At 44.4% G+C, this 576716-nt stretch overlaps 1 protein-coding gene across 15 annotated transcripts; it reads right to left on the bottom strand.

The window, feature by feature from the left end:
* Positions 1–128669: 128669 nt before the first annotated feature.
* On the bottom strand, positions 128670–546436 carry PKHD1 (PKHD1 ciliary IPT domain containing fibrocystin/polyductin). Of its 15 annotated transcripts, none has more exons than XM_075923339.1 (66): positions 546220–546433; positions 543229–543376; positions 541315–541392; positions 538970–539114; positions 537404–537503; positions 529120–529177; positions 525351–525429; positions 523290–523364; positions 517006–517070; positions 514877–514916; positions 513619–513689; positions 509076–509177; positions 508512–508607; positions 506744–506885; positions 505528–505642; positions 503142–503417; positions 501409–501498; positions 499717–499807; positions 496213–496355; positions 494832–494962; positions 491567–491751; positions 490388–490526; positions 487192–487337; positions 486599–486783; positions 484122–484244; positions 482317–482422; positions 478039–478317; positions 472956–473086; positions 472390–472525; positions 464981–465176; positions 463949–464016; positions 459317–460936; positions 457449–457592; positions 443320–443530; positions 437087–437237; positions 400498–400654; positions 388153–388365; positions 353894–354101; positions 352769–352926; positions 348112–348306; positions 345680–345805; positions 343183–343316; positions 326234–326346; positions 324648–324753; positions 323795–323929; positions 319164–319299; positions 316786–317032; positions 294756–294933; positions 294090–294285; positions 283039–283104; positions 281874–282002; positions 264057–264194; positions 252363–252476; positions 251720–251807; positions 247512–247666; positions 244277–244429; positions 242721–243596; positions 240035–240203; positions 234737–234897; positions 172543–173569; positions 152893–153031; positions 151881–151968; positions 146416–146523; positions 142439–142597; positions 140978–141121; positions 128670–129327 (listed from the first exon to the last, which is right to left on the bottom strand). In XM_075923339.1, exons 2-66 carry the CDS (start codon positions 543278–543280, stop codon positions 128978–128980), a joined length of 12135 nt encoding a protein of 4044 aa, XP_075779454.1. In that variant the 5' UTR covers positions 543281–543376; positions 546220–546433; the 3' UTR covers positions 128670–128977. The 15 variants fall into 15 exon arrangements, 14 of the variants coding, with proteins under 14 accessions (XP_075779454.1, XP_075779456.1, XP_075779460.1 ...); XM_075923341.1 differs by having other exon boundaries at positions 152893–153028; XM_075923345.1 differs by having other exon boundaries at positions 443320–443491.
* Positions 546437–576716: the final 30280 nt, after the last annotated feature.

Genomic DNA, 576716 nt, shown 5'->3' with positions numbered 1-576716 from the left:
AGGTAATTTTCATTACATGGGAGTGTTTTACCTAGAAGCAACAAACCACTTCCTGATGCAACAAACCTTGCGGTAGCATAATAAATCTGTAAGTTAACCACCACTCTAATTTCCATTTAAATAATTCAGAGAGCAATGACGATGAAGCCAGAGTAACAATAAATAACAAGAAAGATGCTGGCTTTAAGGGCTTCAGTTCCTGCAGTGACAAGAAAATGATCCTTCCACGTAGGTACTTATACACCCTCCAATGCCATAGTACCTGAAGACCAGATCCACAAATGTATTTGATTTCAAAAGAGTTAGGCATCTAAATACCTTTGAGGATTGGAGCCTGAGAGAAGCATCATTATTAGATGCATGATAGAGCTCATAATATCCAGGAAATGGAAGGAATTAGGGCAACAGAATAAGGTAAATGAATTTGAAACAAGCAGACTTTAACAAATTCAGAGAACTGGGAAATAGAGTCCCTGGCGAAGAAAATCCAAGGAAAAAAGGAGTTCAGGAGAGCCAGGTGTTTCTCATGGAGACAATATTCAAGATGCAACAGCGAACTATCCCGATGAAAAGGAAAGACAGAAAGAACAGTAGGAGGTCCATGTGGCTCCATGAGAGCTCTTTAATGACCTGAAAAATCAAAAAAGGAATCATATAAAAAGTGGAAACATGGAGAAATCACTAAGGAGGAGTACAAAAAAAAAAGTACAAGACTGCAGGGACTGAATCAGAAAGGTTAGGGCATAAAATGAGTAGCATCTAGCAAGAGACATAAAAGGCAATAAGAAGAGAATCTATAAATACTTTAGGAGCAAGAGAAAAATGAAGGAAACTGTAGTTCAACATAGTGGGGGAAGGAGCTCTAGTAATGGAAGACATAAAGGAGGTTGATGCCTATTTTGCTTCAATGTTGACCAAAAAAGTAAATTATGACCAGATACTTAACACAATGAATATTAACAGCAAGAGGGAAGGCCTACAATCCAAAGCAGGGAAAGAAAGGGTGAAGAATAGTTAGATAGGTACCCGTCAGAATACATAAGAAGCTAGCTGAAGCTATGTTGGAACCATGAGCAATTATCTTCAAGAACTCATGGAGGGGAAGTGAGGACTGGCAACACACTAACTTAGTACCTATAGAGTAGTGAGCCTAACTTCAATACACAGAAAGATATTAGAACGAATTATTAAATAATGAGTTTTAATCACCTACAGGACAATGGCATGATAAGTAATAGCCAGCATGGATTTATCAAAGACAAATCGTGCCAAACCCTTAGGTTTTTTTTCTTGACAGTCTAACTAGCCTAGTGAAAAGGGAGAAAACTGTGTATGTGGTATATTTTAATTTTAGTAAGGCCTTTTACACAGTTCCAACATGACAGTCTCATGAGCAGACTAGGAAATGTGTCCACATTAAATTACTGTAAGGTGGGTGCAAAACTGGTTGAAAGACTATACTCAAAGGGTAGTTATCAGTGATTCGATAGGAGTATGTTTCCAGTGGGGCAATGTGGGGCTGTATCTTGCTTTTGCTATTGTTCAATATTTTCATTAATGATTTGGATACCAGAGTGAAAAGTTTGCCTGTCCAATTTTTGGATGACACTGAGCCAGGTGGGGATTGGATTAGAATTCAAAATGATCTAGACAAATCAGAACATTGGTTTGCATTCAGCAAGATGAAATTCAATAAGGAGAAATGCAAATTACCTTACTGAAATGGAAACCCCAGTGCAAAAGACCAAAATGAGGAATATCTGCCTAGGCAGCAGTATTGTTGAACAGTTATCAGGGAGGTATAATGGATCACAAATTGACCGTGAGTAAACAATGTGATGTAGTTGCAAAAAAGACTAGTAACATTCTGGGGAGAATTAACTGCAGGGTCATATGTAATACATGAGACGCTTCATTCTACTTGGCATGGGTGAGGTCTCAGCTGGAGTACTGTGCCTGGTTCTGGGTGCCACACTTTAAGAAAGATGTGGCCAAATTGGCGGGAGTCCAGAAGACAGCAACAAAAATGATAAAATGTTTTCAACCCAAACCCATGAAAAAAGATTTTAAAAATTGGGCATATTGTCTTGAGGAAACAAGACTGAGGGATGAACTTTATCACAGCTCTTAACATATTTAAAGACTGTTATCAAGAGGAAGTTGATCAACTGGCTTCCATGCCTACAGAAGGTAATTGGAAGAAGTAATTGGCTTAATTGTAGAAAGGGGGATTTTGGTTAGATATTAGGAAAAAAACCTTTCTAGCCATAAGGACAGTTGAGCTCTGGAATAGGCTTAGAAGAGAAGTTGTCGAATCTCCACAATTGGTGGTTTTTAAGGACAGGTTAGACAATACACCTGTCAGGAATGGTCCTACCTCCCCAAAGGGGAGTGGACTAGACTACCTCCCCAGATCCCTACCAGCCTCCATTTCTATAACTCTGATCTTTATAGGGCCGAGAAAAAGATACAAAGTTCTTCATCAAACAAAAACAAAACAGAGTTGGAACCCCCTCTCCTTGTTAGTACATGCTGCCATCTTCCAATGCCAGGGAGATGCACAAGCTCCCACTGAAACATATACGTGCCTCTGTTACTAACACCAGGCAGATTTGAGTCTGGGACCTAAGTGTAGACTCTGCTACAGCTTGAGCTGTAAAGCCAGCTGGCTCTCAGCTGAGGTTGTAGAGCTCCCTTGTTCTTATCTCTCATTAGAAAGGGTCTCAGTGCCACTACATTGGATAGTGAACCACACTAGGGGTGCATCTACACAGCAGGGCTTAGTTTGAAATAAGCTACTCAAACTGAGCTACGTCAATTGCATAGCTTATTTCAAAATAGCATATTTTGAAATTGGGAAATCTACACAGCACTTATTTTGAAATAGAGCACTCTTCCCCTGATTTCCCTTACTCCTCATACAATGAGGGTTACAGGAGTCCGAGTAAGAAGTCCTCCAGCTTGACAGTATTTCAACATTACTGTGTAGATGTGGACTGAATTCTTAGCCCAAGGGGTGGGATATTCACCTGAGAAGTGGGAGACTACCAGTTCAAGTCCTCTCTCTGCCTGAGGTAAAACAAGGAATTGAACAGGGATCTGATAACTTGCTAGTGCGTGTGCTAACCATTGGGCTCTGGGATAAACCGATGTTAGCTCCCTGAAGGCTGGTGTCCACTGATGGGAAGATAGATGCTGTGGCGATTGATCCACCAGGGGTCAATTTAGTGGGTCTAAATCAACTGCTGATCACTCTCCTGTTGACTCTGGCACTCCATCAGAATGAGAAATGTAAAGAAAGTCAACATTCTCCAATTGACCCAGCACGGTATAAACACCATAATAATTTGATCAAGCTACATCAACTCCAGATACATTATTAATGTAGCTGGAATTGCACAACTTAGGTTGACTTAACCCTGTACTGTAGACCTGCCCTGAGTCTCTCTTATCGAAGTTGTTGCACAGGATAAATAATTAAAGAGTTACTGGAGAGAGTTCACATAGGTTCATGCAAACAGTTCTTCCTGTTTATTCTTTTATTTATTGTAATTTTTTTCTTGGATTTTCACTAAAGCTAGTCTGGAATTTTTTGACACTTCTTTTTTAATCTGAAAATGCAGATTCAGCCAAAACCAAAGCCTTTTTGCAGAAAAAAGTTGGTTTTGATAAATTTTTCAATGAGAAAATTTTGGAGGTTGTTCATTCGGCATTTTCTAAAGAAAAAAAATCTGTCTGGACAGATTTTTTAAAAAATGTAAGTGAATTATAGTAAAACATTAACATACTTAAAATCAAGCCAAAATTTTCAAAAAGATCCAATTGAAAAGTTTGGCTTGACTTGGACTGATTTGTTTTCCAGGTTTTCAGTTTAAAGCATTTGTCTTTTTGTCCTGCTCCACGAGACGGAATATTTTTCAAACCTCAAAAATGTTTGTGGGACAGGAAAAGCATTCCCTGTCCAGTCAAATTTGCATTTCTTGGGCTAACTTCAAGACCTGGTAAATGCAGCTTATTGAAATGAGTAGAGATAAATCTGCTTGTACTAGCTCTGTTTTTTCACTCCTTGAGTTTCAGATTTGAATGAACCCTACAACCCAAAGTGAAACTCAGTTGCAAGTGTAACCCACACACCTAAGCTACATCTACATTTCAGGCTTCTTGCACAAGAGAGCGTCCACACTGCCATGGACACTCTTGCGCAAGAAAGCTCTGGTGGCCATTCACAGAATGGCCATCAGAACACCTGTGCTTTTTCCGATAGGGGTTTCTTGCACAAGAAGCTCCTGATGTCCGTATACACATGCCTTTTTACACAAGAGCTCTTGCGCGAAAAGGCTTATTCCTTGTAGAAAGAGGAATAACTCTTGCACAAAAACCACTGTCTTCTGATGATCTACTGTACTTTTTTTTGCGCAAAAACGCGCTTGTAGTGTGGATGCTCTGGCCGTTTTTGCACAAAATCTCTGCAGCGTAGATGTAGCCCTAGTGTGGTTCACTGTCCCATGTAGTGGCACCTAGACCACAGCAATAAAGAAGAACAAAAGACCTCTACAGCATAGGCTGAGAAGCAGATGGCTTTTAGCTCAAAGGATAGAGGCTTTTATAATAAGCAGAGGCTCTAGGTTCAAATCCACCCAGTGGCAGTTACACAAGGACTAAGTGGCATCACAGAATTTTGACTGGGTAAGAAAAGGCCGGTGAAACTTGGGCCCAATTCACTCAAAGACGACCCCAGGTGTGCTAGGAAATGCTGACAACCTTAGATCTTTCAATGAGCCTAGGGCAAGGAAGCCTGAATCTGGTCATTCTGATAGAATTCCTCTGGAGCCAACCTGTGTGGCTTTCACTGGGGAAAGCATTGCAGAACTGTGCCAACTTCAGGGCAAATAAGATTGGAATTGCTCAGCTGGGACCACCTTTCCCTCCTGGAGTCTCCCTAGATATCAGAGATGTACATGCTGCAATAATATCCCTTGGCCAGGCTGCTACTTTTCCCTGCTCTCTTAGGAGGTGAGTGTATCCCAGATGCTAAGATTATTCCAGGCTTTGTGAGTGTGGCACATGCTGAGGGCCAGAGTCTGTGAACCTTCCCCTATATTCCTCGACAACAGCAAAGCACATCCCAATCCATTCTCAGCAGTTAGTACTCCATGTGCCTTCATAGCTTTTCTCTGCTTTTTACTAGAGAATCAGATATTAGCCACTGTCACAAGACTCATATAATATGCTCCAATGCAGCATGGCAAATCTTCGGCTTCTACGTTCCTACGTTAAATGGCCGAGTTGAAAAGACGACATAACAGGTCTAATATTCAAAGCATCCCAAGCATGTAAATCCCACTGACTTAGTTCTTGTGTCTGCACAACATTTCCTGGTAGATCTAGCTGCTTAGTAAATATTAAAATTAATAAAGCCAAGAAGCCAGAGCACTGTTTAACTTCAGAGAAATGTTTCGCTCTGACAGCTCATTAAAGAAAGCACCATCTTTAAAGGAACTGATGCAAAAGAGAACATATGAAATCTAAGCCTCAGGTGGATTTGGCAAGGCAGAGCAATGCCAAATGTCCTTTATGGATTCCACTAAGACTGTGTGGGCAGGAGTAAATGCCAGGTCAGGTGTACTATGTCTATGACCTCTGATGTGTTTGCAATGAATGGCTTCAGGATTATGCATGTCAACTGATTAAACATAGAATAAAACATGTCAGGTTGATTTCACTGAGTGAGAGCAAAACTGCTATGGAAGAATCTTAGGATACGGTATGTCAGACAAACTATAGATGAAAGAAATAATATATTACAAGCATATACATTAGAATCTATTATGCATTCATGTTTCTATACATCAGAATCCCTATTTTACAAACCGATGGAGGAGTTCATAAAATCCAAACATTTATAAAACTGTAGATTTCAAAATGAGAAAGACTTTGTGCATAAACTGCTGCTTGGGACACTACATTTTCTCCTTCCAACCACTGAAAAATGGAATTTGTATTGCACTGAAAGCATCAGAATAGGAAGAGCTGAATGATGAGTTTTGCACCATCATCTTCATTTTCATCATCATATTTGTTATGTGCTTTTTTTCTGGTTGTAAAAATAGTTGTCGTAACTCGTCAGTCACAAGATTGGTGTTCATAAAAAAGTTGGTTCTATTGGGTTGCCTTTCTAACTAATCACACTAGTCTAATTACATTAGTCTGATAGGTGACCTTGGGCAAGACACATAGTTGTGATTGTCAAGTTAAGAGTAGAGCTGGGAAAACTTTTTGAGCTGAAACTATTTTGGGCACAAAAAAAATGCCAGTTCAATTAATTACTTTGTGAATTTGGTTTCATCAAAGTGTTGGTTTAGGAAAAAAAATCTGAAAAAATGAAATATTTTGACATCGTGGTTTGAAAACAAAATTTAGATTCAAATTTTCTTTTTGACAATTCCAAAATAATCAGAATAAAAAACAAATAAAACATTTTGATTTTGTCCAGACAAAATATTTTGTTTGACATAAGTGAATTTCTGGGGATGCTTCAGTTGGCTAAATATTTTAAAACTTTTCATTTTTGGTGTGGCCTGATTTTTTTTCTTCCAACACTGCCAACGAACTGAAAAACATATCATTCACCCAGCTCAATTTAGGAGTAAGTCACAGTGATTTTCAGCAGGATTTGTGCTCATAAATCAGTCAGACGCTTTTGAAAATCTCACCTTCACTTTTATGTGCTTCAAATGTCCCCTGCCTTCAAATAAGAATAATTCAGTTTGGCCTCCTTGAAAAACATATTGAAGTGTTGGCACAAAGAGTGCAGTATTAGAGTTAGACATATAGAATAGTAGTATAAGAGCACTGTAGAAGTAAAGTCTACCCCAAATATTGATGGACTGAGGGTCAATCTCTGCACTTTAAGATATCTGCTCTCCACAACTAGCTCTCTGTAAAACTTGTCATGAGTGATGTATCCAAATACTTGCTCACTAATACCTAAACAATACTGTTAAACTTGCACATCTAATTCTGGGTCAATGGTGGTTATGTACTGTATGGATTGTATGACTTTTTAAACAAAACTTTTAATTTTAGATAATCCAAGTATGGCACCCAGATGTACAGAAACTATGTGTCTCAACCTGTGTACTATGTATATAGTTTTTAAAAAATATTAGTGTCAATACAATGTTTAAATATATCCTGCACTCATCACCCTGTTATGTGAAAATCTTTCATCTTGAAATATCCCTAAATACGGTGCAAAGGATGTGGTGTATTCGTATACCACAGAAATACAGTCACATCTGGGGCTGGCTTGTAGCAGCTGTTTATCAGTACTCAGCAATATTACACATCAGTGCAGGGCTTCATGGACTGATTTATGAGTTAAACGAACTATTGCAATTTCTCTTTCTTTCTTTCTTTCTTTCTTTCTTTCTTTCTTTCTTTCTTTCTTTCTTTCTTTCTTTCTTACCTTGGGTATTTAACTTATTCTGCACCAGACCTCTGTTTATTAGCTGATAAAAAGAATGAACTTGGGAATCATGCTTCTTTCTCCTACAGAGCCACTGTGAGAAAATCTGTGTTAATGATAGAAATCTTGGGCTTGAAGACACTTAGGGTATGTCTACACTACCACCCTAGTTCGAACTAGGGTGGTTAATGTAGTCATTCGAAGTTGCAAATGAAGCCCGGGATTTAAATATCCCAGGCTACATTTGCATCTTGCCGGGTGCCGCCATTTTTAAATCCCCGTTAGTGCGGACTCCGTGCCTGCGGCTACACGCGGCATGGAGTAGGTAGTTCGTGGAACAAGGTGTACCAGTAGTTTGAATTAGAAAGCCTAATTCGAACTACCTACTCCGTGCCGCGTGTAGCTGCGGGCATGGAGTCCACACTAACGGATTTAAAAATGGAGGCACCCGGCAAGATGCAAATGAAGCCTGGGATATTTAAATCCCGGGCTTCATTTGCAACTTCGAATGACTACGTTAACCACCCTAGTTCGAACTAGGGTGGTAGTGTAGACATACCCTTAGATAGGTAGTGAGTCCCACCCACTGCACTGAGACAGGACCTACTCTGTTGTTTTGAAATCTAATTTCCTTATTCTTCTGTGGTTGCTCCTTCCTTTTGGAATCTAGGAGAGATCACAGGCCTCGAAGCCTGGATCACACGCAACACTCAGGCATCAACTACCCCAAGTAACTTGCAAAGGGGAAGCTCCCAGACAGCCCTGTCCCCAAAGTGCCCAACTGGGGGAAACATAAGCCCCCAGTTGACTGAGGTATGCTATGTAAACCAGGAAGTAACAAAAGAAAGTAATCTGTACAAGTAAAGGAATCCCTCACTGGCTGCTACTCTGAAGCCCTTCTGCTTATGTGTCTCCTGAGCCCTAAGGGTTTCCACAAAAATACCGGACACACTTGACATTACATCACCAGACATTTATGTTTTCTCATTTATATTTTCTCAATTTATTTCCCAAAAAGAAAGCTCAAATACTGGACTGTTCGGTTCAAAACCGAACACGTGGCAACCCTATGAGCCTTGTGTTTGTCTTCACCTATCCCTCCTGTCCTTTCTACACTCAGTTCCTGCTGTCCTGCCCTACTCCAAGTCTCTGCTCCCTGCCTCCCTGAAGCTGTTCCCAGCTCTGACCTATGGCTTAGCACAGGGCCACTCAACTTGAGAAGCCTTGGGGGCCACAATGATACTCACAGAACATGCTGAGGGCCACAACTTATGTGTGGTTGCATACACATACAAAGATATATGCAAATATATGCAAATAGCTTCTTTCACACTGGTGCGCATGAATACAAAGATTAAGGCAAGACTACACAATACAAAGGCCCCATTTAAGTCACTTCTGCTGATATTAATAAAATGCAATATTTACCCGATTTCCACCCATATGACAGGACTTTTAATGAGCAATGACAGTCCAGGAATTAGCTATTAAAATGCATATCAACAGAAGACCATTATATTGATCACTTTTTTGTTTTAGCTCCCACCCGCAGGCCGCAAACAAACAGGCTGTGGGCCACATATGGTCCATGGGCCACGTGTTGAGTAGCCCTGGCTTAGTACCTGATACTGTCTTTGGTTTTGATCCCATGTCCCACAGAGCAAGGGCTCTGACATCGGCTCTGACCACGCCAGTTATTGCATGAAATCTATCACTTCAGGATCATTTTCACCTCAAGTTCCTTCAACCTGCTGATGGGGTCAGAGTAAGCCTTTAGATTCAAGTCTTGCAGCAAGTAGGAGCATCACCTCAGGAAGGAATTTTGATTCAGAGTCCTCTGGTTTTCCAGGGGGAATAATTAACTCCTTCCTTTCTGGGCATCACATGCCCAGCCAACTCCCTGGCTGGCATGTAGGAGAGGGCAGCTATGAATCTATCCACTCCTTGCCCAGTTGCTTGTAGGGTTTGAAGACTAGTCACAGGGCCCATGTTCTTCTCCAGCAGGCAGGAAACAGGTTTCTTATCCCGTGAGAATTTTGGACAGTTGAAAAATGTCTTCCCTTCTCATATCAGGACAAAATGTTAAACACTCACAATTTTCACAAACTGGAAATCTCCCCATCCTCCTCCTCCTCCAAAAAAAAAAATGCAAATCAGATCAATTAAATATTTTTGCTTTGCTAATCTGAAAATATTTTTTTCTGTTTTGACCTGTTTATTTTACTTTACCTTGTTTTGACTTACAGTTTTCCAAAAAAAAATACTTTTGACCTGAAAACCAGCCCATTTTCATTTAGAAAATGGATGGTACCAACAATTTCAAAACTTTTGTTTTCCCCTTTTATTATGTATTTATTTTTTTGCCCAATGAGAAATGTGTCAAAATCAACTTTTCTGCACAAATTTTTGGTTCCGAGAAATCAGCATTTTTCCACAAAATAATCAAAAGGCTGCATGCTCTTCCCTGAATTGTTCCTAGATTTCTCATTTCCCTGTGTCACTACTTTGTGTTTGTAAAAATGAAATCCCAAAACCTGCTGTACACATTCTTAACTACCTGACCATTTGTTGTTTGCTAATTAATGGTTCTTATCTGCCTCTTTTGACTAGCCAGCCTACTTGGAAACTATTTGTTTGTCCTATTACATTCCTGCTCCGCTTTCCTCTTGATATATTTTTTACCCACTGCCTCTTCTTGTCCCCCCACTTCCCATTTTTTCTTTTTCACCTATTTACTTTGGTCCTGGACATCCAATACTCTGGTCATCTAAAGAAGTGGGCTGTGCCCCCAAAAGCTCGTGATACCATCTACATGTTTTGTTAGTCTTTAAAGCGCTACCAGACTATTGGTTGTTTTTTTAAAGTTTATACTCCTGTGAGTAGGTGTGAGAACCTCAAACAGCACAAAGAAATAAAGTTTAGCATGTGCATAAATGTTTGCTGGATCAGGGCCTTCCAAATCCTGTTCCCATTAAAATGAAGGGCTTTTATTTATTTATTCAGATGGAGCCAGGATTTGATGCTAGATGCACTTATTTAATCCCTCTCAGTGGACCTGATCAAAAGCTGGTTGAAGCCAACAGGAGTTTTTCCGTTGTTGTCGACAAGCATTGGATCGTATGCTTTGCGCCACAGTAACCACTAAAAATTCAACACTTATAAGTTCTATGCATTTTCCCATATAAGTACTGGAAATACCATAAATACCATAGGAAATCGAATTACCATGACCCAGCAAATGCTGAGGTATTATTTTTTTCACTGGTAAGCACTGCGTGCCCTTTAACTCACACATTCTCTTGTTAAAAACACAATGCATGTGTTTAAAAGGCTAGTGGATTACAGTGCAAAGATTATTATTTGGCCATAAAACAAAAGTTGAGTGACACCACACCCACCCGCCCACTCCCCCATCTGCTTGGTCCCATCAGCATGTGTCCAGAGAAGGACAAATGGCTTATTTTTTATCAGCCAGGATCAGCTGCAGTGCACGTGCCGCTTGCTCTCTAATTCTGTATTGTTCTCCTGTGAACTGTGGCGGCCCCAAGCAGCAGGAGATGGGGACACATGGAGCAGCTCTCACCCTCTGGCCCAGATACCAACCCCTTATTTGTGACACCAAAAACCTGTCTCAGAGCCCAGGCTTTGCAGTTGTACCTACATTCATCTTTGGTTTGGATTCCTGTCTTTCTTAGCACTATCCCTCCTTCAAGAGGACAAAATATTCACACGCTTCCAACAGATAAACCCAGCAAGGTAAACCAGCATTATTTTATCAGAGGGGACATAGCAATGGGAAGCAAAGCAGACAATTGTTTCCGGGTAGTAAGGAGCTGCAGTATATACTCAGCTTACTTGAGCAGTGATTTACATACATGACGATCCACGAAGAAGAGGTCTCCTCCACTAGCCAGACCTTTGTAACTCAGAAGCCTGAAGGTCACAGCTGAAAGCTTACACCCATAAACATTCGTTTGATACATAATGCAAAATCTATCAGCTTACTTGGTAGACTCTCCTGGTTCTGTATATCAGTGTTACTGAAGACGGACCAGGAACTTCAGTTTCTATCCATCTCTTTGAATGTAGAATGCCAGATTTTGCTATTATACTGGTTTGAGTCTAATGAAGTCAATGCAGTTACTCTACTTGTACATAAGTCTCAGAGGGGGAGCTGTCGCAAAATGCAGGACAATGTAGCACTTTAAAGACTAACAAGATGGTTTATTAGATGATGAGCTTTCGTGGGCCAGATCCACTTCCTCAGATCAAATAGTGGAAGAAAATAGTCACAACCATATATACCAAAGGATACAATTAAAAAAAAATGAACACATATGAAAAGGACAAATCACATTTCAGAACAGGAGGGGGATGCGGGGGGGGGGGGGCGAAGGAAGGAAGGTAAGTGTCTGTGAATTGATGATATTCACAGGGGAGCTGTGTTAGTCTGTATCTGCAAATACAGGGAGGAGTCCTGTGGCACCTTGAAGACTAACATATTTATTTAGGCATAAGCTTTCATGGGCAAAGACCCACTTTGTCAGATGCATGGAGTGGAAATTACAGCAGCAGGTATAGATAATATAATATATATATTAGCTTAGCTAGTATATTTATAGCTGCCTCTATAAATATACAATTTTTAAATATAAATATATTTAAATATAAATATATTTAAATATAAATATAAATGTTCACTCCATATATCTGATGAAGTGGGTCTTTACCCATGAAATGTATGCCCTAATAAATCTGTTAGGCTTTGTCTACACTGCAAGTCTTTTTGGCAGCAAATATGCTAATAAGGGAATCATTAGCATAAGGTGTGATATCATTAGCATATTTTCTGCCATTTCTTTTTGAGCAAGGGGTTTTAGTGCAAAAGAAGCAGTGTAGCTGCTTCTGTTTTGCACAAAAACCCTGTTTTGTGCAATATCCTTATGTCTGAGGATTTTTGTGCAAAAAAAATTATGTCTACACTGCTTCTTTTTGTGCAAAAAGAAATGGCAGAAAATATGCTAATGATGCCACACCTTATGCTAATGAGTCACTCATTAGCATATTTTCTGCTGGAAGAACTCACAGTGAAGATGTAGCCATGCATGAGAGCAGAATCTGCCCTTCATAAAACTGTCTGGTGGGCGGGGGATGTTTGGGATATTTGGTCAGATTTTATTTTGTCTTTTAAATGTTTTTGGGTAGCCAGGGGAAAAATCTATGTAGCTCTATCTTCTCCTTGTGGGCATTTTAGGCATGATTACAATTATTTATTTTAAGCCATCAGATAGTGATTTGCTCCTGTTTCTAGTCACATAGGTGTAAATACCCTTAAGCAGCTCTGGTCTCCTGAGTTAGCAGGGAACAGAACTGTTTATGGGTGTCAGCATTAGGAATGTGCTCAATGGACCGCCTGAAGTAAACTGCAGCTATCTTTCCAACAACCACTTAAACTAATTCCTTTTGCTTTGCATTTTGCCCTATCTCCAAGCAGGCTTGCAAGTACCCTGGCAAAATACAGCCTTGCTCAGCAATGCAGCAAAGCACAGAAGTTTTTGCACAGTGTCATGTGCAATGGGAAGTGATAATTGCAGCAGAACTTTACAGGTGGGTTATGCCCTACCCCGACTGCAGAGGTGAAGGAGGTGATCCCTCCCTTGTATACACCAGGATAAGTCATGGTCGCAGCAACAGCCCTGGTGATTCCTGGGAACTGACGGGAACTGTGTTTGACATGATCCCTGTCAACCCACAGAGTATCTGAACAGAAAGAGGGCAGGATAAAAGTGGGATAGATGGACCCATGGCTTCCACTCCATCTCACCCCCAACTCACCCTTCCCTGCTCTTTCTCCTCTCTCCCAGCATTTCCTGCATGCCATTGAACAGATGTTCTCTGTCATGCAGGAAGCCCTTGGAGGGAGGAGGAGAAGTTGATCAGAGAAGCTGGATATTACTCATGGGACCCTGGAGTATCCAGGGGTCTGTGGACCCCAGTTTGAAAACCACTGTCATACGCTGTTGGAACTAATATTGGTCTGAGGCAGATTCACTGAAAGTCTGAAATGGTCCACAGTCTGCAAAGTATTAAAGAGTGATAGCCTAACTAATGTAAATCATCCTGGCATTATGGAAAATAGGGCCTTGTAAAATTAACTTTTTTGTCTGTGATCACAAGTTTCGTTGATAACCTTTTGGTTGCGTCTAGATTGGCATGATTTTCCGGAAATGCTTTTAATGGAAAAGTTTTCCGTTAAAAGCATTTTCGGAACAGATCGTCTAGATTGGCACGGCCGCTTTTCTTCAAAAGCACTTTTTGCGGAAAAGTGTCCGTGCCAATCTAGATGCACTTTTCCGCAAAAAAGCCCCGATCGCCATTTTTGCGATCAGGGCTTTTCTTGCGGAAAACAAATCTGAGCTGTCTACACTGGCCCTTTTGCACAAAAGCTTTGCGCAAAAGGGACTTTTGCCTGAAAGGGAGCAGAATAGTATTTCCACAAGAAGCACTGATTTCTTACAGTAAGAAGTCAGTGCTTTTGCAGAAATTCAAGCAGCCAGTGTAGACAGCTGGCAAGTTTTTCCGGAAAAGCGGCTGATTTTTAGGATAGGTGACTTAGTCTAACCTGACATTTGGGTTAAGAATTATTATTAATTGATTCCCTGATAAGTGAATTAAAAATAGGATTAACTGAGAGATCTTAAAAAGTTAATTGCAAATTGGGAATCATCATCCAATGGAGGTTTGGAATGGGATTCCATAGGGATCTGTTCTTGTCCCTGTGCGAGTCAATGTTTCTTTCAGGCTACATCTACATTGCGGTGCTATTCCAGGATACTTCCTGTATCCCAAAATAGCTATTCCACGTCTTTTGAACAAGCCCGTTATTTTGAAATATAATAGGTTCGCTATCCCAATGTCCCTGTAAACCTCGTTCCAAGAGGATTACGGGACATTTTGGAATAGCGGTTTATTTCAAAATTTGGCGCTGTGTAGGCAGCACCAAATTATGAAATAAGCTATTTCAAAATTAACTCAAAACAAGCCACACGATTTGCGTAGATCAAATTGTATAGCTTATTTTGAGCCAAGGATGCAGTGTACATGCATCCTCAGTGGGCAAGAAAGGAATATAAAAATATTGCTCAAAATATTTGCAAGTGTCCCCCCCCCTACATCCTATTTCTCCCACTTCATGCCTTGCTCCCTTCCATCTACTCTTTATTCCCTCCAAGGTCATCATCTCATCTGACATGTAAGGGCCCAGGGTCTGGACACCTAATTAATGGATGATGCCTGCAACACTAATTAGCTGGGCAGCCCTTCATTCTCTTGTGTGTTGATGCCCAGGTGTGCACCTTAGAGGTAACTATCTGCGGACCACCTGAATGTGGAGCTTGCAGATCACAGTTTTGGAGCCTCTGCACTAGAAGATGAAGGACAAACAAAGGTATCACTTTTTAAAAAGGAATCTAGGTGTGATGCCAGAAATGAAAGATTTGTTAACCTGACTTCTGTAGCATTTCAATTCATTTTATTTCTATTAAAAATAGATGTTTCTAACATCTAGATACACTTGATACAAAAAAGGATGAATAAGAAACAAATCAGAACAGCTTCTGTAAAAGATAGGTGCACCTCTCTAGCTTATTAGAATTTTTTAAATACCAGTTAAAGCAAAACCCTCTGATACACTTTATTAGGACTTTTGAAACATCACTGAAGGTTGTTAAGGAAACAAAGTCGTCATTGAGTGGGGAGTCAAAGGGCACTGGAAATTGGTATGGGGATGAATACAAAGAAAAAAATAAATGATGAGTTTTCAACAAGCCAGAAGGTTAGCAGCAGGGGGTCCCAAAGTTTTAGGCTGTCTGTCTTTTAAATAATTTAATAATGATTTGGAAAATAGAGCTAGAAGTGAAGTGGCAAAATCTGTAAAGGATACACCATTATTTAGGTGAATCAACACTGGAGAAGATTGTGAGGACCTTCAGGATGACTTACTGCTAGAGAGCTAAATGAATGAGAAGTGCAATGGCAAAAAAAAAAGTTGACAAATGCAAGATAATGCATATTGGAAGGAATTGTTTGAATTGCTCACACAGATTTCAAGGTTCAAAATCGACTTGAATCAATCAGTGTAAAGGCCAGAACATTGGTCTGTGCATCTCAATATAATATATCTGCTCAGCGTGCAGTGGCATTGACAACATGCAAATAAAACGTTACAATGCAAAAGAAATAGGCTAGATGATAATACTAAAAATATTATCTTGTTCTGTGAATCAATAGCATCCCAACCCCTCAATAACACATAAGATTTTTGGTAACCATATCTCAAAGACAACAAAGGAAAACAGAAGGGATATAGAGACAGGTGAAGAATACGATTAGAAAAATGGAAAGAATTTGATATTATGGATAAAGAAGGTAAAACAGGTACTCATATTTTCCCTCTCATATTAAAAAAAAGTTCATTCAATGACAGCGAAAGGCAAAAATGCATCATCAATAAAAATACTTGACACAATATTTAATTAACCCTTGGAACTCATTGTCACATAATATCACTGGAGCAAAGAGCTTATCGGGATTTGAAAAAGGGATTTTATATATCTATACAAACACAGAGTATTACAGTCAGATTTTATAAAATAAGAGATATTAACTCTCATGCTTATGATGTAAGAAAACCAGCAACTGGTAGGAGATAAAAATTTACTTATTTGGAATTTCCCACCCCTTCTTTTCTTAGGCACCTGGTACTGGCCAATGTCAGAGACAGCATACGGGACCGCATGGATCATTGGTCACATCTGGTCTGGCAATGCCTATGCTCCTAACTATAGTTACAATTTTAATTACTTAATCCCTATTACCTATTTTGAGAATCTAATGCTGAAACTCTGACTCCTGAGGTAGTTAGCATGTACCTCTGCAATTAGCCTCATTAAAGTCAAGTGAGTAAGAGTTAATTAACGTATGGAGAGTGTGCCCATGTCATTATTCATTGAATAATTTGTACAAAGTGATAGCAGAGCTGCAGTTTCAATCTCTGCTTAGAAGTGGGGAGAAATGGGTGTGTGTGTGGAGAGGAGGAGGAGGGGGAGAGAGAGAATATGTGTGTTATGGGATAATGAAGTATGAATTAGTGAGATCCTGCCCTCGTTGCATATGTTGAGAAATAATGTAAAACTTGTGGTTTTTCTTCACTATATAATGGATTCGATTTTGGTAGGCGGTGGAAATAAATCACTTGCTTTGGGAGCAGACTGAGTTTAGTTATACGTGGCCTTTGGAGTGTGAAACCCATCCTCTTTTATCCACTTGTTTTTTAGAGCTACTAATAAGGACTACAGAGAGCACATCGACAGTGCTGCTCTGCATAGCTGGTAGCTAGATAGAGACATGGATTAGGGAATCTGGGTCAAAAAGGAGAGAACAGCACAGACTGCCTGGACATGCACTGAGGAAGGTTCATCCCTGCAGGCAGTCAATGGTAAAAGGTTACTAAGGAAATAAATATGAATTGATCATTTCCAGATTTGTCATTCTGCAGACAGTTTTACAGGGAAAAGGTAGAGCCTTTTCTCCACTGCACAAAATAAAACTAGAGATTTCTTTAATGTCAGAAACAGGAATTTATAGCAGGACAGCATGCATAGTCCTTCACAGGGCATTTTAGATACTGAGTGAAAAATATTTCAGGGATATTGTCAGATTAAGAATATTATATTGAAATATACTTTCCTTACCTAAGGACTGATACGACGAGCAGTAAGAGTGGGGCTCACCCTTTCAGCAGCATCACTGAAACTATTCATGGTGGTAAGCATTACCGGTTGAACCTCTCTAGTTCTGAACTCTGTGGTCCAGAAACATCCATGGTCCAGCATGATTTTAGTTAGCCAGCTGTCCACTTTTCATGAGCGTGGCCAAGTTTCTGATGTCCCATAAATTTTGTGTACAGCCACCCATCCTGGCTCTCAGTGTTCTGTGCTGTTATTTAGCTCTAATTTACCCCTAAATAGCTTCTAAGAGCCCAGTGAGCAGTGGAAGTGTTGGTAATGCTGCTTCACAATACTGACATCCTGTGGTCCGGAAAGTTCTCAGGCCCTGAGGATGCTGGACCAGAGCAGTTCAACCTATACCTTCAATAGTAAGGCTCCAGTCCTTCAAGGAGCAGTGCAGCAATCAATTGCATAGCCAAAGTATCACATTTTTCTCCCACCCTCATCATACCTACTTTTCTTTCCTGTATTCTGCCTTACTTTTCTTTCATGTTTAGATTTTTTTATCATTGGACAATGTAAATTTGTGGGTAATGCATCATGCTTACCTTTGATGCATTTCTTTGCCAGTCAAGCTCTGGAAAGTTTAACTCTCCTCCAAGAAACTAATGAAACCAGCCTGTCTTTTCTATTTGGGGTCCCGATTATGCAAAGATCTACACACATACTTAACTTTATGCATCGGAGAAGGCTAGTTTGCTTTGGGGCACTAGTTGTAAGCTTAAAGTTAAGCGTGTGCTAAAGCTTTTGTGGATTTATGGTCGAAATAGTCAAAGGAAACAGAAGAAGTGTAATTAGCTCAGTTTTTTATAGGGAAGGTTATAGCCTAGGGAGATCATCTGACTTGCTTATGGTCATGCAGTGTCAGATGTAGATAAGGGAACTGAACCCACAGTACAAAGCCATTGCTTTTGCTCCACTTACGGTTAGCTCATTTTTGTGGCTTAGCCCATGATGGCATTTGAGTATGTAACATCTAATGGCTGTCCCACATTCTGATCATACTCTGTTATTTGTGCTCGTTGCCTTGGCTTAAGACCTTTGCAGTAGGGATGTGGTTTCAATTTAGCTATGGCCTCTCAGTCCACAGCTCTGAGTAGGAAGTCATACCAGGACAGCACAACACAAGATGCCCTTACATTTTTTTCCTATATCCTGATCCAAGAGGGGTGTCTTTGCGTGCCCAGCTAGAAGCAGTGATACTCAATAAGTCATAAAGCTCTGGATTGCCACAGTCCTTCCTTGGATGCACAGAGAGGTGAGGGGAAGTAAGTCCTAAACTTTCAATGGTGAACAAGTGGAGCTGGGGGAGAAGAAAGGAGAATGTGGAGAGCCAGAACCCTCCCTTCCCACCTACCAGATGTAGCTAGAGAAGGACAGGGATGGAAGAAAAATGTTCCACAAAATGGGGCGACATACAATTACTCATAGATTTTAAAGGCCACAAGAGACTTTAATATGGAGAAATACCTATCTCATAGGTCTGGAAGGGACTGGTTTATGTTTGTCTATTTAATATGGAGATATACACATATCTCATAGAGCTGGAAGTGACTAGTCATTGAGTGCAGCCTTCTACTCTCACAGCAGGACCAAGTATCATCTCTGACAGATTTTGCCCCAGATGGCCCCCTCAAGGAATGCGCTTACAACCCTGGATTTAGTAAGCTAATGCGCGAACCACTGAGCTATCCCTCTAACCCAGAGATAGGCAATCTAGCCTAGTGTGTGGGCAGCATGAGTTGGCCTCCTTCATCTCTATTGGTAGCAACATGGTTGTAACCAAGACAGTCTCCCAGGCTAGGATAGACTTGCTAACTGCTCTTGTGTACCTAGAATTTGTGGGGTGTGCCCATTGAACTATAGCAGCACTGTGGATGCAGATGGAGCGCACAGCTCTCACAGTGAATGTTGTGTGCCATCTAGACACACTTCAATTCACGTGCCCTGACTTTACGTGTGTGTCACTTTAGTAAAGCACTACACAGATGGAAACCAGCGGAATCTGGCACATGGGCAACGGTAAACAAAATATCTCGTGGGCCTCGGATGGCCCACCCTTGCTCTAACAACTGCTTCATCAATCCTTCCTCTTGCTCATTTCCAAGCTTAACTAGGGAGCTCTAGACACATTAATCCCACTAGTTTGAATGGAACTTCTGTGGCCTAAATACACAAGGTGTTAAAAATCACAACTTCCACTTTCAGGGCCAAAGCCAAGGCCCACTGAAGTTGGAGGAAAGACTATCAATGCCACTTCGGTGCTGCCTTATATTACCCAGATATGTGCTGCAGTTGTAAAAAAGGCTAATGTCGCTCTAGGGGTGTGTTACCAGGACTGTCATGTGTAAGACACGGGAGGTAATTGTCCTGCTCTATTCAGCATTAATAACACTTTGGCCTGTGTGCTGTGTTGTGTACGGGCAACGCACCTTAAGAAAAAAATGGAGACAAACTAGACAGAGTCAAGAAGAGAGCAACGACAATGATGAAAAATTTAGAAATAGACAACAGCCCTAGGAGGAAAGCTTAAAAAAACTGGAGAAGTTTAGTCTTGAGAGAAGAAGACTGGTGGGAAGGGGATGAGGGATGGGGAAGACTTGATAACAGTCTTTAAATATAGTAAGGAATGTTATAAAGAGGAAGGCGATCAGTTGTTCTCCATGTCCACTGAAGGTAGGACGAGAAAGTAATAGGCGTAAGTTAGATATTAGGAATCACTTTCTAATTATAAGGGCAGTTAAGCACTGCAATAAGTTACCAAGAAAGGCTGCGGAATCCCCATAACTGCAAGGCTACGTCTACACTGGCATGATTTTCCGGAAATGCTTTTAACGGAAAACTTTTCTGTTAAAGGCATTTTCGGAAAAATCGCATCTAGATTGGCAGGACTCTTTTCCGCAAAAGCACTTTTTGCAAAAAAGCATCCGTGGCCAATCTAGACGCAGTTTTCCGCAAAAAAGCCCCGATCGCCATTTTCACGATCAGGGCTTTTTTGCGGAAAACAGTACTGTGCTGTTTACGCTGGCCCTCTTGCGCAAATGATTTGCACAAAAGGGCTTTTGCCCGAATGGGAGCAGCACAGTATTTCCGCAAGAACACTGGCGATCTTACATGAGATAGTCAGTGTTCTTGTGGAAATTCAAACGGCCAGTGTAGACAGCTGGCAAGTTTTTCCGCAAAATCATCTGATTTTGCGGAAAAACTTGCCAGTCTAGACACAGCCCAAGTGTTTAAGGACAGGATAGACAAACAGCTGCTTGGTGGTCTGGATAAGTTTGGTTTTTCTTCCGCACAAGGAGCTGCACTAACTTGGATCCTGAGATCCTTTACAGCCCTGCATTTTTATTACATTCACTGCTGATAAATGCAGTCATGCCCATTGTCAAGAAAGAGACTTTGGAGTCAATCTGGATAGTTCTCTGAAAACATCCACCTGCTGTGCGATGGAAATCAAAAAGGAAACTGAATGTTGGGAATCATTAACAAGGATGGATATAAATATATAAATCCCAGGTACATCCACACCCTGAACTGTGCGTGCAGATGTGGTCTATAAAATCCAGACTGATGTGGAGAAAGGAAATAAGGTTGTGTGATTTACTCCTTTTCATAACACAAGAACTCAAGATCACCAAATGAAATTAATAGGCAGCCGGGTAAAAACAAACAAAAGAAGTTTTTCTTCACTCAAGTCAGAGTCACCCCGCGGAACGCTTTGCCAGAAGATGCGAAGGCCAAGACTATAAAAGAGTTCAAGAAAGACAGAGCTAAATTCATGAAGGGTAAATCCGTTCCGTTAGCTATTAGCCTCTGTTTGTAAGAAGCTGGAACTGGGATGGATCACTTGAAGATTCCCTGTTCTCTTCATTCCCTCTGAAGCACCTGACATTGGCCACTGTTGGAAAACAAAATACTGAGCTAGATGGATATTTGGTCAAACCCAGCATGGCTATTCTTATGTTATTATGAGGTCTATGATTCAATGCAAGGTGGAGGGCAGATTCTAGCAAAATGGAAGGAAGTACATTGGGGTAAAAAGTGAATGCATGAAGGAGCTGCTACTTTCCCAGTTTGGAAGGAAATCCTAATAATATAAAGCAATGGGAGCTGAGAAATTATGCTGTTGGAGGAGGGATGAGTCAGGTTTTGTGCATTGCCCTCGCCACCAGCAAAATCTTTCCACTCCTATTGGCCAGAGACCGGCCAGTAGGAGCTGAGAGATTTTGATGGGCATGGGTGCAATGCAGCACAGAGATCCACATGGCATGTACAGCTGCTTTGAACGGTGCTGCTCCATGCAACAGGGGCAGGTGGACTGGATTAAAAGGCTTGTAAAAGAACAGTTTGTCACTCTCCTCTTTATAACAACCTTTTACATACTGGAACACTTTCATCACAATCCACCTCATTTGTCTCTTCTATATCCTAAACAAATGTCCTACATCATTCATAAAAATACATTTTCAAATGTTACTTAAATTATTTGAATGGAAACTTTGAACGGAACACACATTTTCTAGGGAACACCTACCAACACTTCATAATAAGAAGTGTGCCTATTGTATGTCTGCTTGGAAATATTTTCCAAAGACAACTTTTGTTTTCTTGCCAGAGCTATGGAGACACCAAAAGCACTAAAAAGTGAACTTTATCATGAGATCACTCACAGCACAAAAGGGTTTCTGTTTCCTTTTTCCCAGTATAGATTTTTTCCTCTTTAAGGTTTTTTTTCTCCCGTTAACAAACATGCTATTTTTTAAAGCACAGAATGGTTAAACCTTTACTTAAAAAAGGCAGTGGGAATGAGTCATTTGATCATCTAATGACCTCTGGTGGATGAATCTAATTGACTTACAGACACATTTTGTTACATACTGTTTTTATCTGGAAGTTGATCTAAAGATTTCCCACCCTTGACAAATTTTCCCACAGTGGTCCCAGAGATCCTTCCCTCCCCACATTTTCCTTGAGCTGGAAACCCTGGCCTAGATTTTATGTCTGCTTTTAGTCCAGAAGTGGTGCTGGGAAAGAGCTATGCCTCTGAAAGTAATTACTTCCTTTTCCTGGGGAAGTGAAGATGGAGGCAATTAGCTGCTGGGCTGCCCCTCCCCCCATGCTAACTACACAAAGGTCCCCCAGCCCCATATGTCCACCTGCTCAGGGTCTGCATTGTGCCCCTTTGTGGCTGTTTGCGGAAGCCACACAGGGGATTTAAAAGAAGGGGGGGGGGGTTTACTCCCTGCGTGGTCTTGGGGATGATCAAGCCCTGTAAGCAAATCCTTTCCAGCAGCTCCACATGACACCTCAGATACACTCACCCAGGAAACTACCCCTGAAACAAACCCCATTGCCAACTCTGTCCACACACCTAAACAAGCGACAGCATCACAGGACCTAACCACATGAGCCAAAATATTAAGGGTAATACAACTGCACATCCTCTAATGTGATCTATGCCATCAAGTGCCAGCAATGCTCCTCTGCCATGTATATCGGCCAATCCGGACAGTCTCTGTGACAAAGAATAAATGGACACAAATGAGACATCACAAAAGGCAATATACATAAACTTGTAGGAGCACATATTAACCTGCCTAGTCACTCAATCATGAATGTAGAAGTAGCCATTCTTCTACAAAGGAATTTCACTGCCCAATTACAGAGAGAGACTGCAGAACTGGAATGTATCTACAAATTTGACACTGTTACCCTGGGCTTGAATAAAGACATTAACTGGTTATCGCACTGTACAGCCACTTTCCCCTGCCTTTAACATCCTCATTTTCACATCAAAAGCTATAAATGGGACACATCCAGCCCATTTAATTAGCGTCATTCACACAGATCCTATAATTTACAGGCACTTCTTTTGCTGTTATATATATTTTGGCTTCTGTTATTTCCACTCCAACTTATCTGACGAAATGGGTCTTACCCATGAAAGCTCATACTATTTTTGTTAGTCTCAAATGGTATGTCTACACTTCAGAGAAGATCAAAGCTGTTGTTTTTGATCTTCCAGGGTTCAAATTAGTGGTTCTAGTGAAGACAGCTGATTTGAACTGAGAGGGGTACTCTGGTCGATGCTGGTAGTCCTGCTTCCACAAGGAGTAAGGGAAGTCAAAGGGAGAGTGTTCTCCCTTCAACTTCCTGCAGTGCGAACAGTGCCAAAAGTCAGTTTAAGGTACTTTGACTTCAGCTACGCAATTAAAGTAGCTGAACTTGAGCATCTTAATTTGACCTTATCCCATAGTGTAGACATACCCTTCGGTGCCACAGGACTACTCATTGTTTTTATAAGCCCAGAGTACAAGTAATTTCAAGTGGGTAATGACTCAGCTTCAAACCTAGCCCGTGAGTGACAAGGGGACAAAACATTTCAGGGGATGTGAAGGGACCTTTTAGGGAATCAATATGTTGTCATCTGTAGGATCACCTAGTCCTCACAATTCAGGGCCTTTGGGAACTGTGCTTTGGGAACTATCACTTTCCCCTTCTACCCAATATAATAACCCTGAAAAGAAAACCTGGCTAGAGAGGTGCCCTTCAGTTCCTTTTCCATGGCAATGGTTAAAACGACATTACCTTGCCTGACAGAATATCACATGGGTTCTCACAATTCACCTCTGTGCCCATCGTTAAAATCCATAACACCAGGCTAGGGCAAGTCCCTGACCAAGCTGCTCATTCCTGACCCCTGGACTTCTCAGGCAAACCACATAATGACCTTCATTGACTCAGCAGCAGCTAGCAAGAATGCCAGGGAGGAGGGGTCGAGTTGAGGCTTCTAGGTGTGTGGAATTGCTAGAGGATTTAGTTTTTTTACCCAAGGGAATCTCTCAAACTGTCACCAAGGTTCAATGCAGGGATAAAGACAATAAGCAGAAGCTGGGAGAATGACAGTATTGCCACTGAGGGGAGATTTTCTAATGCAGGATATCGAAGCACACCTACGCTATGTCTAGACTGCAGGCTTCTTTCGAAAGAGGCTCTTTCGAAAGCCGTCTAGACTGCAGGCGGATCTTTCGAAAGAGCAATCCGCTTTTTCGAAAGAGAGCACCCAGCGAGTCTGGATGCTCTCTTTCGAGGAAGCCCTATTTACATTGAAGAACGCCTTCTTTCGAAAGAGGAACTTTCGAAAGAAGGCATTCTTCCTCATGAAACGAGGTTTACCACCATCGAAAGAAAAGCCACGTTCTTTCGAAATAATTTCGAAAGAACGCGGCTTGAGTCTGGACACAGGGGAAGTTTTTTCGGGAAAAGGCTACTTTTCCCGAAAAAACCCCTGAGTCTGGACACAGCCCTAGGGAGAATGATTTTCAGCAGGCACAGTGTCCATGTAACATAATATAAGAACTATGTAAGAAGGGATAGAATGGGGAATGTGTATATGGTACAGGCCAGGGGGGTATTCTTTAGGAGTGAAATGCTGATAACTCAGGCATATGCTGGGAACTAAGTGGAAGAATGGAACTGGCAGATCTGTGCTGCTATTCCAGCCAGATGGGCTACAGTAGTCACCAGTGGTCTTTCACACTCTTCTGTGGGTGTTGTGGGGAGCATTAGCTAGCCCTTAATGCTATTTCTGGGCCCATGTACAAAGGCCTCTGCACCAGCAGGGAGACCCAGCAAGCAGCTTGAAAAAAGTGGTTAGACCCTTCTTTGCAGCAGTGGCACCTCCACATTCTCTGGGTACCTTTACACTGCAAAATCTGGCTATCCTTAGGATTTATGGGGCCCTACGCAGTACTAGTAAACTGGTGCCCTTGTGTCCAACAGCCACCTAGGGTGGAGGGAAAGATGATTTTTTGAGATACGATTTTATAATCTTCAGCAGCACACTGATGACATATTTTACAGCACATTTTAAACAAGGTGTGTATCGACTAACACAGTGATGTCAGAAACTGACCGTATATACCTGGGGTCAGCAAAGGCCTGTTAAATGGCTTCGTTACCACACGAATGGCTCTTTCACAGGTTCAGTGTTCTGCTACTAGATCTGGCAGAGCTTTTTCAGTTTAACTCGGTCCTCTCTGGAGTTAGACTCACCAGAGCAGTGATAGGAAGAGGTGGATGGATGGACATTAAGACCCAGGGGTGCCCCAAATTTTCAGGTGCCCTATTGCAGCTGTATATTGTGCGCATGGGTAAGGACAGCTCTGGTGGCCTAGCCTGCCTAAGCTAGCTTGAATGCAGCCACAAAGACAGTGCTGCATGGGTTTCAGAGCGGGCTTGTGAGATGTGTAAACTCTCAGGTCCAGTGCTGAGTGTGTGCTACCCACACTGAAGCCCCCTCTGAATTGTCATAGCCTTACTGTTAACCAGGCTAGCGAGGTTCAGTAAGAGCTGGGGAGGCTAAGCGGCTCCCAGATTTTGCTAGACAAACCTCCCCTCTGACATAGCCTGGCTACGTCTACACTGGCATGGTTTTCAGAAAATGCTTTTAACGGAAAAGTTTTCCGTTAAAAGCATTTTCGGAAAAATCGCGTCTAGATTGGCAGGATGCTTTTCCACAAAAGCACTTTTTGCGGAAAAGCGTCCATGGCCAATCTAGACGCGGTTTTCTGCAAAAAAGCCCCGATCACCATTTTTGCAATCGGGGCTTTTTTGCGGAAAACAGCACTATGCTGTCTACACTGGCCCTTTTGCACAAAAGTCTTTTGGAAAAAGACTTTTGCCCGAACGGGAGCAGCATAGTATTTCCTCAAGAACACTGACGATCTTACATGAGATCGTCAGTGTTCTTGCGGAAATTCAAGCGGCCAGTGTAGACAGCTGGCAAGTTTTTCCGCAAAATCATCTCATTTTGCGGAAAAACTTGCCAGTCTAGACACAACCCCTCAGTATAATCTGTAAATGGAATGGAAAGCCTTGTCTAGCAGCCCTGCATTATATGTGAGTGAATTTAACCCTATTCAAATATCGTGTGCAAAGATGACTATGCGCTGGCAGCCAAATATATTTGGCAGACGCAACCATGCACAGCGACAATGGGAAAACATGGCTGTTGGAACAAGTTAACCAAATTGCCTAGCATCGTGTTAGACAGACAAAGTGGGTGAGGTAATATCTTGCATTGCACCCGCGTCTGTGGTTGAGGGAGACAAGCTTCTGAGCTTACGCAGAGCTCTTCTTCACAAAGAGCTGAGGAAAAGCTCTGTGTAAGCCAGTGGCATAGCTAGGCTTTCGGGCCAGGGGAGGGGGCCCACGGCAACAATCAGAGAATACTAGGACTGGAAGGGACCTCGAGAGGTCATTGAATCAATGATGGAGTGGAAAGGGGGCAGTAAGGATGGAGGGCTCTGAGGAGAAGCATTAGGGGCTCAGGAGGAATCTGGTCCCCAGAGGTAGGCAGCAGAAGGAATGGGGACCCATCTCCCCCAATTCTCTCTTAAAGTTCAGCAGGCACCCATGGCATACGGACTCGAATTCTGTCCTTTCCTCCAAACCCCAACTTAATGTGTGTCAGCCCAGCCTGGCCCCTTTCCTGACACCGCTATCCCAGTTACCAGCACTAACACTAGCCCTGTCCAGACCTGTCCCCACAAGGTACACAGCTGGGGCTGGAGACTGGGGCAGCAGCATGTGGCACCAGCAAGAAGGGGACATGGACAGGCTGATAGACACTGAGCCAAGGTAAAGAGGTCCATATTATGGATTCAGGGGCTTCCCGCCCTGATTTGGGTGGGCCTGGATGCTAAGTGGGTGAAACACACCCAACTCAGGTGTTACCCGTGGCTATGTCCCTGGTGTAAACATGAAAATTTGCTTCTTTCATCAATAGAAGTGGGTCCTATAAAAAGTATTACCTCATCCTCCTTGTCTCTTCAATACCCTCAATGAACATGGCTACACCACCACTGTTTATAACAACAGAATTGGATTATTCAATTAGCCCCCATTCTCATTGAGACTAAATGATCTAGCAGTGTAAAAGGTCCCTAAACTAGGTGCAGTTGACATTCATACCCACTTTACGGACCCTTTACACTGCCAGAGTGGTGTAAAGGGGCCTTAGTGTACATGAGAATCAGGTCTAGATGTAGTTATTTAATGACTGCTGCCTCCCATACAGTAAAGAACATCTGGGAGGACCAAAAAGCATCCACAGTGTTTTTGTATATTGAGTGAACAGAGAGCAATTTGACTTATTTTTTATTAAATCTTTCCAGTTGACTAATGACATGGTTCATAGATCTGTAGTTAAAAGGAGGTTTCCACTACTTTCTTTGTTATCCAGTGTTGTAACTGCCATGCACTCTTCACTCCCCTTGTCCTTCTTATGCCTGTCCATAATCTGTTATGCTGGTGTAAATCTGTGGAGTTATTCTAGATTTGCACTGTTATAGCTGAGGTCACAATCTCTAGCCTTCGGGGGGGATGTCTACACAGCAATCAAACATCTGCGGCTGGCCCATGTCAGCTGATTTAGGCCTGCAGGCTGCATGGCTGTCAAATTGTGGTGTAAATTTTGGACCACACTTCCCCTGCTGTGGGACCCCATCAGCAGGGGAAGTGTCCCAGAGCTAGGCCCTCCCCAGACTTGAATGTCTGCATTGCAATTGTACTTCCCCCTACACTGAGCACCGAAAGCCCATGTCAGCTGATACGAACAAGCTATGTATGTTTAATTGCAGTGTAGAGATACCCTTAGCGTCTGAGAAGGATCTTATGCACCTTCCTACAAGAGTGTTTGCTACTGAACATTTTCTAATACTTCAGCCTAGAGGAAGAAGGATTTATTATTCACGTTCTTATTTCACAGTCTAAGGCTGCACTATTTATACTTTTCTCTGCTCTTCAGACCTACCTACTTCTTGTTTAAAACAACAGTACTGCCAGGTGGGGTTATATCACTGTAAGCCTCTCTCACCTTGGAGTTGACGCCTGCTTTTTCTCCTGTAGACAAAGGAGAGATCAAGCCCTGTGATATGCCAGCCAAAGTGGTGTTGGGGAGAAATTCTAATCTATGGTCTTTTCAGAAGTGTTTTCAGTACAGAAGGATAATCGGGCGCTTTACGTCTTGGTTTGTGCGTGTGGTATATGGGGAGAGGGACATGGAAAAGGTCTTTTAGGGGACTGGCAATATAGATCGCGCCTCTATAAACCAGAGCTCTCTGATCCGGCAACACCGGATGTTCCAGGATCAGAGAGTCCTTGCATGCTGCGTGGGGCTGGAAGGGTCCAGGAGCCCGGCTCACAGCCCAGCTGGGCTATGGATCAGGGGTGGGAAGCCCAGCACAGACGGGCATCCCTGGGGAGCCAGTGAGCCCAGCAAGCAGCTCAACTGGGCTGCAGGGGTGGGGCAGCTAGGTTGGCCAGCGCACAGCCCAGCTGGGCTGGGGTCGGATTGAAGAGAGGCAGGAAACCCATAAGAACAGACATACTGGGTCAGACCAAAGGTCCATCTAGCCCAGTATCCTGTCTGCCGACAGTGCCAGATGCCAGGTAACTGAAACAGGGAATCATCAAATGATCCCTCACCTGTCACCCATTTCCAGTCCCTGTCAAACAGAGGCCAGGGATCACCATCCCTGCCCATTTTGGCTAATAAGTATTGATGGGCCTAACCTCCATGCATTTATCTAGCTCGTTCTTGATAAATATCCACTCAATGCTCAGCAGTGGAATGAATGAGCAGCATGAACATATTGAGGGTTTTCGAGCTAATTCGGCGCATAACCATGCTGGGCTGTTGGGGGAGCCAGTAAGGATGGTGGAGCAGCAAGGCAGGGGCAGGGGCTGGCAGCAGGAAGGCCAGAAATAACCTCCCCCGGTCCAGCAAAATCCCACATCCGAGACCAGTCAGGTGCTGGACCCAGGAGGTCCAACCAGTAGAGTAGTGGTCTCCTGCTATACGCCTTTGAGTGTGGCAGAGAACAGACCAGAAATGGAAGAAGCATCACCAGGAAAAATGGCTGTAATCTCTCTTACACCATGGCAGGGACCAGAGAGGGCACAGTTATGGATTTGGGACAGGCTGATTTGATTGCCCCTGGAGCGGTGCCTGTTCTGTGGAATGCATCTGCTTTCTGCCCAGAGGGAGGACGGAACTGACTGGTCATAATGTCTGTGCTGTGTCTCACTCTCTGCCTAATCCACAGGGGATGTGAGTCTCTTTCCCAGCCATAAATCCTTTAATCCTCCTGTTCAGCTCTGGGAGTCCCTGATTCAATCCCTGGGGCTGGTCATAATGCCAGTGTAACTCTTACCTTGTCCTCTCCCCATTGGTTTAGATGTGTACCTTGCCTCTCATTACCTACTTAGATTGCTCTCTCTCTCTCTCTCTCTGTGTGTGTGTGTATCCCTTGCCTCTCATTATCTACTTAGATTGCTGGCTCTGTAGGGCAGCTTGTGTGTGTGTGTGTGTGTGTGTGTGTGTGTGTGTGTGTGTGTGTGTGTGTGTGTGTGTGTGTAAAGCACCTAATACAGAGGGGGGCCCTGATCCTTGATGGGGACCTCTCTGAGCTACTGCAATGCAAATAATAACTATGTCTGTTCATCCACACCCATAATTATAAGAGTGAAACTGTCCCAAATATCCCAGGAAATAATTACAGGTTGAACCTCTCTAGTCCAGCACCCTTGTGGCCTGACTTGTGCCAAACCACAGAATTTGCCAGACCACAGGAGGTCAATATTGTCTAGCAGCATTACCAACACTTCCACTTCTTACTAGGCTCTTAGAAAATATTAAGGGGTAAATTAGAGCTAAACAACAGCATAGAACACTGAGCGCCAGGACTAGGGGCTGTCAACAAACTTTATGGGACTGTGGGAAACTTGGTCACACCCATGATAAGTGCACACCTGGCCAACTAAAATCATGCTGGACCACAGGTGTTGCTGGACAAGAGAGTGCAGGACTACAGAAGTTCAACCTATATGACAAAAATAGAGCCTGTGTTTTCAAATGCTGGCTCTCATTTCATATGGGGAAACTAAAGAGAAAAAAAGCCAATAAGCTCATGCTTTGACTTGGTCTATACAAAAATATGAGTGTAATTAAGCTAAACTGGAGTAGCCAATATTAATTTAAGTTTTGCTTACAGTTTTGGCTGCATAGAAAAGTTTTGTGGGATAACCCTAGATGTGCAGTAAGGGTGTGTGTAGACTACTGAGTTTTTTCAAAAAAAGTGGCCTTTAAAAAAAAAAAATTGCACCTGCATCTAGACTGAACATAAGAACATACTGGGTCAGACCAAAGGTCCATCCAGCCCAGTATCCTGTCTGCCGACAGTGGCCAATGCCAGGTGTCCCAGAGGGAGTGAATTGAGCAGGTAATGATCAAGCGATCTCTCTCCTGCCATCCGTCTCCACCCTCTGATAAACAGAGGCTAGGGACACCATTCCTTACCCATACTGGCTAATAGCCATTAAAGGACTTAACCTCCATGAATTTATCTAGTTCTCTTTTAAACCCTGTTATAGTCCTACCCTTCACAACCTCCTCAGGCAAGGAGTTCCACAGATGGACTATACGCCGTGTGAAGAAGAACTTCCTTTTATTTGTTTTAAACCGGCTGCCCACTAGTTTCATTTGGTGACCCCTAGTTCTTATATTATGAGAACAAGTAAATAACTTCTCCTTTTTCCCTTTCTCCAGACTACTCATGATTTTATATACTGCCGTCACATTCTTTTGAAATTAAATCAAAAGAACATGGCAGTTTTTTCAAAATTGGTAAACCTACTTTTACCAAGAACACCTTTTTTGGAAAGAGCTCTTCTGAAAAAAGACATTCTTGACCGCAAACAGGGATTTTTTGAAAGAGCGCATACAGAATGCCTGGGTTCTCTCTTTCAAAAAAGTGACTCTCTTTTTCGAAACCCTTGTGGCTGTCTAGATGATCTCTTTCAAAAGAGGCTAGTAGTCTAGACTTACCCAGATCATCTTAACTACTCTGCTCAGGGCTGTGGACTTTTCACCTTCCTGACTATCAGAGTTAAGCCAACCTAATTTTCTAGTGTAGACTGGATCTGTACAACTGTGTGAGTATTAGAGGCAAACATTTCCCATGTAGGCAAGCCTTCAGTCCATTGCAAACCAGTAAAACAGATTTAAGACCACTTTGAAATGAGTAAAGGAGGTTGCACTGATTTTGCTAAACTAGTTGCTAAGGCCCAGTTTGCAATGCCACATATCTCAGAAATACCTACCATTGTTTGTGGAGGTGGTTTATTATGCCAATGGGAGTGCTCTCTCATGTTGGCTGTGCTGCTCAAAGCTCACAAGGCCTCATTAACACTAAGGTCTCTTTATACCATTCTAGCTGTATAAAATGTGTCTTCAAGTGAGTGTAAGTTAAGGTCCCGTTACCCTGACAGAACAATGTAAAAAGTGTTAGTGCCAGATTTATACATGTATTTAGGTACCCAGAAAAGCAGATAGCTGCTGTGTGGGATTTTCAAAAGGACCTAGGTGCCTAACTCCCATGGGAGATGGGTGTTAAGTCCTGAAAACCCCCTTGGGGCCTGTGTCATTAGGCACGTAAATCACTTTCCAAATCTAGCCACTAAAGTAAATGAGAATCAGGCCCATGAAATTTTAGTTTCTGCTCCCTGTGTTACCCAGAATTTATGCTGCAAGCATTCTGTTGTAATAAAGTGAGGAAATGATAGGAAAGTTTTATTTAAAGAAACAGAGGTTAATTTAATGTCTACCACCAATCAAATAAACAAACAAACAACACACAAATAAATAGCTAGTGATAGAATTATATTATATATATATATATATATATATAAGTTCTTTTGTTTTCTTGTTTCATGTTCTAAAATTCCTGTAATTATATGCAATTACCTATTATGTTGGAAATTGGTTCTCCAAGACACAGAACCTGATTATTTTTAACTGTACAAAATATGCAATTTAAAAGTAAGCAGTTTGAGTGTGGAGAAAAATGAGGCTACAGCTGTAGGATTTTGTTATGCTTTTAGTACCAAATCACAAAACCCATTAAATTATTTATCCTACAGGCAGGCCTTGTGCTGAAAAACTTGAGTACAATTGCATAATCTAGGAAAAGAAATGCGTGCATTTTAATCGCCCTGATTTAAACAACCCCTTAATTTCATTAGTCTTTTTTTAATGCAAGAAATCAAAAAGGTTTATGTCGGAAATATGGCTATGAATCACTATTTTTTTAAGATTCCAATGACTGTGATTCAAGCTACGCATATATGTATCTAAAACAAACTGGTTTTACAGATACACAGTTCCATCATCACCAGGTTACATACGAAACCTGATGAACAGCAATATGCCATCTGATTCTAGTTCAAAAAGTGGAAAGTGTTTCCTGCATTTAAGTGCTTAAAAAAAAAACCAATAGTTCACATTTTGCCGATGTCTGAAATAGTTTGTTTTGTCATAGGCTATAATTCAAACTACTGAGTCATAAAATTAATGTTTTGCTTTGAACAAAATTTTTAGATGCTGCTTTACACCAGCTATTGGAAATCTCTAAATAAGCTCCAGGCAGGTGGCTGTTGTACTTTGGGAGTTGGGGAATCTTTCTTTGCCTGAGTGTGTGCCATTCACTCCTGTTAACTTCAGTAAGATTAGTGCAGGTTCACCATGGGAAAAACTTTTGTGTCTCTAGAATTACATTGTGTTGTATATTAAAGGCTTTTTAATGTCAGATATATCTGAAAATAAATTACAAATATTGCAAGTTTGAAAATCTCTTATTCTGTGTGTTATTAATGTTGCTTTAGATTGCTTGTTGTGTTTATTCTGTGTGCACCCTGCTGTACGTAGGTGTTTAGTGAGTGCTTGTATTTCCCTCTGAATGCAAGAGTGGTGTCTTTTAATATGTGGTTGTATTTACGTGGTGTTTGTGGGCACTTGTGCATCTGCACATTTTCCGTATAATTGCTTTGGAATGTATGTGTATAGAGTGTGTTTATACAAACCCATGCTATCTTGGAATGAAAGTTACAATATACAAAATCCTAGGGAAGAAAATCTGCAAAACCTCTCTTTAAATGCTGACAAACCCAACTTCCTAATTTTAGCTAAAGAAACCCCCCAAAACCAGTTCTGCCCCTCAGAAATTCCTGCTACTTTTGCTGTTGATTTCAATGGTGGCACAAGCAGTCTCAAACCTCATACTGAAATCGGATTGTTTAGGTCAGAGTTTTTCAATGAGCAATGGTGCTTCCAAAGTTCCTTGCATTTCAGACAATTCTGCGAGGTTGGTGATGGGAAAGATCACCTGAACTAGTAAGATCCATTCAAATGATGCCATATTCCAGTATTTGACAAAATTAGGTAATTAAATGGCAGAAAATTGACATCGCTCAATTTCATCTTGCTCTGAAGAATCTGGCTGTTGCTAGGAGAAGTTTGGTGTGTGTTTTTTTTTCTCAATAGCATGTTTGTCTGAGATTCTAAGTAATAAGGAAACTATATGGAGGTTAAAAACAGGTTAAAACAGAGATATGAGCTTTGTTCTTTGTCCTTTCAAAGGGTTAAATTAAAAAAAAAATGGAGACTGGGGATGGGGGAGGGAAGAAAAGAGAAAAAATAAAAGGTTAGTGTTTTCTGTCCATTAAAGAAAGCATTCTGTTCTGAAACTGAATTGGTCATGCATTCCTACGGCGTTTCCTGGCAGAGGGGAGACTAACGGCAGCACCTGCCTGTCTATTGTGTGTGGGGCTGGGCCGGTCTGAATCAGGCTTTCCTTTTGCTGGACAGAATCTGTCACTTATTACACAGTTTGCTTATGGGCCCGAAAAGGGTCTCAGGAAGCTAACAAGAGCGTTTTCTTAGTTAGCTCCATATGAGTGTCTTCATGGACTGGAACAGAAAGTTGTTTCAGTCCTTTTAACTAAGTGGAAGAGCCCTGCTCAGATGGGGGGCTGGGTTCTAAAGAGCAAATTATTATATTTTGGGGGGTGGGAGGACAGAATTGTTTTTCCAATGATATCTGGCCATTTTTTAAAGGGACATTCTGATTAATTCTTCCCTTTCAACTTCCTTAAAACAGTTTATTTTTTTATGACAATTTCTCCTTATCTCTGTGGGTATTTCTGCTTATTGTTCTAGGGTTTGTGTCCCTCCACAACCCAGAGCCAATACTGATTGCTCAGCTTGGTGATGAAGGCTGATTAGGGCTCCACTTTTCCCCTGAAAAAAATGTCACATCATAGAAAAATATGACAAAAGCCTGAATATTTTTGTCAAAAGTGACAATTTTCAAGAAAAAAAATCACTTGGATTAACCACATTTTTCAATGGGGGAAAAATAATTCACCGCATCCATAAACTCTCCTCCGGGCTCTATTGATTCGCTGGTGGGAATATATTCAAAAATGTTCTCAACACAGAAAAGCTTCCATTTTAAACTGAAACAGTCCGTTTTCAAACAGTTAAAAGTGAAAAAGAAATTATGCAGAACATTTTAAGAATTGTAAAAAAAAAAAAGTCTTGGCTGTTTCTAAATGCAGTGGAACAAAATAAGTTTAGAAAGTTAAAAGTTTCAGCCTAATTTTGCCTTTTATTTTCTGGCCGGTTCTACAAAGGAGGGAAGAATTGCTCCCCTCCTGGCCTTACACTGCGCTGGAGCCTGCTGCAGTCACATTTCCAACCTCAGGTTGTTACTGCATAACCGCAGCATCCCCCCTTTGGAGTAGGGGAAAGGCTATAGTATAAAAGCTATTAAGCAGCCTCTCTTCTGTGCCAAGCATTCCACTGACTTAATTCTGCACGGGGCTGTCAGATGTTTGGTATTGAACCGAACAGTTCGGTATTTTTGCCTCCTGTCCGGTAAAAAATGTCAGAAAAAACGGACACCTAAAATGTCCGGTACTTTCTGATTTTTTCCCGGCAAGGACGTGACAATCCCAGGCTGTCCGTCTCAAAACGAAGGCAGCCTGGCAACCCTAGTGCTTACTGGGTTCTGCAGGAGAGTTGTCCGGCCCGACTCAGGGAGGCAAGATGGTTGGCGGTTGCCGGCAGCCTGTGAGGGCCAAAAAGCCCCACATGCGGTTTTAAAAGGGGCCACATTGTTTTGTTGTTTTGTTTTGTTTTTGTTTTATTTGCTTAACAACTCTCGAGGTCCTTTTTTTTCCTGATGTGGTTTTTGTTGTTGTTGGGTATTTTTTCTGAAACCATCTCTCAAGCCTATGCACAACAACTTTCTGTATGCTCTACAGTGGGGATGGGGAACCTTTTTTCAGTCAGGGACACTAACCCACAGAAAGATCAGTTGGGGGCCACTCACTGACCTGGCTCCCAACAAGCAAACAAACAAAAAAAAAAAAGCCCAAACAAAACAAAAGAACATCTCACTGTCCTGGCTCCCAGCAAGCTTGGGGTTTCCCTCATGCTCCGGGCCCATCCCTGGCCTACTTGGATTCAGCCCCACAGTGAGGTACAGAGACTCACCACAGACTTGAGTATGAGCACCAGATCACTCCCCAACAGGTGGAAACCCTCAAGCCTCACTGCAGGCCGGAGCCAAGCAAGCCTAGGGCTGGATCCAGGCTGCAGGTTCCCCATCCCTGCTCTACAGAGATGAGCTGTGTGCCAGGCACCTGGGGTGTTTTTGTCGACAAAACTGGATTATATCTGCGTCTACACTACTGCCCAGTTCTGTCGACACTAAGTTGACAGAACGTGGCAGTTTTGTCGACTGCGGTAAACCTCATTCGATGAGTTATGTCGAAAAAAGGTGCTATTGCAGCCACCCTGTGCTTTTTCAAAACAGAGCGTCTAGACTCTCTGTCGAAAAATCAGCTTGCTTTGTCAACAGAACAGGCTGTAGACTAGACTCGCTTTTTCGACAGAGGCTTTTTTGACAAAAGCCTGTAGTCTAGACATACCCTTGGTGAGCACTCATCATTTCCTCACTGATTTCACAGGAGTAGGATTGGCAATCAAATCCTGACCCAGCCTGTCACAATGGTATCCCAATAGCATTGCTGCATGGCGGAAGGAAGGGGAGCTTCCCCCTTCCGAAGTGGAAAGAGAGGGTCATTTTCTAACTACTGCAGGGGGCACATGGCCCATCCCGATCTACTGAGCTGGTTTGTATAGGCAAGATAACTAGGGTTGCCAGATGGTTTCAACAAAAATACTAGACACACTTGACATTACATCACCATCTACATTACATTTTCTTGAGAAAATACCGGACATTTATATTTTCTCATTTATATTTTCTCAATTTGTTTCCCGAACAGAAAGCTCAAATGCTGGACTGTCTGGTTCAAAATTGGACACCTGGCAACCCTAAAGATAACATTTGTAGCCTAAGACTGGGCCTCAGAAGACCTTGGTTCTATTTCTAGATCTGCCATTAGATGGCTTAGGGTAAGTCACTTCACCTCCCTGGACTTCCATTTCCCTATCTGTAAAACAGGGATAACAATACTGACTTCGGCGAGGAGTCCTGTGGCACCTTATAGACTAACTGAAGTGCTGGAACATAAGCTTTCGTGGGCAAAGACCCACTTCGTCAGATGCAACTGACCTCCTTTGCAAAGGGTTTTGAGACCTACTGATAAAAAATACTATATAAGAACTAGATCTTGTGCTGAAGAAGAAAAACTTCCTGGAATATGTACAGCACCTGGCACAGTGAGGCCCTTGTCTGTCACTTGGGGTTCCTAGCACTTATGGCAATAAAAATAATAAAGAATAATAACAGTGATTAAAGCAGGCACTTGTCAATCAGGACTGTTGCATTCTGTTCCTGTTGCTTTGCCAGTGACACTTTCACCCTTTCTTTGCCTCAGTTTACCCTTCCATAAAACAATTCTGTGGTAATTTCCCTATCTCCCCAGGCTGCTGAAAGCCTTGATAGATGAAAATGTTTGTAAAATACTTTGAGAAAAGTGCTGAGAAAATATTATTCCATGTCCCTTTGCAAGAAAGCTGAGGGCTTTTGCATCTTTGTTTGTGGAAAGTAAGTAGCTGGCCAGCAAGTCAGCAGCAAGTGGATCCTATTAGCCCTATAATAACATATGTCAATAATCATGAATTCTGAAAGGATTCGCCTGGCGTCACAGCTGTGTTTTTTTTATTTTGCATGGAATATCCGTTCAGCAGGTTTCTATCATGGACAATACAGACATTGAAGAAGGACGCTGTCTCCAGATGTGACATCCTTATCCGCCACTAAATTGCCTGGCATGCTTAAACTAGTTAAAAAAAGAAACTACAATAAAAATTCAATAACAGGTTGTTGAAGAGGAAAAAAACACATTTGGAACAGCCTCTGTAATAGGCTACTTAAGGGATTATCTGTAGCTTTTCATCTACTCACCTTTTCTTGTTTGTTTCATGGAAGAAATGCTTAATAAGCGCACACACAAACCCCGCCAAGGTTATTTAATGATTATAACATTTTGGGTACACTTTCTCTGATGAAATCCAGTTGTATTAGGCACTGCCTCCCTCCTAGTTATCTGTTTAGATTAATGAAAGGTGCTCTTTGTAACCAAATCTCCTTTCCTCGGGGTAACCCATTCACAGTGTCCAGAACCATTTTGGGGAGTGTACTAGACAGAAAGACAGACAACCCTTAAATAATGTGGTCCTTGATACCTAGATTGATGTCTGCAAACAGATGTTAAGTATAAGAAAAGCAATCGGAGAAATGCAGATGGTATAGAAAATGTCTGTTCAGATTCAATGTGTGTTTCTTTTTAAACCCAGTACTGATTCCATTGAAAAGCTCAGTCTGTAAGAATTCATTGTGAGGTTTTAAACAGAGCACCCCTACCCCCTTGTGGCACAATGGCTTTTCTGGAATAGAAATAAACCCTTATGAAAATTGTTCTCACTGGTGATCAAAAGCACCTGAAATGGACTCGGGAACAGACCTGGGTGATTGTTGTTCTCAGAGTCCAAGGCCTCAGGGGTTAAAACAACCTCTTTGCCTACCCCATGTTCTCAGCATAGCCGTTCCAGCCCACCCTGTGCTAGTTGGAGGCTTCGGACTTTAGTTAAATGGATTAAAACAACAAGAGCACTGTGAACAAAGCTGGAGAGAGAAGGAGTATTGCCTTATTTCATAGATTCATTAATGCATAGACTGCAAGGTCAGAAGGGATCCCTTGTGACCATTTAGTCAGATGTCAGGTATAACACAAGTTGTAGAACTTCCTCCAAATACTTCCCAGATTATACTTTTAGAGAAACATCCAATCCTGATTGAAAAAAAATTACCAGTGATAGAGAATTCACCGTGGCCCTTAAGACAAGGTTCCATTGGTTAATTAACTTAACCATCGAAAAGGTACACCTCATTTGCAGCCTGAATTTTTTCTAGCTTTGGCTTCCAGCCCCTGGATCGTGTTATATCTTTCTTTGCTAGACTGCAGATCCCAGGGGTAAAAGTACATGCTGGGATTTACTGGAGTCCTGGGCTAGGTGCAGGGGAGGCTCTGGCAGATCCTCAGATGGAAAGAGTAGTGCTAAGGGACCAGATTCCCTAAGCCAGCCTTTCAGGGCACCAGCCGTCAGGAGATCCAGGGCTCTAGCAGCAATATGAAGGGTCTGGTGCTCCCAACAACTGCTACAGTAATGGCATCTGGGAATCCTGGGCCCTTTTCAGTTGCTTGGCCCAAGGAAAGCTGCCCCCTTTTTGCCCCTTGTGCCAGAAGGGGCACTGACGGGGGTACAAAAGGGGCAGAGATGTTGAAGTGCTGTCATGGCAGTGCTTCACGTCTGTCACGTATGGGCTGGTCCTTGAAGCTAATCCTTGCCGGTACGCTGCACTGGCCCATATTGGCCACTTTCGCCTCTGTCAGAGCCTGTTAGTAAATATTTGTTCCTCACATAGATACTTGCACACTGTGACTAAGTCACCCCTTAGCCTTCCTTTCGGTAAGAGAAATAGAATCATAGAACTGGAAGGAAACTTGAGACGCTAGCAAGTCCAATCCTCTGCACGCATGGCAGGACCAAGCACCATCTAGACCAACCTTGACATGTGTTTCTCTCTCCTGCTTTTAAAAATTTCCAATGATGGAGATTTGACAACATCCATAGGGAACTAATTCCAGTGGTCAGGGTGTTTTTATTAATGTTCCACCTAAACCTCCCTTTCTGCAATTTAAGGCCGTTGCTTCTCGTCCTATTATCAGAGGTTAAGAAGAATAAATTTCCTGTAAACCACTGATAGCTACTCTCTGGGAATGTACCAGAGGAGTAGTCTGAATCTGCATAAACAACAAGAAGTCCTGTGGCACTTTATAGACTAACTGATTTATTGGAGCATAAGTGTTTGTGGGATGCATCTGACAAAGTGGGTCTTTGCCACAAAAGCTTATGATCCAATAAATCTGTTAGTCTATAAGCCACAGGATTTCTCATTGTTGTCTGGGAATGGTTATCCAACCAGTTATGCACCCACTTTTAGGAGTTCCATCTAGATTGTGCATCACTTTCACATTAACAAACTAGGGAAATACAACTGTATCAAAGCCTTACTGAAATCTAGATATACCACATCTACCACTTCTCCCTTATCCACAAGGCTTTTTACCCTGTCGAAGAAGAGATAAAGCTCTTGTTCCTCACATAGATACTTACAGATTGTGATCAAATCACTCTTTAGCCTTCCTTTTGTTAAGATAAATAGATAGAGGTATTTAATTTAACACATATCTTCTTATCCTCCTATCATCTTAATGGCTTCTTCTCTGAACCCTTTCCAAATGATCAACATCTTTCTAGGTAACATCCAGCATGGATATGTAAAGAACAAATCATGTCAAATCAATCTGATAGCTTTCTTTGATAGGACAACAAATCTTGTGGATAGGGGAGAAGTGGTGGACGTGGTATACCTAGACTATTGTAAAGCTGTTCTGTACAATATCTTCAGCAACAATTTAGATGATGGCATATAGAGTACGCTTATTAAGTTTGCAGATGATACCAAGCTGGGAAGGGTTGCAACTTCTTTGGAGGATAGAGTCATAATTCAAAATGATCTGGGCAAACTAGAGAAATGGTCTGAGGTAAATAAGATGAGGTTTAATAAGGACAAATGCAAAGTACTCCACTTAGGAAAGAACAATCAGTGATTGTCTAGGAAGGAGTACTGCAGAAAGGGGTCTTGGGGTCATAGTGGACTACAAGCTAAATATGAGTCAACAGTGTGACACTGTTGCAAAAAAGGGAAACATGATTCTGGGCTGCATTAAGAGGAGTGTAGTGATCAAGACGCGAAAAGTCATTCTTCCGCTCTACTCTGCACTGATTAGGCCTCAACTGGAGTATTGTGTCCAATTCTGAGAAATTCTCTGCATTTCAAGAAGATGTGGAGAAATTGGAGAAGGTCCAGAGAAGAGAAACAAAAATTATTAAAGGTCTAGAAAATATGAGCTATAAAAGAAGTCTCAAAGAATTGGGCTTGTTTAGTTTGGAAAGGAGAAGACTAAGAAGGGACATGATAGCAGTTTTCAAGTATCTATAAGAATGTTATAAGGAGGAGGGGGGGAAATTGTTCTCCTTGGCCTCTGTGGATAGGACAAAAAGCAGTGGGCTTAAATTGCAGAAAGGGAGGCTTAGATTGGACATTAGGAAAAACTTCCTGTCAGGATGTGTAAACACTGGAATAAATTAACTAGGATGGTTGTGGAATTTTCATCACTGGAGATATTTAACAGCAGGTTAGATAGACATCTATCAGGGATGATTTAGGTGGTGCCTGGTCTTGCCGTGTGGGTAGGGGGTGGACTTGATGATCTCTTGAAGTCCCTTCCAGTTCTAGTATTCTATGATTCTTAAATAGTGGACACCAGGATGGGACACAGACTTTCAGCAGCAATCACAACAGTGCCAAAAAGTCAGCAGTAAAATAACATCTATTCTCCAACCCATTCCCCTGTTTATCCATCTCAGAATCTCATTAGCTCTTTTGGCCACTGCGTCATACTGGAGCTCATGTTCAGCTGAACAACCACCACTACTGTTCTTTCCCTTTTTATGGCATCTAGCATGTGATCATGAGCAGAATCCTTTTAACTTGTGCATATAAAAGATTGTTATGTCTCTTAAACCCCAGGATGAGATTATTTTATCCATATATGTTATGTACCACATTACATATGTCAGGGGTGTGGATCCTTTTTCCCAGCAAAGCTGCATCTAGATATTGAATTGTAGCACGGATTATGAATGAAGTAGAGGTTATGAGGCTTTCTGAGCACGCTGATAGCACAGTTGGGGATTAGACAGATGAATGCTGAAAATCAGACATCATTTTCCAAAGGTGGATGAACATTTGACATAATTTCAAGAAGAAAAAAATCAGGAAAACAATTTAGACATAATTGTATTCTATTTTCCAGTTCCCAGGCCACACATCTAGAAGGAGTGTCAAAATTTGTGAACATGATCTTTTTTTCAGGGAAGGGGACTTTGATTTAGGGGCTTACTGGAGATGGAAGATGCCAATGGAAGGCTGCCATCGCAAGACGGATCACTGGAAGGAGTGTGGCCTCTTTCAGATAGAGCACTTTTCCCCACTACTCAACATTTGCTTCCATTTTATTTCCTTAATAGGTATGTTTCATTGCCCTAAGGGCCATGTTGCCAAGGATTATCACACCGTCTGATCTCTCACGCTTTGAGGGAAACCACACCACTCTGAGCATCATTATGTCCATTTTATTGATGGAAAAACTGAGTGCCTGGTGAAGAGACTTGCCCAAGGTCACCAGCAGGCTAGTCACAGAACCAAGGACAGAACACAGGACCCTAAGAAGGCAGTAGAGTACAGGGCCAAAGAGTCAGGATAGGTGGAGCTAAGACATCCGTGTACAGTTTTTGTACCTTATTCTTTCAGTTTTCCCCCCTCTATCATTGGGGCTACATCTACACTACAAGTTTTCTTGGCAAAAAATATGCTAATGAGGGTTTCATTTGCATGAGTCGCAATATCATTCTTTTTTTTTTTGCTAGGGTGTTTGCAAAACAAAAAGCAGTGTGGACATTTTCTTTTTGCACAAAAACTTAGAGAGAGAAAGAATGAGTTTCCTCTGTAACCAAAGATAATAACTAGCTAGCTTTATAGCTCAAGATGTAGAGGCTCATGCACTGAGCTCCAGAGGTACCAGGTTTGGTTCTGCCTGTCAGTGTTAAACATACACACCCATTCACTCTTAGGGTATGTCTACACTACCCCGCTAGTTCGAACTAGCGGGGTAATGTAGGCATACCGCACTTGCAAATGAAGCCCGGGATTTGAATTTCCCGGGCTTCATTTGCATAAGCGGGGAGCCACCATTTTTAAAACCCCACTGGTTCGAACCCCGTGCAGCGCGGCTACACGGGGCACGAACTAGGTAGTTCGAACTAGGCTCCCTAGTTCGAACTACCGTTATTCCTCGAGTAGTAGACTACCCAATAAGCCGAGTCTTATCACATAGTTGAGTCACTATTAAACTAGTCACTTTTCCCGCACCCTTGCTGCCTCTATAAGAGGCAGCAAGAGGGGGGAGCTGGCTTAAAATCCAGTTCCCCCCAGCACTGTCTCGGGGGGGGGGGGGCAGGAAGGCAGAGCTGCAGTGCAGGATGGAGCACAAGCTGGGACTCAGCTGTCCTGGCTTGTGCCCAGTCCCACATAGGTGGTTCTTACTACATTTAAACGGAAGAGCCACAGCAGCGGGGTCGCTCCTGAGGCAGTTTCCCCCTTTATCAACTAATCGAGTAGTTGATGGAAATTCCCTGAACTACTCAATTAGCTGATTAAACACAATTTAACGTCCTTAATTTGTACTCAGCACAGCTTACTGCTATTTATACTTGATGAGCACTAGTGTACATATACGCAGGAGAATCACACCCTAGCTTGAAGTGTGTATGCAGCCTCAAATATCAATTACCTGGCACTTCTGGCTTAGAGCTTGAGGTAACTTCCCATCTCTCCCGCAGTGGTGAAAGTTGGCTGTAACAGATCCAATTGTGTGGCAGGAAGGAGGTGGAACATCAATCTTAGGTCCTATTGAAACTCCTCTTCACAGGAGCATGGGAGCCAGGGAGATGGAATAGCACAAGGAAAGACTTGGGCACCTTCACCTCAAAAATTGCCATGGAAGATGGCCAGCTATGACCAAATAACATGTTTCAGAACACAACTTACCCTTCTGACTCCAGTTGAACTACATCTTTCCTTGCTGGTCTAGGCATAGGGTGTGTTTACGTATTTAAAAAAAATTCACTATCTAGTCCAATATAGTTAAAGTGATACAACCACCATCAGTTGGAGGTATGCAGCTACAGCAGCATAACTATGTTTCTGCCAGGGTATCCATATAGAAAAAGGAATAAAGGCACCTTGATACTGATATAACAATTTCTACTTTTGGGATGGTAACGAAACTATTTCTATAGAAACCACACTCCTAGCTGAAATAGTTCATGAAGGATAAACTTTTTGTGTCAAACAGGTCTTAACCCTTTGTCCCAGAACCTCTTGAACTGCCCATTTGAGTCCCTATGAGGATCCCAATACATGTGATGGTCTTTGACACAGTTTCAGGGTAATTGCAGTTTCAGGGTATCTTTTACCCTGTGGTCCACTCCAGGAATACCCACGCAGTCTCCAGTCGTCCCCTGTCTGTGGGACCCTGGCCACACATCCTTTGACTTGGGTTTTAGGGTTGCACAACCCCCTAGAATCATAGAATCATAGAATAATAGGACTGAAAGGGACCTCAAGAGGTCATCGAGTCCAGCCCCCCGCCCTCAAGGCAGGACCAAGCTCCACCTACACCATCCCTGACAGATGTCTATCTAACCTGTTCTTAAATATCTCCAGAGAGGGAGATTCCACCACCTCCCTTGGCAATTTATTCCAATATTTGACCACCCTGAAAGTTAGGATTTTTTTCCTAATGTCCAATCTACCTTAAAGTCACTTGGTGGGGCTATCACAGTGCATCTACCAGTCAGCCCTGGTACCCAGGAGTGTGAGCCCTGACCTCAGAGAGCCCGGACAGGTGGGGCAGCAGCAGGACCAGCAGGAAAACCGGGGCAGCAGGCAAGGCCCATCCCTGGGGATCCCCAGTGGAGCATGGTAGAAGGAGGGCAGCCAGCAAGCCCCCATCCCCGGAGATCCCCAGCAGAGCGGAGCAGAAGTGAAGCAGCCAGCAAGCCCTGTCTCCAGTCAACGGATGTTGCGAGACCAGAGAGTCCCCAATTTTGGAGGTTCAACCTGCATTATGTTTTCTCTGCACTGTTTCTATCTTATGAAAAAAATGTGCTTGTTCAAAAAGAGCTGTGTGGTAACTTGCAACTGCAGGCAAGATGATCTTCATATTCAATATGCTCTGGGTAAGCAATACCCAGGTACTGGCTGGTTGAGTGGTGGAGATGCGGGGCTGCTACTGCTGGGGGATGCTGTCCGCAGGGAGCCCCGGCTGGTTGGAGCCCAAGTCCAAGCCCTGCAGGATGGAGCCCAGGGGCAGTGCGTTCAGAGCAGAGCCAGCTTCAGGGACAGGGAACGTGCTGGGAAGCCAGTGGCAGGGACCTTTCCTGATCCAGCAAATTCCCTCCCTTGGGATGGGGCAGGTCCGGAGGGTGCTGGACAAGGGAGGTCCAACCTGTACAAAGAACACATTTAAGCACACACTAAACATACCAGGCACCTCCCTTCCCCCGCCATCTTCCACATGTGGAGTCTGGTAGACCAACATCTGCAAGGGTTGGGGCCTGTGTTTTAACAGAGGATCATTTGCTGGATAAGAAAGACAGCCCTGTGCCACTTTGTGCCTTTTTAGGCAAAAAACTTTGTCTTTGTTGAGTCCTGTACATCTAGCTTGAAGACGATGGTGCCTCTCTGCTGGCGTTTACAACCTACATGTTTGAGCTTACTCACTCCCCACTGGCTTCAGAGCTGTGATATCTCTCTCTTCTAGAGCTGAATACAATCCTGTGGCCCACAATAATAATTCAATTTAATACAGTAGGGTCCCCAAACGTAATACATGGGATTGCAGTATCTTTCACAGTCCTGTTTACAATTCATCAAATGCAGTTCCTTTTCCATTTTCCTTCTGATGTTCTCTCCCGGTTTTGCTTGCACTTGTACACTGGTCATTGTTCACTGAAAACATTTCATCCATTAAATCAGGGAGCCATGAACAATAGCATGTGACTTAGGTAACCAATCATACACCATCAACAAAGCAGCCAAACAAAGTGAACAGCCCATTAAGGGTATGTCTATACTTGCCCCCTAGTTCGAACTAGGGAGGCAAATGAAGCATACCGAAGTTGCAAATCAAGCGCAGGATTTAAATATCCTGCGCTTGATTAACATATTTGCGGCCGGTCGCCATTTTAAAATGCCGGTTGCCCAATTTAACTTGACGCGTGTAGACGCAGTAGTCTGATTTAAAACCCTTCCCTCGAATTAACTGTTACTCCTCATTGCATCTGCTGGAATATTCATTTCATGCGGAGTAACAGTTAATTTCAGGGAAGGGTTTTAAATCGGACTACCACGTCTACACGCGGCAAGTTAAACTGGGAGGCTGGCATTTTAAAATGGAGACCGGCTGCGAATATGCTAATCAAGAGTGGGATATTTAAATCCCGCGCTTGATTTGCAACTTGGATATGCTTCATTTGCCTCCCTAGTTCGAACTAGGGGGCAAGTGTAGACATACTAAGAGTCTACAGTTCACGTGTGCTATTCAATTGAGTCCTTATGGAGAATCAGATTTGGTTCATGCATGCTTGGCAGAAAAAGGGGGTAATTTCTTTCAATGCTATAATAACTCTAGTCAATATGAACTTGTACGGAGCCTTGCAACACACTACTAAACAGTTCCTCTATCTCACTTCAGAGGTGTCTGAATTGCATTGATGGATGACTTGATTATTTAATATAGGTTTTAAAAGTCTTTGGGTTCCCTTTAGGAGGAAACGTGGACTAGAAATGTAAGATATTTTTGTCTGCTGGAATATTCAAGAATAAAGCACGCCCATGAGAGTGTGAATCAATCTAATATTTCCAACATTATTTGAGAACACATCTTCAATTGATTTCTAAATCTCTCCGGGGTAGTTCCTTAAATTAAACTTAATGATGCTGTGTGTCAGTTGAGATCTATTAGATCTCAGAGACACGGTAAAATATGTTAAAATGAGGGGTTTTGCACTTGCACTGTTTATAAAGTTTAAACATTTTTTTTTCCAATTAAGTATTTTTTTTCTCCTCTGCAGTATAGAACCATTTAATATCTAGTGAAAAAGATAATGGGAAATCCCACTGACATAGTCATAAGGACCTGTGCTTTTGGTTATTATGATACTTTGCTGCTGTAAATAGCATCTCATACAGCTATTGATTCACAACATGGCCTGCAGTTACACCACCTTGTGCAATGAAGCGGCCAGATCCGGCAGCTGAGCAGCACCGGGCTGGTGTGAGTGCTTTGACAAGAGATATTTATGCTGTGGGAAGCTTTGTGAATGACTGAGTAGGATGCTGCTGTCTCCTCTGTTTTGATGGGCCACTGGGTAGCAAATTACCTATGCTGGCAGAGGGGAAGCTATGAAAACTCTAGGTTGCAAACTCGCCTGTGCAGGGACTCTCTCTCACTATGGGCACTAAACACTCCGTTCAGCTGCATGTAACGTACACACCCTTTGCCAAACCTCTCCTCACTGCCTCACTCTGGCCAGAGCCTTTCACTAATACACCTACCTATACACCTCAGGGTGGCCACAATCTGGTTTTCACTGTTGCAATGTAGCTAAACCATGAGGTGTGCAATGTAGCTAAACCATGTGTGTGTTTCTACAGTGTTTGATACAGTGGGTTCTTTATCTTGGTCAGAGCCTTTACTAATAAGATCCTGCAGCACTCTACGAAGGAGGTAAGCACCATTATCCCCACTTTACAGAAGGGAAAAGTAAGACGCAGACACATTAAAGTATTTGCTCATAGTCATCAGCCAGTAGAACCAGACGTAAACCCAAGTCTTCTGAGTCCCTGCCCAATGCACTGTTAACTGATCAACACTTCCAGCTCCCTGAACTGAGAGGAAACCAATAACCACAGGACATACCACACTAACACCAACCCTGGTACCTTCCCTTGCCACAAACCTCAGTGCCAGCTTTGTCCACATATTCACTCTGCTGATCCCATTATTGGACCTAACCAAGTGAGTTATAAGACCAAGAACACATATTCCTGCGCATCCAGAAATATAATTTATGATATCATGTGCCGAAAGTGTCCGTCTGCTTTGTACATTGGACAAACATCTCAGACACTTCGCCAAAGGATCAATACCCACAAAACAGATGATAGACAGGATCACAAAGAAAAAACAGTTTCTTGCCATTTCAACCAGAAAGGACACTGTCTCAACGACTTAATCACCTGCATCCTGCTTCAAAAGCCTTTTAAATCTGCACTTGAAAGGGAATCCTCTGAACTGTCATTCATGCTAAAATTTGACACTCTTCGCTTGAGTCTCAACAAAGACTCTGGCTATCTCACCCATTACAAAGATAGCTTCCCCAATTATCACCTCTAATACCATTAACTCACAGACATTTACCTTTCCCCACCTCTAATACCATTAGCTCACAGACACTTACCTTCCTCTCCCTCCCCCCCCCCCCCGCATTCCCCCCTCTGTTCTGAAATTTGATTTGTTCTTGTCATACGTGTTCATCATTTTTTTAACTGTATCCTTTGGTATATATGGTTGTGACAATTTTCTTCCACTATTTGATCTGAGGAAGTGGGTCTAGCCCATGAAAGCTCATCACCTAATAAACCATCTTGTTAGTCTTTAAAGTGCTACATAGTCCTGTATTTTGTTTCTGTAAATTTTCAACATCAGAAAGCTGTTGGGACAGGACTGGCAACAGATTTTGCCTGACGTGGGGAATGTGTGTGTGTGGGGGGGAGGGAGGGCTTGGCTCTGTCCCAGAAGGGGCAGGACTTCAGTCAGAAGGGGCAAGGCTAGAAGCAGCCAGCCCTCAGTGCTTTGAAATGACTGTATAGAGATGGCTGAAATTTCAAATTTCAAGATTTTTAAAGGAAAAGTATTGACACCATTTACAGAGTTGGATTTGTGTGTGAGATTCAGGCTTGCCTGTAAAGGCCAATATGACAAGAATTTAGGTATTTTTGTCACTGAGCTAGTTACAGAGGTATAAAAACAAAGAATCAAAATCACAGTCTATTGCATGTGATAGTCTGAGGCCTTGTTCTTAAGCTAAGGCCTTTTGCTAAGCAGACGGGGAAGTCATAACCGGGAAATACATCCCAAACTAGTCATACTGAACTAAAGGAATTTTGGGCAGTTAGAAGGGTGATCCCATCTATCTCCTCTAGCTAACTATATAGCCTAGAGGATTTAAAGAAAGCTTAGGGTGATCAGTTACTTTCTGTCAAGGATGTACTTTTCATTAGCTGGGTTTGTGAAATCCTCATTTCTTTATTTTTTTCATCATCATAGTCTCCACTTTTCTATTGTTTATCTGTATGGCTCTGTCGGCTTGTTTGACTCTTTCTGTCTGCTGTATAATTAATTTTGCTGGGTGTAAACCAATTACGGTGGTGGGATACAGTTGCTTTAATAATCATGTTACAACATGTTAGGATTGGTTAGTTAAATTTCAGTAAAATGATTGGTTAAGGTAGAGCTGAGAATCTCACTATATAAATTCGGGGCAAGCAGGAAATAAGTTGGAATACAAGGGGAAAAAGAACAAAGGAAAGTGGATTTGTCCTTGCTGGAAGCTAATCCCAATAAATTATTTGCATTTCTAGACTTTGGGTATTGCTGTTCTCTGTTCACATGATAAGGGCCAGGAAAGTGAGACTGTGAAGGGATAAGTCCGCTAAAGTGTCTTGGTCAAGGTTAGAGTTGGTTGGAATGTTTGAAATTTCAGGATTTGTAAAACACAGACATTTCAAAATTGAAAAAAATGGTTTGAAAAAATCTTATTTCTTCCCTTTTTTGGACCATCTCAATTAATGGGAATGATCCCTATGAACTGATGGAAAAATAACTCCCTCCAAGTTTGCACTGCCAGGGCATAACAGGGTGAGTTTTATTATTCTTGTTTAATAGTTATTCTGGGGTGGGTTTGATGTTTGTTTTTAAGGGGTGGAGACAGATCATCACCTTGAAAAGTGAAGATCCAGACTGTAGAGGCACCAAAATCTAAGCTCTCAGAAAACACAAAATCAAAGATGTGTCATCCACTGGTCAGTGTGTGCCATGTCTTCCCATCAGTGCCTGTCTGTGACAAGTATTATCAACTAGCCAATTAGCCCGTCATAAGACGGATTTTCAGGTCTCTCCTCCACGTCAGTCTTCTCCCCTAAGCCTCTGGTCTCTCTCTCTCCTCCTCCTCCTCCTCCTCCTACTGCCTCCCCCTCTTTCTCTCTCAGCTCTCCTCCACCTCCTGCCTCTCTCTTTCTCTTCTCCTCCCTCTCCTGCCTCTCTCTCGGGGGACAGTGGAGCCCAAACGGCCGTTTGGGCTCCGCACTCCCCGTGCTGCATGGGGAGCGGGGAGCCCAAATGGTCACTTGCGCCACTTGCTCCCACGCGGTGGCCCAGCTGAGCGGCACGACAAGAAGCGAAGGATGTGACTCAGGCAACAGCGCCGCCCAGAGGGAACAGCCAGGGAGGCAACAGCGCCACCCAGAGGGAACAGCTAAGATTTCAGCGTTACAGAGTCACAGACATTGGGCTACTGTATATATGATGGCGCCTGGCTTTTTAGGTCCCGCCCGCTACCACAGCTACCACTGCAGCAGTAGGGGTGGTGGCCAGAGCCACTGGCCCTTCAGAATTGCTGCTTGGTGTGCTGAAAAGCCCCATGCCGTGCATTGCAAACAGCTGAGGGCAAGTGGGGTGGGGGGTCCACTGTGCTATCTGGGCAGGGCAATGTGCTAGATGCCCCGGATCCACCCCTTCTGCTGGAGTCCCTGCCCCTTCTGGGAGAATGCCTGGGGGCCCATTGCCTGGGGGCCCAGCACTTCCCTGACAACAGGAAACTCTACCCCTAGCTCTTCGTGACTGGAGCTGTTCTCATAGACCCCTGAATAAGGGAGGCTGGGTCACTTCCTATGGTCTTTAGCACATCAGTTCCTATACCTCTGATGGGCTTAGTCCCTGTCCATGATCCCAGGTTATTCCTTACTTCTCATGCATCATGCACTGCCACTGGCTTCCTGCCATGCCTTGTCCCACAAGAAGTTCGTGCACCATCCACAGCAGATGGCACCCCACTCTGCTTGAGTCTGTGCAGGCTCTGAATCTTGTCTGTCCCGACAATACCAATCAAGCTGTCTGTTCTCATCACTGGATGTGGCTGACCACAAGGCCACACTGCTTTGGGGCATTCTTCGCTGTAAGAGGCTGTTTCAATCATTCTCTATCAACTGTCCATTGCAGGAGACAGGCTGTTTGCTGGACCACAGAAATAGCAAGTAAAATGTCCCATGTACATTACAGCTGGCTGGTCTCTTCTGTTCCAAAAACAGCAAGGAGACCAATCAATGAAAAAAAAAAACTCAGCCAGGTCAATCAAAATATCTCATTGCAATCATTCCAAAGCCTTTCCTTTCCATGTTGATCTCTTTATTCCTTTTTTAAAAAACTAGAAATTAAATTTCTAAAAGGAAAGTTGTTTCTAACTTAAAAATGAAACCATTCATTTAAAAATGTCACAAACAGGAAATTTGTAAAAAAAAAGAAATTCAAAAATATTTCAAAACAGGAAATGTTCCAAACCTGCCTTTTCTCTCACCAAAAATGTTGTTTTCCCCCAAATCGGCCTTTATCGACAGAAAAGCATTTCCTCAGAAAGTCCCAACCAGCCCTAGTTAAGTGCACAAGATGAAGGACTTCAGCCCTGAAATCCACCACCCTTCCAACTGTGCATTGCTTTCTAGTAAGGGTTTAGGCTCCCAGACCCATTTTGCTATACAGAAAATCCACAGAGCAATAAAAAGAAAATGTGTCTACGCGACGACCAACAATAATAATTTCTAAAAGGCCCTAATGATGGCCTTGCTGCATTCAGAAAAGTTTTCTTGAGCAACACAAAGTGGCTGGCTCGAGTGCTGTGCGGCAGTCATCCACCGCGAAACCAAATTAGCACTAATTATATTGTGGCGTGCTGTTGTGCAATCAGTGTGACTTCACCGAAGGAGATGGGCATCGGTGTCACTAGGTGGCATAGTTCTGACACATTTACAGATCATTAGCCAGCGCTAATATCATTTCGCAGCGCGCGTGGCTGGAGGAGGAGGGGGAGCCCCTTTAACATCACTCAGCTGTATGTGATCTGTGAGTGTAAACTGCTTATCGGCTCCCAATGGGTACGAGTGGCAAGCTGAGCTTTTTCACCCGGGCTTGAAATTAACAACAACAAGCGGCTGCGCACCTCACAGAAATGGCATTTAAATCCAGCGAGAACGAGGGGAGGAGTAAGAGGAAAACCCCCATCCTGAAGACACTAAATGCACAAGTGTCACTTTAAGGCCTGAAATAGCCCCTTGGAAGCACTGGGTAATGGTCTATGACGTTAAGCAGGGCTGCAAGCGATTGTAGGATCAGGGCCTCATGTGGGACTGTCCTCGCTCAGCCACAGTTTAGTGTTTCTCTGGGAGATGGAGGCAGCTTGATGGATAAAGCAATAGGGAGCAATTTTACAAGCAGTTAGAAAATGTATCTGAAATAGGGTTCATAATTACCACTTGACAGCGGGGAACGTTGTCCCAGTCAATGGAACTAGCATTCATTGACACCAGGGATGATTTTGGCCCGGCTTCTCCATCGTGCACAAAGGGTCTTTCCTGACAATAATAGACGCTCCTTCTTATTGCAATACTTGGCATTTCCAAAGGCCTTACACCCTCATGGGGAAATCCTAGCTCCTCCGAATTCAATGGCAAGGCTCCTCTTGATTTCCGAGGAGTAAGATTGCACACCATTCACTTTCTCTTTCCCATGCCCAGTGCATGTCAGGTGTTTAATGTTCTCCTTATAATAGAATCACAGACCACGAGAACTGGAAGGGAGCCCAAGAGGTCATCAAGTCCAATCTCCTGTCCTCACAGCAGGACAAAGCACCATCTGAGTCATCCCTGATAGAGGTCTATCCAGTCTGCTCTTAAATATCTCCTGTGTTGGAGATGCCACAACCTCCCTAGGCAACTTATTCCAGTGTTTAACCACCCTAACAGTTAGGAATTTTTTCCTAATGTCCAGCTTAAACCTCCCTTGCTGCAATTTAAAACCATTGCTTCTTGTCCTATCCTCAGAGGTCAAGGAGCACAATTTTTCTCCCTCCTCCTCGTAACACCATTTTAGGTTCTTGAAAACTGCTATCATGTCCCCTCTCAGTTTTCTCTTTTCTAAACTAAACAAGCCCAATTCTTTCAATCTTCCTTCATAACTCATATTTTCTAGATCTTTAATCATTTTTGTTGCTTTTCTCTAGACCTTCTACAATTTCTCCACATCTTTCTTGAAATGTGGTGTCCAGAACAGGACACGGTATTCCAACTGAGGCCTAATCAGCACAGAGTAGAGTGGAAGAATTACTTCTTGTGCCTTGCTCACAACAGTCCCGTTAATGCATCCCAGAATCATGTTTGGTAATAATCTTAACTCACTGGCTGGAGAGATAGCGATGCTGAATATTTAAGCCCAGCATCCCCAGTCCAGACAAGCTGCGCTTGGCACAAGAGAGGTGGAGAGAAACAAATGTTCCAGAACCAAACATGGAAATACCAAGCTGTCCAATAGCTCCTCTGGTTTTTGGTAGCTGAAGATTTTTGGGAATTTGAGGAACTCCCAGCTATGCCTTGCACCAGGGGCTGAAAGCTAGAGGAGTGTAAAGCTGCCCCTCTAGCCCTAAACTACCCAAGAAATCCCCTGTCAGTAGCCAGATCCCAGATGGGCTGGACGCACTAGGCTTTGGATAGCTTTGTGGTGCTCTAGCAGTGGAAAATAGCTGGAGCAGAGTTAAAAACTGGACTCTTCAAGCACAAGACTGTGCTGCAGGATCCTTTGAATTCTAACTCAGAATGTGAGGATGGAAAGGGAGCTGCCTGGGGGAACAGGGGGAAACTTAGGTGACTAGCAAGAAATGAGAGCTCAGATACAGTTAATCAACTGCTCTGAGAGCTCTGAAAGAAGGGACCCGACTCTCGAATTCTACATGGACAGCAAGGAGACTCGTGTGGAGGGGGCCACAAAGTGGCATGGCATAGTTAGAAGAGCAAAGGTTATGTGACAGCATCTGGAATATATTAAAGCAGAGAGAGATCACAAGAGGAGGGCCAGAGGGAATGGGAGGGTCCAGTAGGCCAGGCAAGAAATGAGCAAGGCATAGGCACAGGTACCCACATGGAGTGGGGAGGAGAATAGAGTTTAGCGCCATTGCACAGAAGGATGTGGGAAGAGGAAGAGAATGCAAAAGCGATCAAAAGAGCAGTAATGCCCAGTGGCTAGTGCACAGTCCTGGGATGAGATTTGGAGTTTATTCCTAGCTCTATCAGTGACTTGCCATGTGACCATGGTCAAGTCATTTCCCTTCTCTGCACCTCTGTTTCTTACCCTTTACCTTGTTTTGTTATTCTTCATTTACATCATTGCTCTGCATTGGGGCCGTGGATGAGGAGTTCAGTTTACAGGCTGTCCTGGGGACAGAGGACAACAGCCTGGGGCCAGCTGAGAAACACCTGTCTATGGCCCCTGCAAATTCAGTGGGCACAGCCGGGGGGAGCGGTGCATGTCACCTGGCTGGGGGACAGACAGACACACAAACATACAAACCCTCTGATATATATAATAGATAGCTGTGCCTTTCTTCATGCAGGCCCCCTGCTGGCTCAATGGGGTTATAGCTATCCTATTCCCCATCTCTGGCCCTTTGCTGCCCCCTTTGGTTATTCTACAATATAACTGTCCCTCCTGCCACACCCCCTTCCTTTCCATTTTATGAAAAACAATCAAATTCCAGCCACATCCATTGTCATGCCACAATCAAACTCTTACCTTGCTTTTAGTTATGATAAGGGAAAGCTGCATGACCAATTTGGAGGTCTTAGCTCTTACCCTTTAGGAGGAGTTCTTGAACAAACAGACTTACAGATGGGCAAACAGACAGACAGATGTACGAACTCTCTCAAATATAAAGAAGACTAGAAGATTTAACTGCCCTTGAGCAGGTCCTTAACTCAATTAATTTTTGTTTTACTTCATTTAAATCATTGCTCTGGGGCAGGGCTGGGGATGAGGGGTTTAGTATGCAGGCTGCTCTGGGGAGAGAGGACTATCCCAGCCATCTCCCTGCAGGCTCAGGCGGGGTAGAGGTACATGTTCCCCAGCTGGGACAGGTCCAGAGTTGCCTGCCCCCTGCACTCCCCAGCCAGAGTGAAGAATGCAGCAAACTGCACTTTCTCTTTGCTCCCTAATGAAGGGGAGCAGCCAGCAATGTTCCTATATGAACTCGGGCGGGAGGGGTGGAGCTTCAACCAGTGCCACCCTCCTGAACAGGTGCCTGCAGTGTGGGAGGCTTGGGGCTAGAGTAATAGTGGTGTGGACAGGGCCAATAAAGAAAAGTTATTTATTAGTTCCCTAAATAGAAGAACTAGAGGACCCCAAATGAAATTAATGGGTAGCAGGTTTAAAACTAATAAAAGAAAGTTCTTCTTCACACAGAGTGTAGTCAACCTGTGGAACTCCTTGCCAGAGGAGGCTGTGAAGGCTAGGACTATAATAGAGTTTAAAGAGAAGCTAGATAATTTCATGGAGGTTAGGTCCATAAAAGGCTATTAGCCAGGAGATAAAATGGTGTCCTTGGCCTCTGTTTGTCAGAGGCTGGAGAGAGATGGCAGGAGACAAATCGCTTGATCATTGTCTTCGGTCCACCCTCTCTGGGGCACCTGGTGCTGGCCATTGTCAGCAGACAGGATACTGGGCTAGAAGGACCTTTGGTCTGACACAGTACAGCCGTTCTTATGTTCTTATGTTCAGATGAGGGGGCAAGCCCCCAGCCAGCCACCTTCACCTGCCTGGTGATTCCATCTCTGTTTTGTATAGTTTTTGTATCCCCGGATGAATTGGGGGTGAGGACCTTCAGCCCCCTGAACAACCAAACCCTGGCCTTGTTTTAAGTTATGATAAGAGGAAGCTGTGTACCAAATGTGGTGGTCCAAATTTGGAGGAGTTCTTGAACAGACAGACGGACTCACTCACTCTCACAAATTCACATATAGAGCAGATAGATGATTATAAAAAGTTAGAGGGTCATTAGCCCTCTATTGACTCTATATCCACTTAACCCTTTATAAACTACACCCCTTTACTCTAAAGCAGGAGTGAGGAACCTCAGGCTCGGAGGCCGGATGTGGCTCCCAGCTTGCCTGAATCTGGCCGCCTTGGCTTAGCGCTTCACACACCCCCAGCATTGGGGAGCCTGTGCCTACAGCTGGACTGGAGCACCCAAAATCTACTAGCCTGGGCCCCACTAGGCTCTGATGTGTGAGGGGAATGCAGGAAGTGTCTTTCGCCTTCTCAGTCAGGGGCGATGTCAGCGAGGGTTTGTCTTTTTTTTTTTTTTGGCTTCTCACTTGTGTGTGGCCCCGACTGATTTTTCTGTGGATCAGCAACCCCTGACCCAAAAAAGGTTCCCTACTCCTGCTATAAAGGATTTCCCACCTATTCCTGACACTCTGTGCACTCTAGAATGTCTGGCAGAGAAGGGTTTTTTTTTTTTAATCAGAAGTACTGCTACAGTTGGGGAGCACAATTAAATCTCCACCAGCAAGGAAAACATTTTAATTGTCTTTGGCTCCAGTCTAAGACTCACAGCATAGAAAGAACTTTTGAATGAATCTATTTTTGTTAAATAACTGTCCTGGAGATAGTTGATAGACTTTTAAATGCAGATGATTCAAAACTCCCAAATTATTCTGAAGGTTCAGAATTGCATGTTTGAGGCTTTTCTCCAGTTGAAAGAAATCGATATCTAAGATTCTGTGTACAATGACCATCATCTTCACCATCACCAGGGATTGAATTTAGGCCCACTAGTGGTACATGTATAAGTCTCAGCAGCCTTAATGAATAGAACCATATCCCCTAGATATTTTCTGCAGCAGGTTCATTGTGTCCTGAGGACCTGGCACCAAACGGAACACAAACACTGAATTATAGTATTTACAGACATTGAGACATCCTTTGGAGATACTTTCATACAGGCTGGCTGTATCTAGACTGGCAAGTTTTTCCGCAAAATCATATGATTTTGCGGAAAAACTTGCCAGCTGTCTACACTGGCCACTTGAATTTCTGGAAAAGCACTGACGATCTCATGAAAAATCATCAGTGCTTTTCCGGAAATACTATGCTGCTCCCGTTCGGGCAAAAGTCTTTTTCCGAAAGACTTTTACACAAAAGGGCCAGTGTAGACAGCGTAGTACTGTTTTCCGCAAAAAAGCCCCGATCGCGAAAATGGCTATCGGGGTTTTTTTTGCGGAAAACCGCATCTAGATTGGCCATGGACGCTTTTCCGAAAAAAGTGCTTTTGCGGAAAAGCATCCTGCCAATCTAGATGCGATTTTTCCAAAAATGCTTTTAACGGAAAACTTTTCCGTTAAAAGCATTTTCGGAAAATCATGCCAGTGTAGACGTAGCCTCTATGTCTAGATTGCAGGCTTCTTTCGGAAGAAGCTTTTCCGGAAGAGATCTTCTGAAAAAACTTCTTCTGAAAGAGCGCATCCACACACAAAAGCACACCAAAAAAGCAATCTGCTTCTTCGAAATATAGTGTCCATACTGAATGGATGCTATCTTGCATGTAAGCTGTGATTACTATGAATGGAATGGCCACTAGGGCACCTGTGCTTTTTCTTCTTCTTTCGAAAGAACTCCCTCTTCCCTGTCCACACACACCTTTTTCTGAAAGATTTCTATTGGAAAAAGTCTTCTTCCTTGTAGAAAGAGGATTACCAACACCGTTAAACCCCCTCTGTTCTTTCAATTTACTTTCAAAAGAATGTGATTGCAGTATGGATGTTACTCTATAGTGTAGACATACCCACAGAGATACTATGACTCCGCATTACCTCTCGGTACTCCATCAGCACAGCTCAGAGTGCTGAAACATGATTCGTTCATCTACAACAGAGAGGTTGTCAGCAGGAAGCAGGGAGGAATGCTCCCCTTTCTGCATGGACTAATGTACCGAGTGCTATTTTAAGAAAAGCTAAAAAAATTGTCCGCGCGGCACTGCAATCTGTCAAGTGAGGATATGAGTTGTAACGTGATGTGCTCTAACTGTCCCATTCCAGTTTAATACATGGGTAAATTAAAAGGTACCTAGTTCACATCATCCTGTCTGAAATGGAACTAAAACAACACAAAGTGTGTGCCTTATACAATCTCAGAGGGTAGCCATGTTAGTCTGTAACTTTAAAAAGAATGAGTGGTTTTATGGCACCTTGGGGTATGTCTACACTACCCCGCTAGTTCGAACTAGCGGGGTAATGTAGGCATACCGCACTTGCAAATGAAGCCCGGGATTTGAATTTCCCGGGCTTCATTTGCATAAGCGGGGCGCCGCCATTTTTAAAACCCCGCTGGTTCGAACCCCATGCAGCGCGGCTACACAGGGCATGAACTAGGTAGTTCGAACTAGGCTTCCTAGTGTAGCCGCGCTGCACGGGGTTCGAACCAGCAGGGTTTTAAAAATGGCGGCTCCCCGCTTATGCAAATGAAGCCCGGGAAATTCAAATCCCGGGCTTCATTAGCAAGTGCGGTATGCCTACATTACCCTCCTAGTTTGAACTAGCGGGATAGTGTAGACATACCTTTGGAGACTAACCAAAATATATAGAATCATGAGCTTTCATGGGCAAAACCCACTTCCTCAGATGAACTGGAGCGGAAATAACAGAAGCCAAGATATCTATATCAGCAGAAGAAATGCCTGTCAATGGTAGGACCCATGTTAATGAGGCTAATTAAGTGGACTTGATGTGTCCCTCACATAGCTTTTGATGTGGAAACGCAGATGTTAATGGCAGGAGAAATTGTCTTTGTATAGTTCACACAAGCAGGGTCTAGGTGGGGTAGATAAAGCACAATTCAGTAGAGCACAGTACAATTCATACCACCATAGTCTGAACCGTGGCACTGTTTAGACAAGCTGTAAGTGATTTACCAAGTTTACCCAGGAAGTTTGGAGTGGAGTAGATAATTGACTCTAGAACTCCCAAATCCTAGGTGAGCACCCCTTCCACTGCACCAACCAACCTTCAGCCTCACCAATTATACACAAATCAGCTCAAAAGGCCTTTGCCTTGGTCTTGCACTGAATCTTTCTGGAAGTCCGAGACTCTATTTTTAATGGCTTTGGCGGTATTTCTGCAGTTGGAACCACTGGTTAGAAGAGCAACACAATGTAACAGCCCGACTATTTGGCTAAAACTTCATAGCTAGCACGACATTCACCCCGTACAGAGAAGGCCAGAACTCAGTCCCACATAGGTTTTATGAGGGACTGAAATAATGTAAAGACCTGGTGCTGGCCTACTGCGCACAATCCTTGTGATTTTACAGCTAGTCTCATGAAAGTTGGTGTTCTTCTTAGACCCCCCGCTCCTGGAGTCATGTTTTAGTTGAGAATTTAGCTTTTTATTCAAAGTGCAAGTGTCATGCCTTTCTGGGTGAGAAACAAGACTCCAAAAAATGACCATTAGTGACTCAGTCATTGGAAAACAACTAGAAAGAACATTCCTCATGTGTTCCAGTTTATATTTTTTAAAGTCTCATGATTTGTAAACACTGGAAGTTGGCAACAATAATCTTTGGAACAGGGTTTGTCTTTTCCTTGTGTGTTTGTACTACACCTAGCACAATGGGGCCTGTAACCATATAAAATACTCTTCTGAAAGGTTGCAACATAACAGTACTCGGTTTCTAAGAATATAAAACAATAATACACAAGAGCCCAGAGCAGAGCAAGCGAAAACAGGCTGCTTCCTAAAACACCAGAGAGACACAACTCATGCCACCTTACTCTAGTCTGACTGGTGATTAACCTTCCTAATCACATGCTTTCTTGCAGAGTTCTATAGCCTGCATGCAGGACCATGAAAAAATCCTGAGCAATTAATCTGATACCTCTACAATTTTAACATAAGAACAAAAGAACGGCCGTACTGGGTCAGACCAAAGGTCCATCTATCCCAGTAGCCTGTCTGCCAACAGTGGCCAGCACCAGGTGCCCCAGAGGGGATGGACCACAGACAATGATCAAGCGATTTGTTTCCCGCCATTCTTCTCCAGCCTCTGACAAACAGAGGCCAGGGACACCATTTCTATCCCCTGGCTAATAGCCTTTTATGGACCTAACCTCCATGAAATTATCTAGCTTCTCTTTAAACTCTGTTATAGTTCTAGCTTTCACAGCCTCCTCTGGCAAGGAGTTCCACAGGTTGACTATACGCTGTGTGAAGAAGAACTTTTACTTCAGTTTTTCACACACCACAGGATCCAGGGCCATGAAGCTTCTAGGTACTACTGCAAGGTGAATATTAAATAAACATAATAAATTAGTTGTGAGCCCGGGGAAGTGAGGGCGAGCCAAGATCAGAATCCCTCTCTCTCCAATGTTCAGAAAAAAATTCCAGTCTCTTCTATTTCACAAAAGTCATGAGATGACGTACAACTAACTGCATCCTCATGCTCATTGCCTTTCTCAGTTTTCTTTACTTGTTTCTCCTTAATGAAAATTAAAGGGAGAGAGAGGGAGAGAATGTTATGAAAAAGAGGTTGGACTAAAAATACTTACTGAAGCCTGGATATATTACAGCAAACTGCTTTTGCCTCTGGTTGTTAGTGGAGTTTCCTTTGTTGTCTTCTTTGATTGTTTCATTTATATGGCAGGTTAGACAGCAACAGACTCCTGTTATTGCCTTTCTGAGTGGTGGTTTTTTTTAAGGCTCAGAGCCCCTCAGGGCAGTCACTCCCCAACCACAGCTGGTGACAGGAGGAGGTTTTTTTGCGTTCGATACTTAGAGCTGACTGGCGGGAAGATTAACAGCAATGCTATTAAGTGGGATACACTGTCTCCATTTTAAAATTGCTTGGGTCTTTAATAAAAGAAAGAGAGAAAGAGAGACAGAGAAATCTAGACAGTGTAACATATTCTGGATGCTCACATTCCATTGTGCCAGATGCTAAATTACTTTCTTTTTTCCCCCTCCTCAAACACTTTCCCTGCCTTCAGAAGTACATTCTGGTGCTTAATGCTATCTCTCAGTGCTCAGAATGAGTCCTTTAATCAACTTGCAATGGTAGTCCGTTAAAAGGGGAAGATTAGTGGGCCCAGAGTTCTGCAGTACAGTAGGCCTATGTGAATCAGACATTCTCTGTCCTGGGGCTCTTTTAGAAAGTTTTTACAGGAGCCTTTGCCTCACTAGTGAATTTTTGCTTTCTGTTTGTCTTTCAGCTCAGACTATCCAAGCAGGAAGCTGGGCTGAGCAGATTTATAAAATGGAGGAGGACAATAAGGGGCAAAACATCTTCAGTGAAGGAGATTGTATTATCTCAGGAATATGTAGGGCAATAGCTTAAAAAGTAAGGAAACCAAATACAGGAAGAATGATAAGAGATAGGCCTGGGCCTCCCTCACCTCACTTCAGACCAAAGTGGGTCTGATTCTCTTTCACCCTGCTCCTCATGTAGTCCTGTATACCAGTGCAAAGGGAGCATAGAAAACAGCAGTTCTGATCTGCCAGCATTTTATACACACTTTCTCCAGGCTTCACTGGAAGACAGAAAGGATGGTCCTTTGGCTGAGGTACTGGTTGGAGATGGTGGCACAGCCCGTTCTGCCACAGACTTCCTGCGTAATGATGGGTGGGTCACTTATTCTTTTCTCGGATAAGTTTCCCATCTTTAACAAGGAGGTATTAGTATTTCCCATACTCACAAGGGTGCTGTGAAGATAAACACATTAAAGGATGTGGGATGCATACAGATGCTATAATGATGGAGGGAGGCACATCGTTACCTAATTAATATAAAACCTGATTTGCATTTTCACTGCTCTGGCAATGTAAAGGAGGCTTGGCCTAGACTTAAATGTAATTTACGTTCTCAAGTTTTTTAAGTCCTGGCTTGACAAAGCCCTGGCTGGGATGATTTAGTTTGGGTTGGTCCTGCTTCGGGCAGGGGGCTGGACTGATGGCCTCCTGAGGTCTCTTTGGGTACGTCTAGACTACATGCCTCTGTCGCCAGAGGCATGTAGATTAGGCTACCAGACATAGTAAAATTAAGCGGCGATTTAAATAATCACCGCTTCATTTAAATTTACATGGCTACTGTGCTGAGCCGACAAACAGCTGATCAGCTGTTTGTCGGCTCAGCGCGATAGTCTGGACGCGTGGGTGTCAACATCAAAGGTATTTGTCGACCACCCAGGTAAACCTCATCCCAGGAGGTTTTACTATGTCTGGTAGCCTAATCTACATGCCTCTGGAGACAGAGGCATGTAGTCTAGACGTACCCATTCAGTCCTATGATTCTATGACTTTATGAACCCAGCCAGCAGTCAACGTCCAGGTGAAAGGGAAAGAACTCACCTCTGGCAGCACATAGCCTCTCCTGCGTGTTTGTATGTGTGCTAAGTTTGCCAGCCATCCAGGAGTTTTCTGGAGCCTCCAGGAATTAAAGATTAATCTTTAATTAAAGACTATGTCATGTGATGAAACCTCCAGGAATACATCCAACCAAAATTGGCAACCCTAATGTGTGCATGGATGACTGGAGAAGTAGGATTCTGCTAGAGAAGCAGGTGGGGAAGGGAGAGAGAGAAACATGGTTCAAATTTTTCACCCCAAATTTTTATCAACATTCACAATTGACCTTGGACTTCTAAATCCCCATTTAGGCACCTAAACAAGAGCCATCGGATTTTTTTTCCAGCTCTTTAGATGCCCATGTATGAAAAATTTGGCCTTGGATTATATTTGGCCTTGGTCTATATGTTAGACAGCTATTTGCTAACCATTATTCTTGGCACATAGTTGGCCCCCTAAATCACATGATATTGTTTGTGCTCACTGATTGGATGACAAACACTAGCATGAGGAGTAAAGGACTCCTAGCCCCAGTAGAGAATATCTATGAGGTAGCGATAAAAATAGCTGTTAACACTAAAGAGCAGTCTTTTGCCGTCTGTGAGAAAAATCAAACCCCGTGATTATTATTTTATTGTGTTGACCCAGCTGTCCATACATGGACAATGAAACAAATACGAGGGCAGATTCTGATCTCATTTGTCCCATTAGCTCCATTGCCCACAGTGGAGTTACTCCTGATTTACATCAGTAGAACAGAGGTCCAATATGGCCCACAGGCAGTATTTTTGTGTTAATGTGCAATCATTTAGCTCTCTCCTTTTAGCCAAGGAGGGGAGGGGGGAAAGAAACTCATAGGAAAAGCAAATATATTTATGTGCTGTCAGATGCACAGAAGTGATAATATTGAAACATACGGTTGCCAGAGCAGCCACAATTCAGCCACCACACACATATATATAAGAAGGTATGAATTTAACTGCATGCAACACAAGATAAAATGCAATGCAGGTACAGCAATCTTAAATGCAGACTATCCCAATTAGGGTGGTTGTGGGAATTATAACGTTGAATTTCCTGATTTTGGTATGGTTTCATTTTGGAATCATTGGAGACTAAATTGGTAAACTATTTAATTTGGGGACATATGCGGCCCCCATTACTGTAGTACCTGATTGCATCATGCTGTTTAATATACCGTGAAGACAGGTGAGGTAATATCTTTCATTGGACCAGCTTCTGCTGGTAAAAGAGTCAAGTTTTCTAACTCTGCAGAACTCTTTGACAAGGCTGAGAAATATGTCGCTAAGCTGGCAGAGTGTCACAGCTAAATAGAAAGGTGCAACAGATTGCGTAGTAAAAGTAGTTGTTGTATATTCAAAGGCATGCACTGAATGTCCCACCAACATCTGTAAGGGTGAAGTCAGATAATTATCAGGCTCTTGAATGACCTCATGCGAAAAAATGACAAAGCATAAAAATACCCTATCCACTGTTTGTGCATACTTTTCACAAAGCGATCATTCTACATATGACCTCTCCATCCTTGTTCTCAAAGGAAATGGGTACAATACTTTCAAAGGACGAGTCTGGGAACATAACTCTGCTAGAAATTAAAAATCATGGTCTTAATACAGGCACTGCCTTATAACAATAATCTGTAACCCACTTAGTCCCTTCTTGTCCTATTGCCACAGGGTTTGAACAAGACACAACTTTTAATAGTCCCTTGGAATATATGCTAACCATTTATGCTAAGTAATCTGTTCGATCAGGTATTTAGCTAGGAACCTCCTAGTATATTTCCCAGGCCTAAAGAAGTGTAGCTCAAAAGCTTGTCTCTCTCACCAATAAAAGGCATTACCTCACCTACCTTGTCTCTCTACATATCCTAAAGAACCATTCAAGGAGAAGTGCCCCCTTCAGTCATAGGACAAAAATGGGATGGTTGGTGAGTTACAGATTATTTACAATAGCCATAAAGACAGTGTCTTTATAAGACCATGATTTTTAGTGTCCAGTAAAGTAATGAATTGCAGCTCCCAAGCGCATCTTGTGTAGGTATTGTGCAGCTCCCCTTTCAGGATGGGGACTGAGAGGTCAGGTATGGAGTGATGAGTTTGTGGAATGTGTTCACCCACAGTATTGCCAGTTGTAAACCTAGGACACAGGGAACTTGGGAGAAAACAGGGAAATGAGCCCAGTTCTCCTAGCTAGCATCCTAACAATCAGGCCATCCTGTTTCTCTTAGAAATGGCCAGTAGCGTTGTTCACCGTTAGGTACCAGCTCCTGTCTTTCTCTGTTTGTAGAGACTGTGATGTGAAATGTAGTGAAGTGGCCATGCACAAGGGCCACCTTAGCAAATGGTCATTTTGTCGGCATTCCAGAGAGGCCATGGTCTGAGAGGGCTCAAGGAAGGAACTGTCCCCCTCAGCCCCAGAAGTCAAACCTAGATGCTGCTGCAGCCTGTACTGTACTTGCTCAGGGCCAGGCAGAGCCATGAGGCATACGGCCCTGCAAGGTGGCATGGACCCTCTCCATCCTAAGGGCAACACTCAGGAAACATTCTGCATTAGAGAAACAAAACTGTTCCCTAGTGGCAGTACATCTGCTCCTGAACCCAGGCATGGCTGGACAGCTGTGCTAGTTGAGATGGGGACAGTCAGAATGCCTTTAAACCCTACCTCTCCTACTCCTCTTTTTGTATAATCTACGGTCATTTCAGCTGGCCCATAGCTGAGGTATGAAATGGTACACAAAGCTGCCTATGGCTGTTCCTCTCCCTTCCACAGTTCACTTGCATAAAAGCCAGGCACCTTTTGGTCCTATGTAAATACACAGAAAACATCACTGTCCCAACAAAGTTACATGGCACCTAAGATAGTTTGGTTGGTAGGGTGCCCCTCTAGCAATCTAGGAGATGTGTGTTTGCTTCCTGGTTCTATTACATACATCTTGTATGTTGGGGGTTCAGAAGTTACTGAGTCACTATGGGTATGTCTACACTACCCTCCTAGTTCGAACTAGGAGGGTAATGTATGCATACCGCACTTGCTAATGAAGCCCGGGATTTGAATTTCCCGGGCTTCATTAGCATAAGCGGGGAGCCGCCATTTTTAAATCCCCGCTGCTTCGAACCCCGTGTAGCGCGGCTACACGGGGCTCGAACTAGGTAGTTCGGACTAGGGTGCCTATTCCGAACTACCGGTACACCTCGTTTCACGAGGAGTACCGGTAGTTCGGAATAGGACCCTAGTCCGAACTACCTAGTTCGAGCCCCGTGTAGCCGCGCTACACGGGGTTCGAAGCAGCGGGGATTTAAAAATGGCGGCTCCCCGCTTATGCTAATGAAGCCCGGGAAATTCAAATCCCGGGCTTCATTAGCAAGTGCGGTATGCATACATTACCCCGCTAGTTCGAACTAGCGGGGTAGTGTAGACATACCCTATGTTCCTTGCTTATAAAACAAGGACAACAGTGTGGTCTTCCTGTATGTACTGTACAGTAACCTCAGTCGATACACTCTCCGGTGATTTCCAAGTGGCAGTGTGTCTATTTCAAAGTGATAAATGCCAGATTGGCTGCTAATATTTCTCTAAAAAATGGTTGTGTAGCTTCACTGAAACTAATTTATAAAACCTTAACTATGACTGTAGCTAATTTAACTCACCAATTTCAGACAATGCACTGAATTAAAAACTGCACTTTAATGTATGTCAGTTTGTCTAACTGCTGACAACCAGAACGTGGAGAATAATAGAAGCACAGCTACTGCTTACTCTATTCAAAAAAATTATGTAATTTATTAGATGGATTATCTGATTAATTTATGAATTATTTGATCATCTGTATAAACAGGCAAGTAAGGAGGAACTATTAGTTAAATGGTTGATAATTATTTAAGTTACTCATTTCGAACAAATTATTCCACACATAATATTTTGGTCAGAAATATGGAGAGACAGGATTGTTCACTGGGTAGGTGACCAATTTGAGACTCGGGTTCTGTTCCGTGCTGTGCCACAGACTTCCGGTGAGACCGTAGCCAGTTCACTTAGTCCATGTGTGTTCCTCAGCTTCCCCTATGTAACATGGGGAATATAACATGCCCCTTGCTTCAAAGGATGTTATCATAAATACATTCAAGACTATGAGTTGGTCAGATGCAACAATAATGGGAGCTACATAACTACCTTCCACATCTAGTTACAGTATAGATTTTGCAGTGTGTAGCTGCACATTTTTAATGCTATTTTATTCATTCTTCAAAAAGAGTTTGGCCCAGATACACAGCCACTTAAACAGTTGTTTGACTTTAAAGTCATAGACTCATAGAAGAAGATTAGGGTTGGAAGAGATCTCCCTGCTCTTAGCAGGATCAGCCCCAACCAACATCCCAGCCAGGGAAAAGTCAACGACATTTAAGCATGTGCATAAGTAGCTAGCTGACTAGGAACCTAGACCAGACACTTTTTACTTCATCTCTTCCAAGCCTTATTCTCATTCAGTGAACCCGGCATGTACTTATCTTCTACCAGACAGAACCCCAAGTCCTGCAAACCACACCATGCAGGAAGAGTCCTGAACCTGCGTAGAGACCAGGTGAGTAATGAGGGTCTTCTTGTATGACAGCAACTTGCTGAATTAGAGCGTAAATCATCCCATGCATAGATGACCACTTCACAGGTTCTCATGCAGCCAAAAACCTCCCCCTACTCCCTTCCCCTTCTTTCAGCAATTTTCACTCACTGTAACTGAGACTAATTCTGGGTCCAGACTCCATACTACAGACCACCTTGGTGCTCAGGGTCCCTCTCCACTGCAGCACATGTGGTTCTCAGCTCAGGTAAACAGACACCCTACAAGGCTCAAACTAGTGCACTAAAAATTACAGTGTAGATGTTGCAGCTTAAGCAATGGTTTGGACCAGTAGCACAAACTTGGACTTAAATCAACGCTGGGCAACCTATGCTAGTGAGCGGGCCGCATGAATGGTCTTCTTCATCTCAGTGGGCTGCAAGGTTGTCGTAACCAAGACAGTCTCCCGGGTAGTCTTGCAAATTGCACTTGCGTACCAAGAATTTGCAACGGTGTGCCAAGTGAACCCTATCAGCGCGTTGATTGGATGCAGAGGGAGTACACAGCTCTCATAGTCAATGTTATGTGCACCTGTCTTCATGTGCCGTTGCTTTATGTGTGTGTCACTTTAGTAATGCTGGTAGGAAAAAACCCCTACGTGGCTGGAAACCAACAGAATTTGACAACTCTGCAGGTGGGCAGCGGCAAACAAGATGTCTTGTGGGCCACACAAAGAACCCCCGTGGGCAGGTTGCCCATGACTGACTTGTGGTGTCAGGAAGTCTGGGAGTAGTATGGCTAGCATGAGCCACCAGCAGCTCAGCTATTTTTAGCATGCAAGCTCGAGCCTCTCTACTACAAGTCTGTCCTCCCATGCTGGGAACACCAGCTCCCAGCTGCAGTGTAGACACACCCTTGGATGCCTGTCCTGCTCCCTTTCAATTGTGTGCAGTCTAACATGTAAAAGAGTCTGAACCTTCTAACTGACTGCATTGGAAGTTGGCAGCCACTCCAAGATGAATGGCACCAGATCTGTATATCTATGACAGCACTTGGTACATAGAATCTTAGAATACTAGGACTGGAAGGGACCTCGAGAGAGTCCAGTCCCTTGCCCTCATGGCAAGACCAAATACTGTCTAGACCATCCCTGATAGACATTTATCTAACCTACTCTTAAATATCTCCAGAGATGGAGATTCCACAACCTCCCTGAGCAATTTATTCCAGTGTTTGACTACCCTGACAGTTAGGAACTTTTTCCTAATGTCCAACCTCCCTTGATGCAATTTAAGCCCATTGCTTCTTGTTCTATCCCCAGAGGCCAAGATGAATAAGTTTTCTTCCTCCTCCTTATGACACCCTTTTAGATATCTGAAAACGGCTATCATGTCCCCCCTCAATCTTCTCTTTTCTAAACTAAACAAATCTAATTCCTGATCAGAGCCCTGATCCTGACTGGGGCTTTTGGGAACCACCGTGATACAATAATTACCAGCAATAGTAGGGGTGATGGGCATGCAGGTGAAAAGGAGAAGAACAAGAATTTTCATAGGGTTCTTCAACAGATTTGGGGCTCTTGTATTTGTGGATATTGTGTGTTGGCCTTTTCCTAGGATGCTTACTGTGTGAATACATTGGTTTAACTCAATAGGGATCTACCTGGAATGCAAGCAGGAAGGAGAATAGTAATTCCGGATCACCATCTATCAGAAAACTCTTCAGAGTCTTAGTTGTTAAGTGATGATGACAGAACTATTGGCTTTGGTGATATTGGCTCCAGCCAGATTACAAAACTGATTAGCTCAGACCCATCAAACACAGGGGTACAAAAAACTCAAGCAGAAATCCAAAAGGAAGGAGGGGGGAAAAAAACCACATACACATGAAACTCAGACACAGGAGCATCTGAAGAAGTTAGGCCTGTCTGGGTCATTGTCATGGGATGGGATGATTTCATATAAGATAGAGAGGTGTCTAGATTGTTTTGGAATAACTTTTCGCTGAACACTTTGCTCCAGTTGCTAAATAAACAATACTTTGGTCACACTGTCATGAAGGGAAGAACTGGAAGTATCCAAATTCAGTGGGACCAATGGGGTGAACATGGTTTACATACAGGCTATGTCTAGACTGCAGAGTTTTTTGCACAAAAACTCGTGGAGTGTCCACACCTCAAGAGCGTTTTTGTGCAAGTAAATTGACAGAACAGAGGGGTTTTTGCACAAGAGTTATTCCTCTTTCTACGAGGAATAACTCCTTTTTGTGCTATTGCTCTTGCACAAAAAGGTGTGTGTGAACGGGGAATTGACTCTTTTTGCGCAAAAAAAACCCTATTGAAAAAAGCACAGGTGCCCTGGTGACCATTATGTGAATAGCTATCTGCGCTTTCTTTCGAGAGAGTGTCCATGCAGTCTGGATGCTCTCTTGCACAAACGCGCATTGCTTTTTTGATGCACCTTTTCAGTGTGGTTGATATCTTGCGCAAGAAGTTTTTGCGGAAGATCTCTTCGCCAAAAAGCTTCTTGCGCAAGAAGCCTGTAGTCTAGACATAGCCACAGAGTACAGTAACCAAGGCGTGTGAGAATTGCAAACCTCCACCCCAGGATGGGAGAAACATGCGTCTGACACATGAAGAGGGTACTCAGAGAGACCACGAATGGGACAGAGGTGAGGGAGCCTGGTAGGCGTGCCAAGTTCAGAGAGACATCTCAACACAACGGAATATTAAGGGCCCAGTAGGCCAAGCTTTATACTGTGGATCACTGGTTGAGCGGAGCTGTCCTGCTGAAGTCAATGGGACTCTCCTGTGGAGACAGGATATGTTCATGTGAGCAACCATGAGACAATCAAACCTGTCAGTGGGGAGGGACTTTGAGGTAAAGACCCCCCAAGTTAGGGGAGGAAGGGTAGCTGGAACCTAAGATATGCTCTGAATGGAGCAGTGCTCAAGAACCACTTTTCCAAGGAGGCTCTGTCTCCTCGAGTCAGGGGTGTGATTCCTGTCAGCCCCTGAGGAATTGGCATGGGCATACAGAGGGGGAAAGAGCTGCCCAGCATGGCACAGTCTAGCACCAAGAGGTTTGTTTACAGACTCCCGCATTGGATATAGATCCTCACCATACCAGGGGGAGCAGTGGGTGGGTTCATTTCAGGGTGCCTCTTGGATTCACAGACATGATGTACTCACCGTAGAATCCCTTTGTGTCGAGGCACTGGAGCAGTAGTCCCTGCATCCTTGGGAAAAACGGAGAGATTCTCTAGCCCACCCCCTGGATACTGTACTGGCAAATAGTGCATCTGTGTGTAGCCACACAAGGGGTGGGCAACATCTAAGGGCACACTGCCTTCTAGGCAGCCGCTGGATGGTGTCCCTAGGCACCATCCTTTCCTCAGGGCTGTGCCTAGCCGCACAATCGACCCTCGATGTAGCACTTTCAAGCTGTAGAGTGCAAAATAAGTGCCCTGTATCATCATTAGGTCGAATCCCATCCGGTTTAGAGTGACAGAAGTTGAGCGTCGTATCAGCAAGTAACACACTCCCGTCCCTTCAACCCCATTCCAGCCTCTCCCGGCTTTCTCACTGCAAAGCCTTTGTCCTCTAGCCAGCAGCTTGCCTGCAGGCTACATCGAAGCTTTCTAATAAAGCCGCCTCTTTGTCAATGACAGGAATGATTAGCTCCTACAGCTGCCCGTGGTGTTGCATTTTGTAACACAATTTGGCCTCCCTTTGGCCCCAGTGAGTTCTATTTAACATACTGCAGGGGTTCGCTGTTTGATCTCTAATTGATATAATTGACTGGGAATAATCAGGGCAGCTTTATGGATTTTTATTGATAGCTAATTTTCCCTCCTCCATTGTTTAATTTGATAAGAGCATAACCTAATTTATTGCCACTCCGATAGGGATCCATTACCCTTTTGACAAATGCTTCTGGGGCCGACTTGTCAGCAACTGATTTGAAAGAGCTGTTAAGCCTACCGAGCTCATCATTAGTTAATGGCAGTTTAGAAAGCTAATGGCATTATAAATTAAGATCAATAAGTACATGGACATTACAGTTGTTCCCTAAGACATCGCTATATTATTAAGCAAACATAATCCTGTACCTTGGCTTAGTGCACAGGCAGGGAGGTGCTGAATTAGTTACAGAGCCTGGTAAAGCCAGGTGATTAGCAAACGGAGAGCCCTTCAACTGTACTGGAATTGCAAGACTAATTCCTTAAGGATCCTCACAGGCATAGAAAGAAGACAGAGCTGCTTTATTTTACTGTATAAGCAACCCGAGGCCTCAAAACACTCTTGCAGAAAACAATACCCCTCTCGCTTCATGGTGCATTTGATCTGATCCAACAACACTTTCAAATGTGTAATGCAAATCAGCAAAGGAGAGGCTCCTTGGATTTATCCCATGGATAAAGAAAAGCAAACACTGTATCTCTGGGTAATCTCACACGGCATCTTCTTAATTCCTCACTAGGCCTGGCTGGCATTGAGTGATGAGCTATCACTGTGTGTCTATCTGGGTAATAGAGAGGGAGGATAAAGCAAAGGGCTGGGAGTCAGGAGACTTGGGCTCAACTCTTGCCTCTGCCACTGACCTGCTGTGTGGCCTTGGGCAAGTCACTTCATGTCTCTGTTCCTCCTTTTCTGGCTTGTCTATGTAGCCTGGCAGTTCTTTAGAGCAGGGACTCTCTCTCATTATGTGTTGATACAGTGACCATCACAACGGGCTTTCACCTCTATTGTGTCCTCTAGGGCTTGTAATATAAATAATAATAATGAAAACAAAATACTGTAGCATTCTAGCATCCATGCACTCATGGAAGTCAATGACAAAGCTCCCATTAACTTCAAAGGTGCAGGCCCTTCACTGTGATCAAATGCTAATCCCTTCAGTTACTGACAAAATGCTTTATTTCTATTTAACACTAAGGGTTACAGTGTATGAGTTAAATGGGTGTAAGTCAGGAGAAACACCAGTGTAGTCAATAGAGCTTTGCTAATTAACATCAGATGAGGGACTGGCCCTCAGGAAAGTTCGAATATGGGGGATAACTTATGTTTATGGTCCCACTCCTGATTTACACCAATGGAAGTGAGAGGAAGATCAGGTCCAAAATATAGACACGGATATTATTTTGGATTCACTGGTTATTTCACCCATTTCTAACGCCTGTACTGCAAATATTTTCAAGCAGAAAAGGTTACAAACAAGGAAGGAAATAACAGATATGATGCTATGTTGCATTCTGAGTTCCTCACTATTAGGATTCATAGATTCACATAGTCCAAGGTGAGATGGGACAACTGTGATCTAGACTTATCTCGTAACACAGGCCCTAGAACAGACTCACAACAATTTCCAGAGCAGAACTTTTGCGGGGTGGGGGAAAACAATCTCAATTTAAAAATTGCCAGTGATGGAGAATCTAGCACAACACTTGGGAAGTTGTTCTGATGATTAATTGCTCCTCCTGTTAAACATTCACACCTCATCTCTAGTCTGGATTTGCCTACTTTCAATTTGCAGCCATTGGATGGGGGACCTGGATATACTGAAAAGAATCTAGGTTGGATATTAGGAAAAACTATTTCACTAGGAGGGTGGTGAAGCACTGGGATGGGTTCCCTAGGGAGGTGGTGGAATCTCCATCCCTAGAGGTTTTTAAGTCTTGGCTTGACAAAGCCCTGGCTGGGATGATTTAGTTGGGATTGGTTCTATTTTGGCCAGGGGGCAGGACTCGTGACCTTCTGAGGTCTCTTCCAGCCCTATGAGTGTATGAATCCAGAGAATAGAAACAACTGATTCAGAAGCTGAGGGGGTTGGAGAGGAAAAATAAAAGATCTAAGGAGGGAGCTTTGAAAGAAGGGAGAGTTTTTCTTATGCTGCTTCAGTGGAGTATAACTAGGAGCAATGGGTTGGAACTGAGAGAGAAGAGTGACTAAATATCAGGGAAGTCTTTCTAACAGGGTCATCTGTCAAACTTCAGGATAGTTTCCCAAGGGGGTGATGGGAGACACATTAGGTCATCTCAAAACCTGAAATGCCCTGAAATATCATAAAAGTAGCTGTTGGAATTTCAGTGCCCCTGGTTTCTCTTTGAACAGGAATCCCTAGAGCACCTCTCCTGTTCATTCCTAACTATCTTTGCATGAAAACCATGCACCACATTTGAGCCCCAGGAGAGCTCAGTAGAGTTCCCCAGTTATGGCTCTGGCCCGTTATCTGCTCTATGTCTGGTTTTCCCCTTCTAAAGTTACACTCTCAATCTTTGACATAGCAACCAATTAATTATTCCCACACAACCAATTAATTACCAGATAGAGCCAGGCTCAAAAGCCCCAATTCTCTTCTCATACTAGGGATGTTGAATATCGGTTAATTGAATAGTTGATTCACCTCATGAATTCTTATCGGTTACATGGCTATTCTACAGTTCCTGGGGGCGGGGCTATTCTTTAGTTCCTGGGGTTCAGAGGCAGCAGCATAGGGTGTCAAGTGGAAGCTTGTCCACAAGGGGAGCCAGTTTAAAAACCAGTTCTCCTTGCAGACCAGCTGCCTGTCACCCCATGCTGCCTCTGATACAGAAGCAGCAGCGTGGGGCGGCAGCAGCCCCTGTCCAGGGAGGGACTGAGCTCCTGGACCTGACACAAGACAGAACTGAACTGGACTGCTTGCCTACCGGGTTCCTAATACACTTGAAATGCAGAGCCGCAGCAGGGGTAGGTCCCGGACCCAGTGCAAGCCAGGACTGAGCAGGGCTGCCTGCCAACCTGGCTCCTAATACGCTTTCAAAGCAGAGTTGCATCTGGGGTAGGTTCCAGACTGAGCCAGGCTGCTGACCAGCCTGCTAAAAAAATTACTGGGGGGCGGGGATAATGTGTGTAGTCTATAGTATTAGCTGATAAGCTTTTGCTTATCGGTTAAGCAACTACACTATTACATCCCTATCTCATATCACGTTAATTCCAGTGTCACGTCCCTGGGTTCAATAGAGCTACTCTGATTTTACAACGTCATAAAGAAGAGCACTGCAGATTCACTGGTCACTGCATCCATTTCTGCCCCCTAACCTTTGTGAAAATCTAGGGCTATGCAAAAAGAAGCGACCAGATATTAACACAGATGTGCTGAGAACTTTCTGATGCTGTAATATCATTTTAAGACATTCAGGATAAGAACTCCTAAACTTGTCAACAGTTTGTCCGTAATGATAGTCAATTTGGCTGATTTATAGATAGCCAGCTTATTGAGTAAATAGACTATTGGGATTTTTAGTTGCTTCCATAATGAAATAAGATATCTTCAGCCAGAAGTTATTTACAGTGGCCATTTTCATCTATCAGTAGGCATAAAATATTCTAATACTGCAGGCAAACTTCAAGTTTATTATTTCAAACAAAGTTTTGTCTCTGGGATTATTTATTGTATGTGCTATTTTAAAACCGAAAGGCCCATGCTCATACTGGGTCATTGTTGTATAGAGCACTGGTGAGAGACCTGCCACAAGGAAAACAAATGGCGGAAGGGGCAAATAGAGACACCGAAAGGTGAAATGATGTGGCAAAGGTCACACAGCAGAGCAGTGTCAGAGGGAGACATAAACCCATACCTCTTGCAGAAGGAATCTAAATAGATGTATGCAAAATAAAACACAGTAGAGGGAAGGAGTAACCACAGAATTGGGAGCTTTCCTTAAAATATAATTCTGAGGCCAGATCCTCTGCTGCTGTAAATTGCTCCTGCTTCCTTGAAATCAATGGATATATACCAGCCCAAGAGCTAGCACCTTCAGAGGGTCTTTGTACAAAAATGGTACTTTTATATCTGCTGGCAACAGTGTTCCTTTTAATCTTTTCTATCCATGTGTGGATTTTTTCCCATTGATGTGCAGAATAAATGTTTATGTGCACTGAGACATGAGCAAATGTGCACCACCAGTAGAAAGAGAAAACCTAGCCGTGGGCTAGGTTCTTCTGAGGGGCCATACCAGGGGACAGCTTATAGGGAACATTGGCTGGCAGTGACAAAAATGAGTTTTTACAGCTGTGAATTCATAGCCTTGCAAAACCAGCATGGTGATGAGTGCATGAACCCAATGTAAGGATGTCTTGCATAGCATCAATAAAATTGTGACCTATTTGCCATACAAGCCCAGTGTATATTCTCTTACAACCCCATTGAAGACAATGGACCAAATTCAACTCCCTTCCTGGTGTAAAAACAGAGGGACTTCAATAGCGTTAAACTATGTAAAGTGGTGTAAACTAAGAGGAGTAAACTTCATAACCCATCAGCTGTTCTTCAGCTCTCCTGTATTGACTCACAGTAAATTTACAAGAAGCTAATTTAACAAGTTAAAAAAAACCTAAACCAAACCTAATCCTTCAGCTGACCCATTGCAAGTCAAGAGTAACTTAGGCAAAGACTATCGGCCTGACGCCCCTCTCATTTTGCCCAGTGTAAACCAGGAGTAATTTTATTGCGGTTAATGGGCCAGATCCTCAGGTAGTGTAAATGGGGTGAGCACCATTGACTTCAGTGAAAGTACAACAATTCACACTAGCCGAGGATTTGGCCCATCAAATTAAACAGATTTAGCCCAGGTTTACATTTTAGGGGTGTGTGTCTAACAGCACCCTAAACTCGAAATAAGATATACAATTTGTGTTATGCAAATTGCATATCTTATCTTGAAACTATTTCGAAATAGCTTATTTTGAAATTTGGCACGTCTACAAAGTGCCATATTTCGAAATAATGCACTATTTCGAGCCATTCCTTATCCCTTGTGCAACGAGGTTTACTGGGATGGCGAAATAGCGTGCCCCTTATTTTGAAAGATATTTTGAAATAACGGGTGGCTGGTGTAGGCGTGGAGTATCTACCCTTCTGGTCTCCCGAAATAGCTGTGCAGTGTAGACATACCCTAGAAGAGCTACATACATTCACACCAGGTGGGGATCTGGCCAAGTGGAGCTATACTGTGGCAAAACCAGGGAGAGAAAAACTGGTCCTTTCAGTAATTATTTCTTCACTTAAATATGCAGATTTCTTATGCTGTTGAAAAATAGAAATAATCCATAAATTAAAATTACTCCACTTCCATATAAATAGAGAAAAAAAACTCCCGTGGTACCAGAATTGGCACCACTCATTCTGGTCAAAAAGACAAAAACATCTAGTGCCTTCCCAACCTTTCTTTAATGCACAAAACCAAGAGACAGGAGGATGAAAGTGGGGGGAAGACAAGCTAACCAGGCTGCTTGCTTGGAATAAAGCAGGCGAGATTATGAGACACATGTACAATTCTCCATGGTCCCTAAAGTCTCTTGCGAAAAGGTAGAAATGAACTAATTTATTAGTAAAATCACATCAGGGGCAGTAATTTCATGTTAGTGAATTTACATGTAATAACATTAGGTTTCCAGCCCTCGGTATCACCACCGTGTAGCCCTGCTGGATGATGAATGAGCTGCCTAAAGAAAGATGATGGTTTGATTGTTTTCACAGCAAACAGATCAGCATTTTAATTTCTTGCCTCTGTGTTTATTGCTTATTTGGGCCCTTGCTCCGCTTGTAAAAACTTGGCTAAATGGAAATGAATAAATGTAATTACTGCGGGTGACAGTGGAAATCTGTGTGGGTTTTTCATATTGCCTTTGCCAACGCTAATCTAATCACTGGAGAATATGTGTCACTGCACAAACACACTGACAGAAAGCAGAGGCCTCCGTCAGTGCCAAAGACACAGTGGCTGTGAAGAGTTCCAACTGGCGGGGGGGTCTCTCTGTCCTATAAAGAACTGGAATATACTGGACTATCCATGCTTCCTACAGACACTATGCAGCCTGCCTGGTAATAAAGAGGAAGGCTTGGCTATTATAGGGTGCTAGAATAGAAGGGAAATGTCACTGTTCTTTGTATCTGCCAAACCTCTGCATTATTCTCTTTCAAACCACTCCCTAGAAACCACAAAACACATGGCAATGGCGAGGCAGCTGGTGCGCTGCAACTGCTACTTAATACACTAGTCAGAGCTTGTCTCGCTGTTACCTTGTGCTCCCCTCCATCTGTCCTAACCACCTGCTCTCTTTTCTTAGATTGTAAGCTCTTTGGGGCAGGGGCTGTCTTATCATCATGCCTGTGCACAGCTCTTCTACAACACCTGACCTCTGATTAAACCCACTTGGCGTTACTGTAATACAAATGCCTATTAAATAAGGAAGAAATAAAAATAATTACCTGGCTTATAGGCCTCCTTGCCTAAATCGTCATCTAATTGCACTAGACATTGTGCAGAGACAGTAAGAGAGCTACCCTGCCTCAAAGAGCTTGTAAGTTAAAGAAACAAGACCGGCAAAATGGGGGAGGGGAGGGATGGTGTATAATAAAACAGCTTTACAGATGGAAAACTGAGGCACAGAGTGAGTAGATGCCAATCCACAAAGGAAATCAATGGAAGTTTGATTCCATTAGAATAGAAAACTAAAGATCTTTGAGGTACTGTGCCTAAGTGACTTGACAAAGGTCACACTGAAAGTATGTGGCAGAACTAGCACTTCAAAACAGATCTCATAAGTCCCAGTGGCCATTTTTTAATCCCCAAAACTTTTCTATTGTGGATTTCTATTATTGTCGGGGTGGAGGGGGGGGGTGCATCTTGAAGCCTGTATGGAAATCACACTCCCATTGGCCCAGTAAGCATAGGAATTTTGTCTTAGTAAAAATTGAATCAAGATTTGATGAAGATTTCAGGAGGTACCATTTCTTGAGAGCTGTCAGTGATGCCAGCATGACAGCTATCATCTAGGCCAACACGTGGGATGCAATGGGGAGCTCCTAGAGCAAAAAAGATTAAGTTGCTACAATTTGAGCTAATGATCCAGGCCTGCAAGCTGAGCACCACAATAGATTCATATTCTCTGTGAATTGGGCTCAGTGAGCAACACTGTTCTGTTCTATACCAGCTCTTTTGTCTGGAAATGGGTGACAGGAGAGGGATCACGTAATGATTCCCTGTTCTGTTCACTCTCTCTGGGGCACCTGACAATGGCCACTGTCAGTAGACAGGACACTGAGCTAGATGGACCTTTGGTCTGACCCAGTATGGCCGCACTTACGTTCTTACGCCACCCTTGTCGGCATACCCGTGAGTGTTTTCTAGTAGCCCATTAAGCAACATGGCTAACACTGTGTCTGTCATGTATGTTTTGTTCACTCTCCTCCTCCTAGACATGATGGCTACTTCTACATTGGCATCCCTTTCCGGAAAAGGAATGCTAATGTGATGAGTTGGAATTGCAAATCCATGGGGGATTTAAATATCCCCCGCGGCATTTGCATTTACATGGCTGCCACTTTTTTCCGGCTTGGGGATAAGCCGGAGAAAAGCGCCAGTCTAGACGCGATTCTCCGGGAAATAAGCCCTTTTCTGGAGGATTTCTTATTCCTACTTTCAAGTACTTGAACAGCTCGAGAATGGAAATTACACTGTTTTTTAAAGTTTTAATAATCTAGTTAGCACTGATGAGATTTTTCCAATTAATTTTACTATAACAATACCTTTGTGAAATAACTTGGTACTTCCACAATTGCTGCACTGATAGCTTTGTTTCTGACTCATGGATTTTTAAAAAATCAAATCCCCTCTGCATTTTTACTTTTAAAGGCTTTTTCCCTCCTATAGACCAAAATGATACATTACATTTTTAAATTGGTTGACCTATCCAATTTTAATTTTCTATTAATGTTTCTAATTATGTCATGGGGCTCGTACACCCAGACCCCTCTGAGGCATAGCGTTGAGCCTATCATGCCCCTCAATATGTGCCCTATCTGTGAGTATTACCCCCAACACACCAGAGTCCGGCCTAGTGGCCAAAGTCAGTAGTCACCCCGTCTGTGGGGTAGTAGGTCCCAGTGGCCTGAGTCTATAACAGCCCTTGGTTTATGGGGCCAGAAGGCCTGGCAGCCTATGTCAGTAGTCACCCTGTGTCTGCAGGGCAATAGGGCCCAGCAATTTGAGTCAATAATAAGTCCCTATTTGCAGGGTAATAGGGCCTAGTGGCCTGAGTCTATTACAGACCCCGGTTCACCGGGCCATAAAGGTTGGCATCCCAAAGTCAGTAGTCACAGCACTGGAGTCCCCTTGGGGTAAAATGAGGGAGGTGTAGGGGGACCCAGGCCCTCCCTCTCCACCAGGTTCCAGCCCCGGGCCCTATCGGTGGTGGGTGTGTTGCACCATTAGCTCAGCATAAGACCTACCCTGAACTACTTCCTACCCAGTTCACGATCATCAGACTCTTCCCCACTTGCCTCTTCCAGACTGGGAGCTTTCCCAGACGGTCTCTGCTGCCTGGCCTATGCTGCAGTGTCCGTCTGTGTCTTCGTCTTCGTCTTCGTCTTCGTCTTCATCTTCGTCTTCGTCATCTTCTCCTCCTCTTCCTCTTCCTGCCAAGCTCTGGCAGCAGCTCCTTCCTCCGTGGTGGTCAGCCCTGACTGATCGGTTCTACAGGCCTTTATATTGGTCCTCCAGTTGGAGCATGCCCAGCAGGGCTGTGGGGGTGGGGCTGTCTCAGACAGGGTAGGCCTGGTTAACCGTCACTGGCCCAGTGCAGGGTTGGTACACCCCGTCACATATTAACATTGAGTTGTTTTCCAGAAGATGTGAAGAAATGCATTCTTCTGTTAATAAAAAATTAACACCTTTGCTTGGAATAAATGTGGACAATGGGCATAAAAAATTATGGAAATAAATGTGTTCAGGATTTGTTTCCAGTGGACAAAAATATGTTTTAATGCATTGAACTACAGATTCGTCGCCTACTTTGGACCAGCTAGCTTCAATATCAAAGGAGAAGCTCCTGGTAGAATGAATCAGTGACGTGAGATAGACATTTTATCATGTGAAAGTGGTTTCTACTTCTGAAGCTCTTCACAAAAAAAATCATTCATTCATTCATGTATCCTGTTAATGATGACGTACATAAGCTTGCATGCGTTCTCTGGTTTATTCCTTTGCCTTGATGAATTGATATCTGTTTGAGCATCAAAAACACATGTATACATTTTATAGGCAATATTATATGTGCTTCACAGAGCCACGTGGGATGAACAAGAGGTAATAATACTACGTAGATCAGTATGAACAGAATTCTATAAATCACACTCTAGAGTGAAGCTGTTATAGCTAACACACTACCATTCTATACCCTTTTATCTTCTTCTTAACTTTTTTTTCCCCGGAATCCAGATATTAGAGCAGAAGCTGACTGTGGAAAATGGCTCATTTTTATTGAATGACCTGTTGGTGGCAGTAGTGGAGTTACAGTACATTTAATACATCAGCACAATTAAGAATACTGTTTGACCCAGGTAGAGCTACAACATGCTGTTTAGCAGAGATTCTATCACCGGTGAAAATCTTTCAAAGCATGTGTCTTTGTTAGGGATTCAACAGCTAAGCTTACATTGAAGAGCAAGAAATGGGGAGAGAGTGTGAAGCATCATTGATCCCCATAAAATGAGAAACCGTATGGGGCCCAACAAAACTGGTTAAGGAGAAGGTAAAGTCTGAATGCTGATTTCACCTTTACCTCTGTGTGTGGGTGGTGGGGAGAGGATATGTGTGTGATGAAAAGAGAGAGAAAAAATTAAAGAAGTGGGGATCATTTGTTTTTCATAAGCCTCAGAGAAAAGAAGAGAGGAAGGGAGAGGAAAAAGACTGATAAAGAGGAAGAACATGATCTGAGAAAGATCAGAAATCCAGTGTGCTTTCTTAGAAATAACTTTTTAAATATACCTGTACTGACAAAAAATATCTAGACTGGGGGAAAATCATGGAAAAGTCAGAGCAAAAGCACATTGAGGGCATGTCTACACTAGGAAATTATTTCAGAATAACTAAATTCAAAATAATAACTCCCAAAATAACAAAATCAAAATGGCATGTTCACACTATGGGGGATTCTTGAAATTAGTCCAAGGCAGGCTCTGTTATTGTGGATGCGCTACATCAACTTAGACCCCCAGGAAGTACTGGGGAGTAATTAGTTTGAATTACTCTGTACAGTATTATTTTGAAATAGCGGCATTGGAGCTTCCACACTCCCACTATTTCAAAATGACTATTTTGAAATAAGTTTATTGCCTGAGGGAAGCAGGAATACAGATTTTGAAATCACCAGCCCGTTCTTTTGAAATAATGGGCTTGGTAGTGTGGATGCTCTGCATATTATTTTGAAATAAGTGGGTTATATTGAAATAACTCCCTAGGATAGACCAGAGCCAAAGTACTTTGCTTTTTTCTTAGATGTCTGTAGGGGGAAGCAGGAGACGCAGGATATTTTCAATGCACTTCTCTTTTTAAAGAATTATTAGTGATTTTAGATACCTCTCGTTTCAGTGCCCAAACTGAAGGGGCTTGGTTTTCATAAAGTGCCAAGAACTCACCTTCTGGAAATCAACATAACAACAGCCATACTGGGTCAGACCAAAGGTCAATCTAGCCCAGTATTCTGTCTGCTGCCAGATGCCCCTGAGGGAGGTAACACAACAGGTAATCATCACATGATCCCTCCTTTGTCACCTACGGCCAGAGAAACAGAGGCCAGAGACACCATTGCTATCCATTCTGGCTAATAGCCATTGATGGACCTAACCTTCATGAATCTATCTAGCTCTTTTTTGAACCCTGTTAAAGTTAAGCCCTTTTAAGATGCTTTTAGTTGGGAACCCAAAAGTTAAGCCTCTTTAAATCATTTGTCATGTTTGAAAATCATGCCTGCAATATAGAGGTGCAGCCTGGACCCCGACCATAAGGCTCAGGCATGGAAAGAGCCGGAAGATGATGGGGATGGAGGGAGAGGAGGCAGCCACTCTGAAGTGCATCCTGTCCTGAATGCTATGAGCATGTTAATGCTGTCCTGGTAAGCATTCTGTCGCTGTGCACCCACCGCCCCCAAAGGCAGGAGAGATCTCCACCGAGGCAAAATATGGGCCCTGTCCCATCGAATCTGCCATTACACGAGGCCAAAGGCATGGATGGACAAACAGTAAGGCCAGCTGGAGATGTGGAGGATGAGAGGTACTGCAACACCACAGCGCAAATTCCCTGAGCAGGTCTGTGCATTGCATGGGGATTCAGAGGAGGGATTAGTACAGTGAAGGAAGATAAAGCAGGAAACTGGTGCGGGAAAAAAAAAGAGAGTTCTGATTGGCAAAGGAGGCCCCCTGGTAGCACAGCTGCAGGAGCTGTGCGCTCAAAAAGTCACCGAGATTCTGATGGAAGTCAGTGCATGGTCCTTCATGGTTGGGGGTGCTGGCCTTTGTAAGTCTCCCAAGAACTGGTTTGATGTGGAGGCTGTCAAAGAATGAGTCCCTTGCCATCTCTGAAGGAAATAGGACCATGTCTCCCCACTCAGGCACTCCACACCCTCAATAACAGAAGAAAGAGAAACAAGGAAACAGACCTGCTTCTACTCTTGATTGTATTCAGTTAAAGCCAAGGAAGTTAGGGTATGTCTACACTACCACCCTAGTTCGAAGTAGGGTGGTTAATGTAGGCAACCGGAGTTGCAAATGAAGCCTGGGATTTGAATTTCCCGGGCTTCATTTGCATGTTGCCGGGCACCGCCATTTTTAAATGCCGGCTAGTTCGGACTCCGTGCCCGTGGCTACACGCAGCACTGACTAGGTAGTTCGGATACTGTTTCCTATTCCGAACTACCTGTACTCCTCGTTCTGTGAACTACCTAGTCCGTGCCGCGTGTATGCACGGGCACGGAGTCCGAACTAGCCGGCATTTAAAAATGGCGGCGCCCAGAAACATGCAAATGAAGCCCGGGAAATTCAAATCCCGGGCTTCATTTGCAACTCCGGTTGCCTACATTAACCACCCTAGTTTGAACTAGGGTGGTAGTGTAGACATACCCTTAGTGTTCACAACAGGGGGGCAAGTTGATCTTGGGGCTCAGGCACAACACTGGGGCATAGGGGTCTGGGCTGGGTTCCTTGCTGTGCAGTAAACCCTGTGTTTTACCTTAAGCAAATCACTTAATCTCCTCGTGTCTCAGTTCCCCTCTGATCATTTAGGGACAGACAGGACCTCTGATATGGGGGAAAGGGTTCATCATCCAGCCACAAATGATTGGCAGAGGGGAATATCTTACTGGCACATCTGCTTTTCAGCAGCACCCTGTGCCTGTCCAGCATAGGGAGCATGTTGTGGTAGGAGGACGTATGGTGGAGTACTTAGGGATCTTATACCAGAGGCACAATTTAGAGAAGCCAGTAGCTGATCTAAGTCCTAGCATGGCTGGGGCTACCTCTGAGACTTCTTGATTCCTCCCCCTGGCATGGATTTGAGCTCTAGCATGGGAGAGAACCTCGCCTCTTCCAAGGACTCTCATGATATGGAGGAGCAGGGTCTGGCTTTTATGGGTTTGCACTGATTCTCAGAAGAGAGCCTGGAACTGTGAAGGGAGGATGGAGCAGCGTATGACATGTGAAAGCGCACACTGCAAGCTGTGTAAACGTGCTTTACTTAAACAAACACTCTCAGAAGCAACTATTTTATTTTATTTTATTTTTACATTTTCTGGGTGCCTGGAGCTTCCATAAACAGCTGGCAAATCTGTGTTTTTTCTGTGACATTCAGCAGGAAAGTTCCTTGATAGTAAAAGGAAGAAGAAGGGGGAAAAAAACCCAAAAACAAACCCTACAATCCCCAAGTGACTGAGCTGAAATAAACAGAGTCAACGTGAAACGCAGTGTTGATTCCTGCCATTGGATTCTCAGGCATGTTGACCCCATGAACAGCAGTGACACATACCAGAGGGCAGGGCATGGAGAGGCCACGTGTCATGAGTGTAGCAATGTGTGTTATAATCATCATGCCCTGAAACCCAGCTCACAGACCACCTGCTAGTATATCCACTCAACTACCATTAATGCCTTAGTAGTAGTTGATCGTACTTGCTCCGTTCGTAACAGCTGGAGGAAGTCCCCAGCTTACAGGCAGATGCACAATTGTTTTCTCATACAACTGCATCCAGTTAGGTTAGTAAACATCCATGTACTCCAAACAAACCACCATATCTAAACACTGGCACCAAACAATGACAGGGCCTGGAATTTAAACCAAGATCCAGGTCCAAGTGGTCCCCATTTTTTTTTAAGACAAAAACTCCGTTCTGAAAACCTGTGAATTTGGGGCTGTTAGAAATCTGGCTCTGCTCTCATAGTCCACTCCAATCTCTCTGATCAGAACTGGGCCCACGTGGTGGTAAGTGACAATCAGTAACTAATGTGGAAACTGGCCGAATATCTGACCTAGTCATTTTAACATTGGTAAATTCAAGAGTTTTGTTTTGAAGTTTGAGTGGCAGGAGTCAGAGACTATGCATGTGGGTGGGAATTTTATTTTACACTAATCAGTGACAGGCTGGTCTCAGAGAGTTGGGAGGAATAAAGTAAAATGGGATGATTGTCATCTCTGGATTACCTGAGGTCCCAGGGGTGACTGCAGGTGAGGAACACAAAGGACCACCCCCCAAGTAACTCCTCCCCACCCCTAACCCAGGGGAGTGCTGTCTCTGGAAGTGTGCGGAGCCTGGGACAACCCCCACTTTATCTCTGGTCCTGCCTCTTCCCATCCCAACCCACTCCACCCTTTCTCCCATGGCCACACCTCTGCTCTGCCCCTGCCTCCAAATGCTCTGCCCCTTCTCCCAAGTTCCTGCCCCTGTTCTGCCCCCAGCCTGCTCTCACTCCGCCCCTTTCTGCAAGACCCCCTCTCCTGAGTGACATGGGGGCAGGGAAGTAGCAGAGGCCTGGTACTGAGAGCGGGGGTGTGGCTGCCAGTGGTGGAAAGCAGGGTGGCCCAGTGCTACCCTGCGGATCTCCACTGGCTTCCAGTTGGCTCAGTACACTTCCCACTCCCTCCCTACAGACCCCTAAGCAATTCAGTTGAGTGCTAGGGGAACAGAGCTGCCTCCCCCCTTCCTGCCTCTTGTCCCTCAGGCCACCCTGGGTCACATGGGCCCCTCCAAAACACGTGGCCCAGAGCAGTTACCACAAACCGTCGGAGGCTGCTGGCCCTTTACTCCTCCCTTCCACCGCATTTGGGCAGCATGTGACTCTCCACGCCGCCCCCTCATGCAGCACCTCTGTGAGGGCCAATCTAAATTAAAAAGGTTTAGTTCCAAATATGTCTAAATGAATTCTCTAACCCCAAGGTTCTCACGCTTTTTTTTTTTTTTGCAGACCATGTGAAAATTGCTGAGAGTCGTAGTGGACCACGTAATGATCTTTCCAAATGTTTCTCCCCTTCTCTGAGGAGGTGGGCTGTGAAGGAGGAGGGGGGGGTCTCGCCCCTCCCATGACAGCCCCTGAGCCTGAGCTGAGAAGGAGTCAGGTCTCTCCCCTGCCAACGCAGCCACGGGGCAGAGTCTAAGAAGCAGGACTCTCTCCCCCTGGCAGCTGCTGGCCTAGAGCTGGGAAGTCTCCTCTTTCTCTAGCCACTGCAGACCTGCAGCCTCTCTTCTCACCCCACTGTCCCCTCATCTCCTATTTCCCCCATGTCAACCCAGTGCCCCCTCCCACCTACCCCTTGTTCACCACAAGGCCCCCACCTCACCTTATATGTGAGTTTTCCTTAGGGTCAAGGTATCTAATCATGAGAGCCAAACCATGTGACTCTATTAATTAGGTGGGCAGCTCTTCATTCTCTCATGCGTAGCCACCCAGGCATAGACCTTAAAGGGGACTATCTGTGGACCACCTGCACGTAACTTGCAAACCACTGGTGGCCCATGGACCACAATCTAAAAATTCTGCTCTAACCTTTGTCTTTGTTAGTGTTGCCAATTCTTAGGATTTTCACTGAGAGTGTCATGAAAATTTGTATTTTTTAAAGCCTCAGCTGTAGGAGTCAGGTGAGTATATGAGACTCTCAGCTTTCCTAGCCCTTGTGCTAAGCTTGAAATGAAGGCTCAAAAAACAGAAAGCAGTGCAAAAGAACCCAAAACATCCTTTAAAAAAATCTAAATTTTAATCCAATGGAGGCTTATCTAGATTTTTTAAAAAATACTAGTTTTTTATTTCTAAAGCATTGCCCAGCAAAAGCACAGAAGCTGCTGATCAACAATCAGAAAAACAATTTCTCATTAAATAAAAAGACCACCTCAGTCTCGACAAAATTACAAACAAGAAGAGCACACACAAAACAGAACAGAGAAGATCAATGAAACAACACGAGTGGCTGTCATTAAAATGGCGAGAAAGTAGAGGGAAATGAAATGAGCCCAATTTCACGGGGAAGTGAGTTCCACAGAGAGCAGGGGGTGGGCAAATTCTGGCATTCAGGCTGGTTCTGGTCCTCAGGGTTAGTCCCTGGTGGGTCCCCACTTCTATATTTACCTGTGTACCTGCAGGTATTGGGAGACTGCAGCTCTCATTGGCTGTGGATTGTTGTTCATGGCCAATAGCAGTGGTGGGAAGTGGTGTCCCAGTCCGCGCCGCTTCCCACTGCTCCCATTGGCTGTGAAGAGCGATTTTCAGACAAACATTGCTACAGTCACCTGATACCTGAAGAGATGAAAGCAGATATAGCAATGGCAGCCCTACCCGTTTATTGCCCACCCCTACATAGAGCAACCATAGCAAAGGTTCACTACCTGCCAACTTTCAGGTGAGATGGTGGAACCCCTATGCATTGGGTGGGAGGTGAGCAGGAAAACCTGGCAGTCAAAGACTCCAAGAGGAGTTTGTCAGTAGAATATGTATTAGTCTTGTTTTGAGCTTCATAAACAGGCTTGTCAGGATTCAGTTTTTATCTGTCACTGTCAATAAGCATAGATTTCATTGTACACGCACACAGAGATGAAACAATATTTCCATCCCTAATAACTGAAATGTACAGATAGATAATGTAAGAAAAGTGTATTAAAAGTGTGATTAAAGGATATCTTAGCTTGCATGTTTTAGCATGCGGTACTGATGTAATGCCAGCAGAGCCCAGTCATCTGCCAGCAGAACTGAACTTGGTACAGCAGGAGCTTAGTGCATGGGCCTTTATGGCATGAGCTAAAAGCTATCTGGCCGTTATTTAAGGCTGTAGAGCAGACACATTATTCTCTCTGTAGTGGTCCCAGTGCCACTACATGGGATAGTACACCACACCCAGCAGGTGTGGGGGTTACACTGACATTTAGGGTACGTCTAAACTACATGCCTCTGTCGGCAGAGGCATGTAGATTTGTTTTTTTGGCAAAGGCAAATGAAGCTGCGATTTAAATGATCGCGGCTTCATTTACATTTATATGGCTGCCGCGCTGAGCCGACAAACAGCTGATCAGCTGTTTGTCCGTTCATCACGCTAGTCTGGACGCTCCCCTGCCGACATCAAAGCCCTTTGTCGGCAGCCCCGGTAAACCTTATCCCACGAGGAATAACGGGGCTGCCGATAAAGGGCTTTGATGTCGGCAGGGGAGCGTCCAGACTAGCGCGCTGAGCGGACAAACAGCGGCAGCCATGTAAATGTAAATGAAGCCGCGATCATTTAAATCGCAGCTTCATTTGCCTTTGCCTATGTTTCTAATCTACATGCCTCTGATGACAGAGGCATGTAGTCTAGACACAGCCTTTGTGTTTTAAGAGTGATGAAGCTTTACCTTTTTGAATCTCAGTCTACATCTACACTAGGAGTTTTGCCACAACAGTCTATGAAAATGAAGTGCAGATTAGAATTTTCTCGCGCTTCATTTGCATACTCTCTTCCGATCCGCTTTTGCGCTAGGGGGTTTTGAGCAAAAACAAGCAGTGTGGATGTTTCCTTTTTGCACAAGATCGGTATTCCTCCTTGTTTGAGGCATAAAGGTCTCGCACAAAAAGGGGACATCCACTCTGCTTGTTTTTGCGCAAAACCCCCTAGCGCAAAAACAGATCTGAAGAGTATGCAAATGAAGCACAAGAAAATGCTAATCCGCGCTTCATTTGCATTGGCTGTTGTGGCAAAACTCGTAGTGTAGATGTAGCCTCAGTGCCTACTATCATGAATTAATTAGAGTCTGACACCCTACAACTTTCTGCAATTGTGAAAATGTAAAGTGATAATAGTAAGAAAAATGCCTTAAAACAGACACTGATAATATCCATCCAAGACACAAAAATTAAAAACAAATCAAATTCTGCAATGCTTATTTAGAAGCCATTAAACAGAATCCCTCACTTAATAGGCAGCCAGGATACAGAGTGCAAAGCCAGGTGCTGATGAGCAGAACAGCTCAGACCCATTACCAACCATGTTGCTGGCTGACATGGGGAGTACGAGGTGCAGAACATTAACCTATACTATTTTTCCTGTGGCACTTATTTTTTAAACCCCCACCTATTCTGCTTTGCTTTATTATAATTTGTATTATCACAGCTATGATTGAAGCTCTATTGTGGTGGGCATAATGCAAACACATGGTAAAAAACCATCTTTTCCTTGCAGCCTAAGGGCGCATCTGCACAGCACCCTTACCTTGAAATATGCTACAAAATTTGCACTACACAAGTTGCATAGCTTATTTCGAGGTAATTTCGAAATAGCTTATTTCGAAAAGTCCTTCAATCCTCGTGCAATGAGGTTTTCAGGGACGTTGGAAAAGCAAGCCAGAAAAGTATGCCAGAAATATATATTTCAATATAACGGTCTTGCTCTTAAGACACAGAATGGCTCTTAAGACACAGAATAGCTATTTTGGGATACCAAATAGCTCCGCAGCATAGACATAGCCTAATAGACAAGACAAAGAATAAAAGAAAAAAAATTTGAATCCCCATTCTGCAGGTGGGGACTTCAGTTACAGTGTGATTAATCTATCAGAATTCAACCAGTCCTGTGGAAGAGCCAGGAATTAAATCCTGCAGGGTCCCTTTCAGTGTCTTAATCAGAAGACCATCCTTCCTGTCAAACCTCGTCCTTTATTCCAACTTTTTAAAAAGAAATGTTCTGAAACCTGTAGCCTTTTAAAATGTGAATGTTGTATTAAACTAGCTTAGACTTAGCTCTCATGCTACTGATTCAAGCTCAAAGCAGTGAAAAATCACATCTGGTGCTCTTCTCTGGCCACCGACCCAATCAGAAGTGCTACAAGTATGAATAAAACAATGAGTGCATACATAAATTCTACTAAACACCATGCAACGACCAATACTCAAATTCATATCCTCAAAGACATTCTAGGAGACGGGGGACATGTCAGCATACAATCATAGATAATTCATGCTGGGGTTTCCCATGGGGTTGTCTCTTGGGATGCGTCTAGACTACGTGGCTCCATCAACGGAGCCAAGTAGTTTACTCGGCATAGTCAAAGAAGCAGGGATTTAAATAATCCCCGCTTCATTAAAATAAAAATGGCCTCCACGCTGTGCCGACAATCAGCTGACCCAGCACAGCACCGCAGTCTAGATGTGCCGCGGTCAACAAGGGAAGCCTTTGTCGACCGCTCCGTTATGCCTCGTGAAACGAGGTTCACAGGATCGGTGGACAAAGGCTTCCCTTGTCGACAGTGGCATGTCTAGACTTCCATGCTGTGCCGGATCAGCTGATTGTCAGCACAGCGTGGCGGCCATTTTTATTTTAATGAAGCGGGGATTATTTAAATCCCTGCTTCTTTGACTATGCCGAGTAAATTACTTTACATGGCTGTGTTGATGGAGCAATGTAGTCTAGATGCACCCTTGGGGTCTTCCCACTTCTATCCAACCATGAAATTTCTTTTATATGGTGGTTCTGAACATAGCTAACACCTTATGCATACATATGAAGGTTTCAACCCCTTTATTTGTGCTGCCATATGCAGGGTATTCATAAATCATTTCTTAGTTTCTCATATTCTCATTAACATCGCTAGGCGACATATTGCCTTTGGTCAGAACAGGACATTCTATAGTATTACAAACAGGTCTTGGATAACTGTGCTCTTGAACAATACATTAAAGTCTATTGCCATCTGGTTTTCCATGACATCACCCATTGGCACATCTTTTACTGTAATATTGTGACTTCTCTGGCATACAGTTATTCCATATAAAACACACGCATCAAGCATTCTTAAGCCTATGGCCTCAGACGTCTACACAAAAAGCTTGTACGCCTCAGCCTGTGGACCTGGCATTCCAGCTATGATAGATAGATAGATAGATAGATAGATAGATAGATAGATAGATAGATAGATAGATAGATAGATAGATAGATAGATAGATACCCAATACAGTCTCATTGAATACTTGCCAGCCATACACTTCTATAATCTTACAATTTAAATCTGTTTTACATTTATTATATACGAAATAGCATACTCATTGACCATCCCACCAGAGAACACAATGATACATGGATGATCAAATAAATTAACTGGCTACAAATAGAAGAAAAAATAATTTACCTTGGAAGAGGAATTCTGAGACTTCTGGAGCTGGAGAGTCTGGAAACCCTAAAAGCTTGGATGGGCAGCCCAAGACCCAAAAAGCCTGGAAACATCAGCTCTGGGTAGGAGAGCCAAGCAGCTCAACTTGATTTTTTTTATAGAAAATTCAGAATTTTCCCATCAATACTGACATTTTCTCTCAGAAATGTTTTGTCTAATAGCAAAGCATTTTGATTTGTATATGCTGTTGCCTCATGAAGTTGTAGTTTTGATCCCTTGTGTCCTATGAGCCAAACTCCTTGAGAAGACTTCTTCTCCCATCATGCACCAGGGATCCCCATGCCTACCACTTCCTTTCTCCAAGAGAGAAGCACGTAAGAGACATAGACCGATCAGGGAACCTGACCTATAGACGAGAATGGGAGTAATGGGCACACAAAATAAAATTCCCAGGAAGCATTGCAACAGCACTTCCAAATCAATATTTCAGGTTTAAAATTTTGGCCAAAAAATGGAAATTGGGGAGCAGGGGGGAAGGGGAAATTCTCACAAGCTTTATCTACAACATATTTAAAAGCTTCAAATGAAAACAAGTTGGTCAAGGCAACCAATCATTCTTTTGTCTTAAGCAAGCAGCTTATGTATGAAAGGAGTTTCATCTGTTGCATTAGCCATCAGCTGCCTATGGCCTTAGGCAAAGAGACCATACTGGAGGGTGAGAGGATTGGTCGATTTCTTTTTCAGTTATCTAGCTCTGTTTGAGTCAGTGGTTCAAATTGATTACTAGACAATACATAACAAAGCATAATAAGAACCGAGGCAAGGGTAAATCTGATTAGAATAATTGAGAACCAACTCAGATTTTCTCCCCAATTTCAGACACATACACAGGCACAGCCTTTTTAATGACGTTTGAAAAAGCTGACAACTTTCTTGCACTTTTGCTCACCTGTTGGAATTCTGGGCTCAGCCCTGGGAGCTACTACCTAAAGAGAAAGGACTGTCCCAGTAGATAATGTACCTCCAGGCCTCGTCCATCACAAGTTCAAGTCCCTGCTTTCTTGCCAGACATCCAGTCTGTCTGTGAAATAGGGATAACAGCACTTCCTTACCTCACAAAGATGAAGATTGTGAAGCAGTGAGGGGCACGTATGTATCTGTGGGTGTGTCTAGACTACAAGGCTTTTTCAAAAAAAGTGGCCTTTTTTCGAAAAAACTTCCCCTGCATCTAGACTGCTGCCGCTTTCTTTCGAAAGTAAATTGAAAGAATGCGGCAGTTTTTCAGCTGCAGAAAACCTCATTTTACAAGGATTAATGCCTTTTTTTGAAAGTGCTCTTTCGAAAAAAGGCGCTATGTGATGCAAATAGGGCTTTTTCAAAAGAGAGCATCCAGACTGCACGGGTGCGCTCTTTCAAAAAAGTGGCTCGCTTTTTCAAAAGTACTGGCCATAGTCTAGATGCTCGCTTTCGAAAGAGGTTTGTAGTCTAGACCTACCCTATAATAGATGGGAGACATTCAGTTCTATACAAGCTCAAGGCTATTACAGGCAGTCCCCGGGTTACGTACAAGATAGGGACTGTAGGTTTGTTCTTAAGTTGAATTTGTATGTAAGTCGGAACTGGTACATATTGTAGGGGAAACTCTAGCCAAACATTTCTCCAGAGCTCAGTTTTATTCTCCCACACCTCACTTCCCTCAGTCCTTTATTCTCAAGCTGAGGTGTCTGCTGAGAAAAGCCGCTCCGCGTCTCCCTGGTCTGCTGGGGGAGGGGGGGAGGGCGCTAGCTCCGCGTCTCCCTGGTTTGTTGGGGGGAAGCAGCTAGTGTGGGGTTGCCTCACCCCGTTTGTAAGTAGGGATCCGATGTAAGTCGGATCCATGTAACCCGGGGACTGCCTATATAGAATTGAGGAAGCAGGGAGAATCTGAGGTTTCAGAGCAATTATTGTTCAATATTTGTCTTACTTTAGTTCCGGAAGCCTGCCTCCAAAACATTTACAGTCTAAATAGATGACAAGAGACAATAAGTGAATATAGACAGTTGGGGGAATACAAGGAAACAATGAGGCAGTAGAAGTCAGCATTACAGGCCACGGTCTCAGCACACCAGGAGCGCCCTCAATGTAATTTTTTTGTTGGCATCATGAACAAGCAGAGCTTTAAGGAGGGATTTGAAGGAGGACAACGAAATGGCTTTGCAGATGTATACAGGGATTGTGTCCCATAGGTGGGAGACAGCATGGGAGAAAGCACAAAGTTGCTTGCTTGAAAATATAAGATGGGCACTAGAGGCTGATATCACGAGCCAGTCAGAGGCAATAGCTGACCGATCAATAGTGAATTAGAAAATGCTTTCATTTATCAGTTACATCATTAATATAGCAGCGAGGAGTCCTGTGGCACCTTATAGACTAACTGACATGTAGGAGCATAAGCTTTCGTGGGCAAAGACCCACTTCGTCAGATGCATCTGACAAAGTGGGTCTTTGCCCACGAAAGCTTATGCTCCTACATGTCAGTTAGTCTATAAGGTGCCACAGGACTCGTCGCCGCTTCTGCAGATTCAGACTAACACAGCTACCCCTCTGATACTTGACATCATTAATATCACAGACTGGAAGCTGTACCCAGCATTGTTTAGTTCCTTAACTTAATTAAGGGTTGTTGGAGGGACAGGGGTTAAATAAAAGGAAAATGTCCATGCTTTGTTGAAATGATTGTATTTTTCAAAAAATCAGTGTTATGGTTGTGAAGTTAATTTTAGTATTCTTTTTAAATGGGAATTCCATCAAGTCTGTTTTTTCTTCATCCCTATAAAACCTTATAATTCATTATGTTTTAACAAAAAAGGGCTATAGTCAATTTGGTTTTCAATAACATTATCTTCTACTGTTCTACTTAAGCATTCATTTAGCTGGGCCAAAACAGAGCACTTCTCCAAATTTCTCCATTTTATCTCTTTTCTGTAAAGCTTATTGAGAAGCAATACGCCATTGGAGGTTCATCCTATGTTTCTAGTTCATCTTGGTTCAGTCTCTTTGAACATTCACAATTATGTCAATTTTGAGGACTATACTTGATTTGGTGATTCTGTCTCTTTTCTGTTTGGCTTTATGAGAAGCAATCCCATTCCAGGCTTTAAGTGATGATAAGAGGAAGCTGTATTCTGAATTTAGTGATCCTAGCTCTTATCTTTTAGGACGCATTCTTGATCAAATAGACAGACAGACCCTTTAAGGGTGTTTCTACACAGCACCCTAAACTTGAAATAAACTATGCAAATTGCATATCTTATTTTGAATCTATTTCGAAATTGGCTATTTTGAAATTTGGCGTGTCTACACAGCTCCAAAGTTCAAAATAAAGCGCTATTTTGAGCCATCCCTTATCCTGTGTGCAACAAGGTTTACCGGAATGGAGAAATAGCGCACCTGTTATTTCAAAAAAAAAAAAATTAAAATAACAGGCGACTTGTGTACACGCGGGGTAGCTATTTCGGAATACCTCCGGTATCCTGATATAGCCGTGCAGTGTAGACATACCCCAAAATATATAGCAGACTAGGAGATTTACCCAGCATTGCTTGGGTCTTTAATTCAAATAAGTTTTGTTTTTCTTCATTTAAATCATTGCTCTTTGGTGGGACTGGAGATGAGGGGTCATATAAAGGCTGCTCTAGGGAGAGAGGACAAGCCCAGTTCTCTCGCACTGCAGCAGCTTGGGGCCAAGTGACAAGTGCCTGTTCATGGCCGCTGCAGCTGAAGTGGGCACAACTGAGGGAGGTGTGTTCTCTGGTCCACTGCCATCCTATATGTAGCTGATACCACCACTAAGTCAGGCCCTACATTAAATTAAAAAGCAAGCAGGTTTATTGAGTATATCCTATAGGATTTACAGCTTACCTTGTTGAAGGCCTGATAAGCCTTTACAGCCCTGAGTGCCTCCTGAGACACATTACTGACCTGGGGGTGTAGACTTTTAGAGGACACATAAAACTAAGGTCCAGACTTTGCAGTTATTAAAGATCTCCTGGCAGTAGTCCATTTTGGTAAGTCTAAGGAGCCTTGGCCAAATTCCAACACATTAACAAGCTGCTAGATGTTAACAACTGAGCAAGTAAAGAGTCACTTAATAAACTCACAAACAATGAGCCTGATGTTGCTCCCAGGGGAGCGAACTAACAACGAGAGGGAAAATTAGGCTTCACAGTGACCTGAAACGTACTCGTGAAAGCTTGCTCGATGGAGCCTTTATTGGAGGGTTGCAAAGACTTCTACGTATGTTCATGAATGAATTTAGTTTCACAGCACCTCTGTCAACAGACAACAGTAGGATGTATTGAACTCAATGGAACCATTGTTTATTAGTAGTAGTATTGATGATGATGATGATGATACAGTCATGGCAGTACAAGGAAGAATGCTGGTCAGTATGCCAGGCAGTGGTCTCAGTACACCAACCATTTGTCAACTGATGTGACTCATGCGTGTAAGGATTGGTGAGACCAGAGCCTTCGTTTACTAGTATGACTGCATTAAACCGCAAGTAACCTATATATCAGTATTCTGTCGTGGGCCTGATTCTATCCCTTGCAGCAAAATCCATTGTGATCTTGATTACATAAATTTAAACTCAATGGGACCACTTACAGGCTCTTTGTTAGAAGGAAATAGAACATGATTATTCCATAGGAAAATTATGGCTGGAATCCAAGCCTCTTATGAATCAGATTTTTTTTTTTTTGCTATGGATATTTGTTTATTTAATGGATTCAGTGCTAGACTGATGGCTTTCGGGGCCAGAGTCTTCTATTTATCCACAGAAATTATACAGCACAGGCAGCATATGCCCACTCTGCATATACCCTTGACCTGGAAGGTTTACTGAGAAGGTATCTCCGTTTCCTGACCTTTATATTTTTAGTCTCTCTGCTGGGTCTGTCAGCATGGGAGGGTATCAATTAGGGCTTGTTTTAACAGACAACTCAAACATACAGTAGAGATGTTCATTTCAGTGCTGAAGCTTAATTATAGAGCTTGTTGGCCTTGAAATCTCACAAGTACAGGCTTTCTCATAAGGTTACTTCCAGTATGACCAGAAGTACATCTCCCGTTAGTCATTTTTGTTTCTTCTTCTGAACCTAGCTTAAACTGGAAAGGGCTGAGGGTGATGGAAATGAAAATTGGAAAAACCCAAAGGAAAAATTTAACTGCAGTTTTTAAAAACCTCTTTGACCGTGCCTGCTTGGTAAGGTTTGTTCTTAGCAAGTCTGATTCATGCCCCTCTAATTTTTATTTCTTCCAAGATGTGACATGATCCTAAAGATTTCATTGGTTAATTAAACAACATCTGCCACCACTGTCTGGCTTGATCTCATTGCAATATCGTCATTGAGCAGTGGAGTACTGTCATTTTGGGTGGTAGAGAAGTTATTCCATTTCCTTCAAAATAGCTTGACTCTTTCTCATCTGTAGGAACTGATAAATAAGGGCATAATTTTGGCACTTCACCCCATATTCTTTATAGAGATGTGCTTACAGTATGAATATGGGGTAACTAAAATATATTTTATGCAAGATAAGGCCCATGAGATATCATTAAAAAATCTATGACTTACTGAATGTGATTATCCTATTTCTATGCATGTATCGTGTCTGTATCTGAAATTAAGAATACTGACAATGTAATAATTAGAACTGTTTACACCCGGGGAACACACACCAGACAGTAGGTAAGCAGCTTGGATTAGCCATTGGTGGAACAAAAGGACTTTGAAGATGCTAATCTCTCCTCTTCCTGAGAAGTTTCTTGGAATGTTGCTAACAACCTTGGCTCATAATTGCTTTGACAATGCAGGATCATGTGATCATGTCATCTGGTCCTGAACTCCTCTTGGACTCCTAGTATTTCTCCACTAGTTGGGGTTGGGGATCAAACTGGGAAACAAAGACTCCCACCTTATGTAAATCCTGTTTAAGGCTAGGGAGAATGACATTGAGGGTCAGTTCTACTTTGAATCCGCCACCCCCTTCGATGACTGCTGTAAACAACTGAGATTGAACTGGGGAAGAAAGGACTGAACTCTCCTCTGTGAAAAAAATGTTTAAAACATCCTTTAGGGTGAGGAATTAACACTTGTAGCCAGTTTCTTTGGTATATCTGCTTAATTTGTGTGTTTTATTTGCTCAGTAATCTGCTTTGATCAGTTGCACTATCATTTGTAATCACTTAAAATCTGTCTTTTTTTAGTTAATAAACTTGTTTTGTTTTCTAAAAGCCAGTTCATGGAACTCGTAACAGAAGTGGGGTAAGGAAAAGCTGTGCATCTCTTCCTCCACACTGAAGGAGGGAGCAAGTTTGATGAGCTTACTATGCACATTTCTCTGTGCAGCACAAGACAATACAATGTGAACTCTAGAGGGGGTGTGCACTGAAGTACAGGGCAAGTCCCAGATTGTGGAGCTTAACCTGTTGCAAAAAGGGTCTGACATTTGATGTTTCAGATACTTATTGTGCTCAGCATAGTGAGCTACTACTTATCTTGTCTCCTCTAGAGCAGGTTGAAAATACAATTCTAAATTCCTTTCTGTCCAAACGTTGATGGTTGTTTTTGTTGCTTTTGAAATTCAAAAAAATTCAAACAAGCTCTGTAGGTGGCTTAAGAATCACACCCGAGAAAATTCATGAAAATCACTGAATTTTAATGGTTGCTTGAAAAATAACATAGACAAATTGGATTTTGGAGGATGTTGGATAACTACTGTGCAAATCTCCAGAAGAGCATTGAAGGGACCTCATGGGATGAAGGCAAAGGAGGCTACCAAAATATTTCAACATCCCTCCTCTATAGTGGCCAATTGCCATCCCTGTAAACTACACATATGACAATTTGCCACTTGTGTAAAGGGACTGGGAGGGAAGAGCATGAGTAAAACACTCTACAAGGTATGTTGTCCAGTAGCATCACAGAATCATTTCGGCTGCGTCTAGACTGGCATGATTTTGCGGAAATACTTTTAAAGGAAAAGTTTTTCCATTAGAAGTATTTCCGCAAAAGAGCGTTTAGATTGGCACAGATGCCTTTGAGTAAAAAGTGTTTTTGCGCAAAAGGATCTGTGACCAGTATAGACACGCTTTTGTGCAAGAAAGCTCCGATGGCCATTTTAGCCATTGGGCTTTCTTGCGCAAAAAAAATAAGGTGCCTGTCTGCACTGGCTCTCTTGCACAAGTGTTCTTGCGCAAGAGGGCTTATCTCTGAGTGGGAGCGTCAAAGTATTTGTGCAAGAAGCACTGAATTCTTACATTAGAACGTAAGTGCTCCTGCGCAAATTCAAGCGGCCAGTGTAGACAGCTGGCAAGTTTTTGTGTAGAAGCAGCCGCTTTTGTGCAAAATCTTGCCAGTCTAGATGCACCCTTTATGTAAAGGAATTAATGCTGTTTTACTTGTCCCTTTCCCTCTCTCCACCAAAGGAAGGAACCAGGGAGGGCAGCCAGCCATGGGGGAACTTAGGACAAGCACTGTCTATTTGCTACTTTTGTTTCAGAGGATGAGCATGAGGCATAAACTTCAAGTACACTGGCCTGAAACTCCTCAGGGTTATTACAATAGTCATAGAATACTAGGACTATCCAGTCCCCTGTACTCATGAAAGGACCATGACAAGTGTTTGTCTATCCGGCTCCTTAAAATCTCTAATTATGGAGATTTCACAGCCTCTCTAGGCAATTAATTGCAGTGTTTAACAAGAAGTTTTTCCTAATGTCCAACCTAAACCTCCCTTGCTGGAATTTAAGCCCATTGCTTCTTGCCTTATCATCCTCTCTCCACCTTGTAACACCCTTTTATGTTCTTGAAAGCTGTTATCATGATCCCTCCCAGTCTTCACTTTTTTAGACTAAACAAACCCAATTCTTTCAGTCTTCCCTCATAGGTCATGTTTTCTAGATCTTTAATCATTTTTGTTGCTCTTTTCTGGACCTTCTCCAATTTGTCAACACCTTTCCTGCAATGTGGTACCCAGAACTAGACACAATACTCCAACTGAGGCCTAATTAGTACAGAGTTGAGTGGAAGAATTATTCCTTGTGTCTTGCTTACAATACTCCTGCTAATATATCCCAGGATGATTTTTTTTTATTTTTTGCAGCAGTTTTACACTGTTGACTCATATTTAATTTGTGAGACACTATGACTCCCTTCATCCCTTTCTGAAGTATTCCTTCCTAGACAGTAATTTCTCACTTTTTATTTGTGAAACAGATTGTTCCTTCCTAAGTGGAGTCCTTTGAATTTGTCCTTATTGAATTTCATCCTATTTACCTCAGACCATTTCTTCAGTTTGATCCAAACATTTGGAATTGTATTTCTATCCTCCAAAGCACTTACAACCCCACCCCGCTTGGAATCTCCCACAAACTTAAATGGTCGCATGGATCTTCATGTTTTATAGCCAATGCAGAGGGCACCATCTTCATTACCAGCCCCACTTAGGCTGACAGAGGATTTTGAATCTGTGCACTTGAGAAGGGCTTGAGTTTGAACTTGAGCTAAAGGGCTAATGCTCATCAGTTGAAAGCAGAGGAAGAGTCATAAATAACATACAAATTGTGCTAGAAAGCTCTGAAACACCATTCCGGCCTGTTTTTTGGAGCCAAAACAGCATTCAGTACCTCAGGTCACTGTAAAGGAAATCAGTCATCCTAGAATACTCAAGGAGCTGATAGAGGAGGTATCTGAGCCTCTAGCTATCATCTTTGGAAAATCATGGGAGACAGGAGAGATTCCAGAAGACTGGAAAAGGGCAAATATAGTGCCCATTAATAAAAAGGGAAATAAGAACAACCCAGGAAACAACAGACCAGTAAGTTTAACTTCTGTGCCAGGGAAGATAATGGAGCAAGTAATTAAGGAATTCATCTGTAAACACTTGGAAGGTGGAAAGGTGATAGGGAACAACCAGCATGGATTTGTAAAGAACAAATCATGTCAAACCAATCTGATAGCTTTCTTTGATAGGATAATGAGTGTTGTGGATAAGGGAGAAGTGGTGGATGTGGTATACCTAGACTTTAGTAAGGCATTTGATATGGTCTTGCATGCTATTCTTATCAATAAACTAGGCAAATACAATTTAAACGGGGCTACGATAAGGTGGGTGCATAACTGGCTGGATAACCGTACTCAGAGAGTAGTTATTAATGGTTCACAATCCTGCTGGAAAGGTATTACAAGTGGGGTTCTGCAGGGGATCTGTTTTGGGACCAGCTCTGTTCAATATCTTCATCAACAATGTAGATATTGGCATGGGAAGTACACTTATTAAGTTTGCAGATGATACCAAGCTGGGAGGGGATGCGATAGGATCATAATTCAAAATGATCTGGACAAATTGGAGAAATGGTCTGAGGTAAACAGGATGAAGTTTAATAAAGACAAATGTAAAGTGCTCCACTTAGGAAGGAACAATCAGTTTCACACATACAGAATGGGAAGCGACAGTCTAGGAAGGAATATGGCAGAAAGTGATCTAGGGGTTATAGTGGGCCACAAGCTGAATATGAGTCAGTAGTGTGATGCTGTTTCAAAAAAAGTAAACATGATCCTGGGATGCATTAGCAGGTGTGTTGTGAGCAAGACACGAGAAGTCATTCTTCTGCTCTACTCTGTACTGGTTAGGCCTCAGTTGGAGTATTGTCTCCAGTTCTGGGCAACGCATTTCAAGAAGGATGTGGAGAAATTGGAGAGGGTACAGAGAAGAGCAACAAGAATGATTAAAGGTCTAGAGAACATGACCTATGAAGGAAGGCTGAAAGAATTTGGTTTGTTTAGTTTAGAAAAGAGAAGACTGAGGGGGGACATGATAGCCATTTTCAGGTATCTAAAAGGGTGTCATAAGGAGGAGGGAGAAAACTTGGTCATCTTGGCCTCTGAGGATAGAACAAGAAGCAATGGGCTTAAACTGCAGCAAGGGAGGTTTAGGTTGGACATTAGGAAAAACTTTCTAACTGTCAGGGTAGTCAAACACTGGAATAAATTGCCCAGGGAGGTTGTGGAATCCCCATCTCTGGAGATATTTAAGAGTAGCTTAGATAAATGTCTATCAGAGATGGTCTAGACAGTAGTTGGTCCTGCTATGGGGGCAGGGGATTGGACTCTATGACCTCTCGAGGTCTCTTCCAGTCCTAGTATTCTATGCTTCTATAGTACTAAAAATATCAGACTTTTCATATTCCTGCATCGAGACCAGTGTTTCTAATCTTTTTTTCATAGGACTCAAGCACTGGCCAGTGTCTGCTTGTCATGTAGAAGGAGAAAGACATTCACTCTCCTCCTATGGATTATAGCCGCATGAAATTTTTGTCAGCCTCGAGGAGGCTGCTTTGAAAACAGTGCCCCAAATGCCACACAGATTGTGAGGTAAATATGGAGAAAACATGGAGAGCTCATTGACCTCATATTTCCAAGCATGTATCATCTCTTTGTACCAAGACACATAAAGATCTCACTTTCTAGAGCTCCATTGATAATCCTATTCTGCATAGTTTCTGTGGAATCATATTATTAGAGTAGCAAAATCATAGTTGCTACAGTGTCCCTGTCTTAATGTTCTTTTTTATTGGATCTGTCAGTAGCATCTTCCATTTTAATATTTGATAAATATAAAGAGACAAGAATGCTTTAAAATACTGTCTCTACCACTAGTGAACAAAACCTGTGCAGCCTCCTCAAATTAATATCACACCCCCCCAAAGAAGAAAAATCAATTTTAAAAGACAGAAAATGTATGTTTATTATTATTATTATACCCTCAGGAGTGAAAAGTTGAGAAATTGTTAATAATCATTTGGCTCAAAAGACAATGTTTGGGATGGTGTGTACGAATGCTGCCACTTTAATTTTCATCTGCTCTAACATTTTTATCATTAAAACTGCATGAATAGCTTTTTTTAAAAAGCTGTAATACTTCCTCTCTGCTAGGCAGAATTTCCTGTGTTGGAAATTTCTGCATTGTCTGACCCCATTTCAGTCAATTTTCCATATCCTGCCTGTCTCGTATCCACTGAGGGAACACTCTGATGCTGTGTTTATGCTAATTTTATGCTCTCTGAGTTGTGTCTGTTATTCAAAGCAGTTATTGCCAGTAATCTTATTTCTGCTGGAGCCCCCAGGGCAGAGTAGGCCGCAAAATCGGGCCTGCAGACGGAGTCAGAGCCATCAGAGCCTGCTGGTAAATGGCAGTTCTTTCCCGCAGAATCTGATATCAGTTACTTCGCAAACACAGTAATAAAATGAAACAAATCAGATTTTCAAGTAAATAAACCAGACTTCAATGGCAGCAACAATGGTCAGGACAACAGGATTTTAATAAGTGATACCGTACACGGGAAAAATATAAACATACCTCATCTCCTTTTCCCCTTACCACCAAAACCAGCTGCCTTAACTCCCATTAAGAAACAAAACAAAACAAAACAAAACCCTACCCCTGGATCTCATCAGGCCTGCTCTGAGGTTTAAAATACAAGTGCATTCAATGATGCTATGTACAGAAATTCCATTGAAATGGTATTCCCAATGGGCCAGGTAGCAGTGACATTATATGGAGTGTGCAAAGAGATTAATATTGTTGTTTTTCTCCCTTATATCTACAGAAAATCACAATGAAAATTTGTGCACTGAGTTGATGGTATCCTTTAAAAAGTTGAAGGTTCTTTGTTTCATTGACCTGGTATGTAGAAGAACTGGGTGCTGTTCATAGCTTTACCCTGATCTTTTGGGGTGACCTTGGGCAGGTCATTTAGTATGAGGTTCTCAAGCATTTCTCAATCACAAAGGAGTTCATCATTTCAATAGAGCTCATTTTCTTTCTAGGCACCTGTGTAAGTGTCAGCTGTGCAAAAGCAGAGCTGGGCTAAAACAGATTTTGTTCTAACTGAAAAAAAAGGTGAAAACGAGTCTTCATTTTTGCAGAAGTTTTCTGAATTATGTCAAAAACTAATAACTGAACATATTTGGGTTCAGGCTGGAATTCTTCAGTGTTCATTTGCCAAAAACTCCCCCCAAATTGTCCAAAACATGACAAGATGATCTGGTGGTTCTGTCTGGCTTTGAAAGCTATGGAACATTTCCCATGGCATTTTCAGGTTTGACCAAAAAAGCATTTCAAATGAAAGATTTCAATCAGCTGTATTCAAAAGTGTTAAGTGTACATGTAAGGGCAGGTTGTCAATGTATTAGACTGAAAAACCTGGGCATTTATTTTGGTGCCTAAGTGGAAGCTGAGGTCTTCTGAAAATTCAGGTCTTCTCTCCATTTTACAGGTTGGGAACTAAAGCACAATCATATTTCCTTCCTCCTGTCCCTCATCTGTCTTGTCCAATTAGTTATACCCTCTTCAGGGCATGGACTGTACATGTATTTACAGCACCAAGAAAAAATGGAGGTCTGGCCTTGACCTTTAGCTTCTTCAAATCTCTCCTTAACACATGCTTCTGATGTGAAACCTGCAAACTCTAGCCTTCCTATTGGAGTAACAATATCCCACAATAAACTCTCTGAGTTTTACATTATTTTATTGAGAGAGCCTTTGTTCTCCTTGCTTCCACATCTCCAATGCTTGCACCATCTCTTGTCACATCTCAATCAGAAGTCTAACCCAGAGAAATGAATTCAATCAGAGACTTTGCATTGACTTCATTTAGCTGTTGATCAGGTCCTTATATCTAAACTGGGTCAGAGGTATTCAGCCAATTCCACCTTCAATTACACAATTGTAATGGAATCCACAGAGTTATTCTGAATTGACACCAATGTAACGGAGTGCAGAATTTGGCTTATTTTCTGGAACGCATCACAGATACATCAGCTTTGCTTTTGTTTCACATATTTGACTTTTGCTGAGCTCTGGCAGTCTGGTTTTAGACATCAGACTGGTGCAAGAGACACTGACCTGTCTGACTATCGTCTTTCAGTGATGTTTCAAAGACCTGGAGTAAAATCCTGTCTTTATTATAGTCATTGACTTCAGCTGCCTTGATATTATCGCCATGAGGTACTGCTGACACGATGGAGGATAGAGTCAGGGAGAGAGAGAATCATGCTTCAGTGACTCCACTCTTTTCTCATATGGACGGTGATTGTTCATCTGCTATAACGGCACCATGAGTTTCCCATCTTCAATATGACTGTGAAGCCAACAGGGTAGATAAGATGGTTTGGGACACCGTTGCACCCATAAGATCACAACATTCAGCTCCACATTAGTCTTTCATCAGGACCTGTCACCGGAATGTACCAGACCCTTTAAAGCCAGCTTGATGGAGGCTTCATGGGCCTACCACAGCACACCCCAGAAAAGGAGCAGAGAAGGATGGTCCTCCAGGCCTGCATAGAAAGGCTTCAGGGAGCAGCCAACAAGAGGCGAGCAAGTTCAGTTTGAAGGACTTGCAGGGCCTGAGAAGACCAGTTGCTTGAGGGGACCAGAGGAACAAGGAAAATGCTCCTTGCTGCAGCTCAAAGGAGAACCAGAAGATGGACTCTAGGGATACTGGCCTTCCATGAGGAAGACCTTCATCCCTGAGCTAAGGGTGAAGAGGAAGAGGTTATGTGTGAAGTGGCCCTGGGAACAGCAGTAGCAGTTGTTAAAGAAAGCACCACCTAGCTGTTATTTGCAGGGTCTCTGGGTTGGGACCCAGAGTAGAGGGTGGGTCTGGGTCCCCCCACCAGCTCCTGGCAGGATGGTCAAAGCTCTGAGAAGGGCATAAGGCTTGTGTGGAGGGTCAAGGCAAGGGCAGGACTTAAAGGGACACCAGAGAACCACTAAAAGTGAAGAGTCTTCAGAAAACTTTGGGGCATTGCATCAGGCCAGGACAGGGGCAGACTTAAGCTGCATTTCAATGGTTCAAATAACAGAAGCTCCCATCAGAATTTCACTGGGGATAGAAATGGTTGATTTTTTTTTCTTTTTTTAACAAAATCCTTTTACCACAAAAAGTAGCTTTTCAATCAATGTGCCAAAAAAAGGTGGCAGGATTTTATGATCATTCAACAAAACCTGGAGATTGAAAACAATACATATTTTGGGATTTCCTTTAAAAATAACATTCTCCCTCCCCCAATTTTATATAATGTACACACAAAAACTGAGGGGAAAAAATATTTGAAAACTCTATATAGTTTGAGTGTTGGGGGGGCTGAGCACCATAATTACTTTAACTGAAAACCAAGCTGGTTTCCAAGCAATGTTTAAAAAATAAACCAAACATCACATCCCTGCCCCCAAAATAAAAAAAACAACAACCCTCAACCAATCCCTCCTCCCCCCAAAGTTAAGCAACAACAGAAACAGTTAATGGTATAGGGTTTTCAGGATAGATTAGATTAGCTAGATTTTAAATTAAAAAAATAGAATTTACTATGGGAAGTTAGTATTTTTCAATCTTTTAGAATAAAAACTTGGGGCATAGCCTACAGTGTGGCTGTAGTCCAGTATCTCATTTCCCTCAGTGTCTAATACTAAAAGAAGGGGTAAAATAACAAACATGTACACAATGGTATGCCTGGAGTGGAGAAATTACTTCTAATCCAGATAGTCCCTTGGGAACCACTGCCCACTGGAGCAAAGTAGAGCAGCCTCCTGACCAGAACCAGTAAGGTCAGAGCTGGGCAGAAAGTTATTACATACTCCATAAGGTCCTCTTCACAGCAGAGAAGCTTGCCTGAGAGAACCAGAAATGAGCACAGTATTCCAGGAGAAGCCATGTTCTTCATCAATTTGAGACACACCCAGACATCTTTGCTATTTTCATTAGCACTGCACATGGACCAGAGATTTCCACTGAGCTGCCCACTATGATGCACCAGTTCTCTTCCGAAATGATGAATTTCAGTAATCATGATGTCTAACTGATTCGAATTAATCCTTCCAATATCTATGATCCACTTTACATTTAGTGCATTCTCCAATCAATTTAGATCCTTCTGGAGTTCAGCTGGGACTTTGCATTGCATCTTCCAGCTAGCAAACTACAATTCCCAGATGTTTGTGAATCTGTTAACATTCAAAGCTAATAAACCCAAGCACAAAGATTTCTGGGAACTATGTTTTTTTCAGTGGCTGACTGAAAGGGATGGAAAAGGCAGACAACCTGTATACCGAATTACGTTACTTTGTGGGTGGAGATATATCCAGGTCATGATGAAATCTCTAGAAAATATCTGGTGAAAGCGGGCATCTACTGGAGTGGTTTTGAGGGGAACCATATAAATTTTGCACCTGATAGATAGATAGATAGATAGATAGATAGATAGATAGATAGATCCTATCTATCTATCTATCTATCTATCTATCTCATGGAATGAGGTTTAACAGTTAATTCGAACTAAGGGGTTTATCTCGGAATCCCGCTTCTCTGCCGCGTGTAGACACGGGCAGTTACTTCGGGCTAGTCAGTTTCCAAAATGGTGACCGGCTGAGAATATGCTAATCAAGCGCGGGATATTTAAATCCCGCGCTTCATTAGCAATTTTGGTCGCCCTCATTAGCCTCCCTAGTTTGAACTAGGGGGCTAGTGTAGACGTACCCCTAGTTATTGGGCCTTACACCCTTCTGAAAATACCTCTGGCCCCAGGGCTTGCAGGCCCCTTATTCATCTAGCAGTCCTCACACTCTTCTCTTTGCTATAGGCTTTGGCCTTCCTCCATTCATTTCATCTCCCCAAACTTCATTTTCATGCTCTTCTTTTCCTGTCACTCTGAGCATGTCCCTTCCCTACTCAGATGTTGTTATTATTACAGTTGTGCTTTGAGTCCCAACTATGATGAGGACATAATTTTGTTAGCAGCTTTAAGTACACAAAGTAAACAACCTCCCTGGCAAGGCAGACAAAGGGAGAACCAGAGCATTATGCCCAATTTGCAGATGAGGAGATGGAGACACACAATTCCATTTTTCCTGGTCTACACTTAAAATATATACTTAGTTTTAGTTGGTTAGGGGATGTCTGTCATTTATTTCATCAGCATAACCATGCTGTATAATCCTTAGTGTAGATGTAGTTGCACTGGTTTAAAAAAGTCTTTTCACTGGCATAGCTTATTTTGATCAGGAAATTGTGGCAAACTGTGTCTGCATTCAGAGTGACAAGGCCTAAATCACTTTGGATATGTCTACACTTCAATGCTATTTCGGGATACCAGAGGTATCCCAAAATAGCTACCCCGTGTCTTTTGAACATGTCCACTATTTCAAAATAATTTTTGAAATAACGGATGAGCTATTTCAGCATCCATGTAAACCTCATCCCATGAGGAATAAGGCATGTCTCAAAATAGCACTTTATTTCGAAATTTGGCACCATGTAGACAAACCAAATTTTGAAATAGCCTCTTTCGAAATAAAATTGAAATAAGACCTATGAGGAGAGGCTGAGGGATTTGGGCTTATTTAGTCTGCAGAAGAGAAGAGTGAGGGGGGATTTGATAGCAGCCTTCAACTTCCTGAAGGGAAGTTCCAAAGAGGATGGAGAATTCTCCATAGTAACGGATGGCAGAACAAGGAGCAATGGTCTCAAGTTACAGTGAAGGAGGACTAGGTTGGATATTAGGAAAAACTATTTCCCTAGGAGGGTGGTGAAGCACTAGGATGGGTTCCCTAGGGAGATGGTGGTGTCTACATCCCTAGAGGTTTTTAAGTCTCAGCTTGACAAAGCCCTGGCTGGGTTGATGTAGTTGGGATTGGTCCTGCTTTGGGCAGCGGGCTGGACTCCATGACCTCCTGAGGTCTCTTCCAGCCCTAGGATTTTATGATTCTAAAATACGCAATTTACATAATGAAAATTGTGTATCTTATTTCGATTTTAGAGTGCAGTGTAGACATAGCCTTTAAAGCTTCAGTCCTAAAAGTGATCTGTGGCTAGATTTGCACATTTAAGCACCCCAAAGCTACAGGGATTTTCCAAAGCATCTAACTACTATTGAAATCATGGGATTTTCAAAACTGCCTATCTGCACCCTAAGAATCTGATCTGTGGTGTCTTCCCTGAAGAGTTTACAATCAACTGGCCTCAAGGAAGCACTTTGAGGCCAGTTCACAGAGTCTGTCTATGCTGAAACGTACACCAATGTTACTTTGGTAAAACCTTTAGGCTACGTCTACACTGGCATGATTTTCCGGAAATGCTTAAAACGGAACAGTTTTCCATTATAAGTATTTCTGGAAAAAGCGCATCTACATTGGCAGGATGCTTTTCCGGAAAAGCACTTTTTGCGGAAAAGCGTCTGTGGCCAATCTAGATGCGCTTTTCCGCAAAAAAGCCCCGATCGCCATTTTCGCGATCGGGGCATTTTTGCGGAAAACAGTACTGTGCTGTCTACACTGTCCCTTTTCCAGAACAGTTTTCCGGAAAAAGACTTTTGCCCGAACAGGAGCAGCATAGCTTTTCCGGAAAAGCACTGATGATTTTACATTAGATCATTAGTGCTTTTCCGGAAATTCAAGGGGCCAGTGTAGACAGCTGGCAAGTTTTTCCGGAAAATCAGATGATTTTCCAGAAAAACTTGCCAGTGTAGACACAGCCCTAATGTCTTCAGTGGAGTTACCCCAGATTTCTGCTGGTACAAGAGGAGAACCTAACCACCTCTTGTTAGCCATATACAAAGAGCTTTTGCCTAGTGATCAGGTTTCTTAGGCCCATACTAATGAGAGATAGGCCTAAGCAACATCCTGGGATATGATAACACCCCAATTTCGGAAAATTGATTTCACACAGCAAGACAGGCAGCAGTCCTGACTGCCAGTCCTCTGCTCTAACTATTAAACTCTGCTGCCTCTCTGAAGGAAAATGGGAACCTGGGGTGGAATTGTTCAAAAGCACCAGAGTGGCTTAGGAATACAAGTGCCACAAAAAGGTGACCCAGGTATTTATGAAAATTGCAACCCAATTTCTTTCTAATCCAAACATTAACCCTGTCATTTCAAAGTAACAGCTGCCTCTTTGCCCATTACTACATAGTGCCATGTTGCACCAAATTACAGGCACTAGTGTATTTTAAGAAGTCCATTTAAGTGGCACCCAGCACCAGAGAATGAATTGAGTTTTACTTCAGTGGCACAAAAGAAAGTTTTTGCAGGAATCCCTTGTCCCTCATGAGAGGGAGAACATCAATCTGCATAACTCAGCAAGGGCACGTTTACACAGCAGAGCAAAAATTCAATTAAGATACGTAACTTCAGCTACGTGAGTTGCATAGCTGAAGTCGAATTAGCTTAATTTGGCTTTTGTTGCTGTCTGCACAGCAGGAAGTCGAAAGAAGAACACTCTTCCTTCGACTTCCCTTTCTCCTCGTGAAATGAGGGTGACAGGAGTCAGAATAAGAAGTTCTCTGGCTCAACATTATTTCGAAATAACGGTTTGCTGTGTAGATACGGACTCTGTTATTTCGAAATAATGTCAGTTTTTCTGAAATAATGCTGCCGAGTAGACATAGCTCAACAGAACAGGTAGCTTTGATGCATGTCAAAGATGAGACTAATCTAAATCTTAATATGAATTCCACATCCCAGAACTACAGGCAGTCCCCGACTTACGCGGATCCGACTTACGTCGGATCCGCACTTACGAACGGAGCTTTCTCGCCCCGGAAGTCGGGGCGAGAAAGCCCCATTCGTAAGCTGCTCCGGTGCCCCTGGTCTGCTGGAGACCGTCTCCAGCAGACCAGGGGCACCGGGCGGGTTCCCGCGCTTCTGAGGCTTTGCCAGAGCAAAGCCTCGGAAGCGCGGGAACCGCTGCTGCTGCCACTTGGGTGCCGGTGCCTGTGGTCTGCTGGGGACCGTCCCCAGCAGACCACAGGCACCGGGACCCAAGCGGCAGCAGCGGGCGGGTTCCCGCGCTTCTGAGGTTTTGCCAGAGCAAAGCCTCAGAAGCGCGGGAACCCCCGCTGCTGCCGCATGAGACCCGGTGCCTGTGGTCTGCTGGGGACGGTCCCCAGCAGACCACAGGCACCCAGACTGAAGCGGCAGCAGCGGCGGTTCCCCGCGCCTCTGAGGCTTTGCTCTGGCAAAGCCTCAGAGGCGTGGGACCCCCCCGCGGCTGCGGCTTCAGTCAGGGTGCCTGTGGTCTGCTGGGGACCGTCCCCAGCAGACCACAGGCATCCAGACTGGAGCGGCAGCAGCGGCGGTTCCCCGCGCCTCTGAGGCTTTGCTCTGGCAAAACCTCAGAGGCGCGGGACCCCCCGGGGCTGCGGCTTCAGTCCGGGTGCCTGTGGTCTGCTGGGGACGGTCCCCAGCAGACCACAGGCACCCTGACTGAAGCCGCAGCCGCGGGGGTCCCGCGCCTCAGAGGCTTTGCCAGAGCAAAGCCTCAGAGGCGCGGCACCCCGCTGCCGCTGAGGCTCTGCTCCCCGTGTCCCTGGTCTGCTGGAGGGGGGGGGGCAGCTAGTGTGCTCCCCCCGCCCCCCCAGCAGACCAGGCTTTTGTTTTGGACTCTGGGGCAGAGCAGCTGGGGCGCTGCCGATTGGTCCTGCAGCGCCCGTGGGCACTACTGGACCAACCCGGCAGCACCCCAGCTGCTCTGCCCCAGGTCCTGATTCAGCCGCTGCTGGTCAGTTTCAGCAGCGGCTGAATCAGGACGTCTGGGGCAGAGCAGATGGGGTGCTGCTGGGTTGGTCCAGTAGCACCCCAGCTGCTCTGCCCCAGGCGTCCCCAAGTCAGCTTCTGCTGAAACTGACCAGCGCTGACTACAGGAAGCCCCAGGCAGAGTTGCTCTGCCCCGGGCTTCCTGGAATCAGCTGCTGATCAGTTTCAGCAGCAGCTGACTTGGGGACGCCTGGGGTTCTTAAGTTGATTCTGTATGTAAGTCAGAACTGGCGGTCAGTTTCAGCAGTGTCTGAATCTGGACGCCAGTTCCGACTTACATACAGATTCAACTTAAGAACAAACCTACAGTCCCTATCTTGTACGTAACCCGGGGACTGCCTGTATCTAGTAAGAGCAGTTGCTCTTCCAGAGGGTTTTTTCTCTTCCTTTCATTGTGCATGTTACATTGTTACCTGTTCCCCATGATCACACAATCAGGATAAATAGGTTGAATTGTTTTTATGTTTCAAATACCATAAAGTGAAGAGAAAATCTTCAGCCTCACTCATTTCCCTGCCCTCGCAGATGTGCAATCTCAAATATGCATTCTTGGCTTACCTATGCCCCTGAGAGCTCCTATTCTTTCTACCAGATGTCCATCGGCAGCGATTGCTGCATGTTTCCTATGAAAGATCGCATGAATGATAACAGCCAGCCAGCATTCCACTGCTCTTTCTAATCAAATAGCTGAGGACACTAATCCAACAATTGAAAAATACCCAAAAATGAAAAATCCAATCTCACTTTGTATCTACCTGATTTTTTATAGATATAAAACACTCACTTTAACAGTTCCCGGTGTTTGTTTTCAATTAACTTAATGAGGATTGAGTCCCCCCACCCACACACACACACACACTCACAAAATGTTAATTATTTGTCCTAATCTTGAGGCTATTTAGAGAGTTTTCAAATATTTTTATTTTTATTTTGCTGGAGGTACGAAGTTCCAGGTGGCTTAGATATTGGCTCACTGCAAACAAAGTTAATCACTTACTTTACTGTAATGAAGCAGAATATGTATGTATATACAGCTACAAAGCCCATAGATACCTCCGCATAGACACACATGCTATATTTTCATAGACACACACACAGAGTATATATATACACATATAGTATCTTAAATTCCAAATCCTGTGTTCCAACAGCTCTTCCTCACATATAGGCTTGGGGAGAATTTAGTGCTAAATAAATGCTGCCTCAAACCAGGCAAGATAAAACATAAATCATTGCATTAAAAACCTCTAACAAGTCTATCTGCTTTTTGAAATGACTGGGAGATGAAAGAGAGGAGTCTCATTTAAGAAGGCCCAGCGGAACAGTTCTGCATTTATATAGCTGTTATCAAAAGCAATTCATTTGGAGATCAAATAGACTGACAGATAGGACAAGCTGGGGATCACTGCTGCCTCCAGGCAGCCAAAAGCTAGGATGGTTTCCCAGTACCATCACTAATATTGGGTCTAGTCAATGCTCATGTCTATTACAGCTTGCAGTGACTGCCAGCTGAATGTTAATGTAGGCTTCTTTAGACTCTTATTTGGTGCCGAGTTGCAGCTCAGGGACTAAATAGCGTGTGTTCCTGAATCTGCTTTTTTGAAGGTATCTCTCCCTTTGTGCTGACCGGGTGTGTGATTAGTATTTACTTTTGTTTAAACAAAGGTAACAGCACTCACACCAGAGGACAATGGCATCTTTCCAGCGTCCTGTGAGCAATGTGCTATTGTAGTGAGATTAGTAGTGCCTGCTTTGTCTGGGTGCTAAAGATGCACTATTTTGTATCTACGGTGAGACTCAAATGCTGTGTGTTCACTCTAAATCATCAAATGAATGCAAAATAGTGTCACAAATACATGGTTGCCTAAAACCTCACAGCTGCAACAATGTGTCATGCTCAGAATTCCACATCCTAAAAGGGACTAATCTCATTCTTTCTCCAAAATCAGAGCCCCTATTCTCCCCAGCGGCTTGAGCATAAGACAATTCTTTGATGGCTGTTAGCAGTATAGGGCCTATGACACTCTGCTGAGCTGTTCTGATTCCATCCAGCAGAGGGCAGTAATGCGCATGCATGCTAGTCCAGTTCCAGATGACTGAACCCACCTGTCTCTCTTCTGTTGTTAGTTCAGGGGGATAAATGCTCCCCACATAAGCAAGGAAAGAGATCAAACCAGATGTTGTGGCAAATAGAAATCAGGTATTTGCAAATTGTGGGAGAGACAGAGGGGGGATCACTCATGAATATTAATTGCCTTGTTTATTATGCCTTTTTTAAAAGATGAGGGCATCCCTATGGAGCATGCTGTAGGTGCAATGAGTGGTGAGCCACTAGGGCTATGTCTACACTACGAGTTTTCCTGGCAAAAAATGTGCTAATGATGGACTCATTTGCATGAGTCGCAATCTTATTTGCATATTTTCTGCCAATTTGGTTTTGCACTGGGGTTTTTGCACAAAAACAAGCAGTGTGCATGTTTTCTTTTTGCACAAAACCCACCTTTTTATGGAAGATCCTTATGCCCCCAAAAAGGAGGTATTCCGATCTTGCGGAAAAAGGGGTTTGGGGCAAAAAGAAAATGTCCACATGGCTTGTTTTTGTGCAAAAACTCCAGCGCAAAACCGGATCGGCATGAAATATGCAAATGAGATCACGACTCATGCAAATGCATCTCCCATTAGCACATTTTTTGCTGAGAAAACTAGTAGTGTAGACGTAGCCTAGGTGAAAAATAGGGAGCTGTCAGAGGAAAGCAAGGATCAAAGAAAGCCCCAGGATTAGAGAGGCTGCAGTGGGAGGAAGGGTTGAGTGGAGCTTGCAGGTGGGAGGAGATGAAAGAAGAACAAGGTGAGTAGAAATTGCAGGAGATAGGGTGTGTGAGAGTGAGTATTAGGTGATAAGGAGGAAGAGGCACCAGGAACAGAATTATGTAGAGCCTACAAGGTGAGGAAGATTTAGGCCCTGACTTAGCAAAGCTCTTCTTTCCAAGTCCTTAATGGCATTTAGATGCCTAACTCTCCATGATTGTAATAGAAGATAGGGTTTGATGACCTGGGCCGTGAGCCCCAAATAATTTGTAGGAAAGGGATGATTCTCTTTCCCTTTCCCCCCCCCCCCCCCCCCCCCGATCTCTGGCTTGATTTTTTGTGGTGAAAAAAAAATTTGGCCTGTATGTAATTTTGTGTATCACAAAGCTTAGCAAATAGGCTAGATGCCAGGGTGCCAGGCAGTGTTCCCTGTAAGCTGTGCCCTTGTGCAGCCACTCAGCAGAAATTCAATGCCACCCAGCTGATTAGCAGAGTGCCCACAGCTCAGCTTTGTGTTTCGCCTGGTGGTGCACATCTGCACATTCTGTGGTGCACATAAAAATTTGTTCTGCACATGGAAGGAAAAAAATCACTACATGGGTACAAAGGACTAGAGGGCACATTGATGCCAGGTTGTATCAACTGTCCTCCCAGTGCGTTCCGCAACACAGTGAAAACATTCGCAGCTTCATTTGGACGTCAAACAAAACTGGATGAAATACTAATTATGGTAAGACAAAAAAAAAAGGCTATCTGCCCCCATGAGACTCCAAGCCTTCAAGCAAGTCTCCTGTGGAACAAAAGTAAGTTTTGAGATTTGAATAATTTCCCTGCAACATAGATAAATCCTCCCATTTTTATGTGCCTGTTCCATCAACACCCCCCTGCACTGTTTTGCAAATAAGAAGAGAAACACTATGAGCCATTTTGCTGGATAACCATGCAAATGAAACAGAAGATTTAAATGTCTTAGCAAGGAGATCAGAGACACAGTTTGAAACAGCTCGAAGGGGCATTAGCGTTATTACAAGGGAAAAGGATGGGTGCATTATGTGGCTTGGTGACTTCATTACTAATATTCTGGGGCAGATCCTTAAATGGTGTCAATCCGCATCGCTCCATGTTAAAGCTGGGCCGATTTACAGCAGCTCAGGATCCATCCCTTTGCCCTTAATAGGCATGTTGACAATGGCTTTGTAGAACATTCTAATTGAGTTTGTGTTTGCCCTTGTGCATGTGAATCCCAATAGCACTCTGGAGTTAGGGATTAGGATGTGAATTATTTCTTTGCTAAAGTTCAGAACTGAAAGGCACCACATCCATTTCCCAGGAGGATTTGAAGGTTGAATGTGATCCTCAGCTTAGAGACAAAAATAACAGGCCTTGACCATGTAATTTTAACATTGTCAGGCCATTGATAAAATAGAAAATACAGCTCCTGTACCCTTATATTTGTACCTCACTAGCAGATTGACCTGGTGTTGCTTGGGTCCTTCAGGGCATAGAGCTGGGAGCCGCAGGAATGAGGGTTTGGAGGTGAGATGGGGCACAGTGCAGGGGGCAGGGTGTGTGTGTGGAGTCCTGGAGTGAAGTTTTGCGGGTGAGGAGGGGCTCAGATGACAGGGTTGGTGTGTGTCAGGGGGTATTGGAGTCAGGGTGAAGAGGGCCTCAGGGCGTGGGCAGTGTATGTGTGTGTGGAATGCTGGAGTGAGGATTTCGGGGTGAGGAGGGGCTCAGGGCAGAGGCCTGAGGGTGTGGGGATGCAAGAGTTAGGGTTCAGGGAAGAGGAGGGGATCAGGAAATGGGGCTGGGGACATGGTAGATGTGAAAGAATCGTGCTGCTTCTCTTCTCAGGTGTTTTTTTTTTAACTAACGAACTAGTTGATTATAAACTACCAACTACATCCCTATTTTCAACTATTTACAGGTAGATTCCAGTCAGAACCATGGAGAGCTATAAGAGAGTTGAGGAGCACCATCTGAGACCGAGGATAGTTGAGAGGAATTGGCAGGAACTGGACCGTGCACAACAGGCAGAGGGCGCGAATGGCGCAAGACACTGGCCGCGTTTGCACAGTATGGCTGACTACAGCTACTAAAAGTCTCTGATCTGTGGTGCTGGAACGAGCCCAAATCCTACAGTGGAGCACCCACAGGGACACTACTTGGAGAAGAATCACGGTTACTGCTTGAGGAGAGGTTGAGGTCAGGAGGCTGGTGGAGGGGGTGGAGTGAAGATTTGAGGGTGAGGAGGGGCTCGGGGTAGGGGGGCGGAGTTTGTGGGGATGGCAGTGTCCATGTTCCCAGGCAGCAGCTGGCACAATGGGGGCTGTGCTGCCCAGGTGGCAGCTCCCCGCTGCAGTTGGTGCTGGAGCCAAGCTGCCCTTGTGTCAGCTCCCCCGAGTCAGGGGCTGTGTTGGACTGAGGGCAGCTCCCTGGGGCTTGCAGCAGCACGTGTGGGTGACTCCCTGGAGCTGGCTGCAGTGGTTCTGGGCAGCACCTGCCCCCTGCTGCCACAGTGGCACTATAGATGTCCCTGTCCCCATCTCTGGCCCCTTGCTGCCCCCCTGTGGCCATGACACATTATAACAGTCTCTGATAGCAACCCCCTCCTTTTCCACTTTATGAGAAGCAATCCCATTGCAGGCACATCGCATTGTTCTGGCACAACCAAACCCTTATCTTGCTTTAAGTTATGATAAGAGTAAGCTGCCTACCAAAGTTGGTGGCCGTCGCTCTTACTATTTGGGAGAAGGCTACGTTAACATTCAGCATGTTGTAACTCCGTTGATGCCCACAGAGTTACCAGTATAAAATCTGTTTAATTATCCTCAGAATCAGGTCTTTAACCTTTGAATTCCAACCAGCAGTAATTTGTTCCATTTGTAGCTGGCCGAGCTGCATTTTAAGGCCGAACATGTGTTAGTTGTTGTACTTTTAAGGTGTTCCATCGATCCAAGTGAAAATGGACAACTGAACCCTTTCTCTTGCCCCTAAGTATGTATTCAAATCCAACACCAGTTAACAACCTACCAACGGTAGACTCAATATGAAGTTGAGATAGAAGTGGCTTAGGAGAATGCTACTCATACTTGCATAGTGGGGAGTGCTTTTTAGAACAGAGATTCTGCCTGTTTCAGCATACCAGCCCCGCTTTCACCTCTTCCTAGTGTCAGCCAAAGTGTTGGCTGCATTCAGCACTACTATTATTAGTACTCAGATTGTAAGCTCCTTGGGGCAGGGACAGTCATTTTCAACTGTGTTTGTCCAGGCTCAACTCCAAGGTTCGTTGTGGCTATGCACAAAGAGTTCCAATGCATAGGTGATATTCTGCAACAGCCTTTCCTCTGGGTGTGATAAATACAATCTTGCCCCATTCATTTCCACTCAAAATATGTGATACCTACATGATGCCAAATACTAGTAATTTAGGAGACAAAATGACCAAAACTCCCTATAAGGCAGCTAGAGTCTCTGCTAGATCTCTAAGAGGCTTGTCCCAGGTCATACAATCTCTGGGTACATTAGTTTCCCTTCTGAAAAAGGGGCTGAGTTCCCTTCCGTTTCTGGCTTGTTTATCCAGAACAGGGATTGTCTCATCCTCTGTCTTTTATACTAAACGTAGTACAGGTTGAACCTCTCTAGTCCGGCACCCTTGAGACCTGACTGGTGGCAAACGGAGAATTTGGCAAAGCACAGGAGGTCAATATTGTCTAGCAGCATTACCAACACTTCCGGGCTGTGTCTAGATTGCATCCCTTTTCCGTGAAGATCCTAAGGGATCTTTTGGAAAAGGCTTTATTTTTCGAAAGACCCGCATCTAGACTGGCGCTTTTTTCTGGCAAAGCTCTGAGCCGGAAAAAAGTGGCAGACATTTTCATGCTAATGAAGCGGGGGGGGGGGGGGGGGGGGTTTAAATCCCCGCTTCATTTGCAATTGTGATATGTCTAATTTGCATCCCTTTTACGAAAAAGGGATGCAGTCTAGACACAGCCCCACTGTTTACTGGGCTGTTAGAGGACCTTTAGGGGTATATTAGAGCTAAATAACAGCACAGAACATTGGGAGACAGGACTGGTGGCTGTAAACAAACTTTTTGGGACTGCCGGAAACTTCGCTACATCCATGATAAGTGATCATCCAGCTAACTAAAATCATTCCGGACCATGGATATTGCTGGATCAGAGAGTGCTGGACTAGAGAGGTTCACTGGGCCCTCACTTGGAAGAGGCCTTTAGGTGCTGCTGTAATACAAATGAATAATAACAGCAGCACTAAATATGTCACCAGCAAATCTTTATGGCTGAAGGGGCATTATGAGTGGGCAGGCCATGGTACTCTGAGGTATATGTCCCTAGTTTCGAATTCACGCACCAATTGTGGCTTTCTCTCCGAGAGACTACTGCAGCCTAGAAGGGACCGTGAAGTTATTTTATGCTTTGCTCTTTCCAAATCAAGACTGTCCTGTCTGGAAATCCAAGGAGGCCTTTCTCAGTCTTCATATCAATATTTCTTTCATACAGCCAGCACTATTAGTCATAGTGTGCAATCGGTTCTGTGTTAGAATAGTGCTGAAGCCCACCGGCAGCGTGAAATGACTGATCTGCCACGTGGAAGTATCTGGAGCTCTGAGTCCCAATAGCCTTCTAGCTTGAGGCATGGGAGAATCTAAGTTAGTGAGGCGGAGGAAGGAATAGTGATGTTAGGGGAGCCGGCAATTCATGAGATGTGACAGCGCGTCGACACAGACTATACCTTTTTAATCTTGGCACTTTGAAAAAGCAGCAAACTTGACCACGTGTGTTGTTATCATTATTAATTTGTGATCTGGGTCAAGGCCATGTTGTGGTAGGCTCTCAGCTAAGAGATAGTCAGAGGTGGTCTCTGCTCAGAAGGGTGTATAGTCTGATAAGAAGACAGACAAAGGATGCAGAAAGGGACTCTCATTCCCATTGTGTTAATGGGGCACTCCTGCCCAGAGAGCTGAAATGACATCCCCAAGGTCACGCAGGGTATGTCTAGACTGCAGGATGCATAAGGGATCTGTTGAAAAAGGCTTTCTTTCTCAATAGATCCCCCTCTAGATGGCCGCTTTTTGCGGACAAAGTGCTAAGTCAGCAAAAACGGTGGCCATTTTTATGCAAATTAAGCATGGGCTATTTAAATCCCTGCTTCCTTTGCAATGTCGACCTGCCTAATCTTCAGCCCTCTGCCGACAGAGGGATGCAGTCTAGACATACATACAGTGAGTCTGTGCAAGTGGCCGTGAACTGAGAACTTCTGAGTTCCCATTCAGGGCCGTCCCTGTGAAAGAATCATAGAATCATAGAGCTGGAAGAGACCTTAGAAGGCCATCAAGTCCAGCCCCCTGTCTGATTCCCAATTAAATCAACCCAGCCAGGGCTTTGTCAAGCTGGGATTTAAACACTTCCAAGGCCCCTTCTCATGCTGTATTTATTACTGCCACCGCCTGACTCACTTTTTTTATGGAAGGCATCTAGGGTAGAGAACGTTGTCTCATGAACTTGGCTCAGTGAGTCAGGATCTCTGAGTCCTTCACCACAAATTCCCTTCTGTGACCTTCGGGTTACTTACGCTTCTTGTGCCTCTGCTATTGGAGGATCACCGTCCTCTAGGGCGGGAATTCTGAAGATTCAATCTAGAAAACATCAACACGGCATTTCAGTTCAACCTTTGCAAACCATTGCCACGGGTCCTACGGGGGGAAGCCAGGCAGCTCAGGGAGCTTAGGAGCCCAGGACCTGAGGCTATGTCTACACTATGAATTTTTTGTGGAAGAGGCAATGCAAATGAAGCGCTCATTAGCATTTTCTCACACTTTATTTGCATAATCTCTTCCGAACCATTTTGCACAAAAACTAGCAGTGTGGACGTGTCCGTTTTGCACAAAAACCCCTTTTTGCACAAGATCCTTATGCTTGAAAAATAGAGTCTACTTGTTACCGCCTATCTCCAGCTCCTGATCACCCCCTACCTCTCAGGCCCTCTCCCCCAGGCTATCCCTGGCCTATCTCTTGCCTTGCAGGGTAACAATATGAACACCTCAGTCTCCTGGAAGTGTTCCCTTGTGTTATCGTGAAGCTGGCGATGCTCAGCAATCCCAGATCCTCTGGTCACACAACAACAACCTAGCCTTGCTTACCAGTTTTACTTTACCTCTTCGCACCTCCATACCGCACAGCACTTGCAAGCACTCAGAATACAACAAAGGAAAATATATTAAGAAAGAAAAGAGATTCCACTAAAGACCAGGGAGTGGTTATACTATAAAACAAAATCATACAATGGAAATCAGAGCCTACACTCATTAATAGACCTTTCCTATCTAATAATGTATCTGTAATGCCCAGAGGCAGCGCCGAACCTGGTACCTCTGGAACTTAGCCAAAATGGGCAGGAACAGTGTCCCGAGCCTCTATTGGTCAGGAGCTGGAAATGGATGACAGAGGAGGGATCACTTGATGGTTACCTGTTTTGTTCCCTCCCTCTGGGAATTCTGGTGCTGGCCACTGTCAGCAGACAGGCTACTGGGCTAGATGGACTTTTGGTCTGACCCAGTCTGGCCATTCTTATGTGCTTATATTAGTGCATGAGCCTATAAAGCTGGAGTTAAAAGCTCTCCGCTAAGGCTGTAGAGCAAACTCATTATGGTCTCTGTAAGTGGTCTTGGTGCCACTAGATGGGACAGTGCACCATACCCAGGTGGTGTGTGGGGGTTACATATATTCTTCCCTCCTCCACTCCCCCCAAAAAAATCAGTCTTGAAGAGTTGGCTGTCTTCTCAGGAACCAGGATCCAAGCTTCCATGAAATGTCCCTGCTCCATGAAATGTCTTCTCAGTGAATCTCTTTCTCCACCCTGTGATATATTCATAGAATCATAGAATAATAGGACTAGAAGGGACCTCGAGAGGTCATCGAGTCCAGCCCCCCGCCCTCAAGGCAGGACCAAGCTCCGTCTACACCATCCCTGACAGATGTCTATCTAACCTGTTCTTAAATATCTCCAGAAAGAGAGATTCCACCACCTCCCTTGGCAATTTATTCCAATATTTGACCACCCTGACAGTTAGGAATTTTTTCCTAATGTCCAATCTAAACCTCCCCTGCTGCACTTTAAGCCCATTACTCCTTGTCCTGTCCTCAGTAACCAAGAGGAACAAATTTTCTCCTTCCTCCTTGTGACACCCTTTTAGATATTTGAAAACCGCTATCATGTCCCTCTTAATCTTCTTTTTTCCAAACTAAACAAGCCCAGTTCATGAAGCCTGGCTTCATAGGTCATGTTCTCTAAACCTTTAATCATTCTTGTCGCTCTTCTCTGTACCCTTTCCAATTTCTCCACATCTTTCTTGAAATGTGGCGCCCAGAACTGGACACAGTACTCCAGCTGAGGCCTAACTAGTGCAGAGTAGAGTGGCAGAATGACTTCACAAGTTTTGCTTACAACACACCTGTTGATACAACCTAGAATCATATTTGCTTTTTTGCAACAGCATCACACTGTTGACTCATATTCAACTTGTGGTCCACTATGACCCCTAGAACCTTTTCTGCCATGCTCCTTCCTAGACAGTCGCTTCCCATCTTGTATGTATGGAACTGATTGTTCCTTCCTAAGTGGAGCACTTTGCATTTCTCTTTATTAAACCTCATCCTGTTTACCTCTGACCATTTCTCTAATTTGCTAAGGTCATTTTGAATTATGTCCCTATCCTCCAAAGAAGTTGCAACCCCACCCAGTTTGGTATCATCTGCAAACTTAATAAGCGTACTCTCTATCCCAATATCTACATCATTGATGAAGATATTGAACAGTACGGGTCCCAAAACAGACCCTTGCGGAACTCCACTTGTTATCCCTTTCCAGCAGGATTTAGAACCGTTAACAACAACTCTCTGACTACGGTTATCCAGCCAATTATGCACCCACCTTATCTATTATATTGAATCGGCTTTTTGTCTTGGTTCCCATGCAGGGCCCTTCCTTTGCTGTCCTGTCATTCTTTTTCCACTGCAAAGCGGTTGTGAAGTTCATAGTTTCTCTTTGATAGTTTTCTATTGACTTTTCTGGATTGGTACAAATATAGAACACTGAGGGATTCATTATGTCATTAGCTAGCTGGGGGTGTGGGTGACGATGTCCTCTCACCTGAAGGGGTTATCACTGAGCGATGATTCTCTGGGGATATATGTTTTAGTCCAAGACTATAAGGCAGGATTTTCAATATATTTACATTGTTCCTAAAATGTTACCCATACACGCTTCTCACAGTCAAGTCCTCATGAGTTCCAAGTTCTCAGTAGAGCCCTCACCTGTTACTCTTCATGGATAAATGTGAGGGAAGTGGTGTAATGAGTTTGTCAGTTCAGAAACAGGAGTTGCATGTAAAGAAGAGTGAACCCAAATTTCCCATGAATAGGGAGCCTGGAAGCCCTAGGGTGCCATCTCTGGGCAAAACCACCAGGCCGTCCGCCCAGAAGTTGAGAACATCTGAATTCACAGCAACAGCCAGGTTAGCATGGAGATCCTGCTTTTCTGAAAACACAGGCCCCAACACTGCAGCCAAAGAGTTATGATGATAGTATAGAGCTTATGATACACAATAGAGCATTTTTAATTCCATCCAGTAGAGAGCAGCATTGCATGTGCCAATTCATTGCAGTATTCATAATGGTATTTCAAATTAAATGTAGCAAAGTCATCTCCAGACCTGCTACTAAGTCCCATGATGGACATGCAAATAAAAAGTCACGCTGCAGCTAATCATCATTGCTTGGTCTGAAAACAACAAGAAAGCACAGGAGACAAGAGAGTCAAGTGTAACATTCTTTTCCTGAAATGCACATCTTTTTCTCTGGGATTAAAACAGGGTTTGCATTTTAAATTTTCATTTACTAAACAGAAAAATATTTTACTAGGAGGCAATGGTATTAAGGAGAAATGATTCTTCGTTTGCCCTCGGGCCTGGCAAAGACAGGATTTGATTTGCTATGTTAGGCTGGAATCTGGATTGATACACAGAGATGAGAGGAGTGTTTAATAAAATTTACATTTCATTTTCTCACTTGACACCAGTCCCCTGTCACTCACCAAGAGGAGGAAATACGACAAATAACTTTTGTCAGCACCTCTGCATGAAGAGACAGCAGCGGGAGGGGGAGTAAAAGTTGGGGGGAGGGTTAGTATAATTTTCATTGTATAGTATATATGTGTGTCATCTTCAGTGTAGTCTGAAATTGACAAAGTGCACGGTAGGAAAAGCACATTCATCCAATCACACACACACACAATCCATTCATGGGAATGGGCAAAATAACCTGCTGGGAAAGCAATCAGATATCCCAGGCCCCAGCCCTTTCAAGCATTTCAGCACGTGTTTCAAACATGGCATGTAATCACTCTTCTGCTTAAAGTTAAGAATGTGCTTAAATGGTTTTGTGGATCGGAGCACTAATGAACGGTGAAATTCATCATAATACAATAAGATGCAGTATCAGACAAGCAATTCCCGTAATAGAGTAATTTGCTCAGCTGGGCCCACCAATAATATTAACACTGTTTGGGTCTGCGTATGATTTTCTGAAGAGCTAACAACCCATTGACTTCAGCTAGGATTTCAAGTACTCAGCCCTTCTTGAAGACCGCCTTTCTCTCGGCATGAAGCCTGGACTTAGTAGGGCAGCCCAAGAAAATTTCCATGGGCCAGTATTTTTCTTTCAAAACTTCCTTTAGCAAGCCAGGGTCTCTGTTTGAAAAGGAAAGTGGGCACAGAAAATCTGCATTACTTCAGAAAAAATTGGATGAATTGGATCATTTGGACTAAAAAATTCCCTCCACCCCTAAAAAAGTTTCAGTTTTCAAAACAGAAAACAAACATTTCTCCATCTCTTTCCTCCATGCCTTCACCACTTATTCTCCCTCTTCTTCTCTTTTGTTTTCAGTGGTAAGATGAAAAAAGGAGGAAAAGGGCGGGAGAACAAACCACAAAATTAAACCGAGAAATATTTTGTTTTCAAAAATATTTGAACTGTTTTGTTTTGAGATTGTATTTACACTGGTAGTAAGCAGCCTGCATTCCACCTGAAGGGCACCTGTACCCTGCATTGGAAAGTGCGATTATAGCAAGGACAGAGATATTTGTGATAGCGTCAACCTCACTAGCTTAGGTAACAGCAGTAGACATGGCAGCATGGACTAGGAACCAGAGAACATACCCAGGTTCCCCTTGACGGCTTGGCCTTGTGTAACCCATAAGCACTGAGACCAGTAGGGAGACTGAACTTGTGGCTCATGCAATAGAGGCTCATGACCTTAGATCCCAGGTTCAGTCCGTCAGCTTTACACTTGCTTGCCGAGGCTGAATCCCATGCCTGCGCCCAAGTCCATCAGCAAGCCTGGGCAGCAACTCCTCTTCCTAGCCTATACTGCCATGCCTGCCCTGCTATTGCTGCCCATGCCAGCTAGATAGAAGTTTGTATAGGTAAGGCAGCAGCCCGTGCTACAATTACACCTTCATCTGCAGCATAGGTGTCCTAGTGACATCCTATTTAGGTCCCAATCCAGCCACGAACTAGGTGTGTGTTTCATTTTACTCCCAATGGACTTACCCCTAGTGAGTCTCTGAAGGAGCAGCGTCTTTGAGCCCAAGTTGCCCTGATCTGAAGAAGCCTGTCTCCAATTTGCCTGTAAAGCGCCAGGCCTACCTCTAGTGCTGTCGAACTACCATCATCCTAACAAATAGCGTTCTTAGTAGCACAGAGGGGCAATGAAAGGGTTTATAATCTTGCTTATGCTGATAGGAGAAGGGAAAGCTGAAATTTTGTCCTAGGAGCCTAATTTTTTCAATCCAGACTGTAATTAATTTCCCTACATCCCCAGTTATCTCCACTCCCTAACCAGCCTTGTCATTTTAATTTTTCACAGCCTCTTTTTTTTCCCCTCCGTGTGCCTGTTTCTTGAGGAAGTCTCATCAACTGTGGCCCAAAGCCATAGGCTAATTTGTCTGGGACACGGCTCTCTCTCCGCCTCACAAGTCCAGGGAGAAGGGAAAACCCGCAAAAGAACACTCGCTCATAGCCGCGTCCACGGAGTCTCGCAGAGCAGGAGTTTGGGGCTACATGGACACACCAGCTCAGCTGCCTCATGAGCTGCAAGAGTGTGAGTGTCCAAATGTCAGAGGCTACCGGGCTACACACAACTGCTGGCCTTTTTAGTCACTGTACGGCAAATCTTGGCCCCACTGAAGTCCTGGGGATCTTTTGGCTTCAATCGCTATTGGCTTCAGTGGGGCCAGGGTTTCAGACCATCTCATCCAACCCGGCTCAGAGCCCAAGGCCGGGATTGTCAAAGAAGTTAGCTGCCCAGATCAAGGGCAGATGGTGTTTAGCGCTCTCAGGCTTTCTTGGACAGCACAGCTTAAAACCCTGCTGGGTCCTGGTCTACATCAGGGCTGCAAGAGAAGGAAAGGTCTACTCTAGAGAAGGTCACAGTCTCCGATAACAGGACTCCCTGTAGATGGGCCAGGAGCCTTCTCTTCCTGGACCCCACTCCAGAGTCTTCCATCAGCTGAACCCATCCCCTCCAGACACAACACCTCAACTTGTGCAACCCAACCATCTCCTAGCTCTCCCCTCTGGTCAGGCTGGGTTTTGTTTTCCTTCTCTTCAGGAAATCTTCACTCCTCCCGGCTTCTCTCTGTCTCTGATAGTCCTCCTCCCCAGGCTTCAGAAGTGGGCCACTTTCTGCTCAGTGCCTGGCTGTGCAGACTGGAAATCGGTCTGAGGAGATCTGTGCTGGCCAGCACCCACTCCTGGCCATGCAAAGTGTCACAGCATCTCTGTCTCAAGTCTTCCCACCATGTTCCAGGTGGTTTCTTCTTATGACACCTGCCAGGTCATTTCTAGTCCCTTCCAGACCAATAGGGTCTGACACACCAGGGCTATGTCTAGACTGCAGGCTTCTTTCGAAAGAGGCTCTTTCGAAAGCATCTTTCGAAAGAGCCTCTTTCGAACGATCGCGTCTAGACTGCAGGCGGATCTTTCGAAAGAGAAATCCGCTTTTTCGAAAGAGAGCACCCAGCGAGTCTGGATGCTCTCTTTCGAAGACGGCCTCTTTACATTGAAGAACGCCTTCTTTCGAAAGAGGAACTTTCGAAAGAAGGTGTTCTTCCTCGTGAAACGAGGTTTACCGCCATCGAAAGAAAAGCCGCGTTCTTTCGAAGTAATTTCGAAAGAATGCGGCTTGAGTCTGGACGCAGGGGAAGTTTTTTCGGGAAAAGGCTACTTTTCCCGAAAAAACCCCTGAGTCTGGACACGGCCCAGGAGACCAATGATCCTATCACAAATTTGAGAATCTCAAGCCCTTTGGTCGCAGGAATTTTATTATCCCCTTTGCTAGGGATGGTAGAGGAACCCAGATCCGTCCACTCTTCTGTGTTCCATCCCAGGGACCCTGCATTTAGCAGCTGGGACAGTCCCTCACAATCCCTTTCTGCTTCCTACCTTAACTCCTGCAGGCCTCTTCCAGGCTCACATTCTCTGATTCACCACATCTGGAAGTCCAGCTATCTGCTGCTGAGGGCAGCTCCTCTCAGTGGTCGTCCCAATTCCTCTCCTCCGTAGCCTTTGGATTTCCCAGCTGTTCCTGGCCCAGCAGTTAGCTACAGCTGAGGAGGTAGCTTACCTTCCTGTTAACTCCTTAGTAGACATGGTAGAAGGGTCTACACACTATGGCTGCGCCTAGATTGGTATGATTTTCCGGAAATGCTTTTAACGGAAAACTTTTCAGTTAAAAGCATTTTCAGAACAGAGCATCTAGATTGGCACGGACGCTTTTCCACAAAAGCACTTTTTGTGAAAAAGCATCCGTGCCAATCTAGATGCGCTTTTCCGCAAAAAAGCCCCGATCGCCATTTTCGCGATCGGGGCTTTTTTGCGGAAAACAAAACTGAGCTGTCTACACTGGCCCTTTTATGCAAAAGCTTTGTGCAAAAGGGACTATTGCCTGAACGGGAGCAGAATAGTATTTCTGCAAGAAGCACTGATTTCTTACAGTAGGAAGTCAGTGCTTTTGCGGAAATTCAAGCGCCCAGTGTAGACTGCTGGCAAGATTTTCCGGAAAAGCAGCTGATTTTCCGGAAAAACTGGCCAATATAGACCCAGCCAATGAGAGCATCCTTTCATGCCTATGGTGATCAGTTTGAATCCAGCATTTCTGGAAGCTATTCCCCTCAGACAAATGTTCAACAGGCAACATGAAAAGAATTGGTGGGCAGAAGCTGACATGTAGTCTCAGTAGACAGGCACTGAGGGTGTGTCTAGACTACATGCCTCCGTCGACGGAGGCATGTAGATTAGACAGATCGGCAGAGGGAAATGAAGCCACGATTAAAATAATTGCGGCTTCATTTAAATTTAAATGGCTGCCCCGCTCTGCCGATCAGCTGTTTGTCGGCAGATCGGGGCAGTCTGGATGCGCCGCGTTGACAAAGAAGCCTTTCTTGATCGGCACAGGTATGCCTCGTGAAACCAGGTTTACCTGTGCCGATCAAGAAAGGCTTCTTTGTCGATGCGGCGCGTCCAGACTGCCCCGATCTGCCGACAAACAGCTGATCGGCAGAGCGGGGCAGCCATTTAAATTTAAATGAAGCCGCGATTATTTTAATTGCGGCTTCATTTCCCTCTGCCGATCTGTCTAATCTACATGCCTCCGTCGACGGAGGCATGTAGTTTAGACGTACCCTGAGTGAAGGGACATGTTGAATACATTATTTTCTCACTACCAGAGGGGGTCCCTGAGGAGGAGTACAACAGAGGCAGAGTGGCATTGGGGAGGGGGGAAAATGTAACTCACTGGTCACTGTCGGTGTGTCTACACAGCACTTTAAACTAGAAATAAGATACGCAATTTCCACTATGCATATTGCGTATCTTATTTCGAAATTTGGCACATCTACACAGCACCAAATTTTGAAACAACACACTGTTTCGAGTCATCCCTTAACCCTCATGGAATGAGGGCTACAGAGATACAGGAATAGCATGCCCGTTATTTCAAAAAATATTTTGAAATAACAGGTGTGTTGAAAAGATGCGCGGTAGCTATTTCGGGATTTATCTGGTATCCTGAAATAGCCCCGCTGCCTAGACGTACCCAGTGTGCTCTGAATAATCTTCTGCACTCAGTCCATAGAGCTTGTGGCCCTGTCCCGGCTTGCTGATCCAAAACCATCTCCAGGGATTAAGCTCTCCACACTGATACTTTTGTCATGGTTCAATCCCTAATATGTCAGGCAAAATGGCCACACAGGTTGGGGCTCGTCACTTATTCCTTCCATCCTGGAGGACTCTACTTTAATCTCTGTTGTTGGCCCAAATGGCAACCAGGCACCAAGCACATGCTACACCGGTTCTACAGATGAATGTAAATAACATTGTGTGCTTGCAGAGCACCCAACACCCAAGGATCCTGTAGTTCCATAATACAGTCTCCCGCACCCTTCTGTGGGAGGCACATCTTAACACTCCATTTTACAGTGTAGTAAAGAGATACCCAGGGAATTCCACCAATCTATTATAGCAAGTCACTCAGGATGAGAAACCAGAAAAGAGGTCTGAGTAGAGCCATGAGAACAACGACAGGCCTGGAAATCATGTCTCATTGTGATAGCCACAAGGAACTCGATCTATTTAATTTCCCAAAGATCAAGTCCCAAAGGTAAGGGTGACTTGATCACAGTCTGTTTGTGGCTACATGGGGAACTAATATTTGATGACTGTATAAAAAAATAGCAAGATCCAAAGGCCAGAAGTGAGACAAATTCAGATGGGGAAAAAGCATGTTTTTAACAGTGAGCATAATTAATCATTGGAACAATTTGACAAGGAATGTGGTGGATTTTTCATCACTGGGAACTTTTACATCAGACTGATTTTTTTTCCTAAAAGATGTTCTCTACTTCAAACAGGAATTATTTCACAGAAGTCCTATGACCGGTGTTATAAGGATGTCAGATTAGATTAACATGATGGTGTCTTTTGAATGAGACCAGTCTCTCCAATCATTATCATTACTAGCAATGGTAGTGGCCAATGATGTGCCAGGCATTTCCAAACATTCAAGAAGGGAAGGCTGCTGACCTGAAGGACTCATGGGGTTTGACCCCCAATTCAACAGAGCACCTTCTGAGTTTTAAACTGGTACTTAGATCCATCCCTATGCAGGAAAGTACTTAAGCCAGGGCTGGCCAAAATACGGCCCAGGAGCCAGATCCAGCCCGCCAAGCCACGGGATCCGTCCCGTGGACCACTCTGCCGGGATCCTCGGGCACACAGCTGCCGTGGTTTAAAGCACAGTCTGTGCAGATCTCTGATCTGCAGGCAGGGGGAAACTTCGTTCACAGCCCAATCATAGAATCTATGATTCTATTATTCAATCCTTAGCTCCTATTGGCTGGAAACAATCAGGAATGGATCCCAGCCAACCTCTCAGCTCCTATTGGCTAGAAACAATCAGCTAATAGGAGATGAGAGATTGGCCTGAGGGATGGGGGCAACACAAGCCTCTTCCCCCCTGCGCCCCTTGCCATAGCTGAAAGCCACATGGTAGGAACAGCCTGTAGTTTCATGCGATCTGGGGCTGCAGCAGGCAGGGAGCCCAGCCTGTCTTAGGGGTGCTGCAGGGCTGCTGGCCAAGAGACACTTAGGTAAGTCAGAGCCTCCCAGCCAGAGCCTGCCTCTGGCACCCCTGCCTCTTCTGCACGCCAACTCCCTTCCCCAGGTCACCATCCAAACCCTCTGCACTCTTCCTTCCGGCCCCTGTACCCCCTCTTACAGCCACCCCAAAGCCAGAATCATCTCCTCTACCCAAATACCCTCCCAGACCCTGCACCCCATTCCCTTGCTCCAGGTAACCATCCAAACCCTCTGCAGCCTGCACCCCCTTTGTCCCTTCTTCCAAGTCACAGTTCCCTCTCAGACTTTGCACCTTCACCTAGAGCCCCTCCCATAGGCCAGAATCCTCTCCTGCACCCATACACTTTCCCTGACCCTATACCGCAATCCCCTGACCCAGGCTGCAACCCCCTCCTTCACCCAAACTCCCTCTCAGACCTCACATTGTCTCTTGCACCCTTACCCATGCACCTTTCTGCACCCAACCTCCATCTAGATCCCATATCTCCACCACAGAAAAGTGTGGTACTTGGCCACTTTCCAAAATCTTGGGAGTGCTCCCCCCCCAAAAAAAATTATTGCCCACCCCTGACTTATGCATGTGTTTAAGTTACTATGAAGGGTACATATGCACTTGTTTTTCTGACTAGTGATGGATTTAATTACTTTGTTAAATCTGGGACTAAGGATAGATAGATAGATAGATAGATAGATAGATAGATAGATAGATAGATAGATAGATAGATAGATAGATAGATAGATAGATAGATAGATAGATATTAAAATCACTGCTTTAACCACTAAGAACATATCTTCACTGTTAATTGTCCGCAAATGTCCAGTGCTAACATGTCTTTTTTCTGATCACACCAGCGAATCAGGTTCCAACAGATTCCCTCACAGAAAATATCTCATGTTGATGTGCCACAGCTCATACTTCTTTCTTTTACATATCTTCTCAAGACACCACAGCTGTCCCCTCCCTCTCTCTGTTCCCATTCTGACACATTGGTTCCCCTCCTCCTATCTCTTGGCCACGGGTGCAAGCAAAGAGCTGCTGACGAGTGTCCTTCCAGTCCCAGAACTCGTTGGCACGATGCTGCTGAAGTTCCAGAGAACCCCACAAAGCTGTTCTTCCATTTAACAGATGTCTGCTGTCATGTCTTCTAGCCTTTGATGAGTTCTCTCCACTCTTCCTTTTGTGTTCCACAGTGCTCATCTTCCTCACTGACACAGCTTTCATCGTCTGTTGGTGCAACTCCTTTCTCTCCCTCACTGTGTTTCCTGGGACTCCATTTGCCTCCATATCTGCAAGAGAAAATCCCCTTTACTCTTTACCTTACCAGTTGTTCCCTGTCTTTCTCTTCACTTCCTCTGTTGCACTTGCTAACTGGAATGTGGGGGTCAGTGCCCCTGGGAAATGACTGGTAAAGGCAACATTGCACTTAACCAGTGGACTCTATAACAGTCTTTAAACATAGTGGCTGTGTCTACACTGGGCCACTTATTCCGGAAAAGCAGCCACTTTTCCGGAATAAGCTGCGAGCTGTCTACACTGGCCCCTTGAATTTCCGGAAAAGAAGTGACGATTTACTGTAAGAAATCAGCTGCTTTTCCGGAAAAACTATGCTGCTCCCGCTCGGGCAAAAGTCCTTTTTCCGGAAAACTGTTCCGGAAAAGAGCCAGTGTAGACAGCACAGTAGTCTTTTCCGCAAAAAAAGCCCCAATCGCGAAAATGACGATCGGGGCTTTTTTTCCGGAAAAGTGCGTCTACATTGGCCACGGACGCTTTTCCAGAAAAAGGGCTTTTCCAGAAAAGCATCTTGCCAATGTAGATGCTCTTTTTCTGGAAATACTTATAATGGAAAACTGTTCCGTTTTAAGCATTTCCGGAAAAAGGTGCCAGTGTAGACACAGCCTATATACAGAATATCTGTCATTTATTCACCCTTTATAAATAATTCCTAAAATATATTGATATAAAATATAGGGCTATTAAATGTCTCTACCCTTAACACAAATTATTCGAATGACAAGTTGTTTTTCCTCACATTTTCAATTCAGGTGCCATTTTGCAAAAACATGATCAAAGGATAATCCTTGATTAAGAGAAGTTTCAATACATGGGATAACGATTGGTATGGAGTCAACAGGCTAATAGGATGCTTAGAACTACCCATACCACATCCGATTCATGTCTGAAATGTGCAGCTATTAATCATTTATTAACCTTCTGTAAGCCATTTCTCAATGGAAGCTTGCTGTAAAGCAGTGGTCACCAACCTTTTGGGGCTACCGGGTGCCTGGGGCCGCTCACGTGCCGTGTGCCTGTGGTGGCGCCGCATATGGGCGATGCGGCTGGGGGCGGGGCCGCTCATGCGCCCAGGAGCGGGGCCACGTATGCACCATGTGGCCAGGGGTGGGAGCTGCGCGTGCGCCGTGTGCCCGGGGCCCAAGAATGACTTGGGCCGGCCCCGGTCACTCGGCAGGCGCATACAAATGCCCCGGCAGGCACCATGGCACCCGTGGGCACTGTGTTGGGGACCACTGCTGTAAAGTCTGATGCTTTTCCTCCTGCAGAGTTTGGAACTCAGACAAGGCCACATGACATGAAAAAGAAAATGATCAAAAAACTAAAGTAGGGTTGACTGAAACTGCAAGGATGTGTCCAGACTACAGAGTTTTTTTGAAAAAAAAGTAGCCTTTTTTTCGAAAAAACTTCACCTGCATCTAGACTGCAGCCATGTTCTTTCAAAAGGAAATCGAAAGAAGGCGGTAGTTTTTTCGATTGCGGTCAAACCAATTTTATGAGGACTAACGCCTTTTTTCAAAAGTACTCTTTTAAAAAAAGGCGCTATTGAATGCAAACTGTGCTTTTTCGAAAGAGAGCATCTAGACTCTCTTTCGAAAAAGTGGCTCGCTTTTTCAAAAAATCTGCTTGTAGTCTAGACACTCTCTTTCGAAAGAGGCTTGTAGTCTAGACAAAGCCCAAATGTGAATGCAGTAACATAGATTTTCAGTCACCAAAGTGGAACGCACAAAAGGAAAGTACATTCTTAATAACCAGAGGGGTTCTGAGGTGCCACCAAGGTAAAGCAACTACATTTCTGGCCACAAATGACTTTTGAGCTGACATTGGCTTCTACCACGCCAGTCCTGCAATGTGGTGCATGCAGACAGACTGCTTCTTACTCTTAGTTTGGTGCTTCATACAGTTGCTCAAATATTTGCAAAATAGAGAAATAAAACCCCATATATATGCTGCTGATGCAGATGTAGCTCATGTCTACATCCCCGCTCAGTCAGCACCTTTGTGATCAATGCAGCGGTGTCAGCTGAGCAGGTGTGGTGAAGCCACGCCCAGTCAATGCAGCGCATGCTCCCATCAGCATCTGTACTCGACTTCCCTGGGAGGCGGAAACCGTGTCACTGGAAGAGCATCTCCCGTCGACACAGTGAGGCGTCAACACCGCTGCAAGTGGTGATCCTGTCACGTCACGTCAACGCGAGTTATGTAACGCACATAAATGAACTAGTGTAATTTAGCTCAACCAACAGCATCTTAGTTCACCCGCCCCAAGTGACAAATCCCGGCCGCTACTTCCCTTAGCACCGCAGAGCTACCACAGCTACGGATTCAGTCCCACCTGATGTGCCACCCACAGAAAGCTGCATCTGCAGAGTCTTTCTAAGAGGGGATCATTCAAGCTGCAGGAAGAGCCCAGCGTGCTTTCTGCACCCCAAGCGACAAGCAGTCTTGCAGTCCTTACTCGGGTAACGCTCCCTCTCACGTCAATAGCAACTTTGCTGGGCAAGTGCAGCAAGAGCGGACCCTGCGTTTGCAGGGCTGGTGGGCAGAAAAAAAAACATGGTTTGTGTTACAAACTGAGACAAGGGGATCCTGCTGCCTTAGGGTGAGCCAGTCGGGCCCGGGGAGAGGGCACTGGGCTGGGAAGTGAGAAGAAGCTGTTTCTAGTACAAGCTTGGCCACTGATTGTGGGCAAATCATTTGTGTGACCTTGGACAAAACACTCCATCTCCCTGTGCATCTGTTTCCTCTCTCCCCTTTGGTTTATATAGGTTGCAATATGCATGAGCCAGAATCTTTCCCTCTGTGTTTATACAGTGCCTAGCATAATGGAGCCCGTCTTTGTGGGTGCTTTTAGGTCTATCTGTAATATTCTGCCGCATTGTCCTCAGCATGCTTATAACCCTTGCAACTGCACATTTAGGCAATGATTGCAATCAAATCCCAGGTTTCAAGACTTCAGCCAGGTACCTGGAAGGATCAGGAAGGACTTTTAACCCTGGTGTATGATTGCAAGGTGTATTCAGAAAGGGAAAGGGAGTTAGCCTTCCTCTGAAGCATCAGGGATTGGCCACAACTGCAGATAGGACATTGAGCAGGTTGCACAGTGCTTAGAGCAGGTACAAAATATCCTTTTAGATGCCTGGCTAGTGGGTCTTCTTGCACATATGCACAGTTTCTAAATGGTTGCTAGAGTTAGGGTTGGGAAAGAATCTCCCCCCCCCCCCCCCCCATACACACACAGGTTCAATTGGCAGGGACTAGTAGTGATGCATGGGGATCTCGTCCCCCCCCCCCCCCAGATCTTCAGGTCACCTGCTGGTTGCACTCACCGTGTGTCCGTGCAGCATGGGGAGGGAGGAAGCAGCCAGCTAGCTATAGGCTGAGCTCCCAACCCCCACTCCTCAGGCTACTGCTGTAGCTGTTTCTCATTCCCTGAAGCTGGAATCCAAGTGCTTCCCGCCATCCCACCTGCTGAGGTGAGTCGAGGACGCATCTTCAAGTCTGGGAAGAGGACCTGTGACACGGTGTTCAGTGCTAGGCAGCTCCAATGGAGACCCATTCACCCTGAGAGCCCTGGGGGTGAGTGAAAGAAGCAGGCTAGGGGAAAGGCGGAGCATGGGAAACGGATGGTGGACCTGGCTGCTACTCCTTGAATGTACTCTCAACACGGGTGCGTTGAAGAAGCACCAATTTCCAATGCACCTATCAAGAAGAAAGTGATTGGGCGGGAGTGGGGGGAGGGGGTCAGATGTCCCTTCCAGCAACAAGTGACTGATAATTCTCCATCATCTTTTGAAACAGTCTCATGCAGCCTGGCGCCACCCACCCTGATGGCAGATGGGGGCGTGGGCATCCCAACTGTGCTGCCCCTTTTGTTGGTCATGTTTTGAACGTTTGCTAAAGGATTGGGGATAGTTCAGGCAGGGAGAGATGCCTACGTTGCATGGGCCTCAAGCTTGTGGCATCTCAGACTCTCCTGGGCTTTGCCTGGGCCACGCAGTGGTTTCGGTTCCTGAGGACTGAAATGCTTTTTCTAACCAAAGCCTGGAGGAGTATCTGGGTGAAATGTAATAGCCTGCAATATACAGGAGGTCGCAGTCTGATGCACTCTAACAAGCATGATATACCCTTAGCAAAACAACCCATCTGCAGCACATGCCCCTTGGATGCTAATGTACGTCCCATCCATATTTGGAAGCAGTGCTCTGTTAGAATGACATTGGTGTCATTACCTGGCACAGATCCCTAATGAAGATATGCTACACTGATACAAAGTGAATTAAGACACAGTATTTTAGAGGGTAAACTTGAATATTTTATTCTTGGCTCAGCCATAGACTTTCTGCCTGACCTTGGGCAAGTCACTTAATCTACCCTATCAGTAAGATGGGGATAATGATACTTCCTTATCTCCCAGAGGTGTAGTGAGGATGAAATCTATTTACAGTGACAGGAGCCATATAAATACACAAAGGCTACGTCTACACTACAAGGTTTTTGAGCAAAAACAGCTGGTTCTGCACAAAAACCCGTGGAGCATCCACACCTCAAATGCACTTCTACGCAAGGAAATCAAGAATAAAACAGCAGAACAGAGGGCTTTTTCCACCATAAGTAAACCTCCTTTTACGAGGCATAACTCCCTTTTGCACAAGAGCTCTTGAGCAAAAAGGCAAGTGTGAATGCTCCAGAGGGGTTTCTTGCGCAAGAAACCCCTATAGGAAAAAGCACAGGTGCTGTGATGGCCATTCTGGGAATGGCCATCAGAGCTTTCTTGCACAAGAGCGTCCATGCAGTGTGGACACTCTCTTGCACAAAAGCAGATCGCTTTTGCAGTGTGCTTTGAGGAGTGGACGTGCTCTTGCACAAGAAGTTTTTGTGCAAAAACTCTTGCACAAAAGGCTTCTTGCACAAGAAGCATGTAGTGTAGATCTAGCCAAATAGACAAAAGCTTCAGGGGGTAGCTGAGTTAGTCTGTACAGGATAAACTTAAAAAACAACAAATGGTCTGGTAGCTCTTTATAGACTAACAAAACATGTTGATGGTATCACGAGCTTTTGTGGGCACAACCACGAAAGCTCATGATACCATCTACATATTTTGTTAGTCTTTAAAGTGCTACCAGACAAATATACAAATGTAAGATGTGGTACTGAGAACAAACATTAGAAGTCCATACTGACTTGAGGGCCTGGTCTCTTAATACAGTGAAATCCTTATACTGCATTTAATTCAGATCAAGTTCTTTTCAGACTGGTGATGTCCTTATCTTTTTATATGGCAAACAAGATTTAGCAAACGTGATCTCATTCTTTGAGGAGATTGCAAGTTTGGTTCACAAAGGTAACTGCATAAATGGATTATGACTCAGACTTTCTGTAAGATTTAATACTTCCTGGCATTCTGTTTAAGAAATTAACACATATGCTACCAATTAAGGACATGATCCAACTGGTGAATTGATAGCTCTCCAAACAGAATTTCCAACAGGGTATCATCCTCAGGATGAGTGTTTCTATTGGGCTGTGTCTACACTGGCCACTTATTCTGGAAAATCAGCCACTTTTCCAGAATAATTTGCCAGCTATCTACACTGGCCCCTTGAATTTCCGGAAAAGCATTGACAATCTACTGTAAGAAATCAGCCGCTTTTCTGGAAATACTATGCTGCTCCCATTCGGGCAAAAGCCCTTTTTCCGGAAAACTGTTCCGGAAAAGGGCCAGTGTAGACAGCACAGTAGTGTTTTCCGCAAAAAAGCCCCGATCGTGAAAATGACGATCGGGGCTTTTTTGCAGAAAGGCGCGTCTAGATTGGCCACGGACGCTTTTCCGGAAAAAGTGCTTTTCAGGAAAAGCATCCTGCCTGAAAAGATGAAAAAGTGCTTTTTCCGGAAATACTTATAACGGAAAACTGTTCCGTTTTAAGCATTTCCGGAAAAGGGTGCCAGTGTAGACGTAGCCTTGAGGTTTTGCAGGGATTAGTATTGGACCTGACACTGTTCAACACTATCATCAATAAATGGGAATACATACAAAAATCAGTGCTGATAAAATGTGTGGATGACACACATATTGATAGCATGGTACATAATCTTGATGATAGGGCAGTCACACAGCATGATCTGAATCACTTGGTGGGGTAGAGACGGTTCAGACACAACACATTTTCTCTGAATACAGCCAAATGCAAAGTTATGTGTCTAGGAACCAGCAATGCAGGCTGGAGGGGTGTACCTGTGAAAAGTGGCTCCGAATAGGATTTAGGGATCATAGTGAACATGAGCTTCCAGGCCAATGGTATGGCAGAATGGCGAATGAAATCCTGGGCTGTATAAATAGAGGAGTAGTGACTGGGAGTAGAGAGCTGATTTTACAGCTGTATTTGGCATTGCTGAACTGGATATGGAAATACAGCACACAGTTCTGGGGCTGACCTTAAAAACATGCTGAAAAATTGGAGAGGGTTCAGAAAAGAAAGATAAAAATGATTCAACGGGTGGGGACAAATGCCTTCCAATGAGAGACTTCTGATGGAGAGAGGCTGTTCTCAGTGGTGACGGATGGCAAAACAAGAAGCAATGGTCTCAAGTTACAGTGGGGGAGGTCTAGGATGGATATCAGGAAAAACTATTTCACTAGGAGGGTGGTGAAGCACTGGGATGGGTTTCCTAGGGAGGTGGTGGATTCTCAATCCTTAGAGGTTTTTAAGTTCCGGCTTGACAAAGCCCTGGCTGGGATGGTTTAGTTGGGATTGGTCCTGCGTTGGGCAAGAGGCTGGACTCAATGACTCCTGAGGTCTCTTCCAGCCCTAGGTTTCTATGATTCTATTTTAAAGAATTCAGCCTGTTTAGCTTCTCAAAAAGAAGACAAAGGGGTGACTTTTATTACAGTTTATAGGTAACTTAATGGGGAGAAAATATTAGGCACTAAAGGGCTCTTCAGTCTAGCAGAGAAAGGTTAATAAAGAGTCACAGGCTGGAAGCAGAAGCAAGAAAAATTCAAATGAGAAAGAAGTCCTATTTTTTTTTAGCAGGGAGAGAAGGAAAGTGAGCATTCTCCATTCCTTGACCTCTTCAGGTCAAGACTAGATTTGTTTTGGGAAGTTGTGCTTGCATGTCACACAAGTTATTAAGCACAATACAGAGGTAACTGGGTGAAATGTAATGGTCTGTGTTATACAGAAGGTTAAAAAAGATGATTGACAGGTTCCCTTTGGCTTTAAATGCTATACATCTGTTGGTATACCCATCATCATCATCCATATTGCTGCAGTGCCTAAGACTCCAGTACCACTGTGTTAGGCTCTCTACAAATATATAACAAAGGGATGGTCTCTACTCATAAGATTTTGTAATCTAAGTATTATTCATTGTCACAGTAAAAATAATAAAGATCCCAAACATTCCACTGGATTAGAAAGAGGAGATTTCTTCACAGGGAAAAGCATAAAGCAGAAACTAAACAAAAATGACTGTAGCTTTGATTGTCTCTTTCTCCAAAACCAACATTATTTTAAATAAGGGGAAATCAAACATTAGACATTTCAAGTCGCACGCCTTAAATTCACTTAAGATATTGTTATCCTTGTTTAGATTTGAACATATTGGGGAATCTTTTTGTCTTGCAACTATTCCTAAAAGACTGTAAGTGGCTGGATTTCCTTTTTCTGAGAAAAGTCTCTCCATGAATTATTTACACGATAGCGCCAATCAACGCTATACCTGACAGCCTCCCCAGCTGAAATAAAAGTTCACTATGTAAAGGTGCCAAGGGAAAATGGCAGCCTCCCACTGCGAGTTTATAGACAGAACTAAGTCAGCACACATTATGTGTCAGAGCCGACATCAGACGGAATCAGATCCTTTGATCTCAGACCTCCACAGGAAGCTTAGATCTCAGACAAATTAGATAAAAAATGAATTTATATGTATCCTAAGGCACACAGTTGAATGCTGTATTTTGGAGAAGTATGGCAAATATCAAAACACATAAACTGCAGTATTTCCTCTCTCGCTCACTCTGCTTTTGTGGTGGGTGCTAATTAAAATAAGATGAAACTCAATCTAGCCTCCTTATGCAATCCACAAATTTAGGGGAGGTGTGGGGAGGGAGATACCCAGTTCCAGAATATATGTGCAGTTCAGTCAGGGTTCATGGATGGGCTGAGAAATGGACTCAGCAGTTGACAACTGGAGGAGTCAATCCAGTGTGTACAGGTGGAAGCAATATTTTCTGCTGATTGGTGGAGCCCACTGCCAGCTCCATGGCCCTGAGGGTCTCTGCTTTTGCTGTGACCTCTCAGGGAGTTGTGTTTGATCAGCAAATCATTATAAGAAAAGATTAAATAAAAACAAGAACAAAAAATGCTAGAGGAGCAAAACAAGGAAAAGAGGGGGAAAGTTCTGCTCTTTGGCTTGTGATTTTATATACCTGTTCAAATCATGTAGCCATGAAAAGGCCTACAGAAAAGGGACTGCAGTGAAAAGGTCCAGCCCTGGAGAGTATGAAAAAGTGCCCGGGCTAACTCGTAGGCATGCACAAAGCATAGTAGAATTATCAGCCTCACGTTAACTTACTGTAGTAGAATGGCTTGCTGTAAGAGTTCTTACTCAGTCCTAAGCCCCTGCCCAGTGCTCGGGCCTGTACTTCCTAGCCTGGTGGCCCCTTTAAGACAAGGGGCCCGAAGGCAGGCAGGCAAACAGCTTTCACGGCACAGGTGGGAAGGGGGAGACTGCCACCCAATATAGGGTTGGCAGGGGGGACGTGGGCCCTCCCTGCTCCACCGTGTCCCGGACCAGGGCCCTAGCAGTGGCTGCCTTGGCGGCCACTGGGGTCATCAGGGAGTCCATTCCAAAGCATGCTGACATGCCTTAAAGGGTGATCAGGTCCACTTGACCATCCTCTGCTTCCTCTGGGCCACTTCCAGATTCCCCCTCAGTTTGTACCTGGTTCACAGGCAGTGATTGGTTCACAGAGTCTGTCTGGTCTAAGTTTAGGCATAGGGACAAAAGGGTCTCCTCTTCAACGCCTAGGCCTGGTGGCCCGGGCCAGTCATCTGCCTCGGCCAACTCCTCGGCATCTCCATCCGACAGCTGCCCTCCTACTGAGCTGACCTTTCAGCCCACCCAGACTCAGAGAGGGGTTCTTCCGCCTCAGGGTCAGTGAGAGGCCAACCCTGCTCACTACACTTGCCTACTGGAACCTCCAGATTGCTTCACCATTGGTGCATACTAGCTAGTCATATGTCCTATTATTGTTAATCATTTATGCTGCAATAGCAGCTAGAAAGCTCACCCCGGCTGGAGGCTGTGTGTGCTATGCCCTTTGTGAAACTGACACTGAAATGAATGGACACTATAGACATTTACAAAACTTGAACCACACATCCACTCACCTGTACATTGTCAGCTCAGAGAGAGAATTCATATAGTCCATAGCAGTCCCTGCCCTAGTCTAAGGCCATGCGTACATTACATGGAAGATGGATGCTGCCGCAGGGATTGATTTAGCGGGTCTAGTGAAGACACAATAATTCAAACTGAAAGGACTTCCCTGTCAGCACCAGTAGTTCTGCTCTTCATGAGGACTAAGGGAAACCGATGGGAGCATGTGCTCCTGTTGACCTCCCACTGTGTGGACGATGCAAAAACATGATTTAAGATACATCAACTGCAGCTACATAATTAAAGTAGTTAGAGTTGTGTATACGAAGTCAACCTTCCCTTTTAGTGTAGCCCTGGCCTAAATGACAAAGGATGACATCATGGCTATTCCTGAGTAAATAACTAGTTTTTTTTTAAGTTTGGCGCCATCGTGTAAATAAGTTTTGAATTAAAAAAATAAAATGAAAAGAAATATTAAAAATCCAAAACATTTTGTCAGTGTTGAAATAAAATGCCCAAGGTCATGTAAATTGTTTTTGTTTTCTATACAAACAATTTGATGAAACCAACACATATTTGTGAAACTTTTCAGTGTCGCCGAATCTTCATTTTTCACCCCAAAAGTTTGTGAAAAAATGTTGCCCTACTCTTATACCCATAAACCAGCTGTGTGCACAATTCATAGCCAATCAGCAGTAACATCCATCATAGAAACATATAATATTTATAAAGTTGTTAAAAAAGCACTAAATTGACTTACAAGTCATCATCTCATATTCAGAAGCAATTTAAGGCATGGTACCCTTCAACTGGGGGATGTAATTCCCAGTTCAGGGAGACATACCCACTCTAGACCTGATCAAACTTGTGTACTAAAAACAAAGTGTAGAGGTGGTGGGAAGGGCTAGCCACCCTGAAAACATATCTATCTGGGGTGCTAGGCACGTACCTGCATGGCTAGCCCTTCCCACTGCTTGCATTGATGCAGCTACTATTTTTAACATGCTAGGTCCATCAGAGCTAGTGCAGCTATGTATCCTAGATCAGGGAATTCTACTTCCAGCCAGAAGTAGAGATGTACCTTTACACATTTAGGCACCTAGGCCCCATTGATTTTAATGAGATTTAGGAACCTAAGAGCTAGATTCATAAAAGGCACTTAGGCACTGCAGTACCATGCTTTCAGGCACCTTGCTACCTAGTAATTTTCAGAACCCAGGTTCCCTATACAATGCACATCTGAGAATGGCATTCACAAAAGCCAGCATGCTGAGTGGGGATCCATTTAAACTAATCAATAGAAAATGTTGAGGAGAGGGGTGTGGCCCAAGCATCCCCCTCCCCCTTACAGAGAGTTGGGAATATAATCTATTTGGGACAGGGACTGTCACAATTCTTATAACCATTTAAGTGCTGAGCACATTGATGGTGATAAAGTGAGAATAAATAATAATCATGGTCAGATCCAGGGGGGTGACATTTTTCAGGCAGGCTTATTTATGGCTTGTAAACAGAGCAAATCTGGTCTGGGTTACTTGAGAGGGAGTCAACATACTATAGTGAAGGGAGTCATCTAAGTATCTTGACAGAATGACCCTCATAATATCATTTTTAAGTTACCATTTTGCCTATAGCCTTACTTCAAAGTGACCACTTGCAATTGATTTCCTGGAAGCTAGTGCCTGTTAGAACTATCTGTTGCTAATATATGCTGATTCTGCTCTTGAAATGTTAATAGCACAGGAAGATATGATCAGGGGAAAAAAACATGCAACAGACTGGATGAGTAAATAAACCATTTTTCCATGGCCCTTTTTTCTGATTATAACCATATTTCGGCAACATTGTTCTTCAAACCTGGAAGAGAAGCTTGAAAACTGAGATCCTGGAGGATTTAAACAAACAAACAAACAAACAAACAAACAAAAAAGGTGTTCTGGGTGACATTGGCTTCATTGAAATGAGTGGCAAAACTGGCATTCGAATTAATGGAATCAGGATTTCATCCATACATTTCATAGCCATGTAAAACTTGAACCATACGTTTAGTTTCATGTAACTGTTTCAGTTCTGAGAGAGAATTCATTTATAGTAATCAGCTCTTACTGGTGAAAGTGATTCATCTCTCTCTCTAGGCCAGATCCTCAACTGGCAAAATAATCATTTCAATCTACACACACGCATCAGCTGTAAGGTGCACGAAGATCCCTTTGGTTAAAAGGTGCTTTAGAAACCTGAGTTATCCTCATTCTGCAGGCTCACCTGCTCCCATCCCAGGAATGTCTCTTTTGTTCCCTTCTGGTGCACGGTGTAGATCCACACAAGTTGAATGCTGCTGTGGAAGGATCTGGGAGGATTTAATATTTCTCTTTGCTCGTAGTACATTAGCCAGTTCAGTCTTTGGTTCTGTATTGAAATAAACAGTTACATCATTCTCAGTCCATCTGGGGCACAGAGCCAGATATTCCTTTAAGAAACAATCTATTGCTGGCGAATTGGCATCTAATCTCATGTGCGTTCCTTCTGCCCAAAAGGGAGAGGCTTATTTTATGATTACACTGCATTGCATTTTACCTCTGGGGAATCACATTTCTTCATTTCAGCAAAACTCTGTCTTCAGATCTTCACAGTGTACGTTGGGCATCATTAGAAACTCAGCTCAGTATAGGCAAGAATCCAGGACTATGCAGCGCAATTCAGGAATAAGGCTTTAAACTCTTTTTGCACTTCCCCATTTCTGACCTATTTGTGCACTGGGGTAGTTGTCCTTCCTAGGTCAGCATGCTCTCAAGGCTGCTCTAAATTACACCCATGGACTATGCTGGCAACTGGGGGGGGGTGCCATTCCTCTTACTAAGCTCTATGGCAACTGAATTTATTTCTGCTCTTCAGAACTCCTCCTGCAGCTAGTTCTGCTAGTTTTAGAGCCATGAAGTAGAAAGCATCCTTCAGTTATAACCTGGGCTTTTCTATGTGTCACACCACAGTGATTTGCCTCATTTTTTCCTAGTCTAAATATAGGGAAATACAGTGGCCAAGATTGATATAAAAAAATAGGAGCCTAAAATTAGGTTTCTAAATCCTGATTTAGCCACCTAGATAAGTGATCTGGAATTTCAAAGGCACTGAGCTCCCATTACATCAAGTGCCATTGCACCAGTACAAGGACGAGAATAGGGGCTAATCTGATATCTTGCAACATGTGATTAAGATGTAGAGAGCTCTGTTTGGAAGCTCTGTGCTTAAAGTATTGGACTCGGATTCAGGAATCCTGCGTTGAATTCCTGGTTATGTTTCCTGCATGACATCTTGGAGACATGGCTTTCCAAAGTGCATGGCTAATCCCACTGAAAAACAGCATGGACAATTCTGGCACTGTTGAAAACCTGGCTATTAATCTCTCTGTGTGCCTCAGCTCCCCATCTGGAGAGTGGAGATAATAATGCCTCCTTTGTCTGTGATTGTCAACTCTTTGGGGCAAGGACTAGCTGTCTTTTTACCTGTATGCACAGTGCCTAGCACAATGAGATCATAATCTCAGATGGAATCAGATGAGTTCCATTGAGTCAGGCTTAATATGTGCAAGAGATGCAAACAATGTCAATAATTCCAGTCCAGCCCACCTTACCATGGTTACGGAACTCTTTAATAATCTCTCTTTAGACACTAGTGAAATGGGAGCAGTTCTGCAGATGAAGAGCTCTCCTGGCCATTCCCACTTACTGTTACTTTTGCTCTTCTTGGACCAGCAGAACAAAAGAAGACCCAGAACTAGTACAGAAGCCACCGAGCCCAGCACAGCAGCAAGGACCATGCTGGATTTCTCTCCCACGGGGATAGGGAAGATGGTGAATGGCCGGGACTTGACAGTAAAGTCAGCACCTGGGAGAAGAAGGTATGTCAGATGTTACGGCATTTAGGACAGGTTTCATACTAATGCAGGAATGGATACCTGAAATACATTGATGAAAGAGCCTAAATCACAGCCCACTGATGTTAGTGGGAGTTCTTCCATAGACTTTTACCAGCCCCAGATCAGGCACAAACAAAACATGTTACCAAACCTTTCTTGAACTCATAAAGTTGCTATGGGTTCCTGCTCAGCTGTCCAAATGCCAGTCATCAAGAATTTCAAATTGTTCTCTGATATTAGACTTAAAGCCATAATCTCAAAGTCACGTATGTGCTGCTGGGCCGGGACTAACACACTGTTAATCTTCTCTCACAATGTGTATTAAAACTTTATAAACAGGCAGTGAGACTATCATTACTCTTAGTAGCACAAATACTAACTGCCACATAGTGTACACAATGTGTACAACACCCTCTACCCAAAGGCCTGATCTACACTACATGAGAAGGTCAAAGTAAGAGTCGACGTATCTTAAATCCCCCGTCGACACAGTGGGAGGCAGACGGGAGGAAATGCTTCTGTCAGCTTTCTTTACACCTCGTGAGGAGTAGGAGTGCCAGCGATGATGGGAATGCCCTTTCAATCTAGTGAGTCTAAACTACACCCTCTAAATTGAACCCCGGAAGATCAACCACAGCAGCATCGATCTTCTCTCTAGTATAGACATGCCCAAAGATGCCACAACATTGTATCAGCTGATTACGAATCACTTCACCCACCACGTAAAGGTAGCATATTTTGGAGAGTACAATAACGCTGGACAAGATATGAAACAGAACATGAAGATCACCTTATCCAGTTGAAACCACACAGACAACACTGGGTGGCAGAATGCAATCTCCTGACTGAAATGTAACCAGATCACCTGGACCAATACACTCCTGTTATAACCAGGGCTGGGTTAATGGGGAGGATAGCCGGGCAGCTGCCCAGGGTGCCAAACTATGGGGGGGGGCGCCTGATGACAGCTGTAAAGGGCCCGCGGGGCCCGCGGGGCACCCCTTGGAGCTACAATCAGGCGCCGCCCACCCGATTGAAGCTGTAAAGTGTGCAGTGTGCCGGGGGGCAGGGTCGCGCATGCGCCATGCTCCCGGGGGCGGAGCTGCACATGCGTCGCACGCCCGCTGCCCGGGACACAGGAATGGCTTGAGCCGGTCCTGGTTAAAACCTCATTCTGTCATCAGTCCCAAATCCACAACTCTATTGACTTCAGTGGAGATTTATTTAATCTATGTGTCTGAGTTGTATTTTCAATAAAAATGTGTAAGAGGGTTATTTCCTGATTTATTAAAAAACCCACAGACATTGGCAGGGGGCACTTGAAGGCAGGTGTAGGATCTGAACACACTTTCATTTGAGCTTGACTAGATTTCAGGATCCAGATGAACAGTGTGAGAAGTAAATTACAACTGACCAGAAGTAGCCTACAGACCTTTAAATAGAGGGATTTTTATAACAGTGGATCAGGGTCTCTCAGGGTACATTTGCACTACAATTAAAAACTCATGGCTGCCCTATGCCAGATGACTTGGGCTCACAGGGCTGAGGCTAAAGGGATGTTTAACTGTGATGAAGACATTGGGCCCAAGTTCTACGACCAGGCAACGTGGGAGGGTCCAAAAGTTCGAGCCAGAGCTGGGATGTCTACACCACAATTAAACAGCCCCTTACCCTGAGCTTTGTAAACCCAAATTAGCTAGCAGGGGCCAGCCATGGCTGACTGTAGTGTAGGCATAGCCTCAGATGGGACTCAAATGAATTTAAGGACTAGATCCCACTCTTGTTAAAATTAATGGTAAGATTCTCACTGAGGGTATGTCTACACTACCCCGCTAGTTCGAACTAGGAGGGTAATGTAGGCATACCGCACTTGCAAATGAAGCCCGGGATTTGAATTTCCCGGGCTTCATTTGCATAAACTGGGCACCGCCATTTTTAAATCCCTGCTCGTTTGAACCCCGTGCCACACAGCTACACGCAGCACGAACTAGGTAGTTCGGACTAGGCTTTCTAGTCCGAACGACCGTTACTCCTCATTTCACGAGTGTAGACATACCCTGACTTAAAAGGGCATTGGATCAAGGTCATTTATACCCATGTCACTACAGGGAACAATACCCAGCAAGTCCCTTCAGCGCTGGGTATGTCTGTTCTGCAGTGAGTGAGCTGAGTGGAGCAGGTTGGATATTGGTGCTAGCTTTCCTCTAGTTAATATGGCTAAAAATAACAGTGATGTTGTAGTGGGGCCGACTTTAGCATGCGGGAGGACATCTACAAGCATGAGGGGGGACATCTTTGTGTTGCCTGTACTCAAGTCAAACTGCTACATCTTCACTGATATTTTAGCTGTACTAGCTAGGTTCAAGCTAATGCAGTTATGCCAGCCCATGCCAGATCGCACTTCTGAATGCAGTATAGACCCCAGTGGAAATCATCTGCTCTCTGCAACCAATGCCACTGATCACTTGGGGACTCCACATTCTACACCTGCTGCATCTTCTGGGGTAGTCCCAGCCAGGAAGCCAACAGGCAGGTAACAGGGACATGAATAATTGTGGCAGGGTGTATATGCAAAACTAACAATAGAATTGAATCCCATGTGCCTGTGAAATATCTTTTTTGTTTGCTTGCCGTAAATGTCTAGCATGCAGTACACTCTCCAATACAGTTCCCACTTGGGAATGCCGAAGGAGATTGAAAACACAGAATTATCTGTTACTCAGAGTGCATTTCTTATGCTGCATGTTAACATGTACAATATTCTGGTTTAAATTAGTCAAAATCAGGCACATATGAAAAGACCTCTCAGCACAGCCCTTGTTAGCTAACAGCGTAACAAAGGGGATCTAGGTTTGACTTTCCTTCAGTGGGAAGATCTTCAAACTTCCCTGAAGTAGCTTTTACAGTGAATTTTCAACATACCATGCTTCCAGTTCACAGGCAAGAGCCTGCTGGGAGGTAAGCTCCCCTGATGCAAAAGAGAATGCAGGCAATGGGAGCTGAAGGCGCTTAGGAACTCTATCGGGCTGTACGCGATAGCACAGCAGAAATGGTCATAGTTTAAGGAGACAGAGGGGGTGCCACAATTTAGTCTTACTCAAAGTGGGGCCATTACACACCTGAGTTGCTTAGACACTAATTTGTGATGTCAGTGAAATATTCGAGTCTGTGAAAGAGCTGGATGAAAGCAATCGAAGGTCCTAGAGACACCGTCACACAGGATCCCCATGGCTCTGCTTCTGAATTGTAGCTCCAACCTCCCCAAACAGTAACTCCTCCCTCAAAACCATCTAGGGTTCACTTGTTTCAGCGGTCAGACTGGGCCATCTGCACTCTCCTCTTCCTGCCACGAACGCAGAGTCCTCTGTTAGCTGGTGTTGACAACCTGCCGCCCCTTTGCACCTCCCAGAAAACTTAACACTACACTAAGAGGCATGGGGGAGTTCAGAGCTCTTGTCTCAGGCTCTCTGCAATTTCAGACAGACAACATTGTCAGGACAAGAGACTTACTTCCAAAAAAATGAAGACTCACATTCTGATATAATCACATGACTGTGGGGTGCTAGACCCAGACTTGTAATGGCTAAGCTTGAATCAATCTTTCAAGTGGCAGTCTCTTTCCCTCACGGTTGTGCTCCAGTTTGTTAGGAGCAAACTGGAAGTGAGACCAGTGCTTTGCATATGAGTATGCAAAGATCCTTCTGATGTTGTCTCTGACATGCTTTTAATGGCTTTTCATTGACTAAGGTAAAGCAAGAACAATGGGGAGACACAGAATGGTCCTTACCTGGAGGTGAAATAACAGTGAAAATGAGGTACCAGTTTGAGCCTGAACTGGAGATTGCCAGGTTCGTAAAACTCGCCCATCCATCTCGAACCTCTATGGTGGTGTGCCCTGAACAGCAAAACACAAGGGCACTGGAGTTAACAACTTGCTGCTGAATGTCACCAGAAACAAGCTTCAAGCTCTTGAAAACTCTATAGGCCAGATCTTCAGCTTTTACAAATCTTCACAACTTCAGTGGCATCAACAGCACTGCCCCAATAAACACTAATGGAGGGTGTGGCACTTTGTTCTCTGACACGAGTAACAGTCCCATATTGTAAAATTCAGAACCAGGACTGAGTTATCCCAGAATTCAGGGATAGAATTGAGTACCGTTGATAGATCCAGAACCTCATTTCCACAGAACTGGGGGCTGCTTCTATGCAGTGATTTCGTTTGATCCAGCTCTCATGTTAACATTTCAGAATCTGAGAACGATGCTAGAGCTCTTAGGGGATTTTAATGGAATATTGATTGTTATCCAAGCCAAAGGACAACCTCCAAGAAGCAGCAGCAGGGTACCGTTTTAACCCCTTTTCCTCTTTAGCCCCTCAGCTGTACCTGACACGTGGGGAAGTTCAATAGGTCTGTTTTGCCCTACCTCTCCTAAGTGGCATAACTGAGTTAAGGAAGGAATTTCTGATGTGGAAAAAAAGCATAAGCTAATTCATTACAGCCAGGCAGCTGCAACAGCCACTGGGACAGAACATTCCTTCGATTTTCTGAAGAACATTTTGGCCAGAAAACTAACTAGCACAGCAGGGAAGGGAGCCCCTCACATAGAGTCCATTAAACAGCCATCAGATGGCGGCGGCTTTTGATTATTCCAAATACTGCCTTCCTCTCAGAAACCTTAGAATGGCTCAAGCCAGGACGTTTGAATGGGATGGTTGCCACATGATCAAACAAAACTAGTGGACCTGTCTCAGCTAGAAACTCATAGGACAAAAATCTCTGTGAAGTGATTTAAGATCAAACCTGAAGCCCTGGTTCTTCTGAGGCCTTGCACCTTTTGTGGTCATTCACACCAATGCAATATGGGTGTCATTCAGATCAAGGAAGGTTTTAAACACAAATTTGCATTCGCCATGATTTTTACCTCGGTGGAGTCATTTAAAAGATAGTTGTAGTCTCATGGGCATTTCTATTTTATTTTCTGAGTCTGTGAGCACCAGCCAAATAATGGGCTTTGTGGAACACTGGCCAAGTCTTCACACAGCCTCATGGAATGAATGTGGTGAAGTTCTCAAAGATTGACAAACATTCTAAATATCACTTCACGTGAGAGTTGGAAATCAGAACGTCCATAGAATGCTGGACTCAAACCAGAGATCACAAAAAAACCCTCCATTACTTGCTGAAAGACTATGCACAATGGCTGTGTCTAGACTGGCAAGTTTTTCCGTAAAATCATTTGATTTTGCGGAAAAACTTGCCAGCTGTCTAGACTGGCCACTTGAATTTCCGGAAAAGCACTGACGATCTCATGTAAAATCATCAGTGCTTTTCTGGAAATACTATGCTGCTCCCGTTCGGGCAAAAGTCTTTTTCTGAAAGACTTTTGCGCAAAAGGGCCAGTGTAGACAGCATAGTACAGTTTTCCGCAAAAAAGCCCCGATCGCAAAAATGGCGATCGGGGCTTTTTTGCGGAAAAGCGCGTCTAGATTGGCCATGGACGCTTTTCTGCAAAAAGTGCTGTTGCGGAAAAGCATCCTGCCAATCTAACATGCTTTTCCAAAAATGCTTTTAACGGAAAACTTTTCCGTTAAAAGCATTTCTGGAAAATCATGCCAGTGTAGACGTAGCCAATAATTATAGCTGTGATGACCATTAAACAACACAACATACTTGGCTTGTCTACTTTTATCCCCATTCCCAGAGTTATAAAGGGATCAGCTCTTTACAAATATCTCTTGGAGCCACCTTCAACAGGAAAGTTTACGCACACCACAGATTCACACTGCTATTAAAGGGGTGCAGGAAGGGTTTTAAAGTATGGGCTAGATAAGGATATCCTTTCTCCCAAATCGTCATTCATACCTCACCTCACAAGTAGCCCAGCAGACTTCAGTGATATTACTAATGTTACAAAGTACTGTTCAGTCTGAGCAAGTGATTCATAGACTGCGCTTCTGCTAGTAGGAGTCTTAATTCCTTGTCAAGTATCAGGCCTTTCAGACGTAAGCATTTCCGGTACATCCCAGGTCCATTATACAGGCAAAACCCAGCACCAGAGTTTGCCCACCTCTCTTAACAGGACTTCATTGAAAAGCCAATGTCCCAACAGAAAAGGGATTATTTATGGGGTACAATCATCGGTGAGAAGATAAAGGTGGCCAGGGTTGCAAAATACTGAGGGCCTGATCCAGCCCAGGCAGGCTGCAGAATGTGGAGCATAGAAAGATAAGATGAAAAGCAATCAGCTGGACTGGGAGTGCTGCAAACTCCATGACAGCCCAGCGGCTGCTGCCTAGTAATCTTGGACAAGTCACTTCCCCTCTTGGTGGCTGTTTGCCCTATGGCCCATTGTCTGTCCTGTCCCCTTAGGCCAGGTCTATACTAGTCTGAGGCCACGTCTACACTACACTTTTTTTGGCAAAAAATATGCTAATGAGCAGGGCTCGCCGAACCACAGCGAGCCCTGCTCGCCAGCCATGCTGTCTGGCGATCTGTGCATGCGGGTTGCAATCTTCCAGGTTGCAATCTACTCGCCACGGGCAAGTAGATTGCATTATTTGTCGAGCCCTGCTAATGAGGGACTCATTTGCATGAGTTGGGATCTCATTTCCATATTTTCTGCTGATCCATTTTTGTGCAAAAACAAGCAGTGTGGATGTTTTCTTTTTCTGCAAAAAACGCTTTTTCCTCAAGATCAGTATAAGGATCTTGCAGAAAAAGGGGTTTTTGCACAAAAAGAAAATGTCCACACTGCTTGTTTTTGCACAAAAACCCTTAGTGCAAAAAGGGATTGGAAAAAATATGCAAATGAGATCGCAACTCATGCAAATGAGTCCCTCATTAGCATATTTTTTGCCGAGAAAGCTCGTAGTGTAGACGTAGCCTGAATGATTTCAATAAGAACTGGTCCTTAACATAATAGTGTGGATTTCCCTCATTACCAGTTTAAGTTCTGGGTCTTCTATTTATCTAGGTCTTTATACAGTCCTCATGACCACACTACCTGCCTTGGCTACTCAGAGTGTTTTAGTCTCTCCCATTTGGCTCACGGTAACACCAGTTTTATAAAGGATTTTTCCAGCTGCATTCAGATATTTTATTATTGCCATTCTGAGTCTACGGCGAAGCCTAGAGTACTGTACTGTACTTCTCAAAGTTTATCTCAGCTTTCGGGCACATATGCTTCAAATCTCAGAATATTATAGATATATATGGGAGTCTTCAGAAAGATCTCTGAGGCAAGCTGGTATTTAACGCAGAAGCAAGCTAATTTGGAGCTAAACTACTTTCCATGAGGCAGTTTGACTGCTGTCAGATGAAGCAGGCTCAATGCGCTAGACAGACCCATTTCGATTAAATGCTGCTTTCATATGCTTCAAAAGACGAGCGCAATAAGGACGTTTGTCAAAGGAAAAACTGCAGCAAACTATTACATGCAGAACATCTGTACAGCACAGTTCATTCTTTGGTGGAGTTTATTGACTATTAATTTGATGCATGTATCTTTTAAAGAATGTAAAGTGCATTTCTTTTCGGTGACTATTCTTTATTTGAGTCTTTTACTCCCATTTGGTTTTAATTTCTCTTTTTTTACTTCACGATTTATTTAGGTTTGCGCTGCAAAATGGAGGGGGGGGGGGGGGGAGTTGTTCTTTCCAAAGGAATAGCAGATTTTTATAAAGATGATTGAAAAGTGAGATGAAACAGAGACATACGACTCAGGAGATATCCGAATTTCACTTCTAGGTTGTTCGTTTCGATCAAGCTTAGACTGAAACATTAAGCATCTTTAAGTGGCTGTTCTGTGGAAAAGTGTCCATGTGTCAAAACCAACTAATATTGTGGAATGTCCTCTCAGCTGCTGTAAACTGCCATAGCTCCTTTGATTTCCATAGAGATAGGCCAAAGTGAGGAAATGGCCAAGCCTTTGATCATCTGAGCAGGTAGGCCAAGAAATTAATAGATTCATAATTTTTTTAAGGCCCAAATGGATCATTTTTGTACACTGCACAGGCCACAGAATTTTACCCAGTGATCCCAGTCCAATAAGTGGTTCTTGATCTAGACCATGGAAACTGACTGCCCCTTCCATTTTCCTAGAAAAATGGTCCTGAGAAGTCAAAATTAAGGCACTTTTGGGTCTGATTGTGAACCCAAAACCTTCATGTGGCAGGAGCTGACTTTACACCAGGGTCACTGCTTGTTCATTTTTTGAACATGAGCTGGAAAAATGTAGTTTTAGCCAAGGTGAACCGAAAGTTAGAATATTTCATTTTCACCAGACTTGATTTTTTTTTGTAATTTTTCCATTGGCTAAAATTTTGGTGAAAAAAATAATTTCTGACTTGACAGAAATGATTTTCTTTTAATTTTTTAATCCATTATTTGCCCAGCTCTTGTTTGAACCTCATTCAGCTCCATAAGTGAAACTTGCTTGGTCAATTTTATGCTGCCTGTATAAACAGCTTCTCTTCCACAGTTTCATGAACGGCACTCTGATGTCTGGATTCACAGTGCAGGGCAGTACTTAGAAGGACCTACATGTAAGCATGTGACTAGTGAGCCTTAATACCTTGAATGGGAATATCCACTTACAGTTAAACGTGTGCTTAAGTATTGTGCTACATCAGGGCCAGCAAGGGAATGTATAAGTCTCTCACAAAGACATTTTCTCATTGGAATATACTACATTAAAAACCAAAGACACATAGATATGTCTATTCCTATTAAGGCAAATACTCTGCTGCTCTCAGTATAGCTCCATTGACTTTAATAAAACTTTGCCTACAAACTCCAGCCTAGCACTGGGCTGTTTGAATTTATAATTCTCACTCCATTCTACCTTCATCCCCCCCATACTCCAAATCTACATTTTGGGTCTTCTCTGCTGGGTAGTCTTAAAAAACAACAAATGGTCTGGTAGCACTTTAAAGACAAACAAAACACGTAGATGGTATCATGAGCACTTGGGGGCACAGCCCACTTCTCCAGATGTCTGGAGTGTTGAATATCCAGAACCAAAAATCTACTGGGTAGTGTCTCTTCAAGTTGACAGGGCATGGAAGACACACATTCTCACGCCTCTCTTCTAACGCCCATGGGAGCAGCCCATCACAGTTCTTCAAACCCAGCAGTCTATTTTTAGCCCAATGAGAGCCTTTCAAGCTGATTCTTTCTTCAAGACAATGCCTAAAATTCTAGTCATTAAGTCTAAACATTCTATAAGAAAAAAAACTCCATATCCAAACCTTTCAACACAGCCTCTGAAGAGCCCTTGAGACAGGCTGTCATGACCCATGGCTCTGAGGGCAGACCTAATGCCTCAACTCTCCGACCCTAGGAAGAAGAAAAGGGAATAAAAGGTTTGTTCATTTTTTCCCTCGGAGAAAAAGGGAATCCTTTTATTTTCTAGGGCAACTTTCATCTATTAATCCCTAGCAGCAAGAACAGCACATATTTACATACTGTGTGCTCCAAATGGCATCGTAAAAATATTGAATTTACCACAGATGAATCTACACCTAGATTTGCCAATTCTCACTGTTTTATCATGAGTTTTGCATTATTTGGTGCTTCCCAGAAAGCCTTAGTTCCTAAATGAATGTGATTAAAAGAGACTCTCCACTTTAAAATGTACATTTCTTAAGATGTCATGATTTGAAATCCAATTTTTAGATTTTGGGAGGCCCAACTTGTGATTTTTGAATACCTGGGAATGGCAATGCCATAAACCACGGAGTCCAGCTCTGGATCCAGACACAAGCTTCTCCAAACACTGGTTGCATTTGGAGTCACAGTTCAGGAATGCCACTGGCAATGCCTCATTGGAAAAGTTCATATCTGGATCCATATAATTATTTGCCCACTGTTTTCCCAAGTTAGGATAAAGGGAAAATAGGGAGATGGGGGAATAACAGTAAACCCCAACATACATCAGTTGTGCCAGGGTTAGTGATTTTATCAGGAGTCCCATAATCATTCATGTTTTTCTTTACTGAATAGGAATCAAGAGATTGCAGGAATCAAGAGACTGCATGAGGATCTCAGCTTTCTAACTTTTTAAAGGTCATTTTTAGTCCCTATGGCTGAGAAGAAAAGCTTAAAAAACATCACTTGAGTATATCCCAGATAAAAAGAACCCAACGTTTATTTAAAAAAACTCTCGAGTATTTCTAAGTCAATCTTGTGAGTTTCAAATACTTGGATTGACGGTAGTGCACAGAATTAACAGAACCATACTCCTCAGGAGGAAATCGCTACCTGCTTATCCAAAAAAACAATTTGTGGCTGCACAGGAAGCTCTTTCTCCATCTCTCCATCTGAGGGCTGCACCTGGACAGAGATATTATAGGGCCTCACATACAAGCAACCTCCAGGAGCTGGACTGCTTCCATTTCTTCTTCATGCAAAGCAATGTGGAAAAAAATCACCGTATTATTAAGGATGATATTAAAACACCTGATGCCCACCTTGGATACCCTAGATAGCCCCTCTAACTTGACATTGCTCTCCATTCACAGAGTTTTCAGTCCAGGTGGAAGTCCAGGTGGAAGATTTAGTTGGGATTGGTCCTGCCTAGAGCAGGGGGCTGGACTTGATGACCTTCTGAGGTCTCTTCCAGCTCTATGGTTCTATGATTCTATGAAGTCTCAGTGTTTCAAACAAATTTGAATTAACATTGTCAGTAGGATTTAATAGGATGCCGTATCAAGTTCCTAATAAGTTTCTTTATTATCATGGTAGTACTTTATGGCTATGTCTAGACTACAGGCTTTTGTCGACAGAGGCTTTGTTGACAGATACTGTCAACACAACCTCTGTCGACAAAGATTGTCTAGACTACAGCCAGTTCTGTCAACAAAGCCGCTTTTTCAACAGAGAGTGTAGACACTCTCTGTTGAAAAAGCACAGTGTGGATGCAATAACGCCTTTTGTTGACATAACTCTCTTGACAAAAGGCATTATTCCTCATAGAATGAGGTTTACCACCATCGACAAAACTGCCTCATTCTGTCGACTTACTGTCGACATAATGCGGCGGTAGTGTAGACGCAGGTATAGTTTTGTCAACAAAAGCCCACTTTTGTCGACAAAACCCTATAGTCTAGACACACCCTAAGTCTCCAGGTGAGTCCATTGTGCACATATTCACAGTGAGAAACTGCCCCGGCCCCAAAGAGATTACACAGTAAGCAAAGGATTCCCAATTTATAATCCTTAGTTTACAGATATGGAACTGAGGCACACAAAGATAAGGTGATTGATCTCAGGTTCTTATAGGTAGTGTGTGACAGAAGTAGAAATCAAACCCACAAAGCACTCAATTGTGATTGAATAGGTCTGCTAGGGAACTCACTTCATGTCTTTGTGGTTCTGCTTTCCCTAGCTGTAAAATGGGGCCAATGAGTCTGACCTCCATTATAAAATGTGTTGAGATGTAGGGCTGAAAAGTTCTAGATATTATCTCCTGAGTACCAATCTCTTGCTTTCACCACAGACCCATCGTTCCTGCACATTCAGGAACATGGATTTTACAAAAGTCATCCTGACTGGCAGCATGCCTTTCCCTGAAGATCCCCAAGACCTTCTAAAAACAGAGACTCACCTTCCCCAATGCAAGGGCAATATTTAACGCTGCAAATCTGTTTTGTTCCCTTATCCAGAAACAGGGTGAGTGGAGTAATAGCTTTCATTGGACCAATTTCTGCTCATGAAAGGGTTGGGTTTTCTAGCTTAGACAAAGTTCTTCCATGTAAGCTTGAAAGCTTGCCTCTTTCGCCAACAGAAGTTGGTCCAATATGAACATACAAACAGCCATGCTTAGCCAGTTCAAAGGTCCATCTAGTCCAGTATCCATTGAACATCCGACAGTGGTCAATGCCAGGTCCCCCAGAGGGAATAAACGAAAGAGATAATCATCAAGTGATCCATCCCACTATCATCACGTGATCCATCCCCCTGTCTGTCCCCAGCTTCTGACAAACAGCCATAGATGGATAAATAGCCATTGATGGACATATTCTTTATATATTTATCGAGTTCCCTCATCCACCCTGTACAGGTTGTATCTCCATGGGCCAGCACCCTCAGGACCTGACCAGTCCCGAAGGAGGGAATTTGCCAAATCCCTGCTATGGCCCCTCAGTCCTCTGCCCCTTCCTGTTGCTGGCTCGTTTTACCCCAGCCAGGCTGCCCCGCTCCAACCCTGCTGTCCACTGGGGCAACATATGGCCTCAGCTCCACTGCTGTGGCCCTGACTCTTATGTCAGGCTGCTGTGGCCCAGCCCGGCTGCCCCTGCCAGGTTGCCGCAGCCTTATCCCCATGCCACTGAAAGAACCCACAGCCTGGGTGGCATGCAGCTTGTGCCAGGCTGTAGGGCCCTGGCCAATCTTCCCCTGCCAGATTGTACCAGCCCTGCTGCCCATCGGGCTGCCACAGCCCCAGCCCCACTACCACCAGCCCTACGGGGACCCAGCTGCTGCCGCGCCTGGATAAGAGTCATCCAGGAACGCCTGTGGTCCTCCCAGACCACAGATGTTGCCTAACTAGAGACTCCCAGTTTAGAAAGGTGCAGCCTGTATAATATTCTGGGTTAAACATGGGCTACAACTGAGCTGCTCACTCCTTTCTCCAGTGATTTTGTGCTTCACTCATGTGTATCAGATACGTTCAAGTGCAGAGACACACAAATGCCTCTTTAAAAAGCCATTGGTATTCCACGAGTACTACTGAAATTCAAACATCCTGAGAGAAGGCTTTTGGATTTGAATAAAGAAATGACGCTTTATTTTGAGCCGATATCATTTCATTCCTTTCTCAATGCTTCATGTCATTTAGCCTCCTCTTCTTTTTACATACATCTATACCTCTAATCTACCATTGCAGTGCAGTGAGGCAACTGGGGGATTGATATTGTCTTGCAATAAAAGTAGGAAAGCGATTCATTCAGCTCTCCAGTGTTTGCTTAAAGGTGGTTACAAACAAAAGATTTATTGAGGGCCAATTCACTTTGGTTTAACTCAATTTCTTCAGACTGTTTCTTTGCATTACAAAGCAGAGCTCGCCCCGGCAAACTGCACTGCAGCTTAACACACAGTAGGTCAAGCCACAAAGCTACTACAGTGGCCAGTGTTTTCAGCGGCAGCAGCAAGTGGTGGTTAACACAAAGGTCTCGACCTGGATGCTATTCTTGGCACAGAGCTGCTTTTTCTGTAACACTCACAGGTGGAAACAAACATGCGAGCTGAAGAGCTTAGTGCATGAGTCTCTACCACATGAGCGAATAGCCAGCTGGCTCTCAGCTAAGGCTGTAGAGCAGACTCATTCTCTCTCTCTGAAATGGACTCACTGTCACTTGGTGTGTCAGTGAACTACACACAGTGGCTATGCCTAGACTGGCATGATTTTCTGCAAATGCTTTTAACAGAAAAGTTTTCCATTAAAAGCATTTGCGGAAAAGAGAGTCTAGATTGGCATGGACGCTTTTCCGCAAAAGCACTTTTTGCGGAAAAGCATCTGTGCCAATCTAGATGTGCTTTTGCGCAAAAAAGCCCCGATCGCCATTTTCGCGATCGGGGCTTTTTTGCGCAAAACAAATCTGAGCTGTCTACACTGGCCCTTTTGCCCAAACGGGAGCAGCATAGTATTTCCTCAAGAAGCACTGATTTCAGACAGTAGGAAGTCAGTGTTCTTGTGGAAATTCAAGCGGCCAGTGTAGACAGCTGGCAAGCTTTTCAGCAAAAGCAGCTTCTTTTGCGGAAAAACTTGCCAATCTAGACACAGCCACCGAGCATGTGGGTAACATACTTCCCCGATTTGAGAAAGTGCATCCCGAGCTTCGGAGAAACCCAGTTGAACACCTGGATGAGCCCAGACTTATGATTCCGATGGGTGGAACCAAACCTGGGACTTCTGGAGCTTAGTGCATGAGCCTCTACAGCCTGAGCTAAAAGCCAGCTAGCTTTCCACTAAGGCTGTAGATCAGACTTGTTCTTTCTCTCTCCAGCTGGTCTCGGTACCATAGTCCACTAAAGCCAGAAGGTGTGTGGGTTACATATGACCTTGGGCAAATCATCTTTTGTGCCTCCATTTCCCTTTCAACCATTTTTCGATTTATATTGGAAGTTCTGGGGGTAGCGACCATCCCTAACTATGGTACATCCAGTGGGGTCCCGATCTCAGTTGGGACCTCGAGACACTACTGTAACGAGCATAATTAAAGGGTACAGAGAAGAGCGACAAGAGTGATTAAAGGTTTAGAGAACATGACCTATGAAGCCAGGCTTCATGAACTGGGCTTGTTTAGTTTGGAAAAAAGAAGATTAAGGGGGGACATGATAGCGGTTTTCAAATATCTAAAAGGGTGTCACAAGGAGGAAGGAGAAAATTTGTTCCTCTTGGTTTCTGAGGACAGGACAAGGAGTAATGGGCTTAAAGTGCAGCAGGGGAGGTTTAGATTGGACATTAGGAAAAAATTCCTATCTGTCAGGGTGATCAAATATTGGAATAAATTGCCAAGGGAGGTGGTGGAATCTCCCTCTCTGGAGATATTTAAGAACAGGTTAGATAGACATCTGTCAGGGATGGTGTAGGTGGAGCTTGGTCCTGCCTTGAGGGCGGGGGGCTGGACTCGATGACCTCTTGAGGTCCCTTCCAGTCCTATTATTCTATGATTCTATGATAATGACAGTTTTGATAGCCCAAATTGAGACACTTTACAGGGGACTGACTTTCAGAGGGTGGGTGCTCAGCATATTCTGAAAATCAGGCCCCATTAATAAGTCCTCACTTTGGGTCACCACCAATTGTGCTAGCTACTCATAAACACCAGTGCTTTTTAGAGGTGGGCAAAGGGCCAGGTGATCTGTAGGGGACAGCAGCCTATTTGGGGAGCAAGGAGAATGAATGACAAAGCTTTTCTAGTTTCAAGGAACAAGCTAGCAAAATGTAGTGCTGGGAAGCAGCCATTTATACTTCTTGATGGCAGCAATGTCTCCTCTATAGATTCATTATCAGGGAAAACAAATCTCATTCACAACTGTTTTAAAAAATGGGCCGGGGGGTCATTAGCACACAAACAACTCAGTAGCAAATGTGACATTTTTGTACCATGTGCTCAAGCCTGGTTCTTGCTGTGCTGGGGCCTTGAGTATGTGGCACAATGAATTTACATTCCTGCAAGGGAATGTCAGCAGCTAGGATGGGAGGGCAGTAGGCTGCTGCTCCCCTGCTGATCTGTGCCGGAAGGAAAACAAGCTCCCAGCCGTTCCTCTGCATCCCTTCTTCACCGGGGAGGAGGCGAACCTGCTGCTTCGTACAGAGCTCCTGCCAGCAGTGGATTAGACAACGCTGCCTCTCCCACTCTGATCAGCGCTGAGGGAAGAACGTGTTATCCTGTCACCCCCTTGAAGTCCAGTGCTACTTGCAGGGAAGTGGGCTGGTGTGGCGTTCCCTGCTGGGAAGGATCATCAGGAAAGCAGGGGAGCTTGTCGATCCCCTGAAGATCTTCTCCATGGGAGCGGGATTTGGGCAAGATGGCTCTGCCCATGAAGTCGTGGCCAGTGGCAGAGCCCATTCCAGGTTCTGAAAGTTCGTACTTAACAGGAAGCAGCAACACAAAACAGACCAAGGCCTGTCAGAGAGCAGCTATCTCTTACGCAGGAGCAGGGAACTTAAGAGGGGCAGAAGGCAACTGGAACACGCTAGAAGTGAATCAGGATGCATCATAAGAACTGAGACAGTAAGGGCAGCACTAACACGACCAAGGAAATTAAGTTCTCTGAGTTTGTGAATGAATTTAAGGGGGGAAAGGTTCAGACCTGTAGACCTGATCTAAAGGCCACAGAAGTCAATGGCATTTTTCAATTGACTACAATCAGTTTGGATCAGGGGCAAAGGAGACAGGAGAAGAAATTGAGAAGCGGTCAGAAGTAATGGCAGAGATGGGGAAGCATCTGAGAGATCAATAATATGTGGGGTACAGAATATGTAGAACCACAGTGTTTTCTAGTGGGAGTGAAGTAACTTCTGGTGTGGGGAAAGGACTCAGATGGGGAACGAAGCGCATAATTAGGGTTGCCAGTTTTTGTTAGACGTACTCCTGGAGTTTTCATCACATGACAGTTCCTGGAAGCTTCAGAACAATCCCGGTAAGCTGTCAACCCAATGAATCATGAAGACAGGAGGAGACATGTAAACTACTGAGTCCTCTGATTCAATCCCATAATGGGACTTATATTATTTAGCAGCAATGATGGGACAGTGGTTGCATGGGCTCTCACAGTAGTATGGGGGCAGGATAGGTCCCCTCCTTAGTGTCTGGGTGCAGCCCATCAAGACTACAAAAAAATAACCTTCCTAGCCCTACACATGCAGCACAGAGTTGAAGAAAGAAACTCAGCTTGGAAGCAGGCTTCAGTTTTAGGTTTCATTAGTTTAATTTACAATAATGCCACAACCAAAGAGGTTTTAAAAGTAACATTGATTATTGATTTAAAAAGGTTGGGCAGCCAATTGAGGTGTATTATAATGCTCTGGACATGACCCTGGGAGCCAGGCATTCTGATTTGCCTCCCTGTTTGATTCAAGGCAAATCACTAAGGCCAGAATTCTCAGACTTGGGCCCCTAAGTCCCTACTTTAATTCTACAGGGAGCACACACTGGCAGTGTGTTTTCAAAGAAACCACACATCCCAGACCCTGGAGACGAGAGTCTGTGAGGGCAGGCAGCTAAGCAGAGGAGATCTAATAGTTCATGGGAGTAAAGAGGAGGGGTAGGATGACCATATGCATTAGGATAATAAACACGTGACTCCATTATCCTTTCTAAACAAAACTGGACTAGAAGAGGCTCGGTTGGGGATTCCTAGCTGGAGTTTCTCTTCTTCAAAAGCATTGGAAACCTTTTCTGATAAAAACTGGGCGGGGAGGGGCAGCAATCCAGTGTGTTACAGATTTGGGTTATGGAGGGAGATTTAAGAACATTCATTAACTTGAGGTTCCCAGCCTTTTGAGACAACTTATTGTTCTACAAATATATTTAAAAGTGCAGCTAGAGCCCCCAGCCAACATCAGTGCCCTATTGTGCTGGGTGTTGTACGTACACATTGCCAGAGACAATCCATGCCTGTGATGCAAACAGACAAAGGAAGTATTATTTATCCATTTTACAGCAAGAGCAAAGTCACACAGGAAGCCTGTTTCCGGACCAGATTTCCTAAATCCCAGGCCCGTGTCGGACTCACAAGTCCAGCCTTCCCCTCTTGTCCAAATTTCACCAGCTGACCATCCTGAAGCCCCAGCTGCAGGGAGGACTAGAAGAGCGCAGGGCCCCGTGGCAGGCAAACGTATGCAAACTAGAATGGTAAGCAGGCAACAGCAGAAATGCAGGAAGACTCAGCCCAGTGGTTCATTGAGGTGAACCCAGTAGCTCTCCAGTTCTGTAGCAAAAAGGTTGCAGCTGCTTTTTAAACAGACACGTTGTATTATTCAGCAGCATGCACCCTGTAGACCAGATGGGATCTGCTCTAAACCTGCAGGGAGGGGAGTCCAGAGTACTAGTAACCAATACCCGGAAGGCCCACTATTCACTGGGAACCAGCAGAGGTATCTGTCCTCGTCATACCACATACTAGCAGCTAGAGACTAAGCTAAGCTTCTTGCCTAACACACTCCTCAAGTTTACTATTGGAGGAACAGCGTTTATTAAATGTAAACAGCATCATGCCGAAGGTCAGAGTCCTGCTGCTACAGCGTATCCCAAGGTAATACCACTTTAAGCTCCATATAAACTCTTAAACAGTTTCTATCCTAAAACCAGACCGTAGGTGGTACAGTTTTTTACGATATGTTATAATAGTGCAATAAATCTGTTAGCTTAAAATCGAATCTCCGTGGCCTTTTAGAGAAATCATCATTAAATGCAAGGCCCTGTTAATGATGCCATCCCAGTGAAATTGTTTAATCTGCTGAGGGGGTGAAAGGTCACCAAATGAATTTTTTATAATACATCAACTTGACACGCAATAGGGAAAACTGTAATAGATAAAAGCAAAGGAAAAGGGCACTGTCTTCTTCTGATAGGTCAATAGCAGCCAAGAGAGTCACTCATCCACTTTTCCTTCACTACTGTGCTCCTTTTCCATTTAATATGGACACCCAATTAATACCTCAGCACCATAGACAACCTCATTTTAGGTGAATTATAGCAATTTCTTCCCCCTGCTCCGAAATGAAAGTGATCACAATACATCATAGCATTGTGCGAATTAACGTTAATTGATTCGAGTTACCAAGCACTGATGGGCCTCTTCTATAACCTGGGCCTTATTGGGAGCTGGAAGGGATGGAGGGAAGATTAGATTGCACCGTCCGTTGCTTTGACGACGGCAGTCACCTGACGTCTTGTTAGACAGTTGTAAGGTTCTATTGCAGGCCCCAGTGGGGTCGTCAGTAAACTGGAGTGATGTCCAAACATCATTACACGCTGCTCCGATATTAAAGCAAAGGGATTAGCACCTTATTGCAAGCAACCTGGATTTGTCATTGTGCTGTCGTTATCCAATTTCCAGCTGATAATGTGACTGTGGCCTGCGGGCATGAAGTCCTACAGCCAAAGTAGGGTATACAGAAAAGGAACCCAAGTGCCCAGCACCCAAAAACATTTAACCCCTGACTCGCTGGCTTTCTACAAACAAGGCATGTGAAAAAAATGAATGGCACATTCAGCTACAATCAAACTGCAATGGGGAAGTGACGGGCCTGTCTTCTTTCACTCTCACTGATTGGCCTAGTCTAACTCCAGGGGCGTGGATGGTTCAATATAAGAGCGACAGCAATATAAATGAGGGGGAAATCAGGTTCCCACAGCTGAGGCTGTTGTGATGCTGCTACTCGGCTTGTACATGGAGATCACCGTACAAGCCGCCATGCGAGTCAACAAAAGGCTCTCATTTCCTATATAGTGACACCAGCTGCTCCCACTCATTGTTAAGGGGGAAACCTGGCATGTGCGCAGCTGATGAAAAATATGTGATAGCACCAAAAGGCCGGTGACATATCTCTTTTCAAATATATTAGAGAAGTGGCATTACATGTAATCAGCCGGGGCTTAATCCCAGAGCACTAGTGGCATTCATGACTTTTAAAGGAGCTGCTTCTTGTTTCTCAGGATCGGGCCCATTCACTTTAAAAGGAGAGTTAGTAACAGACTGCCTTTCCTGGCCATTCCCCATCCCCATGTGTTTAAGGAGCTGTTGTGGTGTCATAAATCACCTCAAGATCATATCATCCGATGAAGTGGGTTTTGCCCACGAAAGCTCATGATACTATACACAGCCAGTCCCCGACTTACGAACTGCACTTATGTCCAACCTCCCATTAACCCCATTACAGCTGGTCCCCAACTTACGAATGCACCATCTGCACTTACAAACAGCATAGCTGTATGTGAAAGCGTGTATTTCTGACTTACGAACAAATCGCGTTACGACCGGGTGTTTGGAATGTAACTCATTTGTAAGTCGGAGACCGGCTGTATATATGTTAGTCAGGGTTCGTCTACATTGCACACGTATTTTGGAATAAGCTAGTTTGGAAGAGAAATTCTGAAATAGTTTTGAAACAGCGTGTCTACACAGCAAATGCCCATTGAAATAGGACTGAGCTATTTTGAAATAGCGCGTCCACACTCATTGGACATTGAATCGCATTTAAGGCCTCCTGGAAGCACTTCAGGCAGGGCATCAGGATGGCACTTACTTCCTGGAGCTACTTCCTGAGGCTATCTTAGGCTTGAGCTTAAAGGAACCCCCTGTATATAGTTGTGTCTCGGGCTTCTCTCCTTTGCCTACCTCCCTGAGGGACAGCAAAGCCTATTCACTGCCTGCTCTGGTTGCCCCTGTGGACACCTTGACACTCCCATCCATGGAGCCGGGCCTGCCTCCAAGTAGTCACCAGCTCTTAGACCCCATTCCATACCTCCTGCTGCAGTTACCGCAGGCTGCCCTCGTGGCCCTGCAGGAACATGACCCTCAGCTCTTTGTGGGACACCTCCTCTCTTCTCTCCACATGCTGTTCATGCAGCATTACCCCTCCCACCCTTCCCTGTACACCGTGCACCGCTGCTTCTGGTGATGGGACATCAGTTCCGACTGGTGGGACCGGATCATCATGGAGTGGTGGGATGACCGGCAGTGGCTCCAAAACACAGCTTCAGGGAACTCTGCATGTGGATCACTCTGCCCTCAGGCAACGGGACACCCACATGCAATGCGCCATCCCCCTCCAGAAGTGGGTCGCCATCATTATCTGGAAGCTCCCTAGGCCAGACAGCTACTGCTCCATCGGGAACCAGTTCAGCATGGGGAGATCAACTGTTGGGTCGTGGTCATGAAGGTATGGCTCTCTCATGCTATTGTCCCAGGAGGGTGGTGAACTGCAAGAATGGGGTTGTATCCCTGCCTACTGTAGGAGAGGCAGGGAGGGTGTTCGGTGGGACATGTGTGTGAACAGCAGACGCCCCTCGCCACCCACCGCTTCCCCCTGGGTGAGTCTAGGGACAGTCGTGGAGCTCACCTGATGGGCCTTCCACTGCATCGTCCAATCCCTGGGTGACATTCTGGGAGGGTGGTAATGGCTCCAAGGACTGTGTGAGATTCTGGCTGGAGGATATTGTCGACCCTGTGACCTGCTCCTCTTCCTTCTTGGCTGTAGGCCTGCCATCTGGGAGAGTGACAATGGGCATCTCCCAGAGTCCACCACTGGCGGGGAAGGGACTGACTCCCTTCCCAGAATACGGTGGAGCTGGTCATAATTCTGGCAGCTCTGGAATGCTGCCCTTGAGCAGAAACTATACTCCTTGGCCTTAGTATAGGCCTGCCTGCGCTCTTTTACCTTCATCCGCACCTGCTCCTGGGTACGGATGGGTCCCCTCTGGCCCAGGCTGTTGGCCATTTAGCCGTAGATCTCTGCATTCCTGCATCTGGTAGGAAGCTCCTAGAGGTTTGCCTCCTCTCTCCGGATCCCAATGAGATCCAGGATCTCTACACCCGTCCAGGATGGGACCCACCTCCTCTGCCCTTAGACAGGGGCTTAGAAGCTGCCAGTAGTTGTGCTGCCAGCCATGGGGGACTCAGGTGCAGCACTGTGGTCTGCCATGGCAGCAGGGTAGGCAGATCTGGGTGCTGCTGTGTGGTACAGTGTGAGCCGGGCCTGCCATGTGCCACACACTGTTTCCTCTGAGGCTGCACCTTTAAAGCCTGCAGGGGAAGGCGAACTATAGAGTCCTGTTAAACGTGGACAGAGTGGCCAGCAGGACACCTGTGGGAAGCCACGTGGCCACTCATTTTTTAAAAAAACCACAACTGCACTGTCTACACACGCCCTATTTCAAAATAACTATTTTGGAATAGGCGTGTTCCTTGTAAAATGAAGGTTACAGATTTCGGAATAAGAAGCCCGTTATTTTGAAATTATTTTGAAATAATGGACTTGCTGTGTAGACACGCACTTTGTTATTTTGAAATAACGCTGCTGTGTAGATGTGCCCTGGGGTGCCACAGGGCTACTCATTGTTTTTAAAGTTACAGACTAACATGGCTACCACTCTGAGACTTCTAAATCCCCAGAGGGCACTTGATGTACATATCCCCTCAATAGAGTTATAACCCCAGTTTTTCCCAAACAGATCAATTTCATGTTATATGTTGGTCTCCTACCTTCTTCCCATCCACACCCCTACCTTTACCTTCTTCTCCTCCGCTTGCTGTGTTGCTACCCCTTCCCATCCTCACCCTAGCAGCTGAACTGGAATCATCTGGCTCTTGGAGAGCTGTTGCCTTAGCAGCTGCTGTTTCAGCAGCAGTTGCAGCAGGGTCTGACTTTAATTCTCATCACCTGACTCTGGTAATTCACAGGTGTCACCCTGGAGTGTGATCAGCGCATTTCCAGAGCTGCCAAGCATGGCATGACACTTCTGAGTAAAGAGGGCTTTTTATGTACAGTGGCTATTAAACAGAGGGGAGCTCAGTTTTGAGGGTGGCTTAGGGGGTTGGTAATGGGCAATTGACCCTTTAACCCATCAATAACTGGAATGAATCTAGGAAGGATACAGGGAATTGGCAGAATAAAACTATGGACTTCAAGAAGCCATACTTTAGCAAACTCAGTGCTTTGGTAGGCAAGATCCCAACGGAAGAAAGTCTAGGGGAGGGGAAGTTCAGGAGAGTTGACAGTGTTTTAAAGAGATATTACTAAGGACCTAAGAGTGACCAGTGTCCCCTCTAAGCTGCAGGGCAGCACAGCTTCACAGGTGATTAATCAGCACCGCCCAGTCAGAGGCTCAGGGCTGTGCAGGGAGCTAATTGACTGGGTGGGGCTGATTAATCACCTGTGAAGCTGTGCTGCCCCACAGCTTAGGGCAGGGGTGTCCAAACTTTTTTCAAAGAGGGCCAAATTTGATGAAGTGAACATGCGTGAGGGCCGACCATTTTGCCTGACATTCTTTGAACCATTACAATTAAATGCAAATTAACTATTTTATGCAAAGTTTATTGCAAACAGCAAACGACATAACACCAACTATACATGTTGTGTCCAAATATATTTATAACTGATTTAGACCAACTGACATTAACTGAGATTTTACAATGTATTCATCTCAATTGAAAAAAAAACTTGCCTACACTAATGTGAAGGGTGAAACTGAGATCTGGACTGCAGTACATAGGCTAGGTCTGGTTCAAAGGCAGTCCCTGATCTCAGCAGCTGCGGAGTCCGTCCCTGATCTCAGCAGCTGCGGAGTCCGTCCCTGCACTCTCAGCCCCAAGGTAGAGGGCTTCAGGGTCAGAGGCGGGCGGAGAGCGCAGGGCATGCTGGCCTCACGGCGGCCCGGGGGCAGGGCGAACCCGTAGCCAAGCGGGGGAGCGGGGCTGCGGACGTGCCCTACATGGTGGACTTTAGGACCGCAGCGGCCGCCATGGACGGCGGCGGCACGGCCGGAAGCGGCGCCAGTCAGAGGAGCGCCGGGGAGCCAGGAGAGGGGGAGGAAGCGGGGCTGTCCCTGCACTCTCAGCCCCAAAGCGGAGTGCAGGGGCAGGGTTTGGGACCGCGGCGGCGGCGGCCCGAAGCGGCGCGCTGAGTGCGCCAGTTAAAAAAAGCACCGGGGAGCTGGGAGAAGCGGGGGGCCGTATTAAATCCGACTGCGGGCCGCATTTGGCCCGCGGGCCGGACTTTGGACATGCCTGGCTTAGGGTATGTCTACACTGCATGCTTATTTTGAAATAGGGTATTCCGGAAGAAATACCCCGAAATAGCTTATTTTGAGATAGCACGTCTACACTACAGGGAAGCCTCAAAATTAATCCAAGGCAGGCTCCCCTAATGTGCACATGCTACCTCAATATGGATCCCCAGGAGGCTCTGGGGAGTAATTACTCTGAATGGCTCTGGGGAAGAGCTACTTTGAAATAGCATCAGTGGAGCGTCCACACTACAGCTATTCTGAAAGAGCTATTTCAGAATAGGCATTGTTCCTCATGGAATGAGGTTTACAGAAGTCAGCATAAGCCATACATTACTCTGAATTTATTTCAAAATAACAATTGCTGTGTAGACGCTCGTGCTGTTATTTTGGAATAATGGCCGTTATTCTGAAATAACTAGCCAATTAGTCTGTCATTTCAGGTCTTCTCTCCTGAGCTCTCTCGCTCTGTCTCTTTCTCTCTCTCTCTCTCTCTCCTCCTACTGCCTCCCCCCCGCAGTTCTCCGTCACATCATCATCTCCATCTCTTCCTTTCTCTTCTCCCCCTCCTGCCTCTCACTCTCCCTTTCTCTTCTCCTCCTGCCTCTCTCTCTCCCCTCCGTCTCTCCCTGCCCCCCTTCCCCTTCCCTTTCCCTCCCACCATGGCACTCGGCTGAGTGCTACCTGCTCAGCCGGGCTGCTGTGAGGGAGGGGGGCGGAGCAGTGACGTACACGGCCAGGGGGTGGGGCCGTGTACATCACCGCCCCGCCCCCCTTCCCCTCCCACAGCGGGGGAGCCCAAACAGCCCCTTGCACTGCTGGCTCCCCCGGCAGCCCGGCTGAGGGGCGCAGCACTCAGTTGAGCACCACAGCGGGAGGGGAAGGGGGGGCAGTGACATACACGGCCCTGCCCTCTGGCCCTGTACGTCACCGCCCTGCCCTTTTACCCTCCCTCCATGGAGGCTGGGTTGAGTGCTGCGCCCCTCAGCCAGGCCCAGGCCAGAAGGGAAGGGGGGCAGGGCAGTGACGTACACAGCCAGGGGGCGTGGCCATGTACGTCAGCGTTACAGATGCACAGACACTGGGCTACTATTCTGAAATAATGCTGCTGTGTAGACACACTCTAAGAGGGAACAGAGAGCAACCAATCCCAATGCATAGAAATGTAGGAAGTATGGTAAGAAACCACCCTGGTTTAATCAGTAGAACTTCAAAACCCTGAAACTCAAAAATGAGCAAAACAAAAAGTGGGGGCAAGGTAAAATTATGAATGATGAATTTAAAGGAAAAACACAAGTATGGGGGGACAAAATTAGAAAGCCCCAGTCACAAATTGATTTTAAACCAGTGAGGGTACGTCTACACTACCCTCCTAATTCGAACTAGGAGGGTAATGTAGGCATACCGCACTTGCAAATGAAGCCCGGGATTTGAATTTCCTGGGCTTCATTTGCATAAGATGGGCGCCGCCATTTTTAAATCCCAGCTAGTTCGAACCCCGTGCCGCGCGGCTACACGCGGCACGGAGTAGCTAGTTCGGATTAGGCTTCCTAATCCGAACTAGCTGTACTCCTTGTGGAATGAGGAGTACAGCTAGTTTGGATTAGGAAGCCTAATCCGAACTAGCTACTCCATGCCGTATGTAGACGCGCGGCACGGGGTTCGAACTAGCTGGGATTTAAAAATGGTGGTGCCCGGCTTATGCAAATGAAGCCCGGGAAATTCAAATCCCGGGCTTCATTTGCAAGTGCGGTATGCCTACATTACCCCGCTAGTTCGAACTAGCGGGGTAGTGTAGACATACCCTGAGGGATATAAGGGGTAACAAGAAAAAACATTATAATATATTATAAGCAAGAGAAGACCAACAACAAGGTCAACCCATTACCAAAGGAGGAATGAAAGGCAGAAATAACAGAAATAACAAAAAATGGCAAAAGTGTTTAAATGCCTTTTGTGTTTCAGTTTTCACCAGAAAGGTTAGCAGTGTTTGAACGACTGATCTAGTGAACAATGATGCAAATGAAGTAGATCTGAGGCTAAAATAGAAAAGAACAAGATAAGAATTACTTAGATAAGAAAGATGCCATCAAGTTGGCAGAGCCTGACTTAATATATCCTAGAATACTTAAGGAACTAGCCAAAGAAACTTCTGAGTCATTAGCATTTATCTCGGGCATGTCTACATAGTAACTAGCCTCTAAATTCGGCACCTCCCACTCAAGATTTGAGAAACCTGAACTGTCATGTCATGCCAGAGGTGAGGCTGGTCCTTTGTCTCTTACCACCAGGTTCTCAAGAAAAGGTGGGAGTATATTAACCAACGCTTTATAGAAATAATACCATCTAGACCTTTAGAATAATAATTCTGCATTTGTAACCCTGCTTTATTTTACATTTGATTGCTATTTGATTACTATTCTATATATCTTAATAAAGTTTTAAGTTCATTTTTGTCTCAATTTGAGCATCCTGTCATAGCCCGAGGGGTCTTTCACATATTCTGTGTAGCCTGATTCTGGGACAAGAAGCTTATTATCTTCTGATCAGATTAATTGCTGATCCTATAATCCACACTATCCACATTAATATTGTTAATCTCTTAAATCAGGCAACAATCTGTGCTGAGCATACTGTAGCTCGGGGCTGAAGACACTCAGCAGGAATTCTTCTGGCTACCAGAGGTTGTTGTGGTGCCAGGCACCGGAACTGGGAGTAGGGTTACTAACACTCTCAAAGCTCCCACTTCTGGCTCCCAGGCAATATAGAGGAGAAGCAGACAGCAGCCTGAGTCAAATGCAGAGGGGTGAGCACCTGGGCCATAGGGGTGGTGAGAGAAGAGGGGGAGGCACAGGGAAACTGGATGAAGTGATGAGGGTGAAGATGAGGCTCTGGAGAGGCTGGTCCTCATACAGGTGGACAACCTGCCATTGCCATCAGCTAACTCACTAGCTCAAGTGATGGTTCTGTGAGCAGAAGGTTCTAACCCTGCTAATCAACTATATGAGAGTCCTCATGGTTCCATATAATGGACAGGCCCTTACAAATATTAAGAAATTACATACAGCCATTTCAGTAAAAGGAAATTCCAGAATTAACCTTGCGGTGTAACCTTAATTCAGCCACTAATTCACAATATGCAGATGCATTATGATGACACTGTCTATAACTACATGACAACATACTATTTCACCTTTATTATTGACCCCTGCCTCGTTCAGTGCACAGGGTGGATGTGGTTCACTGAATGAGCAGCTGTGTAATATTTTGCTATATCCACATAGTTCGATATGTGACCCAAGGCCTTACTTATTATGCACTGAAGACAAAATACTTTGTGTCTGTGCACATACGCCCACACACACTCTTGGTATATACGTATAGGCTACATCCAGACTGGCCCCTATTACGAAATAGCCATGCTAATTTCCAACTTTGGAATAGGGAAATCCGCGGGGGATTTAAATATCCCCCGCGGGATTTAAATAAACATGTCCGCCGCTTTTTTTCCAGCTTGGGGAAAAGCCGGAAAAAAGCGTCTAGACTGGCGCGATCCTCTGGAATAAAGCCCTTTTCCGGAGGATCTCTTATTCCTACTTTCAAGGCTTATCAAGGATCTCTTATTCCTACTTTTCAAGGATCTCTTATTCCTACTTTCAAGTAGGAATAAGAGATCCTCCGGAAAAGGGCTTTATTCCGGAGGATCGCGCCAGTCTAGACGCTTTTTTCCAGCTTTTCCCCAAGCCGGAAAAAAAGCGGCGGACATGTTTATTTAAATCCCGCGGGGGATATTTAAATCCCCCGCGGATTTCCCTATTCCAAAGTTGGAAATTAGCATAGCTATTTCATAATAGGGGCCAGTCTAGACGTAGCCATACAGAGTAGTATTTCCCAAATGGTGTTCCACGGAACCCTGGGGTTCCATGAAGCGAAAATAAGGGTTCTTTGAGAAAATTCCATTACAATAAAATTTTATGATTAAAAAAATAATAATAATTAATATTTAAGCATTTATGAATTTTATTGAAAACAATTTTCATTTGTGTTTGCCACGATAAGTGTCCTTGTATAATGCCAGCTTAGCCAGAGAGTGATATTAGACTGTTATTAGAGGTTCTGCAATTTTTTTTCGAGTTTAAAAGGGTTCTGACCAAATAAAATTGGGAAACACTGATATAGAGCATATTATGATTGTGCTTTCTCTGCCGTCCATGTACCTATTAGCAATCATCTCCTTGGTGAATCAGCAAGCAGCAGAGTGAACTAATCTAAAAAAAAGGAGTTGAACTGAAACCATGTAAAGAAATAATAAAAGACAACTTGTTTTAAAAGGGGCCTGGCAATATGATAAAGAGTTTTGCTGTTATGCAGAGTCGCTGCTAGGGTCCCCAGAGCTACCTGTAGACACTTCATGGGCGTTGTGAACAGGGAGTCCCAATCTCCGTTCCCCAAAGCTTTGCTAAATAGGGACAAATGGCATGGCAGTGTTATTGCCCATGTGATGTTACAGACTGTTAAGGCTGCCCTAAAGAGCTCTGAATCTCATTTGTTTCTGCAAGACACAGGTGTGGAAGAAAATTCCCCTCCCCCATGAGGAAAAATACACAGACATACACAATCTGTCTGATTATCTCAGCCTCACTGCCCCTGCTTGTGCTGGTGTGCACTGTCTAGATTCTAACGAGAGACAGACAGAGGCGATATTACATGTCCCAAAAGGAAAGATCTGATTTAATTTTACAGGTTAGCCAGGGCCTTATTACATCACAAGCCACAAGTGATGCCATAAAGTCCAAGACTGATGGGGAGTAATAAATAACACTACAGAGGAACCCAAACAGTGAAGGACAAATAGTTTCCTCAGGTTTGGTGGTGTTGATGTATCCCCCTGGTACATGTGTGTCCCAGGTGCCACTCTGTATAATCAGGCCCTAAATTAGAGCCTGTCCCTGAAGACGCTTATTATTGGATGCATTGCTTACTATTAAGTAGTTCATTGATGTCAGGGGAACTGTTTATGGGAGTAAACACTGTACTCAGCAGTGTTTGCAGGAATTACCTATTCGTCATAAACCTGAGGGGGAAATTTTATGGATATGACTAGAAAATAATATTCTATATGCATTCTGAGTCATCATGTGCACTTTAATGAATCATCCTATAGAATTTAACAGAGAATTAATCCTTGCTCTATAGAGTGTTTTTTGAAGAATATCAAAAACCTGGAGAAAGGATTTCATTTTGTATAAAATTGAATAGGTTTTTAGAGTCATGCCTGTGGAACCCTATTACGTTTCTATAAATACCTACTGGTTAAAGCCCTATTAGTTCTATAGGGTCTATAGAAATTATAAAGTATGCAGTACACAAAGAGAATGGGAAGAGGATATGGGAGGTACAGAAACGTAACATCATCTAATATGCTTTACACTTAAATACACATCCTCACTCAGAGGGTATGTCTAGACTACATCCCTCTGCCGACAGAGGGATGTAAATTAGACACATCGAAATTACTAATGAAGGGGGGATTTAAATATCCCGTGCTTCATTACAATAAAAATGGCTGCCGCTAATTTTCCAGCAAAAAGCGGCAGTCTAGACGGGGATCGGTTGGCAAGGAAAGCCTTTTCTGACCGACCCCTTATGCCTTGTGCAACGAGGTTTACAGGATCAGTCGGAAAAGGCTTTCGTTGCCGACCGATCCCTGTCTAGACTGCCACTTTTTGCCGGCAAATTGCTGCGTTGGCAAAAGACAGCAGCCATTTTTATTCTAATGAAGCGCGAGATATTTAAATTCCCGCTTCGTTAGCAATTTTGGTATGTCTAATTTACATCCCTCTGGTGACAGGGATATAATCTAGACATACCCAGAGTTCTTTGTTTTCTTAGCTGGTGGATTATGTCTATGAAATGTTACAATGGGAGAAGCTGAGCCACCCCAAGAGCACCCAGACAAAGAACTGTGCTTCAGAGAGAGTTGTAATTTCATCTCTGCTCTACAGGGGGAATAATCTGTGCTAGACCTTTACTACTGGTTGGCGTTTGGAAAGGAGAGCAGCCAAGGCTTTTTGTTTCCCTCTGCCTGCCTGTAGATGAGGGGGAGGGGAAGGAACACGTGGCCCTGCAGACTAGCGGTGTGGGTACCATGCACATGGCAGTAGTAGAAGGGTTCTGTCTGTTATAGATCATCTAAAGACCCCTCAGGCTATAATACTTCATTCTTTTAGATCTGGAGACCCTTGGTTCCATCCCTAATTTGTTGCTCACGGCTTGGAGGGAAACCCCTCCCCATTGCCCACCAGCCTTGCCGCTGTGATACTCCCCACACACCACAAAGTCCTGCTCTGGCCCCCATCTCCTGCCCTGACTCCTGCACCCCCACATCTCCCTGCTCCCAGCCCCCATGTCTCCCACCCCCTGCCCTGAGTCCCCTGTCCTGCACCCCCACTCTCCTGCACCTTCCATCCCCTACTGAGTCCTGCACCTCCCAGCCCCTTTCCTGAGCCCCCGCCTCCTGCCCTGATTCCCCCACACACCTTCCAGGTCCCTGCCCTGACTGCTGCCCCTTTCCCCCCAAACGTGAGCCCCCACAAGGACCTGGGCTACACCAGGTAAATCCTCTAGTCATACATAAGCTTTGAAGGATACATAAAAGTGGCTCACTTACCCAGCACAGCCCTCCAGTGGCGATGACAAAGCAGACTGTGTCACCATTAAAGTATCAATTGGTAACTCCAGGGCTTGCTGAAGATCCCCAACCTGCTGAGCGTTGATTATAGCGCTGGCCAAGCTCTTCAACCTGTCACTTGGCCAGGAGGGGACATGTTCATTTCTCAAAAGGCCTGGTGCCTCTCCAATTTCAATGATCAGCACTCTTAAGGGGGCAGCCGACTGAGACGGCTGCAGAACCCGCATGCTTGCTGCTCCTGTCTGGGTTTTTCCCCAGACAGCCCTATTGCAAAAGGCTGAGCAAGATGTCACGGGAGGGCATTGACGACTCCTCTTGCTGACATTGTCTGCGATAACCTTTAATGTGTTCTCACTCCCTGACGCACTCTGAACTATCCGGACATCATCGTGTCCAATCTGTAAGAAATCAGCCAGGCGATGGACCACTCTTCTTTGACCCTCCTCTCCAATGGTCTCAGATATGGTAAAAGCAGCATGGAGGGAAAAGCCAGTATGTATTTCTATGGGGTCATCTCCATGAAGGAGGATGTAGAGAAGGTTGTTCTCAAAGCTGAAGTAGTGGGTGCCTGCCATGGCATTAGTTGAGAAAGAGCTGGAAGAAGATGAGACTAGTGGGATGTAATTCCCTTTGATGAAAACCTGAGAGCTGCGTGGTTCATCGTAGAAGATGGCGATGAGCAGTCTGGTAGAGTTTTGACCACTGATGAGGCGGAGTCTTAAGGTCGGAGGTGTTAGACAAGTGAAGCAAACCTTTGTCAGCCTGTTGGATGACAAGACTGAATAGAAAGCCTGTGGGTGGTCTGAGGGACAGCAAGATTCATGCAAAACTTCACTGCTGAAAGCCTCCACAAAACTGCCGGTCACTGACACCACTGAAGATGGCCTCCTTCTCTCAGTAGCACTGTCCAAACTTTCTAGGATCACCAGTGCATGGTCTGTGTCTTTGCAGTAGTAGCCTCGTGTAGTGGGCTTGAAGATGCACTTGGTGTCGTCTCTGTAAATGCCTGTTTAACAACAAATAAACAAAGGGATGTGTTGTACCTGCTTATTTGCATGGCACACCGTCCAGTGTTGATGCTGGTATGACTGATAATGCAAGGACTTGTTTCTCTAAGATGTGTTGGCAATGAACATATACAAAGGCAGCAAAATTGCCATGAATGTGGTATTCTTTGTGAACCTTTTAGGTTTCATATCTATTACCACCTTGCTTTCCCCTCTCCTCTCCCTAGCAATCTTTTGAACTGAGATGCATTGTGCAACAAACATAGCCCATAGTAAGGGGCAGCACATTGCTGTGCAGTTCAGGGAATTCCTAGGGAATTAATTGTTGTCCCTGTTCCTTACTTTGCTACAGGGAAGAAGAAATTTGGTACTGCAGTGAATTACTACCCTCTTCCTTCCTGCTCTTGCATTAGATAGCTGTGCTGGCCAGCCTTTTGCTTCCCACCCACCTGCTCTGGAAATGAGGTATGCAGTGCCCTTACTGAACTATGTTAGGTCCAAACATAGTATCCTTCACTAGGCATAAAGTTAAGGATCTTTTTCCCCTTTACATCCCTGCATAAATGTGCAGTTTGAGCTATCACCTAGCCCACTGAAAAAAGGACACGTCTATACTTACTGTGTCAGAGATTGATCTTCTGGCATTTGATTTAGCTGGTCTAGTAAGGAACTGCTAAATCAAATGCTGAGGGCACCCTCTCCCCCGGTTGGTGCCAGTGCTCCTCGATTCACGGTATGTCAACTCCAGCTACGGGTACAGCTAGACTACACATTTTTGTTGGAAAACGGTATGCAAAATGCGCTTTGCATTTTACATACTCTTTTCCAATTCTTTTGTCAGAAGAGGCCTTTCCGACATTTGGCCTGTCTAGACTGGGCTAAATGTCAGAAAAAATCCCTCTTTTGGAAGCCCCTTTCTTCCTCGTAGAATGAGGAATACAGGGGCTTCTGAAAGAGCGCATTTGCTCTTCCGCAAAAAAAAAAGTGAAAGAGCAAACACGTTCCCTGGACGTGCTGGAGTTTTTTTGGGATACCTCTGGTGTCCCAAGCCACCCTTCCCCCCGCAGTCTAGCCATATCCTATGTTATTTATGTAGCTGGAGTTGTATACCTTAAGCCGACCTTCCAGGTGTAATATAGACCTGGCCTCAGAGAGAATAGCCATGTTAGTCTGTATCTGTAAAAACAATAGAGTCCTTAAAGACTGGGGTACGTCTACACTGAGGGCTAAAGTTGAATTACAATTCACAACTTCAGCTATATTAACTGCATAACTGAAGTCGAAGTACCTTAACTCAGCTTTTGGTGCTGTCTATACTGCAGGAAGTCAAAGTAAGTGCATGCTTCCCTCAACTTCCCATGCTCCTCATGAAATGAAGTTTACAGAAGTTGGAGTGAGAAGGCCATTATTTTAAAATAATTTTGAAATAACGGGCTTGCTGTGTAGACTAGTGCTGTTATTTCAAAATGATGTGAGTTATTTTGAAATAACACTATTGTGTAAACATGCCCTAACCAATTTGTTAGGGCATAAGCTTTTGTGGATAAAAAAAACCACTTCATCAGATGCATCTATTAACGTATTTTTAATCATTAAAGTTTATGCCCAAATAAATCTGTTAGTCTTTAAGGAGCCACAGGACTCTTTGTCATTTCTAACCCACTGTGTTCAGCTTCTTGGCTTCTGAACAACATTACAAAGTTAAGGGAAAATAAGATAATATCTAAAAAAAAAAAAAAAAAAAAAGATTGTTAGAAGCATAAAAGAAGAAGCTGTAACAAATAGGGCAATTTAGCCTTAAAGAAGCTCTTTGTTGAAGTATACGAAGAATAGGACAATGAAACCTATAGAGTACTCCTCTTCGCCTTCCCTCACAGCCTGAGACTAAGGAGACACTTGCTGCTAGGCCACACATACAAAGGAAGAAAAGGAAGTGGCACTTTGTTGAGCAAAGAGTAGCACTCCAGAACTCCCGCTACAGGATATCATAAAGGCTAATAACGAAGTAGGACTGCCACATATCTTCATGTAGAAGCCATCCTCTGTTTGTTTAATGGCTGCTTTGATCCTGCAAACCCTTACATAAGTCGATGGGACATGACTCAGGTAAAGTCACTCAGGTGTAGGAGTATTTTCTGGACAAGCCCTGCAGCGGCACACACCATAAAGGAAAATGATGAAATTACATTGACATCAGCCTTCTTTAAATGTGGTCAGGAAATGAGGAGCAAGTGAAATTAAAATCAGGCCCACTGCATGGGAACAGCTATTTTTAGGTATCCAGCTACCGTATTCTTTTCCAGCTTCAGCAGCACAACCACTTTATCAATAATGGGGGAGGAGGGAGAACAGCGGCTTCATTTAGATAGCAGAAATAGAAGAGCTGCATAAAACATTTTTTTTATATTCGAGAGCACAAGGAACATGCTCTGAACAGCAGGCAACCCATAAAGCCTGACAGATCTCATCATTTGCTCTCCTGGAAACAGCCGAGTCATCCCCCTCCTTTCTGGTGACATTTCGCTTGTCGCCAGATAGGCCTTGCTTGTATTTTGTCATCCCCAGGTTGGTCCTTTCCTCTGCTCCTTTTCTATTGCGAGCTGGTTTGTGGTGCTTAGTTGGTTCTCTGAGCTCCCTGCCTCCTCCCCCCATACACCCTCCCTCCCTTTCTTCCAAATGGCCTTATCTGCCCGTCACAATTGCTGTGGCCTGCAATTTCGATCACTTTTAAATGAAACCCATGCTGGCCTAGGTAATCATAATGTCATTTACAATTTACCACAAAACACGTTTATTCAGTTAGTAGCACACTGGAGAAAGAGAACTCCATATGAACTCGCCACTGAAGGCCTAATCTGATTATTTCCTCATGAAAATCCAAGCAGGGGTGCTTGTAAAAAGGGGCTGAAAGGAGAAGGGAAAAGGGAGGCCTGGTCACAGCTGACTCTCATAATCAATGCGAACAGATAAGTGACATGCTGTGTCAAGGGCAGCAGCTAATCTGCCCCAGGGCTTTCCTCTAAAAAAGGCCAGAGTGGACAGGACTTAATAAATACTGAGTGACCACTGAATATTGAGCTGGCGTGCTATTTACATTGGAGATGAACAATAACGGTGATAAATTCCAGAAGCGCTCCTTCTAAATGGCTGGAATTAGATTAAGTGTGTGTTTGTGTGTGTTTGAGAGTGAGAGAGACAGACAGAAAGACTGAGAAAGCAACAGACCTGTGAGTGCATCTCCGTGTTATAGAGAGAGAAGTCAGTGTGTGAGAAAGTGGACACGTGTTTGTGCGCATGTGTGAAACACAGAGAAATTGGGGGAGGGCGCTTGTGTTGCCTCTCTCTTTACTTGATACTCAGGCACTAGATTCCCCTTCTGCAGATTCACTGAGTCACGTTGCTTATTTTATTTATTTATTTTTTTGAAAAATGCAGGTTGCTTCCAGGGCTTCTGACAAATATTAACTTTGTGTCAATATTTGTCCTTCCTGTCGTGAAATGAGGATTTTCCACCTCATTTCACTTTTGAAAAGAAAAATATGCCGAGGGGGTCCTCTTTGCTTAGGGAAGAAAAAAAAACACAACAACAACATCTCGTATCCGTTATTTAGAAAAATGAAGGCAGGAGAGTTGGGTTTGGGGGGGCAGGCGGGCTAAGAGTGTTTTTAAAATAGATGTTTTGACTTAAAGGCACATTGAGTCTTTTGCAGGTCTCCTGTCCTTCCTCCATCTCCCAGTGCCAAAAACTAAAATCTAGAAAAAAATGATATATTTAAAATGGAATGCAATACAACAACATTAATGATTTTCCCTTCAGGTTAACACCAACATTTTCCTTCAAGAAGTTTTATCCATTTTGTCATATATTTCACAATTCACAGCATGAGGAAAATAGAGGAGATTGTTGACCAAAACAAAAACAGTAGCTTCAGGGGTTTTTTTTAATCAAAATAAAATAAAAGTCCTGCAAATTTGTTTCCATCTGACTAAATTTGCCCCTTATTATTTTCTAATTTAACTGCAATTATGGCTATGCAAATATAAAAAGGAGTGGGGCATGTGATAGATGGTACACTACTTAGACATTGTGACTAACTGGCCTTGGGCAGCCCAGCACACGTCTCTGCGGAAGAAAAAAATATTTCTCAGGACTACCTGCCCCCTTTTGACCTGATGATGTCTGATTTTGAGACCAAAAGCTCAAAGTTAAGAATTTAGAAATCTAACAAAAGAGGAAAATGAAATGAATGGGGGGTGGGTGTTGATTTTTTTGGGGCGGGTGGCAGAGAAACTTCTTTGATAGCCTCCTTTTTGTCATTCTGAATTTTCACTGAAAATCAATTGCAAATTTCATAGCATCAAAGAGCTGGAAGAGACCTCAGGAGGTCAGCACATTCAGCCCCCTGCCAAAGGCAGGATGAATCCCAATTAAATCAACCAACCAAGGCTTTGTCAAGTTGAGACTTAAACACCTCTAGAGACGGAGATTCCACCACCTCCCTAGGTAACCCATTCCAGTGCTTCACCACCCTCCTAGGCTACGTCTAGACTGGCATGATTTTCCGGAAATGCTTTTAACAGAAAAGTTTTCAGTTAAAAGCATTTTCGGAGAAGAGCATCTAGATTGGCACGGACGCTTTTCCGCAAAAGCACTTTTTTGCGGAAAAGCGTCCGTGCCAATATAGACGCACTTTTCCGCAAAAAAGCCCCGATCGCCATTTTCGCAATCAGGGCTTTTTTGTGCAAAACAAATCTGAGCTGTCTCCACTGGCCCTTTTGTGCAAAAGTTTTGCGCAAAAGAACTTTTGCCTGAACGGAAGCAGCATAGTATTTCCAAAAGCAGCACTGATTTCTTATAGTAGGAAGTCAGTGCTTTTGCGGAAATTCAAGCGGCCAGTGTAGACAGCTGGCAAGTTTTTCCGGAAAAGCGGCTGATTTTCCGGAAAAAGTTGCCAGTCTAGACACAGCCCTAGTGAAAAAGTTTTCCCTAATATCCAACCTAGACCTCTCTCATTGTAACTTGAGAGCATTGCTCCTTGTTCTGCCATCTGTCATTACTGAGAACAGCCTCTCTCCATCCTCTTTGGAACCTCCCTTCAGGAAGTTGAAGGCTGCTATCAAATACCCCCTCACTCTTCTCTTCTGCAGACTAAACAGACCCAACTCCCTCAGGCTCTCCTCATAGGTCATACACTCCAGCCCCCTAATCATTTTGGTCACCCTCCGCTGGACCCTCTCCAGTGCGTCCACATCCTTTCTATAGTGGGGGGCCCAGAACTAGACACAATACTCCAGATGTGGCCTCACCAGAGCCAAATAAAGGGGAATAATCACTTCTCTAGATCTGCTGGCAATGCTCCTCCTAATGCACCCTAATATGCCATTAGCCTTCTTCATTAGCCACTAGCCTTCAAGGGCACATTGTTGACTCATATACAGCTTCTCATCCACTGTAATCCTCAGGTCCTTTTGGGTACTAACCCTTCATTCTGATCCACACAGGCAGACTCTTCTGCTCATTCAACATCCCACTGAAGCTAATGGCTACTGATCTTGCAAATCCATACACATGCAAGTGACTATAATCCCCTTGCCTTCAATGGGGGCACAATTAGGCCGACACTGAGCCCTTTTCAAAATCCTATTCTGTGTCTGTGTGCGTGTGTGTGTGTGTGTGTGCGTGTGTATGCACGCACACACACATGGGTATGGGAGTGTGTGTGTGCAGTTGCGATCATGTGAACCTGTGTGTGCCTGTTATAATCATGAATGCATGTGAATAGCTGTGACAGGACTAAATACATGACATTGCCTCAATGCTTAGGTCAATACATGTATTAATGGGTGAGTATGAGTGAATGCATGTAATACATGGGCTTGCACACACACACAATCATGTATTAGCACATATATTTGCACAAATATTTATATGCCATCTATGGTATTTATGTGGCCTCCATCATCACAATATCAAAGGCCAATGTCTATACTACACAGAAGATTGATGCAGTCGATCTTCCAGGTTTAATTTAACAGGTCTAGTGAAGAGCCACTATTCGAACTGAGAGGGTTCCCCCATCAGCACTGGTAGTTCTCCTCCTCACAAGGATTAAGAGAAACCAACAGGGTTTGCTCCCATCAATCTCCCGCTGTATGGAATGTGTGAAAACGCAATTTAAAATACATCAACCCCAGCTACGTAATTAACGTTGCTGGAGTTGTCTATTTTAAGTCGACCTTTTCAGTGTAACCTTGGCCACAGTCTTTAACTGATTTATCCTCAAAACTCCCCTGTGAGGTCAGGAAGTTCAATTTATCCCCATATCACAGGGGGGAAATAAGACACAGAAGTGACTCCTGTTCTCCCAAAATCTAGCCTAATGCCCCAAACATTGGACAACCCTTCCTTTCTAGTGAATTAATAAATGAAAATATAAAAATTGCTTTGGTCTGTTAATACTGTGCATTTTGTTTATAGATGAGTGCAGGCATTGATCTGGGAACACATTTATTATTAATTATTAAGAATTTGTTATTAATAATATGCATTATTAATAAAATAATAATAATAATAATAATAACATGCATTATTTGTATTATTAACTCTGACAGTAACTCCTAGAGTCCATAAACCTATTGTGCTGGGAGCTGTACAAGATAAGCAATGCATGTACATTAAGGATAACAATACATTTCACCAATAAACCAGCAGCAATTAATAAACTTTCTTAGTTCCCAGCAGCCCATGCACATAAATAAACTGCTGCCCATTGTGACCTAATCACATCTTACCTAACTCGCATTGTCACAGAACACCAGGGACAAGGGCAAATCTGAACACACAAAAGATTCCAGAAGATGGGGCTTAAAATAAAACAACCACAAAGAATGTTGTGAGCACACTAGAGTTGTTCCTTCATGCCAGAGGGGTCTTCTCTCATGCCATAGCACAGACAGTCTGCACTTCACCTCCATGGCCAGCCCATGGGCTTGAAGAGTAGATTGTAAGCTAATTGGGGCATAGACTATCTTTTTGTTTTATGTGCGTACTGCACCTAGCACAGCTGGGTCCTAGATGTGCCTGTAATATAAACAATAATAATAGAATCAACAGAATCATTGAACTGGAAGGAACCTCAGTCCTGCACTCCCGGCAGGACCAAGCACTATTTAGACCATTCCTGACAGGGGTTTGTCTAATCTCCTCTTAAAAATCTCAAGTGATGGAGATTCCACAGACGCTCTAGGCAATTTATTCCCATGTTTAACTACGCTGACAGTTAGGAAGTTTTTCCTAATGTCCAACCTAAACCTCCTTTGCTGCAATTTAAGCCCATTGCTTCTTGTCGTATCATCAGAGGTGAAGGAGAATAATTTTTTCCCCTCCTTCTTGTAACAAGCTAGGTACTTGAAAGTATTCCTTTCCCTCACCCGGCTTGTTTTGCCACATCGATCTTGAACAGCTGGACTTTCTGTGGGGAGGGGGGAAATTTCACCCATAGAAAAGATGCTAAAGTGGGGAAAATGCAAACAGAACCTCCCTGCTGCCTAATCTCTCCTACTTTAAAAAAAACATCTCTACAGTGAAAAGAGCAGTGTGTTCCTCTTGTCTCTACTGACACATTTTCCCATTTGGTCTCCCCTCAAGTTATTCCTTCTTTTTCTTTAGCTGTATTTAAAGCCCAGAAGGAATTTTTTTTTCCGCTTCTGCTCACCAATAACCATGACTACTGAGCATTAGACAAACGGATACCCAGGGCTTAATTTAAAGGCAAGGGCAGCAAACTGCATTCGTTATAAATGCATTTCCACTCTCTGGCTCTCTCACCAAGGAATGATAAACCCATCACCTCTGTTGGAAAACAGAGGGGTAATTTCATCAGATGCCAGACCTCAAAATGAATGTGGTTGTGCCATGCACTGCTCTGAGCTGTGGATATAATGAGATTTGAATGGGAAGTCCCGGACACAATAAATCTGTGCCATATGTGACCATTTCCTGTGTCAGTTCCTTTCTCATAACCAGTGGAGGCTTCCCTCCACCCCCTTGCTTTCCCTTTCATGACCCCACACCAGGAATCTGAAATCTTTCATGGCTGCTTGTGGGCCTCAGGCCTTTTCCACAGCAGTTGCATAAATAAATGAATTTGACAGCAAACATCATAACAGTTAGTAGTAATGTGTGCTCACCACAAGTGCCTGTACTGGTCACTGGAGAAATGGGAGTGGAAAGGGCTTGTTTTGTTACCACTAAAACAAAACTATGTTCTCTGACAAGTGGTGAAAGTATTAGTCAAATAAACTTGAACTCTATTATGAGTCTATTGTTGCCAGCTTTTATTATGGACCAAAGGTTCTCAGCTTCTCGCTCCCTGCTGTTCTTGTGAAGATAAATTATCCTTTTCCTCTGAAAAAATAAAGTTTGGAAATAAAATGACCACTCCAAACTAAAATTGGGTGATTATTCCATTAGATTATTATTACTGTTTCCTAATGAGAAGAGCTTCTTGATCATGGGAACTAACTTCTGCAAAGGGTGAATTTCCCAGAAAAGGGCTTTAATGTCATGATTTTCCATTAAAGACGAAGTATAAGCAAAACATTTAATACAAACACCTGAAGTCTGTGGGGATGTCCAGGTTCAAGTTTGCTGGGAAAGGCAAATTGTTTTGTGAGATATTTTGAAAAGAAATATATATATATTTTTAAATTTCCCATCTCTTTTGGATGTTCTGAAAACAATTTTTTCCAGTAACAAAATTTTAGTTAATTTGCAATTTTTTGCTGGGAAACTCAATTTTTTTGCTCCAAACAGGAATTTTTTATTAAAAAAATGGAGACAAAAAGATATCATCTGTCTCTTGTTCACATCTGTAAGTGAACTTCAGTTTATAGATCTGAGCTTTTGGCTTATAATTATTTATTATGGGCTAAATTTTCAAAAGTGACTATTAATTCTGGGTGTCTCTATTTTGGGATATGTATTTTAGGTATTTTAAAATACCTAGTTTTCAGGAAATGCTGAACCCCTACCCATTGAAAACCAGTCCTTTCAAAGGAAGAAGCATCTCATGGAATGAAAGAGAGACACTCACAATCTTTAACCATTTTTTCAGATAATTTAAGTCTATTTTGTATTGTAGTAGATCATAGAGGTGCTTGTCAGGGATCAGTAGCTGTAGTGTGGCTTTATTTTTTTACCTTTAAAATGTTTCTCAGCAGCAAATACAGTTTTGTCAACATTATTATTTTCTATGGGAAAATGTCACTTTCAACCATTTTTTTCAATATTCCAATTACAAGAGTCAAAACAATAAAATATTAGTTTGAATCAATGTTTTGAAACAAAAATTTTTTTGTTTCAACAAATCAATGTGAAATAACACTTGTTTTCCATTTTGATATTTCCAATTCAAACTTGTTTTAGAATTTTTCTTTTCATGAACATTTTTAATATTTCCATTTTGGGTTCTGATTCAGAATGGAAAGTAATTTGGAAGTGTCAAAATTTCCTGCAAAAGGACAATTCATTAAAAAAAAATTCTCAAATGTGTAATGAAAGCTGCTGTCCTGACGAACATAGAGTGGGATTAATGACATAATGCAATAGATGAATAGAATGAATACATGGGTGCATCTGGAGGAATAGAAGAGTGTGAGCAGGGGAGTAGTGATGGACCCAATATCTTCTTGCCTAATTGTGTTCTTCTCTAGTTTCCATCATCCTGAGGAAAAAAGCCATCTGTAGCTAAGATGATTAAAAAAGAAACAGCCTGAATTTTTGCCACAAATTTAACCGAGGTTCAGAAAAAAAACAAACAATTTCCATCATGTTGTGTTTTGTTTTCATGCGCCTTAGCACTTCTTGGTTCCACTCAGCACGAAAAGTAGATGTGCCTAAAATGGTGTGAAGTAAGCCATGTATCCACTCCCTCCAGATCCTTGCCTGGTGTAAATTGGCATAGTTCCACTAACTTCAATGAATCATGACAATTTACACGTGCTGCGAATCTTCCTCTATCCCTTTTCTTCTCAAACAAATATCCCTTTTTTCTGATATATGGCTATTCCAAGCAGAAGGGCATAATAAATGAAGCCCAAAGACCAAAAGAGAGTGAAGGTGAAAAGGGGAGCAAGAGGGACTGAGGATGAAAAGGAAGCAGAGATACAGAGAAGGCAAGGGTTGCACAGAGCGTGGAAGATGAGGACCAAGGACTCGGGGCTATTATTTTTCCTAGTGGCAGTTATTTCTTAATGGCAGGGGATTAGGTTCATGTGGAGTGGTGGGGTTCTCTTGGCATTATTTCCTGTCTACATATTGCCTTTGAGGGAACTCAGGCACTGCAGGTTTGAACAGGCTAAATAAACCTCCTCCTCTCAATGTTCATGGTGGTACTTAAAAGGAACCAGATTACAAAGTGGGATAAATTCCTGGCTCTGCCACTGAGTGATGGAGTGATGTTGGGCAAGTCACTTAAGTTCTCTGTTATTTCAGCTCCCCCTCTGTAGCATGGTGATAATGATACTTCCTGTTGTATCTAGTTAGACTGTAAACTCTGTGCACAACAAGGCTATGCTAGGGGCTGAGATGACTAGGTATAACTGTAATAAATAGTAGAGACCCAGCTATTTTTCATGTACCATTCTCAGCAATTATAATGATCTGTTCTCATTGGATACAAGCCCTACCCACGTAATCCCATTCTCTGCTGAAGAACCTGTCTCATGGTGGAGGGAGAGGAAAGATCGCTATCTGGGCAACTCCCTGTTCTTCTCAAGAAATGGAAGGAGAAATATTTCTAGGCACCAATGTCCTATGTATCTTCAATCCCCATGGATGTACCACAAACCCATCCATGCTCAGCCTTTGCCCACCAATGTCCCCTATTGAATGCATAGTCTTGGAGTTTTTTATTGACCCAGACTGAAGGAATGCCTCCTGCTTAGAAGACTTCTGTGTTAGTTGACAGAAGTCTCTGGAGTTTTCTGTACTGCAGTAGGGCTCAGTCCAATTAATAGACAATACATGGTGAAGATAATCACCATCATTTCTTGTCACTGTAAGACAGGAAGGTCTGTAGGGTTCAGTATTTCTGTGCTACATTGTTCTCTCTGATGCCGAGTGAAAGACAGAAATGGACCGGTAACCCTCCAAACAATAGAACCCTCTTCCTCCCAGAACCTCCCATCTTCCATGGATCAGCTCTTCTGCAGTGTGCACGAGGCATCGGCGGAGAGGAGTGAGAGCAGGCGTGTTTTGTGGACGGGGCAAAATGGGGTGGGAGAAGGCCGGTGGGGATGGGGACTTGGGGGAAGGGATTGGGTGGGGTGGAGCCGGCAGGTGCACTGTCCTGCAACATTAGCAAGTCAGTGCCTGTTCGTTGGTTCCCTAATGTGAAAGATGCTGCAGGATTCAGGTTAAACCAGGAGAAACGATTTACATCTAAATTTTACCAGGGACCCACCTTACCAGTAACAGAAGTTACCAGCACTGGCAACCTGTCTAAAATCATGAGTCCTGACCACCGCAAAAAATCATGAGATTGGCTTAAACATCATGAGATTTAACTACAAAATAAAATACAACTGGGCTCCGTCTGATTTTTGACCCTTTAGGTTACACTTGGGTCACATTTTTAGGCTTTCCTCTGCAATTAAAATGCCTGATGAGAGCTAAGATTCCCCAGTGGCAAGCCCCAGGAATGGGGCCTTTCAGAAACACACCAAACACTGTGAGAGTTGGCCACACGGAATGAACGTCTCAGACATTCTCCAACCAGCTGTCTTGTCCCATTTCCATTTCCCTCGCCCAGTGGAGTTATACAGAGCACTGTATCTTTAAAGGCACAGTCCCACCAATCAAGGACCCAGTTGTACAACTCTGACTCACGTTGACTAGCAGTCACTCACGTGAGTGGGCCTAGTGAAGTGCTACTCCGTGTGAATATGGAGCTCAGAATCAGGACCTAAGGGGGTTTCAGTCACTATGAGAGCAGGCAGCATAAAATGACACCTTGATTCTCCTGAGCGTTAGAGCAAAGGGACGTGGGGATCTTCAGTCTTGTAACTAGAATGGGCCTGAACCAAAGCCCAGGCTCTGAACATGCCTTGGATCACAGAGAAGAGTTGGAACCTGAGTATTCCGATACAAAGAACACTGCATCAGAGCTTAGTAAGAGCTAAATCGGCAGAACTATGGAGGTAAATGATACTGCTGACATTAAAGGAAACAGAGGGTGCTGGACCAATTTGTATAGTGGGGGTGCTGAGAATCATTGAACCAAATCAGTGGTGGGCAACCTGTGGCCACATGTGGCTCCTCATGTGCAGGCTGCAGGGGGCAGAGACTTGATGGCCACTATTTCCCACAACTCCCCTTGGCTGGGAATGGTGAACTGCAACCAATGGGAGCTGTGGGCAGATGTATCCACGGATGCAAGGTAAACAATATTTCTGGAAGCCCACCTGCGGCTTACCCTGATGAGCCATGTATAGCCCAGCGGCCACAGGTTACCCTCTACTGAACTACACTGTAAACCCTGTACATGATAAAACTGTTTCACACGTAGGAGTGCAGCCTCATGCCCAGCACCTCTAGCTCCAGCACCTACTGGAAGGAATGGCCCTGGGACAATCCCGATCCAACTGAATAGCATTCTTTGTGGGGTATGGAATGTCAGCCAAAAAGAAGCAAGCAGTATGTTAAAGTGGGAAATATTAAAGAACCCATTACTTATCGGGCCAGTGTCTACATTGGCCACTTATTCCAGAAAATCAGCCGCTTTTCTGGAATAACTTGCCAGCTGTCTACACTGGCCCCTTGAATTTCCGGAAAAGCACTGACGATCTACTGTAAAATCATCAGTGCTTTTCCGGAAAAACTATGCTGCTCCTGTTCGGGCAAAAGTCCTTTTCCGGAAAACTGTTCTGGAAAAGGGCCAGTGTAGACAGCACAGATTTCTTTTCTGCAAAAAAGCCCCGATCACGAAAATGATGATCGGGGCTTTTTTTGCGGAAAAACGCATCTACATTGGCACGGATGCTTTTCCGGAAAAAGTGCTTTTCCGGAAAAGCATCCTGCCAATGTAGATGCGCTTTTTCCAGAAATACTTATAATGGAAAACTGTTCCGTTTTAAGCATTTCCGGAAAATCATGCCAGTGTAGACGTAGCCATCAGGTCTGGCCGAATGTCAAACTCCACGTCTGAATCCTCCAATCCAAACAATTTCAGCTAATGCTGGGCCTCAACTAAACCACTGGATCTGAAGACCTTCAGCCTCTAGAAAAGTTCAACCCTGGATCTAAACTTTGCCACCCGACCCTTCTGCTGCAGGGGATGGAAGTAAAATCCTGAATCCAAACCCTGCCTCCCATTGGCAAACTTTGGGACAGAGCAGAACCAAACAAGGTCGCTCTTTACATCCAGGCAAAACTGATCACATTCACATGAAGTTACCAATTGCAATATTTTTTATGTATTGATTGACACAAATCTCCTCTCTGGTTCACAGAAATGTTAAAGATGGGTGCAGCAGGGAGAGGACATCTCAGGCGAATGGGATATGGAAAAAGCCTCTCCCTCTAGGGCATTTTGCAGCATTAATTAATTAATATTTTTACCTAGCCTCTCTATTTAAAATATTCGAGGCAGCTTACTAATTTTTTTTGAAAACACAACAAATAAATGTATATAAAGTAAACTACAAGACCCCAAAGTGGGGGGGAACATAAAACCTGCCTTTCTCATAAATGTTCAGGACCTGTGTGAAATAAGTTGTTGGGGGAGATTTATACTCTTCACAGAAAACAGGTAACCCCATCGCCCAGCCCTATTACCACAGTTAACATTGATCAGGGCCTTTAAACCATATTGAGGCCAGCATCTCCATGCATATGCAAGCAAGAGAAAAGGCAAAGATGGACCTGTTCTAGTCAGGCAGAAGGCAATCACAACTGCTGACCAAAAAATTAGCACAATGACTCCTTCCTGCTAGTGCCCTGTAGGAGACAGTCACACAAAAAGGACCACAGAGGGGCAGGTCACAATCCCCACCTTTCTACACCTAGCAGAGGAGGTGGCCAGAGAGGAGGGGGTGAGGGGATTAGCTGTTCCCTATGTACTTCTGAATGCATTGTGCTTCCCAAAAGCAGTGAGCTCAGCACCATCCCCAACACTGAGCAGCACCTATTAGTAAACAATACAAATATGTCACACAACCAGGCACAACCGAGCCCTTTATTTAAAAGTCTGATTGAACGGGCACAGGATAGAACGGGAAAGAATAAAACCAGCTTTCATTAGAATGAGATGGAGGCCCATTGCCAGGGCAACATGAGAAAGCTTGTGCTGACGGCCTATGCTTGCACCTTTCCTACAGCCAGGTCAAAGACGCCAGCTTCCATTGCAGAGCCTTATACCAACTCTAAATGAGAGCCCTCCCCACCTCACTGTCAGATGTGTGATGTCATGTCCGGTTTACTTAACACCTTCACTAACAATCAAGGTCGGGATGAGGGGATAAAAAAATCTCTTGAGTAAAATCTGCAGCCGGCATGCAGCTGGGATGTGGTGCAAATATTCATGACAAAGAACTGAAGAGATTGATCCTTCTCCCAATGAAGTCAACTGAATGTCTCCATTGTCTGATGGAGGATCTTCAAGCACCATAGTATGATGGCACTTCACATCTTCAAAGCACAGTATATAAGCTAATGAATTAAGGCACATACTATACTTAAGAACATAAGGCATGGGATTAAAAGGGCTTGTTCATCAAATCCACTCCCCAGTTATCACAGGCAATCCTGTCATATAATCAAAATATATGACAACATATATCTGGATTATGGTACCTAATTAATCTAAGGGGCAGAGAGGGTTAGTTACACAGAAAATTTGCAGCAGACAGGGAAAATAGAATCTTGACTCCCTGCTTAAACTAAACTCACTTTGAATTTTATTCTAAATTTACCAGTGGGAAGCTTGAAATTTCAGACAGCCCATGAACTTATTTTGGCGAGGGAGAATAAACACATTGTGCCTAATGTTCTTTCTAGAATTGAGAAGTAATTAGGAAAGACGTGAAATAAACAGAGACGCAAGAGGCAGAATGAAATATGAAGTGGCTAGAAGTAGCACATTCTCTAATGTATTTTTTCCCAGTTTATTATTGTAAAAGCCCAGAGCAAAGAATAGTTTCGAAGAGTCTTTTGTTAATAGTGGTGAGGACGGCTTTTTATTTATGTGTTGCACATGGCACCTTCCTAACAAATGGCGAAGTTTAGATTATGTGGGTTTGTTTAGTCTAAAAACACCGCAGCCTGCAACGAGAAAGTCGAGTAAAAGCCCATGGTATTGGCCTTGGAGGGTTTCAAAACCAAGGCCCATTTGTCCTCAAGTTACCCTCTGGTATCAGGTGGATGAGTTGTTTGCATAGGGTCAACCATGAGGTGAGCGTGAGCTGGTGAGAAGGAGCCGTCAGGCTGGGGCGCTGGGCTTCAGGAGGCGGCATGGTGCCCTCCCAGACCTCTCCTTCAGGCTGCCTCACTATGCAGCAGGCAGAGAAGCAGGTGAAAGGGTCCAGTCTGGGAGGACCCCAGCACTGAGCCCCCTCCCTCCTGGGCACCGTTTAGGAAGGGCATGGGGACTGAAGCTCCCATACACACTGAGATCTATGTTGGGATACGGAAAATGAATAGGGGTCTGGGATAGTGGTGAGGATTTCAGCCACAGTAGGCATTACCCTTGAATATGCTCTTTCCCTTCATTTTTGCAGCCTAGAATCAGATAAGCATGCAGCTGCTCTACTTTGCTGTGTCTTTTACCTACCCTCACTGGCTCTGTATAAAATATTTCAGGGTTACTTTACTCATAATCTCTGTAACCTGTTGATTTGGAAAGTTTGTAACATAGGAAAATGTTGATTTAATTGGAAATTCTGTAAATAGTAATTGGGGCGGGTATAATCATATTAATCAAGTGCTTATTAATATTCATTTTATGGGCGTTAACATTACTAAATAAGGTTTTAGGAAAAGCAGTGATAGACGTGTGGCTTAAAATAGATAAAATGGTGTAACTGGTGCCAGTTTGTTGCCATTGTGTTGAATGTCTGAGGTAATTGTGTGTGGGTAATAAAGCAGTTCCGTGTACCCCACCTCCTGGGTCACCTGTTTCTTCTCTAACAATCTATGCTTGGACACTGCTGGCTGTTCCCCTTCATCGCTGCCACGGAGCCAGAGGAAAGTGTCCAGTTTCCTGCATTGCTCACTCTGTCTGGGAAGGGCAGGGGCGGATGATCTAGGCACTTTCCTCTGGCTCCCTGACAGGGACAGGAAGGGAAAGAGCAAGCAGATTCCTGGTACGACTCTTGGGTGTGGGGGCTTCAGACACACACCAACACCCTGCCCTGAACCCCTACATCTCCACCCCTTGTCCTGATCCCCCCCACTCTCTCCCAGGCCTGACTTCTGCACACCCCAACACTCTACCCTGAGCCCTTTCTCACCACCCAACCCTGGCTCCTGCATCCTCCACACCCCTCAAGACCCCTGCCCTGACTCCTGCACCTGCCACACACCCTGCCCTGTGATCCTCCTCACCCTAGCGCTGACTCCTGTACCACCACATCCACACCCTGACACTTGCACCACTCCAAACACCCCAACCCTATGCCCTGAGCCTCTCTTCACACACCCTATACCTCTAAGTCCCATGCCCTGATTTCTGCACCCCTCATATCTCTACCCTTGCCCTAGTCCCCCCTCTCACGCTGACACTCACCAGACTCTTTATTTGAGCCCCCACACTCCACCCCATGCTTACATTTCTTACACTTACTATCATATCACAACCCCCGCACCCCCTCTTGCCCTGGAGGCCTCCATCCTGGGGAGTTGGGATACAACGGTACCTGTAAGTTACTTTCACCCCGAGAAGGCTAATATATTTCTGAAATATTGCATGGAGGACTATGTGGCTCTACTTCACATTGGTGAATACTCAATTCTGGGCACCACCCTTTGGAAAGAGTCCAGAAAAAAGCAACAAATGCTAGAAAGTTTAGAAAACCTCACAGATGAGGAAAATTTAAAAAAAGCTTGGGAATGTTCAGTCTTTTGAAAAGACAAATAAGTTTTCAAATATGTTAAGGACTGTTGTAAAAAGGACAGGGACCAACTGTTCTCCATGCCCACTGAAAGTAGGAGAATAAATAACTGGTTTAATGTGCAACAAAAGAGATTCAGGTGAGATATTAGGAAAACAACTTTCTAACTATAAGGGACCTGGGCTATGGATTAGGCTCCCAAGGAAACCCTCATCACTGAAGGATTTTAAGACCAGGTTGGACAAATACTTTTCAGAAATGATCTAAGTTTATTTGGTCTTACTGCAGCACAGGGGACTGGACTTCATGACATCTTGAGGTCCCTTCTGACCCTACATGTTTATGATTTTGTGTGTCATGCATATTCCATTAGTATCTGGGTGCATCATTTTGGTAGGCACTGTCCAGACACCTAGTCAAAGATGACTGGGACCAATAGTATCTAGATATTTTGCAGGATCCAATCCAGATGTGCAATAGTTTTAACCCACATCATAGTGGGTTCTAGTTCCATCATGTCTTTGAGAACATTCTGGTTTCTGAATTTAATAGTGGATTCCATAGGAAGAGCTTTCAGTCTTCAACCAAACCCTCTTCCCAAGAAGGAGTGGGTATTGGATCAGCCACATGTTTTCAGGTGTTAGAAACGAACTCGCATTCACTCGCACGTTATATTTCCCCCAGGCTGGAGGAGAATTAATGCTTTTGGCGGAGCTGAACTCTGTCACCCCAATGCCCCAGGAGAAGGACGTGACATGGAAAGGAGCCCAGTTCTGCCAGAAGACAAAGTGGGGGGATGAGGAACATATGGGAATCTTTCCATTTCTCTCACTCGGCATGGCCTGAATGGAACAAGCACTCAGACACAGAGGGCTCAGAAGTAGGTATCTGAATTTATTAAAGGTCCCTGGAAGAGGAAGACGGTAAAGAAAGGAAGGTCACAGAGATAAGAGAGACAGAGCTAGGAAGAGAGGAAAAGAAAGGCAATTTCAGTGGACTAGTGAATGATGTACTCTTGCAGGGTCAAATGGCCACAACTGGGATGTTTATTTAAAAGGTAGGAGAGAGAAATTCTTAGGGAAGGAACTGATTTCTGAAGAAAAGAACATTATTTTTAGCAGATATGCACCGGCACAAAGCTTGTGATGTAACAATGCCTTTGAAAGGGAAAGGGAAATTGAAAATATAGATAATTAAAGGGAACAACATACAAATATAAAGCAACTTGATTCCATTCTCCTTTCTTCCAGCATCAATCTGGAGTGAATCTATTGCACTTGTGTTCAATGTACCACCCATGTAAGAACTGAATTAGATTCAAGTTTTTAAAAGCAAATCCTCCTCTGTGTAACTATTAGCTCCACATATTATTAAACTAGAGTTTTTACATGTCTCCCTTACTCTTTAGCATTTCTGCTGCTTCTTTACCATTTTCCCTTGGACAGTAAGATTAGGCTGCGGCTTGATTTTTCCCCCTATTGAAGTCAATTAAGGATGCAGTATTGGTGATGACAGAGACATTTGTAGATTTTAAGAACAGAAGAGGGGCCATTATAATAATTTGTCTGACCTTGTGCATAGAACAGACCAGAGAACCTCACCAGATAGACAGACCCAAAGTACATACTCACATGGATGGGACCACACTTTCAGCATGGTGCAAATAGACCTTTTGACTTTAATGGAAAAATATTCACTTATACCAGCTGAATATCTAGCCCAAAGGGTATATATGGACAGATTTGCCATCCCTCTAACACACGCACATCAGACATGTTCTATACATTTCATTGAGGCAGACTAACCACAGAATAAATTTCAGTAACACCAATTAGATGCACACTAATTCCTTCTCTGTGAACTCGCAAGTAATTAATCAGATTTTTGATCACAACTCAGTTGGAAATTCAAATTGCATTTGCCACTTCCCCAGCAAATATGGAATCATTATCTCTTCCTCACTTCTCTCTTCCTAATCAGCTACGGTGCTAGAAGCAAAACATTTCTAAGAACCAGATACCAGCAACCTTAATACCTTTGGACTGGGGGTTAGTGGGTTCAGTCCATGGCTGTGTTTTATTTCAAGCTTCATCATAATTTGAAAGTGAATACCTAGTGGCAGGCTGGCCACTTGCCCAGGGGAGGGAGAATTCTGCCTTGTAAAATTATGAGAGAGGATGAAAGCTAGCAGCTCACTCCATTAAAAACCTGGAGAGGGGACTTAAGACATCTGACCTTTGCACAATCATCCAGCTTGCATCTAAGGGGCATATGAACATTGATCAGATATGTAGCATCCAAGCGTACAATGCACCTTTGCTGTGCCACAGCCACTGGTCCATGATAGACGTTAACATTCATCTCTGCATTAGTGAGTAGCCAGGAAGGAGCCGTAGAATTCCATTTTTAATAATACCAGATCTTCCAACAGCTTTGCTGATCATGAGAAAGAAGAGGTTTCTATTTAGCCCCAACGAGTTTCTATCACAAGCTTGGAATTTCAAGGAGATTATGATTGTTTGCATTCCAGTTGTGTGTGTCTAGGTCAGGGGTGGGCAAGAGAGCCTCCATGGGCTGCTTGATCTGATCTGCAGCCGCCCCGCCACTCCTCCATCCCCAGGCCAATCGAGACCTGGGGATGAGAGAGTGAGCAAAGTCTTCTCCCTCTGCCAGGGGCGCGCGGTGCCTAGAGTGAACCACCAGTTCTTTTGAACCGCTAGCAGTTCAGTTTAGGCATGATGTGCCCCTTGCAGGGCAGGGGCAGAGGGCGAGAGACGTCGTACACTCCCATGCCCTGATTGGTCTGGGGTGGGGGGAGCGCACGACAAGGGCGCCATTTTGGGCACGTAGAGGGGGCAGCAGCCGTGCACTCCGGGACACACTAGCTTTTGATCCCATTCCCCAGATGCTAAAGGAGTGAGAAGAAAGTGCTTGCATTCCATGCATGCCTCTCACACCTGGCTGGTGAGTTCCCTTCACCTACCTGAAATGGCGCCCTTGGCGCAACAATTCTCCTCCTGACACCAGGGATGCACCTAGAGAGTACTGCCAGATGTTCTGAATAGCTGGCGGTTCTCTCTAAGTGCCAGGGTGGTGGGGAGCAAAGACTTCACGCACTTCCCTCATCCTCAGGCCAATTAGGGTCTGTGGGCAGGGGAGCACTGTAGTGTCCAGGCCCTGCCCCTTCTGCCTGAGGCCCTGCCCCTTCCGGGGAGGCTTGGGACCATCTAAAAAATTTGTGAAGTGAAAAATGATTGCCCACCCCGGGTCTAGGGGCTCCAATGGATATCGGTAATAGGTCCTGCACAGGCAGAGAGTAAAAGACGACACGCCTTGCCTCAAAGAACTTACATTCTAAATAGATCAGAAAGAAAAAGGAAGCCCTATTATTTCTGTTTTAATGGGTGGAAACTGAGTCACAGAGACAGTAAGTGCCTTGACCAAAGTATCAAAGGAAATCTGAGACATTGCTGGCCCAGATCTCCTTAGGCCCAGTCAGGAGCAAAGTTCTTTTGGATCCTATAAAACTAAAGCCAAGTTAAAGTACAGACGCTGGCTATCATTACTGCCAGCAAATAAGTGTTTTCCCAAGCAGAGCCAAAAGGCACAAGGCAGCCCAATGAATAAATGTCCAAGGTAGGGTTCCCATTCCACTCCTCTTACAGGCAAGTTGGGTGGCCATTGCTGCACCCCAGAATATTGGGCATTCCAGTTCTCCTCGGGAAGGCATGGAGGCAGGGGCAGTATGGCACGCTCTTCAAAATGGTGTGACCCATCCCTGGTGCTGGCCCTACTCCATCCAATTTGACAGGGACAAAACCACAGAATAAGACGACAGACTGGCTTAGAACAAGACGAATGACCTGTCAAGAGGCAAGGCTGTCCCTGTGGTGCCTGTCAAGCCGTGGCTGGATCCGATGAAGCGGGCTGCCTGAAGGTAAGGGGCAGGCCCCAAAAGGCCTGCGCTCAAAGGTCTGTCACCAGTCTGACCCCAAGAAATCAGATCGATCAGTCAGGTCCTTTACTTCATGCCTTTTATGTTTTCAGATGTAGAGGCTCCCCAGTTCAATGCCAAGGGGCAGCGATACCCACATTTCTGAGACTCCCTCAGTCTCTCACACTTTTCCTAGCCTTGCTGCCCTCCCGGTCTTCTCTCATTACTGGACGTTCATAAAGCAGAACTGACCGGCATGGCTCAGCCACCTCTCTTGCTTCTGCTCTTCTTTTTATTAGCGTTCCTGTTGCTATTACATATGGAAAGGGTCAGTATGAAGGATCTGAATGAGATCCTAGCCAGTAAAGGCTCCTTTTCCTGTAAGATGTTAACCATCTCCTGTGGGCGAGGGACCCTCCTCTGCTCCCACTGACACCAACTAGAATTGAGGCTCTATGGCCCATCAGGGGATGAAGCAGAGTTCCGACTGGAGCTGGATCGCCCCAGAGTTGATAGAAAATCCTCCTTGTTACCCTGTTTATACCATGGTTTTGTTTTCCATTCGCAGAATGATGAAAAGAGAATGAAGGTCTGAATCCCCATGTCTCCAGTGGGGGCCAGAGGGGAGTGAGCAAGGACAATATGCCAGCTATGCTATTTCACAAACCAATTGGCAGCATGAACCCTGATTCTGCTGGGCCTCTGCCCCAGCTTCCGTGCTACGGCAGCACACAGCAGCGACATTGCCTAGGGGTGCTGGCAATCCGACAGAAGGCTGCCACTTTTGAGGAAATACATCTTTGACCCCATGCCCCTGAGTGGGCCATTGGCAATAGGAATTGAATGGTGGGTTCTGATAGCATGCAGCCTCTTCTGTCTGAGCTAAATGGCTCTGTTGGCTGAGGCTGTTGCAGGCACAGCAAGCTCATTCTGTGGCCTGGCCACCAATAGAAGGGATCTGAGCACTGCAGGCTTGAAGATGTGGTGCAACATCTGTACTATGCCATGCAGCACACTGGAAGTACTGGGAGTATAAGGCAGAGGGCAATGGGGAAGCCACTGCCTTTTCACCAGTTAGAGATGGACAATATCCATCTATCCCTTCCCATAAGGAAATTGATTAGCTGAAGAACCTCTGGGCTATGGCATTCTGCAGTCTCCTTGGGAGAGGAGATTCATTAATAGACTTATCACCTCCATGCCCTGTTGTTTGGTTCTCAAAATGACGTATTCTTGCTGACCCCAAGAAAAGGATCTGTGCCTCACTGCTGGAGGAGCCTGATCTACTGTATCTCTACCCCAATCCAGTGAGTACATAGCCCCTCGCGGACCATTGAAAGAGGACTGTCCAACCATCCACTTCATTGGAAGGAATTCAAGACCACTGGAGACACAGATGAGTTAAGGGTGAGGGGATTCTTACCAGGTTTGTCCTAACTAGGGAGCCTATTTATGAACTCCACTAATTCCCTTGGCAAGAACCTGTCTTTGTGAAGCAGGAATCCAAAGTGCCTTTTCTTAAATGATAGGCACAATTAACTGATGATTATGGGGCCTATGTGTACATAGCCTCTGACGTATTACAACACAGAAGCAGTGATGTCGCCAAAAAGCCCGAAGAGACTTGTATACAACCAAAAGCTAGGGAGTGATAACCCCACGAAAGCAGGCTGCCACACAGACTACATCTTTCATCTGGTCACACCCAAGCTAGCTCAGCTAGCACAGAGATGCTATTAGCTCATGCTTAAAGCAATCAGTCTTTGGAGACCAAGCACACTTAAGGACTGATCAGACAGAGACAGGGAAGGTCTACGAAGACAGTGAGTCACTTCTAAAATCAGAAACAGCTGCCAAAGAAACAAACCAAAAACAAAAACAAAAACCAGGAACAAGCTCTTTCAAAACAGAGACAGCAAGATACAATCATACAAAGAACAGAGACGACAACACAATCAGGTATACAACATAAACCGATTGGCTGTCCTGAAAGCAGGTTTTCACTCTCACTGCTGCCTTTGGAGATGGGTACTATTCCCCTTGAAGTGACTGGCCAGATTACTTTGTTTTTAATATAATCACACTTTTTTGCACGTTCAATCTCTACCTGCAAAAAATTAGTGGTTGAAACAAATCCTATCACTTGGACAGCTAGTCCCTGATTTGTACCCACCTAGTCATGTAAGTGGTGTGATCTGCACTCACGTTAATTGTGGTCTCAGTATGAGAAATCACAAAGCAGACCAAGGAGAAGTCCTTTTTAGTATCTGGCCTTCTAAAGGTATAATTTGGTGAGGTTTCATTTGTTTATACTCAGAGCTTCCTATTTTGTAATGCAACCCCTGAAAACAGCCAGTTTCCATGGTTTAAAAAGATTAAGTGGACATAGTTGCTTTTTCTTCACTTCTGGAACATGGGGAATTTTGCACATCTTTCTAGATGGGTATAAGCAGAATTCTGGAATTTGCATCAGAATATCTACCAGGTGTGCAGAGTGGGACACATGGGCAAAGGTGCTGTCACATGTGACAGACTGGCCCTATTATCTCTGATCATAAACCTGGGGTTGGGGGAAAGGAGAGGCTGATTAATGTATCACCTCTCTCTCAGCTCATGCAACAGATGACATTCAATATGGCCCTCATCCAAGCCAAGGGCAATTCACTGTAGTCTTAAGCTTCCCCTCAGTAGATGTCAAATTTCTTTACAAGCTTCGTTACTCTCATTTTACAGGTGGGGAAACTGAGGCATGTAAAGGTGAAATAATTCGCTCAAGATCACTCAGGACAACAGGGGGTGAACCAGGAGTGGAACCTATGTCTTCACAAGGCTAGCGTATTGCTCTGTATACTAGGCTAATGCCACACTTTCCATTAGGATCACTTAGGGCACATCTCCACAGCAGAGCTAAAGCTGAAATAAGCTACGCAACTTGAGCAACGTCAATTGAGTAGCTTCAGTCAAAAATATCTTATTTTGGCTTTTGGCACTGTCTACACAGCAGGAAGAGAACTCTTTGTCTGACTTCCCTTATTCGTCGTACAATGAAGGTTACAGGACTCAGAGTAAGAAGTCCTCCAGCTCGACATTTTTTTGACATTATGTCGAAATAACTGCTTGCAGCGTAGAGGTGAACTTTGTTATTTTGGAATAACTTCAGTTATTCTGAAATAACGCAGCTGTGCAGACATAGACCTTAGATTAGGTCCCATGGTGATTTGGTAGGTCTGCACACGTGCAGTAAGGCAGCCTCTGGACTGTGCTGCAGCAGTAGCCATCTCTCTCATCACACAGGGTAGGTGAAGTATTCATTGGCCCAGCCTCTTTCTTATGCTTGCAAATCATTAGGGTGGAGGAAAGCAAGATGGATATTCTAGGCACCAAGCTGGGACTGAAAATCAAGGGGGATATTTCCCAAAGATCCAAAGTGGAGTTGACAGCCCCACTTTCATCTTCCCCTCAACTTGTAGAGCAAGTGGTACTATCAGTGGCCTGATAATTGGTCCACAGGTGACTTCACAGTGAGATATCCTTCGCGGATACCTCCTTAAATCAATGAATGTGAACACCAGCAATGAATGCTGGAATTTTGTCGGGTTGGCTTTAAACAGGAAGGACACACATTTTCCTGGTATTTTGGAATTTACTTTTGGCAGGGCAGTTAAGAGGGACTCAGACTTGCAGTGTCTTTCCGCAGTAGCCAACACTAGACACAGAATCAAAAAAGCAGGCAGCAGGTAGGGGAAAAACTACCTGCATAGGTGTGTATGCAAAAAGCAACTTTCTTAGACAAATTCAGACTGGAGATGAGCCATACATTTTTAACAGTGAGGGCAATTAACCAAGGGAACAATTTACCAAGGGTCATGGTAGATTCTCCATTAATAACAATTTTTAAATCAAGATAGAAGGATTTTTTTCTAAAAGCTATGATCTAGGAATTATTTTGAGGGAAGTCCTCTGGTCTTTGTTATACACAAACTTGGAAGGATTCAATTTTTATTGGTAAATGTCAGTAAGGTCATTTTCACCATATGCACACAAACCAATGGAAAAAAACAATTCCATTGATACAGCTATTCCCACTCATAGACAAAGTCAGTAAAATGGTGGAGAACTTATTATGATTTGATTTAGGAGCATTTACTTTGTATTTTATGACATGAGATGTTGACAATTTGTTTTTTAACTGTTATAAAATGTTTTGTTTTTTTAAATCTCACTTTCCACCATCATTAAAAAATTACTGTTGACCCTACCCCCACTGTCTGGCCTTTCCATACTTTCCAACAACTGTGAAAGTTTAAATAATTAAAAACAAAACAACCCTTTAAAATAACATCAATATCTGTCAATGATATAAAGAAAATCCAATTGTGCCAAGCCTAGTTATCGGGAAGGTTAGACAAGATGATCACGATGGCCCCTTCCAGAATCTATGAAATTCCCTTCCAGAATCACACTGGTGCTAAGAATCTATGAAAAACTGCAGAAGCAGAGAGAGATTCCCCCTGGTTGCACCCTGCAAAATTCCCCATTGGGAGGCTCCAGAGATGAGTCAGGTTCTATGGATCCAGAGGATGGACGCTGTCTGCTGCACTGTCCCTTAGCCAAAGTGTGGACAGAGCAACCAAAGTCAGCATTCACTTGCATAAGTTCCCCCTCTATCCTGGGGAAGAGCAGAAAGATTGGAGGTTGGAGATGGAAAGGCTGGAATTATTATTGCTAAGTACTCCACTTAGGAAGGAACAATCAGTTTCACACATACAAAATGGGAAGCGACTGTCTAGGGAGGAGTACTACAAAAAGGGATTTAGGGGTCATAGTGGACCACAAGCTAAATATGAGTCAACAATGCGCCACGGTTGCAAAAAAAGAGAACATGATTCTGGGATGCATTAACAGGAGTGTTATGAGCAAGACACGAGAAATCATTCTTCTGCTCTACTCTGCGCTGATTAGGCTTCAATTGGACTATTGTGTCCAGTTCTGAGCACCACATTTCAAGAAAGACGTGGAGAAACTGGTGAGGGTCCAGAGAAGAGCAAGAAAAAGGAGTAAAGGTCTGGAAAACATGAGCTCTGAGGGAAGACTGAAAGAACTGGGCTTGTTTGGTTTGGAAAAGAGAAGTCTGAGAGGGGACATATTAGCGGTTTTCAAGTATCTAAAAGGGTGTCAAAGGGAGAAAGGGGGAAAATTGCTTCACCATCAGAGGCCAAGTAGAGGAATGGGCTTAAATTGCAGCAAGGGAGGTTTAGGCTGGACATTAGGAAAAACTTCATAACTGTCAGGGGGTTAAACACTGGAATAAATTGCTCAAGAGCCAGTGAGCATGTCCCGTTTCCTGAAGTGCACGGGGGTGCAGAAAGCATCAGGCTGTATGACACTGGATCGCAATGCACGTATAAGTAGAACTTTGCCTGGAGGTCCATCAAGATGAATTAGAAAAAAGAAAGAGCCATTAATTAACTTGACGTAAGCAAGGCTGATCCAGGGCAATGTGACCTTTTCTCTATGGCTGTGTCTAGACTGCATCCCTCTGTCGACAGAGGGATGCAAATTAAGCACGTTGAAATTGCTAATGAAGCAATTTAAATATCCCATGCTTCATTAGCATAAACATGGCCACCACTTTTTTTCAAAACAGAGCTTTTTCGAAAAAAACAGCAGTCTAGATGCAGATCTGTCGAAAATAAACCCTTTTTTGACAGATCCTGTAAACCTCGTTTTTTGAGGAATACAGGGTCTGTCGAAAAAGAGTTTATTTTCGACAGATCCATGTCCAGACTGCCGTTTTTTTCCGAAAAAGCTCAATTTCGAAAAAAAGCAGTGGCCATGTTTATGCTAATGAAGCATGGGATATTTAAATCCCTGTTTCATTAGCAATTTTGACGTGCCTAATCTATATCTCTCTGTCGACAGAGAGGTGTAGTCTAGATGTAGCCTATGTCACATACCACATGGATTTCTGCCTCGGTCTGATGTTTTGTCACCAGCAATCCCCACATTTTAGATCAATGGTTTGCAGGGGTTTCTTGAGAATGTGAGATGAAGGATGAAGAGAGAGCAGAGGAAGGTAGAGATATGATTTTAATGAAGAGTATATATCAGAGAGAGCAGAACACTATGTTTTACTATACTACCATCCTAGACCACTTTTTAAAATATTGGCCTTAATACCCGGTATACTACATGCAAAACTCAAAAGTATTTGATGCATCACCTTCATCGTTCTAATCAATGCATTTACGATGAAGTCTTATCCCATGCTACACTTCATACCAGTCCACATACCTTCTAGGCTGCAGCCTCTCCAACACACCCTAAGAACTGCTGCAATAGATCAGGAAAATAGTTCCCTTTTTGATAGCCATCTAGATTCTGAGTTTCTCTGTAAATAATCCGTTCTGATCCTGAAGGTGAAATCCTAGCCCCATTCTCTTCCCTGGAAGGAGCAGGGGGCAAGACTTCCTGGTCAGATTCTTGTCAACCCAGAGTAAAAAAGCCATAACAAACAACAACAATAAGGGTGAGTCTAGACTACAGGGTTTTGTCGACAAAAGTGGACTTTTGTCGACAAAACTAAACCTGCGTCTACACTACCGCTGAGTTCTGTCGACATAACGTCGACAGAACTCAGCAGTTTTGTCGACACTGGTAAACCTCATTTTACGAGGAATAACGCCTTTTGTCGACAGAGTTCTGTCGACAGAAGGTGTTATTGCATCTAAACTGTCCTTTGCATCTACACTGCCATGTCGACAAAGCAAGTTGCTTTGTCGACAGAACTGAATGTAGTCTAGATGCTCTTTGTCGACAGAAGCTTTGTCGACAGTATCTGTCGACAAAAGCCTGTAGTCTAGACATACCCCTACAGAGCAAAAAAGACACAAAAATAAATCCACTTTCAAAATTCTAGGAGAGCATTAATTAATGTAGAACCAAAAACCATGCTGAAATATAGAAGATTCCAAAGGTACTTTTCTATGACACTGTAAATCACCATGGCTCAAATTGTAGAAGGCCTTGTTTGAAACTTCCCTTGATGAACTCTACCATTGTATCTCATTGAAAACTATCCTTTCTTGCTAAATAAACATGATGTGGTTGTAGGTAAACCTCAAGAAAATCCTTTCACATCTTGTTATCCCACCATTTAGATTAGGGCTTTTATAACCAGGACCGCTCCAAACCAATTGGTGGCCCTGGGCCAAGCTAAAAAAAAAGAAGGGAAAAAATAAAATTGTTCAAGAAAAAAAAGGGTCGGGGAGTAACCAGGGAAACCTGGGGGAAGGATTCAGGAGGTTGGGCCGAAATGCGGTCATGGCCCACCCCTAAGACCGGCTCTGTCAGCGGCCCCTTGAAAATGGCAGCCCCGGGCGACCGCCCGGCTCGCTTGCCCCTAAGACCAGCTCTGCTTATAACTTATTTTTGAAGCACAACCACAGGATTGGCTGCCACCCTCTACTGTAACTTTTCAGTGCTCATATATTATTTCTATAACATGAAGACCAAAGATAAATTCTTTAGTGTTTGTGACTTAATTTCAATTTCCCATTTCAATGCTTGAACATCTGGGGTACAAGCTATTCAGACTGTTTGTCAATTTCTCTTTCACTGTGCTCAGTTATATTCCTTGCAAAGGAGACTCACACTAAGAGGAGGAAGAGAAGCATCAAGAGAGGCTTAATCCCTGGAGTAATTACACCTTGGGAAGGCAAAAAGGCCTTCCAGAGGCACTGGGGTTTGGAATGCTTTCCACATGCTACAACATTACAACAAGCATAGCTAGCTCTCCCCACCACACAGCCTGCAGCAGCCACCTCATCACTGCTGTTTCCTGTGCATGAGCCAGATGCTGAGTGATTTCTCCTAGTGAGCCTTGGGGATGGTGAAAAATTTCCAGGGCCCAAGCTCATTAGCTCATCCATAATATAATCAAAGACAGAGAGGGTCCTGCCACTGACCTGCTGGGTGTTCTTGGGCAAGTTACTCCATCTCTCTGTACTTCTCTTTCCTTTTCCACTCTTCGTCTGTTTTGGCTATTTAGCTGAGTGCAGCAGGGTCTATCTCTCACTAGTGTTTTTGGCGCCTAGCACAATAGGCCTCCACTCCCAGTGAGGGTATCTGGATGCTACTGTAACTCAGGCAATAAATAATAACCAATCCCCATGCATGCAAATTTTTCTTTTTATACATTTTGGAAAAATATCTTATAAGATTCCAATGCTCTGCCAGACTTTCACTCTTGGGATTCAAGAGACAGGATCCACCATTTCCAGGCCAAGAGTGTATCTTATTTGTTTTTCTGCTTTCCCGGCTTTTTCCCGATTTAATAACACCATTCATGTTTTCAATTAACTAGCTGTATCTTGCTATATCTACTCATGGCAGATGGCTAGCTGAGATAGATTTCACTCAGAAGGCATTCCGATACTATGGTGATAATCAGCAGTATAAAATCATAAGATAGTTCTGTCTATTTCACTTTTATTTTTGTGTGCAGCATTGTTGCAGCCAGGTCAGTCCCAGGATATTAGAGAGACAAAGTGGATACAGTCATATTTTTTATTGGACCCATTTCTGTTGGTGAAAAAAGCAAGCTTTCGAGCTACAGAGCTCTTCTTCTACAAGCACCCAATGGGATTAACAAGACCTCTGAACTCTTCCTCAAGAGCTCGGTGTAAGCTCAGAAGCTTCTCTGTACCAACAACGGAAGTTGGTCCAAAAAAACATATACCTTCACCAGTATTGTCTCACTTTTATTTTTAGTAATTCCAGTGTCTTTAGCGGTTCCCAGGCACTTTCCTCACTCCTGTCTTTTAAAAGCCTTTTTCATTATGGCTAGCATTGCCAAACTTGGGGCTGGGACTTTCACAAGACTGATACCAGCTCCCAAAGAAGGTCTACAAGATGCTGGTATCTTACTCTCAAAGGCGCTCTTGAGAGTCCCAGCCAAGGCACTGAAGAGAGGCACCTAACTTCATACGCAACTAAATAATCAAACTCTGCTTTTCAAAGGTGCCTAGTAATCCCAGCTCCTGCTGGAGTCAGTGCAACAGCAGTAGAATCATCGAATACTAGAACTGGAAGGGACTTTGAGAGATCATCAAGTCCAGTCCCCATCACGCCAGAACCAAGCACCATCTGGACCATCCCTGAAAGATGTCTAGCTAACCAGCTCTTAAATATCTCCAATGATGGAGATTCCACAATGAGCCTAGGCAATTTATTCCACTGTTTAACCAGCCTGAGAATTAGAAAGTTTTTCCTAATGCTCAACCTAAACCTCCCTTGCTGCAGTTTAAGCCCATTGCTTCTTGTTCTATCATCAGACGCCAAGAACAACAATTTTTCTCCCTCTTCCTTATAACACCCTTTTAGGTACTTGAAAAATGCTATCATGTCCCCTCTTAGTCTTCTCTTTTCCAAACTAAACACATCCAATTTTTTCAGTTTTCCCTCACAGGTCATGTTTTCTAGACCTTTAATCCTTTTTATTACTCTTCTCTGGACCTTCTCCAAATCTTTCTTGAAATGTAGTAGCATGCTTCTGAGAAGTCTAAAAACACATTATCTGTGAAAATAAACATTTACAAATTCAGCATAAAAAATGAGAAAATAATAAGCCTGGAGAATGAGAATATCACCAGCTTTTGCTTTCCATGTCAAAATGCATTTCCCTTTAAGAGTTTCCATAGGCCTTTAAGCAATTCTGTTATTCACATATAACATTTCTAGTCATTCTTTCAAGCGTGGGTATGTAGTTTACCAAAGTTTAATGAGTGCCCGAATAAGCACCAGAGGAAAATTGCACGTAACTGGACACTAACCCAATGGGTTAAACAAGGCCTCTAAACTTTTCTTTTTAATATCATCGTTATTCAAATGTTTTCTCCTTTGATCAGGGATAATGGCTTTTTTTGTTAGCATTATTACTGACTTTTTCCCACTCTACCCTATCTAAATCTATTGTGCCATAATTTATGAACTGTCTAGGGACACAATGAAAAGTTATTAGTTATAAAGGGCATCCTTGGAAAGTATATCCTATAAGTATGTTCAGTTAGAGAAACCAAAGTAAACAAATTAGCTGTGCATTACTTCCCACTGAATCAGAACCATACTTCTGTTTGCTACTTGAAGACATGCTAAAATCATTAGAGAAGACCTGGTTCATACATATTTCTGAGAATTAGAATGACTCCTTGAATTCTCTCTAATGTGCGGGTCAGTGCTTGCTATCATTAAAAACTGGCAGCGTTAGCAACTGTCATTTCCAATGTCTAGGGAAAATATACAGTCTGGTGAACTGAACTTTGCTTTGGAGCAGTAACTTGTACGGGTGGGTGGCTTTTTTCACAGAGATGTGCTGTCCCTCTGGAAACACTCCCAAATGTGGTCAAGTTATAAGCTTTGAAAAATTGCAGCTCCTACATGCTCAGTAAGGATTTCATAGAGTTTAGCAGCTAAATTCAGAAAAAAAAATCCATCCACATAGGGCATGTTAAGCCAAAGACTGAGCAGACCTCTGATAACTGAGAGGTCGAGGGGAGGGCTGGTAGCAGAAAGCCTGTCTCTCATGCCCAGACAGTGTGGTGAAAGCAATGTGCTGTTTCGAAACCAGAAGGGCCAAGAGCCAGAGAAGTTTGATTTCAAAGTGACTTTCCTCACATTCCACAGGAACTCTGTGGTAGAGTTAAGGACAGAATCCAGCTGCCCGGAACGTTAACTCTGGCATTTCCTAACTTTGGAAGGCTGTGCTTTGCAAACTCAGTAATGTTATTTTTCTGGTCTGGGTGAGTTTGTTTGCAATTAATGCGTAAAGGACCCAACCAAGATTGGTGCCCTGTTGTGCTAGGTGCTGTACATACATGGAGTAAATCCCTTCCTGAAAAAAATGATAGTTTGAACTAATAAGCCAGGCAAAAACAAGGAAAAAGAAGGGTTATCTCCCTTTACAAATAGAGTTAAGGCACAGAAAGATTAAGCCCCAGATCTGTATAGGTACTTAGCATTGCTGTGCTCAGGGTCACAACATATAAATGACCGAAGAGCCTAAATCTCATAGGGTATGTCTATACTACCCAGCTAGTTCAAACTAGCGGGATAATGTAGGCATACCGCGTTCAAAGTAGGAATAAGAGATCCTCCGGAATAGGGCTTTATTCCGGAGGATCGAGCCAGTCTAGACGCTTTTTTTCCGACTTATCCCCAAGCCGGAAAAAAAGCGGTGGACATGTTTATTTAAATCCGCGGGGGATATTTAAATCCCCCGCGGATTTCCCTATTCCCACTTTTAAAATTAGCATGCCCCTTTCGAAAAAGGGGCCAGTGTAGACGTAGCCGATGAGACCTCAGAAGGTCATCAAGTCCGGCCCCCTGCTTTAGGCAGAACCAATTCCAACTAAATCAACCTGGCCAGGGCTTTGTCAAGCCGAGACTTAAACACCTCTAGTGATGGAGACTCCACTACTTCCCTAGGTAACCCATTCCAGTGCTTCACTACCCTCCTAGTGAAATAGTTTTTCCTAATATCCAACCTGGACCTCTCCCACCACAACTTGAGACCATTGCTCCTTGTTCTGCCATCTGTCACTACTGAGAAAAGCCTTTAAACCTCTAAGCCATAAATGCTTAGATTTCAAAAAAGAGATTTAGGTTCCTAAAACAGTTAGCTATTATGACCCTAAGTGCAGCAATGCTTAAAAGCCTTTAAAAATCTGGGCTTTCAGTGCCTTGACCAAAACCAAGAAAGGACTCAGCAGTGGAGCCAGGAATCAAACTGAGATCTCCTGAGTCCCCTTTGGGTTCCATCATCACAAATTATCCTCCTGCATTGTTTAGTAGTTAATTTCTCAGAAATCAACCCACATAGGTGGTGGGTGAACACCCAGCTAGGGAAGGTAAATCCCACCCCGAGCCTTCTGCCCAAAGTCCCACCTCTTCCACAACCTCCCGCCATTGAGCCATGCCTTAGCTTCATTGTAGGTTATTGCCCCCAGCCCCTGAACATTCTCAAACCCTTTAGATTCCCCCAGCTCAGCGGACAGCATAGCCCCACCCTTCCTGGTCATCCAGAGTGCTTGGCAGGTGGAGATCTGGGTAGCTGTGCCATGGCCCCAGCCCTCCTGGGCAGCCACACTGCAAAGGCTGGGCAGCCACATCATGGCCTCAGCCATCCTGGGCGACCAGATCGTAGGCAGATTTGGGAAGGTGATGCCTTCCTTTGCCTACATTACCCACCATCCATAATCCACCCCTTTATGTCCTTAATTCTGTGTTGCTCCTTTTGTTGACCTCTGTCTTGTACTGAGGTGCCAAGAGCTGTATGCAAAAATCTAGGTGCAGTCTCACCAGTCAGGGACTATCAGGCTACGTCTACACTACAGAGTTTTCGTGCAAAAACTCGCAGAGCGTCCACACCTCACAAGCGTTTTTGCACAAGAAAATGTACAGTGAATTGACAGAACAGAGGGGTTTGTGCGGAGTAGGTAATCCTCTTTTTATGAGGAATAACTCCTTTTTGCACAAGAGTTATAGCACAAAGAGGTGTGTGTGGACAGGCAATGGGTGTTTTTGCAAAAAAACAGCCTATCAAAACAAGCACAGGTGCCCTGGTGGCCATTCTGTTAATGGCAATCAGAGCATTCTTGTGAGAGAGCGTCCATGCAGTCCGGATGCTCTCTTGTGCAAAAGTGCATCACTTTTCCGATGTGTTTTTGCAGTGTGTATGTGCTCTTGCGCAAGAAGTTTTGCAGAAGATCTGTTCCACAAAAAGCTTCTTGCGCAAGAAGCCTGCAGTGTAGACGTAGCCTCATTTAGCTGTGCTTCCAAACTACTATCTTTCTACAGTAGTGGTGCGCAACCCATGGGTTACAACCCCCAAGGGGGTCGCGAATGTCTTTCCAGGGGGGTCGCGGTGCTTAGATCCAGTGTAGCCAGACAGAAACCCCCCTTGTAACATCCATTTTTGCTTGCCTGGAGCATACAGGGCACACAGAGCAGAAGGCCCAGGCTGTGTGACCGTGAATGGCTGTAAACAGAGATACGCCAATTGCTGACCAAGAGGCTGCCAAGGAGTGCCCTTGACTGAAACCCATATTGATACAAACACACATCCATCCGTGGGGGGAGGAATCTCTCGCCCAGTAAAAAATGTCTAGTGCTCACAATTTAGTTATCTCTCTTGCAAGTGTAAATTAACTTGAAACTTGCTTGTAAGAACTGGCGCCACAAAACGGACCAGTACAATTCGGCATCTTAGATAAGAAAGAGAATACGGGCCCCCCAGGGGTATAAAGATAGGTCCAGCAGCGCATTTTCTCTGAGTGTCAATCTACCATCTATCTGCTGGTCGGGTTTGGTGTTTGATCTCCCGAGGTTCCAAGGGGACGCCCACCTCGTATTCGTCTTTCCTAGGAATTGAGAGACCGGCCCTGGCCTGACACGCTGGAGTCGAGAGGCACAGAAAGGGGTAAAAATTGTACCTGGATGTGGTCCTTTGTTTAAGTATATATATACATAGACTTAGAGCTCTTTAAAGATTAAGCTGTCACTTAGTACCATTATTTCTATTTTCTATCTTTATTTTCTTTGTAACCATTTTTAAAATCTGTATTTGTTAGCATTTAAGAAATAGAGCAATAGCCATTGTAACCATATACTTTTATAAGTCTTTTAATAAACCTGTAACTGTTTAAGCTTTAACCTGACTCCTTCAGTTGCTGTAACAGAACCAAGCACAATTTAAAAGAACTTCAGCCGGTCATAAAGGGACAGACATAGGGAGAGCTTGGGCGTTTGGATCTGTGTCACTCCCAGGTGACAAGATCCGTTGGGGCACCTTTCCAGCCTTTCCCAGGCTGCCCGCTGCGAAGGAACTTTGTGTTCTAGCAGTTAAAATCTAAGGTGTAATAAGCTCTTCCTATATAACGGGGCGTCTGTTGGCCTGCTGGCCACCCTCTGCGATGGGACCCTGGTCCTAGCAGTAAAGACACGGACGTTAAACCTTTTCTCGGAAGCATACACACACATACTGCCCTGACCGTCGGCTGACATCCAGCCAGCTGGTGGCTGGGTCCAGCAGTTGGCAGCCCCCAGAGAGAGGCGCCTAGATCTGACCGGCCGGGGGCTGGGCCTGGCAGTTGGCGGCCCCCACAGCACAGGGGTCGTAGATCAAAAAAGGTGGCACACTACTGTTCTACAGGACCAGAGCACCCTCTGTCTATGTCTAGACTGCAGGCTTCTCTCAGAAGAAGCTTTTCCAGAAGAGGTCTTCCAAAAAAACTTCTTCCAAAAGAGAACGTCCACACAGCAAAAGTGCATCAAAAAAGCGATCTGCTTTTTTGAAAGATAGTATCCACACTGAATGGATGCTCTCTCACGTTTAAGCTCTGATTACTATGGATGAGTGGCTACCAAGGCACCTATGCTTTTTCCCCTTTCCTCTTCTTTTGAAAGAACTCCCTCTTCTCCGTCCACACACGCCTTTTCCCAAAAGAACTGTTTCAGAAAAAGGCTTCTTCCTCATAGAAAGAGGTTTACCAATGTCGGAAAAACCCCTCTGTTCTTTTGACTTTTTTTTCGAAAGTACATGATTGCAGTGTGGATGTAAGTGAATTTTTTGGGGAAAAATAACCATTTTTCCAAAAAGACTCTTCAGTGTAGACACACTCCCAGTCTCAATCTCCTTTTTTCATTGTCCCTCTACAGAAGAGACTAGTGTGTGCAAATTAAAGATGCTTTTATCTGTAACATCCATGAAGGAAATCCTATGTCTCTGATGAACCTAGCTTCCTCAATTTCCTGTTTGCCAAACAGCTGTCTGCATTGGATGGGTCTTGGGAACATTTTTTGGGGAAATCTTCTGCTATCTCTCCTAGAACCCAGACTCCTTCAGTTAGCAAGAATAAGGATTTGCACACACAGAAAGAGAGAGACCGCTGTGGAAACAAAACGAATGAATAGAAAACAATCCAATAAAAGAGCCTATCCTATCATAACATTTGCGGTTCTGGCATTTGCTGGCTTTGGAGTAGGTTCAAAATAAATGAAGGAAATGTGCATTTCATTAAATGCTAATATTTGGAAGACCGGGGGGGGAATGATGAAATGCTTCCAAATGCATTCGCAAGGACACTGCACACAAAAGCAGGTTCCCTGTTCACTTTTATTTATAAAGTTGTGACCTTGGAGTTAATGCATGACGTGGAAAGAAAGGAGGCTGTTTTCTCAGACAATTGCTATACCTATTTGAACCAACTTGTCCAGCGCTCTGCTTCATTTTTCAGCCATTACAGTGGCATCTTTCTATAGGCATTTTGATCTTTTGTCCAAACAGTCGCTATTTGCGGCTCAAAGGAGCAGCAAGCTTCAAATCAGGCACATGAAAGAGAAGCAAAATCTTTACCATATAAGGATAAAATAAACTGGATTCTGCATCTTAAATACCACGGCAGGTAAATCAATTCTAACCCACATTTCCCTAATCTGTAAAGTTCTTATTAGTGACTGAGCCTTGGGAACTACTCCTAGCTCACCCAGAACTAACTACGTGCAATCGCTCAGATGTTTAAGTGCTTCTTTTGTCAAACAAGGGGAATTTAAATGGCCAACCCTCCCAGTTTCAGCAGGAGCTTCCTGGAATCTGGTTTGATGTCCCAGAGGCTCCTGAAGCCAAACTGGGAGATCAGCCACTAAAAGTCTGGAGGTGCAGTACGGCCAAGACGAGTTCCTTTCATGTACTGGCACCATGTCACTTCCAGAAGCAGCTGTCATGTCCCGCCCTGCATCCCCTAGGCTGGGAAGAGCAAGGGTCTCCATTTGCTTCCTCCACCCTGAGCAATGACTCTGTAGCTCCCATTGGCTGGAAATTGGCCAATGGGAGCTGAGGGGGAAATGCTGCAACTCTCCCATTAGAGGTTGAAGGGACATGCTGGTCACTTCTGAAAGCAGTGTGGGGACAAGCCAGGTATCTAAGGTAAACGCTGCCCAACTGGAGTCAACACCCTGACCCCCACCCACACTCCAACCTCTTGCCTCAGCCCTGACCACTTTCCAGAGCCTATACCCTGCAGCTCCTTCCATACCCTGAACCCCTCCTGCACCCCAACCATGTGCACCAGCCCTGAGCACCCCCTACCAGAGCCTGCACTCCCTGAACTCCCTGCCATACCCTCCCAGAATCTGCATCCCTCCCACACACCAACCCCCATCCCATCCTGGTGAAAGTGAGTGGGAGGGGGAGAACAAGTGATGCTGTGGAGGATGAAGCGCTAGGATGAGAGGCCTCAGAAGAATTGGGGTTAGATGCAGGTCCTCATGGAAGGCGCAGAACAGGGGGTGGGTCAAAAGATGTTGGGTTTGTGTGACTGGACAGTTGACAGTCCTAAGGAAAACGCTGCTCACTTGCCTCTTACTCTAAAACAGGGGTGGAGAACCTTTTTGGAGCTAAGGGCTGCTGATCCAGAGAAAAACCAGTCAGGGGCCCCACACAAGTGAGATGCCCCCAAAAAACCAACCCAATTGGCCCCCAACTGAGAAGCAGAAAGACATTCCCTACGTTCCTCTCCCACACCAGAACCTAAAGGGGCCCAGCCTAGCAGATTTTCTGTGCTCCATAGAATCATAGAGCTGGAAGAGACCTCAGGAGTTCATCAAGTCCAGCCCTCCAGTCTCATGGTGGGTCAGCAGGGAAGCTGGAGTGCTAGTGCGGGCTCCCCAATGCTGGGAGGCGGTCCTGAGCCTCGGGGGCCAGATCCAGGCAAGCTGAAGGCTGCATCTGGCCCCCGGACCTGAGGTTCTCCAGCCTTGCTCTAAAAGTATTAAGCCGAGCTCAAAAATTCAGTGAATTCTTACCCTAACAAGTGGAAGAGATGAGACTAGTATGCATAGTCTGTTGGATACAAACCTGGCATTCCTCTTCCTCCGAGCCAGGGCTATTCTGAGAGGTAAAAAAAGCAGGACAATTTGGGGTCCTTTATGAAGTGATAGGTCCATACGGCTGTTTCAGAAAGATTCATAGAATCATAGAACTGGAAGAGACCTCAGGAGGCCATCAAGTCCAGCCCTCCAGTCCCATGGCGAGTCAGCAGGGAAGCTGGAGTGCTAGTGCAGGCTCCCCAATGCTGGGGGGAGGCTTCCTTGCCCAAAGCAGGACCAATCCCAACTCAATCCCAAATCTATCTAGCCAGGGCTTTGTCAAGCCGAGACTTAAAAACCTCCAGTGATGGAGATTCCACCACCTTCCTTGGTAACCCATTTCAGTACTTCACCACCCTCCAAGTGAAATAGTTTTTCCTAGGTTATGTCTAGACTACATGGCTCCGTTGACAGAGCCATGTAGATGAGTTTACTAGACATAGGAAAATGAAGCGTCGATTTACATAATCGCCGCTTCATTTACATCAAAATGGCTGCCACACTGTGCCGATCAGCTGCTTGGCGGCACAGGGAGGTAGCCTGTATGCTCCACAGTCGACAATGGAAGCTTTTGTCGACCGCTCCATTATGCCTTGTGTAATGACGTTTACTGGAGTGATCGACAAAGGCTTCCGTTGTCAACCGCAGAGAGTCCAGACTACTGCACTGTGCTGCCAAACCACTGATCGGCACAGCGCAGTGGCCATTTTGATGTAAATGAAGCGGCAATTATTTAAATCGACGCTTCATTTTCCTGTCTAGTAAACTCATCTACATGGCTCCGTCGACAGAGCCATGTAGTCTAGACATACCCCCAATATCCAACCTAAACCTCTTCCACTGTAACTTGAGACCATTGCTCCTTGTTCTGCCATCTATCACTACTGTGAACAGCTTTTCTCCATCCTCTTTGGAACCTCCCTTCAGGATATTGAAGGCTGCTATCAAATCCCCCCTCACTCTTCTCTTCTGCAGACTAAACAAACCCAAATCTCTCAGTCTCTCCTCATAGGTCCTGTGCTCCAGCCCCCTAATCATTTTGGTCACCCTACGCTGAACCCTCTCCAATGTGTCCACATCTTTTCTATAGTGGGGGGCCCAGAACTGGACACAATACTCCAGGTATGGTCTCACCAGAGCTGAATAAAGGGGAATAATCACTTCTCTGGATCTGCTGGCAATGCTCTTCCTAATGCAATCTAATATGCCATTAGCCGTCTTGGCTACAAGGGCTCACTCTTGGCTCATATCCAGCTTCTCATGCACTGTAATCCCTAGGACCTTGTCTGCAGAGCTGCTACTTAGCCATTAGGTCCCCAGCCTATAACAATGCTTGGGATTCTTCCATCCCAAGTACAGGACTCTACATTTGTCCTTTTTGAACCTCATCAGATTTCTTTTGGCCCAATCCTCTAATCTGTCTAGGTCACTCTGGACCCTATCCCTGCCCTCCAGTGTATCTACCTTTCCCCCTAGCTTAGTGTCATTCACAAACTTGCTAAGGGTGAAATCCATCCCCTCATGTAGGTCATTAATAAAAATGTTGGACAAAACCAGCCCTAGAACGGATCCTTGGGGCACTTCACTAGAAATCGACCACCAACCTGACAATGAGCCGTTGATCACTACCCATTGAGCCTACAGTCTAGTCAGCTTTCTATCCATCTTACAGTCCATTTATCCAATTCATACTCTCTTAACTTGCTGGCAAGAATATTGTGGAAGACGGCATAAAAAGCTTTGCTGAAGTCAAGGTATATCACATCCACTGACTTTCCCATATCCACAGAGCCAGTTACCTCATCATAGAAGCTAATCAGATTGGTCAGGCACGACTTGCCCTTCATGAATCCATCTTGATTATTCCTGATCACTTTCCCCTCTTCCAAGTGCCTCAAAAAGGCATCTCCCTGAGTGCAGGGCCACCTCCCCAGTAGCTATCAAGCTCATACTCCACCACCAATGGTTCTAAAGTTTAAAAACAAAGAGGTTGGGAATTATTTTCTGACCCTGACAAACATACTCTTGTCTTCATTACTGCTGAAGCATTTTTGATCCAGCTTGCCAGAAAAATTCAGTCCAAGGCACATCCCACGCATGGGAAATTTCAGCACAAATGGATAAAGGTTTTACAAACTGAGAAGGAACTGAAAACAATGGGCAAAGATGGAAAGGGCCCTCTTGCTGGATGAATGGATCACTGCCCAAAAATCCACGCCATAATCAAGTCCGGAGCTAAGAGATGTACTATGTCTTTTATTGCAGCCTTGAAGTGTAGGAGGTATTGTGTACAGTGGGCAAGAGGAGAGAAGATAGGACTATTGCAGTTTGCTTTTATATGTGCCTAGCTCTGCTGATGACTTCCTGTGTGCCTCAGTTTCCCCATCTATAACATAGGGACATTGTGCCTCAAAAGTATCACAGATAGTTTGGGATGCCTTGTTCATTTAATGTGGGCAAAGTGGCATGAAATTGCCAGCGCAAAGGGGAAACAGTTATCTGCTACATTGAGTGCCTACTCTCACCTTTGTAGGTCAAGCTATGGGCTTCCTCCCCATCGTTAAAGCACCAAATGTGTATCCACACCACCCCTGCCCTCAGCTTCATGCCCTCTTGCCCAGAGCTGCAAGAAAGGGGAAGCACAGATGCAGGGGAGCTACTCCTTTGGCAGGGGAATTCTCCCATGGTCAAGTGCCACAGCAGAGCACATCGGAACAAGTAGGCGGGGGGCTGGACTCGATGACCTCTCGAGGTCCCTTCCAGTCCTATGATTCTATGATTCTAAGTGCACATGACCTCATTGTTGGCACACAAGACAAAACTCACTCCGCTCATGGATGGAAAAACTTAGAGGGAACACTGCTCCTCAGTGCTTCTGGGGATCAATGTCGAAGTAGCAGGTCCACAGAGAGGGAGCCTGCCTCGGAGAAACTTCAAGGCTTCCGTATAGTGTGGACACGCTGTTTTGAAATAGTTATTTCGGGAGTTATTATTTCAAAATAAGTTATTGCGAAATAATTTCCTAATAATTATCCAGGCAAAATTCCCCACTGAAGGCATGCCTTGAATAAAGACTGGGCTGAATACTCAGGATAAAGCCCATAAAGGGATCGTCACATTCAAATATATATGCAAAAACATTCCTCCAGAACTTGAGTTGACTCAAATAGGGGATTTTATTTCTTCAATAATTATTTTTAAAACAAATATTCACGTTATGAGCTTCGATTCAGCTAGCTAACTTCTAGTCTGAGATACCCTGACATCAATGAACCCTGATTATCATTTACACTAAGGCTGTGTCTAGACTGGCCAGTTTTTCCGGAAAATCAGCCGCTTTTCCAGAAAAACTTGCCAGCTGTCTACACTGGCCACTTGAATTTCCGCAAAAGCACTGACTTCCTACTGTAAGAAATCAGTGCTTTTTGCAGAAATACTATGCTGCTCCCATTCGGGCAAAAGTCCCTTTTTGCACAAAACATTTGCGCAAAAGGGCCAGTGTAGACAGCTGAGATTTGTTTTGCACAAAAGTGCATCTAGCTTGGCCACGGACGCTTTTCCGCAAAAATTTTTCCGTTAAAAGCATTTCCGCAAAATCATGCCAGTCTAGACGTAGCCTAAGGGTTCATCGACACACAGAGTTGGAGTTGTTCAGGAACAGTTGTACCTGAAAAAACTCCATCTCTGGACACTGTGGGTATGTCTAGATTAGATTTCTAGACATAGGAAAATGAAGCGGCAATTTAAATAATCGCCGCTTCATTTACATCAAAATGGCTTCCGCGCTGTGCCGATCAGCTGCTTGGCGGCACAGCGAGGTAGTCTGGATGCTCCGCAGTTGACAACGGAAGCCTTTGTCGACCGCTCCATTATGCCTCGTGGAATGAGGTTTACTTGAAGGCCCTTTTACACTGCTAGACCAGTCAATGAAAATCAAGCCCAATGGACTTGCAAAATGATGTAAATCAGCACAGAATCTGGACCAGTATCTCTTTAGTATCAAAGTTTTTTTAAACAAGTTCTTCTTATTTATTAGCTGGCTCTGACCTGTATTATTTATTCTTTGTATTGCTGCAGCTCCCAGGGGTCTAACCCAGTGATTTTCAAAAACTTTCTCATGATCCTGTTGAAGAAAATTGTTGATGCCCATGGATGCAACATAATTTGACTAGAGCGTGGGCTCTCGGATGGGACTGAGGATCAGAACTTTGGGTGTAGGAGGGGGCTCCAGCTTTGGGGGTGTCAGGGCTGGGGCAGAAGGGGCTTACCTCAACCAGCTCCCATTCAGCGGTGTAGCAGGGGTGCTAAGGCAGCTTCCTGCCTTTCCTGGCACCGCAAACCAAGCTGCTCCCCAGAAGCAGACAGCAGCAGGTTCTCAGCCAATGGGAGTGCAGAGCTAGTGCTCAGGGCAGGAGCAGTGCACAGAGCCCTGTGCAGTCTCTTCCCCTCCTTTCCCCTCCAACCTAGGAGTTGGGACTGTTGCCAGCTGCTTCTAGGGCACAGCACAGTCTGCGGTGCCAGGACAGGTAGGTAGCTGCCTTAGCACCCCCATTGGTCACTTGCTCCCCCTGCAGCAACGAGACCCAGTGCCTGACATTCCAGGACCCAGCACTGGGTCGCAACCCTAAGTTTGAAAACCCTAACCTGAAATCAGGACCCCTTTGTTGTAGATGCTGTCCAAATAGGGTGTGTCTAAACTACATGCCTCCGTCGACGGAGGCATGTAGATTAGCCAGATCGGCAGAGGGAAATGAAGCCGCGATTAAAATAATCGCGGCTTCATTTAAATTTAAATGGCTGCCCCGCTCTGCCGATCAGCTGTTTGTCGGCAGATCGGGGCAGTCTGGACGCGATGCGCCGACAAAGAAGCCTTTCTTGATCGGCACAGGTATGCCTCGTGAAACCAGGTTTACCTGTGCCGATCAAGAAAGGCTTCTTTGTCGGCGCGTCGCGTCCAGACTGCCCCGATCTGCCGACAAACAGCTGATCGGCAGAGCGGGGCAGCCATTTAAATTTAAATGAAGCCGCGATTATTTTAATCGTGGCTTCCTTTCCCTCTGCCGATCTGGCTAATCTACATGCCTCCGTCAACGGAGGCATGTAGTTTAGATGTACCCATAGGGAATAGGAGACAGACCCTGCCCTGAAGAGGTCATATACTAAGGATTGGCATGGCACTTTAAAAGTCATCCCAGTGCTGGGGTCTGGGCATCCCCACGAGAGCAGAACCATGACCCAGTTGTGATTCACAGTCTGTCCTCCCCTCTTGGCTCCATGGGGACAACAAACCCCGCAAGCCAGGGAGTTAAGGTTGAGGGGTAGCAATGTGGAGCCATGGTTCTGTTCATTTCTTGCCCCTCCTCACCACCTTCCTGGCAGGAGCAGCAGCCTGACAGTGGCCAGCTTCCCCCAAACTGCACAGAGTCTGGCAGTGCATGGGATCTGTGCCGGAGAGCACTCTCTTGTTCCTCCATAGATAGACACATGGCTGAGCTCAAAACTGAGCCCCTAATAATGCATCATTCAAAAGCTGCTAGTTCAGGAAGAAGGGAAAAGCCCAGCATTGCTCCACCAGTCACTTCCAGCAAGTGGAACCTCTGCTCTCTTCTGTGCCATGGAAAAAAGAAAGCAAAGGCCCCACCCTACCAATCCTCTAATTCAGTTGCTGCCAGTGAAATCAACATATGTTGGGACAAGCCTGCAGGATCCAGCCTCACTCTGGTGAACAAAGCACCAAAATGCAGACAGCAGCCAAAGATGAACTGCATCCAATTAAGCTAAACTAATAAACATATGACACAGTCTTGCTGAGTTTGATAGTCAAAGAAATTATTAATTATTATTAATGATAATAATAATCGTCTGGGTGTGCAAGCCAACAACATAAAATAAAAGCCATTACTTCATCATAAAAACATTAGCAGCAAAACTGAAGAGGCATGCGGGCTAACCTCAAGTGATGTAATAGTCTAGCCTTCAAATAACATGGCTGATGCAACATACAGATGGAAGTAAAGGAAGGGACTTGTCAATACATCATCACTGCTCATCCCCTTTTTTCTGCTTCAAATATATACCAGGCTGGTAGGCTTCCATGCATTTTAATTACTTGGAAATTGGTCCTCTGCACATGAGAGCTCGTGGGCAGCGAGCCACAAGAGACTAGAGTCCTTCCTACTTTTATAAACTATTTTTTAAAATAAATATTAGGCCATGGTTTCTTTGTAATTGACATTTTCCTCCTCCATGTGCCTTCAAAGAGTTGTGGCAACAAACATTTCTCCTCTTATTTTTGTTTTCCAGGTATTTTCTTGTATGTGGCACATCACTATCAATTGGTTGATTAACAATCATTCCATCACATGTCCTAGCTCAGAAGTTAGCTGTTCAATTACAACTTCTCTTGGATTTTGGAGCAGATTCTGAGATCAGTTTCAGCAGTGTACATCCAAAGTAGCTCGACTGACTTTATGGGACTCACTCTGACTAGACCTAGGTATAACTGAGATCAGAATCTGACCTGAAACATTTCTGAATTAGCCAAGATGATTTAAAATATCCCATGAGAACTCTTTTTCAAAAGAAAATTGGGGTTTTGACTGAATTTACATTTTCAGAGGGTTTACTTTTTGTGGAAAATTTCAGCTTTTCACCAAAAAGTCAAAGACAAAACAATTTTGGCCAGAAATATTTCGGTTTCTCTCTTTTTTTTTCTTTTTAATGAAAACTTATATAAATCTCTGGAAAATTTTGATATATATTTTTTTTCATTCTTAGCAAAATTTTCCATCGGGAAAAAAAATCCAAACAGGCCTAAGAATTATGCAGAATTGAAGTGGTTAAGTTAAATGGTATTAAATCCCCAAGTGGCGTTATTAGTCAAAATTAAAATGACCTTAGTTCAGTTTAGGGCAAATCTACATTTAAAATGCCTCATCACAAGTAGCGCTTTAGGCTTTGTCTACAGTTCTCAGTTGAAAGTGCAGCACTTTAATGCAGCAGTGTGGTCACTGCATCAGTGCTGGGGGAGGTAAGTTAAAGCGAGCCTGTTTACACTGGTGATTTACAGTGCTGTAACTTGTTGCACTCAGGGGAAGGGGGATGTTTTTTCACAGTTCCTGAGCAGGAAAGTTACAAGGCAGTAAAGTGGAAGTGTAAATAAGTCCTGAACAAAGACACTATAAATCAATAGACGAGAACTCTCCCATTACCATAGTTAATCCATCTCTGAGAGGTGCTAGGAGAACTAGTCCCACTGACATAAGCTATGTCTAGACTACACTCTATTTTCGAAAGAGGATATGCAAATTCCACGGGAATTTGCATATCTTCTTCCGATCTCACTTTCAAAAGTGAAAGTAGTCTGGACACGGGTTTTTTTGGGAAAAAAAAAACCCCTTTTTTCAAAAAAAACCCCACTCTTCCTTAAAAAATGAGGTTTACGCGGGGTTTTTTTTTTTTAAAGGGTTTTTTCCCCCGGAAAAAAACGCATCCAGACTACTTTCGCTTTCGAAAGCTCTGCTTTCAAAAGTGAGATAAAAAGAAGCTATGTAAATTCCCACTTAATTTGCATATCCTCTTTCGAAAATAGAACGTAGTTTAGACGTACCCATATTGCTGTCTCCACAGGGGGGTTAAGTCACTATAGCTACATTGCTCAGGGGTGTAGCTGTAGTTATACCAATATAAGCCTGTAATATAGATCAGAGTTTAAAGCAGTTTCACTAATCAGCGTCAAATTGACACCTTTAGTTAATTTGGATAGTTTCCCTGAATGTCACTGTGTGGACAAGCCCTTCGTCTCACAATGCGATCCTGCTGGGTGCAGAACTCTTTTGAAAATCCAGCTCCTAGTGTTGGGGCTCCTGACTTGGGAATCTGGCCATTAGGGCAAGGGATCTGAACCAAAGCCCATGGAACTGAACAGCAAGAGTCTCATGGATGTGAGTGGGCTCTGGCTCAGGCCCACAGAGAAAGAGAATGAGAGACAGTGGTGGAGTTTGTGCCTGTTTTGCTTTCATATGGAATTAATGGTGGCTTAATGGGGTATGAAAGGATGTTTTACTGGAAACAATGAGGAACAATTGTCTAGCTCACGTTTCATTTCACAGGTCATTATTGCATTAAGAAGTAAATCGACCAAGTCCGGTAAATAACAGTCTGCGTATTGCCGAGAGCACCAAACCAACAATCTTAGCAGTTGCCAAATAATATCTTTGTCATTTTTAACCCTTGCAGGGATCTGCCGGAGGCTAAACAATTACAGTCTTCACCCACCCCTAGCAGGTAAACATTATTCATTTGACTTCGCATCCCCTTTTCCTGCCAAACCCCACGAGGCTGTGGTTTTGCATTGTTGTTTTGTTTATTAGCCAACCTAGCCAACACTGTGTGTCTGGTGGCCTTGAAAAACAACACATATTTTAGAGACTGCTGCAGGCGTCTTTAAACAGGCTGCTTCCTCTGCAAAATTAATTGTTGCAAAGTGCACTGTTTCCCTTGTAAACCTCTTCAAACTAATAGTCAGCAGTTTGGTGGGATTGCGGATATGCCTGAAAGACCCAGGGAAATTAATACAATTGTGCGTTGAGATACAAGTCACATTTGTATTATAATTGCAGGAACGTAAGGATCTAGTTTCTCTTTTATGTCTATGTGCCGCTCCCACTAAAGCTTTGAGAGGCAGCATGGCCTAGTGGATAGCTAGTCAGAATTGCTGCGGTCTGTTCTTGGCTCAGCCTCTGACCTGTCAAGTCATCTCTCTGCCTCTATTTCCCCTCCCTCTCTTTGTCTTGTCTATTGAGATTGTTAGCTCTCTGGGACAAGACAGCCATGTGTCTGCTGAGTGCCAGGAAAAGGAGCTCTGATCTGGTCTGTAATCTCTAGATACTGCTGTGATTAAAGCAAACAGATGATGATGTTGAGGCAACGCCATAAAGAGATGGCTGGTGTAAGAGGGCTTGAGGGGACATGCCAGGGGAGCTACTCAAAGGCATGAGGGGGATGTTTCCAAGTTAGTCGTCTCCCTCCATCCTGTTTTCCAACTGCTGTAAACCCTCCTCACTCCCACCCACCACTTTCTGTGGGTACGTCTACACTGCACATTAAGGCCAGGTCTGTGGTACCCAGGCTTGTGCATTCGGTATTTCCAAGCCCATGCCTGAGCACCCAAAAGTGGGTTTCCCATTGCTGGGCCCGGGTCTCCCAGCAGAGTTCACACAAACATTTTGCGCTATACAGACTTTCTGACTTGGAGTTGTGGCTCAACCCCCTGTTCCTCTAGAGGTCCTGACCCTATCCTGCAAGCCCTTACTCTTATCCCACCTCTTTTTGTCCCTGCTCCACTCCAGCCCCAGCTCCACCACTTCCCCCAGGTCCACACTCTAGCCTCTTCTTGTTCTGCCCTGCCTCTACCCACCCCGTCCCCTGAGTGTGCCCCATCCCTTTCTCCCAGAGCCTCCTGCATGCCACAAAACAGCTGATTGCAACTGGCAGAAGAAGTATGAGTGGTGGAGGGAGCTAGCTTCCAGTGGGTGCTAAGCACCTGCTCATTTTTTTCCATGTCTGCTCCAGCCCTAGAGTTGGGGCTTATGATCCACACTGCAAAAAAGACAGGGCTTGGACCAAAGTCTCAGAAGGACTTGGGCTCTCACCTACTCTCCTAACTGGGTCCAATGACCTAGGTCCTGAATCAGATTGATTTGTGTGGAACAGAAGTGAAGACTGAGTTCAAACCTGAGTTTACTCTGCTGTGTAGAAATACCCGACGTGAACCATCCTTCCATTTCCACTTGCCAGCCTCATTAGTGGGCTAAGATCCAGCAAGCAAGGAGGCAGATTGGCCAAGTGGGCTTGAGAGTACATCTAGTTGCAACAGAACCCTGCAGCAGCAAGTCACAGAGTCTGGAACAGCAGACTCAGACGTATGTTACAGGGATTAAAATAGCAGGGTAAACATTCTTGTACAGGGTGGAGCCTGGGCCCTGAGACCCATGTCCCTTGTCAGATTTCAAAGCATGGGCTCCAGGCCAAGCATGAACATCTACATTGCTATTTTAGCCCTGTGGTGGAAGCCCCAATGAGCCTGAGTCAATTGATCCAGGCTCTTAGGTTTCCTCTTAGGCTTTTTGTTTGTTTTTTTACAGTGTGGATATATCCTGAGTGTGTGGGGTTGGGGAGAGAATCTTCACACACTAACTACTTACCTCTCCAGCTGTGACCGTCTATCTTATGTAGCAAGTGCCCCATCAAGACTTCTTGTCCTCAATAGGGAACAAAGCTTACTGGCTCCCAGTCATCTTTGCTTTTACGATGTGCTTTGCTGTGTAGACGCTCACTTTCAGAAGAAGTTTTTTCAGACGTTCTTCCGGAAAAGCTTCTTCCGAAAGAAGCCTGCAGTCTAGACAAAGCCTATGGCTGTGTCTACATTGGCCGCTACTCCATAATAGGGATGCTAATGTAGCACTTGGGAATAGGCAAATCCGCGGGGGATTTAAATATCCCCCGCGGGATTTGCATTTTCATGCCTGCCACTTTTTTCTGGCTTGTAGATAAGCCGGAGAAAAGCGCCAGTCTGGACGCAATCCTCCGGAAAATAAGCTCTTTTGAAAGTGGGAATAAGAGATCCTCCGGAAAAGAGCTTATTTTCTGGAGGATCGTGTCCAGACTGGCGCTTTTCTCCGGCTTATCTACAAGCCGGAAAAAAGCGGCAGCCATGAAAATGCAAATCCCGCGGGAGATATTTAAATCCCCCGTGGATTTGCCTATTCCCAAATGCTACATTAGCATCCCTATTACGGAATAGGGGCCAATGTAGACGTAGCCTAAGTGTTGTAATATGGCTAGGCACAAAGAATGTAAGCCATACTTACAGGATGGGGAACTCTATCCCAGGAGCAGCAACTCTGAAAAAGATGTGAGTCTCTGGTGGATAATCAGCTGAACATGGGCTCCCAGTATGGTGCTGTGACCAAAAGAGCGAATGCAATCCTTGAATTCATAAACAGGGGAGCTTCAAGTTGGAATAGAGAAGTTATTTGACCTTGCATTTGGCACAGGTGCAACTGCAGTCCAGTTTTGTTGCCTGCAGTTCCAGATAAATGGCAAAGAGGTCCAAGAAGAACCAGAAGAATGATTACAGGATTAGAATGGATGCTTTACAGGAATTAACTCAAGGAACTCAATCAATTTCATATAACAAAATCCAGAATTGCTTCAGTGCTACACTGACAGGAGAGCATCTCTTGCTGCGTAGTTAATCCACCCCCATGAGAAGCAGGAACAGGAGAAGCTCTCCCATCGTCTACACCAGGGGTTAGGTCAGCGTGACTGTCTTATCCAGGGGCGTGGACTTTTCACACCCCTGAGTGATGTAGTGATACTAGTTTAAATTTGTAGGGCAAACCTGACTTTTGTGTCTCATGTGAACTTACCAATGGGCTTTGAGTATGGAGTGTGCAGCAGCAACCTATGTTTGCATGAAGAGAAAAGTCCACTTTTTTGCGGAGATTATGTGTTGGCTACAGAAATATATTTTTTCCTCTATATCATAATGTGTATACCACCGCAACAGGCAATGCCCTGCCTTTACATGCCTAATGCTGCTGTATCAAAGCTAAGGGACAAATTCTCTTGAAATGGGTAACTAGCTGTAGGTACTTGGCTGCTAAGATACATAAAAACTCCAGTAATGGCATCTTATAGTTTTTCAAAACAGGGAAATGTTCTTTTCATCCATAGGTCCCCAATCTGACCAAGCTGTCTCCATCTACCTCTCTAACTTTGTCCTGAGCCTTCAACAGCCACAGAGAGCAAATTCGGCAGAAATCCGATGAAACAGCATCTGTTGCAAGGATAGCAGGAAAAGTTGAGCAAGGAGTATGATGCCTAGGCAAAACGCTTCCTTTCTGGTTGTATCTTCCCCTTAGTGCAGACCCACATTAACACTGTTGGTTTCTGTCCTGATTAAGTGCCTGGGCCACCTAAGAAGGATGATGTGTGTGTTGCTGTCCCATCTCAGTGGAGCTGATCCTATATCTCAAGCAACGGAGGCTCCTGACTTTAGTCCGATGACCCAGTAGGGCTGTTGTTAAACAAGCAAAAGCAATTCTTCTCTCTTAGCTCACACTAGCTGGACACAGATATTTAAATTTTGTCCTCAATAGGGAACAAAGCATACTGGCTCTCAGTTATCTTCAAAACTTGTTCTCAGCATGAGTTCTGGTGGATGCTCAACCAGGTTTCTGTCAGAAGCTATATGTTCACAACAATTAGAGAAAACCATAGAAACCTTTCTGATAATAGCAGATAAGTCTTTTTTTAAATAATAACTTGACAATTTTCCTTTAATTCTCCCAAAAAGCCAATGATATTCGTTAAAAAAGAACAGCATTTCTCTCTGTGAAAATAATTGCCTAAGTAAAAAATACTGAAATTTTGAAGCTGACAGTGCAACTTTTTCAGTCCTTGCAATTCCAGCAACCAGGTGATTTTTCTCAGATTTAATGCAACTACACTATATGATCATACATAGTCAGAATCTCTCACCCACATCTGATGGAATATACTAAAAGGCATACTGCCAAATAAAAAAATATTTTTCCAAACACAAAATATCTTTCCCTATGGCACTGTGACAGGACGTCCCTGTCCCGTCCCTCCTCCGCTGCCGGCGAAGCGCTGGGCAGCCGCCGCGGCGGGGAGGCTTACCCCTGCGCCGCCTGCTCTCGCGCCTCTCGGACATCGCCCGGGCTGACGTCAGGCAGGGCGACATCAGGGAAGCCCTGGGGTGGGCCGAGGGAGCGAGGAAAGACCCCGCCTCCCAGGGAGGGGGCGGAGTACCGGGCATCTCGGAGCGAGGATGTCACGCAGGGACGCCGGTGTAAGGCGGAGCGGTGGCCAGACATCAGCACGGCCCGCGCTGGGGAGTGGGCGAATGGGGCAGTGGCGGCCATTTCAAAAGCCCCACCAGCTCAGCCAGCCGAGAGGCCCTGAGCCTGGGAGAGGAGAGGTCCGGGTCCGGAGAAAGCGGCCAGCCGCGGACAAGAGCGGTTGCCCCCTTCGTCCGCAATCCTGTCCCACAAAGGGAAGGTGAGCTTCACGGGGGAGGGACCCTCGGGGGAAGGGAAGTAGCCCAGGGCAGAACCCGGTCAGTGCGTTTAGGCGGCACGCCCCACTGACTGGACCGGATCCTCTGCGGATCTGGGTCCTTAGGGCCCTGGGCTGGGGCCCGTGAGTGAGGGTGGGTCCGGGCCCCCCCTTCGCTCCTCCACGCTACCCTTGGCCGCCGTACCGAGGGTGTCGGGATAGCACTATTAGCAGGGTGAAAGTAATGCCGGTGATGAGCACCCAAGACAGACTGTAGACGGTCCAGCGTTGGACTGAGTGGAGACAGTCGATTGGGGCACTGAGGCACGGTGGGGGGAGGCGAACACGGGAGCGCCTCCTGACAGGCACAAAAAACACACCTGATTACTAACACTGAAAGATTTTTTTTACTGACATTTGACAATTATGCTAAGGTTTTACATTGTTTCCAGATTGGAAAATGAAAACAAACTGGTTAGTTTCACTTTTGTTTATAAGTCAATTTGTCTGGCAGTGCCAGAGATTGATTTTCTGGCATTTGATTTAGTGGGTCTAGTTAAGACCTGCTAAATTGAATGCTGAGTGTAGCTCTGGTCAGACTCAGTACTCCTCACAGTCGCAAGGAGTAAGGGAAGCCGACAGAAGCATTTGCTCATGTCAGCCTCCTCTGTGAAAACAGTGTCATGCTCGGCTTAAGCCTTAAGCTGACACTAACTACATATTTTATGTAGATAGAGTTGTGTACCGTAACCTGACCTTTCAGGTTTTGTACAGACCTGGTGTGAGTCAGGTTCTCATGCATGGGCACAATGCTACAATGTCTGAATAGCACCCACAGCAGATAAATGTTTATTTGTTCAATAAAAATACTGCCCTCAGATTTTGTTGTTGTTCTTTTTGTTCCTAGTTTTGGGGCAGACTTATGTTTTCAGAAGCTGAACAAAAGCTCACTTTGATCTGAAAAGGTGCTGAATACAAACAGGCTGGATTTTCACGTGCTCCCGAGTGATTTAGGAGCACAAGCCTCAAGGTTTTTTAATGAGCCTTATATGTACCTAAACAGAACTGCTGTTAAATTATGTTTTCCATGTAATAAATATTCTGTTTTCATCAAAAAAATCTTCAAAATGTTACTTAAAAAAATTTTTTTTAAAACCTTGACACATTTCTGACAAAAATGAGATTTTTTTTCAGGAAAATTTCCATTGATTGAAAAGCTACTTTCCTTCCAAAAATAATTCTGATGGAAAGTTCTGCCCCAAGTAACTTGAGTGTTTTTCAAAGTCCCATCTAACAGGTCTCCTTCAGCTCATTTCACTGGCACTATTTGTGCATTTTATTGAACAGAGAAATTAGCCTGAACCAAAATCCGGCTACAAATACCCATGAAATTTGAACTATTTAAAATATGGAGGCTTGTCTGCATAGTGAGTTACTGGGCAGTAAGCCAAGGTGATGTAGATACACACACCTACTTATTGCCTGGGATTTGGGGGGTTGTGCACCACAATGGGCTGGGGCAGTCCATGGGAGCTAAGTATGTGTGGCAGCTGTCAGCTGCTCCACGTGGCATCTAGAGTTGTAGGGACTGTACTGCTGGCCAGCAGCTGCCCCTCAGGACTCATGAGTATAGCTGTCCCCCATGCCTGCTGTCTCCTGTGGTCATTCGTGAGTATACCTGCTCCTTTTCCATTTGATGTAAAACAATCACATTCTACACACATCCCATTGTCCTGGCACAACTAAAACCTGAGCTTGCTTTAAGTTATGAGAAGAGGAAGCTGCCTACCAAATTTGGTGGTCCTAGCTCTTTCTGTTTAGGAGGAGTTCTTGAACAAACGGACGCACAGACATATGGCTGGACAGACAGATGCACAAACTCTCTAAAATATATAGTAGGTATATTTATTTGTTTGTTGAACTCTTTTATAAATTTGCATGACAAGTAACCAAAACTATTTGTTATCTGTACCCTAATGTCAAATGGTTCATACTGCAGCTAGTCAAAAACTTTCAAGTGCAGATTTTCTTCCATTCTTTACTTAATGGAAATTTTTGCCAACATTTCATTGGCTTACATTTTGGGGGTGATTTTAGTTTTTCGATGAATACTCTTAAAAGCCCTGCAAATAGTTGAGATGGAAAAAAACCAACAAGGACCATGCCAATAATAAAACACACTTTGTGACCGATTCTAGTTAATATCAGCTAACTTTTAAATTCATCTGTGCAGAGTTGTGTATCTTTTACATGAGGGGCACTGCCTGTGAGGATTCCTGGTGTTTAGGCATGGATTCAGTGTGTGACCCTGAGGAAATCGCAGCTGTGTAAAAATAAATGACGACCCCAACATTAATCAAAGTTTGTAATGTGCCAGATTTAAGGAAGTGCAAAGATTTTTTTATTGTAATGTAAAAAAAGGGTATTTTTTTCTGAAGAAACTGATGGGGTTTATTAAAGATGAGAAGAAAGAGGCATAATATAGTTAAAGCCCTTATGGTCCTGATCCGGTACACATGTGAGGGAACGACTTAGGCGAGGAAAGTTTCATCCATGGTTGTAGGATATGGGGCTGAAACAGTTAAACCGCCCAGAATCCGCAAAGAAAATGCTCCCATGCAGCCATATGGATTTTTAAGCCTCTCTTCACACACCCAGCATGGAAGTCATTCTGGATACTCTGAATAATAAATAATAATAATTTCATGACATGGTGGTGGATTACTCTGCGTGCTGAATTTGGAGCCATGCTAAAGGGCAGAAATAAGGAACAGTAAGAGCTCCCTTTCGGATTTACAAAAGAACACCAAGGGCTGTCTCCTTCACTGCTCAGATGAGAACACTCAAAGGCACATATCCCGAAGATTCTAATATTTTCTGGGACTCCACTGAGCCTTTATGCTTTAATACCCTGACATCTGGAATGCTCCAAGTCTAATGTTTAACCATAAATATCTGCTGAGATTAAAGAGCCGTAGAATAAGTTTCAATCTTTTGGGCCTATAATTGCTTGGGAAAAGAGAATGGTATTTTCCCCTCTAGCAAAAGAGAAAGAGAAAAAGACCTCTGCTAGCACAGATATTGGCAGACAAATTTTCTGACAACCATTTCCTTTCTCTCTTCTCTATTCCACCCCCTCATTTCTCTGTCTACAACACCATCTCTCTGTCACTCCGAGGAAGAAAACACAGAAAGTTGAAAGAAAGCTTCGCGAGATCTAACCGCATAAAGCTAGGAACACTCCTGAAGCCAAGCAGACAGCATATTCTGATCACCACTGACATTTGGTCTTTTATTAATATTTGTGTCACAGCAAACAAGTGTGTATTGACACTAGTTTCATCAGTTTATTTTATTCTAAGTCCAAAAAGTTCCAGAGCATGTCTTCAAATAACAAAAAGAAGTAGGACCTAAAAGGATGGGCCAGTAGACAGGGTATTAGCCTGGGACTCAGAAAATCCACATTCAATTCCCTGCTTTATCACATAGTCAATCTGTGGAACTCCTTGCCAAAGGATAATGTGAAGGCCAAGACCACAATTTAATTAAAAGCTTTGTTATTTGGCATGCTTGAAGAATGGGGAGGAGAGGTGCCAGTTTATCAAATATTTAGCTAACTAAAAGCTATACTTACCAATGGAATACCAATTTTTAAAGAATTAGAATATAGTAAAATGAATAAAATATAAAATTGTATACAGGGACTCACCAATCCAGTACTAGTACTGCATTGCAGGTTGGCTTCTTGAAGCACTTAGGTGTATAAAGGTACAGTGTTCTATATTCATAGAATCATAGAATACTAGGACTGGAAGGGACCTCGAGGGGTCATCGAGTCCAGTCCGTTGCCCTCATGGCAGGACCAAATACTGTCTAGACCATCCCTGATAGATATTTATCTAACCTACTCTTAAATATCTCCAGACATGAGGATTCCACAATCTCCCTGGGCAATTTATTCCAGTGTTTGACTACCCTGACAGTTAGGAACTTTTTCCTAACGTCCAAGCTAAACCTCCCTTGCTGCAGTTTAAGCCCATTGCTTCTTGTTTTATCCCCAGAGGCCAAGATGAACAAGTTTTCTCCCTCCTCCTTATGACACCCTTTTAGATATCTGAAAACTGCTATCATGTCCCCCCTCAGTCTTCTCTTTTCTAAACTAAACAAACCCAATTCCTTCAGCCTTCCCTCATAGGTCATGTTCTCTAGACCTTTAATCATTCTTGTTGCTCTTCTTTGGACCCTCTCCAATTTCTCCACATCTTTCTTGAAATGCAGTGCCCAGAACTGAACACAATACTCCAATTGAGGCCTGAGCAGCGCAGAGTAGAGCGGAAGAATGACTTCTCGTGTCTTGCTCACAGCACACCTGTTAATGCATCCCAGAATCACATTTGCCTTCTTTGCAACAGCATCACACTGCAGACTCATATCCAGCTGGTGGTCCACTATGACCCCTAGATCCCTTTCTGCCATACTCCTTCCCAGACAGTCACTTCCCATTCTGTATGTATGAAACTGATTGTTCCTTCCGAAGTGGAGCACTTTGCATTTGTCTTTATTAAACTTCATCCTATTTACCTCATATTGTGACACTACATATCACTATGGGCAGTGCATGGCATAAACCTAGATCACTAAAAATGTACTTACCACTAAAACTATATTGAACATAATTTAATATTTTTTTCTTTCATGATTCAGAAGGCACCTCAGAATCCTGCAGTGTTTCAAGATCATCACTATTACCATTAATTATCACTGTACATTTAGAAGGCGTGGGAGATTGTGCTGGATATGTATTGACTCTATGACACAACTGGGGAGCTGCTTTTTTAAATAAATCCCTGATATCAGCTTCATTACTTGTCTTCTGCGTCTTTTGCTTAACAGTGGAGTGCAGAATGTGCAATTGCATAACCTCCTGGGCTGTATACTAGTCTCGGTTACTAGACAGACGATTTATATTGGGGGATATAAGAAATGTCTGTCAATTGACCTTTTCAAGTGGTAAAGTGCTGGATAACCCAACTTTCACTGTAGATAAATTCAGGGAGGGTAGGTCCATCAATGGCTATTAAAAAGGATTGGCAGAGGTAGTATCCCTAGCCTCAATTTTGCTAGAAGCTGGGAATGGACAACAGGGGATGGATCACAGGATGATTGCCTGTTCTGTTCATTCCCTCTGGGGCATTGGCCACTGACAGAAGACTGAACACTGGGTTAGATAGACTTTTGGGCTGTGTCTAGATTACACCCCTCTTTCAACAGAGGGATATAAACCCGTGCTTCATTTGCATAATCACGTAATGGTGCTCTTTCAAAAAAGCGCTACTTTGAAAGTAAAACCGATGTCTAAATGTGGTTTACAGGATCTTTAAAAAAAGCCTTCCCTTTTCGAAAGAACCATGTCTAGACTGCGGTTTTACTTTCGAAATAGTGCTTTTTCAAAAGAGCGCCATTATGTGATTATGCAAATGAAGCACAGGAAATTCAAATCCCATCACCATGTCATGAAATTATTATTATTTATCATTCAGAGTATCCAGAATGACTTCCATGCTGGGTGTATAAAGAGATGCTTAAAAATCTATATGGCTGCATGGGAGCATTTTCTTTGCTGATTCTGGTACCCTATGTCTGACCCAGTACGGCCAATCTTATGTTCACTTCCTGTGTGACCATAGGCAAATCACTCAGTTTCTCTGGGCCTCAGAGTCACATCTGTAAAAGGGAGCTAACAGCATTTTAATACCCACCTGGGCATTGAGAGGACAAACTGAGTAAAGGTTGTGAGATTAGAGGGAACATGGCTGAGCATCTTTTTCCACCCACGTGCGGATTTTTTTCCATTAATGTGCAGAATATTTTGATGTGCACAGAGGCATGTGCCCATGTGCACCATCAGTAGAAACAAAAAGTCTAGCTGCAGGTGCTCTGCTAATCAGCTGGGCATCATTTCAATCTCTCCTGAGAGCCCACTCTAGCACTCAGTTTACAGGGAACGCCGTTGCTCAGTGCTGTTCCCTGTAAGCTAGGCACCTATGTGACCACTCGGGAGAGATTAGCAGACTGGCCACAACTGGGATTTTTGTTTCTACTGATGGGGCACATGGGCAAATGCCTTGGTGCACATAAACATTTATTCCACACCTAAGTGGAAAAGATTAAAGGGATCATTGGTGATCAGAAACTATGGTAAGGCAGGCCATATAAGTATCATGGATAGACAGCACAGATACTGTTGACAAAGCTTCTGTTGAAAAAGAGCATCTAGACTACATCCAGTTCTGTCAACAAAGCAAGCCACTTTTTCAACAGAGTCTAGATGCTCTCTTTTGAAAAAGCACAGTGTGGATGCAATAGCATCTTTTGTTGACAGAACTCTGTCGACAAAAGGCATTATTACTCATAGAATGAGGTTTACTGACATCAACAAAACTGCCATGTTTTGTCGACTTATTGTCGACAGAACACGGTGGTAGTGTAGACACAGGTATAGTTTTGTCGACAAAAGTCCACTTTTGTCAACAAAACCCTGTAGTCTAGACACACCCTGAGTGACTGTGCTTCCTGATTGGTCAGAAGAGCCAAGAGCTCACAAGTTAAGCTCTGCAGCTATAGCGCCTCAGTGGCTGCTCTATGTATTCCATGCCTGCAGATACACCAGACCTGTTCCCTGTCCAGTCTTTGTTCCACACCATACCCTGCCTGCCTCTGAACTCCTGAACTCCTAGCTCTCACCATTGGCATGTCTCCTGACCATAGATCTGGCTCTACCCTTTAGCTCTGGTTTGACTCTTGACTCACCTCCTTACCACACCTCCAGTTCTGCCCTGTGATTCTGCACTAACCACTACTCTGGAGTCCTGCTCCAACTACTAGATTGTACTGCCTGCGCCTCAGTGTGTGACAAGCAAAGGCTGGGGCCAGCATCTTCAAAGTGGACACAGCAAATTGGAAGCGTCTGAAAAATTATAGCTGAAGGGAAAATTCAAAGGCTGCAGGGGGCTGGATTAAGTATATGCCATACTGCTTTTGGGACACCAAATGATCCTAAAATGAAAGTTGGTGGGATTCTGCATGCACTGCTGCTTAGAGATTTAAGTAGAGGATTAAAAGCTTCAGTGCAGCAGTCTGAGCATAAAGCCACTGGAGGTGAGCAGAATAACTGGGCATTGGTAAAGTAATAAGTACATATTAGTAGGAGGCACAGAGGAGGTAGAATTCCAAGAGCCAAATTCTGCTGTTAGCTACACCAGCATAAATCTAGAATAACCCCATTGACTTCAGTGAAATCAATGCACCACTATACTTCTATAACTGAGGTAGAATCTGGCCCACTGGGAGTTTTGTGGGCATGACGAAGGTCTGGATTTGGCCATAATTGTCTCATGTGAAAGTCTCCATTACATTGTACAAAGTCTTCTGTGTTAAGAGAACTATGATTTCACCTCCAAATGAACCTGGGCCTTTCCCAATGTCATCTTGAAGAGAAAGGGAATTACAGCGTTGAAAGAGAAAGTCTCTGGGATTAGGAGTGGAATTTAGAAGGGAAAAAAATGTCACTCACATTTGGGCAACAAGAGGAAACCACCACAATTCTGCTTTGGCCTGGGAGGCAGGCAGCATTTACCATATGCTGTCAACTTCACTACAGAAGGAGACAACCCCCCCTGGAGTGTGGGTTGCAGAATTAGTGTGGTGGGGTTTCCTGGAGTTTATAACTACTCTGTGCCTGCATGTCTTTAAAAAATCGTACAAATCTTAAAAATGTTCAAGAACTATGTGCACACGCATGCTTTAATAAGTTGGTGCTAAATGGCTAGTGAGTCAGCAGTGCCTACTGAGAGATTAGCATTGGCTTGTGATTCATAATCAGGGCAGAGAAGGTAGGGGAAAAAAGCATGTTTACTCCTAGACAATGTATTAATCAGCCCTCTAAGCAGCCAGTGAGGGAGGGGTCCTTAGAGGAAAGCCTTTACCGGGTACACATTAGACATTTTGTTTAAAGATTAAAGTTCTTGTGTTTAATCAGTTTTAGAGCAGGATGGAAAATAGGATTAATTACAGTCCCTCGCATGAGCCTCCCATACTGCCAGAGTCACAAATGATGCGACTTTTCTGCAAAATGGCCGCCATCAGCAGCAGGCTCGGGAAATGCTAATTGTAATTAAAGAGTTTATTTGGAATCACAGAGCAGAGTTTTAATCAGGAGGAGAATGGAGCCTTGCTGTGTGAACTTTCAGAATGTGGTTACTGAGCAAGATGGGTCTTTCTAAATGAGAGAGAGTATTCTTTAAATTTCTGGCTTGGATTTTCAACCTGATACTCCTCAGTAGGAAATGAATACAGATCCTCAGCGAAACAATTCTTATTAAGTTGCTTTGATTCAGCGTTTATTATTCCGGGATCCCAAAGCACTTCAGTGCTGGGTAAATATAATCACCCTGGTTTTACAGGGAGATCAAGGGAACACGTCTCACTGTGCAGCAGATCAGAGGCACTGCTAGAACAGAATCCCAGAGCTGTGACTCCCAATCCCATCATTTAGCCTGTGTAATCCCCAAGGAGATTTCCTAGATTCCTGGGGCTCTGTCTGCTGGCAGTTCAGGGAGAGGCCCACTGTCCCTAGTAGGGTGGGAGAGCCAAGGCAAACTCAGAGTCTGACGGGCAACCAATAGGGAGTGAGATGCCCCTTCCAGCAAGTTGAGGGGAGGGGAAGCCATTTTTTTGAGTGAGTCTGGAGCCAGCCAGGGCAAGAGTAGGGCTGGCTATGTGGGGAGCTGGTAAGCCCCAGGCCTGCAATGCAGGGTTCCCCCTGAGAACTGGCCTCGAGGGATGCAAAAGCAACATTCCTCCGCTGGGCTTTTCCTTCTCCACTCCTGATTTGCAGTTTGTAGAGTTTGCTGGGAAACCTCCCCAGCCAGGCTGAGTTAGCCTTCCAGCTTCCTAGGTGAGACCAGTCACCACTTTGGCAGCTCTGCTCTGCTAGCTCAGGGCTGCTGCCGGCTGTGTGTGTGTGTCTGGGCGCTGGGCTAGGAGACTCCAGTTGGGATTTTAGTACAGTTGTGTAATCTGAATGCGCCTTGAGCCCTGCACCCCTTTGTGGTGAGGGGAAATCCTGGGACCGAATCCACCTGATACCTGCCCAAAGAGGATCCTTGCTAGCAGAGATCAGCCCTCTGCAGTGACTGAGGAGTCCAGAGTCATCTCTGAACCAGAGGATCATTCATGGAGTTTGTGAGTGCACCATCTTTTAGTTAGTCAGCCAGGGAATTTGTTTTGGGGACCCCCTACTCCCTGAAAAGTGTCAAGCCAGGGAGTAAGGGTTTGGGAATTTTATAACCTGCTGCATATTAAACTTGTGGAGGGATTTACCACTTTATCCTGCTTGTGAGTCCTTTGGGCTGTACTGAACCCAGTCAGCCACACTGTGAAACCACTGCAGAGAAGAATGTTGTGGTCATAGGTCATCAAGGGCCCCAACAAAATACACGTACCAACGGGACACTAATCTTACATTTGCTACATCAAGTCACGTGACTGGGGCAGTCACAGGTATTGGCAGCGTGGGCACCGGTGACCCTAAAAATAGTGGTTTACCCTGTTCTGTTATATTTGTCTCCTGTTTAACATAATTATTGTGTTGAACATATTGTATGTGTTTGTGTTATTTCTTGGAAGTCTCCAACTATCTCACAAGTATGTGGGGATTATGCTGTGGTTAGAATTTTCCTCCCAAACTGCCCTGGTGATCCTGCCAGGAAGGAGTGAGGGGGGTGGAAGCACCGCCAAATAAATCCATAGGGAAAAATAAAGAGGATACACCCTGCTGAGTGTGTGGTGGGATCCAGAAGAACCCAGACCTGTCCACTGAAATGTGTAAGCAGATTGGCATTAAAGAAGGTAACCAGGTGGAGAGGGGGCACTACACCAATATAAAAACCTGCCTCTTTTAATGAAAAGAGCTACACACACGATGCCCTCAGGGTATACAGGCTCCCGGAGGATGACAACCCACTGCTCTGTCTCCCAAGACTGGCTCCTCAATACACTACCCAAAGTTGAGCAGGATTTGTCAGATACTGCACAATTGTCACGTGCAACTTACCAGCATGCAAACAAGACTCTGTCCAGTCAGACTCAGACTTTGGGAAAACAGACACAGGTGGCGGTAAGCCCAGAGCACTTCCATCCAAATCCTTGAAGAGAGCCTTTCTTGAGCCTTCGCATCCCATCTCAAGAGGTGCAAAGTCCGTGGATCCATTGATGCTAATGGAGAGGAAGGGGAACATTAGTGCTGAGAAGGCAGGGAGAGAAGTCACATGGTATTGGCCTGCGGAAGTTATTTATCCCCAGGAAATGCATTTTTAAAAAATATATACAAATTATCCCCACAGAGATGCAAATTAACCTGCTTGCTCAAAAAGTGAAAAGGGGAAAATAAGGACTAACTGGCAAAATGTAATTATCGTGAGGAAGGTCTGACGTGCTCTGACACCCTGAAATTCTGCAACAATGTTTGATTTCGTCATGGATGGGCCTATCCTCAGAAATGAGATCCAGATAGCAACCTCCCAAACACAGTTGGTGATCAGACTCAGAAACCGGCTTCTGCCCCCTAGGATACAGCTAATTCCCATTCACCTCTCTGTGGAAGGGGCCAGAGCACCTCATGCAGTTGGCTCAGTTAATTGAAAAGACTGGCAACAATATCTCAGGGACATTCTGATTTTGCTTCATCTCTAGCTTTCAAACAGTTCAACACTGCAAAGAACCACCGCACCTCAGGAGCCACTCATCAGTATCCACAGACTTGTCACTCCCACGACATTCACAGCCAGATGAAAATGGCTATGCAATACAGTTTTATCTAGAAGCCAAAACAAGTCCACCTCATGAAAACTGAATTAAGCAATGTCCTAAGTAACTAAATATGACAGGCCTCCACAGTAATGGTCCCAAACTAGAGTTTGGGACAGACTCTGTCACAAAACTGAAAGATGGTGTAAGCTGGTTTTGGATGCCCTCATGAAATGAATCCTGGGATACGTTTCAGGAGAGCTTGAAGCAAGATTTGAATACATCTGTCATTGGGAGAAATTTTATGAAGGATAATGTTTCCAAGAGGAAGCCAGCGAACCCCAAGTAATTGGTGTGTGTGCCACCAAATAGCATCTTTTGGGTCACTGCTGGGGGAGAGAACTGGTCATTAGGTCTGAAACTCCAAGTAGCTTACTCCTCCAATGTAAATCATAGAACCATAGAATACTAGAACCGGAAGTGACCTTGAGAGGTCATCAGGTCCAGTTCTGCCCTAATGGCAGGGCCAAGAGCCATTGAGATCATCCTAATAGATGTTTGTCTAGCCTGTTCTAAATATCTCCAATGATGGAGATTCTACAACCTCCCTAGACAATTTATCCCAGTGTTTAGCCACCCTGACAGTTCGAAAGTTTTTCCTAATGTCCAACCTAATTGTCCCTTGCTGCATTTGAATCCCATTGCTTCTTGTCCTATTATCAGAGGTTAAGGAGAATATTTTTCTCCCTCCTCCCTGTGACACCTTTTTATGTACTTAAAAGCTGCTATCATGTCCCCTTTCAGTCTTCTCTTTTCCAAATTAAACAAGCCCAATTTTTTCAGTCTTCCCTCCGAAGTCATGTTTTCTAGACCTTTAATCATTTTTGTTGCCCTCCTCTGAATCGTCTCCAATTTCTTCACATCTTTCCTGAAATGTGGTGCATGGAACTGGACACAGTCCTCCAAACGAGGCCTAATTAGCTCAGAGTAGAGCAGAAGGATGATTTCTTGTCTCTTGCTCACAGCACTCCTGTTAAATTTTGTAGTGTGGAGTGTCATAGAGTCTAATACTACTCACCTGTATTACTGCTATTTATTATTGATGCTACTGCCGTGCTCAGCAACCCTAGTCATGAACCCTGTTATTCTAGGTGGTGTCACAACACAAAACAAAAAGATAGAGGCTCGTAATCTTAGTATAAGGCAAAAGACAACAGATGGATATGGACAGATGGAGGATCACAAGGAAACAATGCTCCGCAATCTGTCTGATTTCTTGATTTCTGATTTCTTATGCAATGCCTATTGATTGGTGTTTGGAACGGATCTGAGCCTTAACAGGGCAAATAAACAGAGCACAGATTTACTCTGCACAGCTCCAGAGAAATGGGTGACAATGGTTCCCAAAGTTGATCCAACCCTAGCATCGCACAGACATCATTACAGTTTGTATCTATAACCAGTGGGCGTCTCTTCTGGCTGGCCATCACCATGATATGATGTGCGCTCCCCATGTCCTCTTAGGATTCCTGCCCAGACTCTTACTCAAGGTTAGCTTTATGGTAATTTTGCAAAGGAGAAGCAGCACAAGGAGGCCATCACAAGGGCCTCAAATTGACCCACCATTTTTAAAAGCTTGGATTTAATACATGTCTGCTGATGATCCAGGAACAACAATAAAAATCTGAACTTTACCCACAGATTTAGCAGGATGCTCGGAAAGCACTTTGTTTTCTGTATGTCCATGCACCATGTGTGATAACCATCAGCTTTTGCAATGCATTGTGTGTGCAGCCAGTGACAAACAGTGTAATACTGTGGACTGGATTCAATGGTGAAATATAATAGGAACTGACGAGCTGGACAGTTCACAAAAATCCACACACACTCTAATGCCCAGAGCAAAAAGAGAAAATGCACTGGCAGCCTGCTGGAGGGGCTGTGGATTGGAGCAGCAGGGAACACCTCTGATTGGTTTTGACTGGCAACTGAGGTTCACGTTGGGCTTCATTGCTGCAGCAAAGCTTTCATGACAATGCCTGTGTACTCCATTCACCAGCTGTACAAATAAATAAACCAGCCCCTGTTTCCTGTGGATTCTGCATGTGTGTACTGCTGAAACCTCAGGTTACAGAGAAGTGCTCTTTCTTCCTGATCCATGTTCTGCTATGCTCAACAGATTCAGTCTCCAGGCGGGAGTTAGACTGGCACATATCTGACATCTCTCAATTTGCCTGATGCCACTTAGCACTGCTGCTGTGATCTCACAGGCAAAAAATCAAACTCTTTTCCTCGTACAAAAAGAGCACGTTAGCCACCTTAGGGCTGTTTGCTGGAATTCTTAATTTTTTTCTAAGGCCTGGCATTGAGGAGTCAGCTGTGGCCTAGAGTGAATATAAAGCTGCTGACTACCTGAAGCTACATTTGCTACACAGATCCTAATAATAGGAGAACTCCAGAAGGCTTTATTTGTGGTGGAGAGACGACAAAAAACATCTAATGTACTACCCAAACCCTAAGTCTTCAAATTTCAATTAGGACAAACAACTTTGTGAAAAGTCCAGGTTCTTCCATGTCTAGTACCAGATAGAAACGGTATAAAGAGCAAGAAGACAGACATACCAAAAAAAAAAAGAGTTGTATCCAACATTTTTATTTCAACCCACTATAGGAATTAGGTAATTTTGAAACACTCTGATTTGAACTAGAGTTCAGGTTTTGAATTACCCACTGTCCACGAAATCTGGGGTCCATCACCTAGGTTTTGGGTTAGGCCAGGAGTCCCCAAATTACAGCCCATGGGACACATATGGCAACACACCAGCATATTTAATACTTTTAACCCCTGGTCCACTTGACTTTCAGCATATATTGCTCCTGATCAAACACTATTTTCACTGCCCTGTAGAACTGCAGTGGTAAAACACGGGGTTCCTATAACATACTTGATCAAAACAAGCATGTTTGCACATCCACCAAAAAGCACTCTCCAGGACTTGAAGTAGCAAAGACAAAATTAAACCTGCAAGAGAGACTCTTCTCCATCCTTTTTCCCGTAGGCCCATGCTACTATATGCTATAGGGGGAGGAATAGCTCTGTGGTTTGAGCATTGGCCTCCTGGTTGTGAATTCAATCCTTGTGGAGGCCATCTGCAGCAAAAATTTGTCAGGGATGGTACTTGGTCCTGCTGTGTAGGCAGGGGACAGGACTTGATGACCTTGCAAGGTCTGCTCTAGGAGATAGGCAATCTCCACTAATTTATTCCCTACCTCAGCTTCCCTTTCCACTGCCCCTTCTCCCTACTTTCCCACCATACAACCACCTCTTCCTCCCTTCTTGCTTTTCCCTAATCTCCTAGCTACTTTGTTGTGCACACTCATAAAACGACTACTCGCACTTACTAACTTTCTCTCATCCCCTGCTGTCTTGTCTAGGTTAACTGTAATGTCTTTGGGGTAGGAATAGTCTTACATCTCTAGAGTTGTGCACTGGATGCTTATGATGTGGTTGGCATCCAGGAACCCAGCCCCACAATCAGCCACAGTGCCAACTCTGCCCACATATCTATACAAGCAAATTCATCACTGAAGCCAACAACATAATCTACCAAATCAAAGGCTCATTTAACCACACATCCAGTAATTTGATCTATGCCATCAAATACTAGCAATGCCCCACTGCAATATATATTGGACAAACTGGACCATCCCTATGGGAAAGAATCAATGGACACAAATCAAATATACATAAAGGGAACATACAGAAAGCTGTCGGAGAACACTTCAATCTACCTAATCACTCTTTAAAAGATCTCCAGGTGGATGTCTTGTCACAAACCAATTCTACAAGCCAAATACTCAGAGAGGCATTGGAATTATAATTCATCCACAAATTCAGTTCTCACACTGATAACCTTCTCAATTGAGATGAGGGATGGCTGGGACATTATCAACCTAACATTCAATGAAGGTGCCAACAGCTCTTTGCCTATGTAGATTCTTGTATTAATACCCTTCCTATCTAATTGCTATCCTATGATCCTTATCTGTTTCTTTTAACTATCCAATCTTTAGGTGCTTATAGATTACCAGTTCTGCCAACTTGTTTTTCCCTTTGATATTTTCAGACCCCCTGCTCCTTGTTTTCCACCCCCTTTCTTTTTTTTTCCTTCCCCTCTCTCCCTTCTCCCCTATTTATTTTGGGTCTGCACATCCTAAACTCAAAACCCTGGTCATCTGAAGAAGCTCATGATACTATCTATATGTTTTGTTAGTCTATAAAGTGCTACCAGACCATTTGTTGTTTTTAAAGTTTATATTATTTTCTATAACTGACCCACTCTTGCCCATCACAAGAGCAAGGCTGTGGTCCTGGAAGCTGAAAGTTTGGGGACCCATGGGTTAGGCCCGTCGTTAGCTTAAATTCTTGTCCCACTGCTCCTTATGAAAGAAATAATGTCTTTGAAGACAGATGTAACCAGTCAGAGGAAGTGCAGATTTTGTAGTGAGGTAGAAATAGATAAAGACATGACCACTTGTGTAACTAGTACTGCATATTCACCATAACCGGAGAAAAGGACTATTTATTAAGAACACAAAACACTACCTTGTTTGCAGCGTATGAAAGTAGAACTTATTCTGCTCATGGACAAGTGACATCCTCATCCTCTCTGCTGTGATTGGGAACATGATGCCCATGCTGTCAGGATTTGACATGATGCAGACATCTCTGTCATCGCTATAGCAACTCTTCGTGAAACCAGAAAAGGTGACTTCTGACAAAGATAAAAACACATCCCTTAGGGTGAGGCTGGGTGGCTACTGTTCAGGGATGAAGTCTGAGCCATGCATCTTAAGGCCTTGTCTATATTATTTATTAATGTTGCTCTGGAGTAAGTAAACTAGTTTAAAATCAGTCTACTTATATCAGCATAACTCCTAAACATGTAAATAGGTTTAAATCTTATTTACCTAAATCAACAGAACCATAGTTTAACCAAGCTTAAGAGTATCTAATGAAATGTTTGTGCTGGTGTCACTAGACCAAATTTAAATGGATTTAGTTACACTTGGGTAACTTTTCCAATATATTCCCATCCCAGACATGTCTCTGCCACAGACCTACTGTGTGAACTGAAGCTCAGTAATCCCCTTTCTGTGGAACCTACCTACTACACAGGATGTCAGAAATACCACTTAAATAATACCCTTAGGCTGTGTCTAGACTGGCAAGTTTTTCCCCAAAATCAGATGATTTTGCGGAAAAACTTGCCAGCTGTCTACACTGGCCTCTTGAATTTCCACAAGAACACTGACGATCTCATGTAAGATCATCAGTGTTCTTGCAGAAATACTGTGCTGCTCCCATTCGGGCAAAAGCCCTCTTGCGCAAATCATTTGCACAAGAGGGCCAGTGTAGACAGCACAGTACTGTTTTGCACAAAAAAGCACCGATGGCTAAAATGGCGATCGGGGCTTTTTTGCGCAAAACCGCATCTAGATTGGCCACATACGCTTTTCCGCAAAAAATGCTTTTGCGGAAAAGCGTCCTGCCAATCTAGACGCGCTTTTCCGAAAATGCTTTTAACGGAAAACTTTTCCGTTAAAAGCATTTCTGGAAACTCATGCCAGTGTGGACGTAGCCTTAGAGTACCTTGAACTTATAAATTGCTATTATGAATAAGAATGCAAAGTACATTTAAAAATGTATTTAACTTTTCCTTGTGTGTCTTCTCTCTTCTTTTTAAATGAATTTTAATAGCCATGTAGGTGAGAGACTAAATCAGAGTCAGGATTATCACAGATAGGAAGGTAGCCTCCCAACACCAATAAGCCTTTCAATTCTGACCTGAAAGGAAGCATGATCCTGTGGGTAACATGGGACTGGAAAGACCTAAGTTCAAGTCCCTCCACTATCACAGACATTTTGCATGACCTGGAGCAAGTCAATTAATCTCTGTGTCTCATTTCCCTGTTTGTAAAATTAGTAAAATAACCCCACCCTCACAGGGATTTTGCACATTAAAGACTGAAGGGTTCAAATACTATGACAATGGGGACTGCATAAGCGCCTACGCTGGACAGATTTGAAACATATCCAGCTGCTTCTGTAATGCAAATAATACAATATTATTTGGGATGTCCATTACATTTAATCCAAGAACTCAAGGAAAGAAAGGGCATAACAGGCCCCCAAACAGGATTTTACAGCCTTCCTCTAAGTGTATTAATTAATTATTATTGTTATTATTGTCCTACTTGTATTTATTAGCTTTCATTAAAAAGGACATTATATATATATATATATATATATATATATATATATATATATATATATATATATATATATATATATATAAAATACACACACACACACATATATATGATCATGAGCTTTTATGTGTAAGAAAGACCCACTTCATCACATGAGTGGGAGTGGAAATAACAGAATCCAAGATATATATATAACAGCAAAAGAAGTACCTATCCATTGTAGGACCCCTGTTAATGAAGCTAATTAAATGGGATGGATATGTCCCATTCATATCTTTTGATGTGAAAATGCAGGTGTTAAAAGCAAGGGAAATTGGCTTTGTAGTGCATTAATTAGTTAATGTCTTTATTCAAGCCCAGGGTAACAGTGTCAAATTTAATTTATTATAGATCTCAATAGATCAGATAGATGGATCAAATTTAGAAAACATTTCACCTAGCACTGAAATGCAGATGTTTTGGGGGGAGGAATGTGGAAGATACTAAAACATGCAACACTGTACAACAGTTTGGCCACAAATTGCAGAATATCCTGGCTGCACTAAAGTCAATAGTCAATAGTAGTTTTTCTGTTGATATCAATGGGGCCAACATTTCACTTACTGTATCCACATCAGATTGAAGTGAAGAATGGATTTTTAAAACAGGTTGAAACTCTCTGGTCCAGCAACATCTGTAGTCTGGTATGATTTTAGTTAGCCAGATGTCTACTTATCATGAGCATCAAGTTTCCTGCAATCCCATAAAGTTTGTTTATAGCAACTAGTCCTGACTCTCAGCGTTCTGTGCTGTTATTTAGCTCTAATTTACCCCAAATGTCTTCTAGCTGACCAGTAAGCAGTGGAAGCATTGGTAATGCTGCTAGACAATATTGCCTTCCCATAGGTCAGCAAATTCTCTGGTTCAGCACCAGTCAGGTCCTGAGGGTGCTAGACTAAAGGGGTTCAACCTGTAGTCCAAACGTAATTACTCAAGGTGAGATTTCACTAGGACACTGGGGCTAATCCAAAAAGACCAACCTTGTAGCTTCATGATTCCTGATATTGCTGGATAATTTCTTGTTTTGTGCCATGGATTATCAGGCCACTGGCTGGGTTCTGAGCTAAATGAAGGCCACAGAATCCCGATGCGACCTCTCTGAGAGTAATACGGAGCTCGATCCCTAGAAGTTGAGACAGCTGAAAGGGGCTTGATCCTGTCATTAATGCAGTCAAAAGTTGAGCTTGTTGCAACAATAACAGAGCTCCTAATTTCTATGTATTTTTTCTCCAAACGATGCTGTTCAGCAGATGGGCTGTACACAACTGGCAGAACACCAACAGCATTGTCCACTAGCATCATATTTTCCATCACTACACTGCTTTCCACTTGGAACATCACACCATAGTCGTAATTCTTGTAGGACAGAAAACCAGTGATTTTGGTGCAGTTTTGAAACCCGTCTCTATATAAATGTACACCATGAAGACTTGAATGGGCCACATTTTCAGCACAATATTCTCCAGCTAGGAAGCATTCTTGCCCTCTGATGTGGAAGGCTATACGCTCCGATCCTGCCACAACATTGCCAAGAAGAGGAGAGCCATCTAGTCGATTCACTTTAATGCCAGCGATCCAGTTTGGAAACCCCTCTGGCTGCCTGCTCAGAATGATAAGGTTCCTGATGAGAGAATGGTTTTGGCCTTCCACGTCAATGCCAGGGCCAATCGTGTTGAATACCACGTTGTCCCACAATGAGATTCCACTGCTTGCCACTGCTTGAATGCCGCTTCCGCAGCTTTGGTGAATGCTGGAAGAGAATACTGAGGATTCATAGAATACATTACTAAAGTCAATGGCAGGGAGCTGTGATGGCCCAAAGTTCAGCATTTCAACGTTTGAGAGTTGAAGGACACCTATAACAGGGGAAATGAAGTGAGATGAAAAGGTGATTGCAGGGCAATTAACGTGTGGGACTTATTTCGTCAGTAAGAACATAAATAAAATGCCAAACAGGCATTAGTTTCTAAAACAAGAACAAGTGCTCTTAAAAATCTGAATGTTTTCTGTTTAATAATGTTTCCTATTTGCTAAGCCATTAAACGAAGAGAGCCGAAACGGCAGCACCAGAGAATTTTGTCTGAGCCACTTTTTTTGAGCAAAAAAAAAGGAAGAGCTCCCCACCAGACCCCCAGAGTTGTTGAGGGGAAAAAAAGGGGGACATTGCCCCTTTAAAAAAAAGACAAGCCTTTTTGGCCACATCAGGCTCTTGGCGACGCCATTTTGAATTGCCGCACCGGACAGCTCCCCTGCCCTGGTGAGCACAGGGGGCTGGGGACCATGTCTAGGGGTACGGGGATGGCTTCGTGAGCCATAGGGGTGGCTTTGCAAGCCACACTTTAAGGGGGGAGGAGTCGCAAGTGGCTCACAAGCTGAGGGTTAGCCACTCCTGTGCTAAGCACTCATTATGTGCTTACCATTGTACAATACATACAGAAAGTTAAAACCCTGCATCTAACTGCATCCTGAGCTGGACTGGACAGAGTATTTGTGATGGACCGATATGACTGGTTCTGAGTGGGAGAGTTTCAACTACCTGCAAATTCTCTTCCGCCGGTATTTCCAAAGCGTCCCACTAGAAGCCTCCCAGAGCAAGCTGTGTCCGACTTAATCTGCACGTTGCGTGTTAGAAGCCCAACCTCAGCAGCCAAAGGAACACGCCTGCCATCATCTATGCTATGGGAACGCCCTGTGGCATTTCAAAATAAGAAAACAGAATGAATATCTAGGATGTTTCAGTAGCCAGTGCTTTGGGGATGTCTCATTTGACAACTGATTTTTGGCTTCCCCTCAGAAGCTGAACTGACTTTCAGGCTTGATTTTCCTCAGGGACTCTCTGAAAGTACCAACAAAGTGAAACAGCTGTCTGCCTGCCGCTATTTGGGATAAGAGTGTATTTTACCAAAATCCTTTTGTTCCCAGTAAAGGCAAGTCCTGAGTCTGTTCACTGGGAGCACTGCATGCTAAACCAATGAATAGATTTCCACTACGTATTTTTGAACTATATCAGCTGGAGACCTTAATATTTTGCACTAGGGAACTGATCTCTTTCCTGGGGCTGTGAATTCACACAGTGATCAGCCTGGAGATGATGCTAAAAACCAAGTTACTATAAAAACCTCGCACTAAGAATGCACATATAATACAATACTCTAAGAACACAGTCCTTCTAAGGAGGAAATTCACTTGATAAAAACGGTCCACAGAAGGCTTTCCACAATGCTTAATTTCCACTTGACTCTTTAAGCATAGAATCATAGCATACTAGAACTAGAAGGGACTTCGAGAAGACATCAAGTCCAGTCCCCTGCCCTCATGGCAGGATCAGTGGTTCTCAAACTTTTTGGGCTCCGGAGCCCTTTACATACGTAAAAAATTATGTGGAGTCCCAGGGGTCCACTGATTGTATGTGTTGTACCTATCGATGTTTCCAGTTTGTCAGCCTCGTGGAGCCCCTGGAGATGTCTTGCGGAGCCCTGGGGCTCTGTGGAGCACAGCTTGAGAAACACTGATATAGATTATCCCTGAGAGATGCCTAGTTAACCTGCTCTTATAAATATCTCCAATGATGGAGATTCTACAACCTCCCTAGGCAATTTTTTTTAGTCTTCCCTCATGGGTCATGGTTGTCTAGACCTTTCATCATTTTTGTTGCTCTTCTCTGGGCTCTACAATTTCTCTACATCTTTTCTGATATGTGGTGCTCAGAACTGGACACAATATTCCAATTGAGGTCTGATCAGCGCAGAGTAGGGTGGAAGAATTACTTAATACATGTAGCTCTTTGGTCCTGTTGGGTGATATTCATCCCAGTGATGAAGGCCTGTTCAATCTCCTTGTGCAAGAAATCTTCCTTTGACTTACAATTAGCAATTCCAGGGATGGTTTAATGGAACCATACCTGCTTACTCCTAAAAATCTCAAAGGATGAAATCCTGGCCCTACTGAAGTCAATGGCAAAACTCCCACTGACTTCTGTAGAGACAGGATTATACCTGGAGTGGCATTAAGTGTCACTTCTCCTGTAGTACAGGCAGAATCATTCTTACTTACGTCTGACACTATCCTCTTATCAATACTGAGATGCTGGTGCAATGCTCAAGATGAAAATGGATAAAGGCTTCACTGGAAACATTCACAATTGTTCTGATCCATTTCATTTATTATTCACTTAAATGGAAGTTAGCCTGAGTAAAGACTAAGTAAAAAACCAGAGAGGACCAGATTTGCAAATACTTATTGCCAGGTATAAAATGTACTACCCAATGGTTTTATAATTAATGGACCATATCCTGAGGTCTTCATGATCCTGACTGTATATGGCATCTTCTATAAAAAATATACTATAAAATACTTTACGGAATTAATAATTAATAATTAACAAAAAAATAATTATAATTAATTAATTCATTCATTCATGTTAATATGTTATCATAAAATGACATGTAAGTCTCTCTCTATATAAAAAAAGGTTTTCCTGAGGTTTTCACTCACATCACTCTGCTCCCAACCCCAGGCCATGATCCCTGCCCGCACTTCTAAGACTTGTGGTTTTGGCTCTCACTGGCCTGTGTGGGCAGCAGCATTAGCTGCAGCCGGACTCTCCTCCCCAACAACAGGCCCGGGGCTCTCCCGGCTGATCCTCTGGGCTACCGGTGCTTCTTGCGGCTTGAGCACAGAGCCGGGCTCTGGCAACAGCCATGATCTCCACTCCCACTCCTAGTGCTGAGATGCTCTGGGCCCCACCGGCCCCACGCAGGCATCAGTGTTAGCTGTAGATGGGCTTTCTGCTTCAGCAGCAGGCCCGGGGCTCTCTGTGGGCCAACAAAGCAGGGCCAGGGTTCAGCCCTGCCCAGCTGCCAGTGGCAGAGCCAGGCCTGGTGCGCTGCATCCTGGGCCCTCCAGGCTGGCTGGAGAGGGGAGTTAGGGTTAGGCTTGGTGGGGAGGGGAAGAGCAGGGATTGGTGTGTCCTCAGCTGGGATGGGGGGAAGGGGTAGGAGGTGGAAAAGAGCCGGAGTTGGCACAGCCTGGGCCAAGCGGCTGGGGGAAAAAAGCTGGGGCTGGTGCAGCCTGAGGCCGGGGGGCTGGAGGAAAACATCCAGGGCTGGCATGGCCTGGGCTGGAGCACCAGGGACCACGGGGAAGAGCCAGAGCTGGGGTAGCATTGGATCAGCCCACTTCGGTGGCCAGGAGGAGAGCCGGGGTTGCCTATGCCCCAGAGAAAGGGGTGTTAGCAAGCATAGAGAGCAAGGGGGACAGCCCCATAGTAAACCATTAACAATACTTTTCTCTCTGTAGGTAGATACATATTTCTGTACAGATTTTATATCTCTGTATGTATTATATATGCACATGTATTTTACAGACACACAAGATCTGTTCTAAATGTTTTCAAGGTGTGAAATTCAATTTCAAATACACACACACAAGAACCTGGGATTTTCGAGGAAATAGTCCGCATTGGCCTAATTCTGCTGCCACTGAAGTTAACAGTAAAACTCCCCCATGCTGAACAGTTCTGAACTTTCCACCAGCTACATAATACAAACACGAAGCGGCATATGGAGAAAGAAGCGAAGATGCATGAAGAAAGGCGAGGGAGTCAGGAATGTAGGTTCTCAGGGAGATTGAAAATGGGCAAGTAAGGCAAAGCCACAGTGGAAGTCTGGGCCAGGTGTCAGAGCCCCAGAAACAGACGGTCAAACCACAAGTAGTAAGTATGTGGAGAAGGATGGTGGGGAGGCAGATGCTGTATATAGCAGATTTCTTACCAATATGCCTGTGGAGAAGACGTTCCTGGAATTTAATGCTGCGACCATTTATTTCTTTAAGTGTGACTACCTCAGCTTGATGAGCATCATACGAGGAGGAACTGATGACAATATTTCCACCAGGACTCCAGTCCACTTCATCCTCGACCCAAATTCTGTAACCCCACAAAAAAATTAAGTGGTCGCCACTATAAGCTATGAGAAAAGGCTATGTTCATGGAATCCTTGAAAAAGAAGAAAAATCTTGCCAAGGCAAAACTAGCAGAGACTATTCAATGTGCTACCTAAACTCGGATCCTTCAGTGCTTTGACACATTCATTTCTAAGAACAATAAGCAGTCCTGTGGCAGCTTAGGGTATGTCTACACTACAGCACTATTTCAAATTAACTTCATTCGAAATAATTAATTCGAACTAAGCTAATTTGAAATAACGCATCTATACACAAAAACTATTTCGAAATACCATTTTGCTATTTCGAAATAGCTCGTCCACACTGAGTGGACCCTGAACCAAAGTTAAGGCTGGCCGGAACCAGTGCCGGCAGGGCATCAGGTTGGGACTTAGTGTGTGGCACTGCTGCCTGAGGTTAACTGAGCTCTGTGCTTAAAGGGATCCTACCCCCACCCTGGACAGACAGTTCTCAGAGTTCTCCGCTTGCTTGTCTACCTCGATGAGGGACAGCAAAGCAGTTCTATTTGGAGTGCCCTGAGTGCCCACACTCGGGACACCACAGCACTTGGCCACATGGAGCCAGAGCTGCCCCTGGGCATGCCGGTGCATCTTGTGGGGTCGTTGCCATCAAACTGGCTGCACTTGCTGCAGGCTGCCATCCGGGGGTCCATTGGGGGGCTGTCAGGATCCAGGAGGCCCTGAGGGAGAGCGTCCACCCCTCAAAGCCCTCAGAGCCTCCCCAGTCCTCCCCACCAGGGGCTCATGCCCCATCTCTCCCTCACATTCTTCCACTTACCCCTCCCTAGCCCCCCTTCCTGATGTCAAATAAAAGACACGTATGTTCAAAAATAGAAACTGGGTTTATTGAACGAAACAGAGGAATGGACCTCTGGGGAGACTGGGAAAAGGAGGTGAGAAAGGGGAAGAGAGAGAGTGGGAAAGGGGAGGGGGAAACCTGGGAAGATGGAGCTGGAAGGGGGAAGCAAGGGGAAGAAGGAGGAGGGGAAGCTCAAGGTTGGGGGGGTCTCACTGGACCAATCTGACTTTCATGCAAACCTGATCCCGGGTTAGCATGTGGCCTTTGGTGGCCAGGCTGGCAGCTATCCTATCATAGACGGCTGTGTTTCTCTGTCTAGGGCTGAGGTCATGGAAGTTGGGGGCATCCCCCCCAAACCTGAATAAGGTCCATGATCTCCACCCTGGACCAGGAAGGCACCCACTTTCTCCAGCCCCTGTCAGGCTCCTGGGAGCTGGCAGACTGCTCCTGGGGAGCGGTGGAGGGCTGGCTGCCAGTGGCTTGCTGGCTCATGTTTTGGGGCCACTGGGTCAGGGGCAGTGACTGCTGGCTCTGGGCTGGCAGGCTTGGAGCTGGCACAGGCACTGTGGCCAGGGTCTACCCCTTTAATGTCTCCGGGGTGGGGTGGGGGGAGAGGAGAGTAAGCTTTCCTGGTTGTGCTCAGAGTGGCCACCAGGGCTCTCTGGGAAGGGCTGGAGGCCCCCGTATTTCAAATTAAGTGTCTACACAGCACTTAATTCGAAATAGCTATTTCAAATTTGGCATTACTCCTTGTAGAGTTTTACCAAATTCGAAATAAAGGCTCCACTATTTCGAATTTATTTTGAAATAGCGGTTTGCCTGTGTAGATGCTATTAAAGTTAATTCGAAATAACTGCTGTTATTTCGAATTAACTTTGAAGTGTAGACATACCCTTAGAGACTAATAAAAATATTAGGTCATGAGCTTTTGTGGGCAAATGAACTCCAATTCAGCTGTCTCCCTCTCTAATTGGGTGATAAAATTCCTTTGGAGACGAATGACTACTTTTACATCCATTATGTAGTTCATTTACAAGTTCAACACTATCAGATGGCTTGAACAAATATATTAACTAGTTAACACACTACAAAGGCAATTCCCCTGCCTTTGATACATTTCCACATCAAATGCTATGAATGGGACACATCCAGTCTGACTTAATTAGCTTCATTAACATTGGTCCTACAATTGATATGTAACAGCTTTTCCTGTTATACATATCCTGGATTCTGTAATTTCCACTCCTACTCATCTAATGAAGTGGGTTTTACCCACAAAAGCTCATGTTCTAAAATGTTTGTTAATCTCAGAGGTTAGGGCTACACTCCAGTCCTTTGTCATAAAAAGATTTTTCCGATAGCTTTTCTGGAAAGGCTTTTCTGCCATTTGGCCCAGTCTAGATGGGGCCAAATGGCGTAAAAGCCTCCTCTTTCAGCAGAGCCCTTATCCATCATGGAAGGAGGTATACAGGGCTCCCCTAAAGAGCGCATTTGCTCTTCCACAAAAGAAAGCAGAAGAGCAAATGCGTTCCTTGGACACTGTGGAGTTTTTCCAGCATACCTCCAGTATCCTGGAAAACCCCCACAGTGTAGACATAGCCTGCTCATTGTTTTTAAAGTTACAGGCTATCCCTCTGAGACATTTCCAAGAAGTTTAATATGAGGAATACAATAAGTCAGAATTGAAAAAATGGTCTTTATGAGTCATCATTTCAGTTAGTAAACTGCTGAAATAGTGATCTCGGCTTTCATTTTCTCTCATCTTAACTAATTAAGTAATTCCTCCTTTTAGTTGCCAAGCTCTTTCTCTGACTCATTTGAGGACTCATGCTTGGAAGTTCAACTTAAACCCTCTGCCCTAATTTAAAGTTCTCATATTGACTTGCTCATCTTCTAACCTTCTAACCTTATTTCTGCCTAATCAGGTTCTTATTATAACTGCTCATAGAATTTATGTGCAAATGTTATTTTTGACAAAAATGTTTTTAATCAATATGGAAATGTCTTCTGGGGTTTTAGCTATCTTAGGTATTGCTAAGGCCCCCATCACCAGAGTATATGATAGCCTCATACTCTTTAATTTAACAGCCCTGTGAGGTAGAGGAGTGCTATGATCTACATTTAACAAGCAGGGAACTAAAGCACAGAAAGGTTAAGTGATTTGCCCAAGGTAGCCAGACAGTCTGAGACACAGCAGGAACTCGAACCCAAAATCCTAGTGCTCTAACTATTGGGTCATCCTTCCTACTCTTTTTTTCCCCCCATCAAAAAATAACAAATCTAAACATTCTTCTCTGAAAACCAAAACAATGTTAGGTTTTCATATGAATCTTTTTTGGAATATGATTGCAAATAAAAAAAGCAGAAACTGATTTTTTTAAATGTTTTTGACATCTGAAAAAAAAATCAAAGTAAATTTAAATGAAAAAAAAATTTGTTTGCTTTTATAGAAGTTATTTCACAGAGAGGAAAAACAAAACAAGTATTTTCTGACCAGCTTTAGTTCTTTTACCATTACCGTTATTAAGATAACTGAGGCCACTTGTCTAGTCCATTCTCTATAGTCCTAAATAAGATTTTCTTCTTCATGGTGTTTCCACAGGAGTAATAAATCCTGAATCCTTACCACTACTATCAGGAACTGCTTCTCTTCATCCAAAGGACCTCCATCAAATCTTGTCTGAAAACCCATGTTATCCTTGATCTCTCTAGCATCATCTTTCATAAATGACCTTTTATGATACACTCTATCAGCCTTTATTAACCTATCTTACAGTAAAGAATGGCAAATATAAAGAAAATGTATGCAAGTGTGTGGTTACAACATTGGATTGCAACTTGGTAGATTTGAGTTCAATTTCTGGCTCTTCCGCAATTTCATTGTGTGACCTTGAACAAGTCATTTCATCTCTCCATGCCTCTGCTTTCCCATTCTAAAAAGAGGATGATTCTAATACTTTTTTCTCCAAACCCATGATTTATCCTCGGTCACCTGTCAAAGATGACCATGAAATCACCTGACAAGAGATTGATGGGATACATAGGTCAGGAGCTGAGCTAAAGTGAGGGGGAATGCATGTAGGGTTTATTATTTTATATTGAACTATGTATTCCTAAGTAAAGAGCAGCAGAGTTGTAGACCTTCATGCAAAGTGTCTATGAGTGAACATAGAAAACCAAACTAATTACCTGGAGATACCTCTGGGCAAAACCTCACCTTTCATTACCAGGTGCAATGTCACTTCCAAGATGTGTCCAGGATTTCGTAGGATAAGCACTATGAATCTGCACCTTCCCATAAACCCCTGGAAGAAAGGGATAAAGCCAAAAGCTAAGGAGCGACAAAGAGTTCAGTTGAATCCAGAGCACTAATGGCTTCACGCAGAGAAAAAAAATTGTCCTAAGTGTTCCAAAGAGTTTTAAAGATTTCAATATGTTTTGCACCTAGAACATTCATTTGAATGTCAAAGTGAATGCTGACTGTAATCAGGACTAGAAGTAGGTAATTAGTAAAATAATAAGGTGGAGCATTACAAAGACAAGTAGATGATTTAATCACTGAATTCCCATGAAATTGGAGTTGTGTAGCAAAACACCTAACTGGCTTTGAAAATCTTACCCCTGATCAATAAGTAAATAATACATTTTTAAAAAAGATATATAGTAGAACTGAATGAACACCAACATTTCTGTCCTGTGGAAAATTCTCGTATTTAAACATTTGTTTTTGCCCCAGATCAGGATGAAAATTTGAAATTTCTTTTGAAAGTGGATTGTAGTGCAGTACCAGGTTCAATTTCTGTAGACTGGCTATTCCACAATGTGCTCTTTCCATGAAAATGACAAAATATTTTTCATACCGATAGTTCCAGGGCGAACACTAATTCCATCCAAACGATCACAATATACTCCCTCAGATGCTCGAAGAAGGATCAATAGCTTCACTCCTGTTTCTAGGGGATGTTGCAAAGTGCCTGCAATAAAGAAAAGGAGAGAGGCTTTCAGTGGCCACTGTGATGAGGAAAGAAAGAGAAAAGTATATATTAGGAAAACATTATACCGGAGGTCAGACTGGAATGATGTCAGTGGTCCCTTCAGGCTATAGAATCTATGAAGGAGATTGAGCTTAGTAATATATGACTCAGTTTAGCAAACCATTTACATGCATGTATTGTTCATCATAGGATATCTCACAGACAGAAGGTGGTTTTAAGGAACTCCAAAACATGCTGAAGAAGAATGTCTGAGAGATCTTCTCAGAGGGCCTTCCTGCTCAAGAACAAAGGAAGCCAGAATACTATCTGGAAGTGAACTGATAGATAAGTAAGAGGCGTAGGGCGCAGGGTTTTGGTCTATCTTCTATGAGGGTAGCAGTTTGACTCCTCCTCAATAGAAGGGAGGACTGATTTTTAGGGATGCAGTAGCTAGAGTAGTCAAGAGGCCATTAAGCTAATAACTAAAGTGGGAGGGAAAGGAAGATATAAGTACACAGCGCAAAATCAAAATTTTGAAAACAAAATTAATCAAGGAATGAAAGGTCATAAAGAGAAGAAATTCTGGAATTGCCTACACACCAGTGGTAGAAGTCTGGGTAACCAACAAGGGGAATTGGAATATCCAGTTAGCATTATCGAAACCTCTATGCCAAATGAGTCATTGATAACTTGGAAGAAAATCAAATTGAATGTTTATGACTCAATGTCCAAACAGATAAAGCACAGGATGGATTACTAGTGCACCAACTCATACTAGGGAACAAGACAACCAGCTCCTTACATATCTATCTATAATTGCAGGAAAAAAGCTGTGAGAGCATGGAGGTCTTCAATTTGAATGACATATGCTTGAAGTCTCATTCTGTCAGGAATACAACATCCATATAATTTCTAAATATTATAAAAGATAATTTCTGAACTCAAACAGGGCATTCAACTTGGGGAAATTCTATATTAGACCTCATCTGGACAGATAAAGAAGGAGTGATCACAAAATTAAAAATTAATGGTATCCTTCGTGGATGGAATAATGACTAGATCATGTTTATAATGTGCAAACAGAATAAACTCCAGACCGATGATAATTAGACTTAGTGCTTTTAATGGCCAATTTTATACAGCTGAAAAAAATTAGGAGTCAAAGCAGCTTGGAGGAAGAATTTTAATCAGAAAAATGTGAATGATAATTGGGAATAGTTTAAGGATACTTTATTATATTCACAAAATATCTATAATTCCACAAATGAGAAAGGAGGCCATGCTGGTTAAAAATGACTTTGCTAAGAGGGGACATGAAGGCACCTATAAACATTTTTTAAAAATAGTCTGAAACAAATGAAAGAAAGGAGAATTTGAACACAATGAATACAAATCAGATGCTAAAAATTGGAGGAAATGGATAGGGAAAGCAAAGGAACAGAAGGAAACATTTTTAGTCTGCAGTCAAAGATAATAAGTAGGAGTTTTAGCATATTAGGAACAAAATTAATCATGACAATGGTTGTCCATTACAAGATGCACATGGTAGCATTAACAATAACTCAGAAAAGTCAGAAGTGTTCAGTAAGTATTTATGATGTTTATTTTGAAATAAAATGCAAATAAATTTAGTCATACGATATGATTGCACTCTTTTTGTTCCACTGGTATCTTCGGAAGAAGTTAAGTAGAAGCTACAAAAGTTTGATAACTGAAATCAGAAGGTCTAGGCAACTTACAGCCAAGAGTTTTAAAAAAGCTGGCTGAGGAGCTCACTGAACCATTAATGTTGTTTTTCAATAAGTCTCAGACCTCTGGGGAAGTTTAAGAAGACTGGGAAATAGCTAATGTTGTAAACAGGCTAAATGGGATGACCCAGGTAATTATAGGCCTGTCAGTCTGATGTCAATCCCATGCAAGATAATGGAGCGTCTGTTACAAGATTCAATTAATAAAATAATAAAAAAGGCAAGTAACATAATTAATGCCAATAAACATGGGTTTATATCAAATAGATCCTGTCAAAAAAACTTGCTGTCTTTTTAATGTGATCACACGATTGGCTGATAAAGGTAATAGTGTGGATGTAATAGACTTGAGATGGCACAGCATTTTGATTAAAATACTAGAAAGATGCCAAATTAATATGGTACACATTAAATGGATTAAACACTGGCTAAATGATAGGTCTCAAGATGTAATGTAAATGGGAAATCTTCACAAACAAGGTGTGTTTCTACTGGGGTCCTGAAGAAACTAGGTCTTAGCCCTATGCTATTTAATATTTTTATAAATGATTTAAAAAAATAAAATCATCGCTGACAGAGTTTGTAGATGACACAAAAACGGAGGGAATGGTACATAATGAAGAGGATCGCTGACACAGCTATCTGTATTGCTTGGTATGCTGGGAATGAACAAACAACATGCATTTTAATATAGCTAAGTGTAAATGTATTCATCTAGGACCAAATGATATAGATCATCATGGGAGGCCTCTATACTTGGAAGCAATGACTCTGGGGAAAATTTGAAGGTAGCAGTGGATAATTTGAGGGTAGTGGTGGGTAATCAGATGACCATGAACTCCCTGTGCTATACTGTGGCCAAAACAGCTAATATGATCCTGGGATGCACCAGGGTAAGCTCAGTTAGGAGTAAAGAGGTTATTTCACCTCTGTATGTGGCTCTGGTGCAACTGTTGCTGGACCACTATGTCCTAAGTTGGTGTCCATAATTCAAAAAGCATATTGATAAATTGGAGCAGGTACACAGAACAGCCACAAGAATGGCTAAAGGATTAGAATAATATGCAGTATAGTGACTTATATCCTTGAGTCTATCTATTTACCTTAACAAAGAGAAGGTTAAGGGGTGACTTGATTACAGTCTATAAGTATCTACACAGCAAGCCATTATTTTGAAATAATGTCGAGCTGGAGGACTTTTTACTCTAACTTCTGTAACCCTCATTTCACGAGGAGTAAGGGAAGTGGAAGGAAGAGTCCTCTTCCTCCGACTTCCTGCTGTGTAGAGAGCGCCAAAACTGAGTTAAGCTATTTCGACTTCAGCTACGCAATTGACATAGCTGAAGTTACGTAATCTTATTTCAACATCTGCCCTGCAATGTAGCCATACCCCGAGAGTAATTAACCATTGGAACAGCTTACCAAAGGTTGTGGTAGATTCTCCATCACTGGCAATTTTAAAATCACAATAGGATTTTTTTTAAAAGATGTGATCAAAAAATTATTCTGGGGAAGATCTATGGTCTATGTTATACAAGAGATCGAACTAGTTGACCACAGTCAGCCCTTTTGGCCTTTCAATCTGTGAAGTTTAAAGAATGTGCTTATGTTCAAACAATTAGGCATGTGCTTAACTTTAACTTTACACTGATTTCTCTGTCATTAAGAATCTGCTGAAGTGCTTTGCTGAATGTGAGCTATAAAACAGGTCCATGGGCCATGCAACCACATTTAAAGTTAGTGTTCTTTGAAAACAAACAGCCTCTATATAGTAAAACTAGACCACTCAAGTTTGATAATACATGAAGCCCGCATATGATATATTGAAACCTTATTAAAAATACAGAGAATACTTATCAGCCCTCTATATCCTGTGGTTGCAATGAGATTCTACATCAAATCTGAATGTGTGAGCTAACAGAAAATTTCTGGCTGGAAAGTAGCAAAATATTAGAAGTTGTAAATTCTTTTACCTGATCTATGAAAATGTGTTCTTGAAACCAATTTATGTCCAGCGCTACCAGATTTATCATGCAACTTAAAATGAAAGAAAATAAACCATATAGCATGCTTTGTAGTTTATCTCCCCTGCCATGCATATCAATTAAGCAAAAAAGAGTTTGTTCCACAAAAGCTAAATGCATATAGGATATAGAGGCAGTGTGGCCTAGTGATTAGGACCTGATGAGGCTACATATTTCTAACCCCATCCCCCCAGCTAATTATTATCAAATTTAGCATGAAACCCTGGCCAACATTTTTAGCACTTAAGACCTTATTTTCAGAAGTCTTGAGCACTCACACTCCCATTGGAGATACAGGTTGTCAGCATCTGTAGTTTACCAGTAAAGACACGTGATTCTCATGAAGTTATCTGTTCAGTTTATGGGGTTAATTCTCACCATATGCCTCTGATACTTATATGGACCCCCTGAGCATAGTATTTGAGAACCTCATGATACCTCAGGGAGGTAGGTGAATACATTCACGTAGGGAACTGTGGCACATAGAAACTAAGTAGTTCCTCAAGGTGTCACAGTGTCAAAGGCAGAGCTGGGAATTGAACCTGAATGCCTTAAGTTAGCACTTTTAACTACTGGACCATCCTTTTTCCTCATCTATCCTCATGCATTCTTTTCAGGCATAAAATTACCAGTTCAAAACTATACCCAGTAAAATACTCTTCCAGGCCAAAAGAACATTAATAGTGCAGAAGAAAGGAAAATGTTCAAAAAAGTTTGATGTGTGATGTTGCCCTTATCTTATGGTGGTAAGTCTGTACAGTAAACCGTATTCCAACTGTGACTTCATTTATTTCACCAAGGGTAGTTTACAGTCTCAGAAGAAAATGGCCTAGCACTAAACAGATACAAGGGAGGAAAAGTAGGACAGTTTTTGCCCTAGAGAAATATATGCAGAGTCCAGTAAAAGAGTTCAGTGTTCCTCTAAAATTAGAGATTAAATCAATTATGCAACACTAAACCACAGCAGATGTAGAATTAAAAAAAAATCTGTGCAAAATTAGCCAGCCTGTCATGTTCTTTTAATATTTCAAAATTACAGTTTTGGTGAACTATATATATATATATATATATATATATATATATATATATATATATATATAAGAATGAGAGAAAACCTTATAACCTCTTTAAGAGCCTTTAAAAATGAATAAATATGCAAATTCCAGGTTCCCTAGCCATTCAAGACTGACATTCTTGGAGATTTAAGTCCTCTATGTATCACCTGAACAGGTGTAGTACAAGAAGTACAGTGTTCGATCATTCCATAGCTAGCGCATCTCATACTTTGATGGTGGTCCTACATCTAGAGCAAGGAGGAAAGTCATCCTTTCATGGTCCCATAAATCCTCAACCTTTTAGCTGAGACTACCAATTACTGATGTGATTACCTGTCCACTAGGAAATGGACCAGAGGGGTTTTTTTCTTCAAAAAGGACTATAAACAGACAGTATATGACTACAACTTTTAGCCACTAGGTATCTAAGCCTGAAGCATGGAATACCATTTCTAAACCCCCAAGTCATCCTTATTTCATTGTATGAGATTCACAACCCTTCTCTGAGACCCCTTCCCACCATGTTAGAGCCTTTGGGTTATACCTCATGCATTATGAACTTTTTCTAACCACAACGATACCCAATAAAGTTAGGGATTTATAATTTATGGTGAGATGATGTTTCCAGATGATTACATTTTTTTACATATGTGTGTGTGTGTGTATGCTGGTCACTCAATATAAATTCATTGGAAAGGTCCATGTGAATACAAACAAACCTCAGCTTATTTTTTTTAAAGAAGCATAGTTCTAATGATTGTGGAGAAAAGCTTGAAAGTGTGAACCCTCAATGATCCAATCCCAGAAGGGATATTTCAAAAAAGGAATACAAATGTATTTCTTTAAATTATGTTTCTCAAGCCCTTCTCATAATTTGTATTACTAGACATTGTCATTGCTATACTACTTATAAATGCTGCAGAGGTGTTGTGAGGACTGATATGTTAACATCTGACCAGTGTTTTGAAAGACTACAGTATTAACGATCATTGAAATGATTCACTCATGTGAATAAGTGTTTGCAGGCTCTGGAGATCAGGATTAGCATCTTTGTGAGAGAAAGTGTTAACTAATTATCTGGCCTGGCAAAGGCATATCATTTCACTCAAGCACTTCTTGACTGTGGGAATGTCCTCACTACCCAGCTAACCTGTGAGATTGGCACCCAGATCAGAGCACAGCAAAAGACTTACCTAACTTACTGTGTCTTCACAAGCCTCAGGGGGTAGCCGACTTAGTCTGTACAGGATAAACTTAAAAAACAACGAATGGTCTGGTAGCACTTTATAGACTAACAAAACATGTAGATAGTAGCATGAGCTTTTGTGGGCACAGCCCACTTCTTCAGATAAAACTCCAGTCATATGAAGAAGTGGGCTGTGCCCACAAAAGTTCATAATACCATCTACAGTAAACTTCCGATAATCCGGCACCTTTAGGACCCAGGGGGTGCCGGATTATCAGATATGCTGGACTGTTAGAAGGGGGGGCTATGAGGGGTCTGGGGGAGGTGGAAGGGGATGACACCCCAGACCCCTCATAGCCCCCCGTTACGATAGTCAGGCTCTGCTCCACGAGTCCCTGATTCAGCCGCTGCTGGTCAGTTTCAGCAGCAGCTGAATCGGGGATGCCTGCAATAGAGCAGCTGGGGTGCTGCCGCGTTGGTCCTGCAGCACTGAGGGGCGGCGCTACCGCACCAACCCAGCAGCACTCCAGCTGCTCTTGGGGACGCCTGGGACAGAGCAGATGGGGTACTGCCCGGTTGATCCCATAGCGCTGCCCCTCGGGGCTGCGGGACCAACCCGGCAGCACCCCAGCTGCTCTTGGGGATGCCTGGGGCAGAGCAGCTGGAATGCTGCCGGGTTGGTCCCCAGCGCCAAAGGACGGCGCTGCGGGACCAACCCGGCAGGACCCCAGCTGCTTCTGCCCCAGGTGTCTGGATTCAGCCTGCTGTGAAACTGACGCTGCTGGTCAATTTCAGCAGCAGCTGAATCCTGACGCCTGGAGCAAAGCAGCTGGGGTGCTGCCAGTTGGTCCCGTAGCACCGCCCCTCGGCGCTGCGGGACCAACCCAGCAGCACCCCAGCTGCTCTGCCCAAGGGGTCCCCAAGTGAGCCGCTGCTGAAACAGATCAGCGGCTGATTCCAGGAAGCCCGGGGTAGAACAGCTCTGCCCTGGGCTTCCTGGAATCAGCCGCTGATCTGTTTCAGCAGTGGCTGAATCAGGGACCCCTGGGGCAGAGCAGCTGGGGTCCTGCCGGGTTGGTCCCGCATCGCAGTCCTTTGGCACTGCGGGACCAACCCGGCAGCACTCCAGCTGCTCTGCCCCAGGCGTCCCCAAGAGCAGCTGGGGTGCTGCCGGGTTGGTCCCGCAGCCCCGAGGGGCAGCGCTACCAGACCAACCCGGCAGCACCCCAGCTGCTCTGCTCCCGGCTGCTTCCCCGATTCAGCTGCTGGTCAGTTTCAGCAGCAGCTGAATGGGGGAAGCCTGTCTGGCTGCCCCAGCACTTCCGGGTTCCTGATGGTGCCGGACCATCAGGAGCCCCAGAGCATTGGATGCCGGACTAATGGAGTTTTATTGTACATGTTTTGTTAGTCTATAAAGTGCTACCAGAGCAGTTTTTGTGTCTTCACAGTTTCTGAACGTGCCCATGTGTGCCTGGGACATACCCAAAGAGTCTTTGTGATGAGATGCTCTAGGATTCTTCCCCAACTAGTCAGTGCTTTGGGGGATTTGCAGGAAGGACATTGGAGGATTATCAGCACTTTTGCTTATGTCTTCACTATGAAAGACTTCCTCCCATGTGGGTAAGATAGCTCAAAGCACCTCCTATTTCAGGTCAGAAATTTTACAGGTGGATGATAGTGGGGGGACAAGCTAAGCTCATCTAAACTCAGCCTGGCTCAAATGTGCAGTGAAGAATCCTTGTTAGGAAAAGCTACTTAAAACAGCACACAGCTGAGCAGAGAAAATCAACAGTTGCATTCTGTTATGCCTATTTCCAAACTGCAACCTGGACCTAATTTTGCTAAAAGAATACTATGGTTGTCACATTTCAGTTTGATTGTAGATATGGTTGCTGACATTGTTTTGTTTTCGATTTTAAGCCCTTTTGATTCTTTCCCAGGATTATTGGTATCTCCTCCTTTCCAGAACTGTTGTTCAACAGTGTCTGTAAAAGGAAACCAACCAATCTCTTGTGCTTAGAATATTTTGCTTTCCATGGGCAAGAATAGTTTGGAGAATTAAATATAGTGACCACCCTATCAGTTTCACGTATTATCTGAATCCAAGCTTTCTTGGATTCTCTTGAGTCAACTATTACTGAACTCTGGTCTATGGACACTTAGTCTGCAAAATCTTTACTGGTGGTCATCACAGAGTTGGCTTATCATATAGTGCTGGCTTCTTTTTCCCTTTTCAAGTTGCTTGCCCAGGGCTGTTCACTGCAAAGAAGAGCAAAGAAGCCTGAAACAGGGTGGTGCCTGACAGCTGCCTGCAGTAGAGGATGCTGCTGCCATGCAAGACTGACATTCTTGGAGATTTAACAAAATACAGGACTATGTAGCACTTTAAAGACTAACAAGATGGTTTATTAGATGATGAGCTTTCGTGGGCCAGACCCACTTCCTCAGATCAAATAATGGAAGAAAATAGTCACAACCATATATACCAAAGGATACAATTTTAAAAAAATGAACACACATGAAAAGGACAAATCACATTACAGAACAGAAGGGGGATGTAGGGGGGGGGGAGGAAGGAAGGTGAATGCGTGTGAGTTAATGATATTAGAGGTGGGGAAGGGGAAATGTCTGTGAGTTAAAAATGTCTGTGAGTTTTCTTCCATTATTTGATCTGAGGAAGTGGGTCTGGCCCACGAAAGCTCATCATCTAATAAACCATCTTGTTAGTCTTTAAAGTGCTACATAGTCCTGTATTTTGTTTCAGCTACACCAGACTAACACGGCTACATCTCTATCACTATTCTACATTGGAGATTTAAGTCCTCTATGTATCACCCGAACAGAAAATGAAACAAATTCAGGAAGGACAAATGCAAAAGTTCTCCACTTAGGAAGGAGCAATCAATTGCACACATACAACATAGGAAGTGACAATATAGGAAAGAGTGCTGCAAATCTTTTCTGGATTTTTTCCCATTTCTCTACATCTTTCTTGAAATGTGGAACCCAGAATTAGACACAGTACTCCAGCAGAGGCCTATTCAATGCAGAGTAAATGGAAGAATTATTTTTCACGTCTTGCTTACAATACAGAAAGTAATGGGCTTAAACTGCAGCAAAGGAGGTTTAGGTTGGACATTAGGAAAAACTTCCTAACTGTCAGGATGGTTAAATACTGCAATAAATTGCCTAGGGAGGTTGTGGAATTTCCATCACTGGAGATATTTAAGAGCAAGTTGGATAAACATCTCTCAGGGATGATCTAGATGGTTCTTGGGCCTGCTGTGAGGGCAGGAGACTGGAATTTATGACTTCTCAAGATCCCTTCCCATTCTAGTTGTCTATGATTCTATTCGATATAAATATTTGGGCTTGGTCTGGAGTCTTGACTCTAGGGCCCTGCAGGATGGGAACACAAATGCCTACATCACATTTAGACAGTTCCACAAGCCTGAATCTACTACCATCACGGGCCAGTGACAGGTGGTTTATCTGCAGTATATCATGCCCTCTGTGCATCTGTTTCCCCATCCATAAAACAGGCTCAATGGTATTTTGTCAATTATGGCAGGACTGGAAGCAGAACACTGAGAGGTTACATTGGCGGGCGGTTGTTATATGGATCAGATGGTGTCAATCTCGGATCCTGCTTAGGCAACATTTAATGCTGATGTCGACATCCATTAACTTTGTTTACTAAACTGTCTCATTATCCGTTGTGTGTCAGGATTTCTTTAGGGTGTGGTGGAATAGGACAGATGGGCTGAAAACCTTCCTTTGGGCATGGAAAACACATGATTGGACAGATGGGCTCCAAGAAGTTGCCTACAGGCCTGGAGCATGTGGGACAAGAAAGAGGGGGAGAAACATCCTTTCCTGTCTTCACAGCCAAATGTAAAAGCCAATAGAGAACACTGTGGGCAAAGTGAAGAATTTGTATCCAGTTATTTCCTTTAGAGCACACTGAGGATCTTTCTCCAGAAGATGTTATCCAAAGAATCTACAGGTATAAATACCTGTTTGGCTATTAATGCTAGCATTACTCCCTTGCTATATGTTGAAGGGGAGTTTATAAACCAATGATTCACATCATATTTCTAAATAGGTGTTTTAGGTAGCAGAGCACACATTTTCCTAACATATACATTTAAACTGCAAAAAAGGGGGATAAAAAATATCAAGAATATGTAAAGGTACACTGACCTCAATTGTTACCTTTAAAGCCTTTTTTTCACAGCAAAATTCGAGGCAATAAAATATCTTTTCCACTAAAGCTGTATTAACTAGCCAGTCCTTTGGGATTAAGAACAAAGAAATCCCAGGGCGGATTTCTCAGGAATGTGATTACTCAAATACATTCTCATTTTACAGTTTATAAAACTAATCTTGAGAAAGGTCAGAAAGTGACCAACACACTGATCTGAGTGTCCAAAATATCCCTGTAAGTAAATAAAATTCCAGACTTTATGCAGTGTTATATTTGAAGAGAATTAGGAGACTAATTACTTTTCTGGGGAAAGGCATTTCACTCTTCATTGTGAAAAATATGTAGCAGACCTACGGACACTGGGGACATTTTTTGGCATAACTAGCACCTGATGGCATATTCCCCCTGAGTTCCTGACACTCCTCTATTCTGAGGTATGAGAACATGCCAGCTAGGCCAGGTGTATATCAGATTAGGATTTCTATGCCTTGTGGAAATATTTAGTTGCCTTCTTGAGTTGGTGTTACATGCCCACCCATGCCTCTTCATTGACTTCAATGTTAAGTACACAATGTTAGGCACTAATCCCACATCCAGGATAACTCAGTCCCTGCACTGAAGCTCTTATAATCCAAGAAAACAGGTACCATTTACAGAGTGAAGAGGTGGATACGATCCACATGTTTGATTTTTAAACACTTTGGCCACATCTAGACTGCATGCCTTTTTTGATGCCTCTGTCAAAAGAGCGCCTAGACTGCAACCACTTCTTTCAAAAAAGCAATCCGCTTTTTCGAAAGAGAGCACCCAGGCAGTCTGGATGCTCTCTTTCGAAGAAGCCCTGTTTGCATTCAAAAACACCTTTTTTCAAAAGATTACTTTCGAAAAAAGGCGGCCTTCCTTGTAAAATGAGGCTTACTGCTGTTGACAAAACCGCCGTGTTGTGTCGATTTACTATTGACAGAACGTGGCGGAAGTCTAGACGCAGGTATAGTTATTTTTGAAAAAAGGCCACTTTTTCGAAAAAACCCTGTAGTCTAGACACAACCATTGTGTAAAGTCCAGCCCCAGTGAAATCAATGGGAGTTTCACCCTTGACTTCAGTGGGGCCAGCTTTTAATCATTTCTATACATTTAATCATGTGGTATACATTATCTGTATTAGATCACCTCCTCAACCTATGCATTCTAAATTGACCTATTTATTGTATGCACTAAAGGGGAAGCAGTGACCTATTTGATTATCAGGCCTAGCATCATCATGAAATATTTCATAGTATCTATTAATTCTTTTTTTTTTTCAAGTCAAAAACAAAATCCCAGCTTTCAGAACATTTTCTGGCCATTATTTCTCTCTTACCAACTTTCAGTTCACCGCCTGCAACCACTATACAAGTGGCACTAAGGACATTGCTGGAGTTGACTGGGAATTCCAGAGTCCCCAGCACATAGAGGCCTCTCAGAGGAGGAAGAGTTGTATCCACCAAGATGGTCCTGTCTGAGAGAGAGAGAGAGAGAGGGAGAAATATATCAATATACCAACACTGGGATATGCAGATGGAAAATGAGGATAAAGCTCTGTCAGTCATGGTCACTTAATCATTGGAACAATTTATCACACATTCTACACCACTAGCCATTTTTTTAAATGAGAGATTGGATAATTTTTAAAAAGAAATCCGTTAGAAAAGAACAGGTTACCCCGAGACAGATGGGGTAGGGTGCCTTCATTTTAGCTACTCGTTCCATCTTTGACTCCCCCCCCCCCCACCAAACTTGGGATCTGAGTGAACAAAAATTAACCATATGGACACCATTTTATCTTAGTATGTAAACACCTTTATCAATTGCATCACATTACTAAATTAGGGCTTAAAGAATGAACACCCTTATAATGCATAATCATAACCATGTGATGAATATAATTATATCTACCCATTTACTGTTTACAGTTTTTTAGTTGATGTAAGCAATTCTCACATCACAAAACTCCTTAAATCAGCAACTTACAAGGGGGAAAGGAGATGTGTCCCTGAATGTATACTTAGAGTGAATGAGAATGGATAAGGGGGTAAGAAGATAGCATTGTTAACACATAGAGCATTCATTAAAAGTTACGTCTATCCTGAGCAAGCAGGAAAGGCAGAATCAAAACAAGTCTATACATCAACAGAAGCACGGTCTGCCTGGACCCGTTACCAAGGTCACAACTACCAAGACCCCTTATATACCCAACAAAATCCTTTAGGAATTCTTTTGGGGAAGTTCTATGGCCTGTGTTCTATCCTAGATGAACACAATGGTCGTAGAATTTAGATGATCACAGTACTAGATGATCACAGAAGTGCCTTCTGACTATGAACCTACGAATCTACTTAGAATTGTAAACACTCTTGGTCTGTAATTATCTGTTGGTTCTTTCTTTGCACAGCGCCCATCAAAATGAGGTCCTGCTAATGCAATACAAATAATAAACAACCATAGCATGTTTAAGGCCTATTGACTTCAACTTGAAGCACAGTCTTAAAAGATCCCTATTCCAAAAAGTACTTAAGTGCATGCTTACATCTTATGGACCTGAATGAAATTTAAGCACATGCTAATGGCTTTGTTGAATTTGGGTCCATGTGAAATCTAACTGTGAACGTGATAGTTAATAATTCAGTTCAGTAAAACAAATCTGGAAATTGAGGTTACAAATCATCCATATCACTTTTTTATTACACACAAGCCAATATGAATCAATAAAGTGAAACAGTAGACCAATGTTAAAACAAGTCTCATATAACTAAGGTGAGGAGATAGCAGGTGTGAAAAATTAGGACACAAGGCTGGAGGATAATAGGCACTTTTATAGGAAAAAGACCCAAGGGACACCACTTTCAACAGACTCTTGCAACATCACATTAGAAATACTGGTTCAATACAGAATCTAAAGGAAGAGTGCTATGTAGTGTATCTTCATCTTCCCAAAAGTACACTAGTCAGGTCCTGTGTGCTTGCGAGACCTGATGGGATCACAGAAAAATTCTCTCTGGTGGAAAAATGAGTATGGAGCATGTAATTCAAGGCCGCACATACTGGAGTTGAATTAAGGTTATATGTGCAACCTACATTCCAACATTTCCTAGCTTTTGAGTGTTTGACGTTACAACCATAATGTTCTTTAAGTGTAGGGTTGTTGCTTTGGGTATTTTTTCCAATTTAAAAACAAACAAACAAACAAAATAAATTCAACCATGTGGAATCATACTGACCTCAACTTGGGTCATCAGCATGGTTCAGACTTGAGAACCATAATAAATCATCTACAAATTGAGCCAATGGAGTAACTAGTAGCCATGGCAGGCTATTATACTCCATCTGAACCAGTCACTACAAGAGCATGAGATACAATTTGACAGTGTGTTTCACAGCAACTTGCTGACAACAGATAATGATGAGACTTACACTTTCTGGATCCAGTTGCAAGTTCTGGAGTGGTGTGTTCTGTAATGGTTGCAATGTCATCTAAAACTGGTCTCCCTCCCCTTCTATGCACTACTCTGCTCCTGGTCCTCCCTGCTCCTACACAACCCCCAAATCCATGAATCTTTACCCACACTTGTATATTCCTATCTGCCCCTCTAGTTGCTGTCTCAGCTTGCTCCATATAAACAGCACCCATCTTTTCCAGAGCCTTCTCCCTTCCTCCTGGACTGACTGCTAGCCTCTGCCCATTCAAACAGCTCTCCATTGCTCCAAAACTTTCTCCCACCGTCTTCTTGTCTCACTGTCTCCCTGTGCCACTGGGGTTGGAGGGCAGAGTACCTAAGTACCTGGGCTGCAGTGAATGTGGAAGATGGTTCTCCCTGAAGGGCAGAGGTGAAAGAAAGTGTGTGCACCTTGGTGCACAGCTCTGGGAAAAGCTGGCTGAGGTGCCACAAAAGCCAGCAGGGAGTTATTTAAAGAGCTGGAAGGGACCCGGGTTGCAATAGGACAGTACCTCTCAGAAATTTTAAATTACTTTCATCGCTGCCGAAGGGCCTGACCCTGCCTCTTTTATCTGACTTCAGCATAGACCAGATGAAGATCACAAGCCACTTCTCTCTGGGCCAGCGAGCAGCTGCCTTTTTCACCACCCTCATTTGTGTGGGTGCCTACAGATCCTTGTCATGAGGTTGCTGTGCTGGTCAGTACATCCCAGGCAAGTTGAGCTTGGTGAGAGGAAGATATTGGAGCTACTTCTGTACCTGAGAGTGATCCAGCATCCACCATCTCTTTTTACCTCCCTCCCACCTGACCACACTGACCAGCTAAGGACCACCTGGAATCTCCCACAGGAACAGATAGTCAGGGAAACAGCTCTGGGATTTCTCCACCACAAATGCAGCATGGCGTTGTTGAGCCTTGTCTTCTGGGCCTTGGTCTTGCTGGGCAGACTGAATCAATGGCACATAGGCAAACCCTGCTGTCTGCATGTTGGTGTCCAAGTGTTTTGCCTAGAGCGTGCGCATGTGTTTGAGTATGAGGCCCACATGTTGATATTTCAGTCCCTGCAATGGGATCCTCACTAGGACTCTCAGGTCTACCAGGGTGACTCATAGCTATGGTGGAACCTATAGTCCACCTAGCCCAAGCATCATGAGCAGCACTTTGTGATGTGCCTCAACTATGCTGCCAACAGAGGGTGCCCCCATATTTTGTTGGAGCGAGTTAGAGGATCCTCCTTCCCTGTAGTCTCATGTCTGGCCCTCCCCTGAGTAAATGGGCCTGAACAAACACTGCTTCTCTTTGCCCCCAGTAGGGTGGGGTACTGATAGCTTCTCTCAGTGAAGGGTTGGCCTGGTGGCTGGTTTGCAATTAGAAACTTTCTAGCCCTTTTCCCTGGAGTTGACCTGGTTGCCAATAAGACCTGGGGGTGAGGAGGGTTGGCTGAAATGGGAGGAGGGGGTTAGAAATTTTCAGACCCATTCTCTGGGGTTGTCCTGGTGGCCAGCTAGAGCTGGAGTTGACCTGGTAGCCATTTGGAACTGGGGTTGACTTGACAGCCTCTCAGAGATGGGGTTAGTCTGGGGTGGCCATTCAAAACTGAAGTTGATCCAGTGGCTAGACAAAGCTAAGGTAGACTTGGTGCCTGGTTGGAGCTTGGAATGACCTGGTGGCCAGTTCAGAGCTTGGATTGACCTGGTGGCTAATTGGGAGCTGGGCTTGACCTGGTGGTTGGTCAGAGCTGGAATTGACCAGGCAGCTGATCTGAGCCAGAGTGGATCTGGTGACTGGTTGGAACCAGGGCTATCCTGGAAATTTTCTGCCCGTTTCCATGGGGTTGACCTGATGCCCTCCCTGACTTAGCCTGAGACCATGTGTTGGAAAAATGATTGAGCCCAGCTGGAGACAGACTGTGACACTTGGGCAAGTGGCCCAGGGCTCACAGTGCCCAGAAGCAGAAAGGGACAGCCTCTCAGAACCATGTCACATACTACAGGACTAGAATAGCGACATGCAATGACAAGGATCCGCAGGCACCTGCACACATGAGGAAGGTGAAAAGGGGAGTTGCCCACTGGCCCAGGGAGGGAAAGGTGACCTGTGAGCCCTACCTGGTCCATGCTACAGTCGGGTAAGAGAGGCAGAGTCAGGTCCTTTGAGAGAAACAACTTCCCCATTCACCACAGCCCATGTACTCAGTCCCCTGGCCTCCAGTGGTTTCCAATCACATCCTGTTCTGTACTCACTGAGCTCTAGGACTTGTAGGTTCCTGCAAAGAATCAGATGGAGGACATGTGTACACTAGGAACCTATTTCAAAATAACTAAGATCAATTTAATAACTCCTGGAATAACAAAATCGAAATAGCATGTCCACATTGCAGGGAAGCCGCAAAATTAGTCTGAGGCAGGCTCGGTTAATATGGACATGCTACCTCAACTTAGAGCCCCAGGAAGCACTGGGGAGCAATTAGTTCAAATTACTCTGGGGAGTTATTATTTTGAAATAGCAGCACTGGAGCACCCACACTACTGCTATTTCGAAATAACTATTTTGAAATTAGCGTTATTCCCTGAGAAAAGCAGGAGTACAGATTTCGGAATGAGTAGCCTCTTATTTCGAAATAATGAGCTTGGTAGTGTGGACTCTCCACTTATTAGTTCAACCTACAAGGGGATATTTTGAAATAAAACCATAGTGTAGACCAGGACTTAAGGGTCAGAGTCTCCCTGGAACAGCCAAGCCAACCCCAATTATTCAAATACCATGAGACAGACCCACAACCTGTGAGATTGGGTCAAAATCATGAGATTTTTCTTTCTTTAAAAAGGGGTATTGCGTTTTTGGCTTGTTTAACTCTCCTTCCCTCCCTCGGCTGTGTGTAAGTGTATGAGAGAGAGACAGGGAGTAATCTGTGCCCCCAGGTTTTTTTAACAATTATTTTGACCCATACCACAGGAGCTCTGGGCCCCACTGTATTACTGTGAATCTTGGGGGAGGTCCCTTTAGCCCCCACATTGCTCCTTTTTCTATAATAGGGATCTCACATATGAATCATGCCTTGTAAGGTATTAGGTGAAAGGTTATGATCTGCTGAAAGTCATCTCTATATGCATATGAGTGTACCATTAACATATATGAAGGTGTGAAAATTATGTTGTATGATTTATCACTAAAGCATAGCATAAATTAGGGAATCAGCCAGATATTAACTTCCCAGAGACAACATCCAGGAGGGAAACCTACTTGCAGGTGGGGAATCAATGGCCATTGTCCAGCACAGGAGCTATAATGCAATGTCTCACCTGCATGAGGACACACCAGAATTGCTCAGCTTTGCAAGCATATGGACTAAATGAAACACTCATTGCTCCATAACTAGATCTTCATACATGTGACCCATGAATAATAATAGAAGGGAGAAATTCTGAACCTCCAAGACACCTGTGGAGACCCAATGTGGTTTCCCAGGCACAACTGAGGGAAGAATTTGTGTGTGTTCGGTGGGGCTACATCTAGACTGCAAGTTACTTTTGGAAGAAGCTTTTCCAGAAGAGATCTTCCAAAAAACTTCTTCTGAAAGAGAGCGTCCACACTGCCAAATGCAATGAAAAAGGAATCTGCGTTTTCGAAAGATAGTGTCCAGACTGAATGGATGCTATCTCGCATTTAAATTGTGATTACTGTACTATGGATGGAGTGGCCACCAGGGCACCTGTGATTTTTCATTTTTCCTCTTCCAAAAGAACTACCTCTTCCCCGTCCTCGCAGAAGGAGGATTACCAATGCCAGAAAAACCCCTCTGTTCTTTCGATTTTCTTTCGAAAAAATGCGATTGCAGTGTGGACGTAATTGAAGGTTTTTTGGAAAAAATACTGTTTTTCCAAAAAAGCTCTGTATTGTAGATATACCCTGGGTCTGTGAGGAGACAGAAATATATTCTGCAAAAACAGCAGGGGGCTCCATTGTAGAGTTAATTTCCTTCCATACTGGGGAAGGAAGGGAACTGATGGTTATAAGAGTGTGACACATTTGATATACTTCTTCTGGCACATACCTAATTACCTCCTTTAAGCAACTCTGCAGATAACACAATGAGGTGACTAGTCAGTGCCTAAGATCAGTGACTTTAATTCAGATGGGTTAAGGAAATTTATTTCTAGATAACTGAAAAACTGTATGGCTATGTCTACACTACAGAATTTTTGCAGAAAAAAAGGCCGTTTTTCCGCAAAATTTGCAGAACGTCCGCATTGCAAGCGCATTCTTTCAACAGTGAATTGATAGTAAACTGAAAGAACAGAGGAGTTTTTGCGCAATTGGTATGCCATTCTGTGTATACCAATCAGTGCTTACTTTCGAGAGAGCGTCCATGCAATCTGGACGCTCTCTTTCGCAAAACCGCATCGCTTTTTCAATGTGATTTTGCAGTGTGGACGTGCTTTTACGCAAGAAGTTTTTGCAGAAGATCTCTTCTGACAAAAGCTTCTTGAACAAAAAGCCTGCAGTCTAAACGTAGCCTATTTGTTTTATCCCTTCCCCCAAGAAATTCACATCACCATAAGCAACTGCGTTAAGAAAATAATTCAAATCTAAGAGGGCTACCTTTCATTTTATGTGTACTTCCTGCACAAAAGCTCACAGCCTTAATGTTTGAGCGTACAACACTGAGAATTCACTAATGACTCCAGCAATGACATAAAATGCCTTTGATCAACCCCACTGCTATATAAAACACCATAGCATGCCATTGAATGGAAATCAGGCACAACAGACAAGCTATTATATGAGATACAGTACTCCAGCATTCATCTCTTCAAACAGAAAAAGTTCAAAGAAAATCAAAATCAGAAAATGAATAAGAGAGTGGATTCCACCACTAAAAAGGAGTGGCAGGGGCTACGTGATATCACATCTAGACCTTTCAAACCAACATTCCATTGAGTAGAATTATAACATGCTCTTCTTCCACTCAATATGCAATGTGTCAGGAGTGTGTCATACTGAAAACCATAAACCTCAGCACTGAAAATCTGAATGCTTGAGGAGCTAATGCAGTCCATCAACTGGCTTAGAATGAAGACAGCTGTAGTAAGTTGAGGGTCAGTAACATGGAGTCAGCAGGCCTAAGGCCTGTAACATGAAAACAGCAACAGGCCTGCAGTCTAGTGAGCAAGACTTTGGCTCAGTAACTCAGATACTGGTAACTGTATAATTGTGTAAGTTAGGACACAGGGGGGCACCGAAAACAGACTGTAAGCCAAAAGGGAGTAACGGCACATCTTAAGGAATGTCCTGGTACAAAAACTCCCTAAAAACTAATGCATGTACCGACCTAGGTTCAGGATCAGGTCGGAATTGACAGCATGAAAGATAGTAAGTAAGCCCCCCTTCTGTAAGGTGAGGGGTGGTATCTAGGCAACAGAGAGTGGTAACCCGTATGTAAAGAAATGATGTAAGTTGTTTGTACCTGTCTATAAAAGGACACCGCAAAAGGTGCTCTCCAGCCAGCCTTGGGGGCGCACACTAGGCATCTGAATGGCAGGTGTCATTGCCTAAACTTACAGAATGCACAGTAGCTTAACTTTGACTGACTGCTGTTAATATCTGTTATATGGCAATCAATAGGCCTGCCTGGTGTTGGTACCTTGTCAACGCGGGCCATAGTGCCCAGTGGTGTAACATTGTACTGATCTCTGTTACCAACTGGTAGAGCTTCGCATTTGACAATAAACCTGCTCAATTGATTTTAAGTCTTGCCTGCATCTGTCGTTTCTGGGGTCTCTCAGAGATCTCCTGTGTTGACCCAAGTGCCCGGGGTCTAACACTTTAGATAAAGGGAGTACTGATTGTTACGCACACAGCCAAAAGTTTATCATCACCGACAGAGTAGAGGTCCTGTCAGGAGCGCACCAGGATGACCCTGACCAGACGACGCTGACACTGACAGTCCAGACCACCGAGGGTACCGAGGTACAACAACAGCTACTGTTTGTTGACAGAACTTTATGAATCAAGTCATGTTTTAAATGTGAGAGTCCCCATAAATACATGTGATAGAAATGTAGCCGTGTTAGTCTGGGGTAGCTGAAGCAAAATGCAGGACAATGTAGCACTTTAAAGACTAACAAGATGGTTTATTAGATGATGAGCTTTCGTGGGCCAGACCCACTTCCTCAGATCAAATAGTGGAAGAAAATAGTCACAACCATATATACCAAAGGATACAATTAAAAAGAATGAACACATATGAAAAGGACAAATCACATTTCAGAACAGGAGGGGATGCGGGGGGGGGGGGGGGAGGAAGGAAGGTAAGTGTCTGTGAATTGATGATATTAGAGGTGGGGAGAGTGGGATGTTTGTGAGTTAATGGTATTAGAGGTGATAATTGGGGAAGCTATCTTGATAATAGGTAAGATAGTTCAAGTGTTTGTTCATTCCTTTTTGGAGAGTGTCGAATTTTAACATGAATGACAGTTCAGAGGATTCCTTTTCAAGTGCAGATGTAAAAGGTCTTTGTAGCAGAATGCAGGTGGTTAAGTCATTGAGAGAGTGTCCTTTCTGGTTAAAATGGCAAGAAACTGTTTTTTCTTTGTGATCTTGTCTGATATCTGTTTTGTGGGCATTAATCCTTTGGCGAAGTGTCTGAGATGTTTGTCCAATGTACATAGCAGACCCATAGTCTCCTATAGACAACCACCTAACCTCAAGATGATTCTTACCAACAACCACAGGACATACCACACTAATACCAACCCTGGTATCTTCCCTTGCAACAAACCCCGTTGCCAGCTTTGTCCACATATTCATTCTGCTGATACCATTATTGGACCTAACCAAGTGAGTTATAAGATCAAGGACACATATTCCTGCGCATCCAGAAATATAATCTATGCTATCATGTGCCGAAAGTGTCCGTCTGCTATGTACATTGGACAAACATCTCAGACACTTTGCCATCTTGTTAGTCTTTAAAGTGCTACATTGTCCTGCATTTTGCTCCCATAAAGACAATGATTCTGATTTGCAATCCTTATTCATGTGATTAGTCCTTATGTGATAGCTGCTCTCTTGGTTAAAATATCAGGCACTAAACCAAAGAACTGCAGAGTGAAATACAACTCAAGCTAATCTGTCTACCTGGCCCCCATTACCACAACATGTGAGAAACTCATAATTTTTAAGGCTACATCTACACTGCAATGCTATTTTGGGATACCAGAGTATCCCAAAATAGCTTACCCACGCCTTAACAGCAAGCCCGTCATTTCATGCTTGCTATTCGAATGTCCCTGTAAACTCATTCCATGAGGAGTAAGAGACATTTCAGAATAGCGGGTTATTCTGAAATTTGGTGCTGTGTAGATAGCACCAAATTACAAAATAAGCTATTTTGAATTAAGATCAAAATAAAATAGGCAATTTGCATAGTGCAACCTGTGTATCTTATTTCGAGCTATGGTGTAGTGTAGACACTCCCTAACGGATTTAGTCTCACAACATCCCTGTGAAAAAAGGATGCATTAATATCTGCCTTTTACAGTTAGGGAACAAGAAGCAGAAGGCAACTAAAGAACTTGCCCATGGCCATGTAGGTTTAAACTAGGTTTGTCGGGGGCAGGTGAGCAAAGCCCACAGGTAAGTGCTGAATGTGCGGGACTGGGAGATGGGTTGGAAATAGGGGGGACTACGGCCTATAATGGCAAGGAGAAAGGAGGGTCAGGGCACAACAGGGAGGCAAGATCAAATCAGTATCTTAGATGCCTATATACAAATGCGAGAAGTATGGGTAATAAGCAGGAAGAACTGGAATTGCTAACCAATAAATACAACTATGATATCATTGGTATTACAGAAACCTGGTGGGATGGGACGCATGATTGGAATGTTGGTATGGAAGGGTACGGCTTGCTCAGGAAGGACAGACAGGGAAAAAAGGGAGGAGGGGTTGCCTTGTTTATTAAAAATGTACACACTTGGACTGAAGTGGAGATGAATGTAGGAGATAGCTGTGTAGAGAGTCTCTGGGTTAAGCTAAAAGGGGTAAAAAACGAGGGTGATATCATGCTAGGAGTCTACTACAGGCCACCTAGCCAGGTGGAAGAGGTGGATGAGGCCTTTTTTAAACAATTAACAAAACTATCCAAAGCCCAAGATTTGGTGGTGATGGGGGACTTCAACTATCCAGACATATGTTGGGAAACTAACACAGCGAGGCACAGGCTATCCAATAAGTTTCTGGACTGCATTGGAGACAACTTTCTGTTTCAGAAGGTTGAAAAAGCTACCAGAGGAGAAGCTGTTCTGGATTTGGTTTTAACAAATAGGGAGGAACTAGTTGAGAACTTGAAAGTGGAAGACAGTATAGGGGACAGTGATCACGAAATAATAGAGTTCATGATCTTAAGGAAAGGTAGAAGGGAGACCAGCACAATTGAGGTAATGGATTTCAGGAAGGCAGATTTTGATAAGCTCAGAGAACTTGTAGGTAAGGTCCCATGGGAAGCAAGACTGAAGGGAAAAACAACTGAGGAGAGTTGGAAGTATTTCAAAGGGACGTTGTTAAGGGCCCAAAAGCAAACAATTCCGCTGTGTAGGAAAGATAGAAAATATGGCAAAAGACCAGCTTGGCTTAACAAGGAGATCTTGCATGATCTCAAAATAAAAAAGGAGTCTCATAAAAAATGGAAATTAGGACAAATAACAAAGGATGAATATAGGCAAGCAACACGGGAATGCAGGGGCAAGATTAGAAAGGCAAAGGCACAAAATGAGATCAAATTAGCTACAGGCATAAAGGGAAACAAGAAGACCTTTTATAAATACATTAAAAGCAAGAGGAAGACCAAGGACAGGGTAGGCCCACTGCTTAGTGAGGAGGGAGAAGCAGTAACAGGAAACTTGGAAATGGCGGAGATGCTCAATGACTTCTTTGTTTCGGTCTTCACCGAGAAGTCTGGAGGTGCGCCTAACATAGTGAATACAAGCAGAGAGAGGGTAAGTTTAGAAGATAGGATACACAAAGAACAAGTTAAAAATCACTTAGGAAAGTTAGATGTCAGCAAGTCACCAGGTCCTGATGAAATGCATCCCAGGATACTCAAGGAGCTGATAGAGGAGGTATCTGAGCCTTTAGCTATGATCTTTGAAAAATCATGGCAGACAGGGGAGATTCCAGAAGACTGGAAAAGGGCAAATATTGTGCCCATCTATAAAAAGGGGAATAAGAACAACCCAGGAAACTATAGACCGGTCAGTTTAACGTCTGTCCCAGGGAAGATAATGGAGCAGGTAATTAAGGAAATCATATGCAAACACTTGGAAGGTAATAAAGTGATAGGGAATAGCCAGCATGGGTTTGTGAAGAACAAGTCATGCCAAACTAATCTGATAGCTTTCTTTGATAAGATAACGAGCCTTGTGGATAAGGGAGAAGCGGTGGATGTCATATACCTAGACTTTAGTAAGGCATTTGATACGGTCTCGCATGATATTCTTATTGATAAACTAGGCAAATGTAACTTAGATAGGGCCACGATAAGGTGGGTGCATAATTGGCTGGATAACCGTAGTCAGAGAGTGGTTGTTAACGGTTCTAAATCCTGCTGGAAAGGGATAACAAGTGGAGTTCCTCAAGGGTCTGTTTTGGGACCCATACTGTTCAATATCTTCATCAATGATGTAGATATTGGGATAGAGAGTACGCTTATTAAGTTTGCAGATGATACCAAACTGGGGGGGGTTGCGACTTCTTTGGAGGATAGGGACATAATTCAGAATGACCTTAGCAAGTTAGAGAAATGGTCGGAGGTAAACAGGATGAGGTTTAATAGAGAGAAATGCAAAGTGCTCCACTTAGGAAGGAACAATCAGTTCCATACATACAAGATGGGAAGCGACTGTCTAGGAAGGAGCATGGCAGAAAGGGATCTAGGGGTCATAGTGGACCACAAGTTGAATATGAGTCAACAGTGTGATGCTGTTGCAAAAAAAGCAAATATGATTCTAGGTTGTATTAACAGGTGTGTTGTAAGCAAAACTCGTGAAGTCATTCTGCCGCTCTACTCTGCACTAGTTAGGCCTCAGCTGGAGTACTGTGTCCAGTTCTGGGCGCCACATTTCAAGAAAGATGTGGAGAAATTGGAAAGGGTACAGAGAAGAGCGACAAGAATGATTAAAGGTTTAGAGAACATGACCTATGAAGCCAGGCTTCATGAACTGGGCTTGTTTAGTTTGGAAAAAAGAAGATTAAGGGGGGACATGATAGCGGCTTTCAAATATCTAAAAGGGTGTCACAAGGAGGAAGGAGAAAATTTGTTCCTCTTGGTTTCTGAGGACAGGACAAGGAGTAATGGGCTTAAAGTGCAGCAGGGGAGGTTTAGATTGGACATTAGGAAAAAATTCCTAACTGTCAGGGTGGTCAAATATTGGAATAAATTGCCAAGGGAGGTGGTGGAATCTCCCTCTCTGGAGATATTTAAGAACAGGTTAGATAGACATCTGTCAGGGATGGTGTAGACGGAGCTTGATCCTGCCTTGAGGGCAGGGGGCTGGACTCGATGACCTCTCGAGGTCCCTTCCAGTCCTATGATTCTATGATTCTATGATTCTATGTAGAATGTCAGCAGTAAAACAGGGAGTTGAACCCACACTGCCAAGCCTTAAGTTAGCATCCTAACCAGGTTGTCTTTCTTCTACCCTGGAGCTCATTTATGTCATTTCAGACTAAATCCAAAGAAAAACACCTTGACTAGCAGTACCTGTGACTGATTTTTAGGACCCTGGAGGGGCATTGCAGTTGGAATGATCAGTGTTTCCTGTAAGCTGTGTGCTTGGGTGGCCACTCAGGAGAGATTCAAATGCTGCTCAGCTGATTAGCAGGGTGTCCACAAGCAGGTGTTTTGTTACTACTGGTGGTGCACATGCCTCGGTGCACATAAAATTTATTCCACACATGGATGGAAAATAATCAGCACATGGATGGAAAACATTAGAGGAAACATGAGTTTCAACACCTACCCAGGATGAGTGAAGATGAGGTGTTTCCAAGTCAAGAGAAGGTAAAGGTGAGGCAAGTGATAAAACAACCATCTTGGAGACGACGATCTATCTAGAGAGTTTATTCGTATTTTGCCTTATATTAAAGGAAAAGCATGGAAAGTGGGGTGGACTAGGTTCTGGATGCTAACCAAGCATCTGTAATGTGCACTAGGCTGAGAGCCAAGAAGGAATTATATCTATTTACAGCTACATGACAGTTATTTAATACGCAAACAGGAATGCAGGCAAACAGAAGGTACAGCCCCCCATAAACTAACACACTGCACTAAATTGTGCTTGGTCTAACATTAAAATATACCACTTGTTTGTTTCTTTTTCCTTATTAAATATTTTGCTTTGATTGCTGCATTCAATAAGGTTATTTTTCAAAGGTGGACATGGGATTTTTGTGCCATTGTGAAGCAACAAGATCTAGTGAGATCAACATCAGGACTCTGGACTAAGGATTCTTGGATTCTAATGCTTCTCTAGAGTTGCTCCTTGGTCTTCCATGTGTCACCTATTTTCCTCTGTGCCTCACTTTCTCCATGGGAAGAATGGGTATAAGACAGCTTTCTTATAAACTGCATAACAGAGATGTTCTGAGGATTAATTAGTTATTGATTGTAGTGCAATCTAATATAGTAAGATCCTCCAGGAACCAAGAACTACCATAAACCTCACCATCTTCTGCTTCAACAACAAGGTTTATTTCTTCAGCTTGCTTTCTGTAACACGGGGTGGAGAATCTATGGCCTGGGGGCCAGATCTGGCTCCTGGCTCTGCCTCCCAGGCTCAGGGTTCCCCCCCAGCACTGGGGAGCTGGTGCTGCAGCCCTGCAGCCCTACTCCTGCCGGGAACCTGCACCTCCTTCTGCTCCTGCACCCTACCACCTTCCCAGATCAACCAACCCCCAACCCACTCCTGCACCTTCTCTGACACCCTAAGCCCACTTCTCAGCAGTCCCCTTCCACACATTGAACCCCTCATTTTTGGCCCCACCCCTCACTTTTTTGCTTCTGACTTTTGTACTGCCCTGACTGATTTTTCTGTGTGAAAGCAGACCGCAACCCAAAAAAAAGGTTTCCCCACCCCTCTCTAATGTAAACACAGAAAAATGGGGGAGATAAAACCTGTCAAAAGAAAACGTTCCATGGAACACATAATTCTCCCTCTGAGGAGGGTGTGAGAGAAGGAATAAATTACATATGAAAAGTAGTAAATCATGCTGCTCAATGCACTATGGTGATGACAATGATACAAGAACGTAGATAGCATAGAATAGAAAAAAACAGTATATTTTCTGTTTGTGAATTGTAGATGAATAAGTCAGAATTTTTCAAATTTGGTCCTCATTTATAATTTTTCCAATTTCGTGTGTTGCAGCTAGAGGTTTTTGGAAAAAAATGGGGGAGGGACATTACAATTATTGAAAAAAAATCCTTGTATTTTCATCATCATTCGAACATTTTCAGGCAGCCCTACAGTTGGTTGAAAAACTGCAACTGGAAAGGGTAAGGGAGTAGGGGTATTTCTACACTGCATCCCTAGTTCGAACTAGGGATGCAAATGGAGACAATCGAAGTAGTTAATGAAGCGGGGATTGAAATATCCCGCGCTCCATTAACATGATCTCGCCGGCGCGCTAGTTCGAATCACAGCTGATTCGAACCAGGAAGTGAGCGCCGGGACGCGTTAGTTCGGACTAAAGCCCTTAGTCCGAACTAATGTAATTCCTCATTTTTTGAGGAGTAACATTAGTTCGGACTAAGGGCTTTAGTCCGAACTAACGCGTCCCAGCACGCACTTCCTGGTTCGAATCAGCTGTGATTCGAACTAGCGCGCCGGCGAGATCATGTTAATGGAGCGCGGGATATTTAAATCCCCACTTCATTAACTACTTCGATTGTCTCCATTTGCATCCCTAGTTCGAACTAGGGATGCAGTGTAGACATACCCGAAGAGATGTGAAAACTTTGTCAATTTTTTGATCAGTATTTGAAATTTCAGTGAAATTCATCAACCCAATCTATTGAGAGAGGTAGATGAGCCATTGGTTTGTGTACTGGCCTAGCACTATGCTACCCAGAATTTCCTCTGTGCCCCCAGACTCCCTTGAACAAGATAGCCCTGGTCTACTCTAGAGCTTTATTTTGACATAACCCCCATAGGTCAAACTAATAAGCAGTGTCCCCACACTACCAAGCTTATTATTTCAAAATCTGTATTCTTGGTTTTCTCAGGGAATAACGCTAATTCCGAAATAGTTATTTGGAAATAGCAGTAGTGCGGATGCTCAGGTGCTGCTATTCCAAAATAACTACTTCCCAGAGTAATTCGAACTAATTACTCCTCAGTGCTACCTGGGGCTCTAAGTCCAGGTAACACATCCACATTAATGCAGCCTGTCTTGGACTCATTTTCAGGTTTCCCCATAGAATGGACATAATATTTCGATTTTGTTATTTCAGGAGTTATTAAATTGATGTTAATCGTTTTCAAAATCATTTCCTAGTGTAAACATGCCCTTAGCCTCTCTGTTCCTTAATTTTTCATCTGTAACCCTAACAGTACTTTCCTATTTTATGGGAAAAATAAGGAGTCCTGTGGCACCTTAAAGTAAAAGGGTGTGTCTAGACTACAGGGTTTTGTCGACAAAAGTCCACTTTTGTCGAAAAAACTATACCTGCACTGCCGCTGAGTTCTGTCAACATAACGTCGACAGAACTCAGCAGTTTTTTCAGCGGCTGTAAACCTCATTCTACGAGGAATAACGCCTTTTGTTGACAGAGTTCTGTCGACAGAAGGCATTATTGCATCTACACTGTCCTTCGCGTCTACACTGTCATGTCGGCAAAGCGACTTGCTTTGTCGACAGAACTGGATGTAGTCTAGATGCTCTGTGTCAACAGAAGCTTTTTCGACGAATATGTCAATTAAACTTCTGTTGACAAAAGCCTGTAGTCTAGACGTACCCTAACAGATTTATTTGAGCACAAGCTTTCGTGAGTAAAAAGCCAGTTTGTCAGATGCATGGAGTGGATTTATTTGACCATATATTTCCACTCCATGCATCTAATGAAGTAGTTTTTACCCATGAAAGCTTGTGCCTAAATAAATCTCTTAGGCCTGGTCTATACAACAAGGGAAGGTCAAAGTAAAACTATTTCACAGGGGTATTGTGAAGATACAGACATTAAAGATTCTGAAGTAATGGAGACATATCAATATTTTAGATAAACAGAATGTTTTCCAGTCCTGCTTGTGAACGCAGTGACTTGATCACTGTCTGACTCATGTGGGCCCTGACTTTGCAAACACCTAAGCATGTGTACTCATTGTAGTCAATGGAGATCCACACAGAATCAAATTTATGTAGATGCTTATACGTTTGCCAGAACGGACTCCTAATTGTCTGTGAGAGAAGACTGGCCAGGGGGTGCCGAGAGCAGCTGTGTCTTTCCACCCTCCCATGTACAACTCACATTATTAATGGTCCCTTCAACTCAAGCTGATTTTTTACTACATCCATAATGTGTTCTTTAATTATTTCTCATTTATATGTGGGGACAATGAAACCTTCCAGGGGCACAATAAAATAAAACAAAAGTAATAATCTCAGCTTGCCCAACAGCTAAAATATGGAAACAGAAAAAACGTTCAGTCCTTGCACAAAAACAAGTGACAAAAGCCAGATCCTCAGAGGAGCTCTAAGATGGGCCTTTTAGAAGGATGACCAAACTCATCCATGTTGTCAGACCAAGTTGGGAGTAGGTGGATTCAGAGGGGAAGTGCAGAGTTGGGGACACTTCACTGAGAGTTCCTGCATTTGGCACCAAGATATATAAGTCTAAGGACTGCCTGCTTGAGTATTATAATTAGGATTATATATTATTTGTGTTGCTGTAGTGTTTTGAGGCCCCCGCCGCATTCAGGGCCCCATTGTACCAATCACTGCAAATTCATACATATAACACAGTGTCCCTGTCACAAAAGACTTACAATCCAAAATGAGAAGATAAGCAAAGAAGGTCCATTACCTCCAATATTTAGAAGTGAAACTGGGACACACTCATTCACACAAAATCTGTAGCAGAAACAGGACTTGAACCAGTCTTCCTGAGACCCAGGAGAACGGCCTTCTAAACATGACCATATAGGATAAGTACTTCAACCACTCTCCATTACTTGGGTACGATCCAAAGACAAGGATGTACATAGACTGGTACTTAGAAACCTAACCCATAAATGGATTTAGAGATCAAAACAAACAGCTGGATAGAAAGCAAAATGGAAGCCAGTGCAATCCTGGGAGAACAGCTGAAATATGCTCCCTGTGTGAAACGCTGCTGGGGAAGTGGAAAGACACGTTCTGCATTAGCTGAGATATGGTATATCTGAGTGCGTGTATATGTGTGCAGTAGATGAGGGTATATGTGTGTGTGTGTGAGAGAGAGATCTGGGCTCTTTAAGCAATGTTTGTTCTCACATTTATGCCACAGTCCATGCACACATTTATGCCACAGTCCATGGTCAAATGGGCATATCTGGTGGACACTGGATTACAGCTGTGTTAATCAGCCCACATTAAAACTGGACCAATGTTTCCAACGTAAACATACTGTTGGTGTAACTGGGAGGAACTTGTGTTTCCCTTACTTACTAGGTAAGATGATGACATCCTCCCCTGGGGCTGGAATGCTGTGGTTGTATCCACCCCAGCCTTGTCTCACGCCACTCCATGATTCAGGGAATGACCATTTCAACATGATGTCTGGAGGAGAAACTGGAGCTAGAAAACAGGACGTACACAGGAAGATGCATTTGGAATTGTCATTTGCTGGGATCCCTGATGTTTCTTGGATAGTGGTATGAAAATTCTATTTGATCGGGAGCTATGGTGGCAGCAGAAGAGTGAGTTTTCATTGAGCTAGCTTGCTAACGATAGCAGAAAAGCCCAGGGGAACATGAGTAGCTGCATGAACTAATCACCTGAGTATGTACCCCATATCTAGGGGAGGTTATACTCAGGCAGCTATCCTGCGTTGGTGCAGACCTCATATCCCAACTCCTACCTCAGTCTTGAGACCACACCCACCCTTCAAAACCCTTGAACCAAGTCTGCAGACCCGCCCTGTTCCCCCAGACCTCTCATCGCTACTCCAGAGCTTGCATCCCACTGCACTCTATCTCCCAACCCCAGCCTGAGCCTCGTCCTGCATACTGAACCCCTCATTTCTGAGCCCCCCTGAGCCTCTACCCTCCCCCCTTGGGGCTGTGTGTGGTCCATAGTTGATTTTTTAATGTGGGTCAGTGGCCCCTAATAGAAAAAATCTTCCCCACCCCTGTTGTCAGCACTAATGCATCACAATTAAACAACAATGGCAATAAAGGCGGACTACAGAGCAAATTTGTGATAAATCCAATATTAGAACTCAGGAGGACTTTCTTGTTTCCAGCCCTATCCTTTGCTCTATTACACTGTCTGGCTCGATGTATAACTGCGTAATAATGCCATGCTATTATCCTAAGATCACCGTGTAGCACTAAAATATATTGTAGACTTAGCATTCTCCATGACCTTTATGATCTGATATGGTATTTCTTAACAAAAGTTTATAGGCTTTTATAATGTGGAATCACACATTCATCATATGCAATGGTAGATGTGGCTCAATAAACTGCTGAAATGAATGCCAAAAGCCCCTTTTGGGCTGACAGATGTACAAAACATAGAGGTGATATATAGTGACATATTCTTGGAAACCTGGTGAAAGGAATCGCTATAGCTGTTAGACCAAAATAGTCAGCCTGAAGCCATCACACACCTGGTACAGGTAGAGGAACTTTATCTTCCTCTTTAAGTGTTACTTGGATTAGGTCTTCACCTGTAACTGAACAGAGAGGATACGTGTGTTATAGGCAAACCCAATTAGCAACTGAACAGATATAACAAATGTAGTTAGAAAGTGATCTCTGATAGACAAGTAAATGATCAGAAAGCATTGTAACAAAATGTTTCCCAAGTACTTAGACTTGATCTTTTTTGAACCATTTTTCTTCCACTATTTTTACAAAGAAATGAATACGTTTTTGTTTGTAGGCACTAAAGGACTCTTGGCACCGTACCAAAAAAAGCTAAGAGCAGATATACAGTAAAGAAAAGCTACAGTTGGCATGCCAGCCTCATTTACCCTGTGGTAAAACAGTGGCTCTATTGACTTCAATGGCTTTACAGTGGTGAGTTACTTTGGATTTACAGTGGGACAAGGGAGATCAGAAAATCTCAGAGGGATAGCCGAGTTAGTCTGTAACTGAAAAAAACTTAAACAACAAATGGTCCTGCAGCACCTTAGAGACTAACAAAAACCGTAGATACTATCATGAAAGGAACTGCAACTTTCGTCCATTGTATATTTCTGGAATCGAAGGCCAGACTGGATTCCCTTCTAAAAGAAATGCAATAGTTCAACCATGATTTATTCGATCCCAGCCAGGAATTCTTTGATCTGTGGTATGCAGGAGGTCAGACTAAATTATCAGAATTGTAACCCTCTCCACCAGGTTTTGTCAGCTACAACAAAGGCTGAGTTCATCTGTTAAAATTAATACCCAGTAGGTTGAGCTCCTAGCCAATGTTTCTGGGCTCACTAAATGCCTTTTTTGGGTGCCCTTAATAGGCAGTACTTCCTACTTACTAGCACTGAGGAAAGCAGCACTTTATTGGGGGAAAGGGAACACAGCATCACCTTGGGGAAACACATGACAAGTAAAACACTCTTTTACGGTAACTTTGATGATAGTCTGCTAACTTGGTTTCCTACTTATCCATGTGAACATCCATTAGGCAAATGGCCCTTTAACCACATCACTTCTCTCTCTGCTAAATACCACTTGAGGTTTAGTGTCAATTGATAGTGTAGTCCTAGAGACCTGCCTCCAAAGTCCTTCCTAAATCCTCTCAGGTTCTTTCTTGAGGCTCCACTACTTAAGTGATTTCAGCTTCTTTCAATGGCTGGGTAGGAAGTACTCTACCAGAAATTATTCTTATGCTGTTCTTCTCAGTGTTTTTAAAAAAGAGCCTTCTCTGCATTGCATCAAGAAGGAGGCAGTTGTAACCTAGGGCAGGAGACTGGGGTGCAGGGTTTTGGAATGTAACCTAGAGCAGAAGGGGGTTGTGACCAAGGGCAGGGACTGGGGTGCAGTAGTTTGTGATCTAGAGGAGGAGAGAATTGTGACCTGGGGCAGTGGATTGGGGTGCCAGATCTGGGAGGAGGTCTGTGTGCAGAAGGGGGGCAGAGGGTTGGGTAAATTGAGTGGGGCAGAGGACTGGGGAATGGAGGAACTTGGGTGCCAGAAGCAGGCTCTGTCCTGGAGACTTACTAGCCAGCAGCACAACCAGCCTGCAGAGCTAAATGCTTGCAGAGCTTAACAAATTTCTCAGCTATCCAGCCTGCCCCATGCTTACAAAGGCTACATCGTCATTTGCTTGTGTGAATAACTGAGCCAGAGGGGATGGGGCATTGTGCTTCATGTGCTGCCTATTATTCAAACAGGCAGCTCCCATTGGCTAGTTTCTGGCCAGAAGTTGGCCAATGGGATTGTGCTGTGGGCGGGAGTTACACGTGAAGCCTTCCCCATCCTCTCCGGGCTCACAGTTTTTAAAGTGTAATGGCCCCACAGCTGCATTTCTGAGTGCTGTGTGGGGCTGTGGGGCAAGCATGGGAGCTGCCTGGGGCTCCCCGCTGCATCTGCAGGCTTAGCATTTTGCCTAAGCCTGCATTATGGAGACAATGTTACAAAGAAGAATTCTTACTAGCCACTTATTGAAGTACACTCTTACCTTCTCCACAACATGCACCTTAACCTGCCAATGGGAGTGCGTATCATTTTGTACTTTACTTAAATTATCTTTAAGCAAGTCTTTGTCCTTATTAATTGGAAGAGCTAGTCCTCCTTAGTTCCCTTTCCATCTCCCAGTGCAACCAAACTAATCTAAAATGCCCAAGGTTCATTAATTTTAAGTGTCAATAAATTAGTGTGAACAATCAAAATACACGATTCTTTCTGATAATTACTATTTGGTGTCAGTGTAAAACACTACATTGACTTAGCAGCATATGCACCTATGCCGAATGAGGCTTCCATAATTAAACAGAAAGGATTCCATGTGGGTTTTCCCATGTCTGATTAATTCATAATCAGATGCCACAACCCTGCTTTTCAGCGACACCTTGTTTCCCAATCATTAATTACAGTCTGGTGCCATATTTGCAAAAGCCATTCTGACATCACCTGAATATATTAAGACAACCATAGACTAGGCTAGCTAATGACAAAAGCAACTCCTGGTTAGCTGCCATGGCAACTACTCAAGTCGGGTAATAATCGTAACCACGCTTAGAGCGAACCATATGGCTAGCTTGTTACCAACTTGGTTAAAAACTATAGGACTTGATTCTCTACAGCCGTATACTTCATGCAATTATTTATGCTAGTGTCAGGCACAGTAGGGCTGCATCTAGACTGGCATGATTTTGCGGAAATGCTTTTAAAGGAAAAGATTTTCCGTTAAAAGTATTTCTGCAAAAGAGCGTCTAGATTGGCACGGGTTCCTTTGCACAAAAAGAGCTTTTGCACAAAAGCATTTGTGGCCAGTCTAGATGCGATTTTGCACAAGAAAGCCCCGATTGCCATTTTTGCCATCGGGGCTCTTTTGTGCAAAACAGTTCTTCCCTGTCTACACTGGCATTTTCCCGAGTGGGAGCGTCAGTGTATTTGTGCAAGAACACTGACAATCTTACATTAGATCATCAGTGTTCTTGCGCAAATTCAAGCGGCCACTGTAGACAGCTGGCAAGTTTTTGCGCAAAAGCAGCCACTTTTGCCCAAAATCTTGCCAGTCTAGACGCACCGTAGGTATAAAACACAACCATGCTGATGAGGAAGTATTTTACACCCACTTCACACAGGTGTAAATGCCTACACAAAGTTTGATGCAGTGGAGATTCAAACCCAGAGATTGGACAAGGATGTAATTACCTAGTTCTTTTGATGATTTTGTTTCTATATTGAGAATATTATCATCATTTAGGCACGGAACAGGAAGAGATACAGGCAACATAGATAAAGGATGTCATTAGTAAACATTGGATTAAGTTGCCTCTTTTCAAAATGCAGTTATAAGGCTCCAGGGCCTAGCTGTATAAAAACTTTATCAAGAACCATCAATTTTCTGTCTGATTACAGCCCTTCCTGGATGCTTGGGCTGTGAATCATACATAAAGGCCTTCTTGAATTCAAACTTCCTGGCATCTTCCTTCCCCTGGTTTAGGTCTCTGAGTTGATGTGAAGGAGGAGCCACATGGTCTTTCATCAACTATGTAGTGACAGAAAACTTTGCCTGTGGTTATGAGAAAGCACTGAAACTAGGATAAATAGCTCCAATAGTCTGACTTACACATAACAAGCAACCCTGTGCGATTCAACATCAATAGGGCCAACATAAATCACGGGAAAAATCAAAACTTTTAGAAATCACACTCAACTACAAAACATCTGCAGCACTACACATGATATTCCAAAGCTGGGGTGATGGAGATAGACTATGTGGTCAGTTACTAGTGGGTGCCATATTGTAGGGTGCTCAAAACAGTATTATATGGCTTTGGATTCCATGCTCATTGGCAGCAATATAAAACCTTAACATTTGTCTTCCTCTCTTAATGGATTAATAATGGTTGCAGCAAACACTGAGGCAGTGTGAGCTTCCTCAATGTGCCATACTAATGGGCTACAATCCAGAATTAAAAAGATTAGCACTAAGAGTGAGCATGCAGTTTCTCTGATCACCACAATCCACTCACTCTTTGGCATCTCCTCTATGGCTGCTAACGAGAATGATAATTAGCCCTGTGAGTGAGAGTGTTTTTTGGTGAACTTATAATTTGGGCACCTGTCCACTAAAACTGAAATGAGAATACTCCACTCAGTTGATAGAAGTAAGGTTAAGAGTTTATCGTGGCTATTTTTAGTACAAGTCACAGAGAACCAAGAGCAAGAAATAAAAATTCACAGGGCCTGTTTGTGACTTTTACTAAAAATAACCAGGGAGACACTGGGGGAAGGAGGGGATGGGAAGGAAAAGGAATGACAACTTGAGCCCTATAGAAGGGAGTGACTGCCACAGCCCCGCTTCTATGGAGTGGGGTGGAGGGAGGGACACAGCCCAAATTCAGCCTCAACCATGCAATGGGGATACATAGCAGCATCTCTGGCTCCAACACCAGCCAAAGCCACAGGAGGCAGTGGGGGAGAGTCACACAGTGCCCCAGCTCTGCTCCCCACCACTCATAGCTGAAGCCAAAGTCATGGAGGTCCAGTAAAGTCACAGAATTTGTGACATCTGCGGCTAAATCATACACCATTGAAAAGCCTTCATAGAGGACTGGGACCTTTGGAAACCACTTGCCCGACCTGAATTCAAATGGGTTAAAGGTTAAAGGGGTATTATTGTGTTTCCAATCTCCTGAGCCAACCAGGTTCCTACTTCAAATCTTTCAACCAAAATGCACTTCAAACTTGGGCAATGAATATGAATGAAGCATCTTTGTTTTGCTTATACAGTGATTTTCAATATAAAGAACAATTCTTTAGACGCCTACTCTTCTCCTGCTGAGATCAATGAAAACCTCCTCTGGACTACAATGGATCAGGCTTTAGGTATTTGTAAGAAAGAATGACCAAAATAATAAAATTCCAGTTCTTAAGCTAATTAAACGGCAAACCTGGTTTGTTGCAGCACCAATACAATGCCAAGTCTTGACTCTGTGTAACTTTACACGTGGGTAATCCCATTAATTTCAACAAGACGTGGCCCATATGTTAAGTTCATTGGAAATTGGGTAAGTTCATGCTAAAATTTTTCAGTAATGTGTAATGTCAACAAGTGGACTCAGACCTGGGACCTTTGGGGCTAGTGCATAAGCCTCTACGCTAGGAGCTAAAAGTCAGCTGGCTCTCAGCTAAGACTATAGAGCAAGACTCATCAGTCTTGCTGTAAGTGGTCTCAATACCATTAGATGGGACACCACAACACACACAGATGATGTGTGGATTACAAAGGTTTGGGGCAAATTTTCAAATAAAAATGTTTCATTCAATAAGCTCATTTGTCTTCCCTTTGAAGGCCCTTCACAGCCTATCCCCACCCTACCTATCATCTCTTATTCACTTCAGAAAGCCAATCTTCACCTTCACTTCCCACTACATACATTTTCAAACAAGCTCCTTCCCACCTCTTCTCATGCTGCCCCTTAAGTTTGGGAGTTGCTCCCCTAATTATCTACTAAGCTACCTCATTATCCACTTTCCAATCTCTCCGTTAGCCTCTCTTTTGACACACTGCCTGCAAGAGTGCTAATAGTCAGTTTGGCTATGTCTACACAGCAGCCTTATTACAGAATAACTGACGTTGTTCCGAAATAACATAATCCGCGTCTACACTACAAGCAGTTGTTTCGACATAATGTCAAAATAACATCGAGCTAAAGGACTTGTTACTCTGACTCCTGTAATCCTCATTGTATGAGAAGCAAGCGAAGTTGGAGGAAGAGTGCTCTTTCTCGGACTTCCTGCTGTGAAGATAGCACCAAAAGCTGAAATAAGCTATTTCGACTTAAGTGATGCAATTGCATAGCTTATTTTGACTTTAGACCTGCTGTGTCGATGTGACCTTTGAGACCGCTATCTATTATGCTGACCAATACTGTCTCATTGCTCCTTGGTACTTCTTCATCTATTTATCCATCTGGTATTTATAGCTAAATGTAAGCTGTTTGGGGCCAGCGACTGTTGTTTTGTCATACGTGTGTGTGTACAGGGCCTCGATGGGATCCTAGTCCAAGACTTGGCTCCCAGACATTACCACAATGCAAATAATAATGAATTAGATTAAAGAGAAGGTCATAAAAATTGTAGAACAAGTGACAAATTGTTCCAGCTTGAACTCTTTGAAATTAAAACAACTTTGTAATTTCAAAATGTTTCACAACTCTGGGTTATAAAATAAACCGGGTGTTGGTTATTGATGTGGTGATACTTCCCAGAGACCCAGTCAGAGATCATACAAACATAATGAAAAGACAGTCCCTGTCCCAAAGTCCTGACAGTCCAAAAAATATATAATTACTGAAGATTTCTTAGAATACCTCACTTACAGATGCAATTGTCTGAGTTTGCCCCAGTATAACATTTATCTTCCCGGACTGTTACAGGAGCTTGCCATGCCACAGAGTGGTGATGTTACATCAAAACACAGTCAGGCTGCGAACCTGTGTTGCAGTATGTTAGCATTTCATAGGGCCAGACAGTGACTTCGGGACCCACATGTGTTCTCTGAGCATTTCTTTTGGGACACAAGCTGTCCTGGAGGAAAACAGCATCTTTCCTTATACGCCAAGACACATGGAAACCCTTGAAGCATGGTTACAGAGGTCTGAAGGCGAGTATCCCCCAAATTCCTTCAGAATAGGAGGCTGCCACTCTTTTCCCCCAGCGGAAAGGGGGACAATCTGCCCGTCAGCACTTGGTATTGAGAAGTTCTGGAGAGATGCTTTTTCAAAGGGCTGCATGGGAGTTAGTTAACAGGATTAATGTGCATAGGTAGCAGTCAGCACCTTGGTTAACAGGATCATTTCCTGTATCCTCCATGCATCAGAAACACGGGATCCTGTGGGTTCTACTTATCGTCCTTTATCATTATAATCCCTCCACATTATGCGTCGTCGTCATTGTTTGTTCCACGCTCTAATTTCCAAACAAGTAAAGCACCGGAGCAGCTTAACCACCTTGTTCCCATCCTTATATTTTCTCATCCTTTGTGTCAGGCAGCCTCATTCCCCGAAGACGAGAGCTTGCAGGATGCTGGTCAAATTCCATGACCGATCGGACAAGGGAGGCATAGAGAGCATCTGAGCTGAACATCAACAAGACCCAATGCTGGCAGAGGCAGATTCATTCAGCTGTTTAGCCTTTTTGAATAACAATATCTTCCCAGTGGTTGGGTCTTTTTTCTATTATTATTTATTTCCATTGGGGCTGAGCAAAGGGCTGTGTGAATTTAGGAGCCTGCCTCTGAATGAGCTGGCATCTGATCTGTATTTACTGACATTAATGTTAGATTTAATGCACTCCTGCCACTACCCAACAGTTTGTCCCAAAAAGCCTTTTAACTGGCACAAAGCGAGGGGGTCAAAAGTAAGTTGACCCCTGACAGAATGTACAATTATTAGAGAGAGGCAGTACATGAGCAGCTGCTGGAACCCCACCGGTACAGCAAAGTGCTTCCCAAAGTCAGAATATGAATAATACACTCAAGGTCTTCCCCCAGCTCTATGAGGGCCTGCTACTTTCTCCAGGAAGAATTATAGCCCTCCCTAGCAGCTGCAATAATTGTGTTCCTATTATCCTAGGGACCTCCTCCTGACCACCCCCTACAAGTGTCCATTGTTGAGATGGAGTCAAGTGATTATATGCTTTGGCTGATGCTGTTTGGGCCCAGCTGCCTAACTGCTGACACACGAGCACCAAGAGCACGGACTCGCGTCTGCAAGACGGGACTCTAACATACCAGACCTTTTACATAAGTCAAGCAGGAACAAATGATGCTTTATCAGCCCTTCTGACGGGGCAGCCCCCTCTTCCTTTGAAGTGGCGGCTGCTTATAGGCCCTTACAGCTTTTCCTCCTTAGCACAAGCAAACATCCTCCTTTTGATATGCTACATGCTCATTATCTCTGCCCCATTTAATGATTTTTGATTGAAGGGTGGCAGTTCAGTTGCCAAGAGAGTAGTTAAAGGGGCTTCACACAGTCAGGCCTACAAGAAAGGCTTTCCTTGTGCAGCAGCCTAAATTTGGAATTTCTTAACAGTGTGTTCTTGTTCTTAGCGGCCGATAAGGGCTGAGCGTGAAATTCTTAATTAAGCAGTAAATAGAGAGTAGGGTGTCAGCAGATGCAGCCTGTTGCCATGGAGACCAAGTCACATGAAGAAGAGAACTGAGACTAAACATAGGCCTCAGGCTTGGATGTGAGTGACAGCGGAAGAATCCTACAAAGCTTGTAAACTGGATTAATTAGTTGACTAATTATTTCATATAATGAAATGTAACAAAAATAAAAACAGCTCACAATGTGGAAGAGCAGAGCGTTCTGAGAGCTAAAACCAAAAGTGTCGTTCTCTATGTTTCAATTTCAGATTCATTTATTTTAAGTCTGAAGGGACCACGGTGGACTTTCTGGCTGACCTCCTGCATAGCTAAGAGCAGAGACTTTCACACAGTGGTTCCTGCATGGAGTCCAATAACCTGTGGTGGAGCTAGAGACTTGTTTCTGAGAAAAATCCAAACTCGGTCTAAAGACTTCAGGTGCTGGAGAAAGCACCAAACCCTCTGGTAGTTTGTTCCAATGAATGGCAATCTTCACTGTAAAAAATGTGTGGCTTATTTCCAGCTTGTGTAACTTTAACATCCAGTGATATGCACTGGAGTTTAGAAAAGCAATTAAATGGCTGCAAATCCATTCATTTCACTTGAGTTCAGACTTTCTTCCTCACCATAAAGTTAGGTTTTAAATGACAAATATTGTATTACTGATCTCCCGGTTATAATGTAAGTACAGTAGCCAAATGTTCTCAGCACGGATTATACATGTGAGATAAAGTTTCAGTTCATTTGCTTGTCAAATATGAGATCCTTTTCCTCTGTATTAAAAAACCCACATGTGGTAAATACAACACAACCAGACTGAAAACAAGACAAAAGGAGGAAAAAAAATGTAACCCGTCTGTTTGAGACTGCTTCATGCTGAATGGTGCAGTATAGCTCATTATTGCTAGCATACGTCAGATCTATTTCTTCAAGGATAATGTGCCAAGAAATGTGCCATGGTTTCTTAGCTCTCTCAGGCTTCCCTAGTTAAGGGGAAATTTTATGCAGGGTATCCCAAGTGTCCAACTGTTGACATATCTGTAATCAAAATAACAGGTCTTCAATGGGAAATTATCTTCAGGCTAGCATCTATCTATATGTGTCTCCCCCTCCCCTCCACATTTACTCTTATAGGTTTAACCTCCGAAATCTGGCACTCTCTGGTCCAGCAACATCTGTGGTCCTGATATTGCTGGACCAGAGAACTCGTCTCAGAGCAGGGGCTGGCCAGGATCAGAAGCAAAGCTCCAGCTAGCAGTAGCAGGTCTGGCAGCTGGGAGCCCATGCTGGACTGGTGACCAGGAGCACAGGCTGGGCTGGTATGGCAGGGAGTGCAGTCCCGGCTGGGCTGGTATGGCAGGGAGTGGCCATCGGGATGGGGAGCACAGCCCCAGCCAGATCCAGGAGTGGAGCCCAGTGGTCAGGACTGGAAATAAATACCAGTGGACAGGGCTGGTGCTCTGGAAGGCCTGATGGCCAGGGGGGCAGCCTTGAGTTTCCCCGGTCTGGCAAACTCCTTAGTTTGGTACTGCTCAGGTCCTGAGGATGCTGGACCAGGGAGTTACCTGTAGCAAATTGCAAAGAAATAAATGGTTTTTGGTCTGTGATAGATATCTAGCACAACCTTTGGCAAGTCACTTAACTTCTCTAGGCCTTACTGCAATCAAATCAGAAATAGTTCAAGCCAATGAAATTATCTGAATGCCAAAATGTTCTAAGTATCAGAGGGGTAGCTGTGTTAGTCTGGATCTGCAAAAGCGATGAGGAGTCCTATGGCACCTTATAGACTAACAGATGTTCTAAGTGAGTCTGATTCAGGCTCTCTGTGTTTTAACTTCACTAAGACTATGTCTACACTGCTGTGAAGCAAGTATTTGGGGAGTCAAGAGAATTTCTATTGCCCGAGTTGAAGCCTGCTCCAAGGTGTTCTTTCTAATATTTTTAACCGTATAAACTGGATTAAAGCAAGTGCAAATATACCTATGGGAGCTCCAAGTTACTCCCCTTCATAGCTTATGTGTGAAATGGCAAGGATAAGAACTGCCTACCAAGAGTATGGTGAGATCTACGTGACTTTCAGTACTTGACATGGTTATCATGGCCCTAATCATTACATCTCCTTTCACAACCAGAATTTAGCACCAGTGACTGATTTGCTGGAGAAAAGGATGAAGGAGGGAAAGTCCCAGGTTTTGAAGAGGATGTCAATGCCAAATTGCAAAATTAGCAGGCAATGGGGATCAAAATACAGGAGTCAATAGACAGAATATTTGGAAAAGTCACATATATTCTCTTTAGAAAAATCAACATTTTCAAACTTATAGGCGTACAGAGCCACTGAGAGTTCACAATGTAAGAACCCATTCTTCATATGAGTAATCCTTAGTAAAAAAAAAATCAAAACAAAAATCCCAGGACTTTCAGTAAGTGCAGAACTGAACTCACAGCCACCATCTAAGACATTTAAGGTGGGAGATCCTGGCTAGCCCCTGCTTTCAGACCGGCTCTCTGGTCCAGCAATATTTGGACCATATATGTTGCTGGACCAGACAGTGCCAGATTTCGGAGGTTAAACCTATAAGAGTAAATGCGAGGGGAGACATATATAGATACATGCTAGCCTGAAGATATTGACAATAGACCCCAAAGCCTTTTCACCTCCAAAGCATGAGTTCAAATCCAGCCACTATCATATTGCTAAGACTCATGTTGATCCTCTTTTGCTGATAAGTGATTAAAAGTCCTGATCCTCCAAAGACTTCGGCATATTCATAACTTGTTATCTGAGTAGTCCTATTGACTTAAAGCTCTGTTCATGCCTAAGACTTTGTAGGGAATTGCCAGCACTGCTCATTTGCAGAAAGTTACATACATTACTTGCCTTACACTTACCTAAATAGGTTAGCTTGCCCAATTTGCTGTTGAAAAACCAGTCACAGCCCTTGTTATCATGGTGTGAAGGAAGTGACTGGAGTGGCTGACCAGGTCTTATCCCGCAGGACACCATGACTTCAACATAGGATGGGAGATTCGCATGTTCCACCAGTAAGTAATTCCCAGCAATAAAGTTACTGAATGTAGCCGAGTACTAGATGGAGGGAAACATAATGAGCATGCATTTTCTGAAGTGCAATGCATTCTTTTGGTAACTGGTATCAGAAGCATAGAATGTTAAAGTCTCTGTATGATAGGCTGGAAGTGGATGCTATGTCAGATCCTCTGACTGCATTAAAATATAGGTAGAAATTATGAGTCATCAAAACCAACTTTCAGTGGTTTTTAAGTGGTACATGGGTCTTGTTCTGGCTCTATGCATTGGGGGTGAACATTCACCAGTAGACCCCAGAACGCTCTTCCAGTTCAGAGCTATTTCATAAAGGTGCTAGAATATGTGATCTGAAGTCTATCTTGTGGTCTTTTATGTACATTCATTACTTTTCCTTCTCTGTTTTCCTATCCAGAAAAATGAGGAGGTCTCTTCCTTTGGAGAATGCTGTTCCTCCATTACAAATGACATTTTAATAAACAAACAAACAAACAAACAATTAGCTATATTACCTGCAGTTGTTTGCTGACCAAATTGTTACCAAAAGTCAGAGTATAAGTCTCCTGGTCCAAGAGCAGAGCCATCCAACCATGCAGGTTTGATAAAGTATCAGAGACGTAATGGACTGTGGTTGTCTTATTCTTACTGTCAGTCACCGTTAAATTATAAGGAAAGTCTGGAGCCTCTTTCCTGGGAAAAAAATACATTCCATCTGTGTTCAATGTAACATTTCATATTATTATTATTACATTTTATTTGTTTTACGGTAGCACATGGAGGCCCCATCTGGGATGGGGGTACATACCGTTGATACCTTAAATAGACAAGGAAGACAAAGGTGTGCAGAGGAAACAGAGATGAAGTGACTTTCCCAAGGTTCCATGGAAGATCTTTGGTAGAACCAGGGATAGAAGCCTTTGGTCTCCCAGTTGGCCTCCTGCTAGACCACATTTTCTGAATCAGGGAGAGGTAGGTCTTCCACATTCCAGTTACATGCCCTCACCAATTGTTTAGTGTAGGTCATGTTTCTCACTCTGTCATGATCTCATGGTGGGGTGGGGGGAGGTTTCCATGAAAAATTTCTAAAGGTCTGATATAAAATGAAAACAAATGTCCAAAACTTCAACATTTTTCACAATTCTTCTTTCCAGCAAGCCCCAAAGATTACTCAGTTGATTAATAGGCCTTCTCCACAGACCATTCCTACAGCCAGAACAAGAATATACCTGAATTGTGTGACATCTAGGATATTACCTCAGCTATTTTTCAGTCATCAGGACCTGATCCAAAGCCTGCTAATGTTAGTGGGATTTTTTCAATTGATTTCAATGGGTCCTCAGACGTACGGTCTGGAAACTCTGCATTCTATCCCTAGTTCTGTCACTTATCTTCTCCTTGTTTCAATTATTCCATCTCTAAAATGCACATACCTAATTCACAAAGCTGGCATGAAGCTTAATTTACTGGAATCTCTATCGCACTGTGAGATCGTCAGATGAAAAACACTATGGTCCATAAGTACAACACATGTTTTTCCACAGTGTTCACTTCTTGGGGGGTAGCAAATCTATGAATAATAATCTATAAAAAGGACATTAAGCAATAGGAAGCATAAGTCTTTCAGGCTCACGAGTATCTTTTTCAGCTGCTGCATAAAAGAGGAGATTTTAAAGCGAGCTTGTGACTCTCTCACTATTTGGTTAGTTCAACTCCTCATGAAACAGGTGATGATTTCAGGGAGCCATTTATCCAAACAAAATGTTTTTAAAAAGTACTTCTCTCATTTGCTATTTCTTGCCTAACGCCAGTCCAGTCCATCAAAAATTGTTCAACATCCTATAGTATTAATGACTACATTTGTGGGAGTGAGACCTGTTGTAATAAAGATGACTGAATTCTACTGCTACAAAGAATTAGACTGAAAGGCTACGTCTATACTGAAGGCTTTTTGTGCAAGAACTGTTTTGTGCAAGAGTTCTTGTGCAAAAGATCTTGCATAAGAATGCAGCCGCACTGCCATGTGCTTTTGCACAAGAGCGTTCATGGCAGTGTGGATGCTCTCTTGCGCAAGAAAGCTCTGATGGCCATTTTAGCCATAGAGGTATCATGCCCAAGAAACTCCTGTTGCCCATCCACACTGCCTTCTTGTGCAAGAGCTCTTGCGCAGGAGGGCTTATTCCTCATGGGAAGAGGAATAACTTTTGCACAAGAAGCCCTCTTTTCTGACGTTTTACTGTAAATTTACTTGTGCAAGAACATACGTGCAGTGTAGACACTCTGCAAGTTTTTGCACAAGAACGGGTGTTCGTGCACAAAAAGCCTGCAGTGTAGACGTAGCCAAAAAGTATAGCTTGAATGATTAGATTCACCCATAGTGAGTACCCCAAAGTTCCTAAATAGCTTTCATCACAAGGCAGCACACTCTTCCCCTTACTGCCCCTCAAACAATAAAAACATATAGTGGCCATAATGAGTCATGCCAATGTTCCATCTGTCTCAGTATCCTGTCTTCCAACAGTGAGCAATGCTAGCTTCTTGAGAGGGAATTAACAGAATTAACAGAACAGGCAATCACTGAGTCACTTGTAACTTACTCTCTGTCAGTCACACTAGAAACATGCAGAGCATACGGTTGCATCCCTGACCATCTTGACCAATGGCCACTGATGGACTTATCCTACATGGACTTACCTAGTTCTTTTTTGAAGCCTATTATAGTTTTGGCCTTCACACCATCTCTTAGCAATGAGTTCCACAGGTTTACTGTGTGCCATGGGAAATAGTACTTCCTTTTGTTTGTTTTAAACATGCCATCTATTAATTTCATTGGGTGACCACTGGTTCTTGTGTTATGTGAAGGAGTAAATAATATTTCTTTATTCATCTTCTCTACTCCTGTCTTTTATAGACCTTTATCCCTTCTTAGTCATCTCTTTTCCAAGTTGAAAAGTCCCAGCCTTTTTAATCTTTCCTTGTATAGTGCCCTTTTCTGTACCCTTTCCAATTCGACTATATCTTATTTGAGATTTTTTTTTCTTACCAGAAATGCACCAGTATTCAAGGTGTGAGTATGCCATGGATTTACATACTGGAATTATGTTTTCTGTCTTATTATCTATCCTTTTCTTAATGGTGCCTAACAATCTGTTAGCTGTTTTGACTGCTGCTTCATGTTGAACAGATGTTTTCAGAAAACAGACCACAATGGCTCCACATTCTTTTTCTTGAGTGGTAACAGCTATTTTGCAGCCCATCAATTTGTATGTATACTTTGGATTATGTTTTCCAATGTACATTATTTTGCATTTATCAGCATTGAATGTTATGTGCCATTTTGTTGCCCACTCGCCCAGTTTTGTAAGATCCATTTGTAACTCTTTACTGTCTGCTTTGATCTTAACTGTGTTGAGTAATTTTGTATTGACTGCCAATTTTGCCACCTTCCCGTGTACCTCATTTTCCAGATCATTTATGAATATGTTGAAGGGCCTGTTCTCAATGCAGACCCTGGAGAATACTGCTATTTACCGGTCTCCATTCTGAAAGCTGGCCACTTATTCCTACTCTTTGTTTTCAGGCTTTTATCCAGTAACTTATCCTGGAAATACACTTTCGGACATTTAGAAAAAAAATTTAACAGTTTAAACTGATCTCAGTCATTTTTGTTGGTCAAAATGACAGTTTCCTAACTGGAAATGTTATAGTGCACTTAAGTCTAGAGAATGTGTAGGAATTTAGAGGACTCTACTTTCAGGAAGTGCTTTCTGATAAAGTATAGTATATTCAGAAGAAGGAATAAACCCTGAGGCTACGACTAGACTGCAGGCTTCTTTCGGAAGAAGTTTTTCAGGAAGAGCCCTTCTGAAAAAACTTTTTCCAAAAGAGAGCATCCACTCTGCCAAAGTACATCAAAAATGTGATCTGCTTTTTTGAAAGAGAGCGTCCACACTGAATGGATGCTATCTCACAGTTAAGCTGTGATTACTATGAATGGAGTGACCACCAGGGCACCTGTGCTTTTTCCTCTTTCCTCTTCTTTTGAAAGAACTCCCTGTTCCCTGTCCACACACTCTTTTTTCTGAAAGAGCTCTTTCGGAAAAAGGCTTCTTCCTCATAGAAAATGGTTTACCAATGCTGGAAAAAAACCCTCTGTTCTTTCAATTTTTTTTCAAAAGAACACAATTGCAGTGTGGGCATAAGTGAAGGTTTTTTTTTAAAAAAATGATTGATTTTCCAAAAAATCCTCTGTAGTGTAGACATAGTCTAAATGTTGCATTATCTTGGTTTTTTTGCAATATGTCAAACACAAACATGGTGTCTGAAGTGAATCATAAACATCTTAAAGTTATGAAATCAAAAACTAAAAGTATTGCCAAGAAAGAAAAATTATAATAATAATGGCAGACCAGATTCCTGTTCCTATTAGATTGACATAAAAGGGGATTTGTTTAGTCACTAAACATTCTTTGGATCACAATAGGACAACTATAACATTTCATTTTTATCCAGTCTCTTACATAGAAAATAAATGAAGTCATCTTACTAGCGGTATTGGGCAAAGGCTGGTACATGCTCCAATAGCAACTGGATATGTCAGCAGGAGATCCGGGCGACCCATATAAAATCCTACAAGTGCTCCCAAAAGTACTTTCAACACTTCCCCCAAAAAGGCTTACATAAAAGGTATGTTTTCAACAATCTGTGTGATTAAGGATGTGGAAACACAATAGATAGGTATATTGCCATACTGTGCAAAGTGGCTGACTCACTGGATTATCAAATTTTAAAAGATATATCTAATTTGTGGTAGATTAGTAATAGGGATGAAAAATGAAGACCATATAATAAGAATGCTCAGAGAGCCCATATTAACTCTATCCAGACCCAAAGACCTGTGTAAAGATAGTGAATACTTTTCTATCCAAATTCAGAGAATAAATGTAGCAGGGACAATGGTAATATACCAAATAGCAAAGAGAAAAATATGAAAAACAAGAAAAATGTAGCAAAACATGTGCAAAAGCAAATATAGGTTGAACCTCCCAAATCTAGTACTTTCTGCTCTGGCAACATCTGGGGTCCAGCAAGGCCACAGTTGGTGCTGGACCAAAGAGCCCCAGGAAAGTGAGGCCTGTGGAGTCTGGGGTGGGCCAGCAGCAGCTAAGAAAGGGTAGCCTGGCATTAGCCAGGCCAGGCAGCATCTGAGAGCCTCCGCCCTGGCCGGGGAACCCCCAGTGACAGTGGGGTCAGACAACTGGAGAGCCCTTAGGAGCGGGGCTGCCAGTGACTGGGCGGTCATGGCCAAGAAACCCTGGATACTCCATGGTGGCAGTGAAGAGTCCCTAGAACTGCAACCAGGGAACCCTGGCAGTGGGGCCAGGTCACAGCTGAGAGTCCCAGCCAGTGTTCCCTCTAAGCTGCATGGCAGCACAGCTCCACAGAGCCCTGAGCTTCTGACCAGGCAGTGCTGATTAATCATCTGTGAAGCTGTGCTGCCCCACAGCTTAGAGGGAACACTGGTCCCAGCCCCAGCAGGGGAAGCAGAACTGGCCTGGCGGCCCCAGCCAAAAAACTCCATGAACCTACCTGTGGCAGTGGGGTCAGTGGTGGCCGGGCAGCCCTGGCCAGGAACTCGCCGGAGACAATGGAGCCAGACCACAGCAGGGGGGCAGGTGGCAGCCAGGGCTGGGAAACCCCAAGGGACTACCGGAGGTACCAGGGCAAGCAGAGGCTGAGCGGGGTTGATGGCAGCTGGGTGGCCTTGGCTAGGAACCCCCCAGTGGCAGTGGGTGGGGAGCCTTGGCTAGGCCAACGTTAGCGGGGCAGGAGCAGGGCGTGGGAACCCCAGTCTCGAGAGCCCCAGTAGGAGAGGAGCTGGCAGCAAGGCAGCCTGCAGGGGAGCACTGACCTCCCCTCGTCTGGCAAACTCCCTTGTCTGGGATGGCTCATGTCCCGACAGTGCCAGACCAGCAAGGTCCAACCTGTACAATAAAGAGAAAGCAAACAAAATGCAAAGGAAGACCTGTCAGTATTATGAAGAAAACAGGTATGCAAAGCTCAGCCTAGCATCACATGCAAAGAAAAGGAAGCAACACACAAACAAACAGGAAACTGAATGCCAGACAGTGGGCCTCAGTGAATGGGCTAGATTTCCTCAGCATCAGAGAAGAAAGTGAAAGAGAAGAAAGTGAAACTACCACCAAGCAAAGCTAAATTACAGCTATAGAATCATAGAATAATAGGACTGGAAGGGACCTCGAGAGGTCATCGAGTCCAGCCCCCCGCCCTCAAGGCAGGACCAAGCTCCATCTACACCATCCCTGACAGATGTCTATCTAACCTGTTCTTAAATATCTCCAGAGAGGGAGATTCCACCACCTCCCTTGGCAATTTATTCCAATATTTGACCACCCTGACAGTTAGGAATTTTTTCCTAATGTCCAATCTAAACCTCCCCTGCTGCACTTTAAGCCCATTACTCCTATATGATGGCACAATCATAATACCACTAAGCCAGTGTAAAGATGCAAGTAGAATATAAAGAAAAAATACACAGGGTGAATTTTCAGGATTTACAGACATCACACAAGCCAGGGCTTTCAACTAAAACAAGTGAATACATGAAACAAGTGGCATTAACCTCTGGATAGATGACCTGCAGCAAATCTGCTAAAAGATTACCAACAGATTTTTGAAGGACTAGGATGTCTTCCAGGCATATTACACCTGGAAACTGATAAAACAATTTAGCCAGCACCTTGCAAAGGACCTGTTGCATTAATAGAAAAAAGGTAACAAGAGCAATAAAGCAAATGGGAAAAGATAGCAGTACTGTTTGAGTCACAGATCCCAAGAGTTACCAAAGCTGCTTGATTGCCCTTGAGATATCAGGCAAGCTGTGTATTTGCCTGGACCTGAGTAATTTTGAAAAAGCGCTAAGAAGAGCTCACTACCACATGCCTACCAATGGAAGAAATATTTCCTGACTTAGCAAAAGCAAAAATATTCCGAGTTTGAACATGGCAACCTTGACATAGGGTAGTCATCCAACCTATCTGCAGACTGTCTGGTGCTACAATCCTACACTGAGCCAATAGGGCAACCAGATAACGTGATGCTGGTGAGACAAGGCTTGGGGCATCACTCCTAGGATCTCTATCTCAAGGCTATGTCTAGATTGCAGGAGTCTTTTGGAAGAAGCTTTTTTTGGACTATATCTTCCAAAAAAACTTCTTCCAAAAGAGCGCGTCCAGACTGAATGGACGCTCTCTCACATGTAAGCTATGATTGTGATGGATGGAATGGCCACCAGGGAACCTGTGCTTTTTCCTCTTTCCTCTTCTTCTGAAAGAACTCCCTCTTCCCCGTCCACATGCGCCTTTTTGGGAAACAGCTCATTCGCAAAAAGTCTTCTTCCTCGTAGAAGAGGATTACCAACATCGGAAAAAAGCCCTCTGTTCTTTTGGTTTTCTTGCAGAAGAGCGCAATTACACTATGGACGTTCCTCAAGGTTTTTTTGGAAAAATGGCTGTTTTTACAACAAAACTCTGTAGTGTAGACATACCCCACTGGAACAAAGGAATATGCCCAAATTGAAAAGGAAAGTCTTGCATAAGTTCAAGGACTGAAAACCATTCTCATAGGAAGTGACCATAAGTCACTTGAGATCATAGGGTGTCACAAGGAGAAAGGAAAAAATTTAACTTGTTCATAGCAGAATGAATACTGTAATAACACTTTACATTGCTCAAAGACAAACTTTGCCTTGTACCCAAGCAGTGATTCTTTTCCTTCCTGACCCACCTCCGCCTCACAAATTCCTATTTTCTGGTAAGTTAGTTTACCGCTCCTGTTGTGTCCTATCTGGTGTGAAAGGCATGCACAGAATGCAAGCTCTTTCCCCTTACTCCCTTAGCGTCCGGGGAACGGGATGAAAAGCAAGCCACATTACGGAGCACATGGCTGCTGTCTCCTCCCCCCAAAATGGCGCCATTGGCTTTGAGAAGCAGTCGTCCAGGCAGGAAAATGTTGTGACACTTTGTTTTTGCAGGTATGCTTTGATAAGTGCAAGGACCTTTGAAAAGACTCTTAGGCTATGTCTAGACTGCAGGCTTCTTTCGAAAGATGCTCTTTCGAAAGCATCTTTCGAAAGAGCATCTTTCGAAAGATCGCGTCTAGACTGCAGGCGGATCTTTCGAAAGAAAAATCCACTTTTTCGAAAGAGAGCACCCAGCAAGTCTGGATGCTCTCTTTCGAAGACGGCCTCTTTACATTGAAGAATGCCTTCCTTCGAAAGAGGAACTTTCGAAGGAAGGCGTTCTTCCTCGTGAAACGAGGTTTACCGCCATCAAAAGAAAAGCCGCGTTCTTTCGAAATAATTTCGAAAGAACGCGGCATGAGTCTGAACGCAGGGGAAGTTTTTTCGGGAAAAGGCTACTTTTCCCGAAAAAACCCCTGAGTCTGGACACGGCCTTAGAGCTGTAGAAAGGCCAAAAGGGAGTACTTTGTATTGGTAGAGTTGTATACCTAAAATGAATAGGAGAAAACATCTGTGAAATATGTGGAAATATGAAAATATGCATCTTGCAAGTCGAGGGTTTAAAACCAATCACCCTGTTCCAACACCGGTATAATGATAGCATCGCCATCTTGAATTTCTGCTTTTTACAAATTTATTCAGTGCTCGCAAATCTAAGATAGGTTTCCATCCTCCCAACTTCTTCTCTGTGAGGAAACAGTGTGAATAAAAACCTTAACTCCTAAATTGTATCTGAACTATTTCGATCGCTCCTAGGTGAAGGAGATGTTCTATGTCTTGATGGAGTAGATTCTCCTGAGAGTGGTCCCCAAAGAGGGACTGGGAAGGAGGATGGAAAGGGGGTATAGACATGAAGGGAATCGTATAACCTTGTTCATTTACCTGGAGCACCCATCTGTCAGAGGTTATACATTGCCAGTTAAAAAATGGGAGTAGACGGTGCTGAAAAAGCTTTACTTGCAAGGAGGGGGTTGGAATAGGTGAGAGGCTTTCTCTACCCTCGACAGGATATTCAAATTTGCTTGTTAGATTGTCGTGACTGTTGTGAATTACTAGGAGGTGGGTATCATCGTTGATTTCTGCCTCTGCCACAAATCTATTGATATTGATCTTGTCTATTGAAATACTGCGTGTACTATGGATATTGTGGCCTAGGGTAAGGCTGATACCTGTATTGCCTTCTTCCAGGTGCCGGGTTATGAATACCTAGGGAGCAGAGTGTCACCCTGGAATCTTTCATTGAGTGGAGGACATTGTTAGTGTTCTCCACGGAGAGCTTCTGACCATTGAATGGGAGGTCTTTGATGGTAGATCGAATTTCTCTGGGGAAAAAAGCAGTGTTGAACGATGAGGCTCTCCTCATTACCATCACAGCTGATGTAGACAGTGTGGCTGTGTACAGGGCAGCCTGTAAAGCTGTTCTAGAGATTATGTGGCCATTTGTAATCATGGCCCTGAACTGTTGTTTCTTAGCTTCAGGAATGTCAGAAATAAAATAATTAAGTTTGGTATAATTCCTCTAGTCATATTTACTTAATAAAGCAGCATAGTTGGCCACTCAGAATTGTAATGTTAAGAACATGTATACTTTGCATCCAAACAAATCAAGCCTCTTGCCATCACGATCCGATAGAGTGAATCGGAAATGGTACTTCTTGCTCTTTTGGTCTGCAGCTTTTACCACCAATGAATTAGGTACAGGGTAAGTAAAGAAAGACTCAGAGCCCTTGGGTGGAACATAATATTTTTTGTCAGCTCTCTTACAAATAGGTGTTGCTGTTGCAGGAGTTTGCCAAACTGTCTTTGCTGGCTCCATGATTGCTGGGTTGATTAGTAGTGCTATTTTAGAAAACGTCACAGAATGCAAAATGTCCGTCAACTTGTGTTGGTTTTTGATGACCTCTTGGAGGGGAATATTTGTCTGCATCTTTGTCTGGTAATGAGGATTCATTTGTGTCTGGTGAGGTATCAGGTGAAGGAACAGAATGGTCCCCTTCTAAGGCTTGCTGTCGCTGGGCAGATGGGGACTGTGGTGGCAGGGAATGTTGTGGTAGACTATGGTGTTTCCGAGCATGATGGTGTCTATGTTGAGATTAACAGGGGCTCTAGTATTGCCATTATGTGTTTAGCATGTGGGGTGTCATCCCATGGTTATCACATCATGGTGGTGGGCTTCTATGTCTGGAATGTGGTGGATGGATTCTGGCAGAGTATATAGAGTGGTCAGTGGGAGGAGAACTATCTAGAGAAAAAAACACATCCACATTGTCTTTGGAGTCAGAGGAAAATCTCCCTGGTGACAGCTGGTTGTGCTGCCAGCCTACCAGGTGAATGGTTGGTACCGAGAAAAGGTGAATTAAGAGAGGACGAAACCAAGAGGTCTCCCTGGGTTGCATGTATTGCTGTGCTGGCATTGATGGTGACATGGTTGGCTACACCGATACTATCTGTGGCACCGGATGGTGTCTTGGTACCGATTGGCCAAGTGATGTAGTCGGTGCTGGGTGGTAAAGTTGGTGCCGAGGTTGCTTGTGGTGCCGGCAGAATGTTATTGATGCTGGATGGTGCTGCAGCAGACAAGGCAGGCAACTTAAAGCCTGAGGCCTCAGAGCAGAGTTTTGAGCAACCCGCTTTGATCACGGTGCTGACTGTGCTAGAGATGCCTGGTGCATCGGAGGTGCGGTGCCACCATGACTTTTGGTACTAAGCGTGTTTGTGAGGGTCATTTCAGTGCCGGGACCTCTTGAGGCAAAGAAGCTCACTTTTCGCAGACTTATAGTCTCTTGGTCAGGGGCGGCCTGTGTGTATAGGCTGACTCGGCTGTCGCCTAGGACGCCACCTTCAATGGGGTGCCCAATGATGACGTCACGCCATTGAGGACTGTGCAGGCGGGGGCGCCAATTGTGCATTCCACCTGGGGCACCAGCTGCCGGCAGCCTACCTCGGGCTGCCCCTGCTCTTGGTATTTCTGGCTCTTCAGGCTGCTGGCTTGGATCAGAGTCTGGTCTTAGTGCATTTTCAAGAAAAACGAGTTTAAGATGCAAATTTCTGTCTCGTCGAGCTCTGGATTTTAACTTCCCACAATGTGGGCACTTTGGAGAAATGTGTACTTCACCGAGGCAACAGACACCCTGTGTGTGTCCATCACACACCAATATGGGGGTCTTTGCATGTGGAACAGCATTTAAAACCTGGTGAGCTGGGCCTGGCACTGGCTATCTAACTAAGTCTTTTTTTTTTTTTAAGAACTAGAAACTATGAACTTCTAAATGACTAACTGACTGGGGAATAAAAATGGCTAAAAGGGGAATTGCTTATCTAGATGTGAGATGAGGTAGAGAGCACTGCTGAGTTCCATCTCTGGCCAGAGGCAGTAGAGAAGGAACTGAAGGAAGGGGAGAGGAAGTTTGTGCATGCTCAATGCCTGCAAACTAGGAGCATGTGGCTGCAGAAACCTGTTGAGCAGCCCAAGGGACACCACTCTGAAAACTCCAATTGAAGTTGGGGTTGCAGCCCACTGTCCTGATGTGGAGCATCAACGGGGACATCTCTTGAATAGCTGGAGCTTTTTCATAGAATCATAGAACACTAGAACTGGAAGGGACCTTGAGAGATCATCAAATCCAGTCCCCTGCCCTCATGGCAGTACCAAGACCCATCTAGACCATCCCTGATAGATGTCTGTCCAACTTGCTCTTAAATATCTCCATAGATGGAGCTTCCACCTCCCTAAGCAATTTATTCCAGTGTTTCACCACCCGGACAGTTAGGAACTTTTTCCTAATGTTCAACCTAAGCCTCCCTTGCTTCTTAAACCCATTGCTTCTTGTCCTGTCATGAGAGGCCCAGGAGAACAATTTTTCTCCCTCCTCCTTGCAACACCCTTTTAGATACCTGAAAACTGCTATCATGTCCCCTCTCACTCTTCTCTTTTCTAAACTAAACAAGCCCAGTTCTTTCAGTCTTCCCTCATAGCTCATGTTTTCTAGGCCTTTTGGCATGCAAGGAACATGTCATTCAGTGATGGGAAGGGATTTCCAGGAGGAACGTCTTGCAACGTTTCCTGAGGATGGTTAGACGCCACATTTCTTGAATATCTTCTGGAAGTTTGTTCCACACTGGATCCCTTGCTTTGTCCTGCTCTTCATTTAGATATTACCCCACCCACATGCACTCTCATCTGGCATCAGTTCTAAAAAAATCAAACCAAGTTTTGGGAGGGTTGAAAAAGCTCTGCCCTGCAACTGTAGGTCTGTCCAAGTTCTCTCTGACTTTGATACTATGTTCTCTTCCAAAAGAAGTTTCTGTGCATGTTTTTCATACCTTTGCCAAACTAACTCCAAAATGGGACTACACCACTGAAGGAATTTACCAGCCACAATTAGCACCATTTCCGTTTGCCCTAAATAGCCAACCATTTCACTGTGCTCTAAATAGCCACCAATCTACCTCTCCTTAATGTTAATGAAACAGAGGAGCACAGGCATGAGTATTTCTAATTCAAAGGAGCCGAGGGAGCCTGCATGGTTCATTAACAAGAGAGAGCTTCATTATCAAAAGAAAAAGCCTTTCCCTGAACTTCCTCTGGCTTTATTTGAAAGAAACCAGGAGGCAGTGGTCTTAATGCAAAATTAACCCCTGCTTTAAACAGTTGGAAGCTTTTACAAACTGTACCAGAAAAAAATGGGTGACTCATTGACGGTGCTGTATTTTTATATTGAAGCAGAGTAATTCAATTAAGGAGTAATTTGCTTTAGAAATATGGCATAGTTACGAGACAGAACTTTACAATCTGAATCACAATTTACAATTGCAGCGGTATAAACTGTTATGTAATTTAGCTCAAGTGTAGTGTGTAGAGCTGTTGAACATAGATGGCCCACAAAGGATTTGCTGAACCAATCAACAGCACCAAGGAGAACAAATATTAACTCTCGTGTTTATGTTTACCATTAGCTTTCTATCCTAAGGCTCAATATCTCTGCGTATCATGGCAGGCGCTGTGTTTATCTCTAAATGCATTCTGTTTGGTGCATTTGTGAAATAACCCATTATGATTATCCATCTCCTTAAAACGGCAAATCAAATAGCAGCTCACTTCAAATGGGGCTGCAAACATTTGTGTCGACGCTCTAATTTACTGTTGTACAAATGGAGGCCAAAAGCAAACTGAGACTACAGCAAACTCTTATAGCTTAATTGGTGGGCCCTAGAACATTTTTTTTAATTGCAAAGGGTCAACATCTGTAGATATTGTCACTAAATGTATGTGTCCAAGTCCAAAGACTGAGAAAGTAATTCTTATCTTCCTTGAACGATGTAACGCTGATCTTCAGTAGCTATTCCTCTAATTTACCCTGGCATAAGTTTGAGGAGAATCGAGCCTTTTGGGCCTGGTTTTCAGAGACGCTGAGGAGCTGTTACAGGAAAAGCCACTCTGAAAATCAGAGGCAGAGGCTATGTCTAGACTACAACCCTCTTTCTAAAGAAAGTTTAGAAACCCTGAGTTTCAAGCTGAGCATCCAAAAAGTGAGGAACTCACTGCAAATTCAGAGGTGTGGATTTTGAGACTCCTTCTGTTCACAGCCATCCTGCCATAGTCCATGAACATCCTATTAAAAATCAACTCAATCTTAAGACCAAGCAATTATGTAATAATTACAGCATAGCAAGCTGGACACAAATAGGAGATTCAAGCAGGTTAATTGAACAGCCCGCATCCAGCTGTTAAATGATCACCAGCTAAACTATACCACATGACCCGTGTCAGGACCAATTTAAGATAACAGAAGAGTGTGAGTTAGTGTAGGAAAGGCATCTGTGTGTGAGTAAATATGAGTGTTTAGAGAAGATGTGTGTACAGAGGGAAACTGTATTTGTGTGGTGAGTGGAAAAGTGTGGCTTCACACATGTCTGATGCAGGGAGAGGTACACATACACACACACACACACACACACACACATACACACACACAAGATTAGTAAATATCAAAGGAGAAGCAAAACTCGAGTAATCATTTGAACTCTTCTCATGAAGTCATGGAAGTAGGGGGTACACTGTTCCTTTTACACTGACACATCAAAGACTGCTGTGTTTGTAGCAAGTGCATGCACTACAGGAGAGGATATTAGACCAGATTTAGGAATTAAGGTAATCAAAAAGTAAGCTAATCTTCTCCTCTCCAGCAAAATAAAGGAATGAAGCAATAAAAGTTGCAAAGCAGAAAATCCCAGCTTTCAAAATTCTGCTGTGGAGGCACATGAAATTGAGTGAGATGCAAAGTTACTCCTGGACTGTTTAAAGTTTGCTAAGTGCTTTTAGAATTCCTTGGGAGGGAAGGTGTTGAGCAACAGAGATTATTCGAATGCTTTCCTCTTGCAAAAATCATGCATGAGCAGAAGAAACTTTTAAAGTCACTTAATCACATTATGACAATTTTTAATGAGAATTTGTTTTAATATTAATAGGAACTCACATTTCCAAGATAATATGGTTAACAGTGGCATTTTGAGCGACCGTACCTAGCCTGCAGGCACTCAACACTGTACCGTGGCATAAGCTGTTCTTCACAGCCCTCAATAACTTTATAAAGACTTTTATAAGCTTCAATTACATTTTTTAAAGATGTAAAGATCCCTTCCAGGGCAATTTAAGCGACATGTTAGTTTAAATTTTTACTGAACTTGATGGAAAATGCTCTTTTTATAGAGATATGGATCAAGATTGCAAAGTTTGGATCCAGATCCATATTTCCTTCACAGTTCTTGGGTTTTTAAATTCAGCTAGAACTGGCAGAAATTATTCTAATTATCATTTTAAACAAAAAAATGGGATTTTTGGACAAGATAGAAATATTTTTTGTAAAAGTGTCCATAAGGGGAGGCTAAAATTGGATTTTCATACAAAAACTGAATACCAAAGAAGAAAGATTTCCAGGTTTTTCAGAGACCAAACATGTCGATATATTGTCACACTTCCTAAACAGTCAGAAAAGAAATGCTCTTCCCCCTTCCCCATTTTTTCATGGTAGCACATGGGGTTCTATATTCTGTATTAGGCATCTATTTTAGAATTCTATATCTGTTTCAATATCAAGGGCTCAAGTTTGGCCCACAATAAGAATAGCAGAAAACTGCAAATTTGAGATCCTGATCCCAACCTCCCTAAAGTGACCTCATGGAACAAGTTCATTTATATATACAGCCAAAAAGATCATTTTCAGGGAAGACTGAATTCATATCTCTCTTCCCTCCTTAATATATCCTGCCAAGTAACAGCTCGACAAGGAGACATGGTGCTTTGGGGGTGAATATCTCCATGACACAAAAGCAAAAAACACGGAATCGAGATACATACAAATAGGACCAATTTCTGATCTCTTTACGCCAGAATAAATCTGAATAAATTCCATTTAAGTCGCTCTGCATGTACTGCATCAATTCTATTCTCTTCAAATAGAAACACACAGTACTTCCAACACTGGAATCAGAGTGAGATTCTGATGGCAGCACTCTCTAGAAAGTGTTTTGTTAATAGCTCCAGAAAACTTCTGGCTGGATTAGAAAAGAAGGATAGTTGAGTGTCTGCAGCACTGAACTAAAACTCGGGTGCTCAGGGTTTGATTTTTAACACTTGCCATCAGGGGCTTTCCACCTTTAAGACACAGTCTCCTCTGACCGTATTAACAATTAGAATTAAAAACCTTGCCTCCTGAATTACATAGGTCTTAGGAAGCACCAGTAGTACTATGATTGCAGATGGGGAAATCCCAACTCCTAGAAGGCCATCTACTTCATGGCCTGGGAGGCTGTACAGAATTATTCTCTTTGGTACATTTTTTGTGCTTTGTCCTGTCCAGTTTTCAGTGATTCAGATAATTGTACTTTCTTTCACTACTCTCCTGGGGGATTATCCAAGACAAACAGACTTTATTGTTTGGAAATTCTCCCTGCTGCCCAGTCTACATTTTTCTAATTGCACTCCCTGGCACCAGTCATAAACCATTCCTTCCTTCTTGTTCTCAGTCTTCAGTCTTCCTGGATCTACCTCAGTCCTCCTTTCCCAAGACATCGTCTGCTTAATGCTGTAAATATTTCCTTTAATCTTCCATTCTCTGTAGACCCTTAGGGTATGTCTACAGTACCCCACTAGTTCGAACTAGGGTGGTAATGTAGGCATACCGCAGTTGCAAATGAAGCCCGGGATTTGAATTTCCCGGGCTTCATTTGCATAAGCCGGCCGGCGCCATTTTTAAATGCCGGCTTGTTCGAACCCCGTGCCGCGCGGCTACACGTGGCACGGGCTAGATAGTTCGAACTAGCAAGCCATTCCGAACTATCTGTACGCCTCGTGGCATGGGCTAGATAGTTCGGAATGGCTTGCTAGTTCGAACTATCTAGCCCGTGCCACGTGTAGCCGTGCGGCACGGGGTTCGAACAAGCCGGCATTTAAAAATGGCGCCGGCCGGCTTATGCAAATGAAGCCCAGGAAATTCAAATCCCGGGCTTCATTTGCAACTGCGGTATGCCTACATTACCCCGCTAGTTCGAACTAGCGGGGTAGTGTAGACATACCCTTATTTACTTCCCTCCACATTTCCCTGATGAGTCCATTTGTAGAGCACTGTACCTGTGAATGAACCCTCTTTTGAACGCACACTATGGCTGTGTCTACACTGGGCCACTTATTCCGGAAAAGCAGCTTTTCCGGAATAACTTGCCAGCTGTCTACACTGGCCGCTTGCTTTTCCGGAAAAGCAATGACGATCTACTGTAAAATTGTCAGTGTTTCTCCGGAAAAACTATGCTGCTCCCATTCGGGCAAAAGTCCTTTTCTGGAAAAACTGTTCTGGAAAAGTGCCGGTATAGACAGCACTGTAGTCTTTTCCGCAAATAAGCCCCGATTGCGAAAATGACGATCGGGACTTTTTTTCTGGAAAAGCGCGTCTACATTGGCCATGAACGCTTTTCCGGAAAAAGTGCTTTTCCGGAAAAGCATCCTGCCAATGAAGACGCGCTTTTTCCGGAAATACTTATAACGGAAAACTGTTTCATTTTAAGCATTTCCAGAAAAGGGTGCCAGTGTAGACGTAGCCTGTGGGTATGTCTACACTACAGAGAAGATCGAAGCTGCCGCTGTCGATCTTCCAGGGTTCGAATTAGTGGGTCTACTGAGGACATGTTAATTTGAACCGAGAGGGGTGCTCCAGTCGATGCCGGCAGTCCTGCTTCCATGAGGAGTAAGGGAAGTCGAAGTGAGACTGTTCTCCCTTCGACTTCCTGCTGTGTGGAGAGTGCCAAAAGTCGAGTTAAAGTACTTCGACTTTAGCTGCACAATTAACGTAGCTGAAGTTGCGTATCTTAATTCAACCTTATCTCATAGTGTAGACATACCCTTAGTGGGCAGATGCTCCTGGCTGAAAGCAGATGTTCTTTCAACATAACATGATGCTGATTTGACTGGTAATGCACACATAATAGAGTGAGATCTGGAAATAACATAGGGTATATCTACACTTGCAGCCTATTTTGCAATAGGGCTGCAAATGTAGGCATTCAGAATTGAAAATCAAGCCCGGGATTTAAATATCCCACGCTTGATTTGCATCTTCCCGGCTGGGCACCATTTTTTGAAATTTACAAGCCCAGAATAACTGCCTGCGTCTACACATGGCAGTGAAAAGGGCATTCGAAATAAAGCCCTATTTTGAACTACCTGTTATTCCTCCTGCAATGAAGCTTAACAGGTAGTTCAAAATAGAGTTTTAGTTCAAATGCCCGTTTCACTGCTGCGTGTAGACACGAGCAGTTATTCCGGGCTTGTAAATTTCAAAAATGGCGCCCGGCCGGGAAGATGCAAATCAAGAGCAGGATATTTAAATCTCAGGCTTGATTTGCAATTCCGAATGCCTACATTTGCAGCCCTATTCTGAAATAGGATGCAAGTGTAGACATACCCAGAGAGAAGATGCTCTGTATCTCCAAACAGGAGGATTACTCGAGACCTAAGACATTTCACTGGGGACAGGATACCAGCTGGTCTTGGAACATAGTGCTGCCAATTATCTTTGGCATCTGCTGATGCCCTGATCTTGCAGATTAATAGAAAGAAGAGAGAGGCTAGGCTGAACCATGGAATCATAGAGCTGGCCTCAGGAGGTCATCAAGTCCCAGCCCCCTGCCCAAAGCAGGACCAACCCCAACTAAATTAACTTAGCCAGGGCTTTGGCAAGCCAAGACTTAAAAACCTCTAGGGATGGAGATTCCACCACCTCCCTAGGGAACCCATCCCAGTACTTCACTAGTGACCTCCTAGTGAAATAGATTTTTCTAACATCCAACCTAGACCTCTCCCACTGTAACATGTGACCATTGCTCCTTGTTCTGCCATCCATCACTACCGAGAACAGCCTCTCTCCATCCTCTTTGGAACCTCCCTTCAGGAAGTTGAAAGCTTCTCAAATCTTCCCTGACTCTTCTCTTCTGCAGACTAAACAAACCCAAATCCCTCAGTCTCTCCTCATAGGTCATGTGCTCCAGCCCCCTAATCATTTTGGTCACCCTCCACTGGACCCTCTCCAGTGTGTCCACAGCCTTTCTATAGTGGGGGGCCAGAACTGGACACAATAGGAAAGGATGACTGAAAAGAGCTAAGGCCCGTGCTATGACTAGACTAGCCGAAAACTATTAACTATCCACCTCTAGCGCAGGGCCACATTGAATGCCAGATTCAAACTTTCCCAAAGTTCATAAGTGCCGGAAGTTCTAAACTTCTGATTAATTCCTATTTCTGTTCATCTCCCAAGACTCATTGGCACAGTGAATTGGAAGGAACACGAGGACCCTGAATATTTGTGAAGAACATTAAAATGGCCATACTGGGTCAGACCAAAGGTCCATCCAGCCCAGTATCCTGTCTGCTGATAGTGGTCAATGCCAGCTGTACCAGAGGGAGTGAACCGAATAGATAATGATCAAGTGATCTCTCTCCTGCCATCCATCTCCACCCTCTGACAAACAGAATCTAGGGACACCATTCCTTACCCATCCTGGCTAATAGCCATTAATGGACTTAACCTCCATGAATTTATCTAGTTATCTTTTAATCCCTGTTATAGTTCTAGCCTTCACAACCTCCTCAGGCAAGAAGTTCCACAGATTGACTATGCGCTGTGTGAAGTAGAATTTCCTTTTATTTGTTTTAAATCTGCTGCCCATTAATTTCATTTGGTGGCCCTTAGTTCTTATATTATGGGAGCAAGTGAATAACTTTTCCTTATTCACTTCCTTCACACCACTCATGATTTTATAGACCTCTATCATATCCCCCCTTAGTCTCCTCTTTTTCAAGCTGAGAAGTCCTAGTCTCTTTAACCTCTCCTCATATGGGACCCATTCCAAAACCCTAATCATTTTAGTTGCCCTTCTCTGAACCTTTTCTAATGCCACTATATCTTTTTTGAGATGAGGAGACCACATCTGTACGCAGTTTTCAAGATGTGGGCGTACCATGGATTTATATAAGGGCAATATGATATTTTCCATCTTATTTTCTATCCCTTTTTTAATAATTTAAGACAAATACACTATCACTTTTTGTGTATTATCATCATTTATATCCTGGGGATGCCCATGGTGCCCAACTAAGACTGAGGCATCTCTGAGGTAGAGGATCATAGAGCCCCATCTCCAAAGAGTTTGCAATCTAAACAGGCAAGAAACAAATAGTGGCAAGGGGAAGTAATTTAGTCAAGGTCACATGGGTAGAGTCAGGCCCAGGAATAGGAGAGAGGCTTCCTTCCTCCTGTTTTTGTTCATAACCCACTACAGCACACCACTTCCAAATCCTACTGATTATAGACTTTACATTTATTGGGAGCGAGTAGAAATAGCATTTGCATGGAAAGTTTTTATGTTGCTGAAGGCATACACAAAATGCCCCCCACTTCTGCAGAATATACAATTATACAGCAACTTTTTTCCCCTACTTGGAAATGTTTTTCCTTCTTCTAAAACATGAATAATATGAAGGCTCTGAATTATTTACATCAGTCTGACAGCACTCTTCAGTGCTGCTGCCAGTGTGCAACCAGCTTGAAACAGCCAAAATGGAAAATGCTACAGATTTGTACACTAAACAGAAAATGAGATGAGGGGGATCACGCGGGGGTGGAAAGAATCAAAAATCTGGAGGGATTTTTTTTTCATCTGTTAAAACACTTTTCTTGAGAGAAAGGAATTCTAATGTATCCTCTCTACCAGCAGGAGTGATCATGTTTGACTAAGTGACATTTCCCCACTGGCTCTGTTTAGCTGCCAGCAACTCAAATGCAGTAGCTGGACCATCTTGGACAGGCAGCAGTAGCAACAAGGGGTGAAGTGTAACAGCTCGTCAGAGCTATATGTTCATCAAAGCAGAGCCGCAGTTCTAGTTTGAAAATGAACTTTATGATCCCGATTGGCATTTACACTAAGGCCAGGTCTACACTAATAGGGAAAGTCAAATCAACATACACAACTCCAGCTATGTTAATTATGTAGCTGGAGTCAACATACCTTGTTCCAAGTTTTCCCGCTATCTCCAGATGGGGAGGCCGATGGGAGCAAATGCTACCGTTGTCTTCCCTTACTCCTTGCAGAAGCAGGAGTACTGTCCATCAGTGGGGGTGCCTTTTGAGTTTGATTTAGCGAATCTTAACTAGACTTCCTAAATCAAACACCAAAGGATCGATCATGGCAGCATCGATCTTCCGTTTAGTGAAGACATGGCCTGAGGGTATATCTACACTGGAGCTGGAGGTGTAATGCTCAGCATGGGTAGATGTGCCCATACTAGCATAAATCATGAAAGTGCTCTAGAACAGAAGTGCAGTCACTTCTGAAATGGCCTAGTCATACCAAGATTCCTGTCTGACCCCAAGGTATCTACTTGGCATGACAAAGCCCACCTTCCAGCCTGTGCAGCTGCAGCTACACTGCTATTTTTAGCATGTTAGCTCAGTCAGAGCTAGCATCTGTATGCCTACCCGCACATCAATCACACCTTCTCTTGCAGTGCCAATAAAGAAGCAGGCTGGCAAGGAGAAGAGTATAATCACATAGGGAGGGTAAATTGTGCCCCTTAATCTGAATTGCAGCTCTCAAGAAGAGATAACAAATCATCTATTTTAGGTACTTATAAGGCCTCCATTACCATAATAGCCAAGCATCTCTCAATCTATAATATATTTATCCACACCACTCCCCTATAAAGTAGGGCTAGACTACTATACCCATTTTACAGATGGAGAAGTGAGGCACAGAGACGCTACAGCCCAGACTTTTAAAGGGTTGTGATGCCTACTCACGCTGGAAATCACACTTCCAGCACAGACACACCCTAAGGCCTTATGCCACTGGCACAGTATTACAAAGCCCAAACGAGTTTAGGCTGCTACTCACCACCACAATATATTTTTCCATTCTATGGCAAACAGGAGGCAGAATTAAATGACAGGGGTTCTTGGGCTTTTTAATCACATGACCAGGGCTGGTCCTAACCAATTGGCAGCCCCGGGCAAATGCCTGGCTCAACCGCAGGATTGCCAGATGGTTCAAAATACAGGACAAAAATTTGTCAAGCAAAAAAATAAAATAAAAAACGCCGGGGAAACCTGGGGGGAGGATTCAGGAGGTTGGGCTGAAATGTGGTCACGGCCCGCCTCTAAGACCAGCTCTGTTGGCGGCACCTTGAAAATGGCATCTCTTGGCTCATCTGCCCCTAAGCTTGGCTCTGTACATGATCCTTCTTTGCCTCAGGTCAGGTGATGAGGGAAATATAGGGCCTATTTCTCATTTACATTTCTGGTACATCTCCATAGCAAATGAAGATGTGACTTTACTATGAAAAAGGGCCCACTAATTTTGGTTCCCCCAGTTTCAAGGCCTATCTTATGATACACAGAAGGCCTGGTTCCCATTTGGACCACGGCCCCTTGACACGATTTGGAGAGTGTGAAGGGCTGTACAGTTGATATAAATTACAGTTACATCCACTTTTAGGGCCCTTGGTGTTGCCAGAATTGCATGAAGAAACTGTAGCATAAATGAGAATCAGGCTTTTAAGATTCAGTTTTGTCCTTGGACTATCCCAACTTTTATAGATACAACAACTCAGGTAACAAGGGTACATGATTTGTACAGCCCTGCAAATCTGTGGATATCTGCTTTGTATCTTGCATGTATCCATGGCATGTATTTGCTGATTGTGGATCCAAATTTTGTATCTTCAGCCCTTAAAATCTGTGGATATCCACTTTATATCTGCAGATATCTGAAGACTATTTTATAAGTGTGCAGGGCTTTAGTGATTTGCCTAGGAGCATAGAAATTGGCTATAGCAAGACTGGGATTAAACTCAGACTTCCTTAGTTCCAGAGCTGTGCCCAGACCTTACACCTCTTCTGAATAAGGAGCATAAAAGTCCAGGTCAGACCTGCTTTTGCAAAGATGTAATTGCTACTTACAAACCAATAGACATCCGGTGAAAAATAACATCTCTTCCACAAACACTACCCCTGGCAGTGTGACTGACGTTAGCACTGGCCACACAGGAAGCTGCAAGTGTATCCATAGATGCAAGAAGGTGACTTCCTTCCTGTCCAGTGATGGAACCATCCAGATCTTTGAGGATGGCCGAATGAGGAAACGGAAATGACACTTGGTTGGGTGAATTGAGGAATGCCAACTGTTCAGCTCTCACAGTAAATCCACCTGGGGAAACAAGCAACAATTCAGAAATGCAATGTCATACCATTGTCTGACTGGGACCTGGGGCACTCCCCACTCAATGATGACTGCTTGGGACAGAAATGGGAGTCCGCAGGCATCTTCTCCCTGGGTCTGTTATGCAACTGAGTGCATCCGTTGCATGTTACTGATTCTACCTATTGATTGGATAATGAAATATTTCAGACAGAAGAATCATAACCAGATGGGAAGCTTGGACATGGGAACTGCCCTACTGTGTGGTCCCAAGGACCAGCTAGTGCAATATCCTACTTCTCACATGTCTTTTAGTTCAATCAGTGCATTCCAGTGCAGGAGTCACAGCAGTTAGGTCCCAAACCAATATCATCTAATGGGCTCACAGACCCCTTCCCCTCTCGCCCCGTAGCCCATTGCAAATCAAACAGAGCCCTTGGTGACAACTTGACCTTCCTATTGCACAGCTGAAGTTCCTTTGGGGGCAGATTTTGCCCTCCTGCTTCAGTTTGATCTCTGTGGTGGTTATTCCCCTTTATTGGGCACTGGCGAGGCCACATCTGCAGTGTTGTGTCCAGTTCTGGGCCCCCCACTATAGAAAGGATGTGGACGCATTGGAGAGGGTCCAATAGAAAGCAACCAAAATGATTAGGGGGCTGGAGCACATGAGCTGTGAGGAGAGACTGAGGGATTTAGGTTTGTTTAGTCTGCAGAAGGGAAGAGTGAGGGGGGATTTGATAGCAGCCTTCAGTTTCTGAAGGGAGGTTCCAAAGAGGATGGCGAGAGGCTGTTCTCAGTAATGATGGATGGCAGAACAAGGAGCAATGGTCTCAAGTTACAGTGGGAGAGGTCTAGGTTGGATATTAGGAAAAACTATTTCACTAGGAGGGTGGGAGAGCACTGGGATGGGTTACCTAGAATCTCCATCCCTAGAGGATTTTAAGTCTCGGCTTGTCAAAGCCCTGGCTGGGTTGAATTAGTTGGGATTGGTCCTGCCTTGGGCAGGGGGCTGGACTTGATGACTTCCTGAGGTCTCTTCCAGGTTTATGATTCTATGATTCTATTAATTTTTTTTCACCGTTACTATAGGAAAGTACATGTTTTTAAATAGTTTATAATTACACATACACTTACATTTAACAGTTAATTGCAGTTGGAACTTTCTTCAAAGAGCCTTCGGGTAGCTCTTGAAAACTCACAAGAATTCTTGGTTTACATACATGTTCTCAGACAAATTCACCTAAGATTTAGGGTGGCCTGAGGTACAACCTCACTGGAATTCCAAAGAGGATGTGTTGTAGTGATTACAGAATACTCCACTATGTCAAAATATTACCCCCCAAAAGGAATATTAACAAATAAATGTGTTAATCCCTATCCCCCAGTCCCATAGGGCTTCTGAAGAATTGCCCCAAACTCAGAGGCATCAGAAAATTAAATCACAGCTGGGGAAAGAAAAACCATCATCCCAAAACCATGCAGCATGCGCGGCTGTCAGTTTTACCGCCTGACTCTTCCAGGTAGAGAACCCACATGCGGCGTCTGCACCCAAGATCCCCAGACATTGGTGAGGACACCGCAGAAAGGGAATGGTGAACCAGCAAATAGGCTGTAAGGAGACATCAGAACACTGAGGATGACTTTCAAAAGCACCCTAGTGAACTCATATGTGGCCAATGGGTGGAATTATAATACTCCCACCTAAAATTATGGCCCAGAACAGGCCAAGTCTGTAGACCAAAAGATGTGTGTTGATTTCCAGTACATCTATATATGCTCTCTCTCTCTCTCTCTGTGTGTGTGTGTGTGTGTGTGTTCTGCGGCCTTATTTTCCACAGCTCTTGAGCACCTCAAAATCTTTTAAGGGGAAGTGCTACTACCCCATTTTATAGATGGGAAACTGAGGCACAGAGTGGCTAGGTAACTTGTTAAAAGTCTGTGGAAAAGCAAGGAATTGAGCCGCCTGACTCCCCACACAACGCACTAATCAGTGGGTCACCCTTCCCCCAGGATACACGTAGCGAATTCTAACAACGCCTCTCAGTGAAAAATAAAATCACAAGTGCAACACCAAAATTTACAGAAATCAGGATTTCTTCAGACTCTGCTGTATCAGCAGGTCAGTGTCAGTGTAACTTACCCTGACCTTGGTGACAGCCAGAGCAGGTGCTGATTGCAGTACAAGTGCTAATATCGAAGTTCATGAAAGTTGTATTAGAAACCAACAGCTCGTGCCTCTTGGGAGTTTTCAGCCCTGCTGACATGCAGCTACCATCCTGCAAGATCAAAGTGAAGAGCACAGCCGAACAGATCAGCCTTTGGGTGTCCAGAGTGAAAGAAGCCCCGAGTCCAGATTCTCAGCTGCTGCAAACTAAGGTTGAGTCTCTGAAGTCCACAAAGCTGGGACCAATCTACATCATCTGAGATCTGCTCCTGGCTGTCCAAAATTTTGGCAGTAAACAAGCATGCAAAGGATGGGAAATCAAAATGCAAATAAATATGGAAAAAGAAGAAAAGATAAGTGAGGGTGGGGAAAGAGAAACAAAAAACACAGGCAAATCAGCAAAAAACACAACCAGAAAGGGTGCATCTACACAGCACCCTAAACTCGAAATAAGATACCCAATTTGCACTATACAAATTGTGTATCTTATTACGAGTTTATTTCAAAATAGCTTATTTTGAAATTTGGCACATCTACACAGTGCCAAATTATGAAATCACATACTATTTCAAGTCATCCCTTAACTCTTATGGAATGCGGGTTACAGAGATGCCAAAATAGCGCACCTGTTATTTCGAAAAATATTTTGAAATAACAGGTGACTTATTAAGACACAGGGTAGCTATTTCGGGATACCGAAATAGCTGTGCAGTGTAGATGTACCCAAAGAGAAAATAAACAGAAACAAGACAACAGTTTCAGGACACAGCACAAGTAGATATGGGGATGGCTAGTAACATTTTCCAGTCCACGTGTTTGCTGCTGCTGGGAGCAATTGCAGGCACAAAGATGGCGGGGGGAGAGTGGAGGAGGAGCTGGCATAAACCTATCTGATTATGTTAGTTTGGGGCTCACCCACTGTCCTAGAAAGACCTTCCTAGGCAGAAAAGCCCAACCAAAGCCCTACACAAACATTGTGTCAAGGAACTTTAAATAAAAAAATACTACCTGAAAGCACTCCAGCAGCAACAGGGTTTGTTTTAATTAGTTGTTTAATACCATTAAAGATGGCATTTCCCCTTTAATAGAGAGAGGTTTCACCTTGTCTCTTGGACCCTCAACGAGGGACCTTGGAGATTCTCTCTAGGCAAAGAACTTGGTTCCAAGGCAGTACAAAGGTAATGCTGCAACATGGGGTTTCACAGACTAGATAGATTTCACTCTTCCAACTTTTTTCCCCTCCTCCAGCTTCTTTTTTATTCATTTATATCCCATCACCCTCCATTTTATTCAGGTGCTTCACATTGCATAATCTGTTCCCTTCCTTTACCTTTCAAATATTTGTAGAGGGTTGTTTCACTCTTTCTTCCTCAAATATGGGCCACCTGCCTCAGGCAATCTGTCTTTAGCAAACGTAAACACTTTCTTCCATATGCAAAGCATATACATTTAATTCATTCACTGCAAAAACCAAAAGGCCTGGTCCAAAGTCCAGGGAATTTAACAGGAGTTTTTTTATTGACCTCCATGGCCTTTTACTCAGACCCAGACACTGCAGTGCAAAAGGACCGTGGACCCAATTTCAATTTTCCTAAAGCTTCCAAAAATAACAAGCCACTGGTAAGGCATCTTTTCAAAAACAAAAAGGCTGACGGCGCAGAATATCCAATGTTCCTGTTAAATTAATATCCCAAGGTTTTAATTGATGTTAAAGAGACATCATTATTAAAGGGAGAATTACATAAATTAAGATGTAAATTATGACAAGGAGACTCTTATCATGAGATAATCAAAGATAATCACACCCTTGGGGGGCTGTGAGGAACAATGCACAGCTGAGCACCTCTAAATCGCTTAACAAGTAAAGCAGTGGAGTTCTCCCATGGATCCTGAAACAGCAACCAAAAAGAGACTCATCCAACTGTGCAGCTCAGACACTGGAAGATTAGTTATTTAAGGCCATGGTTTTATTTGAGTTGTGTATCCTTATGGATCAGTTAACTCTATTAAAATGCTGTCTTTCCCAGGCTTATAAATTAGCCTTTTAAAAAAATACATCCATCAGCCAATCAGACTGGCAATGTTCCGCAAGTGATTCAGTAAGCTGTGTTAGCAACCAGAGCAGAAAAAATATTTAAAAGGAAGCTTTGGGCAGCTGTTGCTAAGATTCAATTATCAATTAATTTGTTTGCATTCCAATACCAGTTTTTGGGTCTTATTGTGCAAGATGCTGCACAAGCACATGGTGAAAGAAGATTCAATTTTCTGTTGTAAATAATAACTGGTAGCACTGGATTGTATTTTTCATTTTAAGACACAGGGATACCGAAATAGCCGTGCAGTGTAGATGTACCCAAAGAGAAAATAAACAGAAACAAAACAACAGTAGCCCTTTCAGGACATAGCACAAGTAGATGTGGGGATGGCTAGTAAGGGAGGGAGAGGAATTATTTAAGCTTAATACCAATATGGACACAAGGACAAATGGATATAAGTTGGCTAGTAGGAAGTTTAGACTTGAGATTAGACGAAGGTTTCTAACCATTAGAGGAGTGAAGTTCTGGAATGGCCTTCCACGGGAAGTAGTGGGGGCAAAAGATCTATCTGGTTTCAAGATTAAAGTAGATGGGTTTATGAAGGGGTTGGTTTGATGAGAACATGATCTTGGTAACTAATTGATCATTCATTATCAGTGGGAAATAGGTCAATGGAGGGATGATAGGAGTTACTATAGAGAACTTTCTGGGTGTCTGAATGGTGAGTCTTGCCCACATGCTCTGGGTTTAGCTGATCACCATATTTGGGGTCGGGAAGGAATTTTCCTCCAGGGTAGATTGGCTGAGACCCTGGAGGTTTTTCGCCTTCCTCTGTAGCATGGGGTACAGATCACAGCTGGAGGATTCTCTGCATCTTGTGGTCTTCAAAGTATTTGAAGGCTTCAATATCTGAGATATAGGTGAGAGGATTATTCTAGGAGGGGTGGGTGAGATTCTGTGGCCTGCGTCGTGCAGGGGGTCAGACTAGATGATCATAATGGTCCCTTCTGACCTTAAAGTCTATGAGTTTATGAATCTTCAAAGATGACTTAATTCTCATGGCTCCACTTTGAAGAAGTGTTTTACAGACCAAGGAATGAAGATTGAAAGATTAAAATATTGTCCAAAAGACACAAAGGGGATCAGTGTCTGGATTGGAATTGTGCACCCCAACTCCCAGACTTCTGCTCGGGTCACTAGACTAAACTTCCCAGTGACTGCTGGTTATATGCTGCCTTTGGCATTTTTGTAAAAATTTAAAACTAATGATTGTTAAAGTTGGTCAAAATATTTTCTACGGAACAGTTTGTCATAAAAAAATAAGTTGAGTTTAAATCTGGGAACATGTCGATTTTGCCAAAAATTTTCAATAGAAAAAAATCAAAATAATTCAAGTCAACCGTGTCAAAACATCATTTTTTGTAAGAACATAACAAAGGCCATACTGGGTCACACCAACAGTCCCTCCAGCTCAGTATCCTGCCTGCCGACAGCGGCCAATACCAGATGCCCCAGAGAGAGGAAACACAACAGATAATCCTCACATGATCCCTCTCCTATTACCCACCAAAACTGAGCAATACAGATCATCCAGCAAAACAGAGGCTAGGGACACCATTCCTATCCATCCTGGCTAATTGCCCAGGATGGACCTAACCTCCATGAATTTATCTAGCTCTTTTTTAAACCCTGTTAAAGTCGTAGACTTCACCACATTCTCTGGCAAGGAGTTCCACAGGTTGACTGTGCAATGAGTGAAGGAAAACTTCCTTTTGTTTGTTTTAAACCTGTTGCTTATTAATTTCAGACATTAATGTATAAACTTTTCATCTCGACTGTGTCATTTCAATTCCTTCTATTTAGTCTGTTAAGTTCTATTGTAATATTAATTTCTATATAATATTTAAGCTTATGCATATATATATATGTTCAAACAAATAAACAAATATTAAATAAAATGTTTTCATGGTCTCAAATCAACACGCTTCTGATTTTTTTTCCTGTGGAAAATTTCAGCTTTTCATTCCAATTTGAACTTTAAAAAAATTGAAATTTTCCCACAGAATGAAAATTCTGGTTCCAATTCAATTTTATTTTTGCGTCTGGATAGGGCTTGTACTTGGATATACAGTAAAACCTGTAGAACCTGGTATGTGTGAAAGGTGACATTATACATCATTTTTATAACTTTATTGTATGTCCCTGCTCTCTCCTGCCATCCTAAATTAGGAGGCAGCCAGTGTTATGGAGCCACTGATTGGGAAGGGTAATGTTAGAGGCACACATCCCTTTATTCAGTACTGAATCAGTGCCTTTGCATGGTGTCAGGGGCATTGTACAGTTGCTGTTTTTCAAGTGAAATGGAAGAACCAGAAGTTCTTAATAGTCAAGATATGGAAGTTTCTTAAAGCTCAAAGCTAAAGACACTGAGAAAAAGAGCCAAATCTCTTCTGGAAAAGCTGGCTTTTATATACCCTTCTATTAGGTCTGACACTAGCTTGTAAAAAGGACCTTTTTTTACAATAGCCCAGGCTGAAGAAACAAAATGAAAACAGCAATTGGTGTTCTTACCTTTTGACCAAGGTGTCCAAGTAAGAAGCTGTTCACAACAGAGCTGTTTCCAAGGCTTTCTACGATGTCAATTCCAAAATCCTTGCAAGCATAGACGTGGAAATTTCGGAGTTCCAGGTTGCTGCTGCTAAAAATCTATTTAACATCATAATAAATTAAGAAAAATTGTGTGGTTCATTATCATCCATTCACTGTTACATAGCAGAAGAGGGCGAATGTATGATAATTCATTGTGTCAAAGGCACAAACAGAAGTCATCCAATTTATCTTTGAAACCCACACTCTTATTTTTTTACTCCAGTTTGCAAGGACTCAAAAATAGCAGTGCAGTTTTTGTATCTACATGGAAATAACTTGTAAGAGATCAAAGTTACAAATTCAGACAAGACATAAATACATATTTTTAACAATGAGGGTAATTTATCATTGAAAGGGATAGTGGCGGATTCTCCATCATTTAGAATCTTTAAAATGTGCTTGGATGTCCTTCTAAAAGGTGTGATATACTTCTAAAAGGTGTGATATACTTCTAAAAGGTGTGATATACTTCCACCTCAAGTTACTAGGGCTGATGCAGGAGTCCCAGAGTTAAAGTTGGCCTGCACTTCTCTAGATCAGTGGTTTTCACCCTGTGATCCACAGACCCCTGTGGGACTGCAGATTATTGTAAAATATCCAGAAGCCCACATCTCCATTTGAAAATAAAAAGGGTTGAAAAAAACCACTGAAGTAGATGACCACAGCGGTCCCCTCTGCAGTGCCAATTGACCAAAGTGGATACAGAGGAACTGCACCTTTGAGGATTACACTGAAGCATCCCCGACTCCCAAAATGCAATCAAAATGTGTTATACCTGAGCCCCGCCTTGATTTCTCCAAGCTCTGAAGCCCTGGAGCAGAACAGGGCCCAGGCCATGTACACGTTTTGGCTGATACTCTGGATATACCAGGAGGCCATACCTGTTTGGGAAACAAAAATGAAAGCAGAAAATACTCAACTTTCCTTCTCTACATTTATTCATGTGTACGCTTTCCTATGGCACTGATCATGATATCTTAGATCAAATTTAGTACTGTAGCATTTATTCCGAAATACCAGGGCTGATGCTCAGCTGAGATAAGAAAGCTATGTACTTGTACCATTCTTCTATCAAGCTCTGGATAAGCTGGCTGCCCCTGAACTACAGGCTGTCCCCGGGTTACGTACAAGATAGGGACTGTAGGTTTGTTCTTAAGTTGAATTTGTATGTAAGTCGGAACTGGTACATATTGTAGGGGAAACTCTAGCCAAACCTTTCTCCAGAACTCAGTTTTATTCTCCCACACCTCACTTCCCTCAGTCCTTTATTCTCAAGCTGAGGTGTCTGCTGAGAAAAGCCGCTCCGCGTCTCCCTGGTCTGTTGGGTGGGGGGGGGGGGGGTGCTAGCTTTGCGTCTCCTGGTCTGCTGGGGGGGCGCAGCTAGTGCGGGGTTGCCTCACCCCGTTTGTAAGTAGGGATCCGATGTAAGTCGGATCCATGTAACCCGGGGACTGCCTGTAATTGAATCCAGACGAAAAGTCCGTTCCAATCTGGAATTCAACAATGTAAGGGTAAGTTTTGATTCCAACAGTGCCAAATTCTGGATGCTTCTGCATGCAGTATTTTGGGTTGACCAATGGGAGGGCTTCTCTCTAGATGATGGTTCAAACCTCCTCAAAACTCAGGAGTGTTTGTATAGGGAGTTTTAGATTAGGGTTCTTCTGATTGTGGTTTGTTTAAGACAATTAAGGGAAAACTTTCCCAGGGCACTCTAGAAGACCCTTTGTCTGGTACTAGACACATAGTAATTATTAATATTATATATGTAGATAGCATATCAACTGGTAATACCCAGGCATCTCTAAGTACTTACGCTCCAATTCAGCAAAGCACTTAATAACACCCTTAAGTTTAACCATGCCCTCAAAGTTAAGTACATATGTTCCTGTTTAAGTGTTTTAGTGCATAGGAATAGGAATACTCACAGGCTTGAAGTTAAGCAGGTGATTAAGTGCTTTGCTAATTCAGGGCCTTAAATCTACAGGAATCACATCATCTGCTACTGAAATGCAGCACCTCTGGGCCGAAACGCATCTGCTGTTAACAATACACATGAAGACTCCAGCTAGTTTAGGGATGTATTTAATCGAAGCTTGAAATGGAAACTATTTACAGATAATCCATGAGACTCAACCAGTCTGAATCATGACCAGATGATTTCCTTCTATAATAGGATTTTTCTCCACAGCAGATCAGACAAAACCTTCAGTGAAGGCAAAGCTCCAAAGCAACATATAAGGGACAGAGCCTTTCTCCCAATGGCCTATCGCAATTCTAGGCATGTTATGAAACAAAAATCCTTTATCAGTTCATGCTAAGTAGAAAAAAAAAGAACTTTAACCAAAGGGAATCCCCAAATACCTTGTGCAGGAATGGGCTGTGTTCTCACTGAAGGACAGAAGAGCAGTTTGTGACGGCCCCTCAGGATGGAGATGAAAGAAATAGCCATAACCAGCAGCACAAACCGTGTTACCCTGCAGATAAGCACGTACTGCAATTAGCAAGATATCTAGCAATTAAAAGCGTTGTTTTTAAGATCACTGTGGGTCAAGCCCTCTACTTCTACACCTTCCGCTCACATAGCTCTCTTAAGTGCTATGTAAGAGCTCGGTACTTATTATTATTTATTTATTTATTGTATTACTGAAGTCAGCAGGGGCAATGGGCAATATAGGGAAGGGAGGGCATTGCCTTCCCAAAAAGACCAAGATGGCTGCCACACTATGGGCAGTTGGGAAGGCTGAGGCCACATGGCTGCCTGGCCAGCTGGGAAGACAGGGACCGCAGTGCGGCTTTCCTGGCTGCTTGTGGGAATGGGGCCAGGGCCGTGGGTGGATGGCTGCTCCAGGGGTTAAGACGTAGGACCAGGTCCAGGGCTGCTCTGGGGCTGTGATGGCTCTAAGAGCCAGAGCTGGGGCCAGGACTAGAGCTGTTAGTCTGCTCCAGGGGTCTGGCCCAGGACTGCAGCTGCCTGGCTGCTCCAGTGTCCAGGTCTGGGCCCAGAGCCGGGGAAAGGGGAAGCTGGGATCATATAGCTGCCCAGCTGCTCCAAGGGGAGCTAATCTTGCGCAGGGGCTAGGACCCATAATGCAGGGATTGAGGGTGCAGGGCAAGGACCAGTGGCCACAATGGGGGCTATGGCTCCAGTGGGCACAAAAGGAGCAGGGCCTTGGGAAGGGCAAGGCCTTGCCTCTCCAAGCCAGTCAAGCATCCACCACCCATGGAAGTCAGTGTAAATTCTACCAGGTAGAAGCTACAGTATCTTCATTCCCATTTCCTTTCTCACTCAGGGCCACCCTCCACACTCAAGCCATGCAACAGTACTGGGCAGACAAGCAGGCATAAAGCACAGCACCACGTGGTTTCCATTCTGATCTGAAACTTCGTCAAGAGGCAGCTAAGCAAAACTCCAGTTTGGTGAAAACTTTTTGATCACTAAGCGTTATTTTGAACATAAGCTGGCTATTTAAATCTTGGCCTGCTGATTTATGTCTTTGGCAATATGAAATTAATGGGTAGCAGGTTTAAAACTAATAAAAGAAAGTTCTTCTTCACACAGCGTGTAGTCAACCTGTGGAACTCCTTGCCAGAGGAGGCTGTGAAGGCTAGGACTATAATAGAGTTTAAAGAGAAGCTAGATAATTTCATGGAGGTTAGGTCCATAAAAGGCTATTAGCCAGGGGATAAAATGGTGTCCTTGGCCTCTGTTTGTCAGAGGCTGGAGAGAGATGGCAGGAGACAAATTGTTTGATCATTGTCTTCGGTCCACCCTCTCTTGGGCACCTGGTGCTGGCCACTGTCAGCAGACAGGATACTGGGCTAGAAGGACCTTTGGTCTGACCCAGTGTGGCCGTTCTTATGTTCTTATGTTATGTAGATTTTTCCATGCAAATCCAAACAAACTACAGTTAATGCAACACTAGAATAGAGATATCGAGCAGGACATGCAGAGTTCAGGTTAAAGGAGAGTGATATATCTGTGCTTAGAAGCTGAAGCTAAACACTTTAGAGATAAAGTGCAGTTTTTTATCAGTGAGAGTTATTAACTATTAGAAGAAGTGGCCTAAGGACACAATGGAGTTTCCAAAACTCAACATTTTAAAATCAAGATTGGGTATCTTTCTAAAAGATATGCTACAACTCAGACCGGATCTGAGCTTGATGTAGTCACTGCTGGGTGAGGATCTTTGGTCTGTGCTATTCAGGAGGTCAAACTAGATTTCATAATGGACCCTTCTGACCTTAAAATGATGAGTATGTGAATTAAGGGAGTAGAGAATGGATTACACAGGGATATACGCAATAGGATAAGGAGCTTTATTTCCCCCAACACTGGTAGTGAAACCCTTTCCCAATGGAGCCAATGGGGATGTTCCAATTGGCTTCAAAGGGAACAGGAGTTTACCCTAAATCAGAGTTCAAATCTGTTCTGTGTTGACAGTGGCTGAAATTTGTCATCAATGGTTGTGGTGTTTTTATGTGGATTCTTTTCCTCTATGACATTCAGTTCACTTTGTTGAGGTCACGGGTGAACTTTTCAATGGTAATAACTAATGACCCAAATCAAAGCCACACCAGTGACCCAGAGGTGAAAGGCTCCATATTCTATTGCCCGTCTCCTAACCCATCCTAGTTAATTCCCTGCAGTCGTGATCTTTGACATCTTTCAAAAACCAAAAGGATATCAATGTCTGAAACATTCCATATCTCTCAGCTTGCAGAGTGGCAGCAGCCTGAAATGTGGTCCCCAAAACAGATCCCTTTCCCTCCACAAAATGCTTCTGCCGTCCACTCACAGTATCCCTGTGTCTTTTACTTGCAATTGTAATTGTGTATTCTACAAAAAGTTCATAAGGAAAAACTGCACATTTATTCAGGCGGCCAATGGTGTGAGGACAATGGTCTTAAGCAAGCAGGAAATTGTGTGCGGACATCAATTCTTTGTGGAAGTCAATGTATCATGGCCATTCATGCAATCAAAATTCCAGAGAGAAAGTAATCACCTGTGTAGGCCAGATACATGCACCTGATGTCATTGGAATAAGAAACAGTTCGGCTACATCTAGACTGGCCCCAAATTCCGGAAAAGGGATGCAAAGCAGGTAAGTCAGCATAGGGAAATCCGCGGGGGATTTAAATATCCCCGGCGGATTTAAATAAACATGTCCACCGCTTTTTTTCCAGCTTGGGGAAGTAGGAATAAGAGATCCTCCAGAAAAGGGCTTTATTCCGGAGGATCGCGCCAGTCTAGACGCTTTTTTTCCGGCTTTTCCCCAAGCCGGAAAAAAAGCGGCGGACATGTTTATTTAAATCCGTGGGGGATATTTAAATCCCCCGCGGATTTCCCTATGCTGACTTACCTGCTTTGCATCCCTTTTCCGGAATTTGGGGCCAGTGTAGACGTAGCCTCTATGTTTTAAGTTCCTTTTAACAGTACAGCACTGATAATGTTACTATTTCATGAACACCTTCTGATGAACAGTGCTGGTCCTTTAATGTTCTTCTGCCTCTTCTCCTCATGTATATAATACAACACTAAAAGTGTTTCCAGCACTATTCCCAACTGTCCACATGCATCAGAATGAAACACATTAGTCCCAACTTGTTGCAGCAGATTTCAGAAAGTGTCGTGGTAGGGAAGCAATGGCGGGCAGTGCTCAGATGCAGATGTAGCCCTCTCCCCCTGTGTATGATAGTCTGGGAGTTGACGACTTCAATTGATATTGGTAAAGAGCTAGGGAACTTTTCATCAACAAGGGTGTATCTACTCTGCACCATAGGTCAAAATAAGATACATAATTTGAACTATGCATCTTTATAGCGATGTTATTTCAAAATAGCTTATTTTGAAATTTGGCGCTGTCTACACAGCACTTATTTCAAAATAAATCACTATTCCAAAATGTCCCGTACTCCTCATGGAATGAGGTTTGCAGGGACATCGGAATAGCGAGCCTGTTAAATTTTAAAATAATGGGTGTGCTCAAAAGATGCTGTAGCATAAACGTAGCCCAACAGTGAACTCAACTAACTTCTAGGACAGCTGTTTCATGACCAAGGTGCAATTGTTAAGCTCCATTCAGTTTCTGGTGGACAGGAGTCCACAAACACAAGTTTGCAGATGACACTAAGCTAGGGGGAGAGGTAGATACACTGGAGGGCAGTGATAGGGACCAGAGTGACTTAGACAGTTTAGAGGATTGTGCCAAAAGAAATCTGATGAGGTTCAACAAAGACAAGTGTAGAGTCCTGCACTTGGCATGGAAGAATCCCAAGCATTGTTACAGGCTGGGGACTGAATGGTTAATTAGCAGTTCAGCAGAAAAGGACCTGGGGATTACAGTGGATGAGAAGCTGGATATGAGTCAACAGTGTGCCCTTGTAGCCAAGAAGGCTAATGGCATATTAGGGTGCATTAGGAGGAGCATTGCCAGCAGATCTAGAGAAGTGATTATTCCCCTTTATTCGGCTCTGGTGAGGCCACATCTGGAGTATTGTGTCCAGTTCTGGGCCCCCCACTATAGAAAGGATGTGGACGCATTGGAGGGTGACCAAAATGATTAGAGGGCTGGAGCGCATGACCTATGAGGAGAGACTGAGGGATTTGGGTTTGTTTAGTCTGCAGAAGAGAAGAGTGAAGGGGGATTTGATAGCAGCCTTCAGCTTCCTGAAGGGAGGTTCCAAAAAGGATGTAGAAAGGCTGTTCACAGTAGTGACAGATGGCAGAACAAGGAGAAATGGTCTCAAGTTACAGTGGGGGAGGTCTAGGTTGGATATTAGGAAAAACTATTTCACTAGGAAACTGATGAAGCACTGGAATGGGTAACCTAGGGAGGTGGTGGAATCTCCATCCCTAGAGGTGTTTAAGTCTCAGCTTGTCAAAGCCCTGGCTGGGTTGATTTAGTTGGGATTGGTCCTTCCTTGGGCAGGGAGCTGGACTTTTTGACCTCCTGAGTTCTCCTCCAGCTCTATGATTCTATGAAACACACACACAAAAACCCTGTGAACACTAATTTGTATCCCTGTATTTAGGGGAAGCAAGAAGCCAAGGATGAATAAGAACAGAAAATAAGTTGCCTTCTCCTCATATTGGAGATGATGAAGGCTGGAGAGATACCTGTGCTGAGGATAAAAATAAGTCTTCAGTTTCCAGTACCCACCTGGAAAAGTGAAAAAACAGATTGACAGAGCCAGAAAAGTACCCAGACATGAATTACTTCAAGACAGGCCTAGAAGAGAAAACAGCAGAATTCCACTTGTCATCACCACAGCCCACAACTTAAACCCCTCCAATGTGTTATCAACAATCTACAACCTATTCTGGAAAATGACCCCTCACTTTCACAGGCCTTGCAGGGAAGGCCAGTCCTCGCCTACAGACAACTCCCTGATCTCAGACAAATTCTTTCCAGTAACCACACAGCACATCTCCATCATAACCATCCAGGAACCCACCCCTGCAATCAGCCCCAGTGCCACTCTGTCCACACATCTACACGAGTGATTTCATCATTGGACCCAACCACATCGGCTACTACATCAGGGGCTCATTTAACTGCACATCCACTAATGTGATATATGCCAGCAAATGTCAGAAATGTCCCTCTGCCATGTATATTGACCAAACTGGACAGTCTCTATGGGAAAGAATTAATGGACACAAATCAGATATTTGGAAAGGCAACACACAGAAACCTGTTGGAGAACACTTTAACCTGCCTGGGCACTCATTAATGGATCTCGAAGTCACTGTGTTGTTTCAGGCCAATTCCACAAGCCAAATACAAAGGGAAACATTGGAACTTAACTTCATTTCCAAGTTTGGGAGCCATCACAAAGGTATGAATAAAGACATCACCTGGCTAGCACTCTACCTTCCACATCCTAATGACTTAACCAACCAAACAATGAGTACTAAAGAACAATATGCACCTTCTCTATCATCTTCTTTTAACATGAACACTCTGGGGGTACGTCTACACTACAGCGCTAGTTCGAACTAACTTAGTTCGAATTAGTTAATTCGAACTAAGCAAGTTCGAACTAACGCATCTAGAACTAAAAACTAGTTCGAACTAGCGTTTTGCTAGTTCGAACTAGCAAGTCCACATTGAGTGGACTCTGAACAGGGCTTAATGATGGCCGGAAGCAGTGCCGGCAGGGCATAAAAGGAGGACTTAGAGCATGGAGATACTGTCTCAGGCTAGCCGAGGGCTGCGCTTAAAGGGTCCCGACCCCCACCCCGGACACACAGTTCTAAGGGGTGCCCCGCTTGCAAAGAAGTTCTGGCTTGGAGTGCCCTGAGTGCCCACACTGGGCACATCACACCACTCGGCCATCAGCCCGGCTGCACTTGCCGCAGGCTGCCATCTGGGGAGAGGGAGTAATTGGGGGGCTGCAGGAGAGCTTCCACCCCCAGAAGCCCGCAGAGCCAGCCCAGTCCTCCCCATCGGGGGCTCGTACCCCATTCCTCCCTCACCTCCTTCCACTTGCCCTTCCCTAGCCCCCCTTCTTATTGATGTACAAAATAAAGATAACGTTTCTTCCAACATTGACTCTGTCTTTATTGAAAAAAACTGGGGGAGACTGGGAAAAGGAGGTGGGAGAGGGGAAGAGAAAGGCTGGGAGAGGGGAGGGCAACTAACATGATCAGGGGTTGGGAACAGGTCCCAGATGAAGAGAGGCTACAGAGACTGGGACTGTTCAGCTTAGAACAGAGGAGACAGAGGGGGGACAGGATAGAGGTCTCTAAAAGCAGGGGTTGGGTGGAGAGGGTGCATTCAGAAAAGTTCTTCCTGAGTTCCCATAAAGAAGGACTAGAGGACACCAAAGGAAAGGAATGGGTAGCAGGCTTGAAACTAGTAAGAGAAAGTTGTTCTTGACAAAGCAAATAGTTAACCTGTGGAACTCCTTGCTGCAGGAGGCTGTGAAGGCTACAACTAGAACAGAGTTTAAAGGGAAGTGAGATCAAGTCATGGAGGTTGGGTCCATGGAGTCCTATTAGCCAGGTGGTAGGAGTGGTGTCCCTGCCCAAAGTTTGTGGAAGGCTGGAGAGGGATGGCACGAGACAAATGGCTTGGTCATTGTCTTCGGTCCATCCCCTCCAGGGTCCCTAGGGTTGGCCGCTGTGGGCAGACAGGCTACTGGGCTAGATGGACCTTTGGTCTGACCCAGGACGGCCATTGTAAGCTCAGGGCTCAGTGTCGGGGGTCTCAGTGGACCCCCTTGATTTTCATGCACACCTGGTCCTGGGTGGCCAGGCTGGCAGCTCTCCTGCCCTAGACGGCCACTTTCCTGTGCCTAGTGCGGAGATCGTGGACGAGGTCCACGATGTCCGCACTAGCCCAGGAAGGTGCCCGCCTCTTGCGGTCCAGGGCAAGCTCCCGGGAGCCGCCAGCCTGGTCCCGGCAAGAGGGGGTGGGCTGGGGGGCATCGGGTGGGTGGCTCTGTGCCGTGCCAGGTGCAGGGTCTGCTAGCTGGGTGCTGGCAGGCTTGCACCTGGCACGGGCACCGTAGCCAGCCCGTGCCCCTTTAAGGGGTCCGGGGCCGGGAGGGGGGCATAGAGTTTCCCTGGTGTTGGCCAGAGTGGCCACCAGGGAAACCTGGGGAGGGCTAGCCTCCCACTAGTTCGAACTAAAGGGCTACACAGCCCTTAGTTCGAACTAGCTAGTTCGAACTAGGCGTTAGCCCTCGTAAAATGAGGTTTACCTAGTTCGAACTAAGCGCTCCGCTAGTTCGATTCAAATTCGAACTAGCGAAGCGCTAGTGTAGCGCATAGGAAAGTTAGTTCGAACTAACGTCCGTTAGTTCGAACTAACTTTCTAGTGTAGACATACCCTAATTTACTATTTTTCCCTTCCTTCCCCACTCCCATTCCCTATTTATTTTGGAACTGGACTTTTAATACTCCATTTATCTGAAGTCAGTTGTACCCACGGAAGCTCATGATACAATCTGCATGTTTTGTTAGTCTTTAAGATGCTGCTAGACTATTCGTTGTTTTTTAAGTTTTTCCAGTTACAGTCTAACTTGGCTACCCCTCTGAAGCTTCCGTTTCCAGGGTTACAATGTACTAAAACCACAGGAAAGTACGGGTCCAAACATCTTGAGCTGGATGGAAAATGGAAGTAGTTATACTGAAGCCAATGGAATGACTCTGGAATGAGTAATGAGGAATTCTTTAATAGAATTCTGACTCACTCAAAAAGGATCTGTCTGAATGCACATGAGGCGAAAAATCAGTGGCTGGAAAAACTGACTTACAGAAGATTAAAACAGCAGCTAAAGATGCAGCTTAGATAAGAAGAGACTAAAAGTCTGGGAAAGGGCCACTGACATGCTAAGTGTCTACCAGGCTTGAAAGGCATAAATGCCCCTGTAGAAGAGAAGAAATTCTGCACGGTTCGTAAGGGAGTAATGGGAAAAGTTAGGGGAAAGTTAGGCTAAGCATCAAAGTTTACTCCTTGACAGTGAGTAGCAATAGACTGAACAGTGTCACTAGCCATTAGTCTGCAAAGGATTTCACTAACCCATTACAGGGAAAGACTGAAGAGCTGGAATTCATCTACAGATTTGACACTGTTACCCTGGGCTTGAATAAAGACATTAAGGGTACGTCTGTATTACATGCCTCTGCTGACAGAGGCATGTAAAATAGGTTACCTGACATAGTCAATGAAGCGGGGATTTAAATATCCCCGGCTTCATTAAAATAAAAATGGCTGCCGCGCTGTGCCGGCTCAGCTGATGGTCGGCACAGCGCGTAAGTCAAGACACGGATCAGTTGACAAGGGAAGCCTTTGTCGACCGCTGTCTTATGCCTCGTGAAACGAGGTTTACAGGAGCAGTCGACAAAGGCTTCCCTTGTCGACCGATCCGCGTCTTGACTCGCGCGCTGTGCTGACCATCAGCTGAGCCGGCACAGTGTGGCAGCCATTTTTATGTTAATGAAGCCAGGGATATTTAAATCCCCGCTTCATTGACTATGTCGGGTAGCCTATTTTACATGCGTCTGTTGGCAGAGGCATGTAATCTAGATGTACCCTAACTGGTTAACCCATTACAAAGCCAGTTTCTCCTGCCTTTAACATCTGCATTTTCACATCAAAAACTGTGAATGGGACACATCCAACCCACTTAATTAGTCTCATTAGCACGGCTCCTACCATTGACAGATACTGGCTACTGCACACTGATGGAGGGAAGACATGCTGCAGATTGGATGAACAACTTTCTTTTTCCAAGTAAAGGAAAGCCCAAAACCTAACTGCAGCATAATCAGGCAGGCACCTGGGGTCAATTAGAGCTCACTAGAAGCTACAGCCTGATTAAACACCTGCAGCCAATTAGGCCTGTAGTGCCACTTTTAAAAGACTCCCCCCTCCCCCCCACCCACTCCCCCCGGCAAGGAGGGGAGAAGGAATAGAGCAAAAGAATGGAAAGAGGAAGTACTGTGTGCAGGAGCTGTGTGGGTGTGAGTGGACGGCTGATGAGCAGGTACCAAAGGAAAGGTGCAGAGAGGGATTGTTTGGGGAAGTAGCCCAGGGAAAAGTTGCCAGACTGAGAGTGGCAGTAACCCTGCCTGTTGCTGTTGCCTTAGGCTATGTCTAAACTACACCCCTCTGTCAGAAGAGGGATGTAAATTAGACATATGGAAGTGCAAATGAAGCCGGGAGTTAAATATCCCATGATTCATTTGCATAATGACAGTTGCCACTTTTTTTCAAAATGGGGCTTTTCGAAAAAAAACCAGCAGTTTAGACTGGACATTTTCAAAAGAAATGCCCCGTTTGAAAGATCCTGTACTCCTCATTTTTCATCTTTTGAAATGGAGCATTTCTGTCAAAAATGCCCTGTCTAAACTGCCGGGTTTTTTTCAAAAAGCCCCATTTCGAAAAAAGCGGCGGCCATCATTACGCAAATGAAGTGCAGGATATTTAAATCCTGGCTTCATTTGCACTTTCGATACATCTAATTTTCATCCCTCTGGGGCAGAGGGATGTAGGTTAGACATAGTCTTAGGGTCCCTGGACCAGAACCTGGAGTAGTGGGTGGGCCGAGGTTCCCCCTGACCTCCTCACAACAACTCAACCTCTGTCGTGAGAAGGGAGATAGGACTCCAGAGAGGAGTTTACCCCAAACTGTGAACTAGCCTGTGATGATGAGCGTGGCTCAGAAGGCTGTGGCACCTGCCTCTAATAAAGAGAGGCCATGAGGAAGGCCACAGAGAGCCTCTAAGGCTAACACTATCCACCAGTAGCGTGGGACCCACAGGCTACGTCTAGACTGGCCCCTAATTCCGGAAGAGGCATGCAAAGCAGGTAAGTCAGAATAGGGAAATCCGCGGGGGATTTAAATATCCCCCACGGGATTTAAATAAACATGTCCGCCGCTTTTTTTCCGGCTTGGGGAAAAGCCATAAAAAAGCATCTAGATTGGCGCGATCCTCCGGAATAAAGCCCTTTTCCGGAGGATCTCTTATTCCTACTTTCAGGTAGGAATAAGAGATCCTCCGGAAAAGGGCTTTATTCCGGAGGATCGCGCCAGTCTAGACGCTCTTTTCCGGCTTTTCCCCAAGCCGGAAAAAAAGCGGCGGACATGTTTATTTAAATCCCGCGGGGGATATTTAAATCCCCTGTGGATTTCCCTATTCTGACTTGCCTGCTTTGCATGCCTATTTCGTCTTATGTGGCCAGTCTAGACATAGCCACCGGGAATAGCTGGAGCTTTGCCAAAATAGATAGAGAGATAGCTATAGATTATAGATAGATAGATAGCTATCTTGGTTTCTGTTATTTCCACTCCAACTCATCTAATGAAGTGGATTTTACCCACAAAAGCTCATGATCCTATATATTTTTGTTAGCCTCTACGGAGCCAAAGGACTACTTGTTGTTTTTAAAGTCACAGACTAACACGGCTTCCCTTCTGAGACCAAGGAAAAGGATTGAAGTTGTGCTTGGGAAATTTAAAATATTGTTTACTTTACTGCAGTAGCAGCCAAAGGCTTCAGTTGAGATCATGATCCCACTATGACAGATGCTGTATGTGCACCTTGCAAGGGAGACCCTGCTCCAAAGAGCTCACAGTGTAAATAGACAATAAAACAAATGAAGCAAGGGGGTCAGACCACAAGCTAAGCGGTTATGGTGAGGCCAGCCACTTATGAGTCTTGTGTGTTCCCCTTTTCACTGCCAGAGGTATCTACTTAGAAATAATGTCTTGGAGGTTGCTTCATCCTTACTTGAAATCGTAACCCTCTTGTTTATAATATCACAATCATTTCCAGTCACAAACAACAGGATTAGGACTTCGGATAAGAAGGGAGCTGCAGGAGTTTGTGAACTGCCATATCGGGGCCTGGTCCAGATTCTTTTCTGATTTTCCAAGTGTTGGTACTATACTGGGTATGGCACGTCTGGGCTGCATCTAGACTGGCAAGTTTTTCTGCAAAAGCAGCTGCTTTTGCACAAAAACTTGCCAGCTGTCTACACTGGCCACTTGATTTTGCACAAAAGCACTGTCGTTCTACTGTCCAAAATCAGTGCTTCTTGCTCAAGTGCTTTGACGTTCCCGTTCAGGCAAAAGCCCTTTTCCGGAAATGTTTTTGCACAAGAGGGCCAGTGTAGACAGCTAAAAACTGTTTTGCACAAAAAAGCCCCGATGGTGAAAATGGCAATCGGGGCTTTCTTGCGCAAAACCGCGTCTAGATTGGCATGGACGCTTTTCCACAAAAAGTGCTTTTGCGCAAAAGTGTCCATGCCAATCTAGATGCTCTTTTCCGCAAATGCTTTTAACGGAAAAACTTTTCCATTAAAAGCATTTGTGGAAAATCATGCCAGTCTAGATGTAGCCCTGGAGTAACTGAGATTAGAAACTGGTTCCACAGGTGCAGGAATAATAAACGGGGAAAGGGAAACAATGGAAAATGTATGATATGTGGAAACAAAATTTTCTGCAGACAAAATGTTGATTTTTTTTCCCAAGGCTTTCAGGGGGCAACAGCTGCTTCTCTGCTTGTGGGAAAATTTTCAAAGCTCTGGCCCTTTTGCAGCATGAAGTGGTATTGTGTGTCCAGGAGTATGGGGATAGCAAAGCAGATGCTCTCCCTGTGCTATGAGCCCAGCTCTGCCAGCCAGTGGAAAGGAAATGCGCAGTGACACACTCAGCCCTCCTTCTTAGGAAACATAAGCCCAGGATTGTTCCTGGCTCCAGTAAAGGTTTATAAAGGGCTTGGAATTTCTCTTCCCTAACTCTGTGGCTCAGGGCCATGTGCAGTCTTGCCCTGGGACAGAAAAGAGAAGAGAAGGCTCCATCCCTGTCCTGTCTGGAGCACTGATGATCACGGCATGACTGTAAGAAAAGTAACTTCACAACTGACCAGGCCGGCGAGCACGCAGGATGCTGCAATTGAGTTCACTGCAACAGTGAGCCACAGAAGCCCAGCTCTGCTGCCGAAGTTGCACATATTGTAACAAAATGCTTGCTCAGTGGGACACCCCCTCTCTATGCCAGGTCTCGCCCCTCTTCCCCACCCCCGTTCTCCTGCTTTTTCTCCACCCTTGCCCCACCTCTTCTGGCTTCTTCTCTGCCTTCTCCCAGTCTCTTCCACATGTCCACCCCATCTGCCCCCTGTTCTGCCCCCTCCCTGTGTCTTCCCCGAAGTCCATTCCCCTGAGCAATACAACCTGGGAGACTAGTGAGGGCTGGGTCTGGTGCACGCAATGGGGATTGGGTTCCCCCAGCTCCCAGATGTGTCACCACAATGCTTGGGGGGGCAGTCCGGCCCCCTCCCCTGAGCAACACACTGGGAGCTGAAGAACCTGGGCAGCCCAGAGCTCTGTCCTTTTGCCCCTCCCACCCACAACATTTGAGGGCACGTATCCCCTCATGCCCCACCCCACACACACATGTCACCCCCATTACCAATCTATGAGAATATTTTGAGGATGAACAAGCATGCGGACAGGGATGATCCAGTTGACACAACTGAACTTTCTTGAACTTTCAGAAAACTTATGACAAGGTCCCATACTAAAAAGATCTCAAATAATATCAGCAAACATGGGATAAATGGGAAAATCTTCTCATGGATCAGTAACTGCTTGAAAGATAGGAAATACCGGACAGGAATAAATGGATAGTTTTCACAACATACAGAGGTTAGTAGCAGCGTTCCCCAAGAATCTACTACTGGTCAACATACCTGCATTCATAAGTAATCTGGAAAAAGCAATAAACAATGTGGGGGCATTTTTACAGATGATTCTAAGTTACACAAGATAATTACATCCAAGTGATACAAAGGGACCCCACTAAACTGGGAGACGTAGCAACAAAATGGCAGATGATATTCAGTGTTGGTACATACAAAGTAGTGAACACTGGATAAAATAATCACAATTATAAGTACAAAATGATGGGGTTAATTGCCACCACTTAATAAAAAGTTCTTGGATTCATTGTTGCTAGTTCTCTGAAAACATCCGCACAATGGGCACATCTAGACTTGCTTTCACTTTTGAAAGAAGATATGCAAATTTGGTGTGTAATATGACTTTGCATATCTTCTTCCTATCACTTTTTCATAAGAGGTTCTTTCAAATAAGTCTAAACGCGGTTCTTTCGAGTAAAAAACCCTTTTTCGAAAGAACCGTTCTTCCTAAAAAATGAGGTTTACATGGTTCTTTTGAAAAAGGGGTTTTCTCAAAAGATACACGTCTAGACTACTTCCTTTTTCAAAAGAACCTTTTTTCAAAAAAGCTATCAGAAGAAGATACGCAAATTCCTAATGAATTTGCATATTTTCTTTCAAACGTGAAAGCAAGTCTAGACATGCCTACCCTGTGGGGGTAGTCAAAAAGTTAACAAATTGCTAGACAGCAGTAGAAAAGGGAAAGATAATAAAACTGTGACATTTATTATATTTTCTATCTAAATCCAGGAACACCTACACTTCAAATACTGTGTACCATTCTGTTCCCTGCAATCTCAAAAATAGAATGGGAATTGGTTGAGAAGGGCAACAAGAGTTATTAGGGGTATGAACAGCTTCCATAGGAGGAGAGGTTAAAAGACTAGGATTGTTCAGCTTAGGAAAGAGATGACTAAAATACGATATGATACAGGCCTATAAAATCACGACCGATGTGAAGGGGTAATTAACACTTCCTTATTCACTTTCTTCACACAACACAAGAATCAGGAATCACCTAATCAATTAATTGGCAGCAGGTTTCAATCAGAAAGAAGTACTTCTTCACACAATGCACAACCTGTGGAACTTGTCACTGTGGAACTTGTGGCTTTTTGTGAAGGCCAAGGCTATAACAGGGTTCAGAACAGAATTAGATATATTCATGGAGGACAGGCCTATCAATAGCTACTAGCCAAAATGGTCAGGGATGCAACCTCTAAACCTCTGACAGAAGCTAGGAACTGAATGACAGGGGATGGATCACTCAATAATTGCCCTATTCTGTTCGTTTCCTCTGAAGCATCTGGTACCAGCCCAGTTGGAAGACTAGATGCTGGGCTAGATGGACCATTGCTCTGACCCAGAATGGTCATTCTTATAAAACCCCGTGATGTGCAGATGCTTAAACTAATTAACTTCATGATTGTAGCACTGTGGCTAAAGTCCCACCCACCTTTCCTTCCTCCTGTTCAGCACTTCTATTTTTTTATATTAGAGACTAAAGGACCCAGCTGACATTGTGCACCATACAGACACATAATAGGAGACTGTGCCTAACCCCAAAAGCCTACAGATATACTGCAGTCTTTCCTGTTTTTCTGCCAGGTATTTCTGGATGCTGTGCAATAATAAGTACCCCTACAGATAATGTGGATAAATGGAGGAAGGCTCCTAGCTTTCTTTTAGATTTCACTATCTTGCTGTTGCATTGATTTAAATACACAGTCCTTTAGCTGGCAGCTCAGAATGCAGATTGCCATGAATGTTTGCTGGTCTACTGACACTGGTTTGCAGAGGACAGGCCCCGCTAGTTTTTTTGGAAAGGAGTTTTAATGTCAGTGCCTGGGGAGCATGTCCACTTTTAAGTAGATCTCTGAATTTCTAGTATAGCACATGAGCTAAACATGTTGAAAACTCAGTTTCACAAGTACATTGACAGATAAATGTAGCCAGCCCTTTAACAGCTGAACCACTGGTAATGGAGTCAGACAGCTCTAGGCGAAATCGAGATATGACTGCTGAGATCTCTCTGTGTTTACAGGCCCTGCCCACTTTTAAAAGAAAACATAAATGCCTCCGCTATGTTCTTTCACATGGCCTATAAAGTTGAGTGTGTATCTTGCAGCAAACTGAAATCAAAGTGCTCTGTTTATTCTCAGGAAAACTTGTCATAAGAGTAGGGTGTAGCTCAAATTGCATATCTTATTTTGATTGAATTTTGAAATAGTTTATTTTGAAATTTGGCACCGTCTACACAGCACCAAATTTCAAAATAAACCGCTATTCTGAAACATCCCTTACCCCTCGTGGAACAAGAGTTACAGAGACGTCGGAATAGCAAGCCCGTTATTTTGAAATAGATTTTTAAAACTATTTCAAAATAACGGGCTTGCTCAAGAGACACGAAATAGCTATTTCTGGCTATTGGAAGTATCCCAAAATAGCGCCACAGTCCAGACGTACGCTAGCATAGGAAACCTGTTGGGCTGTTTCTCACATTCAAAGTTAGATGCAACTCTTTGAGGAGCAAAAAGTAAAGAGGGAATGGTGTCCTCATATATAATTCCTCATTGGTTTCTGTTTCTATGGATTGGTAGTCCCTGAGTTTTACTTGAGTTTCAGGTTCAAATACAGGTGAAAATCACTATTTGGTTTGCCATCTAGATCATGAAAAATTTTGAGTGTCTTACTGTTTGATGAAACAATACAAAATAGTCCAGAATTGATCAGATCTGGGATCAGGTCTTTTGCAAAATTTTATGAGCCTCTGATTAACCTAAGATGACTTTAGACTTTGTAGTGAAACATAAAATGCTTGGAAGTATGATAAGGACTGGAGTTGTGTTGAAAATATTGTGTGTCTCTCTCTGTGGGTGTGTCTAAACTACACGGTTTTGTCGACAAAAGTGGACTTTTGTCGACAAAACTATACCTGCGTCCACACTACAGCTGAGTTCTGTCGACATAACGTCGACAGAACTCAGCAGTTTTGTCGACGCTGGTAAACCTCATTTCACGAGGCATAACGCCTTCTGTCAATAGAGTTCTGTCGACAGAAAGCGTTATTGCATGTAAACTGTCCTTGCGTCTACACTGCCATGTCGACAAAGCAGCTTGCTTTGTCGACAAAACTGAATGTAGTGTAGACGCTCTTTGTCGACAGAAGCTTTATTGACAGTATCTGTCGACAAAACTTGTCGACAAAACCCTGTAGTCTAAACGTACCCTGTGTGTGAGTGAGAGAGAAAGAGAAAGAGATTTATTTAGGAATGTAGCATTGTGCACTTCTATTACTATCCTATTGTAGTAACAATCGTTACCACAACTCATTCAGTAAGGTATGTCTCCATACCTTGTTATTTTGAAACTACAAGGTTTTATTTTGAAATAATGTCAAGCTGGAGACTTACTCAGACTCATGGTAACCCTAATTTCATGACGAGTAAGGGAAGTTGAAGGAATAGTGTTCACAGTGGTGTAGACAGCAGTATAAGCCGAGTTAAGCTATTTCGACTTCAGCTACGCAATTGACATAGCTGAAGTTGTGTAACTTTATTTGACTTTAGCCCTGCTGTGTAGACAAACCCTAAGTTAACAGCCTGGCTACGTCGACATTGGCAAGATTTTGTGCAAATACTTTTAACGCAAGAGTTTTTGCGTTAAAGTATTTGCACAAGAGAGCGTCTACACTGACATGTGCTTTTGTGCAAGAGATGTGCTTTTGTGCAAAAGCGTCCATGCCAGTGTAGACGCTATTTTGTGCAAGAAAGCTCTGATGGCCATTTTAGCCATCGGGCTTTCTTGCACAAGAAATTCATATTGCCTGTCTACACTGGCCTCTTGCGCAAGAACATTTGCGCAAGAGGGCTTATTCCTGAGCAGGAGCGTCATAGTTCTTGCACAAGAAGCACTGATTTCATACATTAGAATATCAGTGTTCTTGTGCAAGAACTCGCAGCCAGTGTAGACAGGTGGCAAGTTTTTGCGCAAAAGCCGCTGCTTTTGAGCAAAATCTTGCCAATGTAGACACAGCCCCTGTGTTTAGGTCACTTTGAGAACCAATGTTCTAGATCTTTAGTGGTTCTTTGATACAGTGTTGCTTTTTTATCCTTACCTCTATCTCGTTAGCAGGAGCCCTAATGTAGATCCCTGCTGGTGACAATGTTTCAATGTTGGAAAGTCCATCTGTTCCAGAAAGACCAATCACCATGTTGTGCCTGACTCTATTCCCCTGTTCCAACCATCCTCCTAAAATATAAATCAGAGGTAAAAATTCATCAAATACAGCTCCAAGAATCATCACCCATGCAGATCACATATTCTTGTGTATATTTTCATCCTTCACGTATACTGTTGTGCAAGGCACTGAGGGCTGGTTGGCAGCAGCTCTTCACCACAGAAGTGACTGCATTTCCGATATGCTGTGCATATACTGCTTGAAAAGCACTTTGGAATCCACGTTATACTCTGGAAGGAAAGCTATGAGTGGAGCAGGATGCTTTGAAAACGGCAGGGATCTAAATATCAGCAATGAAGATTATTACTATGGTGCACAGTCGAAAGATCAGATGATTTCTGCAAGGTAGAAAAGGAGCTATTAATTTGTACTATTTTAGCGCCAAGAGGGTGGAATCGAAGTCAGAGCCCCATTATGCTAAGCACTATACAAACACAGGCTGTGTCTACCCTGGCATGAATTTCCGGAAATGCTTAAAATGGAATACTATTCCGTTTTCATTTTTTCCGGAAAAGGAGCGTCTACATTGGCAGGCTGCTTTTCCGGAAAAGCCCTTTTTCTGGAAAAGAGCCTCGATCGTCATTTTCGCGATCGGGGCTTTTTTCCGGAAAAGACTACTGGGCTGTCTACACTGGCCCTTTTCCGGAACAGTGTTCCGGAATAAGGACTTATGCCTGAGCGGGAGCAGCGTAGCTTTTCCGGAATAGCGGCTGATTTTGTACAGTAGAGCGTCGTTGCTTTTCCGGAAATTCAAGGGCCAGTGTAGACAGCTCGCAGCTTATTCTGGAAAAGCAGCTGCTTTTCCGGAATAAGTGGCCCAGTGTAGACACAGCCACAGAGTAAGACACTTCCTAATAGCGTAGCACAGAAAGGAAAGGAAAGGAAAGAAAAGCATTTTCACCTCCATCATCGGTCTGGAAAAGAGGAACCCTATCCAGGGAACATGCAAGTCAACCTCACCCTTCCTTTACAAGAAATGTGATAACATATGCCAACATTCCCGCCAATTCTTCCCTGGACACAGATGCTTTCCCCACGTATTAACCACCCTAACTTCCAGCTGATCATCAGAAAAAAAATACACATAGATTTTGGGGAGTTATTTTTTCCACACACTTTGCAACCTCTACAGCATTTACCATGGAACTAGATCCTACTGAGAAATATTTCCTTACCAGATGGCATTTATTTCAGTCATAGCCATTGTCAGAGCACAAGCAGGATTGTATACTAGTGCTTTTGAAAGTCAGACAGGTTTGAAAGGAGGCATAAAAAGTCTTGGCTTCCAGGCCAGGACCTTGTTTGCCAATTAATTTTAAGCCCAGAGCGACTTTTTATGACTGTCCTGCAAAACCCTAGAAAATAGGGGTTTAAATGAAATCATTGTGAGTTTTCAATTCTAGAGCAGCAAACAGGCAGCTATAATAAATATGCCTTTACAGGTAACAAAATGATATATAAATTCATCTTTCAGACCCTCTGGAGATACTGACATTGAAACCATTAAAGACGTCTGGAGGATACAGAGTATTCAGAAGGAAATTTCGGAGGACACATTTAGCTCAGCCCAGAGATTAGAAAGTCAGACTTATGTCTCAGCATGAAAGATCAGAGGAACGGATTTCCGAATGAAGTCCCAGCTTGGTTGAGTGATGCATCAAACTGATGCCAATTGGGCTCCAGCCAAGTGTAAGGACTGCATGGGTGCACTGGATTGCAGGATCATGGCCCAATGCTTTTGTTTAAATTAAAATGGCAGTTTCTGCTGCCATTGCTGGGGGGCAGCCAAAACTAAAGAGAGAACATTACGTACTTCAGCAGAATGAGATCCTAGTGGAAGAGGCTGCAGCCAAATCTCCAGCTTGCTCTAATAGGCGAGAGATTTTGCTTTTCAATATTTTTGTCATTTCAAGCTCCAATTCAGTCAAGTACTTTAAGACTGTGCTTGATTTTACACACACAATATTGCCCCATTGGCTCCAGTGTCACCTGATCCACACAAAAAGGAAGTGTTTGTATTGTTGAATCCAGCCTTTAAATATTACATAATAAAGATGTTTTAATGATGGGTGAATCAGGGTCATTGATTTTAAAAAAAAATCTACTGCCATATTGTAAAGAATAGAAATGGGACAGGAGAGAAGTACCAATGAGACTGAACAAGCTCCATGCTGGTCATAAGAAATGGACCCAACATATCTATGGCCACAGGGATATAGATCCTCAACCTCTTCCTGAGGAAGCCAGAGAGTGATAGTCCAGATTCCATAAGACTAGTAGCAGCGAACCTTCCATCCAAGGAAGGTTTGCATAACAGTATCCTCGGCATAGAGAGCCATGAAAAGGTTGATTGAAAAGCCTCTGATTCACTTACCCAGTAGAATCCCATGACCTAAAATGTTATAGAAAACATTGTTGTCCACTCTTAGCTCTGAGGTCCGAAGCAGACTGAGTCCTCGGCCTAAGGAATCCCACACAGAACAACCATGAATGTAAGAATCTGGAAATCAAAGAATAGGGTCAGAAGAAAGCAGGACTATACCCCCAGACTGCCTATGTTAAAGATGATGTTTTTGTTCTTGTTGTTATTCGTGAACTCTGAAGCAGCTTGGTTAATTCAGCTTGCTGTGATGCTCCAATGAGATAAATAGCACTTACCAAATTTTGCAAATTTTTCACCAACCTGCACATATTGCTTATATGATGAATTTTACATCTCCACCCCCTAAAGCAGAGGTGAGGAACCTTTCCAGGGTCGGGGGCCACTGACCCACAAAAAAATCAGTCGGAGGTCGCACACAAATGAGAAGCAAAGTGAGAAGCCCCTGACTGAGAAGAAATAAGATAGTCCTCACATTCCCCTCGCACACCAGAGCCGGGGTAGGGGTGGAGGGGAGGCTAGTAGATTTTGTGTGCTTCAGCCCTGGGGGTGGGTAGCAGAGGGCTGGAGCACCAGCACAGGTGACCCAATATGGGGGATCCATGAGCCTCAGGGGGCAGTAGCAGGCAACCCGGGGGCTACAACCAACCCCTGGGCTTGAGGTTCCCCACCCCTGCCCTAAAGATTGCTAATTGATAACATATTTGCAGCACTGTGGCATTACATCATAACACAATGAGGTTTTAAAGCAGCATCACAACATTGCAATGTAATGTGGCATCCTGCTTACACAAAGATATCATGTTTCCATGATGCCACCATCTTAAGTGACTGTGCATCACAACAATGTAATGCTAGTGAGTTTTTTCCTATGTGACAAACTGAAACGTAGCCCAGTTAGCGCAATAACAGGGGAAACTGAATATATGCCATCCAGGAATCCTCAAAGCAAGAATTAAATTTCATGACCCCGTAAGAGGTCTTTTATGTGTCACCTGGTAAGTCATATGCAAACTAGCAAACGTGGCTGATTTAAGGAAAGGTCAGTGTAGACTACATGCCAGGACAAAGGCGAAGCTTGATGTTCATATCACAGAATGGCCATCAGAACACCTGTGCTTTTTCCAGTAAAGGTTTCTTGCTCAAGAAACCCCTAGTGTCTGTCCACACATGCCTTTTTGCACAAGAGCTCTTGTGCAAAAAGGCTTATTCTTTGTGGAAAGAGGAGTAACTCTTACGCAAAAAGCCCTGTCTTCTGACGATCTACTATACTTTTTCTTGCGGAAAAAAGTGCTTGTAGAGTGGACACTCCATGAGTTTTTGCATGTTGTACTATGCAAATTGTGTAGTTTATTTCACGTCTATTTCAAAATAGGCTATTTTGAAATTTGGTGCGGTCTACACTGCACCAAATTTCGAAATAATGCACTGTTTCGAGCCATCCCTTAACCCTCATGCACTGAGGTTTATAGGGATGGCAAAATAGCGTGCCCGTTATTTCAAAAAATATTTCGAAATAACAGGTGCGTTTCTAAGATGCAGGGTAGCTATTTTGGGATACCTCGGTATCCTGAAATATCTCCACTGTATAGACATATCCTTTGACACCAATTGGAAAGAATCCCATTGACAGGAACAGGAATTGGAGGACGCGTAAAACAGTCACCAGACTTTACTAGTCATCTGCAGTAGCAGACCCTAAAAGGCTGATATTCTTGGTTAATTAAACCCCATGAGCCTACAAATTTTGGCTAGTAATCTCCATGAGAACCATCTTCACCCATGAGCATTCCAGTAGTTCCTGCTTTCTGTACTGAAACTAATGAATTACATATACAGCGCTACGTCTGTTTCCAGTGCTGGCTAGACCCTGATTACACAGAGATGCAATGGAATACAATTTGAAGCAAATTGCTAGGCAAAAAGCAAAAACAAACTAAATATTTTAAAACCTCCAGCAAGATTCATTAGAGGTTGGAGTCTAGTTCTGGATAAAACTTCATATCAAACTACCCCTAACCTGAAACACACTTCACAGAGCATGGAGAGAGGCCTCTAACAACAAAATCCAGTTTGCTTTGGAATGTGGATTTTGAAAAAAACATGCCCTAAATTTAGGCAGTGGGTGCTCGATTCATGGTATTTCTTTGACCCATTTACAATCTATAATAATACTAAATGGCACCTATTTCTTACATAACCATTTTCATCACTTGAACGTATAGCACTTCACAGTCTTTAGTGTATCTACCCTGACAATACTCCTGAGAGGTGGGAAAGGGCTATTGTCTGCATTGTACAGATGAGGTGGTGAAGCCCGGACAGGCTAAGTGATGTGCCTGAGGTCACAGAGAAAGTTGGTGGCAGAGCAGGTAATTGAACGTAGGTTTCCCAATAGTAGGCACAGGCCGCAGCCACTCTCTCACCAGTCATACGGGCATCCCCGGCAATGGTCAGTGCACTCTGATGCTGCTTGAACGCTTGGCCCATGTGCTGGAATTGAACGCCTTCCAAACGGACGTGACTGTCCTCCCCCTGGAAAGCCTGAGCAATGACAACAGCCCCCATATCCCGGGATCCTACCATCCTCTCACTCCTCTTGTACAGGCAGACTGAGGCATCTGAAATACAGCACAGAGAGTCTGTCAGCGGCACCGTGACTCCGCGCCCCATGCAAAGTGCTAAGCCATGGCTTTCCATGAACGAGAGCTGCTCCTTTTTAGAAGGGCGTATATTGAAACCTGCAGGAAGCTGAAATCATTTTATGCTTCGGTAAGCTCCTTCTGTTCAGGTTTAAATAGATCCGTGCATGGGAAAGATGAATTTGACATTGATTTACTTTGGGTCAGACTCCTGAAAAGGTGATTGGGCACGGGAGTATTTGAATTAAACTGCAATGATAACACTTCAGAATTCTTTATGAATAGTAGCTCTTCACAGTACCTCTCAGAGGTGTAAGGAAGGACTATCGCTCCCACCGGGCAAGTGGAAAATGAAGACACAGAAGTTAAGTAGTAACTTGCACACGGTCCAAGATGGAAGCAAGGATCTGTGGCTGCCACTTAGATCAGATCTCTCTCTTGTTGAGAGGTTAGAGAGTATTTAAATGGGCATCGAGTATGAACAATCACCTTACCCCTATGGCAGGAGTGAGGAACCTCTTTTGGGTTGGGAGCTGCCGACTCTCAGAAAAATCAATTGGGGGCTGGGAGTTGTGGAGAGACTGAGGGGCGCTGGAGTGCCAGCACTGGCTCCCCAATACTGGAGAAGACCCTAAGTCTTAGGGTCCCGATCCAGGCAACCCAGGGGCTGCATCTGCATCTGCACCTAGGCCTTAGGTTCCCCGCTCCTGCCCTATGGCTTTTCAGGTCAAATGTTAAGTACACAGGTAGGTAGCATATGGAGATTTGTATTCCCACTGCCCAAGCTGCACCTGTTCTGAGGCTGCAGAGAGAATTTCAGTCTCCAACACTGTCTGCTCACTTTTCAACAGCGCTAATTTATTTTTATTTTTAAGAAAGAACATTAACAACAAAATCCAGCTGTGATCCTGGCAGTCCAGATGCCAGCTCGTGCCAGAACATCAGGGCAAATCACATATGTATTAGCATAGAACTAAATGGAGAAGAGTGCACTTGGTGGTTAAACTTCATGAAAACTACTGGGATGTTAAGTTGCATTCTTTTTACTTATCCGTATCCAGATAGTAGTGTAACCGCCACTGGGTGGCTTTGAACCTGGGATCTCTGACGTAGAATGAGCTAAAAGCCAGCTGGCTCCCAGTCCATGCTGTAGAGGTCTCTTGATCTTAACTGTTGCTGTGGTCTAGGTGCCACTTGCATTGCTCAGTAACCACACCAGGGCTATGTCTACACTGGTGCGATTTTGCACCAGATATGTGCAAATGAGCCTAAGCGTGGAATATCGCCAGGCCTCATTTGCATATCTAATGAGTCATCATTTTTGTGGAAGAGGCTCTTGCGCAAGAAGGAGCATCTACACTGCCCCTTCTTGCGCCAGAAAAACCCTCTTGTGCAATGCCATTATGCTGATTATTTTCAGGAATAACGACATTGTGCAAGAGGGTTTTTCTTGCGCAAGAGCCTCTTCCACAAAAATGGCGGCTCATTAGATATGCAGATGAGGCTCGGTGATATTCCACGCTTAGCTTCATTTGCATATTTCTGGCAAAAGATTGCACCAGTGTAGACAAAGCCCAGGTGTTTGGGTTACAGTATCAAACATTTACATTGTGTTTACCATACCCCTGTAACTACGTGTGCGTCTACACAGCACCCTAACCTCGAAATAAGATACGCGGTTTGCGCTATGCATTTACACAGTGCCAAATTTTGAAATAATGTTCTATTTCGAGCCATTGCTTATCCCTCATGCAACGAGGCTTACTGGGATGATGAAATAGCGCACCCCTTATTTAGAATAGTATTTTGAAATAATGGACGGCTTGTGTAAACATGGGATAGCTATTTCGGGATACCTCCAGTACCCCAAAATATCTGTGCGGTGTAGACGTACCCTAAGTAACCCACAAATAAGCCATCAAACAAGAAAAAACTGTAACAGAAAAGTGCTAATTTCAAAGCAAGTGACTACTATGTGTGGTGATCAGAAATCAAAATGTATTCCTCTCTCTGTCCTCAAAAGAAAAGCCCACATGGGCAGTGTCACTTCTCATGCCCCCCATACTTTATGAAAATTGGCTTATGAATATGCATAAATCAAAGTTGTGGTAAACAAAATACCTCATGTGACACATCAATGTTAATGTTACAATCTGCAGACTGTGTATATCCTATTTTTGTGCATGTATCATTTTTGTGTATGAAGTTAGAAATATAATCTGTGGCTCTTTTTATTATTCAAAATGTGCTATCAGGGCTATTAGTGATGCTAGGGGTGGGGGAACTTAATGGCTCAATGATCAAGCCAACAGCTCGTGAATGGTTTTATTTTTTCTGAAAGCCCAAACTGTGGTTAGTCCTAGAAGGACATGTAGCCAGACCACCTGGTGCTGAAACCCACTTTGGATCTGGTACTTTTCCACTTGAGGTGGGAAAAGTTTGAACTGAGCAAAAATAATTCCTGCCTCAGGCAAAAGGGAGGGAATCCAAACATACAGTTAATGCATCTGATGAAGTGGGCTCCAGTCCACAAAAGCTTATGTCTTAATTAATTTGTTAGTCTTTAAGGTAGTGCAGGACTCCTTGTTTTTGCTGAAACAGAATAACATGGTTTCCCCTCTGAAACTGATGTGTAATGTGATTTTTGGTTCAAATGACCTTTTATCCCTATATTCAGTTTGTCTGGGTGGCAAGACAGTCTGGAGAGTCCCAGGAGACTGTCTCTGACTCTATGGTAAGACTGGCATAAGTGAGCCAGGAGTTCACATTTGTTACTGGTTTCGTGATATCTAACTACAGAGCAAACCGCCAACTGAAGTGGGGGGTGCCTGGCTTTCTGACAGTCTGCCAGGAGGTAGGCACTAAGGCCGTGTCCAGACTCAGGGGTTTTTTCGGGAAAAGTAGCCTTTTCCCGAAAAAACTTCCCCTGCGTCCAGACTCAAGCCGCGTTCTTTCGAAATTATTTCGAAAGAACGCGGCTTTTCTTTCGATGGCGGTAAACCTCGTTTCACGAGGAAGAACGCCTTCCTTCGAAAGTTCCTCTTTCGAAGGAAGGCGTTCTTCAATGTAAAGAATCCGTCTTAGAAAGAGAGCATCCAGACTCGCTGGGTGCTCTCTTTCGAAAAAGCGGATTTCTCTTTCGAAAGATCCGCCTGCAGTCTAGACGCGATCTTTTGAAAGAGGCTCTTTTGAAAGATGCTTTCGAAAGAGCCTCTTTCGAAAGAAGCCTGCAGTCTAGACATAGCCTCAGAGTATGTCTAGACTACAGGCTTTTACTGACAAAGGCTTTGTCGACAGATACTGTCACCAAAGCTTCTGCCGACAAAGAGCGTCAAGACTACATCCAGTTCTGTCGACAAAGCAAGCCGCTTTGTCGACATGAGAGTGTAGACGCAAAGGATAGCGTAGATGCAATAACACCTTCTGTCGACAGAACTCTGTCAACAAAAGGCATTATTCCTCATAGAATGAGGTTTACCACTGTCGACAAAACTGCCGAGTTCTGTCGATGTTATGTCGACAGAATTTGGCGGTAGTGTAGACGCAGGTGTAGCTTTGTCGACAAAAGTCCTCTTTTGTCGACAAAACCCTTTTGTCTAGATACACCCTCATAGTTGTGAGCCACTCCTGAGGTGACACCCAACCCGCTCAACTTCCTGTTACACCTCTGACAACCAAAGCTACACTATAACACAAATAAAACCACTGCCTCCCCTCCCTCTACTAGTGCACTTCAGTGACAATATTCATGGATGGTAAATCCATAGGTCTGCACCAGCAAATTATTTTTTAAAAGGAAAGTGTGAGCAGTCAGCAGTCCTAATTCGCACCCCAAATTAAAGGCACCATGTGTGATTCTGCTCTTCATTACCCAGGAACCTGTGGGTGAATGAGGAACCCATCCCTGGAAGCTAGTGGAGTTATATAGGCACAAAACCATTGTATGTGAGAGAAAATCAGACCAATTTTCTTTATTTGATCAGGTTGTCCAAACGCACTTATAACATCCCAGTCTTCTATGCCCAAGAGTTGTGAGATTTTAAGTCACTGAAAATTAAACACAATTTAAACACAATCAAACATTTCAAATAATATGTACATGGAAAGCTTATTTTCAAAATATATCTTCTTTTGTACTCCTTTAGGCTCATTTTTAAAAGGGGGGAAAGATTCCAAAATAGCTCGCAAAAACAAGAGAGGATAACACATCTGAGGGAGAAGAAGGAAATTCCATCCCACTCCTAAGAGTTCATACCTCCATATCAAACAATGTCTGAAAAGATAAATTCAGTTTCCTAGAGCACAGGGGGCTTCAATTTTATTCTGTTAGGAAAGATTTCTAACAAAATAATAGATGCCACGATGTGATACCAAAGTAGCAATATTGCTTTTATTTCTTTCTTTACCTCCAAACAGGTCTCTAGCCACAGAACCTTCTTACCTCCGGTTACACCTGCTTCAGCACATTTCCTTAGGTGAGACACCCTCTCACCAGTGATGTTCCCTCGGACAACAATTCTCCGGCTAAGCAATGCCACTACAGCATTCGAAGCAAGGCGCCGTCCATGCACCCACTCCTCTCCACCACTGTGAGGGTACCTAGACAAAGCATAATGAAAGATGTAAGAACATTTACAGGAAGGAGCGACTCATCCTTCAACTCAGAGATGGAAACTTCAGAATTCAGAGCTGGGTCCAAACTAGTTTAAGTACCCGGGTCTAGCACTGAGTCCATCCCTATGAATTATGAAAGGGGTTGGGAGTATGGAAAGACTCTGGTTGACTTTAAGTGGGTACAGTAAAATATCATCAGGTTTTTTTGTGAGGAGTGTTCATTACCATAATAAGGGTGAGACGCTGATTTTGTGCCTGAGCTCGTAGAGTTTTTCCATAACAGTTTTTAAGGTTTAACTGCTATAAAAAAGTTCTCTTCAGATTGTGCGAAGGCCACTAGCTGATTTTTGGTTTGCTCTTGATGCACACTGCAATGTACCATTACAGGGTGAAGTCACAGCTTCTGTAAAACTTCACAAGGAAAGGTATTTATAAACTGTCATCATTTTATATTGGAATTGCTGCAATTCTTCACCCTGATTCTTATGCTTTAGGCCACGTCTACACTACACAGAAGATCGATGCTGCCACAGGAGATCTTCCGGGGTTTGATTTACCGAGTCAAGTGAAGACCCGCTAATTCGAACTGAGAGGGGTCCTCCTCGCGATACATAAGAGAAGCCAACGGTGAGCATTTTCTCCCTCGATCTACTGCTATGTGGACAGGGCGACATGATTTAAGATACTTCAACTCCATCTACATGATTAACATAGCTGGAGTTGCGTATTTTAAGTTGACCTTCCCCTTTAGGGCAGACCTGGTCTTGCTAATTTTTTTTCTATACATGAAAAATAATCTGTACTAATATACGGTGTGAATTTAAAGCAGTTTAACTACTCCAGATTAACTCTTATTCTGGAATAAGACCATCTAGTTAATCAAGAATAATTCCCTGTGTAGACAAGCCCTAAGTTAGCTATCAGTGTTGTGGATCTCCCAAAGCCCACTAACCTCAGAGGTGATCCAAGGTAAATTTCAGTGTTGTTCACCGCCTTGACTGTGACTATTTCCTCCTGCCTATGCATATCTCCAGGACCGGTTCCACTCACAATAACTTCATCTCCAGGCTGCCAGTTTACAGGCTCCTCTAGGTCTAACTTAGTGTCATTAATGCAAGCTGCTGACTTCAGGTGGGTGAACACTATTTCTGGTACCCAGCCTAGGAATGAAGCATGAAGAAACGAACTGGGTAGTCATCAGTCACAAAGCAAGACTCAACAAATCACATTAGCTAGGTACTTAAAAAATACTGGATAGTCATTCAGAGGAATATACTACACAAGTTACTTTGACCCAGTTATGTTGCTCAGGGGCCTACACCTCTGACTAATATAATTAAACCGAACTAACCCTCAGTGTAGATAGTGCTTGGTTGGAAGAAATTTTCCAATAACTTAGCTACTGCCGCTTAAAGAGGTGGATTAACTACTTCAATGGAAGAACCCTTCCTGTTTCCATAGTGAGTATCAACACCGAAGTACTACAGATGTGCCACTGTAGCAGTTGAAGGCCACATCTCCACTTGTGGAGGATTGATGTTCTGGTGATTGATCCACCAGGGCTAAATTTAGCAGATCTAGTAAAGACCTGCTAAATCACACACTGAGAGGAATCCTGTCAGTGCTAGTATTCCTCACTGTCATGAGGAGTAAGGGAACTCAATGACAGCATTTCTTCTATCAACCTCCCACCATGAGGCCACCCCAGAAAATCGGTGCAAGGTATGTTGATTCTAGCTACACAATTCACATTGATTATCTTTCATTAATTTTCTCCGACATCATAGGCCTACTCTAAGTGTAGATATAGCCTTTGCCGCAGTCATGCACAGACTTGCAGCTGTAGCAGTGGCTCGGCTAATGCTACAAAAGCGTGTGATCGTTTGTTTGGATTAATAAAATCAACAAATTTATGGTTTTCACACTCTGTTGATTTCATATCCTGCAAATATTTGAAAAAGTGAAATTGTTCATTCAAAAGAATATTTGTGGCAAGTGAAAGCCTTGTGCACATGCATGAAAGTGAGTGTACCATGGCCAATATATTCATGTTAGTAGGGATTTCTCCCAAGCTGGAAAAATCAGGTCTTTTTTAGGGTATCATTAAAAATACTTAGTTGTTAATGATATTGAAGTGCTATGTAATTTTTGTTGTTTTTCTGAATTTTTTTGAATGTTTTTGTTTTACACATTTATACGGAAAAGGTCTCGCCATATCCCAATCTACACTAGTCTATTCAAACAATCTGAATTCCTCATAAGTTTCCATGTTATATCATCTGCTTCTTTGCTTCCTGTCCTTAACTGTTGTACAATGTAGAGGTGTGCTACTGACGGGTTGTCGTGTTCAGCACAGAAGATGGCTGCACATAAGTGTTCAGGGATCCTTCCAGGTGAAATGCACCAGATATGGTACCTAACAAATATCTTGATCATTCTGGCTTTTAAACCCATTTTCAAAAAGTCTCTGACTGGAATAAGCCTGCCAGGAACTGAACATGTCTTAAACAGTATGTTGATGAATATCTATTAAGATGAAGCGAGGCACTGCCTTTATGTCTTGATTAAACCACCTCCCCAAATTGGTCTTGGAATCCTGTCTCAAACCCTATAACATGGATCCTTACCTAGACAGAACCTTAATGTGGATACGTCTTAATGAGTTGAAACTAACTCAACGAAATGCTGGGAATATGGTTTTAGTACAAGTATCTCTCTGATGATGACACATAAGGGCATCTCTACACGTGAAATATTTCAGCGGTTGTGTTACTATAGTGCTTCAGGGTAGACAATACCTACAGCTAGCCACCTAACTGAGACAGAAGAATTATTCCATCCATCTCACACTTTCTACTTTAGGGATTAGGTTGGCTCAACTACATTGGTCAAAAGTGTAGAATTTCACACCCCCTGAGAGACACAGAATCATAGAATCCTAAGGCTGAAAGAGACCTCAGGCAGTCATTGGGTCCAATTCCCTGCTAAAGCAAGACCAATCCCAACTAAATTATCCCAGCCAGGGCTTTGTCAAGCTAGGACTTAAAAACCTCTAGGGATGGAGATTCCACCACCTCTCTAGGGAATCTATTCCAGTGCTTCACCATCCTTCTAGAGAAATAGCTGGGTTGGCCTAACTTTTTAGAGTAAACCAGGCCTAAGGAAATGCAGATGATCAACTCTGAAATGCTTGGTGAAAGGCTCTGTATAAAGGCAATGGGAAAGTTGTGCCCCCTTAAAATCAACGGGCATTTTGCCATTGACTTCAGTGGAGCCCAAGGTACCTAAAGACCTGATAGCTATTTTTACTTTACTAAAAGGTGCTGCTTTTGTGTTATAGCTGAAAAATAAGGTTTCATTGACGGTGGCATTTTTGTCATTCAGCAATGGCATTTTTGGACAATGACTTTTTTATCTTTTTTGTTAATGAACTTTTGAAGAAAAACTTTCAAACCATTTCCATCTCAAGTAAGGAAAATATATCTCCTGCTCTCACTTTTTTTAGTTATTTTATTTTTTCTCACTTTTCCCACTGTAGGTGAGTAAATAAGTGAGGGTATGTCTACACTACCCCGCTAGTTCAAACTAACGGGGTAATGTATGCATACCGCACTTGCTAATGAAGCCCGGGATTTGAATTTCCCGGGCTTCATTAGCATAAAGCCTGCTCCACCATTTTTAAAAGCCGGCTAGTGCGAACCCTGTGCCGCGCGGCTACACGCAGCACGGGCTAGATAGTTCGAACTACGTAGTTATTCCGAACTATCTGTACACCTCGTGGAGCCGGCTTTATGCTAATGAAGCCCGGGAAATTCAAATCCCGGGCTTCATTAGCAAGTGCGGTATGCATACATTACCCCGCTAGTTCGAACTAGCGGGGTAGTGTAGACATACCCTGACAGAATGAGGAGTGAGCAAACATTTAAAATGATGACACATATGTAGACAAAAAATTATTTAAAAAAAATGCACTGAAAACCTTTTGTCCAAAATGTGGGGCAAAATCATAAAATTTTAAACACAAAAAGTCTTCCTTTTTTCTAGAACAAAAAAAAATGTTAAGCTCCACTTAATACACTTACTTACTAATCCTCAGAGCACAGGCTGAACCTCTCTAGTCCAGAACTCTCTGGTCTGGAAACATCTATCATCCAGAATTATTTTAGTTAGTTGGACATCTACTTGTCATGTGTGTGGCCAACTTTCCCGTAGTCCCATAAAGTTTGTTTACAGCCACCAAACCTAGTACTCAGTGTTCTGTGCTGTTATTTAGCTCTAATTTACCCCTAAATGTCCTCTAACAGCCCAGTAAGTTGTGGAAGTGCTGGTAATACTGCTAGACAATATGGACTTCCCATGGTCTGGAAAATTATCTTGTCAGATCTTGAGGGTGCCAGACTAGATAGACCCTAGAAGTATCCCAAAGTGGAACAGTAAAAAGAGACATAGACCCAAACACTGGGCCTGCTGCTGTCAATGACAAATCTTCCATTGATTTCAAAGGAAGCAAATTTGAGGCTTGACAGAGGCAAAGTTACAGTCCCCTCCCCCTTCCTTTATACCACACACCAAGCACGGGAACAGCCTGCTGACCTCCAGGCCCTTGGTCTCATAAGTGAACATACGTTAAAGTCCACAGTCACCAATCTCTTTCAGTCCAATGCCTTCCCTACTTTGCCCTTCTTTCTTTGCTAGAGGACATTTGCTCCAACTTTTTGCATTCCCTTTTCTCCAGCAGACATTTGAACAGACTTGTCCAATGAGATCTGACACATGAAACAGCATCAGGGAGAGCAGGTGGCACATATTCAACCTCCTATGATACATTTTCCTTCACTCCTTTGCAATAGATCATAATTTACCATTAGCCCACAGCGAGTTACTGTCCTCCCTGGTTGTACTAAAGAAAAGTAATAATACCAGAAATCACCAAGGGTAGATGTTGCATCCAATAAATCATTTTCAAATTATTTTAAAGGAAGCTTCCTTCTCAGTTTACTCTTTTGTTTTCTGGGAGCCCACTATCTATGGGTGTGATTTTTTTCTCACTTCCTTTGAGGGAGTCAGGAGTAACTGCACTGAAGTCAACATATTTATACTAGCATTCTAGGAAATTGAGTCCTAAATGTAAATGACTATCTACGTGTGCCTTCTGTGTGTATGAATGGGACAATTCATGTTTCCAGCCTGGGCTACTGTAAGTACCAATCTCGCCTAACCATAGGAGTCAGGAGCCAGACACCAGAACAGGAGGGTCATAGCCAGAGTCAGAGGTCAGGACAAGGATCAGAGGTAGGACCTGGAGCTAGACAGGTAAACAGGAACCAGCAGCAGATGGATATCTGGGATAAGGATGGCAGACACCAGGAACAGGGTGGAAGGCAGGACTCTAGATGCAAGCAAGGATGCAGAGTCCAAAGTGACAGTCAGCTATAAATTCACCTACTTGCTCAGACATCTTCCTGGGCTGCCTTCTGGCTTAAATAGTGCATTCGAGCCAATCAGTGGGGCTGAACATCTCCCCCATCAGTATATTGTGGGCAGAGCCGTTGGCTAGCTAGGGATCCATCCCACTCCCTTTTAGCAGTAGCTCTAAAGAGTTGCAGAGTAGTAGCTGCTTGGATTCTGCAGGTCTGGATTGCACACCCAGAACTGGCCACTGTTTGAAGTCAAAGATTCCTTCATTCTACCCAAGCATTATTCATTATAGGAATTGACCCATCAAGCCAGGGCTACTCAACACGTGGCCCACGGGCCACATGCAGCCTGCAGCCCGTTTGTTTGCAGCCTGCGGTGAGGTTTGGGTTTACGCGGGGCTCAACACATGGCACGTGGGTGGGATCCTTTGAATATGGCCTGCACTGGGAACATGCTCCACAATAGCGAAGCATCTCCCAGGTGGGGTGAGCATTGAAAGATGCAAGCAGATGGGTTGACTACAACAGACAGATTCAGAGTGTCAGTATTTCTAGCCACCAGCAAGGAGGTGCTGGTAGCCCCAGGGCATTGTGGGAAGTGTTGTCTGCTTGGTCTTGTGGGCAGAGCCTGAGAGGTTCTGACTGGCTCATGCTGGCCATGTTTGAGTCCGGTGCTGCGGTTTAAGGCTTAATCTCTGTATTCAAGAAGCTATTTGCATATATTTGCATATATGTTTGCATGCATATGCAACCACACATAAGGTGCGGCCCTTGGCAAGTGCCGTGAGTATCATTGTGGACCCTGGGGCTTCCAAAGTTTAGTAGCCCTGCATTAAGCAATCCTTTGACCCTGTTTGTACTTTATTTTTTAAGGCTAATGTTTTTTAATAGCATGCTAATTATTAACCTTCCCTTCTAAAGTGCTGATGGGGAAAATGGACTAGCAGGCACTTGAATGGATATCATTGGAGAACAGCAGATGAAGAAAGAAACACAACATGATAAGATATATGTGATGGGGTAGATTGGTTCTGGAGGCCTGAGGGTCCCACCTCACTGTATCCGAGAGAGAAGCAGAGAAGTCTTTCAAGTAATCTCAAGTGGTTGCAGAGAGGCATCCAGCAAGGGCTGCAGAGAACAGATAATCAATGCCTGGCAGGCTAGTATAAAAAGAGCTGCCGGGTGACAGAGTGTTCAGTTCCTTGCTAGAGCAAGAGACGTAAGAACAGTGGGCTGGCTGGTTGAGGGAGCTGCAGGACCTTGGACAGAGCAGTGTTCTCACTGATGGTAGAAGATGCTCTAAGTTAGCAGATGGGGCTCAACCAGAACAAGGCCATGAGGTAAGGGTGAAGAATGTGCTGGGGTCATGAGACCAGGGGATTGTAGCAGTGATACAGTTTATTTAAAAGGGTGTTGTGGACAGCTGTTAACTATAGGGACTGACGGTGGAGGGCTGGAGTAATGGATGGGCCTGGTACCCCCAACAACTGTGGGGGAAGTGGTTTGGACTTGGATGCACCCCAGAAGAGGAAATGAACTTTGTTAGTGATCCATTGGGAGCCAGAAAGGCCCAAAGAGGTTGAAGACATTGCCTTCAGGGAAAGTGTCCTGGAGCAGTGACAATCTGAGAGAACCCGGAAGGGACTGAGAGACAGTTCAAACTAGGATACCACGATACACCTTGTTGGACTGACTGAGAACCAAGCCCAGGGATAAGTCTGAAGATAAGGAGATGTTACTGAGGGCACTGAAACAGGTCCCCTGTTGAACTGTGCAATGCAAGAGCATGGACAGAGTGTGGCGTGGCCAGAGGGCTACATCTCTGAAGACCTGCCTGACAAGTGCAGGGGGTTGACAGGTGGCACCATGAGTGGAGAAAATGAAAAAAAAAATGGAAGAACACTTGATCGGGGGTTGCTTGTGAGAGGTGAATGCACCCCATTCAAATATGGAAGAGAACTCACAAAATAATAATAATAAAAAACAAATCTGTTCAAAGCTTTGGAAAGGTGGCTCCTGTGGTTAGGAAAATGTAGTGGGACTCCAGAAAACTAGGCTCAGCCCCTGCCTCTGTTACTTTCTACAAGACTTGGACATGTCACTTAACTCTCTGTAAAATGTGGCCTGATAATGCTTCCTTTCCCTTGTCTATTTAGTGCAGTGTTTCTTAAACTTTTTAAGACCGCTGTTTTTGTGCAAAAACTCATGGAGTGTCCAATCTACAAGCGCATTTTTGTGCAAGAAAAAGTATTGAAGATCGTCAGAAGACAGGGCTTTTTGCATGAGTTACTCCTCTTTCCACGAGGAATAAGCCTTTTTGCACAAGAGCTCTTGCACAAAAAGGCGTGTGTGGATGGACACTAGGGGTTTCTTGAGCAAGAAACCCTTACTGGAAAAAGCACAAGTGCTCTAATGGCTTTCTTGCGTAAGAGTGTCCATGGCAGTGTAGATGTTCTCTTGCACAAAAGCACATCTCATACGCAAAAGCACATGGCAAAAAGTCCACAAAAAGTTCTTGCGCAAGAAGCGTGCAGTGTAGGTGTAGCCTCCGGCGATCTATGGGTATGTCTAGACTACATGGCTCCGTCGACGGAGCCATGTAGATTTGTTTGTTCAGCAAAGGCAAATGAAGCCGCGATTTAAATGATCGCGGCTTCATTTACATTTACATGGCTGCCGCGCTGAGCCGACAAACAGCTGATCAGCTGTTTGTCGGCTCGCGCGCTAGTCTGGACGTTCCCCCTGTCGACATCAAAGCCCTTTGTCGGCAGCCCCGGTAAACCTCATCCCACGAGAAATAACGGGGCTGCCGACAAAGGGCTTTGATGTCGATAGGGGGAGCGTCCAGACTAGCGCACGAGCCGACAAACAGCTGATCAGCTGTTTGTCGGCTCAGCGCGGCAGCCATGTAAATGTAAATGAAGCTGCGATCATTTAAATCGCGGCTTCATTTGCCTTTGCCTATGTGTCTAATCTACATGCCTCTGCCAACAGAGGCATGTAGTCTAGACACAGCCTATGTGACTCAACCTGTCACATGAGTCAGATCAATGGTCCATCTAGCCCAATATCCTGTCTTCTGAAAGAGGCCTCTGTGGGTTTGAAGAAAACAGGCAATCATCAAGTGATACATTCCCTATCGCCTAGTCTCAGTTTCTCATAAATAGAGGCTAAGTACACCATCCCTATCCATCCTAAATAATAGCCATTGATGGGCATATCCTCCATGAATTTATCTAGTTCTTTCTGGAATTGTGTTATAGTCCTGGCCTTCACAAATCCTCTGGCAAGAAGTTCCAAAGATTGACATTGTGTGAGGAAATACTTTCTTTTGGTTTATTTTAATCCTATTAATTTCATTTGGTGACTCCTGTAATATAAATTGATCGTGTAGGCTCCCTATTATACACATGATAAGTACCTTGCTTTAGAGTATTCAGACAGTCATCATACGTTTGTAAAAAATATTCAGAAATGTCAAGAGTTTCTTGAATTGTATCACGAGATTATTGAAAGAGAAAATTACACTGGGCACATTTGTCATCCAGTCAGAGAGCAGAAATAAAACACCAGAAGACTACTTACACAATAGAGATTATAAACAGAAAAACTCTTGAAGCAGAGTTTGGGAAGCAAAGAGTTTATGAAGAAACCCACAGGTGGGGAGGGGGGAGAGGGGAAGAGTGTCCGAACTATCTAGTGAGTACTTATGAATAACTCAAATACATTTGAAGAAATCAGGAGGGGATTGCAAACTATTTGCAGACAGAAAAAAGAGTGAGAAGTGGCAGGAGTTTCATTTGCAATGAATAATCCAACCACTGGAAGAATCCATAGCAGAAGAATATTGTGAATATGTTATACTTTGCTCCTGATGGTGTCATACTTCATGCTTGAAAGATAAGTAGAGTAAAATGTCATTCTACAGGCCTGTATGCAATGTTGTTATAGTGATGTGAGTCACAGCATATGAGAGCAAAAAAGTCATGAGATAAAATCTTTTATTGGATGCACATCTGTTGATGAGAGGGATGATTTTGAACTAGACAGACTTCTTTCTCAGGTTCTGAAGATCTCTATGTAGCTCAAAAGCATGACTCACCAGCAGAAGATGGTTCAGTAAAAGACATTACTTCACCCACCTTGTCTTTTTGCAAGGCTATCAATCTGGTACTTTTCACAACTGCTGACTTCACTTAAAAGAAATTTCCTCCAAACCCTGATCCTGCAATAGCACCAATTACATTTTGCAGGACAACCCAGGGACAGTAAAAGCAGGTGTAAAAGCAGATTAGATAGACATCTGTCAGGGATGGTCTAGATGGTACTGGGTCCTGCCATGAGGGCAGGGGACTGGACAAGATGACCTCTTGAGGTCCCTTCCAGTTCTAGTGTTCTATGATTCGAAGACATTATAAACTAGAGATATGTAGCAACTGTCAACACTAAAACTAAGGGTACGTCTACACTAGCACCCTCGTTCAAATGAGGGATGCAAATGTAGGCGACTAAAATTGCTAATGAAGTGGAGATTTAAATATCCCGTGCTTCATTATCATGATCTCGCCAGCGTGTTACTCCGATCAACAGCTGTTTCAAAAGTGAAAGTGCACACCGGGACATGTTAGTTCGAACCAAACCCTTGGTTTGAACTAACGTAACTCCTCAAAAATGAGGACTTTTTGGAGGACAAGGGGTTTGGTTCAAACTAATGCATCCTGGCGCGCACTTTCACTTTCGAAACAGCTGTTGACCGGAGTAATGCGCCGGCGAGATCATGCTAATGAAGCATAGGATATTTAAATCCCTGCTTCATTAGCAATTTCGGCCGCCTACATTTGCATCCATAGTTTGAACTAGGGTGCTAGAGTAGATATACCCTAACTAACCAATCCACACAGTAAAATGTGGTTTTATATAGTGCCTCTCCTACTTGATGCAATGTGCCTTTGTTTGGTCAAAAAAATTTTATACAAACTGCATCCAAAACCACTTTACAGAGCTTAATAATAAAGAAAGCAGGCAGTAGGTGGGATAAAATACAGACAGCAAAGTGCTATGACATTGTAGGGCAAATTAATTAAAAACTATAGGTTGCAGTTTCAGAAGTACCTCTGAGATTTCAGTGCTGACTTTCGAAGGGAATTGCATCCAGTAGAATGTCAACATGTAGATGACTACACAATTAAGCCTAGGCTTATCGGTTAATCCTGTTGACTACACGCTTCAGACAGAGGCTGCTCCACCGCAGCAGTCCCTGTCTAGTGGGGGGAAGGAATCTGAGCTCACAGTGGACAGAGGCTACTCCATGCCAGATCAGCCTCTGTCTGTGGGGAGATCAGGCCCCCTATGGACAGGGGCTGCTGCCACCCCATGCTGCTCCCTCTGCATCAGAGGCAGCGGTGTAGGGTGCCACATGAAGCTGGTTTGTGCAGTGAGCTGTTTTTTAAACTGGCTCCCCTAACGGACCAGCTCCCACCGGCCACCCCACACTGCTGCCTCTAAGTGAGAGAGGCAGCAGCGCAGAGTGAAAGTGAGTTTCCCTGGGACTGGAGCCAGGAGCACTCTAGTCGTGTCACTGCTAATATTTGATGTGTGAGGTTCACTATTCAATTACATGCTATCTAACATCCCTAGTTCCAAAGAGGATGGAGAGAGGCTGCTCTCAGTAGTAACAGATGACAGAATAAGGACCAATGGTTTCAGGTTACAGTGGGGGGGTCTAGGTTGCATATTAGGAAAAAACTATTTCACTAGGAAGGTGGTGAAGCACTGGAATGGGTTTCCCCAGGGAGGTGGTGGAATCTCCATCCCTAGACGTTTTTAAGTCTTGACAAAGCCCTAGCTGGGATGATTTAGTTGGGGTTGGTCCTGCTTCTAGCAGGGGGCTGGACTTGATGACCTACTGAGGTCTCTTCCAACTCTATGATTTCCCTAGACTCTGTTCCCTCCAAGCCACTGATTCCCGGGAGGACTCTCCATAAAGATCTAGGATAGGTGCTGGATAGTCCCTCAGACTACATCTACGCTATAACGCTATTTCGGGATACCAAAGTATCCCGAAATAGCTATCCCGCATCTTTGCAGCAAGCCGTTTATTTCAAAATATAACGTGCTCACTATTCCGACGTTCACGTAACCTCATTCCACGAGAAACAATGGATGTTTTGGAATAGCGGGTTATTCCCAAATTTGGCACTGTGTAGACAGCACTAAAGTACAAAATAAGCTATTTTGAAATAAGATCAAAATAAGATTTCTCAAATTGTGTATCTTATTTTGAGCTACAGCGCAGTGTAGATGCATCCTCAGAGAATGCCAATGCGTGTCTCTGCAGGCCCATGAAAAGATCTGTTCCCAGAGAATTCCTGCAGCCTGTTCTCTGGTTTTTTGCTAGCATTTTTTTTAAACATAGCACACAATTGAAATACCAGCAGTGGGGAAAACACCTGTTTAATGACCGGGTATCACTGATAGAAACAGGTAGATGTGCTTTTTGAAGACAGGCAGATACTGATTACAAAGATGCTGCGATTTATCAAAGTTCTTCTTCACCAAAAGGACTGAACCACAAACACTCAACAGTACTGAAAAATAGATGACTCTGTAGAGCTCCTTAATTATTTAAATTTATTTTGAATAATTAACTGAGCTCAGGTCAGCAAAACAAATCTTGAGATTTGAAGCAATAGTTCCAGAGTTAAAGGGACAATCAGATATTTTAGACCCAAAATGAAGATGTGGATAAAGAGGGAATAAAATAGGCTACTAAACTAAACTAATTACTAGAAATGTATTTAAATACTGAACCTGGAACAGCACAGCACTGCGTTACTACAGGTCAACCAGGGATGAAATTAACACTAAAGCAGTATATTAAAGTGAACTCAATCATGAAGCTAGGCTCAAAGAAATCCCCAATCCTGGCTCTCTTTCAGAGCGATAGTCATTTTAGTCTGTTTCAGCAAAAACAACAAAAAGTCCTGTGGCACCTTAATAACATTTATTAGGGCATAAGATTTCGTGGGCGGCAGCTCACTTTGTCAGATGCAATGAACTGAAAGCTTTAGTTGGCACTTCACACTATGGTTTTCAGCAAGTCATCTAACCTCATTATGACTCAGTTTCTCCATTTGCAAAAAAGGGATGATAATAATTAACTCCCTTCTGGATTAATAGTAAGGAGCAGATCCTCTGCGTACTAACCACATTAAACACCTCAAACATAATGTCAGCTCTATGTATGAACCCCGGAAAAATCATGGAAGGACTCCTCAAGGAATCCATTTTGAAACAATTTGAGGTGAGTTAAGTGATCAGGAATAGTAACATGGATTCACCAAGGACAAGTCATGTCTGACCAATCTGATTAGCTTCTATGATGAGGCAACTGGTTCTGTTGACATGGGGAAGTCAGTGGATGTAATATACCTTGACTTTAGCAAAGTTTTTGATAGTTTCCCACAATATTCTTGCCAGCAAGTTAAGGAAGTATGGATTGGATAAATGGACTGTAAAGTGGATAGAAAGATGGCTAGATTGTCAGGCTCAATGGGTAGTGATCAACAGCTCAATGTCTGGTGGAGGTTGGTTTCAAGCAGAGTGCCCCAAGGATAGGTTCTGGGGCCAGTTTTGTTCAACATCTTTATTAATGACGTGGATGAGAGGATGGATTGCACCCTCCTCAAGTTTGTGGATGACACTAAGCTAGGTGGAGAGGTAGATACGTTGGGGGTAGGGATGAGGTCCAGAGTGACCTAGACAAATTGGAGGATTGGGGCAAAGAAATTTGATGATGTTCAACAAGAATAAGTGCAGAGTCCTGCACTTGGGATGGAAGAATCCCAAGCACTGTTACAGGCTGAGGACTAACTGGCTAAGCAACAGTACAACAGAAAAGGACTTGGGAATAACAGTGGATGCGAAGCTAGATATGAGTTAACAGTGTGCCCTTGTAGCCAAGAAAGCTAATCATAGAATGGCATATTAAGATGCATTAGGAGGAGCATTTCCAGCCTTTCTAGAGAAGCCACTATTCCCCTTTATTTGGCTCTGGTGAGGCCACATATGGAGTACTGAGTCCGGTTCCAGACCCCCCATTACAGAAAGGATGTGGATGCATTGGAGAGGGTCCAGCAGAGGACAACAAAAATGAGGAGGAGACTGGAGCACATGACCTATGAGGAGAGACTGAGGGATTTGGGCTTGTTTAGTCTGCAGAAGAGAAGAGTGAGGGGGGATTTGATAGCAGCCTTCAACTTCCCAAAGGGAAGTTCCAAAGAGGATGGAAAGAGGATGTTCTCAGTGGTGACGGATGGCAGAACAAGGAGCAACGGTCTCAAGTTGCAGCGAGGGTGTGTAGTGGAGCGGAATGGCCACCCACTGACATGGAGGTAGAGGAGCTCTTCCTAGAGCCGTGGTGGGCAGCCCTCGATCCCAACACATCACCTGACCAGAAGCCAGGAGGTGGGGCCAGAACTATAAAAGACCAGCCCGAGAAGCCAGTCTGGCCCCAGCCTCTGGAGGAACCAGGAGCCTCCCCTGCACTCCCCGGCTGGGAGTTGGACCTGAGGGATGCTGAAGACTGGCCCAGACCGCAGGGCCCACAGGTGGACTATGGCCTAGAGAGACAGCTCACCTTGACTGAGGTTCCAGCCCTGCAAAGCACAGTATGCCTACACTGGATCCAGGTATGTGCCCAGGGGGAGAATGGAAGCGGCCCAGGGATAGCCATAAGTAGTTTGTCTGGGTAAGAGTCAGATCCCTGCTGACCCAGCAACAGACTGCTCCGCTGTTGTTAGGGCCCTGGGCTGAGATGCAGCGGAGTGGGCAGGCCTGCGTCCCCCCTGCCACCCAATTCCTGGGTGGCAGTCTCCCCCCTCGGCTGTTCCTGGCCAACAGCCTGCCTTTTCCGGACCCCCGCTCGAGCAAAGGAATCTGAGTGTGTTTGCCTGTCTGCTCCGCCCAGCGCTAAGTTCGGGGGCTTACATATAGACTATTGATTTGTTGGTGTGCTGCCCCACCGTGAACCAGGGCTTGGGCTTAGTGACTGACGTGGATTAACTGTTTGATTGCTGCCCTGCCCTGAACTAGGGCCTGGGCCAGTAGCTCTATTAACTGTTGGTGCCGCCCTGGCTTGAGCCCCAGGACAGAACACAGTGACTGTGGGCCCAGCCTGATCATAGGCCTGAGCCCAGGATGTGTTGAGTGTAAATAGGAAGTGACCAGAGACAGAAGCCCCAGCATCGCTTATTCCCCTGGGAAAACTGAGCTAGTGGGGCGGAGTGGGTGTCCATTGACCTGGAGCGGGAGAAGCCCCTCCAAGGGTATATCTACACTAGCTCGTTAATTCGAACTAGGTAGGCAAATCAGGCAACCGGAGTTGCAAATGAAGCCCAAGATTTAAATATCCCGGGCTTTATTTGCATGTTCCCGAATGGCTGCCATTTTTAAATCCCCCTTAGTTCAAATGAACTGCCCACGGCTACAAGCGGCAGTTTAAAGTTAATCCAAACTAAATCCTTAGTTCGGATTAACTGTTACTCCTCATGGAATGAGATATAACAGTTAGTCCGAACTAAAGACATGTGCATCACATTAAGCAGATTATTAAATCCATTCTTATATGCTTGGCTGAATAAACATGAGCTTAACTCAGTGGGACTACTCATGTCTCCAATGATGAGTGAAAGACAAACTAGGTGAGATAGAAACAACAAGGAATCAGGTGGTACCTTAAAAACTAACAATTTTATGAAGGCATATACATTTGTTAATCTTTAAGGTGCCACTGGATTGCTTGTTGCTTCTGCAGAAACAGACTAATGCAGCTACTCTGAAATCTTTCAATAGACCAACCTTTGTTAATGAAAAGAACAAGCTTTTCAGCTGCACAAAGCTCTTCTTCACCTCTGGAAAAAGAAATTCAGTGACAGAGCTAAATTCAAGATGGGACAAGATAGGGTTCATACATGCTGCAGGAGACCTGTTAAAATGAAGTGGGAAATTAACACTTCTGCAGTCATAGAACAACGGAGAATAAGTTACATATTTTTTTAATGAACCATAAAGGCAGTTTCTCTGTTGAGCCCACAATTACAGGTGTCCAGAGAGTTATGAACTTAAGTTTCTAGGCTTATCTTTTGAAGATGTTGTACAAGTTTCCTTTGAGGACAAGAATTGAGAGATCTGATATGGAGAGATTATTTTGTGGATTATTTGTTAAACACGTGTTTTATTACTTAGATAAATTTGACTTATACCACATTATTAACCTTACTTCACCTTATTTCTAGCACACAATTCCTGAAGCAATCTGTTGTATACTATCAGTGTGAAAAATTGGAAAATCAGAAGTTGTGTGCGATGATGCTGAATGTTTAGATGGATTCTTTAATGTTGTCGTAATCCTTCAAACATGGAAAATGTTAGTGCTGTTACTATTTTTTTCAAATGGGGGAGGGTTCCTAAAATTAAACAACTACATTCATGTTTAATCATCTAAATATAAATTGCTTGATTTTCAGCAATCTGGAATACCTGCAGTTCCCACTGATTTCAACAGTATATGGCGGTGTCATGTGAAATATCAGGCTACACAAATATAAGTGCTTAAATAAAGTCCTCACTGTAGGTACCCAACTCTGAACATGTAAGCCAGTCAATTGTAAAGTATTGGGTGAGATTTTCAGAAGGTCTTAAATTACGCTGGAGTCGTCACTTCCTCTGGAATCTAACCGATCTGGTCATTTTTCAAAAATTCTTCCCATCCTGATTATGTCTGACAAAAGGTATACATCTCCTATGGATGGACAGCAGCAATTGCAGCATGTTTCCTGTATCATTAATTCACCAGCCACATCCCTAGTCTCATTTATAAAACTGATCACATGCCCAGACTTTCTGCTAGCTTCTCAGCATGCCAGAATAGGGGGCGAAAAATAAAGCAATATTGATCTCAGCTGTAAAATATAGTGTCAGATCCCACTTATCCTCTTAGTGAAATGCTGCATCAAATAGAAGAACTCAGTTTAAAGAACCTTCCCTTTCAAGGAGGAATGTCTAAGAAAGAAGTTTATTTTATTTGTTGTTAATAATAATAATAATAATAATAAATAATAATAATAATATTTAACCTAAGGGGATAAATCAATTTTTTTTACCTAAAAAAAAAATCTTCCAACTTAAAACAACTTAAACCAAAATGCTTCTACTAGTCATGCCAAGAGAGACCAGGCCTGATACCAGCAAATCAGGTATGGGGTTTGATATACATTTTGTATAGTAAAAATGATGAACTGATAAAATGGATACATTTTTTAAAAGCACATTTACTTAAGAGCTTCAGATAGAGAAGAGCATCCCTCTGCAGACACATTGCCCACCAATTGCAGAGCAACTCAATCCAGCATTCATACTACAAGTTGAACCTCTCTAGTCTGGTATCCTGGCGCCAAACCACAGAATTTGCCGAACCACAGGAGGTCAATATTGTCTAGCAGCATTATCAACATTTCCATTGCTTACTGAAGTCTTAGAAGACATTTAGGGGTAAATTAGTACTAAATAACATCACAGAACATTGAGAACCAGGACCGGTGGCTGTAAACAAACTTTACGGGACTGCAAAAAACTTGGCCACACCCGTGATAAATGGACATCCAGCTAACTAAAATCATGTTGGGCCACAGATGTTGCCAGACCAGGGAGTGACAGAGTAGAGAGGTTCAACCTGTATCAGGCAAGATTTTAGGCAAATCAGGAAGGGCAAGAAAGGGATCCAGTTCCATCAGTAAGATCATCTGATGGACTGGCACCCAAAAGAGAGGAGAAGCTTTGTGATTCTGCCACGATTGTAAAAAATGGAAGGTGGTGGTCACTAAACACCATATCACCTGAAGAAGAAAGAGTCAGTTTAAATGGCTAACCTTGGTTAATACTAACTTTCCCATGACTTTGGGACCTCCTGACTGTAAGGACTGTACTCCCTCTTCCAAATCACGTTGTTGTTGCATAACAAGAAATAACCACAGAGTCACAGCACATACACTATCTGTTTCATGATGACCACTGCCATATATGGGATGCCCCAACAGGAGCATATCATCACTGAAAAGGGAAGTAATTCTCCCAAAATGCCTCTGGAATTCCGTGTTAAGCTCTATGTCCCTTAAAAGCAGAAAAATGTGAAGAAATTGGTCAGGTCTAGCAGGAATGTTGAAAGAATTAACAAATAAGTCTGACTGGACAATGCCAATTATTTTATGAGAAATTTCATAAAAAATTATGTTTTTTGCAATTTTACACAAAAAAAATTTTGAACAAAAAATGTAACCAAAAAAATAAAAAATGGTTGCTTTTTATATGACATTTTTGGTAACCAAATTCTTGTTTTAAAAATTACCTAAAACTGAACTGAAAAACCTGTATTATTTTACTGAAAACTTTTTAGTAACATTTTTCCAGGTTCTCAAATAAAGGAAAAAATTTTATCTCTCCCCCCCTCCGGTAAAAAAAAAAATCATGAAAGATTGTGGAATAATTTTCAAAAGGAAGGAAATGAAACTTTAACATTTAAAATGACTGGCTGCGTCTAGACTGGAATGATTTTCCACAAATGCTTTTAACGGAAAAGTTTTTCTGTTAAAAGCATTTGCGGAAAAGAATGTCTAGATTGGCACAGACACTTTTCCGCAAAAGCACTTTTTGCGGAAAAGCATCCATGCCAATCTAGATGTGGTTTTGCGCAAGAAAGCCCCGATCGCCATTTTTGCAATCGGGGTTTTTTTGCGCAAAATAATACCGCATTGTCTGCACTGGCCCTCTTGCGCAAAAGTATTTGTGCAAGAGGGCTTTTGCCCGAACGGGAGCAGCATGGCATTTCCGCAAGAACACTGACAATCTTACATGAGATCGTCAGTGTTCTTGCGGAAATTCAAGCGGCCAATGTAGACAGCTGGCAAGTTTTTCCGCAAAAGCAGCTGCTTTTGCAGAACAACTTGCCAGTCTAGATACAGCCATAAAGTACAGCGTACATACTGAGAAAGTAAGGTAATCTGCTAGTTATGTTTGTGTTTATACATGAACACAAGAAGCCCGAGAAACATGAAGAATTGGAAGTCCTGGAACAGTAAAGGAACTATGATGTGATTGGAATAAGAAAGACTTGATGGGGTAACTTACATGACTGGAGCAGACCGAGGAAGTGATTATTGTCCTCAATTCGGCACTTAGGAGGCTACATCTGGAGTACTGAGAAAAGTTTTAGGCCCTCCCCTACAGAAAGAATGTGAACACATTGGAGAATCCAGCAGAGGGCAATGAAAATGTTGAGGGATCTGGGGCTTATGAGGGGAGGCTCAGGAAACTGGGCTTATTTAGTTTGTAGAAGAAAAGAATGAAGGGGGATTTGATAGTAACCTTCAACTACCTGAAGGGGGGGTTCCAAAGAGGATGAAGCCAGTCTAATTTCAGATGATGGAACAAGAAGCAACAGTCTGGGAGGTCTAGGTTGGATATTAGGAAAAACTATTTCACTAGGAGGGTGGTGAAGCACTGGAATGGGTTACCTAGGGAGGTGGTGGAATCTCCATCCTTAGTGGTTTTTAAGTCTCGGCTTGACAAAGCCCTGGCTGGGATGATTTAGTTGGGATTGGTCCTGCTTTGAGCAGGGGGTTGGACTCGATGACCTCCTGGAGACTTTTCTAATCCTTATCTTCCATGATTCTGTATCAACACAGCTATCGTGCTGTAACTAAACTTCTGTAGTGCCGTAATATGGACACTTCCTACTGCAATAGAAGGGAGTTTTCTGTTGCTCTAGGAAATCCACCTTCTCGATCAACAGTAGCTAGGTTAACAGAAGCACTCTTCCATTGACCTAACTGCATCTACACCAGGGGGTTGATGGGCATTTTCACACCCTGAGCACCAGAGATACATTGACCTAATTATTGCATGGAGACCAGACCAGATACACAGTAGGGAACAGCTCTTCATTGGCTACTAGGTTTGCTAATCTCAGTAAGATACTCCAGAGTGTCTATAACGAAATGCATATATTGGGCCTGTTTCTTCTTTACAGGCACATTGCTCTGGAAGTGTAAAGTAACCTAAAAGTGGCCCTACATACAAACCCCCTTTATGCTATCAAGGTAGATTAAAAGGGAATTTTTGGTCCTACCTACCATGAGTGCAGGGGACTGGGCTGGATGAGCTCTTGAAGTTCTTTCCAGTTCTATGATTTAGGGTAAATTAAAATAAGATCCTTTGCCTCCCATGTACTAAGGACAAAACTTACACATTCAATCCAGGTTGCTTTCATTTTATATTCTAAAAAAAACTCAATTAAAGAACAGCCATAGGGGATCAGACAAAAAATTTCATCAAGCTCAGCATCTTGTCCTCTGGCAGTGGCCAGTGCCAGCTGCTCCAGAGGGAATGAACAGGTAATCATCAAGTGATCCATCCTCTGATGCCCATTCCCAGGTTCTGCCAAACAGATAATAGGGACACCATCCCTGCCCATCTTGCCTAATAGCCATCGATGGACCTGTCCTCCATGAATTTATCTAGCTCTTTTCTTAACTCTGTTAAAGTATTGTCCTTCACGAAATCCTCTGGCAATGAGTTCCACAGGTTGACACTGTGCTGAGTGAAGAAAAACTTCCTTTTGTTTGTGTTAAACCTGCTACCTATTAATTTCATTTGGTGACCCCTGATCCTGGTGTTATAAGAGCAAATAAATCACTTTTCATTATTTACTTTCTCCACACCAATCATGATTTTATAGACCTCTATCATATCCCTCCTTATAATTACAAAAGTATCATTCAAAACACATCTTAATTAATAAATAATAATAATTTAAAATAATAATTAATAAAGCCAGTGTTAAACTGTCTGGAAAGCAATAGAAAGGGATCCAGCTTGCTCTCCAGAGGCATGTAATCTTTTATTACTGTTTCTGACACCATCTAATTTACACTTCCCACCCAAACTTAACATTGCCCTCACTCATATTTGGAAAGGTCAAAAGAGCAAATGCGTAACACATCCCCTGGGATTTTAATTTGTTTTTAGAGCTTTGCTTCCATTATGCCATAGTTAATACACAAAAACAGAACATACAAAATCTCAGCTACGTACCCCACTTTTCTCATGCAGCCAAAGACATGGATCTGAAGAATGACTCCTCAGCCTGCACTAACAGCCCACTAATTCACACCCAGGGCTCAGGCACTGGGCCTTTTCTCCCTCTTTTAATTTTAATCCTCAGACTATACCTTTGCACAAAGTGTCTACCTTGCATTTGAATTAAGGGAGCTGTTTTTCCTGCAGCACAGCTTCTAAAGACATGGACCAGTTTTCTGCTCAGAGAGAAAGTGGGCGATATTTTTCCACCTTCCTCTACTACTCCAGGCCAAATTTTTATGTGTGGGCAACTCTCACTGAAATGCAGCTGCTTTTTTTTCTGTTACTTGTACACCACAGCCAGTGAAAATAGCTTTTCATTTGTGCCCCAAAGGGTCTTTTCTTTTCATACACATAATTGCTTAACTATGAGGATATGAAGGAGGAATATATCCATCCCCAATATCCTGCCCTTAGAAACTTGTATTGTCCCATGCTTCTGGAAGTTCTTCGAATGAAAGTCCCCTCTAGTACCAAAGAAAATATGAGACACATCAGGGAGAAGAAAATTCCTGCTGCAAGGAGAAAGCAGATGCGTTTGGGGTTTTGTTCTTCCCAGTAGCTACAACCCAGCATCATTTGCCACCAGCCACAGGACAAGAGTGGGATGTGGTAGGGAGGATGAGTCAGCGAGTTGGGCACTCACTTATGATCTATGGCTACATCTAGACTGCAAGCCTCTTTCGAAAAAGAGCGTCTAGACTGCAACCAGTACTTTCGAAAAAGCAAGCCGCTTTTTCGAAAGAGAGCACCCAGGCAGTCTGGATGCTCTCTTTCGAAAAAAGCACAGTTTGCATTACATAGCGCCTTTTTTTGAAAGAGCACTTTCAAAAAAAGGCATTATTCCTTGTGAAATGAGGAGTACCACCTTCGAAAGAAAAGCCGCGTTCTTTCGATTTAATTTCGAAAGAACGCGGCTGTAGTCTAGACACAGGTGAAGTATTTTCGAAAAAAGGCTACTTTTTTCGAAAAAAACCTGCAGTCTAGACACAGCCTATATGATTTAAGCTCCCAACTCAATCTTATATGACCAGCATAAGGGCACTTCTATGCTATGCAGAAGATTGACACTGCTGCGGTTGATCTTCCGGGGTTCGATTTTGCAGGCCTAGTGAAGACCCACTAGTTTGAACTGAGAGGGCGCTCCCACTGTTACTGGTACTCCTGCTCCTCAAGAGGAGTAGGGAAAGTGACGGGAGCGTTGGCTCCCATCAGCCTCCTGCTGCATGAATGGTACGGAAATGCATTTAAGATACATCAACTCCAGCTATGGAATTTATGTAGCTGGAGTTGCGTATCTTACTTCAACCTTCCGCTGCAGTGTAGACAGGGCCTAAGCTGCTTGAGGCACAGAGCAGATTAATTCCCCACTGGTACAATGGGGAGAATGAATTTCCAGGGGGGAGCTATCAGAATAATACCCACTAATGCAGCTGGCTAGGAAATGGAAATGCTGAATTTATTTTCATTCCAAAGAGGAACAAAAAGTCTAAATTCCAAAATTTGTCATGGAACAAAAATCACCCCCAAATTTGATTTGGAATCATCAAATGTTTTATTTTCAATAATGCTGGATTATTTAATTTTGAAAAAAGTAAACACATTTTATTTGGATAATGCTGAAATATTAAATATGGCATATTTAAATATGATATATATTAAAATTTAATAACAGAAAAGTCAAATTGACATAAAATAAATGGTAAAGTTGAAAATAAATGTTTTTACCTTATCACTATGAAGTATTTCAACCCCAATGAAATGTGAAAGTAAAAATGAATATTTTTAATTTTCTTTAACTGAAAACGTAATCAGAATAGATACATTCCCATAAATGTTCTGATGCTGATGAAACAAATGTTTTTGACCATAATGACAAGGTCAATATAAGCAAACATAAACAGAAATCCTCCTAATTGATCCTTACTAACTACAAAACATCCTGGAAAACAAGCATTTCTCATGTAACATTTTCTGGGAACTAGTTACTTCCCAAAGGGACTCCTTTAATCAGTGATTACCTGGAGAGTATCCTAACTTAGTGCCACTGTACAAAAAAAGAAGTGGAAAGATGTCTCAGATTTTGTGATCCCTTTGCATAAATGAAAAAGCCAATAAGTATCACGCAAAACATACAATGTGCATAAAAATATCCCATAGCCAAAGGTATAACACAAGAAAGCCTCCTTTAAATTGACATGGTGTTGCACGATTAACAAACTGCTTCAAATACAGCAGCTAAATACTGTACATGCTCATCAATAGTTGTGCACAGCTGTTAACATTTTGCATTACTGCCAGTTAATCTACAGTGCTGCTACTGAACGAGACAGGGAATGTCTGCCTTCAGGAATGAGAATGCAGGGCAGAATGATCATTTAAATGCTAAGATCAGTTAGCTACATCCTCACCATGTGAAGAAAGGGAATTAGACACATCGACTCTGTCATTGTCAAGGGAGCGGATGAAAGTTAGAGAGGAACAAAATGGTTTTCATAAAATTAAAGCTATATGATGGGTTCCAATCAAGACTTCAGGCTGACATAGCTGGGGGCTTTGGGGAATTTCTGATCGAGGCTCAAGTTCTTCAGCTTTGCAAATTGACAGATTTTCTCCCATCTTCACTCAGAGCCTGAAATTCAAACCAAAACTTTTGAGATTTGAAAGTTATGGCTTGACTTCCATTTTTGCTGTGTATCTCCATTATTGTTAATGTCTTGGCTGCAACTAGAGCCAGAATTCAAAGCACTGAAATACTGGATGCTCTGCTGAGATTCCTAAAGGTTTATAACCTTTCGCCACCTCCAAAGCCCTCATCTGCAGAGACCCCTCAGGCTCAGCCTTCTAATCCACTGTAGTAATGCTGGCAGAAAGCGGAGGAGGACACACCAGAAGTATGCAGACAACAGCCATCTCCAAGGCCTAATGAACTATGTCAATCTAATTTATGCTAGTTAAGTTACATAATTTACTTAACATAATCAATGTAGCATGAATCAACTTAAAGTAGTGTCTGCACTGTGCTATGTTGATGGGAGATTCTGCTCTCAGAAAGGTAGAATTCTGAGGTCAATGGACGAGCACTCTCCCATCGATTTATAATGTCTTCATCAGACTCACTCAATCGATGCTGCTGCATTAATCGCAACAGGGCCGATTTAGCCAGTAGTGAAGTCAAGCTCTCAATCTCCTTACATCAGATGCAGATAATGTCACCCCCACCCCTTGTTTTCTCCATTTCTAAGTAAGGTCAGCATCTAGATGAAGAGCAACTGGTTGAAGTTCCAGCCAGCCAAAACTGAAGGATTCTAAGCAAGAAAAGGGAAGATGTAGCAAGCATATTACCTTCAACTTCAGCTGCCAGAAGATAGCATCCAATTCTACTAGACACAGATCTGACCACAGTGATCCATACATTCATGAGTTGCAGGCTTGATGATTGTAACTCGTAGCAGAAATTAAGCTACACACCCTTAGAAAGCTTCACCTGGTACAGACAACAGTCCATTTGGTAAATAACAGGATTTCAAGCACTTTACAGTCTGCTAACAAGTTCCCCCTGAATACAGAGTACAAACTCACACTCTCTGTCCTGCTATTAAAAGCCTCCCATTGTATTGTTCAAGTCAAACAATGAAAAACATACACCCACAGAGTGCAGGAGACAAAACTTTCATGGACCTGGGCCTAGCCTGGTGAACCCATGACTAATGGAAAAAAGAATGAGAATGAATCTCACTGCATTTAGATTGCATGGTGATAAATATAGCACATTGAGTACTGTACTGGAATTGTAAGCTCACACACTAAGATTGTGGGGGGAAAGGATTCCTTGTTCTGTTTGCAAACTAGAGGGGGCTCCTTAGGAGAGCTGAGATAAAACAGTCAGCCTAAAACAGGACGGGATGAGCTGTGTCTTTGTGCCTTAGTAAGCAGCCTGATTTGTCTCTTTGGCTACGTCTAGACTGCAAGCCTCTTTCGAAAAAGAGCATCTAGACTGCCACCAGTACTTTCGAAAAAGCAAGCCGCTTTTTTGAAAGAGAGCACCCAGGCAGTCTGGATGCTCTTTTTCGAAAAAGCAGTTTACATTACATAGCGCCTTTTTTCGAAAGAGCACTTTCGAAAAAAGGCGTTATTCCTCATGAAATGAGAAGTACCGCCGTCGAAAGAAAAGTCGCATTCTTTCGATTTAATTTCGAAAGAACGCGGCTGTAGTCTAGACACAGGTGAAGTTTTTTAGAAAAAAGGCTACTTTTTTCGAAAAAACCCTGCAGTCTAGACACAGCCTTAGATTTTTGGCTCCTGTGTGTTGTTATTCTGAATTCTAAGAAATGAAGCAGTGTTACATTACAATCTTCTAGCAAAAGTATTTTTTCTCAAATCTCTTCATGTATATAGAATCATAGAATACTGATATAGAATATATAGAGAGAATACTAATCATAGAATATGCTGGACAGTAACAAGAAATGAGTATTATATTGAATATAAACTCTCTGGGACTGATTCTCCTTTGTCCTGCCCCTTGTGTGGGCATTAACTCCAGTGCACAGGGGGAGTAAACCAGTAAAATGGCAGCATTTTACGCCCACTTTGCACATTATGATGGGAAACATTGAATTAAGCCTCTCTCCATCTCTCTTTCTTTCACATACGCACCTGCACACAGGAGATACAGATCCCATGTACAGCATTAATGAGTGACGAGTTAGAAATCTTATCCTTAAAAGAAACATAAAATCCACACAGGGCATATTAAGGGAAGTTACAATCATATGAGAGAGACACTGCTAAATCATTCAACACTGATCTGACTCCCGAGGGGTAGGCTATGAACCCCTTGCATGCACTGGGGAGCTGTTACTCACACCCACATTGGGGCCACTTATTATTCACAATCTGCCCGTGAAAGCAGATGGCAAAAATCTCTTAGCAGAGAATGGGTAAGTTGTTTACACAGGTAGTGTGATAACCCAACTTCTGCTGCTTGTGAACACGGCCCTTTTTATCCTGCCTCATTGTCTGAAACACCAAAGGTTCACTCACAATCCACAGCATGGGTACAAATCAATTTTGCTGGGAAAGGCAAAGATGCAAGTACAGCCAAGGCCACCGAGCTAGATTTCTCTTAGGGAACTTTGTCATAAGAGTTTTCTGGGGAATTGAAGTGTGAACGGAGCCGGAGACATTGATAAATTTCCCTTCTGAACAATCAATAAAACGCCCTCAATCCTGCTCAAGATTTCAGTGTGGACGCAAGGGCCATAATTACGTTGTCAAAAATTTAAGTTGCCCCAGCTGACTGAGACCCCTTTTAAAACAGACATGTGATTGGCAGGTGGTTTATGGGTGGTGGGTTCTGATTGGCAGGCGAGTTGGCTAAAGCCAAAGGCAACAGTGAAATTTCCCAATCTGTTGTGACCACCAGAGCACACGAATGCCACTCAAGGAGAATTCTGGGAGACCGTTAGTCATATTAACATATCAAAGTGAGCTGCTGACAGCGCTTACTAAACAAGCTGAACTCAACCATAGCAGCAAAACATTCCCCAAACTTTCCAGTCTTAAAAAGAAAAGAAATTAAATGGCACTCAATCCTGTCTTTGCCGAGACGGCTGAAAATTTCAAAGCCTGCTTGCTGAATGATTCTGATTGCGATAACATATATAAGAGAGGAAAAGGAGAGTTGACATGCTCCCCAATTTGTTCTAGACCACGGGCTAGGTTAATGTTAAATTGGAACCAGAATAACGTGTTTCTGTTTGATGTAAGTAGTATCAAGCCAGCACAAACACTCTCCTTCCAGTTTTATTTTCTAGCAGGTTTCCATCGCTTCAATGCGAAATTGCGGATTACATGGTTTCAGGGAAGTTTAATTGCAGCCGTGCACAGGAATGGTACGTTACACCGAGTTTAGAAGTGACAGCACGGCACGTCTGAATTTCTTGAATCAGCAGTGAAAAAATTGAAATGGAGAGTATTTCTCTGAATGTGCCAAGCCACACTCGCCTTCATCTTCCACCACATAGCTAATATCTTTAGACCCATAACCTTCCCTTCTGAGCCCACGTTTTAACTATAGAACCTAGACAATTCCATGCACATGGGCTTTTGCTATCTCCTAGCCTCCTCCATTTGGTGGGGCTACTCACTGAAGACAAAGAGGTTTTGGCCATAAATTAGACTGTATTCAATGGGGTTTCATGAACATGTGAGGCAATCAGGATGTGGCACTGTAGCCAGACAGGAACCCCCCTTGTAACATCCATTTTTGCTTGCCTGGATATGCAGGCTCAGTGACTGTGAATGGCTGTAAACAGAGATATGCCAATTGCTCTTTGTCGGGGTATGAATGAAAGCATTCACTGGTGTGTATTTATCACACCCTCAATCTACCCCATCCTTTACAACCTTAGAAGGAAATGTTTTTCTAGCACTAGCCTTCAGCTCTTGACAAGGCTCAAGGTGACAGCACAAGCTTACAGGAAGGAATCTTGGTGCCTTGAAGAGTTTTGCTACCAAAGTGTGCCTCAAGAAAGGAAAACCCTTCTGAGCCTACAGCCATCTAAACAATGACTGCATTAGACTGACTGAAGCCAAATCAAACCTGAACATAGAAAGGTCCTAAGATTTAGCAGAGAAAGGCAGAACTAAAACCAATCACTGGAAGCAGAAGCCAGACAAACCCAGATTAGAAATTAGGCACATATTTTTAAGAATGAGGGTGATTAGCTGCTGGAACAAGCTACCAAGAGAACGGGTGGATTATCCATTTCTTGACATCTTCTGACTATGCTTTACTCAAACACAAGTTATGGGACTCCATGCTGGGAGAACTGAATGAAATTCTCTGGCCTGTGTTATACAGGATGTAACACTGGACGATCTAATGTTCCCTTCTGGCCCATAGCTCTCTCTCTGTGTGCGTGCGTGCGTGTGTCTCCGTCCATCCCTAGGGTAAAACATGAATATGATAGGATGCTATAATCACAAAGTCCCACTGGACAAAATGATGTAGAAATACACTGCCCATTTATAAAGTCTGTCAACCCTGAATCTTAAAGTACTTTACAAGCATTACATAATTCAGTCCCATCAGCCCCAACAAAGTGGTCAAGACCACTTCACCCAGCTTTGGATCCAACCACACATTGGCACCTCCAGGTGCAACACAAAGCTCCCTGCACAATCTCCAAGAACGATGTAACCTCCTGAATCACACCAGCAATAATTCCTGTTGCACTCCAGCATTCATGTGAGGTCTCCCATTCAAATACTGACCCAAATGGACCCTTCATAGGTTGTGCACACTGACAGGGTTACAGCACAGCAATAAAGCTTGCTCTCTGCACAAGCTCACATTTCATAAAATCATAGAATACTAGGACTGGAAGGGACCTCGAGAGGTCATCGAATCCAGTCCCCTGCCCACATTACAGGACCAAATACTGTCTAGACCATCCCTGATTTGTACCCCTTGGAGGTTTGCATTGTCTTTGAGCACAAGCTGTACATGTCAGTAAAGCTCCGATGGTAACATTTCTGCCCAGGAGCCAGGGGATTGTAAGTTCAAGTCCTACCAGAGGAGACAAGGGCCCACCCAATGCTAATGTTAACATGCTGTAGCAGGGGAGGGGATGAAGCACTTTAATATGTGCTAAGTGCTTCCACCCCTTGTCTTTAATGAATTTGCAGACTGTCTGTTAATTAGCACACTGACTTGGTGAGCCATTCCAGTATCTATATTGTTGATAGGTCTAGGACCCAAACTCCAGACCACTCCACTAACCCCATGAACGTTAGGGAATCATAGAACACTAGAACCTGGAAGGGATCTTGAGAGGTCATCAAGTCCAGTCTCCTGCCCTCATGGCAGGACCAAGCACCATCTAGATCATCCCTGATAGCTGTCTATCCAACTTGCTCTTAAATATTTCCAGTGATGGAGATTCCATAACTTCCTTAGCAGTGTTCCCTCTAAGATTTTCCATCCATGAGTGGAGTGAGTTTTGTCTTGTGCACCAACAATGAGGTCATGTGCACTTGCTCAGATGTATGCCACCCCGGCACCCAACTTATGAATTTATATAATTAAAATGTTTTGGAAGAAAGAATACTAAAACAAAGGGTAATTAACAAGGTGCATGGCTTGAAATGTTTATTAATATGAAGTCAAAAAGAAAATTAATACTGCAAAGTTTCCAGTATGCTAAATTAGCCTCAAGGCTGCTCTAAATCTGACCTGTCCACAGTCCCATAGAAGTCAAAGGAGGCCAAGAATAAGCCCACTGCAGCACTGCTCATAGCATGGCAGAGGCAGCCAGAGTCCTAGGTCCTTTGGAATCACCGAGGATACGTCTACATTGCGGTGCTATTTCAGGATACTCCCACTATCCCCAAAATAGCATATTCCGTGTCTTGACTATATTATTTCAAAATAGCTTTCCAAATAATGGACGTGCTATTCCTACATCCCTGTAAACTTCATTCCGCAAGGATTAAGGGAAGTTTCAGAGTAGCGCTCTATTTCAAAATAAATGTCGAAAGAAGCTATTTCAAAATACACTTGAAATAACCTATGGGTGCACAGTAGATGTACCCTTATAGAATCATAGAATCATAAAACCATAGAGCTGGAAGAGACCTCAGAAGGTCATCAAGTCCAGCCCCTTGCTCTAGGCAGGACCAATCCCAACTAAATCAACCCAGCCAGGGCTTTGTGAAGCCGAGACTTAAACACCTCTAGGGATGGAGACTCCACTACTTTGCTAGGTAACCCATTCCAGTGCTTCACCACCCTCCTAGTGAAATCGTTTTTTCTAATATCCAACCTGGACCTCTCCCACCACAACTTGAGACCATTGTTCCTTGTTCTGCCATCTGTCACTACTGAGAACAGCCTTTCTCCAACTGGCTCTGTGGACATGGGAAAGTCAGTGGATGTGATATACCTTGACTTTAGCAAGGCTTTTGATACGGTCTCCCACAATATTCTTGACAGCAAGTTAAGGGAATGTGGATTGGATAAATGAACGGTAAGATGGATAGAAAGATGGCTAGAAGGCCGGGCCCAGTGGGTAGTGATCAATGGCTCGATGTCAGGATGGCGGTCGGTTTCTAGCGGAGTGCCCAAAGGTTCGGTTCTAGGACCGGTTTTGTTCAATATCTTTATTAATGACCTGGATGAAGGGATGATTGCACCCTCAGCAAGTTTGCAGATGACACTAAGCTAGGAGGAGAGGTAGATTCGATTGAGGGCAGAGATAGGGTCCAGAGTGACTTTGACAAATTGGAGGATTGGGCCACAAGAAATCTGATGACGTTCAACAAGGACAAGTGCAGAGTCCTGCACTTGGGACGGAAGAATCCCAAGCATTGTTACAGGATTGGGACCAACCAGCTAAGTAGTAGTTCTGCAGAAAAGAACCAGGGGATTACAGTGGATGTGAAGCTGGATATGAGTCAACAGTGTGTCCTTGTAGCCAAGAAGGCTAATGGCATATCAGGTTGCATTAAGAGGAGCATTGCCAGCAGATCCAGAGATGTTGTTATTCCCAGTAGTTAATGAAGCGGGGATTTAAATATCCCGGGCTTCATTAACATGATCTCGCCGGCGCGCTAGTTCGAATCACAGCTGATTCGAACCAGGAAGGAGGAGTAACGTTAGTTCGGACTAAGGGCTTTAGTCCAAACTAACACGTCTCGGCGCGCACTTCCTCGTTCGAATCAGCTGTGAACTAGTGTGCCGGCGAGATCATGTTAATGAAGCGCGGGATATTTAAATCCCCACTTCATTAACTACTTTGGTTGTCTCCATTTGCATCCCTAGTCCGAACTAGGGATGCAGTGTAGACGTACCCTTGGTTAGGTGGATCCCATCTCTTCCTAACAATCCTTGTACCCAGAGCAGAGTCCCATGGTCGAAGAAACCAAAGCTCTCTCTGTGACACCACCTGTGCAACTATGCATTTACGTCCTCAATTTGACGATCCCTGCCCAGTCCTTTCCCTTCAACAGGGAGGATGGACGAGAACACCACTTGCACTCCGAATTCTTGGATCCTTCTTCCCAGAGCTTCATAATCTGCAGTAACCGCTCAAGGTCATTCTTGGCCATATCATTAGTTCCCACGTGCAGAAGCAGGAAGGGTCGCAATCTGAAGGTTTGATCAGTTTGGTATGCCTCTCAGTCACATCCTGAATACGAGCTCTCGGTAAGCAGTACACCTCTCAAGATTCCAGGTCTGGACGGCAGATGGATGGCTCAGTGCCTCTTAGGAGGGAGTCCCCAACCACCACCACCCGTCGTCGTCCTCTTTTGGGGATGGTGGTCATGGAACCCCCATCCCTAGGACTACGCATCTCATGCCTTCCAGTAGATGGTGTTCCCTTCCGGTTTCTTCCTTGTGAGGTCCCTTCCAAAGCATTCAGCATTGCAGAGCCTGTGGAGAGAGCCTGAAAGCGATTACTTACCTTTATAGCATTGGGGGATTCCTGTGCTGGCCTTTTTCCCCTTCTAGAAGTTACATGCTGCCAATTCTCTTCCCGGTCCTGTACTGCCATCTCTGGCTCTTCCGCCTGCCGTGCTTGCAGGATTAAACGCTGCCTTCTATCGAGGAAGTCTTCATCCTTTCTGATCGAATGTAGGGTCAACACTTGGGCCTCCAGTCCTCTAATTTTTTCTTCCAAAATGGTGACCAGCTTGCACTTAGTGCAGATGAAATCCGTTCTTTCTTCCAGGAGGAAGACAAACATGGCACACTCTGTGCAGGTAACAACAGCAGACCTATCACCATCCATCCCTGCTGTTCTGGAGAAGGGATTTAAAAAGAAAGGCAAGAGAACCTCATGCTCTTTCCTCTCCCCTTCCCAACTCCCTCTCTAAACTCCCTGTTAGCACTCACCTGTTCGCAAGCTCCTTGGTCGGTTGCTCACTGCTTTATAAAGACCTGGACTGCCTGAAAGTCTCTCCCCCTACCAAGGCTCAGCCAATCAGAAGAGGCTTCTAGAATTCAAACTTTAATTAGAAGCCAACAGTTTCCACCTGCCAGTCTCAGCACACACTCCATGAAGGGGAGGAGGAGGGCAAAGGCGAAGTGGAGGGAAATAAAAAGCCTCAATCACAGGGGAATAAACAAACAACCAAACAAAAAAAACACACACCAATCCTCACTCACAAACACAAGCTCAGCACACAGCAAGAAAGCCCCAAACAAAACACACACTTCCCTCAAGAGTCCTGTATCTGCTTCTCCTTTACCTGGAGAACTCCCTCTCTAAACTCCCTGTTAGCACTCACCTGTTCGCAAGCTCCTTGGTCGCTTGCTCACTGCTCACTGCCTTAGTTACAGGGGTATACGCAATGTAAGTGTATGCTCCTGCACACCACATAGTGATCACACTGATATTTGGCCACCGCAAAACTTTTGTCTTTGGAGGTGAGGAGCAACACCTCTGAAGGACATAAGCCTTGTGGTTCAGTGACCAGTGTAGACATAGCCAAGCTTGCTGACAGACAACTTAGCTGCAACAGCCTAAACATTGCAGCTTTTCAGAACCCTGTGCACACACGCTGACAACAACAGAATCACATGTACCTGAGCCATCACTGAGCCAATTCATGCTCGATATTTAGACAAATGTCTTCAGCGTATAGTTAAAACACTGCTACAGTATCCTAGCCAGATAAATCATTAGCTGGGGAGAATTATTTATTATCAGTGTGCATCTACAGTTAACTCATTGGGTCTTCCAAAGAGATATGCTGACTCAAAATTACACTAATGTAATATAGGACTTCTTTTATTTACTATAGCTATAGAGGAAAGCGGAATATGTCTTCTGGCCTGTCCTGGGAAGAGTAACCAGAAATGGGCACTATTATTGATATGTAATTTATGGCAGAAGTACAAGAAGCTTATGGTAAGCTAGTAAATAATCTTGGTACCAGTACTGGGAGATGAAGGATGCATTTGACAACAGCTTTGGCTGAAGTTAGTAGTAAAAATGTCATTGTCAGTAGTTTCACAGAGCACCAAGAAAGTAATAATTTCAGATTCATAATGTTTCAAGGAAGAATACAAAGGAAGAGTTGCACAGCATTCCTCCTGCCTGTGCTGTTATTGTTACTGTTAGAAGCACAACCAGCAGCTTCTCATTTCTGGTTCAAAATCAGACAACATTTACCCTCCCCCCAGCACTCTTTTTAAAGCTAAGAGTAATATAGACATGTACACTTTAGATGAACTGTGGCTTTGTTTGTACAGTATTGAAGAATGTTTAGATTTTCCGTATTCCACTGGTTATGATTACTACAGAAAATCTCTTTTCCCTTCCATTTTTAAAGATTCTTTTATTTCAGTACAAGTATGGGAGAATGAAATCGAATATTAGGTACATTAAGCATACCCCCAACAGCTATGAAACCCCAACATTTTTGTCTTCAAGGACAGTTTAGTGGTTCCATTTCTAATGTATAAATTTACAAAGTAAGCTCCAAAACTAGTCCTGAAGTGAAGCAGCTCTCAAAATGTTATTTCGTATTCATCCGTTCTTTTTAAAAAAGGGTAAATAGTTGTTCGCATACCTGTCCTATCACTACTGCTAATTTACAGCTGTGTGAGAGCAGATCCAGTCCCACCCAAGACTGAAGAAATGCTGATTTTGCTCTCTTTATCTGATTCTTTAAAAAACATCTAACAGCCTTGCAGCACCTTAGAGACTCATAAAAATGTAGATGGTATCATGAGGTTTCAGGCACACAACCCAGTTCTTCAGATGAGCAGAGTTGTTAAGTAGGTTGTGCCCATGAAAGCTCACGATACCATCCACATGTTTGTTAGTCTTGAAGGTGCTGCAAGACTACCACACGACCACTGCCCCAAACCCTGGTGGCAGCCACCTGCCCACCTGCAGTGCCAAATGCCGGTGGAAGCCAGAACAGCCAACACAGCCCCAGCTGCCACAGTAGCAGCCCCCACACTCCAGCCATGGGAGTAGCCACACTACTCACCTTCCAGATCCAGCAGGAAGGTGAGTGTTGCCGTGCGGCTGTGTGAAGGAGGCGTGTAGGCTTAGCATGTTTTGTGCGCGACCATGCAGGTGCGCACCTTAGAGGGCACATTGGTCCCTAGGCCATTTATTCCAGTGTTGAACTACCCTGACAGGAAGTTTTTCCTAAAGTCTAACATAAATCTCCCTTGCTGCAGTTTAAGCCAATTGCTTCTTGTCCTGTCATCAGAGATCAAGGAGAACAAATTTTCTCCCTCCTTCTTGTTACACCCATACTCAAAAACTGCTATCATGTCTCCTCTTTTCTAAACTAAACAAGACCAGTTCATAGAATCATAGGACTGGAAGGGACCTCGAGAGGTCATCAAGTCCAGGCCCCCACCCTCAAGAAAGGACCAAGCTCCATCTACACCATCCCTGACAGATGTCTATCTAACCTGTTCTTAAATATCTCCAGAGAGGGAGATTCCACCACCTCCCTTGGCAATTTATTCCAATATTTGACCACCCTGACAGTTAGGAATTTTTTCCTAATGTCCAATCTAAACCTCCCTTGCTGCACTTTAAGCCCATTACTCCTTGTCCTGTCCTCAGAAACCAAGAGGAACAAATTTTCTCCTTCCTCCTTGTGACACCCTTTTAGATACTTCTTTCAGTCTTGCTTCGTAGGTCATGTTTTCTAGACCTTTAACCATTTTTCTTGCTCTTCTCTGGACCCTCTCCAATCTCTCCACATCCTTCTTGAAATGTAGTGCCCAGAACTGGACACAATACTCCAACTGAGGCCTAATCAGCCCAGAGTAGAGAGAAAGAATGACTCCTAGTGTCTTGCTCACAACACTCCTGTTAATGCAGCTCAGAATCACATTTGCTTTTTTTTCCCAACAGTCTCACACTGCTGACTCAGTTCAGACGTGGGCATAGGAGGAGGGAGCAGGCTGCCTGGTGCACTTTAGTGTCCCTTTAGAAATATTATGTATCTCCTACCTTGGATGTACTGTTGCCCGCAGCATGCTGGACATAGGCCTGGCCAGGATTCTTAACTAGAAGTCTACACTCAATCCCCCTGTACTAAGTAGACATCCTGTCCTACAACTCAGTAGAGCAAAAAAAGACCCCCTGTACCATTGTACTTCCAGAGCAGACCCATGCAGCGCACAGCAGGCGTGATGGCCCAGAGCATAAAGGTACAGTTTTCAAGAACTCAAAACTCAAGACTGGGGGCAGATCTGCAGATGTGCTCACCTGTCATTCAGGAACCTAAGGCCCAGACTATTGTGAGGGCTTGACCCCACATCTCTTGCTTCTGGCCAGATTTGCAAAAGGGATCCGCACCTAACATGTCATAGCCTTTGGAAATATGGCCACTTACAGCAGAGAGCAGAGATCTAGGGTCAAACTCCTGGTCAAACTCCCACCTAAATGGGAGCTCAGCTCTTTTAAAACTCTGACCCCGACAGCAGGTGCAAGACCCCATCTGCAAATGCCACCCCAAACAGCTGATGTTATCTCAATCACGGTCTTAACTAGAAATACAATCAATGCTTATTTAACCATAAACAGAGAGCCACACTGTACCCCCTCCAACTCACCATGCATGGAAATGGTCCCGTTCCTCACAGCCAGGAATTTGGCCCCATATGGAAAGAAGGTTGCAGAACGAAAGCTCCCATAGAGAATGATGTGTGCTTTGTCCCGGAGAGGCTTATCACGGGATCCCACCTGGAATTCACCGCCATCAGATACCAGAATATAATGAGCATGGATTTCTATGGGTCCAGGGCCTGCCAACAAGAGCTTACCACCTAAAAACAACAGAAGAGCAAAACACAACTGATCACTCACATACACACTTGCCAGCTCACGTTCTAAGGTGCTGCACTTAACAGATACAGGAGATGGAGGACTAAATTGGTAAATCACTGGATTAAGAGTCAAGAGGTCTCAGTTCAACTCCCAATTCTTCCACAAGCTCCCCGTGTGATGCTGAGCAAGATATATAGCCTAGGATTTTCAAGGGAGCTCAAAAGAAGTTACTCATCAAGCTCTCACAGAATTTTAATGGTGGTTACGTGCCTAATTCTCCTAAGCTCATTTGACAAAATCAGCCTTAACCTCTCAATGCCTTTGCTCCACAGCTGTAAACCAGGGACAATAAGGATTCCTCTGTATGTATGTATTGTCTCTTTAGATTGTCAACTATTGCATCACACATACGTTGCTTGTCTTCACTTGCAAAGCCTTTTACAGTTGATTCCTGCCCTACCTATCACTTCTGCTTTGATACTGAACTCTCAATGCTCATTAGCCCATGATTGCAGCCTCCTTTGCCCACCTGTTATATTTTCACAAATTCACAAAGTCGCCTCATTATCCACCTTCAAATCACACTTTAAAACTCTCCTTTGCCGTGGTGCTTACACAACATTTGACAACAGTCTGGCTGCTTGTGTGCAGAAACCATGGCCTAGTACATTTACCGGTATGATTTTATTGTTTTCTTGGGCTTTCCCACCTGTCTGTATCCAATTGCTGTCTTCTATCTTCTGCTGAGGAGCAGGGATTAGGGGGGGGGGGGGGGTTTCTGTGTCTGTGCAATGTCTGGCACAATGGGGCCCTGGTCAAAAACTGGGACTCATTGGTACTATGGCAACACAAATAATTATCATAATTAAAAGAGGGGCTTAGGAACACAGGAATTTCCAGACTAGATTAGACCAATGAACCAGAGAAACATAGAAGTGTAGGATTGGAAGGGAGCTTGCTAGGTCATCTAGTCCAGTCTCCTGTGTTCATGGCAGGACAAACCACTAGCTGGTAGGTGTTGTCTAGCAGCTCTTAAAAACTTCCAATCAGAGAGAATCCATAATCTTCCTACTCAACTGTTTTCAAGTGTTTAAGCAGCCTGACAGGAAGTTTTTCATGTCCAACCTAAACCTCTGTAGTTTTAATATAACCCCTATGCTTCTTGTCCTGTCCTCAGTATCACTGAGAACAATTTATCCCCTTCATCTTTACAAAAATATTTTGGATGTGTCTACGCACTATTTCAAGTCATCCCTTGACCCTCATGCAACCAGGTTTACAGAGATGTCGAAATAGTGCACCCATCATTTCAAAAAATATTTTGAAATAACGGGCGCGTTTCTAAGACCTCGGTATCCCAAAATATCTCTGCTGTGTAGGCGTACCCTTTATGTACTTGAAAACTGTTATCACATTCCACCTCGGTCTTCTCTTCTCTAAATTAAACTAACCCAGTTTCTTTCAGTCTTTCCTCTTAGGTCATGATTTGTAGACCTTTAATCATTTGGTAGCTTTCCTATGGATTGTCTCTAATTTGTCTATATCTTACCGGAAATGTGTATCCAGAACTGGACACTATACTCCAACTGAGGCCTAAGCACCACAGAGTAGAATAGAAGAATTATTTCTTGTGTCTTGCTTACAACTCCTGCTGATACATCCCATAGCAAATAACTAAGGTATCTCATACCACTTTAATGTATCTGTAGACATGAGATTTTAACAGCTAACACTGTGCCTGGGACCTTCTTCACTAGCTGGCTTTCCTTCTTCACTAGCTGCTCCAAACAATTTTCATGCTAAAAGTTATAAAGGTTAAGGCTCCAATGTATTGCAGTTTAGAACAATTCATCCTGCCCTTTCAGGAAAGAGACAACTTGTATGTGCATTTAAGGTGACAAACAAAACAAAATGAACACCCTGCCAGGAGATAAAAGTATGCACTGAACAGACTGACTCTAAAATTTAAGAGAAAAGATAAACCAATTATATTCATTACTGGAATATTAGGCTGACCTTTGACCACTTGACGCCTCTGTTCAGAGAAGGGGGATCAGTGATCTCCGGCCAATAGCTTAACAAGGACTATCTACTGCTAACCAAACTAAGCCACAGCCCCATGATGCTTTGCAGCCAGGCCAATGGCAAAATGGGAAAACAAGACTTGCATATTTAGCAGCATCCATTGGTAAATGCTGTGGGGGCAGCTCCCAGAGAAGGAAAAAAATTTGTGTCAAGATTTCTGGTGCTGACTTTTGCAAACAGACTGGGAAATCAGCTCTCACAAACAGAACTATTAACCAGGAATATAAATGGCTTTAGTGTTAACTACCAGAAAACAGATGCATTCAGCTCTCACAAGCAAAATATATTAATCAAAGCTAGGGAGTTGTTGCAGCTATAACTGTGATTAAAAGGGATATGTTTATGTAACCAGAATAAGACAGCCGCTAATACTGAATAAGTACAGTATGTGCTATTTAGAATGCTTTATTTTCATACTGAATTGTATAACCCTAAAACAGTTCTATAGTTAGATGCTGTAACCTTTTCATGACTCCATTGTGTAGGAGAGAATGACAAGTCTTGAGAAAAATACTCAACCAACTAGCCTCTAGGTATTCATGCCACGCCTGGCTACTACAGTTCCTCTGTCTTTCAAATGTGTATGGAATCAGATAAAAAGTCTGTAGGGTTTACAGTGTTAGCCAGTATCATGTATAACAACATATGTATTGCATATTTTGTATAACTATACATTTTGTTCATATTAAGTTTTTTTCCCCAAATGATTTTTACATATGTTAAGCTGTTTAACCAAAGGGAGATATGAAATGCAGTAACTTCAGTGCTAGGTGCAGAGTTATTCCAGAGGGACAGGACTAGACAAACAAGTGTGTTGATTCTGTATGGAATCGGAGGGCACTTTAGGATATTACAAACACCAATATTGTAAGACTGCAATGAGTTATGCCAGATATACCGTATAAAGTATCTGCCAAATGTTATGATTTGCCAAGTATGATAATCTTGTTTATTTGTATCACATTTGTGCTATGACATATATAGATATAAATGTATGTCTGTATTTCAAACTTTTGCTATGCCTCTGGGTGACATCTCAAGACAGTTTGGCATTAACATTGCCTAGACTGATTGATGGCTCATTGAGGAACATCAACTGTACAAGGGTCAACAAGGACAAGTGCAGAGTTGTGCACTTAGGCCAGAAGAATCCCATACATGGTCATAGATAGGGACCTACTGGCTAATTGGCAGTTCTACAGTAAAGGACGTGGGGATTACAGTGCATGAGAAGTCAACAGTGTACTCTTGTTGTCAAGAAGACTAATGGCATATGGGCTACAATAGTGGAAGCATTACCAGCAGACAGAGAGAAGTTACTATTCCCCTCTCTTCAGCACTGGTGAGGCTAGATCTGGTATACTGTATCCAGTTTTGGGACCTCCCGTTACAGAAAGGATGTGGATAAATTAGAAAAGTCCAGCAGAGGGCAACAAAAGGTTTAGAAGGCTGAGGCACGTGACTTATGAGGAGAGGCTGAGGGATAGCAGCCTTCAACTATCTGAACGGGGCTGCAAAGAGGATGGAGAGAGGCTTTTTTCAATTGTGGCAAATGACAGAACAAGGAGTTCCAGTCGGCGGTGAGGGGTCTAGGTTGGATATTAGGAAAAACTATTTCACTAGGAGGGTGGTAGAGCACTAGAAGGGAGTTACCTAGGGATGTGGTGGAATCTCCATGCTTAGGGGTTCTCAAGGCCAAGCTTGACAAAGCAGGGGGTTGGACGAGATGATCCCCTGAGATAATCTTCTACAGTACACTTTATGACTCAGCCAGGCATGTAGGGGCATGCCTATGAAAAGAGGAAATACAAGCTGCCAGCTGCCTGGCAACAGTCTATAAAAGGGAAGCTGCATCTTCTCGATTTTGTCCTTCCTTCCTGCTTTTTACCTCAGGTGGAACCTCTCTACAAATGAAGCTCTGAACAAAGGACTGAAAGATCCATTCAAACTGCAGGTGTATTCCAGAGGGGACTTTCAAGACAGTACTGCAAGGAATTGATCTATGGACTTTAAACTCTTTTTATGTATGTGACTGTTTTAGCATTGAACATCTCTATCTCTATTTGAGGCAATATCCAAACCTCTACTGACCTGACAACATGGCTGGCTCTTTGAAGTCACAAGGACATTTTGTATATGTAGGCGGGGTTTTTTAAATAATTTCTCACTCTTCTGGATCTACGTGCCGATTGAGAGCCAGAGGACTGGAATGCAATAACGGGGCTGTATGATTCCCTTGGGGAAGGAGGTGGTTCTTGATTTCCAGTGTGGGAATCAGAAGCAGAGTTTCTGACTGCTGGGGAGTTTAACTTCAATGTTACACACCAATCTTGATGGTATCTGCCCCCCTTTCTCAGCCTGCCTTGACCTTGGCATTTGCAGTGAGGGCTGTCCTAGACATGTTAGGTCACACCCTTTATAACAAGCTATAGCTGGTGCCGAATGTTGCTGACATTTTGCTGATTTCTGGAATGGTATGGTCAAAACAAGACAAGAAACTGGTAGCAATCTCTGTCCTGTTTACTGCAGGGTCTGTGAAAGCCTATCACAAACCAGCAGCCACCTGCTGTACAACAGCAAAAGATTAGAGGGATGAAAGCCACTGGTGTGATTAGAATCTGCTACATGTTGCACGGATGTTTTTCTTTAAAGCCAGAGCCTGGTGCTTAGGCTGTAAGTATTGAGAGAGCATGGGCCACACAGTAATCAGTCGAAATAAGCTACACAACTTCAGCTATGTCAATTGCGTAGCTTAAGTTGAAATAGCTTATTTTGGCTTTTGGCGCTGTCTACACAGCAGGAAGACCTAGGAATAGCACTCTTCCTCTGATTCCTCTTTCTCCTCATAAAAGGAGGGTCCCAGGAGTCGAAGTAAGCAGTCCTCCAGCTCAATATTATTTCAACATTATGTTAAAAGAACTGCTTGTAGTATAGACGCAGACTATGCTATTTCAGAATAACGTCAGTTTGGCTATGTCTAGACTGCAAAGAAAAGTCAGGAAAAGATACACAAATTTTGTAGTTGAAGCCAAATTTGGGAAAAAACCCTCCGCTTTCGGAACATCCCTTCTTCCTCATACAACGAGGAATACAAGGGTGCTGAAAGAACACGTCCGCTTTTTCAGGAACTGTTCCAAAAAAGTGGTGTGTTCCTTGGACATGGCATAGCTTTTCCGGGACACTTTTGGTATCCTGGAAAAGCTCTGCCTTGTAGACATAGCCTCATTCCGAAATAATACTGCTGTGTAGACGTACCCTTCCTGCAGATCATATACATGGACACTGCATATGGCTGAGCAGAACTGAACCCTAAGACTTTGTACTGTCAAAACTGCTGAGCCCCTACACTTATCACTGAAGTCAACAGAAGTGGAGTCCTTCTGAAAATCAGCCCAGGAGTCAAGACAATGAACTCCTGAGAGTAAAGAAACAACAGCTCAATACGAGTTAAAAGCAAAGACTGGCAAATATTTTGGCTCTGTCATTTTGAGGCATCTAATTGTAACCTATATCCACAATGACAAGCACCATGTCCATACTTTATGTTCTCTCTATTTTCATCCTCAGCAGCAGCTCTCCAAATCTACACTCTTTGCACTTTATTAGCTCAAAATAAATATACAGTGGTTAAAAAATAAAGTTCCTTTCCTTCTGGTAATGCCTGCCCCTTTTCTGAAAGCAGAGACTGTGCCCTTACATTGTTTGTTATGGCTGCACGAGAGAGCACAGAATGTCTTACAAAGAGACCGTGGGGTAAATTTATAAACATCAATCAACTATTCTTATGATGGCCTCCCTACCAATTCAAATAAATACAATTAAACTCCTAATCTCTTCTGTGCAGTTTAGATGGAGACTAAACACATCTCTTTTGAGAAACCTTCTGAGGCTATTTGATGTTTGGTGAGAACACAAAACCACCACTCATCTTGATTAAACCATCAATTAGCCTTCACCTCTAGGTCTGGGGAGATTTTTTTTTCCATCGTCTTTTTTTAAAAACAAAACTAAATCTCAGGCACCTCCCCTTTTCCCATAGTAGGGGGAAAAACAATAAACAACTATAAAACAAACCAGAAAAGAAGTTAGGGTCCACTAAGCTACTCCTCCACTCGGACCACCTACAGCACCAGAAGAATGATAAAGGGACTGCTTGGGGATAGAAGAATATTTCTGCTCTGAAGTCGTATGTGAAACAGAGAAAAACAAGAGTAAATAGTAGAGGAGGTGGAAATATGATAACTCTTCATTTCATAGAGAGTGTTTTTGGCATTCCAAATTGGATTGGACTAATCCAGTTTCCTGCCTCCAACAGATCCTTCTGAGTATACGTCTACATGCACGGTATCTCGAAATAGCTACCCCACATCAAAGCAATCTGCCCATTATTTCAAAATATTTTTCTAAATAGAGGGCGCGCTATTTCACCATCCCGATGAACCTTGTTGTACAAAGGTTAAGGATGGGTCGAAATAACTCATTATTTCAAAATTTGGCACTGTGTAGACACACCAAATTTCAAAATAAACTATTTTAAATAGATTCAAAATAAGATACACAATTCATGTAGAGCAAATTGCGTATCTTATTTCAAGTTCAGGGTGCTGTGTAAATCACCCTGAGAAAGGTGCAAGCAACCCCAAAGTTGGAAGTGATGAGAAAACCTATTCACAGGGAAAGCTTTTTCTGATCCCTGTTAGTCAGAGGATGAATTATGCTTTGAAACATGAGGCTTTATATCCCTCCTAAAATGCTTGGCTGTTTTTAATCCTTACAGAATCATAGAACACTGGAAGTGGAAGTAACCTCGAGAGGTCATCATTATCACTCGTGCAATGAGGTTTACTGGGATAGTGAGATGGTACGCCCGTCATTTTGAAAAATATTTCAAAATAACGGGCAGCTTGTATAGAAGTGGGGTAGCTATTTTTGGATACCTCCGGTATCATGAAACAGCCGTGCAGTATAGACATACCCCAAGTCCAGTCCCCTGCCCTCACGGTAGGGATATTCTCATTGTCCATGCACAGGGTGTTGAATTCAGTGCCTCTCTCTGATTAATATTTAGATTGTGGTAGCATTCCAAATGCTTTAGGAATTTCCCAATCACAGAGGAAGCGCCCACTGAGAAACCTGGTTTGCTCTGATATTATAAGTAATCGGCCTCACTAAGATTACTTTAAGAATTAAATATTCTATTAAAATAAATCCCTCAATAAAAACAAGTTTTGACATAAGTGCTTATAAATATAGATATAGGTTATAATTAGACAGTTCAAGAAAAAGGATGAAAGCAACTTCCACCACATCCAATTCAGCTTCCCTACACAAGCTGAATGAAATTGTAAATGTATTGGAAAGGAAAGAACAGGAGAACCCAGAGGCGGATTGAGCAGATGGGTTTCTTTATTGCAGGTACTCATTCCACCTAAAATACCAAACTGTTTGAGGTAATGTTTTAAGATAAGGTTTATCAATAATTTAAAGTGGCGCATGGAAAGGTATTCACACACACACAATTATATCCATTGCATCCCCTTAACTATGGTATGGATGCAAAATCCAGCGGAACACCCTTTGCCTAACGGAAAAACATCTGCTGCAGTTTGAAAGGTCACCCCCTCTCTTCTGCACACGGTGTGTATCCTACCATCAGTATGGGAGGAAGGAGTTTGTGTAACCCACACCCTAGTGTGGTTCACTGTCCCACATAGTGGCACTTAGACCACTTACAGCAAAAGCCATGAACAAGGGAGCTCTACAGCCTAAGCTGAGAAGCAGCTGGTTTTATAGCTCAGGCTGTAGAAGCTCCTACATTAAGTTCCAGAAGTCCTAAGTTTAAATCTGCCTGGTGGTGGTTGCATTTGCATCGTAGCCTTTGGCCTTATATGACCAATATCCTTAGCTCCTTTGACTTGTTACTCCCAGCTCCCTTCACATGTGTTTTTTATGATGACCCCAGCAGAACCCCCTGGGGAGGTGCTGAAGTCCACAAGTTATGCTTCTGTCATTCATCCCTGACTCTGGATGCTCTCTTTCAGAAGATGTTTTTTTGGAAGATCTTTTCTGGAAAAGCATCTTCTGACAGAACCCTGCAGTCTAGACATCACATTTTTCATGCACTATTCTGCCAGGAGTGAGGCAGCATCACAGACATTTGATCATGCCTCTGGTATGAGCCAAAGAAAGGGACAACCAAACAAAAAGACAGAGAGATTGCACCAATGAAATAATGATTGTAAGATACTATGGGAACGGGGTCCATAGACATTCATAGGATAGGCCTAGAAGGACCCAAAAAAGCTTTCTTTTAGATAATTAGCAGTAGCATCTCCTTTCAGAGACAGGCCTGCTCCCTGCCAGTGAGCGGAGGAAGGCAGGCTCATACTGCCTAAAATTTCATTCTGATCTCTGCTGGAGTCATACACAGTCCCTGTTAGTTGATTTGGAATAAGCATCCATTGATCTGATATAGTTCATCTTGGGAAGCCTTGGAGGAGTCTTGGCAGCTATCAAAAATGCAGAAAATCAATTTAGTTGGTAAACAAGAGCCCTAAGAGTCTAATATACATACTGCAATCCCAGCCAAAAGAGGAGTAGAAATAGATAATGCACCCTATACTGAACCTCAGATAGGGATTTACATTTAAGGGAAAGCAGAAGAAAAGCCGTCCATTTGCTATAATTGTAAAAATCTCAATTTTCCCAGGAAAATGTTTGTTCTACAAGTTGAATGCCATTGAAAAACACTGAGTTCTTGTTGAAAAAAAAAAAGAAAAGAAAATATATTTCTCTCCTTTCTTCCAAGTCAGGTGGAAATTTATGATTCGTTGACTATAATTAATCCAGACTTGATGCACATTGTTGTAACAACCTAGAGATCGCATCAAACAGCAATAAAGACAAACAGGACTGCCTTCCCCTTCAGTCTCTTTAAAACTCAATTAAAATATACATTGGATTCAACTTCTCATTAGCTGGTACTATTTGTACATCCCATGTTCTTACTTTAATTAAAAAACATGCTTATTGCAATACTGCTAGAATCACTTTTACGGTATTTTAATTGTAATGTCTCTGTCTGATTAAAAAAAGAAAATATGAACTAGAAACTGCCTGCAACTACTATCATGATGCACAGTCCAAAAGGACTGAGAAACACAAAAAGTGGGTTCAGATAAACAAGCATCACAGCCAGTCTATAAATAAGGGAAATAATACTGTGTAGGGGGTCTGCAAAAGGTGGCTGGATAACACAGAAAACTTGACAAAGACAAAAAAAATGTTACTTCAAGGGTACCAGTTCAAACTCAACCCATAGAATCATAGGGTTGGAAGAGACATCAGGAGTCATTGAGTCCAACCCCCTGATCAAAACAGGAGCAAAAATCATCCCAGCCAGGGCTTTGTCAATCCAGAACCAAAAAACCTCTAGGGATGGAGATTCCACCACCTCCCTCCTAGAGAGATAGCTTTTCCTAATATCCCACCTAGACCTCCTCCACTGCAACTTGAGATCATTGAGCTCCACAGCATTGATCTCCCGGTAAGTGGAGACAAGCCTTGATTGCATAACATGAGCAGAAAACAGATCTAGAGTCAGTCATGTCTCCACTCTACCCATTCTCACCCTCTGTACATCCCACAACCTGGCGTTTGAACTGTGCAATATCATGCAGCCGTGTTCCACTCACACCGGTGTGGATAACGTTCCTGGTAACTCATAACAACATGGTGTGAGGAAGGAGAAGGCAGAGACAGACACTCCTCTCCCGATCCCATATCCTATTCTTTTGCTGCCTTCTACCTCCTGGTCCTCACTCTGGCCAATGAGGCAATGACACATGAAACCACGTCTCCATTCATATCCTGAAACCAGGGATATGTATCAGAGGCAGAAGGATGGTGAGAGAGGGGAGCAGGCAGCTCTGTGGGAGCTGCCTCCCGCTCCCCCCTATATAAACACTGAATTTTTCAGCGGTTACACATTTACATGAATACACACATTTTAACATCCCTAAGTCATACACTGACTAATGAAAGCATGTGGACTAGGGGGATGCACTGGATATGGTGTACTTAGATTTTCAGAAAGCCTTTGAAAAAGTCTTTCACCAAAGGCTCTTCAGTAAGTTGTCATGAGATAAGATGGAAGGCCCTCTCATGGACTATAATGGATTAAAAGATCTCATAGGGGTAGCTGCATTAGTCTGTAACTTTAAAAACAACAAATAGTCCTCTTGCACCTTAGGGTACGTCTACACCGCATCCCTAGTTCGGAGTAGGGATGCAAATGGAGACAACCAAAGTAGTTAATCAAGCGGGGATTTAATTATCCCGCGCTTCATTAACATGATCTCACTGGCACGCTAGTTTGAATCACTGCTGATTGGAACCAGGAAGTGAGCGCCGGGACGCGTTAGTTCAGACTAAAGCCCTTAGTCCGAACTAACGTTACTCCTCAAAAAAGGAGTCCTATTCAACATATTCATAAATGATCTAAAGAAAGGGGTAAACAGTGAGGTGGCAAAATTTGCAGATGATACTAAACTGCTCAAGATACTTAAGAACAAAGCAGACTGTGAAGAGCTTCAAAAGGATCTCACAAAACCAGGTGATTGGGCAACAAAATGTCAAATTAATGTTAATGTTGATAAATGCAAAGTAACTCATATTGGACAACATAATCCCAACTATACGTAGAAAATGGTGGGGACTAAATTAGCTATAACCACTCAAGAGAAAGAGAGAGATCTTGGAGTCATTGTGAATAGTTCTCTGAAAACATTCACTCAGTGTGCAGCAGTAGTCAAAAAAGAAAAGAGAATATTAGGAATCATTTAAAAAGGAATAGAGAATAAGACAGAAAATATCTTATTGCCTCTATATAAATCCATGATATGCCCATACCTTGAATATGGTATACAGATGTGGTCACCTAATCTCAAAAAAGATATCGTAGCATTGCAAAAAGTTCAGAAAAGGGCAAGAAAAATGATTAGGGGTTTGGAACAGGTCCCATATGAAGAGAGATAAAAAAGACCAGGACTTTTCAGAATAGAAAAGAGAAAACTAAGGGGGGATATGATAGAGGTCTATAAAACTATGACTGGTGTGGAGAAAGTAAATAAGGCAAAGTTACTTATTTGTTCCCAAAACATAAGAACTAGGGATCCCCAAATGAAATTAATAGGTAGCATGTTTAAAACAAACAAAAGGAAGTACTTCTTCATGCAATGCACAGTCAACCTGTGGAACTCCTTGCCAGAGGATGTTGTGAAGGCCAGGCTTTTAATAGGGTTAAAAAAAGCTAGAAAAGTTCATGGAGCACAGGTCCATCAACGGCCATTAGCCAGGATGGGCAGGAATGGTATTGCTAGCATCTGTTTGTCAGAAACTAGGAATTGGCAACAAGGGTGGGAGTGCTTGATGATTCCCTGTTCTATTCATTCCTTCTGGGGCCATTGTCAGCTGACAGGATACTGGGCTAGATAGACCTTTGGTCTGCCCCAACGTGGCCATTCTTCTGAATTTGACGTGGGATGTATAAGTACTGCAGACCTGAAGTGCTCTCTGTTAATTGTGCCGTTGTAGTTACACAGGACCTACGGAGTGCTACAATCTTGGCTTCTTTATTACATGCTGTAACTGTAGGCTGTAATTCTACAACAACATCATTAGCTCTGTAACAGCTTTTGCAATACCCTGGCATCAAAGATACCCCACAAGACACAGTTGATTATTGTTACCAGTACCACTATTATCCCTCATCACCGTGCAGAAGAGCAGTGCTTTCAGCCGTCAGGAATAAAAGCATTCCTACTCAGATTGTCATTATGCCTCAAACGGCATAAACGATGCCTTCTGCATACATAATAATTAAACTGATCCTCCCTCCCATCCCCACTATGTTTACCAAACACTGACACTCTGTCTCTTAGGCTCCTGCCTGACCAGGTGCCTTACATAATATATTTGAAGGGGGGAGGGGAAAGAATGAAATTCTACAGCCTGAAAGAAAGAAACAAACAAAAACCTCCTCAGACCTTTGACATGCAGAAAGTTGAGGATGCCAGTGGTGGTATCCACCAGCAAGGTCTGGCCTCTTTCTACCGTGACATTATCGCCATCTTGTGGCAGGTGCCCATCAAGCCAGCTGGAGTTTTTGGACCATCGTCCACAGAATTGGAGAGGAAGGCGCTTCTGAAAAAGAAAATAAGGGTCTTAAAATTAAACTTTTGGATTAAAAAATTCCTAACTGGAAAGAACTTTCAAACAAATGTTAAGTGTGGTCATGCAGGTCCTGATACTAACCTCCTGGTGTGGCCAAGCCTGGAGGTACATGCCTGATGACGACAAGGGAGAATGGACCCAAGTTTAATCTGGCATAGCCTAAGTGAAGTTCATTTTCTTTGGCAATGTTTCTTCTTCTAGACTACTTGGGCAGTATGTCTTTCCCCCCAATATTCAACCCACTCCCCCTTATATATAGCAACAGGGAGAGGCAGGAATCCAAGTATTTTGGTGTATGTTTTCTTCTTTAAAACCAGAATTGTATTTAATCCCAGTACAATGATGATCTTCCCCCCACCCCTCCAATAGTGGGAATTAAAATGTTCTGCCGGAGAAGTGTTAGTTTGCTTTGAAGAACTGGGAGCATTTTTCAAAAGCATTGCTGCCCATTATCCTGGTTATTAGGATATTCTCTATTCCAATCCCTTTTCCCGCCTCTCTGCTTGTTGGATATTTTGATTGCCTTCCCCTCGATGTCTCACCTATTATTGCTGAGTGAAGCATGGGAAGAAAAAGAATCCTGATTAATTGCCAAACAGCAGGCAAATAGCTTAGATGAGCACCAAGAGTGAAACAGACCCTGACTCTTATCCTCCCTCCCTCAATTCTGAACTTCCTTTGCATTGAAGGTTTGGCTGATTTCAGGATCATGGGTACACATACCCCATCATGAAACAGATTCCTGGAGTCAGACCTGCAGGAACAGAACACAGCACTCAACTGGTTCGGGGAAGGGCAATTAGCGTTGCAATTTTCACAGTTCTCTTTGGATTATGATTACCACAAGCAGCAAGGAAACGGACTAACTTCCTGACAGACGCAATCCCTTGGAGAAAAATGCTGATGCCCATACAAGTTCTCCAGCCTTCTCCTATGCTGCCCTCTAAGGGCACGTCTACACAGCAGGGCAAAAGTCAAATTAAGCTACGCAATGTTAGCTACGTCAATTGCATAGCTGAAGTTGAAATTGCTTAATTTGGCTTTTGGTGCTGTCTACACAGTAGGAAGTCGAAAGAAGAACGCTCTTCTTTCGACTCCCCCTACTCATATAAAATGAGGGTTACCATGAGTCAGAGTAAGAAGTCCTCCAGCTCAACATTATTTTGAAATAAAGGTTTGAAGTGTAGATGTTCACTATGTTATTTTACATAAGAACGTAAGAACGGCCGTACTGGGTCTGACCAAAGGTCCATCTAGCCCAGTAGCCTGTCTGCCGACAGTGGCCAACACACGGTGCCCCAGAAAGGGTGGACCGAAGACAATGATAATGATCAAGCAATTTGTCTTCTGCCATCCTTCTCCAGCCTCTGACTAACAGAGTCCAGGGACACCATTTCTATCCCCTGGCAACTAGCCTTTTATGGACCTAACCTCCATGAAATTATCTAGCTTCTCTTTAAACTGTTATAGTCCTAATAACTTCAGTTATTCCAAAATAACGTTGCTGTGTAGATGTACCCTAATAGAGCAGAATCTGTTCCAAGGAACTTGTAGACAGATTGCAACCTTAACAGATTCTTAAAACTACTACTCTCTCTCCTCCTTCACAGCCCCTCTTTCAAATCCACTTCTGCCATGATGCCTATGAGAAACCAGGGAACCACTAAAAGATAACTCAAGGGGCAGTCAGACATGTATAAGCATGAGAGAACACAGCTAGATTTTTTTATGTCTACTTGTGGTGCACATTCACACATGCCTTGGTGAACTTTATTATAATCCTATTCTCTTATGCTCAGCATCCAATAACACCTTGCATTATCTGAAGTAAGCACATAAGATCAGGACAGATGATTATTTTATCGTAGCAATAAGCAGGGAGTTATACTACCCGGCCAATACTGGAATATCCCAAAGAAAGAGAACAAGACCTATGATTGTTTTGACCTAGTACAAACCTAGGAGATGCTTTCATACCCTTTTCATACCTGGAATGCATGTGTTCAGAACAAAGAGATGAGAGGTACAGCATGGCACCAGAAAAACAAGGTAAAACGCTGATTGGTAAAAAAAAAAAGCCTAGTTTCTGATTATATATACTGGACCTTTTACTTGCAACCAGGTAAGGTATAAAAAGATTGCTTTTGACATGTAACTCTGGGAATATACATACTGCATAAGGCAAATGCAGCAATGCTGCATAAGACAGCTTCCCAGTAACTGGTGTAATAGGGTATATGTCTACACTACCCTCCTAGTTCGAACTAGGAGGGTAATGTAGGCATACCACACTTGCAAATGAAGCCCGGGATTTGAATTTCCCGGGCTTCATTTGCATAAGCGGGGAGCCGCCATTTTTAAATCCCCGCTGGGGCTCGAACTAGGTAGTTCGAACTAGGCTTCCTATTCCGAACTACCGGTACACCTCGTTCCACGAGCCTAGTTCGAACTACCTAGTTCGAGCCCCGTGTAGCCGCGCTGCACGGGGTTCGGACCAGCAGGGATTTAAAAATGACAGCTCCCCGCTTATGCAAATGAAGCCCGGGAAATTCAAATCCCGGGCTTCATTTGCAAGTGCGGTATGCCTACATTACCCCGCTAGTTCGAACTAGCGGGGTAGTGTAGACATACCCATATAGAATAGTGATAGAAATGTAGCCGTGTTAGTCTGGTGTAGCTGAAACAAAATACAGGACTATGTAGCACTTTAAAGACTAACAAGATTGTTTATTAGATGATGAGCTTTCGTGGGCCAGACCCACTTCCTCAGATCAAATAGTGGAAGAAAATAGTCACAGCCATATATACCAAAGAATACAATTAAAAAAAAATGAACACATATGAAAAGGACAAATCACATTTCAGAACAGAAGGGGAATGCAGGGGCGGGGGGAAAGGAAGTTGAATGCCTGTGAGTTATTGATATTAGAGGTGGGGAAGGGTAGATGTCTATGAGTTAATAGTATTAGAGGTGATAATTGGGGAAGCTATCTTTGTAATGGGTGAGATAGCTGGGGTCTTTGTTCAGCCCCCCGCGGTTTCCTACACTACATTATTATTGGCTTTTAGCAACTAATGTCAGTCATGTTTATTATTTGGTCTCTTGTATATATTTCATTTCATCATGAACTAAAGTGTGGTCAAGAAATTGACTATACAATTGTCAACACCAGATACCACTATTTATTTACAATAGTGCTAATTATGTGCTGTTGCTTTCTACACATTCACAGAAATCATAAGGATGTTGGACTGGAAGTGATTTCAGTAAGTCATCTAGTCCAGCCCCTGCCATCAAAAGCAGGACTGAGTACTAGCTAGACCAAGCTTCAGCAACCTTTTCAAACCAAAGAGCCAAACTACATCAAAATTCAGAACAAGTGGTCAACAGAGGACCAGTATAAGAATGCCCATTTTCAGGGCTCGACAAATAATACAATCTACTCGCCCGTGGCGAGTAGATTGCAACCCGGAAGAGCCGGGTTCGGGCGATCTGCACGTGCGCAGATCGCTGGACAGCGCGGCTGGCGAGCGGGACTCGCCATGGTTCAGCGAGCCCTGCCCATTTTCATGACTGAAAATATACAAAGTAATATTATTGATAATTGATATGATTAATAATAATAGCATAAATGAAACATTGTACTCACAGACTTTATTTAATGGAACTTCTGCTGCTGCTGGGGATTTGTAGATGTGGGGGTGCAGGAATCAGGGTTGGAGTGCATGAGGGGCTCAAGGAGGAGGCTGGGGTGTACGGGAGGGGCAGGGCAGGATGCTGGGGGTGGAAAGTAGAATTGATGGGGGAGGCCCTGGGGCTGGATTATCTTACCTGGCCAGGGCTCAGCTGCTGCACTCATGCAGCAGCGGCTGGACAAGGGGCCAGGCCAAGATCTCCACAGGCAGACCATGGTCTCCCCTCAGTGCCACAGCAGAAGGAGGCCACTGCCAGCCCTTCCTGCAGCCAGGTGGGGGCCAGACTGCAACAGGATGCTGTAGCCAGATGGGAGCTGGGCCCTAATTGGGGCCTTGTTGGCCAGGCTGCTGCAGCTGGAGCCCAAGCTGGACTACCACAGCCAGGCTGTTGCAGCAATCACAGGGCCACTGTGGCTGGGCCGTGGGATCTGCCCCAGGAGCATAACATCTGGGGATAGACTGCGGCATCTACCACCACCAGCCCTCTCACTATCCCAGCTAGGAGCATGCCCACGTCCCCCACAGCACGCCCTCAGCCATCCCTTTAAACAAGCAAAGTGCCCCAGCCTGTCTGTTTTAAGCAGTGGTTCTCATGCTTTTTGGCCACCCGGCTTAATGCAAACCTTTCCACAGACCACCAGCTCCCGAGCCATTTTGCTAGTGCTGCAGCTAGGGAGAACGATTTAATTTAACCAGCAAGAAAGGAAATATTCAAAATCATTAAACAGATTTAGCACTTCAACGTTCTCATGTTAGTTTACCAATCTTCATTTTAAATTAAGTAAAATATTATGTCCAACACAAAAGGTTTCAACGTGATTGTGACGCCCACACGCCGCCCCGCGGCGTTTGCCCGGAGGGCTCGCAATGGTCCTTGAGTCCCGAGCTCCCTTGGTCAGTCTTATTCACGTTCTCGTCTTCGGTTTCCCCCCCCGAAACCAGGCAGGAGGGGAAGGGGGGCCCGGGCCCGCCCACTCTCACGGGCCCCAGCCCAGGGCCCTAAGGGTTCTGGTCCAAGCGACCCGAACCCGGCTGACGGGGTACGACCCCTTAACTCGTCAGCCCACCAGTCATCCCTGACTCTGCCCTGGGCTGCTTCCTTCCCCTTCTGCTCCCGAGCTCACCAATTCGCTGCGGTCCGGGGTATCCGTAAGCCGGGGGTTGGTCTGCGGCCTCGGCGTTGCTCCTCTGGCCGGTGGGGTGCTGTGCGGTGGGGTGCTGCGCTGCGCGGCCCTGCACGGCGCTGCCCTCCGCCTGCGGTCTGCACCCCCCTCCCGTGGGGCCGCGGTCCCATTTTAAAGTTGGCGCCGGGGGCGCGGCCCTGGCGTCCTGCGGCGTCCCCGCCCCTCACGCCGGGGCGTCTGCCTGCTGCCGGGGCAACGGGGCCTGGGCTCCGGGACGCCCGGATGACGTCCTCCGGCGCGCCGGAGGCCGACGCGTTCCCCGCCGCCGCCGAACACCGCGGACAGCGGCGGGGGGCGCTCTGCCTCCCGCTGTACATGGCGGCTGAGACGGGGCTCTCCGCCACGAGCGGAGCCGCCCCGTCACAGTGATCTTTACTTATGGCAGGGGTGGGGACCCTGATTTGGGTCAGAGGCCACTGACCCACAGAAAATTAAGTCAGGGACTACACAAGTGAGAAGTAAAAAATCTCCTCCACAAATCCCCGACCCTCACTCAGGTGGCCCAACGGAGGTGGCTCCAGCCCCATGGTGGGAGGATCAGGGAGGACTGAGGTTCAAAGCCTCAGGCCAGATTAACTCTTCTGGGGTTCCAGGGTTAGTGGATTTTGTGGACCCCCGTAGGCTCTGGGATGGGGCCAGATATGAGGGGTTCAGTGTGTGGGACAGAGCTGCCAGTGAGTGGGATCGCGATGGAGGTGCAGGATCTGGGCGGGAAGTGGGGTGCAGAATGGTAGTTGGGTGTCTGGCCATGGGGGAGAGGACAGAAACAAGGAAGGGTGCAAGAGCAGGCTGGGGGTGGGGTATCCAAACAGAGAAGACGATGCAGGAATACACTGGTGGTAGGTGTCTGGCCAGTGGGGACGGTGCAGGAGCAGCCTTGGGGTGCGGAGTCTTGGTGGGGGGTGTGTGCAAGAGGAGTTTGGGCTATGGGGCCTGGGCATGAGGGGCTGGGGGGCACTTACTTGCTTTTGCGCCCCACGGCGCTTCCAGCACCATGTCCCAGGCACGCCCTTCCGCTGCCCCATTAGCCAGATTCTGGACAGTGGAGCAGCAGGGAAAGCCTCCAGGCAGCTCATCTGTGTGCTGCTGTTCCCCCAGCCATATTTGGCTCTGTACTGAGCCATATTTGGCTTGTGAGCCATAGGTTGCCAACCCCTGATGTAGAACATCCCTCACAGGTGTTTGTCTGATCTGTTCTTAAAATCCTCCCATGAAGGAGATTCCAAAGACTTCCTGGGTAATTTCTTCCAGCCTCCCCTTCTCCCCCGACCCAGGTTGCCACTTCCCTCCACTCACAGCCTGCTCGCAGGTAATGGTTAACCATTACCCAGTAAGCGTCACCTGTTAAGCTGATCAAAGACGACCAACAACTTAAAAGACACTATAGTAAACAGCAATCATGAGCCCAACTCTAAAGCACATTGCCAGTAATTTCACCCACAGCCTATCCTCTATACTGCATTTACGTTACCGGCTTTTGGAGACTTCAAGTGACATTCTGACTCTACATGAGTTTTGCCTTTGACTTCATTGGAGCTAGGATTTCACCACCCTCTGACTTATATATACGTATACGATGCTGAGCACAAAGCTAATATTTATACCTAAATAACCACTACAGGCTGAACCTATCTTATCCGGCACTCTCTGCTCCAGCAACATCTGTAGTCTGGAACGATTTTAGTTAGCTCGATGTCCACTTATCATGGGTGTGGCCAAAATTCCTGTGGTCCCATAAATTTTGTTTTCAGCCTCCAGTCCTGGCTCTTGATGTTCTATGCTGTAATTTAGCTCTAATTTCTCCCTAAATGTCTCCTAGCACCCCAGTAAGTAGTGGAAGAACTGGTAATGCTGCTCAGCATAAACATGGTTTTTATGCTTTATCTACTTAGTTCCTGGTGCCAATACAGTTCTATTGAGTAACACTAACACTTTGTTATGAAGACTGCTGATAAGTATTGGCTGGGCATAGGCTTATATAGAGTGTATCAGTACAGTCGGACATTACTAAGCCTTGTAAACTCTGTTCCATTTTTTCCCACTCGCTACAGTATTGAGTGCCCATGGTTTGGCATATTCTCAGCTTGGCACCCATCATGTCCTGAGGGTGCTGGACTACAGGTATAACTTTTGCTTTCCTGCATACAAAAATATTCCTATAACCACCTATTATCTACTGTGTGGCAGAGGACCACACCTGTAAATAACATAGCCATTCCCCACTCCTGGTCATGAAGCAATGAACAAGCAAAGGTTTTGAGCACCACAGCCACATCGGAGAGATTGACACGCGTGAGGAAGCCTTTTCTGCCGTAGTGACAGATTGCCATTTAAGTAGCAAGTGTAGAGCAAGTGTTTCTGTTTCCAGTCACCAGTGAGAGACAAGGTTAACATTTGAAGTGATGGAATACAGTGTACATTTCCCCATGCCATGGACCCAGTACTCCGCACCACATTTGAAAACACTTAATTTCAGTGATGGAATACATGGGAACTCACTTTCCGGGCTGTGAACTCTTGACAGCTCCTCAATTTAATTCACCATAGAAACCATTTCCACACCCCTTCAATCTACCTGAAGGAAAGCAAAGCACATATTTGGAGGAGACAAAGAAGAGGGGGGTGGTTATTTTATTACACTAGATGTCTTTTAGATGAGAAGCATTCACAGCCATCTGCTCCAATTATTCCTCCTGTGTTGGCCACCATCTTCATGTAACAATAGAAATAATTACCTCCTCACGGGCAAGAGAAAAATATATTTAGAGAAACAAACAAAAGTGGGTTATTTTTGGTTTCTAAGGGGGAAAAAAGAAACAAGCTACTTCCTGATGAAGAAGCAATTAGAAAGTGGGTAGAGCATCTATAATTAAAACAGACAAATTGGTGCAGGGACCTCTCTCTCACACGCACGCTCTGAAAATATGCAAATTTTTACTCAGTACAGGTAGGTTGTGAACGCACAAGATATTGTCCAGGGTCACTGAACCAAACTTGTCTTGTAACAGCTCCTGTACTCAGGTCCTCCATTCATGTTGACGTATAATTTATCTATCGCAAGATGCACCTGGGTGGAACAAGGACAAGAACACTCACCATGATTAAGACAGGCAAGAGATGCAGCAGATATCTCTGACTTTCCTCTCCAAGCTGCCAAAAAGTTCATATAGCTCCCATCCTCATGATATTGTGGAATGGACTTTTGGCTACGCTACCTACGTCTAATACCTCAGTGGAAGTTGGACACATTCTTCTTCCCAAGTGTAACACCACTCGTGCTGAATGGATTTAGAAAACTCTTTCCCTAGTCCAAGGGAGAGAGAAACAGATGGGGTCGTATTCTCATTTCCACTAAGGTTGCTTTACCTCGCTCTGGCAACGTAAAGGGACATTTGCATCTATGAGAACAGGTGCCTTTGAATAATTCTCCTCTCCTTGCAGTTTTCGGTGAAGGAAGGGTTGTGGAAAAGCAATGTGGTGTGTCATGCTAGAGGCAACATGGACATCCCTGTCAAAGTGCTCACAGTATGAGGTCAGGGTAGAACACGATATCATCTGCACATGGGCATCCAGTGCACGCACCAAATGCCATGGTCACTTGCAAGGGTGCGTTTGCCAGGGGCACTCCTGGGCAGTGGAATGGAGAAACTGCTTACCGGGTAGGAGGAATGGACTAGAACCGGTGAGAAAACCTGTCCAAGCTACTTCATTACCAGTCCCAGAAAACCAAACTGCAGGGTTAGGTGAATGAACCAAGTTCCTCCTCTCCCTCCACTTCCATCTCACAGAGTGCTTCATTCCTTTCCACTTGCTCTACAGCTTCGGCCAAGTCCTTAGAAAGCACAACCTGGGTAGACAAGTGTATTTTCTTTCCCCCCCAGACTTGTTTTAGTATTTTCCTGGTAAGATCAGAGCCTCCCAAGGGAAAACTGCCTTCCAGGTCAAGGAGGACTGTCCCCAAGAGTTCTCATCCAATACGGACCTTAAATCATAAACCGCGCTCCACTCTGCTCCATGTGATGAGAACCTGAAGGCAACAAGAGATCTTTCTTCCATGGATGAAAGGGGTCCCATATGTCAGTGGGCCAAATTTAGATATATATGGAACAGTATAATGTACATGTTGGTAACACCACTTATCTCCTACATAATGCTTTTCATCAATATATCTCCAAGTTCTCTATAAAGGAGGTGAGCATTGTTATCTTCATTTTATTAATGGGGAAACTGACTTAGAGAGGTAAGGTGATTTGCCAATGGTCACGCAGCTGACCAGTGGCAGAATGTAGCATTGTTTTTTCTTTAAGCTTCCACAGGTGATCCTGTCAATTATAGGCTAGTATAGGCAAACTGGTTGAAACTATAGTGATGAACAAAAATATCAAACTCACAGATAAACATGATGGCTGTGTCTAGACTGGCCAGTTTTTCTGGAAAATCAGCCGCTTTTCCGGAAAAACCTGCCAGCTGTCTACACTGGCCACTTGAATTTCCACAAAAGCACTGACGATCTCATGTAAGATTGTCAGTGTTCTTGCAGAAATACTATGCTGCTCCCGTTCAGGCAAAAGTCCTTTTGCGCAAAACTTTTGCGCAAAAGGGCCAGTGTAGACAGCTCAGATTTATTTTCTGCAAAAAAGCCCCGATTGCGAAAATGGCGATCAGGGTTTTCTTGCGGAAAAGCGCATCTAGATTGGCATGGATGCTTTTCCGCAAAAAGTGCTTTTGCGGAAAAGCATTCGTGCCAATCTAGACGCTCTTTTCCAAAAATGCTTTTAACAGAAAACTTTTCAGTTCAAAGCATTTCTGGAAAATCATGCCAGTCTAGACACAGCCGATTTGTTGGGGAAGAGTCAATACCGCATTTTTAAAGGGGAATCATGCCTCACCAATCTACTAGAATTCTTTGAGGTGCGGAAGTGTTAAACATATGAAGAAGGGTGTCCCAGGGGAGTGTTTATGTCTAAAAGGACCCAGTATGGTCATTCTTAGGAAACTCCACTTTGAACTAATATAGGTGCTCCTCTTCAGGCGGTGGCTTTGCTGAGCATGTCACAACCTGAGTAAGTTTGCTTAGTCACTCCCTGCTGCTCTCCTATTTAGCCTTTCCATGGAAATAGATACAATTCCACCATAACACACACTGCATTGTACTACAATGGACCCCAAAGTTACTGACCCAGTTCAATCAGGTTTAACCTCACTCAAAGTTAATTCAAGACTGTGCAGAACATGTCAGCACTCGGCACTTCCCAGGGTTGTATGGACAATAAAAAGAGAAGGAAGATTCTCTAACTTCAGCTACCCCAGAGAAACTTCATTGATTCCATTGCATTACATTGGAACATCAGTGGAAGAATTCGACCCAGTGCATTTACAATGGAACTGATAAATGATGCAGAATCTCCCCTCCTCCCCCCCCCACACACACACATACTGTTACAGGACAAATCTATTTACACACACAAAATTGACCTGGGCCAGTGAGGTGGGACGGGAACCAGGAAACTGGCAGGTCCCAAAGGTAAAAATACATTTCTATCCAACAGCATTAGTGACTCAAAACCATAAACAAACGGTGCGGTCATTAATTACTCAGACAGAGGCAGCCGCAAGAGCGGCAAGAAGACCCAAAAGCCAACTGCAAATAGTTTATCTAGCTGATTAGTTTGGGAGGGAAAAAAAAATGAGAGTGGGCCGTTTCAGAGGTCAGAGCCCATGGCACGAGCCAGACTGCAGGCCAATTTGCAGCTGGACAGCAGCACAATGAAGAACTTGAATCCTATAAATGCTTTTCCAGCAGGGGAGTAATCACTGCAATTTTCAAACACAGAAGGTGCACCAGCGGTAATTAATTAAGGACACGGAATATTGGTTTGATCAAGTGGTGCTCTCTCAGGGAACGCACTCAAAAGATGGCACCGTGTGTGCGCGCACACACCTCATATAAAACACCAGCCTTGATAACCTCCCTTTCACCTACTGAGGCAATTAAGCCCAGTTGAGGATAGTAAGATTCAAAGTCCTTCTGTGAAATAATCAACACTAAAGCAATCAGTAATTAAAGGAGCCAGGAGAGTAAAGTTTGCAAATGGAAGGGGAATGTATGTGTCTGTGTCCTCGTTAATTAAAGAGTGTTCAACAATCCCAGAATTCTAGAATGCAATTCCAACCACCTGAGAACAGCCACAAAGAACGTGTTGCTACTCAGTGGGCTGATCTGTAGGCGTTGTCGCCCATTCACAGAAAATGTGGAGAGCCCGGAATAGCCATGGAGAGTGGAATGGATAGTGGAGAGGTTAGCCGTGCTGGGCTCTCCACCACCCCATTCACCAGGCCGCCAGATGGGAGGGAACACCAGGGTAAGTCCCTGGCATGGAAAGGCCACATCAAACTCCATCCTAAATCTCACTTCAGGACAGGCCGAGTGTTGTCCCTGCCTGGCCACGCTCCTCACACACCCAGTGAGCATAGACCTGCGGAGCCCCAGCCCCTGGTCCTTGCTGCCCCTTACCACCAGTCCCTGCTTTCCTGTTACCTGCCTCATCCCTGCACAATCCTGCCCCCTCCTATCTGTGCTCCCTCCCCTCTCTCCTCCAGATGGCTTGCTATGTGGGTGCAAGTAAAATCCAGATTGCGGCTCAGATGAGGAGTTGAGTGGGGCAGATGCAGATTGGATGATGAATTGAGCCTGGCGGATGTGCATCCACATTTTTGTATCCACACGGGGCTCTAAATAGGTGGCCTAGAGAAGAGTATAGACCGCGTTAGGTAGAGTCAGAATAGAATCTTCCCAAAGTTCAAATGCAGAATGAAATCCTGACCCTGCTGCAGTCAATGGCAAAACTCACAGGCTACGTCTACACTGGCACCCTTTTCCGGAAATGCTTAAAACGGAACAGTTTTCCGTTATAAGTATTTCCAGAAAAAGAGCGTCTACATTGGCAGGATGCTTTTCCGGAAAAGCCCTTTTTCCGGAAAAGCGTCCGTGGCCAATGTAGACGCGCTTTTCCGGAAAAAAGCCCAGAGAGTCATTTTTGTGATCGGGGCTTTTTTCCGGAAAATACTACTGTGCTGTCTACACTGGCCCTTTTCCGGAACAGTTTTCCGGAAAAAGGACTTTTGCCCGAACGGGAGCAGCATAGTTTTTCCGGAAAAGCAGCTGATTTCTTACAGTAGATCGTCAGTGCTTTTCCGGAAATCCAAGGGGCCAGTGTAGACAGCTCGCAGCTTATTCCGGAAAAGCGGCTGCTTTTCCGGAATAAGTGGCCCAGTGTAGACACAGCCACATTGATTTCAGTGGGAACAGGATTTTATCTCTTGGAGGTTTAATTCAGCCCATTACAGGGATCTCCAGAGAAGGAATCACATGACAAGACACCATTATGTTGAGACATAGAGCCTTTGTTAACTGAATTCAAATTTCCTGTTTTTTTCCTAATATTCCTTTCTGGCCTGATTTTCAGAGATTATATGAATGGAAGCTGTCCCAGTCTAGTACCTGAAACCACAAGACTGAAAAGAAGGAGAGAAAGAGAGAAAGAAAGAGAACTGGAGAACTACGTTGTGTTGTGAGAAACACAATGTAGTTCTCCGGTTTGGACGCATCTTGGATGTTGTTTTCCAAACCAGAGTTGTTAAAGGGCACAGATGATTTACATAACAATTTAAATCACCTGCTTTTCAAAGACAAGTAAACTAATGGTAAATGTCAGGTTAATGCTAACAAGGAAACTAAAAAATTAAATTGTTTACATTGATGGTGTCCCTAGCTTACTGACTTTGCTAGACACCTACTGCATGTGTATATATCTTAGTCCATGCTGTACAAAATTCCCTTTCATTTGATTACATCATCTTTATTTTGTACAGTGTTTTTTTCCTCAATTTTGTTGCAGCTACAAATATTAACATTACGGTCATACAGCCACCAGCAGAAAAAAGATATACCATGTACCAGCAGGGAGGGTATCTGAATGTTTTCAACCGTAAAAAGTGCAGAAAGGGGGTCTGCTCTAATCCCAGTGATGTCAGTATAAGACCACTGACATCCTTGAGAATTGGACCACACCCCAGAATAACTTGTGCTTGTGTGTTCGGAGGCTATGTCTAGACTGCAGGTTTCTTTCGGAAGAATCTTTTCTAGAAGAGATCTTCTAAAAAAACTTCTTCTGAAAGAGAGCAACCACACTGCAAAAGCGCATCGAAAAAGTGATCTGCTTTTTCAACGGAGAGTGTCCATACTACATGGATGTTATCACACACCTAAGCGGTGATTACTATGGATGGAATGACCAGCAGGGCACCTGTGCTTTTTCCTCTTCTTGCGAAAGAACTTCCTCTTCCCCGTCCACACATGCCTTTTTCCAAAAGAGCTCTTTTGGAAAAAGGCTTCTTCCTCGTAGAAAGAGGTTTACCAATGTCAGGAAAACCCTTCAGTTCTTTCAGTTTTCTTTCAGAACGGGATTGCAGTGTGGACGTAATTGAAGTTTTTCAGAAAAACAGCCATTTTTCCAAACAAACTCTATAGTGCAGACATACCGAGAGAGAGGACATGTTTGGTTTTAAAACCTTTCCAGAGTCCTGGCCTCCACCCATTACTGAGTCAGCAGTATAGGACAATCGTTGGAGCACTCTACTGGAAGCCAGGAACTGCTGACTTCTGTCTGATACAGACCACGAGGTGTATTTGGAATTTAACCTCGCTGTGTCTCATTTTCTCCAAACTCACCAGACTTCCAGGAGGGCTGAGAAGTAGAATGCGCTTTGTAAAGAAAAATTGCAGGGCAAATGCCGTGTTGCATTTTCTTCTATACGAAACAAACTAGCATAGGCAACACATACAACAAGAAAGGAATACACGCATTCTACACACTGAACTTAAAAATGCATGCAACGATGTCCATAGAACCAGAGGTGAAAGGGATTTTGCATGTCGTGACATCCAAATGCATCCCCTCTACTATTAAGAGGCTTAGCCACCACGTTTTTGAACATTCATGCAAATGGTGTCTCATTGTTTTCCTTTGGGGTCTGCCCACTCTCTGATTGTTCGTAGCATTAGGAAGTTTGTTTTTGTCTTTTGTTTAAAGCCATCAATCCTTGTGCTATATCCCACTGGCCCATCTCCATCATGTCGTCTCTCTCATGACTGAATAAACCAGTGCAATATGTTGGACTGCCATAGCACCTTCCAGCCAAGGGCTTCTAAGAGATTTGCAAACAGTAATGAATGAAGCACCTCTCTTACAATAACTAAGTATTATGAGACCTATTTTATAGAATGGTAAACTGAGGTACAGAATGGTTAGTTGACTTAGAACCATAGGGTTAGAAGGGACCATAAGGGTCGTCTAGTCTAGCCCCCTGCAAAAATGCAGGATTTGCTGTGTCCAAATCATCCCATACAGCTGGCTCTCCAACCTCCTTTTGAAACCCTCCCGTGAAAGAGCTTCCACAACCTCCCCAGGCACCTGTCCTATTGTCCTACCATTCTTACAGTTTTGAAGTTTTTCCTGAGAGTTAATCAAAGGCCAGGTCCACACTACAGCCAAAGCTCAGCTTAGAGTACGTAATTCCAGCTACATAAAAAACCTAGCTGGAGTCGACGTCCCTTAAGCCAAGCTTTGGCACCATCCTTACAGTGGCAGGGCAATGGGAGAAATGCTCCCATCAATTTCCCTTACTCTTCATGAGGTGTAGAAGTTCTGGCATCAACAGGGGCACCTTCAGCGTTCCATTATGCGGGTCTTTACTAGACCAATTGACTCAAACTCTGGAAGATTGCCACCGCAGCATTGAAATTCCAGGAAGTAAAGTCATGGCCTAAGTCTGCTATGCCAGAGTTTGAACCCATTGCCTCTGGTACTGCCCTCTAGGGCAAGAGAAAACATTTCTCCATCTGTTTTATGGCAGCATTTCAAGTATCAGAATACAATTATCATGTCTTCCCTTCATCTCCTCTTTGCTAAACTAAATATAACCAATCCTGTCAGTCTTTGCTCATATGGCTTGCAGTCTAACCAATGCCATCCCAAGAGGTTGTGCAATCCAGGACAACTCCATGCCCCATCACAGGCCCTGCCCCCAAACCACAGCCCTGCTCCACCTCTTCCCACCCTTGCTCCTCCTCGCTTCTTCCCACCCCTGCTCTGGCTACTCCCCAATCTCCACCCCTGCCTCACTTCTTCCCACTCTTAGTCCTCCCCCTCCTCACCTCTTCATGCCCCTGCTCCACCCCCAACTCCCTCCAAATCCCCTCCCCAGGTAAGACAACCCAGGGGATTATTGGCTGGGCTTCGGGCTGGCAGCAGGGGTCACCCACCCCCTCCTCACTGCGGCAAGAGGAAGCAGAGCAACATTGCTGCAATCCACTGCACTCCCCAAGCTCAGCTCCCAGCTATTCACAAATTGAACATTTTATACACTGCTCAATACAGGTTGGACCTCCTGGGTCTGGCACCCTCAGCGCTTCACTGATCCCAGATGAGGGATTTTGCCAGACCAAGGGTATGTCTACACTACCACCCTAGTTCGAACTAGGGTAGTTAATGTAGGCATTCAAACTTGCAAATGAAGCCTGGGATTTGAATTTCCCGGGCTTCATTTGCATGATGCCGGGCGCCGCCATTTTTAAATGTCCACTAGTTTGGACTCCATGCCCGCGGCTACACGCAGCATGGAGTGGGTAGTTCCAAATAGGAAGCCTATTCCGAACTATCTGTACTCCTCCTCCGTGCCATGTGTAGCTGCGGGCACGGAGTCCGAACTAGCGGACATTTAAAAATGGCAGCGCCCAGCAACATGCAAATGAAGCCCAGGAAATTCAAATCCCGGGCTTCATTTGCAAGTTCGAATGCCTACATTAACCATCCTAGTTCGAACTAGGGTGGTAGTGTAGACATACCCCCAGAGAGGTCATTTCTGGACCTCTGCCACCAGCCTCTATGGCCTGGTCCACTGGCCTATTGGTCAACTCCCCGCCTCTTGCTGGCCCTGCTGCCACACAAACCCCGCTGGGCAATGATTGTTGCCATGACCCCGAAGCAAAGTAGGTCTAGAGCAGCTCTGCCTTCTTCACATCTTCTTATCTTGCCTAACCAGGAAGGGCTTTGATTTCCGTTCTTGGAGGGCCGGTGGTTGGAGTGCTCAGCTGGGAGCAAGGAGACCTAGTTCAAACCCCTGATCCAGAGTGGGAGGCAAGCTTTGGTCTCCTCCACAGGTGACTGGACTATTACAGGGAGAGAAGAAATGCCTCCTTCTACAGTTGTTTTGTGAATAGCACTTAACTCCCCTTCTGAATTTAGCCCTCAATTTGCTTTGTCTAAAACTATTCATAGTGTTGATGTCAAATTCGTAGATACTTTCAGAGAACCCCAAGCAGGTTTTTTTGTTTGCTTGTTTTTTGTTTGTTTGTTTCAAATAAATGATTTGAAAAATTTCACCCACGTCTATTGCTAATCTTTCAAAATCAAGACTGAGGAGCAGTGTAAGGAACATTAGCTCTGCCAGGCCTGGTCTACACTAAAGGGGAATGTTGACTGAAGATGCGCAACTCCAGCTACATTAACTACATAGCTGGAACTGAAGTATCTTAAATCGTGTTTTTGCGCTGTCCATACAGTGAGAGGTCGACGGGAGCACACGGGCCCATCGATTTCCCTTACTCCTCATGAGGACCAGGACTACTGGCGCCAATGGGATTTTTCGCAGTTCAAATTAGCATGTCCTCACTAGACCCGCTAATTTGAACCCTGGAATATTGACTGCAGCAGCTTCAATCTCTGTAGTGTAGACAAACTCCCAGGCTACGTCTACACTGCGCATTGTTGCGCACGAAGATATGCAAATGAAGCACAGCGATGACTATCGCTGTGCCTCATTTGCATACCTAATGAGCTGCCATTTTTGTGGAAGGGTCTTTTGTGCAAGAAGGAGCTGTCTACACTGCTCCTTCTTGCGCAGGAGCCATTCTTCCTGAAAATAAGTGGCAGAACGGTTCCTGCGCAAGAGGGATTTTTGGCACAAGAAAAGTAGCAGTGTAGACAGCTCCTTCTTGCGCAAAAGCCCCTTCTGCAAAAATGGTGGCTCATTAGATATGCAAATGAGGCATGGCGATATTCATCACCTCGCCTCATTTGCATATCTTCTTGCACAACAATGCGCAGTGTAGACATAGCTCCACTCTCTAAGCACAGAACAGAGCCAGCAGATAGAGGACTTCACGCTCCAAGCCTGCCATCTTAGTTAAGCAAGATCCTTAAGGGATTTTCTACACCACCAGGGTGACAGACTTGGGCTTGAACTACTGTGCTAATGAGAATACTTTAAACGCTGCAGCTTGGGCTGGAGCTCAGGTTCGGAAACCCACCGCCTCCACAGGCTTCAGAGCCAAACTCCAGCTCAACCACAGCACCTACTGCAAGTTTTTTAGCATGGCTCTTCTCCCCCACATGTGGCATCCCAGGCTAAAATTGCTACCATGGGCTGCCCCTTTCTGCTTTGATGTTCTCTCAAGTGTCTCTGTGCCTAATCTGCAAGCTTCCAGAGTCTGCTTTCAAATGCAAGGTCCTGTTTAGTCCTAGCACGTCAACAACATGCTTTCTTAGCCTATCTCTATGCATTATCTACTGCTGTAATGTATCATGTGCTGAACCTCGGCATCATTACAGGTAAATACTCAGGTTTAAATGCAAACGTAATTGCATAATGCTGTACAGCCAGGAAGAATAATGCAGGAAATAGAGCCATCTCCATCTGATAGTGCAATCTGCCTGGAACTCTGGGCGTTCGGCTCAAACACACGGCCCAGCTGGGTTGCAAAGAATAAAAATGTTTGGCAGTATCTTTATGGTGATCATCAAAAAACATTTATCCGCCAGAAAGGTAAAAAGGTGAAGGAGGAACTTGCAAAAGTGAAGCAGCACCAGTGCTTGGATGAAACTGGTTTTCTGGAAAGTGCGGGATACTAACTTGTGCCATTCTGTGTAGACAGACTAACTGACTTACTCAAGGTCACACAGGAAGCCTGAGGCAGAGCAAGTCCTTGAAGCTCTAGACGTGATCCCTAACCACTATACCATCCTTCTTTTCCACAGTTCCACTAAAATCCATTTAACCCCTTCTTAAATCATTTTCACTTGCATCAGTAAAGTGTCAAACTAAACTGATCTAAGCAGGGATTAAACCAGTTTAAATGTGTCTACATTAACCACATGATTACATCATCACTTCAATCACACTGGTACGAGTTCTCTAATATACATCAGGCCTGAGGACCTAATCCAGAAAAACTTATAGGCATGAGGCTACATGGTTTAAATAATATAGGTAAGCAAGAGGTTAATGCAATGAGGTCATGGTGCTAGAATTGGTCAGGATATGAAATATTTTTTTTCTCCTCCAGAGTCCTGCTCAGTGCACCCTCAGCCAGACTTTCAAAAGAGCTTAGGAGCCTAAAGATGCCGAGGTATGCCCTGTGGGGTTTTCAAAAATCGAGGTTTGATTTCAGTAGGAATCCAGCTTCTGAAATCCCATTAGGCATTTATCTGCTTCTTCAGGCACCGAAAGCCCTTTGAATAGCTGGCCCTCTATTTCTCCAGTTGAATGCAAGCTGCACATCACAGAGAATGCACTGCCAATGCGTCCTAGCTCTCATTGGGCTGGGACATTTGGATAAAAAAGCAGAAATGATTCTCAACCCCTAACCAGGGCTAGCCCTGATTAGCAGCAAAAGACCTCACTTCTTTTTAAGGAAAGGCCAGCGTACTCTGTCACTCAAGAGAATAAACCACAGAGGACCTGACTCTCCAAGCATCCTGCTCAGAAACTAGCTCTGTATTGCTGGCATCCAATTCTGCCAAGGCTGTGCTGACAAAATGGGTCAGGTGCAGGGACCGTTGTGCTAACCCATAGCTCATGTCTTTGTTGTAATGGTCCTTCTGGACCAATGCAGAGGTACAGGATCACTTGGGCCAGGTTAGCACTGGCCATGCCTCTTTTTTCTCCCAATTCACTTCCTCCCTCCTCTGGCTGACTCCTCACCACCGACACTTCTGTGCGGGGGGGAAGGGGCTTCTGGAAAAGCTGACAGACGTATCTGTGAGCCTCATGGCCTTCTCAAAGATATTCTCCATGACACTGGATGCCTGCCCTACAGCCTCTTTGTACCAGTCCAGCTAGCACAAAGGGATCTTACAGTGACGACTCCAGCCCTAGATCACAGACATGGCTAAGACGTGGATGGAAAGACCTATTGTAGAGTATTGTGTGATCCCTACCCTTGGGTAATACAGGATTAGTCCCTCATAATTCACTGCACTTTATCCAGGTAGGTAAATCTACAATGTTAGATGAACTCTGGGCTTCCTTATATGTGTAATACCGTGTGTGCTTGTATCACAGAGCTCCGCTGAAAAACAACCCCAAGAACTCAAGGAATTAGTCTCCAAACCACCTAGTATTCTCAGGGAGAGCTCAAAAGGACAAGGCCAATCAAAGAAAACAGAGAAGATTAACTAAAAACCCAGTGTCAGGAAAGCTGAGAACAATCTTGACCAGAACCAGCGAGAGAATGTGCAGGGGGAGTGAGAGAGAGACTCAATAAATAAATAGAAACAAAACAATGATCTCTTCCCTCAATTTTATTTGAGGAAGTTAAGTTTGCACAGCTCCTCGGAAACTGTCTTTGGCTAAAATCACCACTAATGAGCTCTGACATTTGAAATTTAACTGAGCATGAACTAACAGCTCCCAGCTCTGCACCACCCATGAAGTCAACTGGAAATATTTTGCTAAAGCCGTAGACCAGCTAACGGTCTGTTTATTGAAAAGACACAGCTATCAAGGGAGCGTGTTTATTGCGACCACTTTACCTGTGGCTTCCCTGCCCTATGCTGTCTGCTTTTCTTCAAGGGGTTTGCAGGGAACTCAGTCACTCAGCCCATTCTAGCAATATTCCATTTGCTTTTCTAGTATTTATTAATTACTATTATTATTATTAGGCAGCCCTGCAATCCCTTTTTTTCTGCAGCAATTTGCAAGGACAGATTGGAAACTACGGGCTTCCACATTGACGACTGCCTACAAGGAAAGCATGCACAGCGCCCATCTAGCAGTTGTCATGTCAGATTATTGCCTAGCTTTTAAGGAGGCATTGGGAGAAGGGAAGATTTAACTGGCAATCACATAAAATTAACCCTTTCCTTAATGAGAAAACAGGGACTATAATAGGTTAATTGTGCAGATATTTAATTCCCAGGATTTTCCTCCTGCTACCGCAATTTACCAGCTTACATTTTATGAACTGACACCACGTGGCGATTCAATCACCCATTATCTTTAACTCCAGCTAATTTTGTTTAACCTCACCAGGAATTCTCCGTTGCATTAGAAGATACAGAAAAAGTGGGCTTGTAAAAGAGAAGCAGTGCCACTGATTGCAAGGGAGCGGTGTGTATGGGCCACATTACTCGCATGCCTAAGTGACTGCAGGATCAAAGTTTATGTGTGATCACCTACGCAAGCGGCCTGATTTGCAAACCTGCAGAGCAGCACAGACGCTATTGACTTCAATGGGAATCCCCAACGAGTCAGAGCATCCCTGCCCCAAACCCGCCAATCAGGATGCATGGCACTAGTTTCACAGAGAGGCAATGTCTAGGCTGAAGTTAAGCATCTTCAGGATACTTACAAAGGTTTTAGGTACCTAATTCAAAGCACCTGAATTGGATTATGTAGAGCTTGGATATTGGGGTAAGTAAAAGGTGACAAAACAGGTAGAATGGAGGGAGCAGCTACCACTCAGGAACTGTACCTTGGTGGACAGAGGGACAGATCTCCAAACTGTGTTACTGCCCCTTTGTGTCACTTCAGGAGGATTATGGGGCCATTATCCAGCTGTGAATGGTCAGTGGAGAATTCCTCTGGCTCTCTGACCTGGTCCTGCACCTCCCTCTCTACCTTCCCAGTGTAGGAGATGGGGTTAAAGGATAGAGTGGGCCACACCCAAGGGTTAAACGATGGAGTGGGCCACACCAATTTTTCAATGAAATAGGGTCCTCCATCAATGAGAGCTGCCTGAAACCTGCTCTAGCTCACACCAGGCTCGGGGAGGCTGGAACTATCCCTGTAATGGCCTGTTCTCTTCTGAGCTAAGCAGAGCTCCATCATAGGGTGCCATCAAGCCCAGATTCAAGGTCTCTAAGGCTACACTGACACAGCATGGTGGGACTCGGCCAATAGGAATGCAGATAGGGATTTCCAACTGGGACAAAGGAATTTTTGTTTTTTTTCCCTCCTTTGTCCCTGAGCAGTAGACTCTCCAGATACTGAGGGAGACAGACAACATGTCTGTCTCCAAGAAAAGACTCTTCACCATCTGTAAGTAGGGTAAAATGTAGATACATTCATTAGGTTTTATTGTTTTATGGTTTGGGAAGGGGAATCTGATATCTGTGCATTTAAAAATGGGGTTTTCCTCTCCTTTGTAACTAAGTTTTTGGCCCATGGGAGTCCCCCAGGAGTATATTACTTGGTGACTTTTCCATCTAGTCCTTATGCTTGTAACAGGAGTATTGTGGTGATAATAAAAGTTCTTTCTTTTTTCTTAACCTGGTATTGGTTAATTTTTCTGTCCTGGTTTTACCTTAGGGCTGAGATTTCCCAACTGATCTCATCCCTGGTTTTCTTACCATTACTTAGGTGGTGGCAGCAGATTTTTATCCCCAAAATCTAGGTTTTTAAGATTTGGGAGGGTGGGGAAGCTTTATACCAAAGCCTGGAAAGATAAGGTATTGGGGTACTTTTGTGGGCCCCCAGTTCTGCATTCATCATGCCAGAGTAGAGAATCAGCCTTGACAGACATCTAGGGAGAAGGTGGGTTTCAGGGCCCATGTCGCAATCACAGGTACTGTCTGTACAGCTAAGGTATATCTACACTGTGGTGCTATTTCAGGATATTTCTGGTGTCCCAAAATAGCTATTCCGTGTCTTGACAGCACACCCCTTATTTCAAAATAGCTTTCGAAAAAATGGGCACGCTATTCCAACATCCAAGTAAACCTCATTCCACAAGCATTAAGGGACATTTCGAAATAGCGGTTTATTTCAAAATTTGGCACTGCGTTGACAGCGCCAAAGGATGAAACAAGCTATTTCAAAATTAACTCAAAATAAGCTACGCAATTTGTGTAGCTCCAATTGTGTCACTTATTTCCAGCTAAGGGTGCAGTGTAGATGCACCCCTAGTTTTAGAGTGCTTGCCCGAGCCCTACATGCCAGAGTCTACCAACCAAACCGGGGTAGCTAGGCCCAAAACACTATGTAGACATACCCTAAGGGGCCCTGCCTATGTTGCTGCTGAATTCAGGAGGGTGGGGAGGGGCTTGGCCTTTGCCTTCGGCTAATAAATGCCATAAATAAAGAAACATACATGCCAGGCAAAGGGAGGGAGAATCAAAGCCACATTTTCAGACATTTTTTTTATTTATTTTGCCTTAATACCGAACGAGTCACTCAGAATTTCTGTCACAATTACGTAGGAAAATGGGCTGTCACAGTGAGGCTCCGTGCAACAGCCTCAGAGCAATGGGAGAGCAGATTCCCCCCGCAGCCCTTCAGTCCATTTCCTGAACCCATGTGGCCTCATTCAGCATTCTCCTCCCGGGGAAGGGTGGCGTTTTGCTTTCCGATCCCAGGAAGCGCCTTTGAACAAGCAGTAGCATCGACAGACCTCTCTCTGGGGGAGGGGAAGTAATTTGTTTATAAGACAAGGGGGCTCATTCTGAACTCACTCAGGGCTGTTCCAACAGCCATCTGCAATCAATAGGAAGGTTCAATGGGCTTTGGGTTGCTGGTGGCAGGAACCCCATCCTGTAAAGGACTCTACAGTGGTAGACCTCCGGGCAGCAGTGTGGGGCCTCATTAGTCAAGGGCTCCAGGAGGAGTCAAGTGCAGGGTGAGGGCCTGTGTAGTCAATGGATTAGTGCTTGTGAAGGGTTGTGAGAGTGTAACCCACACACCCGGGTGTGGCGCACTGTCCCAGCTAGTGACACTTAGACCGTTTACAGGGAGACTAAGGAGTCTGCTCTACAGCCTTCGCGGAGAGCAATCTGGCTTCTAGCTCACGTGGTAGAGGCTCCTGCGGTCTCAGGTTCCATTCCGCCCACAGATGCCTGGGGCCCACCAGCGTTACAAGAGCAAGACCCAAATCAACCTTTGGGTTTTGCTCCCCATGGAGTGAAGAAAGAGTTAAAGCTGTAGATCAGGCTGCAAAAAGTTCAAGCAAAAAAAAAAAAAAAACTCTCCAGCCCTTCTCCTAAATTTCCCATTGCTGCCCAAGGCCCATCCCGCTTAAAAAAAAAGGGAGAAAGAAGCAATTTCACGTCTTCCTTTCCCAAACACCTAGCAGCCACTTTTAGTATTTATTTACTTCCCCTTTTCTGCGCAGGGACTTTTTTCCCCCTCATTTAGTCGGACAAAGATTGTCCTCCCAGAATGACCTTTTTTTCGTTTCCCTCTCCCTCTTCCCACTCCCTCTGGGCTATTGCCCTTGTGCCACTAACTAGATAACACACTCGATCAGAGATTTTTTAAAAAATCATTGCAGAGGCACTAGGGCTGATAGTGGCATCAATCCTAACCTGACACCGGCTAGGGTCAACCATTTATCTCTTCACATTGCCTGTGGTTACTGCCACAGCCATCTTGGCTCTCTACCACTTAACAACCTTGCAGAAGGTACCTCTGTCAGCGCTGATAGCATCTGCTCCCCCAACCCCCCCAGACTGGCTTTATTTGGCTTGGGTCTTTTTACAATAGGACTTTTTCTTTTTTAGTGCTTTGCAAATCTTTTAGGGAATAGTGAGCCCCTCGGAGGCCATTGCCAGAGCCAGGAGAAGAAGTTACAAAATGTAAAAAGTGAATAATCATGCTGGGGGAAGGGGCAGGTATTTGCAAAATCAGTTTACAAAAATCTGTCTGTGTAATAAAATTATTAATTATTATTATTAGTAGTAGTAGTAATAATAATAATAATAATTGTTTCAACCAGTCCTGCTCCTGAGTCTTAAGCCAGCATGTTAATCACAAGACCACCCTTACTCCCTTGCTTTGATTCTTTTGTGTGTGTGAGTGGAGGTGAGGAGAAGGAAAAGGGAATGATGGAAGAGATAGAAGGGAAATGGGACAAACCCAATAATATTAATGTGTTATGAGTTTGGGGAGGCCGGTTGTTTTCATATCAGTATAAACTGGCACTTCTATGTTTGCTACAGAAGGATTGGGACTGCATGAGACCCAGCCTTCTGTTGCTACTAAGCACAGTCTAGCGGACAGTCCTGTCCAGGGGTAAAATTGAAAAGCAGTGAGGTGTCATTAGCCCCATTTCACAGATGGGAAAAGTGAAATTCAGACTGCTAGGGACTTGGCCAAGGTTATACAGGGAGCCAGTGAGAGAGATGTGAATGGAATACAGTCTTCAGCCAACCTGCCCAACAATAGGATATGCTGAAACAAGGGACCTATCTGCTCTTCTTTGATGGCTGTTGACAGATCTGCCCCCAGTCCTTGTCACTTTTGGCTTCCATCCCCCTACAAGAACAAGGCCCTGTTGGGAAAGGAAGGCTTATCCCAAGGGTGGGGAGCAAACCCAGGGCCTTTGTGACTTGCATCCACATCTTTTCTTGGCTTCTTGTGTGGCTTTAAACAAGTCAATTAGTCCTTCTGCACACTACACAGTTTTGTAAACAAAAGTCAACTTTGGTCGACAGAATGGTAAATGCTTACACACTGAAATGCTCCTCCTGCTGATGTAATTCCCCTGGTATGCTCAGATAATAAAACCATTTCAACAAGAGCGCAGTTCTTATAGCAGGGTAGTTAGGGGAACACCATGTCTGTGTAGACACTGCATTCCTTAGGCCAGTTCTTTGCTGTATTTCTTGTCAATTTCACAGCTCTGAAATTAGAGCTGTGAAATTGACAAGAAAGCTGTTTCTCAAGCTGCTGCCTAGTCTCTCTACCACCTAGGTTCTGGGTTCCCACTCCCCACTAGGAGCTCTACTGCACCCCAGCATCCCAGCTCCCTGCTATGTTCCTGCTACCCTGCACAGCAGCCAAACAGACTCCTGCTGCAGAAATCCCCACCAGAGGCAAGAAGCCCTGGGCATCTTCCCCGCCTCCTGCACCCAGCTGGGCTCCCAGTAGGGAGCTGCATGGCTCATCTCCCCCCTTCTCCCTGCCCTTCTTCAAGTGGAAGCACTCCCGGTGAGGACATGCATCACCGACAGAAGGAGGATAGTGTGTGCATCAGCCACTGCAGTAATTAATGCAGTAGTGTAGACTTTCGAAAATGAGATCAGAAATTCGAAAAACAGTTTAGAAAATCAGACAGCTTTCAAAAGTGAGACTGGAAGAAGATATCCAAATTTCCACAGAATTTGCATATCCTCTTTCAAAAATAACACGTTGTTTAGATGTACCCTCAGAGTCTGTTGTGTTGACTAATTGCACATGGTTGACAGCGAACAAGCGAGCAAATTCAGAAACACAAGCAGCCAAACAGTTACCATCATTGAAGAAGCAGGAGAGCTGTCAGGACACCACACCAGTGAACCCTGACTGCTATACTTAGCCATACAAGACAAGGAGCTACAAATTCTCCTGGATTCACATCAAAAACTGCTGTAGTTAGCGGTTTCACAACAGGTGCATGGATAGTCATGGCAGGAAACCTAAGAGCCTCGTTATGTAATACACCATATCTTTTTTTTTTTTTTTTTTTTTTTTTTTTTTTTTGCTGTGTGGGTTTCTCCTCCCCAATACAGCTACTACAGTCAAATTAAGGCAAGGAGTCCCGGCTACCTCTCTGATACAGTCAAATTGTTAGACAAGACACACCAAATGAATGCAGACAGGTAGATTGAGAAGTACAAGCAAACAATGAGCCACTACTGGTCAGCGTGATACACAGGTAGGGATGTAAGACAAAGGTAGCTTTATACCATCTTTACTCTATCCTGAAGCCCACTGAAGAGAAGTGAGAGTGAGTTTGAAAAAAGAGAGACAATGAAACAGATACAGTTTTCATAGCTCTATACAGATTTGCACTTTTCTTCCTGGTCATTGCTATAGGGGAAGCAGGTAGCTCTATTTAAATCATATTTACAATTTAATCTGCATGGCATTATATTTTAAACTCAGACCCACTAGCCTCCAATGTCTTCCCAAGTGGCTGAATGCCCACTCAGGTGGTTTGGCCGTTTGTTTCAAATGCCAAATCAGCCTGACAACTGGTCCAAGCCAGCCTAACAACTATCTGTGTTTGACCCAAAAAAAGCTGGATGGAGGAGATCACACAGGCAGTTTCTCACACTCTGGAGGGATACCATGGCTTTCACCCACCTCAGCCTTAAAGCAGAGCAGGCCAGAACATTGGCCAGAGACCAGGCTCCCTGGAAATGAGAGGCCTAAAGAGGTCGGGTAAGTGTAATACAAAAGCAAAGCCTATAGCAGAGCTTGCTAAGAGATTTGGAGGCCCAATTCCCATTCAAGTGACTGGAAGCTGAGCATCCAGATCTCCTAAGTAGGAGACGTCAACCACAATCTTTGCTTGACCTCAGCTTTAAGTGACCAAGGTAGGCACCCAACTTGTGCAGTCTCGAGACAGCCACAGTATGAATCTTTGACCTAAGAAAGCACCGATCTTCATCTTTCTAAGCCTTTATTTAAATCTCACATCCTTCCCTTATTCTTGCTGAGATGAGGTGTACCACCCCGTACTGGTCATGAGAAAGTGAACTGGGGCTGCCTAGCTGAGCGAGCCCCCACCCCCACAGCCCTGCTGGGCATGCTCTAGCTGGAGGACTGCATTAGGCCTCACTGCCCTAAGTGAAGGGTGCGATAAATGATTCAGGCCAGTAGGCCCCACCGCCCTGAGGGAAGGGGGTGGTATCCTGAGAGAAGGGATGTTGTACTGACTGTGGCCACAAGGCTAGACTGTTGTAGGGGAGTAGGGACATCACGAGAGGACCTTGCTCATAGGGACTGAGACACTCAGAATGTGGAACACTTGGTGAGGGGCCTGCAAGGCATAAAATCCTGCCTAAGAAGGGGCCGGGCACACCCTCCCCTTTAAAACGAAGCCAGAGGAAGCATATCTTACACAGGCATAGCTGTACTCCTGTACGGCATCTTTATCTAGCATGTTATTTTTATTAGCCTTCTATTCCTTAATGGGATCCCCTCCAGGGGTGGATTGTAGCAAATCCACTACCATACCCGTTAGGTTTTCCAACGACTGACTTAATCTATATGGCATGTGCCCTGCAACATACATTATACCACCCATCTGGGCCAGGGGAGGAGGGAAGCCAGTACAAGCAAAACATTGCTCAAACAGCATGCTTGCATGATGATTAGGTCTGGTCCAGTGATCTGGAATAATAATCTGAAGGCTCACTAAGCATAATAGTTCAGAGACGCCCAAGTCTGGTCCAACCTTCCCATGAGCATCCTCTCCTTGTGTTATCAGCATGTTTTACACATCTCATCAGTGTCACGGTGGCTGACAACTCATTATGCACCAGAAGTAAAGTGGACAGGTAGCAATTGAGCACTGGTACATTTTTTTTATTGGTATCTTGCCATTGCTCAGTGTATCATGAAACTGTGAGCTAATTAAGTCCCACGGGACAGACAATCAAGGCTTTTTATTACTATTTTAAGGAGGGTAAATTGCATTATATACAGATACAAAAAAAATTCCACAGCTCTTCCGCAGTTAATAATGGAGCAATTTACAAATGCTAATAGGATGCTGGCGCAGAGGCCTGTTACTTTGCATGCGTGACCTAATTAAATCACATGTTGTCACGTATTTCAAACACGATACAGATGAGTAGATGGGAATCTGAAATAAAATCCCTCCGTTCAAAAAATCTCTGGCCCCCCCTCGGGGGCAGTCAAACACAAACCTGGAATTTCTGACTGGTTCTGAGCTCTCAAAAGGGCCAAAGCAACACCATGAAATATGAGGACACTGTCATCGGGATTAGAGTTTCACAACCAATGGGATAAGGTCTCCACCTCTTACACCTGCTTTGGGACATCAGAAATCTGCAGCTAAACCCAAGACTGGTTTTAAAATAATAGGTTGGGGACTAATCCTGAAGGGGCAAGTTATCAGCTCTAGTAAAGTGTCCCAGCTCCACCGAAGCTGGGAGAACTATGATAATTTACATAAGCCGATATGCCTCACAGCCTTCAGTGAGAATTTTTCTTGAGTAAGGTAGCTAAGATCCTGGGATTGACAGGGCCTTCAGCCAATCAGAGAGCTGCAGGACAGGGCCAATTGGAAGCAGCTAGTCCCTCCCTCCTCCCTCAAGTCAGTTTGATTGCCCCAGCAGCTGGGCCAATCTGAGAGCCTCAAGTCAGGTCCCGGTCTTTGTACGTGCTGTGGGAAAAGGACACGGTGAGAGCAGCCCCAGGTGGCACGAGGTGCTATAACAGAATGCCCGGATGGGACAGTGCAATGCAAGAGCCAGGGAGTGGAGCAAGGGTCAGCACAGAGCATGGAGACCCAACCTAGACAATGGCAGGCCCAGCAGGACAGGCCCCTGGAGAAGGGAATGGACAACAGCACTGGAGACTGTAGGCAGAAGTAGGGAGGTCAGAGACACATGGCCAGGGAAGAAGAGAGAGACAGTAAAAGGAAGTGAGTGGAGCAGCTTTGAGGGGATGAGCGCTGGGAGCACACAGCCCTGAGACCAGCCTCACAGGGAGCCATGACCAGCACACGCCTGGGCAGTTCCCAGCAGCCCCTGAGCCGGGAGGGAGGTGGTGAATGCTTCAGGGGAACGGCAGCTGGTTGTATGCAGATTAACCCGGTTAGGTCCTGTTGCAAAGGCCTGTGTGAGCTGCACACAGTCCTGCCTCAAGGGAACCGGGGGGGGAACGGTGCTCACAGAACAATGGGGTTTCCTTTTCTCTCCTTTTTGGGCTACCACTTCCCCAGTAAGTACTCGGTGAGGACATTCACCCGCTCAGGAGCTGGGTCTCATTCACGCAGATCTGCAGGGGATCCGCATCTGGTGACCTTTCAAACCAGGGTTTCTGCAGTAGGGGAAGACTTGGGGCTCACACACAAAGACAAAAAGGGGACTCGGGACACTGCTGGGATCATTTGCGTGGAGATCGGCACAAAGCCATAAGCAGGGAAACACGGCACTTTTCCCATTAAACCAAAGAGCCAAGTTCACCACCCTGCAAAAGAGACGGTTGCTGTTTAAGTGTTTGGGGTATGTGTGTACTCAGCTAGAGTGAACAGCTGAGCGTGTCTTTTTGTCTAGGGGGAGGAAGTCGTGGTCAGGAAGCCGCAGGATTGCTTTAGTATATTTTACAATCTTTCTACCTGCTTTCCATTTTTAGACCATCCCTGAGAAACGTAGCTCTGTTTGGTTTGGGGCTGTTGCGTGCGCACCCTTTTGAATGGTTTCATTCAGGATAAAGCTACTACTTCAGTTAGGAACATGTGACTTACTGGGAGTCTGTTTAGTAGCAGGTGGGAGCGCTCCACCTAAGGGTGTGTCTAGACTACATGCCTCCGTCGATGGAGGCATGTAGATTAGACGGATCGGCAAAGGGAAATGAAGCCGCGATTTAAATAATTGCGGCTTCATTTAAATTTACATGGCTGTCGCACTGAGCCGACAAACAGCTAATCAGCTGTTTGTCGGCTCCGCGCGCTAGTCTGGACGCGCCGCGCCGACCTGAAAGCCTTTTATCGACATTCCCCTTATGCCTCGTAGGATAAGGTCTACAGGGGATGTCGATAAAAGGCTTTCATTTTCACAGGGGAGCATCCAGACTAGCACCCGGAGCTGACAAACAGCTGATCAGCTGTTTGTCGGCTCAGCGCGGCAGCCATGTAAATTTAAATGAAGCCGCGATTATTTAAATCGCGGCTTCATTTCCCTTTTTCGAATACACAAATCTACATGCCTCCGTCGACGGAGGCATGTAGTTTAGACGTACCCTTACAGATGGATCCGACATAGGTAAGAGGAACCACTGGGGAGGAGGTCCTGTGACGAGAGAGCAAAGCAATTTGGAAACACCTTCACAGGCTCAGTCCTGGGGTGGCACGAGAGGCTGTGAAGTCCCACCAGATGGAGGATAATTGCTTTGCAGCATTAAACCTAACCCCAGAGTGTTCTGGAGACTCAGTAGGCAAGGCCCTGCAGGCGTAGCCTCACTAGGTAGATCAGGGGAAGGAAGATCTTGGATTTACTAGTATCCCAACCCTTCCTACAGGCAGGAAACTAAACCTACTTTGCAAAACATACTTTGCCGCTTTTGCAGATTCAGACTAACACGGCTACCCCTCTGATACTAAACCTACTTTGTTTTTCTGGGTAATGCCAGGAGCAGTGAGACACAGGCTGCTTCTCCTCTCACCAAGATAGCTTGGCGGGGGGGGAGGAGGGCCCTATTTTAAAATTCTCTTGACCAGGACCGCCTCACACTTGGCATGTGCCTGCAGAACTGATCAGTAGAACTGCACGCAAGCCTATGTCGAATCCCTCTTCAAGGCCTATCCCTGCTGGGACACCTCTGAGGTGTCAGCCAATCAGTGACTGTTTTACTTATGTAGCCCTTCTGCCAGGCCGAGTAAATAGCAGCAAGGGCCGGGTTCAGTATCTAGGGGTCTCCTCCCAACAAAGTAATACAACACCGGCTCGAGCCCCCACCCAGTGACCTGGGAAATCTTACATACGCCTCTGGGTGCCTCAAAAGAGGCAATTCTTCCCCTCGCGCAAGCACAGAGCCTCAGTATAGTAGCAAATCTTTAATAACATGAGGTAACCGACATCTGCATTAAATTGGGAAACACCACAACTCGGATTTACAGGCCAAACATGAGCAAAGGCCCTTCCACCAGCCCCAAATCCCCCCCAAAGTCCCAAAAGTCCAACACCCCAAAAGTCTCTGCCCTGGGTTCATGCCGCCCCAGGGTTCAAAAGTTTACCCGGCAGGGTTTTACCATCCCAACCTGGAGGGGCAGGGATCGATACACCTTACGTGGTCCGCTGGTGGCTCCGACGATGGCTCTGCCTCTCCGTAGGGTGAGCCACCTCCACCACATTCCACCTGCCGAGGGTGAGCCACCTCCACCACATTCCACCTGCCGTCCAGTGAGCCGCCTCCACTGTCTGGCTCTGCCAGCTGTCTCGGTCCACGCCCCTGGCTGCTAACTGGTTGCTCCTGCCACTGTGCTCCGCTAGCTGGTCCACGCCCCTGGCTGCTAACTGGTTGCTCCTGCCACTGTGCTCCGCTAGCTGCACTCACCGGTCATCCTGGCAAACCGCTCTGCTGTCCGCCTGCGCTTGCTGGATGTCCCTTGCAAGCTGCTCTGCTAGTAGCCCAGCAGCTTAGCAACAGTGATCTCAATCAGTGTTGTTTAGGCCCTCAGACAGGGCCCCACCACCAGGTACAAAGACCTGGCCCCAGCCTCTCTCAATTTGACTGGGTTTGGAACCCATGCCCCTTGTCTAGCGAGTGCTACTTAGTTTATGGCGAATCCCTCTGTCATAAACAGTTCCACCATTCCATTGTACTTGATTCGCCTAATCAGGGTAACAACACTTTTATCCCCCCTGCCTCAATAACAGAGAGACTGGGGATCCCACAGTAGCCAAAGTGACCATTTGGGCTGCTGTGAGCACATACTAGACAGGGTGGGTGTGTCTATGCAAATTGGGCTCAGCCCCTGAAGTCTCTTTGCACCACTTGCCACAGTTCACCACCAGATGTCCGGATAGAGTTTACCCTGACCCCGCTTACATCTATGCTTCTGTAGGGCTGGTAGGAAAATACTGACGGTTCTTCCAGGAAGGATGTCTGAAATTTTTCTCCCACCTTCATGCATCATTTGAGATGAGATGATTTAATTTACTGATCATTTTACAAATCTCTCAGGCCCTTATATTGCTCCCATAATCATAATAGCTGAGCCCATCACAGTCTTTAAGGTATTTATGCCCACAATGCCTCTGTAGGGTAGGGCACTAGGCATAGCTATTTTCCTCATTCCAAAGTCGGGAAACTGAGGCACGGAAAGGTACGCAACGTGTCCAAGACACAGGAAGCCTGTGGCAAAGCAGAGACTTGAACCCATATCACAAGCATATGCCTCGCTACCAGATTAGTTTTCCTCACTAAAGAGATATTTGGAGCCATCATGAATTGTTTCACAGCTGCTCTTACAACCACATGACCCCAGTTTTATTGCCCTCACTCTCATTCCCAACGGTGTGTGTCATGCTTCCTTGTTGCATCTTGCCTCTTATTACATGCGGGCTACATCTAGACTGGCATGATTTTCCGGAAATGCTTTTAACGGAAAAGTTTTCCGTTAAAAGCATTTTCGGAAAAGAGCGTGTAGATTGGCACGGACGCTTTTCCGCAAAAGCACTTTTTGCGGAAACGCATCCGTGCCAATCTAGACGTGATTTTCCGCAAAAAAAACGCAGTCACCATTTTCACAATAGGGGCCTTTTTGCGCAAAACAAATCCGAGCTGTTTACACTGGCCCTTTTGCGCAAAAGCTTTGAGCAAAAGGGACATTTGCCTGAATGGGAGCAGCATAGTATTTCCGCAAGAAGCACTGATTTCTTACAGTAGGAAGTCAGTGCTTTTGTGGAAATTCAAGCGGCCAGCGTAGACAGAAAAGCGGCTGATTTTCCGGAAAAACTGGCCAGTCTAGACACAACCTCGGAGTTCTCTGGGATGGGCAGGGCCTGCCTCCTACTAGGTGTCTGCCTCACAGCCCGGCACAACGGGGCCGTGTTCACAACTGGGGCATCTGTGCAGATGTGAGCATTGCTCTAATGGGCCAGCTAGTTAGCTGGAGCAGATCAGCAGAGTATGAAGTCTGTGGAGCTCCACAGATTTCCAGCCATTGGGGATCAACCCTAACATCTGCAAAGCGTTTGGGGATCCTTAGTTGAAAGGGGCAATGGAAGGGTAAGGTGTTCCTGGGGAGAGGTGAAGTCCCAGCTGTGACTGCTCTGGTAGGTTGTGCCGCTTGTTAATAGTGTCATTACCCAAACACACAAGATGCTGCTAATGCATTTTACTGTCTGATATTGAAGCTAGGGACCATTATTTCCAGTGGAAAGGAAAGGCCGGTTCACATGACATGATTTAAACCTCTACCGTGAAGCATGCGTACGCTGCACTGGGTCATAAATCTTAACAGGATGCTGCCAACGAGAAAAGGACCAAAATTGAAACCATTTATCTGAACTCCCACACACACATCCACTCCCACCACCGTCACCCCTCCAGTTTGGGGGAGATGGATAAAATGAGGCCTACTTCCAAAATGCCTCTGGATTCATTCAGCAAAACAAAAACTCAACTGTCAAGATGCTGCGAAACCCCAAGCGTCCCTGTTTCTGCACATTTCCACGCTCTCGGTTTATTCAAGCCAGCTAAGACTTCCTGAGGTTTCCGATGCTGCAGAGCATGGCCGCTAGCAGAGACAGAACTTGGGATCTGCCTCTTGCTCCTGAAGCACAGGCCTCAAACTGTCCAGTCAAAGAACAATCTGCTTTCAACATTGGGACTGCAGGGTCTATGGCACACAGTTCTGTGTGGCATGGAGCAGTTCTGATGCCAACCGGGAGCTCACCTACACCATTACCTGTACTTTACGATACAAATGGGAATGAGTCAACCTGTGGAACTCCTTGCCACAGGGATATGGTGAAGACCAGGACTTTAACAGGGTTCAAAAAAGAACTAGATAAATTCATGGAGGTTAGGTACATCAATGGCTATTAGTCAGCTATTAGGAATGGTGTCCCTAGCCTCTGTTTGTCAGATGCTGGAAATGGAAGAAAGGGGAGGGTTCCCCTGATGATTCCCTGTTCTGTTCACTCCCTCTGGGGCATCTGTCATTGGCCACTTTCAGAAGACTGAATATTGGGCTAACTGGACCTTTGGTCTGACCCAGTCTGGCCATTCTTATATTCTGTTTTCATGCGTTCTGCATTTAGAGGAGAAAAAACAGAGTAGGTGCCACATGGATGAAACTTGTATTGAAGAGGTCGCCTGGTTGGCCCCACAGCAGTGCTAAACTAAAATGCTTTCCCTCTGCTGAGCAAACTACTGATATTGTGATTAGGAGGGAGTAAACCAAAAAAGGGTGGGGAGGGAGGGAGTCATCTTGGCCCCTGCAAAGGGCTAGAAGCTGAGGGAAATGTGTGCCAACATGAAAGTGGACAGCACTGACAGGGAAAGCAAGGTGTCATGTCGTCTTCCAGAGCTGAGCACTATGGGCCTCGACTGAGTCTTAAAACAATGAGCAAACACAAAATTATAACATTTTTAGGGAGTAACAATATCACTTAGCCCTGGTCTACCCTAGAATTTTATTTTGAAATAACCTCCCTAGGTCGAATGTATAAGCAGAGCATCCATGCTAAGAAGCCCGTTATTTCGAAATAATGGACCACTTAATTTGAAATCTGTACTCCTTCTTTTCATCAGGCATAACACTAATTACAAAATAGTTATTTCGAAATAACAATAGTGTGGATGCTCCAGTACCGCTATTTCAAAATAACTACTCTCCAGAGAAATTAAAACTAATTCAAAGTCCCCCGTGCTTCCGGGAGCTCTAAGTCTGAGGTAGCACATCCACATTAATGGAGACTGTCTCGGACTAATTTTAAAGCTTCCCCATAGTGTGGGCACAACTTCAAATGTATTAAATCGGGAGTAATTAAGTCAAATTTAAACAGTGCAAAATAGTTGCCTGGTGTAGACATGGTCTAAGACAGTGTTTCTCGACCTTTTTTTAATAAAGTATCCCTTTTTCAAAAAAAGCCCAAAAATTGTAAGTACCCCCAGTACCTAGTTTTCAGACACATTTTTTTTTTAACCATTGCAACACATTTGTTTAAACTTAATCATAGCCAGGTGGGCGATGAAAGTTTTGGCTTTAAAAAGTAAAAAAATAATAAAGCTCTGTAAAACTTAAAATGAAAATACAGTTTTCTCCAAATTTCAGTTGTGTTGACATAGCCCCCCAGACTTCTCTTGAGTACCCCTAAAGGTTGAGACCAATGGTTGAGAAATACTAGTCTAAGAGATTCAGCACTACTAACAGACTAACTAACTAGTCTGCACTACTAACTAACACCCTTCATCCAATAGGGCATTGCAAATAACAAAGAATTTTGACCTAGTAAGGGCTTCAGAACTTGGTTCTAAATAAACACAGGAATCACTAGGCCACGGCAGTGCAGCTCCTTCTGGGGAGGAGACCATCAGCTAGATGACACAATGAGAGAGAGATGGGAATTTTAACCAAGCACACCAGGGTGAAAAGTTACCACAAAATCTTGAATATCAGCACAGAGCAAGCAGGACATCTCTTTCCTAGGTCTCATCCATGCTCTGGAGATTTCACAATACTCTGTTTATCTGAGGATTTAGCAGGCATAAAGGGCACCACTGATGCTGATGCGTAGACTGAGGGGGCTGCCTCATCTCACTCACCCAGCTTTTTATGTGGCTATAACTCCCCTGACTCCAGAAGGGAGTATTACCCTAGCACACGTGAAAAGTGAATCAAACTCATGTATGGCAAACGTGCTTGAACCCGTAAGCCATTCCCACTATCATGAGAACAGCGGCTTTGAATACAGCCTGACACCCCCATCCAGTCTATTTGGCAGGTGAACAACAGTTAGGGCAAGGATAGGGGTAGAGAGCCATCTCACATTTACCAATCCCCCTTCACCACCTACACCTCAGCAGCTATGATGAATTTATTTCATCTGTAATGTTCTCTCCCACTTCAGTGCTGTACCCTGGAGATTTTGGAGGGAAATCAAGACAGTGGCTCACAGGTTTGCAGTTAAAATCGAGACAGTTTTTTATAAGGTGCAGGAGGGATAAATATTGTTCCCTGATTATGACACATACTTCCTCTCTCTCTCTCTCTCTCTCTCTCCAACCCTTTCTCTCCTCATCTCTCCTCATACACACTAACCCACCTTTCAAATGGCAAATTGATACAAATAAATGCATCAAAAGAGATTTGGACCAAGCCACTGCTTCGTGTTAAGGTTCCAAAAGTGACACAGAACACCCAGTCTCCTGAGCTGAGATGTTTGAGAAAGGGCTATAAAGAAGGGAAAATTACCTTCGGAACAGAGCTAGTAATTGTACATACAAAGGGGAGTAAAAAATGAAAACAAAGGCATAAGCTATAAAGGAAGTTAAAAGAAACAAGGCAGACCTCATTTATATTTGATCAATGTACGATTAACCATAGTTAACCATTCATTCATCTGCTGTGCATTAGAACTGCTATTCAAAGTTGGAGAGCATTTAATATTATATATTGCCACTGCTCAGACTAAATTGTTTTTTTCCTTTAAATGTACACAATATTACAAATTTAATTTTAAGCTGTTTGAATCAGTCTGTAAAAAAGATTTGATTATACCTGAGTGTTCTGGCCCCAGTTTTTCCGTATCTCAGTAATCTTGGCGGTAATTGGCTGATTAGCTCCCTCACACTCCATCTCTGCCTCAGTTTCCATGGTAATGTTACAGGAGCTATTATAGATGAGAACTTCATCTCTTTCCACTTTAGGGCTGAAACGAGAAGGGAGGTTAAATGGGGTGTCATCAATCTTAATGAAATGCAATTATTTTTACTCTTATTAATCATTGCAAGCCATTAGCTTGTGGCAACTCCTGCCCACCATTTGTCAAACTTTGCAAATTTCTGTAATTTTGTTTCCATTCTTTTATTGTTTATTTGTTTCCCCTCCACCCTTTATCTGCAAACCCTCCTGATGACAATACATGCAGTAAATATCTCTCACTGATGCCTTTCAGCTTCAGAAAACAGTTATAAATGCTAGCAAATGCTCTTCCAGTACCAAGGGAAGGAGGTAAGTGCAGACAAGGACTAAGGAATTGACGCTGCGAGAGTCGAAGATGGAAGCATACACTGAGTAGGGTTTGTCTGGATCCCCCTTCCCCCCTTTCCCTATCTTATTCACACTTAGCAATGGGGAATGAATAACTTTCTACTCCCTTAGGGCAAGCTGAGAAATTGGAAAACCACACAACTGGCTAACTGGTCCCTCATTCCAACTGTGAAAAAATGAGCTCATTTAGGGTTCCAATTCCTGCTCCCCAGCTGACTGCAATGATGCTTTGTTGCTAGCACTGGAACATTAACTTAGTAAATTAATTAAACTTACTTAACAGCCCAGACTAAGCAGATTCGATATATGTGCCAGTTCTGCTAAGACACTTGCTCCAAAGGCTTCTGTCTCATACAGAGAAGCAGGAGCAGCAAAGGTAATAGGTAAGAAGTGCTCCTACTGGGTCTTGTCACTGTCAGCTACTCACTTGGGTACCATTTGGGCATGGAGAGCTGTAAGGGTCTGATTCAAAGCAGTGTTGTCTGGAAGCTGAGTGCTTATGCAGCCACTCCGGAGAGATTCAAATACCATCCCTCTGATTAGCAAAGCACCCACAGCCACGTATTTTGTTTCAACTGGTGGTGCACATTGGCACATGCCTCGGTGCACATAAAATTTATTCCAAACATGGATGGAAAAGATTAGAGGGAACATTGATCTAAAGTACCTTGAAATCTCTGAAAAGCCTCCCAGTTCACTTCACTGAGCTTTGGGTGGCTCCGGGAAGTATAAGTCCCATTTTCACATATGGATGCAATTTGCATTCCTTTCTTCAGCCCTCCTCTTTTCCCACCCTTTCCATCCAACAAATCAACCATGAATTTGTTTGCAGATTTGTGTGAATTTAGAACTGATTTCAGAAGAATGAAGCTCCCAATTTAGCCACAAAACCATCACAACGCAGGCGGCAGCCTTCCTCAACCCACAGGCGGTCTAGTTCAGTCCATGTACCTATTATGGAGTTGGCAGCTCAGTCTCTAGGCCTGATTCTGTACCACCATTCACCATGAGCAGTCACTGACATCAGCTCAAAGAGGCTGACTGCTCTGACTTGCTCATATCGTACCCCCATTGTACATAGCTATAAATGGTTAGCCAAGGCAAGAGGCAATGGTGAATCAAGCCTACAAAGTGAATTTGGCAGTGGGTTTTGCGATGTAGGTGTCTAGTCACTGGGAACTTGGACAGAAACAAAACAAACACCCTTTCTCATACCAAATTCAGCAATAACAGGTAAGGGTTTAAGATGATGTAACTCACGTGATGAGGGAGTAGCTAAAGGAGATGAGCTACAGCACTGTTCTACACATAGAAGGCACCTAATGATCCAGAGAAATACAGCCAGACTGACAAAAGTGCCAAAGCAGGCTAGTGGCTTACTTGGCAGCCAGGTCTACCCTGCAGGGAGAAGGTCAGCTTAAGGTACACAACTCCAACTACAAACATAATGTAGCTAAATCAATGTACCTTAAGCCAAGCTTGGTGCTGTCTCCACAGTGGAAGGTTGATGGGAAAAATGCTCCCATCAACTTCCCTCACCAGTAAAAAGTACTGGCACCAATAGGGGCACCCTCAGTGTTTGATTTAGTGGGTCTTTACTAGACCCACTAAATCAAACCCTGGACGATCGATTGCCAGAGCATCAATCCTCTGCTAAGTGGAGATGTGACCTAAGTGAGATTAACTCATCTGAGAATCTGGTCCTTAACTTCCTTGAGAGTACCAGCATCCCAAGAAATTGATGAATTTGCAGTTTCCAAACCATGCCATTCTCCAAGTAAGTAGCAGTAATGGCTGTGGGATTGTGGGGGCAGGTAACTGTTTTATTGCCATTTTTAGCACAATCCGGGCTGTATTAAAGACAGAGCTGTGTTAATAAAAGCCATGTCCATTATTTGAGCCATTTTAACAATGCATGTATTTATTTATTAAATTAATCTTTCCTTCCAACATGTCAATAACAGAAAGTCAGCCTTAAGATACAGCACTAGATTCATAATATCAACACTTTAAGAACTTTCAAAAGGGTAGTCAGGTTAGTATGTTTCATAAAAACAACAAGGAGTTCTGTGGCACCCTAAAGATTAACACGCTTATTTAAGCATAAACGTTTGTGGGCTGGAACCCACTTTGTTAGATGCATCTGATGACTAGTTCCTGTCCATGAAAGCTTAGGCACAAATAAATGTGTTAGTCTTTAAGGTACCAGAGGTCTCCTCGTTTACTTTGTGAACTGTTCTTGCCCTGCAGTGTAATTCAATGGGATGGGGGCATCTTTCAAGGCTACATCATATTTTCTTCTGCAAGGGAAAAATGTATTCTTCAACAGCCAACATTTTTATGGGGAGATAACTATATCCAACGCATGGATCAACAAAGGGCTTGATCTATCTTGGATGGAAGTCAGTGGAGATCTTGCAAGAGATAGTAAGGGGAGTTCAATCAGATTCTACTTTAGGAATCATTTATAGGTAATGGACATATTCTGTAGGGTCGCAGGGTAACTACAATGGTAACAGTGACTTCTGTTAGGACAATAACCATTGGGCTTAAATTACAACAAGGGAAGTTTATGTTGGACATGAGGAAAAACTTCCTGTAAGAGTGTTTAAGCAATAAAATAAATTGCCTAAGGAGTTTGTGAAATCACCATCATTGGAGATTTTTAATAGCAGGTTAGACAAACACCTGTCAGGGATATTCTAGATGGTGCTTGGTCTTGCCATGAGTGCAGGGGACAGGACTTGATGACCTGTAGAGGTCCCTTTGGCTATGTCTAGACTGCACTCTTAAATCGGTATCTTTTTTCGATTTAATTTCGAAAGAGGCTTTTTTTTTAATTTGGCACGTCAATACGGCACCAAATTTCAGAAAAAATTGCTTTTTCAAACCATCCCTTATCCCTTGTAGAATGAGGTTTACAGGGATAGTGAAAGAACATCTCCGTTCTTTCAAAAAAATTTCAAAAAAGTGGACATGTTCTTGGATGCGGCTTTGCTTTTTCAGGATACTTCATTTCTGGGCACCTCGCTGCTGGAAAGTAATTAACAAAGTAGAAAGTTTATAAAAGTGAAACAAAAATAATCAAAACCAGAGGGGCTAACTGAAAACCAAGGGTCACATACTGATCCCACTGACATCAGTTGCAAAACTTGCATTCTGTTCAATGAAGGCTGGATTTGGCACTCAAAGTTAAATACCTATAAGTCTGATAGTCCTCATGGTTATGCTAATAAGTCAAAAAGTCAGCGTGAAGATGGAGTGTGATGAAAAGTGATCGATCACTAAAAGAAAACAAAATTAAGGCTGAACAGGAAATGGGAAGTCTCACAAAAATGTTCACAATTTTAAACATTTTGCCCATCCTGAATCTGGATGGGAAGCCAAAGTATCAAACAATTTCCCAAACAGTTACTTTCAGAAAGGAAAAAAAACCAGATCTGGCCAATCAAATGTTTTCTTTTTTAATTTCATAACCTTTTGTTTCAAATAGTGATCTTTTTATTTTTAACATTTTTAAAATACAAATTAAATAACATTTAGAGACAAAGTCATTTTGAACAGGAAAATGAAACTCTTTGTTTTGAAAATGTCAAAACAGGTCATTTCAACACATTTCAAAATTCCCCCCTTCCTCACAAAAAAAAAAGGTTGGAATGTGGTTAAAAAACTGAACCTTTCCCACATAAGTTTGGGTTCAACAAATCAGCATTTTCCAATCAGCCAAATTTTCTTAGAAAATTCCTGAGCAGCTCTAATAACAAATCTATAATACTGAAAGGGCATCAGCACCAAACAGGGTGAGGAATTACGTAGCATAGTAATCAGAGATGGGAACTTGGAGCAATGGGATGAACCAATGACCTGGTCTACATTGCAAAGTTAAAACAAAAAACAGGATTATGTAGCACTTTAAAGACTAACAAGATGGTTTATTAGGGGATGAGCTTTCGTGGGTCAAACCCACTTCCTCAGATCAAATAGTGGAAGAAAAAAGTTAGTCTTTAAAGTGCTACATAGTCCTGTTTTTTGTTTCAGCTACACCAGACTAACACGGCTACATTTCTATCACTATTGCAAAGTTAGGTTGACTTAACTATATCACCTCTGGTTGTGAAAAAATTCACACCCTGTGTGACACAATTAAGATGGCCTAAACGGTGCTATAGACTCTGCCAGGTCACTGGATCTGGAAATATAAATATCCCAAAAGGTGGGCTACCATCATTTCTAATTAGACCAGACAAAGCATGCAATACAAGAACACTGTAAGTCGGCAGGGAGAGAGCCTAGATGACGTCAAGGTTTTTTCTCCCCTTCTGGATTCTATAGGGCAAACACCCAAGCCCTGACTAAGAACCTGATTCTCCAGCATCTTGCGTGAGCAAGCCCATTAAAGAAGGAACACTAGGCTGGATTCTTCTCTGACATGACTGCTAACTAGGCATAGAACCATTGGAGCGCCACATGGATGGAAATCTCTCAGTGTAAACCAGGTATAAGGAGGAAAACAATCAGGACTCTGGGTATTTATTTTTGTCCGTTAAGTGTCTAGCACAAGCTGGTGCTATGCAAATCAGAAATAGTAAAAAGCAAAGGGACAGATCCTTAGCTGGTGTAGAGGAGTAATAGCTCCGGGATCGGCCACAAGGAAGCTGAAACCCAGTTCTCTTCTGACTGCACTCACTTTGCATGAATGTCAGTCAATTGACTGCAGGGATGTAATTCTCTGGTGTGAGCAAGAGGAGACTCACAGCCCTCCAACCTGGCTAGTTTTATGTGGTTTCCAGGTTTTGGAAAAACATTTGCACGATGGCAGCCTCGTCCTCATTGTCAAATGCATACTGAAATGCCTGCTGCTCTCACTGAGGGGCATAAGTAACTTCCATGGATTAACTTGTATCTTGCAACAGGAGGATATGGGACCAGATTGCCAGCTAGTGGAACTCAGAATAGTGCACTGAAATTAATGGAATGGTGCCAATTTTACACTGGCTAAGAGTTTGGCCTGTACTTTACAGAACAACTTGGGGCTATCACTTGCTTATGTTCTGTTTATCTATTTATATAGGAAGGAGGATTTCCAAAAAACAAATGGGAACATTTCATTCTCTTGTTTATCCTTTTCCATCCACCCTTCTCCACCCCCAAAACAACCTTGTAGGACTAAATTCTTTGCAGGTGTAAACTAATGTAATCCCATTAACATCAATGGAATCATTCCAATTTACACCAGCAAATTTGGTCCATGGTTTCCAAAGCCTAAAGCTACAATAACTGTCTGTGCACCCTTGTTGAGTAAACACCACACAGCCTGCCAGATCCTATGCAACTTTTTACCCATGAATCTCTTTGGAGAGGCGAAGGAGAGGGGGAGAAATCCCTTCTGGTTTTCATAATGACTAATCTTTTCCCCCCTTGGCATTCACCAGATGTTGCTTTGGATCAGAAGATAAATATTAAAATCTAAAGAGGAACAAAGCAGGCTGTTTACTAGATGGATTTTCTAAGGTCTTTTGAAGGCTTTAAAATCTGTGGGGGGCAGATGCTTTGATATGCATGCTGAATGGATTTCACAACCCACTCTGTAGGTCAAATTTCTCGATGATCACCAAGCTAGGAAACAGAAATCCACCTTCTCCATAGTCGTACAGGGCCCAACTCTGCAAACGCTAAGTGTCTTCTGATGCTGCTCAGCCTCCCCTAGGACTGCACCCACATCGGACAGAGCAAAGACTAACCTTAAAAAGAGGCCAGCAAAATGTGCCTGGGATGAGTTGCCCTTTGTCTTGTTATCCAGAGAGTTGTCATCGCACAGATATAGGTAAGACATGACTCCAGCTAGGCTGTACGCCCCTGCTGTGATATGGATATCACACTGGATGTATGTGGCCCCAGCTTCTTTGCAGTCTTCTGAAAGGTGGGTCAGAGCACAGAGGACAGCTAAGGATGCTGCAGAGACAGAAGGAAAAAAATACCCACCCACATGAGCACTTGCACAAATGCAAGTTAGAACCAGATGCTGCACCAATGAAGACAATGGGAGCTTTGCTATGGCCTTCTATGGCACAGGGGTCATGACTATTTTCCCAGTTTAGCCCTTTTGGAACCACACCCCTCCATCCTCATGGTCAACTGCTCTGTGTGCGCTACCAGGTTATTTCGAACTAAGTTATTTCGAAATAGTAACTCCCAAAATAACTATTTTGAAATAAGCTTATTCCTCTTCACAAGCAAGAGTTATTTCAAAATAACAAGCCCATTATTTCAAAATAACAGGCATGGTAGGGTGGATGCTCCCCTTGGGAATGTCTACACTACCCCCTTAGTTCGAACTAGGGGGGGTAATGTAGTCAGACGGAGTTGCAAATGAAGCCCGGGATTTGAATTTCCCGGGCTTCATTTGCATGAAGCCGGCCGGCGCCATTTTTAAATGCCGGCTAGTTCGGACTCTGTGCCGCGCGGCTACACGCGGCACGGACTAGCTACTTCGGATTAGGCTTCCTATCTGAACTAGCTGTATGCTTCGTGGAATGAGGCATACAGTTAGTTCGGATTAGAAAGCCTAATCCGAACTAGCTAGTCTGTGCAGCGTGTAGCCGCGCGGCACGGAGTCCGAACTAGCCGGCATTTAAAAACGGCGCCGGCCGGCTTCATGCAAATGAAGCCCGGGAAATTCAAATCCCGGGTTTCATTTGCAACTCCGTATGACTACATTACTCCCCTTCCCCAGTTCGAACTAGGGGGGTAGTGTAGACATTCCCCTTGTTATTTCAAAATAACTCGCCATTGTAGACATGCCATGATCCATATGTTAGTCCGCATGTTGGGTTTGACGTTTCATATATGTGGCTAGTTATGATCCTTTGTGCAGTACCTATCCAGAGGCTCTTTAGAATAAAGTGGGAGACAAAGGCAAACCAGTGTTTAGCTAAGGCAGTGATCATAGAATCATAGAATCTTAGGGCTGGAAGAGACCTCAGGAGGTCACCAAGACCAGCCCCCTGTCCAAAGCAGGACCAACCCCAACAAAATCATCGCAGCCAGGGCTTTGTCAAACCAGGACTTAAAAACCTCTAGGGATGGAGATTCTACCACCTGCCTAGGGAACCCATCCCAGTGCTTCACCACCCTCCTAGTGAAATAGTTTTTCCTAATATCCAACCTAGACCTCCCTCTCTGTAACATGAGACCATTGCTCCTTGTTCTGCCATCCGTCACTACTGATGGGCAACCTAGGTTAGTGAGTGGGCCACATGAATGGCCCTCCATCTCAGTGGGCCACAAGACTGTCATAACCAAGATGGTATCCCAAGATAGGGTAGTTTTGCTAACTGCAGTCGCATACTTGGAATTTGTAGGAGGTGCCAACTGAAGCGTAACAGTGTTTTGATTGGATGCAGAGGGAGCACATGACTCTCACGGTCAATGTTGTGTGCAATTAGCACCCACCTCACTTCATGTGTCCTTGCTTTACATATTTGTCATATTTGCTTTACATATTTGTCATATTTGTCATTTTAGTATTACGGGTAGGGGAAAAACTACATGGATGGGCAGTACATGGGCAGTGAAACAAAATGCCTAGTGGACTATACACAGAACTCCAAAGGCTTACATGGGGTCCAAAGCCTCAGGTGGCCCACCACTTAGCTAAGGGATAGGTGTAACAGCTACCGGGAGGAGATGGGCCAGGACTTTAACAGGGTTCAAGAAAGAGCTAGATAAATTCATGGAGGTTAGGTCCATCAATGGCTATTAGCCAGAATGGATAGGAATGGTGTCCCTAACCTCTATCAGAGGCTGGGAATGGGTGATGGGAAAGGGATTGCTAGATGATTCCCTGTTCTGTTCACTCCCTCTGGAGCATCTGGCATTGGCCACAGTCGGGCTAGATGGACCTTTAGTCTGACCCAGTATGGACGTTCTTATATTCTTATAATTGTTTCCGCAAAACAGTAGAGTTATGTGCTCAGAGCCTCAATTGTTCAGCTGAAAGGAAGGAAACATCCTTTTCACTATACGTGGCTGGTCTGCACTTCATAAAGAGCATGTTGTGTCCAACACACAGGGGTCTGAGTGGGCTAATGCAATTAGCCTTTCACCATTTGGAGACTTGGGATGGAAAGCACAAGCCGACTGTGAACCTTTCCCCAGGAAATGCTGTCTGGTGTTAAAGTTCATTGCAGGTTTGAAGCTCAGCCATGGCTCAGTGAAGCATCAACAGAGCTTTGCAGGCTTTATCAAAGGAATGGATTTGGAGTGGATTTGGAGCTTTTGCTTGGAATCTGTGTGAAACTTGAGGCTTTGCATGACTTCAACTCAATGGGTTTGGGAGTTTTATTAATTTGCTTCAAAAGGTTTGTTTGCTTGTGTGTTTTTTAAGGAATGGGTTTTATGATCTGAAAGTCAGGTGGAAAGAGGTTTATCAGCCTTCAGGGATATAAACCAGAGAAAAAATTCTTTCAAAACCCTGAGAGTTTTCTATAGCTCTGGGAGTATCTCCACCCTGCTAGCACTCATCAAACAGTAAATAGCTGAAAAGAAAGATAACCTAGTGTCAGTTATTATTATTTGTCTTCTGAGATCAGGACCAGAACTGATTAGTAATTTTTCAATTAAACATTTTCTTCTTGTTGCAGTAAATGCCACTTTGTTGAAACTGAAACTTTTCACATGAGAGGGCCGGTTTTGACAAATTTCTCAACTTGAAAAAAAAAGTTGAAAAAAGTTTCCAAGTTTTCACTCTGATGTTTTCAAAACCAAAAAAAAAAAATGTTCTCAATGACTTTTCAGATCAAAAATTAAGCTAATTGTACTCCAAAATATTATTTTAATTGAAAATAATTGAAACTGAGCCATTTTGAAATGATCAAAATAGAACATTTGATTGACTCCAAAAATTCAGACTATCACTTCACAAATGTATTTGAAATGGTCTTTAACCCAATTTGGGATGAGCAATGTTCCCAAAAATCTTCAAAATGTTCATAGGCCAGAAAAATAGATTTCCCACACAGTGCTAAGCAGGGTTCTATTGTTCTAGGACCAATTCAAACGCATATCAACTAAGCAGTGCTTGTCTCAAAAATCTCAGATTCCAGGCAGAAAACAAGAGAAAATAAGATAAGGCAGATAAGACAGACCGCAAAGTAGCACTGAAAAAAATACTGGTCAGCATAAGGAGCAGTGGTCACAGCACACCAGCTGCATAACCGTTATTGAGTTTTTTGTAGACATCATGGCAGAGGAGAATTTTCAGGAAAAATTGCAAGGAGGAAAATGAAGTGGCTTTATAGACATTTACATGGAGTTTCTCCTACATGTGAGAGGCAGCATGGTAGAAAGCATAAAGATGCTCATGTAAAAATGTACTACCTGGTAATGGAATCAGAGTAATGGAGTGGAGATGATTGTAATTACTGCTCTATGAGAGATGGTTGGGGACAGGCATTAAATGCAAAGATAAGCAAAGGTTATGTTTGATGCAATGAATAAAGGGGATGGGTGCATAAATGAGGGTGACATGGTCAAAGTGACATGCCAGGAAAATGATCTTAATTCCCTTCAAAATGTTGCTGCTAAGTAGTATGAGGTGAGATTTGTCAAGGTCAGAAAAGGAAAAGCTGCAGTTGTTAAGACATGAGAGGATGAGGGACTAAATAAAAGATTTAGATGTGTTGAAAGTGAGGAAAGCAGCAGCTCCCCATCACATGTTCCCATTTCACAGATGAGAAAACTAAGGAACAGAGATCTTGGGCTTGTATGGCAGAGGTGGTGAGTTCCCACAGCTCCAACAGATGTCCATAGGAAATGGAGGTGATGTGTACCTCAGTAAATCATGTAATCCAAGGAGATCCATGGAGCGTTCAGAGGATGTGCTGTTTGAACTCAGATTTCCAGAGTCCCAATCTAGAGCCTTAACCTAGCTGTATCCAAATCTTGCTGCTCCTTCCTGTATAACATCTCTAAGGTCCTGCCTTTCCTCACTGTCCACCCAATCAGAGAACATGGGAACCTATCGACTGTCTCTTCCAGATTCAGAAGGGGCCTGGACATTAGGGAGATCTACAGGGTGTGGGTCTCATCCAGGTTGTTAAAGTGATTCACTGTGCCCAGTCAATTAGGGGCTGCTGTGGAAGGAAGCACTCCAGGATACATAGCTCCCCCAGTAGTTGTAAGTGTGCTGCTGGTTAGCAGAATTCAGCACATGTTCTGAATAAGACCATAGTCAAAATCCAGAGGAACTGTGACAATGCCTCTCATCTTTAAGAGATATTGAAGAGTAGGTTGGATAAATGTCTATCAGGGGTGGTCTAGTCAGTATTGGGTCCTGCCATGAGGGCAAGGAACTGGACTCAATGACCTCTCGAGGTCCCTTCCAGTCCTAGTATTCTATGATTCTATGATCTTTCCTCCCACGCCCCACAATTGTCAATCCAAGCCTACGTTGGTCTGGACAGATGAGGTTGTTTAAGGGAGAAGCAAGAACAAAAGGCAGCCCTGGTTCCTGAAACCTCGAAATTTGCAACAATCCTAATGGAAGCACTCCACAGAGTGAGGACGGGTCCTGGCTTGGGGTGATATGGCTGGTTGGGCCTAGAGCACGTTGTATACAGAGCTGATGGACTTCCTCTTGCTATGCCAGACTTTTAGCAAACAGTGGTGCTGTTTTATGCTTTATTATGTCTTGCTCATCTGCCATATAAGGCCTCATTCCAACACGGAGTTACTTTAAAAAATACATCTTTATTGTGGCTGCTTCCAATATGGCTTCTTTAGTCTCATGGGGTGTGTCTAGACTACAGGGTTTTGTCGACAAAAGTGGACTTTTGTCGACAAAACTAAACCTGCGTCTACACTACCGCTGAGTTCTGTCGACATAACATTGACAGAACTCAGCAGTTTTGTCGACACTGGTAAACCTCATTTTACGAGGAATAATGCCTTTTGTCGACAGAGTTCTGTCAACAGAAGGCGTTATTGCATCTAAACTGTCCTTTGTGTCTACACTGCCATGTCGACAAAGCAGCTTGCTTTGTCGACAGAACTGAATGTAGTCTAGACGCTCTTTGTCGACAGAAGCTTTGTCGACAGTATCTGTCGACAAAACTTCTGTCGACAAAAGCCTGTAGTCTAGACGTACCCATGGCTTCTCAGACAGTTACTCAGGAGGTGTCACTTTCAAGCAGTTCTTCTCAGGAAACAGTGCATTGTTTGAGTGTCCGCTAGCACTTTCATACATCCCATCCTTTTTAAAGAAAACTGTCAAACACCCCAGGAATAACTCATGAGATAATGTAATTTATTCCTTTCAGATGCTGACCAATCTTCCAGTTATTGTGGTCACCGCCTAACAGTTTGTCTAAAATCATGTACACATTTGGAAGTCAGTCACACAAACTCCCTCAGATAAACAGGTATTTTAACAATACACCCTCCTCTAGTACAGTATGAATCAATAGTACCTCCCTAGCACTGTTTTCTTCCAGTCTGCTCAAATAACAGCCTTTGTGTTTGGTATTGTTGGCGTTTCCATCAAAACACCCTCTTTCTCCTTTCTTTTCTCTGATATGCCCCACCATTGCCCACTTCTACTTGGTCTTTTAATTGCTGAACATCCTTGAAAGATCAGGAGTTTCAATGTAAGAAGCATTCTTTCTTATTCTCCATGGGTATGTCTACACTAACCCCCTAGTTCGCACTAGGGAGGCTAATGAGGGCAACCGAAATTGCAAATGAAGCATGGGATTTAAATATCCCGCACTTCATTAGCATGTTCCCGGCGGTCGCCATTTTGGAAATTGACTAGCCCGGAAGAACTGCCTGCGTCTACACGTGGCAGAGAAGGGCGATTCCGAAATAAACCCCTTACTTCGAATTAACAGTTAAACCTCATGGAATCCCCGCTTCATTGACTATGTTGAGTAAACTACTTTACATGGCTCCGTTGATGGAGCCATGTAGTCTAGACGTACCCTAAGGGACCGTTCCCAGGAGTCTTTGGATTCCTTTAACATTACTCGGTGTTGGCATTTTTCTAGTGGCCTTTATTTTCTCTAGGTTTACTTGCAGGCATTTGAAGGTCAACAAATGTTCAATGTATGGCACCTTAGTTACTCTCTTGTCCAATTTAATTTAATATTATTTTCTCTGCATCTGTAAAAAAATATGTAGTAATGTGTAATCATGATCTTGGTGAACCTGTTCCAGGTCATCATCCTCTCCTGCTATCAACACGTCATCTTCTATTGTCCAGATTCCAATCAGATCCTCCAATACTTGAGCCAGACTGCTCTGGAATACCTCCAGGACTGGATTGATTCCCATTGGCATCCTTAACCATCAGTACGGCTCGACAAACTATAGAATCTACTCGCCCGTGGTGAGTAGATTTCAGCCATGCGCCCCGTTTACCAGCGGTGCATGCATGCACAATGCGGCTCTTGCACATGCACAGTGTGGGGCTGGCGAGTGGCTTCAATGGCCATTTGTCAAGCCCTGACCATCAGTATCTCCCAAATGAAGTTACAAAGGTTAACAAGTAACTGGAGTTTTCACACAATTTTATATCATATTCTATTTTAAAAGTCTCTTTTGACCGAGCTGGTAATATGTTCTCAATTCTAGGCAGAGGGGAAAGGCTCCATTTCAAAGCTTTGGGTAAGGTCTTTGGGTCTATGCATATTCTCAGCTTTCTGAGAAGCTTTCTTACCAGCACAAGACTACTTATCCAACTCTTCTCTACAGGCTGAGCAATTCCACAGTTCTGTAGGCTCTGCAGTTTGTCTTTCAATAACTGTAAGAATGCAAAGGGGACTTTCTAACAATTTAACTGGATTCCCACTGGTGTCAATGTTATAAATACCATCTAGCCATCCATTTCCATGAAATACATCTAGATTATCTTTCTATATCGTCTCCTGGTTGCAGGTAATATAATCCAAAGTATCTTTAGTCATCTTGCTCTCATGTCCTGAAGTACTTGTATCTGGTTCACAATTTAGCCAGCTGTGCTGTCCAGATGTGTTACTGCTGCCTCATCATCTATGACCACAAAGTCCAGTCTATATTTTTTGTTCCTTAGATTTCCTAATTTAATTTTACATTTCCCCAATGGCTTTTAATGTGATCTGGTTGTATATTGTTAACAGCTGGTTAGTCTCTTCCAACCATATGTCTGGGTTCACCAGGCTATGGCACAAGTTGTAACATTATCCTGATCAAGCTAATGGAAATTGTATCACTTTCTTCCCATATAACATGGCTGCATACAGCTGTTTCTGGTGCTTAACAGGGTTTTCTTGCACTGTGTATACCATCTGTTTGGTCACTCATACAATGTCCTCAAACCCACTGTTGCTCTCTTTAGTTATTGTGTGTAACCTGGAATAGTTTTTCTTCTCTCAGAAGGGAAAAAAAACCCACTTGGCTGCAAAATGATTAAATGTTGTCAAAGATATGGAATGTTTTCCCACAAGCTGAACACTTCTCTTTCTGTCTTTCATGTTTTCTCCCACAGTACTGGCATGTGTCTGTAGCATTGTCATCTACTGATGTTGTATCTGGTTTTGATTTCTGTTGCTTATGCACTACATGGACAGTTTCTGCTGACGGCACTTCCAAGAGTCTAATCCTGTCTCTTATCGGTGACTCTTTCATATTTCCAAAACTGCATCTGGCACGTCGCAATTGGTGCTTTGCTCATCTATAGTCTCTCCAGCTGCTTGAGCCCAAGTCAAATAATGATATCTTTCCACTGGTTCCTCTTGCTTGGGGTTAAACAGAATACCCAAATGCCTATCAATACTAAGGTGCGTTGAACTTGGAAAATGTTCACAGAGTCTCACTTAGCTCTCTCCTTTTTTCTTCTATCAGGTAACAGAACAATTTGATTTTCACAGAATCTTTTTTCTCTTCCAGCAAGACGAAGTTCCTCGGTTCAGCTCTCCCATGCCTGAGCTAAATTCTTCCCTGATAGGCTTACTGTCCCTGGAGGCCCCTCCATTTTCTGTTCTCCGCCATGTCTTATAAAGCAAGCCGTGTACGCACAGACAGATCCTGTTCTCAGCAGGGAAGCTCTGAATGGTCTGCCCACTGTCTAGGACTAGATTACTACTGCCACCACGATGGAGGCTTCGTTGCGTCTGGATCATCTGCGGTATAAGATCTCACTCTGACATAAGCCTACTGGCATCCTTCACTTCTGCAGCCTACTGGCTTCCCAGGCAATTCCCACAGAGGGGTCACCTTCAACTGTGTGCTGAGCAAAAATGACTGCTAGCATGATGGACTTGCTCCTGCACTGCCTGATTCTCAGCAATCATCTGTGCAATCCCTGCTGTACAGCTTGGTTATCCATCGGGAGGGGCTTAATGGCTCCTGCAGGGCCAGCACTCCTAGAGGCAAGGAACTGGACCTACTCAGAGAGGCTGATTTTCCAAGGAAACTGCTGTGGACGGGGATGTAGGCAGTCAGTCCTAGTGATCAAAGCAGTAGTGGTCAGATGTAGTCACCAGAGAAGGAGTCAGACCCCAGAGCCAGCGATGGGGCCAGTGATGGAACCAGCGATCAGACCAAAGGTTGGAACTGGAGATACTAGCCAATGGAAGGAGAGGGACATAGAAGCAAACGTCTGGAACAAGACAGGGAGGCAGGAACCAGGCAGAGATCAGGAATCAGGTGAGAGGCCAAGGTCTGATGTTTCACTCAGACAGGGATTCACCTATTTGGTCCAAAAAGCTTCCTGTGCCTCCTACTGTGTTAAACAATGAGCATGAACCAACTGGAGAGGCTGGGCATCTCCTCCAATTAGGAGTTGTGTGGGCAGTGCTTCTGGTGAATTAGGGTCCACCCACCCACATTCTCTGCTGGTGCCTGGGAGGTGCTGAGTTGAGGCTGCGGTCCAAGGACTTCTTGGAGACCCATCATCACAGATTCAAGACCCAGGATCCCTTACCAAGAAGTACCTTAGACCAAGCTCACGTACAAAAGTGCACGATTCCACCCATTCCAATATTTTTCCAGTCATGGCATATGAGTTTCATTTCATTTTAAATATTATTCTGAGATAGAAGATCCTTTCCACTGAAAACATCCCTGTCTACTTTTCCTGTATCACAGCAGATTACAAGCAGTGGTGGACCTAACCATCAGAGTTTAGGAACAGAATTTGGAGCTATTCTGATGAAGGGCTTTGTGTTGGGCCAATAGTAGTTACACATACTGTAAGACAGACAATTCCAAAACCTAAAGAAGTTCAAAGGGCAGATGCAGACCTAGCCCATAGCTGCTGAAACAGCCCCAGGCCAGAGTTTACTCTAATGTTTCCTATCCTTGGGTGGGTTGAATTTTCTTTTGGGCAGGTTGAAATTTCTTATATACACTCCCAATACTGAGGTAGTGTGTGTGTGTGTGAATGGACACCCCCACCCCCAATATAAACAAAACACACACATAATTGTAAGCAGTCCCAATGTGTGGAAGAAAATATATTAAAACAAGGGATATTTAACAAGGAGCAATGCATACGATATCTAACATGAAATCAAATAAAGAAAATTAACACACCCCTTGGAGAATACATGTATCATCCTTTCTAACAGCTCAAGCTAGTACTTGCGATTTCTGACTCAGAAGAGCCAAAAATCTACCAAATAGCAGAGATCTGGTCTTAATGCAATACAATATACCATGTATTCATTAGTACAACAGATTTTTAAAAAGTCATTAAGTTCAGTGCTTTCGATATCTGCAACACTCCAAAAACATTGTTAAAAGAATATTTTTCTTTCTTATCTTAAGCCATTAACACCTATGCAAACTTTGTTTGAAATGCAATCTTGCAAATGTCCTGGCACACGCATACTTCCCTTGAAGCCTGCTCTCCCCAACAGCCCCAACCCAGTCAGACAGAGGACTGCAGTGAGTTAGACACCCCAAACAACTGCCCCTTGCCTCCACTTCACTGAATAGACACCAGCACCCACCCTCCCACTCTTCCCCCCACATACCCTATGCACTCACCCCTTATCTCCCCCTTCCCAAGAGGCTTGAGAGTGCTGAGTTTCTGCCGCTCTCTTCTCCTGCAGAAGGACACTCTAAACTCCCCTCCACACAGACTCATCAGCCAATTACTTACTTACTCACTCCCCATCCTCCCAGCCACTAATTGTCTCCTTATTACCCTTTTTACCAGCTCTGGGAGCTCCTCAGTTTAAACAGGCAGCTAACTCTGTTTAGTTGCTTGCTCAGTGAGATGCCCCTCCCCTCGCCAATCAGCTGAGCTCTCTACCTGTGTGGAAGCTTTGAACTTCTGAGCGGAGCTTGGAAAACTGCTGCGTGAGCACACAGGCATGCAGGTTAGAGGGAACCTTGCCCCAGGCCAAATGTGCTCATTGCACCGCTCATTGCACCGCTACATACAGAACAGACTGCAGAGCATAAATTTAACAAACGCTGCATGGACAAGATAGAGATTAGTAAGAGAGATGGGTGAGGGTTATCAAGGCCAGCTTCTGTCAACAAAGAATTGTTCCCCAGAGCCAATTTTTTTCACCATCTATTCCACAATTTAGATCTCAGTATCCACATTTTTCCCTAATATTCAGTCCACATTTTTTCCACTTTTAGTTTCTTTTATAGATCAGCGGGTCATTCTCTTCATCTAGTGTGACCTCCTTTACTGCATGGGCCAGAGAACCCCACCTGAAAAAGAGCAGAACTTGAACTCCTTGATACTACTTAAATTAAATGGCTACATCATTTTACCTCAAACTACCTGCTAAGTCTGACAAGGTCTCCCTATTCTCCCTATTTATACTCCCTTCTTGGGCTATCCTAAATCATTCACTTGCATCTCTGTTTTAAACCCTTCACAGAAAACAAACAAATTCTGTGTTCCTCCCCCATTACCACTCAGCCAAACTATACCTATTTCCCTCTTTTAATCTAACCCAATATAAACTCCACATTTTTTCTGCTTTTCTCTGAACATCCTCTTATTTCTCCAGTAGAGTTTTGGGGACAAAATGCCCAGAATTTGAAGGCAAAAATCCCAAGTGCAGTTTGCACCAAAACCTTAGATAGATGGTTGTTTCCATTATGTGTTATGAGGTAACCCGCATACCTTCTGGGTGTGATGTCCTTTCTCAAATAGTGGCACTTAGACCACTTACAGAGAAAGAGAATGAGTCTGCTCTACAGCCTTAGTTGAGAGCCAGCTGGCTTTTAGCTCAAGCAGTAGATGCTCATGAATAAGTTCCAAAGGTCCCCGGTTTGGTTCTGCCTGCTGCTGTTATGCTTGGGGAAAACTGGGTGAGGAGTTGAGTATGCAGGCTGCCCCAAGGACAGAGGACTACCTCTGCCCTCTCTCACCACAGGAGATTGGAGCCAGGTGCAAAGCACCTGTCTGTGGCTATTGCAGCGGGCACAGCCTGGATAGGGGTGAATGTCCCCTAGCTGAAGGAAACAGAAGCAAACTCTCTGAAAAATAGAATAGATAGCTGTCCCTTTCTCCACCCCTAATGCCTGCTGGTCCAATGGAGTTATAGCTGTCCTGATCCCCATCTCTGGCCACTTGCTGCCCCCAACTGTCCCAGACCCCTCCCTTTCCATTTTATGAGAAAATTGAATTCCAGTCACATCCCATTGTCCTGGCACAAACAAACCCTGACCTTGCTTTAAGTTATGACAGGAAGAAGCAGCATACCACACTTGGAAGTCCTAGCTCTTAGGCTACCTCTCGATTGCATCCCTTTTTCGTAAAAGGGATGCAAATTAGACGTATCGCAATTGCTAATGAAGCAATTATTTTAAGAGGGATAAGGGATCTTTCGGAAAAGGCTTTATTTTCCGAAAGATCCGTGTGTAGACTGGCGCTTTTTTCCGGCAAAGCTCCGTGCCGAAAAAAATTGGCAGCCATTTTTATGCTAATGAAGCGGGGGAGATTTAAATCCCTGTTTCATTAGCAATTGCGAAAAAGGGATGCAATCTAGATGTAGCCTTACTGTTTAGGAGTTCTTGAACAAACAGACTCACAGACAGACAGACAGATGCACATTTCTAATATATATATATATATATAGAGAGAGAGAGAGAGAGAGAGAGAGAGATTTATGTGCCTAACCCAGCTTTGCAGTATCTACTTGCCTCTACACTAGAGTTTGTGTTTGATTTGCTTGACCAAAAAAAAATAAAAAAATTTTCCTTTTTGTGTGTATAGAAGATACATACACTGGTAGGCGAGAAAGACAGGGAGAAAACTGCATATTTAGTAGAATGGGAGAGAAATATTTTAATTCAACAAGAGCCATGAACAATAAACAAAAGAAGGTCTTATTTGTCTGTTTAGGGGGGAGTGCAACCTACCCAGCTCAGTTTCCCAGATTAAACAACTCAAAAACTTTTTGCTACCGTCAATCAGCAATCGCTTGCTGACATCTAGTGTCCTTTTGAAGTATTGTCTGGACACGCACATTCCACCTCATCCAGGGGCCAAAGCACAATCAATTCAGAAACACGGTTTTTCATGGTTTCATAGACTCAGTCATTTTTATTGTATTTTATTCTATTGCTTTTCCTTGAATAACCAGTTTTCCCTTTCCCTCATCCCCGTGTTCAAGCATAGAGTCTTTTAACATACGGTATCCCAGTTCCCAGGATAGAGCTTAAAAAACAGCTCCTAAAACAGGTCTCAAATCCAGTTTAAAAAGCTGGAGTAGCTCAGGTTCACCCCCACCCAGACACAAACACAAACACACGCCGCTTTGTTTTGTTTCCTGAGATTGCTTGTTTCCTGAGATACCGAGAGGACAAGGCCAAACGACTAGCGGAAAATCCAAAAGTTGGCTCTGTCACATACTTTCATAGCACCACCTCATGGGTTGGGAGGCATTTACAGGCCATGGCCTCTGGACCACAGGGAGGTCAAGCGGAACGTCCACACTACCAACCCCGTTATTTCAAAATAACAGGCTGGTTATTTCAAAATCTGTGCTCCTGCTTTCCTTGGGGAATAACGCTTATTTTGAAATAGGTATTTCAAAATAGCAGTAGTGTGGACATTCCACTGCTGATATTTCAAAATAACGACTTCCCAGAGTAATTCAGAGTAATTACTCCCCAGTGCTTCCTGGGGCTCTAAGTCGAGGTAGCATGTCCACAATATGGGAGACTGCCTCGGGCTAATTTGTGGCGTCCCTGTAGTGGGGACACACCATTTCAATGCTGCTATTTAGGAAGTTGTTAAATTGATTTTGGTTACTGTGAAATCAATTCTTAGTGTAGACATGCCCTTCATGTTCTCACCTAGCCCCTCCAAGCTACTCGTTGGGCTATCCTTAGAGTACATTGTAAGCCTTTTGGGGCAAGGAATGTTTCTTTGCTGCTCACCTCAGTGGGGTCCTGGCCTGTAGATGCTACTGTAATGCCAATAACACCCTGCAGGCATGCACGTCATAGCCTCCTCCCACCCCATTCCATACCTCCTGCCATTGAGCGAGGAGAGGTGCAGAGAAGATATAAGTGCTTCTGCTGGAGTCTTCCCATGGGAATGATGCTGTAGATAAAGGCTGTCTCCAGCTCTGTACTATCTCTTATCACATCTCCCACAACGCAGTGACCGTGTGGCCTTTCCACCCAGGGGCCCAGCAAGACCCTGATCCAAGCCCACTGACATCGGCAGAAAGACTCCCTGTTGAGGTCATTGGGATTTTGGATGAAGGTCAGGATGCAGCAGCTAGTGCCATGTTGGCCCCATTCCCTTCTCCATGGCCGCTCTTCATTCACACTGGGATTTGTTGCAGTGGGAATCCAGGACATATGGTTTGAGATTGGGATAGATTTTATCCAGCCCAACATTTCAACTGACCGTCCAAGAGTGGGGCAAGGCAGCTCACATCAGTCGTCGTCATGTCACCCAGCACTTCACAGGGAGCGCCACAGACGGTCACAGAGGTGTTTCCTGGAGCAAACCCAGTGCCATGCACCTGCATTGCCCCTCCACCCAGGCCACCTAGGAAGGGAAGAGTAAAAGGAATTTAACTTCCGGTTCCTCCATGTACCTTAGGGAATGAAATACACACCCAACAGGGAGCTGAGAGTAAATTGATCCATAGTTTAATGCATCAGACCATGAAGATAGCAAGGCATTCATCACCCACAGGGATCAAGCTAAAGAAATTTAAAACAGAGCTTCATGGCTAGTTGTTAACGAAGAGTTGCCTGTGTAACTCTGGGTTGGATGAACGGTTTTCCCAGCCTGCGAGAAATTTTCAAGTTTCAAAAAAAATGTCACGTCTCAACTCAGGATGAATCATCAAGATCTCAAAGTATGGATTTGGGTTGGGGGAGTGGTTGGGTTTTTTTTTTTTTTTTTTCAAATCTATAATCCTAAAGTTTTTTAATTGGGCCAAAGTGCTTCATTTTTACTTTTATCTTTTAAAAATAATTACTCTTTTTTTGTATAAATTAACTAAAATTTCAAAATGAGACATATAAAGATATCAGGATAGGATATTCTGGCAAATTACACACTTTTTTGTCAAACTGGGAGATTTGTCAAAAACAACTCATTCCCACGAATAGGTTTTGGTTTTGATGAACTGGCATTTACTGACAACAAGGGTATGTCTAGATTGCATCCCTCTGTCAGCAGAGGGATGCAGATTAGGCCAGTTGACATTGCAAATGAGGCAGGGATTTAAATATCCCGTGCCTAATTTGCATAAAAATGGCCGCCGGGTTTTGTCTACAAAAAGCGGCAGTCTAGAGGCGGATCTGTCGAGAAAGAAAGCCTTTTTAGACATATCCTGTAAACCTCCTTGCAGGAGGCATAAGGGATCTGTCGAAAAAGTCTTTCTTTCTCGACAGATCCCGCTGTAGACTGCCACTTTTTGCCGGCAAAGTGCTGAGTTGGCAAAACCCAGTGGCCATGTTTATGCAAATTATGAGCGGGATATTTAAGTCCCTGCCTCATTTGCAATGTCGACCTGCCTAATCTGCATCCCTCTGTCGGCAGATGTAGTCTAGACATTCCCCAAATGTTTCAACAGGAGGTGTCTGACCCACCATAGCCCTGACTGCTAGAACTAGATTTGCACAGTTGGAATCACTTTTTCCATCCCAAAACATCTTCTTTTTTTTAAATCTCCAATAGCTTGATATTTTTTTCTGTAATGCACTTTGTCTGGGCAGAGATGTGATATAAAGGTTTAGTCAGCGCTTTGCTGTGACATATGAACAAATTGTGGCGTCATCTTGCGTGAGTAACCTGGGGGATATCACTGCTTGCTAATAAAAGCTTTTTACAAGACTCTGCAGGATTCAATCCATGCAGAAATACATAGCTAGATCTGTGTGTGTTCAAATTTTATGCTTGTGCCCCTCAACACTGTCTCTGATTGCTTACCATTGTCCTTCTTCTATTGTATACTGAGTTTTACGTTAGGGAAGTCAGATAAAATAAGTGATCACATTATGAACTCCTGAAACAAGAGAATTTAGCATATAAGCAGCTGACAGATCCCAGAATCCCAGCCAGGAGATGCAACCTCATAACAATCTATAGAATAAACAAATGAGGCCATAGTCACTTCCCTTGACATTCTAGAGTGTGGGCGTGCCTGGGAAGGAGAGAATTACTAGTGATTTTCTCTCACGAACGCCACATACAAACTGTGACATCTCTGTCACGGCTGTTACCCGGAGACAACCATCCACAGCCCCTCCTGTGCTTACCCCAGTTATAGTGTGTGGACGTGACAGCAAGCTGAGAGCTGAACGTCAAGTTTGATGAAGCCCTGCCCCGAAGGAAGTCGCCTCCGAGGACTTGGTATTCTCCAGCAGGAAGCCGGGGAGCTAAGCACTGCAAAGTGGTGCGATTGCCAGTGATACTGGTGCAGGGGGAATCCCCAATGGTAATATGCATGTTCTCCACCCCTGTGATCCGTGACACAGTCACTGTTAAAAGCAGACCCACCGGAGATGGAAGGAAAAGGAAAACAGGGGTGAACTCTTCACTGTAGCTTATTTCACCCAGCTGGTAAGAGATGCCATCTATTCCTAGAGCTAACACCTGGGCACCATTGCCAAAAGGGACGATGCACCGGAGAACCACATAGCTGGCATCTGTAATGAGGCAGGGCTGGTTCCCAACAAGAACAGAAGTGTTGCTCCTTCCTTGCAGTGCTGTCCCTTGTATGGTAAGAAGGCCTCCACCGTTGATACTGAAATTGTGGGGGTAAAATTTGAGCACACAAGGCATGATGGTGAAGATATGCGAGCCCCTGCTGAAGCAAGCATGCCCACTTCTCCTGTTGGACACAGAAAGGCTGTGCTCCCCTGGGGAAAGGCTGTCTGTCTGGCACTGTAGGCTGGTCTCCTTCCAGAAAGTTACATTACAAGGGGCATGATTATCCACTAGAATCACAAGCTCGTCAGTTGCCAAAGCTAATCTCTGGCCTCTGATCAACAGAGACACCAGCGTCCCATTGATCTCCCAGTCCACAGCATCGACTCGTGGGGTCCCCTGTTCGAGAAGGTGGAGTGTGCAGTCTCCTATGCAGATGCTGGGGATTCCGTTTACAGTCACGGTAATGTTAAGGGCTTGAGATGCGTCAGGAAGCCACCAGTCACCCAGAGGAGGTCCCCTTGGAAGCAAAGCACAGCTGATAAGGTTGTAAGCCACACTATGGACCTCACAAGTATAGTTCCCCGTCAGGCTCACGTGAACCGAATTCCTCCCAGATTTCAGAGCAAGGCCGGATATGGTGAGCAACAGACCACCACAAGCTGAGCCATGTGATGGACTTATGGCCTTTACCTGTGGGGCTAATGTCAAGTTCCGCAGGGCTGCTGTCACATTGGCATAGCCCACTTGCTTCTGGAGAACCCTGATGGGATAGATCCCAGGTTCCAGAGTGCTCCATGGGAAAGAGCACTGAGAAAGGACTGTAGATCCATTGGCGTATTGAAACTCCAGCTCACATTCAGAGTCTCCAAGTTCAGCAACTGCACCCGTTGCATTTATTCCACCTATGGCCAGACGCAGGCTGTTGTCTGTCATTTCTGCTTCCACGGAGGTAACCACTGGAGTCAAAGCCATCTGATAAGTAAAGGTGACATTCTTCTTTGGAAAGGTCCAGGAGGGAAGCAGTGAAGATCTATTGCCAATTAACACTTCCACGTGTGCAGAGATGTCCTGGGACTCTCCATTCAAGAATTTAGCAGCCTGGCTCTGGCACAATATTGTCTCTTCCATTAAGCGGATAACATGACAGGTTTCGGTGCCTATCAAGACTGCAATCAGGGAAGGGTTTTGGCTAAAGCCTTTCCCAGAGATCGTGAGGGTTGTTCCACCTGGGGGTACAGATAAAACCAAATGGTTAGCGCCCAGGGATCAGAATGAATTCTAATCATAGAACCTCACTTAAGATTTCTATAGCTGCATTGTCTCAATCTTTTCTGCACTTAAAGCAAGGTTCATTGGCAACTGATCACCACTTAGGGAGCTTGGGTTGAGATGACACTGCTTCCTACCACGAGCTCTCCCCCATCACTGCACCCCAGTGTGTAACACTGCAGATAGGGAGAGCAGTGAGGGTTTGAAAAATGCTCAGGCCAGCTGCAATCCCTGTGTGCTAAAAACAGGCTGGCCATGCATGGGGTTCTCCAAAAGTGGCCACTTTACTCTGGCAGCTGCATTCCAGCTATGTAGGGCTCCATGTAGGAAGCAGTGTCATATACACCCAAGTGCCCTCCTCCTTGTGCAGAGCGACAGGAACTGACTTGCACATGAGGTTGTGATATAGCACCACGTAGTGGAGAAATAGCCAACTGCAGGGCAGATATCACCAAAGCTCAACCTTTGTCTGCTAGGAGGAGGGTTAAGAAAATCTGAACATGCAGTGGGGTGAGCACAGCCTTTCAGCCCCTATAACTCAGACCTGCTTTCCTCTGTCCCACTAAAAACACAATAAACTCTTTGGAAAACATGTCAGCAAGAAGGCTCTCCCTATGTCATATGCTACTGCTCCATTAACACTCCATTAACAGGTTTAAGGGTAATTTCGTAAGAAGGGTTTTTTCTCAAAATAACCGCGTCTACACAGCATTTACCATCTCAAAATAGGGTATTTTGAAAAAGCAGCCGGCCACGATTATGCAAATGAAGCACGGGAAGTTCAAATCCACACTTCATTTGCAATTTTGCTCAGCTGCATTTGCATTCCTCTCTCAAAGGAGGAATGCAGTGTAGACATACCCTGTTTGTCTGTAAATGGATAACAGGAAAGGGATCATGTGATGATTACCTGTTGTGTTCACTCCCTCTGGGACATCTGGTATTGGCCACTGTCAGCAGACAGGATACTGGGCTAGATAGACCTTTGGTCTGACCCAGTCTGGTTGTTCTTATGCTCACGCTTTGGGGTAAAGGCCCTTTCTCCAATTTGTCTGTCAAGTACCTGGCACACTGCTGGAGCTGAACATCACATTTTTCCTACACCTTTCCTACACCTTCCTACAATCACATTTTTCCTACACCTTGAATTTCCTTCTAAAAGGAGAATTCTTCGACAATCCATGGTTTTTAATTACTTACCCTTCCAGTCGGATGGGCTTTGCTGTATCAAAGCTGGCATCAGCTTTCAAAGCTGAATAATAATATTTGACATGTGAACTAATGAACTAGCACAAAGCCCCTTTATGATTATGGCCAGCGGAGGGGTGAAGTGATTTGGCTAATGCAATCCGTAGCACAGCTGAAATTAGAATATGTCGGTTTCTAGCCCCCAGTCCTACACTTCAAAGACAAAACGGTGAATCCCTGCCAGCCTCCTTTATGATCAGATTCACCTTTTCCTGACACTAGATTGACACTGGTGCACGTCCTGTGAGTTCAGTGGGGATACGGTGGATTTACACTGGTGTAAGACAGAGTAAAATCTGGACGTTAATTTTCTGCAGCTTATAATGTGCATTGTCTTTGTATGTGCTACACAGCAACAGGGACACTCCACTTGGGCTCTATTCCAGCAAAGCTTTATGGTCTACTTGAGTCCTAGTGGGACACCTCCTGTCCGTCAAAGATATTGAATGTTCAGCACTGGGATCTGAGGACAGAACAAGCTAGTGATTCGGGTGTGAGTGGATTTTTGTTCGTCTGGTTCATTCCTCAGGGGAAACAAATTCAAAGGATGGGAGACCTGGTCATCTCCCTGTGGCCAACCTGATGTGGTTTAGTACTAGCCAGGCTACTCTATGTGCTCACACTCGCCCACAGTCCCAGGCAAGTAGGTGGCTGCTGCCTGTCAAGACAAGTCTACAGAACAAGGGTTCACACATTTGCAAATGCCATCATCGCTACTGGGGTGGGGAACCTGTTCTGGGCTGAGGGCTGCTGCCCCACAGAAAGACAAGCGGGCTGCACAAAAGTGAGAAGCCAAAAAAACCCTATCTCGATGACATAGCCCCTGACTGAAGCAGAAAGACACCCCTCACACACATTCCCCTCGCACTTCAGAGCCTCAGAGGCAGGGGGGCTGAGCTAGTAGATTTTGTGGGCCCCCAGGCTGTGGGGTGGGGCCCAAAAATGAGGAGTTCAGTGTGTGGGAGGGGACTGCTGGAAAGAGGAGTGGGGTCTGGGAGGGTGGTAGGGTGCATGAGTGGCATGAAGGTAGGAGGGGAGTTGCAGGAACATCTGGGAAGGAGGGGGGACTTACCTGACACATCTCCCATGGACACACATGGCTCCATGGCTCCCACTGCTCTTAGGTACCGCCACCTGCTGCTCCTATTGGCCACAATTACAGCCAATCAGAGCAGCGGGGGAAAGCCTCCAGGCAGTGCTTTGCTGTGCTGCCATTTTCCCAACAAGGGGGAGGGTGTGCGGCAGCATACAGAGCTGCTTCCTCTCTGCCGGGGCAGAGTCCATGGGTCAGGATCCAGCTCCTGATTTGCCCGACTCTGGGTCATGAGGCTCAGGGCTCCTTGATGGTGCTGGTGCTTTAGCCCTGCAAGACTGGGGCCCCTGTTGCAGGGGGGAGACCTAAACCTCGGGGGACAGGTTCTAGGCAAGCTGGGCGGGACAGACACCTTAGGTTCCCCACCTCTGACTCAACTGACGTGAAATTGGCCATTCTTCCTAATCACATAGGGGAGATGTGCCCTTTATGGCCTTCAGAAGTGATGACAGATTTGCTGATGCTATTTACCCAATGCTGAATTTGCACCAGGGCTAAGCCCCAGCACCCCTAGACATGGTAGTTCATAGCCCCGGCACTTCAGAGCGTTCCACATCACTTCCAAATGTAAAAAAATGTCATGAGCCTCAGCACCTGTTTCGTGACAAATGATAAGCACTGTATTTACCCAGAACGGACCCACAGCAGGGTTCTATACTGACGACCTCAGTGACGTACTGGATGAATAGATCAACTCTGCAAAACACAAACACAAGGATCAGTCCTTTACTTTTCCTTTGTGTTCCACACGCTTTTCTCTCCTTTTCTTTCCCGGCTGGACCCCTGAAGAGCCTTCCTACAACTCCTACTTGGTTCCATGCCACCTCCTAGGTGCCCTCTTAGATGTTACTATCATTCCAGCCCCCAAAGACTCACTCCTCTTGGAGCCCAGGTGCTTAACTAGCTGGATCCTGGTCATGGATGAGCAACGTGAAGAGCTCCCTTCTCAAGGGGCAGATTGCACTACTTCAGTAGTGTTCGCACTAAGCGCTACTAGTTGCAGAGGGACTGAAGCACACAAGGGTTTCACTGGTGAAACAGGGTCACAGTAATTGCTAATCAGCTTTAAAGCATACAGTCCGATCTCTGGGTGTTTCTAATCTGCATGGCTCCATCGATGGAGCCATGTAGATTAGGCTGATCGGCAAAGGGAAATGAAGCCGCGATTTAAATAATCACGGCTTCATTTAAATTTAAATGGCTGCCACGCTGAGCCAACAAACAGCTGATTAGCTGTTTGTCGGCTCAGCGCACTAGTCTAGACGCTCCCGCACCGACCTGAAAGCCCTTTATCGACCTCCCCGTTATGACTCATAGAATGAGGTTTACCGGGGAAGTCGATAAAGGCCTTTCATGTCGGTAGGGGAGCGTCCAGACTGCCCCGATCTGCCGACAAACATCTGATCAGCAGAGCGGGGCAGCCATTTAAATTTAAATGAAGCTGCGATTATTTAAATTGCAGCTTCATTTCCCTTTGCCGAACAAACAAATCTACATGGCTCCGTCAACTGAGCTATGTAGTTTAGACATACCCTCTGTGTTAGCAAGCTGGCCCTGACACTAAGCCGGAGTTTCCGTTGCTTTTCCATTAACCCAAAAATTCCACATAGAATGAAGCTAATGAAATTCACATCCTCAAGGAATGGGCACATTCACTCACCCACGTGAGCCGATTACAATGCCATTGATGATGACAGAAATGTTGTACCATCCTTCTGCCAGGGCAGGCAGTATGACATCGACACCATCAATTGTTTGTGCTTGGATCTGGGCCACAGTGTCCCCAATTATGACCTGTACATCCACGTCATTATAATTTGCAAATGATGAGATTCCAATCTGGAGTAGCAGATGCCCTGTGGGGAGGAGAATACATGAAGCATATGCAGTCAAGATTGTTTGTTGTGAACATTGATATAGTGTGATGGCCAGGCATTAGAGCAAGAGGGCAGAGCAGGCTCTTTACAACAAGAGCTGTGGCAACGCAAGCTTCTACCACACATTGTCCAGGCACATCAACCCTGAGTTAGAGGGCCTCTTCTAGAAAAGTGAACATTAGTCTCCACAAACCCGCATCCCTCCCAGTCTCCCTAGTCTAGTTGCCAATTCGGGTGGCAATTTTATGAGACGTTGACATCTGCCCACTGCACTGTGACCACCAAACTTACATCGCAAAAGCCGCTTCGGCAAGAGCCGATTGGGATGGGGTTGGGGAGGTTGGTTATGTTACGTAACATTGAAAAGTTTACTAGTCCATTAACTTTTTTCTGCTATATTCCCCTCCTTTAGATAGCGCTCATCTGATTCAGCTAGTCATTGTGTCTACTGATGGGTAGCCCATCTCACTTTACAAATAAAGACAGACTTCCCAGTCAGGTACCGATCTTGAGGTCACTGCAGGTGTCTCTCCAGTGCATTGCCACAGCTAGGGTTCAGGGTGGAGAGTTGATAACCTTCATTCTAAAGAGAAGCCGCTCCCTTTATTGAGGCAGTAGGCACTGAGCTAAGCTCTTCTGAGCCATCAGCAGGTACTTTCCAATGTTATGTGCACATTTAACCTCTGCGAGGAGGAGTCAGCAGTAACAGGGGCTAAATTCAGTACCTCAGAATTCTTCTTAACCATGAAAACAGAACTAACTCAAGCCTCCACTCACTAATCTGGGAAAACTAAAGACCACTTTGGATGCCTCTGAGGCCATGTCGACACTAGAGGAATTACGTGAACCTAACTTACATCAGCCTACAGCTGCCGCAGTAATTACATCACTTGTATGTATGTGCACTTTGCTCCTTGTACCAGCACTGCACATCCGTACCAGCAGCACGGGTATAGAGTGCACTATTGTTGTGGCTGCTGAAAGCTGGTGACAGTCGACATAAGCAATGCAGGGTCTGCACTGACACTGCATCATCCTAACTATACCAACGTTGGCTCTATACCGCTCATGGAGTTGGAGTTATTAAGTCAGAGCAGCAGGGCAGTCAGGCAGGGGCAGATGACCGTTTTGCGGGGCCCCGGGCAGCATAATTCCGCGGGGCCCCCCCTTTGCCACGGCGCATGCGCGGGGCTTTCTGAAGCGCGGGGTCCGGGGCGGCCGCCCCCTTCGCCCTGCCCTATATCCGCCCCTGCAGTCAGGACAATGGGAACAAAATTTAAGTGTAGATACTTCCATAAGGTATGTCTACACTACCACCCTAGTTCGAACTCGGGTGGTTAATGTAAGCAACCGAAGTTGCAAATGAAGCCCGGGATTTAAACATCCCATGGAACGAGGTGTACCGGTAGTTTGGATTAGAGATCCTAATCCGAACTACCTAGTCCGTGCCGCGTGTAGCCGCGGGCGCGGAGTCCGAACTACCGGGGCTTTAAAAATGGCGGCGCCCGGCAAGATGCAAATGAAGCCCGGGATATTTAAATCCCGGGCTTCATTTGCAACTTCGATTGCCTACATTAACCACTCTAGTTCGAACTAGGGTGGTAGTGTAGACATACCCAGAGTTAGGTCAACATACGCTGCCTTGCATCAACCTAACTCTGCACTGAAGCTGTGTATAACCAAAGAAACCTTTAACTAAAAGGGAAACCACCTCAAATACAATTCAAAATCATGTCACCATACGCAAACACCCATCCATGGTACGTGGGGCAGTGTCCTTTGCTCAAACTTCCACATTGTGGTATGGAAGTCCAACAAACAAGTGTCCATTTAACATGCCTCTCTCCTTTCCCTTCACTGCACCCCACCCAGAGTTAGCTGTGCTTAGCAAAGACCCAGAAGTCAGACCTGCATTCACTTGAGTCCACCCCCTGCCACTCCTAAAAACAGGGGAATGGGGCATTGAGCAATGCCTCTAACACCAGCAAAAAGAAACCTCTCTCTTAGCCAGGGCTGTAGCAGGCTCATGTCTATCTGGCCTCACTTCCATGAACATGCTCCACTTCCACCTCTACAGCTGGCTCATTAATGCTGCTGCTCTTATCTCTGCTGCCACTGATATCTCTGCCACTTTCCCCGGCCGCTCACAATCACTTCTGCAACGCCATCTTCTGAGGTTCTCCCACTAAGCCCGGCTCTTAACAATTTCCCTGAGTGGAATATCTGTGCAGCTGCCTCTTTCTTGTCTTTTGCAGCAACACTTTCTCCCCAGAACAGTCCTGCCACCCTTCACTCGTTCAGTAAGGATAACAACACTTCATTAGCCCTGCATTCAATACTACAGTGAATTGAAACCCCCAGCCAGGTCAAACTGATCATTTTGGCAAAGCAGGCCTGTCTGCTGAACCCCTTTGCACAGTCTGTGTGTCTGTGCAAATACAGCCCGCTCCAGCTCCCAGGGCATCACTACTTGTCGAGGAAGTCTCTGAAAAACCTGCTTACATCGGAGTCACATAAAGCTGGAAACTTTGAAAGCCTGTGAAGTTGTCTACATTAATAACCTGAACTCTTTGGACTTTCGGTCAATTGTTCACTTAATCCTAAAATGCCTACAAGGCGCTGGTGTCATTTTTATTTATTTTTCTGATCAGACGGAAATTATACTAAAAGCCAAAGCCACTGACTTCAGAATAAGAGATTGAGCTCTCTGGTCTGCCACCGTTCATGAGAGACTATAATGTTCAGAAATCCCCTTCGCTTGTGCTGAATGCAGCTAGAAAGCTTTCCCCTTGGTGTTATCATAACTTAATAATATTCAGACAACAAAGGACACTTTCCCTTATATATGCATTCTGCTGTGCTAGAAACGGACACAATAATCAGCGTAACAGCATTGCGCAAGAGGGTTTTTCGCAATGTAGACAGCTCCTTCTGGCGCAAGAGCCTCTTCTGCAAAAATGGCAGCTCATTAGATATGCAAATGAGGCTGCGATATTCCATGCTTAGCCTCATTTGCATATTTCTGGCACAAGGTCGCGCCAGTGTAGACATAGCCCTAGTGTGGTTACTGAGCAATGCAAATGGTACCTAGACCACAGCAACAGTTAAGACCAAGAGTCCTCTACAGCATCAGTTGGGAGCCAACTGGTTTTTTGCTCAGAGGGTAGAGGTGCCTATACTCAGTTCCATAGGTCGCAGGTTCAAATCCATGTAGTGGTGGTTACACTAAGTCCAGCCAGTCGGGTGAGCCAGGGGAGTTTTATTACCGTGTATAGTGTTGTGGACTGGATAGTCTCCAAAGACAGATCAGAAGAGAAAGAAACTGAGAAAGTGTGGGGATGGGAGGGTCTATCTTTTTTTCTTTTCCCGCTTCCCCCTAGCACTCTTCACTCATGTTCCCTCTCTCTGAAATGACGCCATAGGGCTGTGCAGATGGCGAAACAGTGGGACTCAGGAAGAAGATGTCTGTCTGCAGCTGCGTGAGTTTTTTTTTTCATGAAGTGGATGGATTTCCACTTCATAGGGCTAAACTCAGTGCTTGGCAGGATGACAGGTTGCGGAGAGTTGGGCTTGGGGTCGGCTGCTGACAGGAGAGCATTAGGGCTGAATCCACACCCTTCCCTGCATCTGCCTAGGGTCCTGAGGTGGAGGCCTAGATTACATACTCTTTTGGGCAGCCTCAGGGAGTGAGGTCAAACTCAGACTCCTACCCTTCTCTTGCTCCTAATATCTAACTGTGCCAAGACCCAGGCTGCTATTGGCTGGCCATGCTTTTCTCAGAGAGAGGAAAGAGGTGTTCTGTTAGAAAGATAGTAGGCTAGCATGTGGGCTTTTCATGTTCCTTGCTGGGAAGAGGAGGTTACTCGCCTTTAGCAGTAACTGATGTTTGAGATGAGCATCCCTGTGGGTGCGCCACACCGATACCTGCTGTGAAGCACCTACAGGGCGCCTCTCAAAGAAGAAATACTTGTTAAAAGGCTTCAGCATCAAGAAGCCTCACTTAAGATAATAGAAAAGTAATCCTAGGGGACAGAAGAGAGTTGGTAAATATTTACATCCAATGGGCTAAGTTTTCAGAGAGACACTGCCCCCTCCCTCCCCCCCAGGGGCTGACATGTGTCCCCATTATTCTATTTCTAGCAAACTGCGTGTTCAGAAAAGGTGCTGGAACTGGCCTTGGAGCAAGCTTCTGGAGGAGAGAAAGCAAATCTGCCGTCTGCTGCAGAAAACTTCCCTGTCAGAAATGCCTCTCCGCCATGAGAATGGCACTCACAATATTGACACCTCTTCAAACCTTCAATCACAGGACACCCACAGCACTAAAAGAGAAGAAATTCATAACCAAATTCAACATGCAAATTCTATCCCAAGCAGAGTTTTGGTCCTGACAATGGAGAAGTGCCAGAGACCCCGTGAACTCCACTGGGGCTTGCGAACTAAAACTTTCTGAGAGGCAATATGGCCTAAGGTAGAGAGCAGTGGCCTGGTAACTCAGGAGATCTGGGTGCTATTGCTGGCTCTGGTGCTGGTCTACTAGGGTATGTCTACACTACAAAATTAATTCGAACTAACTTAATTCGAATTAGCGGAGCGCTTAGTTTGAACTAGGTAAACCTCATTCCACGAGGATTAAGTCTAGTTCAAATTTACTAGTTCGAATTAAGGGCTGTGTAGACCCTTAATTCGAACTAGTGGGAGGCTAGCCCTCCCCAGGTTTCCCTGGTGGCCACTCTGGCCAACACCAGGGAAACTCGTCTGCCCCCCGCCCGGCCCCGGACCCCTTAAAGGGGCATGGGCTGGCTACAGTGCCCGTGCCAGGTGCAAGCCTGCCAGCACCCAGCCAGCAGACCCTGCACTTGGCACAGATCGAGCAACCCACCCGATGCCCCCCACCCCTCCCCCTCTTCCCGGGAGCTTGCCCGGGACTGCAAGAGGCGGGCACCCGCCTGGGCTAGTGCGGACATCGTGGACCTTGTCCACAATCTCCGCACTAGGCACAGGAAAGTGGCCGGCTAGGGCAGGAGAGCTGCCAGCCTGGCCACCAAGGAGCAGGTGTGCATGAAAATCAAGGGGGTCCACTGAGACCCCCGACCCTGAGCCCTGAGCTTACAATGGCCGTCCTGGGTCAGACCAAAGGTCCATCTAGCCCAGTAGCCTGTCTGCCGACAGCTGCCAACCCTAGGGACCCTGGAGGGGATGGACCGAAGACAGTGACCAAGCCATTTGTCTCGTGCCATCCCTCTCCAGCCTTCCACAAACCTTGGGCAGGGACACCACTCCTACCCCCTGGCTAATACCACTCCATGGACCCAACCTCCATGACTTGATCTCACTTCCCTTTAAACTCTGTTCTAGTTCTAGCCTTCACAGCCTCCTGCAGCAAGGAGTTCCACAGGTTGACTCTTTGCTTTATGAAGAACAACTTTCAGTTACTAGTTTGAAGCCTGCTACCCATTCCTTTCCGTTGGTGTCCTCTAGTCCTTCTTTATGGGAACTAATGAAGAACTTTTCTGTATGCACCCTCTCCACGCAACTCCTGCTTTTAGAGACCTCTATCCTGTCCCCCCTCCGTCTCCTCTTTTCTAAGCTGAAAAGTCCCAGTCTCTTTAGCCTCTCTTCATATGGGACCTGTTCCCAACCCCTGATCATTGTAGTTGCCCTCCCCTCTCCCAGCCTCTCTCTTCCCCTCTCCCACCTCCTTTTCCCAGTCTCCCCCAGTTTTGTTCAATAAAGACAGATTCCATTTTTGAACACAATTGTCCTTTATTTTGTACATCAAGAAAAGGGGCTAGGGAAGGGTAAGTGGAAGGAGGTGAGGGAGGAATGGGGTACGCGCCCCCGATGGGGAGGACTGGGCTGGCTCTGCGGGCTTCTGGGGGTGGAAGCTCTCCTGCAGCCCCCCAATTGCCCCCTCTCCCCAGATGGCAGCCTGCTGCAAGTGCAGCTGGTCTGATGGCCGAGTGCTGTGATGTGCCCAGTGTGGGCACTCAGGGCACTCCAAGCCAGGACTGCTTTGCAAGCGGGGCACCCCTGAGAACTGTCTGTCCGGGGTGGGGGTCGGGACCCTTTAAGAACAGCCCTCGGCTAGCCTGAGATAGCAGCTCCACGCTCTAAGTCCTCATCTGATGCCCTGCTGGCACTGCTTCCGGCCATCCTTAATCCCGGTTCAGGGTCCACTTAATGTGGACATGCTAGTTTGAATTAGCAAAACGCTAATTCGAACTAGTTTTTTAGTCTGGATGCGTTAGTTCGAATTAGCGCTGTAGTGTAGGCATACCTCTAGATGACCCGGAGCAAGTCACTTGATTGCCCCATGCCTCAGTTTCCCCACCTATAAGATGGAGATAACATACACATACTAGGACTTGGCCAGAAACCAAGAATTCCATTTCATGAAATACTTTGAGGTTTTGACCATTTTGCTCCATTACAGAATGAAAAAATTGAAAATTTTCGTTAAGAAAGGAAGAAAAAAAGAGCCCCAGAGAAGCCAATGTCTTCTTGCTAGGACAGTCACTTGAAAGGGAAAGGACTTAAGTTCAAGTCCTGATATCATACTGACTGCTCTAATCATTGGGCTACCAGCTAGTCTATGGTGGCTTCTCTCTCCCCTTTCAGAAATTCCTTTCTGGCCTGAGACACTTTCATCAGAAACCTGTCAGGCCGATCTCTCCCTTTTCAAAAGTGCTTTGAGACCTACTGGCGACAAGTGAGGAGACATATTATTATAATTATCTATAGGACAGGGATAGTAGGGACCCTAGAGAAGCAAGTTCTGGCTCATTTTTACTCCTGCACATGCTACCATGGCCTGATTTTAGACTACCTCAAGGACACAAGATCCTCTATTAGGCTATTCTCAGCCTCAGCAGCACTCCAGCTGTGATGGAGGTTTATAAATGTGGACACCCAGCTTTTTTAAGTTGTGGCCAATGATTTCTCTTGCATGGGGGGAGCCATTGGATGTCAAGAATGTTTGTTCACTACTGAACAAGGCCAGACTTGGAGTAAAAATCTTCACGTGTCAGCTGCAACCCTCAGACCTCTTAGCTGCCCCCCCTTCCTCCCTCCCCAACCTGAGTCCCTCTGCTCCACCCTCACTAGGGACGACAATGGAAAACAAAGCTTTTGAGAGCTGTTATTATTTTTACACCAGCCTTCTCTTTGCATTTCGAGACCGTGGCATCATTACCTGCTACGCTGCTTCTGTTTCTGCTCAGCAATACAACAGCTGGATTTAAAGATGGTTCATACTTGAAGGCCAAGGGGAACACGGCAGACTGTGAACCAGCGGTTAGTGTCACAGGGACACTATATTCTTCATCCCCCTGGAAACGGTTTTAAAAAGAGAGTGGAAATTAACATGTACGAGTAAAATTACACGCCCATCCCTCCCCAACATGCAAGGTTAAGAGCTTGAATATTCTGACCTGAGTTTATCAGTGAGAACAGCATCAGTACAGCATAAGTAGAACCCAAGATGAGTCACAATAAGGCACTGACCAGTGTGTGGTCAACACTGCCCTCTACTCAAGCTGGTGTGATTGTGATGCCCAGTAATGGGCGTCTCTGGGGAACAGAAGCCCTAATACTCCCACAATTGCCAGAGAATCTCCTTTAGATCCAGTGGAAGAGACATATGTTACTGGAGCCAATGAGGACTCTATAGATACAAGTGAAAGGACCACAAGAGCCCCTCCTATCCCTCTGTAAACGGATTCTCCCCCAGATGGGCAAGGCTGAAATGCTGTCACTTACCCTAGAGGGTACCTCACATTCAATCCTCATTGAGTTGCTGGTGCTGGTGTTAATTGGACAAGGCTGAGATCCAAACAGCACCAGGTTTATCCCGTCAAATCCAGCACCTCGGAGGATCACTGGGCACCTCCCTACAACACCAATGATTTCATTGTAAGTGCAGGGTATGAAAAGCATTTTATAAACTCCAAGAAGAGATATTTCCTACTGGTTAAGGCAGAAACATATGGGTCAGAAAATCTGGGCTCTGCTCCCAACTTTGCCACTGGCTTTCGGTTGGCCGTTACTTAATCTCTTTGGGTATGTCTAAACTAGCCCCCTTGTTCGAAGTAGGGAGGCTAATGAGGGCAACCGAAATTGCAAATGAAGCGTGGGATTTAAATATCCCGCGCTTCATTAGCATGTTCCCGGGCAGTTGCCATTTTGGAAATTGACTAGCCCAGAAGAACTGCCTACGTCTACACGTGGCAGAGAAGGGCGATTCCAAAATAAACCCCTTTCTTCGAATTACCAGTTAAACCTCATGGTAATTAGAAGCAAGGGGTTTATTTCGGAATCGCCCTTCTCTGCCACGTGTAGAAGCGGGCAGTTCTTCCGGGCTAGTCAATTTCCAAAATGGCGACCACCCGGGAACATGCTAAAGAAGCGCGGGATATTTAAATCCCGCGCTTCATTTACAATTTCAGTCGCCCTCATTAGCCTCCCTAGTGTGAACTAGGGAGCTAGTGTAGACATACCCCCAGTGTCTCAGTTTGTCATCCCTCACTTGGGTTTCCTCTACTCTACAATTTGGACAGAAACGTGTCCATGCCTGACTTGATGAGCTTGGCAAAGCCTGCACGGTCATCTCCTCCCAGGAAAGATCCCTGACCCCATAATAAGTGACAAAACTGATGCACCATGTACAAAAAGGCCCTCCCTGCTTACATATCTACTGTGAAACAGGCTGAGACACGTACCCATGACACAGCCTAGAAAGGGAGATTGAGCAGGGTCAAGAGCTTAGAATTCAAACAAAGGGTTACATGAGGGGGTTTATGCATAATGAGATCATGCTTAGTAACATGAGATAGGATAAAAAATTAGAATGGATTTAAGCTCCCCCTTTCATGATGTGACATGGTGGTCAGGAAAAAAGTTCTTCTATAGGAAGGCTATGCCCTAACCATCTATTACAAGGGTTTTTGCATCTTCTCTTAAAGCATCTGACTGCCACTGTTGAAGACATACCAGCATAAATGAGCTAGATTCACAGATTTTAAGGCTGGAAGGCATTACTAAAATTATCTAATTTCACCTACTAACGAAGACCAAGTAATTTCTACAAGTCCATAACTGGTTTGAGCTAGAGTAGATCTTTAAAAAGACATTCCACATTGACTTAAAGAATGCAAGTGATCCACACACTAATCTGACCCGTAAAGTAATTTCTATATTCTGTTCTGTGACATGATCTTCCTTTCTGGAAAGTTTGTTGAATGGAACACCCTTTGGCTCCATTAATGTCGATGCTATTTTGACAATAGGAATCACTGATGAGGGATACAAGTCCCTCTTGCTAGAAAGCTGAATGTCCTGTGTTTACCACGACAAGTAGAACACAGCTCAAAACCTGACGCCAGGCCTCTCCTGTGGTAACTGCAGGATAAACAATCCGAATCAAGTGTACACTACTCATGTGGGCTTTCTAATTATTAATGCACATACATTTTGATATCTGCACTTGATAGCCATATGCAAAATCATGTGTGCATACTTTATGACAGAATTGCAGAGGCATTTTAAATGGAAGAAATTAAAAACACAGATGGAAGCTATAATTCTTTCCCATTACAAATGTTCAAAGCATGTGTAATGTAGGAGAACAACATACTTGCTTTTCTTTTTAATGAGTGAAAGATTGTTGCAATCAGGAAAGGAGTTGAGTTGCTGCGGAAGGAGAGTGGGGCAGGGGGAGAAACGAAGGCAAAGCATTGTCCCTACCTCTTTTTTAATGATCTATAGCAGCAGTTTTCTACCTTGCCTTGTACCATGACCCCACATAAGAACACACACATATTCCATCTGGATATAAAGGAAAGGGAGGGGTTTCTGAACCCCGGAAGCCTGTTTACAACCCCCAGGTTAAGAACTCATGATCCACAGCAACGGGACTTTCAACTGCATCATAAAAAGGGGTCGCCCCTCAACAGACAGTGTATCTCCTGGATCCATCTCCCCTCTCATTCACTCCCACCTCTGCCCAAGCCACGTCCTCTCATACTAGTGGTCAAACACCTTTGTTTCCACTCGAGAAGTTCTGACGGTGAAGAGTAACTGGGAAGTACTGAATGCATTTCCAGCTGCTTTAAAGGTGATGTAGCAGCTGGAAACCAGGATGCTCTCCAGTGACCAGTAGGAAGTGTTTTGTGGGCCACTGGTGACTCTTGAAGTAGCTTTCACAAAATACCTGCAAGACGAATTGGAGGTCTGGAAAGCCTTAATATTTTAAGAATATGGGCTTGTCTCCAGATAAGTGTTGTACTGGTTTAACTACACTGGTAGGCTACGTCTACGCTGTCATGATTTTCCGGAAATGCTTTTAACGGAAAAGTTTTCCGTTAAAAGCATTTTCGGAAAAGCGCGTCTAGATTGGCAGGACACTTTTCCGGAAAAGCACTTTTTGTGGAAAAAACGTCCGTGGCCAATCTAGATGCGCTTTTCCGCAAAAAATCCCCGATCGCCATTTTCACGATCGGGGCTTTTTTGCGGAAAACACTACTGTGCTGTCTACACTGGCCCTTTTGCGCAAAAGTCTTTCGGAAAAAGACTTTTGCCCGAACGGGAGCAGCATAGTATTTCCGGAAAATCACTGACAATCTTACATTAGATTGTCAGTGCTTTTCCGGAAATTCAAGCGGCAAGTGTAGACAGCTGGCAAGTTTTTCCGCAAAAGCGGCTGATTTTCCGGAAAAACTTGCCAGTCCAGACACAGTCGTACTGTTTAACTATCCTGATATAGTCAAAGCTAAACAACACCCCCCGGGAGGAGCCGTTCTGCGATAGAAAAGCACTTCTGTGACTTACTGTCCTTTTGGCCAATACACTAGGGATAGAATTGGAGGCCTCTATCGCTCAATGCATGAGGCACTACCGTTTAGCTATTGACCCTGTCATTAGAGGCTGTAACAATGCACATCCTCTGGATTAGCACAGCGTGGAACCTATAACACATACCAATCAATGGGTCACACTTATACCAGTAGAGACTATGCCTGTGTGGGGAGGAATCTACCAATATAAAGCACTCTTCTACCAACATAACTGCTTCCACCGTAGGGCTTGTCCTGGTATGATTCTGTCAGTATAAAGAAACCAGACTCCTTACTGAAGCTGCTATATTGGTGCTGCTTTCAAGGTGAAAAAATTAAGAGATGACTTGATCATAGTCTGTAACTAATTACAAAGGAAAAGGTCAGATAGTAGCAAACTTTTCAATCAAGCCGACAAAGCTATAATGAGATCCAATGGTTGGAAGCTGCAGCTAATATACACACAGGCTAGAAATAAGGTATAAATGTTTGAACAGTGTGTGCGATTTACCACTGGAAGAGTTTACAAAGGGATGTGGATGGATCCTTCATTGAAGTTCTTTAGGACAAGACTGGGCACCCTTCTAAAATATACTCTCTAGCTCTACCACAAGTTATGGGCTTGATGTAGGCGTCACCTGGTGGAACTCTCTGGCCTGTATTATCTTAAGGATCATAATGGTGCTTTCTGGACTTAAGCTCTATGGATGGCTTGGAAACGTTTCTTTTTCCGGAAGAGGAGGTAGAGTCTTTTTTCCTTTGATGTTATAAATGTGAGAGGAAAAAAATAGGGGCTTGTGTTTCGCTTTTTGAAGTTCTCTCACTAGATTCTGCAGCTGGTCAGAGAAACAATTTCCATTTGGTCACTCAAAATACATAGGCTACGTCTACACTGGCATGATTTTCCGGAAATGCTTAAAACGGAATACTATTCCGTTTTCAGTTTTTCCGGAAAAGCGCATCTACATTGGCCCCGGAGTTATCGTCATAACGAAGCGCTTTTCCGGAAAAGCTGTCTACACTGGCCCTTTTCCGGAAAAGCTTTTCCGGAAAAAGGACTTATGCCCGAGCGGGAGCAGCGTACGGTTTCCGGAATAGCGGCTGAATTTGTACAGTAGAGCATCGTTGCTTTTCCGGAAATTCAAGGGCCGGTGTAGACAGCTCGCAGCTTATTCCGGAAAAGCGGCTGATTTTCCGGAATAAGTGGCCCAGTGTAGACGCACCCATAGAGTTATACAGTAAACTTCCGATAATCCGGCACCTTTAAGAACCAGGGGGTGCCGGATTATCAGCTATGCTGGACTATCGGAAGGGGGGCTATGAGGGGTCTGGGATGGAGTGGGGGGGATGCGCCCCTTGGTGCTGTGGGACCAACCCAGCAGCACCCCAGCTGCTCTGCCCCAGACTTCCCCAAGTCAGCCGCTGCTTAAACTGACTAGAAGCTGACTCCGGGAAGCCTGAGGCAGAGCAGCTGGGATGCTCCGCCCTGGGCTTCCGGGAGTCAGCCACTGGTCAGTTTCAGCAGCGGCTGAATCAGGGAAGCCAGGGGCAGAGCAGCTCCAATGGTCCGGCTGCCCAGAGCACTTCCAGGTTCCAGATGGTGCCAGACCATCAGGAGTGCCAGACCACTGGTTTCCGGACCACTGGAGTTTTACTGTAATTTGTTACACTTGGCGGGCAGCTTTCTAAAGGACATGAGAAAGTTAGCCGGGAAACTCTCACTCCTATTCAGAGCTGCAGCATACACCCATATGCATCCACACTGCAGGACAGCTAGCCAGGGATGTAGCACTTCCCAGCTTAAAGCCAGCTGCCAGTCTACCTGAGAAACATTGCCCCTAGAAAATTAAACTGTACTCTGTAGGACACAGGCAATGTACCTGACCAGTCCCATGTCAAGTGGGGAGCTGTGATGCTAAAGCCCCATACCCAAATATTGACAAAAAACACTCTATCAAAAGCAATAATGCTCACAGCATTCAGGTGAGAGCTTATATTGAATTCAGACATACCAATCTCTGAAACAGTTGGAGGTTCAATAGCTTCCAGCGTGGGCTTCACCCTCAGGTAGATGGCCGGCCCATTGGTGGCATTGCGAGCAAACCCATAAGGTCTCACCAGTAATGTAACCTGGTACAGTCCCATTGGTAAGACATGCATCCAGCAAACTATACCCGTTTGATTCGAAGTCACGACTTGGCAGGTTGTGTGGTTCACCTCTATCTGCAAGGCGTGGCTGTCCTCAGCAAAGCCTGAGCCTGTGATAGAAACTCTGGTGTGGAGTCCGTCAGCTGGTGGGGGGAGGATAAATTAAAACAAAAAAGTTACAAATCTGTTGCTAAATAATGACCCCCAGATTTGCCTCCCAAGAACAACCAAGCTGCTTAGGCTAACTGTGAAAAAGCATTTACTGCAGCCTCACCACCCTAGTCAATCAAGTGCCTAGCAAAACCCACGACCCTGTCCTCCCCAGGCGAGCGCCCTATCCCCTAGGCCATGCGGGAACTCGCCCCGCCACCTTACCGTCAGGGAACCCGCCCCACCACCTTACCGTTAGGGCACCCCTTGTCATCACCACAAAACCATCATCACCACAACATAAATGATTCTTCCCCTGTGCGTCTCTCTAGCCTGTTGTATTCACCTAATATCTCTTCTCTTCTACTTCTATTGTGACCTCATACGGTACCTAGCACACTGGGGTCCTGGCCCACGATTCTTCATTAGAAATACCATGCTACAAGCAACAAGAACAGACGTCTCCTCCATTTACCATTTCCCTCTCTCTCAAGTCTATACCTTCCTCTGATCTCCGCGAAAGCTGGGTGAATGCTACACGACACTGTAATCAAGAGACCCCTTAACTATCTCTTTGTTAAGCTCAATAGATTCAGCTCCTTGAGTCTATCTCCATAAGGCCTCTAATCCCTTAATCATTCGCTTGGCTCTTCTCTCAACACTCTGCAATTTGTCTACATCCTTCTTGAATTGCAGGCCCCAGAACTGGATGCTGTCTTAAATCAGCAGAGGCACAATGCCAGAGACAGAAATAAAAATAACCTCTCCCCTGCTAGTTGAGGTTGCTCTGTTTATGCATTCCAGAGCATCAAAGTGGAAGCTCACATCCAGCTGATTTCTTCCCCACTTCCATATGGGTATGTCTACACTACCCTCCTAGTTCGAACTAGGAGGGTAATGTAGGCATACCGCACTTGCAAATGAAGCCCGGGATTTGAATTTCCCGGGCTTCATTTGCATAAGCGGGGCGCCGCCATTTTTAAATCCCCGCTCGTTCGAACCCTGTGCAACGCGGCTACACGCGGCACGAACTAGGTAGTTCGAACTAGGCTTCCTATATGATGACCTACATTTTTTGGTCCTATATGTACCCAGTTAGCCATATTAAAATGCCAATTCTTTGCTTGTGCCCAGCTTATAAAATGATCCAGACTGCTCTGAATCAACAATGTGTCCTCTTCATTATTTATCACCCCACTCCCCCCGAAATCTGTCTCCTGTAAACTTTATCACTGTGTTTCCAGTGTATTTCCCAGGCCCTTATGAGAAATGTAAAAAAGCCTGGGACCCAGAACCAAACCCTAGGAGTCCTCCCTAAACTGACCTACTTAATGACAACTCCGTTTGCAATTGTATTTGGAGACCTCTCAGTTAGCCAGTTTGTAATTCATTTAATGCGTGCTATCTTCATTCTGCACCGTGCACATTTTTTTAAGCAACATGTTGTACAGTGCCAAATCAAAGTCCTTATCCAACAACTAAGAATATTATGTAAACTAGACAATTAGCCCGTCATAAGACGGGATTTTCAGGTCTCTCCTCCATGTTGGTCTTCTCCCCTGAGCCTCCGGTCTCTTGCTCCATGTCTCTCTCTCTCTCTCTCTCTCTCTCTCTCTCTCTCCTCCTACTGCCTCCTCCTCTCTCTCACAGCTCTCCTCCACCTCCTGCCTCTCTGCCTTCTGCCTCTCTCTCCGTCTCTTTCTTTCTCTTCTCCCCCTTCTGCCTCTCACTCTCCCTTTCTCTTCTCCTCCTCCTTCTGCCTCTCTCTCCCCTCTGTCTCTCCCCTTCACCTTCCCCTCCCCCTCCCGCCGTGGTGCTCGTCTGAGCGCTACCTGCTCAGCTGGGTTGCCACGAGGGAGGGGAGCGGGGCGGTGACGTACACGGCCAGGGGCTGGGGCTGTGTACGTCACCACCCCGCCCCTCCTCCCCTGCGGCAGCCCGGTGAACGGCGCAGCACTCAGCTGAGCACCATGACTGGAGGGGAAGGGGGGGCAGTGACGTACACGGCCTGCCCCCTGGCCAGGTACATCAGCGCCCCACCCTCTTCCCCTCCCTCCATGACGGTTCGGCTGAGTGCAGCGCTTCTCAGCTGGGCCGCGGCGGGTGAGCAAGCAGTGGCAAGTGACCATTTAGGGTCTGCGCTTGCCATGCATGCTTCCCCGCCGCTAGCTCCCCCACCACGGCCCAGCTGAGTGGCGCAGCACTCAGCCGAGCCACCACAGAGGGAGGGGAAGGGGGCAGAGCTCACAGACTCACAGACTACTATATATATATGACTAGCCAATTAGCCCGTCATAAGACGGGATTTTCAGGTCTTTCCTCCATGTTGGTCTTCTCTCCTGAGCCTCTGGTCTCTCGCTCCATGTCTCTCTCTCTCTTTCTCTCCTCCGACTCCTGCCTCTCTCTCTGTCTCTCTGGGTATGTCTACACTACCACCCTAGTTCGAACTAGGGTGGTAATGTAGGCAACCGGAGTTGCAAATGAAGCCCGGGATTTGAATTTCCCGGGCTTCATTTGCATAAAGCCGGGCGCCGCCTTTTTTAAATGTCCGCTAGTGCGGACTCCGTGCCGCACGGCTACACGCGGCACGGACTAGGTAGTTCGGACTAGGCTTCCTAGTCCGAACTACCGTTACTCCTCGTGAAACGTGAAACTCCTTGTGAAATGAGGAGTAACGGTAGTTCAGGCTAGGAAGCCTAGTCCGAACTACCTAGTCCGTGCCGCGTGTAGCCGTGCGGCACGGAGTCCGCACTAGCGGACATTTAAAAATGGTGGTGCCCGGCTTTATGCAAATGAAGCCCGGGAAATTCAAATCCCGGGCTTCATTTGCAACTCCGGTTGCCTACATTAACCACCCTAGTTCAAACTAGGGTGGTAGTGTAGACATACCCTCTCTTTCTCTTCTTCTCCCCCTCCTGCCTCTCACTCGGGGGACCGCAGAGCCCAACTGGTCCTTTGGGCGCCGCACTCTCTGGGCTGCATGGGGAGCGCGGAGCCCAAACGGTCGCTTGCGCCACTTGCTTCCATGCAGCAGCCCAGCTGAACAGCGCAGAAGTCAGCCAAGCGCCAACGAGGGAGGCGAAGGGGGGTGGGGAAGTGATGTTTACGGCCAGGGGGTGGGGCCTGGAGCTGCTGTCACGCCGCACGTCACCGCCTCGCCCCCTTCGCCTCCCGCCGTGGCGCTCGGCTGACTTCTGCACTGCTCAGCCAGGCTGCCACAGAGGAGCAAGCGGCACAAGCAGCTATTTCGGCCCCGCATTTCCCATGCAGCACGGGCCGCCCAGAGGAAACAGCCAGCATTTCAGGCAACAGCGTTGCCCAGAGGGAAGAGCCGGAATTTCAGCGTTACCGACTCTCAGACATTGGGCTACTATATATATGATGTGGTGCAAAGGGAGTGTGGCCTGCTTCTGCACAGAGACCTTTTTCCGAGTAAAACACCTTGTGCAGTTTATTTACAGTATTGGTTTCCACCGCCCTTAAACGCTACACCACAATATACCTACAGTCCCATGGAGCCCTCAGCTCCTGACGGAAGCAGGGAAAAGCAATCTGCCTCTGTCTATCTGCTTCTTCTCACCCATTTCCCCCTCTTCCTTCAGGTGTCTTTTGTATCATCTGCCTAATAGCTTAATAAATAGCCTCTCAGTTCACCTCAGCCCATCAATTAGGCGCAGAACGTAATGGGAGCTACTCTGAAGTAATTAATTAGAGCTGCAGTGACCAGAGTGCTGACCCAGCTGCTGTTGACAGTGCTTTGTCACAGGCCACATCTCCGCTTACCAGAGGATCGATCTTCCAGGGTTCAATTTAGCAGGTCTAGAAAAGACCTGCTAAATCGAATGCTGAGAGCACCTCCATCAGCACTGGTACTCTTCACTATCTGTGGGAGCATTTCTCCTGTGAACCTCTGTCTGTGGAGACAGCGCCAAGCTCAGCTTAAGGTACATCCACTCCAGCTATGTTATCCCATAAGGAGCAAATACCATTACCTAGTGAATACTCCACGTGACTGACTAAAGGGGTCACTTCCTGAGAATAATGAAAGGTACACGAACCAGAGCAGTGAGCTGGGATATCATTCACCACCACCACCACCTGGAAAGATGGAGAAGAAAGTCATTCCGAAAAAAGGAAGGGATCAAGGTTGTTAAAGTGCTGATAATTACACCCAGAATCATACAAAACGTCACTAGTTTCATTGCAAATTTGAAATTGAGCCCGTTTATTACAGGTTTCTCTAGTGTTCACTGTAGGCAAGGCAGGGCCCAGTTTTGAGGCCCATAACAATAACTTCTCTAGGCACTTGCTGGATCATTTACTGATAATATTCACAGCTCCTCTCCCAGCTCAAATCCTCCCAATGGAATGCTCTAACTTACCCCACACTCAGCTCCTACCCAGATGACAGCCTATATAAAGTGCACAAAAATACCCATGGGGCCTCTATTTATAATTCATTCCAGATCAAATCTAAACATCTTAGCAGTCCAAAGCTAATATTTTTAGCAGCTTGCACCACAGAACTCCATTTGGGATCTGAAAACCAAGTCCTGATCTTGCTGCCTTTAACAGGACTTCACCAGCTCCCCACCCCGCCCCTCATGAAAAAGCATCTGCAATTCTGAACTGGATTAGCGATGCACAAAGTGCAACAGAATCTGTCACCTTCTCCCGCTTGCTAGTCCCCCGGAGCTAATGGGATGAAACACTGAACTATGCTAATAGCAAAAGTAGACTGTGTCAAAGACAAACAGGGAGCAGCTAAGAAATGTGCGTGCTACCTCTACAGGCCCTTAAAAAAACTCTCATCCAATGTAAAAATCAATGGGGTGTTTTGGTATTTGCTATTAGTATTAAGCCAAGAAACTGTTTCAAATGAACAACAAACCTGACAGGAAATTTCTCTCATTTGTATGAAAAATATAATGTTCTGTCTATTTCACTACGTACATCCACTGCCCCCAGCACTGCAGTATCCGAAATTCTTACAATCCTTAATGTGTTTATTCCTATAATGCTCCTATGAGGTAGGTGAGTACTATGATCCCCATTTTGCAGGTGGGGAACAGAGACATTGTCAAGTTAAGTGACCTGAAAAAGATCACGCAGAAAGTGGTGGAAGAGCAGGGAACAGAACATGGATCTCTTGTATCCCAGGCTAGAATCCCACTCACTAAGGGTACATCTACGCGGCATGGCTATTTCGGAATACCAGAGGTATGTCGAAACAGCTATTCCACAGCTACAAAAGCCGCCCATTATTTCAAAATATTTTTCGAAATAACGGGTGCGCTATTTTGCCATCCCGGTAAACCTCGTTGCATGTGTAGATGTGCCAAATTTCAAAATAAGTTATTTCCAAATAGATTCGAAATAAGATATGCGATTTGCATAGCACTAATTGCGTAGCTTATTTGGAGTTTAGGGTGCTGTGTAGACTCACTTAGGGTGCATCTTTCTCAAATCTTGCTAAATAATGGTCCAAACATTGAAGTTAAATAGAGTGTTACTTCAGTCTTTGGAAGTTATGACTATTGAACCCTGTATCAGTTTGATTTTAACAATACAGTCATATATATATATATATATCATTAGCTCTAAGCCCCTACCTCATGGAAAAAATCACCCTCCCTTACTTATGGTTAGTAGCATCTTAATTTGTGCTTGGTCCTACTGATTTAAATGCCTTACTTATGCAGTAAAGCACTGCTCAGCAACTGTAAGGTGGCCGTATCTGTCGGTCAGACAGCAAGTCACAATGAATCTACAGGAACTTGGCCAGTTAATGACTTACCTGCGTGTGGTTATTAGCAGTAGCTAGCATGTCCCCAAATATTGGTCCAATAAACACACCGCCATCATAAACTACACGTGCTGCAATGGCTGGGTTAAGTCCTGTGAGGTTTTCAGCAGAGACCTAGCATGCCGTGAAAGAATGAAGAACCAATTTTTTTCCCATACAGGTTGTGTATCGTTTCACAAGCAAACCAAACTCACATAGCTCAGGATGGGCTGTTATTAAGGATGCTCTAGATGGTGCTTAGTCCTGCTGTGGGGACAGGGGACTGGACTTGATGACCTCACCAAAGCCCGTCCAGTTCTAGAATTCTGTGTTTACGCTACAGGCTACCTTGAATGAATAGAAATCATCTGTGTGCTCAGATAGCCCCACTGTGTGCTCAGATAGCATCCAACTCCCTCACCATCTTAGTGCATGTATCCTACAGCACAATGTTGCGATCTCTGTTTTATAGGCGGGGAACAGAGGCAACAAGGTTAAGAAACATGTTTTAAAGTCACATAGGGAGTCTGCCCTAAGGCACAGAACTGAACCCAGTTTTTCCTTCTTCCAGGCCTGTGTCTTTAGTCCCAGACTACTGGCCTCCCTAAGTATGGCTTGACATTGGCAAAGAAACGTAGACAGGATTCTCTACATAGCAGTTCTCCATCTCAGTCCAATAGGCTGCCTCTGACGGGGGCCAATACTAGATGCTTCAGAGGTTGGCATAAAAGCCCAGTAATGCACCTAGTACCTGCCCAAACAGAGTAGGACCATGCTAGCTTCTACCCCATTTAAACAGGTTTGTAGAAACAGGACTTAGAGCAGGGGTGGGAAATAATATTTTTGCAGGGAGGGGGGATCACTTCACCAATCCTGGTTGTGGTTGTGAGCTGGTCCCGGAAGGGGCGGTACCTTGGGTGGAAGGGGCATGGCCTCAGCTGGAAAGAGTGGTTCCCACTAGGCACTGCATACAAGGGGAAAGGAAATTTCACGGACTCCCCTGTGGCATGGAGGAGCATGGGAGGAATCTCCCTCTCCCCCTGCCCTGCATGTTTTAACAGCTGGCAGTTCCCTGTGGTGCTGTGTGAGCTTGGTGGGGGAGGAGACTTTGCACATTCCCTCCACCCCCAAGCATGCAAAGTCTCCCACCCCTGCTCTGCCAGGGTGTGCCACATCTAGAGGGAACTGCTAGCCCTTTTGAACAGCTGGTGTCGTGCACCCCCGGTGGGGGGAGGAAACTTTGAGTGCTCCCCCGCCCCTGGGTCTTTATTGTTCTGGGGGTGGGGTCTTGGCAGGGTGGGCCGCAGGCCAGATGACACAGCTTGGCGGGCCAGATCCAGCCTGCAGGCCATATCTTGTCCACCCCAGCTTAGAAGTAATACATAATTCTCGTTAGTATGAGGGGCATGATTTAAAACTCCTGAGGTGGCACCTCAATTCCCCACACGTCACCTATGCCAGCTCCATGTTACCCCCAGCTCCCTCATGGCTTCTTCCCCACTTCTCCCATCACCCCTCTGCTGCAGGCATGGTGCAGGCCAGAGAAGGGTCCAGACACCTGCTACCATCGGTAACTGAGGCTGTGGAGACAGGACGGGACTCAGCAGCTTTCTCCATGCCCTCTGGTGGAGCTATGCTGCCAGCCCGGTCTCTCTTCCCTGCTCTGAACACCTGCTAGCAGGGCTCAATGGAAGCACAAGGTGCCAGTGCCTTTCCCAGGGGTGTACCCCTCAGTTACACTCAATCTGACTCCTATCCTGGGAGAATTCTCAAGGGGCACCTCACTCTTCATGCCCCCCACATGCCACCTCTGCGTAGGGATGGTTTCTCAGACCTGCACAAACAGGGATTTTTGGCTGAGAACCACATGAGGATCAGATGAGAAAACCGTGGGAAGCTACCATAGTAACTTTCTCAGGGCAGGGGGAAGACACCCATCCACCTTGCTCAGAGACCCATGCCAGATGTCTGCTAGCAGTGACAGTGTTTAACCATGACCGTGGCTGCCACAGCTCCATTTCCTATGTCAATGGGCAGGGGGGTCTGGAACAATTTTTATATAGTGGGGGGTGTTGGAAGCCATAGAACCAAATGGGTAAACCCTGTATATGATGGAAACACTTCAAGCCAGGGATGAGGCTGCTCCTCCAGCACCTCACCTTATGTCAGCAGGGCCTTCTTGTGAAATACTGTAACACACAGGGGAGTTACTTCCTGACCTCAGGCTTACGCTTTAGAGCATGAGGGTTGGAGGTTTAAATGGTCATCTCATCGACTGTAATTACAGTTCCTGTTCTTAGTTGTCTAACTACTCTGGAACTTACAAAGTTCTTGTTTTCATAACCACCTGTGTCAGGCACTTTGCTTGAGTCTCCCTAGAAAGGTAGGTGACTAAAACCTCCAGGGAAATGAACCTTGTCCACACAGACCTACTGGCAGGCAGATTTAAAGGCGAGCGACGCTCCAGTTAAAAGAAAATGCCATCGTACATTGATAACAATCGGCAAGTCACCGGTCATGGAATTCCAAGTCAGCGTCCACACGTTTTGGTGACAAGTGCTCACGTCCTTGGTCACAGTGAAGTCACTGGTGTGGAAGTACTGGTGTGTGGTGTTCTCCGGGTTGCTTTGCAGGAGCTCGCGGAGGCGATAGGAGGAGATGTTCACGGGGATACCTGGGATGTTCATTATAAAACAGGGATATCAACAACTGTGCAGCCACAGGTCCGCCTGGACCAGACATGGGAAGGAATCTAGAGTGAGGGTGCATTAGATTTATGCTATGCTAGAGCGAGATCGCTGTCCTATAACATACATTAGTGTGGGAAAAGCCTCTGAAGGACTGAGCTAAGCCCTAATGAAGTCAGGGGGTGTCTTTTCATTCTCTTCTGTTGTATTTTGGATGGGTGCCTAAGCCAGCATCTAAAAGTATCCCTCCCCGCTTTGGGAAAAGTGAAGAACTAGCAGCTGCCTGCGAAGGGGACCATCTGCCCGCCCTGCCTTGGTAGGAATGTTTGCAGGAGCAAGATCCCGGCTCTCCTTCCTTTGGCTCCCAGGAAAACAAAGTTTCATCCTCCCTTTACCTGGTATCACTCTACTGGGCAGCAGGATCCGGAAGGTCCCACCAAGAGGTGGGGATGCCACTTGCAGTCTCTGAACTGTCAGAGTGACACTTGCACCTTCTGTGGACACCGCCAGGTCATCGTCATCTTCTGAGCCCGCTCCCCTGCTGGAGAAGATTGGAGCATCTGAATCAGCAGCACTCAACCCCAACGCAATCAGCAAGGATGGGAGATTGCAAGCAAAAATTCAGTTGAGTGCATCAGCATCTCAGTGCATCTAATGATGGCAAGGAGGAGGTATATACACTGCTTACCATACAGACTGATTTGCCTGCAACTTTACAATTATTTTTTAAAACTCCTACTTCACCACTTTTGGGGGGGGGGGGGGGAGAATGTCATTGGTGGTGCAAGAGTGCCATCATGTGGTGACCGGTGTGAATATCAGCTATATAGTTCAATTTCACACATTTTAGTTCATAGATTTTTAAGGCCAGAAGGGACCATCGGATCATCCAGCCTGACTTGTGTAACACAGGACAAAGAATTTCCCCCAGTTATCCCTGTACAGAGCCCTATAACTTGTGTGTGGCTAAAGCACATCTTCCAGAAAGGCATCAAGACTGGAGAGTCCATCACTCTCCATAGATTGTTCCAATGGTTAGCAATCCGTACAGTTATAATTCTGTTAGCTCTAATCTGAATGTGTCAGATTTCATCTTCCTGCCATTGGTTTCTCTAATGCCTTTCTCTGCTAGATTAAACAGCTCTTTAGTTTCCCCACAATTTCCCAGTTTCCCTCTGTCAGTATTGTTCAAGTCACCTCTTAATAGTCTTTTGACAAATACATTGAGCTTTTTTAGTCTCTCACTGTAAGGCAATCATTTTTGTAGATTTTCTTTGTACCCTTTCAAGTTTAACATGCTTTTAAAAATGTTGACACCAGAAATGGGCACTGGTATTCCAGCACACCACTCACAGGCTACGTCTACACTGGCATCCCTTCCGGAAAAGGGATGCTAATGTAGCACGTCAGAATTGCAAATTCCGCGGGGGATTTAAATATCCCCTGCGGGATTTGCATTTACATGGCTGCCGCTTTTTTCCGGCTTGGAGATAAGCCGGAGAAAAGCGCCAGTCTAGACGTTATTCTCCAGAAAATAAAGCCTTTTTTAAGTAGGAATAAGAAATCCTCCGGAAAAGGCTTTATTTTCCGGAGAATAACGTCTAGACTGGCGCTTTTCTCCATCTTATCTCCAAGCCGGAAAAAAGCGGCAGCCATGTAAATGCAAATCCCGCAGGGGATATTTAAATCCCCTGCGGAATTTGCAATTCTGACGTACTACATTAGCATCCCTTTTCCGGAAGGGATGCCAGTGTAGACGTAGCCACAGTGTAGTGGTATACCATAGTAAAATCTACCCCTCCCATCTTACTGTGGAGAGAGAGGGAGGCAGAAGGAGAGAAGGATAGAAGAGGGGGAAAGAAAGAAAGAAAGAAAGAAAGAAAGAAAGAAAGAAAGAAAGAAAGAAAGAAAGAAAGAAAGAAAGAAAGAAAGAAAGAAAGAAAGAAAGAAAGAAAGAAAGAAAGAAAGAAAGAAAGAAAGAAAGAATTCAGAAAAATCTGAGTTTATCCACTCAGCTTTGTCCATGCTACAGAATAGGAACTTCTTTTTCTCTGTGTACAAGTGAAGACCCATTTACTCTGTACTAATCTACCATGCTGGGAAACCTAGCTGGTTTTGCAGTGCAGACAGGGCAGAACTGTATTTTAACTATGTTACCAAATCACTTGACAACCTTGAACTTTGCATAACTGTAACACAAACTACTCGCACTGAACAGAAGAGTTCTTGGGGATCCCCCTAAAATTATGGTCTGAATTGTGTCTGTTTCTCTTTTATTCTTCCTGATTCGGGCTGCATTTCTTTAAAACCCAAGGGTCTGATTTTTCAGAAGTGCTAGCACACCACTGCCATGGATTTCAATAAGAATTCCAGGTGCTCCTTTCTTTGTCTAAGGGTACGTCGAGACTACCGGGTTTTGTCGACAGAAGTTTTGTCGACAGTATCTGTCAACAAAACTTCTGTCGACAAAGAGCGTCCAGACACATTGAGTTCTGTCGACAAAGCAAGCTGCTTTGTCGACAGAACCCTGTAGTCTAGACGCAACCCTACAGGCAATAACACCTTCTGTCGACAGAACTCTGTCGACAGAAGGTGTTATGCCTCGTAAAATGAGGTATACCAGCGTCGACAAAACTGCTGAGTTCTGTCGACGTTATGTCGACAGAACTCAGCGGTAGTGTAGACGCTGGTATAGTTTTGTCGACAAAAGTCCACTTTTGTCGACAAAACTCAGTAGTCTAGACACACCCTAAGATCTAAACTAGACAAAACTCTTTGGGACAGAGAGCATGTGTATGCATGAGCAGGTCACTTCGCACAATGGGACCCTGATCTTCACTGGGTCTCATGGATGCTACTGGAATGCCAATAGTAGTGTGTAGCTGATTCATTCAGACACACTGAGCGCTAGACTTAAAAATGAGACTGAAAAAAATAAATAAAAACAGCTCCACTCTGTGAGCTGTGAAAACACACTGTACTGTTACATAGCACACAGAGTGAACTGGACCTGGGAGGTCACGGAGGAGTTGAAAGTGGGGATTGGTGGAGTGTGTTTGGCTGGTTTTTAAGAGAGTGAGCCCAGATCATAAAATCTAAATCTAAAGTCCCTTAAAGTTCCAGGGTGCTCAGCCGTTATCTCCATGCTGAACTGAGGAGATATCTCCATGCCCAGCACAACATTCCAGCCTGGATCCAAATTCTCCCAGAGCTTGGGATTAGAAGTTCAGGTCTTTTTTTAAATGAACTAACTAATCGTTCTCTCTGTTCTGTTTGGTCCAGGGCCCTCCCTTCCTATTAACGACAAATGGATTTCTGGGGACACGGACCTCTGCCTGATCTGCTTTCAAGCATAGCTGAGGCAAGATGAGACCTTCTGAGGGTCTGATGGAAAATGAACAAAAGAAGAAACATCAAGCACTTGCAAGAGAGAGAATAAATATTCACAGGAACAGCACCAGACTGGATCCAATGCGAATTCCATCTTGTCCAGCATCCTGCCTTGGACAGAGGCCAGCACCAGCCATTCTAGAGGAAGGTATGCGAACCCTGTTCTAAACACACGTGAGACAATCTGCCTCCAGTTCGTACCTCAGTGACAGAAGAGGGAGATCGCTGCCACAGCCAGCCACTAGCAACGAAACATTGAAGGTGGGCGGTGACCCCATCACACACACTTCTTGGATAACATTCCCACCTGGACGAGCTGGTCTGGGATCCCTTTGAAAAACTGAAGGAGAAATATTATTCATTAGAGACAGCCGAGGATTTTCAATTTCAAAATTTCAAAGTTGTTTCCATTTCAGAATTGGAAATGGACCCACTGAAGGGTGTTTTCTTTCATAATTTTCCATCACATTGGCCACTTTGTATCAAAAACATTAGTGAAAGGTTTCATTTCCTAACAACTCAGTGTTTTCAGGGAGCTCAAGAAGGTCAATCACCCATGGTGATATAGGAAAACCTCGGAGTTACGAACACCTTGGTAATGGAGATTTTTCATAACTCTGAAATGATTGTAACTCTGAACTAAATAGGAGGCTTAGTCTTTCAAAAGTTGACAACTGCACATTGCTTTAATTCAGCTTGGAAACTTTACTATGGAGAAGAAAAATCCTGCTTTGTCTTTACTACATTAATAACTTACATTTAACAAAATACTGTACTGTCTTTGACTTTGTCTGTTTCTGCTGTCTGAGGCTACGTCTTACACTGCAGCGATATTTCTGGAAGCCGGAGGTTTCCCAAAATAGCTATTCCGTGTCTTTTGGGTGCTCCCATTATTTCAAGATATAACAGGCTCACTATTCTGATGTCCCTATAAATTCATTCCATAAGGAGTAAGGGACATTTCAGAATAGTGATTTATTTCGAAATAAGTGCTGTGTAGACAGTACCAAATTTCAAAATAAGCTATTTTGAAATTGACTCAAAATAAGAGATGCAATTTGCGTAGCTCAAATTATGTAGCTTATTTTGAGCTACAGGTGCAGTGTAGATGCACCTTGATTGCATACTTCCATTCCAAATGAGGTGTATGGCTGACTAGTCAGTTTGGAACTCTGAAAACTTACACAGTAGATAGAACCTCAATGAAAACAAAACAAATGTAAGTGGATGTTTTTTCAAGAAACTTTATTTTCAAAAAAATGCAGGGCGGTTTTTGGAAAGAAAAAGATACCCTCTCAAAAACCCAGCTCTATTACTGATATTCTGTAGGGAAGGTAAGTGCTTAGAACATCATCAACAAAGAGACAGGGATTCAGTTACCGGCTACATTCCTGTCCGCAATGATAATTTCATCGAGGTAAAATGAGCTGGCTGTCTCCTCGCCTCTCTCAGGGATCAGCATGTCGATCTGATGCACAAACACTGGGGAGTTGGCTTCAAGATCCCAGAGGGATTCGGAGCCATTGAGACAGCCTCTCCAGAGGTCAGCACACATGAACTTCCACCTGAAAGGCATTCAGGGTACATATGACTAATTGCCAGCTTATGGGCTAGGCAGCTGCCTAACTCTTATACTCAAGTGGGTGCTAATGTGATGGCCACCATCTTGGCTGATACATGCAGAATTAAACCAGGGACCTCCGGAGCTATAAGCAGGAGCTATAGCTAGAGGAGCTATGATGCAACAGCCTTGCTGTGGATCAGCACCGAGGACCCATTATTCACACTTACCAGTGGGTTACCCAAGGACAGCGCCTCCTCATGTTCAAATTGTTTTAAACAATATTAGAAATTAGAAGATTTACCTGGAGTTGCTTGGGCCTTTCAGGGCAAGGGGCTAAGGGGTACAGGAGTCAGGGCAGGAGGGGAGGGGTTCAGGGCTGAGGGTAGGAGTGCAAGAATGAGGGCAGGGGGTGGGGGCAAGGCTGGCCTGGGGCAGCAGAGGCCATGCTGCCCAACTGATGGCTGACGTTCCTGGCCAGACCAGAAGGGGGCATGATCTGTGCTATCCAGCTAGCAGCTGCTCCGCAGCTCTGCAAGGCTGTCAGAGGCACACTTGCTTGCCCCCCCCCCCCTTTTCCCCATGGTCATTTGGGAGTACAAGTGTGCCCAGTGCTTACTGTGGTCATTGTGTAACTGTCCCTGCTAACACAGCCCTCCCTTCCCATCGGATGAGAGACAAATCGCATCCCATGAACATCCCATTGTCGTGGCACAACCAACCCCAGGCCTTGCTTAGTTTAAGTTCTATTAAGAAGAAGCTGCCTACCTAATTCGGTGGTCCTAGCTCTTGCCATTTAGCAGGAGTTCTTGAACAAGCAGACTCACAGATGGACAGATGGAAAGGGTACAGAGAAGAGCGACAAGAATGATTAAAGGTCTAGAGAACATGACCTATGAAGCCAGGCTTCATGAACTGGGCTTGTTTAGTTTGGAAAAAAGAAGATTAAGGGGGGACATGATAGCGGTTTTCAAATATCTAAAAGGGTGTCACAAGGAGGAAGGAGAAAATTTGTTCCTCTTGGTTTCTGAGGACAGGACAAGGAGTAATGGGCTTAAAGTGCAGCAGGGGAGGTTTAGATTGGACATTAGGAAAAAATTCCTAACTGTCAGGGTGGTCAAATATTGGAATAAATTGCCAAGGGAGGTGGTGGAATCTCCCTCTCTGGAGATATTTAAGAACAGGTTAGATAGACATCTGTCAGGGATGGTGTAGATGGAGCTTGGTCCTGCCTTGAGGGCGGGGGCTGGACTCGATGACCTCTTGAGGTCCCTTCCAGTCCTATGATTCTATGATTCTACGATTAACAGACAGATGCACAAACTTGCTCAAATATATAGTAGCTCTCAGTCTGTTTGGCATGCGGGAGAGAGAGCCGAAGTGTCTCCCATATGCCCAGAGCATTCGAATGCTCGAATTGCAAGCCTTTCTACCACGGGGAGCTGTATTATCACCTTGCCAGTACTCAAGGGCTGTGCCTAGTAAATTCTGTGCTTCCAGAAAGAAATGCAACCCCACACGCAGTTTTCTCACACTTCTCTGCCTTGAGGAACTCAAACCGGACATTGCTTAACTTGATGAAAAGCCTGCATTAGTCAGCTTTTCTCTTCCCCTGCAGACGCACAGAGAAAGGGTGGCCCAGAGTTGCTTTGCATGGTAAATTTCTCTGCACTTGTCATGCTTCACGTCACTCTCCCATGCCTTAAACCAGGGGTGGGGAACCTCAGACCCATGGCTTGCCTGGATCCGGCACTCATGACTCAGGGCCCCTCCCAGCATTGAGGAGCCCATGCTGGTGCTCCAGCCCCTCTGATGCACCCCAGGGGCTGCAGCACACAAAATCTACTAGGCTGGGCCCCCTAAGTTCTGGTGGGCAAGGAGAACATGGGGAGTGTCTTTCTTCTTCTCCGGGTGCATCTACACTGAATGGGGAAATGGCCATTTTTCTGGAAAAGCATTACTTGCGTCCACCCTGCTATTGAAGGATTTTTCCAACGGCGGTAAACTTTTTCGGAAAAAGGCACGTGTGGACGCAGAAAAGGGAGTTCTTTTGAAAGAAGAGGCCTCCAGGAAATAACACAGGTGCCCTCGTGGCCACTCCATCCAGACTAATCACAACTGAAATGCAAGATAGCGTCCACATTGACTGGACACTATCTTTCGAAAAAGCAGATCACTTTTTTGTTGTGCTTTTGCTGTGCGGACGCTCTCTTTTGAAATAAGCTGTTCCAGAAGATCTCGTCCGGAAAAGCGTCATTCGAAAGAAGCTTGCAGTCTAGACATAACCTCAGGTCGGGGGCTACAGTGAGGGTTTGTTTTTTCTGCTTCTCACTTATGTGCAGCCCCCGACTGATTTTTCTGTGGGTGAGTGGCCCCAACACAAAAAGGTTCCCTACCCCTGAATTAAACCTCCATTCCAACTGTGGCAATCCCCACAACCACCTTGGAAAAACTGTGGCAACCACGCAAAAGCTCCTGAGGGACTGTGGGAGTATAGCAGATGTCAAATGCTTTGGACGGGTATGGCAAACTTCTCCTAGGGCCAGTCCTCTCAGCTAGAGCAAAAAGGTCAGAATCTTGTCTCCACTAAACGCAAAGGCTGTGTCTAGACTGGCATGATTATGCGGAAATACTTTTAACGGAAAAGGTTTTCCGTTAAAAGTATTTCCGCAAAAGAGCATCTAGATTGGCACAGATGCGTTTGTGCAAAAAGTGCTTTTGCGCAAAAGCATCCGTGCCCAATATAGACGCGCTTTTGCGCAAAAAAGCTCCGATGGCCATTTTAGCCATCGGGCTTTCTTGCACAAAAAATTAAGGTGCCTGTCTACACTGGCCCTCTTGCGCAAGTATTCTTGTGCAAGAGGGCTTATCCCTGAGTGGGAGTGTCAAAGTATTTGTGCAAGAAGCACTGGATTCTTACATTAGAACATCAGTGCTCTTGCGCAAACTCTCACGCCAGTGTAGACAGGCAGCAAGTTTTTGCCCAAAATCTTGCCAGTCTAGACGCACCCAAAGAGGACTAGGCGTTGGTGTTCAGGGAGCCATTTGCTGAAACTCTACCACATGTATTTGCATATTGGATACCTTTCAGGAGTGGTTTCATTCAAACTCCACTGGCAAGTAAAATTCTTCTGCATTGTATTCAGAAAGGCGTTGACATAGGACACCGAAACATAAAGGGTATTGCTCACATTACCTTTATATGCAAAGCACACCTGAGAAAGGGGAAGGAAAACAATACATTATTGCTGAAGGTTTATATTATGGTTCAAATCCAGACTACATTGGCAGGGACTGGCTGTTATTGCCCATTGATCTGTTTGCATTAGGTGAAATGAGTTACTGCTCCTAATCCAATTTCTCATGTACAGAAGTTTATGTTGTAATGCCCACCATCTTACTGATAGTAATTGGCACTGCTGTTGGCATCGAAAAGATGACTAAAATGGGCATTGAGAATGATATGTCACTCTCTGCCCCACAAAGGGAGTAATAAAAATAATACACACGCCCAGCTCTCATCTAATACTGTACTAATGCAATCAGCATTGTTCTGCCCATTTTACAGATGGTAAAACTGAGGCACAGAGAAGTGTCTTGCCCAAAGTTATCCAGCAGGCTAGTGACAGAGGTAGAAATAGAACACTGGTCTTCTGAGTCTCAGGCCAAGGCACTGTGAAGGATACATCTACACCGTGGGCTAAAGTCGAGTTAAGATAGGCAACTTCAGCTACATTAACTGTATAGCTGAAGTCGAAGTAGTTCAACTTGGCTTTAGGCCCTGTCTACACAGCAGGAAGTTGTAAGAAGAATGCTCTTCCTTCAACTTTCATTACTCCTCGTGAAATTAGGGTTACAAAAAAGTCGGAATAAAAAGCCAATTATTTCAAAATTATTTCAAAATAACAGGCTTGCTGTTTAGACGCACACTCTTATTTCAAAATAAGCATGCAGAGTAGACATAGCCCTATTGGGCCAGAGAGCCGAGTATCATACTAGACTGGAAATTAAATGACCTGAATTCTATTCCCAACTCTATCGCTGCCTGCTTACATGATTTTGTACACATCACTCAACCTCTTTGTGACCTAAACTGTATACTGAGGACGATGCTTACCTAGCTTTATGACATACTAGGAGTAGTATCGATGCAAATCTCTACAAGTATTGAGCAGGGTTACAGCACATTAAAGAAGCAACTTGGACTGGTGTGGACCATGACACGTTCTCTGGTTATTTCCAGAACAATCAGTTTCCAGGGCTGACAATCTATCACCTTTAATAAGTAACAGAATTACTTTATGGATGAATAATGTTTGCTTTGTCATGGCCCAGGAAGATACAATCTTGCATGGGTTTGGGGAAAATGGCAGAGAGCCTCAAATTCCTAATGTGTGTCCATCTCTTATGTTATTTGGTTCTGTGCCTTCCTCCATGTTTTGCCCTACTCAGAGAGGTTACTTACATGTGTGTACTCCGTGAGGTCGTATCTCGGTAAGGTTGAGAGAGACATTTTTACGAGATGTTTTGGCTGATAAACACTGAACCTTCCACAAAAGGGTTCTGTCCAGCTGACAACATGTCCCTCAGTGGCAGAGACGTCCTGGCCTATCAGTGGTAAAAATGAAAGGGATTAGAGGCTTGGGAAAAGATTCAAAAAGCCATGCAGGGGCTGGATGCTTGAAGGCCGGTGAATGCAATTTTGTGCCTAAATTGTGAATACTTGTGTACCCAGTGATGCGCATCAGATTGGTGCACACACTATAGATCACGGTTTCCCAACCTATGGGTCAGGACCCAAATATGGGTCGCCATTACATTTCAAAAGGGTTGCCAGGTGTCTCCCCAGGTGGCTCTTAAGGAGCCATTCACATATTTTTTGAATTGCCCTGGGTCACCAAGTCTTCCTGAATTGTCAAAATGGGTCCCCATCTGGAAAAGCTTGGGAACCGCTCCTATAGATACATGAGAAGCCTACCTACCATGATGCACTGAACCAGGGATCGTAATAGCTGAAAGCAGTGTTCTCTAAGATGGGTGCTCATGAGGCCACTCAAGAGAGATTCTAATGCTGCCCAGCTGGTTAGCAGAGGGCCCACAGCTAGATTTGTGTTTTCTCTTGTGGTGCACATTCAGACACACCTTGGTGCACATAAAATTTATTCCACACAAGGCTGGAAAAGATTGGAGGAAACATTGGCTGAAAGCATGATGCCCCTGCAGCTTGATCAAAAGAGTCAAGCATTGTAGGTGAGGTCTGCACCAGTTGCAACTCCTCAGTGGATTAGGCACAGAGAGCCACATGTGTCACACACACACACACACACCTCAACCAGTGCAAATCAAGCTCATCAAGATAATTGGAGTTCTATATTGACCCCAATTGTAAGCTCAACTGAGAAGAACAAGTGAAAGTTAATAGCATATCATAACACCCTACAATATTGATGGGAAATGGTGCAGAAGGGAAACAGATTGAAAAAGACTATACAAGAATACCTAGTGATATAACAAAAGGACTTTTTTAAGATTATCTCTGGTAAACAAGAGAAGCATGGGACTGGAACTCATTGGACCAAAATTGGTGTTTTGGAATTTAGGCCTACTTAGTGAACAAATACTGAGGTGATTGGCTATTTTGTCCACCACTCACGTTTTGTGGGCCCAAAAATGGTTTTCGGGAGAAAACTGATGAATGGGAAGGCTGAGTGACTGAAAGACAAGAGCAGGGATAGGAGCAAACTTCACCATCATGGCTGCCCCCCTAATCTCCTCGGACCCCAGCATGTCACCACTGTGCCTTGTCCGTCCTAATCCTGAGAAATTTCCTCACTGTGCTAGGCCAGAGATAGGGACCCAAATGATATCACCACATCCACCAACTTGAACTAAATTGTCTTCATCCCTTGTGACTTTTTCCATCCCCACCTTATTTCTTCTCCTTCCTTCTCTCTCTTTTTTGCCTTCTATTTAATAAGAGCGTTACTTGGCTAGCCAAAACTGAGAGTCTGCCCCAGTCTACACTACAACTTCAGTTAACCCCCGTCCCCACCCCAAGGCAGACTATATAAGCAGAGCATCCACAGAATTAGAAAGCTGTACTCCTGCTTTCCATCAGGAGTAATGCTAATCCCACAATAGTTATTTTGAAATAGCTGTAGTGTGGGTGCTCCTGTGCCGCTGTTTTGAAATAGCTACTCCCTAGAGTAATTGGAACGAATTACTCCCCTGTGCTTCTTGGGGCTCTAAATCCGAGGTAGTGCATCCACATTAACGAAGCCTGCCTTGGATTAATTTCAAGGCTTCCCGGTAGTGTGGACACGCTAGTTCGATTTTGTTAAATCGGGAGTTATTCAGTTGAATTTAGTAATTCTGAAATACTTCCCTAGTGTAGACATGACCTCTGTGAGCAGAGAGGTAGAGGTGTAGCAAGGGTGTTATGTGCCCGTGGGCAAAGGCAAAATTTGCACCCTGTCCGCCGCCACACGGTGGGGCCCCAAATTTGGTGCACAGCTGAGCCCAACCCTGGGAGAATGTGTGGGAGCTTGTACCACGTCTTCCTCCACCCCCTCCAGTTTGGGGCTGGGCTCCCATATGTACTAACCCGCCAACGGAGATGGAGGAGGATCAGGCTGGGGGCAGAGAGGTGGGGAGGAGGCTCCAGGCACCGGCCGTGGGCAGAGGAGGAGCAGGAGAGCTGAGGGATGACAGGGGGATCAGAGGGGGGCTAAATTGGCACCCCCTAGTGTGGCACCCGGGGGCAGCTACCCCTCCCACCCACCCCCCTCACTACGCCACTGCAGGGAGGCAGTTAAAAACAATGCCCTAAGAAGCCTTATGCTGGGGTAAGTTTGCCATAGAGTGGCTCATAAATCCATGTGATTTGTCAGTGTTTCTCCAGCAGCGAGGCTCAAGCAAGAGTCCAAAGTAGAGACAGAAGCAGTGTTTTCTATCTTTGCTGTTCTTTTCCTTCCCTGTTTGTGTGTGTATGGCTTAAATTGTCTTCCAGGAAACGGGATTGGATTAGAACAGTAGCTCCAGCCCATTTCAACTGATTTTTTCTTTTTTCCCCCCAAAAGCTCAGTTATTACCCTCTGCACTACCACCCAAAAGACTCAAAACAGGGAATTTTTTTAAAGCCTTTGTCCCGCTGACAGAAAAGGAAAGAAGGGAAGTTGTTAAAATGAAAGTCTACTTAATACTTCACATTTTAAATGCTTTAACTGTTCTATTCTTTGCTGTATTTTTAATAAAGGGTTAAAACAATTTATGGTGTGTTTGTCTCAAACCTTGTTTAAAACTATTCTATACTGGACAGTGGCAGAGTCACGTTTAACAACTTAACTCTTTGGGCCCATTTTGTCCATCTAAATTAATACAACAGAGGTAGACTTGTAGACTAAGGTCAGAACAGACCATCATGATCATAGAATCACAGCAGAATAAGGTAGGAAGAGACCTCAGGAAGTCACCTAGGAAAGAATTATCTATAGTAACTCACAGCTCTCCCCATCTAGTCTTCCGATTACATTAGACACATATCTGTGCACAGACCTACCTTTGAAAATATGGTACCAGAGAACTTCACACAGCTGTAGAACCTACATAACACAGCACTTTATGTCCCTAATGTAAACTGTCCCTATACACCCTGATATTGCAAACATATAATTTGCTTTGATATTGGAAGCAGCTTGTTTGTGTAATAAAACAGATTGGGAGAGGGAGGAAGAATCAGTAATTAACATATTAGCAATACTGGTTTTAATACCAGTTCAACAATTCATTCCTGTCTAAACTCCCTCGCTTTAAATAACACAAACTATTGATAAACCAGGAGGAAAATAAATGTGTAAAACCATTAAGAGCATAACAGCCCCACCACCACTCACACAAAGGTCTTGTTTGGTACATGAAGAGAAACACACTGCTACAGAATGTGTGTCTGAATTTTTTTAAAATGCATTACCTTCCTCAAAGCCTTTCCAGAGAAGGAATTTAGCAGATAACGGCTTCATTTCACATTTCACTGAAAGAAGCTCCTCTATCGCTGTTTGGACCTATAAAAATAATATTCGCAACATGATCATTGTCAGTTAACTGTGCAGCAGAGAGAGTAGAAATGCTCATAAAGTGGTCACTGCATTTAGTTAAATTAGCCAGTGTTGGAAAGAGTGTTGATCTAATAGAATCATAGAGCTGGAAGAGACCTCAAGAGGTCATCAAGTCCAGCCCCCTGCACAAGGCAGGACCAATCCCAACTAAATCAACCCAGCCAGGGCTTTGTAAGCCGAGACTTAGGTAGCCAGGAAGCAGAAGAGAAAGATCCATCTTCTTTCATATAGCATGGGGTGGCATGGACAAAAAGCTAACACTTCCTATTGTACCAGCTAGCCCTGGAGATGGAGGGAATGAAATCAGATTCCGTATGAACAGGCCTGGAAGAACCAGCTTAGATATTTAAGAACCATCCACTTTTGACCAAAACTGAAACCAAAGCTGGGTGTTTAAAGGGCTTCTCAAAACTTTACAATTCCCATTATGCTGTACTCCCAACAAATTGTTCCACTTTCACATTCCCGCTGGGATCAGAGACAGGTGATGGATACTACGAAGAAGGCTATTCTCAAAGGGTTCCTTGGCTGCCCAGAAGCAAGCAGGAAGAAAAATACCCTAGGAAAGCCAAGTTCTCAAGAGATGTGCAGCCCAGCCAGGTGGATACATATATATGATCAGAGTCGTCCTGTCCATAGGACGAATCAGGGTGGCCGCCCCAGACCCGCCGCTTTTGGGGGCCCCGCAGTGGTCACCCCACTGTCCTATGGATGGGAGGGACCTGAGGGATTGTGGGGACCTGGTATACAGTGGCAGGGGTTGCCCCGCCCTGTCCCCACTCACCACAGGGGTGGCAGGAGCCAGAGTGGCCTAGCAGCCTGCTCACTCTGCTTCGTCACCCTCTCCTGACCTGTTGTGCATGGCTTCTCACCCCAGGCTGCTCTACTTCCTGCCACCCATGGAGAAATAAGGTGCAGCGGGCTGGGAGGGCAGTGTAGGCTGGTAAAGCAGGCTACCCCAGTCCTCCAGCTCCCACCATTTTGCACGGTGAGTGGGAGGGAAGTGAACCCTGTTGCTGCTGCACCAGCCCCCCTGGAATCTCCAGGCCATGTCACTCGGGGAAGGAGGTGAGGGGGTGGGAGCAGAACAGGGGTGGGGCTTGGGGAAGAGGTGGACCAGGGAAGGGCAGAGTCTGTGGCAGTGGATTTGCCCTGGGCCCCTCTCGGGACAGACCTGACTATGATTCATATCATAACAAGAAACAGTGTCTGGAAGTTAAAGACAAACAAACAAATTCAAGTAAAAATAACGACAGATTTAAAAAAAATCATTGAGGGTGGGTGGTTAACTACTAGAGCAAGCTATCAAGACACACTGCCCAGAGACATAGTGGATTCTCCATCTCTTGGTGGCTTCAAATTAGAGCTGTACAGCCGGAAGTGTACAATTAATACATTTTAAAAGCATTCCCAGTAACTGTAAACGTCACTGGGATTATAGAAAAAGATCTCAGTCTCTAGGCCTGATCTTCAGCTTGTGTTAGTCAACACACCTCCATTGCCTTAAACCACATGAGTTCTGGTCCTCTGTGCTTAATTCTACTTACCTGAGCAGCTGTGACATTTGTGGCCAACAGGTCACTGGACACATTGTCCCAGGAAATATGGAACCATCCAGTACCAGACAAAGTCAGCATCTGACAAGCAGGAAAAACAAGAACAAACTACATGAGCTACATACACATGATTGGTTAATTCAGGGGATCTTTACATAAGCAGAGTTCTGCCCTTCTGAGCTCTGCCAGACAACACAAGTGTCACTGTGTGAGCTCTTGCAATTCACACTGAAAGCCTTGGTTCTCAGAGTGTAGAGGCAACAAGTCTGAGGCCTTGTCTTTACTTATCTGGAAAGTCCAATTAAGATACACAACTCTAGCTACACACCTTAATTTGACCTTTGGCACCATCTCCACAGCAGGATATCGATGGGAGAAATGCTCCCATTGACTTCACTTACTCGCGACATGTAAGAGTTCCAGCATTGGCAGGGGTGCCCTCAGTGTTCCATTTAGTGGGTCTTCTAAAAACCCATTAAATCAAACACCAGAAGATTGACCAGCGTCAGTCTTCCTGGTAATGACAATGTAGCCAAAAGAATCTGCCCAGTGTTACACAAACCAGTGGCAGACCTAGGACCAGACCCTCAGACTCCTAGGGTGTGTCCAGACTACAGGGTTTTGTCGACAAAAGTGGACTTTTGTCGACAAAACTATACCTCCGTCCACACTGCCTTTGAGTTATATCGACATAACGTCGACAAAACTCAGCAGTTTTGTCGACGTATGTAAACCTCATTCTACGAGGAACAACGCCTTTTGTCGACAGAGTTCTGTCGATAGAAGGCATTATTGCTTCTACACTGTCCTTTGCGTCCACACCGTTATGTCGACAAAGTGGCTTGCTTTATCAAGAGAACTGGATGTAGTCTAGACGCTCTTTGTTGACAGAAGCTTTGTCGACAGTATCTGTCAACAAAACTTCTGTCGACAAAACCCTGTAGTCTAGACACATCCCTAATGCCCGGTCTTGAGCTTTTATCCACTATAATAAGAGTTCTTCTAGCTACTAACTCTTTTTCCAATCATAAGTCTTTTTTATTAGCTGATTATTAATATAAGTTGATTCAGTTCCCAAGGTGACACTTTAGCTCCATGTTTGCTAGGAAAAGAGATGTGGCCCTACCTTATATGAGTTATCATAAAATTCTAGTTTTAACACGTTAGTTTTACTTTGACCTGCTAATCTGCTAACTCATGTTAAAACTCCAAACTGACTTGTCTCCACTAGGATTTTACCTCATGTCAGTTAATTTGCATTAACAAGCACAAGGTAAGAACACTGGGGGTGAGGGTGCGGGGGAAGTCTGGTAAAGACAAGACCTATACCAGTGTTTCTCAACAAGTGGTCCAAGTGCCCTTAGGGGTACCTGAGAAGTCTGGAGGGTATGTCAACACAACTGAAATTTGGAGAAAACTGAATTTTTGTTTAAATTTTACAGCACTTTATTATTTTTGTACTTCTTACACCCAAAAATTTCATCGCCCACCTGACTACAATTAAGTTGTTTAACAAAAGTGTTGCGATAGTAGGGGGGAAAATTGTGTGTGTCTGAAAACTGTACATACCAAGGTACTTATGACTTGATTTTTTTTTTTTGAAAAAGGGGTCCTTTATAAAAAAAAAAAAGGTTGAGAAACACTGGCCTGTACAATAAAGATTTGCTGTACAATATATGATGTAAATAGCATTTCAGGCAAGGGATCACAGATGTGGCCCTGACCTGTATCTCTGGAAGCCGGTGAGCAGTGGCCCGGATTTCGTGCCTTTCTCGGAGGTAGGTATTCACCACGTCTGGGTTTAGCCAGGTGTTGTGCAACTGCACCCCAACTCGCATTCCGCTGCTGGGTGCCTTCCCATGATGCCACGCTTCCAGGTAGTACTTTGAGCCACCCAGCAGCTCAAGTTTCTGGGATTTGGGCTGCCAGCTCTTGTTCCAGTTCTGCTCCCAGTGCTCAGACCATTTAGAAGCCCCAGCAGGAATAGAAGCAACTTTCACCTTTGTTCAAACCAACAAAAACAACAAGATAATTACACAGCAGGGTCTGGCTCCGAAAAACTCGAGAAATGGGCCTCCAACACTGGAGAGATTAAGTGCCAAAGACAAAGCAGATCATATTCACAGCCCTGAGCAGATGTCTGCAGCATTCCTTCCTTTTGTGTAAGAGAAAGTCTCAGTCTGGTAGAGCGCTGTGATCTAGGCCAGTGGTTTTCAACCTATAGGTTACGACCCAGAACTAGTTGGGGTTGGTCCTGTCTGGGGCAGGGGGCTGGACTTGATGACCTTCTGAGGTCTCTTCCAGGTCTATGGTTCTATGATTCTATGAACTGGGGGGTGGAATGCCAGTCTTGTTGCTGCAGGGGGAGCAAGTGACCAGTGGGGGTGCTAAGGCAGCTACCTACCTGTCCTGGCACCGCAGACTATGCTGCACCTCAGAAGCAGCCGGCAACCGGCCTGGCTCCTAGGTCGGTGGATTGCCTAGAGCGCCATGCATTGCCCCTGCCCTGAGCATTAGCTCTGCACTTCACTAGCTGGGAGCCTGCTGCTGACTGCTTCTGGGGCACAGCATGGTCTGCGGTGACAGGAGATGCAGGGAGCTGCCTTAGCACCCCGCTGCACCACTGACCAGGAACCAAGGTGAGCCCCTTCTGCCCCAGCTCTGACACCCCCAATGCTGGAGCCCCCCTCCTACAGCCCAAAGCTCTCCACCCGGGAACCCACACGCGAGCCAAATTACGTTGGGTTGCAGCATCCACAATTTCCTTCCACTGGGTCATGAGAAAAAAAGTTTGAACACCGCTGCTGTAGGGATCTGAGCGGAGTACCAGGAGGCAGAGACTCCTCATCTCTCACCCCAGCCCTAATCATCGCTCACCCTGTGGTCTGTAAGCATGCATAGCACAGGAGACTCTGCCGGCGCCCAAAGAGATTGGAGAGGGCAGTACTGATGCTGGGGTGGCACTGGGCAGTGTGTTTGCTGATAAAGAGGATCGTGGCTGATTTGTTTGTCCTGGACAGCAGTGTTGGATTGAGTCCATGATGAATTCCTGCCTCCCCAAAGGCTGGCAGGTGGGTTTCCATCCCACCCCAGGAGAGAGGCAGGAGTTTGGAGCTCACTCCCTGCAAGGACTACGGCCACCCTGCATAATGGAGCAGGGACTCGGGCCCTTTCATTGTCTGGTGTTCCAAACGCTCTGGGATTGCTGAAGCTGCTCTCGCCCACTGGTGGAAAATGGGATGCCCTTTGAAATGGGATGCGGAGTGCTTCACCACTTGCCGCGCCATTCCTGCTGACTACCCCTTGCCGGACGCCATGCCCCCTCTCCTCTGCCCTCACTTGCAGGCCGGCGGCTGGGTTTCCCCAGCCGGCCCATCACTGGCGGCTGAGCAGGGCTTCCCCAGCCTCCCTGCAAACCCCCACTCGCCGCGCTGTTCCCCGGCAACCTCCCCCCTTGCCGGACGCAGTGAGGGTCCCGGCAGACCCGTTACAGGGGCATACTCCCAACCCAATCCCCCTCCCCTCGCCTTCCCTTCCCTTCCCCAGAGCCAAACACCTACCCTCCCTGCTGTAACCCAGTCCCCTTTCTCCCCCAACCTTATGTCCCAGTCCCAACAGACACCACCGCTTGAAACACAACCCCCACCTTTTCCATTATTTTCAATGGGAAAATTGACCCCGCATAACATGTTTTCATTTAACACGATCATTTTCTGAAACATCTATAGGGTTAAATGAGGAATTACCGTATTCTCCAGTATCCCTTCTCCAAACACAGTCCCATGCTCCAAATCAGAGGGGGGCTGGCACCAGGAAGAAAGGGCAGGATTTCCTGCCACCTCTCAAACCAATCAGCACAGGATCCTCCCGCTTCTCTTGGCTCATCTCCCCCACCACTCGGGGTTGGAGACCCTGCTTGCACAGAACTGCTGCCGATCTGTGCAGTGTAATCACAGTAGGGCAACGCCATTGAGCAAAAATCAACACAACAGCTAGAGAATCAGTTCCAAGGAACCGGACTGGCATGAAGGGACATCCCAATACCTCATGACCATAAAGGCAATGCTTCCCTATTCTGCCCTTTCTGTTTTTGCTGCCCTAATGAAATACCTTTTGCGCTGGGTCTTCTGACAAGCTTAGGTGCAAGGAAGCCCTGCCATCTGCCTGAATCCAGAAGGTATAATTATTGGTCTCCGGTGCCACAAAGAATCCACGTAGTCGTGACCTAGGCAGCAGCAGAATATCTATGTCATACAATGCAGTGTCAGATCTCCAACAAACAGCGGGCTTCTCCCATTTACCAATGAGAAGAGAGGTGTGAAATATGTGTAACAACATGCAAACTGACTCAAATTCAAGGTTTTCTACAAGTTTGTAGGCACTCAAAATCTGATCAGATCAGGGAAAAGAATATTACGGTACACAATATTTCCAAGAAAAATAGACTCTTTTTTACAGCAGAATCCTCCCCATTGCCGAGTAGGAAAAGCAATCACATTGAAAACCTACACGAATTCAAGAGGCATGTGAAAATGACAGAAAGATGAAATTGTCAGTGGCTGAATACATCTACCAGGGATGATCTAGACTGTGCTTGGTCCTGACGTGAGGGCAGGGGATTGGACTTGGTGACCTCTCGAGGTCTCTTGCGGTTCTAGTATTCTATGATTCTATGAATCTCGAAAGGGTCAGTTCATGTTGAAGTTTTAGTTGGGGGGGTCCTGCTTTGAGGAGGGAGTGGGACTAGTGTCCTCTTGGGGTCTCTTCTAACCCTAATCTTCTATGTGCACCCCAAAATTCTAAGGGCCCTCTCCTCAGCAGGAGTAAATTGGCATTGCTCCATTCATTTGAAGCTATGCTGCTTCACACCAGATGAGGATCTGTGCCTGTTCCAGCCTATCGGCACACAACAATTCTTGGTTGTCAAGCTCCTCCCACACCACTCTGCCCTGGATTCTCCAAGCAGGGCAAGTCAGTGAGGTACGAAAAATATGGGATAAACCTTCCACTGCATTTTTTTGAATTTCAGAAGGACCTAAAAATCTATTTATTGTGTAAAATTTTGATTGGCATCCTCCACGCTTGTTACAAAGGACGGGGAGTTGCAACTGCTACTTCTTCCACTGCTAACGGTACATACCAAGCGAGACCATTCCCAGGGGGTTGTGGCCAGGACAAAAAAAAAGTGATGCATCTGTCACTTCTAGGACCGACAATGCCAGCCAATCACACCAGCCCGAGAGGCTCCTCAAAGCACAGACCCCAGAGCAGTCGCTCCAAGGCACTGTACCCTAGGGACAGCTCCTCTCCTGAGACCGCTAAATACCTGAAGGACTGCTGTTCTGGAGACAAAAACCCTTCTGGAGTGCTGGCATTAGGAACAATCTGCCATCTATACCCAAGGGCTGCTTCAGTTAAATTAGTGCCTGCTGCACCATCCCAGACTTCAAAGAGAAGCCCTCTGTTTCCTGGAAAGTTAAAAAGAAAAACAACAAGAATCTAGTCAGCAGCTGCTAACGGAGGGTCCCAGCTTGCAGGAGAATTAATAGCAAAACAATGAAAAAGCTGCAGGCCATAGTCCATGTGTGGCTGGATAATAACCTCTGACAAGAGATGTTTTGGGACCCATTAATGCAGAGCTGGGCAAAATATGGCCTGAAGGCCAGGTTCAGCCCACCAAGCCACTGGATCCAGAGCATGGACCACCCTGCCTGGACCCTCGGACACGCTCCTACCATGGTTTAAAGTGCAGTCCGTGCAGCTCTCTGCTCTGCAGGCAAGGGGAGGTTTTGTATGATCTCACAGCCCCAATCACAATCCCCAGCACCTATTGGCTGGAAACAACCAGCCAATAGGAGCTGAGAGTGGCCTAGGGAATGGGGGAAATGCAGGCCTCTTCCCCCTCCTGGAACTGAGCGCCACATGGCAGGAACAGCCTGCAGTTTCAAGCAGTCTGGGGCTGCAGCAGGCAGGGAGTCCTGCCTGCCTTGGGAGTGCTGCAGGGCTGCTGGCCAGGAGACTTAGGTAAGCACCTCCTAGCCAGAGCCTGCCTCTGGCACCCCTGCCCCTACTGCACCCCCAACTTCCTCCCCCTGGTCACCATCCAAACTCTCTGCACCCCCTTGCCCTAGGTCACAACTCCCTCCCAGACCCTGTACTCCATCCTACATTCCTCTCCCAAGCCAAAATCCTCTCCTACACCCAACACCCTCCCAGACCCTGCATCCCACTTCCCTGCCCCAGATCACCACTCAAACCCGCTGAAGTCTGAACCCAGTTCTTCCCTTCTCCCAAGTCACAATTTCCTCCCAGACTTTCCACCCCCTCCTAGAGCCTCTGCCCCAGGCCAGAATCCTCTCTTGTACCCATACTCTCTCCCTGACCCTACACCCCCTCTCAGACCTCACACCATTACCTGCACCCCAGTCCCTTACCCCAGGCAACCTCCATCCTAGACCCTGCATCTCCTCCACAGAAAAGTGTGGCCCTTGACCACTTTTCAAAAATCTTGGAGTAGCCCCCCGCCAAAAATCATTGCCCACCCCTGGATTAATGGTATCAATGTTCATTCCAAGCAAGGAATACTGGAGGGACAATGCCTTGATCAATAGAGTCCCCTCCAGAAAATAGAAGTATCAATGGTCTTCAGAGGATAGCGCCTCCAAAACTGCCCAACTAAGGCGGGATGGTTAGTATATTGAAGCGAAAGGAAAAATAATTGGGATAATTCTCAGGGAACTCCAAACAGGATCAGAATACAAAGACCTAGGGAAAATACACTAGAAATAAAGGAGACTTGTCAGGGGAAGGGGATATAACTCATGGATTTCAGGGACAAAACTGAGGACAGGTTAGTTCAGAGTTCCTAGGTTCAGATGTTACCCAGAAATCTCAAGCAGTCTGGGAAGTTTGGTCAGCAAACCCAGGAGAGATTACCCTGGTTCTGAAAACCCATGTGATGTGACCTCAGTAGGTTTTGGATAGCCCCATTTTTATTCATCCCATCACCACAGCCAGAAGGAAGTCTCTATCCCATTTCCAGATACTGCAGACCTCTTTGCCAATGAGAGCCTTTGCTCTTAGAAATACTTCACCTGCTTGGGGTGCGGTAAGTCTTCTGGTCTCATCCATGCATCCAGTGACGCAGCTAATCTTCTGGGGGGAATGGTGCTTGATTTCACAGAGAACGCCTGGCAGTGGGAAGAGGAGAAGTAGGCATATGGAGAACGAGGCTGGAGAACATTAACCCAGGCCTAAATTGTTTAAGGGATCAGCCCCCTTTTATTCCGAGAGATTAGTAGAGCTGCACTGAATCCCTTGCAAACAAAGCAACATCACATCAAACAGAGGGCTTATAGCTGTAGTCAATTACTCATTGAATTCACAGCAGTAAGGGCCTCTCACATGGAAAGTACCATGGTTCTTATGTCCATTACCATGGTACTGACCTGTATGTGTAGTCCCACTGACTTGGCTCAACTTCAGCAGCACTACTGGAGCAAGCACTACTGGAGAACCAGGCCCCAAGAGAGCTGGCTCCTCCGAAAACCTGTCCAACTGGGCACTCCATTGGTAGGATAGGTGAACCAAAGGCAGAATTTGGCCTGTGGTCTTTGTTCCATCACCATAGAGCTTAAAACTGATTTCTCCATTGTTACCTGCAACGGTGACCTGCACAGGCTGATCAAAGAAGTCTCCTGTGATCGTGAGATCACTTCCTCCTCCCAGACTTCCCAATACTGGAAACACAGATACTATCTCTACAGAGGAAAAAAAAGGACACTCAGGGCACATCTACACTACAGAGAAGATCGAAGCTGCCACTATCGATCTTCCAGGGTTCAAATTGGTGTGTCTAGCGAAGACATGCTAATTCCAACTGAGAGGAGCACTCGGGTTAATGCCGGTAACCCTGCTTCCACGAGGAATAAGGGAAGGAAGTGTTCTTCCTTCAACTTCCTGCAGTGTTGACAGCTCCAAAAGTTGAGTTAAGGTACTTCGACTTCAGCTATGTAATTAACGACGAGGAGTCCTGTGGCACCTTATAGACTAACTGAAGTGTAGGAGCATAAGCTTTCGTGGGCAAAGACCCACTTTGTCAGATGCATGTCTTTGCCCACGAAAGCTTATGCTCCTACACTTCAGTTAGTCTATAAGGTGCCACAGGACTCCTCGTCGCTTTTGCAGATTCAGACTAACACGGCTACCCCTCTGATATGTAATTAACGTAGCTGAAGTTGAGTGTATTAATTCGACCTTATCCTACAGCGTAGCCATACCCTCTGAGAATGGAGCTAGCTAACAACCACATGAATCTGGAAAGGTCTATACCACTCCTGCTTCTATTGAAACTAACAGCAACGCATGCACTGACCTCAGGGTAGCAGGTGCTGAGAATCTAAATGATCTGAATTCATCACTAGCCTGAATTCATCCAGGAAGCTAGTGGAATTACAGTAAGGATCAATTGGATCCTACATGTATAGCTCAGCAAAAGGACAATGTATGGAGGGATATGATAACTCTTACAAGCTGGTATAATTCACATGGGGTATGTCTACACTGCATTCCTCTTTCGAGAGATGAATGCAAATACAGCTGGGCAAAATTGCAAATGAAGCGCTGATTTGCATTTCCCGTGCTTCATTTGCATGATCGCATCCAGCCGCTTTTTCAAAATACCCTATTTAGAAAAAAGGAATGCTGTCTAGACACGGTTATTTCAAAAGAAAAACCTTATTTCAAAATTCCCCTTACTCCTTATAAAATGAGCTTTAAGGGTAATTTCGAAAGAAGGTTTTCTTTCAAAATAACTGCGTCTAGACAGCGTTTCTTTTTTTTTTAAATAGAATATTTTGAAAAAGCGGCCGGATGCGATGATGCAAATGAAGCACAGGAAATTCAAATCAGTGTTTCATTTGCAATTTCACTCAGCTGCATTTGCATTCTTCTCTCAAAAGGGGAATGCAGTGTAGACATACCCATGTTGAGCAAGCCAGAAGCAGGTGAAATGGAACTATTTTAGACTGTCGGGTTTGCCTCTAAATTTAACCCACAGATATGACTGTTGTTCAACTTTCTGTTGGCAGTGTTGTTATAGCTATATGAGTCCCAGGATGCATGAGAGTGCCACGGTGGGTGATCCCAGATCTGAAGAAGAGTTCCGTGTCAACTTGAAAGCTTCTCTTTCACCAGCAGAAGTTGGTCCAATGAGATTATCTCATCCACTGTTCTCCCTAATTGAATTTTCTAACAATTGAATATGATGCTGTTAATTTTGAATGTTTAGGACCAAATCTTGAGAGGCGCTGAGCCTCTGCAGTTGCCAATGATGTAATTGGAAGTTGTGGACAGACAGATTTGATCATTACTCTCTTTTTGCCTGGACAAATGGGTTATTTTTCCACTAGATGGCAGCATGGCTGTGAAGTATTTATTGTATGTAGTTACACGGGGCTGCAACTGCAATTCTAAACACCAAATCACTCTTTCATAATCCTTTAAATGGGGTATTCAGAGAGATTATTTTAGCTTTCCCAAGTCTATAACTTTCTAATCCATCCATTTAAGGGACATATTAATCTTCCAGCAGTCAAAAGGCTCCTTCTAACCCTTTGAACTAAGTCACATCACTACATGTGCACATCACAAATCACCTACCCATTAATTACAATCAGTGGGAAGATCAGATCTTAGAGGGAAAGACATAGCATTCAGCCCTGAAACATGTTCAGTCTGGATGAGCCAAATGGTCTTTTCTAACATTTTTGCCATCTATAACAGCAATCAAAGCCAAGTGCTTTATCGTCCATGAAACTTAAACCTGTGGTTGTACTTTGCGTTTTAGACACAGGCTCTTTTTGAATACCATTCGTTCGCCATGACAACAGCTACTGAGAATTTAACCTTCTAGTGTCTAGAGAGCTGGGACATGTGTGGCACTTTATGCAATACTGTGATTTACTCAATACAACGCAAGACAATACCACAGCAGTCTGAGGGTGTGTCTAAACTACATGGCTCCAACGATGGAGCACTGTAGATTAGGCTGATCGGCAAAGGGAAATGAAGCCACGATTTAAATAATCGTGGCTTCATTTAAATTTAAATGGCTGCCACGCTGAGCCAACAAACTGCTGATCAGCTGTTTGTCGGCTCAGCGCGCTAGTCTGGACGCTCCCGCGCCAACTTGAAAGCCCTTTATCGACCTCCCTGTTATGCCTCGTAGGATGAGGTTTACCAGGGAGGTCGATAAAGGACATTCATGTCTGCAGGGGAGCGTCCAGACTAGCGCGCTGAGCCGACAAACAGCTGTTCAGCTGTTTGTTGGCTCAGCGCGGCAGCCATTTAAATTTAAATGAAGCCGCGATTATTTAAATCACGGCTTCATTTCCCTTTGCTGAACAAACAAATCTACATGGCTCCATCGACGGAGCCATGTAGTTTAGACATACCCTGATATACCTGCACCCAGCACTTAAATTTCAGTGTGAGAGTCAATATAATCAGCTACAGCCACTCCAGGAGTTACGAACTAGTTACGGACCAACACTTGGTCCATAACTCGAAGTGTTCGTAACTCAGATCCCATAGAGTTACATGGCAACCGCGCTGTTCGTAAGCGCAGATCGCCGTTCATAACTCGGATCCACATTTACGACTGCTTTGGTCGTAAGTGCGGATGATCGTAAGTGGAGGTGGTCGTAACTTGGGGAGCGGCTGTAGTAGCTTTCAAAGTAATTTTCAGCTGATTGGTCCCATCCAAAGCCCTCTGCATGTTGGAGACCTCCACTCTGACAACTTCAGTAGGATTTGAGGGGGTCAAGCAGGGTCAGGCATTTAGTGTGGGTCCGGCAGGAAAAACGGTGACATTGATTGATCATTACTCCATCTCCAGACCTGTTGATTCTCCCATGGTTCTGCTCAATGCTCATTAGATATTTCAGAGCCACTCATGATGGGAAGCTGGAGCCAAAGGGCACGTCTACATGAAGGCCCTTCACAGAGCAGGCAGCCTGACACTAAAAAGAGCAGTGTGGTTCCAATAGCAGGAGCTCTGGCTCAGGCGAATGCCTCTCCATTCTTAGGGGACTAAACCGAGGTGCAGCCCATCACGCCCAGCCACACAGTGTGCTAGCAGAAGCAGAGTGATGGCTGGTCTGTCTGTGCTGGAAGGACATGCCTCTGGGTATGTCTTCACTGCAATACAACTCTTGTGTCTGGTCAGATCTGATTACTTGGGCTGCAAGGTTATAACATTGCTGTGTAGGTGTTCAGGTTGGAGCTTGGGTTCTCAAGCCCCACAAAGGGAGAGGGTCTCAGAGCCCCGGATTAAGCCCAAGTCCCAATCTTTATGCCCTGTAGCTTGAACTGAGTGAGCCCACGCCCGATGAACCAGGGTGTTTTATCGCCATGTAGACATACCCTGAGGTCACGTCTCCACTTCCAGCATGGAGACCGATCTTCTGGCATTTGATTTTGTGGGTCTACTTAAGACCCGCTAAATCAAATACCGAGGGAAGCTCCAATTGGCACCGATACTCCTTGCCAGGGGTGGATATAGGGCAGGGCGAACGGGTGGCCTCCCCGGGCCCCGCGCTTCCGAAAGCCCCGCGCATGCGCCGTGGCGCCACTGCACATGCGCATGGCGTCACTGCACATGTGCCGTGGCAAAGGGGGGCCCCGCGGAATTATGCTGCCCGGGGCCCCGCAAAACGGTCATCTGCCCCTGCTCCTTGCAGTTGCGAGGAGTAAGGGAAGCCGATGGGAGCATTTGCTCCCATCAGCCTCCATCTGTGAAGATAGCACCAAACTTGGCTTAAGGTAAGCTGACTCCAGCTACATATTTTACATAGCTGGAGTTGTCCACCTTAACCCAACCTTCCAGGTCCAATGTAACCCTGGCCTGAGTGATAAGGCCCTCTCACTGAGAGTTGAACTCAGCATGCAATGAAAGCAGGCATGAACAGGATATCTGGTTATCTCCCAATCTTCACTCATAGGAAAACAGAGGGCTAGATTTTGTATCTCATCTTGAGAACCCCTTTGTGCTCTCTGTTTATAAGGGAGAAACTCCCATTGAATTCAAAGGGAAATGCACACATGGACTGAAGGCACAATAACATTGGGAAGACTAAAAGAAAGATTTTCTTCCTAGGCTTCATAGGACAGGGCAATCATTGGGACAGCAAAGTACAGCACCTGAGTATGTTTGATACATGAAAAGCTCCTGTTTGGCACTGATGAGCCAAGCATCCTTGTGTACCATCGACCTGCAACATAAGAGAAAGGCCTGTAAAACTCCTTGGAATTTGAGCTGGGAGTGGATCTCCCCAGTGGCGCTGAAGGGAAAATCTCAGATTAAACACAGGGGAAAAAAAGATAATTATTTTAGGATACCAAATGATACTTCTCACCCCGTGTTCACTGAAGCATCAGAATTAGACCTGGTCAAAATGCTTCAGTTGAAAAATGTTGCCATCAAAAGAGGCAGGTTTGTCAAAATTTGACAAAGATGTAAAGGTACATCTACACAGCAGTGTTATTCCGAAATAACAAACGTTATTCCATAATAACATAGTGTGTGTCTACACTACAAGCCTTTATTTCGAAATAATGTCGAGCTGGAGGACTTACTCTGACTCCTGTAACCCTCATTTCACAAGGAGTAAGGGGAGTCAAAGGAAAAGTGTTCTTCTCTTGACTTCCTGCTGTGAAGACAGCACCAAAAACTGAGTTAAGCTATTTCAGCTTCAGCTATGCAATTGATGTAGCTGAAGTTGAGTAGCTTAATTTGACTTTACCCCTCTGTGTAGTCATGACGTAAGAGAAATAAACATCCGCAAGTCACTCAGGGTGTGTCTACATCCTGGGCTTTACTCAAAATAAGATACGCAAATTGAGCCACATCAATTGCGTAGCTTATTTAGAAATAGCTTATTTCAAAACTGGGAGCATCTACACAGCACTTATTTCTAAATAGAGCACTCTTCCTGACTTCCCTTATTCCTGTTACAATGAAGGCTACAGGAGTCAGAGTAAGAAGTCCTCCAGCTTGATAATATTTCAACATTATTTTGAAATAATTTCCAGCTGTGTAGATGCAGACTAAATTATTTTGAAATAACGCTAGTTATTTTGAAATAATGGTGCGGTGTGTGACGTACCTTCAGTCACCCGGCAAGTATAGAAGATTTGTGATCGGGGACATCTAACAGATACCCCTGTTCTGTGCATTTAAACATGGCAAGAAGGCCATTCTCTAATGGGAACTTTCTTCCCTTTGCCATCCTCAGATCTGATGATCAGTTCATCCCTTCAAAACAGCAAATGGCCATGGCTAGGTGAACATATATGCCAGTTCTATAAAATGTATCCAGGTACTCTTTCTGGACCCATAAGTGTAGTCATGCTACGTTAGGATACAAGAAAGGAACAAGGCAACATTTCTCTTACTCACTTTCCTTTGTTAAACACTGAAAAGCTAACGTTCTGCGAACCTGTGGGAAGAGAAAACACTGAGTTACTGCAGAAACATGGGGGAGTCTGCATAAAGAGCACAAAATGTCAAGACTAGTGCCAACGCTATGGACATCCTTCTCCTTTCTTCACTGGCTTGACCTCAGTGTATCACCATTGACTTCAGAGAAGCTAGAAGCTGTTCTGATTTACAGTGGCAAAATGTATCAATTGGCAATGCCATGAGATGGCATAGAAACCCTAAGGACCACACCCAAAAAACCCATTGGAGTGGTCACAGCTACACCGTCTCCAGCTGACACAGGAGCACGCTACATTATTATTATGGGAGCATCTAGAGACACCAGCGGAGATCAGGTGCCTGTTGAGCCAGGCAGTGTCGGAGTCAGGGAAAATGAGGCCCACAAAAAACTTCAGAGTAACTCTCTCAAAAGCCCCCAAGGCCTATTTTCCAACGTGACCAAGGCCGATAAGACGCGTAAATCTCACTGAAAGGGATTTAGGTTCCTACATCCCTTTTAAAAACATGATTTAGGCACTTTCAAAAATGCCACCAAAAGTGGCTGCCCACAATCTCCCAGCCGGTCAGTAGCACAGCGAGGTCTCTAGAATCCCAGTCCAGTGCCTTAGGTATGAGACTTAAATAACTCTGGACTTCCATCCGGGCAAACCCTTGGACACTGGGAATCATGTGAGGCAGCTTTCCCTCCAACTTTCTCCTGGGAATGGCCTATCAAAGGCCTGCAACTCACATGACAAGCAAAACGGCCCCTTCACAGCCCTAGTGAAGTGAATCAATGAGCAAGTGACACACTGAGCCAACCATCATCATCAAAACTCAGCTACTCCAGAGACAAGGACAGACACATTTTTTTAGACAGGGAACCTGTGCGTCTCCAGCCCTGGTCTACATTTGGCAGCTATTTCACAACAACCCCCCTTATTTAGAAACAGGTTAGAGGTTTTTTTGAAATCTGTATTCCTGCTTTCCTCGGGGAATAATGCTTATTTCAAAATAGATATTTCGTAATAGTGAAATAGCGTAGACACTTATTTCAAAATAAGTACTCCCCAGAGTAATTTGAAATAATTACTCCTCAGTGCTTCCTCGGGCTCTAAGTCGAGGGAGCATATCCATATTCATGGAGCCTGCCTCGATCTAATTTTGAGGCTCCCCCATAAGGAGACACGCTATTATTTCCGGAGTTGTTATTTTGAAATAACTCCCTAGTGTAGACATGCCCCCAGTTAGCTATGGGGAGGAAAGTTATCCTGTAAACCAGTGGTCACCAACCAGTAGTTCAGGATCTATTGGTAGATCTTTGAACCTCTGACAGGTGATCCTGAGAAGTTTGGCACGGAGACTATCAAGTGCCAGCACTTCATCTGCGCTCTGCCTTGGAAGTGCCCCTTACCCCTGGGAGCCTTCTGCTTGCTGGGCAGGGCACAGGAAGATGAAGAGGGGGTGCTGATGTCAGGGTGCCCCTCCCTCGACCCTGTACCCCATCGCCACAGAGCAGAGGTGGGCAGGGATGGACAGAGTTTGCTGGATGTTTTGGTAGTGGTGCAGGGCCAGGGTAGGAGTGAGCCTGCCTTAGCCCCCTGCACCGCCACCCAGAAGCTACCTGTGGTAAGCAGTGCCCAGATGGAGCTCGCATTCCAAACCCAGGCCCCAGTCCTGAACCCCAAGCCCCTGCCCCCAGCCTGATAAAAGCAAGTGAGATGAGGGAGGGAGGATGGAGTGAGTAGGGGTGGGACCTCAGAGAAGAGGCGGGAAGGAGGCGGGGCAAGGATGTTGGGTTTGAGGTAGATCCTGGATTGCACTTAAAGTCAAAAAGTGATCTCGTGCTTAAAAAGGTTGGAGACCCCTGCTGTAAAGAGAGGCAAAGGTCAAAAACCGGACCAGGGAGGGAAATGTGTACAATAGTCACTGGGTTACAATCATAAGCCCAAGGTCGGAAAGGGCAGGACCATTCCAGGGCCTTATTCCCCACATTGGGGTTCCGATGGGACAGCTGTGTACCCAGGGATATTTTATTCATCAGGCCACCTTTCAAGGCAAAGACCAGAACTGTAGGTGCATCCTGGGTTCTCCTCTTTCCCACTGACCGATATAGTTGCCTTCTACACGGCACTGTAAGGTCCCTGTTCCACGATCCATCTGAATGGGGTAGCTGTAAAGAGAGAGAATTGTGCTGCCTTTAGAAAGGAAAGGGAGCACCAGGAAAACACAGACGTACCTCTCCAAACAATACACAGCTTGTCCTGCACCCCAGGCCTTGATCCTGGAAAGGTGCTTGGACCCTCAGCTTAAATGGGAGGGAGGTGAGGGCACATCCAAATAGCTTCTCACAAGACTGGGTCACTGGAGAAGGTGCACAGGAGCCATGTGGGGAAGAGGTACAGTCCTGAGGCTGCTGTGACACAGAAAATTCTGCCCACAAGCAAGTCTATGCCTCAAAGGAAGCCAGGGTTCAAACTCAGGTGAAGCCTAGCCTCTCTCCCATCTACACACAAGTCACACTAAGGCAGGGGTTGGACTCAGGGTCCCCAGACCTCACAGGGGTGGAAGGTTCAAGCCTGAATCAAGCTGGGAAACCAGACTCAAGCCCTATTGCTGAACAGTTATAGACGCAGCCGCACTGGACTCATGCTCTGAGAGTCCCACAGTCTGACTTTCTTTATCCTCTGGAAAGTCATATTCGGTGGACAGCCAAGTGTTTCCACACTACCATTAATAGAGGGCTAGAGTGGCCACATTTTGGGAGGGCACTGAGCCATCTGGACTATAGGTGGCTGGACTTGGGCCTGAATAATACAATATAGACACTGGAGCCACAAGTTGGGATGGGACCCACAATTCAACAAGTCCTAGCCTAGTGTGTAGATACTCAAGCCCCAAGTTAACAAACCCATTGACTAACTCAGTTTCAACTAACCCTGGGGCTTACACTGCAGAGCAGACATACCCTCTATGGCCCCAACAGTGGCTTAAAGATGGACTTTGGCTGAAAATCCACCCTTGCCCACAAGGGGTGCTCAGGAGACAGTGGACTCTGATTACTGACCAAATCACAGAAACAGAGAAATGGAGAATCAGGTTCCATGTGTCTTGAAGCAAGTGAAACCTGCCCATTGTAGCATGACCAGAGCAGCACTCTCTGGGAATGTCTAGACTGCGAGGATCTATCGGAAAAAGATACGCAAAATGCGCTCTGAATTTTGCAAAACTTTTTTCAGAAGAGGCTTTTTGGAAATTTGGCCTGTCTACACTGGGCCAATTTTGGGAAAAACCCTCTTTCGAAAGCCCCCTTCTTCCTCATGGAATGAGGAATACAGGAGTTTCTGAAGGAGCGCATTTGCTCTTCCGCTTTTCTTTGCGGAGGAGTTTTTTTCGGGAGACCTCTGATATCCTGAAAACACCCAGCAGTCTAGCCGTGCCCTCAGCGGGGTGGCTATAGATTGCTAGCAGGCAGGCTAAGAATGTTGTTAATGTTGAAACTGCTTTGAAAAAAATCAATGATGCCAAGGCTAGGTTGGTAAAAGTTTAAACCAAGTTTTGACAAGCTGCTTAAGCAGCTTGGCTCTGCCATTCCCATATTTCAAACAAAGACCTTTTCATCCACAGCAGAGAGGAATGTGTTATTCAGAGGAACTGAGATAGTTTGTATTTGGCTTACGCAAACAGAAATGACACTGTCAGGAGCTGTTGTCCCTAGGGGGCATAAAAACTTCCCCTCCCCTGGACGTTTCCCCATTACTCTGCACTTGGTCACTTACAACTGTACTTGAAGTGCACAAAGATATTTCCAGCCTCTGTGTTTTTAAGAGCCCGATCTCCATCTGCAAAGAATGCCTGCTTAGCACAGCTGGCCTTCTCCAAACTGGGAGTTTAGCCACCTGTGTAGCTGCACTAGTACAACCCCCTAGGGTGCTGTGTTGGTCTACAACTTGTACTGGTGCAGCTGTCCACAATTTAACCCACACAGGCTGTGTCCAGACTCAGGGGTTTTTTCGGGAAAAGTAGCCTTTTTCCGAAAAAACTTCCCCTGCATCCAGACTCAATCCGCATTCTTTCGAAATTAAATCGAAAGAACGCGGCTTTTCTTTCGATGGCAGTAAACCTCATTTCACGAGGAAGAACGCCTTCTTTCGAAAGTTCCTCTTTCGAAAGAAGGCGTTCTTCAATGTAAATAGGGCTTCTTCAAAAGAGAGCATCCAGACTCACTGGATGCTTTCTTTCGAAAAAGCAAGCCGCTTTTTCGAAAGTTCAACGTGCAGTCTAGACGCTCTCTTTCGAAAGAGGCTTGCAGTCTAGACATAGCCACAGAGGCGAACCTGGCCTCATATTGTTTAACTGCTTCTAATGCTGGGGCTTTGCAATAATCCCCAGGGCAATATGGCCTAAATCATTTTGTCATCTCTGCCAATCTTTAGGCCAGGTCTACACTAGACCCGGAAGCTTGGCTTAAGGTACGCAACTCCAGCTATGTAGGATATATAGCTGGCGTCGGCTTATCTTAAGCTGAGCTTGGCAGTGTCCCAACAGTGGGAGGCCACAAAAACAAATGCTCTGTCAGCGTCCCTTACTCCTGGCAGGAGTACTGGACGTGGGTGTACTCAGAGTTTGATTTAGCGAGTCTTAACTAGACCTGCTAAATCAAACTCCAGAAGGTCGAGCCATCTTCCGCAGCGTGTAGACATGTAAGTATGCTATTGGTGCCAGTGGGATGGGTCTGTTCTGCCAGCCAAAGCATCCTGAGGAGTGCTGTGCATTCCAGCTCTACCCACTGTCTGGCCTCTGCTCACTCCTAATGCACCTCCCATACTGTGGAGTGGGTAGCGCAAAGGTCACTCTGTGGCATGATGCCAGCCCACTCCCATGGCATAAAGGGGCTTTGACTGTCAGGAACTATGGGCTAGAGTTCTCTGACCTGAGCGTAGGGCTAGCCTGCTCAGCCCTCAGGCCAGTTCATGAGACCAGTTGAGCTGCAGCAGAATCACCTGATTGGCAGCCGGCCAGCTGGCTGCCAGAAACCCACAGGTCTACATTTAAATGCACCAGCAAGGGCAGGTTGTTGGCTGCTCCACACTTTAACACACAGCTGCAATCTCCCCTGTGTTTCCCATTGTTCCCTGCCTTGCTCTGATCCCATTCCAGGCCTGCTACCTTGCTTGGTTCCTGAACCAGTTTCCTAGTTCCTGTAACCCACTTTAATCATTAGGACAGACTCCAGCTCTAACCATAGGAAAGATCGCCCACATCCCCGACACTGACCAAGGACTATGGAATCAGTCTCTCATCTTTTGTTTAGCGCACATTTCCTAGTGTAGTGCCAACAGATGGGAATAAACCTCCTCTGAAGCTTAGGGCATGAGCCTCCACCACATGAGTGAAAAGCCAGCTGGCTCTCAGCTAAGGCTGTAGAGCAGACTCATTCTTTCTCTCTGTAAGTGGTCTAAGTGCCACTACATAGGACAGTGAATCACACTCAGTAGGTATGTTGGTTACACTGACATGACACTTGGTTCTAATCTTTGCCAAACCAAGTACAAGGGACAAATTTTCCAGCCAAAGATGCAAAAACAATATGTCCCATTGAAAAGTGACAATTTCAAGAAGGTTGACACTGGAAATTGTCAAAACGAACTGTTTCAACTTCGATATATTAAAATATTAATGTTACTATATGTATGCATATTGCATTCATCAACATACATATTGTCATCAGTATTTTGTATTATAAAATGTTGACACTATCAAAATGACCCGATCTAATTTTTCCTGAATTTCCATTCTGTGAGAAATTTAAACTTTTTTGTTCTGATTTCAAACACATGCAAAATTTGGAACGGGCAGAGTTTCCTGCAGCTCTAGTTAAGTATGCTATTGGCTAACAGAGCATAAGAAAACCAGAACTTAGAACTTCTTATCTCTGGTAATCTAACAAGATGCAAGCAATAATGAAAAAGATGACATTCAATAAAAAGCCAGGGTATCGGACTTCACTTAGGAAGGAAAGATCAAATGCACCGCTAAAATCTGGGGAATAAGCAGCTAGGTGCTGAAAAGGATCTGGTGACTAGAATGGATCACAAACTGTGTGGATCACAATAATGTGATGCAGTTGTGAAAAAGGCTGAATATTCTGGAGTATAGTAAAAGGAGTGTTGTAAGAAAGACACACGAAGTAAGAGTCCAGTTACACTCAGTCATGATGGGACCTCTTTAGAGAAGAGTGTCTAGTTCTGGGTGCTTTGCTGTAGGAAAGATGGGGACAAACTGGAGAGAGTCTAGACAAGAGCAACAAGACTGATAAAAGTTCTAGAAAACCTGACCCAAAAGTTGAAGATACTAGGCATGTTTAGTTTCAACAAACACGACTGAGCAGGGATCTGATAACAGTCTATAAATATGTTAAGGGCTGCTGTAAAGAGGACTGATCTATTGCTCTCTGTGCCCTGGTCTACACTAGGCCTTTGTTTCAAAATAACCCCTCTTTGATCGAATTAATAAGGGAAGCATCCACACTATCAAGCTAACAGGTTGCTTATTTCAAAATCTGTACACCTGCTTTCCTCGGGGAATAACGCTAATTCCGAAATAGTTATTTCGAAATAGCAGTAGTGGGGATGCTCCAATGCCACTATTTCGAAATAACTGCTCCCCAGAGTAATTCAAACTAATTACTCCCCAGTGCTTCCTGGGTCTCTAAGAGTGTGTCTAGACTACTGAGTTTTGTCGACAAAAGTGGACTTTTGTCGACAAAACTATACCAGCGTCTACACTACCGCTGAGTTCTGTCGACATAACATCGACAGAACTCAGCAATTTTGTCGACGTTGGTAAACCTCATTTTACGAGGCATAACACCTTCTGTCGACAGAGTTCTGTCGACAGAAGGTGTTATTGCATGTAGGGTTGTGTCTAGACTACAGGGTTTTGTCGACAAAGCAGCTTGCTTTGTCGACAGAACTGAATGTGTCTAGACGCTCTTTGCAGACAGAAGTTTTGTCGACAGATACTGTCGACAAAACTTCTGTCGACAAAACCCTGTAGTCTAGACGTACCCAAAGTTGAGGTAGCGCATCCATGTTCATGGAGCCTGACTTTGACTAATTTTGAGACTTTTTCGTAGTGAGGACACGCTATTTTGACTGTTATTTCGGGAGTTATTAAATCGATTTTAGTTATTTTGAAATAATTTCCTAGTGTAGACATTCCCTGTGTCTGCTGAAGGCAGAACAAGAAGAAATCAGCTTATTCTGCAGCAAGGGAGAGTTAGCTGAGATATTAGGAGAAGCTTTCTACTATGAGCACAGTGAAGTTCTGGAAGATGTTTCCAAGTGAGGTTATGAAATCCCTATTACGGGAGGTTTTTAAGAATAGGTTTGTACAAACACCGGTCGGGGACTGTGTAGATTTAGTTGGGGGCTGGACTCAATAACTTCAAAGCTCCCTTTTACCCTTACATTTCTATGAAAATCAGCAACCCAGAATCACACACACACTCCAACATTTTACCAAACATGCTGGCTACATCTAGACTGGCATGATTTTCTGGAAATGCTTTTAACAGAAAAGTTTTCCGTTAAAAGCATTTTCAGAAAAGTGCATCTAGATTGGTAGGACGCTTTTCCGCAAAAGCACTTTCTGCGGAAAAGCGTCTTTGGCCAATCTAGACGCGCTTTTCCGCAAAAAAGCCCTGATCACCATTTTCGCGATCGGGGCTTTTTTGCGGAAAACAAATCTCTGCTGTCTACACTGGCCCTTTTGCACAAAAGTTTTGCACAAAAGGAACTTTTTCCCGAACGGGAGCAGCATAGTATTTCCGCAAAAAGCACTGATTTCTTACAGTAGGAAGTCAGTGATTTTGCGGAAATTCAAGTGGCCAGTGTAGACAGCTGGCAAGTTTTTCCAGAAAAGCGGCTGATTTTCCGGAAAAACTGGTCAGTCTAGACAGAGCCGCTGACTTTAAGAGCCACTCTAAACTGTGACAAAGCACCTGCCTCTTGTTACCATAACCCAGATGAAGGGGAGGCAGATGCTTCCTAACCGTGTGAGGGGGACATCACCAGCACTTGAACAGTGATCCCAACCCTAGCTCCACCCCTTCCCCAAGACCCCAGCCTCGTGGCACTCCTTCCCCCAAGATCCTGCTCCTGAATCACCTCTTCCTCTCAAGACCCCCTCCCAGCTCTCTTTTCTCCTCCCATTCCTCCCCCTCCTGGCAGAGAAAAAATGGTTGAGCCATGGCCCCTGCTCCCAGCACCCCGTTCCAGTGCTCTTCCCAGATGAACAGATGACCCTCCACAATCAGGCATATTGAGTTCTCAGAGCAGTGTGAAGCTGTAGCTACAGCCTAAAGGCAAAAGGAAGGGCATAGACTAACATGCTTCTAGTTCGCCTGTTGGCAAAAGAACAAAGGCTGATCCATCCGTCTCCTTCCGCCTCGAGGATAACAGGGCTAGATAGGAAACAAACAGGAAAGATATGAGATTAGGGGAAGCCATAAGTCCTAGGGTGACATTTTAGACCTAAGTCGCTAGCCAAATGCCCACTGTATTGTGGAACTAGAGGTTGAACCTCTCTGGTCCGGCAACATCTGTGGTCTGGCAGGACCACAGATGTTGCCGGACCACAGAGCTCCAGGATCCCAGCGGCAGGGAACTGGAGAGGCTCGGGATTGGCCGCAGAGCCCCTGGGGGAGCAGAGCTGCGGCGGCACCAGGGCTGGCAGTGGAGGCGGGAGGTAAGAGAGCACCCCTGGGCTGCTCAGAGACCCCAGAGAAACCCAGAGTCTGTCAGCAGAGGAGCCAGAATGGACCTCCCCTGGTCCAGCAAACTCCAGGGAGAGCCAACCTGTACTTGACTTAACATCACTGGAAAGCTGTGTCCCGAACACCTCATGGGACATGCAGAACTCTGGCAAAACTGAGGAGCCCTTGCCTCATTCACTGAGTTTTTTACAAGATCCATACAAATGAGGCAAGAGCTATGAGAAACCTTACTCCCCTCACTGCACATACTCACATAAAGTGACCCTAGTGTTTCTATAAAACTAGAGGCTGAATCTATTCCATCTGCTCAGGTTTCTCAAGTAAGCTCACCAGTGTTTTGAGCATATGTTGTACATACTGAAACCAACATTGCAGTGGAGGGTACCAACACACCGAAGATACGCTGAATCACATTCCAACTTTCCATACCATTAACCAAAGCCCTTGCCGTTCCCATTCAAAAGGGGTGAAAGAATAACTGATCTTGAACAAGATCCTGTTAATCAGTACCCAGAGGCTAGGACTGTTGACTCTGGCTCAGCTAGTATAAATCAGTGCCAATCCATTGACTTATGATTTACACCATCTGGGGATTTGGTGTAATCAGAAAATTTACTAAGCTGCAGCAGAGCTGAAACCCATCAGAATGTTGCCTCCCAATACAGCAAATTCTGAGGCTTCAGACACTGGTGAATAAAACACACAAGGCAAATGTGCAATGGGAGAATATTTCTTCCTGACCACTGGGATGATCAGTGAAACCCCTGAAGCATGAAGTTTGATTATCCTTTTCCCTCACATCAAGTACGACATTAACAAATACTGTAAAGTAACTGTAGACCCTCTGGGTCCCAATTTTACACAGCCTGGCACAGCCACACATACATGAGCCAATTCAGAATCCTCCAGCCATTCATCCTAGTGATAGTAGATTATACCCACTTTGGGCTCGCTGGGCCCTCCATCTTGTGCGAACATTTGTACCAATGCAGAGTCAGAATAGTAGCATTTTATGTCCACCTCACACTGGTGCAAAGGATCACGCATGCAACAGGGCAATGGAAAAATCAAGGTGTCACTCTTTGGAAGTGGAAGTGACTATGAAGCTCTGGGAAATGGAGAGTAATGCACATGGCACAGACTCTCAAGGTATTCAGGCATCTAGCTTCTGGAGTTTTCAGTGGAAACTAAGAGCTTAATACCTCTGAGAATCTGACCCACCGTTTCTCAGGAATTGTGCTTTTAATTTTCTTGGCAAATGGAAAGTTCTCTCCCCAACCAAGCTAACAGAACTTCTAAAAATGCAATTGGATGAGAAAATGTATTAACTTCTAGTTTTCTACATTTTAAATTAGTTTGTTTTAATTCGTAAACCAAAATAAAACCTCTAACAACCCGATGCAATTACAGTACAATTCACACTGAGCCACAATTGACTGTGCCACTACTCAATAAACAGACTAGCTTAATGAACCAGTTGCAATTAGATTAACAAAGTTTGCTGGAGCCCAACTCATGAGCTTCAATAAACCCCAACAAAAGGCAACTGGCAGTTCTGTGCCAAATGGTTGCAATTTATTGATGTCAAGGAGGATGGTCAAAGAAAGAAATTCAAAAAACAAACAAAAAAACCCTACACATGGACAGAATCAGATTTTTAATGTGCATAGTTACCCATCAATATAGTCAATCTTAAAGTCAATGCTTTCGTATCTTCCAGCAATGATATGTCCACTGACTTGTATCACATTTCCTGTTTAAATGAGGAAGAAAATAAAAGGGTTATTTTGGAAGCAATATGCTAATGTTTATGGAGTAAGGCAGCTGGCAAAATGGGGGTGAAGAAGCAGGTTTACCAACAGGTATTTAATCATTATTATTTGTCTTAAAGTGTCTAGAAGTTCCAGTTATGGACCATTGTGCTAGGTGCTGTACAAATACAGAACAAAGACAGTCCCTGCCCATCATGGCTGTGTCTAGACTGGCCAGTTTTTCTGGAAAATCAGCCGCTTTTCCGAAAAATTTGACATCTGTCTACACTGGCTGCTTGAATTTCCGCAAAAGCACTGACTTCCTACTGTAAGAAATCAGTGCTTTTTGCAGAAATACTATGCTGCTCCCATTCGGGCAAAAGTCCCTTTTGCGCAAAACTTTTGCGCAAAAGGGCCAGTGGAGACAGCTGAGATTTGTTTTCCGCAAAAAAGCCCCGATTGCGAAAATGGCGATCGGGGTTTTTTGGCGGAAAAGCGCGTCTAGATTGGCCATGGACACTTTTCCACAAAAAGTGCTTTTGCGGAAAAGCATCCTACCAATCTAGACGCTCTGTTCCGAAAATGCTTTTAATGAAAAACTTTTCCGTTAAAAGCATTTCCGGAAAATCATGCCAGTCGAGACGTAGCCCATGAGTTTACAATCTAAGTAAAAGACAAGAAACAACAGACAGATACAGACAGGGAGTGCAAGGAAACAACACAGGTGCTCGGTGGGATCTACAAAAGTGTTTCAGCTGGCATGGCACCTAACTCCCATTGGGAGACAATGGGAGTCAGCCTCTTCACCCACTGAACTGAAAAAAATGTATTTTTGATTTTAAACAGAGAATCTCAATTTCAGGGTTTTCCAAACAGACACCAACAATTTCTGGCAAAATAAAAAAATAAAAAAATAAATAAATAAAAAAACACATTCTTCTAACGTTTCCACTAGTTTTAAAAAAAGTGTGTAATTACCCAATCAGCTTTACTGCTGAGTCATTTTAGTTAGCCAAATAGCATCTTCTGGGCATTTTTTATTTTGGAGACCCGAGAGTGCTTTTATATTAATTACAGCCACGAGTCAGGCTAACACTTAACCACATTTAACTTTAAGCTGATGCGTAGCCCCGTCATTGTTCAGGAAAGCATGTAAACCCCTGCTTCCCTTTAGGCTTGTGCATTTCCACGAGACCATTTGCAGGATTAAAATCAGGCATGTTCTTTAGCATTCCAGTTTCAACACTGCATTGACATAAAGGATCCAATTCACTGAATAGGTAAAAACCACAACATGGGTCAAAATCCGCTCACTTTGCCCATAACTCCAGATTAACCCCACTGATTTCAGTGGGCACATTTCACTTTTACATGAGCACAGCTCAGATCAGAATCCCTCACCCAGCATGGGCATTATGAGCGGGAAAAGAGGGTTGCCCCCCACTGTACAAGTAGTTGAACTGAGTAAAGAGCCAGATTTTTAGAAGAATTTAGGCATCACATGTAGAATAGTGATAGAAATGTAGCCGTATTAGTCTGGTGTAGCTGAAACAAAATACAGGACTATGTAGCACTTTAAAGACTAACAAGATGGTTTATTAGATGATGAGCTTTCGTGGGCCAGACCCACTTCTTGATCTGAGGAAGTGGATCTGGCCCACGAAAGCTCATCATCTAATAAACCATCTTGTTAGTCTTTAAAGTGCTACATAGTCCTGTATTTTGTTTCGGCATCACATGGGATTTTCAAGAGCGTCCAGCACCCAGATCCTCAAAGGTATTTAGGCTCTGACCTGATTTTAGTAGGAGTTAGGGGGTCTAAAAACCTTTGAGAATCTGGCTCTGGAGGTTTCACTAAATTAATTAATTCTAAGTTAATTCAAAAGTACTAGGCACTTTTGAAAATCCCAGTATGCGCCTTTCTGTATCATAAGCCACCTAAGCACTTTTAAAAATCTGCCCCGAAGAAATCTGCACAAGGCCATGCGGGAAGTCTACAGAAGGGCCGCCATGGAACCCAGAGGGCTCTGAAGGAGACAACAAGGCCTCCTGCCCCCTCCCCCAGCGAGCTCAGGGGCAGCAGGGCTGGCCAGTTAAGTACGTTTTGCATCACGCATTGGTGAAGCATGGCGCACCAAAGCCCTGAGCTTCTGCAAAGGGAAGCGTCAGCTTAAGGGGTCAGAATCTGGCCTTTGTTCCCTGCGGACCAGCCGGCTCTTTAGCTTTGCAATAGACAAGAGGAAGGGACTGTTAACTCCTTGTAGGAATGTGACTCTAACAACATTTATGCCTCTTCTCCCCCAGCTTTTGACTGGGAACTATGAGGACTTTCCAGTGAAGCGAGGGGAGGTGCGTGGGAAGGAATGCCAGCATCTGTCTATGGGGAATTATTCGGTAAAGAGGGTGGGAGGGGAAGCCGTGCTGGGTTCACACCCTGGAGTGAAAAGACTTGGAGGCGGGATGACTCCCCATAACACAACTGCAGTCATTAAAACAGACAGAGGATCTAACACTCGGCACTGGCTCCACCAATGAAGGATCACTGGAACTGGGCTTTATGTCCTGAGACAGAATTTTCAGAGGAACCTAGGGGAGTTGGGAACTCAACTGCCACAAAACTGCCCTGCAACTTGGATATTTAACTTTGAAAACCCCAGCTCAAATAAAAGACATTAAAATAAAAGAACTCACAGACACTAGGGGCTTGACTGATGAAGACGTTTAGGTGCCTTCAGATGCAAACAGGCACCTCATAGTTGCTTAACATCCAGTAGCGGCACCTCCAGCCACAGTACGGGCCCCCCACAAAAAAAGCACTGTTAACATCTATTAACTTTAAATGGGAGTTAAGCATCTAATCTGCATTGGTGCTTTCCTAAGCCTCATGAGGTGCCTTTCTGCATCCTTTGGCACCTAAATACCCGTGTTCATCCAGCCCTACCTCGCTTGCAAACCATTTCAAAGTCCAAATCAGTAAATTACACTGAAATGATCTTCCAGAGCAGCTCAAAAATGCCAGTGGGATTATGGGAACCAAGAGAGTGGAGCCGCAGCTCACTGTTCAGTCAAGCCACCAGCGCGATACACAGGCCAAAAGAGAGAAAGTCACCGGCACCTGAAACAGACAAGCATCTATTCTGATCCAAAGCCCTGTGCAAGTGTTTACTTCCTCCAGCTTGACTCACACAACACCAGGCTTGGGCTCTCTCTACTATACCTGTTCCAAATCTGCCCAGAGGGGCTCTACATGATGAAATTAGTGAGATGCTGTTTGGGTTATGGGGTTAAAATGAGGCTGCACAATCAGGGCCTAGGACTTCAATCCCTGTAAAAATAATCTTAGAAAAAGGAGCCAAGAGCTCACCAGAAAAGCAGACAGCCAGGGCATGCACTATTGTTCTACAACAGTCTGCCACTCCCAGCCTTACAAAAAGGCAATCAAGTGCCTCACTAGGAAAGACACCACAAGCAAGTGCCATCCAATGAGCACTGCATGCTACGTTATCCCTATTGTACCTGATCCATAGAGTGGGGAATCTTTCTAACTACAGAACCTGGACTTCATAGTGGCTCATGCTTCAGCTCTCTAGAGGGACCGAATTTCACCTGCCGCTACAATGGCAGGCTATGCACGAGGAAGATGAAAATACGTTACATCAAAGCGGTCTCCATTTTAAAGGAAGAAGCCTTACCTGGGACTCCAGATGGTGGATTAATTTGGTAAACCACAGGTGTCTGTGCAGCAGCAAACTGCAAGAAGAATTTTGTTGTTAAATAAGCTCACTTCCCCAGCCATCCGACAAAATCAGATTAGGCTTCATTCAAAACACAGCTGGTAGCCAGCTTTTCAGACACACTTGTCGTGACTCTTGTCCTTCAAGTGCACTTCTACTCTGATGAGCGACTTTGTCAGACTCCCCCCTTCTTATCAGCAGACTTGTTCCCTGGGGCTATGTCTACACTGGTGGTTTCTTGTGCAAGAACGGCTTTTCTTGTGCAAGAACCTGCAGAGCGTCCACACGGCCCGCCCGCTCTTGGGCAAGAACATTTACAGTAAAGCTTGGGAAGAGAGGGCTTCTTGTGCAAGAGCTATGCTCTTTTCTAACAAGTGTAAGCCCTCTTGCGCAGGAGCTCTTGTGCAAGAGGGCAGTGTGGACGCTCAGCAGGGGTTTCTTGCACAAGAGAGCGTCCACACTGCCATGGATGCTCTTGTGCAAAAGCACATCTCTTGTGCAAAAGCACATGGCCGTGTGGACGTGTTCTTGTACAACAGTTCCTGTGGAGGAACTCTTGCGCAAGATGTTCTTGCACGAGAACCTGCCAGTGTAGACATAGCCTAGGTGTTCTCAGAGTCAGCTCTTCTGATTTTAGTGATGACAATAGGTTTCTACTGCTGGTTACTCCTGTTAGCTCTGCTGAAGCAGCATAGAGGAGAGAGCTGCATTCCTCTCTTCCTTGTGCCTCACCAACAAAACTCTTATTAAAGTGCTAATCAGTTACACCTGGGCTTCCTCACTGAAGGCAGCCGGTCTATACAGGTGTCACCAAGGGTATGTCTAGACTACAGGGTTTTGTCGACAGAAGTTTTGTCAACAGATAGGGTACGTCTAAATTACATGGCTCCATCGACGGAGCCATGTAGATTTGTTGTTTTGGCAAAGGCAAATGAAGCCGCGATTTAAATGATCGCAGCTTCATTTACATTTACATGGCTGCCGCGCTGAGCCGACAAACAGCTGATCAGCTGTTTGTCCGCTCAGCGCGCTAGTCTGGACGCTCCCCTGCCGACATCAAAGCCCTTTGTCGGCAGTCCCGGTAAACCTCATCCCACGAGGAATAACGGGGCGCCAACAAAGGGCTTTGATGTCGGCAGGGGAGCGTCCAGACTAGCGCGCTGAGCGGACAAACAGCTGATCAGCTGTTTGTCGGCTCAGCGCGGCAGCCATGTAAATGTAAATGAAGCTGCGATCATTTAAATCGCGGCTTCATTTGCCTTTGCCTATGTGTCTAATCTACATGCCTCTGACGACAGAGGCATGTAGTCTAGACACAGCCATACAGTCAACAAAGCTTCTGTCGACAAAAAGCGTCCAGACTGCAGCCAGTTCTGTCGACAAAGCAAGCTGCTTTGTCGATATAACAGTGTGGACGCAAAGGACAGTTTAGATACAATAATGCCTTTTATCGACAGAACTCTGTCAACAAAAGGCGTTATTCCTCGTAGAATGAGGTTTACATACATCAACAAAACTGCTGAGTTCTGTCGACGTTATGTCGACATAACTCAAAGGCAGTGTGGACACAGGTATAGTTTTGTCAACAAAAGTCCACTTTTGTCGACAAAACCCTGTAGTCTAGACACACCCTAAGGGTATAATTTCTCTGGGAGAGAAAGGCAATATGATCCCATGCTCCAGAATATATAACCTGATCATTGCAGAGGTGGGAAACTAAGGCCAGATTATAACTCTGGGAACTAGTGTGGGAAGAGGAAGCACCTGTATGGCCAAAGCAGTGGGGGAGCAAGGGAGGTTGTGTCTATTTGGCAAAATACATTCAGGGTCCCTGAGAGGAGCGTGCTCAGCAAGAAGCATTTGTTGCTCCTATACAAGAAAGGTAAACTGCTTTCCCACCCCCATGAGCACGTTCCACCACTGTCTCGTGTGCACGGAGTGCCAACCCCGGACACAGCTCCTCTGGAATGGAGTATTCCTGACAGCTCTAGCCTTTTTCCCTCAGTGCTTCTGAACTCCATTTTCTCTGCCTCCTTTTCTGCATGCAGGGAGGTGTTACCATAGCATCTCCCTGCTACGCCACAGTCCTACACATTTCCGCCGTGCGCTGCATTGCCCAGGGGCACCGAGCTGAACCAATCATTTATAGCAAAAAAATCAAGTCAAAGAAATGTCTCTTTTTCCACTCAGTTGCCTGCAAGCAACCCAGGATTGTCCTGAATGCCTTTGTTCCTTCAAAATCGCTGGCTGAATAATTTTGACACTCGGTTCCGGACCTGATGATAGTTTGCAGCCAGCGTCTGCAATCAAAGCGTTCATGTTGATTGAAATTACACAGCTCGCATGGTACGACTTGTTTCACCTGACTGTAACTCTCAGGCTCCTGGGGTGGGTGTGTGTGTGTCTCAGTTCAAACCCCAGCTGTCTTTTGGAAATATGACTGATCTTATGGGTATAGTCTGCCTACCCATTCCACTGGGAGCTGTTCTCCCATATGCAGGTAACATTCCCTGTACGCATTCTTGCCGATTCACTGCTTCTCTAGCCTGTTCTTGGAAAGAAGGCGTAGGCAGGATGAATAGAAAGACAGCTTGTCCACTGGTGTAAACTGCCATAGCTCAAGTGACTTCCAGCCAAGGATCTGGCTGCCAGAGCCTTACACAAGCTGGTATCAGTGGAGTATTGTGGGAGGTAATTACCCTAGTTCAGCCGTAAATAGAAGGGCTGGAAGGAATTCCAAGAGGTCCTCTCGACCAGCCTCCTGCACCGAAGCAGGATTACGAGTAGAATGTGTTTTTTGGTTCCTTCTGAGGCATCAGGGGCTGTCTAGTATCCAGGAGCCTCATCTGATCTGACAACTCCTGTGTCCCTAGAAACGTGCAGCATTTGGGATTTTCATGAGATGTCCTCCCAGAAGGCCAGACAAGGTGTGAACTGCAGTCCCAGCTGCAGTGGTCAGAGCATGGTAAAGAAGCCCAGATGTGTGTTCCTGGAAGGCAGTGGATAAGGACCTGGACTGGGGGGCTGGAGATGTGGGTTCGGCACATGGCCTGCTGCACGGCAGTGGCAAAATCATTTTGCATCTCTGCCTCAGTTTCCCCACATGCAAAATGGGAAGGGTGACACCCATCTCCTTTCGTGGAGAAATTGGAGCTCTCCAGCTGAAAAAGCACCAGCTATGCCATGAGGGCCAGCTTTACAAAAGGATTTAGGCACCTGAAGTGGCTGTTAGGGGACCTCGTGGGATTTACACTGACTTCCAGTAGAAGGTGAGTACTTTCCTGTGTTGTACTGAGTGCCCATCTGCATCTTTAGGCACCTAAATACCTTCGTGACTCTAGCCCCAAGTATTGCTAATGGACTAAATCTTGATTCTATTTAGGCCAGGGGTCTCAAATTCAATTTATGTTAGGGCTGGCGCCAGTCCTCAAATCCCCCTACTGGCCTTTGAGTACCCACTCTGACAGACCCTGAGGGGGCAGAGGTATCTGTGTGCTCCCCCCCGCGCATGCCTCTGACACCACCAGCTGCCACCTGGTGATTTAAAAAACCCCAAGGGTACCTGTCAACAGCAGCTCAGCGGGGCTAGAGCAGCTTCTGGCTGCTAACTCCACAGTGCTGCCAGCACAACCATGTGGCCCGGAAGGGTCCGTGCAGAGCCATCCCATCTATAGGGTGGTTCAGGGGGCTGCCCCAGACCTCAAGCTTTGGGGGACCCCAGGATGGCTGCCCCAACCATCCGAACGACGGCATGGTCCCCATACTCAGGTTAGCCCATAGGGCCCTGAACGGGCTGGGGCCGGCAGCTGGGGTTGGATCCCCTGCCCTCACCGTGGTGACAGAGCCAAGGGGAAGCAGTCAGGCTGGCCTGGAAGATGGCAGCAGGGCAGAGCAGAACAGAGATAAGGCTGCTGGATCGCTCTGCTTCCCCACAGCTCCTACTGCCAGTGAGAGCCGGGGGGGGGGGGGGGGAGTCCTGACCCCTGCCATTGCTCCACACCACGCCCCCTGGTAATCCCCAAGGCCACATCCCTCAGGGGAGGTGACTTGGGGGAGGGGCTGCAATGGAAGGGGAGGGGACAGAGCAGGGGCAGGAAGCAGTGGGGTGGAGGCAGAGCATGGGTTAGACTTGGGGGAAGGGTATAGCCATACACATACCCAGAGCCGCAGGGACTCGCTTGACAGCAGCATGTGCAGGCCATGTTGGGGAATTGCCTGAGCTGTCAATGACCTATGAGCCATGAGTTTGAGACCCCTGATTTATGACAAAAGCCTATTGATTTCAATGGAGCCAGGATAGATCCCTATTAAAAAGTAAGTACAGTAAACTTCTGATAATCCGGCACCTTTAGGACCCAGGGGGTGCCAGACTATCAGATATGCCAGACTATCAGAAAGGGGGCTATGAGGGGTCTGGAGTGGGGTGGGAGGGGATGCCACCCCAGGCCCCTCATAGACCCCCCTTACGATAGTCGGGCTCTGCCCCAGGCGTCCCTGATTCAGCTGCTGCTGGTCAGTTTCAGCAGCAGCTGAATCTGGGATGCCTGCAATAGAGCAGCTGGGGTGCTGCCGGGTTGGTCCCGCAGCGGCAAAGCGCGGCGCTCTGGCACCAACCCAGCAGCACTCCAGCTGCTCTTGGGGACACCTGGGACAGAGCAGCTGGGGTACTGCCCGGTTGGTCCCGTAACGCTGCCCCTAGGGGCTGCGGGACCAACCCGGCAGCACCCCAGCTGCTCTGCCCCAGGGGTCCCCAAGTCAGCCGCTGCTGAAACAGATCAGCGGCTGATTCCAGGAAGCCCTGGGCAGAGCAGCTCTGCCCCGGGCTTCCTGGAATCAGCCGCTGATCTGTTTTTCGAAATATGGCACTGTGTAAATATGCCAAATTTAAAAAAAAAAGCTATTTCGAAATTAACTACACAATTTGTGTCGCTCAAATTGTGTAGCTTATTTTGAGCTAAGGGTGCAATGTAGATGCACCCTCAGGCTGGTTAAACACTGGAATAATTGCCTAGGGAGGTTGTGGAATCTCTGTGTCTGAAGATATTTAAAAGAAGGTTAGACAAACACCTGTCAGGGATGATCTAGACAGTGCTTGGTCCTGCTGTGAGGACAGGGGATTGGATTCGATGACCTCTCAAAGTCCCTTCCAGTTCTAATGTTCTATGATTCCCTCCGGACTGCCATGTGACACAACTTAGCATCGCACTCTCAGGTAGACACTGGCCTCTGCCTCTGCCCTGGGCCCAAGACATAGCAATCAAAAACATTAATACACATTAGCATCAAGATTGCTTCATGCTAGTCATCACAACAAAGAGAGGTCAGAACCACCCAACAGCCAGCAGGATGGGCTGGAGCAAGGAGCATATCAAAGCCACGAGCCAGCAACCACCAGCTGATAGAAAAACCTTCTGTGAGCAGTTCAGGCTTGTTGCTGCCTGCAGCCGTTTGGCAGTCTACTGAAGAGGCCAAATTAATTTTTTTAATACTCATGGCTCACAGGTTTCCAGTCCCAAAACAAAGAGAGGCATTGTGTTTTATTTAGCTTGGAATGTGTCTCATTAACAGCATCCCCTGGTGATTTTTCATCAATTCTTTAAGCTAGCTGAACGGCCCAACGACTTGTACACTTTAATGTGCAATTTGCTGAAAACATCGGGCTCTCCCGCTCACTACTGGGAAAGAGCCAGGACTGACAAACACAAACGAGGAATACGGGGCTCCCTGAAAGAGCATATCTGCTCTTCCGCAAAAAAAAAACCCAAAAAACGGAAGAGCAGACACATTCCCTGGATGCGGCAGGGTTTTTCTGGGATACCTCTGGTGTAACCCACACACCTCTTAGGTATGGTTCACTGTCCCATGTAGTGGTACTTCGACCACTTATGGAGGAGAGAATGAGTTTGTTCTACAGCCTTAGCTAAGAGCAAGCTGGCTTTTAGCTCAAGCTGCAGAGGCTCAAGCATTATGCTCCACAGGGCCCAGGTTTGGTTCTTCCTGTCAGTGTTACACAAGGAGCATATAGGCCAGCACCCACTAAGGCAGGGCTACTCTCCCCCGCTTCATTTGCATGAACATGGCTGCCGCTTTTTTCCGGCTCGGGGCTTTGCCGGCAAAAAGCGCCAGTCTAGACGGGGATCTTTCGGAAAATAAAGCCTTTTCCGAAAGATCCCTTATTCCTCTTAAAATCAGGGGAGATTTAAATCCCCGCTTCATTTGCAATTGCGCTGTGTCTAATCTGCATCCCTTTTCTGCAAAAGGGGTGCAGTCTAGACACAGCCGAGTTGACACCAGCTTTTGGATAGAACATCTGCAAATGTCTTATCCCCAAAATGCCATGGCAACAAATTGACATATATAGTACACTGAAAACATGAATATAATTAAGGACACCTCAACATTAGTAGGGTGAGGAATTACAAATAAGGAAGAGGTGAAAACTCCCTGCAGTATAAAAGTTGTATTTCAGCCTGTGGGCAGTAGGGAGCCCTTGGGAGGTGTCCAAGTGATAGTCACTTCTGATCAGGAGGAAGGTGATGGTTATGAGGCAGATAATGGCTATTTCAGGCTGTTATTCATGATGGGAGTGTAGGGGTGTACAGTGGACATTCTATAGTATCTCTAGCTACCTTACTGAGCTGGGGTGTTCTTAACTCTGCTAAACGTATTAAACAAATATTGTAAATAGAGAAAAGTACCTATAGTCTGAGTGTGATGTGCACATCGGATCTCCCAACTACACAGTAATTTTAATAACAATGGTCTTGATCAGGAGACAAGAACCTAACATCCCTCAAAATGATAACTAGGAATTCTTAAGAAAGCAATATAATTAACACTTAATCTAGGTCTAGAAAACATGACCTATGAGGGAATACTGAAAGAAATGGATTTGTTTAGCTTGGAAAAGAGAAGACTGAGGCTACGGGTACACTGCCATTTTTTGTGGAAAAGGATATGCAAATTATGCTCGTGTTTGCATATCTTCTTCTGATTCTCTTTGCACAGATCCTGTAAACCTCGATTTTTGAGGGATAAGGGATCTTGTGAAAAAGGGGGGGGAATTCCCAACAAATGGCCCTGTCTACACAGGGCTTTTTATCGACAAAACCTCTTCGGCAAAAAGAATCAGAAGAAGATATGCAAAGGTGAGCACGATTTACATATCCTCTTCCGTAAAAAAATGGCAGTGTAGCTGTCACCTGAGAGGGAATATGATAGCAGTCTTCAAGTACCAAAAAGGGTGTTACCAGGAAAAGGGAGAAAAATTGTTCTCCTTGACCTCTGATGATAGGACAAGAAGCAATGGAGGTTTAGGTTGGACATTAGGAAAAATTTCCTGTCAGGGTGGTTAAACTCTGGAATAAATTGCCTAGGGAGGTGATGGAGATATTTAAGAGCAGGTTAGATAGACATCTGTCAGGGATGATCTAGATGGTGCTTGGTCCTGCCATGAGGGCAGGGGACTGGCTTGATGACCTCTCGAGTTCTTGTCCAGTTCTAGTGTTCTATGATTCTATAACTTGGGCTACATTGCTCCCGTTTGAATATGCACAACTGGAAGCAGTGGATAAGGTTCTGGACTAAACTTTGGAGACTATTGCTGGCTGTACCAATAACCTGCAGGGGTACCTTGGGAAAGTCCCTTCATCCCTCTGTGCCCCTATTCCCCTTCTCTGTGTTTCCTTATTTTCCAGACTGAGAAGTGCTGGGGCAGAAACGTTCTCTGTTTATAAGCAGCCTCACACGACCTGGCATCTAGACACCAATGTCATAATATTCACCATAGCATTTTGCCATTGAATGCCTTAAAAATGCAAAAAAGGGGTGTTTAGGACCCATGTTATCATATCATCACAGAAAAAGACCTCCTCAGTCATCTCATCTTTCCCTGTGAACAGAGTGACCAGATGGCACGTGTGAAAAGTTGAGATGGGATACAAGGTAATAGGCGCCTATAAAAGGTAATGCTCTAAATATCAGGATGACTGGTCACCCTACCTGGGAACTGAGTACTAGATTATGCTTCGTCGTAGTTTTAAATAACTCAATCAATAGGGCATGTGTTCGCCCCTTTCCCTAAGGGACTTTTCTCAATCTAGGAGAAGGCACTTTCAGAATCTCCTTTACCCCCAACAGTCAATCTAATTTATCTTCTGCTCAGCATCAGCCTGTTATCCAGAGATGCAACCCCCTTTGGATCATCTTCAGACATTTCCTCCCATCCCTCCTTGGGGATTACCTTGAAAGTGCAGTTGTCACAAAGCACCCCGCTCAGGTTGCTTATCACCTGCCCATTTGCAGTCACCTCCAGCTGGTACAGCCCTTCCTGTGGAGAGGACCTTCAAAGGAAACAACAGCTCATGTGTTTTCAGGTAAAACATGGGCCAGCTCCTCTGCTGGTATAAATCTGTGGAGCTCCACTGACTTTAATGGTGCTACGCCAGCCACACTGGTCATTCCTTGGGAGAGGGGAGGAGCCAAAAGAATACTGAGGTTGACGCGAATAAGCAAGTACCGAACAGGAGTGTGGGGGTAGCCAGAGGGGGGCACTGTCCCGTGAAACCCAGGCAACGGGCACCGCTCCCCAGAGGAGGACCCACCAACCAGTGTGACAGTCCTGCCAAGGACATTATAGCAGGTATAGCATGGTCAGCAGCCATGCAAGCTTTCCATCACCAACCAGTACGCCCCAAATTTAACCTAGACGCACCACCTCTAGGGGCAAGAGGGGAGTTCAGTTGTCAGTCTAGTCCCCTGGATTAGATGTCCGCACAAACCCTATGGCTGTGTCTACACTGGCAAGTTATTCCGGAAAATCAGCCGCTTTTCCGGAATAACTTGCCAGCTGTCTACACTGGCCACTTGAATTTCCGGAAAAGCACTGACGATCTACTGTAAAATCATCAATGCTTTTCCGGAAATACTATGCTGCTCCCGTTCGGGCAAAAGTCTTTTTCCGGAAAACTGTTCCAGAAAAGGACCAGTGTAGACAGCACAGTAGTGTTTTCCGCAAAAAAGCCCCTATTGTGAAAATGACGATCGGGGCTTTTTTGCGGAAAAGCGCATCTAGATTGGCCATGGACGCTTTTCCGGAAAAAGTGCTTTTCCGGAAAAGCGTCCTGCCAATCTAGACGCACTTTTCCGAAAATGCTTTTAACGGAAAAGTTTTCCGTTAAAAGCATTTCCGGAAAATCATGCCAGTGTAGACGTAGCCAGCATGTGTGGCTCAATCTACACGAGTGCCGCTTTAAGAAGAACGGCTCTTGCTACATTCAGAACCCATACTCCCCAGTTTCCAAAGACTCTCAAAGCACAGCTTAATCCTGCCTCGCCCTAGTGTAAGGATAGTGAATCTGTCACTTGGATTAAGAGATTGTAGAGCCAGAAGGGAATCCTTAGGGTCATCAAGTCTGACCTGCCAAACATAGGCCTGAGGATTTCGCTTCATGATTCTTGCAATGGAAAATTTATTCTTTCCGTTATGCACGGTACTAATGCAACTGAGCCCTGTTACTTGGGGGTGAGTAAAATCATCTCCCTTAGAAAGGCATCCAGTCTGGATACAGAGACCTCAAATGATGAATTTACTACACTTCTTGGTGCTGGTACCACTGGTCAGTTACCCTCAATCTTGAAAAGCTCTGCTTTATTTCCAGTTTGAATTTTTCTACCATTGGAGCCTAGTAGGCCTTTTATGCTACTGGTTCAAACAGTCATTGAAGCTAACACACATCCTTGTGTGTTTTCCTACAGCATCTTCTGCCTAAAAACTCCTTTCTGAACCCCCTGTAGTAGAGAACCATACCTCGTTTTGCATCTGATGATGGATAAATCGAAATATACCGGATGGACATCACACCGGACTGGAGGCAGAACGGGATTCACTAGTGACACTTCCAGCCAAGGCCCATTGGTGGAGTATATGAACTGCACCTGGGGAGATGTCAGACCTAAGCAAACCATCAACAACAAATGTTTTGTAAGTGCAGGGTCCTTTGGTAGTCCTGACAAGAACATATTAAAATATTTACAGGGTGCAACTAAGATTGTGTTAAACAACAGGGCTGCGTCTAGACTGGCAAGTTTTTCTGCTGCGGAAAAACTTGCCAGCCTCTACACTGGCTGCTTGAATTTCCGCAAGAACACTGACGATCTCATGTAAGAAATCAGTGCTTCTTGCAGAAATATTATGCTGCTCCCGTTCGGGCAAAAGTCCTTTTGCACAAAGCTTTTGCGCAAAAGGGCCAGTCTATACAGCTCAGATTTGTTTTGCGCAAAAAAGCCCCGATCGCAAAAATAGCGATCGGGGCTTTCTTGTGCAAAACCACGTCTAGATTGGCATGGACGCTTTTCCGCAAAAAGTGCTTTTGCGGAAAAGCGTCCGTGCCAATCTAGATGCTCTTTTCTGCAAATTCTTTTAACGGAAAACTTTTCCGTTAAAAGCATTTGCAGAAAATCAGGCCAGTCTAGATGTAGCCCAGCAGTGCTAGCCCATAATCAAGGATTTTAAAACCAAGTGTGTGGTGTTTTCTTTCATATTAAAACATGGTTCATTTTCTTACCCAACTATGTATCTTCTTGGGGTGAACTGGTTGGCTACGTCTACATTGGCACCCTTTTCCGGAAAAGGGATGCTAATGAGACGCTTCGGAATTGCAAATTCCACGGGGATTTAAATATCCCCCGCGGCATTTGCATGAACATGGCTGCCGCTTTTTTCCGGCTCGGGGTTTTGCCGGAGAAAAGCACCAGTCTAGATGCAATCTTGCGGAAAATAAACCCTTTTCTGGAAGATCTCTTATTCCTACTTTCCTACTTCAAAACCCCGAGCCGGAAAAAAGTGGCAGCCATGTTCATGCAAATGCCGCGGGGGATATTTAAATCCCCGCAGAATTTGCAATTCCGAAGTGTCTCATTAGCATCCCTTTTCCGGAAAAGGGTGCCAATGTAGACGTAGCCATTTTGTATACTAACCATATAACCTCTCCCATACATATTCTGCTATAGAGCATGCTGCTTCCACTGAGCCTGATTCTCTGCTACCTTGCACCCTGGCATTTTACACCCCCTTTCCACATATTTAGCACAGTTACACATGATCTTTCAGGGATGCTGAGGAATTGCAACTCTTTCTGAAGTCAATGCTCAGCACCTCTGAAAATCGGGTCATTTATGTATGGCCTAAAGGATTGGTACTCAAAAGATCTGGCTCTGTTCCTTGCTCTGCTGCTGGCTTGCTGGTTGGCCCTGGACAAGTCACTCTGCCCTCTCCATGCTTCAGTTTCCCCATCTGTAAAAATAGAGATAATGATCTTGACCTCCTTTGTAAAGTGCTTTCAGATTTACTGATGAAAATTGCTGTATAAGAGATGGGTAGCATTATTTGTATGGTTAATTTGGAGCAACCAAATTTGACAATTACGGCCTATGTGACCAACAACATTGACAACTCTTATGATTTTATCACAAGTCTCATGTTACCACAGCTACTGCTGTCGTGTGACCATATGAAAATCGTGGCTTTCATGAAAAAGTACATTTCTAGCTCTTATGATTGCCGAGAAAACATGACAATCTATAGAAGTGCACCCTAAATGCAGAAAGCAAATACAAATACAATAAAAAGAACCCAGTATTGATTTTTCAAACCAATCTCATGATTTTCGGGGATCTGACTGCTGTGTTGTGTGGACATTTTTTGTTTCATTTTGTTTTATATTTATGGTTGTCAATACAAGAATGACAAATTAAGAAAATTAGAAAGGCCGTACTGGATCAGACCAAAGGTCCATCTAGCCCGGTATCCTGTCTGCCGACAGTGGGCAATGCCAGGGGCACGAGAGGGAATAAACAGAAGAGGTAATCATCAAGTAATCCATCCCCTGCTGCTCATTCCCACTTCCTGGCAAACAGAAACTGGCAAATATCTATTGATTGACCTATCTTCTATGAACATATCTAGTTCTTTTTTAACCCTGTAATAGTCTTGTATTTCAGAACACAGCTGACCCCTTGTCATTCTGGGTGATCCATTTTATCCAATGATGTCCACCCATTACTAACAGCCTTCTAAAAAAACAACAAATAGTCTGGTAGCATTTTAAAGACTAACAAAATAAGCACAGCCCACTTCTTCTAAAACTTACTTACCCTCCAAGGTCAGGGTGATCCATGTCCCTCCAGCAAGGCTGCCTTCCTTGGGTTCAATGAATAAGTTAGCAGATGCCCCTGCAAAAATAACCCAGATACTTGAGGATGAAATGTAATATGGCAGCAGAACCTGATGTGTTCAGCATGTAGCTTTACAGTGGCATTGCCAAAGCTTGATACACAATTCCTCCATGGGAGGTATTTAAAGGGTGACTATCCATCCATTCTGCCCAAAGTATCTTTTCCCTAAATAAACAAATCCCAGACAACATAACTGGAGGAATTAAAATAGATTAGCAATACCCACTCACGTGCCCACACATGAATGTACATAGAATGAATAAAAATGGATGAACATAGAAAAGCCAATGGGAGGTAAACTCCTAGGCACCAAAGTCCCACTGGAAAATGAGAGTCAGCTAACCCTTGCAGCTGCCCCTGGTGTGCCTCAGTGAGGAAGTCTTGCTCAACTTGTAGGGTATGTCTAGACTACATGCCTCTGGCGACAGAGGCATGTCGATTAGGCTACCCAGCATACGGAAATGAAGCCGCAATTTAAATAATCGCAGCTTCATTTACATTTAAATGGCTGCTGTGCTCTGCCGACCAACTGATGATCAGCTGTTTGTCGGCAGATCGGGGCAGTCTACACAGCCCTTAATTTAAACTAGTTAATTCGAACTAGGCGTTAGTCCTTATGGAATGAGGTTTACCTAGTTCGAATTAAGCGCTCTGCTAGTTCGAATTAAGTTCGAACTAGCGGTTTGTATGTGTAGCGCCTATCAAAGTTAATTCGAACTAACATCTGTTAGTTCGAATTAACTCTGTAGTGTAGACATACCCTTTCTGTGGAAGAGATCTGCAAAAACTTCTTGCACAAGACCACGAAACTTCTTGCACATCGAAAAAGCAATGCGTTTTTACACAAGACAACGTCCAGACTACAGGGACGCACTCTCGAAAGGAAATTCTGATTGCTATTTACGAAGGCACCTGTGCTTTTTTCGATTGCCTCTTTTTGCACAAAAAAACCCTCTTGCACGTCCACACACACACCTTTTTGCACAAGAACTTTTTGCACAAGAACTCTTGAACAAAGGAGTTATTCCTCATAGAAGGAGGAATACCTACCCCGGAAAAACCCCTCTGATCTTTCATTTGACTTGCACAAAAATGTGCTTGAGGTGTGGAATCTCCACGAGTTTTTGCACAAAAACGGTCATTTTTGTGCAAAAACTCTGTAGTGTAGACATAGCCTGGCCAGTTATTCACTGCAGAGACAGCAACAGAACAAGCTTCTCTTGTGAATGACCTAATGGGACCATCTAGGAGTTGAAGAACAATGCAGTTCCCTTTCTAGCGGAGGACCACTGCTGAGGCTATCAACAAGCGCAGGAGTTATGATAATGGTTTCTGTGATATGGACATTTTCCCACTAGGAACTAGACTGGGATTCACCAAAATCACCAGACAAAACCATCAGACAATAATAACTTTTACTCACTATCGGCTTCGGTTAAATTGGAACCAGCAACTTGGAGGATGGTGGTTTACTGAAGAAAAATCACTGCCAAGTGTCCCAGCATTGGAGTATCAGGTATGTGAAATATTGCACTGGATACTGTATACTGGTGGTCTCTATACACTGTGTTTTACAAATCTAACCACACACCTACAAAATGGCACATTCTGTGTACTGGTCTCGTGAAATCCCATGTGCTATTGCCATTGCCCTATGGCATCTAATTCCATCCTTTCTGCAGACCACTTCATAAGCCTCCCACAAAGGCAGAGCCTTTTGCAAAGCTGCTTCCAACCTCCCCAAAACTCCTCTGCCTTCCCAGAGGCCGTCCTTGCTTTGTCCTGCTGGCCGCATGAATGGGCATTTGAGAGCCCCTGCCGCCTAGCACTCACCTGCAACAAACAGCAGCTCCAGATTCAAAAAGGGCAGAAGCAAAGTGTTCATCTCTGGTCCCTGACACCGACGGCATGGGAGACTTTCTCTGAAATCACTCACATCTTCACCCGACTAGCATGTGGCTTTAGTGCCCTTGCACCTTCCCTGTAACATAAAAACCCCTCTCTATAGTCCTTATTCACATGACAAGCCTTAGGCAGGCCCTGGTGCTGAGTCATTTTTCTGCCAGCTAAGAAGGGCTGTTTCCTGAATCAGAAAAGGTGTCAGCCAGACCACGTTCACATGTGATAACCACACAGGAAGTTTCATCCACTTCTAGTGCTCAGTCCCCATGGCCAGGGACAGGTTTACACCAGCCCTATTCCTATTTTGGCACCTAACCAGAGATTGTCAGGAGTGCTTAAGGGACTGTGGCTCACTATTCCCTCGGAAGGCCAATGGGAAAGTCCTTTGGCTCTTCAGCACTCTGGGCAGAAAAAGTCTGTGAGCTCAAGCCACATCCTAGTGAAGATGCCCAGGGCCAGATCCACAGCTGGCCCCACAGCATGCCCAGCAAAGTTAAAGAAGGACACTCCCTTGGCGTGGCTGCTCCAGGATTGCTGCAGCCAGGGGCTACCCTGCGCAGGTCAGACCTGCCAGGTAAGCACAGTCCATGTGTAATGAGAGAAGTGCTGGGGCTCTTGCGATATTTTTACATTCATAATTGATGCAGCAAGCCCAGAAAGGTTGGGGCTATACACTGCCAAGCCTCGAGGTGCCATGGCTCAGCCCTGGCACAAATTAAGCACTGAGCACAGCAGATAGATGAGATACTGTAGCTGAGGGCCATGCCCACCAACAGCAGGGGACAAAGGAGACAACAGCCCTGAGGGTCCACAATTCAAAACAGCCTGGGGCTCTTGGCCACTATTGCTACTGAGCAGCATGCTCCAGGCAGGGGCTGGCTGGGCAGGGCATGATACGGACCGTGTGGCACTGAGGGCTGGCCCCTCCTGGAAGCATGGAGCTGCCTCACCCCACAACTTGCCCTGAGGCCTGGCTATTCTGTTGGTCCACCTGCCTAGGGCCGGCTCTAGGAGTGAGAGAACTGTAGCATGTCAAGATAGGGAAAAGCAAAAGGCTGACTCCTGAGGGGGGCGTTCGGAGTGACCACAAACAGCACAGAGGGTATGTCTAGACTACATGCCTCTGCCAACAGAGGCATGTAAATTAGACTACCCGACATAGTCAATGAAGCAGGGATTTAAATATCCCCCGCTTCATTAAAATAAAAATGGCCGCCGTGCTGTGCCGGCTCAGCTGATGGTCAGCACAGCGCAGCAGTCAAGACGCAGATGGGTTGACAGGGAAGCCTTTGTCAACCGCTCCCTTATGCCTCGTGAAACAAGGCTACGCGTGTAGTCTAGACATACCCAGAGAGGGGATTAGCCCAATAACTGTGACAAGCACATTGTAAAGTTGGAGCCTTCTGCTACTCCTATTGAGGACAACAACATGAATTGTTTGAATGACGTCCCCCTTTCAATCAGCAGCCAGGCATGGTCATGAACAGCCTAAAGCAGTGGGGGGCAACCTGAAGCCTGAGAGCTACATGCGGCCCATCAGGGTTGTATGCGCTGCCCACAAGACATTTCATTTACCGTTGCTCATGCTAGATTCCACCGGTTTCCATCCGTGTAATTTTTTCCTACCCATATGACTAAAGTGACACGCATGTAAAGCAAGGGCAGGTGTAGTGATGTGCATGTTGATTGCACCCAACACTAACTGTGAGAAACATGTGTTCCCTCTGCATCCAAAGCGCTGCTACAGTTCAATCAGCACACACTCACACACACACACGCAAATTCTAGGTATGCAAGCACAGTTAGCAAAATTACCCTATCTTGGGAAACAGTCTTGGTTACAACAATCTTGTGACCCATTGACATGAAGGAAGGCCACTCATGTAGCCCACTCGCTAGCCTCGGTTGCCCATTGCTGACCTAAAGGACACTTCATCCAAAGGTCTACATGCTGCACACCCTTCAGTTAATTCATTGGGTCGTCCGACATCTTTGTTGGAAATAGACCAGTATTGTAGCCTCTCTTTCACAGAGAAGTGACTTAGTACCATGTCCCACAGTGAGGGTATGTCTACACTACCCCGCTAGTTCGAACTAGCGGGGTAATGTATGCATACCGCACTTGCTAATGAAGCCCGGGATTTGAATTTCCCGGGCTTCATTAGCATAAGCGGGGAGCCGCCATTTTTAAATCCCCGCTGCTTCGAACCCCGTGCAGCGTGGCTACACGGGGCTCGAACTAGGTAGTTCGGACTAGGTTCCTATTCCGAACTATCGTTACTCCTCGTGAAACGAGGTGTACCGGTAGTTCGGAATAGGCACCCTAGTCCGAACTACCTAGTTCGAGCCCTGTGTAGCCGCGCTGCACGGGGTTCGAAGCAGCGGGGATTTAAAAATGGCGGCTCCCCGCTTATGCTAATGAAGCCCGGGAAATTCAAATCCCGGGCTTCATTAGCAAGTGCGGTATGCATACATTACCCTCCTAGTTCGAACTAGGAGGGTAGTGTAGACATACCCTGAGACTGTAGCTGGGTAGTGGCTAAAAGTCATGAGTTTTGTAGCCAGCCTTTCTAAGGAAACATCAGAAAGAGAAAACACACAAGTTCTCTCCGTCTAAGTGTACAAATGTTCAGTCATATGATGTATTCCTTCCCTCCACTCCTCCTGCTTCCAGGTGCTGATAGAGAGTAGATATTCATACGCGAATATCATAGTAATGGAAAGTAGCTACAGAAGTTTGCTTCTACCCTTTACAGTCTGAGCTCCTCCACTTTATAATGCAATCACTAGTTGTTGGCTCCTCCTAACAGTTCCTCATGCAATTGTCATTGCTACTAGCCAGATTCTATAACCTGTGCTCAAATTGACCTTGCATTGGAAGTGATACACATAAACGATTAAAAAAAAGGCACTGCTGCTTACCTTTCCCTATTTGCTTTTCTTGCATTGCTCAGATGAGAGATTCACACAAGTTACCTTTGCTTTCCGAATAATTTTTCTGGTTTCATCCCTTCAGAGTCTGGAAGCTTGGTACAATTTTGTTGCTGTTCTGGGACAAAGGCTGCTCCAAGCATTAACTCTAATTGCTCAGCAGGTTACTGATTCATGTCATGCCATAACTTACCAGACTAGTTTGTGAGCAGGTTGGGTGCTTGTCATAGTAGAAGCTCAGAAGTATCCATAGGGCAAGCTTAATAATTAATCTAAGCTCCTTATGTTATTAACCATTTTGCTCTGAATCTTTTGTTAATGACTCTGGGGAAAGCAACTTGGAATTTTTCTCCTCTTGGAATAGGATTTTATACATGCAATGAAAACAAACACATTTTCAAATCAATCAACTTTGTATTTTTTCTTTCATTGCATCCATATGAAAATTAACCCACCCATAAATGTTCTCCAATACACCAGTCAGCAGAGTTGGAGGTAACTTTCATAACAACCCCCTCACCCCACCCCCACCCAAGGAGTTGGTGTTTTCTAGCAAACCTAAACAACAGTCCAAATTTGCCAGGGTTTCACAAAGCATCTCTGAGTTTGCCAAGAATTTTACCCAAGTTTCAAGCAGGGCTGGGATTATGTCTATGGTGCCTGGTGCAATCTGGTGGTTTCCCATGATGGTCCTACAAAACCAAGTAGAAGTTTTCTCCAAAATTCACTCTGACGTTTCGAGCTAATAGTGTTGCAATGTTATCCACTTGAAGTAAACATCAAAAAGAGGTACACACACACTTCTGAGCAGTCACCACAGGATTTTATACAGCTCTGTGGGTGACACGTCAACTGGAGTCTCTCAATCATCAGCAGCCTGAAGTTTTATAACCATCCCAAAGACCTGCCTTACAAATAAGTTTTTGTGATGTTATAGTCTCTATTCAGTATTTTTGTTTAAATTATCAGTCCCAAAAGCCTCAGGTGAATAGTCTTAAAATCCCAGCTTCTAGGATGGGTGAAAACTAGCCACAAAGATGTTAAATACTCATCTGCAATGGAGGTGCATAAAGCTGGTGCTAGTCCTTGCATCTCCTTGTAGGAAAAGGTACTGGCTGGTCTGTATGTTACACCGCTGCCTTCTGCTGGATGGAATCAGAACTGCTCATGAGCGAGTGATCAAACTGACATCTAGTGACCTTATGCCTGTAAATAAAGAATAAGCATAAGATATGATACTATTATCACCTAGAGATGAGCCTCTTTTCCCACAAGCAGTAGAGAACCAAGGCTTTGAAGCAGAGGCTTCATGATCTAGGCTCCACGTTCTGCATGTTTGGAGGTTAGCAGCCCACATGACAGCAACCTGGCTATAGATTTATTCTGTATTCTTAGGACTCAACATCAGAGGACTGACTAGTGTTAGGACACTAGTGCAATTCACTAGTGTTAGAGCACAGTGTTCTTATTTACCCACATCCTCCTCCTCCTAGCTAACTTGAATGGAGCTTTCCTGGAGACCTGACAATAGGAATTTATGGTCAGTGAGTTAAGGAGAGGGCATTTTAAACACAGTTACTACATCCCTGACATCTGACTTGCTGGTGTTTTTCTGCCCTGCTGGGGAGTCTTACTTTAAACAGCAAGTATCACTTTAAAAGCGGGTCTCTACTACTTTCATTCCCCTTAGAGGGAAACAGATATCCATAGACACCCTAGTGCAAAGTCACGAGGTCAGTTTTCACGAGAGTTCTGCTCTGCTGCTCAATAGCAGAACTAGCTACATGCGGTTTATTCCTGAATCCAGGCTGTGTTTCAGTGCCTAACAGCCAGCAATGAGGGAAGCCCAGCACAATTTAACCCTAGCCTGTCCACCTTTATTTAATTCATTTAAGGGGATTGCATTGCATGGTTGAGGACTGCAAAAGGACTTAGCTTCCTAGGAGATTTCATGCCTTGAATATTGTTGGTATGAACACTGTGGCTTAGTATCCTCAGAGTGCATATGCCAAATAAATGAATATTGCACTGATGTTCAAAACCTGGGATTTCAGGGCCAAAGAAATACACAATGTGGAAAAATATTCTAAAGATGTAAGATAATTTGTGGCAAAAATTAAATGTTTGTTGCTGGTTTGTTTGTTTGTTTGCTTGTTTGTTTAATCCCTGTCTTCTTCACACTTAGTCCCTTTGCATTTTGCTCTCCGCAAATAATTCTAGCTCTGGACATCACCAGCAGCTTTGGCCTCCAATGCCAGTGTTACCTGCAGTGCGATCCATAGGGTATGGTGGCATTATAGGATAGAGCCTGTCTGTGTCCTGCTCCCAGCTCTGCTGCACACTTTCTAGTGCTCGTCACCTGGCCATTTTCTGCCTCAGTTTCCCCATATGAAAAATAGGAACAATTCTGTCTTTCTTTCTTCATGCAACATTTTGGGATCTAAGCATGGGGAAGTGCTATAAGAGTGAAAGTCTCACCTAAATGACCTAGATTTGCTGGTTCAAGGAAGAGTGATGAAGTATAGACAATTTCTGCAACAGTCCTAATTCAAGTAAGGCCATAACATATCTAGATCCCTCCAACTGCAGGGCCTTTAGGAGTAAGAAGAGAGCACAGCTGTATGTGTTGGGGGGGACAAAAGCCATTTACAGGAGCATTGTTGCTTGCGGTATATAGGGCTGATCCCCAGAGCATATCCACTATGCAGAACCAGCTGGGGGAGGCACTGGAAGGTGGCTGGTGTGTCACCACAAGGCAGCTAAGTCCCTTCATCAATAGGTTTGGAAGGGCCCTAGATGCGTGAGCAACAAGTCATAGGAAATAAAGAGCAGGGTTCCCCTAGGATTACCAGATGATTTCAAAAAAATACCGGACACACTTGATCTCAGATGGGGGAGGGGACCGGCTGGAAGGAGAGCGGGGCTGGCCGGGGGAGATCGGGGCCCGGGGGGGAACTGGCTGGTAGGAAGCAGAGCTGGCTGGGAGGCGGGTGGGGGGAGCGGGGCTGGCTGTGGGGGAACTGGCCGGCAGAGACCGGGGCTGGCCAGGGGGAACCGGCTAGCAGGGAATGGGACTGGCCCAGATGCATGCAGATCCCGGGGTGCTGCCCATCCCACGCACGGTCCTGGCAGAGCGCATGGATGAGTCTGGTCCCGGGGATTCCATCCCGCCCCCCTCCTCTCTACTGTGTAGTTGCGTACTGCCTGGCTGGTAGATATGCTCACGCAGTGTGAGCATGCCTACCAACCAGGCAGTATGCAATTATATACTGATACTCATGATAATAATAAAACTTACTTAATTAGAAAATACCGAACATTTATATGTCTGGTATTTTCTCAATTTGTTTCCCAGACAGAAAGCCCAAATACCAGACTGCCCAGTTCACAACTGGACACCTGGCAACCCTAGGTTCCTGCCGCTGAAACATCTGGCTGAGAAGTTCAGAAAACAGGTGGGGTCACTGAGAGAGTCGAGGTGGCAAAGATGTATTTATTCTATTCACGCCCCTACAAAAGTAGCAAGGGTTTGTTAACTGAGAAGACCCTTTGGCCTAAACAAAGAGGGCCACACAAGCTGGGACAAATTTAGCACAGCACCCATCACACTGGCCACTTTAGAGTAGGTAATTTTTTTAAAACACCCAGTAGAGATTCCAGCCATCAGACATGGACATGCATATTCAAGTCTGCACTATGGTAACTTTGAAAATGCCCAGCCATGCACTGGCATATATACAAGTTTCTAAAGGGTTAAAAATCCCTGAGTTGCCTTCTAATTTTGCAGCAACTTGTTCTTAAATTCAAGGTTTTAGGTTAGAAGTAGAATAAGAGTCAGTGCTTCGTAAAATAGTTCCGGGACTTTGACCCAAACAATCCTGAATCATTTCTGAAGCAAGCAAGAGAGAATTACTAGCCTGGAGGATGAGAGGGGTAGCTGTAAGAGCCTAACAAAAATATATAGAATCATGATTTTTGTGGATAAAACTCATCAGATGAGCTGGAGTGAAAATAACAAAAATGAAGATAAATATAACAGCAAAAGTTGTACTTGTCTATGTAGGACCCATGATGATGAGGCTAATTAAGTGGGCTGGATTTGTACCATTCTCAGTTTTTGATGTGAAAAATGCAGATGTTACATTCTCAGAGGTTTCAGAGGGGTAACTATGTTAGTGTGTAAGGCTACATCTACACTGCAGGGTTTTTGCACAAGGAGTCCTTTGCGGAATAGTTCTTGAGCAAAAACTTCTTGCATAAAAGTGCATCCACACCTCATAGTGCATCACTTTTTGCAATGTGCTTTTGCACAAGAGAGAGTCCACATTGCATGGACACTCCTGTGCAAGAAAATTCTGATTGCCATTCACAGAATAGCAATGAGAGCACCTGTGCTTTTTCGGATAGGCTCTTTTTGCACAAGGAACCGCTGTGGAGTGTTCACTCCTGCCTTTTTGCGAAAGAGCTGTAGCACAAATAGGGGTTATGCATCGTAAAAGGAGGTTTGCCTACACCAGAAAAAGCCCTCTGTTCTGTCGATTGAATGTAGATTTTCTTGCGCAAAAACACGCTTGATATGTGGATGCTCTGCAGGCTTTTGTGCAAAAACCTTGGGGTGCATCTAGACTGGCAACATTTTGTGCAAAAACTTGCCAACTGTCTACACTGGCCGCTTGAATTTGCACAAGAGCACTGACGTTCTAATGTAAGAATCCAGTGCTTCTTGCGCAAATACTTTGATGCTCCCGTTCAGGGATAAGCCCTCTTGCGCAAGAATACTTACGCAAGAGGGCCAGTGTAGACAGGCACCTTAATTTTTTGCACAAGAAAGCCCGATAGCTAAAATGGCCATCAGAGCTTTCTTGCGCAAAAGCGCGTCTTTACTGGGCATGGATGCTTTTGCGCAAAAGCACTTTTTGCGCAAAAGCATCCGTGACAATCTAGACGCTCTTTTGTGGAAATACTTTTAACTGAAAAACTTTTCCGTTAAAAGTATTTCCACAAAATCGTGCCAGTCTAGACGTAGCCTTGGAGTGTAGACGTAGTCTCACTGAAAAACTTAAAAACCAGTGAATATTCCTTCAGCACCTTAGGGCACATCTACACAGAGGGGCTAAAGCCGAAATAAGCCAGGCAACTTGAGCAACGTCAATTACGTAGCTTAAGTCGAAATAGTTTATTTCAGCTTTTGGCACTGTCTACACAGCAAGAAATCCGAGAAAACGCACTCTTCCTCCATCTTCCCTTACTCCTCTTAAAATGAGGATTACAGGGGTCAGGGTAAGAAGTCCTCCAGCTCAACATTATTGTGACATTATGTCGAAATAACTGCTTATAGTGTAGATGAGGACTATGTTATTTCGGAATAACATCAGTTATTCCTAAGTAACTCTGTTGTGTAAATGTACCCTTAGAGACTAACCAAAAACGTAGATGGTATCACACTCATGATACCAACTACATTTTTTGCTAGTTTCTAAGGTGCTGCAGGGCTATTCCTTGTTTTTTAAGATTTCTCCGAGGGTTAGCCTCTAGGGTTATGTCTATACTACATTTATTTTTTTGAAAATTGCACAAATTGCACTCCGCAAATTGCACTCCGCAATTTGCATACCTTTTTCCAATTCTTTTTTCAGAAGAGGCTTTTCTGAAATTTGGCCCATGTACACTGGGCCAAATTTCGGAAAAGCACCCTCTTTCGGAAGAATCCTCCTTCCTCGTGGGAGGAGGAAGACAGGGCTTCCGAAAGAGCACGTCTGCTCTTCCCCCCAAAAAAGTGGAGAGTATCCCAGAAAACCCCGGCAATCTAGACATAGCCTAGGAGATGAACAGTGCCTGGTTAACCACTAGGTGGCAGTGTTGAGCCACTGCAGACTGTGCTTCAGTGAAAAAGTGAAGATGGAAGATCACAGAATACTAGAACTGGAAGGGTACATCTACACCCAGGAATAAATTCAAATTAAGAGACACAACTTCAGCTACATTAATTACGTAGCTGAAGTCGAAGTACCTTAATTCGGCTTAGTCAATGTCCACACTGCAGGAAGTTGAAGGGAGAACACTCTCCCTTCGACTTCCCTTATTCCTTGTGGAAGCAGGACTACAGGCATCAACCAGACTGCCCCTCTTAGTTCGAATTAGCTGTGTTAACTAGATCTTCTAATTCAAACCCTGGATGATCAATAGTGGCAAATCGTCTCTGTAGTATAGACAGATGTACCCGAAGGGACCTCAAGAGGTCATCAAGTCCAGTCCCCTGCCCTCATGGTAGGACCAAGCACCATCTAGGTCACCCCTGGCAGAGGTTTGTCTAACCTGCTCTTAAATATCTCCAATTATGCAGATTTCACAACCTCCCAAGGCAATTGATTCCGGTATTAAAGCACTCTGACATCTAGGAAATTTTTCCTAATGTTCAGCCTAAACCTCACATGCTATAATTCAAGCCTACTGCTTCTTGTTCTATCATCAGAGTTTAAGGAGGATGGTTTTTCTCCCTCCTCTTTATAACATCCATTTAGGTACTTGAAATCTGTTATCATGTCCCCTCTCAGTCTCCTTTTTTCCATACTAACTAAACCCAATTCTTTCCGTTTTCCCTCTTGTTTTCTAGACCTCTAGTCATCTTTGTTGCTCATCTCTGGACTTTTTTTTCCAATTTGTCCACATCTTTCCCTGAAATGTGGTGCCCAGAACTGGATACGATATTCTAATAATCTGCGCAGAGCAGAGTGAAAGAATGACTTCTCATGTCTTGCTTATAATTAATGCATCCCAGAATGATTTTGTTTTGTTTTTTGTTTTTTGCAACGGTGTCACACTATTGACTCATTTAGCTTCAGTATGACCCCAGATCCCTTTCTGCAGTACTTCTTCCTATGCAGTCATATCCCATTTTGCGTGTGTGAAACTGATTGTTCCTTCCCAGGACTTTTCAATTGTCCTTATTGAATTTAATCCCGTTTACCTCAGACCATTTCCCCAGTTTGTCCAGATCTGGGACTTTTCAGTTTAGAAAAGAGGAGACTGAGGGGGGATATGATAGAGGTCTAAAAAATTATGAGTGGTGTGGAGAGGGCCGATAAAGAAAAGTTATTTATTAGTTCCCATGATAGAAGAACTAGAGGACACCAAATGAAATTAATAGGTAGCAGGTTTAAAACTAATAAAGTTCTTCTTCACACAGCGTGTAGTCAACCTGTGGAACTCTTTGCCAGAGGAGGCTGTGAAGGCTAGGACTATAATAGAGTTTAAAGAGAAGCTAGATAATTTCATGGAGGTTAGGTCCATAAAAGGCTATTAGCCAGGGGATAAAATGGTGCCTTGGCCTCTGTTTGTCAGAGGCTGGCGAGGGATGGCAGGAGACAAATCGCTTGATCATTGTCTTCGGTCCACCCTCTCTGGGGCATCTGGTGCTGGCCACTGTCGGCAGACAGGATACTGGGCTAGAAGGACCTTTGGTCTGACCCAGTACGGCCGTTCTTATGTTCTTATGTTCTTATGTGGAGGTATGAACACACGATGACAGAGTCTCTCCTCCCACGTATCAGATGCTGCAAAAGAGTTAGAATCTGGCCACTCCTGGTTTAAAAATTGAGAAGGGGACCACACAATATCATAAAACAGGTGATGCTGGTTCCTGTGTGACAGGGCAGAGAAAGGGCACATTTGGATGGAGAAAAGCCCACCTCAACTCTGTCAACAAACAGCTAACATAGGGTTCCCTATAGTACCCACTTTTCATAAACTAGAGTAGTTCCAGGGCTGTTGTAACTTACATCAGTGCTGGCACAACTTGAGCATCGAGAAGCCATAACCAGCACTCTCTTTTCTCCCCTGTTCCTGGACTGAGTAGATGTTGTCAAAAAAGAATCTAATGCAGTGATTCCAATACAACTGCCCCATATTTGCTTGCCCTGGCTTGTAAGCAAGTACCTAGACACTGAAGCTACCTCTATACTGCAACCTTCTTCCACAAAAGCTTATGCAAATGAAGCACAGAGTAGAATATCGCCGTGCTGCATTGACATAATTTATTAGCAGCCATTTTTGCGCAAGAGGCTTTTTCCTGAGAAAATGAGGAAGAACGGCTCTTGCGCAAGAGGGGGTTTTTGCACAAAAAAGAGCCGTCTACACCACTCCTTTTTGTGCAAAAGCCTCTTGTGCAAAAACGACTGCTAATTAATTATGCAAATGAAGCACAGTGATATTCTACTCCGTACATCATTTGCATAAGCTTTTGTGAAGGAAGGCTGCAATATAGATGTAGCTTGAGACAAGGCACATATTATCTGTAATCCCTGCTTGGATCACTTTGGGACTGCAAGAGTGTGAGCTTTTTCCTGGCAAATAAATGCTGTTATTGGTGGATGCAGTAAGAACCCAGATTTTCTATTGGCTTTTCTTTACATTTCACATGTCTACTGAGGAAAACCAACAGGATTGGGGACTTAAGTGTTATGATTTCACATGTTGAAGGTCTAACAACAATTAAAGCTGGAACGTAAACAGAAATAGAAACGGGACCTAAAGTTGACAACAACCTGTAGCTTTCAATTTTGCTTTTGCTTTTGAACATTTAGAAATGTCAGAGGGAGAGGCATTGATCCCAGACGGATGGACAGGAGATGGCAAAAATGTAATGTGCATTTGCAGAAAAGTATTCAATTTTCCTCTACCTTCCACAAAAACAAGCCAAGCCAAACAAAAGAAAAACCTTTTTTTCATACCTTAGTACAGGGCTACTCAACTTTGGAAGCCCCAGAGGTTACAATAATACTCATAGCACATACCAAGGGCCACAACTTAAGCGTGGTTACATATACATGCACATATATATGCAAATATATGCAAATATCTTCTTTCACACTGACGGGCATAAATACAAAGATAAGGCAAGACTACACAACATGCAGGGCCCGTTTAAGTCTGTTCTGCTGATATTAATAAAATGCAATATTTACCCAATTTCCACCCATATGACAGCACTTTTAATGAGCCATGACAGCCCAGGAATTTAAATGCTAAAACCCATATCAACAGAAGATCATTATATTGACTACTTTTTTGCTTTGGCTCCCACCCATGGGTCTCATGTTGAGCCCCACGTAAACCCAAACCATACCGTGGGCTGCAAACAAACAGGCCACGAGCCACATGTGGCCCACGGCCCCGTGTTGAATAGCTCTACTTTAGTACAAAATCCTTACCTCACTGTTTTGGGCATTTTCAAAGATAAGCCTCAATCGCTCATCTGCAGGTTGGGCCTGTGTAATACTGCTTCAATAATAATGGTTATTAAAAATGTGCGTTTGAGGGAGGCTACATAGCCTGGTGATTAGCACAGAGGGGTAAGTGTCAGAAGATCTGGATTCTGGTCCCAGCTCTTCCACTGACTAATCGTGGGTAAATTGCTTCAGCTCATGATTCCCAAAACAGGGGCAATAATATCATCATTGAGACGAATCCCGCCACCTCCTTGTAGATCAGTGGCCAGATGGATCAGTTTCTACCAGATGTGCAGTCTGTGTCCGTCTTTGGCAAGCTTAGCACATTGCCAAAGTTTTTGTAAACACACTTCATAATTCATTAGTCTTCCATCTAAACAATCTCTCTGTATAAAAAAGCCTCTGAAACCAAACCTGTGCTCACAGGTTGGTGTCAGCTATGAATATCTGTGTGGCTGTTCTTGTCTTGCTGCTTAATGTGGAGCAGCTGAGGAAGGTGACAAGCACGGAAAACATCAATCCGTCGCCTTCCTCGGAACTTGTGTTTCACTGCGGGCCAACTTGACAGGCACAACAAGACCCGCAGGCTGGAGTGTGAACTAGGCCACTCTAGCTGGTGGCAGGGTGGATCGAATTCCTGCATGGGTCCTGTGCATGTTAACCGTTTCTCAGTGTGCTTTGATCCAGTCGCGTTTCAAAGAGGGCCAGATCCAAGTACATTAACAATCTGTGAACGCGCGTCAGCAGGGTGCACATTGTGGACACCTTGTGCATGTTAACATGCACAGAGACCCCTGCACTGACCACACGGCTGGAGAACCTGGCCAAGCAGGAGTCCATGGCCCAGACCAGCCCCCGCCCCCAGCCTCTCCCCCCTGGTCAAGCCCTTGTCCCGGCAATAACTAAATAAGTGGCACCCTCAGCTTGTCCCCCATCCTAGTCCTCCTGCCCTTTCTCACCTCCCATGTTCTGCACCCACCTCAGCTACCCCAGTTCCGTTGAGGTCCAGCCCCTGTTTTCCACTGTGTCCTGATCAGCCTGCCCTAGACTTCCTGCCCCACACATTCCCTCCAAGTCTTAGCCCATCTGCCACACGGGGTCCTGCCCCCATCTCTAAAACATAGGTGCTAGAGACAGGGGGGGGGGGGGCTGGGCAAAGAGCCACTGTGCCCCCCTCCCAGTCTTCCCACTCACACACTTTAAAACTTGTCCAGGAGGGAGGGCAATGCAGTCCAGCCTGGCCACCTGGGCTCACGCTGTGTCATGCCAGCAGCCGGGCCTTCAGCTGCTGGCTGCCAAAACCACAAAGCCAGCTGCTGTTAGTTCTGGGGACCAGCATGCCCATGGCCGAGGCTCCCAGCAGGGTAGTTATGGTAACAAGTGGAGAGGAAGTGGTTCTAGGAGGCCAGGCTGGGGAGGGCGGGATGTCTTGCCCCCTAATCACCACTTTTCCAGTCCTTCCAGGGTCTGCACCCTGCCCTAGCCCTTCTCGCTAGCTGGCTGCTGGCTCCTTGGGGTTGGGGACCTCAGTAGGGTTCCTTCCTGGGGAGCCTGCTTCAGGAGGAGGCTGCTGCTATATTGGCTGCTCTGCCACCCCAAAAGAGGAACTGACCGAGGGGCAGACAGCCTCAGGGGGTCACTCGTATCTGCAGAGGGCATCCCCTCTGAAATGTAGGGGCTGTTTTAAAGGAGGTACATAATAGATGCTGGCTGAGAGGGGGGTCTCGCTTACCAACCCACCCAGAGCAGAGCAGTAGTCACAGTTCCAGCAAGTCTGGGTAGACCAGACTTTTCCTTATGGTCTTTTTCAATTTTTTCTCCTACCTGGGGGGCTTCCCCTCAGACCGCCAAGTATAGGGGGCTCTGCCCCTAACATAATTTGTGGGGGCTTCAACCTCTGACTCCCTGAGGCATGTACAAACCTGGCCCCTAGGCTAAGGCCCTGTTCATGTGCACAGGCCTCACATCCAGTGCTAGAAGAGGGTGGGGTGACAGACTGCAGCCCAGTGCAGTATCTTTGGGGGCCACTGTATTAAAAGAGTGTGGAGGGAGGGGAGCTAAGGCAAGTTACTGAGACTAAACACCTCCTGGGAGGTTCCACCCTTTGCGGATGGTTGCAGAGACTGGCCCAGGCTGGGTTTTCCAGAGACCAGGGGTAAAAGGAGCCTCAGTTGACTCGTGGCTTCTTTCTGATCAGTAGCCCTTGCAGAAGATGGAAAGACTTTGGCCTGGGGGGGCCCCTTAAGACTGACAGGTGACCTCGGGTATGTTTCGTGTGACTATGAACACTGTATTGCCCCCAGCTACAAGTTACCATCCAGCTCTTTCTGAGCAAGCACATTTATTCTTAAGGTAAAAGCAGAGGAAACTTCATAAATACAATCAACAGATGTAAAGCCACACGACACATACTCGAGGTCACCCATCAGCCTTAGGCTCCTTCTAGTACGCCAAAGCTCTTCTCTTACTCAGCTCGTCTCCAGCCAGGGGAGCTGCAGACAGAGCCCCTTTTTGGCAGGCAGGCAGCTACTCCTGAGCAGCCTCTAGCTGCAGAAAGTCACAATTACAGGCCACTTTAGCAGCCCTGAGGAGTGCAGGCCCCGCCCCTCGGCTGTGGAAATGCATAAGCCACGACAGCAAGAGTGAGCGCTACACAAGTCAGGCCTCTCTTTGCATTCCAGGCCCTTCTGTTGTCCCTGCAAAAAGAGGGGAACTATAAATGTAAATCCCAGCTCTCCCCATTCCCACTCCTAACACACACACCCCCCAAAAGAAATGCAAGACAGGGGGACAAGAAATAAGTGGTCAAGGAGGTGCTGAAGCCAAGCCCAGAGAGGAAGGTGGGTTGTAAACCCCCTGGAACTGGGCCACATCTGTGGAGCAGCAGACTCCAAAATAATCCACCCTTCATTTTACAGACGCGCCCCAGTATCCTGACAGAGGTTCCCAGGAGCGCTTATTCAGTTCTGTGTGGAATTCCTACCCAGCTGCTACTTCTTTCTATTAATACCGAGTCTTCCTCTATTGACTCCAGCTTCCTAGCAACCAAGGCCAAAGAGAAGGTGCTAAGAATTGGAATGAATTGTTAATAAATCCAAGGGCTACTGGTCTCTGGTTGGAGAAGTTTGTTAGATGTTGGCATGAAGGATTCCAGCCGCAAAGGAAGCTAGGAGAGTTGAGCACCCAACTCTCATGGAATTTCGCAGGCTGCATCCTTCTGCTCGTTGGTCTCCGGCCTGGTGATCCCAGTAGGACATGCTGAGCAGTGCCAGATGGATACACAAGCCAAGTAAACTACACCTTAGGGCCTCCGATTATGAGGCGCCTCTAAATACAAAAAAAATATGTTTGTTTTAGTTGCATCCTCGCCTACGCACCGGTACATATGCAAATATAAAACTTTATCATTTCTATTTTCCTGGTCCTTTCTGCTAGAATACTGCACATTTTGGTAATGCAATTGGATCTTTTACACTTGACACATTTTAGGGCCCCAGCATCTCTTAATCTGGCTCTGATGCTGAGATGTGTTAGCCCTGCTGGAATAGCAGAATCCAGTATGAAATCCATCAGGGCCTTTTATTTCTTAATCACAATCCAGTGTAGCAGTGGCACAAGACCTGGAAATGAGTTTCTGTTGATTTCAAAAGCGAGTCATTGGCAAAGGCAGGGATTAAAGTGAGGGGTCCCAAACCCCATTCCCACTGCTGCAACCACTGTCTCTTTACTCCCACCTCAGTATTCAATGAGTTTTATTATGTGTCCCAGCCTCACTGGTGTTCTCCAGAAAATGTACTAAACACTCCTGAGAAACAGCCTGTCCCAGCATGCCCTGGGTCACATGTACACCAGGGCAGGGGTTCTCTAGGATTTGCCAGAAAACACTAAACTTGTCAGAACAGAGTCCTCCCACAGTGCCCGGCCACATAGCAGTCGGTCACCAATCTGGGCCCATGAGAGCTTGAAGAACCTAAAGCTCCCAGATCAAGACCACGTTGGCAACTCTGCTCCTGTAGTGCAAAGGAACTCGCTTGGTGCAAGTGACAAGAGGGTCGTTCTGACAGTAGAGCACGAACTCCCCCAGGAACTAAGAACCCCACCACAACCAATGTTCCCTCGAATCAGATTTTTTCCACCCATGTGTGGAATAAATTTTTATGTGCACTGAGGCGCGTGTGAATGTGCACCACCAATAGAAATTAAAAAAAACTAGCTGGGGACACTGCTAAGCAGCTGGGTGGCATTTGAATATCCCCCAAACAGCCACATAAGCACACAGCTTATAGGGGACACTGGTCACAAGTATGGGGTGGAACATCTGAGCATGGGTGCCCTCACTCCTAGGTTTTGTTCCCCAGCTTCCTCTGATCCTGTCCTTGCCTGGTAAAATGTCCCTTATTCACATGTCTTGCGCCTTGTTTGATCACCCGGCTTTTCAACTGTGTCTATACAAGTAACCCTGAGCTGTACTTGGCAGCCTTTCGCCTCCAGCACCAGTCACGTGCAACATGAGACCCTGAAATGAGATCTCCAGCTACGCGCCTAAAGGACAGTTGTTCCCAATGGAAAAATTTCTCTGCTCGTAATTTGCTCTGATTGGCAACCTCTGCTGAGGAAGGTGAAAAGAATGAGATGAGACAGAGCAGCATGCCCAGACCCCCGCCCCTTTATTTCTCCCACGAACACGCTTGGGATCCAAACAGCTCAATGGAACTTGCATTCCTTCCCTTGCAAGGGTAGAACCAGCCTGTACGGGCAAACCAGCTGCGGCCGGGGATGGGAAGAGTTACAACAGGCTGGGTCTTATCTGAGTCGACAGGACTAACCCGTGTTTTAACCATGTCACTGAGCGCCGTGGACACAGAGTGGCAAAGATCTGGTAAGAGACATAGGAAAGAGCTTATATGAAAGATTATAAAAGTAGCAGCTGGAATTCCTGGCATTTCAAACATTGATTCATTGGAGCTTGAAGTAAATAGAGAGCTCATTCCTCAGATGGGGAAACTGTGGCACATGGAGTTGACCACTATTTTGGTATCCTCAATCCAACATGACACACCTAGGTATGCAGAGGTGGGCATCTACATACCAACACAGCCAACATTAGAGGCTACTCTTGACAATTTAAGGCACTGGGGACTTGTCTAAGGTCAAAGAGAGCCTTTGGCTAGTGAGGCCAATAGAGACAGCCCCAGTAGTTGGGGTTTTGTCTGATACAAACACCTATTGCCCTCTGCCCCCATCTCAATTTTTCACACTTGCGATGTGGTCACCCTACCTGTTGCACAGTCAGGAATGGAATCGAGATCTCTTTATTTCTAGGCCTCCGCTTTAAACACACGGCCCTAATCCTTCCCTACTGACCAACCTCCCTGCTTATCATAACAGACTGCATACAAGCCTTAGGGAAAAGTCCGATGGAGTTTTCCAGAGATTGTCAACCCACAGAATTTAACCAATGTGTGGAATATAATAGAGAATTTGATCTTTCTTATAGATAGAAAATCTTTCTATATTTTTACACATTCTCTATTAAATACTAAGGGAACTTACATTCCATGAGCGGTCCCTTTGCTTTCAGCCAAATTCCTGCCACTCTTACCTATGTTGGATTAATATCTTGCTCTGTGAATGGCCCCTTATATTAAAACATGGAAGCAAGGATAACAGCACCTGTCAGATAACATGCTACAGTGCTGACCTTACAAACATTGACATACCCATCTAGCTTTCCATGTGTGAACAGTTCCTTGAATTTGTGCTTGTCTGTATGGCCATGTCTACACTGCATGCTTATTTCCAAATAACTCACATTATTTCAGAGTACGCGTCTACACTGCAAGCCCATTATTGCGAAATAATTTTGAACTAATGGGCTTCTTACTCCGACTTCTGTAACCTTCATTTCATGAGGAGTGAGGGAAGTTGAAGGAAGAGTGTTCCTTCAAGAATGAGCAGCGACTGTCTAAGAAGGAGAAAAGCAGAAAGGAATCTAGGGGTTATAGTAGACCACAAGATGAATGTGAGTCAGCAGTGTGGTGCCGTTGCAAAAAAAGCAAACATGATTCTGGGATGCATTAACAGGTGTGTTGTGAGCAAGACACGAGAAGTCATTCTTCCGCTCTACTCTGCACTGATTAGGCCTCAACTGGAGTATTGTGTCCAGTTCTGGGCACCGCATTTCAAGAAAGATGTGGAGAAATTGGAGAGGGTCCAGAGAAGAGCAACAAGAATGATAAAAGGTCTAAAGAAAATGACCTATGAAGGAAGGCTGAAAGAATTGGCAAAAGTGACGAGGAGTCCTGTGGCACCTTATAGACTAACCAAAGTGTTGGAGCATAAGCTTTCGTGGGCAAAGACCCACTTCATCAGATGCATGTAGTAGAAATTTCCAGAGGTAGGTATAAATATGCAGGCCAGAATCAGGCTGGAGATGACAAGGTCGATCCAATCAGGGAGGATGAGGCCCACTTCTAGTAGCTGATCGGAAGGTGTGAATTCCAAGAGAGGAGAGGCTGCTTTTGTAGTTAGCTAGCCATTCGCAGTCTTTGTTTAATCCTGAGCTGATTGTGTCAAACTTGAAGATGAACTGTAGCTCAGCAGTTTCTCTTTGAAGTCTGGTCCTGAAGTTATTTTGCTGCAGGATGGCTACCTTTAGATCTGCAATTGTGTGTCCAGGGAGATCGAAGTGTTCCCCTACAGGTTTTTGTATCTTACCATTCCTAATATCTGATTTGTGTCCATTGATTCTTTTACGTAGGGACTGTCCAGTTTGGCTGATGTATATAGCAGTGGAGCATTGTTGGCACATGTTGGCATATTATGTTAGTAGATGTGCAGGAGAAAGAACCAGTGACAGTATGGCTGATCTGGTTAGGTCCTGTGATGTTGTTGCTGGTGTATATATGTGGGCAGAGTGGGCACCGAGGTTTGTTGCATGGATTGGTTCCTGAGTTAGAGTTATTATGATGCAGTATGTAGTTGCTGGTGAGAATATGCTTCAGGTTGGTGGGTTGTCTGATGGCAAGGACTGGCCTGCCTCCCAAGGCCTGTGAAAGTGAGGGATCATTGTCCAGGATGGGTTGTAGATCACTCATGATGCATTGGAGAGGTTTTAGCTGAGGACTGTAGGTGATGGCCAGTGGTGTTCTGTTGGTTTCTTTCTTGGGCTTGTCCCATAGCAGGAGTCTTCTGGGTACACATCTGGCTCTGTCAATCTGTCTCCTCACTTCCTCGTGTGGGTATCATAGTTTACAGAATGCTTGTTGAAGATCTTGTAGGTGTAGGTCTCTGTCTGAGGGGTTGGAGCATATGAGGTTGCACCTCAGTGTTTGGCTGTAAACAATGGATCGTGTGGTGTGTCCAGGATGGAAGCTGGAGGCATGCAGGTAAGCACAGCAGTTGGTAGGCTTTCGGTATAGAGTGGTGTTTATGTGACCGTCACTTATTTGCACCATGATGTCCAGGAAATGGACCTCCCGAGTAGACTGGTCCATGCTGAGGTTGATGGTGGGGTGGAAGCTGTTGAAATCATGGTGAAATTCTTCCAGAGTCTCCTTCCCGTGAGTCCAGATGATGAAGATGTCATCGATGTAGCGTAGGTAAAGAAGGGACGTAAGTGGACGAGAGCTGAGGAAGCGTTGTTCCAGGTCAGCCATAAAAATGTTGTCATATTATGGGGCCATGTGGGTGCCCATAGCAGTGCCACTGGTCTGAAGGTATATATTGTCACCAAATCTGAAATAGTTGTGTGTGAGGATAAATTCGCAGAGTTCAGCCACCAGTTGTGCTGTGGCATCATCAGGGATACTGTTCCTGACAGCTTGTATTCCATCTGCATACTTAAAAGAATTGGGTTTGTTTAGTTTAGAAAAGAGAAGATTGAGGGGGGACATGATAGCCGTTTTCAGGTATCTAAAAGGGTGTCATAAGGAGGAGGGAGAAAACTTGTTCATCTTGGCCTCTGAGGCTAGAACAAGAAGCAATGGGCTTAAACTGCAGCAAGAGAGGTTTAGGTTGGACATTAGGAAAAAGTTCCTAACTGTCAGGGTGGTCAAACACTGGAATAAATTGCCCAGGGAGGTTATGGAATCCCCATCTCTGGAGATATTTAAGGGTAGGTTAGATAAATGTCTATCAGGGATGGTCTAGACAGTATTTGGTCCTGCCATGAGGGCAGGGGACTGGACTCGATGACCTCTCGAGGTCCTTCCAGTCCTAGTATTCTATGATTCTATGATTCCTGCTGTATAGACAGCGCCTAAAGCTACTTCGACTTCAGCTACGCAATTAACATAGCGGAAGTTGCATAGCTTAACTCAACCTTAGCCCGCAGTGTAGACATACCCTGTGTGATCCAGAGTCAGGGTTGAGAATCAGTGCTAGGCTAATGGTGACTCTCACTGCACAAACCTCAGTGCACATAACAACATTTATTCTGCACATGGATAGTAAAACTTAGAGGGAAAACTGCCTGTTACCCTCTTTCCTGCCCCCACACTCCCTCCCCCCTCAAGCCCTCAAATGCCCTCTCAAGCCTGCACTCAGGACCTCCACCTCCTGCCACAGGTCAGAGCCATCACGCAGACTCTATCCCAGGGCCTGCACCCCTTACCTGGTCCTGCACACACATTCCCTCCAGAACCTGCATCCCAGATCCTCCCTATACCCAAGTATCACCCCCGGCATCCCACCCCTTGTCCCTCCTGCACAAAACTCAGAGCCTTACCCCCTTCCACACCCAAACACCCTCTCAAAGCCTTAGGTAGGTGGGTGGACAGAGTTGGAGTGGGGGAGGGGTGCAGACTATGGCCATTCTGGGCACCACCAAAATTTCTGCAAACCTGCCACCCCTACTGCCAGCATATATAATGACAGGGCCTGGCGCTATGTGATTCAAACTTTCACTGTAGCCTGGTAGTAATGAATACAAGCTCCGAAGCTTTACTTAGATTGTAAGCACTTTACAGCAGGGGCTGCCTTTTTTTTCCAGCGCCTAGTACTATGTAGTCCTGGTTCCTGACTGTGATTCTGGGTGTTATATAAAAGAATAATAAAAGGTGACAATAAAGCTCAGTTGTTTATCTGAGGGGACAGAGAACTTGAGAAAAATCTCTTCACCTAACAAACTTATTGCAAATGACAAAAAAACAAAATTTGCCTGAATATCGGCCCAAACAAAGAATCAGATACCAGCTCTGCAGCTGGTTTTCTCTAAAGACATCAACCAACATACTGAAATTGAATGCACCCAAACTTGGGGGAAGTTTGGCTAAGGCTTGCTCAGAAAAATGAAAATGTTTTTTTCAGGAGATATTCAATTTTTCTAAAATGTCGTATGAATTTTCAACAAAAACCAATTTTTAAAAAATGGCTTTTGAATACCATTTTCAGCGGGAAAAAAATCCTCTACATTTTTCTGGTAAATGTTCATGTTGTTAAAGAACAAAAATCTTTTTTCATTCAAAAGAAGTGGCAATCATTTGTGTGTGTGTGATCCCGTTTCTGATTTTGATCCATATCTGAATTTCTACCTCCATTTCTTCTAGCGTGAAACCAATGTGAATACAACTAGTAATGGAGCTACCCTACTGTGCCATGCTCATTTTTTACTTTGAGTTGAAAAACAATGTACTCCAGTAGCTGTAAAAGGAGCATTTCATTACACATTACAACATTGCTTTTAAGGATCATATACAAATCTTTTGTGGCCATTCCCTGCTGCATTTCAAGCAGTCATTGAATTTACTTAACTACTAAATTTATTGCCTAGGCAGCTGCTTTAATGACAGGTTTGAAACTCCTTTGGTTTCAAGAAGCAGATTGTTTCAGCTCAAGCCTTTTGTGGTGGTGTTGGTTATAGGGTGTGGCTGAATGGCCACCCATAACTCCAACAGCACATGCAGCAGGCTGGATACGGATTGGGACTTGGCAAGGACAGACCCATCACTTCAAGGAGAACTTGCACTCTGCACTTTGGTGTGAAGGTCTCAGCAGGGTAGTTGTGTGGCATACCAGCAAAAACAATGAGGCACAGTGGCATGTCTACATTAGGAAGCTATTTTGAAATAACTAAAATCGATTTAATAACTCCCAAAATAACAAAATCGAAGTATCATGTCCACACTCAGAGGAAGCCTCAAAATAAATCCAAGGCACGCTCCATTAATGTGGATGCGCTACTTTGACTTACAGCCCCAGGAACCACTGGGAAGTAATTAGTTCGAATTACTTTGGGGAGTAGTTACTTTGAAATCGAGGCACTGGAGCGCCCACACAACCGCTATTTCAAAATAACTATTTCAAAATAATCTTTATTCCTCGAAGAACGCAGGAGTACAGATTTCAAAATAACCAGCCCATTCTTTCGAAATAACAGGCTTGGTAGTGTGGACACTCTGCTTATGATGTCAACCTAAATTATTTCAAAATAAAGGCCTAATGTAGACTGGGGCTTAGAGACTGAGGGTATGTCTACACTACCACCCTAGTTCGAACTAGGGTGGTTAATATAGGCATTCGAAGTTGCAAATATCCCGGGCTTCATTTGCATCTTGCCGGGCACTGCCATTTTTAAATTGAATTAGGAACGAGATGTAATGGTAGTTTGAATTAGAAAGCCTAATTCGAGCTACCTACTCCGTGCCACATGTAGCCGCGGGCACGGAGTTCGCACTAATGGGGTTTTAAAAATGGCGGCGCTCGGCAAGATGCAAATGAAGCCCGGGATATTTAAATCCTGGGCTTCATTTGCAACTTCGAATGCCTACATTAACCACCCTAGTTCGAACTAAGGTGGTAGTGTATACATACCCTAAAAGATTTGTTTAGGGCATAAGCTTTCATGAGTAAAATCCACTTCATCAGATAAATTGGAGAGGAAGCTACAGAAGCAGAGATATATATATAAGAATGAAGTTGCTTGTGTTGATGAAGCTAATCAACTGAGGGTGGAAATGGGTCATTCACAGCATGTGGTGTGGAGACGTGACTATCCAGAGAAGGGAAATTGCCTTTGTAACGCATTAATCTGTTGAGATCCTTATTCAATCCTAAATAGAGAGTGTTGAATTTGCACATTAATTCCAGATCAGCTGTCTCCCTTTGTAACCAGTTTTTGAAATTCTTTTCTAGAAGGATGGCTACTTTCAACTCTATTCCTGAATGTCCAGGGGAGTTACAGTGTTCCCCGACAGTATTTATGTGCCTTTCCATTCCTGAGGTATGTGATGCATGATGCCATATGACACAACTGTTTCCTTCTGAAGCACGAGGTAATGGTCACCACCACACTGCACAGCTTGCATCCTCACGGCTCTGTGCAACTGGCTTCCATGCAAAGCTCAGGTGAGGAACAAAAGCCAGGAGGATCCTGGTGCTCCTCTCTGCCATACAAAGGCCTCCTGTGTTTGAAGAGCCTCTCGGAGGTGACCCCCTTGTGGATGTTTGAAGGTGCATCTATCCTGTAATAAAAACCTGTGCCAATGAGTCTCACCCCGGGTCACTTGACTCGGGCCTCACAGAGTCCACACTCCAGCCCAAACATCTACACTGCAATTCTTAGCTCCGACGCCCGAGTCAGCTGACCTGGACCAGCCACTGCCATGGCACGGGTGCAGTGCAGACAGACCAGGTAGGCATCTTCTTGTTTAGGTTTCATGTGGAGGAAGCTGCCATTTGACCAGCATTTACTCCATCTCGTTTCACTTGTGCTCTTGCAGCACCCACGGGACCTTCATTGTGCTAGGTGCTGTACCAAACGGGGAAGCAGAGACAGCCTGTGCCCCGAAGGGCTTAAAAGTCAAAAAGACAAAACAAAGGCAGAATTAACAGCCCCATTTTACAGCTGGAGAAACTGAGGTACACAGAGATTATATGATTTTTCCTGCTGCTCCACAAGCACTTTGGCAGAGCCAGGAATCAACCCAAGCTCTCAGGCAGAACCTGATCCACATCAACCCCCTTCCTCTCCCACTTAGCCTAGCTATTTTTGGCTTGTCTAAGCCCCACCACAATAATCTGGTAAACAGATGCTCTAGGTGACCCTTTTGATGAACACCAAATAGCCCAAATACTATGAGGCTACGTCTACACTGTCATGATTTTCCGAAAATGCTTTTAATGGAAAAGTTTTCCGTTGAAAGCATTTTTGGAAAAGTACGTCTAGATTGGCAGGATGCTTTTCCACAAAAGCACTTTTTGCAGAAAAGCGTCCGTGGCCAATCTAGACGCGGTTTTCCGCAAAAAAAGCCCCAATCGCCATTTTCGCGATCGAGGCTTTTTTGCGGAAAACAGCACTATGCTGTCTACACTGGCCCTTTTGCGCAAGTCTTTCGGAAAAAGACTTTTGCCCGAATGGGAGCAGCATAGTATTTCCAGAAAAGCACTGATGATTTTACAGGAGATCGTCAGTGCTTTTCCGGAAATTCAAGCGGCCAGCGTAGACAGCTGGCAAGTTTTTCTGCAAAATCAAATGATTTTTCAGAAAAAATTGCCAGTCTAGACACAGCCTGACTGTGTCTGAATTGTTTCATCATTATAGTTAGCAGTGACAAAGGAGACTGATTAATCATAGAATCATAGAATTATAGGACTGGAAGGGACCTCAAGAGGTCATCGAGTCCAGCCCTCCGCCCTCAAGGCAGGACCAAGCTCCGTCTACACCATCCCTGATAGATGTCTATCTAACCTGTTCTTAAATATCTGCAGAGAGAGAGATTCCACCACCTCCCTTGGCAATTTATTCCAATATTTGACCACCCTGACAGTTAGGAATTTTTTCCTAATGTCCAATCTAAACCTCCCTTGCTGCACTTTAAGCCCATTACTCCTTATCCTGTCCTCAGAAACCAAGAGGAACAAATTTTCTCCTTCCTCCTTGTGACACCCTTTTAGATATTTGAAAACCGCTATCATGTCCCCCCTTAATCTTCTTTTTTCCAAACTAAACAAGCCCAGTTCATGAAGCCTGGCTTCATAGGTCATGTTCTCTAGACCTTTAATCATTCTTGTCGCTCTTCTCTGTACCCTTTCCAATTTCTCCACATCTTTCTTGAAATGTGGCGCCCAGAACTGGACACAGTACTCCAGCTGAGGCCTAACTAGTGCAGAGTAGAGCAGCAGAATGACTTCACGAGTTTTGCTTACAACACACCTGTTGATACAACCTAGAATCATATTTGCTTTTTTTGCAACAGCATCACACTGTTGACTCATATTCAACTTGTGGTCCACTATGACCCCTAGATCCCTTTCCGCCATGCTCCTTCCTAGACAGTCGCTTCCCATCTTGTATGTATGGAACTGATTGTTCCTTCCTAAGTGGAGCACTTTGCATTTCTCTTTATTAAACCTCATCCTGTTTACCTCTGACCATTTCTCTAACTTGCTAAGGTCATTTTGAATTATGTCCCTATCCTCCAAAGAAGTTGCAACCCCACCCAGTTTGGTATCATCTGCAAACTTAATAAGCGTACTCTCTATCCCAATATCTACATCATTGATGAAGATATTGAACAGTACGGGTCCCAAAACAGACCCTTGCGGAACTCCACTTGTTATCCCGTTCCAGCAGGATTTAGAACCGTTAACAACAACTCTCTGAGTACAGTTATCCAGCCAATTATGCACCCACTTTATCGTGGCCCTATCTAAGTTATATTTGCCTAGTTTATCAATAAGAATATCATGCGAGACCGTATCAAATGCCTTACTAAAGTCTAGGTATATGACATCCACCGCTTCTCCCTTATCCACAAGGCTCGTTATCCAATCAAAGAAAGCTATCAGATTAGTTTGGCATGACTTGTTCTTCACAAACCCATGCTGGCTATTCCCTATCACTTTATTACCTTCCAAGTGTTTGCATATGATTTCCTTAATTACCTGCTCCATTATCTTCCCTGGGACAGACGTTAAACTGACCGGTCTGTAGTTTCCTGGGTTGTTCTTATTCCCCTTTTTATAGATGGGCACAATATTTGCCCTTTTCCAGTCTTCTGGTATCTCCCCTGTCTTCCATGATTTTTCAAAGATCATAGCTAAAGGCTCAGATACCTCCTCTATCAGCTCCTTGAGTATCCTGGGATGCATTAGTCACTGCCAGAGAGAATTCTCCGGGTTGGATAAGAAATAGTATACGGTATCATTCTCTATTCAGTTCTAGAAGGCATTTCAAACCTTTCAAGCTAACCCCTCTGCCCCGTACAGCAGAGAGACTCAGGTAGTTTGGATAAACTGACATCTGAATCAAACCCCAACTCTGCACCTTTTGAATTTCATCTCTCCCTAGCTTTTTGTTACCAGACTCCATTTTGGCCTGTCCCCTATTTCTCATAGCATTGATCCTGCCCAAAACTACAATCTCCATAACCATTCACAGGGGCCTGTTCTCATGTACCCCCCTCCTGTCACTATCTGTGGCAAGACTGTTGCCCATTTGTTTCCTGTGTTTAATACGAAATTCCTTCTGTTCTATGTGTTTTTATTGTAAATGCCATCAACAGCACTTCCCCCACCCTATCCCTGCTATCCATGTCTAACCAAGGGGAACAGGTGGGACAGCTGAACCCTTGGAATGAAAGGAGAGCACAGTTCCTTTCCGCTTGCCCTGTTCACGCAGCCTGCCACTGCTATCAATGACCTCCAAGTCCCAGGAGACTCGGGATTTGTACGTATTAGTCACATAAAAGAAAGGAGCTCACAACAGGCTGCTTCTGGTTTTCACCTCGAAACAAGGGAAATAACTCGTCCTCGTATTCCTCAGGGCAGGAATTAAGTGACTTCTTTTGACACACAAACTGACTTCTCTAAGTGTGCCAAGGCCTAAAAAAGGAAAATACACCGAACGTGCCTGTGCAGAGAAAGATTTGAAGCAGCCACTGAGTAGAGTCCACAACTGTCTGTCTTTCATACTGTGAAATCTTTGAAGAGGGTCTCATTTCATCCAGGATCAAATCCTATGTCTGTGCTGCTGCAGAACTCGATGATTTAATGATCCCTTTTGGTCTGCAAAATCTATGACCCTCCGAACCCCCAGTAGAGCGAAGCGCACACTGTCTGCACTGAAAAAGTTTCCCAATGAAACTACATTAAGATGGAGCTCCAGTGAATCAGAAACCAAAGGCAAAATGTGCAGTGCTCCCCACCACAAACATTCTATACCTAGGAATTTCAGAGGTAAGATCACACTTAAGGGTAGATCTATCTTGTGACCCCGTGTGGAGTACAGACACTGCATGGCCAGCCCACCTGGATATACTGCAATAGATGGTGAAGTAGGTACAAGTTGAGACATAGCAGAACCTTAAGGTATATTCCCTATTTTCCTCTTTACATGCCCAAGCAGCGCCTCCTATGTCCACACTACTCTTGCCAGTGTAGCGTCCTGCCACCTGCCTGCTGCCAGAGCCTTTTCCCACCACAGTGAAAGATTCTGGCAGCAGGCAAGAAAAAGCAGCAAAGACAGAGGATTCTTTTCCCCACTGCCTCCCCCTGACAGAGCTTTTCACTGTCGTTTGTAGTTACACAGAGAAATAATTGTCAATACAGTTTGCCTTTCACTACCGTGTGTACCTTACATGGAAATCCTGATATGTGAAGGTATGGACATGAAGTTAAGGCACCCAAATAACCTTAATCCTGCCCTTCAGTCACACCATGCAATAATCATACAGTTATGTTTAATGCATAAGAGTCTTTGAGGTCCCAGATTAAATTAAATTAGATTTTTAAAGGCATGTTAGATAGCTGCTCCACCCAATGATGTTGCCCCTGGTGAAGGATAACGACTCATGGAGGCACAATTTGTTGCAACGTCTGGAGCAATACAGTCTTGCATGAACTCAGATGCAGGACTGTGCAGAAATGGCATGATGCTGCCCTTCCTGAGCAATGCAGTTGTCAATTAAAGGCTTTCTTCGCCATCTTTGCCTTTCCTCTGGCTAGTCATTAAAAGGTCCGAGATTTCAAAATTATTTACTGCTTTTAAGTAAAAAAAAAAAAAAAAGGACTTAGAGAGAGTGAGACAAGAAAGTAAAAAGAGAAGTACGGCTGTTGCAGGGTGGAATGATGGACGAAGCCAGGTAGAGTGTGGTAAGAAGCGATAGCGATTTATTCGGTTACCGTATCCAGCCTGCTTAATCTCTCTGCCTCGCAACCAACAAAGTGAGCCTTGAGTTATGGTTACAGCATCTTTTATCCCTACCCTTCCCTTGGTATCCACCCTATCCCTTTCTTTCTGAATCATCCTTTTGTTTCCTAATATGATGAGGATCACCCCTTCCCAGACCCGACCTCATCACTTCTTAATATGAAGAGGCTACCTTTCCCCGGACCCTACCTATTGATTCCTTATATGGTGCAATTTTGAAGCCTTATTTTACTGGCAGCAGATTGGGTAACTGGATGGCCTAGCTTACAATAAGGCCCCAAATTAGGGAACTTTGTGGCTTAATTTACGAGAGGATGCTACTCCTGAGGCAATCCTTGTATTGCCCTCTTTCCTGTTACACTGGGGCCCTCCATGCAGCTGAGGGTCGTCTTGTTTCCAAGCTGGGCTTCCTGCGGAGAATTATGAAGGCAGGCTCTTATGCCTGGATCCTGCCTTCGGCTCCCTGTAGGCCAGGTCCAAATATTAGGGGAGACTTTTTCACAGTGGTCGAAAGCAGGGCTAGAGCCAAAGGCCTCCATGGCTAAAAGACTCTAGCAGGAGCTAAGAAAATGACTTCCCTAGTTAGGAAAGTGGGGGGACACGTAATATACATCAACCAGTGGGTTGTACTGTATAGGCAGGAGTACTGCCTGAGTGACTTCCGGGTGTTTTGTTTCATTCTGTAACATGTTTCAGAGAGGTAGCTCACCTTCTTATCCACATCCACTCTTATTGAATTAGCTCTGATGTAACACTCCCATCTCCGAATCCGTACCCTCTGTTCCTTTTTCTTTCAATTCATGCATCTGATGAAGTGAGCTGCAACTGACAAAAGTTTATGCCATAATAAAGGACCCTGTAAACCTCATTTTTTCAGGAAGAAGGGTTCATTCGAAAAAGGGGTGATTATTTTTCTAAAGAACCGCGTCTAGACTGACTTTTTTTTTCCCCCCGAAGAAACCTCTTCGGAAAAAAGGATCGGAAGAGGATATGCAAATGAAGTGTGTGAACATGCTAATCAGCACTTCATTTGCATTTCCTTTTTCCTCATTTGCATTTCCTCTTTCGGAAGAGGAAAGCAGTCTAGACACAGCCTCAGTGTGACCCTATGCTAACCTGTGTATAAGAACACTGACCAGACATGGGAGCAGAACCTGAGAAGGAAAGTGTCTTATGTAAGGACACAGCGGAAGTCATCAGCAGCACCAGGCATAGAAGTCAGGTCTCTTAGGATCCAAGGAAGGGCCCTAGTTATTAGCCCACGCTGCCTCTTGTGCATGAGAAATGCAATTAATAATACTGGCACATACTGCACAGTAGTGCTTTGATTTCAGGAGCTCTGTACAGTCCCAAAATTGGAACTCTCTGGTCCAGCAGGACCACGGATGTTCCTGGATCAGAGAACCCCGATAGTCTAGTGGCAGGATGTCAATCCAGGAGTGGCCGGTCTGAAGCAGTAGATGAGGCAGAGGCTAGAGCTGGCGGGAGCCCCCAGAAGCCCATGGCAGGAGCCACTGGCAGCTTGCAGCACTGGCACCAGGCCGGTGACAGCCCCTGGCAGAGTCCCGGGCAGCCTGTAGAAGTGGGGCCAGAGCCTGCAGACCGCTACAGGGCAGGAGCCCAAGCCTTGGCAGACCCTGGCAGCAGGACCAGGGCTGGTGGCAGCCCCCAGAAGCCCAGAGCAGCGTGGGACTGGAGCCCCGGCAGTGTGGGCCAGAGTCGCATCAGCTGCTGTGGGGCTGGGACCAGCACCCAAGCCCTTGGCAACTCCCCGCAGCCCAACTGGGGCCGGAAACAGCCCCTGTAGCCCCCGGCAGTGCAGGGTAGCAGCTGATGGCAGCCCGCAGCAGTGCAGGCTACAGGAGCCTGGCAGACAGTCCAGCCAGGGCAGCGGGCAGCCCTGCTGGGGCTGGAGGTAGTGGGAGCTCCCCAGGGTGGCAGCTGGAGTCTGTGGCAGGGAACCTTCTCTGGTCCAGCAAATTCCCTGGTTTGGGACTGGTTAGCTCCTAAGGGTGCCAGACCAAGGAGGTCCAACCTGCACCATTAATCTGCATTCAAACCGAACTGAAGTGAGAATAAACAACCTGATCCTGAACACACGCACCCTGAAAACACAGCTGGGCAATTCCCTTTGCTGTTGCTATGGAATAGAGTGAGATGCTTGACAGACCATCTCTTCTTGGGGCTTCCAACGCAGCTTGAACGCAGTAGGGAAAGAAATAATTAAACACACCACTGTTCCTCCCGTCTCACTCTGCCCACCTGCTTCTCTTTTAGCCCAAACACTTTCACCTTTGACCCTCCTCTTGGATCTAGGCGCTCGAAAAACTGCACTCCTGTCCCCCCCGCCCTGCTCCTGCCTCAACAACAGCTGTATAAACCTCAAGGGCAGCAGCTGGTCGCTGTGGGATACAGGCATGCACACCATCGTCTCAGGCTGCCAAGCTAAGACTCAAAGGCACTGACCTGCTGTTGGGGATGGATTTTTGAAAGAAAAACCCTGAAAGTGTTGGGTTATCTCATTCCCCCATTTTAAACTGCAGGACCATAAATTCAACTCGATTAGAACATAAGAACAGTCATACTGGGTCAGACCAAACGTCCATCTAGCCCAGTATCCTGTCTGCCAACAGCGGCCAATACCAGATGCCCCAGAGGGAGGGAACAGAACAGGGATGATCCCTCCCCTGTCACCCACCTCCAGAGGCTAGGGATACCATTCCTACCTATCCTGGCTAATAGCCATTGATGAACCTAATCTCCGTGATTCTATCAAGCTCTTTTTTGAACCCTAGTAAAGTTCTAGCCTTCACCACATCCTCTGGCAAGGAGTTCCACAGGTTGACTGTGCACTGAGTGAAGAAAAACTTCCTTTTGTTTGTTTTAAACACGCTGCCTATTAATTTCAGTTGGTGACCCCTAGTTCTTTTATTGTGGGAATAAGAAAATAACTTTTCCTTATTTGCTTTTTCCACACCAGTCATGATTTTATAGATCTCTGTCATATCCCCCCTCAGTGTCCTCTTTTCTAAGCTGATTGGATTGCAAAGTTCAGAGTGGGTGCCAAAGCCTTTCCCCTCTGGCCTGTTAATTTGGTAAATCCCTGTATTTACGGACTCAGTCCCAGACTCAGCTCTACATGGTGCCTCTGCTAATCTTTTTCATCCATCCCGCCCCCGTGTAGGGCTTTTAGGTGAATTCAGGCTGGGTGCTCCACCAGGCCCAGTGGGGGTAGCTGCATTCGCAAATTCTGCCTGAAACTTATGTTCCCAGATCTTGCCGGAAAGGTGACTTTGCAGACTTTTCACCACATGAGGTGAAAGCTAGAGCTGCGACCGGCACATCCATGCGTGATAACGGCCCAGACCACTGCAGAAAGAGAAAGTTCCTATAGCAGGCACACGGTCGGGTCATACCTGCTAGTGTTTACAGCCACAAGGCTCTGTGCCTGACACCAGCTATAAGAACAGCTCCCCTCCCCCCAGATTGAGTGCCTAGTGACCTTCATCGTCTGAACAGCTCTGAAGCTTTTGTTATCCTGAGCCATGTTGGGAACCCGGACATAAAGATGATTCCCTTAACGGCACTCTTCCGTGTCACATCTTAGTGCACTGACCTTCGTGTGGTCCCTTGGACGGTTCCTTTGCCTCTCTGTGCCTCAATACCCTTATAGGCAAAATGGCACATCACCTCTGCCTGGATTTATACAGCAGTGAAGCCTGACCCCAAGAGGAAGGATGCGCCAGTGGTTAGGGCAGTAGGCTAGGTGGTGAAAGACCTTGGGCAACGCACTTAGCCTCTTCATGTCCCAGCCTTTTATTGTGAGGTTGAGGATATCAATCCTTATTCATGGGGGCCATCTAAGCACCTTACATTTTGCTATAATCACTCTAGCCTGGAGGGGCCACGAGAAAAAGGACACGGCCCCGGCTGATTTCTTTACAACTTTTTTTAAAACATCAGACCCGCCATATCGGTCATCCCCTGGCTGTTAATGGGCCTCATCCCAGGCCAGCGAGGCAGGAACAGCACGTTCAACGCTGGAGAGTGAAGAAAGGCGCCTCGCATTACGCCTTTGTGATCCCAGAGCACAGTGGTGAGAACGGTCAGGCGGCGACACTGCAGGGTGCATCGAAGGGGATGGCCAGGGAGGGAGTCACCGATCACCTGTTCCCTGAGATGATGAGCTAGAGACATGGGAGTATCTCAGTGTGATGCATCTTCTATATTTCAATTAGCTGCAAGTGGGCTGGATAGATCCTGACCCAGCTGCCACCAGTCACCAGCCTCCATTAACTCCTAGGCTACATCTACACTGCAGGCTTCTTGAGCAAAAAAAAAAAATCTTCCCCAAGAGTGCGTGAGCACTGCCATGTGCTTTAGTGCAAGATATGTGCTTTTGCACAAGAGCATCCATGGCAGCATGGACGCTCTCTTGTGCAAAAAAGCTCCGAGGGCCATTTTAGCGATAGGGGTTTCTTGCACAAGCAATTCATGTTGCCTGTCTACACTGCCCTCTTGTGGAAGAGCTCTTGCGCAAGAGGGATTATTCCTTGTGGGGAGAGGAATAACTCTTCTGATGCTGTACTGTAAATTTACTTGTGCAAGAACACGCGTGCAGTGTAGACACCCGGCAAGTTTTTGAGCAAGAACAGATGTTCTTGCGCAAAAAGCCTGCAGTGTAGACATAGTCCTAATGTCTGTTGTTACATCACTAAACCATCAGCCAATGCCCACCACAAGCTAGGGCAGTCAGCTAAGCCAACACTCCTGTGGGAAGCTCTGGGACTGAGTTCTAGACATTGGATCCCCCCAGCTTAATAACTTGAGGTTCAGGTTTGTAGTCAATCAGTTATATCAATTCTTGGCTGTTCTCAGATTTCTGCCTTTTTTCAACCCTAAGCTCCCAAAGGCCTCTTCCTTAGCAACGGTGCAAGGGATTCTGGGATTTGTACTTCTGGTTAGTGGCATCATCAGCAGGGAATGAAGTGTGCCACCCACCTCCCATCCCCCCACATGGTCCCATGTCAATAATTATGGCAGTAGTAGATTGGGGTAGAGTTCTACTCTGCCACATCCCCTACACCAGCAGAAAGGCAGACACCTTGCCA

Source organism: Pelodiscus sinensis, chromosome 3 (assembly GCF_049634645.1).
Source record: "Pelodiscus sinensis isolate JC-2024 chromosome 3, ASM4963464v1, whole genome shotgun sequence".
Lineage (NCBI taxonomy): Eukaryota > Metazoa > Chordata > Testudines > Trionychidae > Pelodiscus > Pelodiscus sinensis.
This window is presented reverse-complemented; position numbering and strand designations above follow the sequence as displayed.

What these genes read in the sequence shown, in the direction of transcription:
- PKHD1 (XM_075923339.1), bottom strand. Translation starts at nt 543,280, where the DNA reads ATGAACACTTTGCTTCTGCCCTTTTTGAATCTGGAGCTGCTGTTTGTT. An exon ending in CATGTATCAAACATACTCAG is followed by an intron (nt 509,178 to 513,618) that starts GTGCTGTACTTT and finishes TTTCCTCTGTAG; the next exon opens with AGATAGTATCTGTGTTTCCA. An exon ending in ACTGGGGCCAGAACACTCAG is followed by an intron (nt 400,655 to 437,086) that starts GTATAATCAAAT and finishes TTTCTTTTTCAG; the next exon opens with AAGCGCCTTCCTCTCCAATT.